The sequence below is a fragment of the Pleurodeles waltl genome, chromosome 3_1, assembly GCF_031143425.1.
Source record: "Pleurodeles waltl isolate 20211129_DDA chromosome 3_1, aPleWal1.hap1.20221129, whole genome shotgun sequence".
NCBI classification, from domain to species: domain Eukaryota; kingdom Metazoa; phylum Chordata; class Amphibia; order Caudata; family Salamandridae; genus Pleurodeles; species Pleurodeles waltl.
The window spans coordinates 1,698,089,443-1,698,610,222 of record NC_090440.1 but is presented as its reverse complement, the minus strand read 5'-3'; the positions used below and the strand labels follow the sequence as shown (position 1 = coordinate 1,698,610,222).

Below are 520,780 nucleotides of genomic sequence, written 5' to 3'. Positions count from 1 at the left end.
ACTCACAGGTAATGAAATGTACTTTTTGTGCTACAGCAATCTTGTACCTGTGCTTGGACTGGTAAGAAGAAGAGAGATATCTGTGCATACGGCTTGGTCCAACTATCCTTCTGGGAGTACTAGGTTTTAGTTCTTGCTTGATTATGGTCCAGAATCATCTCATGGCCATATTTCCTGCATGGGCTTCTGAACCTGTTTATTGACTGTAGTGAACCTGCATCATCTGTTTAGGAATGCCCTAGTATTTACTGTCTTCTTGAATTCCAGGCGATTGTGGAAATGTCTTGCCTTGCCAGCGGGAATACCACAATTGCTCAGTTTGTGCGGAGAAAGTGGTTTTGCTGATGGATTTCTTCTTGCAGGATGGAATGATTATCACTGCACAAATACCAATAACACAACATGGTGCTTTGCAAGATTGTGGTTGTTCCCTTCTCTTCTACTGTTTCTACGTCAACAACTTCTCCACCACTTTAAAGTAAACAATTAAAGTTAGATTATACCTATTTTCTTTCATACAGCTGAGCTCTGTTTTATTGCACATTTATGCAGCTTTAAAATGCAGCACATAAAACAATGACAAGGGAACACTGACTTTATGTGTGGTTGCTAACGTAGTTGCACTACTTCTGGAGCGCATGGAGTTCATCAGAGTCAGCTCCTCAGGTTGTCTCAGAAATACTTGGAAGAGTTTGATAAAAGGCGTTTGCCTTGGCTCCTGCTCCCATTGAAAGAATAGCATACTTGTGTACTTCAGATGGCACTAGCGCGTATGGAACGCGCAACATCAATACCAATACAATACAATGCTTGTCAGTGATTAGCACCGACTGTATTGAAAAAAATGACATTGAAATAAGTCCTTACCAGGTCCACAATTTATGTTCTTAATTTTAGAAGTAAGAACACTCATATGTTTCTCAACAATGAGTGCAAGAAAACGTTGATGTAATACCAGTCAGCGATCTTGTCCCTGTTTATATTTCATACATTGTAATTCTTTCTTTTCACAGATTTCTGTTGTTTTGTTTCTCATGTAATCTGTGAGCCTTTTACAGCACATGCTATGGATGGGCACTCAAGGTGAGGCACAATTGAGAGGTCTGCATTAAGGGACTGAAATGTCATTACAGTGGCTGACATCGTCATAAAGATGTTCAGACCATACACCTACTGTCAGACTCCTTAGGGGTTCATGGGGCAAGAAGGGGCTACTGAGCCTCAGCCTTGGGGGCTGGGGCCATTGGGTTCTGATGTCCAGAGGTCAGACCTACTATGGCTCTGCAAACTGGGCCTAGTACAATCCCTTCAACAACTGATGCTCAGTAGTAGCAATAGTGACCAATCACCAGCTTCTCAGGAAGGCAGTGTGGGGTGCTTTAAGCTTAGAACTCAACAATCACCCAGCAGTGCAATAATCGATTGCCCTCCCCAGTGCTTGACTTTGTTAAAAGAGAGTACTTAAATACACACAGAAAGCTCAGTACTACACACTATGGGGCATAGGTACAGACGCTTCACTGTCAGGGTCAACTGTACTTGGGGCTAGTAATCCTACCTTCCCTTCTTCCGCCATTCTCTCCCATCTCCTGGGCTCGAGCTCCTTTCAGATGGCACGGGTGCAGTGCTACCCCCTCTATTGAGTTTGTGTGCTCAACGTGACTCTTAATAGTCCCAGTTGTCCTTCTATCACCACTATGAAGTTTCATCTGCTCTTTAGCTGCAGTACAGTCTCTCAGCCCAGGTCTGGCTGTCGCTCCCTCATACGGAAGGAGATGTGTTTACTGTGAGTACTCTTGCATTCAGGTCAAGTCCGTTAAAGGCAGCAGTGGAAGCCACAGGCCAGAGTCTGTGCAGGCTCAGTTATTGTCACAGTCCTCTGGCTGATAGCAAGCCCGGGTTTGGGAGAGTTGGTGTGGTGCACTCTCGAAGCACGCCACTGCCACAGCTAACATTGCTAGGTTGGCAGCACAGTCTGCTCAGGTGCAATTCAAAGTCACAGTGGCCCAGTCCACTCAGGCACACCTTCACAATGTTGCACTAGCATGGTCAGATTGGGCTTAGTTTTATGACTTTCGTAACTTCTTGGGGTCACAGTACAACATGGTCTACTGTTGCACAACTTCACAAGGTTGCTATGGGGCTAGCCATTCATTAGGACAGATTGTGCTCCGGTGCTTGAAATATGTAGATTGCTCTCCTCTCTTCCTGAGTCATGGAGCCCCAAGCCCCGGGTGAGCTACTTCTGGTTTGCCCTGGACAATCACACCTCCTGCAGGCTTGGCACATTTCTTCCCTCTCCCAGCAGGCAGGTTGGCTTTCAGGCATGGCAAGGTGAAAAGTTTCTTCTTTCCAGGTTGTTTTCCAGGTGATGTCCCCTCGCCTCTAGGAAGCTGACCCTTCTTTGGTCAAAGAGAACTTGGAACTGGAACAAGTGGTTCAGTGGTTCACACTTTTATGCAGTCACTGCAGATAGGTGATGTGGGTCCACCGTCTGTAGAGCCAGAATATGTTTGGGGGCGTTCCTCTTTCATCAGGCGTCTCCAGCCTGTTCCCCAGACAAAGCCTTTGCATAGTGATGCTCCTCACAGCAGGGTAGTATCCAGACAGAGGCATAAAGAGATGTGCGCTTTCTACACCTGAGTATCTGCATCCACGCTGACCCGAGGTCAGGAAAGGGACAAACTGCTGGCCTCACCTAAACGACCACACGCATTCTAAACAACAGAGACTGCAGTCCCGTCCTTTACCCCCACCATCTGCCAAATGACAGTGCTCAGGAAGACTTGGCAGCCCCTTTGAGAAAAAGGACCTAACTGAACTTCTGCGTCCTCTTTTTCATCTTCTATATCTAGGTCTCCTCCCTTCATCTTCAGGAATATCAGTAGTACAAATCCACCATTTTGGAATACAGCCTTATCTCCAACTCGTTCACATTAGCAGGCTAGAGGCTTCCAAAACTGAACTTGTAGGCATACAATTACTCTGGTTCACTCATAAACTTAATGTATCAAAATGGAACTTGCAGGCCTCCATTACTCTGGTAAACTAATATGCACAATGTATGTACCACACAGGCCACACATGCAGAACATAACTTAAGATGGTAGGGGTAGGACCTGGGATAGAGCATGGAATTTGAACTTTACACGAGTGAGCCAGTTGGCCTCCAGTTCAATGATACAAATTAAAAGGTCTGGTCAAAGCCACTGATTCACAAAACGCTGTATGGTGCCATTACCACCTAATATGTTAAACCCAGACGTTCATGGTAGCTAGAGGTCAAATGAGTGCATGATTGCTGCACTCTTCTAGGTCACAGGACTTGTCCAGGACCTCACTCATATCAAGGAATAGGCCAACTCACTCGCAGACACACTAGATTAGCATTATGCTGGGGCCAACATCAAAAATCAGGATACCAGATACTCCAAGAAGCCACTTAGGGCTGGGGAACACGACTCCATGCACTTTCCCATTCCTTCAATAGAATTACAACTCTTTGGGAAAGAATTATAAAATTGACATCACAGTGGGAGCCACTGCAGAATAAAGCAAGTTCAAAGAGAGAACAGGGGTGATTTAAACACTTCCACCTTTCACAGATCTTTGTAATGTTTAGTTCACAATTTCATATTTTCAGAGGTTTTTAGAATTTTGTGTTTTCAGAATTGAAGCATATGCTATTCTAAGTATTCCCAACAATAGCAATGTTGTTACTCGTTTGTCTCATAGTGAATAAAAATCTGGGCTAACAAACACTGGCAAAACAAATAGGTATGGCTTGTTTTAGGAGTATGTATTTATTGATGTCTGATATATTCGAGTGCCCTAAAAGAAACACACATAGAGGCATCCAAGTGCTGGTCTGGTGGCAATCTATGTCAAACACAAGATTCTAGTTCAGATGATTTGGGTTATGCCTCAGTTACACCTCTTGCAAAGAATTCCTAGTTCTGCTGTTTGGCCTCGTTACTTCTAGCACCCCTCAACCATTTTCATCCCACCTAGAACACTTCCTTCTTCTATTCTTCTAACAAATTCTGATACCCATAACCATATTGATTATTATTGTTCAGAACAGTGCTTAATTTGTAAATAAAAAGGTGCCGGTGCCCAAAGCCCCCCTTTTAAACATGCGGCTGCAGCAATTAAATGTGTGAACACGGAATACTGAGGAAGAGTAATTCTGAAGCCACCTCGGGCCTCTTTAATCTACTTACACCCGCTCCCTGTCCCTTCGGCTCACACCTGCAGCTTTCTGCTTTCTCCCTTTGTGACGGTTTTTCGTTTTTCTCTTCCTTGTCTTTTGTTTGCAGCAAATGCTTGAGGCAGAAAAATAAGCGCCGGCCCTAAAAAAGAAGTGCCAATGCTCAGCACCGGAAACAACAAGCACAAATTAAGCACTGGTCCAGAAATATATTTGATCCTCCCATAAAAGTATTATCATGCTAGGTTCCCAAACAAAAACTGGTGTCAGCGCAAGCACGATGACTGCTTAACAGACAATAAATCGCGGACCTACCCGAAGCAATGTAAAATGCTGCCGCGCCACTGCTGCACTACTTCTGTCATGTACCTTTTCACGAGGTCACCTCGAGGCTGCATGGGAGGCCCAACCTTTTCTGCACATATGGTTTAGTGGTGGGCAAGCCAAGCAGGGTAGTCGCCGATTGTCTGGCTTTGTTTCAGCCCTTTCTCTTTAGGAACTGGCAAGCACAACCAGAGCCTAGCCAGACAGTGCCCTTCCTCCTCCATAATGCAATCTTAAAAGACAATGAGGACTGACAATGCCAATAGGGCTGGCTTTAAAATAAAGTATATGGTAATGTGAAGTATTAGAAGTAGATAGAGTGGGAATGGATATGAATTTGTGTAGAAGCAAGAACTGTGGAATTATATTGGTGTAGGTTAAACGGTCAGGTGACAATTGCACTGTCAAGGCAGACCTAAAAATCCATATAGGTTAATGATTGCCCTGCTCCCATGTGTACTGCTCATAGAGAAAAAAAACATAAATGTTGTAATTATCTAAGACAATTTTATAGCATTTGTATGCAAACTGGGAGTCGAACCTCAGGCAGCTTTATAAATAAACAAAAAGATCACAACTGTGTGGAGAGCAAGCACTTTTTGTAGAAATATGCAACTTCTGCCCAATCAGAACGTTCTCTTGGCTCCCAACATGTGCGTAGAGCCAAAGCCCATCTGCTGGTGTTATCACATAATTGTCTGGTGCCAGACCAGTGCATAATTTGTTCTTGTTGTTTCAGGTGCGGAGCACCTGTATTTATTTTTGAGGGCCGGCACTTATTTTCCTGCCTCAAGCATTTGCTGCGAGCAAAAGACACATATGGGAAAGATGGAGCAAGAGAAAAACGAAAAAGTGTCACAAAGGGAGAAAGAAGAAAGCTGCAAGAGTGAGCTGAAGGGGCAGGGAGTGGCTTTAAATGGATTGAAGAGGCCCGATATGGCTTCATGATTACGCTGCCTCAGTATTCTGTGTTCGCACATTTAATTGCAGCCGCCGAGTGTTTAAAAGGAGGGCTTGGGGCACCAGCACGTTTTTATTTACAAATTAAGCACTGTGCCAGACCATAAAAACAATTAAGGAAATAACATACTTTTCTGCTGTTTGTGTTTGGGTCTGTCCTATTTACAGGTCTTTTTCATTAAATAACTGAAGCTAGGAGCAAACTCTGGGGATGTGAAAGTCATTTTTGTTTTGCTAATCAATGTAATACCTGACATTGCGGTGTTGAACTTTACCATCTTACCTCCTTCTGAAGTTAGGGAAAGGGTGGAATATACACATAAAATAGTCTTGTGTCTTTCCTTTCGCTTAACTTTTCGCTTTTTTCTAGAAACACGATTTGATATTTTACAAAGATACCACCTCAGATTGAAATAATGTGCTATTTTATTTATTTGAACATAGTGTAATAATTCGTGAAATAATCAACACAAAACATTGCCCTTTGGCAAAAGGGAATGAGGAGATATTCATCCAGTGGCTGAACTGCACAATGTGTAACCAGAAAACCTTGTTTCTGATTCTAGCGTCCCAACGTGACCAAAATGTGTGATCCTAAGCAAATCGCAATGCTCCACTCTTCCTCGTTTTGACTGTGCCAGACCTGAGAGCATCTTCAGAGAATTCAGTTCACCATGTGCGCTGTTTAAAAAAAAGTATAATGTGTATGGCTTACTAAAGAATAATAGGGCCCCACATACAACAGCAATATTGGCTATTTACACGGTGCACACGACAAACTGATATCTCTTAGTTCTCTCATTGCATTGACATCAGGATATGGGGAAATACGTGTTTAAAAACTATTATTTTTAATAAGTGTTAATGTAATCGTATCATCAAATGTTCTAAAGTGAAACAAGCATTCATGTAAAAATAGCTGCAATTTGGTAGAGTTTGTTAGAGTTTTTATCATATTGGCACATGCTGCCTGCATGTCTTGCTGCATGTCTTGCTAAAATGGCAAGTGTCTTGCTAAAGCGGCAGAAAGTCTTCGCTCGAGATTTAGCTCTTAGGGCCAAGTTAAAACCGTGTCTTGGCTCTATAGAAACGTATTGGCCTGCACACGTCTGGTATGGTTCATGTGCAACTCTGGTCCTGTCGAGCAGGATCCCTCACACACTTTTCACAAGCGCTGACGGCCCTTGCGGGGCAGCACCTGCAGCACGTGCTGCACTGGTTCGAGCACTCCACATAAATCACTTCAGCCTCCACGTGGCTTTCTTTTCTTAGCATCTCTTCAGAGATTCTAGCTTCTGCTCGCATTCTTCTTGTAAATATCTTTATAACACACACATTTGCTCTTCCAATGAGTGTTAGTTCTAGCCTATTAACAGTGAGTTACTTGAATCCGCATTTGAAATCCGTTCTCTGTCCTCTCACCCACTGGGCTATTTGACCCTTCATTGCCTAAAAGAAGAAAGGCGGAAAACTAGGAAAAAACGTTTTTTTATTTCAGGAGTCTGATAGTTGGTACTATGGCATATGTTCGGGGCCACTGGAATTATGTGTTTCTGTGGTGGCAGGGGTTTCTGCATAATCACAGATTTGTCTCTTTTGCCATATACTGCAACACCCGCTGCATAGCTAACAGATCTCACCGGAAATACATTATGTTTTTAGCTCAAACAGATCAGAAGTTATTAATGAAAAAAACATCTATGCTTAATTCTGAGTAGTGGCAGATCCTTTACAACGAGTAATCGGTCATGTTCAAGTTGCTAATTGCCGTTTTCAGTTGTTAAACTGCTACTGATGTGTTGCAACTTTGCCCAGACACACCCAACAGTCGCTAAAATGTCAAAGTAAAGAAATAATAGTGCTACAGATTGTACTGCATTATGGTAATAATTTGCCTTTCCTAGTTGTATAAATCTGTCACCTAATTTGGTCTTCCTCTGCCTCAAAATTCCAGTGACCCTGCATATAATGCCATCCACAATTATTGGCTTTTCAGCATATTTTATGTTGCATTGTGGGACTTATAGTTTTAATTTGAAAGCTGCCATTAGAAGCTCAACATCCCAGCATAGAGGGTGCAATTGGCTACAATGTCAGAACTGACCTAAGGTGTTAAGCATGACATTAAGCCGCTGGTCGGGTGTGTTTTACATTTTTACGGAGTCATCTAGTTAATTAACAAAATGCCTGTTTCAGACATAAAACCAAAAGTAAGCTTTGCTCACATATTTTGTGAGGGCTTAATTTTCCATTCACATTATGCATCACAACAAGCAACAGCGCTGCAAATCTTTTTGTCTTTTGGGTAGCTTAATACAAAGCTACACATCACAACAAAGGTACAGCACAAGCCGGAGTAGTGCAACTTCCGTAAAACACAGAATAATTAAAAGGCAGATCACAGAGGTAGCATACAGAACAGCTACAATACAGTTAGCTTACACGCTAAAGAGAGGGTGGGAGGAATTAAAGAACTGTTGTACACTCTCCGTGAACAGACGTAAATACAAGAAATACAACAGTCCTGGAAGAAATAGCCAAACTTCCTGTGGAATCACTAAACATTCATGTACTCACATAGGATAATGAACCATCATCTATGTAGTGTGCTATGCTTCATCAATAGTCTCACATTTGGCACTGGAAAGCATCTAAGGGTACTCTTGTTCACTGACTGGTTAGTTTCCTAGATATGATTTTTCTAGTTTGGGTGAGGTTATGTCATTCAAATCTACATTTATGTTCTCCCTTTGTTAATTTTGGACCTAAATATAAAATTACATGTGGGCCAGCTGGGTTTCTTACTGGTGTCTCCCTACTACAAGGCTCAAAATAGGAGGGTTGAGTAAGGGATGCTACTTCTCTCTTCTGACACTATATTTCACTGCTTAGATTTTGCCCCAATGGGATCAGATGCCTTCCTCAGGATTAAGGGTCTTGGTATTTCACATCAAATATTGTGGAATAGTCCCTTATTCATAGGGCGTGCTATGCAGGTGCATTCATCAATGTTTTTGTGTATTCATCAGATGATGTAACAGAAGTGGAAACCACCCTTCTTCATAGAGCATGCATATTCTTGGCAGCAACAGTGTAAGGTTCTGTCCATCAGAGGACAGGCACAGCAGCACAAGCTTTCCCCATCACATGAATATACAGATCAGGTCGGGCCGTGCATGCTGTGCTAACTCACAGAACAGGTACAGCGTGGCAGTTACAATGTAGGCTTCCATCTCGCACAGAAACCTGCAAGTGCAATCCTCCAGTCCCCACAGAACACATTTGCAGGGTGGGTGCCAGTCTCTGAATGTGCATGCAACATGTGCTATGTGAACTCAGTCCCAGTGCTACTGTACATAATGTTGAGGGCTGCCAGTGTTCACGAGCTTCCCCCAACCATACAGGGCCATAGCCACAGGAGGGCCTGGCTGGGTCAGGCCTCCCCTTAAAAACCTTGGACCTCAGCTTTACACTCTTTGTATTCCTGTACAGCACTTAAAGTGTACTGCCTGGCTGTGCTGCTAAAGGCAGTGCTTAAAGTCAGTCCGGTAAAAAGGAAGTATCAAAGAGCAGTTAGGTGCCTGCAGTGAGCGTGTGAAAGGGTTTGGGACAGGGGATGGAATTCCCCACAGACCGAAAGGAGGCCGTGGTTAGGGCGACACGGGCATGTCTCCAATTAGCTCTGCCTCTGCATGCTGTAGCGAGAGTTATGAATACTGTATCAGTGGTTCCCAACCTTTTGACTTCTGTGGACCCCCACGTTATCATTACTGGATCCCGGGGACCCCCACTGAATCATTATTGGAATCCAACGACCCCCCCCCCCCTTCACTGAGTCAGTACTGAAAGCCGGGGACCTAATCTGTTAATCTTATTTCATTTTCTAAACTATCACAGACCCCTGGCGAGGCTTTGGAACTCCCAGGGGGCCCCGGACCACAGGTTAGGAACCACTGCTGTAGATTTTTGACCTCCTGTGCGCAGAAGGGACAGTTTCTCGACGTCGCGCTGGAGCATTGAGATCCTGGTACCAAGGCGCAGGTGGGGATATCGTTCACTGCATGACAAGTGACAGGCCTGTGAGACAAACCCTGATGCACATTTCACCATCTGCCTGCCACAGCACATAGCACCATCCAACTGTGAGCATGGGGCATAGAGGAGTCCGTGAATATCAGGGCCTGCACCGCCCCTACGGCCAGTCTAATTCATCGTACTAAGCCCTTGCTGCTGTCCTTCAGCGGGTGCAGCGATTCTGCTTCAACTGCTTGAGTGCATGGACATAGCATGCAAACATTTTATGACCAGAATGAGGCAGGATTTTTCAGGTTCCCTATTTTTAATGAATAATTAGTGCAAAGATGAGATACATGGAAATGACTTTAAAGATGCATAGCCATTAAAGGTGCAGCAGGTGCAGTGACGCCAGATCTTGAGGCCTGAGGTGCCAAGTGAAACCTGAATATTTTTGAATTTGTTTAAACAGCCAGTGGTAAGGAATGCCAATTTTCATTGCTTGATCTAAGGCAGGAAGGGAGGAGGATATGAAAGGCAGAGTAAAGCACAGGTAGAATGTATGCAAGGAACAGGACAGGGAGCATAGACAACAGGCAGAATGACCGAGTACCGGGAGGTCAGAGTACAGGCAATGGAGAGTAGGGCCGAGGACAAGCATGAAGGTGAGCAGTCAGAGTATAAGGCAGGGAGTATAAACACTGCAGAAAATCACATTGCAGACCCACATCAGAGGAAACTAGCCCCTTGCTTCTGACCCAGATGATATCATGAAAAATACTTAATGGAATAAACTAGTGGCTTTTTGCACTTTCTTTACCATTATACTAACAAATTCATCTTTCTGTTATCTCCGGTATATGTTTGTCATCCAAGTCCTTACTCTGAGGTTGAGCCTTACCTCGGAGCCAGGTAAGTACTCTGCTACCCCAGAAAAAAAATCTCTATATTTTAGTTTGCCTCCACAGTTACATAAGGACACTCCACCTATTCACATCCTGTTTTTAATGTCGCCATCCAGAAATGGGTTGCTTCTTGCTAATCTGCTTGTTAGCTGTGAGTTTCTCAGGTGTTTTCCGATTATTACTGTCCTTCAGCAGACAGGTATGGTGCCCCTCAGGCTATGGCTTGGCTTTAGCTTGTGCAGAGCTTGTTTGCTGTATCTTACGTGTCAATATTTGGGGATAAATAGGAAGAAATTTATAAAACAAAATCGGGGAACTCTAATTTCCTGCAGACTAACATTAAAATGCAAGAAATTTAAGTTTTTGCTAAAAACATCGGCAGTCTGCTGCCTGAATTTGGGGTTTTGTCATGTATGGCTATAGTGGAGGGCGCTCCTGGCCTCAGAACAGTCCTCCTGCAGTGGGTACAAGCTCCGTCCCTTTGTTTTGGGGGTCCTAGTGCAAGGCTATCTCTGGATGGATGGTAGCACACTTTATGAGTTTTTTGGTATCACTTGGGCTTCTCTTGTTGATACTGTGCTTATTTTCTGTTTGCTTAGGGCCTGGTCTTTGAGGTCTACCTTAACAGTTCTCTCCTTTGGCTTCCTTCTGCACACAACCATTTGGCTGTGCTTAGTGGTGTTTGGGGTGGATGGAAACACTTTTCCTTTGTCTCTGCTGCAGCGACCTGGGTATTTTTTTTATGGATTGTATGTTTCTTATTTTCCTGCTTGCCCTCCTGTCTGGAATTCGTCTTTTTCTCTGGGAGTGCCTCAGTTGAATTCTTGCTTTAGTTCCCTGGCTCTCTTTTTGAGTCAGAACTTTCTTCCTTTCCCTGGGGTTTCCGCTCTATCCCTCTCTATAGAGAGAGAGAAGTGATCTTGTTGGCTGTCCCTTTTACAAGTTATGGCCCTCATTATAACATTGGTGGTATATACCGCCTACCGCTGCAGCGATGGCCGCCAAAAGACCGTCACCGCGGCTAGCAGCCGTCAGCTGGATTATGACCATAGTCGGATTTCCGCCAGAAGGATGGTGGAAATCCGACTGTGGTCATGCCGGCGGACGGCGGTAATTTGGCGATGCTGCCAGAAACAGCGCCACGCCAGTAGACCGCCACAGACCGTATCATGACCCATGATACGGCCTGGCGGTGTTCTGCTGGTGGACGCTGCTGCTGGCAGCAGCACCCCGTCCCATCTCCTGCTGGAAGACCCCCTCAAAAAAGGTAAGTCGGTGCTCCAACAGGGGGGTGGTGGGTGGTGTTATGTTTGTGTGGGGAGGGGTGTATGTCTCTGTGTGCATGTATGCGGGTGTGTGATGTGTGTTGTCTGTGTGTGGATGTGTGAGTGCATGCATGTTGTGTTGTGTGCATGCGTGTGTGCATGTATGTATGTCAGTGTATGTGGATGTGTGTGTGAATGGATGTATAAATGCGTGGATGAATGTGAGTATGAGTGTGTGCATGCGTGTGTTCATTGGTGAGTGAAGGCGCGTGTATGTCGTGGGGGGTCTGGAGAGTGAGGCGGGTTGGAGGGGAAACCTGGGGTGGGGGCGGGAAAGACCCATATCAGTGACAGGGAAGGAATTCCCTGTCACTGATGGTGCCTACCACCATGGTCTTCGTGGCGGTAAGGTTGCCATAATTGCGCGGGCGGGCTAGTGACGGCCACCTGGCTGGAGATTGAAGTCTACAGCCCGGCGGTCGTTACCGCCGTGGCGGACGGTGTGGTACATTAAGCCAAACCGCCAGTTTCATAATATGGGGAAAAGTACCGCCAGTCTGTTGGCAGTACTTTTCTCCATTTTACCACCATCTGCCGGGGTCATAATGACCCCCTATGTGCTGGTAATTTTGCAGTAGTTATGGCGGATGTTTGCCATATGTGTCAGTGCTCATGGTCCTCTGTTTGTGACCTTGGCCTCTCTTGTACTGTTTTCTGGTGTGCTGTGTTACGCTGGTTTGCTCAGTGTGCCCTACATTTGTCTGTATTTGGTGCTGTCTAGCTGTGGCCCTCTGAAATGTTTCCTTCCTTAGGCTTCTGCCCCAATGATTTCTTCCCTGGGTGTTAGAAAAGTAAATTCCCACTTACTTTAGGCCTGGCTGTTGTGAGCTTGTTTGCCTCACTGCTTTTTGGAGCATTGGTGCCTGTTGTCACTGTTTTCAGCCATTCCTACTCTACCAGAGCCCTCAATTGGCAGGTTAGGGTCTGATCAGTATAGGGAAAGGTGCGGAAGACATTGTGACGCGAAGGGTTAATTAGCTTGAACAGTGTAGATGAGCGTGATGCCTGCCGAAGCCAGAGCAACGTGGAAGAAATTCACGATGTTCGCTTTCAAGCTTGTTTTCTTTTGACATTCCGTAGATAAACTTATTTGCAGCCTCATGTGAGAGAAACAGGCTGTGAAGGAGATTCAGTCTCAACCTTGAGAACAAGACCACAGTAAAAGATGGAATGAAAACAATGGCCAGGGAATGGCAAGGCAACCAAGAGACATGTACTGATAACAGAGCTAGAAAATACTGGAAGGGGATAGAATCCAAGCTTCAGGTTACTTAAACACTGAAAGCTGGGTGAGGGAATTGAAGCTTGCAGATGGAGTTGTGAAACTGTCATCTTCAGACCCAGAGCTGCCTCCCTGTTGTGCTGTTCCAAGACCGTGACTTTCGAGGGAGAGAGAGGTCCAAGCGGGCGGTAGAGGGCTTCCCAGAATTTCGTGGACTAAGTTAAGTTCCACCAAGGGATGAAAGGCTTTTGTTTCTCTGCTCTATTATTATGATTGATTATTATGCTTGCACTGTGTTTATAATCTGAAGAATTCAGCTCGTTTATAGTTTTTTTCTTACTGAACATCGTAGTGTGAGCCTGCTACAGTAATTGAAATATGCATTTTAGTGTGCAGTAAATCAAAGCTTATCTGAAGTATTCAACTCGTTTATATTCTGCTTCCTGAACATCGTAGTGTATCACATTTTGGTATACAGTTATTCCAAGTTTATATCTGTCAATGAACTCTTTGCTCAGATGTATACATAGATGCTCTTTGTAGTCTACTTATATATAAATAGATGTTTTTTCATTGCTATTCTTATTCTGTCAATGAACTCTTTGCTCATACGTATACATAGATGCTCTTTGTAGTGTACTTATATATGAATAGATGCTTTTCATTGCTATTCTTGTTCCACTATTGTCGATGTGCTAAATGCCTGCATTTACCTGAAATTCTAGTAAAGCTAAATTGTATTAATAATTGGCGTGTGGTCCTTCATTGAGCGTCCTTATTGACTTATACCGAACAGGTGTCAATCAGTCACCTGGATAAGACAGGGTCCTTGCCAGCTGTTTCAATTTCCTCTCCCTGGTTATGTTCCTGACTTGTGACTCAGGGTTTGTGGCTATCCCTGAGGCCTATTTACACACTTCTCTCTGGCTTGGTTTGCTGTGGTCTTGGCTTGTCTGGCTCGTATTTTTGTGTACTTTTTGGGCTTGTTTGATTCCTCTGGCTGGACTGCTGCTGGGCTTTGCCCTGACATATATCCTCTGTTGATTTCATGCCCCTTGGCCATAATATACCAGTCTGAGTCTATGGCAGGCAATGCACCATCAAGCCTTTCACAGTGGCTTTGGCATTCCCACATTGGTTGTTGGTTCTTCCTATAGGTTCTCCACATTTCCAGCCTCTCACTCTGGTATTTGTGTCACGCTTTTGGAGGGATTTGGTCTTGCTTTCGCTGCTCTCGACCTTGTATTTCTGAGTAGGGTGCTGTTTCAGTGTTCAAGATTGTGGGTGGGTGTCCCCTGCATTGGTTATAGTTTACATTTTGCAAGTGTGCTGTTCTCCTATTCTGTACTCTATTCCATCTGGTTGTTCACGGTTTGTAGATTTTACCCAGCTTTAGCAGGTTATATTCTTGCCTGGGCATCCTTCTGTTTGGTAGTCATACTGTGGTGTCTTTCAGTGACTTGCCCAGGTATTTTTTCATACTCGTAGGTCACTGGGCCTGGTTGTCTTGACCTCCTGTGCTTTTGCTCAATGGCAGGTGACATTCTATTAATTGCATTGTGACTTTCTCCTCAGGATCTCTCAAGGTCTCTTTTTTTGCTTAGTCACTTTGTGATTGTGGCCCTGTTTAGATGTTTAATCCTGTGGGTCAGCTGTTCTGGATCATAACCTGTTCTTTCTAGATGAGGGGTTTCTTGCTTCTGCTTTTTCATTTGTGTGTCTGGGTGACATTTTTCTCCAAGGTTTAGAGTTATGGGTCTCTGTTCAGCTTGTTCTTAGTGGTCGTTTCCCTTGTGGCTTTTGCTTTGCAGTTTATTTTGTGACCTTGGATTCATGTGGTGCTGGATACAGCGACTCACATCTTTACCTGTGTCAGTAACACTTTTCCATAGGCTGGTGGCTTTTCCTGGTACTGAACATGGATCTGTCTGTTACTGATTCTGGTCTTTCAGTGGATTTTCCAGTGGTGTCTGCTTGCCTGAGTGATATTGCATGGTCCCGACCCAGTCAGCGCATCCGACAGGGTATTATGAGTTGTTCATGCTCTGTAGCTTTTTTTGGGCAAGTACTTTTCTCATTTGGCATCAGCCTTCCCGGTCCATGTCTGCTCCTGTTGAGGTTCTGATCCATTGTGTATAGTGGGGTGTTGGCACTAGGCTACTGCATTTTCTTTGACTATGTGCCTGCTTTTTCTTTGCTGTTGACACCCACTGCTTTTTGCTCCTGTTGACTGGTTTCTGGTCCTTTTGGTCCCAGGTCATTTGGTGTATGTAATTTTCTTGAGCTCCCTCTGAGGATTTTCTGGCCTGCATGGTTATGGTATGGTATGCAGATTTGTAGAGCGCACTATCACCCAGGAGATTATCGAGGCGCTGAGCAGGTGTGAGTCTAGGCACACCTAGGGCCTAGTGGGACTACTCAAAAAGCCAGTTCTTCAGCAACCTGCGGATCTCAAGAAGAGAGGAGGAGGCTCTTACGAGCAGCAACAGGACATACCATGCTTTAGGAGTGATGTAGGAGAAAGCTTGACCACCAGATCGGGTTTTCCGTATGCTTAGGATTTGTGAAAGTAGGAGTCAGGAGAAGCAGAGGTGTCAGTTTGTGAAAGCAGATTCAATTGTTGAGATATGGTGGGCCAGTGTTATGTGGTGCCTTGAAAGTATGGGTGAGGAGTTTGAATTGTGCTTGTCTGTGAATGCGGAGCTATTGGAGCTCCTTCCGGTGTAGTCTGATGGGCTTGGGGGATTGCGAGTGATTCTGGCTCCCGACTTCTAAATGGTCTGTAGCCTTCTGGTGAGTTTTTTGTGGATCGCAGCATAGATGGTGTTCCCGTAGTCCAGCTTGCTTGTGACCAGGCCGTGCATGATGGTTTACAGGTGCTGATTCGGAGCCATTTGGAAATCTTCTTCTGCATCTTCAGGGTATGAAAGTATGACGCTGTGAAAGCATTGACCTGGGCGGTCATGTTGAGTTTGCTGTTGATTATTCATCTAGTGGGCAAATTCATGTAGACATTGAACTTGATCTGGGTTCAGGGCATCTTGTCTGTGAGAGAGGGAATGAGTTGTGTGTGTTGGCGTAGGAGAGGAGGGTGTTATCCTACATCCTGTTCTGTGTTTCTGCTACTTTTTGTGGAATATTGTGATCTTTCTGTTGCTTTTGGGGATGCATCGATTGTTCTAGTGAATCTTCTGGTCTCTGGTGGCATGAAGGAAGGTGGTAGTGCTTGTTACATCCTTACAGAGTAAGGACTAGGTCAAAGATAAAGGTCAAGAAAATAGTGACCCAATTGTCCACTGGCAGTCTTCAGTTTACTACAAGTCTTGGTTGTTCTCATCCCAGTCATCCACGCCTCCTGCGCATCTCCCTGGTGCCCTTCTTTTGTGCACTGCCTGGCTTGCTTATGCACAGGATGTAGAATGGAAGGGCGTTCTTTTGTAACCAGGGTAGGAGGGACAGAGCAAAACGGTATCTTTTTTGAGGGAGGAGGAGTACTTGCCTGTCTCTGGGGTGAGACTTGCACTAAAACAGGAGGGACTGGAATGAGGATAATAAACTTGGAATAATGATTACCAGCTTGTATTGGGGCCATCATCAAATAGACCTGTGGAGTCCAGTATGGTTGGCTTGTGGCTATCAGTTTATGAGACGTGCATTTCTGATCATTAGATAGTGTTTAGAGTAATTTTTGGTCATTTCTTCATGCTCAGAGTTAGCTTTGATCTAACTGCTTGCAGCGGCGGCGCCTCCGGAATGCGGAAGAGCATCGCCCGACTGGCTCAGAGCCAGCAGATGAAAAATATAGCAATATTTTATTATTGTTTTATTTTTCAGCTGCTGGCAGAGCCAGTGTATGCAGGGAGCGGCGGGGCGAGTAGGGCCCTGGGAGGAGGAATGGAGTGGAATCGCTGGAGTGCACTTAAAAGTGTGCATGTCAGTTTGGCCGACCGTGTTAGGCTGCACACTTAGGTTTCTCCAACCGAGCTGTGTTGTACAGCGGGGTTGGAGAAACAGAACAGACTCCCAGAAACAGAACAGACCATGCTGCTCAAACCAATCCTGGCGCTGCTCTCATGCTAACAATAGCATGAGAGCAGTGCCAGGATTGCGTGGGAGCCTGTGCTGGTGTCCCAGGACTGTCCCGGTGTCCCGACACTTCTCTTAATGCCATAAAAGTTCATCCAGCTGTACTAAGGTGAGGTCACTAGGCGTATAAGCTTTATTAGGGATCGCAGCAGGTTCTGTAGTTTGCGGAATAGTTTATTTCTGTATGTGTGATAACAAAGGGAAGCATTTCACAACTCAAGCTGCCCAAATGCTGAAAGGCTTTATTAAGTTTGGACAATTATGTGTAGCATTATTGCTTGCTATAGTAACATCTTGGGCCTAGCTCATAACTATCGAGCAACCTGTAAACCCATGAACAGCGGAGCAGCTTTACACTGGGGTTACCAGGCCCATAGCTGCAGCGCCTGCTATTGTTCTGTTGCTCATTTGCACAGCGCTCCGGATCTAGTTGCACGACTCCAGTCCGTGCTTTCTAACTTCGCCTGCAATGCAAGTTGGAGCTGCAGAATACGCTGAGCAGATGGAACCATCTTTCGCTACGGTGAGGGGGGTAGAAGGCAGCACCTGTGATGAGGGATACACGCCACCCAGGGTGCCCACCACGGGTCCGAAGACCAGGGAGCATGTGACCGTCCTGCCCTCACCAAGTGATAGGTGTCACTCCGACAAACTACACATCATGCTTCAGGTTCTCGACAGGGTAACTATGAGGCGCAATACAAATATTACAGTATATCCACACCACTAAGCAGCAAGCACATACATACATACGACAATGTAAATGTTTTTAATAATCACCGTAAACACGACAAAACCTTACTAAAACGTAAGTTCATTTTTTGGTTAAAAAAAAAGCACATAAATTACAAACACTCCGTGAATACGGAAAGCCATGCTATACAAATAAAGCACATGTTTAATGCCGCTGATGGGGCGATAAGGCACGTTGTAAGAAAAACAAGATCCCGACAGTCCCAGCGCAAAACCTACATCGAATGACACTCGAGAAAGGTGGAGTCATTAAGGGCCATCCTCATGGCGCCTGACGGATGCGTACGTCTCTGCAGCAGGCACTCAACCTACCTAGGAACCATACCGGTGGTAAACTCCACGTTTCTTTTGCGGATCACCACCGTATGCACATTTCTCACACTTTGATCTCAAATATCTGCAAGGGTCGGGCTCTCCTGGGCCTATGTTGGGCACCCTTTACCACAGCTTCAGTGTCTTGTCATACAGATAATAGCAGGGCTTCTAAGCGCCCCACCAAATGCCAGCGTTACCTCGCTAGATTCCCAGTTCCTACAATAAAAGGCACGGAATGCCTCAACCAGATTTGAGGAGCAAAAACCGGGACAGGTCAGACATAAAAGAAGGACTAAAGACTTTACTCTCGCTTTTATATCTGGCCTGTCCTGTTTTTTTGCGTAGCTTTGTGAATGTGTGCATATACATGTGTGTATATATACACACACACACACACGTTTACAAGACTACATACATATAATTAGCTATGGCTTGACCACCCACCCTGCATCCCCAACCCGCTCCCCACCAGCCTCTCTCTGCTCTCCACTCCCTCTCTCTGCTGGGAGCAGACATGGGACTGTGTTGCCCTGACAGTAACAGATACATTACTTTAATTATTTCATACTTTGTATTCGTCTTTAACTTATCCTTCCCCAGATAATCTGACTTTTGTCCCAAAAACCGGGACATTTATTTACAATTAAGAGAAGTGTCGGGACACCGGGACAGTCCTCTAAAAACCGGGACTTTCCAGGGAAATCCGGGACATCTGGTCACCCTAGATGCGGCCCTGGGCATTCAATGTCAGTGGACATGATAAAATAACAGCAGCGACTTACCACTGTAAGTAAAACTATAATTATTGTCATGCGCCGCCCTTTGGCCTCCGTAAATACTCTGGATCTCTGAGCAGGTATCTCGGCTGATGGGTGGGGAGGTGGGGACATGTTTTATATAGAGCTTACTGTCCCTGATGAGGCGTATTCTTTAGAAGGTATTTTTTCCCTTTAAAAGTAATTAATCAAAAGATACAAAGGGGTGCAAGTGCTGGTATTTAACCCTTTGTGAGCCATGCTTCGTCCAGTCGACCTTGACGCCAGCACATCTGGCAGCGTTTATAAGAAATTAAAGGCGCCCCAACCAAGTCTCTCAGTCCAGCAGCTCCAGGAGGTGGTTGACATTTGTTAGCGTGTCAGTCCTTATTTGGGCTTTATATGTTAATATATAAGGGGACGTGTTATAGGTCAATGAACCTTTTGACTACACTTAGAGACATTCTACCATAAATCCCTAAACTCAATGCAAATACATCAGCATAATCAATAAACATCGACTCATTAATTGGCATGCGCCATGACCCATTTGGTCATGTATAACCACACCATTTAGTAAAAGTTAGAAAGTTTATTTCCCTAGATAAACAATGCTAAAATCATGCTAAAATCATGTAAGTCAATCTCAAAATCAACTTATAGACATACACAAATAATGCTGGTTAACCAAATCTTCTAAAGAATCTCAATTTAGCTAAGGCATTGACTGTAAACACTTTAGAATCACAGTACAAATCAACAACAAAAATAACTGTGTGTTAGAAATAGCACACATTTAGATTCAGCAAAAAAGCAACATAAATTCTTTGAACAATCGTCTGTTAGCATTTTCTGTGTCTTTCTAACTAAACTTCAGATTAGAATGGCATGTTTGGGCTTCATGCAAAAGCAGTTTTAGTCAAAAGTTAATTTGGAAAAAGACATCTAACTATGGCTCTAAGAAAATAGCGGTGGGTACATCAAACAACTAATAATAACTACAACCAAGACAATAGCATTTTGTTATACCTCTCCTCAATATCTTCGTCTGTTGGACATCCGTTTGGTCTTCTTCAGCAAAGGGACAATGAAAGGGAATGGCTCAGACACAGGGGTCTTTATGCAATCTGAACCATTTAAGAAACAATCTCTAAGGGCAAGCATCAAATCAATTAGCCAACAGGCTTCAAAGTTAAAGTTGAGAAATAAAGTCATCAGGAACTGCTTAGCTCCCAAATAGAATAAAATAAGCGCACTTCTCCTCTGTGCAGTCGGGTTAAGTTAGAATCACCTAAAGAACTTCCCACATTACCATTGGTCAGACAATTGTATGTTTACAATCAATCCAATAAGAATTAGACTCCAAATCTATGATATAATTAAACTGTCTTTCACATGTGGATGATTGGCTCCTTTTCACCTGTTCCCATTGTCAGACTCGTCAGGTAACTTTCTTGTATCGATCTATACTCTAGTCAGTGCCTCCATTGTTGGTTCCTGGGAACATCGCTGTCTCACACATCAAGTTAACATTGTATCAATTACTACTACAGAACACTCTAGCAAGCAGTTCTCATGAGAAAGTTAAAGAAATCTGTTAAATGTTTGGTCAACTCAATGTGAACAATGCTCTGTTTTGTAAACATGAATTCATAATTTTTGTTCAGACACTGCAGTTTCATATGAGGCTATGCAAACTTGGCCCAAACCTCACTAACATAAGGCCTACAATTAATAAGCAAATACATAACATCAAATCATTAATATAACTCAGTACTACAAAAAAATTCTACGCATCTGCTTTGAACAAACATTAGTATGCATTTACTAAAACATTATGGGCCTGATTACAACTTTGGAGGAGGTGTTAATCCGTCCCAAATGTGACGGATATACCACCAGCCGTATTACGAGTTCCATAGGATATAATGGACTCATAATAGGCTGGTGGTATATCCGTCACTTTTGGGACGGATTAACACCTTCCTCCAAAGTTGTAATCAGGCCCTAAGTATTTATGGCGGCCACTCAAGTGGGCACATTTTCCAAGTTGCACATTATTTTCTATGTTAACTAAATTCTATGCAAATTCATAACTCATAATACATACAAATTCATTAGCAATAAATTCAGCGTTCACAATCCCTCCTCTGATGACTAAATATGTCATCACACTTTACCAATTCCCCAAAAAAAGATTCTTCTAAATTTGCTCTCCCTGTAAATTTTATTCCTTCTATCCCTTTTCTAATTTTCCCTAAATACTCTTTCCATTTTAATTTATTCCCTTGTCTGATTATTTTTAAATTTCCTCATTTAATTACATAATATAGTTTATAAATTCTCCATGTATTGTTTTATAAATCACAATAAACAATATTACTTGTATTATTTTCAAAATTATACCTTTCCCCAGGTTGCCAAGCCAATTTCCCACACACGCAAAACCTTTGTCAACTTTTTCCCAAACTCCAGGTTCTTTCAGCTCATTTAAGTCAGTGCTCTTATTAATTAGATTGTTAATTAAGCTTCTAATCTCTTTGCTATTATTAGGTATGATTGTGCAACAATATTGAGAGTTCAGCATTTTACAGGCTCCGCCCCCCCTTTGTTAAAAGGATGTCTAGCGCAAGTCGGTTCTGAAGAATCATAGATCTTACCGCAGCTATTTCTGTAACCATTAGGACCATGGCTCCTGAAAATGTTGTCAGCATGTTATCCACAATAGTAGACAACTTTCAAATTTTTACTGAATTCAGAATAACTCCTACAAGGAATTATCGTTCCTAAAATATCTCCCACTATGCCAGAGTAAGATTCTCACATTTGTCTATTATGATGTAATTCAGTCAATTTAGGTACTTTGTTCAGGTTCTCAAGTTGAAATATCTTTGGGAAAACTATTCCCAAGTAACATGTGCCATACCATCCATCCACTTGGAAGATGGTAATACACATTTTGTCCACAGAAGTAATATACTCCTGAAATGGTGGGTCTTGCCCATGTAACATAAAAGCCCACTAACTCTGAAACAGAAGCATATGTCTACATTCACTCGTTCCCACAAACAACATATCAGTTCTAGATTTAGGCCTATATACATAAAGCTTCCATATGTGTAGCACATATAAAGCTAATTTCCCCTGTGTTTTTATGCCTCTAAATGCATGATCATTTTATTAATGTCCTAATCTCTAAGCCCTTTTCTAATTTTGCCTTTAGTGCTTTTCTCCTATCGTCTGTCTGATCTAAGAAACTCTTTTCTAAAGGTATAAGAAAGCATGTGAGATTATTCGGTGTGCATAAGCCGTGGCAAATGTTAATGTAGGTTCAAATAATCCTCTCACTAACTCTATATTATTTTCCTTAGCTACTCTACTCAGGTACTTAATTATAGGAACAAATGAAAACACAACATCGTGGTTGGAGTAGAAATACTGAATGTACTCCTGGTTATAAAAGACTACAGCTTATTCCTTAAGAAAGAGGCAAACTATGATAAGTAACTACTTCCTCCACTGATGAAGGAATCTGCGTGCACACATAATATTCTCTTGCATTCATCGTCTCCACATACTCATGCAATAGGCGATACAAGACATTAGAAGAAAGATCTCCTTGGTTGTGGTCTATTTGCAAATATTTCTCTTCTAACCTAAACATCTCTACTGATGTAAGTGCAGTAGCTGTTCCTAAAGCAGCAGTATGGTGGGACACAATCTTGTCAAGCAATGCCATACTGACAATCAATACCAAGCACCCTAGCATACACGCAATTGCCAAACCAATTCGTATATATTTACAGCACTTTTTGTTCCTAACCTGCTGGCGTTGGTTACTCATGTTGTTTAAAGAAAAATTATAGCTATACAGCAAAAATCAAAAACAAAACAAAAACAAAAACTTTCAATCTTCTTTAGCGATTATTCACAGTTCTCATTCAGTCTTTCTTCCAGGACCCTCTTGTTGAAATAGGTAGTTTGTCAAAGTCAGTTTAGCAGCTTTGTGAAATCAGGTTATTTTTCAAAAGTCTTTTCTAGTTACTTTTGATAGTCTCTTTTTTTCTTTTCAGTTTACAACTTTACACAGTTCAGTTCATTGACCTTCTTCTCGTGCCAAAATATTGACCTGGTATTTCTCGATCAAAACAAAGACAAAAACCTGTTCTGCCATTCACTTGTTGTTACATACGCCCATTCAGGACCTGCGTTCCTTCGATTTGCAATTCGTTTTCTTTAAAATCTGCGTTCTCCACTTAACTCTCCATCACTCAAGTCTTCTTTTCTTGTTGTGTCTACTTCCTCCTCAATTGTTGTTACTGTAATTGCTTCTTTCCTTTTAGGCTGTGATTTCGGCCACTTATCACCTTTCAGTGGACCTCCTGTTAATGCTCTTTTCAGGGTTGGACTTCTAATTTCTTTCTGTACTGCAGGATTTTCTCTTGATATACCTGCTACTGGTTCCGGAGGAGTCAGATTGTTTTGGCTTTGATCTGCCTCAACTCCTACCCCCTCAGGGCCTGTTGTTTGCTCCGTTTGTCCCTCAAGACCATCTGCTTTTGTGAGAGCCCTCCTCTCGTCACCCTCCTGTATTCCTTCTGTTTCGTCTCTCACAGGAGTACTTGGACCGCTTTCAGTTTTCTCAGAGTCAGCCTCTGATGCTCCTGTTCCTGTCTCCAACTCTGGAGCTGGTCTGGAAGTTGTTGATACTCTCAACAATCCTTCTTCATTGTCCAATGGACACTGTACTCTCCGAGTATAACTTTAGTGGATCCATTTCGGAACTCCAGCGCACTTCACAGCTGTAGTAGTAACCAGTACAACTTGGTAGGAGCCTTTCCACCGAGGCTCCAAGCACGTCTTTCTCACATGTTTTCTGATCACAACCCAGCCTCCTGCGTTCAGGTTGTGGCTTTGATCTTGCAATGGTTGCAGTGTGGTAGCTTCCACCGGATGAGAGAAAGAGCCAACCACGTCAGCCAGGCCTTTGCAGTAGCCCAACACCATATCATCTGTTATGTTCACAAGAGCATTTGTAGAACCGCTGGCAATCTAATTGCTGTGCCCATGAGGATTACACATGGTGACAATTTAGTTTTCCTGTTGGTGTGTTTCTCATACTCATCACAACTAATGGTAGTGCATCTGGCCATTTCAGATTCGTGGACACACACATTTTCGCCATTCTTGACTTTAAGGTACCATTCATCTGCCCGACAAGTCCTGGGGCTTCAGGGCAGTACTTACAATGCAGTTTCTGCTCAATATGTAAAGCTGAACATACCAATTTGATTACTTAATTGCTGAAGTGACTTCCCCTATCTGATTCTAAACAGACTGGGAAATCAAAACCTGGTATCAGTTCCCTAAGCAGTAACTTCGCTACTGTGAGACTGTTATTTCTTCGTGTAGGGTAAGCTTCACATATCTCAATCCTCCACACACGGGCATCTCTATGAAATCCATCTCCATCCTGCTAAATGGACCTCACGCTCTTCTAATGTGGCTCATGTTCACCACAGTCCCTTTACCCACATTTGTCCGCTGACAGATGATGCAGCGATGGTAATTTGCTTCGGCAACCTGTCTAAATTTTGGATTGAACCAGTACTGTTTAAAAGTACAACTCATGGTACTCCTCCCAATGTGTTGACCTTGATAGTATCTTGCCATTTGAGTCAACAAACTATTAGGCAGAACCACTTGGCCCTCTCCTGACACCCACCCATCATCTTCACTTTGAACACATTTTAACTTAATTCAATTTTCCTCTCCTCCCTGTCAACATTTATTTGAAGTGCTTTCAGTTCTTCCAAAGTGTCAATTACATGTAACAATTCCCATTTGTCTTTGAATGATATACAGGGAGTGCAGAATTATTAGGCAAATGAGTATTTTGACCACATCATCCTCTTTATGCATGTTGTCTTACTCCAAGCTGTATAGGCTCGAAAGCCTACTACCAATTAAGCATATTAGGTGATGTGCATCTCTGTAATGAGAAGGGGTGTGGTCTAATGACATCAACACCCTATATCAAGTGTGCATAATTATTAGGCAACTTCCTTTCCTTTGGCAAAATGGGTCAAAAGAAGGACTTGACAGGCTCAGAAAAGTCAAAAATAGTGAGATATCTTGCAGAGGGATGCAGCACTCTTAAAATTGCAAAGCTTCTGAAGCGTGATCATCGAACAATCAAGCGTTTCATTCAAAATAGTCAACAGGGTCGCAAGAAGCGTGTGGAAAAACCAAGGCGCAAAATAACTGCCCATGAACTGAGAAAAGTCAAGCGTGCAGCTGCCACGATGCCACTTGCCACCAGTTTGGCCATATTTCAGAGCTGCAACATCACTGGAGTGCCCAAAAGCACAAGGTGTGCAATACTCAGAGACATGGCCAAGGTAAGAAAGGCTGAAAGACGACCACCACTGAACAAGACACACAAGCTGAAACGTCAAGACTGGGCCAAGAAATATCTCAAGACTGATTTTTCTAAGGTTTTATGGACTGATGAAATGAGAGTGAGTCTTGATGGGCCAGATGGATGGGCCCGTGGCTGGATTGGTAAAGGGCAGAGAGCTCCAGTCCGACTCAGACGCCAGCAAGGTGGAGGTGGAGTACTGGTTTGGGCTGGTATCATCAAAGATTAGCTTGTGGGGCCTTTTCGGGTTGAGGATGGAGTCAAGCTCAACTCCCAGTCCTACTGCCAGTTCCTGGAAGACACCTTCTTCAAGCAGTGGTACAGGAAGAAGTCTGCATCCTTCAAGAAAAACATGATTTTCATGCAGGACAATGCTCCATCACACGCGTCCAAGTACTCCACAGCGTGGCTGGCAAGAAAGGGTATAAAAGAAGGAAATCTAATGACATGGCCTCCTTGTTCACCTGATTTGAACCCCATTGAGAACCTGTGGTCCATCATCAAATGTGAGATTTACAAGGAGGGAAAACAGTACACCTCTCTGAACAGTGTCTGGGAGGCTGTGGTTGCTGCTGCACGCAATGTTGATGGTGAACAGATCAAAACACTGACAGAATCCATGGATGGCAGGCTTTTGAGTGTCCTTGCAAAGAAAGGTGGCTATATTGGTCACTGATTTTTTTTTGTTTTGTTTTTGAATGTCAGAAATGTATATTTGTGAATGTTGAGATGTTATATTGGTTTCACTGGTAATAATAAATAATTGAAATGGGTATATATTTTTTTTTGTTGAGTTGCCTAATAATTATGCACAGTAATAGTCACCTGCACACACAGATATCCCCCTAACATAGCTAAAACTAAAAACAAACTAAAAACTACTTCCAAAAATATTCAGCTTTGATATTAATGAGTTTTTTGGGTTCATTGAGAACATGGTTGTTGTTCAATAATAAAATTAATCCTCAAAAATACAACTTGCCTAATAATTCTGCACTCCCTGTACAGTTCAATGTGCAAAACCTTGTGACTTGATCTGCATATCCATTTCCCATTGACACAAAATCTTGTGACTTCAGGTGTGCACTGCATTACACCACAGCGATCCTTCAGGCAGTTGTATAGCTTGTAACAAATCATGAATTCGCTCACCGTTTGTAACCGGAGAACCAGAAGAGGTCAGGAAACCTCTCTGTGACCACAGCTGGCCAAAGTCATGGACTATTCCAAATTTATACTGACTATCCGTGTATATGGTAACTTTGAGTTGTGCAGAACATGGCATGCTCTAGTAAGAGCCACTAATTCAGCCACTTGTACAGAATACACTCCTCAAAGCCAGGATGCTTCAAGTATACAGAAATTGTGCACACAGCATATCCTGCTCTCAATGTTCCCACATTACCTTTTAGACAGGAACCATCAACAAAAACAATGTTGTCATTTCCTTCCATTTGGGTATCTTTAATATCAGGTCTTGGTTTTGTGCACAAATCAGTTACCTCCAGACATACATGTTCAACTTCTTTCAATCTGTCAACTTCAGTATTCTCTTTTGGAAGCAAAGTTGCTGGAAGGATTAAGCACTGTACACCTCTTAAGGTCACATTTGGGTAACCCATGATAACAGTTTCATACCTCATCAACCCAGCATTCGTTAGGTGCTGAGACTTGGATCGGGTAAGCAAAACTTCTATAGAGTGAGGGACCATAACAGTTAAAGGATGTCCCATCACAATGCTCTCACTCTGAGTGAGGCTCTGGCCAACTGCAGCAACTGTTCGCAGACAACCTGGTAAGGCTGCTGCAACTGGTCCAAAGTAGCTGAAAAATATCCTACTGGGCAGTTTGCACCACCGTGGACCTGGTTCAGAACAGACAAAGAACATGCATCACGCTCATGACAAAACAACATGAAGGGTTTTGTGTAGTCAGGCATTCCCAAAGCCGGGGCTTGGCACAAACTTTCTCTCAATTTAGTGAAAGCTTTCATGCACGCTTGGTCTAACACTAAGGGATGTGAAACTTCTTTATGGGTCAGCTTCTGTAATGGCTTTGAATTTATTGCAAAGTTGGGGATCCACTGACGACAATAACTCACCATTCCCAAAAACATCCTGACATCTCTCTGTGTGGCTGGGGGATTCATCTGCAGTATGGCTGTAACCCGTTCTCTGGAAATTCCTCTAGCTCCCTTTTCAATTTGGTGTCACTTCTTTCTGACAGTATTGTAACTTTGCTGGGGACACTTTGGGGGTCATTCTGACTTTGGCGGGCGGCGGAGGCCGCCCGCCAAAGTCCCGCCGGCAGAATACCGCTGCGCGGTCAAAAGACCGCCGCGGTTATTCTGGGTTTCCCGCTGGGCTGGTGGGCGACCGCCAGAAGGCCGCCCGCCAGCCCAGCGGGAAACACCCTTCCATGAGGATGTCGGCTCCGAATGGAGCCGGCGGAGTGGAAGGGGTGCGACGGGTGCAGTAGCACCCGTCGCGATTTTCAGTGTCTGCATAGCAGACACTGAAAATCTTGGTGGGGCCAGGGTCAGAATGGTGGGGCCAGGGTCAGAATGACCCCCTTTATGTCCAGTCTTACCTAGGTGGTTCAATAAGGCAATAATATCACACTTGCATGCCTCTTTTGTTTTTGACGCAACCAATAGCTCATCAGTGTACTGGACCAACGTTGATTGGAAATGCAATTCCAATGATTCCAAGTTCTTTTTCAAGATCTGGTTGAAAATGGACGGTGACTCTGAAAACCCTTGAGGAATTCTGCATCTACAATCGACTTGATCCATACATTTGAAACAGCGGAGAATTTGGCTATCCTCATGAAGAGGTACCGAAAAGAATGCTTGTGACAGGACCACTACAGTGATCCATTCAGCATCGCATGGGATCTGAAACAATATCACTGCTGGATTTGGCACTACGGTGCAACATTTAATCACAATATAATTTATTTTCCTCAAATCTTGAACAATCCGAAACTTCCTAAATGGCTTTCGCAAACCCATTATCGGTGAATTACATGGGCTGCTCAGCACTTCTTTTAAAACGCCTTGGTTTACAAATTCTGCAATTGTAGGAGTAATCCCCTCAATGGTGTCCTGTGTCATGTGATATTGGGGAATCTGAGGGAAAATCGCATTTGGCTTGACTGGGACTTTAACTGGCTCAACTCCTTTGATCAGGCCAATGTTGTTTCCTGTCAGATCCCACACTTTAATTTGAACTGTTCCTGTGAGTCAGAAGGAAGATCTCTCACTGTGAAAACTAGAAAGAAACTAATCAGAGGATACTCCTCATTCACTGTATCACATTCTTTTTCTCCGGGCAAGTCTTCTTCATCATCACTGTTTGTCTGGATGGCAATTCCATTGTTCAAGCAAGTAATCAAACACCCAGTTTTGTATAGCAAGTCCCTTCCCAGTGGGGATACTGGACTCAAATCACAGACTACAAATTTTTGCAATCTCTCGAAACTGCCAATTTTACCCTGAACTTATTTTGTAATTGGATTTGTCAAATACTGATTGGCGACTCCTACAATCTCCACTATCTTTCCTGAAAGTGGCAAATTTGAAACTTCTGCAGATCTCACTGTAGAGCGTGTAGGTCCAGTGTCAACCAGAAATAAGACTATATGACCCATCACTTTTCCCTTCTGTTGGACCTGGCCCTTGTGGCAGGTTCATCCCCTGACATTTTGCCTCCTTCCTCCTATTTTTTCTCACCTTTCGCTGTTGGCTCTTGGACTCTGGGCACTTTATCACTGCTGATCAGTGTTAAAGTGCAGGTGCTCTCCCTTCTAAAGTTGGTATGATTGGCTTATACCGATTTGGCGTATGTAATTTACCTAAAGTCCTTTGTACAGTGGTATCTCTATACCCAGGGCCTATAAATTAAATGCTACTAGTGCTGTTTGCACCACCCACTAAAGTAGCCTTTCAAACCTGTCTCAGGCCTGCTAGCGCAGGGCCTGTGTGGGCAAAATTCTGCCACAGGGATCTGGCATCAAAATGTACTTGCCAGGCCCAGAACTCCCCTTTTACTACATGTAAGAAACCCCTAAGGTAGGCCTTAGCTAGCCCTATGGGCAGGGTGCTATGTATGTAGAAGGCAGGACACGTGCCAGGTAGCATGGCCTGTCCTGGTAGTGACAAACAGCCTATTTGGATTCTCACTACTGTGAGTGCTGCCTTCTCATAGGATTGCATTGGAAATGCCCTGCCTTATGTGTAGGGGGTATTGTCTGATGTATGAGGGGTAGCGTAGGAATGTTTGGTATGGTTGTAGCGGTGATGAGAAATGCTGCCTAGTGGTGTAAGTGGATTTTTTATTACTGTTATAGAAATGCCACTTCTAGAAAGTGAGCATTTCTCTGTGCCTATGACTCTGGTGTTTTGCAGCTTGACTCCAATCCACATCTGGGCACAGTGACAGTTGGGCTTTGTGCATACTTTTCAGACAGCCGGTACACAGGGAGGGTGGAGGTGTCACAGAGGTGCATCTACATACTGAATAGTCTTCCTGGGCTGAGGGAAGGGAGAGGTGGGCACACATGCATTTGTAATGGCTGTGCCCTGGCCTCACACAATAGGGTTGTTTACCCCCAACTAATGTTTGGAGCATGTGCTGGAGGAGAGAGGGGGCACTCCCAGAACCAGTTGTAACTGGTTGAAACCTCCTCTCTCCCTCCGTGGTAAACACACTGTAAAACTGAGTATAAGTACAGGGGAATTGTCCCCACAATTTGGAGACACTGGAACTTACTTGGAACTGGACAAAGACTGCTGGAGGGACTCCCCAGGAACCGGCAAGGACTGCTGCTGCTGTGCTGACCTGTGACCTGCTGGGTCACTAGGAGAGACTGCCATCTGCCTGCATCTCCCTTGCGCTGACCTGCTGCTGGGCCCTAGCACCTGTGCTCCTTTCTTTGACTGTTGTCCCCCAGAGGCAGGGTGCCGTGGGCCCTGACCCATGCAACTGCCTAAAGCACGGGGAGTGCTTCATTTTATTCTATAGCTCCTGGACAGCGCTTTGTTGTGCTTATATTGAGTGCCTTGAGAGCGCTTTGTGTAATTAGCCACAGCGCCTTGTGAGTGCTTTTCTCAGGTGTTTTAGCGTTTCCCAAGCATTATTTGGTCTTTATATGTTAATAGATAATGGGGTGCGTTATAGGTCGATGAACCTTTTGACTGCGCTTAGAGTAATTCCCTGAACTCAATGCAAATACATCAGCATAATCAATAAACATCAACAAAATCTCTTAAGACTCTTTAACTGTCACACGCCATGACTCATTTGGTAATGAATAACCACACCATTTAGTTAAAGTAAGAACGTTTATTTCCCTAGATTAACAATGCTAAGATCACGTAAGTCAATCTCAAAATCAACTGATAGACATACACAAATAACACTGGTTGACCAAATCTTCTAAAGCAGTGGTTCCCAACCTGTGGTCCGGGGACCCCTGGGGGTCAGCGAAGCCTCCTCAGGGGGTCCGCGACTGCTTAGAAAATTAAACAATATTAACAGATTAGGTCCCCAGCTTACAGTACTGACTTAGTGGGGGGTCCCCGGACTCCAATAATGAGTCAGTGGGGGTCCCCGGGTTCCAGTAATCATAAAGTGGGGGTCCACAGAAGTCAAAAGGTTGGGAACCAGTGTTCTAAAGAATCTCAATTTAGCTAAGGCATTGACTGTCAAACACTCTAGAATCATGGTACAAATCAACAAGAAGAATAACTGTGTGTTAGAAATAGCATACATTTAGATGAATGAGCAACATAATTTATTTTAACAATGGTCTATTAGCATTTTCTGTGTCTCCCTAACTACCCTTCAGGTTAGGATGGCATGTTTGGGCTTCATGCAAAAACAGTTTTAGTCAAAAGTTAATTTGGAGAAAAAAAATCTAACTATGGCTCTAACAAAATAGCGATTGGTATATAAAACAACTAATAATATATACAACCAAGACAATAGCATTTTGTTATACCTATCCTCAATATGGATCAGCAAGCTGCGATTCTGTTCGTCAGTTGAACATCCGTCTGGCCTTCTTCAGCAAAGGGACAATGAAAGGGAGTGGCTCAGACACAGGGGTCTCTACGCAATCTGAACCATTTAAGAAGCAATCTCTAAGAGGCAGCATCAAATCATTTAGCCATCAAGCTTCAAAGTTAAAATTGCGAAATAAAGTCATCAGGAACTGCTCAGCTCCCAAACAGAATAGAATGAATGCATTTCTCCCCTGTGCAGTCGGGCTACGTTAGAATCACCCAAATAACTTCCCACATTACCATTGGTCATAAAATCCTACGTTTACAGTCAATCCAATAAGAATTAGACTCCAAATCTATGATATAGCTAAACTGTCTTTCACATGTCGATGATTGGCTCCTTTTCACCCGTTCCCATCGTCAGGCTCATCAGATAACTTTCCTGTATCTATCCATACTCTAGTCAGTGCGTCCATTGTTGGTTCCTGGGAACATCGCTATCTCAGGCATCAAGTTAACATTTCATCAATTACTAATACAGAACACTCTAGCAAGCAGTTCTCATGAGAAAATTAAAGAAATCTGCGCTAAATGTTTGGTCAACTCAAGGTGAACAATACATCTCTATTTTCTGAACATGAATTCACGATTTTTATTCAGACATTGCAGTTTAATATGAGGCTGTGCAAACTAGGCCCAAAACTCACTAACTTAAGGCCTACAATTATTAAGCAAATACATAACATCAAATCATTAATATAACACACTACCACAAAAAAATTCTATGCATACGCTTTGAAGACACATTAGGATGCATCTACTAAAATATTATGTATTTCATGGCGGCTACTCAAGTGGACACATTTTCCAAGTTGCGCATTATTTTCTATGTTGACTAAATTCTATGGAAATTCATAACTCATAATACATAAAAAATAATTAGCAATTACTTCAGCATTCACACATCTTAGTGAGCGTTATACTCCTTACTACACCTGCTCTCAAGCATGCCAATGGAGAGAGCCAAGAGGAAACCTATCTGCCAAGAACGAGGGCATTTATGGGCAATGGCACACACGGGCTGCTCCACGCCCTTCCTGCTATGAGCGCCACGCCACACCGAAACCTCGACTTGTAAACTGGGCCTCTTGTTGAGAAGGATACATCACCCAGGGCACTGGTGCGCAAGCACTTGCAAGGTAAGATACACATGCCAAGGGTCCAGCCGCAGAGGGCACGACGATGCCCCTACAACCAGCAAAACCGACCCATGTGAGGAGGTTTGGGGGAAACAATAAAAATAAAAGGTACTCCCAGCCCCTTATGTCAAATAAAGAGAATCCAAATTGTAAATGAGATGTAATTACCTTGACAAGTGGACATTGCAACACCTTGTGTCATCTCCTCGTTGGGTGCAGTGGATGGAAGGGGACCTAAGAACGTGATGTCTGCAAGGAGCTTGTAGATCCAGCTCCTAGCAGTGAGGCCTGTTCTGAACCCAGTGAGGGCTCTCCAGAGTCCTGCTCCTTGCAATGAGGCCTGCCCTGAACCCAGTGAGACCAGACTCAAGCCCAGCTCTTTGCAATGAAGCCCACCCGTCCCTGCCCCTCACAGAAAGGCCCACACTGTCTGGCCACACTTTAGAGCAGCACTCTGCCTGGGCCTGGCCTGAAGGTGCCAGACACCTGCGGACAATCAGTGATTAACAGATGCCCCTTGTGTAAAAAAGCACAACGGCGGGTCGAAGAAAGGACCTCAAATGGTGTGGGAATGGCTGAAGCGGGTGGTTGAGGGAGGGGAAATCCTCTCACTTTGAAATCTGAGTTAACACCACAATTTACAATCCTGAAAAAGCTTGTAACTAGTCAAACCAGGACCACTCAGAGGAAATGCTGTTTCAGATGTAAACAAGCAGGAAACGAAGGAAAGATAGTCCCTTAAAGACCAGAGAAACAGGACAAAGCGTAATTATACAGTAGCTGGTCCGTGCTCCCAAAGAGAAAAGGGAGGGATTTACAAGTATGACTGACCACTAGCAAGGAAGGATTTTTAAATGGCACTGAAACAAGCAAAATAATTTGCTTTGAGCCCACAGTAAGTAGTATACTAAAGTATACAAGAGGTTGCACATTTACACTCGACCTAAAAATGATCTTGAAATACTAATTTCTATAGTTCCGCTGTCCTTTCCTCTTCTTCCCCAGTATACCCTACTGTCCTAGTTAACGGTGCTTATTTCAGAATTTGTGACGCATGTCTGGCATGTATCTCCTGTTAATGCTCACTTTCCAAACCGTAACCCATAACCAGGGCTATAGGAACTATGTGATTTTGCATCTGCAGCATTTTTTGCATAATTATAGATTTGCTGCATTTGTCACATAATTCAGAATTTTTGCATAATATGCAGACTTTAACATAAACCAAATTTTGTTTCTGGCACAAACGATTTAAAAGTTGTTAAAACTTAGCCACACAAGTTGCTGCGCAGTGGAAGGCAAGTTTCAGAGCTTGACTAATCACCTTTCTGTTGCTTCCTACTATATCTATATTTGGGTGTTAAACTGGTACTGATAAATTGCAACCAATGGGCCGTGTTAATACTGCAATGTTAAGTATAAACATGACAAAATAAATACTATCATAAAATGTGTTGCATCACGCCATATAATTTGCCTTTTTTGGCGCTTAATGTATTCAATCATACTGCAAAGTGTGCCCCTCCCCTGCCGCATTATTCCACTGGCCCTGCCCACATCCTACCCTCTGTGCAAAAACAGAAATTACACAACTGCAACCTCGTTGCAAGATTATTAGTCGCCCCCTAACAACCACGCCTAAAATGTGAAAACACTGTTGAGAAGAAAAAAAAAACATGGACCTTGTGCACACCCTACGTAAAGACAACAAGATTTACGAAGTGCAAAGTGGCTGGGCCTGATTCGAAGCTGGGTGTCCTTTAATTTTCTGGTGGATAAAGCATGTTTGGCTTCAGTCCGAATCTACAAGAGGATTTAAAGCACGGTAATCTGTGCGAAAGTAGCATGTTAACTGCTACTCCGTAGTACCACACTGTTTCGAGAAAGCGTGGGTAGTTTTTGAGGGCGTGGCTTAACTCACACTTGGGCGGAGTCAAGTTCCGTGGTAGGCGGGGCTTGCCTGTTGTCTCTTGTTGCTAAGGGCAGCGGCGGTGGTTAGTAACGAGCTGTGTGCGGCTGCGCAGACCCGCTAGCGCGGTGTAGTGTGGGTCAGGAGCCGGGCTCTCCTGTCTGAAGCCATGAACCCCGCGGTGCTTCAGTGTACCCAGGAGAGCCTCGGCAAGGTGATTCGCAAGCCGCCGCTCACCGAGCGCCTCCTGAGCAAGCCTCCCTTCCGGTACCTCCATGACGTCATCGCGGAGGTAAGAGACTTCCGACGTGTCGTGACGTCAACACAGGGGAGAGAGGCGAAACTTAGGATAGATGCGTGACGCCAGTACTCTCAGGCGTAGAGGGTGGCGGTTTCTGGCTATTTCTAACTTCATATGATTACAAGAGTCTATTTAGGTCAGCGGCGGTGCGCTCAGGTATCCCATGAGGTCTTCCAAGACGTGCGGTAGTATAGGGTGGACTAAGGAATGGACAGCGCAGTATGCACGCCGTGGAGACAGAAAATGGCCTGCAGCTGGCATATACTCAGCCTTCGCGGAAAGCGGATATTACTTTAGATGCGATAGAACGGTGAATTGGATCATCACGCCTTTGAATCTAACCTCAAAAGCTATATAGTACAGTTGCTGGGCTTCCATGTGTGACCTAAGAGGAGTAGATAAGCTCTGGAGTCATGTCACTATTTTTTAGGGGATATACAGGAGCGCACTATCACACAGGGGGCGACCCGGGTGCTGAGTAGATGTGAGTTTAGCCACACCTAGGGCCTAGTGGGACTGCTGGAAAAGGCATGTCTTCAGCTCCTTGCGGAATTCAAGAAGTGGGAAGGACTCTCTTATGTGTACCAGCAGATCGTCCTATGCTTTAGGAGCGATCTAAGAGAAGTCTAGACTGCCGGATCTGTTTTTTCTTTATGTATGGGATGTGTGCAAGTAGGAGTCCAGGTGAGTGGACATGTCTGGAAGGTTTGTGAAAGCAGATGTGACTGTTGAGGTGTGCTGGGCCAACATTATGTAGTGCCTTGAAAGTGTGGTTGAGGAGTTTGAATTGTGCTTGTTTGTGAATGGGGAGCCAGTTCAGCTCCTTCAGGTGTGATGTGAGAGCGTGGTAGTAGGTCGAGGGTGATTCTAGCTACTAAGTTCTAAATGGTCTGCAGCCTTGTGGTCAGTTTTTTTTGGTGATTCATGCATAGATGGTGTTCCCACAGTCTAGTCTCTGACCAGGCTTGTGCTTGTGTGTGACAGTTTTCCGAAGGTGGTGACTGTATTGGGCGGTCATGTCGAGTTTGCTGTTGTTGATGATCCAGAGGCTCTCGGCGTGGGTGGTGGCACTCCTTATCACTTAAAACCACTACTATGCCCTATTAATGGCAGATTTTACTTAACAAAAGGCAAAAACAATGTGGATTCCCACACAAGTTCCAGTCTGGAATTACGGAGTAGAGGGATTAGGGGAGGATATGTATTGAATGTGATCAAGAACTACAGTGCATGTTTGGCCACTTCTTGTGCCACTTCTATGGTACCTATGTGGTCGGTAAGATAAGGAGCTATTGTACAAGCGTGGGGTTGGAATATGACAGGAGTATGTAATGGTCCGCAAAGAAGTGCTGCTGGGTTTGGTGTTGTCAAAGGACCTCTTGTGGACCAAACCAACAACTTACAGCAGGCTTAGTGCCAGCCCATTGCTTACCATTAGTTGGCCTTCTTCTCACTCTCGTTTGCTTGCTTCTTATTCAATGGCTTTCAGTGGTTTATTTCTCTTCTTGTGTTTGTCAGGCCATAGCTTGGATACCAATTTTTTTAATTAGGTAGCTTATGTATTCCACAGCTTACATTTATGGAACTACTTTCTTTTTAATTTTTTCCTTAAGCTCTCAATGGGAGTGCATGTGTTTTCATGCTCTCTTCATAGTGCGCTGCTTCTCACCTCAAATACCCATTCTTTTCCTCCAGCACGCCCTGTGTTGCTACCTTCTTTGTTTACATTTTGGACTCTGGGAAGTCGTTTCCAACCTGCTTGCCTTAATGCACTGCGTTCCGCATGTCCAATCCTTGTGCTGTGGCTGTGTTCCCTGTCACTGGTGAAAACTAGGGGTTGAGGGGATGTTTAACCAAGGACATGCATTATGTTCGTTCTAGGTAGGAAGGTGCCTTCAAAGCTGCTGCCCCGTCTATGGCTTCTGTGTGCTGTATGGCGTTGTGCAGTGGAGGCTGAACTGCAGATCTTCGAACTACACCCACCACTGGGTGATTGTGTAGTCAGGACTGCAGTGCATGTGATAGATACAACTAATAATCAGGACTGCCTAGAGAAGTATCTGCCCAAACAGGTACATCAGATTGTTTGAATGTATTGCTCACATCGGCATGGGTCTATACGTCTGGGATCCTTTTATCATCATTGTGTAGCTTGGCATATTTCTTTTTATTCACTATTTACGCCTAAAAATGGCACTCAGTTCCCCCTGGAATCTTTTCCGGATCAAAGGTGCTCAGTGATTACACAGGGTTTTTATCCTTGTTTCGTCCACCAGTTTGCAGTGAGATTAAGGTGGAAATAAGGGACCGAGTTTTGCTGCAAGAAAAGGCAAATTATGTGGCCCATTCTGTGGCGTCATTACTTATATTTTTACCCACATTTCAACCAAATAGATCCTACCTCTATGAAAAATGTAAAAGTTTCCTTTTGAAAAATGTATTCAGCAAGTAATGATTTTGTCTGGTATGGAATCCGTTTTATTAACACTGTACCTTCTAACTGCTGACATTGCTGAATTGCAATACAACAGGCTTAAAAAAGAGCAACCCATGGTTTTTATGTAGAAAACGTCTCCACTACATAATTGCATAATTCAAGTGGCTCTTATCTTTATCCATAGAGTGTAGGTTTGATGCCTCTCCTGCTGGCGAGGTGTTGTGGAGTGGATGAAGAAGCAAATGTATCTGTAGGCAAAGGCCTGTTTTGAGGTTAGCTGTAGCTTTGTTTGTGTCTGCAGCTTGCAATGTTATTTATGCCACTGAGGCTTGGGTTGATATTAGACATGCAAAAGGTGATGAGAGGAATACTTATATTCTAACCACTGGCAGTCGCTTGAAATAGCATTCCACCTCTAGTTATTTTTGTCTACTATGAACTTTAGATTAGACAGAGTTTATATGCAAGTCAGCCCTGGTGCAGATCCAGTGGAACAGTCCAGCCTGAACTGCTAAGCCATGTCATTTCTGATCCAGAACACACACAACCCAAGACAGATTTCGTCCTGCTTTTGCCTCTTCAGCCAGGTCCAGCTTGGTTCCAGTACCTGAGTGAGCACAACTCAAAGGAACTGTGTTTGTGCACACCCTTGGCCACTCAGGCTGTCACATCAGACACACAGAAGGCGATGGGAGGAATGCTTCAAATAGTCACTGCTATCACTCCATGTCGCATTCCAACCATTCATTTATTTGTTCTACTTTTCCAATTCAGATTCTGGGTCTAATCGGAGGTGGCAAAGTGGACAAAACAGATTGGGATGTGGCCTGCATAATTATCAGTGGCTTAAACTAATGCCAGCATCTCATCCATCCCTAGTTTTTTATTCTTTGTGAGGCCCTACTTGTAATAAGTATGCCCAGGTGTGTGTTCCGTTCTCACTGTACCACTGAAACCAAGCTGCACCCAACTAAAAAGACCCAAATAGGTGGAAACCTGCCTTGGGTTGTTTGTGTTCTGGTTCAGAAAAGAGCTGGCTCGGTAGTTCGCTGGACTGTTCTATTGGAACAGGACAAAGGCTAATTTGCATATGGCTGGATCTGATCTGAGGTGCCACAGTGTCCAATAAACAGTGGATTGGGATGCAGCACAAGTGTTTACCAGTGGCTGAGATTAATTCAAGCATTCCATCCTTCTCTTTTTTTTTAATTCCTTTTTAGGTTGAGCATGCAAGCGCTCTAGCTTGTTGTAATCTATCTGTGGGCTTTTAACCACGCCTGCCACATGCTCATCACTATCACTCGTTCATGGGCTTGCCTTTCAAAAATCCTTTATCATTGGTAAATGCTTTACGTTCGGTCCTCCTTGAGGCAGTTTTGTTACCGCCTTGGCCATCGACCCTGTTACATGGATAATTGCACTTTTGCCGACACGTTTGACTGCGATTGAACTTCTTTTTCCTTTTGTGTTTCTCCTTTGCGCTCATGGCGCTTTAAATTGGCTTGCTTATGTCAACTGTTTTACTTTTCATTTTCAATTTATGTGGCTAAGTCCAGTTAGGAATTTACAACGCTAATAGCTCTAACTCAAGCAAGCGCAAGACCCATTGCATTGCAAATGCTTGTTCTGATTTAGATTGGGGCTCAGTCCTTCAGGGAGTTTGTTTGAATCTTGCAACTTAGAGGGCATAACTTCATCCTTTTAATCGGGTTTCCAGTGAGAGAATTGACAGCTTTTCAGAGTCACTCAATAGAACCTAAAGAACTTGGGTATTTCTAATATAACTGTAACTTTTGTGCTTCTTTGGGCTTTGGTTGAAGCTCTTACATAGTTATCCACTCTTTCCTTTCCCCATTTTCAATCACACAGGCTGGAGGTCAGAATAAATAATAATGTATCTACTACTTGCGTGTCTTTAAGGTTTCCTCTCTATATAAGGTTCACACCCCCCCACCCCTATTTCTTTCATCATTTTACACCATATGAATACATCTATAATTCCTCCCGTGTATTTTGTTAGCCGCAGCACGACCTGTTCCGTAACAGAATGGGATGGACCTGATAATGATTCATGCCACTAAGGGGCAATCCAAGTGGGTGAGGGTCATATAAGAAAATACGTGTGTTTTCTTTACCTTGTGGAGGGGTATTTCGTGGCAAACTAATTGTCTCCTTTTGTTTTTGTAACTTATTGGTAGGAGAACGAGCCTTTCTTTCCCTCTGTTTCCCCCCTCATTTTTTTGATTGTAATACATGTGCAGAAACACCTGTGTACGTGTTATCACTCTGGCTCTGATTGCAGCACTGATTAAAAAAAAAAAAAAGAATCATGATGTGCATATATCATTGTGCTTACTCTCTCTCTCTTTTTTTATTCAGTGCTGCACCCATCAGCACAAAGCTTTATTTTCTCTTATGCTCTCTAAATAGCATTGGCAAAAAGCATTGGCAAAGCCTGTAGGTCTGCTTTGCGAGCCAAAGGGAAGAACTTATTCACTTTTTCGGTGCTTGTTTTATATATCTCCTCATACTGCCAAATATTGTGAAAAAAAGGCTACGATTAAAAAATCTAATTGTATTCAATTTACTGGTTTTAGAAAGATAGAAATCTGTCCTTGCCTTCCTTAGATGTCCAGAAGAAAATGTTTAAAGCGCTAGCTATGAAATCTGATGCATTTTTTCACCTCTATTTCTCAAACTCTAGTAATGGGATTCTTTAAGAAGCACAAAATAAAATCCTAATTGCACTGTTGCAGAATAGAAAACTGTTTTAAATAATAGCCTGTCTTTGTTTGCGACTGAAAAGAGTTCACAGTATATGTTCAGGTGACCGTGTTATCTGATCTAATCGCAGGCTGGCAGCAGTCATCAAAAAGCTGTAGGAATGAGTTGCAATATCTGTAAGGGGTAGAAATAATTAACAAGCATTGGCAAGCCAATAGCTCTCACCTATTGAAGAGCTATTGGCTTTGTCAGTGTGTTCTCCTCATGTTAACCACCAGCATGACTGCTGCTCAGCATGGCTAAAAGTTAGTGGTGTGAGATAGATCGTTGTGGAGTGGCATGTAGTACTGTAGTGCTGTAGTGTCATAGAGTGCAGTGGTGTAGGGTGGAATGGCATAGAGTGGAATAGAGTGTCAGAATGGTGTGAAGGGGAATATCGAATGGAATGACATAGGGTGTCATAAAGAGTGGAGCGGCGTAAGGTGGGGTGATGTAAAGTGGTATAGAGTATCGGAGTGTGGAGCAGGGTACAGTGGGGCAGAGTGTAGTGTCACAAAGTGGCATAGAGTGAAGTGGCATAACATGGAATAGCTTGGAATGAAGTGGAATAGAGTAGTGTGGAGTAGAGTGTCGGAGAGTGGAGTGTCATAGGAGTGCAGTGCCAGAGTTCAGTCGAGTAGAGTGGTATAAAGTGAGACAGTATATAGTAGAGTGGTGAGTAGTGGCATGGATTGGTATGAAGTAGAGTGGTATGGTGTAGCGTGATATGAGTGGCATGTAGTGTTGTGGAGTGGCATATAGTGTGGTAGAGAGGAGTAGTATGCAGTGGATTGGTGTGGTGTAGAGTGACTTAGTGGAGTGGCGTACAATGGAATGTCATAGAGTGGAGAGCATAAAGTGGAGTAAAGTGGCGTGGAGTGATGCAGTGCAGAGTAATGTCATAAAATGGATTATGGTACAGTGTCATGGAATGGTGTACAGTGATGTGTTGTAGAGTGTCTTACAACGGAGTAGTTTCGTGGAGTTGGAGTGCCGTAGATTGGAGTATAGCAGCATGGAGTGGAGAGGCATTGAGTAGAGTGGATTAAAGTGGCATTGTATAGAGTGATTAATGGGATATGTACTGGCTTGAAGCTGCTGTCTCTGTGTGTGGAATAAAAAAGAAAGATAAAACCAAAATCTGGAGGGGTGGTGATTATATCTTATTAGTAAGTAAAATCACACACCGTATTCAAATCATGGGCTATACAAACAGTCAGGATACTACTACCCTGCCGCAGTTATTACCACATGCACGTTCAACACTGCAGGCTTTGTTACTTTTGATTTCCCCTAAGGGCGCAAGTTGATTTTAAAACCTTTGCTCCTACCTCCCTCTACGTTTTGAGAGTCTAGCCATTGTTTGTTATTGGCTGATTTCTATCAACATCAAAGGTACCTCCGCTGTGTTCCTCCCCACAAACCAAGGTGGTTTCTCTCTTTCAATAAATGTAACTGTCATGTTGTTTTTCACTGCAGCCCTAGGGTGCTCACTGTCACTGCAAACCCCCACCCCCCATCCATTGACTCTGTGTGGAATACGTGCTCATTTTACAGGGTACTTTGTGTTAGTTCGCAGCTAATTAATGAGCTATACTTTTTTTATTTGAAAAAAGAAAACGTGCACTCAGGCGGATGGCATCCTTCTTCACAGGACGCACCTGAAGAGTCCGCCTCCTCTTTTACCTCGCACCCCAATCACACCATCTGCAGAGTGCCCTAAGACTCACTCCTCAGCCCCACCCTCTTCAACCACTTGCAGACATCGTCCGATCACATTACATCCAACACGTCCTGTCACTGAACCCCACCGGGACAAAGACCAATTCCCATAACTGCCTAAAGAACGTCGCTACTTGGGTGAGAGACAACTGGCTCAAACTCAACACAGAAAAAAAACGGAAGTCCTGATTTTCGGCTAGGCTGATCCTCAACTTGCCCAATAGAACACACAGCACCAAAAGGACCTCCACTGGCTTCCCGTCCAGAAAAGATACTAGTTCAAGCTCCTGACCCACGCCTACAAAGCCCTCCACAACTCAGGACCACACTACATGAAGCACTGACTGACCTTACACCAACCATTGAGAAAGTTTTGCTCTGCACACCTCGCCTTCGTTCAGACGCCACACATCCGCTGCAGCCGCACCTGAGGATGCTCATTCTCTCACATTGCCGCCAAAGCCTGGAACACCATCCCTCGCCTCCTCTGCACTTCACCATCGTTGAACCACTTCCAGAAGGGACTAAAGGCCTGGCTATTTGAACTGCAGCACAGCACCTAGATATCCCCAGGGTGATGAACTGCGCTATACAAATTGTAATAAAATAGATGTTGATAATACAAATCCAGTTACTTCCTGCACTGTTGAAACTTATTTCAATTATCAGTTCACATTTTATTATGTAAAAAAGGGAATTAATAAATCATATGTCCATTATTAGAAAATACTTTTTGAATTGAGTATGTTCTCTCCACTGATACCATAAGAGGGCTCCAGGGGCAGTGAACAGGCAACCCAAAGGACAGGGAGAAGTTCACAAATGAAGATGGGAAGAATTTCACAAACAAAATGAGGAATTAAGAAAACTGTGGCAGGAGACAGAAGCTGTGCCCTCAGAGCCAGAGCTGCTGACTTTTGAACTGAGGACCCAGGTTCAAGTCCCGGTATTGGCTCAACATCCTGTGATTTTGGACTCAACACGTATTCTCTTGTCCCTAAAAATGGATGAGACCTTGTGTAATATAATGATTGGTACGCAAATGAAAAGCACTCCAATCCTCCTGTGGCTGAGAATACAAGTCCAACATCTGTGAGTCCATCTTCATTTGGCAGATCATTTTCTGGTTGTAGATTTGGTCTGTATTTCAATTTGGTGTTGTAGGGAAGTTATAATTAGCCTTACAGAACCATTGTTATGATACTGGTACATTGCTTGTTAGGCTTTGGAAAGACTGAGATCCAGTCATGAGGTGGGTTTCTTCTTTTGTGCAGGGCATTCCCTTTGGGTTACTTTATTTCCTTGTTGAGTCTGCCTCCTCTTTGGTTCCCAATGGATCTGCTCTATCTTATCATGTGGCTAAGGAATTGATTCCTAATGTTTGCGGAGGCTAATGAAAACTCCTGAACTCTTGTATGAATTACTATGCAGTGGTGAACCCTAAAGCTCTTTCTTCCAAGCGTTTCTTTATTGTTTTCATATTTTTATGGAGAGGAAGCAGCCCAATGGGTGCTTATGTGCTTTAAAGGAGAAGCTTCTAAATCTTGAAGGGGGTCCAAGCACAAGGGGAAACAAGATTAAAACATGGAATAAAAGCTATACAAAGACTTATAAACTGCAATGGTGCGGACTGATAGCATGCCTTGAGAAGTCCTTACCACATAATCACATGCATAGGAGATGTTTGAACACTGGTAGGAACGGTGTTAACGGTCAAGGTTCCCCATCTGACGCATATTTCTGGGTGAGAGGCTCCCTTAGTAAGGAGTATGCTCCCACTTACATGACTTGTTGTCCAGTCCGAGAGATCTGCTGTATGTATTATATTAGGATCCTTGTTCCTACTCAGCTGCCCAGGCAAATCTCTCTGAGCATTTGTATTTCACTTGAATTAAAACTGTATCAAGACACATGTGGCCACTTGTTGCAACCGTTACTGCATGTCAAAGAGGAATATGTTTAACCTCTTCCTTTTTTTTATTTTATTTTTTTTATTTTTTTAAGCACCACAAGTCTTATTGCTTTTTATTTTGATTAAGGGCATTTCACACCTGTACCCTTACAACTTGAAACAATTTGCCCCCATTGTATTTCTACAATGGCAGGGGACAGGCGGCAGACTCATACACCCAGATTTCAAGCTTTTATTGGTACCATACATTTACAAAGACCATCTTTAGTAATATACCTTTGACATCTTATTTTTAAGCACTACTGGGCAGTCCTGATGCAGGGTATAGCAGCTTAACATGACTGAACTATCTCTGAACTTAAGGTTGCCACAAAGGGGAGCTAATACAGCCTTTTAATGAGGATGAGCGATTTTATATTAAACTACCCTTGCCACCACTATAGCCTCACATGTCTATATTGTGTTAGGTTATCCAGTCATGTTTTAGATGCACTGAGGGAGATGTGAAGTTTGGATCGATGTACTATGAAATGAAGTATAAGCTGATTTCAATGTGTTTATCAATTCACTGGTAACTAACTTAGCTCCTTGGACCAGAATTTTCAGTTGACAGCTGGGACTTCTCATTAGTTCACATTTTTATTTCATACAGTGTGATTTAAATCAGAAGCAGTGGGTATGAATCTGGCTGCCCAATCTTTTTACGATGTCAAGGAAGACAAAGAACCATACAATACAATTTAAAATTAAATTCAGAATCACCGAAGAGCAGAAATATCAAGGCTGTGCTGGTATTGTGGTAGAGGGAAGAGATAATAGCATAAGTAGTTGTGGAGGCAAAGAGTCAGTGTCTTGGAATAAGTAAAACAGAAGGAGAATAATGGTCTTGGGATGAGAATTAAACTAGGGTAAGGGGTTTATAGGTCGAGCTGTGGTTTAAACAGGTAGGATTTTAGTTTTTCACAGAATTGAAGCAGGTCTTCAAGACAATGGTGGTCTTCGAGCAAGTTCTAGAAAGTTGGAGCTGCACTAGAGGGGGACTTGGTGGCAGCCGAGTGGGCTTTGAACTTTAGTTTCAAGTATGATCTGTTTGCCCCTGAGGCTTTTTGAACACTTCAATTTCTGAATTCAAGGACTGTGCTGACAGCCCTCATATGAAGTAGTAGTTTGTTCCAGGCTTAAGAAGTCTGGTATGATAAGGTGTGCCTGCCAGCTTTGGCTCTTCAGTTGTGAGGATACAGTGGTGATCAGGAGATTGGCTGAGCGGGGGTGTCTGGTGGTTGTGTGGAAGCTCACGCGTCTGTTCCAGTTGGCGGGGTCCTACAATGTACCGTGCTTTGTAAATGTGTGTGAGTTATCATGTCATCACACAGAACTGGAGGGCAAAACCAAGTATGTCCAGAGGAGCAGATACAACTCAGAAGACTACATACAATTGTTATGTGGAGTTAATAAGAGTAGATATTGTAAAAACTAATGTCAGTGTACCAAATTACAGCTTTTGCCAGACTGGGGCTCGCAACCCACTGGTGCGTCGCCAGCTGATTTCTGGTGAGTCAAGAAAGAGCAGTAAATACAGATGCCTTTCCATTTTTTATTTATCTGAACACATTTGCTGTGCTTCTAAGACAGGTCAAGTATCAAGGTAGGTCTTCTGGCAAATTGCTACTTACTCTTTTAACATGGGGATTGGTGTTTACTTTTCTTTCGCTGACTGCAAAATGAGAGGAGCTTTCAAAGCTAACTTTGATAGTCTTGCTGGGGTACAGAGAGGGTGGAAAGGAAAGGTTGTAGGATGTAATTTTTTGTAACACACAGCACAATTTAGATACCTGTTAGGTTATTGAACATATATTTAAAAAAATATCAGCAATTAGAAAAGCACAAATGTAGCATATTGTTTGTAACTTTTAAGTGTGATTAAAACAAAGAATTTAATAAGATCAAATCAAGACACTTTTACTTGATGATGTGTAAATGATTAAATATTCACAGAAACTCTATTCCCACACGCTTTAGAAATTGGGTTGTGGGTCTGCAAAGTTTGGAAAGCACTGTTGTAGTGTATATCAGACGTGGATAACTCTCTAAAGAATTCATACTAATTTTTCCCAGTGCACGTGTTTGTGTTGTAGGGTGAGTAATAATATCTGTGGTTTTATGACATCGCAAACCATATGACATAAGCAGGAGAATATCTGGGGAATTCAGGCCATGGTGCACAGTATGGCTGAATTAATAACTTCAGGTACTGACGCTCTGAAGACCAAGCAGTGTTAACAGCATGAAGACGTTAATAAGAGTAGATATCTCGAGGGTAATGTTCAAGCTCCTAAAGGAACTAATGTGAAGACGTTAACAGCAATTGCCATAGGTCGAAGAGTGGGTCTGAGGTTCTAATAAAAGTTATTGACCTGGAAGAGTTACTAATGTTAGGCCCATAGGTGGTACGTTGAGGTAAGAGATCTCTGTGCTGTTAATATAAATGAGAAGTTAGTAACTACGGATTCCATGAAAGAGAGGGGGATATCTGGGATCTTGGAGCAGTTAATTACATTGGGTGCCATCGGTGGAATGTGTCTGCCATCCTAAAAGAGCTAATAGCGCAGAGAAGTAAATAACATAAGGTACCACTGCTGGTGGGGGATATCTGTTGCTCCTAAGGAGTTGAGATTAAGGATCATTGCTTGAATGTGATGAAAGGATCATATATACAGGGGTGTGGAATTTATTAAAATATCTACTTGTCCAGGGGACAGGTTGCTTCTCAAATCTACTTGTCCTGTAAAAAGATCTACTTGTCCCTTTGGTGACTTGTAGTTTGGCGACAAATTATGGCAGCAATCTCATTATGTAAGAGCTCTGATAATAGCCTCGCTGATAATGCCATGGCTACTACCATAGTAGGGCTTGAATACTTGCAGTTTCAATCCCTACTGTAGCAATTTCCTTATTTTGCCACCTTTCTGCAGATCTGCATACTGGGGCTGGAGGAAGCAGTAAGCAATAGTTCCAGGGCTGGAATGCCTTTGAGTCTGCAAACCTACTAACCTGCATGTTTTAAAGATTTTTACCAGCTTCTCTCTAATATTTTCCCATAATAAGAAAGGTTGGACATTTACTCCTGACAATGGCAGAATTAGAACTTCTTCCAGGGTTGGGAAGAAAGTGGCTGGAGGGAAAATGAACTTGCAAATGCTCAATAGATTTTCACATGAGCAAATCTACACATCGTATTTACCCATGCTAAAATACAGTTCACAAATATTTTTATAGGGGTACGACATATACCATGGGTGCACTTTTGTGACTTTCTTTAAGAATTTGGGGCCACATGTAGGTAGGTTCAGATTTGCGACCTGCAAATTGCGAGTCGCAAATCCGAATGTAGGATGGTGTCCCTGACACCATCTGTGATACGCAAGGGCTTCGCAAATGCCCACCTCATGAATAATCATGAGGTGGGTCGCAATTTGCGACCCCCTCGCGAATGGCAGCCCTCACAGGGATGGTGGCCTGCTGGAGACAGCAGACCACCATGTCTGTGACTGCTTTTCAATAAAGCAGTTTTTTTTTTTTGTAATGCAGCCCGTTTTCCTTAAAGGAAAACGAGATGCATAACAAAAACGAAAAATGAAACGTTTTCGTTTCATTTTTTCAGAGCAGGCAGTGGGTTCGCAGGACCACTGCCTGCTCTGAAAAAATGTTTACAGTGACATTCACAATGGGGAAGGGGTCACATGGGGATCCCTTCCCTTTTACGAAAGTGTTAGCACCCATTTGAAATGGGTGCAAACTGCGATTGGTCTGCGCCCGCGGTCACAAAACAATCCTACATTGCACTGCGAGTCGCAATTAGGAAGGGAACACCCCTTACTAATTGCGAGTCACAAACCTGTTTTGCGATTCAGTAACCAGGTTACCGAATCGCAAAACTGGGTTTATGCATCGCAAAGTGCTTTTTGCACGTCGCAAACAGCAAAAGTCGCTGTTTGCGACATGCAAAAAGCTACCTACACGTGGGTCTTGGTCCCTAATTAGCTCTGGTGTTAACAAAGACATTTTGTTTTTATTAAACTTCTATTTCTCTCTCTTTCGGCTGGCTTTACTGTGAGTGATCGCATTCTGCTCTTCCACAAGGAGCATATTGGCACACAAAGTAGTTTTGTTCAGTGTCAGGAACTACAGTGGCAATCAGTGACGTGACGAAACTGGAGGGTGCCCCTTTGCAAAGAACATGGAGGAGCCCCCTCTCCAGACTCACTCAGGGAAGGTGCTGTGCTGAAGGGGCCCCTTGGAGGGCCCCTGCGAGGCCTTTGTTATGCTGCTGGTGGCAACGTGTGCTTTTAGAGTTCAAAAACTTTTTGGTTTTTTTTTTGCCAGTGTTTGTTACAATGTTGACGGCCTGGTAGCTCCCACCACAATAAAGTGTTACAAAAGCCATGTCAAAACAAGACACACATTGATGAAACTAAAAGTCTTATAAAAATATGTCAGATCAGTTGGCTTTGTCAGTGTTTGTTTATTTTCATGCTTCCCATAATCGTGTTGAAAATGATTACACTGATTTTCCATTAGAAATATTTTTGGGAAATACTAGCATGCATCAACACATTTTACTAAATGACACTTCATTTGCATCTAATCAGAGAGCATTCTGGGAGCATTATACTTAGCCTCATAGCCTAAACTTTTCAAACATGTGTATACACGTTCTTTTTATTTATTTTTTTGTACTGGAACCAACGTCAGTAGTGAAGTGTGACCTTAAAACATTTATTTACAGCACTCACCCTAATAATGGAGGCTTTCAAATAATGAACCATAAATACAAGTTCGAACAGCGTTATCTTTTGGAAACACATTACCTCAACTGCAGAGAGTTCCACTCTCTGTAAACAGGCAGCCAAAGGGTTTGTGCTGCAGAGGGTTGGGCCTACTTGTCCCAAGGACAAAGTAAACATAAAAACTTTTTGCCCTTTACCCCAAACAAGATGTCGTGGAAGATGATGTATATACCTTAGGTGGAAGATGAAGCATGGGTTCCAGAAGAGTTAATAGCAAGGACATGTTAAATCAACTCTATTGGGTTGGGGGGATTTCTCAGGTACTCTAAAACTTAATGCGATCACACACCCTGCCACTAGGTTTGTAAGGGAGCTATCAAACTGGATTCTGGAAAGATTAAGGGAGCTATCAAACTGGATTCTGGAAAGATTAAGGGAGCTATCAAACTGGATTCTGGAAAGATAGCTGCTTTCCGGAACATGACGACCCTTGATATATAGCTCTCGAGATAGCCATCCTAGTTACAAAGCTTCCACCCAAAGTATGATTGTCCCGATGGCTGATAGGGCCCCTAGTGCTGGGCTCTTTTTCTGTTTCGATGTGGTGTGTAATTGATGATGTCGAGCAATTCTCTGCATTATGGATTAGGTTGTAATCCACATGCTGCTCCTAGCCTGGGCCGTGTCCCATGTACTTTAAATCCGTGGGATGCAATTTCTTTGCAAACTAATCTCTCCGTGATTACAGGCGAGGTAGAGCAGCGGTGACTGGGTGTAATCCTGCAAGGAAGGAAACAAACGACTGATGTTAATTCACGCGGTATGACGAAAGGGAAGCCTGGGTCAAGGCTGTCCACTTGCAGACCTGTTAAACCACTTCCTTTTGTACATATATGAGAGTAATGCCGCAGGAGTGCGTTAAGGCCCGGTATGTGTTTATAGGTGTTCTTTAACCTGCGTTTACAATGGCAGAAATGCTTCATGTTCCAGAATGCAAAGACAGTGGACTACACAACAGCTCCCGAAGTCACAATGTACTATCTTACTGCACACACAAACATGGATTACATTTTGTACAGGTCCCCTTTTCATCACTAATGCACAGCCCTGTGTCCTCGCAACATCCATTTCACCACTAAGGTGTATCACTCACTGGTGCTCTCGTTCTTTTCTTCCCTGTTATACATAATCACTGTGCCCCTTGATACACATCACCTGGTGCACCCCTTATGCACATCTTCCTCTTTTCTGCAGGTGCACATCCTTCTCTTCCTTCTACTCCAAATGATTATTTTTCGCCATTGGTCTGTGTGCACGAGTGCTTGTATGTCCATTGATCTTCATGAATATTAAAGTCTGTAGAGGTGTTGGTATGTGTGCCTCGATGTGTGTTCAACATGCAAAAGTGAAAGCTATTGACTTCGTCAGTGTTTGGTATTGTTAAGGTTTCAACAAGTTGTTGTTTTAAAATTTGACTGCCAGTGAGCGAACACACGTGGCACCCAGCACATCTTCCTGTCTACATGTGCTGCCGAAGTATTGCCCTGCGAGTATGGGGAAATGGATCCGATTTTCAGATTTTTTTTATTTTTAAATCTTATGCCACTGAGATAGCCACCACCGCAAGGTCTGGCAGTGCCTGGTATTCCCAGGGGCCCATACGTTGATCTGACTGAGACCTGCACTCACTCTCCCCACGCACCTTCCGCTCACTTGCATATCATTTTTGGATGGCACGGATTTCACAGCTTCCATAAGTACCTCAGGCCCATGTTGTTTGCCTAGTCGTTTCTCACGGTGGAAGCCATTAAGTAAACCCATAACAAATGAACTAGGCGCAATTAAGAGACCCCGCAGACATCGTCCTATGTTTATTGATGTAAAATAAAAAACGGGTTAATCCTCTAGCTGCATAGGTGAGAAGACCGTTTTCTTGAAGCGTGATGCGCTCATAGGAACAAAATACTTCATGTGGAATGTTCAAGTTTTGTAAATAGAGACCACCAGTCATGTGGTGGAAGGACTAGCGGTAAGAACAGCAGGCACAAAATCAAGGGTATTGCATCTTTAGTCATGTGTGCTCAATATCAAACGCTCTAGATCAGGGGTTCTTAACATTTTGACTTCTGTGGACCCCTACTGAATCATTATTGGAAGACAGGGGCCCCGGCCTTAGCAATTTTTACAATTTGAACTCCAAAACAATACGCAAAAATAAGTATACACCAAACAAATGCTCAAATATTGAAATAGTTAAATTTTGCTTTTTTATTTGCATATACCTTATTCATTTGTAATATTATTTGATTTTTTTTTTTTTTTTTAAACAGTCGTGGACCCCCTGCGTAGGCCTAACTGCCCCTCTCCTGAATTGGCCCTCAGACCATAGGTTAATAATCCCTGTTCTATTATGCCATATACTATGAAGTCTTTTGTTTATAATTTTTTCAACTAAAAAAAAAAGTCAAAGAGAGAAACACAAATAAGAAAACCCACCTGTCAAATTTGATCTGCTGTCATCTGCCACCAAAATGACAGCAACCTAGTTAAAAAAAATCTCACCACGCTGCTTCTGCTGTATCATTGCACATTCAATTCTAATAAATGCATATAAGTAAAATACCATCTTTTATTGTAGTCCCTGTCAATAATGCACCTAACAATTATATGGCCACTTCGTGTAAAGCCTATAATGAAGCACCCAAGACAAAGTTGGAACTCTGACTAGGTGAATCTCTGTTGTATCTTTTGTATGTTTTTTTTCAAATAACCAACTAAGGGTTTACTAAGTTTAAGGCTAGTGTTGTCGTGATTGCTTTCTTATGGTATCTTTGAAACATGATTTCAGTTATAAACCCACTCATAAGTGACAGCTTTCATACCACAGTCGGGTTGCACGGACCTCTCCTCACCATAAGTACCCTGGCATAGTTCAGTCAACTAGGGTGTCTGTAACATTTAGCGGCCAGTGGAGTATATTTAACCTAGTGAATGCGGTGGTAATACATTCAATTTCATTTAAAGTTTAATTTAAGCATATTTAACATGCATGTCAGAGGAATAATCATGCTTTACTATAAAAACACATTCAACTTACATTAACTTACTCTTGCACTCACCCACTCATTCCTCAACAGTGAAATAAACGTAAAAATCATAGGCAAGATAATTTAAAGAATGAGGTATAAAAGAAAAATGAAAACTCCTAAACATAGGAGCCTATGACAATCAAATGTTGTGTGTAGTTTAAACATGGCTGTCACGTTTAGATGCAATGTCAACCATCTTATAACAGTAAAACAATGACACCGTAAAATTCCAAGATGGATATTCTGTAGACTTCATACTGGGCTCCATTTTGGGATGCTATTGTGTACAGTGTATCATTGCTGTACCGTTCTAGTATGGCATATATTTTATTTGTAAATGGGGTGGCTATCTTGGTACGGTAAAACAGTAAAACATTCCAAGATAATGGCCTGGTTTAGAAGAATTGGCTGCATGGGATGCTGCACACTTCAGATTAAAGTAGAAGAAAATAAAACAAATGGAACCTAGAAAAGAAGAAAATAGAAATAAAACTAAGGGACTGCCTCCCGCCCCTGCCCAAACAATAAAACACTCCCTTTTTCAGGCACATTTGCACATGTACTCTAGAATAACACCGTCACTTAGAGGACACTACAGCCAAAGGCTGAGGTGGGCATGTGCATTGACCCACACTGTCACTGGTGATAGCGGCACTGTCCGTCCAGCCCTAAAACGTAGCAATAGAACAAGCCAGAAAGAAAGTGAAACTGCAACCAAAGCCTCACCTGTTCCAACAAATCATACCCCAAAGGAAATAGTAATGTTTTAAAATTCTCTTACATTGTATGTACTAAAGAGTAGTCAGTATTTCAAGTCTCAGAGGTCCACTAAAATACCATGCCATTGTCTTCTCTTGACACCAGTTTGGTACTTTTAGTCTAAGAAGGATTGGATTCAGAAGGGTCATAATTACCCAGAAATTGTCAGCTCGTTGGTAATGTAGTAAGGATTGTTCCTATAAAGAGCTCTGACATCTGTTCGTCTGAACTCAAATGAAATCATGCCCTCGTATAGGGAGCCAGTGAAATTGTCATGTTACATCATATTTATGTGTCCCCACCACCATTTTAGAGACTGTGTAAAACAATTGCTCTCGGAGAGGTAAGAAATCATGGGTACACCCACCAAGATCAAGTTATTGCATCAATGTTGTATAGGTCCGAGGTCTGCATCTTACTCCTGAAGTTGATAGAGGGATAGAACCTTTTATTCTCCTTGGGAAATGCATTTGGAATTGTGTGTGTTGGAAGATGTATTAAACAGTGGCCTGCACATTGAGCTTGAAGTCAAGAATTAAGATTTGGTTTGTTGTACAAAATGAGAGGCAATACCATTGTCAGCTAGCACCTAAAGCTTTGAGTGTACAACCATAACTGCAAATAAAGCTTAGTATCATCCACAAAGTAGTGAACCCCAACATCCATGAAAAGAAGAATAAGCGGCAGAGCTGAACTTCTGAAACGCGCATAGAAACAATGGGGTGGGAAAGTTTGCATTCTTGTCTATTTGTGGTTGGTTGTACCGAATAAAGACAAACCAGTACAACACAACACTCTAGAGAGTTCCATTCTAGTCTGCAGCATGTTAAGCATATGTTGTATGCACCAACAGACACAGCTTTCTCCTATTTAGTATGCAGAGGACATCTTCTGTTACTAGGATTGTGCCTGTCTCGTACAGGGGTGTGGAATTTATTAAAATATCTACTTGTCCAGGGGACAGGTTGCTTCTCAAATCTACTTGTCCTGTAAAAAGATCTACTTGTCCCTTTGGTGCCATGTAGTGTGGCGACAAATTATGGCAGAAATCTCATTATGTAAGAGCTCTGATAATAGCCTCTCTGATTATGCCAGGGCTACTACCATAGTAGGGCTTGCAGTTTCAATCCCTACTGTAGCAATTTCCTTATCTTGCCACCTTTCTGCAGATCTGCATACTGGGGCTGGAGGAAGCAGTAAGCAATATTTCCAGGGCTGGAATGCCTTTGAGTCTGCAAACCTACTAACCTGCATGTTTTAAAGATTTTCACCAGCTTCTCTCTAATATTTTCCCATAATAAGAAATGTTGGACATTTACTCCTGACAATGGTAGAATTAGAACTTCTTCCAGGGTTGGGAAGAAAGTGGCTGGAGGGAAAATGAACTTGCAAATGCTCAATAGATTTTCACATGAGCAAATCTACACATCGTATTTACCCATGCTAAAATACAGTTCACAAATATTTTATAGGGGTACGACATATACCATGGGTGCACTTTTGTGACTTTCTTTAAGAATTTGGTGCCACATGTAGGTAGGTTCAGATTTGCGACCCGCAAATTGCGAGTCAGAGCGACTCGCAATATGTGAGTCGCAAATCCGAATGTAGGATGGTGTCCCTGACACCATCTGTGATTCGCAAGGGCTTCGCAAATGCCCACCTCATGAATAATCATGAGGTGGGTCGCAATTTGCGACCCCCTTGCGAATGGCGGCCCTCACAGGGATGGTGGCCTGCTGGAGACAGCAGACCACCATGTCTGTGACTGCTTTTCAATAAAGCATTTTTTTGTTGTTTTTGTAATGCAGCCCGTTTTCCTTAAAGGAAAACGAGATGCATTACAAAAACGAAAAATGAAACGTTTTCGTTTCATTTTTTCAGAGCAGGCAGTGGTCCGCACCTGCTCTGAAAAAATGTTTACAGTGACATTCACAATGGTTTTGCGAAAGTGTTAGCACCCATTTGAAATGGGTGCAAACTGCGATTGGTTTGCGCCCGCGTTCACGGTCACAAAACAATCCTACATTGCACTGCGAGTCGCAATTCGGAAGGGAACACCCCTTCCTAATTGCGAGTCGCAAACCCGTTTTGCGATTCAGTAACCAGGTTACCGAATCGCAAAACTGGGTTTGTGCATCGCAATGTGCTTTTTGCACGTCGCAAACAGCTAAAGTCGCAGTTTGCGACTTGCAAAAAGCTACCTACATGTGGGTCTTGGTCCCTAATTAGGTCTAGTGTTAACAAAGACATTTTGTTTTTATTAAACTTCTATTTCTCTCTCTTTCGGCTGGCTTTACTGTGAGTGATCGCATTCTGCTCTTCCACACGGAGCATATTGGCACACAAAGTAGTTTTGTTCAGTGTCAGGAACTACAGTGGCAATCAGTGACATAATGAAACTGGAGGGTGCCCCTTTGCAAAGAACATGGAGGAGCCCCCTCTCCAGACTCACTCAGGGCAGGTGCTGTGCTGAAGGGGCCCCCTGGAGGGCGGCTGCGGGGCCTTTGTTATGCCACTGGTGGCAACGTGTGCTTTTAGAGTTCAAAAACTTTTTGTTTGTTTTTTGCCAGTGTTTGTTACAATGTTGAGGGCCTGGTAGCTCCCACAACAATAAAGTGTTACAAAAGCCATGTCAAAATAAGACATGCATTGATGAAACTAAAAGACTTATAAAAATATGTCAGATCAGTTGGCTTTGTCAGTGTTTGTTTATTTTCATGCTTCCCATAATCGTGTTGAAAATGGTTACACTGATTTTCCATTAGAAATATTTTTGGGAAATACTAGCATGCATCAACACATTTTACTAAATGACACTTCATTTGCATCTAATCAGAGAGCATTCTGGGAGCATTATACTTAGCCTCATAGCCTAAACTTTTCAAAAATGTGTATACACGTTTGTTTTTTTTGTACTGGAACCAACGTCAGTAGTGAAGTGTGACCTTAAAACATTTATTTACAGCACTTACCCTAATAATGAAGGCTTTCAAAGAATGAACCATAAATACAAGTTCGAACAGCATTGTCTTTTGGAAACACATTACCTCAACTGCAGAGAGTTTCACTCTCTGTAAAAAGGCAGCCAAAGGGTTTGTGCTGCAGAGGGTTGGGCCTACTTGTCCCAAGGACAAAGTAAACATAAAAACTTGTTGCCCTTGACCCCAAACAGGATGTCCCGGGTAGCTACTTCCCACCTAGAACTCCGATTTGTGTTTGTGTTGTGCTGAGAGATGTAGAAGACCACTTCAAAGCAGCATCATAATTTGCCCTCTTAATACATGAAATGATCAACAACTGCTGCATCCGAAGAAGCTTTTTCAGTTGTTGCTTTCAAAAGACTTATTGCAAACAATACCAGTGGTTAGAGTAGTCTTTGTGTCACCAAATTGTTTATCATTGGTTGGCTTTCTTGTCAATCTCATTTGAATACTTTTGTATTTTAACGATTTCCTTTCCCTTCTTATGTTTGTCTGCCCGTTGCGGCTTAATTTGTATAGTAATTAAGTATAGTTTATTAATAGATCAATAAAAATCATTAGTATTTATGAGCACCAAAAGTATAAAAATGATAAGTAAAATAGAAACTATGTGCGTTTTCAAACTCAATAAAAAATTAATTATATAATATTAAATTATCCTTTATGTTTAATTTCTTTTCAACTGTGACAAAGACTTTATTGTACCTGCAGTTGAGTTGAATATTTGAGCCATCTGAGTATGCCGTTAAGGATTGACGGGTGATACGTTTGTTCATTTGTAAAAAAAAAAAAATATATATATATATAGATCAGTTTAAGAACAGGTGTTGTTTTCCAGATAAAGACGGAACGCGCATAGCACATGAAATGTTGATTCAAAAGGATCACTACGTAATCTGCAACTTGAGTTTGACTCTTTAGACACTCATGATAGAGTTCTACCTTTGGAAGGGAACATCCAAACTAATGCTGTAACAGTTTTAGTTTGTTACTGCATAGATCTGCAGCAGATATTCCTGATTTGTAAACATCGTATATGAGGTGATCACAGTCCATCTGTGGCAACGTTTGCTAAGAAGAGTGCTTGATATCAATAAAACCCTTTCCACATTTTATTTCCAGGATGTGTTTTTTTTTAAAACCCTCTAACTTATACTTTTGTTCAAAGATCTTCTAATTTATGATTTTAGGGAAGTTGTTAGGAAATTATACCATGGGTTTTTGGGTCTTTTATCGTTTGCTAGAAATTTTACACCAAATATGTTGAGGCGATGTGTTGCAATTCAGGGTCTTCATTTTATGCATTAGTTTGACGAATGTTAATTGTCTTGATGTCAGCTAGATATACAGCCTCCACTCCAAACTTATTTGGCATTGCAAAGCTTTTGGTAGTAAATAAATTATCTTGTATATTTCAGTAATGATTGTAGTAAAAAATGGAGCGAAGAAGCCAAGTAGGGATGCCAATCTGTAGGTTAATGATGGTTCTAACTTGCTTTTAGATACTTTCATTATGGGTCCAAGGAAGGGCCCTGTAGTTTGTTACATGATGATTTAAAAGCGTTGGTCTGGGAATTGGCTTTGGTTTGTAACATGGTTTTATGGCTGAAAAAGGAACCAAAATGATTGAATATGGCGCCTAAATACTTATCAAATTTTACAGTTTCAACCTTTTTTTTATTGTAAACCAAGTAGCTTGTTTTTTTGATTTTCCATCCTGCTATCATAATCGTTGTTTCTTCAGGATTCATTTCTATTTCATTACTTTGACAGTAAGTACCCAGTTCATCTAGAGGGCTTTGAAGACCTATTGGGGTTTTGTCAAAAAGAGTGTATCAGAATGTATTATGGTTAGATTTGGTGTATACGCTGTTGCTTTACTTAGAGCAATGTTCAGATGTGTCATGAAAAGACTGAATGGAGTTGGGCCAGAACCCTTCCCTGTTTAAGTACATTCACTGTATGGACTTTTCAGGAAGCTGTACTGTTATTTCTTAATTTGACTCTGACCCATGCATTAGTATACTGTTGCATACAGTAGTTGGGTAGCCTTCAGTAGACATGGGTTAATCCTCCAGTTTGAAAGACAGATGTGTGATGAAAACAACTAGTGTATAATGCTGTTTTTGATGAGAGGGTCTTTGTGATTATAGTTGAAAGGGTCATAATATTGTCTGTGCTGATACCTTGCAGAAAGCCAGTTTGTGAGAAAGGAATTATGCGCTGTTCATCCATCCATTGCCCAGGGTATTCAGCTTACAAAATATTTTGCTTCCGTGTCCAATAATGAGATTAGTTGGTAATTCACTAGATGTGTGCTATTACCCTTTATTGTGTGCCAGGATTCTGGGATGATTTGAGAAAGTAAGCAGTCTTAAATTGAGTAAAAATATCTGGCCAGATTTCAAGATTGATTTAATTTTTTTTTTTTTTTATAAAGAGTTTTTATTTATTTTAGAGAAAAACAAAAATGAAACAAAATGGAAATACAGTGTAACAATAAGTACCAATACCCTAACACCTTCTTCTAGATACATCCCCTGTTTCATCCGTCTTATTCGTCCCGTTGGTCCCCGGGGGCTCCATAAAGTTTGAAGTAAATATTTGAGCTTGAACCCACCTCCACAGCACGGGATCAATAACCCTCGTTATTACAGTGTCTGAGGGAGATCGGCATAATCTTCACATAGCATGACATGGATTTGGCCCCTCAACCATTATAGAGCTAGGATTGCAGGCGGCAGTGCCCCTTACCCCCGGGTAAATCTTTGCTTTAAGGGAGTTTTTTTTTTGGGGGGAGATTTCTGTTGTCTTAGGTTGGTCAAGTGGCCAGTGAACTCTCCCAATTCCCCCACACTCTATTGTATTTGTCTGGGCATCCCCTCGCCTCGTATACAAGTTTTTCGCACCCTGCGCACCAATCCACTCCTCGTCTCCATTTGGTGAGGGTCGGCGCTTTTACGGCCTTCCAGTCTGACATGATGTCTCTTTTTGCCACCAGGCAGGCCCCTCCCAGGAAGGTTCGATTCGCTCTGTTTAGCCCCATCTCACCCATGGCCCCTAGCAAAAGTGGTATCGGGGATATCTCTACCGTTGACTGTAATACCTCAGAGATCTCCCCCATAATTAACCTCCAATATGACTCTATAGCTGGGCAGGCCCAGACCATGTGAAAGAAATCGGCTCCCGATTGAGAGCAACGGGGGCATTCATCTGTGGGTTGGAGATTAGCCCGGTGGAGTCTCTTAGGGGTAAGGTAGGCTGCGTGTAGATAAAGGGTTTGTAGCAACTGAAGTCGTGTGGATATAGCCAGTGCCCAAGGGGTCATTAATGCTTCTCTCCAATCTGTGTCATCTATGGGACCCACCCATCCCTCCCATTTTTGGCGAAGCTCCTTGAGGGGGGGATGTATTAGTAAGTATCAAGCGGTAAATCTGGGAGATTCCCCCTTTGTTTAGGTATCCCATCATGACCTTTGCTTCCAGTGGACTGTACTCTGGAATGCTGTCCTCTGGTCGTACGTGTGCTAGTAAAGCATGTCTGAGCTGTAGGTATTTGTGCAACTGGGTATTATTTAAAGAGTATATTTTCTGAAGCTCCTCAAAGGACCGAATTTGTGAATCGCCCCAGATGTCGCCAAGTGTAGATATCCCAATAATGTCCCATTTCTGGAACCCCTCCAGTGTGGAGATTTCCCTCAGCCATTTCCCTTGCCAAAGAGGAGTCTGTTGAGTTAGGCGAGACCACCACCCCGAGACCCTATGTGCCACTCGCCACCCCGTAAGAACCAGTCTGGTCACCTCGGGGATGGTTTATGGGATCGCACCTCCATATAGAGCATTGAAAACCCCGTTATAACCCATCGCCTGAAGTTCCAATCTGTACGCGGGGTCTGTCCAGCCTCCCGACAGCCAGTTGTTAATCACCAGTAGGCGCATGGCCAAATAATAAAAATAAATGTTAGACATTCCCAGTCCACCGTCGTGGATGTCTCTTTGACATGTAACAAGGGATAATTTGGGGCGGGAGCCGTGCCACAGGAATTGGCGCGCCATCGTCTCAATTTCGTTAAACCATTTCCGGGGGATTGGGTGTGGGAAATTCTGCAGCTGGTATAGGAATCTGGGGAGTATCATCATTTTGTATAGTGCTATTCTACCCAGCGTATTGAGTGGTAGATTCTGCCAGCGCTGGAGATCTTTTTTGGACTTCTTAAGGAGCGGTGTGATGTTTAGTTCCCATGTTAGTTCGGGAAGCAGGGTTATGTGAACCCCCAGATATTTAAAACTATTGTGACGGATTGGAATGTTTTTTTGCCAGCTTATGCAGTCTCTAGAGGGGTGCAGTGGGATCAGCAGGGACTTACTGGGACTCAGGGTTAGTCCCGGGGCCTGTGAGAAGAGGTCCAGGAGTTCAAGGACTCGCGGGCCACTCACTGCTGGGTTAGGGAGGTAAAGGAGCACATCATCCGCATACAGTGCTACCCGGTCTTCCGGGCCCACGGGCCATGCCCAGCCTTCTACCAGTGGGTCCTCCCTCAACAGCTTGGCCAGTGGGTCAATCGCGAGGGCAAAGAGCAACGGTGACAGTGGGCATCCCTGACGGGTCCTGCGACGGATGGGGAATGGATCGGAAGCCACCCCGTTTACGTGAATACGCACGGTTGGGTTGGAGTAAAATAGTTTTACAAGGCCACGGGATTTGGGTCCAAATCCATTCTTTCTTAGAACTTGTTCTAGATATGACCAGTCCACGGTATCAAAGGCTTTTTCAAAATCTATCAGAAGGAGGGCGAGGGGGGACCCAGTCAAGGTGCTGCGTTGAGCCAGTGCGACGTGTAGTCTCCTAATGCAGTGTCTAGTACTGTGAGAAGGCACAAAGCCACATTGATCTGGGTGTACCAGTGAGGGAAGCACCTCCCTCAGCCTGGTAGCAAGCAAAGTTGATAGCACCTTAATCTCGGCATTCAGCAGGGAGATTGGTCTGTAAGCCGAGCGGTTACGCGAGGGTGGTTGGGTCTTCGGGATCACCACTATTGTGGCTTGGTCTATTGCGGTGGGGAACCGGTCGATCCTTTCCGCTTCGTCAAGCATGTTGAGCAGGTGGGGGCTTAAAATGTCCCTGCACCTATTGTAGAGCTCAGACGGGAAGCCGTCTGGTCCGGGTGTTTTGCCTGACGATAGTCCGGATATGGCTGTCGTGATTTCGGCCAGGGTTATGGCTTCGTCCAGGATCTCCCTGGTCACCTGCGATATTTTGGGAAGGGTCATATCGTCTAGAAGGGGGGACTCCCTTTCAGCTAGTGGACGGGGGTGCACCGCGTATAATTGAGCGTAGTAGAAGGCAAAACTCGTAGCAATTTCACTGGGAGTCTTCGCGACTGAACCCGCCTCGTCCGCGACCTCGGGGATAATTCTGTCAGTTAGTGGGCACGAGGCTAACCAATGCAGGAGTTTGCCGTTTTTATCACCCCATCCATACACACGAGCCGCCGATGCCCTCCAGGTGTGCTTTGCGGCCTCAAGCACTAACTGTTTTATTTCTTCTCTAATCACTGTTAGACATCTCAAAGTGGATGCTGATGTGGCGGTGGTCTCAGACCGCTCTAGAGCTAGGGGTTTGGATTCAAGGGCTGACACTTCAGGTCGCGCGCTCGTTCGCGGACGCCCACGCAGTGCTTAGCGTAGCCTATAAGTGTGGCCTTACATGCCGCCTAGATTATGCCTGGGGATTGTACGGACCCCAAGTTTTGTTCAAAATATTGGGTAAGATGATCCCTTATTTCAAGGGTATAATCCTTATTCTGTAGGTACCAGGCATTCATGCGCCACGTGGGATGCTGATTCTGACCTATGTCACCTAGTTGGATTCGTACTGGGGAATGGTCTGAGACTCCGTGAGGTAATATCTCAGCGCCAGTGACTCTAGAGATATCTAGTGCAGGCATTAACACAAGGTCGATTCTTGCCTGAGAATGGGGAGCTGCCGAAGTGTGTGTGTACTGCCGTCATCTGGGGTGCCATGTCCTCCACACTTCACACAGACCTAAGCCTGCTGTCCATCCGCTTAAGTTGGTTGCCCTCCCGGCTCGGGTGGAGGAGATTGGTCCGGATACATCTAGTTTAGGGTCCAGGAGTCTCCTCCAATAAGTGTGAGTCCCTGTGGGAGGTCTATAAGCGCCCGGCGGAGAGTTAGTAAGAAAGTATCAAAGCCGACTGGGGGAGCATATGCACATTTGAAATTAATCGGTGACCTGTGTAATGTACCGGTCACTGTTACAAATCTACCTTGTGGATCTGATTGCGTGGAGGTGACCACTATGGGCAATGAGCGATGGAATAAAATGGCAACCCCTCTAGAGCCCCTTGAAAAGCCTGCGTGGACAACCTTGTCAAAGCCCCCGTGCTAGGATGGGGCATTTGGTTCCGAGTAAATGGGTCTCCTGTAGGAGGACCACCGAAGGGGCATATCTGCGCAAGGTGTTAAACACTGCGGATCTTTTAATTTTATCCAGGAGGCCGTTTACATTCCATGAGAGAATCTGTGTCAGTGAGGGAACTACTTGTGCCATGTCTGTGCGGTGGAAAATCGGGGACCCGACCAGGGACCCAGAGACGGACATATTGACTGAAGAGGCTCTGTACGGTAGGTGTAGGTATTGCAACGGTGACTTATCATAACCACTTTACTAAGCCCTAACGTGAGCTTTAAACCCCCCAACATCCCCCCGCCCCATACTTTTACCTTTGAAGCATCTGTCGTCCTAGTGCCCAACAGGGGCAACACAGCCGTATGGACTGCCATTGAGTGGAGTGGTGGACCCCTCCTGTGCGTCGGATCAATTGCAATTAACTAGTGAAAAACCTCTACCCTTAATAAAGTCGTTGGGGTGCACAACATAGCGTTGTTGTGGGTGTGACCCTGCTCTATTTGTGTGGGACGGTACCTGGTACTGTTGGTGTGTTCCAGCGAACTGGAGTTTAGTACGTGCAAGGCCAGTGTCAACCAAGTTCAGGGGACTGGCTCAGACGATCATCTCTCTTTTCCTCTCCCGAGGCTTGATCCCCCGGGTGGTCTACCGGTCCCTCCCCCAGCAGGGGGGTCCAGGACAGGTCGGGTGTCCTCATCTGTTCAGGCGTTGGAGCTCCTCAGTCTTCCACATCTGGATCTAGTACGTTTCCGACCTCTCCGCGTGTCCGCTCGTGCGTCAGGTCGTACTTCTCGGGATCCCTCAGACGGGCCAGCTGGACCCCTTCGGTTCCCGATACCTTCTTTCTGTCAGCCAGTCCCACGCCTCCTCAGGTGACTCAAAGAAGTGCGCCTTGCCGGCCAAGATTACCTTCAGGCGTGCTGGGAAGAGGAGCATATAGGAAAGTTGCATCGCTCTCAGTTTATGTTTTACTTGTTCATATGATTGACGCTTGGTTTGGACTTCGCGGGTGTAGTCTGGGAAAAAGGAGGTCGGGGGAGCGCCTGGCTTCTCTGAGGATAGCATCACGATCTTTAAATTTGAAAAAGCGTGCTATCATGGGTCTTTGGGGACCGCCCGACGGAGGCCACGGGGCCAGGGCCCAGTGCGCTCGTTCTATTGCGAACCATGGTGAAAGAGAGTTCTCCGGCATCCAGGACTTAATCCAACTCTCCAGAAACTCTGGAGCTTTGCCATCCTCAGCTCCCTCTGGGATGCCAATGAAGCGCAGGTTGTTGCACCTGGAGCTGTTCTCAGCATCTTCAGCCCTGCGATGTAGTTCGCCAGTCCGAGTTTGTAGTTGGGTCACCTTGGTTCTAAGGTCGGCCAAGTCATTCTCCGTCCGCGAGACGCATTTCTCCACCTCTGTGATTCGGCCCACTGCGTTTTTAAGATCTTGTCTCACGAGGCCCATCTCTTCTCTCACCTCTCCAATCTTGGTTTCCACTGCCCGCTGTGAAGTCTGGATTGCAAGAAGCATGGCACTGACCCCGTCTGCGGCATGGTCGGTAGGTGGAGCGTCACCTCCGGTCCGAGGAACCGTTGGCGTGGTAAATTGATCAATCCTCTGCTGGGACGGCTGCACCTGTCTAGAGGCTCTGTCCTTGCCCATGTTGTCCGTGGGGTTGAGCAGGCGCAGTTACGTCCCTGCGGGGACGAGGCTTAGCCGTGTCAGGGGTCTTATATTTCTTCTCTCCGGGGTGGCTCCAAATCGAGCCGTTCACCCCAGGGGGGGAGGGTCCAGTCAGAAGGGTGCTCGGGAGTTGGTCAGCACTCACAGGCCGGGGCACAAGGTCTTACAGTAAATCCGTGGGAGAGATAGTCGCCTTTCCTCTGTCGCAGTGGTTGCCAGGATCAGTCCAGCAGCGGGGGGGCCCTCTTCTCGTCGGAACAGAAGCCAAGGAGGTTTTCAGTTGTTGGGCTCCCTCGGGCGGCGATCGTCCACCGGGCGACTTTATTGCTGTCCCCGTACCGCCACGGAGCGCCGCCTCATGGCGAGCTCATGGTAGTCGCCGCCCCGCCCGGACGTGGGTTGATGGGGACCCCAGGTCGCTCCAGATCTCACCTCTCTCATAGGCCCGGGTCCATGTCGCGGCGGCCCCTGTGTGGGGGGGGCAAAGGATCCCCTGGCTCCCTCCGCGATGCTCTCTCAGGGATCAGGTATCACCGTCCTGTGGGCTGTGGTCTCCCCCAGTCGTCAGACCCAGGATTCCAGGGTGAGGATCCCCGCGAGGTCGGGGGCCCCGGGCCGCTCCTCCTCACCTCCTTACCCCTCTGCTCCTGCTCGTTGTTATCGATGTGGCCGTGGCCCAAGCGCCCCACAATCCGGGCGCAGAGCAGAGTTCATTCGGGAGCCTGCGCCACGACACAGGGCGTCGGGCGGTTCCCGCTTCAGGTGCGTTCTGGTCTTTGGGTGTGGTAGTAGGTTCACGTGGATGACGGAGGGGTCCAGAGCACTCTCAGAGTGCGAATGCCATCTTGACGCCCGTAGCCACGCCCCCTTCATGATTGATTCTAAAAAGAGCCATCGGTCCTGCTTTTTAAATCATGGCAGTTATTTGTTTAATATTTATTTGTTTTATTTTTCTTGAGGTTTGCAGTTTATTTGAATTCATGGGTTGTTTACTATGGACTGTGATTAAAGGGCTTTGCAGATTTCCTTTTAGTTAAGATTTTTCTGTTGAAACTTTGAACCATCGCTGTAGAATTATGATCCAGCCGTCTTTTGTAATATTTTGAGGTTGCATTGATATGTGATTGCGAACCAGTCTGTTGATGGCTGTCCCAAATCTTCTTGGGTTGTCTTTATTGCAAGCAGCTTGAAGCATATTACAAAAAATCTCACTTGCTTGTTTTGAGCCCTCCAGGCTGCTTGTTTGTGCTGTTGCTACAAGGTCTTGATTTTGATAGACAAAGCTAGTTTGGGTGGATCTTTCCCATCTGTACGGTTTCTCTACATATTTCTTTTTTCTCCTTTTGAAGTTGTTTTATTAAACCATGAATAACTGAAGTTAGTGTTTTTTTTTTAATTTATTTTATTTCATTTTTAATTCTATTTTTCGTCAGAGCTATTTGTGAGACCTCTCACCTAGTTCTCTCAAAGTTTGATTTGATTATTTTTGTGACCTAATTATTTTGTTGGTTGCTTTTGGGTTTTCCAGCATTTGCTCTGACTTGTTTAATAAGACTTGTTCATTGCACATCCACTTCAACTCCTTAGATTCTCAGTGCTTTCAGCAGAAACAGTGGACTTCTCGAAGGAGAGGATGGAGTTTATTGTAATGACCTGTGGCAGATGATCATTTTCTGATATTTTTTTCTGTTTCTTATTTGTTGGTTAACTAATGTTAGGATTTTGAGGAAATGTCACTCACCATCAAACATTCAGTGATTTCAAAAGGTTTATGTTTCACATCTACCTCTGTCCACCCTACCCCTAAAATCACCCTTATGTCCCCTACTTATCCCCACCACTGAACCCAGAAATCACCTTTACCTCTCCCAACCACTAAAATCACTCTTGCCCCATTACCTATTCCCACCACTGAACCAAAACTTTACCCTTACCTCCGTTTACCCACCCAAACCCCAAAATCAGGCTTACCTTCCTTTACCTCTCCCAAGCCTGAGTCCTAAAATCACCCTTACCTCCCATTACCTCTACCAAACCCCAAACCCTAAAATCGCCCCAGTCCCTTTACCTCTACCCATCCCGAGCTTTCAAGTCACCCTCACCTCACCTCTACCTGCACCTGAACAGTCAAGTCACACACATCTTGCTTTACCTCTACCCATCCTGAACCTCCAAGCAACCCTCACCTCACTTTACTTCTACCCACCTAAACCCTAAATTCACCCTCACCGCACTTTACCTCAACCCTCCCCCATTACCCTTACCGTTTCCCTTTCGGTCTACCCACTGACGAGCTCTCAACTCACCCTCACTGCCTTTTATCGCTATCCACCCTTAAGCCCTCCTCACTTCCCTTTACCTCTATGCATCCCTGAGCCCTCAACTCACCCCCCCTACCTTTGCCTCTGTCCACCCCGGAGCCTTAAAGTCACCTTTACCTTGCTTTACCTCTACCCATCCCAGATCGCCCAAGTTACTGTACCTCCCTTTACCTGTACCCACCCTTGAGCCCTCAAGTAATCTTCACTTACCTTTACCTGTACCTGCCTCTGTTTTCTTGGCCCCACTAATGACTGCAACTTGAATTCTACTTTTTAGTTTATTTATTTGTACAGTTGTAATAGGTTAACCTCAGTTCTTATCCGCTTAATCTCATTTTAACGTTTTTTATAGACACTTTTTGTGTCTCTTTTAAATTTCAGTTTGTTAAAGAGAAATATAATGAGTATTTCAAGGTGAAAGAGGAATACCAAAGCTGCAAGTTCAGTCTCCTTGGAAGGAATAATAGCATCCTGCTCTGGGTTGAATGAATTTATCTGGGGCAGCATTTAGTCAGTTCTTTGTAAGCCAAGTTCAACCCTCTTTTACTCAAGGCCAATTATGCACCTTTTGCACATTGTGTGCCTTATAGTTCCTGGCTGTTTGTGTATCTATAAATCCTGTAGTCTTTTGAAATGGTAAACACTTGCTTTTACCACTGCCTGTCTTTCAATTCAGCTAGACTGCCAGTTTTATGTGATGAAAGTTGTATAGAATTAGCGGGGCAACAACGTTTGTGCACATACAAAAGCTTAAAGTTAGTGTCACACAATTCTGTGCTCTTTATGTTTTATATGCACTTGTGTGCGTATTGCTGTTTGATAGAATTCCCCCGTATCGGAGAGCAGTACTTAATATTGTTAGGCCACCACTAAGTCGTTGTTAGACTAAAGCATAGGAAACCGCATAATGGCATCACATTTCTTTCCTTCCATTTAGGGGTAGACATGCAGACAGACAAAGAGGGTATAAAACCAATAAAAGCTTACATTTGTTAACATCTTCTTGAGTGCTCATCCAGCATCAACAATAATAGTGAGGTGGGGTCCATGCAGCTGGACTGAAACACCACCAGGGCTGCCTTTACTCAGGGCCTGTTGCTCTATCCTTTTCATTTCCATTCTGGGACTTTAACTTGCATTTAATTATTTTTTGGGGGTTCTTTTATGTAGCATAAACTCGACCCGAAGGTATTGAAGTGCTTTACATGAGCACCACTTAAATTACACAGGTACACTTTCACTTTTAAAACATATTGCACCGTGGCACTAGCTGCTGTACAACATGGCTTAAAGTTTTTTTTCAAAAGCACTGTGATGCAGCCAGCGTTGACCGCATCATAGGGATTTTTTTTTTTTACTTTAAGCTATGCTGCAAAGCAGCTCACACTGCTGTGTAACATGTTTAGTATTTAATTCATTTTTGGGCGCCTTTATATAGCGCACCTTGTTAGGTCAAGCATAGCAGCGCACAAGTGCTGCTTTTCGACCTGTTTTAATCTATTCTGTGGGCTTTTTATCACCCCCATCACTTTCATTTGTTCCTGGGCTTGCCTTTTAACAATCACTTGATGTCATTGGTAAATGCTTTACATTTGTCCCACCTTGAGGCTCTTTTGTTGTGCCTTGCAGACTGACCCTGTTACATGGATTATTGTGCGACTGCTGATATACTTTTGGTAGGGCAAACTGCTTTTTTCTTTTGTCTCTCCCCTTCGCACTCCATGGCGGCCATGGTGCTTTGAGCACACTCTGTGCAAACTTGATCAGCGGTCTTGGGGCAGGCGTCACATTGCTCATTCTATTACCTAATCCAAATTGTTTAAATTTTACTTTAGTCTTTCTCCTTTGTGCTCCATAGCTTTAAAAAAACCCTTGTAATAGGTAAATGCATACCTAAATAAAAACACCGAAATCATCGAAGTGGCTCGCCTGGCACAGCGGGAGAGCCGATATTACAATATGCACTGCACTCGGGGAAACTTGCCCCATAATGCTTTGCAAGCATGCTTTATCAAAACATTTTTGCCCATAACTCAGCCTGTGGTGGTTCTGAGACAATCGGACCACCTTCAAAATGTTCTTTCTGTCTAGGCCATCTCTGGGTCCTCACACTAGGTGAATGGGGACCTCAAAATAATAACCCCTCCCAACATTGTGTCCTTTCAGCCTCTCACATGGTTGGAACTTTTGTTTTACAGCTGAGAGTAGTTTGTGTTTTAAGGGTCTTGTTTGTGATATCATTGTAGTCTGTGTTCCCTCTTTAAGCTCACCTACATTTCAGGGCCACCTTGCAAAGTTTCCACATTTCGAGTTCATTCTGTGAGTTTGCATTACTGATGAGCCACGCCATGCTGCTATATCATTCTATAAGTTTGTCTGTGTTGGTGGCGCTTGTCAGTGTCCCCATACCAGTAGAGCCTTATGTGGCACACGCCAGATTACCTTCTGTACTCTTTCTTTAAATTATTGCTGCAGGTGGAGCCTTCGGTTGAAAAACGCCAAGGGTCTTATTACACAAAGTGTCCTGGGGGCAAAACAGGCACTTGCACCTGCTTTACATGCCACCGGGGTACTTTGGTATTACAGAAAGGGCCGCAGATGCTTGTGTGGCCCCTGCTGTAATACCATACTATCATCAGAGGGGGTTCCCTTGTTTGTCTGGGGATGTGCCCCCATGCAAATGAGGACATGCCCTTTCCTCTGCACCCGTGCCTTATTAAAGACGCAGGCATGAGGGGCGTGGCCAAGATGGCGACCGAGACGGGTGCCTGAATTGCAGGCTCCGTCCCGGACCCGAGACATCATCCTGATCGGTGCCCTTGAAAGTTAAAAGCAAACAAGGGCAGGTTGCCGAGACCCTCCAGATGCAGCAGTGAGCGCAATAAGGATCCAAAATACAGCGGATGCATCCCCGCAGCCGTCAGAAATAGTAGAGGCCTAATGCACGGCCGAGACCGGGGCCTAGAGTGGGCTGAGGAGGAAGCCACACCCACATCGACATCGTAGGAAACACAGGGAGGGCCCGCGTCGCTTGAGAGAGGTCGAGTGGATGACCTTAACTGAAGCCCCGAGCGCTGGAGGCTGCGGCGCCCCGCCGGATCCCAGGAGGAGCGCGACGGGGGGCCGCGCCAAGGCGGACGTGCTTCAGTGGCTGCCCGACTGAAGTAAGGCCCAGCGGAGGATCGTGGCTGGGGCCTTGGGTGTCGGAGGGAGCCTGAGAATAGCGCCAAAGGCCCCAGGCCTAGCTGGGACCAAAGAGGCGGCACCACACATGAAGGTGCGGTGAGTGGCTGACGGGGGGCTCGGAGGGGGATTGCTGCGGAGTACACAGCACTTTCCTTCACCGCACACCCCTTTCCCTCCCCCCCCGCGCCACGGCACTGCTGGACCCCGCATGAGAGGATCGGCAGACGTGCGCAGGGCCCTGGGGAGCAACGAAGCGGCATCGGAATAAAGGGGAACTGCAACGGGTTGGACGTGCCTGGGCAGCCCCTTATGATATAACCTTTTGCTGAGACTTGGGGCAATCAAGGCCCATTGCTTGAACGGATCCGAGAACTTGGAAGGGGGGGGGGAGAGGAGAAACTAAGGTCTGAAGCAGAGAGACCGGTAACCAGGTGGGCAGGACAGCGGCGATAAACATCAGAAGGGAAAGAGCGACTTACCTGGGCTGGAGAAGAGACAACTATTGGGGGCGCGATTCCCTCCCCTCGCGCTTAAAGTAAAATTACCAACAATCAAGGCCAGAACAGGGTCCGCAGTGGGAAACCAGGGAATCCTGCTGAAACTTAGGAGACAACACACAGACCCAGCGCGCGGGTGGTGAAGAATTCTGCCACCCACTGACACACTGCAACAGACGCTGCACCAGGCAAAAGGGAATCGGGGCCCGGTGGTTATTTGGTGGCCCAATTGTGTAACACCACCCCCCCCTCTCCTTCTGAACACATAGAGACCCTCATAAAAAGACGGAATAGGGGAGCCTGGTTGGAGCGACTGCACTTCTGACTACTGGGGGAACCCCAGAGCAGGAAAACTGCATATCAATAGAAGGAATTGAATGTGTAACAGACATGGCAGGCAAATCTGTCAGCAAAGGCGCAGGAGCGACCAGTACCAGTGGAAAAAATAAGAGAGCAACAAACAACGCCCAGCCTACAATCCCTAGGACAAACCCTGCAAGCCCACTCAATACAATTGGAAAAAAATACTTCAAGCGATTATGGACACCAAATCCTCATTAGAAAACAAAATCGATAGTGTCCCAAGACCTCAATGTACTGAGGGTGGATCATCGTAACTTAGCGGAGCCTGTTAGGATAACAGAGAACACACTAAGTGAGCTAAATCCGGTAGTAATGGAAAAGTAAAAACAAATCCGACGTCTGGATGCTGAGATGAAGGTCCTATGGCGCCGAGCGGAGGAAGCAGAAGACCGGTCCCGACGCAACAATGTTTGCTTTCTGGGGTTTCCCGAAAGATCGGAGGGGCAAAACTCCGAACTATTACTGGAACAATGGCTGATCAAAGAAGTGCTGCATGGCACCCCCTCAAAGTTCTTTTCAGTGGAAAGGGCACACAGAATTCCTGGAAAACAACCGGCCCCGGGACAACAACCCAGACCACTGATAGCGAGATTTCTAAACTTTAGGGACAGGGACGCAATCCTGCAGCATTTTTGCAGCAAAGGCCCGTACAATATGAGGGATCCTCCGTCACGGTGTATCCGGACTTTACCCAGGAGGTACATAGACAGCGTAACTCCTACATAAAAATCAAACAACGGCTCCGTGAACATGACATTAAATATGCGTTAATGTTTCCTGCTAAGCTAAGAGTCATCTTGGGAGACCGAACACACGTCTTTGCGTCCCCGGAGGATGCATGGATGTGGTTGCATGCTAAAGGATTAGCACAGCCACAGGAGGGTCAGAGAGAGGAAGAAACATGGCACTCCATGGCATCGAGGAGAGGATCCAGGAAACGATCGAAAGCCCAACCCACAGAAACACACGCAGCCGCTGAGAGAGCCAGAGTGCTGAAGGAAGCGTCACTTCACACACAGAACTCCTTTGATGCACTACAGACTATCACAAATGATCACACAGATTCGGACTCAGTAAGCTCCGACTCCACGATCCTGGAGGCCCTAAGGGGCCCAAAATTTACACCTAGGTCCGCCGATGCACTCTGATAGTCATCAGTCAATCAGAGAGTCAATTTGTCTCCTGGGACAGTTCAAAACAAGATGGTGAAACATGGACCTTCGAAGTGGGTCAGAGAAGAAGGCTATCATCCTCACAGATATAATGGCTAAACGGAAGCTCTTATCCAATCATAGCCTTGGAACATGTAATATCAACACGGATGAGACAGGAGGGCCGGCATCTCGAGGATGCCGAAATGAGTAATTTGAGTACTTCCAGGGTGGGGGCCCCCAACGAGAGCCACCGCTAGGTATCGCCATGTCCCTCCAGAAGGCATCCATACGGAAACAGGTTCTTGTTGCTGAGAGAGTGATTAAAACTTTGATGTCATGGATGATAACTAAAACAATGCAAATACAGCATAGTTGTTGGGGTTTAGTTATATACATGCTCGTCTCAAACGACTGGGGATATACATTGCCATCCTACAAGAAACACACCTAGTAGAATCCGATCTGAAAATACTCAGGGGACAATGGGGAGGGCACATTATGGGCACATCATACTCGACCTATGCCAGAGGGGTATTAGTATGGATTGTACAAAGTGTACCATATGTCCAACACGCTCTTAGAATAGATCGGGGCAGATACGTGGTAATAGAAGGGAAACTAGATGGTAGACAGCTCACGTTAGGTGGGATATACGCCCCCAACAATGCACTATCTGAATTCCTGCGTACATTGACACCAGCTCTCCTGATCAACCCTGAGGCCTCAGCTATTTGGGGAGGGGACTTCAATAACACACCGGACATGGAATTGGACAGGTCACAACCAGCCCCAAGGGGGTTACCACAAGGGAATAACACTAGCCCACTAACGACATGGGCGGGAGTCATGAGGATGTATGATATCTGGCGCATGGGACATCCAGCAAAAAGAGAATACTCGTTTTACTCAGTGCCACATAAAGTGTATGCCAGAATAGATATTATATGGGGGACCCCTGACAAATGCTTCCTAACAAGGGACACTGAGTACCTGGCCAAAACGCTGTCCGACCACTCCCCGCTAAGACTGACAATAAGATGGGGGAGAAGACGTCCTGCGATCCTCACTTGGCGTTTACAAGTGGAAGCTCTTCAGGACCAAGCCTTCAGGGAGGAACTGAACACCACAATAAGACAATATTGGGAGATTAATAAAGACTCAGCAGGCACAAGAGCAATGGAATGGGATGCCCATAAGGTCGTTGTCCGGGGGTATTGTATGTCGGCCAGTTGGGGAGTACGGTCCTCCCTCCCCGTAGAGGTCACTCACTTAGAAAAGGAAGTCAGGAAACTGGAAGTGGGAGTGGCACAAAACAGAACATCATATACAGAATTAAAAGACGTGCGTGTTAAATATGATGAGGCAGATCTAAGACTTTGCAGACACGACTACAACTATCACTTGACACAACTACAAACTGAAGGAGATAGATCGGGTAGACTGTTGGCGTGGTTCCTGCGTGAGGACCGCTGGCGCTCCCCCATAGGCTCCATATGCCTGGCTGATGGAACAGTGGCCAACAGCCAGGAAGCAATCAATAAAGCATTTGAGGACTATTACACCGGTCTATACAGGGGGCAGACAGAATGTACAGATCGGCAATTGGGCACATTTCTGGGAGGGACACCACTAGTAAAATTAATGCAGTCGGATAAGGATGCTCTAGAAGCCCCTATACAAATGGAAGAAATGGAGGCGGCCATCAGGCAGATTTCTAGAAACAAAGTGCCAGGCATCGATGGCCTACCAATAGAATATTATACCACCTACTGGCGGTGTTTGAGGAAGCTTGGTCCAATAAGATACTTCCACCCACACAAAGAGAAGCATTAATAGTGGTCCTGCCCAAGCCGGGACGGGACCCAACAAATGTTAAATCCTATAGACCACTTTCATTGTTAAACTTAAGACTGTAAAATCCTAGGTAAGATATTAGCAAATAGGCTGGCCCCCATTATACACACCCTAATACATGAAGACCAAAACGGCTTTATCCCTAAACGCAACACATTTCTAAACATTCGTAGACTCTTGAGCATAATGGGAGATACCCCGATAGAAGAATATGACAGTGTGGCAATGTCACTGGACATAGAGAAAGCATTTGCTACACTGGGGTGGGAATATTTGTTCATCACCATGCAAACAATGGGATTTGGCCCTAGCTATGTACGCTGGGTGCAGACATTATAAACGGAACCCCGGGCCAGAGTGAAAACAGGTGACATCATTTCTGATAGCTTCCAAATAGGCAGAGGCACTAGACAGGGCTGCCCGCTATCTCCTCTATTATTTGCCATAGCTATGGAACCCTTGGCCACTAAAATGCAGGCAGTGGGGGGTGCTCAGTGCAGGAACTCGCCACACTATATCACTATACGCAGATGATGCACTGATATATGTAAGAAGGGGGAGTGTAGTGATGCCGTTGGTGATATCCCTGTTGGAAGACTATGGGAGAATATCGGGTTTGGTGGTGAACTGGGATAAATCCTGTGTATTCCCACTGACTAATTGGCCCACGGAAAATAGAGAGAACGTGCCGCCGGGTCACCTGAAGTGGTGCTTTGACACATTTAAATATCTAGGGGTCCATATCTACCACAAATCTGAAGACCTCCGGGATGGCAACTTGGGGCGAGCATTGAAATCTGTGAAAGGATCCCTGCAGTTCTGGTGCTTGCTACCACTATCTCCGTTAGGCAGAGTGGCAGTGGCGAACATGTTATTACCACCTCGTCTTCTCTATTTCTTCGCAGCATTGCCGATTGTGGTGCCCAGGAGCTTCTTCCGCGAATTAAGTACAGTTTTAACAGGTATGATATGGGGAGCGGGCAGAAACCGAGTGAAATTAGCCACCATATACCGCCCACTAGAAGAAGGAGGGCTTGGCGCCCCTAATTTTGAACAGTATTTTGCCTCTGACCAATTACAATGGGTATTAAATTGGATACACAGACCAGAAGCGGCAGAATCTGTGTGGATCAGAACACAATTAAAGGGATTACCACTGATCACATGGTTGTCCAATGTCATGGCGAGAGGGACCTCGGGTAACCCGCTAATGCTGGCCGTGCATACCTGCTGGTCACAGTACATTCAAAAACCTTGCACCGGGTCTCTGTATTCCCCCCTTGTCCCCCTGGGACAGATACCGGGATCGAGGGGGCACAGGGAGTGTACTCGATCAGCATTTGGGCAGAGGCAGGGATATCGACAGTGGGAGACTGTTTTGAGGATGGAGCACTGATGTCATTTGAAGCCATAAACGACCTTACGACGGTGGGCCAAGGTCAGTTTATGGCATACCACACCATACGCCGCTTAATTAAGAAGGCGTGTGTGTCATCTGACCAGGAACCAACTATATCCCCCGTATTTCATCATATGTTGTCATATGACACTCAAGATAAAATTATAACAAACCTATACAAAACTTTAAATAGCCCTCCCGACACTGGACTAGAAAAGGTAAGGGATCGGTGGAACACTGTACACCCGAATCAGTTAACGCAAGAGGATTGGTCACAAGCATTGCAGCACACACGAAGGGTATCCAGAAACCCCAGATTTAGATATACTCAGTCCAACTACACCCACCAGACGTACCTCTCACCTGCTAGGTTAAAGCAAATGTTTCCAGGTTCGGACCCAGTGTGCCCCGCTGTGGCGAGACATCCGCCCATTTCTACCATATGGTCTGGGAATGCAGCTCTCTCGTAGAAGAGTGGTGGAAAATAATAACTGATGTCTCAGAGATAACGGAACACTTATTTACTCCGGATCCAGGTTCCTGTCTACTGGAAGTAAGAGTAAGGGGGAAAGCACACACATACATACATAAGTTTGCAGACCTAGCATTCATAATGTACAAGAGATTGATAGCTATGAACTGGAAAGCTTCGAAGGCACCAGATGTGAAAGCATGGAGAGCTTTGACATTAAAGTGGTCGCGGACAGAATATCGGGTATTACGTAAATTATCAGACCAAGGCCAAACACACACAGCAAGTGATGCATGGGAGTCATTTAATGCTAAGTTGGAAACTAAAAACGATGAGCGCCCGCTGTGATAACGGATAGCATCTCGAAACGGAAGGGAGAGATGACATATATATAGCCCAACCCTGCGAAGGAGGCAGTGAAGCAAATATATATACCGCAAACAAACACGTAGACAGGAACTAATCCAGATATATGGGAGAAATGACGCGGGGTGACAGGGGAAAGAATCGTCAAGACCCTCTTCCGGTACACGATCACATACCCACAACACTCACAACGCCCCAGAATAGTCAGAGGGAGGAGCTTAAGTAAACCACAAGGGAGCCACAAGTAAAAGATTAAACGTTCGTTCTAGCCAGAACAATATAGATCACACCCTACCACACATAATAGGGGACAAACAGCGGGCGCATTGGACCTACTTGCTGTTCACATCATCATCACTATTCTGATATACGCATATACAAATCTACCTCAGCTGTGCATAAATGACATCTTTGTGAGACATTATAGACCCAAGTTGTTGCGAATGTAAGGTATAAACACAGAAAATCTTTATAAAAAATAAAAAAAAATAGACGCGGGCGCAAAGGCAAAAAAGCTATCAGGAAGCACATTGACAGTGCGCCACAAAAAGGTGGCGCACTGTCAGTGGGACCCGTAATGGCAGCTCTCTGGAGGAGGTGATTGGGTCCCTATGGACCCCCATAGACATCCCCTTGCAGACGGGTGCAGTCACTCACTGCACCTGCCTGCAAGGGGATCTCTCACCCCTCTTAAAAGTGCAGGTGGGCTGCCACCTGCACAGTGAAACACGAAGCAGCAACTTCAGAGCTGCTCTGTATTTCACTTGAATGCGCTGCCCCCAGGTTAGTGCTAGTTTGTAACTGCCCTTGGGTCAGCACATTGAATCTAATACGGCACACTCTCCTTGTTTGCCTAGGGCGCACCTTTTAAAAGGTGCACCTGGCGCAAACAAGGAAAATGCGTTGCATTGTGTAATGCGGCTCCAGGGGGCCCTATTAAAGAACCGGAGCACTTTTCCTGTTTGCATCACAGCACACCTTTAAACAGGTGCACAGTACACAAACAGGGAAAGAGCTCCCTATTAAAGTAAATTTGCTGCCCTAAGGGCAGCCGCGTATACTTGCTGTCCTGGGGCAGTGCATTCAGATGAAATTCAGAGCTGCTGCTTCAAAACTGCTCTGTGTTTCACTCTGCCAGCACTTTAAAGTGACTGCACTGTCCTGCAAGGTGATGTCCGAGGTGGTCCCTAGGCCCCCTTACCACCCTCCAGTGGGCTGCCATCTGGAGGCACCTCCTGGCAGCTTATTTGCCTGTGCACCCGTGTTCATAATATGGAGCGGGTGCAGAGGTTCCCTCATTTGCATGAAGCCATGCCTCCATGCAAATGAGAGAATGACCTCTTGAGAGCTAGCTTTGGCTCTACGTGTGTCCAGCGCTACCTGTATTTCAGAAGGGGCGGCACAAGTGCCGGTGACTCCCTTCTGTGATACCAAGTGCACCAGGGTGCACATGCCTGTTGCCCTCCCCTCTTCCCACCTACCCCCAGGGCACTTTGTAATTCAGGTCCTGATGTGCGGCTTTGCTGCATTCCACTGGGACCGGGAACAGAAACCAAATTACCGGAGAAGTACATAGTATGTACAGGGTTGCGGGGCAGTGAATGCAACACTGAGGCACAGCCAGTAAGTACCTGGGGATGTTTCATGGTATTCTGAGCTGGTTGTTTTTATGCACCTGCCGTGTGTTAATTGAATGCATTCAAAATGATATTCCTCTGAGTTAGTGCTTTATTTTAGAGAGCACAGCTCAAAAACAGAAAGACGCAACCCCTGCTCACTGTTTCTGAGCTGGACTGTGTGAAAATCGAGCCCTAATTCTGAGAAATATTGTATAAATAGATCACTTTACACACTGCAGGGGCATAAAAAACGACACTCCGCTCTGCACTGAACCAGCTCAGACCATCATGATACGGCTTCTGAAGTTCACTTCCAGGAAGGGATGTTCAGGATTCCCTTGTTGCTGTGTTACAGTGTTTGTTCTGTAGTCGAACAAAGCCGGAGTCCGTCCTCCCAATGACCCTGAGGCCTGAAGATTTTCCCTGCGATGTATTAGTGCTTTGCACTGTTTTTGTGCCCTGTGGCATCCTGTCATGTGGGCGTGAATAATGCTAATCTAGAACCTAATTGTTATTCCCAAGCCTATACCTGTTATTTTTGGCTATGCAGATAACGTTTACAGATGGCTTTAAATTTGATCATTTTCACTCATTCAGTTGATAAAATAGAGTCACTTTGCCCACGGTTAAATTTTCAACACTCATGCCTATTGTTCTCTGCAGAGCACATAACTCGGCTCTTCTGAATTATGGAAGTCCACTTTAAACTCAATGTTGACGTTTTGCGTGTAAAAACAGGCTTTTCTAACCATAGCGTGGGCCTCGTGAAAGAGTCCTGCTTCTTGACATGGATCTTTAGCTTCGCTCTTTGAGGGGTCAATTTGCTGGCTGAAGAATGACTCATTATGGCATGTGTGGGGTGGGGGGTCTAATTTTGCCAACTATGTCAGCTCTAGGGCATGTCCCAAGGTGACCATCGTCCAGCTGAGTGGCTGCCATGTGGCATGGACTTCTATGGGGCTAGCTGAAGGAGTCTCATTGGGCTAGCTCAAGAAGATCCCATGTGGCTTATGAAGTACTGGCTAAGCTTTTATGAGTTTAGGGCGGGAATCTCAGTTTATGGAGGGAGCCTGTTCCCAGTGTGTAGGCACAAGAGGTGTAACACAAAAGGTTTTATTTAACCTAGGGGAGAGGGTGTCTTTTAAGGCAGGTGCAATGGTCCTGTTGGGCAGACTGAATGTGTTTCCTGGAACCATGTTTGAATCCACTATCAATGAACTGTCAAAATTTCCTCCAGTGGAGAAATCTTTGCAAAAATGAAATAAATACATTTGATACTTTAGTAAGCCAAATAAATGTTGACTTCAGACTGAAATTAAGGTTGCTTGAGATGTTTATTGTTTGAAGTTGATATGTGGAAAAAAGTAAAGCCTCGACAATAAAAAGGTTCAACCTACAAAACAGTTGGAGAAAGGTTTTAAAAGACTACAGTTCTGTCTAAAAGGTAAGGCGAAAGTACTGTCATTTTGTGCTAGACTCATTGCTGTTTTATTTCCTAACCAGTGTAATGGCTGAATTTTGCACTTTGGGAAGTGGGCAAAGAGCTAATTTGTTGTTCATGGTAAAATCTCACCTCTTTAGGCCATATTTGTAAGTGTTTATCCAGCAAACCTGAACCTGATCTTTTATACGTCATGTTCGAACAGAACCCTGGTAATGTTGCTGGGATGACTGAGAGCACTATCAACCAGACTTTTATCACAAACCATCAGTGAGAATTTAGCCAAAAAAACTCAAACAGTGGCCTCCGCTATGATAATCAATAATGGGAAGTATTCTGTGTCATGAGGATGCCTATCTGCTGGAAGTGTGCCAGAAAGGATCAACACATTTCACATGGGTCTCTAAACATGTCCCAAATAGTGATATGCTTGGTTTGGGATTTACATTTCTAAAAGTGAATTCTCTACTCTTAGCAGAGTTACGCAGGCCTATTGTGTTCCGGGACCAAACCATTAGGCTGGTCAGTCATAGAGCTGAAAGAATCTGTAACCCAGAAGGTAACCCCTGAATCATCCTGCCACATAGATAAACTGTCATCTGGCATCAAATTCTAGGCCCGTCTAACCCCAAGGGATGAAATCTCTAATTCCCACAGAGCTCTCAAGCTACCTTGTAACTTGAGGTGAACATCTCTGTAACCTGGCGTCTACCATCAGACCATCTAGTCCTAGAGAAGAAAGTCGCTTTCATGCCAATAAGTCCTGGTCCTAAAGGTGAAAATCTGCATAACCTAGAACCAGACACTTAAAATCCATGCCTAGTGCTGGGAAGTCTGTAGCCTGACACCAAACTCCTGAACGGGCGTGGATGTCTGGTGAAATGATGAGAACAGACCAGCAGAGCGGAGTAGACCTCCATCAACTAAACGGTTGATTTAAAGGCCCTTATAGACATGGAACAATAAACTGAGGATCTGTTTTGTCAGAGGGTATCAGAACTAGCCATACACATACATGTGAGCATAATTTTGTGTGAAATTTCTGGGACACAGAGATGGAAAATTCTTGGAGCACAGAATTCCTGAGGGAAATTAATGGCAAACTAAAACATAGGATAAGAACATGGCCAGGCAGTCTGTGTGCAGATGGAACATCCGTACTGTGCGGGAAATTCATAACAAGCTGAATTGTATGGCATTCATGATCAAGTACTTATATCAATAAATACTACAATCTAGCTCTAGTACATTTTTGTTATCTTATTTTTAAATAATAATGAGGTCAAACACTTCTTTGATTTTGATCCTTGCGTTTAGGATAATGTGTTTTTTTGATTTCTCTAGCTGAATTTATTGAAGCAAATATTATGCTGGAAGAACCTTCGTCCTTTCTCACATTTGTTTCCAAAGCATATTCTGTGTTGAGTGGGAATGGAATAGAACAGGCTGAAAACAACTTATTTTTCCACCTGAACCCTCAAATTTCCACTGACGGCTCAAAACAGTTTTGGGATACTATTATTTCTCTGATTTTCTCAAACATTGGCATGTGCCAATTTACTGGAGATTTCTCTTATCTGGTTTAGACCCACTGAAGTTAGTCCTGGTTATTCGAGGGCATATATCTAATGAAGATGCATTTTAAATGTATTTCAGGTACCTGATATAATGTAGAGATAGGCCAGAAGAATCAGATGTACTGTTAGATTACTGTGCATTATTGTCCACAGACATCTTCATTTTAGACATCTTTATTGTAGGGTGAAAGGAATAGGGACAAAATGTGTAGTGAACAGTAACATTGTTTGTTCAACAGAAAGTGAAGACGCTGCTGCTTTTCTGCATTGTGCCTGAGCACCTCTTTGAGGTTGTGTCGTGAACTGTCGAACCTCCAATGTGCCCCATAGGAACTTTGAGTTTATGATGTGGGCTTGTCTGGTTTGTTTGTGTTGTACAATGTCCTGGACTTATAACTGACCTCTGACCCTTCATTTCAGGTGATCCGGGTTACTGACTTCATGAAAGGGCTATACACGGAGTCTGAGCTGAAGTCTGATAATGTTAAGGTAACCATTGGAGAGGTTGGCTTTCCTCGAACAATGTAATTTTTTTCTCCTCTCACTCACTGTCACCCTTCATTGGTTATAAACAACATGGTGCTATAGAGTTGATTTCACCTCACATTGGCATTGTGTCCACTCATTTGTGAGGGGTGAGAGACTTAACTGCATTGCTATGGACTGTGAAAACTAACTTCCATAGGTTTTTGTTAATCTTATTTTCATTTGCACAGTATTTATTACATTCCCCCTGTATTAATATAAGTAATTGTGTCTTGGTGCCCTATTTGGCTGTGGCATGTGGGGTGGGGTTGTTGGTGTTCTGGAAGCTGATCCGGAGCCCTGAGATTAAACCCCTGGCTGTTAATTGTCTGTTTTCTATTTCATTTGACTGAGCATTTTAATGCCCATCAATGAAAGCCCATGTTAGGTCCGATTCAGGAACCCTTTTTGTATTGAGCAAGTTTATTAGCATTTATTGACATCATAAGCTGCACACAGCCACTTTTTTTAGCTCTCAAATTGTATCACAACAAGCATAAAATATAGTAACTACTGTTGAAAGCTAAGTTACAACCGAATGGATCTACCACCTCGTGGCTTCCAGCATATGCATGCATACCTAGTGTCTCGTCATAGCATACTTTAGGCAGTGTGACCCTAGTGCAGCTATTATGTTTTGTTTAATCTAGAGATATACCCCCTGTTCCCCTCCCAATGTCCCCAGACCTAGTGTTTGTGCTGGCATCCACGGGCCTCATAGATTGGCATCTCCAGCACCATGCAGAAGTCTATCCCACGTCCACATCCCAGTTAATAAGTGTTAAATATTTTTTTTAAAGCAACTTTAATTTTCAGTTTTATCAAACACAGTGCAACAGTTATTTGAGTATGAGGTACATAGCTTGGTGCATTTAACAAGAGAAGGCGTTCCTCGGTCCATCCATCCATCACGTGTTTCATCAGAGTCCTGCTAAGGTACATCACGTCATCCCTTGCTCATAAGCTGCTCCTTTTGCTGGTGTTATGTATGGTTCTCTCCCCCACCGAGTCTGTGTGTTATCTCCCCCATTGTCATCACATTCTCCTTTGTCCAACAGAGTTTCCAGATCGGCATCTCAGGCCGCATGCACCCGGGGTGTGGGCCCTGTCACGTCTGCTCACATAGCTTTATATAACAGTGTAACCAAATGCCTGCCTGTCCCTCAGGACAGTAGGATCCCCAGGGTGTGGGTAGTTTTGGGCACAGCAGGGTAAGAGGGCCAGGTCAGCTTGGCAGTCTTGGCTAGTCCTGCATGATGTAAGAAGTGCCCAGATCCAAGTGTAAGTTCTTTGAAGGTTATGAAAGTCTCTCTGGGGTGTAAATCCCTAAGTAGGGCAAACCCTCCCTTCCTCCATGTTTGGAAGGACACATTGTCCATGATTTGTCTGATCTGCATCAGTGTCCAAACTGGGACTTTTCAGTTGAATGGGGCCCATTTTAGTACTGTTTCGACCAAGCGTTGCCATATTCTCGTTGTCTGTCGGACTATGTATGGGATGTCGTGCGGGGATTCCAAATGACATCCCATACATTGTCCGACACACAACAAGAATCCCTGCATCCTCCATTAATAATTCTGGCAGCCGACTTGATTCCCCCATCCCTTATAACAAACGCTTTTCCCAGTTGTCTCCTGCGTCCAGCCATCGGATTGCATGCTGTCGGTGTGCGCCATAGTAACACAGGTCCAATCGTGGCACCTCTAATCCACCCTCTTCGTATAGTCAGGTGAATGTAGCCAGGGCCACCCATAGCAAGGAGATAAAGATTGAGTCCAGCTGTCTAAACACCTTCATCGAAAGGGGCATAGTGAGTTCTGCAGAACATACAAACATCTTGCTAGTAGCACCATCTTTGTAGAAGTGCAGCCTGCTCATCAACGAGAGGGGCAATGTATTCCAGAAGGTCATCAATGTATTTAGCGTTTCTAGCACTCTGTCTATGCTGAGGCGTAGTTGCTGTGTTCTGGTGTGTGCCACCTTGATCCCCAAGTACCTAAATTGTGCCAGCTCCTAGCGCAAGCCAATGTCTGGGAGGCAGTCCACCGGCATTCTGACCAGGGATACCATGGGAAACAGTAGCGATTTGGTGCGGTTAAGCCAGAGACCAGAAAGGTCCCCAAACTCATCCAATAAATGGAGTAGTATCACCAATTTGATACGGGGGAGGAGAAATAAAATAGGACATCGTCCATGTATAGCAATATAATGTGACAAACATCTCCCAAGTGTATGCCCCAGTCCTGCAGTTCATGGTGTGCCCATACAGCCAGGGGCTCCATCGCAAGCGCAAACAGGAGCGGCGAAAATAGGTAGCCCTGCTGTGTACCAATACCCAGGACCCACTTATCTGAGTGACTGCATCCATACTCACTTGGACATTGGGCTCTGTATACAACAGCTGGACCTATCCACGAAACTGAGGCTCAAAGCCTATGACTCTCAGCACTTTGAGTAAATAGCCTGAGACCACTGTTTCGAAGGCTTTTTCAAGGTCAGTAGAGATCAATGCCATTTCTTCATCACAATGCTTGACTTTGTGGAGACCGTGGGGCAAACGCCTGAGACTGAGACTGATTCCAGTGTTTAGGCCCAGTATGGACCCACACTGGTCTTCGTGTACCAGTTGTGTTGTGTGGGCTGTCAGTCGGTTAGCAAGTAATTTGCAAAGCACCTTCATGTCTGAGTTAATCATCATGAATGGCCTGAATGCAGTGGGGTCAGCCCTGTCACCTCCCACTTTAAGGAACACACATATTTCTCCCTCCCTCTTGGTTGGCGGTTGTATCCCAATGCTGCGCGCCTCAAGGAAGACCTCCAGGAGACCCTCTGTGATCATTGCTGATTACTCCCGATAGAATGTGGGTGAGAAGCTATCCCCACACCGTGCCTTAGCCTGAGGGAGCATACTCCATGCTGACCTGAGTTCCTCAATTTCTATGGGGGCATCTAAGGCCTCGGCTACCAGTGGTTCAGGCCTAGGGATGTCCAGGCTCTCCAAGAATGGCGTTTATCGGTTTTCGTCTGGGTTTGCTGTGTACACTTCATGTATGTGCTTCTGGTACATGTCCAGTTTGCCCCCTGTGGAGGTGACTGTGATGCCCTCAGGTGTCGTCAGGTATATCTTGAGTGATGACGTGTGCTGCCTATGCAGCATCCAGGCTAATAAGTCTACCCAATTTGTTTCCTTCTCTGTGTAGTCTCTGTCTATATTGTTTTCAGCATGTACTTGTCTAATTGATCCCAGATTTCCGCTATGTGCTTGTGCACACTTTGTTTCCTCCTGCGGGTTTCGGGATGGGTCATGGTCCCCACCTTTATCGAGGCCAGCACTAATTCCTCCATGCTTAACCCCGCCTGCAACTGTCGACGTAACTCGCAGGTTAGCCCCAGTCAGACCCCCTCAGCACTGCTTTAAGGGCATCCTATTACATGGCCCTGCAGGCCTTGGAGCCCTACTTAGCCTCCATGTAGTCTGTCAGTGTCTGCGATAGTGTCTCTCAGCCAATCGAATCCACTAGGATGTCCAATGGCATCCTCCAGGACCTTGTACCTCGTGCTGAGCCACTGCAGTGCAGCTCAGTGCTGAGTTGAGAGTGATCTGATAGGAAGTACGCTAAGTGTGTTACCTTGATGTCTTCTATCTGTGGGAATCCAGCCACCAGTATCCTATCTACTGTGCTGAATGTGTTATGAGTTGTGGGATGGCATGTGTATACCTTTTTGGAAGGATGGCTCATTTTCCATATATCCTCTGAGCCAATGTTTTGCATTACCCTGTTGAATGCTGCAATCATAAGCGGCTTACAGCTTGCTCTGAGGGGTGTCCGGTCTAAACTGGGTTCTAGGATGCAGTTATAGTCACTTAGCCATATTAGGGGTGAGCCAACTTCCTACATTAATCAGTCCTGCGTGGTCTGAAACAAGGTAGGGTAATCAGTATTTGAGGCATAATTTTTCAGTATGGTTAGTTCCTGTCCATCTACGGTCCCCTGTAACAGAACATACCACCCTCCACACATCTGCCCCCGTGTATGTTAGGGAGAATGGCACTCCTTGTGCCACCCATGCCCTGGCATATTAGAATAGGAGGAAGTGGAAGACCTGTCCCTGACATTTTTTTACCTAGTCATGCAGCACCTACGTCGCCCAGGTGTGTTTCTTGCCAGTATGCTATGTTGATTTTATGACATTACAAGAAGTTGAGTACCCCTGCACTTCTTAATGTATGTCCTTAATCCCCTGACGTTCCAGGTTAGGACTCTGAAGTCACACCCCCTCATCCTCTGGTGTGAGCCTCCCCTCCACCCGCCACCCCATCGCTGCTCCTCACTGCCGTCCAACTGTCAACACAAATAAACAATACAAACCGAACACCCCCCACCCACCCACAGACAAACATAGTACAACCATTTGACTATCCATGCCCACCCATTGCTTGTGCCAGGACATGCACAGCATCCCCAGCCTGTCCAACGGGGACCGGCTAACGCACAGTGACCCGGCCAGCCACTCACATCTGCATACAGTATACCTGCTTTGTTCCAGTTGCGGCCTTTCTCACCTAGCGAGTCCATGTGCTCTATCTGATGGTCCTTGAGGTATGTGCTCATGTTCAAGTGGGTAGACGTCAAAGTCACATTAGCGGCCAGCAGTATTCCAATCCCCCCCCCCCCCCACCACCACCACCCAGCACTCATCAAACCAGTTACTAGATTACTACTTCTCAGAATATAACTGCAGGCATCTCCAGTCAGTCATCTCCAGGCCCGACCTCTGGGGCGACCATGGTATCTGGAATAAAGTCCAACGTAGGCCTTGGGCCCCAGTCTCAGCTCCATCGACAAGCGGTTGTGTGCCATTGTCCAGTTTCACATCTTCTGTTTCCAGTTAGCTTAGCAGCACTGTTGGAAATGGCCCCAGGGTCATCCCCAGTCTTTTTGCCTCCTTCCTCCTATTTTTTTCTGACCTGTTTTTGTTGGCTTTAGGACTCTGGACACTTTACCACTGCAAACCAGTGCTAAAGTGCATATGTTCTCTGTGTAAAGTGTACTGTTGATTGGTTTATCCATGATTGACATATTTGATTTACTGGTAAGTACCTAGTAAAGTGCACTAGAGGTTCCCAGGGCCTCTAAATCAAATGCTACTAGTGGGCCTGCAGCACTGGTTTTGCCACCCACATTAGTAGCCCTATAAACATGTCTCAGACCTGTCACTGCAGTGTCTGTGTGTGCAGTTTTAAACTGCCAATTCGACTTGGCAAGTCTACCTACTTGCCAGGCCTAAACCTTCCCTTTTACTACATGTAAGGCACCCCTAAGGTAGGCCCTAGGTAGACCCCTGGGCAGGGTGCAGTGTATGTTTAAGGTAGGACATACTAGTGTGTTTTATATGTCCTAACAGTGAAATACTGCCAAATTCGGTTTTCACTGTGTAAGGCATATCTCTCTCATAGGTTAACATGGTGGCTGCCTTTAAATATCCTTAAAGGGCAGATTCAGTTTAGGGTCTCAGAGCTCACAATTTAAAAATACATCTTTTAGTGAAGTAGGTTTTTAGATTGTTAGTTTTAAAATGCCACTTTTAGAAAGGATGCATTTTCTTGCTTAATCCATTCTGTGACTCTGCCTGTTTGTGGATTCCCCATCTGGGTCACTTTGACAGTTGAGCTGTCTCCTCTAGACAGTGACACAAAGGGGGCTGGGGTGTAGCCTGCATATCTTGATTAGCCATCTGTGCTGGAGGGGAGGGCAAGGGAGGAGTGATCACTCACACCTGAAAGGACTGTGCCTGCCGTCACACAATGTGGTCTCTGACCCCCCCCCCCCCCTGGTGAGTGTCTGGGGCCTGGCCTGGACAAGAAAGGATCGTGCAAACACTTGAGACTTTGCTTTGAATTTTGCCAACTTCGAAGGCAGAACTGGGTATAAGAAGAAGACCCAAAACCCCAGACTTTTAGAATCTTTCTGGAATCAAGAGGAACCTCTGCCCAGGAGAAGAGCTGAAGAGCTGAAGGAGGAGTACTGTCCCTTTGCTGTGCTGGCCTGCAGGTGCTGCTTCTGCCTGAAAAGAGTGCAAAGGGTGAACTTTGCTGTGTGTCCTGCTTCAGAAAATTCTCCAAGGGCTTGGAGTAGAGCTTGCCTCCTGTTGGAAGTCTCAGGGACACCAAAGACTTCAGTTTCCTCGACCTGCAGCACTGGGAACTTTGTGTTTTGTGCTGTTCAAGAGGAGAAACCACCACGCCGCCGCCTCCGCTGGCCTGCACCGTGACCTGACGCCACAAGGCGTCGCATTGCCCCGCTTCGCACCGCGACCCTGGTCTCCTAGATGGCACCATCGGACAACTTCATCGAGCCGCTGCTCGCACTGCGACCTGTGGGCCCCGAATTCCGGCATCACCTGCTCACAACGCAGCCTGGGCATCCCCGATGCGGCCGCTCCTGCTGACACCGGCGCCGCTACCTGCACCGTGGCCTGTGGACACCGCTTGTGAGGTACACAAAGCACCGTCCCGTCCCGCAGCCCCGGTCTATCGACACCAGCATCATCGACTCCTTTGTCGTCACCAGGCATTCTGCATGCACCGTGGCTCATTTGCGGGTATTTCCGACACCGTGGCTAGCCTGCAATGCCGCGGCCGGCCTGAACTGTTGGTTTTGCTGATCAGGACGCCGTGATAGCCCCAGGTGGAGCTATCGACTTCAAGGAACTGCATTTTTGAGTAAATCTTTCAGAATTCTTATTTGTATTACTGTATGTTGGATTTGTGTCGTATTTAGTCTTGTTTTATATAGATACATTTTGGCTATTTTTTTTAAAACTGGTGTGGTGTCCTTTTGTAGTGTTTTCACTTATTACTGTGTTTTATGTGCAAATGCTTTACACATTGCTTCGGCGATAAACCTGACTGCTCGTGCCAATTTACCAATGGGGGTGAGCAGGGGTTATCTGAGCGGGTATCTCCCTTATCCTGACTAGAGTGAGGGTCCCTACTTGGACAGGGTGCAAAGTGACTACCAACTAGAGACCCCATTTCTAACACACACGGTTCCATCCTCACTAATCATCACAGTTCTAGCCATTTCCACGCATCACACGGAAGAGCAAAAAAATTTGCTTTTCCTTTCAGTTTTGCTAGGTATAGGAGCATGGATTGTAACTGTAGTGCTCCTTTCGTTTTTGCTTGATGCGGAGCAAGGATTTTCGCTACTCCTGCACCTGTGCTGTATAGTCTGGGTAGATGGCTATCTTATTTTTGCCGAAGAGTGGGACAGCCTGCTCACTGGCAGCTCAAAGGATGCTGGGGGAGGGGGGCTGGGTTTGAGGGGGAACCAGTACTTTATGCTCTCTTTCCACTATGAAAAATTTGGACACATCCCATGGTTGGAACTCTGTCCTCATCCAGTCCTCTAGGAACATTTCTGCGGAAATCCCTTCTGCCCTTTTGCGGAACCCCAAGATGCAGATGTTGCTATGACAGTAGCGACCCTCTGCCCTCTGGGGAACCACAAGATGCAGATGTTGCTACAGCTGGAGTGACCCTCTGCATCTTTGGTGTGATGGTCCAGCTCTCGTGTGACCATGGTCATCTGTGCCATCTGATGCCTGAGGACTGCAACTTCACTTTGTAGCTCAGTGATGTTACCTGCAGGGGTCATGACTTTGTCCATGACGTTCCTCAGGTCCGCTCGTAGGAGATGAACATCAGTAGATACAGTCTCTATTGTGTATTAGAGCATGGTTTGCGAGCCCTAGATAACGGCCAACAGTTCAGCCCTGGAAGGCTCAGCATCTGCCGTCAATGGCTTGTGTCACCCCTACTGCCAGAGTCTCTGAATGCGGCGTGCTGGTGTTTGTGCCTCTGCTACCTCATTGTGCTGTTTCTCCCTGCTGGGGAGACAATCGAGCTGCCAAGATTAGACTTGCGGTGGTAGGTGTGATTCTTTGCCACTGTGGTGTGGGCCTTCTCTGTTGAAGGGGGACCTCCCATAGCCCGGTACCCAGCTGCGCTACACTTTCTCCAGCACATCTCGATTGCTGGGATCCCCCAGTTGTTCATATGCCACTAACACCGTGGCTGCTGAGGCCTCCTAATTCGTGGTTGATCTGGGGCTGGCCGTGTGGACGCAGCACTCCGACCGCCACCCACTGCTGCCCTGCTCTTGTGTACTTGCTAGGGCAGTCACCTACTTCTGTGCTTTGGTGGGGATGTTCTACCATAGAGGTCTCCAAACTTTTCAGTACAAGGACCACATTGTATATTTTACAAATATTTGCGGGCCGTGGGAAAACTTTTTTTTTTAATAAATGAATTAATAAAATGTAAATGAATGAATAAAATGTATTTGGATCTTTTTAAGGAATCGGCATGGTATGATTCAGAACAAAAGAGAAATTTGACAATTATAAAGAAACAATAGCCCTGCTTAAATTGAGATAAATAATTATTTTTAATATAATGCTATATAAATAAATAATATACAAATTAATATATAAGCAATATGTTATAATATAGAATTAATATATACATAATCTATAAATGATTGTGCTAAATGGATAATATATAAATATAATATACTAATATTGTAATATTATGATATAAATAATGGAGATGATTCAAGAGGCTCTGCCGCCACCTTCAGGCTTCAAAAGGAATTGCATATTCCAAGTATTAGCTAAATATATAACTAAATAGATATATTATTAATTCTAAAGTTGCTGCGGGCCGTATACAATCTTGTAGAGGGATGGATGTGGCCTGCGGGCCTTAGCATGGGGACCATTGTGCTAGAAGATTGGTATCCGACTCATCTGGGGTCCACAGTGCAGCCTTCACGATGTGTTGCTCCCCGCTTCCAGGCAGTTGGGGGTTTACAATAAGGCGAGCTTTCACCTACTCTGCCGCTGACACTATGTGGACGGGCCCTAGTAAATCACAGGTAAACCCATTGTAGACCTGATCCAGGCGCGCTACTCTTCAGGCAGCGCGGGCTCCCACACTGGGCCACACAGGTCCGGGCCAAAGTTATGCCAGGGCAGGCTGTCAGAATGTCGCATGGTGTGTTGTGTGTTCCCCCTCAAGCCTGAGGGGAGTCATCCTAGAGCTTTTCGATTCCCCCCCCCCCCCCCCCCCCCCCCTCCAACCTCACCAAAGGCCTGTACTGTTATTCCCCCAGGGCGCTCTCACCAGGTACCGACTTCAGTTGTGCATGGTCGGTTTGCACTGGCACTTTTCTTCCTTTCCTTTTTGCTCTGCGGCTCCCCAGCTCACGCCGGCCACGGCCCCACTTCACCGGGCACGAGCAGCTGGCAGGCTGCGCTGCTCCGCCAACCTTAGTGCTGGCCAGGTCAGGCATGCAGCTACCAGGAGTCCTTCCCGCTCCTGCAGTCAGAGTTGCCTGATTTTAAAAGCTTTCTCAAGCCCAAAGATGTTGAATGACCAGCCCAAAAAGAAGCCCAAACTTTTAACACTGAAATAATGCAGTCGTAGGCTGAAGCAAACATTTTAAAGCATCGAATGTGCAAAAAGGTTTCAGATAAAATGGTTACCCAAACTGTAGGTAATGATTTATTTTTATTTAACTGCCCTGCAAAGCACCCACTGCACAGCTCAGCCTGTAGCCCCCTTGCATTACGAGTCGAAAACAATAACTCTTAGTCATCACTAGCCTTCATGTGATTCCATCCAGTGCTTAATTTGTGCTTGTTGTTTCCGGTGTGGCGCACCGGCACTTATTTTGTCTGCCTCAAGCATTTACTGAGAGCAAAAGACACATATAGGAAAGACTGAGGAAGAGAAAAACGAAAAAGTGTCAGAAAGGGAGAAAGCAGAAAGCTGCAGGAGTGAGCTGTAGTGGCCACCTGCAGGAGTGAGCTGAAGTGACCAGGAGTGGCTTTAAATGGATTAAAGAGGCCCGAGGTGGCTTCAGGATTACGTTGCCTCAGTATTCTGTGTTCGCACATTTAATTGCAGCAGCTGAGAGCTTTGGGCACCAGCACACTTTTATTTACAAACTAAGCACTGGAGCTATGCCACCCTGGATGCCACTAACGCTGGTGCCCACCTGAAGCTCAACATGCCCTTGTGTGCCAGGCTAGATGACACAAGATGTGCCTTTGTCTGCCACTCCAGCGTGGTTACTTCAATAGCTGGGAGAAAGGCTGCCAGAGGTTTTATCGAAGGGAATTGTGGGAGCTGCAGTCTTTTTCTGTAGGTTGGCTCATGCTGTGTTACGCCAGTGCCTGCAGCATTCGGATACACCCACTCCACCCCCCATAACCAACACACACCCCAGCAGGACCCTGGGACATTTGATTGAAACATACATGTGGGATTCTGCAATTGCACTGCCCTGCTGCACCATATCCCTGCAAGTCTCTGGGACCCTGGGTCTTAAGGGTGGCGTCCCTGACAGGTCCCCAGAGCAGAATTCCACTAACTGCATCACAAGCTTCACAACACAGTGGTTTTCAAAGCCCACATAGCCTTAATACTCCAATTTTCTTACTAATGTCACTAGTCTAAAGTGCATAGCAATGCAGCAATTGTCATTGAATTTCTAAAAATAACCCTTGCTAGCAAACACACAAACCACCTCCCCTTAAGTAGCCATTAAATCCTGCAAGGGTTTGGACAATGTTACTGAACTACAATGCACCATATGCCGCATCTTCAAGGGGCCCCTCTGCAGTGCCAGCTGCATTGGGGGGTTTAAATCCTGCAATGCTTCAGATCCTCTGCGCTGTCAATCCACAATTAGCCCTGAATATTCAAAATAAGGAATATTTCTTGTGCTCACAAAGGCACAAATTGCAGCACACCTACCTTATCTTGTCTTCAGCTGCGCACATTCGGTGACCGCCCGTCAGTTGGGCAGGGGGGTGTGTTCAGTCAGCAGGTTTTCGAGTCAACTTTGCAGGCACTTGGCCTGGGGCTATGGCGCCCACACAACAGGAAGGGGGGAGTCCCCTAGGCTCCAATCTCTCACTCTGGGGTTTGGCAGGGGAAGGCTCAGGCACACACAACACAAGTCGGTGACTTGGCGAGCACCGCCACGCTGCCGCCCACAAGAGAAGAGAGGGTCCAGGGCCACGTGAGCACCATCGCAGCTTTTAAACTGCGCCGCGGGGGCAGGCCAATCATTTTTGGCCGGGCCATAAATTGTTGGCGCTTTCGTGCTACTAGATTGACAGCCCTCTGCCCCAACACCATGGCCATTAAGGATGGACCATGCGTGGTCCAGAGGACGCACCACCAATTAGAATGATCTTTGTTAGCACAACAGTTCAATGACAGCCAGCCACACACATGCTGCTGCCAGCTGCCCACGCGTTGTCCATAATTAAATAATTTGTATCTAACCATTTGTCATTTTCCACAATACTCTACATTCCATTGACTGACAGCCCACACTGTCCAATCAATGCTGCACATATGCTGCAAATCGCACACTCACTCGCAGTCACTCAACAGGGACAGCCCTGTGTTGCCCGCCAGCCGCAGGCCCGCACTGACTGCAACATGGGTCATGTGACACTGATGACTGAGTCCATTTAGTATATTCTCACGTGGGTGGGGGGCAGGTGGTGGTAGTGACGAGGTGGGCCGCGGCCTGCGTGGGCGTCGCTGACTCGCTGGGTGACGTTTGTGTGGCTGGCTGCCTGTCCGAGACTGATACTACAAGATAGTGCACGTCCGCTGCTGGTGGCGCCGGCGGCGCAAACAATTTTCCGCACAACGGCATCCAACGATTAGTCACCCGCAATTGGGTTTTTTTCTCGCACAAATGGGAAAAATATTGCCTATTTGTGCTGGAAATCGTCAAATCTGGTAACACTGCCCGCAGTCTGACTTGCCGTGGTGTCTGACTGAGTGGCCAGCCGTCAGTGTACTGCAGGTGGGATGCCCTTGTCCCTCAGACCGCTGGGAGGGTTGCCGCTGGGCCTGCCGACCCCTCCAATACATGGTCTACTGTCTCCCCTTGGTCCCCTCCTTACCGGGCACTGTCAACAGAGGTGCAGGGTCAGTAAGCTTGGGCACTGTGCTTCTTCTCTGGCCCAGCGCTATTGGCAGTTCAGTCCATGCTGGCCATGCTCCCACTTCACTGGGCTCATGCTGTGTCTTTGGCCAGAGGGGCCGCCAGGGGCAGGATACACTCTTGTCAGGGCCGCCTCTGCTCCCGCAGTCCACCAGCTATTTTGCACTGGTCCGTGGCTTTCACCAGTGATGTTACGAGGTAGACTGCCATGCGGCACGACCTGAGCCCCCGACTAGGCCAGAGTGCGATTTCCCCCACTCATCTCATTCTGGCACAAGGGACTGGCATCATGTGTATCTGCAGGTATTGCTTGTTCATGGCCTTTAAGGGTGTCGATGATTTGAGTTGAAAGGCAGGATTAATGAAGATCTTTAAGCTAGCTAGCTGGCTGGCAGCTCACGTCCTGTCAGCCATATAGCCTTGTTGGCTTATTAAGTGTTAAATGTTGATTGCTTAGCCACTCTAGCAATCTCACGCTTGTCAACCAGCAATCCTTTGTGCATGAAGGTGACCCTATGTCTGTTAGTGTCCACATCAGAAACCTATATGGAGGACAGTGAGCTTGGGATCCGGGTTCAAAGTCTAGCCCAACACTCCCCTGAGAGTGGTGAATACACACCTTCAGAAGCATTGCAACGCTGGGCATGACAATGTAGTATGGAAGAAGTCCAGGAAATTAGCAAATAACTAGGAAAGTGTATCTTTCCGAAGTGCCAAAGCTTGAGACACGTAGTGTAGACCATGTTGAGAAACAGCACCTGGCTTATTCTAAACTGAACAGCAGTAGCCGCTTCTCTGGGGACCACTTTAGCCTCCTGCCATTCCGCCTCTGAGACGTCAAAGAGCTTATAAAAGAAGCTTATTTTACATTGCATGTGGAACCTTAAGAGCACAGTTTTTTTTTTTATTGCCCATCAGACTCTTCCCAGCCAGGCCGAAAGGAGATTCTGGTCCACTTTGGAAAGAATTGTTTCTGCTTAAGACTTCTTTTGGCAGATTCATTACCTTAGAATAATACCTAGACGTCAGACTGGATCCAGACACTTTGTGAGCAGGACCTGTGTGCTGATAAGTGAGGTTGTTCGGGTCTCCTGCGCCAGAAGTGATGTGCGCACTGCCAATATAGACACCACCCCAGTACACTGAGATGTTTTCTTTCTGTGCCAGTAAATGCAGATCTGGGGAAAGCTACTTACAGAGTCATTTTTTTTGACTGGCTCATTTAAAAAAAAATTTTTTATAGACTTGGCTCCCAGTGGGTATGAATGTCCACCTGTGAATCCTCTCACAGAGAGATGTCTATGACAGCCCCCTATCTGGTTTTTCTGTGGTGCTTGGAGCTTGACCGCAACTCCAAGAATACTGCTGCGCCATAAAACTCAAAGAGCTGAGGGAGCACTCCTTGAAGCTTCTAGTTGCCTGACGCCAGTCGACTTCATGATACTCTATGTCCTGGTCGTGAAGAAGGTCCCAAGCCTCTTCGAGGAGTAGCTCCAGGCACTTTTCATCACACTGAATGTCATCGGGAAAGTCCCACATAAAGTCCATGGAGTCGAAGCTCTCTTTGACTTCACCTCGCCTTCCCAAATCTTCAGATGAGGTATGGGAATGACATCACTGTAGGCCACTCTCCAATGAGGAGCCTACCTCTAAATCCACTCTGCGCCTTTCTGAGTTTCCCAGAACTGGAGTGACCCCTGTTCAACTCCGGGAGTTCTGTGAGGGTTTGCACCTAATTTTTGGGCTGGCTGACCCCTCTGAAGAGCCTTCGTGACCCAGGGGTTTTGTGGGTACCCTCACTGGATTTCTGTCAGCGCGTCCACCCTTGGCACCAATTTGGTCGCTCTGGATCCAGTGCTGGGTCCAGAACGGTTCCGAACATGATACTGCGACTTTCCCCAGAGGCTGTTCTAGCAATGTCTTTCTCAGCGCTGCTTATGGGAGCGCGGACCCCATCATTCTACCCGATTCCGATACAGTGCTGGACTCGCGTTGCCCGATGCTGAATCCAGCTCCAGCCAGAACTCGACCTTCTGAGTCGAAGCCAGTGCCTTTTTATTTTTTTGGCTTATAACAAAGTAGTCCTATGATAAAACACAAGATATAACTCAGTTGATATATCGCAATCCTTGACATTGAACACATAATCCTTTGAAAAAATAGGAGAAAGAGCAGAGAAAATGGAAACAAAAAAGCAAATCGAAGCAAAATCCTTCCAGTTATATTTGAAAACATTAATAAATATATATCCTCTGAAAATACATTGGTTGCTCCGACAAGGAAATATACAATAAACCATTCAAAGTGCGCTCATAGTCTGTCTGTATACACTTCTGATAATCAGTATATTGTCCCTGCAAACTGGGGGGTAACCGCATTATTTCTAGTAATCCCACATTGAAAAAGAAATCCAGTACAGGCGAAATAGAGAGGTTATCGTCGACATCTCAACAAAAAGAAAAAAAGGAGCCACTTAAAATGTTAACAATGGTTTTTCATTAGGACTAAACACAATCATAAAGGGGCAAAGTATAAAGTAAAGGAAAACCCAATTAAAATTCTTTTAATATATCTAGTCTGATCAATTACGCTCTCTCCTCTTAAGTGCAGCAACTCATCTATGTCCTGGAATCCGGACGAACCTAGTATGTAAAAGACGAAACAAAAGGAAAAATATGTAATACTCGCACACTCGGGTTTCAGGAACAAGAAAAACAGTTTAATCTACACACAACGCGTTTCGACTGACACAGCAGCCTTGGTCACGTGACCAAGGCTGCTGTGTCAGTCGAAACGCGTTGTGTGTAGATTAAACTGTTTTTCTTGTTCCTGAAACCCGAGTGTGCGAGTATTAAATATTTTTCCTTTTGTTTAGATTAATTACTGGCTTGCTCGTACCGGTTCTCGCACCACCCCTTTGGGCTGATTGAGATCTTATTTCGAGCATTTTTGAAGTTATATGTAAAAGACGAATACAACTTTGCTCCTTGTCCAAAGTGACTATATCCACTTGAGTCTATAAAAATAGCGCAAAAAAATTATTCAGTGGCCAGTACATGCGGCAGCCAATACACTCATCCAAAGAACACCTTATAACCAACAAGACACTCACCTGAAAGCGGAATCAATAGATTTTCGAAATTGCTGCCTTAAAATGCATATTGCCAATGTCAAAACGCTGTAAAATAACAGAGAAATGAGCTGTAACGAATTTCAACCTAAATTATATATCCTAATTGTCAAAGCAGCACCTACGGTACTCACCACGAAGGCTATCCCCAAATCTTCGAGATGAAAAGATGTTTCCTGACTAAATCACCATAACACTGTAAAAAATTAATTATAAATGCCCCTCAGGTCAAACGTACAGAAACCAATACCTCAAGAAGAAAAACAAGACCACAGTGCAGCATTCTTACCGTTCCCGCAGCAATGTATCCTTATCTTCCTCCCTCTGTATCTCCAATATGAAGGAACCTTTCCTGAATAAATCAGCATTTGCACTGCAGAAAAGTCATAAGGGTTGCTTAGGTTAAGCATCCAGAAACCATTGTCCCAAGAAGAAAAGCGAGACCGTGGTGCAACATTCTTAGTGCTATCGTAACAATGTATCCTAATCTTCCCTGCCACATCCGAGTTGGCGGTCCCTGGGGAAAGTTAAGCGCTGCTCAGTGTCGGCGAGCATGCATGGTCACGTTCTTCGTTGGTTGAGAAAAAGGCGATAACCGATCACAAGACTCAGAATATCACAGCTCCATAAACAGAGTTACCGGTCTTAAAAGAGCCAAGGTCACTATACAGTCCAGTACAAACAAAAGCAGCCATTCATATAATGTGTCCCAAATGTGACAAAGGGTGGGTAAAAACATTGCATAACGCAGCCTGATCTCTCCTTGGTGCCTCTAACCGGTCAAAAAACACTTTTAAATCCAAAAAGGAAATTGCCAAAAGTACAACGTACAACTAGCGGCGCTTGGAGGTACTGCTCAAGATGTTTCTGGATACAGTCTGAACCCTGGGTATTATTCTACGTTAAGGAATCTGCAGCTAGATACAGTATCTGGCAGATGAGGTGCTACCAAAGGTTAGTAACTTGTTCGTCTGAACACCCTTCATTATTCTTTGTGGTTATGTTGACCCCCACCTGACAATGCACAGACTCTTCTCTTTACCCAAGTATTTTTCCTCTGCTGTAAGCAGCGGTACATTTTTTATTCCACAGTGAATGGAGTTCTGCTTGCATTCTTTTCTGTCAGTTCTTCAGATTCCTCGCATTTTAAAATTCTAACCCAGTGACTGAGACTATGGAAAATATTTTCATGCTGTCATGGCACAATGAAGTGCCATTATGTCTTTTGATAGCACATTTGTGTATGTGACCTTGTCCGTATGTTACAACTTCACACTATATTAATGTAGCTGCAGCCTCTGGCTCCTACACATCCTTTTTCAGTGCTCAGGTGTTCGGAATTCATGAAAGAAAAGGAAGTTATATTAAGCAGCTCTAAAGGTCACCCAAGTTTGAATTTAATAGGCTTTTTATTTATTTTTTCTGTTTAAGGACAGGTACATTTACTTGGATTCAAGTGTTGCACAAAATGTAAAAAGGGAGATGTTGTACTGAGACCTTCATGACCTCTGAAGGCAGTATTTGGGTGTTAGATTGGAAATGTGATATATGTCTTATTATGAAATCATAGTCTCTCTGTGTACGAAATTGATTGTTCAGGAAAGTTTGCCCCCAGAGATCCAAAATGTCCCTCGTAGTAAGTAAAAAGCTCATTTCCTCCACTCCGGAGGCTTGGTTTTCCATTGAGCCCTTCAGCTGGACTGACCCAAAGATATTATGCTATTAGACTAATTCCTGGTCTTTCAGACTCTGATAGCAGAGAAAATGACTTGTTTTCTGTATTAGGAGACCTAGCCAGAGCCGGCTCTTGAATTGTTTTCTACATGGCTTTTTTAGCAGACTTTATTTGTGGGCTGTTATGCATTGAAGGTTCTAGCTTAAATGCTAGCAGTTTTGTCTGTGACGCAACATGCATCCTTTGAGTAGAGGATACAGTCTATTATGCTTCATCCCAAAAAGCAGTTGCCCTATTTTTTGTTCCAGGGCAGATTCTAGTTTACAGTTTTAGTGGTGTCTGACAGCGCTGCATACGGTAACTACTGACGAGTTGATGCACAATCTACCCGATCCTCCAGCTTGAGAGAACACCTTTGGTGTCTGTTGACAAAAGTTTGAGAGACAGCAAGATCTACTCTGTGGTCTGAAGAGAATCAATCCCATTCAGAGATTCAGTTTCACATCAGTCGGAACTTATTTATGTATAGCTTTTATAAAGCATTGCATGTTACTATGTGTTTTTTTCATTGCCCTGGAGGAGCTATAAAGTATACCTTGATCAAGAGACAGATTAAGTTGAAGTCCAATCGGAATGGAAAAGCCAGAGTCCAATATTCCTTGATCGCATCAACAAATATACTGAAAGTTAAATTAAGACACAGGCCTCTATCAAGTACCGATCACTGAAAAGTTCCATTGCCTGCCCTTCTAAATTGCTTTCCCACTTGCTGGGTCTGGCAGGAAGGCCAGCCTAAGTTCCTTTATGCACCACTTCCTGAGACATCTAGGAATGCCTTAGCACCAGGGATAGTGTTGTAGTGAATCCTATCTTGTTTTAATGGGAAGCAGGAGTTAGCTTAGCCTTCTGGCTTGTAGACTTGGGCCCCCGTCACCCATTGAGTTTTACCCTACTTAGTTTGCTCTGTTTTAGCGCAATTATTTTATCATGGCTTTCCAATATGGCTGCACTGTTTTTAGTTAGGCCAATGTTTTAGTTTCATGTTATCAGTGCTACTGCGCTAAGGCGTCATTATCAAGCTACAAAGAAAAACAAACTATAGGTATTCACATTAGGTACTTTCCCTCTTTTTGCTTTTGAGGGAATTGTTTATGTAATTGCCGCCCCAAGCATGTCTTGTTATCTATTGTTTGGGAGCAGACCTATGTCAGGGGTCCGATCAGATCTGTATAAATACATCTTACACAGACAGATAGTCATAGGGATTCCTACGAGATGCCATTGACGCTGTTGATGCTGCACGTCGCCTTGATGCTGGCCTAGTCTTCGTGTCCCTACAGAGTATGACCTCATTCCAAGGTAACAAGGGTTGGGGGACTCTTCTCATGGACACGGCATTGGCAGATTAGGTTTATCACACCTATCGCTCCTTAGGTTAGGGATTAGGTTCATCACGTTAGGGTATTAAAACATATATTATATCTCATGTCATTTCATGTTATTGCAAGATGGTGGGGGTCTTTGTACTAATGACTTTCGTGTTCACAATTCTGTTTCTTGCACTGTTCATTATCCTTTTCATTGCAGCCCATGCAATTTATTGTAGATTGCAGTATTGTTAATAAAAACCTATTAAGCTTTTACTGCATCTCCTTCGTTGCCTGTGTCTGATTGAGACATGTTGTTTATGTGAGAAAGGGGTAATCTCTGTTTGACCACGACACTCCCTGAGATGTCGCACTCTTGAGTCCATGCGTAAAGGCTGCCACAAATCACCTTTTACTGTTTGGGTTTTTGGTGAGGTGCTGCTTGTGAGCCTAGAGGGTTGGGACAACAGTTGTGACTTGTTGTAGGATGGTCTTAGTCACCTACAAATCTAAGTACTATCATCCTTAAACCAGCAGTCTTGCTTAGAGAAAGAGTGAAACTACGACAGTGTTGTTGAATGTCCACATTTTTGGCCTAGGTCTGCAGCACTTTTTCCTCTCTACTGTCTGAGGGCCCATTTGCTGTGCAATGGCAGCCTGTTGGAGTTGAAGTAACTTAACTGTGCAATTTTAAACTATGTTTTAATGATTCCTGCAGGTAAATACAACAGCTAATGCTTAAGCTCTAATAACGTTTTTAATGAGAAGAATCACTTTTTCTTCCATCACAAATATTAATCATTTTTCCTTCTATCCTAAATATTACAGGCTTCTTACATGGGATTCACCAGCTGGGCCTTTTGAACCTATCGTGGCTGTCACTCGTTTTTATGAAGTTGCTTTTTTTTTATTGTAGGTGTGAGTTGATAGTTGTTCCCTGTACACTGTGCACAAGATGCCTGTCTCCATGTGGGCCTGGATTTGGGAGATCCAGTCTGATTGAGGGCTGAGAGACAAATTAATTCATCTGCTGCCAACAGCTTGCTGCTAAAAAGTACTGATGCACACTAAACAAGTCCAAACCAACATCCCAGACTCCTTTTACTGTGTGATGAGGGCCATCAGTGGGGGTCTTGCTTGCCACACAAAAGATAGTAGTTTGTTCTGTATTTTGTGGAATTCAAACACCCTGGCTGTTTTGTAGGACATGTGGAAATATAGGCAATATTCAAAACAGATGGAACAGTAGTCCCACTCAGCAGTTAGTATCCTCTAAGAATCTCTTTGTGACCAGTTCTAGATTTATGGCAAAGTATGTCTTCAGTGTTAACAGTAAGTTCCTCATAAATTGTAATGATATTTATTTAATGTGCAGTGGACAATCCTTCAACCCCTCTTTATGCAGTAAAGCCACAGATTTATTATAGTTGGTTTTTAGTCCGCTATCCCTGCCATATACTTTGTCAATTGTATGAGGTATTAAGAACCTCAACGATCAACCCCAACACACAGCTGTTGGTAGGACTGTATGTCTGGGCAGGCACTCAGACAGGGCTAAACTGCTAGGGCAGTTTGTGGCACATTTAAATGCAAAAGGGGGCAGCCCTGGCTTGTTCCACAATGGAGTGAGAATTGATTTGATAGTCCCCCTTTCACATTGACATTAGCTTTCAGTTACTTGTAAAACAATTCACATCACCCTTCTCCACTCTTTTGGGGGTCACAGAGGAGTCTATCATTACAGATGAGGGGGAACCCCAGTGCTTCTTCGCTGGTCCTGAGGGTTATTAAATAGAGCACATCAGTGTTGCAGGAGGCCCTCCCCCAAATTGGACACCCTTCCTTGCCTGCTGAGGTTCAATGATGAAGGCGGCCATAAGCCACTCCCTACTTGTGGCAACTGGGTGGGTGTTCTATGCATAAAATAACACAGAAATTAGAAAAAAATGTTCTATTATGAAAGGATATGTAGCATTAATTACAAAAGTAAATGATGTAAAGGCATTTATCCACATAAAAATAAAAATACTAAAAGCCAATTAACATTTTTACAATGTTCAAAAATTAGTACATAGATTTTCAAATTCAGAATTAATTTCCAGTCAGTCAAATGTAGGCTTACATTAACAAAAATTAGAAAAGCCAAGTCTCCAGCATCTTGCAGAACTAAAGGTGTAAGTAGGGGTCTGTGATGTGTAGTGGTAGGTTTGTGTCACACTTTTCTAGTGAGGTAGAAAGCCCTTCCTCCAGATCTAGATTTGCGTATGTGCAGGATGTGTGCTAGTAGCAGTCCAACAGAGCGGAGGTGTCTGGAACGTTTGTGAAAGAAGATGCAGCTGTTCAGGTGGGCAGTGCCAGTGTTGTGTAGTGATGAAGGTGTGAGTAAGGAGTGTGAACTGTTCACCTCTATGTATTGGGAACCAGTGGAGCTCCTTGAGGTACGGTGTAATGCGAGTGCTATGTGGGAGGTTCAGGGAGATTCTGGCTGCCACTTTCTCAATGGCCATTAGTCTTATGGTGAGTTGCTTGCTGATTCCGGTGTGGAGGCTGTACCTATACTCCAGCTTGCTAGTGACAAGGACCTGTGTAACAGTTTTGCAGGTGTCACTAAGGAGTAATTTGAAGATTTTTCTTAGCATCTTCATGGTGTGGAGGCAGGAGGCTTTAACAGCGTTGACTTGCAAATTCATGCCCAGTTTGCTGTTGATGGTGATTCAGAGGTTCTTTACGTGGATGAAGGTGTGTCCGCTAGTTCAGCCATCCACTAGGTGTTCTTGGCGAGGTGTTCTTGCCAAAGATCACAACATTTGTCTTGTCGGTGTTGAGTTTGAGACAGTTTGTCTTCATTCAGTTGGCAACTTTGGTCCTGCAGGCGATGAACTTGTTCTGGGTGTTAGGAGTCTTATTCAAGAGGGGGAGTATGAGTTGAGTGTCGTCAGCTTAGGACAGGACATTGATATCATGGGCACGAATGATGATGGCCAGAGGGATTATATGTGCGTTAAAGAGGGTCGAACTGAGAGACGAACCTTGTGGTAGTGCACATTTGAGATTGTGGGAGTGCAACAGGTAAGGGGTCAGGCTCAGTGCTTGAGTCCTGCCAGGACTCCGGAGCTGATGTACCAATCAGTGGATTGTAATCTCTAGTAGGTGAAGGATGAGGGTAAGGTGGAAGACCGTGTTGAATGAAGCAGAGAGGTTGAGGAGGATGAAGGCTGGCATGTCTACTCTGCCCAGGATCATGGGAACACGGTCTGTGGTTGTGGCGATGCAGGATGTGTCTGTTCTGTGGTTGAGACTGAAGCTGGACTGTATGATGTCAAGGAGTTGGTGGTTGCTGAGATAGTCAGTGAGGCGTCTGTTGATGAGTTTCTTTAGGACTTTGGCTTGGCACTGTAGCAGGGAGATTGGTCTGCAGCTAGTGAAAATAGATGGGTCCACAAAGGATTTCTTGTGTAGAGTCAGCACTGTGGCATGTTTCCAAGGATCCAGGAAGGTACCTGAAGAGGTGGAGATGTTAAGTTTAGGTCTGAATGCTTTGCTGATGGATTAGAGTTCTTTGGTGTACGTGTGGTGGGGGTAGGGATCCGAGAGGGACCCATAATGAATAGACTTCATGGTGGCAATGGTCTTGAGCATGGTGATGGCAGGCCATGAAGTCAAGGTTGCGTCTTTGGCCAAGGCAGGGAGCTAAATTCTGAGGCCAATGGAATTTACTTGAGGGTTGAATTTATTGTATACAGAGGTTATTTTGTTGCTGAAGAATTGCAAGAGCTTGTTGCACAGCTCCAGTGAGGGGGTGATGCTGGTGGTGGCAGCTCCTGGAGAGGTTCAAGTCTTTGACTATGGAGAAGATCTCTTTTCTGCTATTGGTGCTGGCATTGGTGCCATATGCAAGTGCTGTGCACTTGGTGTTCCTGATCTGTTAGCAGTAGCATGTCAGGGTAGATATTAAGGTTCCTGCGATGTCTTGACTCATTCTGCACCTGCACTCCAATTGTTTGAAGTAGCGTTTTGTCCTCCTGAGAATCTCTGTGTGCCAGCTGGATTGAGGTCTTGATCTTGTGCCTTTGATGTGCTTATGGGGGGCTAGGATGTCAGCTCAAGCAGTGATCCAGCTATTTAAGTTGATGAAGCATTCTGGCTGGCTGCTAATGTGTTTGGGCCAGTGTGCACAGAGAGCAGTGGTCCAGTCATCCTCTGAGATGTTGTTTCTATTCACCATGCAGGTCAGGCAGTGGTTGATCCTTGACAGTTCAGAATGGGATTGCTGAAACTGATAAGGGCGTGGTCTGTCCAGATGGTCCCTGTGGACTTGTTGACTGAGATGTTGTTGAACGAGGTGAGAATCAGACCTATGAGGTGACCGGCTGAGTGTGTTGGTTCAGTCACGAGTAAGGGGATGCTCAGGTTTATGAGGTTTTGTAGGAGGGCAGTTGAGTTGGTGTCAGTGTGGTCTTTTAGGTAGACGTTTAGGTCTCCATGGAGAATGAAACCTCGAGTCAAGGTTGAGTGGTGTGGAGATGCCTACGATGGTGCTGCTGAAGTTGATACCTAGACCTGGTGCCTATGGACAAGAGTTCAGCTTAGAGAGAAGTTGGCTTTGATGTGATGTCAACTCAAGCAGTGATCCAGCTATTTAAGTTGATGAAGCATTCTGGCTGGCTGTTAATGTGTTTGGGCCAGTGTGCACAGAGAGCAGTGCTCCAGTCCTCCTCTGAGATGTTGTTTCTATTCACCGTGCAGGTCAGGCAGTGGTTGATCCTTGACAGTTCAGAATGGGATTGCTGAAACTGATAAGGGCGTGGTCTGTCCAGATGGTCCCTGTGGACTTGTTGACTGAGATGTTGTTGAACGAGGTGAGAATCAGACCTATGAGGTGACCGGCTGAGTGTGTTGGTTCAGTCACGAGTAAGGGGATGCTCAGGTTTATGAGGTTTTGTAGGAGGGCAGTTGAGTTGGTGTCAATGTGGTCTTTTAGGTAGACGTTTAGGTCTCCATGGAGAATGAAGCCTCGAGTCAAGGTTGAGTGGTGTGGAGATGCCTACGATGGTGCTGCTGAAGTTGATACCTAGACCTGGTGCCTATAGACAAGAGTTCAGCTTAGAGAGAAGTTGGCTTTGATGTGATGTTTCAACATGAGGTGTTCCATGTTGCTGGTGGTTGCATCCATGTAGTGGTACAGCTGATGGCCTCTTTTATGATGAAGGGGATTCTGGCACTGGGCTTGCGTTGGAGGTCCTGTCTGACAATCTTGCAGTCTGTGGGGATGTCTGTGGCTGATGCAGGCTTTAGCCACGTTTCTGTGAAAAAAAGGCATGATTATGCAGTATGTTCCAGATCTCTGTGACGTGTTCGACGAGTGAATGGATGTTGAGGAACAGGCATGAGAGTGCAGCAGCATGTTGTGTAGATGGTGGCAGGCAAGTGAGAGGCTGAGTGAACGGGATGCTAGTGGTTTCAGTGCAAGACAGGTGAGTGGAGGAGGTAGGAGGATACATGAGAACTTGCAGGAGAATGCTCCTTCAGAGTTGTACAGGGCAGCGTAGCAGTAGTGTGGTGAGCAGTGGCTGGGTTAAAAACACAGAGGTTCACGGTGCATGGTAGGAGGACCAGGGCTCCTGGAGCTGGCCGCAGATGGGGCTGGACAGGCGCAGACAGGCTTGCTTTTGGCGTGCCAGTGACGTGGCCACTATTAAGTACGTCTTGGGAGGCGAAGATGAGCAGGGACGGCTGAGGGGCTGTGAGGAATCATGGGAAGGTGGAGACGAGTTACGGAGCATGGGCGAGATAGACGGAGGTAAAGAGTGCAAGAACATGCAAAAAAAAAAAGGCAAACAAAAAGAAGGCACAAAGATCAAGAGTGGAAAACCAGATGGAAGGCACACAAAGAGCAGAAGTTAGAGCAGGAATGGGAATCCGGTAAGAGCACAGTGGCAAAAACCAAAAACTGTTAGGAATGAGAGAGACTGGTACAGAAAAGAGCAAGCAGCAAAAGGCAAGAGTGGCAAAAAAAAATAGAAGAAAGCAATGACGAGTAAGACAGCGACAGAAGTGTGAACAAAAGAGAAGGGGAGTAGGAGAGGGAAAACAATGTGGAGAAAAAGTGAGGTGGGAATCTTGGAAGCACAAGAGTGGGGTCTGAAAGGGCCTTGCCTGGTCAGAGGATCAGGTATAGGTAAGTTCTAGGAGGGTGCTAGGGTGTCTGCCATTAAGTAGGTCCTGGAAGAGGGGAGGAGAGCAGAGGCAGTGAGAAGGGCCTCTCGTAGGACCCTTACCATGGGGGCATGACTGCTTGGTTTTGGACGGCACCACCACCAAGTGTGGGTAAGTGAATCAAACCCTCACTGAATGACAGCTGTTGGCCTGACCTTCTCGGCTAGCTAGCAGCACTTCAACCACACCTACAAAGTAAAGGTGATTTTTGGGAGCCTAAAAATATGACAGTGACTCTTTAGGGAAGTCGTGGTGGAACAGATCTTACCCCTTTGTCTCATTTGCACAAGTCTCGCACAAAGAAGACAGACAAAGAAATGCAGGATAGTTTTCAATGCATTTATTGAAGCAATTGCATTCTATGATAAAATGCATGAGCTGCTATTATTAGGAAGATGAAACATAATACAGCAATGATTGTGGCCATTGGAGTAAAACACTTAAACAGTTCCAACATCCTGACATAATCACGTCTTCTGCACTTTTAGCATCTAATGTGAGATCATAGCAGTGTTACCCCTTCTACCTGTACTTTTTCATGGAAGGAGCCACCTCCTCCATACCTGGAAAAGTGGGGGTCTGTCTGTACTTTTGCTAGCAGTCCTCCCGGTTGGCTGGAAAGACAAGGCCAATATCAGTGAAGCTGTCGATGAAGTGGCACTCAATGTAAGATGGCTGGCTGGAATGTCCCCTCTACCCATCTTCTGCCTATGTTGTGAATAGCAAAATGTGTTGTGTTCTGTGAACAGGCCTGATGTGATGATATGTCTATGGTAAGAAGGCTGACTCCGTAACTTGTGGATCGGCAATACCAAGTAAACTATCGTTAACAGCCTTGAGCAGGACATAGAGTAAAATGAGTGTAAGGGACAGATAAATGTAGAACATGACCAAACATGAGCAGATAAAATATAAGATAAGCTAAAAGCGAGCTGAGTTAAAATATAATACAATGAATAAAAGTGAATAAAATGTGTTTGCTTTTTAAAGGCACAGACTATGGGCCTAAGAGCTAAAATATGGGTGCCCAACTAGACGCTAAAAAGGAACCCATGGCAGGCAGGGAGGGCTCGCGATAGTGGCGGAAGGTGGGAAATGAAGTAAGGAGTGCATGGGGAGGTATAGATTGCTGCCTCACTATCCAACAAACTAATGGATGTATAGTGTGTTATTGTGCAGCTGATACAGCACCACAAGAGAAACAAAAGTTTTTCCAGAATGTATGTATAACAAAATTTAAAATTCCTCAAAAGCACCTAAGAAGGTAGAGATAGGTAGCAAACTAATCTGTAGACCAATTGCAGAGTAACCTCTCATATGGATCTCAGCTAAGCTCTATCCAACTTTCAGGACTAAACTAAGGAGACAGCCATAACTTTGCATCATTCACCTGATACAGTAAGGCAAAATCGGATAGAGACTTCTAACTGCAGATTACTTACCTTTGAATTTCCCAGGCGTCAGGCTGGATCCAGAAGATTTTTGCATGAGTCGTACCCTTGCATGCTGTCAGGTATCTTCGTTCGGTTCTGCGTGGCATCTTCGGCACCGAAAGTGGCGTCGCAGTCATCTATATATGTGCACCTCAGTGCGCGGACATCACTTCTTTTCTTTCTTTGCCAGTTAGCGCTGATTTGGAGAAAGAGCTTGACAGTTTTTTTTTTTTTTTTCCAACAGTGTGTTCTTTTTTTCTTTTTTTGTGTTGAGGAATGTCTTCAAGGAAGACAGGTTTTAAACTGTGTGGTGCCTGTCACCACACCATGTTGGTTACAGACCCCCATGTGGTGCCTTAAGCGCAAAGCAGCTCCAAGTCATCCTTGGACTGCTAGGCCATGGTGCCGAAGGCTTTGAGGGAGCAATCCCTAGAGCTGCTTGCTGCCTGACAGTCAACGCCACTTAGCGTGGCTCCTCTGAGATCTTGGTTTCGATCGAAGAGAAGGTCGTGGGACCGTTCCAGGAGCCCCAAGTCCTCTTCGCCCCACTCCAAGTCATCGGGGCACTCAGGGAACAGGTATAAGAAGCACAAAAAGTCGAAGCGTGCCTCGACTTCTCCTCATCCGTCGGCCTATGTGCCCACTTCGGAATATTATCATTACAGTCAAGGTTACGCAGAGCTGTTGCCAGTTCTGACTCTGTGCTTCCCCACATTTCCAGGAGCCGAAGTGACCCCTTCTCAAGTGAAAGGTCATGGGCTGTTTATTTGAGAAGGCTGACCCATCTTGAGCACCTTTGTGCCCTGCAGGGTTTGGAGGAGGCCCCATCAGCTTCCATGCCGACTGCTCCAGCCTCGACTCCGATGGGGTCCCACAGATCCTATCTCAGATCCGGATGGGTGCCAGTCATGCCAACAAGACCTTCTCTGGTCCCGAAACCAATGCTCCCAGCGGTGCAAACCCCATTTGAATGTCCGATTCTGAGTGGGGCTTCGGCTGACTCCAGCACCGACCGGCTTTGGTCCTAGGTTGTTGCCTAAGCATTTTTCTGAGCAGCCAGGCATAGAGTAGGAATAGGAGGGGGTCACTGAACACTTTAAAATACCAGTTGGGAACATCTGTGGACTGGTATGAGGAATTGGGCGATGCCAGTGGACTGGACACACTTCCAGATGTTGGTTTGCTTTCTCCCAGTACCGTGGCTACAGAGAGGGACGTTCATATGCAGTGGTAATGAAGAGGGCAGTGGAGGCCATCGACCTCAAACTCCCCTCTGTGGCAGTCAAGGCTAATCTCTTGACAGCAGTGCTTCAGCCTGGAGCTTCCTCATCAGAACCTCTGCTCCCCTTCAATGAAGCACTGACTGATGTCCTGCTAGGAACCTGGTCCTGGCCGAGCACAGGGGCTCCTGTGAACAGGACAATTGCCGACATCACCGCACATATTTCGGCGAGAACTGCAAAAGACCTGCAGAGGTGTCTGACGAACTGTGATTGGATCAAAGGCATACTTCTCTCCCTTCCCCAACTAGATTTCACAGTGGTGACAGACGTATCACGCTTGGAATGGGGTGGCCATCTGGGAGAGGTGAAGATCAGAGGACTGTGGTTTCTGGAAGAATCCGGACTCCACATCAGCTTGCTGGAGCTCCGAGCGATTCGACTGCCATTGAAATCATTTCTTCCCTCTGTCAAGGGGAAAGCTAGTGCAGGTGTTCACGGACAACACCATCGCCATGTGGTACTGCAACAAGAAGGGTTGGGTATGGTCGTGGATCCTTTGTCAAGAGGTCCTGCATCTCTGGACATGGCTGGAACAGCAGGGCATAACCATAGTGGTTTAACACCTGGCAGGTTCTCTGAACACCAGGATGGACAAACTCAGCCATCGAGCCACCAGTGATGTCTCCATTCGGAGGTGCTGAAATAACTCTTTCAGCAATGGAGAGAGCCTTGCTTGGATCTGTTTGCCTCCGAAGAGAATACGCAATGTCAGCAGTTTTGTTCGTTAGTTTCCAAGGCGGCTATTGCTGTGATACGCTTTTTGTCTCAGGAGGAGTTCAGGCCTCCTGTACGCCTTTCTGCATCTACCACTTCGGCCTAGAGTTCTCAAGAAGATCAGTAAGGACCAGGCCCAAGACATTCTTGTGGCACGGACTGGGCACAGAGAGTCTGGTATTCCAATCTTCTGATAATGAGCATCAATCCTCCGATCAGGCTGTCCCTTTAGGAGGATCTTCTGTTACAGCAGCAGGGTAGGGTCCTCCACCCGAAACTGTCAACATTCCACCTTCTTGCGTGGAGATTGAGCAGTGACAGTTGATAGCCTTTGACCTTCCTCCTGAAGTCTGTAATGTAATTCTGGCTACCAGGTGTCCCTCCACCCAGAAGGTGTACGCCTGCTGATGGCAAATGTTTGTATTATGTTGTACAGAAAAGTCTATTGACCCTCTTTCTGTCTCTCTTTTTGATGTTCTTCTCTTCATTCCCACCCTTGCCCGGCAGGATTCTACTCTAGGTATTCTTAAGGGCTCTATCTCTGCTCTGCCTGTCTTTAGACCCTCATTATGAGTCTGGCGGTCTTTAGACCACCAGACTCGCGGTGGTGGTCCACCAAATTAGGACCCTGCCTGTCGGACTGCCGCCACCACCAGGAACAAGGTTCCTGACGGGTAGGGAGCAGTTGAAGTCGTGCTCAGCCATGGTGGTGCTTAAAGCAACACTGCCGTGCTGATCAGGACTTTGCTTTCCGCCGGCCTTTTCACAGCGGGGACCCTGCCATGAAAAGGCTGATGGAAAGCCAGTGCTGAGGGCCACAGGGGGGCCCGCACTGCCCACAACCATGTAATGGATAACCACCCTTGGAATGCGCTCTGTCTGCTACGGCAGAAAGTTTGCATTCGGAGGGTGCTGAGGGCATCCTCTGTGCGACGCCATTGGTCTCGGCTCCATGAGGAGCCAAGGCCAATGTCACCGCATGGTTTCCACGGGGCTGACCGGCAGGAACCTCAGATTTCTGAGTCAGCCTAGTGGAAACCTTGTAATTGGCCCGGGGGAGGGTGCGGGGGTAGACCTCCAGCACCGTGGTGGTCTCTTCTCGATGCAGCTGGCAGGCCGACGGTCAGCCTGCCAACCACATAATGAGGCCCTTAAGCCCGAAGTGTTGAATGCCTATCATCCATCACTTGAACAGTGGTGCAAAGTTGTGATGCCATGTTCCATTGGCAAAATACATAAGGGCGAGCTGGTTTGTGAGCCAGCTAACCGGGGAATGACCAACAACCATTGTTTGTTGTCTATAAACTATTACACATGATCTGTATTTGTTATTCTGTATAGGTGGTAGCTAACTACACTAATGAGACCCGTTAGGATTTGGAGTTTACTTCCATCTTGTTATTGTCTATATACTGCACACGTATAATTCAGTTTATTGGACACGTTTTGCATATAATTCTGCTTCACCGTTTTTACCACAGCAGTTTCAGTATATGATGCAATAGCTTCTTTTCCTTTTAAGCACAACATTGTGTAATGGTTTGGACAATGTGTGCTGAGCATGCTGCCAGTCTGTATTGACCTGGGAGATCATGGATATCCTCCTACTTATGTAATCCTTCATTAAGAAGAGTACAAGGTCCAGGCAAGACGCGTTACTCCTGAGCTCTATGCCTGAACTCCCAACAAGGCTTCCCAGGGCATTAAGGATGGGGATGAACCTGGTGGCTCGATGAAGGTGATGCCCTGGCGTGTCGGGCCAGACGAGACACCTGAGGAAACGCCGCTTCATGGGGAATTGACATTAAGGAGTCTCCAGCTTGACCAGAGTGGAGTCTAAGATGGCAGCCGCTGCCCTGCTCTTGGGATCGCCGCAGCTCATGGTGGAAAAAAGAAGTCCTGGTGGACGCCCAAAGTTATGAGGATTTGGCAGTGCTGCTCTGTTTGAGTGATGAGAGCTATTTACTGGCACCCGCCACCCTACCTTGTCGATTCTTGTAGTCAGGAAGATGAGGGAGGGGCCTAATTGAATGCCCACAGAGTCTGACCTGGGCCTTCACCACAGGCGGGCTGGTCACAATAGCCCATTGCCTGTGAAGTGTTCCAACGCACTGCATGCTCCAAGAGGGCCGATAGGCACCCTGAGCCACAGGGAAGAGGGAGCACTCTTGTGTCAGGTAGGTGAGAGTTGCGCATCTGTCCCAATAGCACTGCTTCATCACCCTCTGTAGCTTGGGAAGGTAGGAGAGGTTTTGGGTAGACCTAGTTAAATACCCACTGAGGCAAAACATGGTTTACATCATGGGCGTTCACATCATATTAGCCTATAATCTATGGATTATGCCAACGCACGACAAGCATTAGTGGGTGCTCACGCAGGATTTTACATAAACAACACCCAGAGAGACACTGCCACTTGTGGTGGAGGGTCCAATTCACATACATTCTTGCCGCTGGCTATACCCAGGACCACTGAAATTGTGCAGCTTGGGATGGTCAAATTATGCAGCAGGATTAATTTATTTACCAATTTAGTTTAGTTAAAATCTGCAGATAATGTATTGGCAAATTCAGCAAATCTATATTTATTTGATAATTGCTGCAGCCACAGAATTGCATAATTTCAGGGGCCCCGGCTATACCCATCTCAAAGAATACACAACCAACAAACTATGACCACATGTAGGCAAAAAATGTCAAAAGCGGCGTCCATCCACGATCTTCTGCAAACACTGCAAGCTGACTGGCAACACAGCCAAGGCCAGTTGGAGGCGAATTCCACAAGTGACAATAATGGTGTGGGCTAGGGCACCCTGCTGCAGGCTTATGCCCCTAAGGGTGACATCATGAGCTTGCTGGTTGAATCCTGCAAGGACATTGCAGTCACCAATATAGCGATCTCTAAACTGGATCATTCTGTCTAACCTATGGACACACATCTTTGCCAAGTACATAGCAAATTACCTGTAACCATCCACGAAGAAGACGAGATGGTTCACAGGCTGGCCGCTTGGGAGGCACACTGCAAGGACCTCCATGGACAACATAGAAAAAAAAGCACACAGGGAAACATTATCCTTCTGTAGGAAATCCCTAAGGAAATACCTAACCAAGAACTTGAGGATTATTTTCAAGCATTGTTTCAGCATCTCCTGAAGAATCCGGCATCTGACACCCGAGGTCAGACCAAACACATAGGATGCAACAGAAATGGAATCTGGCGCAAGATGTCCTCACGAGGGTGCATTTTATTTATGGCTAAGTAAGCCATCCTGAGGGCGGGTAGCCTTCAAGAACCCATACACTTTAGAGACGCTGCTATCGCTTTGTTCCAAGATGTTTCCCTACTCCAGCTGGCTAATCGCAAAGACTTTGCTCAAATTACCTCTCATCTGCACACAGAGACCATCCCATTCTGCTTGATTGTCACTGTTAAAGGCACTCAATGTGGGGCTACTGAGCTTGTGGAGGCAAGGAACATTTTCGGTTTGCACTGCACAAGTGACTCCGCTGCCGAGGTGGTGGCAAACTACCTTCCCACCCTAAAAAAGACATCTGAGGTGAATTGCGCAAACCAAACACCAACAGACCCTGAAGAGACTGGAAGTTGCATCATTGTCTTTGAGACACGAAGCTCCTACCTGCCACATCGGAAGATGACTAAATGGGCCTGATTTAGAGTTTGGTGGATGAGGTTACGCTGCCACAAACGTGATGTACGTCCCGTCTGCCGTATTATGATTCCATTATATCCTAAGGGAATTATAGTGCTGTGGATGGGATATCCGTCACGTTTGTGACGGAGTAAACTGTCTGCCAAACTCTAAATCAGGGCCTAATGATCATGGAGATGATGGACTCTAGTGGCAGCACTATCCCACTCTCCCTCAGGTCCTTGGAACTGTCAGGACAGCTATGGCTGCTTTCACCTTTCCCCCCGCGAATGGGGCCCGAGGGACCCGCTGAGATAAGAGGACAGTGAAGCCACCTGCTAATTTGCTGCCACTCTAAGACTTTGGCTACATTAGCTGATGAGGGCATCCAGAACTGTTCATGGAGCTAGCCTCACCATTTATTTATTATGTCTTTTAGCACGTGAGTGGACAACATACAGTTTGTATGCCATTATCTCTCAAGAGGTGTATAATGTTTTTGTTTATGGTATTTCTTCTCTGTTCATATGTTTCTTGCACATTTCCCAATTGCCACACATGCAACTACGACCTAAGCAGAGCTAAGATGATAAAGTAAGAGTGAAAAAATTCCTAGCTATTGTAATGAAAAGTTTCAGTTCTGTTAGGGACATGGAGGTGAGGATTACCCTTCACTTTCTTCTTTTTATTCAACAGCAGGCAGGCAAACATTCAGAACTTCATTTCCCATAGGCACTTGGGAAAGGATAAGATTTAAGTAAACATTAATAGTCAATCCACAGTCTCTAGCTCCTTTATAGTCCGTCTTCTCTGTTGCCTCCTCTTCTTTCTTCCTGCAACCAAAATCGACTAGGCACTTCCTCAGTTCTGCTTGGACCCATCAGATCCTAGAGAAACACAAATACAAGTCAATGACTCAATGTACCATCCTAACCTCTGAATCTTAATGCAGTCAAAGCCAAACAGTAATTCATGATCGATAATACATTGTTGGAAAGAAGAGATACAAAATATGCCCACCTTTGCGATGCTGAATCCATGGAGGGACTAGGCATACCAAAGAGGGTGGGTTAATCCTCGCCTCTGTGTTCCTAATAGAATTGAAACTTCCTGTTACAATAGCTAGGACATTTTTCATTCTATGTCAGGACATCTATATATATTAACATCTGTAACATACATGGGCTTTACTCCCCAGTAAAAGGAGAGCATTGTTATAGTGGCTCAAATAAGAAGTGGATGTATCCAAGAAACCCAACTTCTTCAAAAAAGATGTACCTAGACTCCTCCCATCCCTGTTAAATGAAGTAGCTGCAGCTGAGGAGAGGGACATAGCTATCCTGTTGAAGCAGATCAACACTTTTTCTAAGAATCCAAGTACCAGGGCAGAGAGGGGAGACTGATCGAAATCCAGGGCAGACTTGGATCTTCCTCTGATGATTTTCTCACTGTATGCCCCAAACAATGGAAAGAATAATGTGACATCACCACAATGACATGCATAGTGCATCCTTCCAAAGGCCACATCCTTATAGGTAGGAATGTTAATAATATACTTCACCGTGAGCTTGATAGATCCTCTCTGACACCCAGTCAGACACGTACCTTGATTCACCATAGGTATTTCTGATCTCCTCTTGGATGATATTTGGAGATTGCAGCATCAGGGGGACAGGACTACATCTTGCAATCCAACATCTGTAGATCCTAAACTCTAACCGATTACTTCTTGACTTCTGTGGCTCTCTACGCCATATTGTCTCTGGTGTAGAGTATTTTGGCTCCAAAATACTCTCCAATCATGCAGCAGTTTGTCTACACCTTAACACTATTAAACCTTACCTGCCCTCACCTTAACGCCAGCCACTGAGCAAAGTAGTATTTTGAAACTGTGATGGATCGTATAAAAGAAGTGATCATTAATTTGAGGAAATTGACAATGGGGATGTATCCCAGCGAGTGCTATGGGATGCAGAGAAAGGAGGTTATGAGTGGAGAACTTGTCTCCCACACAACAACCCTTAAACGACAGAATAGACAAAAAAAAACGACTTACAGAAGGAACTGGGCTGATTGGAAGCGTTACACAATCACTATAACTCGCTTTGTACAAACAGAAAAAAGTATGAGGCAACATAGAGCATATATTAATGCGAAATAGTACCAAGAAATTGTAGTACCTAAATCTCCCTTACTATGAAAAATGTGACCAGGACAAACTAAACCAATCACGTATTAGAAATCATATTCATCACATCTGTGATGAGCAGGCAACCATCCTCACGGACACCAAGTCTATCTTGGATTCCTTTGACGTATACTACACAACTCTCTTTACAACCAACAGTCTCATCAGACACACAAGACGCATACCTAGCTTCTTATTGATGACCAGTGGAGCGAGATGCCTCCCTTCCACTGGAGGAGGAACTCGCAGCAGAGGAGGTCAGGGTGACAGTATGCAAACCTCTGCAAACATGTGGGATGAAAGGCACCATGCCCTGACAGGCTGTGATGGTTTTTTTTACTTTTCTTTACTACGCGTTTGCCACACTATTTGCTATGAACGTCGCAACAGCATTTAACAATATAATCATGAAGGGAATAGCCACTGACCCAATGCTAATCATGTTATAATTCATACCACACAAACAGCCCTTATCATGGACCTTCTTTAGAACCTTAGCCCTACGTTACAGTGAAGGGAAAATATCTATGACTAAAATAGTTAATTGACTGTGGTATGGTCCGCCCTAATCTCTCCACAACAAACAGGATTTAACAGCAAACCCCATGCCAAAGATAATGCCGGATTGGCACCTACAATCATGCAGGCGACTGGAAGAACCCACACACTAGTGGTTCTTCTCTCCTTGGATGCTGACAAGGCCTTTGATAGGGTCCACTGGCTATCTCTCCAAACTTTTAAATGGGACACCAATGGGCCCATGCTTAAAACACATAATTTTGGTGAACTTTCAAAGGCTAACAACCAAATTGAAAGTGAACGAAGACCTTTCACCCTAGCCCCTAGTACACAGAGGACTAGACAGGTCTGTCCTTTGTCCCCATGGCTGTTCGTGTTATCAATGAAAACTTTCATCCAAAAGTACAAGCCAACCCAAGTATAAAAAGCCTGATAGCAGGCACTGAGGAAATTAAGCTATCACTATGTATAGAGGACGCCTTATGCTTCCTCAGTAACCGTTCTATCCCGGCTTTAAAAGAAGAATTGGCACTTTTTATTGTAGTCTTCAGCCTATTAATAAACTATACAAAATTCAGTGGCCTTCGGGTAGTGCCCTCGTCATCAGATACTTGTGACATACCTACTCATAATGGATTTGCATGGGAGAGAACAAATGTCCCTAAATTGGTAGCGCAGACTTACCTGAAAATCTGTGCCAATGTAATACCCCCTCTCTTTCAAATATGTTTTTTGAGGACCTCTACTGCAGGGGCAAACTAGAAATCTCCTATTTAGGCAGGAAGTTCCATTAAAATTAACTTTTTACAGAGGCTTCCATACTTTGCTCAAACCCTACTTCTTAAATTTCCAACATCAACTCTGGATAAAATGCACAAAAGCTTCAGTCATTTATTTGGAAAGAGTAGGCCCCTAGGATACTGATACCCACGCTATACAGGTCACCCGCAAAGGGTTGTTTGGGGTTACCAAACATTAAATCCAATAATCTGGTGGCACAGCTTCACCCAGCTCTGGACTGGACTGTCCAAACAGGCATTAAAAGCTGGGTACACATTGAATAACACTTCTCTCCCATCCTTTCCACGCACTGTTATGACTGCCTCTGTGAGTTTGACCTGGGAAAAGACAGATACTCAACACTATCCTAACCCTGCTAGAATACTAGCAATAGGTCACGGCAGAATGGGCTCTACAACTTTTCCATCCCCAATTAATGCTATGTACACCACAACCCAAATTTTCCTCCAGGGTAACCGACCCAGTCTTTATTTTCAGGATTTTCGGGCATCCTCCCACTAAGGGAGACTTGTACCCAGATGTGGAATTTTGGTCTCAAAGACCTACAGGCCGCCTGGTGCATGTGCAGGGCTGATGACTTCCACTAAAGGCAAATAGTTCACTGGTCGGGAATGAGAGGAGTGGGGGTCAAGGCAAGCAGAGCTAATACTGCCCTGGAGAAACTATATGCAACAACAGATAAGGGCATAATCTTACTACAGAAGGCCATTTCACTCTTAGGCTCCTACCCTAAACATCACAGCAGCATGGGAGTGGAATATGAGGTGAGAAATCTTGAATGAAAGTTGGGAAAAAAATTGAGGGAAGAGCGGCTAAATAGTCTATCTTCACTTCCCACCAGGAAAGTGCATATAAATTGCTCACACAATGGTGATTTTCCCCAACACACCTACAAGCTATGTTTAGTAGCCTGTACATCTGCTATGGGGGTTGCAGGGAGAGACGGACCATCTTCCACATGTGATGGTCCTCCATCTTGATCCCAGATTACTGAATAGAGAATTTGTCATACATCAGGTTAATGTTGGGCAAACCTCTACCATTGGACCCATTGGTGGTTCTGATTGGAGCCTCTGTCATGGGCAGTGTATATCCTTTAACAACTCCATCGTGTAGACTCATCACACACCTTTTGATTGCATCATGCCTTGCCTTGACAAATTCTGGAAACTATCCACCCCACCCATTCATGCATAGTCGGTCAAGGCTTGCAACGCTTAGGCTTTGGAGAGGCTTACAGCCTTGGTGGATGATTGTATGGACAAATTTGAAACAATATGGCTTCCCTTTAAAACCAGCATTTAGTGTTATCGATCACCTGCAGCATTAATGACCGGCATGCCAGTCTTCAGACCGCCAGAACTACGGTGGCGGTCAGACTGCCGCAGTCGTGGCAGTCCGACTGCCACATTATGACTGTGGTGTGGAGCTGCCATTGTCCAACCGCCAACACCACCAGGCTGCCTGCAGACTGGCGTTTCTAGCGGTTGTAATCCACCAAGCATTACGAGTCCCCATAATGCCAGCCTTTCCGAAAGGCTGGTGGAATGGGGGCATCAGGGGCCCCCATGCACAGCCCTGTCGTGCATTCCACTGCCCAAATTACGGACAGTGGAATGCACGATGGGTGCTGCTGCCGCACTGCTAGATTGCAGCCGGCTCGATTATGATTAGACTTCATTCTTGGGCCAGATGTTTGAAATGGCCAAGAAATCCTAAACAATATCTAGGTTTAACTTAGACTGTCTGTTAGCTGCTGCATCCCATCAGAAGCTAAGAATTAGCAAGTCTGGGGAACAGGAATAGGCTAGACCTAGGAATACGTTCTCCCCCTTTCACACCTTAATGACATATAGTACTTATGCTCCTTCTAGCCTTTTCCTCTGGATGACCTACAGACCACTGTCATTATGAATATGGCACAGATAGAGAATAAAAGATCAAGGTATATGGTAGATTCAGGCTGTAAGAGGGAATGGAACCTTTTCATGGTTGAATTGTGCATTGTGATCAGCTTTGCAATTATTTATGCTATAAGCTAATGCTGTAGTTCTACTCAGTGGATATGACATATAATGAGTTTATAGGAGAGGGATGAGGAGTATGTCCTTATGGAGGCTCAGAGGGTTTAAATAAAGTGTAAAGGACAGAATTTACTGTCCCTTATGTTATACCAGTTTTCTTTATGTGAGGAATGTTTCCAGTGCTGTTATCCGTGCAAATCTCTTCTATGTCTGAGTTAAGTTTGCACTGCTGTTGAAACCTACAGATTTTAAAACGCAAAATCTACTACATTTAATACTCAAAATAATTTCTACTTGTAATGATGTGTGCTGTGCAATGATCATTTTGTGCTTTAACCAAATGTTCTCTCCTCACAGGATAAGGAAGCCAAGATCATTTTCTTACAGAAGGCAGTGGATGTGGTTACAATGGTACTCGGGGAACCTCTTTCAGTGAAGCCAGCCCGTGTTGTAGCAGGACATGAGCCTGAGAAGACCAATGAACTGCTCCAAGCTATTGCTAAATGTTGTCTCAGTAAGGTGGGTCTGACACTATTCAACAGTTATTTCTTAGCCACCATTGAATGGGTGACGAATTTGGTCTCTGCAAGATTAAAAGTGGGTGGTGTCTTCTAGGTATGATGGCAGCGTTAATGTGTGAATCCTCCCTGGGATTCATGGAAATCACTAGGCCTATTTTGGTGGTGGCAGTAAAGAGAGTACATTATATTTTGAGTTTGTGTATGAGTGGTTGCTCTGAAAAACTTCCTTCAACTAATCCAACTGCCTTAATGTGATGTTTGATAGCATATCCTATAAAGGACAAATAGGGAGGTATTTATGTACATCACGCCAGCAATGTGTATAACTACAAGGTGAGCCATTTATTTTTGTATCATGCTGTACTGTTCCCTGACAGTGAACACAACAGTAGGGGTACCTGTGCCACGCAGTTTATTATTTTGCAATGCATATATTCATCCAAGCAATATACATAGGCATGTTCAATTCTGGAGAGCCCTGGTATATCCAGAGTCTGCTATAATTTGAAAGATGGTATAATTAAATACCATGTTACGGTCCAATCCTTGGCATCCTACGCGTCCTGTCTTAATCATAGCCTGGTATTATCAGAGTTCCTATACATAATGTGAAAATGGCCCCAAATAAGAAAATTTGATTTTTTAACAGGACAAGTACATGAGTGGAGCCTCTCATCCCATTGACAAGTAGATGTTTTATAACATTCTATACACCAGGGATGGGGTTGAAAGGCTAGTGACTAAGGCATGTATAGTCTTTATTGAAAGAGTTAAAGAGAGGGTCTCTCGTGATAGGTTGGAGTAGGGCAGAAAAATATGTCATTGCTGTTTTTAAAAGGGTTACATGGGACACCCTATTGGGGGTCTTTCTGATGGGATGGGAGATTCTGATTCTGACTGATGCGAATCAGTAAGTAAGTGCTCCAAGGAGCTTTAGGATTGGTTTTCTTTTATGGAGTCCTGCCCTTCTGATTATTACACCTGTAAAAGTTATTCTGTCAATCTTACACATGCACTTGTCTGGCTGCCTCTCCTTACTTCTGAGCATGATCAGTTAGCCAGGCAGTAATTAGGTGATAATGGTGCATGTCTGGGAACCACTCCCTTAGGGCTTACGTTGATTGTTTTTGTAAAGATGCTGCAGTAATGACTCCATTACACAATTGAAATTCTGTGTCACAGGGTGTTTTACACTAAAGCAGTGCATGATGGTGTTATGCCCAGCAACACTCGTTTGGTGAGAAACATCCCCTTTTGCAGAAGTCCCTCTCTATTGTTTCACAGAAGACACACTGCTTTCTTTGACCATGTTGCTCCACTCATGGTGATCTGAAATCTACACTAAATGCTGCTGCACCACATACTTTATTTACAGCTTAACAAAGACTTGTAACTGGTGCTTCATTCTTCACAGGGAAATATATTGGTGAGCCCTTTTCCCTGAAAATGATATGAGTAGTGTCGTAGGGATTAGATTCTGTCTACCATAACCATAGTTGTAGAAGATATTTTAGAAGAGCAATAGATTTTAGAAGAGCAAGGGGAAGCCATAAACCTTGTTTAACTAAATATGTGTGTATGTATATGTATATATATATGTTCGATGGCATGTGTAGCTGCAGATACACATGCTGTGCACATCCCGCCATCTGGTGTTGGGCTCGGAGTGTTACAAGTTGTTTTTCTTCGAAGAAGTCTTTTTTCGAGTCACGAGACCGAGGGACTCCTCCCATTTCGACTCCATTGCGCATGGGCGTCGACTCCATCTTAGATTGTTTTTTTTCCGCCATCGGGTTCGGACGTGTTCCTTTTCGCTCCGTGTTTCGGGTTGGAAAGTTAGTTAGAATCTCGGAAAAATAGTCGGTATTGTTGGCGTTCGGTATCGGGTTAGTTACAACAGATCGACACCGAATTAAAAAGAGCTCCGGTGGCCCTTCAGGGTTTTCTTCCATCCCCGTCGGGGCCTGGTCGGCCCGGCCACGTGTCTCTTCAAGGCTGATGGAACGGACCCCATTCCGCTTCTGTCCAGAATGCCATAACAAGTATCCATATACAGATCAACATCTGGTCTGTAACTTGTGTTTGTCACCAGAACACAAGGAGGATACTTGTGAGGCCTGTCAAGCGTTTCGGTCCAGGAAGACACTCAGGGAACGAAGAGCAAGAAGACTGCAAATGGCGTCGGCGCCGACAGGACAAGAGCGTTTCGAGGAGGAGGAAGAAACATTCTCCACCTAGGAGTCGGAAACAAGAACACACGAGAAAAGCGCTAAAGCCCAGGGCCAACAGGCCATGGCTTAACCCGAAAAGTAGGTGACCGTTCATCGGCACCGAAAAAGGGCGAGCTGGTGTCGAAGTCATCCGACTCCGGTCGAGATACCGGCACACAGCAATCTCGGGCCCGAGATAGTGGCTCAGAGAAGATTCGGCACCGAAACGGGTCGGCACCGAAACGGGTCGCCACCGAGAGAGCACGATGCCGAAAGTAAAAAAGGTTTCGTCGGAGCCGAAAAAAGCAGCCGAAAAAGTTTCGGTACCGAAATATCCGGCCTCGGAACCGAAAACAAGTTCCTACACTGAGGAACAAGGACTGTCCACACAAATGAAGACACATAGATTTGGACAGGAATTACAGGCAATAGAGCCAGATCACACACAAAGACGGCTCTTTATTCAAAAAGATACAGGGAAGATCAGCACTCTTCCTCCAGTCAAAATGAAACGCAAGCTTGCCTTCCAAGACAAAGACAAACAGCCACACGCAAAGGTGGCTAAACAAGTAACACCTCCACCATCCCCACATCACTCTCCGCAACCATCACCGGTAGCCACTCCACCAATGATGCAATCCCCAACTCATACAGGAATGAGTCAAGATGACCCTGACGCATGGGACCTTTATGACGCACCAGTGTCAGATAATAGTCCAGAATGCTATCCAGCTAAACCATCGCCACCAGAGGATAGTACAGGCTACGCACAGGTGGTGTCAAGAGCAGCTGCATTTCATAATGTCAGCCTTCATTCAGAGCCCATTGAAGACGACTTGCACATGCGGCCCTTACAACAGTGCCTAGCATCACAATGGTCACAAGCACAGGGTCAGCTTCTAGATCTGGTGTTGATAGACCGCCAAACATACATAATTTGAACCAAGGGCGGCCTTTCCAAGACCCAGTGCCACAATACGTAATAACAACAGATGCTTCCATGATAGGGTGGGGAGCACACCTCAATCAACACAGCATCCAAGGACAATGGGACATACAGCAAAAACAGTTTCACATAAATCACTTAGAACTGTTAGCGGTATTTCTAGCGCTCAAAGCATTTCAACCCATAATAAGACACAAACACATTCTTGTCAAAACAGACAACATGACAACAATGTATTACCTAAACAAACAGGGAGGCACACACTCGACACAGTTGTGTCTCCTAACACAGAAAATATGGCATTGGGCGATTCACAACCACATTCGCCTAATAGCACAATTTATTCCAGGAATTCGGAACCAGTTAGCAGACAATCTCTCTCGGGATTACCAACAGATCCACGAATGGGAGATTCACCCCCAAATACTAAACACTTACTTCCAAATGTGGGGAACACCACAAATAGATCTATTTGCAACAAAAGAAAACTCAAAATGTAAAAACTTCGCATCCAGGTACCCACAAGATCAGTCTCAGGGCAATGCGTTATGGATGACCTGGTCAGGGATATTTGCTTACACTTTTCCCCCTCTCCCACTCCTTCCATATCTAGTAAACAAATTGAGTCAAAACAAACTCAAACTCATACTAATAGCACCGACATGGGCAAGACAACCTTGGTACACAACACTACTAGACCTCTCAGTAGTACCTCATGTGAAACTACCAAACAGACCAGATCTGTTAACACAACACAAACAACAGATCAGACATCCAAATCCAGCATCGCTGAATCTAGCAATTTGGCTCCTGAAATCCTAGAATTCGGACACTTAGACCTCACACAAGAATGTATGGAGGTCATAAGACAAGCTAGGAAACCTAACACTAGACACTGCTATGCAAATAAGTGGAAAAGATTTGTTTATTACTGCCATAATAATCAAATTCAACCCTTACACGCATCTGCCAAAGATATAGTAGGATACTTACTACAATTGCAAAAGTCAAAGCTAGCTTTCTCTTCAATAAAGATACATCTAACCGCAATTTCAGCCTACCTGCAAATTACGCACTCAACTTCATTATTTAGAATACCAGTCATAAAAGCATTTATGGAGGGCCTAAAAAGAATTATACCACCACGAACACCACCAGTTCCTTCATGGAACCTCAACATTGTCTTAACACGACTCATGGGTCCACCTTTTGAGCCCATGCACTCTTGTGAAATGCAATACTTAACATGGAAAGTTGCATTTGTAATTGCCATCACATCTCTAAGAAGAGTGAGTGAAATTCAAGCATTTACCATACAAGAACCATTTATTCAAATACACAAGCATAAAGTAGTTCTACGGACAAATCCAAAATTTTTACCAAAAGTGATCTCACCGTTCCACTTGAATCAAACGGTAGAATTACCAGTGTTCTTCCCACAGCCAGATTCTGTAGCTTAAAGAGCACTGCATACATTAGACATCAAAAGAGCACTAATGTACTACATTGACAGAACAAAACTAATTCGAAAAACAAAACAACTATTTATTGCTTTCCAAAAACCTCATACAGGTAATCCAATTTCTAAACAAGGCATTGCTAGATGGATAGTTAAGTGTATTCAAACCTGCTATCTTAAAGCAAAGAGAGAGCTGCCTATTACACCAAAGGCACACTCAACCAGAAAAAAAGGTGCTACCATGGCTTTTCTAGGAAATATTCCAATGACCGAAATATGTAAGGCAGCTACATGGTCTACGCCTCATACATTTAACAAACACTACTGTGTAGATGTGTTAACAGCACAACAAGCCACAGTAGGTCAAGCTGTACTACGAACATTATTTCAAACAACTTCAACTCCTACAGGCTGAACCACCGCTTTTGGGGAGATAACTGCTTACTAGTCTATGCACAGCATGTGTATCTGCAGCTACACATGCCATTGAACGGAAAATGTCACTTACCCAGTGTACATCTGTTCGTGGCATTAGTCGCTGCAGATTCACATGCGCCCACCCGCCTCCCCGGGAGCCTGTAGCCGTTTAGAAGTTGATCTTGAACATTTGTAAATTTGTAAATATATTACTTTAAACTTCATTATGTACATACGTATTCACTCCATTGCATGGGCACTATTACTAGCATACACAACTCCTACCTCACCCTCTGCGGGGAAAACAATCTAAGATGGAGTCGACGCCCATGCGCAATGGAGTCAAAATGGGAGGAGTCCCTCGGTCTTGTGACTCGAGAAAAGACTTCTTCGAAGAAAAACAACTTGTAACACTCCGAGCCCAACACCAGATGGCGGGATGTGCACAGCATGTGAATCTGCAGCGACTAATGCCACGAATAGATGTACACTGGGTAAGTGACATTTTCCATATATATATCTCTGAACAATTTTCATAAGATGCATTTGTTTTGAAGTTCTGGTTAGTCAAACAGTGCCATCTCCTAAAAGGTTACAACAGATATTTATCAAAATATATTGAAATTAATGCATGATTGTCACTTCTGCTTGAAATTGTTGTTATGGCATGCGCTAAAGTTCAATGTTTTAATCATATTTATAGGCTTAGGTGTGCAAACTTGAGCAGAAGCAAACATGTTTAGTAGATGTGGTGCTTGCTTATTTTCTTTCCTGGGATAGTATTAGAGTTGGGGGTCCAGTGTGTTATTTGCTCTCTCATTGCTTTTCACATCGGTTCTTTATAACCCAGTCATTTTCACATTTAGCTAGCTGCAGCTGCTCAGTATGCTTTACGTAAGTGGGTTGCTGTTTAGTCCTTTTATGTGTTTAGTTTGAGTTCCTCTTACCTGCAGTTGTCCAGTGATGATGCTGTGAGAAAAGTCTTGGCCGGTGAGAAATTAGATCCAAAAGGAAAAGTATCTGTCTCCAAATCGCAAGATAAAGAGAATCGAGAGTCCAAAGAAGATGAGCGAAAGAGCCAGAAAGATCGAGAGGTGAGTTGTTCAATCACCTTCAGAGAAATGGGAAATGTGGCAGACATATGTATCTTTTTCCTAAGTTAGAGACATAGGTGAGAATGCTATCTTCTTCAGAGACACTGGGAAAAGCTCAGAAATTTCATTTAGGATCAAGAACACTTATGAATCTCTTGATGTGCCTGCAAATGTTTAGGTCTAACTCAAGGGACATGAAGGTGAACACTGGCACCTCCTGTCTAGTGTTGAGTTCATGGAGTACAGACAGAGATAAGTGTGAATGATTCTACTGCAGAGACAAAGAAAGGGGTAAATCAATTCACTGGGTTCTAAAATAGACTTCACAGAAAAGAGGTGAAATTGGCATCTCCTGGAGAGAGTTAAGCTCAAAAAGCTCCTTTGTGGATAAAAATGTAGTTTTGAAACTCTCTGGGCAGGCTGAAGGATCATATTCTGCAGCATGTGCCATGCATAGAAGAGCAGAGCAAAGGACCTTCCGTTAGCCACCAAATACTCCAAGGGCAGCATTAGCTGTTTATTTGAAGGCTTTATTAAGCATTACAAGTTGTCAGTGGAATAGCTGTTCTCAAAATTCTTCAATCGTGATCTCGTTCTGTGTGGGGTTCATTTGGATGCACATTTAAATAGTTTGGTTTTAAAATGTTTCTTTAACAGCAGGAAGTTTGATTCAGATCTCAAGTTTGGATTAAGTACTCTTTGCAGACTTAGGACCTGTACATCCAGTGATCTGCCTCCTCCATGTTTCATCCTCTTGAAAGATCATTAGTTGATAACACCAGCAAACGTTAAATTACATTCATGGTTGGTACATAGTGACGATTCAATTTCTGCATGTTTTTTACTTTTGCAGAGGTTTGATGAGAAGTTCCAGGGTGTGAAGGCCAAATGAAAGGCACAAAATCTTCCAGTACTAGAATCTCAGTTGTGGCTCCATTTATTCATGTTCAGTAGAAAATATGGTTAAGGTGATGTTGGTAGGATTCTCAAGATTTTTTTTCCCAGGCAGAAGTGGATTTCTGAAGTTAGACGTTCATCTGGTACTTCTGAAGAAGTTGTGCCAAAGGGCATTTGTAAAAGTTGAACAGTGACAAGAGAGATGATTGTTTGTGAAAGCTTCAGGAAACTGGGAGAGTGGAGGATTGGCTGCCCCAATTCTGTATTTCTGGCTGCAGTTGTTAAAAATTGATGTGAGGCATTGAAGAGCCCTACCTGTTATGCCTGCCCTGTGTCAGCCTTTCCATTGGTATTGTATATTCAGCGGTGCATTAGGCGGCAGATTAGTTTGACGAAAAAGAGTGCTGTTTTCTTGCCTTCATCCTAAGATAAAAAGAGCTCTCCAGCAATGTTAGCTAACACCAGTGCTCCTCACATGTATGAAATCACACTGATGGTTGTGGAAGAAATGTTTTAGTTGCATGTATTCACAAAGCTGTAGTGTTGCCTTCTTTTCTGAGACTTTGCAGGGGTAGGGAAATTTGGAGACTGTCCAGTAGTTTTCTAGTCTCTTAGGTTAGCAGATGTTTTAGCAGATGGTTATGATGGATGCATGCATAAATGAAACATTTATAGAGGTAAACCTTTTTTGACTGTTCTGGAGGCTTTGTAGCAGTCTCCACTGCATCTCCTGCAACGGGGTTTGTGTTGGTTGGTCCTTAATCATAGGCAAACATTTGTATACTGAGGTGGAAGGCATGATAAAATATATGAAAAAATATGCCTGGGAGTCTGTAAATGACACAATCTGCACCTCAGGCTTGATATTACAAACTTACCATGGTATAGATAGTGTTGCACTGTTGAAAGTCAGAACACAGAAATACAGCAGAAAGTTTTTTAAAAAAGCAGACCACAAGGAAGGGAAAACATGGCACAAACCACAGATATGATGCCATCCGAGACTGAAGAATCAATTCATGCAATTTTCACTGAGGCTTGGCAAACGTCAAATGAATCAGACAGTCCTATGCTGACCATAAAGTGAATTGTGTAAGCCCGACCGGGCGCTATCTTGGGATCTGAGCTGTCTGCAAATTAAGGCTGGCGAGGACTCTCAACCAAGTGTCAGCTAGAGAGTCTCGTTATACTAATGAGTTACACATTAATATGATCCTGTGCCACAACAATGCATGAGGATGTGTTGCATTATTAATTATTAAACATGCAATGTTCAAATGTGCAAGACATATATTTACAGTTATATAATACCCAAAGAAAATGGGATTAAACCACTGGTTCAATAATATGTATCTTTTAGTATGTCTAGTAAGAAAGTTCCTCAGTCCTACATCACAGGTTACATACACCCTTCAGTATCTACAGATCATTCTTTCACTGAATGTTTTCATAGCACGAGCCTGTAAAGAAAAAAAAGATATATATATCTTGTTTTTTTACCATCATTTGTCTTGTACTATGGCAGTGGTGCTGTCTCTGTGAGACATTAGTGAACAGTCAAACCAAAAACGGAAAATATCACTCTGAGCCTTTTGCATCTACATCTAAATTAAATATGTTGGAAAATAAACTGTCTTGGGAGACCCCCCCACTCAGGTTTTCAGTTCGGTTATCAAGTATTGTAAGGAAATGCCTCCTTGGCATGGTTGCCCCCTGACTTTTTGCCTTTGCTGATGCTATGTTTACAATTGAAAGTGTGCTGAGGCCTGCTAACCAGGCCCCAGCACCAGTGTTCTTTCCCTAACCTGTACTTTTGTATCCACAATTGGCAGACCCTGGCATCCAGATAAGTCCCTTGTAACTGGTACTTCTAGTACCAAGGGCCCTGATGCCAAGGAAGGTCTCTAAGGGCTGCAGCATGTCTTATGCCACCCGGGAGACCTCTCACTCAGCACAGACACACTGCTTGCCAGCTTGTGTGTGCTAGTGAGGACAAAACGAGTAAGTCGACATGGCACTCCCCTCAGGGTGCCATGCCAGCCTCTCACTGCCTATGCAGTATAGGTAAGACACCCCTCTAGCAGGCCTTACAGCCCTAAGGCAGGGTGCACTATACCATAGGTGAGGGTACCAGTGCATGAGCATGGTACCCCTACAGTGTCTAAACAAAACCTTAGACATTGTAAGTGCAGGGTAGCCATAAGAGTATATGGTCTGGGAGTTTGTCAAACACGAACTCCACAGCACCATAATGGCTACACTGAAAACTGGGAAGTTTGGTATCAAACTTCTCAGCACAATAAATGCACACTGATGCCAGTGTACATTTTATTGTAAAATACACCCCAGAGGGCACCTTAGAGGTGCCCCCTGAAACTTAACCGACTATCTGTGTAGGCTGACTAGTTTTAGCAGCCTGCCACAAACCGAGACATGTTGCTGGCCCCATGGGGAGAGTGCCTTTGTCACTCTGAGGCCAGTAACAAAGCCTGCACTGGGTGGAGATGCTAACACCTCTCCCAGGCAGGAATTGTCACACCTGGCGGTGAGCCTCAAAGGCTCACCTCCTTTGTGCCAACCCAGCAGGACACTCCAGCTAGTGGAGTTGCCCGCCCCCTCCGGCCAGGCCCCACTTTTGGCGGCAAGGCCGGAGAAAATAATGAGAAAAACAAGGAGGAGTCTCTGGCCAGTCAGGACAGCCCCTAAGGTGTCCTGAGCTGAAGTGACTCTAACTTTTAGAAATCCTCCATCTTGCAGATGGAGGATTCCCCCAATAGGGTTAGGATTGTGACCCCCTCCTCTTGGGAGGAGGCACAAAGAGGGTGTACCCACCCTCAGGGCTAGTAGCCATTGGCTACTAACCCCCCAGACCTAAACACGCCCTTAAATTTAGTATTTAAGGGCTACCCTGAACCCTAGAAAATTAGATTCCTGCAACTACAAGAAGAAGGACTGCCCAGCTGAAAACCCCTGCAGCGGAAGACCAGAAGACGACAACTGCCTTGGCTCCAGAAACTCACCGGCCTGTCTCCTGCCTTCCAAAGATCCTGCTCCAGCGACGCCTTCCAAAGGGACCAGCGACCTCGACATCCTCGGAGGACTGCCCCTGCTTCGAAAAGACAAGAAACTCCCGAGGACAGCGGACCTGCTCCAAGAAAAGCTGCAACCCTGTTTCCAGCAGCTTTAAAGAACCCTGCAAGCTCCCCGCAAGAAGCGTGAGACTTGCAACACTGCACCCGGCGACCCCGACTCGGCTGGTGGCGATCCAACACCTCAGGAGGGACCCCAGGACTACTCTGATACTGTGAGTACCAAAACCTGTCCCCCCTGAGCCCCCACAGCGCCGCCTGCAGAGGGAAACCCGAGGCTTCCCCTGACCGCGACTCTTTGAACCTAAAGTCCCGACGCCTGGGAGAGACCCTGCACCCGCAGCCCCCAGGACCTGAAGGACCGGACTTTCACTGGAGAAGTGACCCCCAGGAGTCCCTCTCCCTTGCCCAAGTGGAGGTTTCCCCGAGGAATCCCCCCCTTGCCTGCCTGCAGCGCTGAAGAGATCCCGAGATCTCTCGTAGACTAACATTGCGAACCCGACGCCTGTTTCTACACTGCACCCGGCCGCCCCCGCGCTGCTGAGGGTGAAATTTCTGTGTGGACTTGTGTCCCCCCCGGTGCCCTACAAAACCCCCCTGGTCTGCCCTCCGAAGACGCGGGTACTTACCTGCAAGCAGACCGGAACCGGGGCACCCCCTTCTCTCCATTCTAGCCTATGTGTTTTGGGCACCACTTTGAACTCTGCACGTGACCGGCCCTGAGCTGCTGGTGTGGTGACTTTGGGGTTGCTCTGAACCCCCAACGGTGGGCTACCTTGGACCAAGAACTAAGCCCTGTAAGTGTCTTACTTACCTGGTTAACCTAACGAATACTTACCTCCCCTAGGAACTGTGAAAATTGCACTAAGTGTCCACTTTTAAAACAGCTATTTGTGAATAACTTGAAAAGTATACATGCAATTTTGATGATTTGAAGTTCCTAAAGTACTTACCTGCAATACCTTTCGAATGAGATATTACATGTAGAATTTGAACCTGTGGTTCTTAAAATAAACTAAGAAAAGATATTTTTCTATATAAAAACCTATTGGCTGGATTTGTCTCTGAGTGTGTGTACCTCATTTATTGTCTATGTGTATGTACAACAAATGCTTAACACTACTCCTTGGATAAGCCTACTGCTCGACCACACTACCACAAAATAGAGCATTAGTATTATCTATTTTTACCACTATTTTACCTCTAAGGGGAACCCTTGGACTCTGTGCATGCTATTCCTTACTTTGAAATAGCACATACAGAGCCAACTTCCTACATTGGTGGATCAGCGGTGGGGTACAAGACTTTGCATTTGCTGGACTACTCAGCCAATACCTGATCACACGACAAATTCCAAAATTGACATTAGAAATTGATTTTTGCAATTTGAAAAGTTTTCTAAATTCTTAAAAGACCTGCTAGGGCCTTGTGTTAGATCCTGTTTAGCATTTCTTTTAGAGTTTAAAAGTTTGTAAAAGTTTGAATTAGATTCTAGAACCAGTTGTAGATTCTTAAAAAGTATTCCAACTTTTAGAAGCAAAATGTCTAGCACAGATGTGACTGTGGTGGAACTCGACACCACACCTTACCTCCATCTTAAGATGAGGGAGCTAAGGTCACTCTGTAAAATAAAGAAAATAACAATGGGCCCCAAACCTACCAAAATACAGCTCCAGGAGCTTTTGGCAGAGTTTGAAAAGGCCAACCCCTCTGAGGGTGGCAACTCAGAGGAAGAGGATAGTGACTTGGAGGAAAATTCCCCCCTACCAGTCCTATCTAGGGAGGACAGGGTCCCTCAAACCCTGACTCCTAAAATAATAGTCAGAGATGCTGGTTCCCTCACAGGAGAGACCAACACCTCTGAAATCACTGAGGATAGCCCCAGTGAAGAGGACATCCAATTAGCCAGGATGGCCAAAAGATTGGCTTTGGAAAGACAGATCCTAGCCATAGAGAGGGAAAGACAAGAGATGGGCCTAGGACCCATCAATGGTGGCAGCAATATAAATAGGGTCAGAGATTCTCCTGACATGTTGAAAATCCCTAAAGGGATTGTAACTAAATATGAAGATGGTGATGACATCACCAAATGGTTCACAGCTTTTGAGAGGGCTTGTGTAACCAGAAAAGTGAACAGATCTCACTGGGGTGCTCTCCTTTGGGAAATGTTCACAGGAAAGTGTAGGGATAGACTCCTCACACTCTCTGGACAAGATGCAGAATCTTATGACCTCATGAAGGGTACCCTGATTGAGGGCTTTGGATTCTCCACTGAGGAGTACAGGATTAGGTTCAGGGGGGCTCAAAAATCCTCGAGCCAGACCTGGGTTGACTTTGTTGACTACTCAGTGAAAACACTAGATGGTTGGATTCAAGGCAGTGGTGTAAGTAATTATGATGGGCTGTACAATTTATTTGTGAAAGAACACCTGTTAAGTAATTGTTTCAATGATAAACTGCATCAGCATCTGGTAGACCTAGGACCAATTTCTCCCCAAGAATTGGGAAAGAAGGCGGACCATTGGGTCAAGACAAGGGTGTCCAAGACTTCAACAGGGGGTGACCAAAAGAAAGGGGTCACAAAGACTCCCCAGGGAAAGGGTGATGAGACAGCCAAAAATAAAAATAGTAAAGAGTCTTCTACAGGCCCCCAAAAACCTGCACAGGAGGGTGGGCCCAGAGCCTCTTCACAAAACAATGGGTACAAGGGTAAAAACTTTGATCCCAAAAAGGCCTGGTGTCATAGCTGTAAACAGCATGGACACCAAACTGGAGACAAGGCCTGTCCCAAGAAAGGTTCCACTCCAAACTCCCATCCAGGTAACACTGGTATGGCTAGTCTCCAAGTGGGATCAACAGTGTGCCCAGAGCAAATCAGGGTCCACACTGAAGCTACTCTAGTTTCTGAGGGTGGGGTGGATTTAGCCACACTAGCTGTCTGGCCGCCTAACATGCAAAAATTCAGACAGCAACTCTTAATTAATGGGACTAGAATAGAGGGCCTGAGGGATACAGGTGCCAGTGTCACCATGGTGACAGAGAAACTGGTTTCCCCTGGCCAATACCTGACTGGAAAAACTTACACAGTCACCAACGCTGACAATCAGAGAAAAGTACATCCCATGGCAATGGTTACTTTAGAATGGGGAGGGGTCAATGGCCTGAAACAGGTGGTGGTCTCCTCAAATATCCCAGTGGACTGTCTGCTTGGAAATGACCTGGAGTCCTCAGCATGGGCTGAGGTAGAACTAAAAACCCATGCAGCAATGCTGGGTATCCCTGAACTGGTGTGTGTGAAAACAAGAGCACAATGCAAGGCACAGGGTGAAAAAGTAGAGCTGGAGTCTGGAAAAATGGCCCAGCCTACCAAGAGAACAGGAAAGTCAGTTGGGAAACCAACTGCAACACAGCAAAAGAAAGGGAACCTCTCTTCTCAGGAAGAAGTTCTGCCCTCTGAGGGAACTGAGCCTTTGGAGCTTGAACCTTATCAGGTTGAGCTCTTAGGCCCAGGGGGACCCTCAAGGGAGGAGCTGTGTAAGGGACAAGAAACCTGTCCCTCTCTTGAAGGCCTTAGGCAGCAAGCTGCTGAAGAGTCCAAAGGCAAGAAAAATGGAACGCATAGGGTCTATTGGGAAGATGGACTCCTGTACACTGAGGCCAGAGACCCCAAACCTGGTGCCACTAGGAGAGTGGTAGTGCCTCAGCTGTTCAGGAAGTTCATCCTAACATTGGCCCATGACATTCCCCTTGCTGGACATTTGGGACAAACCAAGACGTGGGAGAGGTTAGTCAACCACTTCTACTGGCCCAATATGTCCAACATGGTTAAGGAGTTTTGCCTCTCCTGCCCCACCTGTCAAGCCAGTGGTAAGACAGGTGGGCATCCAAAGGCCCCCCTCATTCCACTTCCAGTGGTGGGGGTGCCCTTTGAAAGAGTGGGTGTGGACATAGTTGGTCCACTAGAACCTCCCACAGCCTCAGGAAATATGTATATCCTGGTAGTAGTGGATCATGCTACCAGGTATCCTGAAGCTATTCCCCTTAGGTCGACTACTGCCCCTGCAGTAGCCAAGGCCCTCATTGGTATCTTTACCAGAGTGGGTTTCCCTAAGGAGGTGGTGTCTGACAGAGGTACCAACTTCATGTCAGCATACCTGAAACATATGTGGAATGAGTGTGGAGTGACTTATAAATTCACTACACCTTACCATCCACAAACTAATGGCTTAGTTGAGAGATTCAACAAGACATTAAAGGGCATGATCATGGGGCTCCCAGAAAAACTCAAAAGGAGATGGGATGTCCTCTTGCCATGTCTGCTTTTCGCCTACAGAGAGGTGCCACAGAAGGGAGTAGGATTCTCACCCTTTGAACTTCTGTTTGGTCATCCTGTAAGGGGACCACTTGCCCTTGTTAAAGAAGGCTGGGAGAGACCTCTCCACGAGCCTAAACAGGACATAGTGGACTATGTACTTGGCCTTCGCTCTAGAATGGCAGAGTACATGGAAAAGGCAACCAAAAACCTTGAGGCCAGCCAACAGCTCCAGAAGTTTTGGTATGACCAAAAGGCTGCACTGGTTGAGTTCCAACCAGGGCAGAAAGTCTGGGTTCTGGAGCCTGTGGCTCCCAGGGCACTCCAGGACAAATGGAGTGGCCCTTACCCAGTGCTAGAAAGGAAGAGTCAGGTCACCTACTTGGTGGACCTGGGCACAAGCAGGAGCCCCAAGAGGGTGATCCATGTGAACCGCCTTAAGCTCTTCCATGACAGGGCTGATGTCAATCTGTTGATGGTAACAGATGAGGATCAGGAGGCAGAGAGTGAACCTCTCCCTGATCTTCTGTCATCAGACCCAAAAGATGGCACAGTAGATGGAGTGATCTACTCAGACACCCTCTCTGGCCAACAGCAAGCTGATTGTAGGAGAGTCCTACAACAGTTTCCTGAACTCTTCTCCTTAACCCCTGGTCAGACACACCTGTGTACCCATGATGTGGACACAGGAGACAGCATGCCTGTCAAGAACAAAATCTTTAGACAATCTGACCATGTTAAGGAAAGCATCAAGGTGGAAGTCCACAAGATGCTGGAATTGGGAGTAATTGAGCGCTCTGACAGCCCCTGGGCTAGCCCAGTGGTCTTAGTCCCCAAACCTCACACCAAAGATGGAAAGAAAGAGATGAGGTTTTGTGTGGACTACAGAGGGCTCAATTCTGTCACCAAGACAGATGCCCACCCAATTCCAAGAGCTGATGAGCTCATAGACAAATTAGGTGCTGCCAAATTCTTAAGTACCTTTGACTTGACAGCAGGGTACTGGCAAATAAAAATGGCACCTGGAGCAAAAGAAAAGACAGCATTCTCCACACCTGATGGGCATTATCAGTTTACTGTTATGCCCTTTGGTTTAAAGAATGCCCCTGCCACCTTCCAAAGGTTGGTGAATCAAGTCCTTGCTGGCTTGGAGTCCTTTAGCACAGCTTATCTTGATGATATTGCTGTCTTTAGCTCCACCTGGCAGGATCACCTGGTCCACCTGAGGAAGGTTTTGAAGGCTCTGCAATCTGCAGGCCTCTCTATCAAGGCATCCAAATGCCAGATAGGGCAGGGAACTGTGGTTTACTTGGGACACCTTGTAGGTGGAGGCCAAGTTCAGCCACTCCAACCCAAGATCCAGACTATTCTGGACTGGGTAGCTCCAAAAACCCAGACTCAAGTCAGGGCATTCCTTGGCTTGACTGGGTATTACAGGAGGTTTGTGAAGGGATATGGATCCATTGTGACAGCCCTCACTGAACTCACCTCCAAGAAAATGCCCAAGAAAGTAAACTGGACTGTGGAATGCCAACAGGCCTTTGACACCCTGAAACAGGCAATGTGCTCAGCACCAGTTCTCAAAGCTCCAGATTATTCTAAGCAGTTCATTGTGCAGACTGATGCCTCTGAACATGGGATAGGGGCAGTTTTGTCCCAAACAAATGATGATGGCCTTGACCAGCCTGTTGCTTTCATTAGCAGGAGGTTACTCCCCAGGGAGCAGCGTTGGAGTGCCATTGAGAGGGAGGCCTTTGCTGTGGTTTGGTCCCTGAAGAAGCTGAGACCATACCTCTTTGGGACTCACTTCCTAGTTCAAACTGACCACAGACCTCTCAAATGGCTGATGCAAATGAAAGGTGAAAATCCTAAACTGTTGAGGTGGTCCATCTCCCTACAGGGAATGGACTTTATAGTGGAACACAGACCTGGGACTGCCCATGCCAATGCAGATGGCCTTTCCAGGTTCTTCCACTTAGAAAATGAAGACTCTCTTGGGAAAGGTTAGTCTCATCCTCTTTCGTTTGGGGGGGGGGGTTGTGTAAGGAAATGCCTCCTTGGCATGGTTGCCCCCTGACTTTTTGCCTTTGCTGATGCTATGTTTACAATTGAAAGTGTGCTGAGGCCTGCTAACCAGGCCCCAGCACCAGTGTTCTTTCCCTAACCTGTACTTTTGTATCCACAATTGGCAGACCCTGGCATCCAGATAAGTCCCTTGTAACTGGTACTTCTAGTACCAAGGGCCCTGATGCCAAGGAAGGTCTCTAAGGGCTGCAGCATGTCTTATGCCACCCGGGAGACCTCTCACTCAGCACAGACACACTGCTTGCCAGCTTGTGTGTGCTAGTGAGGACAAAACGAGTAAGTCGACATGGCACTCCCCTCAGGGTGCCATGCCAGCCTCTCACTGCCTATGCAGTATAGGTAAGACACCCCTCTAGCAGGCCTTACAGCCCTAAGGCAGGGTGCACTATACCATAGGTGAGGGTACCAGTGCATGAGCATGGTACCCCTACAGTGTCTAAACAAAACCTTAGACATTGTAAGTGCAGGGTAGCCATAAGAGTATATGGTCTGGGAGTTTGTCAAACACGAACTCCACAGCACCATAATGGCTACACTGAAAACTGGGAAGTTTGGTATCAAACTTCTCAGCACAATAAATGCACACTGATGCCAGTGTACATTTTATTGTAAAATACACCCCAGAGGGCACCTTAGAGGTGCCCCCTGAAACTTAACCGACTATCTGTGTAGGCTGACTAGTTTTAGCAGCCTGCCACAAACCGAGACATGTTGCTGGCCCCATGGGGAGAGTGCCTTTGTCACTCTGAGGCCAGTAACAAAGCCTGCACTGGGTGGAGATGCTAACACCTCTCCCAGGCAGGAATTGTCACACCTGGCGGTGAGCCTCAAAGGCTCACCTCCTTTGTGCCAACCCAGCAGGACACTCCAGCTAGTGGAGTTGCCCGCCCCCTCCGGCCAGGCCCCACTTTTGGCGGCAAGGCCGGAGAAAATAATGAGAAAAACAAGGAGGAGTCTCTGGCCAGTCAGGACAGCCCCTAAGGTGTCCTGAGCTGAAGTGACTCTAACTTTTAGAAATCCTCCATCTTGCAGATGGAGGATTCCCCCAATAGGGTTAGGATTGTGACCGCCTCCTCTTGGGAGGAGGCACAAAGAGGGTGTACCCACCCTCAGGGCTAGTAGCCATTGGCTACTAACCCCCCAGACCTAAACACGCCCTTAAATTTAGTATTTAAGGGCTACCCTGAACCCTAGAAAATTAGATTCCTGCAACTACAAGAAGAAGGACTGCCCAGCTGAAAACCCCTGCAGCGGAAGACCAGAAGACGACAACTGCCTTGGCTCCAGAAACTCACCGGCCTGTCTCCTGCCTTCCAAAGATCCTGCTCCAGCGACGCCTTCCAAAGGGACCAGCGACCTCGACATCCTCGGAGGACTGCCCCTGCTTCGAAAAGACAAGAAACTCCCGAGGACAGCGGACCTGCTCCAAGAAAAGCTGCAACCCTGTTTCCAGCAGCTTTAAAGAACCCTGCAAGCTCCCCGCAAGAAGCGTGAGACTTGCAACACTGCACCCGGCGACCCCGACTCGGCTGGTGGCGATCCAACACCTCAGGAGGGACCCCAGGACTACTCTGATACTGTGAGTACCAAAACCTGTCCCCCCTGAGCCCCCACAGCGCCGCCTGCAGAGGGAAACCCGAGGCTTCCCCTGACCGCGACTCTTTGAACCTAAAGTCCCGACGCCTGGGAGAGACCCTGCACCCGCAGCCCCCAGGACCTGAAGGACCGGACTTTCACTGGAGAAGTGACCCCCAGGAGTCCCTCTCCCTTGCCCAAGTGGAGGTTTCCCCGAGGAATCCCCCCCTTGCCTGCCTGCAGCGCTGAAGAGATCCCGAGATCTCTCGTAGACTAACATTGCGAACCCGACGCCTGTTTCTACACTGCACCCGGCCGCCCCCGCGCTGCTGAGGGTGAAATTTCTGTGTGGACTTGTGTCCCCCCCGGTGCCCTACAAAACCCCCCTGGTCTGCCCTCCGAAGACGCGGGTACTTAGCTGCAAGCAGACCGGAACCGGGGCACCCCCTTCTCTCCATTCTAGCCTATGTGTTTTGGGCACCACTTTGAACTCTGCACCTGACCGGCCCTGAGCTGCTGGTGTGGTGACTTTGGGGTTGCTCTGAACCCCCAACGGTGGGCTACCTTGGACCAAGAACTAAGCCCTGTAAGTGTCTTACTTACCTGGTTAACCTAACGAATACTTACCTCCCCTAGGAACTGTGAAAATTGCACTGTGTCCACTTTTAAAACAGCTATTTGTGAATAACTTGAAAAGTATACATGCAATTTTGATGATTTGAAGTTCCTAAAGTACTTACCTGCAATACCTTTCGAATGAGATATTACATGTAGAATTTGAACCTGTGGTTCTTAAAATAAACTAAGAAAAGATATTTTTCTATATAAAAACCTATTGGCTGGATTTGTCTCTGAGTGTGTGTACCTCATTTATTGTCTATGTGTATGTACAACAAATGCTTAACACTACTCCTTGGATAAGCCTACTGCTCGACCACACTACCACAAAATAGAGCATTAGTATTATCTATTTTTACCACTATTTTACCTCTAAGGGGAACCCTTGGACTCTGTGCATGCTATTCCTTACTTTGAAATAGCACATACAGAGCCAACTTCCTACAAGTATCGTCTGCAGCACATCTCACTGATGATTTTTAACTAGATTTCTAAAAAATAAACATTTCTTACTACTAATTTCAGGTCTGTTTGACCAAATGAACATTTTTCACAAGTCCTCCTGGGAACATGGCGCTCATTTCTTTGCCATACATTTTGCCCTCCAGTTTTATTAACCGGGTGAGTGCCATCAACCTTTTGGAAATAGAAGCTGTCAAGTCATTTCGAAACAGTCACAGGCACCACATTCCTGCTACTGCTTGTTACATGGTTATGTGAAGGTAATCATATCACAAGGTTTGCATGTGTTGCAGGTGCTACATCTGTCCAGCTCCACCTGTACTATACCCAACTTGCACATGTCCAACCTCTATCAACTTGCTTATGAAACAAGGGTTTGCCTGATAAAAATATCCATACACTACGAAAGAAACATTAGCACAAGGTACATATGAAATCTCAGTGAGTGAATCAGTGATGGCACACTTCCCTATTGAAACACCTCTCCTCCAGTACGATTGAACAAAGAATGTAGGCTCCCCGAAGCAATGCACTGAATATTAAGAATTTCATTTTCCAGTGTATTACGGACCATGGCTCATCCAAAGTAACACTGGCCTCAAATTTGTTGACGTCATTCACCAAGTTTGGAATATGGGACCTGAACGTAATGGGGTGGACGCCGGTTTTATTAATAAAGCGTGAAAGCCTAAGCGGTTCCACTACTCTGTGGAAAAAGACAAACACATTCCATCTGGATTACTCGTGGTGCATCAAAAAGGCGCCACAAAATAGAAAAAGCACTTGGATGAGGAATTTATGGGAATACCCTAGAAGCTAAATGGACCCCTGACCTTGAAAGATGAGCTGGAGACCTATTCTTATATCTGTACATCTTGTTGGAGCTCAATCTGGCAAAGCCACTTTTGACCCACTGAGACCGCTGTGGCAGGCAAAATCTAAGCATCTGTATATTTTGTTGTTTTTGGTGGATCGCCAAGGTTCATACTATCATATCTTGATATAAGAACACCATCATCAGTGTCTGATAGTTGCCATAGCGGAATAATGCAGTCACAACAGGTTGACACCTTTACAGACCAGATTCTGTCTTGCAGTGTTAAGTTAGAGTATTAGTCATCCGAATTTGAGTGCATGTGGTACATCTTTAACCATACCAAGAGAAATGGCTAATTGAAAGCCTGGTCTCAGAAAGTTTCTGTGAAACGTAATTTGAAATACATTGCAACCTGGGTGTCCTAATAATTCAAAAGTACTCTGAGCATGATCCTTGTTAATGCTTACAAGTTAGAGGAGGGGGCTGATGAAATTAATCTGCAAAATAGTGCTTCTTCCACTCAGAATTGATATATTTAGCATTGAAAGAGGCGATCTAACATTCAAGCCATTGTGGTCTCATCTGTGTGGTGATTTTGGAAAAGTTTGCAAACCGTACACTTGTGTATTACCTCTTGGTTGCCAAAGGCTGAAAAAAAAATGTTAAACTGCATCACTTTCAGCTGAGAGCCGCAACTGAAACAGATTACTTCATCCAGTCCTAAAGTCCCTCCTGTCAGGGACTCTGGAATCAAACCTTATAAACAATTCTTTCAGTCATGCTTTTGTTCCTGAAAAAACGGACAGATTTGTCTTTGCACTTGTGGTTTGGAGATTCAGAATTAAAGCTTGGCTGCTTAAAACTAGTGGGGAAAGACTTGGTCCAACTCTTTGATTGCGAGTTCGTAACTTAGCTCGGGTGTCTAACGAGAATTGTGTGCCTTTTGCCTATGAAATAAATCTGGAAGTGTATACCATGATCAGAGTCTCATGAACGGCGGTTGATCTTCAACTTATTTTAGTTGTTTTTACAGGTTGGGAATTTCCCTCCTCTACCTCTCAGCTGCTTTGATCAAACATATATGTCCAAATTTGTCTGCTGTTTTGTGGATGGGAGTGGAGAGATGGTTTATAAGGGAGTGTACTCTCTCTGATTACCCTGCGGGAGGTTCATTTATGCTTGCTCTCTCCTTATCCATTAATTCTCCCAATGCTCACCTCATTTGAAAAGGTGAAGATGTTTTAGATAATTTCATTCTGTCCCTGCAAGATCTGTATTTTTGATCATCTGTAATCTTGCGGTATCTTGCAGTTTGTAATCTGTCACTTCTCAAGTTCAGATCTAATAATCTGCTAAGGAGGCGTGTACCCTGCTGTACCATCGCCACATTTGGAAGCGTGGTTCCTGAAACACCAGTTTACATAATCTGCACATTTCTGATCATGTGTGCTATTAGAATCTGCAGGAAAGCAATGTCAGGAAGTTACCCTTTTTTGTCATGGTCACCCCCACGTTTTGCACAAGTACTGATGTTTTTTGACAGATGTGCACTGGGTCCCTGCTAAACAGGCCCCAGTGCTCTTTCCCTAACATCAAGTTAAAATGGTCTAATTGTGTTACAGATGTCACACACTTTAGCATCCCTTAAGTCCCTAGTAAATGGTATCTCTGCTACCTAGGGAATGGGTACTAAAGAGTGTCCCTAAGGGCTGCAGCATGTATTATGCCACCCTAAGGGACCCCCCTACAAATTGCATGCAGACTGCCATTGCAGGCAGCTTGACACGGTACAAACCATGTATGGAAACTTGACATGACAAACACTCCTTGTGTACCATGCCAAAGTCTCTGCATATAATGTATGTAAATCACTCCTACAGCAGGCCTTAGAGCCCTAAGGAAGGGCATGTTATATTTTCTATGAGGACATATCAGCTCGAGCGGATATGCTCCTTTTATGTCTAGTTCGATTACTAGATATTACAAGTGAACAGGGTCGCCATCTTAAGGTATCTGCTGAATTCTGGTCATTAGGAGTTATCCAGCTACATAATGGCTTCGCTGAAACCTATGGTTTTTTATATCAAACACCTCATCTTAATAAACTCATACTGACGCTGGGATTGGATTTATTATGACATGCACCCAGAGGGCACCTCAGAAGTGCCCCCTAAAACCTGCTAGACTGCTAGTGTGCTGACTGACTGGTATTGATTAGCCTGTCCCCACAGACAAGTTTCTGACCCCCTTGAGGTGAGAGCCCGTACTCTGAGACCAGAAACAATGCCTGATGTGGAAGTTGTTATCAACTCTTCCAGCAGGATGACTAGTAGGTCAGCATATCTGGGCTGGAGGCTTCAAAGCTTCTGCCGCCCTTTGATATGTGTCCCTGGCTTTCCCCAAACCTGGAGAATGCCACCCGCTTTAAGGCCCATTTGGCACCAAGACAGGTGGGAAATTAGCTATGCATTAGGCGCGTTGCACCTCCAGGTTAGACACACCCCTACCGTGAGCTGACCGATGCGCTCCACGAAAGAAGGGTCCACCATCTTATTTTTTGGTGGAATTAGGAACTCTGGGACAGGATTATGCCCACTGGCAGAGGAAGTGGTCATATATACGGGGTGTAGTCACTTCAGGGGTAAATAGCTCATGGGCTACTACTCTACACGCCCCTTAACATCCATAAATTCAGTATTTAGGTGGCTCACTGACACATGGAACTTAGATTAGTCTGACTCCAAGATAAAGGACAAAGAACTGCTGACCAGCACAAGAACTGTCGACTAACTTCTCCAATTGAATTCAGCATGTAGCATTCAAGGCTATCACCGCTAGCAGCGCCTGTGAACCCAGACCTGACAGGGAAGGGAAACCCAGACTATTTGTGCTTTCTTGGACCTTGGCCCCTACTTTCCAGTAGAGTGCATGTTTTCCCCATAGGATAACATTACCGCATTCAAGGCTAATGCCCCAAATCTGACAGCTTTATTTACTGAACCTTTTAAAAATCGCTAACTCAAAGTGCTTACCTGCTCTTGAAGATCTTGGTGTCTAAATTAATATATAAATCTGTGTAATTTTTCTAAATTGGGCTCGAGTTTCTTCTTGACTGTGTCTCATTTATTGACTCTGATCCACAAATGCTTAACACTACCATCAGACAAGCCTAAATTGCTCACCCACACTACCACAGATAGACCATTTGGGATTATTAATTAAAGGTCTGTAAACCAATAAGGGTCGGCAGGACTGTCTTCATAGTGTGCCTGTACATGGTACACTACATAGTCAGGTTCCTACAAGCAATTAAAAAACAACTGGCAGAGATTTTACAATTGGATATTTGGGAAATAACAACACTAATGTATTACCTCATAGCCATAGTGGTCTTTCTGAAAAGACCATACAGTGCATTTTTAAAGAAAAAAAAATAGAAAAATGTAGTTCAGAGCCATATTAATGCATTTTATTTATTATATCCTTCATGAGAGGCAATTCTTTAAAATTTGATCTGAATTCAGCCTTAGCCTCTCTTATGCCTTACTCAGTTCAGCTTCTTGTGCACCAGACATGCAGATTTGCATTTTCTCCTGCCGGAGGCATTGGTGAGCCTCAGCCGTATCTTTTAAGAATCTGTACATTGTCTTCCACAAAGACCAGTAGTCCTCCAAATTTGTACTTTCTCTTTTTTGAAAGTTGTAAGAAAATGTATTTTTTTCTCATGGAATGCAGTTTTCTGTATTCCAGATTAGAGCTCAGGTTTCTCTAGAAAGAAAACAAATATTTTTATATTGCAAACTATTTTTGTTTTGATTATGGTAAAATTATGTTAGGCAAAACAGCATGAAAAGTAACTGGTTTAGATTAATTGACTCCCCTATTATTAAAATTGATAAATCAGTGGAGATCTTCACCTGAGACTTCAAATACAGTTCACCAAAGCAAAGCATCATCTGCTGCAATACAAACTTCTATTGAACAGCACTATTCTTGATTGCCTTTCTGAAGCTTTACTTAATAGGTGAATCTGAATCTTTCTATAAATATGCAACTTTTTGGCCAGAAAATTTGTTGTCCTTCAAACCTGGTGGAATTTGTTTTTGCCTCCCAGTAATTTCTGACTCTAATATCGAATTTCTAAGCAGTTCAGGAGGGAGAAAATCAAGGATTAACTATACTGGTTAGAATACAAATTGTTGTGGTTCCAAGATTCTTACGGAGGCTGGAGTTAAGTACAAAAAAAGCATATTAATCTATGGAATTGTCATGGACTGACTGCTATGAAGATATCACAAGTCCCCTTCTTGATTGCCAGAGTAAAGGGCAAGACTACCCAGTAGTTATGATGCCATCATGCAATTAGTATGCATGTGAAATGTGTTTTGTTTGTTCTTAAAAGGGTCCCAGTTAGGAGGAAAAACCCACAAATTGCCAAAAAAAAACTCCTGGGCAATGTGGATGATTCATGATTGAAGATGATTAAACTTATAGGGGGGTTGATAAGCAGAGCCCCAATAAAAGAGCAGAACTGATAGGAAAGCCTAACATAGATAGTCCAGAACTAACATTTCCAGCAGAAACCCAGCTCAAAGTAGGAAAAAAGTTATGGACAAAAAGACAAACCAGTGGACGACGAACAATAGGGAAACTAATGCATTGCAACACATCCATCTCAAAGACAGACAATGACATCAAGATAAACAGGCTAGCAACACTTTATTTTGGGAACCTCAGACAGCAGAATCTTGCATAGGAGTAATTAAAGGCTAGCCACGCCCACATCTTTAACTGAATGCCATCTTTCAAGCATACAACGAACCACCTGTTTGACATCAATTTCCTCCTTTATGCCTTAATGTCCTGCCTTTTACCCTTCTGGGCCGACACTCCTGTGAAATGCTATGAAATACACATTCAAGTGAATGTGACTGCATAAATGGCAACCCCGCAGGATGGCACAGATAAAGATGCCACACTGGTCACTGAGTGAAAAGAATGGAGACACTCGGCCTTCTGTTGCAGGATCACAAAGTTAATCTCATGTGCTGCTACCTCTGGTAAGTGTCCTGTCTGGATGTAACAATGCTGAAGAACTATTTAGAAGGTGAGTTGTTTTACTTATTGTTTTGCAGTGATGTAATTCATATGTCCGATATCCTTCTATTGCTTTAACATTATGAGTGATTTCATGCACTTCAGCTAGCACACATCTGTTGCCTCGGGAGTAGTACTGATGACTCCTGATAATGTTGCTATAGAAAAAGGAGCTCAGACCAGTTTCTGATCCTTCTATGCTGTGGTGTCCTCACCCTACTTTGAGTTCAGGGCAGTCACATAAGATGTTTACTTCATCTCATGTCACATTCAGTGAGCTGACTGGAGATGTTAACCTTGTTATGAAGAACATTAAAGAGTTGAAGAGAAGGAGTGGCCCGAGTCGTTGGTGTTTTTTGCAGATTCTGATAGAAGAGAATATTAGTTTGGTCTGGGCCTTTGCTGTTGTTGAGCTTACTCTGTATGTCTTTGAACCTGTTTTGATAGATGTCTTGTTACATACTTGATTTTCTCTTTATAGGAAAGAAAAACCTCTGAAATCCGAGAACGTAGTACAAGTAAGGATCGAAAGGAGCGAGAACATGTAAAAGAAGAAGACGGAAGGAGGACTGAGAAGGACAGGGAAAGAGAGAGGGGTGTGGAGAAAGATACTGTCCGGGAAGGGGAAAAACCTGACCATGAAAAGAACCGGGGGAAAGTGGGCAAGTCAGAGAAAGAGAAAGACAAGGCTCGAGAAAAGGACCGGGAGAAAGGACATGAAAAAGATAGGAGGAGTGATGGAGGCAGAGGAAAAGAGAAGGATAAGGATCGCACTAAAGAACGAGAGAAGGAGAAGGGGAGAGAGCGCGATAAGGAACAGGAACGTGACCGAGAATTGGAGCGGCGGAGAGAGCGGACCAGAGAGCCAGAGAGAAAGGTGAGGAATAATGGGGTGGTGAGAGGCTAGCAAGTAGAATATAAGTGTGAAAGTTCATTGTATGTAAAGAGAAGGGTGTGAGTGATGTAGAACTTATTTTATGAGGGCAAAAGTTGATGAGAGTGTGGCATGAGACTTCAGGTTATCTAGATAGAAAGAACAGCTTGTGTTGTTTAAGAGGTCTCCTGCGAATTCTAAACAGCTCTGGGGCCTCAAATCATATTACAAAGGATTTTCAATTAAAACAGATGGGACATCGGAAATATCTTTATTCAAGCCTTGTGTCTTAAAAAAAAAAAAATCAAATGCACATGATGTAACAGATTTTAATATAATACCGGTTCACCAATACAATGGGCAAAAAAATGAAGCGAGGGTTCAGTTTCATAAGATTGGTCATCAAAGAAACAGCTATTTCGTCCGTTATTCCTTTTAGAGCCAAAAGCCCACTGTAAGTTTGTGTATATTTCTAAATAGTATGAATGTCCTTAAAGTAAACAATGTTTAGTAGCACATTCACCTTGTAACCTGTTCGAACTTTGGCTAATGTTGTAAATTAGCATTCCACTCCTTCGAGAGACCACGATAGTCCAGATTTCTACTGCACATCTTGTTTGATAGGATTCCTGTAGGGAGCTCTGCTGTTCATCACTTCAATTAAGTGTAATTTGGATTTTTTTCTTCTTATTTTGACTGGACACAATCCCATCTTAGCCTGCTACCCTCTGAAGGGGTTTTTCTTGTGATTTTGTTGCCTCATGGAATATCAATCTATCATCTTCATGACTGAACTTGCAAAGAGAAAAAATCATTATTCAAGGCATTTCTCCAACAGTGGCCTCAAGAAATTGTACAGAGGTGACCAGCATAAGAAATGTCTGCACTCATATCACATTTCAAGGCGCCATAAGATCTGTCAAATTGTGCCTTAATGTTTCAGAGCACAACTTTGTTGTACTGAGGAAGCCACACCCATCCTAAATCACACTTGAGAGGAGGTATAAGAATAGCGGCATGGCACATCCTCCTGCTCAGAAGTAGAAAGCCAAATCTTGAGCATGCTGTTTGGTATTCCTTGCCTGCTCAAATGCAAACAAATCAGACAGTGGGTGTGTTTCAGGACCTAGTGTTCACAACAGGGTCTTAACCCTCTATCTTCTTAAGCTCACCAACTATTGCCTTCTCACTTACACCTAGCCAATTCTGGCCTTTAATACTGTTTCAAACCCCTCCCCGCTTTCAGCGTTCTTCTTCTACTGAGGCTCTTTTGTCAATCAAAAGGAATTTTTAAAGCTTTTCCCCTGAATGCCATACACCATTTTCAGGAGAACTGAATATTATGCTTGATACACCTGATGGGATCTCCTTCAGAGCCCGTTCACTGGGCTGATTTGAAATTTTTGTTCCTGTCATGGTAAATTGTTCTTTTGTTGGCCCTAACATTCCGAAGATGATTGGGTTAAGACCATGCTTTCTTGATCAAGGAGTAATTTACCTTCTTTTACAAAGTCAAAGGTATACCTCTTACACACTCCGTTTATCCCAAAGGTTTCTTTACACTTTGAACTCAGTGAGGCCTTTGTTCTGTGCTCTTTCTTTCCGAACCTCACTACCACAGCAGAATAGTCCCTCCACTCTTTGGGTGCCAATGCTTCTTCAGGTTTTACATTGAGCAAACATCAGACTCTTAGAAAAGCTCACTGTTTCTTTCAAGCACCCTCAAAGGATGCCCTTTTTCTAAGCAGGGAAATGCTCAATTGACTTTAGCCTCTTTCACAGACTTCCATGCTAAAGCCACGCTTTCTCTTGATGGAGGAGTCCCATCCCATTCTATAAGAATTGTGTCAACCACAGCAGTTGTGTACGCAGAAGTGTCTCTTCACAATGTGCAGAGCAGTCACATACAAGAGTCTGCATACATTTGCCAGGCACTGCTGCCTAAACAAAACACTGACTGGTATGCTTGGACATAGAAATGAGTTGCTTACCTATAGCTGTTGATTAACTGTAACCGCAAAATTCTTTAGGCAATATCAGTTAGATTACAACTGGTTAGTCTAGCTGTTATATACAATGTAGGCTTCTTCCACTAGATATCAGTCTCTGACCACAGCACTAGTGTTAAATCTGTTGGTGGTGGTGGTGACGACGACGACGATGATGATGATGATATATATGCAGCTAGTATCATTTGCAGGACTATATTTAAGGGTTGACTAATAGAGTGACTGAATAACAAATGGTCACAGTGTTCAGGGTTCTAAAACAACCTTAAGGTTGCATAGAAAATGTACACTGGAGGACTCGATGATAAATGTACACAAATTTGACAAGAAAGACTTTTTGCAGACCTCCTATTGCCAAGTTACCTAAATCACATGTGCAATCCCAACAGGTTAGGGAGATCATTTGGAAGACATGACAATACAGGGAAATGGAGTGTACCTGACTTGAGTCACTGCATAAGCATTCAGTTAGCAGTGCAAGCTTTTAAACACATAAAATTCAGCAGACATTGTTGATTTGCATAAACAATACCACAGTAGTGCGTTCTTTTCTAGAGATAGGTTATGTGGCTTTTTGATGAAAAAATGGGTCTTTAGAAACGAGTGTTTAAAGATGATATCTTTGATCCGCACATCCCATGTTTCCCAGCTATGTCCTATTGGGGTTTCCAAATGAGCTGACCTTTCCCATGTTCACCAACAGGGGCAAGGCAATAGCAATGGCCCTATGTGCGACCAGACAATTCCCCACATTCAGATGGGGCTGGGCAAGAATCCAGATCATACTGACTGCCTACATAAGCTCTGGAACCTCATAGGAATGGAAAAGTTCACTGCCTCATTGGAGAATAACTACTACAATTTGCCAAAATGTGTGGACCATGTTTATGGTTCCTAGCACAAGATTTCCAAGACCCCACCTGTCCTAATTATCTGTGAGTGCTCCGGCTCGCAAGGGGTGAGATCGCAATTGACAAGCGCAGCGGAGACTGACCCCTGTGGACATGACAACCTGCTAGACCCAGCCCTATGGCACATATTATTCTATGGTGGAGTTAATCTTTGAAGAGGGGACCACTTTCTTGTATTCTCCTGTGCACCCACTGTCCTTCCTCATCACCTCTCCTCACTACTGTTACCTTTCCTTGTTTTCCCATTGTTACACCCCACCAGCCACTGGATGCAGGTGCGAGCATATGTTACTGGATAAAACAAGTTAAAAGATTAGAACCATAAAAAATTTGTTTTTATAAGAAGCCTTCTGGTAGAGACTTCTAGCTGAAAAATTCCTCATCTATTTGCTATTCCCCAGGTGACAGGTAGTCACCAATACCATGCACTGATGTCAGTCCCATTCTTTGTGCACCAACAGACACAGACCCGGAGCTCCTCTCTCAGAGATGTGTAGCTCATTATTCTTTAAAAAATTCACAATGTCTAAGGGAATCTCTCCTCCCCAGAAATACAGGTTTTTAGCCCTGTAGGGACTGTGGCAAATAAATGTCTGTGCTAGATCTCCATCAGGTGGGCTTGAGGTGCCTGGGGTCAAGCCACGACTCCAAGGCCTTCAGCCACTGCCCACCGATGAAGCTAAGGGCCATCTGAGACTCTACATCACCAAACACAAGAAGACCCTGTGGTGAGACTTGTCCAACTAAATATTCGGTCTTGGTCCCGTTCTCGCTCCAAAAGTCAAAGAAGTCATTCCAGAGTCTTTGTCGAGATCTAAGTTGTTCAGTAAGCCTAAAAGGAAACTTAAGAAGTCAGTGGACCCCCTCTTCTCACTCACCTTTCCCTTTGAAGGTGTGGGGGCAATACTATGACTCTCAATCTCACCCCTTACTCATGCGACTCTGGAGATGATTCTGCAACTGATTCCAGCACAGCCCAAACTTCCGGGACGTATGCCACTCCTAAACAGACCAAATAGTTCTGCAACATTATAGTCTGGCTCTTTGGATCCTTGCTGATTCTGGTGCTCCTTTGTACCCTAAAGAGATGAGAGGCCTTCTATTTGGAGTACAGCCAGTGAGTTCACTTTCAGCGCCAGTTGGACCCTCCAAGTCCGTAACGATGCCTCTGGCTTCAATTCTGTCTCTGCCTCCAGCACCATGGTCCTCGCTGGTTCTGGAACTTATACAGCAATGCCGAATCCATCAGCGCCAGATGAAGACATACTTATAGTGCTGTACGATTCTGAGTTGGCACTAGTATGACCTTGACTGAGGCTGCTCCCAATCACTGTTGAGATGCTGCTTCCCCCACTTAATTTCCTGCCTGCAAAAGAGAACTCTGCACTCCCTTTTTGTCATTTACTCAGACGATTTTGACGCGGGTGATGAGTTTTCTCAGCCCTATTCTGAGGAAAAGTTCAACGACTACTTGCAAGATTCCAGCAGTCTTGATGCCTCCTTGAATCAGGTCTCCTCAGATGCCCTGGCCCAGCCACACAGAAATCTGCCTCCTGTGCTATGATGATGCGTAGGGCGACTGAAGTTCTTGATCTCTAACTTCTTATCTTGGAGGATAAAACTAATGTGTTTATGGAAGTCTTCCAGTCGGGACAATCCTCTTTGAAACCCTTTCTGCCATTTAATGAGGCACCAACGGATACCTTGTTGGGCATATGGGTCAAGCCTTGCTGTGGCTCCTCAGTCAACAGGGAAATAGAAAGATGCCATTGTCCTACCCTTCATTCCTGTCTCAACACCCTTACCCCAAAAATGTGGCTGTGCAGACATCCACAAGCATGTCCTATCCCAACACTTACTCCCCCTGATAGGGAATCAAAGTGAGTAGAAATATTTGTGAGGTAAGTCTCTTCTTCCATCAGACTGGCTCTCCACTCAGTGAATGCCAGCTGCCTTCTGGGACGTTACTCCCATGCACTCCCTTGCTGACCTGTCCTTGTTCGGGCCATTCAAGACCGTCAGGATGTGGACAAGTTCGCAATTTGCTGTGGCTTGGACAATTGGGTGAGCTGTAGGCACCAGTGTTGCCTTACACTGCCACGATTGGCTTTAGTCCCTTGGTTTTTCTAGTGATGATCAGTCATCGGTCAAGGATATGCCGTTCGATGGGACTCTCCTGTTTGAGGATAAGTCCAACTCCATTCTCGAGCTGTTAAAAGAGAGCATGGCCACGACTTACTCGCTTCGTCCATCTGCCCCAATTCGCCAAACGCACCTGACCTACGGCTCCTTTTGCGCTTCAGCAGAGATACCCTGTACCGCCAGCCAATCCATCCACACAGTGGCGCCCAGCAGTTTGCAGCTGTGGTGGCCACTGCCCCCGCGGCCGAGGTCAATGGGCCGCTCAGTCCCCAGACCCCCCTACAGTCCCATCTGCTAAACCCCTTTAGTGTGCCCTTTTCAGAGCACAGCCACCCAGTGGGAGACAGGATCCAACAATTCTTGCTTGGTTGGTAGGCCATAACCTGAGACAGATGGGACCTGCAAATTGGTCGGAAGGGCAATGCCCTACCCTTTCTTTCAGCAGTGCTGCACCTTCCACCATCTTTACAATTGTTGAAGGAGGACCATCTTTCCATCTTCCGTCAGAAAGTGCAATCCCTTTTGGCCAAGGGGACTGTTGGGAGGATAGCTGCTCCAGAAATAGGTTGTGGTTCCTGTTCCCGCTTCTTCCTGGTGCCCTAGTAAGACTGAGGCATTGATCTGATTTTACACCTGTGCCCCCCAACACCTTCCTCTGGAAGGAAAAATTCTAATTCACACTGGCCCGGGTCTCGTCTGCCTTCGACCCTGTAGACTGGATGTTAGTAATGGGCCTGCATGACGCGTACTTCCATATAACTGTCCTGCAGACCCAGTGGTGCTACCTACAGTTTGGAGTGGAACAGGAATGTTTTCAGTTTGCCGTGCTCCCCTTTGTTCTCACTAGTGCCCTGCATGTGTTCATGAAAGTAATAGTAATGGTTGCAGTACACCTTCGGAGCTCAGGGATGACGGTCTTCTCTTCCAGGGGATCCTCATCAATAGTCATAAACATTGAATATTCCCGCCCTTGTGCGGGGACCCCGGAGCATATATAAAATACACACATATTAACATGTGTAAAAAACAGCAATACAGGCTATAATGTTAAAAACAGGCTAAAATGCTTTATTTCTATGAAGTTTTTTTTTATTTTTTTTTTTATATTATAAAGCTACAATAGAGAATAAATATCTATCCAAGCCCCTCAAACTAGGCTTAGGGAAGTAAGCAGCAGCAAATTCTAGAGAAAAAGAGAAAAAAACTGCATTGAAAAACAATGAAGCATTCTTAGCCAATAGGCTGCATGCAGGTTAACACAGGAGAACCATAAAAACTTTGGCACCGTGCCTTTAAGACCCTGAGCACCTCCAGTATCCCACCATGCCTCAGGGGTGAAGTTAGGTTCACAGTTAGGTCAGTTCTTTTTTCCGGCTTCTTCTGAGAGGATCCTGGAGCATTGAGCTCTCAGTTTTTCTGAGTTTTTCTCCGAACAAATTCTTTAAAAAAAGCATTTTTTCATTTTTCACTCGACAAATAATATCTTTGTCTGAGCTAGGAGGGTTTTTTCTGACAGAAAAATGCCTTCTCTTTTTGTCAAATGCCCTGCTTGTGGGAAGAAGAAGGCCCAGTCAGATCCCCACTCTCTGTGCATAGTGTGCCTGCCTCAGAGTCACTGCCCTGACACTTGTAAGTACTGCAAGAACATGTCTAGGAGGACTCTGAAAGACAGAGAGAAGATCTGACTTCATGGGCTTCAGGAGAGGAAAAGAACATCGTCTTCCTCACTTCCCAGACAGCCAGAAGGCCATTCTCAGGAGAGAATGGCCCGGTCGACGTCAACAGGTAGGAAAGTGCCTGTTTGTTCACCGTCGACGTCGTCGCTACCACCGCCTCACCGGCATAGAGCGCCGTCGACGGCGACACACCCGACGTCGAAGGGAACGGCGTAGAGGGAACATCAGAGCAGGGGCAGGTCTCCGTCGACGGCAACCCGCCGATCGACGTCGAGCCATCGCCGGCGTGCCCGGTCGCCGCCAAAGGCTGTGCGCCCCCCGACGTCAGGACACACGACGGCACGAGAAACATCCGCCGTCGACCTCCCCTCGCTCCACGTCGAGGCACACGACGGCGAGCAGGTCGAGGTCCAAGGAGCGTCGTTCGACGTCAAGACACTCAACGTCGAGGCACTCAATGTCGAGGCAGGACCAACCGGCTGGGCGCCCTTCGACGTCGAAACAGCCATCGACGTCGATGCAGGTTTTACCTGTCCCACAGGGAGCAGAACATCGCCCCACGCCAGACAAGGCGCCATCTCCAGTGGTCTCCATACCGAGCGACTCTTCTCGGTCAAGAGCGGCATCATCTGGGCATGTCTCGCCCATCAATCTATCTCCGAGATGGCTGGAGAGCCTCAACAGACCAGCGGCCTCCCCAGATTCGCAGTATTCGCGAATGTATTCACCTACTGCCTCCCTGCCAAGAACGCCATCACCGACAGCCAGGGCAGATCGGGCTCGTTCAGCTCCTCGCCAACCGACCGCGAGGCCTAGACGCTCTGCTACAGCGTCTTGCAGCAGATCTCGCTCTCAACGGAGATCCAGGTCGCGGTCAAGGAGAAGATCACCCTCTTGGTCTTCATCAGGTTCTTCTGTCGGGCGTTACTCACCCACCCTTACAGATTCACCACCTGCTAGAGTCTCACCGGTGGATGATATTACCACATTCAACGAGGTGTTGCTAAGAGGGGCGCAGAAACTCAACATAGAGGTTCCAGAACCATCTACCTCCTCATCGATCATCTTTGAGACTCTACAACAGAGATCAGCGTCGAAAAAGTTGCTGCCTCTAGTGCCTGGCTTGCTGCAGCCAACCATGGACACTTTTCTGGCCCCAGCATCGCTTAAGTCTGCCCCGGCTAGGATTCTTAAGAAATACAAGGCTCCAGAACAAGACCCTTTATTCCTTAGAAAGGATCCGCCACCGGACTCTGTGATCATAGCTGCCGCCCGTAAGACCCACGCGGTGGCATCTTCATCCACGGTACCCCCGGATAAAGAGAGCAGGCATCTAGACTCTCTAGGGAGGAAGATATGCGGGACGGCGGCTTCAGCAATGAAGGTCTCCAGTGCGTCTGCGCTCCTGGGCAGGTACGATCGTTCTCTGTGGGATTCCCTCAGTAGATTTACAGAAAAATTGCCCAGAGAAGACAGACAAGATTTCCAGGAGATACTACAAGAAGGATGCCTGGTATCCAACCAGGTTATCAGCGCGGCAGCGGATGGGGCGGATTTGGCTGCTCATGGGTACGCACATGGTATCTGTGCGAGGAGATCTTCCTGGCTGAGGCTCACTGGCTTGAAACAGGAAGCACAACAACGCATCCTGAATCTCCCATTTGCCGGGAACTCTCTATTCGGTGCCCATGCAGACGAAGAGATGGCCCGCATGAAGACAGAGGTGGATACCTTGAAGGCGGTGGGCCTCGAAAGAAAGAAAGATTTCAGGAGGAGGTACAGGCCGTATGATAGGCGCCCTTTCCAGCAGAAGGTTCAAACCCCTCATTCGGCGCAAAGGTCACAGCAGCGACAGGGACAACCTCTTTTTCAACGAAGAAACACAAGGGAGCGAGGGTCAAGCAGACCTCAACAATCCACTCCGAAAGCACCCACCAAGCAATGAAATCTCGCTTCCCTCGACACTGTACACCACTCCGGTGGGGGGAAGCATTACGGCTTATCTTCACGAGTGGCACTCTATCACAAGGGACAAATGGGTGCTCAATATTGTCGAACATGGCTATTCTCTTCTTTTCAAACAGCCTCCACCACACTTGCCACCAACCAAAGACAATCCATCTCATCTCAGCTTGCTACGCAAGGAGGCTCTCGCCCTCCTAAGAAAGAATGCCATAGAAAAGGTTCCACCTGCACGAAGAGGACAGGGGGTCTACTCCCGTTACTTTCTAGTGGCAAAGAAGGGTCGAGAGGGCGCTTTCAGGCCAATCCTGGATCTACGGCTGCTGAACAAATACATAAGGAAGCAGAAGTTCAGAATGCTAGCGCTTCACCAGATTTTCCCTCAACTGCATCAGGGAGACTGGATGTGCTCCATCGACCTGCAGGATGCGTATTTTCACATCCCAATAGCTCCAAAACATCGAAAATTCCTGCGCTTCCGAGTAGCGTTACAGCATTACCAGTTCAGGGTTCTACCCTTTGGCCTGAAATCTGCCCCAAGAGTTTTCTCGAAATGTATGGCAGTGGTGGCGGCACATCTCCGAAGACAAAGGATATACATATATCCATACCTAGATGACTGGCTACTAAAGGCTTCTTCTCCGGAGCAGACGAGAAGCCATCGGGACATTGTACTAGGAGTTTGCGAAGCTCTAGGTCTTCAGGTCAATTACCAGAAGTCAACCTTGACTCCAACCCAGAATCTTCACTACCTAGGAGCTATCATAAGCACAGAACTACAAAAAGTGTATCCTTCGGAGGAACGACTATCCTCAATAAACAAGAAGTGCCAGGACCTGTTGAGAGCCAGCGCACCTACGGCACGTCAGGTGACATCACTGCTGGGCTCCATGGCATCGTGCATTTTTATTGTCCCAAATGCCAGACTCCACATGAGACCCCTCCAGGAGGCATTGGAGACCAACTGGAGCCAGAGAACAGGTCGCTGGGAGGACACGGTGCGGCTACCGGAGGTAGCACTTCAGTCATTGAGATGGTGGATGCGCGGACCTCACCTGTCAGTGGGTGCTCCGTTTCACCAGGTGCTTCCATCCGACACCCTAGTAACAGATGCATCTCTTCAGGGATGGGGGGCTCATCTGGGTCCTTTTCAAGCACAGGGTCTGTGGTCAGACAAGGAAAAGCAGTACCACATCAATCTGCTAGAACTCAGAGCGGTCCATCTCGCTCTCAAGTCCTTCATACCGCTAATTCAGGGGAAAACTCTCTTGATACAGACGGACAATACAACCACGATGTATTACTTGAACAAACAGGGGGGAACGAGGTCCCTACCCCTATCGCGAGAGTCCCAAGTGATATGGCATTGGCTCCTGGCCAGAGGAATGTCAATTACAGCAGTTCACCTGCCAGGTCAGCAGAACATGGAAGCAGACATTCTAAGCAGACACCTGGAGGACGTTCACGATTGGGTCCTGCACAGCGAAGTCGCAGAATACATCTTCGCGCAATGGGGTCGGCCTCAACTGGACCTCTTCGCAGACGAAGTAAACAAGAAATGCCCAGACTTCGCATCCAGGTTCTACCGTCCGGGATCTCGAGGGAATGCCCTGTTGATCGACTGGTCAGGGACATTTCTTTACGCTTTTCCGCCGATTCCCCTCATTCCGGCAGTGATCAGCAAACTTTACAGATCCAGGACCAGAATGATTCTTATAGCGCCGCAATGGCCCCGACAGTTCTGGTACACGGATCTCCTCAACCTGTCGGAAGAACCTCACAGGAGGCTGCCGTGCAGACCGGATCTTCTGAGCAGAATGGAGGGCAGGATTCTACATCCCAACCTACTCTCTCTGAGCTTAACAGTATGACTCCTGAATTCCTGCAGTATGGGCACCTAGGACTCTCGCAGGAGTGCATGAGCATCTTGAAAGAGTCCAAACGACCTTCCACGCGGCGTTCCTACGCTTTTAAGTGGAAGAGATTCTACATATGGTGCTGTCAGAAAGGCCATAATCCCATACGGGCGCAGGAGGATGTCATACTGTCCTATTTGCTTCATCTAGCGAAGTCCGGTCTGCAGGTATCATCTATTAAGGTACATTTGTCTGCTATTACTGCCTATCGCAAATCGCCTTCTCAGGAATCCTTCTTTACAAAACCTGTAGTCAAGGATTTCTTAGAAGGTTTGAAGAAAGTTTTTCCGCCAATTCGGAGGCCTTCTCCTCCATGGGAACTGAACATAGTCCTGGCAAAACTTATGGGCCCTCCTTTCGAGCCTATCCATAAGGCCTCTTTACAACACCTTACGTGGAAGACGGCTTTTCTAGTGGCCATTACTTCAGCGAGGAGGGTCAGTGAAATCCAGGCCTTGTCTGCAAAAGAACCGTACACGGTTTTTCATGACAATAGAGTGGTTCTGCGAACTCACCCATCTTTCCTTCCGAAGGTGGTGTCAGAATTCCATATTAATCAGACCATAACTTTACCGACGTTCTTTCCCAATCCGGAGACTCCGGCAGAGAAAGCATTGCACTCATTAGACTTGAAAAGAGTGCTGAAATTTTATCTGGACAAGACAAAATCGATTAGACACTCTAACCGCTTGTTTGTAAACTATGGTCATTTAAGGACAGGAGAGGCAGCTTCTAAGCGAACAATATCAAGATGGATAGTTTCTTGCATTGTTAATACTTACCAGCTAGCTAATAGACAATTGCTAGCGCGGCCTAGAGCGCATTCCACAAGGGGTAAAGCGGCTACTGCTGCTCTCCTTAACAATGTTCCGATATCTGAGATTTTTAAAGCTGCTACATGGAAGTCTGTCCATACGTTTACAAGACATTATTGTTTAGACTCAGATGCAAGAGCGGATGCCCAAGTGGGGCAGGCCTCTCTAAGAAATCTATTTGCATAAGACATATCTATTCCTGCACTTCTATCGGACAGTCCGCTGGGTTTAGGGATGGGCTTGCTAATCTATTCAATGTTTATGACTATTGATGAGGATCCCCTGGAAGAGAAGGATAAGTTACTTACCTGTAAATCCTAGTTCTCTTCCAGGGGTATCCTCATCAAAGTCATAAACAACCCACCCTCCTCCCCGGACGCACGTCTCCTAGAAGTGCAGGACAGACTGTGTTTGAATCAGTTATACAAATTGTCACCGTAAAAAGAACTGACCTAACTGTGAACCAACTGTCACCTTTCCTTCACCCCTGAGGCATGGTGGGATACTGGAGGTGCTCAGGGTCTTAAAGGCACGGTGCCAAAGTTTTTATGGTTCTCCTGTGTTAACCTGCATGCAGCCTATTGGCTAAGAATGCTTCATTGTTTTTCAATGCAGTTTTTTTCTCTTTTTCTCTAGAATTTGCTGCTGCTTACTTCCCTAAGCCTAGTTTGAGGGGCTTGGGTAGATATTTATTCTCTATTGTAGCTTTATAATATAAAAAAATAAAAAAATAAAAACTTCATAGAAATAAAGCATTTTAGCCTGTTTTTAACATTATAGCCTGCATTGCTGTTTTTTACACATGTTAATATGTGTGTATTTTATATATGCTCCGGGGTCCCCGCACAAGGGCGGGAATATTCAATGTTTATGACTTTGATGAGGATACCCCTGGAAGAGAACTAGGATTTACAGGTAAGTAACTTATCCTTCTCCTACCTCGCTGAGTGGCTGTGAAAGGCCGGCTTTCCCCAGACAGTCATCAGCCACCCCTAAACTACAGTGAACTTTCTGTCATCTTAGAAGTTCACTATCTACATGGTGAAATCACATCTGACTCTTCTCAGACTGTCTCTGTCATTGCTGCCATTGTGGACTTAGTTTGGTGTCATGCCTTTTCACCTGGGAAACAGAGTCCAGGACATTCAGCTTATGATCCCAATCCTTCAGCCTCATTTCTGGATTTCAGTGAGATTGACTCTGAGGCTCCTGGGATAGAGATGGCCTTCTGCATCCTGCCGGTTGAGCACTCCAGGTGGCATATGCAGGCTCTACAGTGGGTCATGAAGTCTCATTGGGCCCAGTGGGTAGAGAATCTGTCTAGCTGTAGATTCCTCACTGACCGTCCTGTCCTCCCCGTTTTGTGCATTGGAATCTATCCATTAATAAGATCCCAAGCCTAGGAATCTGTGCACTGGTTACACAAATTTGCATGTAGTGCTCTGCGTCTGCTGGTGTGGACAGTCTCAAAAGCAACTGACATCATCGTGTGGACCTGGAACATAATTTCAAGAGTGGAGCGGCGTCAGTGTGGAGCTGCTCAGTGCCACCTACTGGCATCCAGAGATACTTCTGAAAAGTGTCTGTATCCGTTCTGATGCCTGAGGAATATTCTAAAGGTGAGGATTGTGCGACTACATAGTTTCTACCAGAAAGAGCATTTCCAAAGGTATGTAACTTGTTCTTTAGGGCTATTGCAGTCTCTCAGTGTAATTCTCTCCAGGTTGAAGTCTCTTTAAATGAGTCACTTCAAAGGTAGTTTTCTTTACTTGTTATTATTTAATGCAGGTGAATGAATGAATTAAAGGCATTGACTTTTGAAGAAGCTTTCATACAAATTCACAAGAAAATTTTGTTCTCCCAGCTCAACCTACTTTTCAACCAAACATCTCATAAGCTTTTCAAGTCAATCAGTCAGTTGACTCGCTGTCCTTCTTTCCAAATCCTCCTGACCCATCTGAGGAATTTCCTCACACAGTAGATTTCAAGAGTTTATTAATGTAGACTGAATGAAGCAGTTGAGCAACCTAAAGCAACTCTTTGTATGTTTTGGTCAGAGCCATAGGGGCAAAGGTGTCATGCAGGTAGGCATATCTAGATGGATTGTGTGCAGCATTCTGCTCTGGTATTCGTGTGTTAAAGTGAACCCTACTAGTACCATCTAGACTGCATGAAACTGGAACAGGAGCTCTTTTGTTCTTCTTTTTTTGCAACAAGGATATTCCAGATAAAGGTAGAACTACGTTAAGTACTGTACATAATAAATCTTTTAAATGTTGTTGTATTTTGATTCATGCCAGGGCAGGATGCTGTTAGACCAGACAGCATTAAGAAAAATGGATTCTACTATTCTTGCATCTAAATCACCTCCCTCGTAAGAGAAAGAGCTATTGCTATGTAATTGCGGCAAGTATTGTGAGTCTATAATAAACCCAGACTGCAAAAAGAAACAGGCAACTTACACTTAATAATAGTTTTGCTGTTTGTATCTATTATAGATTGGCGGGGTGTGGAATTTAATAAAATATCTACTTGTCCATGGGACAGGGTGCTTCTTAAATCTACGTATCCTGTAAGAAAATCTACTTGTCCTTTTGTTGCTGTGTAGTGTGGCGACAAATTATGGCAGCAGTCTCATGTAAGAGCTGTGATAGCAGCCTTTCTGATTATGCCAGGGCTAATGCTATAGTAGGGCTTGAATACTAGCAATTTCAAGCCCTACTATACCAATTTCCTTATTTCACCACCTTTCCTCAGTTCTATATACTGGGGCTGGAGGAAGCAATAGTTGCAGGGCTGGAATGCCTTTGAGTCTTTGCAAACCTACTAACTTGCATGTTGTACGGATTTTCCCATACTGGGAAAGATTGGAAATGTACTCCTGACAAGGACAGAAGCAGAAGTTTTTCCAGGGTTGGGAACAAAGTGGTTGGAGGGAAAGTGAACTTGTAAATACTCAATAGATTTTTGAATGAGGAAATCTACACATGCATATTTGCTCATGCTAAAATCCAGCTCACATATATCTTCTAGGAGTACGATTTCCTGATCTACTTCTGTGAATTCTTGTGAATTCATGAAAACCACTATACCATGCACAGTTGCACCCGTCGCGTATTTCACTGTCTGCGCAGCAGACAGTGAAATACATTTAGGGGCCCTCTTACGGGGGCCCCTGCAGTGCCCATGCCAGTGGCATGGGCACTGCAGGGGCCCCCAGGGGCCCCGCGACCCCCCCTACCGCCATCCGGTTCCCGGCGGGCGGACCGCCGGGAACTGGATGGCGGTAGGGGGGGTCGGAATACCCTCGGCGGCACAGCAAGCTGCGCCGCCTTGGAGGATTCCAACGGGCAGCGGAAAACCGGCGGGAGACCGTCGGTTTTCCTGCACTGACCGCGGCCAAAGCGCCGCGGTCAGAATGCCCTGCGGGGCACCGCCGGGCTGTCGGCGGTGCTCCCGCCAACCGCGAGCCTGGCGGTCACAGACCGCCAGGCTCGTAATGAGGGCCTAAGTCTGCAAGACTATCCACCACATATCATCTGGGCTGTGGTTCACTTCCAGATAGTGAATACTAAGTTCAGTCGTAGCTCGGTCGCATCTGATATTGCTACGATGTTCATTTATTCTCAGTTTCACTGCCCTGGTGGTCATTCCCACATATCGTAAGTTGCACGGACATGTGATCAAATAAATGCAATTACGAGTGTTACAATTGGTATGCTTCAGCAGTCGCCATGTCCCTATCGGTGTCAGTTCAAGGGTGTCCATACGTTTCGTGAGAGTACACACATTGCACCTACCACAAAGGAAATGGTCTACGACGGGTGGAAGGTCCCAAAGTGCCCTTTGTTAGGGAGACACAAATCCAGGTCGTGGTCGAGTGTGAACTAACATGTCTTTGATGCTAGTTGTTCTCTTGAAAGCAAAGAGGGGTTTAGGGATATCCTCTCCTCCACGGCAGAGGATAGCCCATCGTTTATTGATCACTTTCTTTATGGTATTGGACAAGGGGGTAAATGTGGATACACACGTCAACTGAGGGTCTGATGTTGTGGGGGCCATCGTCGGTAATCTGTCTGTGTCACAATGCTTAGCTCATTTACACGCTGTACTCACCACATGATGTGGATAGTGGTGGTCGCGTAGTTTGTTAGAAAGGTCTTTAGCTTGGGTGTCAAATGTGTGCATATTACTGCAATTACGGCGAAGCCGAAGAAACTGCCCATAAGGTAAATTGTCTCGTAGTGCTTTCGGGTGGTGGCTCTCATACAGCAACAAACTGTTGCGATCAGTGTTTTTTTTTTAAACGTGCAAGTCTTAAGTTTGCCATTTTCTATACTGATCAAAAGATCCAAAAATGGGATCTGCGTAGGTGACTTCGAAGAGGAAAATTTCAAGAAAGGGTCTAAACTGTGAACACATCTACCTCGGTGAGGGGGCCTTGCCAGATGATCAAAATATCGTCTATGTACCGCCGCCATAATTTGACGTTGTCATGTAAGGGATTGGAATTCTATAATATAAATTGTTTTTCAAAGTCGTACATGTAAAGGCAAGCCAAACTGGGGGCAAAGGTACTGCCCATCGAGGTGCCGCGTATCTGATGAAAAAGCAGATCATCAAATTGAAAAAAGTTCTCTGTCATGGCTAAGGTGGCACAGTGCATAATAAAATGAACAGGACTCGCAGATACCCATCTGTCAGACAGAAGTACAGTCTCAACTACCTTTAGTGTTGCTTCTGGTGGTATATTGGTGTACAATGCTTCTACATCCAAGGTTATGAGTGCATGTACATCAACAGTATTATTGATGGACTCAATCAAATTCAAGACATCCTTAGTGTCCTTAAGGTAGGTAGACGACTCCCTAACAATAGGTTGTAAAAAGTGATCTCAAAAGGTAGATAGCAGTTCTAAAACAGATCCAATTCCTGAGACTATAGGATGCCCAGGAGGAGGAGTACTGCCTTTGTGGATCTTAGGGAGGCAATAGAAATAAGGGATGCGAGGATTCATGGTATCAAAGAACTCAGCTTCTTTCTGAGAAATCCATGAATTGCTACGAGCCTCCTCTATCATCCCTCGTATCTCAATCTGTAGTCTTTCTGTCGGATCTTGTTTGATCTGGGCATAATATGTCGAGTCCCCAAGTAGGCGTAAACACTCTTGTCTGTAATCCACTGAATTCATCACGACTATTGCACCACCTATATCCGCTGGTTTAATCACAATGCTGTTATCAGATGCCAATGTATTCAAGGCATTCCTCTCTCTATTGGATGTATTCACAAAGTTCTGTCTGGGTCGAAGTTTGGTGAGATCAGTAATGACTGCCTTCTCAAATGCCAAGACTTTGCACGGCATAGATGATGAGGGGGGCATAAACCTAGACGGTTTTATAAGTCCTGAGTCTTCAAGCAGGTTATCAATTGGTTTATCTTTGTAAAAGTTCTGGAGCCTGATTTTTCTGAAGAATTGGGAAAGCTCACAGTGAAGACAGAAGAAGTCTCTTTCGGAGTTGGTACAAAGCCCAAACCTTTATTAAGGACTCTGGTCTCATCAAAAGAAAGCGGTCTGGATGAAAGGTTGACTACTCAGTCCTTGTTGGCTGGTTCTTCCCTTGGCTCCGAGTTACCATCTGTGGTTCCTCCTGAGCCCAGTGAACCTTTCTGCCTCTTCCTCTCCTTCTGCCTCTTCCTCTGCCCCGGCCGCGGCCTAAAAAAGGCATGTATGGCATCATGGAACTCTCAATGTATAACTTCAAAAACTGATGTAAGCTACATAAAGAAAATTAAATATTTTCTTCAAAATGGGTGACTCTTCACAGATGAAAGGCACAGTGCAAAGTAATCATAAAAATGCTCCTATGAAGTAGGTCTTTTGGTACAACATTTTGATCACCTTTGTTGAGCTTTTGTGTAGTTTTTTTCAGTATCAGCAAGCAGTAAAAGTGTTGAGGCAATCCACATAACACAGAACATAATGACTCGTACATTGACCACACTTTCTTGTCACAAAGTCATCATAATTCACCACTCACTGTTAATAAATGGAGCAAATTGGCTCCTTCATTTCTAGAACGTTGCCGTTCGTGTTACTGGAACATTGCCAGAAAGATCTTGTTAAATATTCAGTTAAGAGGTTTGATATTTGGACAGAAGGGGTTTCCCTCCAAGAATAACTTTTTTTGATTTGATTAATTATTTCTTAAACATGCCATCAACTAGTTGTCAGTTCTGTCTACTAAAACTTTGTCTTGTATCTTAAGAGTATTTATGAGCCCTGGACACAAGGTGTACTAGCTTCCATTACCTTGAAAAAATCTTTTTTTAGAGGTTTGAAAGGGGAAGTGGTTAATACTGCTCCTATTTTGGAGCTTGATGTTGCCCCTTCCAAACAAATGTGGCCGCTTGTTCGAGCCCACTCATAGCTGTGACCTTGAGACCCACTCTTTCAGTATCGGTTGAACAGATTTGTGAGATTCAGTTTCCCAGTCAGGGGTGGGGAATTTGTATCTCCCGACGCCCGAGACATGATGATTCCTGCCGCAGACAAGAAGTTTTAATCTGTACTTAGTCCGCCGGACAAGCAGACATTCTGCTAAGCTCTCCTGCAACTTATACAAGCACTGAGTCTGTTATTTCAAATTGCATGCTGAAAATGTCCCGAGTGCTTATTTTCATAGGTAAATACGTTAACCATAATAGGAAGAGAGAGAGCTTTGAGCACTCCTGTTCACAGCTAAAAAGCGAGGTGAAAACAGATCGTCTAGTTATTGGTTGTGGGCCGACACACTAAAAATTACATGCTGTAAAATGCCTTCCGAGAGTGAAACAATACCCCGTTGCGTTCCCCTGAGGTAGGATTGAAGTGGGAAGTATCAGATGCCCGGTCCCTGCATGTTTGAAACACTGTGGCAAATCTAGATGAATTCCTTGCTGCAGGCCATTTACAATGAAAATCGGAAGAAAAACGAGAGCACAAGAAGCCCGTGATCACAGTGACTGCCCGGCTCGCATGCCAAACAGCTGACAGTGAGTATGCTGCTTAACAGTGGCTGCCGAGAGTTTTCTGGCGTGGCCCGATTTGTTGATAGGCGGCATGATGAAGAAGGAATTGTGAAGTAGGTTACAGGGCAGGCAACTCTCCTTGTCAGGGAACCGAAGGTCAAGAGAGCACGAGTTCCCGAGTGTGGTATAGCACGAGTTCCCGAGTGTGGTATGCCTGCTGAGCAGCAGGGGCTCCAGAATGCTGTCACTTGCTGGAAGTGGAATAGGCAAACAAGATGTAACAAGTGGATGTCAAGTACTAGTTCAGAGAATGTGTTCGGATTTGCTGTTCAAACCATCATGGTGTCAAAAATACCACATTTGTCACCCAGGCAAACGAGGGGAAGCCACCATGAGTGGGGGTTGCTGTCAAATGTTTGAGTGCTTTTAGTGCCAAGGGTCGACTCTGGCTCTAAGAGCCTTGCGTGAGCCAGGCCTTAAAATATTTGTCATGGCTATCATGCAACAAACATGTCAGAATATGACAGTGTATTCACAACTCAAAAATTGTATATCCTTAACACAAGAAAGCTTTTCAGCATAGTGCATCAAATTATATCACTTCATTGAGAGGCATTTATTAATTTGCGAGTTTTCAAACACGCACATGAAGTGCTGATGACAATGCTATGAGGAAACTCAGATGCAAGCCAGTAATCTTGTGCACCATACATGTGACCTTGATTCTTATTATACTTACAGCACCATTATAGGCCACTGAATTAAGAACGAGAGGTTTTTGTGGAGAGAAGGAGGCTTGGTGAAATAAAGTATTTGCCTAGGATAAAACAATTTGATAAAGCGGGGAAGTGACGATTGATCTTGGTTCCCAGTTTCACATTGTACAATTCAGCAACTAAATAGCTATTTCTTTCACCTACCTAGAAGTAATGCTTTGTACTTAATTCTTATAGAATACGATTAGAGCGTCTGTGATGGGAATAATCCAGGTTATATTTTTGACTGTTTTATACGAATATACGACGAAACAACGACTGCAAAAAAAACTACTGCTTTAACAACGAGGTCGGAACACCGACCTCGTTGCTACTACTAATGATTTTACCACGAATGCCTTAACAACGATATTTCGTTGTAAAGGCATTCCTGATAAAATCATTAGCAATAGGCACCATTCACCCTACATCCCTCACCCCACTCCCCCAACCCCACCCCAAAACCTAAAACCCCCTGACCCCTCACCCACTCCCCAAAACCAAAAACGCCCCACCCCCCCAACCCCACCCCAAAACCTAAAACCCCCTGACCTCCCACCCCCTCCCCAAAACCTAAACCCGCCACTTACCTTCACCAAGTCCCTTCTTTGTACCTTAACCACGCATGTTCGTTGTTCAGAACATACGTAGTTAAGGCACAAAAAAACGAAGTCGTGGTTAAAAAAAACGTTGTTGCGCTTTCGTTAACCACGACCTTCATAAAAAAAAAAGTCGTAAAAAAGGATGTTTCCCGTTTTATCCAGCTCAAATCTAACGCAATGAAATAACATTTCTTCACAACAGACATAGACCATGCGCCACCTTTTTTCATCACAGAGAGATTTGCTGGGATTCACAGAATGCTGAGCCGAGGCTGAATTTGAACCTGGTTCCACATATTGCATGGTTAGCAGCTGTAGCCAATAGTCCACATCGCCCCTAATAAAAGTTGGCTTGTCTGAACCTGTTGCCATGTTTTTTTCCCCACTTGCACTCGGTTCACACCCAATTAATATTGTGGCATGTTTACTATGTTATTTGCAACTGTGTGTGCTTCATTGAGAGCTTTAAATCGATATTTTAGCTACCATTGTAAATGTTTTATCATCCTGTCATCACTGCACAGGACACGTTAATTAGCTTCTATATTTCCCTGACTAGACCTGCGCAGCTCTTTACAACACACCTCTAAGATCGGTGTTACTGTGGGGGCAGGTTGCAGGACTGCTGGAAGACTTGAAGCAAAGTGGGATCGTTAGAGTAAAGCGGCTGCTGGACAGACCTTCTATTAGATAAGCACAAATAACACTGGGTAAAGAAAAGTGGGCAATCTGTGGTGAAAGAGTTGAAGGCAAGGGAGTTGCAGCTGTTGACAAGCACAGAGGAGGGGATTTTGGAGTCGAGGTGAAAGAAAGATACTTGCAGCCTGTGGTGGGACTGGAGGAGAGGTAATGAAACCTATTGTGAGAGTGGTGAAGAAGAGGACAATTGCGGAACCTGTAGTAAGATTGGACATAGGGCATGCAGCTGTTGGAGGGGAGAGTGGCGAAGAGGGGAATGAAATCTGTTGTGAGAAAGGTGGGGAAGGTTGCATACATATTTCTGTATTTCTTCCTGTATGTATGTATGTATGTATGTATATATATATATATATATATATATATATATATATATATATATATATATATATATATATGTATATATATATAAAGAAAGTGCTGTATGTTAACAGGAAATTTATTAAACCAATGTTGTGTTGTGAGAAAGCAAGAAAGTATGATGGATCCTCAGAGTCAATGGAAGAGATATGGGCTCAGAAGTCAGAGAGTGAAGGGTAAGTGGTTTATGCCTATGGCAAGAAAACAGCCTGGGAGATAAAATGCTTCTCTAAGAGGATTTGCACGGCAGCCTACTAATGCAGCCAAGAGGCTGAGATGGACATGTTTACTTTGGAGGCTGTTTTAATGCATCCATGCAAGCCCTTCTAGTCGATTTGTACGGTAGGTGGGACAAGTGTATTTCTTTACAGGGCTAGAAGATTACTGTGGAACTTTGTCCTTTAGACAAGTAATTTTTTTCAAAAATTCCACACCCCTGCCAGTAGATGAGTTGATTATTGTTTCATTTTATACTAGGCTATTCTAGTTTTCCCTCTGTGGAAGTTTGATTTTCCCCTTATACTAGTTTTTGTTCTTAAAGTTTTATGTCCTATACCAAAATGAAGCAGATAGTCAGTCCTACTTTGGATTTGAAGATGACTGAAAAGTGTTATATTGGAATAGATTGATGGAACAAAGCAAAGTTGGCTCTTGATGCCATTTTACATCTGTTTTTGTTTTATCCCTAGAGGGAAATTTTCCATTTTCAGGTAAGGCCATGCAAGGTGAATTGTGTCGTACATTAGGATCTATTACTCTAGTGCCATTCTTGTTTTGTGTGGAAAGAACTTGGCCTGTTCTGCAAGGCAGGGCAGCTGATGTGGAAGCACTCTTGGATACATTTTCTCAGTAGGTGGTTGAAACAGAATCCTAATGACATCTAAAACCTAGTGGCCATTTAAAGTCTTCCCTCCTGAAGCCCAAAAAGCATGCTTACAAATATTGAATCCTGTAAAAAAAAAAAAAAAACATGAAATGAGTCATGTTGTAGCACACGTCACATATTTGTAGGCCAGAGTGGGATAATTGTCAGCCATTTTTATCTCCCTTTCTTCCTTATCAGAAGTGGTGAAGCAGTAGCCCAAATTCATAAATTGCATATCATACAAAGAATGTGTGATTTTTAAGACAATTGAAGGGAGTGTGATATATTAAGTTAATAGTAATTATGAAATGCTAATCCATCAAAAATTCTTAGTGCTTGAATATCAATATCTGTTGAATTTGCTACGAAATTACTTGAGAAACATTAAAGTTTTCACCTGTCTGAATCACATAAGAGGTGACTCAGCGCCATTGACTAATGGTAACAAGTTCTTCATTTTTGTAGAGGCGACTGAAAATGACCAGTTGCCAAAAGTGTGAGATCTAGTTCTATGAATGCTCTAAAATAATCAGTCTTTGGATCTCAGATTGTGGGGTCGCTATTCCAGCTGAATTTAGCACCTATAAAGTCAGGGGTCTGTTGGAAAATTGCCCAATGAACAATAGCCATGGCTTTAAAAGTGAGGCTTGGACATACAGTAAGCTGGTAGAGTTACTTCATAGCTGACATAGATGAAGCATAGGATGCAGATGTCCAGAGGTTGGAAAAGGTAAATATGCAGGACTTGGGAAGAAAGCACAGTAGCTCTGACCTTTAAACCATCTAGGACATGGAGTGAATGAGAAGGTGGCAAGCAAGCACAGATAATTTGGCCTACATAGAGTGTGCATTCCACGCGTGTGAAGTAGACCGGTGAAGGCTTGAGTGATTGACAGAATCCAGACTTCAGAAAAGCATTGAAAAAGCACAGAGTATATGAGAGTTGGGTTGACTAGAGTTAAATGTGGGTGATTTACTGTATCAAGCACAGAATCCATGCTTCTGAAGAGGACTGAGGAAGAGGACAGGAAGTCAGGAGTTGAACATAGTGGACGCAGACTTACACTGCAAAATATGAAAGGGTTAAGAATTCAAAAAAGTGGCCACGTATTTTACTTGTCCTTGGGCAGCCGTGAGATCTAGACTTCTGTTGTAGATTGGAAAGTGAGTGGAGGGGGAAAGCAGTAGCGCATGGAGTTTTTTTTTTTTATGGAGCACCGTTTTGCAGGAAGATTAAATAGCCCTGCCATACACTGAGTAACTAACTGCAGACTGAGTCTAGAATTTGTGGAAAAAACTTGACTTGAGCTTCTGAGGAGTGGTCTTAAGAACATGCCTTCTATCAGAGCTATGGAGGAAACTGTATATTGTCTCACACGTGGTCGGAGTCCTCCAGTGGCCAGTTGAAATTGTGAAGTTGCACAATTCTAAATAAAAGGTGAAGGTTCCTTGAAAACTATGAAAAGACACTTGATAAAGACCATAGCAAGGAGTCTAATAAAAGCTGGTATTTGATATCCTCTGTCCACAAGAGTACTTAGGATACTCAACTGCCCTATGCCTTTGAAATTGTGAAGCGTTAAACCATGACCTTGACCCAAAGAAATTATAAAGAGATATTGCTCTGGTCTTGGTTTGAAGCATGCTAGCAAAAGAATAATTGGCACTTGGAGATACTTCTGTATCAAATTGAAGCCGGCTTTGGGTTTCAAATAAATGGTTTCGTATTTCACATCACCAATATTTTACAGACCCATCAGGGCCATGCGCTTACACCACTGGCAACATCTGACCCTAGGGTACAAATTGGAGGATGAGCTTGCTACAATTCAGAAATTGACAGCATTGAGATGGCTACATTCCTCAAGAGGACACTTTGGCTAATGCACCTTCGTGCAACTAAAAGCATGAGAAGGCATGTAGGTGAATTTTAACACATGCCCATGAGGATTATGTGAATCTGGCCACGTTATTACTAGTGTATGACTTGTAGATTTTCATGTTTAATTCAGAAAGCAAACCAGATATATGGTTCAGATCTATTCCAATGCTCTTAGATTTTGCATAGCCACCAAAAATATTTTTCTTACTCTGGAAACCATAATATACATGGTTCCAAATCTAGAAAATAAATACTGACTGCCACCACAAGGCTCTAAAATACATGAGCAGTCATCCTGAAACAGATTCCATGATTGTGACTGTAGCTAGTAAGAGGATGGACATAAAAGAAAGGAATATATTGTGGCACAGGAAACATTTAGACCAGACAGTTCAGTGGTCCTTCTAATGGTAGTGAGTTATGTTCCTCTATTTTTCCTCTTCAGACATTATGAACATTTTTACAAAATGTTGCATCTTTGCAACCTTTGAGATGGTTGCAAAGCTTAATTTTACATAATTGTTTTAGCATATATTGACTTTTACACAAAGACTTCTCTGCCCAAAAATATATCTGCAAGAAAATGTGTCCTTCCTCAAAATCTTCAGAATTAAAATATCGTAATATTTGTAGACTTTCTCAAACTAAATTAATATGTTACTACTACCAGCAATGGTGCAAAGGTATAAACTCATGTCTTTCCTTGTTTCTTTCTTTGGTGAAAACAAAAAGAAGGCAGCAGCTATTTTATGACTGCATGTGTGCAGCCCTTGATATCTTGACTCTGGTTGAAGACATCAAGACTGGCCTTTTTGGCAGTGTTGTCCCCAAACATTTTGCCTTCTTCCTCCTATTTTCCTGACCTGAGTTTGTTAACTTTAGGACTCAGCTAACAAGTGCTAAAGTGCATATGCTCCCTGTCTAAATTGTATTGGTGATTGGTTTAACCATGGTTGGCATACTTGAATTACTAGTAAGTCCCTAGTATAGTGCTCTAGGTGTGCCCAGGGCCTGTAACTCAAATGCTACCAGTGGGCCTGCAGCACTGATTGTGCGACCCACATGAGTAGCCCTTCAAACATGTCTAAGACCTGCTATTGTAGTGTTTGTGTGTGCAGTTTTAAACCGTCATTTCGACCTGGCAAGGGCACCCACTTGCCAGGCCTAAACCTTCCCTTTCCTGCATATCCTGATGGCCCATCACCAGGCTGATGGGTCTTCCTGAGCTAGAGTGGTGGGACGAGCTAATACTTGCACCATAATAGGGCTGTGACCTACCTCACACAAAGCAGTTTCCGACCCCCTGGAGTGTGTCTGGGATTCGGACATGGCAAGGCAGGGTCTTGTGTACTACAAAGACTTCTCTTTGAAGTTGCCTACTTCAAAGACAGAAATGGGCACAGGCACCAGACCTCTGACCCCACATAGTTAGAACACTTCTGGACTGAGGACATTCTACCAGGAAGAAGAACTGGATGCTGTAGGAGGAACTGCCACTCTGCCTGTTGCTTTTATTGTGCTGGCCTGCTGCTTCTGTCCTGGGAGTGAAAGGACTGAACTTTGCTTTCTACATCCTGCGTTCCAAGGTTCTTCAGGGCTTGAACTGACCTTACCTCCTGTTAAGAAGTCTTGGGGCCATCAAAGACTTCACCAGCCATCACCATGGGCTCTCTTGCTGAGGGTCCTGACTTGCCACGTGGTGCCAAATCCAGTTCCTAGGCCCTTAAAAGTGTGCTCTTGTGCAGCCAAGAAGAAACTAAGCATATGGACTCCAGAGTGACTTCGGAACCAGCGCCGCTCTCCGAATCCATGCCGCCGCCTGCACTGAACCCTTGTTCCTGCTGACACAGGCCCGATGCCACTGCATAGCCTCCTAAGTCCCGCCACAGCGTGAGTCCCGAGTGCCATGTCACTGACATCCGTGACACCCGACTCTGCTGCATCACCTGTGGCCTCATGGTGTGATCCCAACACCGCGAAGTTGACCTCTTGCGTTTTGACTTGCTGGATTAATTGACCCAACCTTTTCATAAGGAACTGACGCCTCGCGTCTTGACTTGCTGGATTGATCAACTCCACGTTGTCGTAAGGCGCTGACGCCTGGTTACTGACTCTGCATCACCTCCCCTGCTCCGTAAGGAACCGATGCTTCAACTCCCCTGCTTAGCAGTAAGGGACTAACTCCTCACCTCGCTGGTAGCAGTAAGGGGCCAACGCTGCACTGGCTCCAGTGACACCTCAGCTCCCCGACTCTGTGCAACGCCTTTGTTTCCTCATCGTTTCCCAAGGTACTGTACCGGGGGCCGTGTGTCTGCGTGACCAGCCCGCAAATCCCTTGCGAGTGGTATCCGACTGTTGGGAACGACTCTGTTAAGACGCTGTGATAGCCGCAGTTGGAGCTATTGTGTTTCTAAGAGCTATACTAGGATTTAATCTTCGAAAAATTCTATCTTTACTTGTGTATATTGGATCTTTGTTGTGTTGGTCTTGTGTTACTCAAAACAATATTGGCTATTTTTCTAAACTGGTGTGGAGTACGTTTGTGGTGTTTTCACCGTTTCTGTTGTGTTTACAAATACTTTGCACATTGCCTTCGAGATAAACCTAATTGCTTGAGCCAAGCTACCAAGGGGGTGAGCAGCGATTATCTTAGCTGTGTGACCCCTTTATCCTGACTAGAGTGAAGGTCCCTACTTGGACAGGGTGCAAACCACTGCCAACTAGAGACCCCATTTCTAACAACAAGCATGCTTATTAGGCACCTTTAGTGGTAGTATTTTACAGGTTATAAGAGTATTTTTGACAGCGACAGTAGGACAAATCTAAAACAGCAACACTGCAACCATGATTAAATAGCAGAGGTAAGACTCAGAATTCTGGGCACGAGTTCTGTAATATCAAAGTAGTTACAGAGGTATCTAAGGAAGATTAGGCAGATGTAGAAAGACCACAAGACCAGCATCCTTTAACCATGCCAACCCATTTGGAACCTGATACCATGTTATTTCCATAACAAAGGAACAATATTAGTACAATGGGAAAGTGCACCGAAGCCCATTCTGCCAACAAGATTGGGGATGCATGCCATACCACTGCCACAGTGAAGGAACAGGTACAGGTATTTCTGGAAAAGATTCAGTAGACCATCCCAAGATTAAATCACCTGGGTCTATTGCATGCATATCTCAAACTGAGGAAGCACAATTTTACATCTCAATCTGAAATTTAAATAGTAAAAATAATAATATTTAGAGCAACAAAAATTCTATTTCCAAACATTGTATGATTTTACAGCAGTCTGAAAACAGGAAGCCCGTAGCATAACTGCCTGGTGTATGTGTGTGTCAATCAGAGTTGGGACCCAAAACAGTAGAGGATTGTGGACACCCACATTCCCCCACCTGTTTTGCTTTGTCATGTTCGTACGGCAGCTGACTAAAAGATGCCCGTTCCAAAGGCTTGGAGGTCTGAGGGTTCCCATTTGTCCCTTGAATAGAAGTCAATAATAAGCTGCTGATCCTCCTGTTCCCTGCATATAGAAAGGTCAACCAAGTGAGGGACCTCCTGCTGGGTTGACTAGTGCTGCGCACAGAGAGGGTCATAGGAGAACATGCCTTTGTTGATCCGGATATCTGAAGAAACTTGCAGGTTCTCTTTTTGATACATGAGTGCACTGGGGTCGAGGTCAGCATCACTGAAGACGCAGATAAGGAGAGCATGATATGGGGGAACAACACACTGATGAATAGTCTAGAAGTATTGGTCAACCGGTGGTAGCAGTGGAATAAGATCAGGTAGAACGCAGAATTCAAAGGTGAAAAACTAGCCTGTTGACTCTGAGGACGCAGTTTGCAAATTGCAAATCCCTTGGGTTCATTCTCAACAACAGACTTAATTTTCAAGGACAAATATTTGCTGTGCCCTGAAGCATACATTACTGACTGAATTTTCTGTGAGATTCCGACAGTATATTCTTGAATAAGATCTAAAATCCCTTGTTACGGTATTTTTGCATCCAGACTGTATTAAGAGAATTTGCTTCTCAATGGCCTACCTAACGTTCACCTCCTCCCTCCACAGGGAGATGTGCTTCATGCTGTTGCTATCTTTGACTCTAGATACAATAAATTTCACCATATTACTCCTTCTCTTGTAATTGGTACAACAAACTCAGTTTTAATACAGCTTCACACACTTCACACACTTCCTGCGATTGGGCCAAGAAATTAAGTTTTTCTGTAGGTCAATTAGGGTTGTATAATGTAGAATCAGTTTTTTTTTTTTTTCTTTTTTTTTTTTTTAAACCTCCTACATTCAAAATAGAGCTATGCATGAAGCAGTCCTTCTCTAACTGCATCACAAGAATTTTAAATTTGCTACCAGCACTGTGTACCACACCATGTCTTGCAACTTTTAATAAGTAACTTAAACAGCTCCTGTTGAAACACATGTTGGTTGTGACTATGAATAAGAGTTGCTCGTCCCATATGCTGACTCCATAATTTTACCATAGTTTGTGTGCACCTTCTCACTGTTTTGATTTTTCCGGCCCGCCGCGTTCCTAATTTGGGCTCCTCTCTAATTATTATTCTCATTGCCTTTTTTTACTTATGCTTATTTGCTTTATTGTTAACCCTATTTTATTGTAAAGTTGCAACTTCTTATTGGCTTCGTGGTTTTTCCCTTGGTGTATGTTGTATAACTTGATCTTTTTGATTTTTCCCTGTATATGTCTTCTTTTCCCTCGAAAGCTGCTCTTATGCTGTCCAGCCAAGATTGTGCTCTATAAAACTGCATACATATAAAAAGTAAATAAATTTGGGCAAGATGCGGAGACTGCTATGTGGGATAGATCAGAATACCCCACGGTTTTATCGTGTAACGCAAGGACTTTTGTAATCTGAGACAGTCAATAGTTGACCGAAGGACATGGGGGTTACAGCATGCTCTCTTAGTCGTTCAAATAATCAAGGGATGCATGACAGAAGAAACAAATTCAATAGCGAGTACCACAACAAAAGAACAGAGCACAATACTGCATCCAAGACAAGATTGTGAGACACAGACAGAAAATCCTGATGGGCCAACAGCAGTGAATCTGATCTGAAGTCATGTTTGATGTTCCATTTATAGCATATCTGAAGGCAGAAAGTGTTATGGAAAGATAGAATCTGGAGAGCTGATTGATTTTTTTTTTTGGGATGTTCTTCACAAATAGGTCTAGGTTTGCATAAGATAATCCTTTTTATGATTAGCAGGTAACTGAGTGTATAGAAGTATATCAAAGGGTTTAAATGGTACATATAGCAATGTAAAGGATTGCCAGAATTATCATAGAGTTATAAACTGGGGTACACTGGTATATGTTTTACTTGAGTTACATGTGCAGTTGGCCATCACCACCTGTTACTTTTTGCCCTGCACACTAACCCAGTGTCTTCCCCACTTTCTTAGACCTCTGACCGTTTTCCGTCCTCTTTATTTGGCTTAACGCTTAGCACTTTGCTCTTGAGCCTCACCTGCCCATTTGAACTTTTATGTCTATTTTGTAAGTCTGAGTCCCAGTGATAAATCTGCAAGGCTCACAAATGTACCCTCCTAATTAAAGGGAGAGCACTTTTTTGCACCATGGAATTGACATCCTCTAAGGGAAATGTACTTTATTGGAAGACTTTATAGTGGAAAAAACACCATACGAAGAATATATTTGAGATGTTTTTCAGATGTGTTGTGAAAATAGTTGCACTGGAATCATTCAGAGTGGTCCGTCTTTTCAAAAACATAATTATGCTGCAGTCCTCAAACAGAAACGGCCTTCTGAGTCGGATAGCAGAAGTTAGTTCCTGTGGTAGCCACCAAGGAACATCAGATGTCATACAATACCACCATATGTCATCTGCAGTCCACAAACAAAAGAGGCCTTTTGAGCCATGCAGCAGACGTTACTTGCTGTGGTAGCCACCAAGGGACATCTGATGTCATACAGTACCACCATATGTCATCATCCTGTTTATTTAAAGCAACACATTACAACAACACTCCTTCTTTCTGTAAAGGAAACACTGTGGGATGGAAAACTAGGATAAAAGTAAACAAGCATGGGGTTATGAAGAAAGATGTGAAAGGAAAATCAAAAAGGACACTAAGTTGAACAAAAGTAAGCATATTATACTGATGTTCCAGACAACTATGAAATTAGTGCAATATAAAGTACAATTAGTCAGAAATGTGGTTCTGTACTCAGCACAGCTCCAACCCATTCTGTGATCTTCCTGTCAACCTTCACTCATTCCTACACACACTGCAGTGCAAACTTCAACTCATTGCAGACATTGCTCATCAGACATTAACATGCAATCACTGCAGCTGTCACTATCATCTTCCTAGAAGTATAAGGACTTTTCCTCACATACTCTCTGATAAATAGCCATTCTGTGCCTGTTCCATAGTTGATCATTTTGTAACAACATAATTTCCCTTGATGGCTAGCACCACATATGGGCCCTTAAATTTAGATAAACTTGCTCTCAATTGTTCAGTCTTCACTTTTTATTCAATCCCCTTCACTGACCTAATTTTAATCCTCCTCCTTAAGAGCCCTACAAGAAACCAGCATACTATTCCCCACAGTTAATTCTTTAACCACATAGGAACTAATTTGGTTTGGGCAATGCAACCTTTCCTCATGATGAAACATGCTTGACCTGTTGCTGTGTTCACTCACGCAGTAGAAATGTGCCCAAACATTGTCTAAGACTGCACACTCTACTTTAAACCTACCTTTCACATTCATTTAAATCACTCCTTTGACCATCCTTTTAGTCAACCATTCAGTTGAATTGAGAATGACATACTGACGTCTTTTAATGCTTTACACCCATACTCCTCAAAAACTCTCATTTTCTCCAAGGTTAACTCTGTCCTGTTGTCTGTGATTACATGTGAAGGAACTCCCACTTGAGCAAAAACACTCCTAAGCACCTTTATGACACTGGAGATGGTTACGTTACTTAGGGATTCTACCTCTAATCAACGTTTGTGCTCATCTGCCAGCATCACTGCATGTTATGATGCAGAGTGTAAATAGGACTACCCTCTTCAATGCTTGACCAGGATCTGATATGTGTAAACCTATTCATCCTCCAGATTTTAAACTCTTCTCACTTTCTCTGCATACTGCTCACTCCCTTACTTGTTGATCAACCACCTTGTGCATCTTAGGCCACCAAACTATTCTTTGAGACACCTAAAAGTGACCCTCCTGTGCAATCATGCAAATTCTCTTCCTTATTAGAAGCCATTTTGTATTGGCATTTAATACAAAATGGTACAAGCCAATTTTGTATGCATTAGCAACAACCCATTAACCATCATCTCCCTCCACCTTTGCGCTACCGCAGCAGTTGCCGAAGACAAATCAGGGAGAAGAATCCAGAGAGAAATTGAAGGGATTAGTGGAGTTTGTGTTTCCAGAGCGACTAGTCCATTTAAAGTGTTAACTTTTGTTAGCTCCCGAGTAATATGTAGTAGAGCACCTGACCAAACCTTCATCCCCTCTCCCCTCATGCATATTCTCTTCCTTAAGGAGTAGTGAAGTACTACAATTTTTCCCTGCATTACCACACTTTTCGCCTCAACAGTTAGTGCACTCAGAATTTTGAATAAAAAGTCTAACTCTGATGCTCACGTTACTTTTTTCACATGCATTCCGTTCTCAACAGACTTCACACCTCATCCAAAACGTAACCTTTTTTTTGCTTTTTGAAACCACTGCTCTTTAGGAACGGCCCCTCTGCATTCTTCCAACAGATCCCCACATTAGCCAACACCTTCTTTGCAGTTTTACTCAATTCCATTCAATAAACAAGACAACCACAATCTAACCAACAGTCAGATTATTTTTTTGCCAACCCGGTATGTATTCCAAACTATACTTATAACTTTGTTAACAAGAAGCCAATCTGGCCAACCACTCAGAAAAAGTATATGTCCCTCTAGGTTGTAACACATAAAACAAAAGTTTATGATCAGTGCGGAATACCACACTTAGACCCCACACCTTTCTCTCTATGACCTAATAATTTTGCTCTCCTGACGTAATCATTTTGAGCTGTATGTCTAGGAACGGGATGCAGAGGCCACAGCGTTTGGCACTACCCATCTCACTTTGTGACAATATAGCTCCTATGCTGAATGCACCAACTTTACAGTCACCATAATCTTACATTTGGTCTTCTCTGTCAGACAACAGAAGTTAACTGGTGTTGTAGCCCATCATAACAAAGCCACCAGGAAACCTCTGATATCATACAGTTCCACCAGAGGTCAGCCTGTTCATTTAATGCAACATTACAATAAACACAAATAAAGTTAAAATGATAAAAAAATATTTTACCGTTTCACCATTTAATAGAGGTGAAAGAGGTATTGAAGCTGAACATTTTTCTAGGCAATGGCTTAAGAGCAAGATAATCGTAATATGAATCCAAGAGCATTGTGCGTTTCCAGTCGTCCTAAAAGGGTTCTAATTGTAAACAACTCCTTATCAATACTTAAATGATTCAAAACATTGAAGGGCATGTGTGTTCAGTTAATAATTAGCAGGGTAATGCAATGTTTAACAGTTATCAAGCTTCAAAATTATTGTGAAAAGTAAGAAAGCACTGAATCCAGCTTCTGAAAGGTAATGGGTCAACGTTTGATGACATCAAGGTCAAACATAGAGGTCTTATCCCATGGAGAACACTAGCTCAAGCCTTTGTTTGACAGATAGAATGGCTATATTCTTGTAATCGTCACTCAGTGCTTACACTGAAGTCTCTGTTTGTCTTCACAGTCCAAGAGCTCAGAGGAAAGTACAATAAAAAGACCACCTGAGGGGCCTGTAGGAGATGCTAGGATCGAACTGGACAAAGAGGTCAGTATGACTTGTTAAATTAAGCCTGGAATCATCAACAAAGAAAGGTATACAAATTTACAATACTGCTAACCTAATTGCTCCCTTTTGCTGTTGTTCTCCGTTTGTATCCACTTAGCTTGATAGCAGTGCTCAATTATTTTATTTGTCCTGTCTTCCTCATAACCTTTGTAGTATTCAGCAGACCAGATTCTAGTCCATTTTTATTCTGGACTGCCAAAGGTGAATTTAAAAGGTCTTCCAGAAAAGGAGGAGTCAGTCATGGGGAATCGCCAATATCCTTTATTAAGCTCTGCTGCAGCAGTGATCTCCGAGCATTCTCCCAAAAATCTGCTTTAGCTTACAGCCTACTTGTCTTTTATACCTTTGTAACCACATAGACTGTAATGAAAACCAATGATTTTAGAAGAAAATTAACAAAGCTTACAAAAGTCCTTGAAGGAGTGCAGCTGTAACCGGGCGGATTCCAACAATTTGCCACATATTGCTTCCAATGGTTTATTAGTTTCCTTTTTTACTCATTGCTTCTTTATGCACTTTAAACAAACCATCATCACTATTCTTGACATCCGAACATGGAGTTATTATAACTGTAGTTAATCTTGTCAGACCTTCTGCACAGCATCAATTTAGCTGACGGTTCTTGGACCCTGATAATATTCAAAGCTAACCAAAAAATAAATGCTTCCAATAGAGATCTTTGAACCATAAAGGAAACGTTCTGCAGTTAAAGCATTTCGTAAGGTACATGTCCCAAATTAAATTTTTGTGAACCCAACAGTGCTCAACTAAGCTAGTAAAACATGTATATCGGAGGAATAAGTTCATGTTGGAAGAACAAATTACAATGAAAAAATGGCAACATAAAACTATCTCTCCCAGGACTATGGATAGATAACTGACCACTCCCCCACAACATTTCTGAACATTCCAAGGGCATTTATAAACACATTGCAATGTAAGAGTTGTGTATAAACTGCAAATTCCAATTGATTAAAAGCTCATTTATTAAACCACATTTGTGAAGTTAACACATTGCTCCCTAATTCTTTGAATATGCCAAGGTGCTGTAGTCTCTGGGTGAGGGAAATTTGTATGTTTGGTCCAATACAACATAGGCTTTCTGTCAGTACCCCTAACTGAATTACACAGACAACCTTCCCATTCATACTCCACCAGTCTTTATTCTGATACACACTCCCTAGACACATCTTTATCAGTTATACAGATGCATATCTTGTCATTGACCACCCCAACCCTGTGGTTACATGCACAGAGCATCATACCTGTGTCAGGTCCATATCCAGCAGGTAGGCTAATGCATACATAAAAACTGTATCTGTCTCACACTGACTTCATGAACTGATCAGCTTGTGTCCTTCCCTTATGGATTTGTTTCGTAAGGCTCGATGCATACATACAATCTGTCTCTCTCTCTGACAAATTGATCAACCTGTGCCCTTCCCTAATGGACTTGTTTTACTAATGCCCTTATTATCAGTAGAGGGATTCCTGCTTTGTATCAAATTCAGCAGTGGTTATTTGCTTCCCTGTGGGTAGAGCGTTTGGGTATTTCTCTTATTACTGACATCTTATCTTCCTGATGCAAAATATATTTCCATTTTCAAGAAGATTGCTGTTGTGTGTTAGAGTTTATGTCCTGTAAAATACTCTGTACTGCAAGCACCCTGCAGTCGCTAAACCAATTGAATCATTTGACAAGAATATGCAACCTGTCAACGCCAATACAGTCAAATCAGTCCTATCTTAATCTCATTCTATCAATAGTCTTTGGAGAGTCCATCATATAAGGGGAAGCAAAGAATCTTGAGAGATCAACCCTCCCTTTCCAATTTCATTTTATGCTCATTATTGGAAGTGAGTATTGGGCCCTGTATAGCAGGCAGTGAGATGATACTTACTGGTTGACCAGAATTGTCTTATAGCTTGGTGCCAACTTGATCACAATTGTTGAGATAATGCTCAGTGCTGGAGTGATCTTATTATTGACATGTGATCGTCTTTGCCATGATAGCCCGTAGTCACAAGAATTTTGCCATTCTGGTTGCTTGCTTTTTGTTTTTGGGACAGATGCCAGTACACAGATATTCAGTACTTAACCAGCAATTTAACATATCTGTTACATATCTCCAACCAGACCACTATCTCCTCACTGTTAACCATATCTCCAATGATCAGGTGATGCAGGAGTACACCATGGAGTTTAATGTCATTTGTTTTAGACTCCTATCCCATAAATCGTATATTAAGCCACATCATACCATACAGTACAAAACAAAATAAAGAAAAACTGTACTGTTTTGAAACTTGGAGAAACGTTATGCCAACTCTTTTTTCCCCTGAGAGACGTCCATCATGGGCAATTATGCCTCAACCTTTTTTTTTAGATTCTCAACGAAAGTAGATTCATTCCACAAAATATTGTTCTTTAAATTACACAATTCATTAAATTATGTTTTTTTTTTAAATTAGTTCAACAAGAATCTGTAACTCAGTATTTCTATTGAATGCAAGTTCTGATCTATAACGTTTTTGGTGATCGTCCGTGTTTGTGGAATCATCTTTGAGTGTTCGTGCCTCCAGGTCAAAGTTATACCTGGTTTGGGATCTTAATGTTGTTAATTCAAAACGTATTGGGTGTCCTATACAAGCAAATGTAGCTATTATTTTGCATGAGAAATTCAACTTCTTGGTTCATCTGTAGGGCTAGTAAGAGTCTGACTTTTTCAGATAATGATCTTGTCACACCATTTCATCACAACATATGTATTTAGTTCATCTGTTCATTTTTCACACATTAATTCATTTAGGATTTTCCTGTTATCAAGGCGGTTTATCTAACCCTTCTTTTTCAGTCTTTCTTCAACTGCTAAGCAATCTTAACTCTGAGCGTGTTTAACATGAAGGTTTTGTAACTATCTGTACAGTGCATACTAAATACCAGCTTCAAGGAGCCTGTAGTTTTGTGATGTTGAACACTATTTTGGCTCAAGCTGTGATGTGTATAAGGTTATCCCACACATTCTTATAGTGCAAACAGGATGAAATTAATTGCCGTTGTGGAGAAATTGCTTTGTTTACTTTATCCGCATTGGAACTTTATCATTCTAAATAACCCTTTAAGGTGTACTTTCAGTGCCCTTCTTACCAACTCAGGTGCTATGCTATACCTCCCGGTCTACATACTAACTGTAAAGCTAAGCGACCACTGGTCTGTGGTTGCTTAGGTGTCTGGACATTGAGGTTTATACAGTTGTTCTCATCCATGATGGAGCTACTGTGCTTTCAATAACAGAAACAGGCTTGGTATGCTGCATGACCACTGTTCTTTGGTCAAGTGTCTGAACTACACTGAGGTTTGCACAGTTGCTCTTGTCCATAATGGAACTACAGTGTTGTCTACAGCAGTAACACCTAGTATGCTACCATTACTTAGACAGTCTTACTTTGGGAGTCCTTGCATCACGGAAGGTACACCAGAAGTCATTACATAACAGTTAAGTATTGGTCCTTTTACATATGGAGTATTTTACTTTGAAGGTAGGTCATTAAAAGTGTTTGAGTGTGTCTGTTATAAATATATGTATCTATATTACCCAGTGCCAGTCTCCTTTGGATAGTTCTAGTTAGGAACATGTCTCCATATGAAATGCCTTTTTTGTGTTGCTAATAACTTTGGCGCTGTTTGACGAACCTCCATGAAACTTTTTTCAGAAAAGTGCACTTATTGACTAGTTTGCACATAGAAAGTTTTGGGGTGATCCATGAAGCAGGGGCAGAGTAAGAAGGGGTGGTCCCAAAACACGTTTTCCCCATTTATTTTTCCAAATTAACTTTAGACATTGTTACAGCCTAAACCGCTGAATAGATTTATACCAAATTTGGCAGAAAGCTGGATCTTGATCCAGAAAAAGTGCTTATTGCGAATTGACATAAATCCTTTTAGTAGTTTCTGAGCAATTAATGTTTAAAAAATGTATATCTAGGGACACCCTAATCCTAAAAAAATAAAACAAAAAAGCAACAAAAACAAGACATGGGGCAGGATAGGGATTCCCTGACCCGCTACGCTAGGCCTAGTGGAAAGGAAAATTAAAAAAACAAAAAAAGACCCACACTTGTTTATTTAAAACTGCGCAGTGTGGGCCAGGGTCCGGGGGATGACGCATAATGTTTTTTTGGGGGGATGAGGCACGTGGCCCACCTCCCTATTCCTTTGAGAGGCCCTGGTGTCCCCATACCCTGGGGCTGAGGGAACAAAATAAGAGAGTAGACTACGAGGCCCGCTCCCGGAACCCAGTTTGGCCCCAGGTACCCCATCACCCAGTGCCAGCTAACATACAGTGTCCCAGGGAGCCCATACAGATACACATTTTTTCCCTGCCAACAGTGGGGCAGGCAGGCAAACTTGTGTTAGCTCCTGCATGGTGAGGATATCTTTAAAACGCTGCCAAACAGGAGCAAACCTAAAGTTTGCTCCCAGCAGGCAAAGCTTTAAAATGCTCCTGCCAACTGAGAACAGACTTGTGTTATGTTTCCCTGGCTGCACTGATGTGGGTAGGAAAACAGACCTTCACCTACACCTGTATGATAGAGGGGCGACACCGGTCCCTTGACGAGTGTGTGACTACAGGGAGGTGCTCCCACTGAACTCCAGTTTGGGAGGTATACAATGAAAACTCTGTAATCCTGAGTGTGTGTACTAAAAGGGGACAATTGAACCCAGGCTCAAAATTGGTTGACAACAGGTAGTGAATTTTATGTTGAGGGGATCGATGGTCCTGATGAAGGCTGAACGACCCGTACGGCTGAAACATGTTGACCCCAGAACAGATATTTTTGGTGAAGGGTTGATTATATCCGTATATCACCACAATTTTTCTAATCCTTTTAATCCTGTCCGGTGAATCCAAGAATGAAGATTAACTATGGCTTTACTTGAGATAGTTTTAATAATCTTGTGTTGCGTTCTGTATGTCTGATCCCCGTTTGTTTTTTATGTTTTTTTGGTCCCCCCCCTTCTTTTTGCTCCATTCCTAACGTTGGTCACTGTGGGAATGTGTCAGCATAGCCCTATGATGAAGCATGCCACGATTAGTGGATGAGGGCACTTTTTCTAACATATATGCTGTGTCTCTAGTTGGTGGGGCCAGCCCTTTTGGGTCTCCACTTTGATTTCTTGTCCTTTGTGTGTTGCTGGTCTTATGTTTGGGAGGTTGGACAAGAAAAATTTCCTCTCACCCCTATGTTAGTGTGTTGAAGGAAAACAGAATAACAGATTGATACCTCTTGGGGGGAGCAGCATAAAGAGCTGCCATCGCCAGGAGGTAGCAGTACCAGCTCCTGCAGCATGTGGGGGCCCTGGGGCACCCTCTGCGGCTTCCAACATGTGGATGGTGGATGCCCTGGTTAGGCACCCACCTATAATAAAGGCAGGCCCTAGGGGATGTGGTCCCTGGCGTCATAATAGGCTGGGGGAGGGGAGGCCGTGTGGCTGCCCTCCCCTTTAAAACAAGTTTCTGCCCGGGGGATGGGGGTCCCTGCTGCCTAATTGGGCTCAACAATTACTCGGTCTGAGGATGTGGTCCCTGGGACCTATAAAGGCTGGGGGGGGGGGATAACTATGCAGCCACCCCTCCTTTATTTAAATATCGCCCCAGGGAATGGGTTTCCCAGAGCTAATAAGGTTCAGGGCAGGGGGCTTGTGCCCCCCCTCTTTTCTTATCATTATTGACGCTGGGGACTGGGTCCCTGGGGCCCATGAAGGCTCGGGGAAGGAGGCTGCATGCCCGCTCCCCTGTTTAATTGTATTTGGTCCTGGGGCTTATAAGCCTCTGGAGGGGACCACATGCCCCCCTGCCCTTTTTATTGGCTTTGACCAGTAGGATGAGGTCCCTGAGGCCAGGTTAGGCTCAGTGAGGAGGCCCACACACCCTCTCCCCTTTTTGTGTTGATATTTGCCCTGGGAAATTGGGTCCTTGGAGCCCAAAGGCCTAATGAAGCTCGTGGAGGGGGGGCCTCGTGGCCCCCTTTCCTTTTCAGTTGAATTTGACACTGGAGAAGGGGGTCCCCGGGGCCACAATAGGCTCGGAAAAGGGGGGCACACGGCTCACCTCCCCATGTTATTGGAATATGGCCCAAGAGACTGGGTCCCCAAGGCCCAAAAAGGCTCGGAGAGGGGTCCCCACTCCTCCTTCCCTAATTATTGACTTTGGCCTTAGTGTATGGTGTCCCTATGGCCTAATATGGTTGAGGGCTGCACACACCCTCCCCTTTTTTAATTGCCTTTGGCCCCAGGGTATATGGTCCCAGGGGCCTAATAAGGCTCTGCGAGGGAGACCAATTGCCCCCTTGAATTCAGCCCCGTGCAGCCCCTCAGTATAAAAAAAAATTCACCCAATTGTGTTCTTGCGGCCCGAAGGCCAACCATATGCTGCCCCAGCCTGTAGGAGTTGGCTGACTGCAGGGTGGTTGGCCATAGGGCCTGATCTCAGACCAGGCCTGGTGGCCAACCCTCCCAGCTGCACACTGCTAAAGATTGTGCGCAGCGTCTAGTTGGCCACAGGCCCTGACTTCATATGTCATAGAACTTGTCATGAGTGATGTAATATGTGAGGTCATAACCAGTGCATGGCAGGGTACAAATTATAGCTAGCTGTACAAACTGTAACTGATAAAAAGTCTGTGGTTTTCTAAGTTCAAAATATTACTTTTTATTATATATATGTTCGATGGCATGTGTAACTGCAGATACACATACTTTGCATAAGTTCGCCATCTAGTGTTGGGCTTGAAGTATTACACGTTTTTTTTTCTTTGAAGAAGCTTTTTCGAGTCACGAGATAGAGTGACTCCTCCTCTCGGTGATAATTCACATGGGCATCGAGTCCTTTGTTAGATTGTTTTCTTTCTGCTGTCTGGTTCGGACGTGTTCCCCCTCGCTCCGGTAGATCTTTGTTCGGTACTATCTGAACTTCTCTATCTTTCCTTTGAACGTCGGTATCGTTTTCGTACACATTTTCTATACTACGCTCGATCCGATTGTAGTGTCGGTATCAATTAAACGCCCTTCTTGGTCTTTCTTGGTCCTACTGCGTCACAGGCTCATGGATTGGACTCCGTTTCGATTCTGCCCTCGGTGCCACGCTAAGTTCCCCTACACCGACCAGCATTCGGTGTGTAACCTCTGCATCTCTCCGGACCACAAAGAAGACACCTGCGAGGAGTGCCGATTCTTCTGCTCCATGAAGACTCTGCAGGATCGGAGAGCGGGTTGGCGGGAGATGGCATCGAAGTTGACCGAACAAACGCCCTACATTTTCTGTGAGGAACAGGCGCAAAGTGCGGTTTCCATTGCAGCCTCTGACCGTGACTCAGATGGGGACAGCCAAGTTATTTCTGTGGCGCAGTACGTGAGTACGCCAGCCCTTCCCATCTCTAAAGACATCACAAAAAGTCAACACAAATGGTCCTGGGTCTACCACTGCTTACCGGCCATGGTCCTGGGTCCACCACTGCTTACCGGCCATGGTCTGGCCCCAGAGTTACATCTCAACGACCGGTCCTCGGGTTCCACATTGAAAAAGACCAAAATGCGTTCGACCGAGCAGACTACCACACCTGTTTCGGGATCCAGTTGCAAGGTGGATGCTTCCACTTCAGAACTGAAATGTTTGCATATCACCTCGGAGCTGAAGCAGCCAAGCTCCTCTTTGTAGCCGAAAAAACTTCTGCTTCAGAATCCACATTTTCGGCCTGATTAAAGCAGTCAATCACCAAGCTTTCGGAGAACACAAATATAGGAAGCAGATATATTCCATCTACAGAGGAATCAGCAGACATTAGGCCCATTCTTGAAGTGATGGATCATAAACACGAACGGAAAACACAGATTCAAAAAGACACTGGGAAGATTATTGCTTCTCCTCCTTCAATAACAGAGGAAGCTGTCTTTCCAGGAAAGTTTGGATCCTGGGCATTCACCTGTAAAAATATTTAAGCATAAGGAGAAACCAAAAACAGTACAGCAGTCTTCTGCACTTCACTATTCCGTGCTTTCCACTTCTCCACCACCTTCACCTACACAGTATTCTGTTCAGTCTCCTGTCTCTTCACATGGGGATTATATGGGCCACAATAATTACAGTGTAGACCCATTGGATTTATATGATTCTGACCCTATCCCATCTAATGACCCTGATCTATATCCCACTAGGCCACCAGAAGACACTACAGCCTATAATCAGGTGACTGCTAGAGTAGCCACATACCATAATGCAGCTACACTCTGAACCCATAAGAGGATGACCTTCTATTTAACATCCTATCCTCTACAAATAAACAATACCATTGTTTGCCAATTCCACTAGGCATGCTACAACATGCTGACGATATTTTTAAAGAACCGGCAAAGGCTAGAGTACTCACACCGAGGGTGGACAAAAAATATAAAGCCGCACCATCAGATCCACTCTTCATAACACAACAACTACCACCTGATTACATTGTTGTCAGTGCAGCTAGAAAGAGGGCAAACAACCAGTCCACAGGGGATGCTCCTCCCCCTGATAAAGAAAGCCGCAAATTCGATGCAGCACGCAAAAGAGTGGCAACTCAAGGCGCAAATCAGTGGAGAATTGCCAACTCCCAAGCTCTTTTAGCCAGGTATGGCAGGGCTCATTGGGATGAGATGTAGGAGTTCCTCCACAGTAGGTAGTGGCAGAAGGACAAGCTATGGCCAACAATCAAATTGGATCCGCCCTAGATGCAGCAGACACCTCAGCTTGGGTTACAATTTCTAGCGTTATCATCAGAAGGCATGCTTGGTTGCGGTCCTCAGAATTCAAACCTGAGATACAACAAGCAGTCCTTAAAATGCCGTTTAACAAACAGCAGCTATTTGGACCAGAGGTGGATACTACCATTGAAAAACTAAAAAAGGACTCAGATACAGCAAAGGCCATGGGTGCCCTTTACACAACACCTTGTCAGGGTACTTTTTGCAAGCCCCAATTCAGAGGAGGTTTTAAACCCCAAACATCAGAGGCCTCTAAGTCCCAAAAAAAACCAGGGTCAACAGTATTATTCTAGCGGATCTTCCAGAGGATCCTATAGAGGACACAACTTCAGAACTAGTGGCAAGTCCGCTGCTACAAGAGGTGCCGCCACCTCATCAAAGCAGTGACTTTCTCTGCATTTCCACACTGCCCACATCTCCTGTGGGAGGAAGACTGCATCATTTCTACCATCATTGGCACAAAATTACATCAGATCAATGGGTACTGTCAATTATCCACAATGTTATTGCCTAGAACTCATCTCCACTCCACAAAATATTCCCTCTCGTTCACACAGGCTTTCTCTGGAACACATTGTTCTGTTAAAACAAGAGGTAGAATCAATTCTACTCAAAGGTGCAATAGAGGTAGTACCTATCACTCAACAAGGAACAGGAGTATATTCTCTGTACTTCCTCATACCAAAAAAGGATGACACTCTCAAACCAATCCTAGATCTCAGCCCTCTCAATCAGTATATTCTCTCAGAGCATTTCCACATGGTCACTCTTCAGGATTTCATTCCTTTGATACAAAAACAAGACTATATGACAACATTAGATCTGAAAGCTGCTTACTTCTATATTCCGATACATCCAGTACACTGCAAATACTTGAGGTTTGTGATAGCAGGCAAGCACTAAAAATTCAAAGTGCTACCCTTTGGAGTAACAACATCACCAAGGGTATTTACCAAATGCCTAGCAGTGGTTGCAGCATTCCTCAGAAGACAGTATGTACATTTCTGATGGATACAACTACCTGTGGATTCCTCACCTCATGAATACTCCCATGGCGCCAGCATTCTACGGAAATCTTCTTACTAGTCTCTGCACGTCGACGAGGACGTCACTGTCTCGCACGCGACGCCGTCTGACGTCATACAGGCAATAAGAGGTCCTCGACGACGTGCGGACGTCAGTTCCCTTTTTTCCGTGCATTCGAAACGGTTATCTTCGAGGGAGCAACTGTTACTCTTGCGGTTACAGTGTATATCTTGCTGCGTACTCTTTCTCTGTGGCAATAATGTCGCAGAGAAAGTCTGGATTTAAGCCTTGTCGTGAGTGTGGAGGCAAGATGTCGGTGACGGATCCTCATTCCGATTGCCTTTGGTGTTTGAGCTCCGACCACGACGTCTCGACTTGTGATTCGTGTCAGCACATGAATCCGAAGGCCATTAAAGAACGCGAGGCGAAGCTGTTTATGGCCAAGTCAAAGGAGAAGCATCACAAGAAAAAGTCTTCTCCAAGACATCGGCGTCATCGAGACTCCCGGCGCCGTAGAGAATCTCGGCGTCATTCAAGGGAGGCTCGTTCCAGGTCTCCGGATCGGCGCCGGAGGACATGGGAGGTCACCCCCACGGTGACGCCGCATCCTTCGACGCCGTTGCTCTCTCCGACGTCTCCAACTTCGCCTGGACAGGCGTCGGTGATTGAGGTATTGGAGCCTCAGGTGTTTTCTCCGGCGCAGACGCCGAGGCCGGCGTCGGGGTCGCCTCCGAGTCAGGCACCCCAGTATCCGGCTTTTCCCACCCCTGGAGCCGATAGTTCCGCATTCTTGAATGCGATGTATGCCATCTTCCAACAGATGGCTCCAGGGGGTGCTCCGGCTGGACCTTTGGCCTTTTCTTTGGGTGATCCTGCGCCTCTTCGGCCGGCACCCTTTATGCCCTTTCTCCCGTTTGGGAACGTGGGCTCGGCGCCAGTGTCGGCGCCGGTGGCCGCTCCGATGGCTTCGGAGGGATTGGCCCCAGGGATTTCCATCCCGTCGATGTCGAGATTTCGGCCTGTGACTCCGGTGGGTCCATCCGTTTCATCTGCTCTTCAGTCGGCGCCGAAGTTACCTGTGGCGCCGGATGCGGCGTCGGTGGCTTCGGAAGATCGGCGCCGATCTCCGACTTCGGCGGAGGTGTTGTCGACTCCGCGGATTGTGCAACGACTGCATTCAAGGAGGCGTGCTCTCCGGGTACTAGAGGAGCAGGAGTACCAACGAGCCCTAGAGGAAGGAGAGCTAGAGGACTCGGGTGATGGGCTGCGTGGACTGGAGTCGGCCAGTGGGCTGGACACTTCCCCTGAGTGGGACCTTTCGTCCCCGGGGGAATATACCGAGGAAGCTGCTTCCTTTCATACAGTGGTACGGAAGGCAGCTAGTTTTTTGGACCTGCCTTTGCCGGTGGTGGAGGCGAAACAAAACCTTTTGACAGAGGTGTTGCATCCGGCCTCAGCCGCGGCGGAGCCTCTATTACCTTTTAATGACGCTCTGCTGGATCCGGTTTTAGAGGTGTGGAAGAAGCCGGCATCTTCCCCAGCAGTTCACAGAGCCGTGGCCAGGAGGTATCGGACGGCTCCAACTGATCCTGGTTTCCTATCTAGGCACCCTACGCCGGAGAGCTTGGTTGTGCAGGCCTCCTGTTCGTCCAAATCAGCGCCTGGTTCTTTCCCGACGGTGCCTGGGGACAGAGACTCAAAAAAGCTAGAGGCGCAGTCGAAGAAGATTTTTTCGTCCTGCAGTCTGGCGTTAAAAGCCACTAATGCGACCTGTATCCTGGGGAGGTATATTCATGCTCTGATGGATGACATCTCCTCTTCGTTTACAGAGCTTCCCCAGGGTCTTTTGGATCTTGTCTCTGATGCCCAGGCTGCTGCGACCCAAATTATCCAGACGGGACTGGATACCACCGACTCGGTAGCCAGAGCAATGGGCACAACTGTGGTGGAAAGGAGACAGGCCTGGCTACGTAACTCGGGCTTTTCGGCAGATGTACAGTCCACATTGTTGGATCTCCCGTTTGATGGGGACAAACTGTTTGGGGCTAAGGCTGATTCGGCCTTGGAACGTTTTAAGGAGAGCAGGGCCACGGCTAAGTCGTTGGGACTCCAAGCTCCTTCTTCCACGGCCTCTTCCAGATTCTTCAGGAGGTTTCGTGGATTTGGGCGTGGCTCTTCCTACTCTTCCTTTCGGGGAAGATATCAGCAACCTGCCTCTTCCCACCCCTATAGATCTTTTAGGGGGAGGGGTAGGGTCCGCACCAGGGGAGCCTCTCAGCAGCACTCTGCCTCTTCCTCATCCTCTGGCGGGGTGCAGCAGGGGAAGCAGCCTTAGGCTTCCACCATTTCCCACTCACTCCTCTCCTGTAGGGGGAAGATTACAGCATTTTCTCACCAAATGGGAGACTGTTACGTCGGACACTTGGGTTCTCAGTGTTGTGGGAAAAGGCTACACCCTTCCCTTTCGGGAGTTTCCGCCCCTCATCCCGCCCCGCCCTTCGTATTGTTCACAAGAACACCTCCTGTTGCTAGAACAGGAGGTGGAAGTCCTCCTTTTAAAGGGCGCGGTGGAGTTGGTCCCGGAGCAGGAAAGGGGTCAAGGAGTTTACTCAAGGTATTTCCTGATTCCCAAGAAGGATGGTCGTTTGAGACCAATTCTGGACCTGAGGATCTTGAATTGGTTCCTCAAGCAGGAAAAGTTCAAGATGCTGACCCTAGCACAGGTGCTTTTGGCGTTGAACATGGAAGACTGGATGGTGTCTGTCGACTTGCAGGATGCTTACTTTCATATCCCGATACTCAAGTCACACAGGAAGTATCTCCGGTTTGTGGTGGGATCGCAACACTACCAGTTTGCGGTCCTTCCGTTTGGTCTTACTTCAGCACCTCGAGTCTTCACGAAGGTGATGTCGGTGGTTGCGGCAGAGCTCAGAAGGAAGGGGATAGCAGTATTCCCTTACTTGGACGATTGGTTGATCAAAGCCAAGTCCCCGGAGCTTGTGTTGCGTCATCTGCAGTCAACAACCCAGTTGTTGTTCGACCTGGGCTTTTCGGTGAACGAGCCCAAATCTCACCTGGAGCCCTCTCAGCGCCTCCTGTTCATAGGGGCAGTACTGGATACGACATTGGGTCGGGCCTTTCCTCCGCCTCAGCGGATTCAAGATATTCAGGATTTGGTTCCAATGTTTCGAAACGGAGCGGTAGTTCCAGTCCTCAAGGTCCTTCGTCTGCTCGGTCTTTTTGCCTCCTGCATTCTGTTGGTCACGCATGCTCGCTGGCACATGAGGGCTCTTCAGTGGTGCCTCCGAAGGCAGTGGTCTCAACACAGAGGGGATCTAGAGGGTACTGTCAAGATCTCCAGAGATGCTGCTGTGGATTTGAAGTGGTGGATTGCAAGCAACAATCTTTCACAAGGAAAACCGTTCCAGCAGTCGCCACCAGTGGCCACAGTCATAACGGATGCTTCCACTCTAGGGTGGGGAGCTCATCTGGGGGATCTGGAGATCAAAGGTCTTTGGTCTCCAGAGGAACAGATTTTTCACATCAATCTGTTAGAGTTACGGGCTGTACGTCTGGCTCTCAAGGCCTTCCTCCCTTCCCTTCGTGGTCAGTCGGTACAGGTCCTAACGGACAATACTACCACGATGTGGTACATAAACAAGCAGGGAGGAGTGGGGTCGTACCTTCTCTGCAGAGAAGCTCTTCGACTATGGTCCTGGGCAAAGGACCATCGGATTTGCTTGATAGCAAACCATCTGGCCGGAGTCTTGAACGTGCGTGCGGACAGTCTCAGTCGCCACTTCTCGGCAGACCACGAGTGGCGTCTCCATCCAGATCAAGTCCGTTTAATCTTCCAGAAGTGGGGGTTTCCTCGGGTAGATCTGTTCGCCACTCGAGAGAACGCGCATTGTCCGTTGTTCTGCAGCCTTCAGTATCCGATGCAGGAAGCATTGGGGGACGCGTTTCAAATGACCTGGTGCGGCCAGTTGCTTTACGCGTTTCCTCCCATACCCTTGATTCCTCGAGTATTGAGGAAGATTCGCCAAGACCGGGCTCTAGTAATCGTAATAGCTCCGGATTGGCCAAGGAGGGTGTGGTACTCCGACCTTCTCCAACTCTCAACGTGCCCGCCGCTCCGTCTCCCTTTCAGGGCAGACCTCCTCTCGCAGTCGCAGGGGCAGGTTCTACACCCCAACCTCCAGAGTCTGCACCTACATGCCTGGAGATTGAACGGGGCAACCTGAGTTCCTTCTCTCTCCCGCCTGAGGTAGTGGATGTTATATTAGCGGCCAGGCGACACTCCACTAAATCTATCTACGCTAATAGGTGGTCTAAATTTGTTGCGTGGTGTGGAGAGAGGCAGATTGATCCTTTACAAGCTCATCTATCGGACGTTTTGTCTTTTGCTCTATCTCTGGCGCAGAAAGGTTGTGCAGTGGCTACCATTAAAGGTTATTTATCGGCCTTGTCAGCCTTCATATGTCTTCCAGACCAACCATCTTTATTTAAATCCCCTATTGTTATCAGATTCTTGAAAGGTCTTCTAAATCAATATCCTCCAAAGCCATTCGTTATGCCGCAATGGGATTTGTCCTTAGTCCTGACTTTCCTTATGGGGTCCCCTTTTGAACCTATGCATTCTTGCCCCTTAAGGTATTTGTTTTTAAAAACAGTCTTCCTGATAGCTATAACATCAGCAAGGAGAGTGAGTGAGTTGCAGGCCTTATCAGTAAAACCCCCTTATACAACTTTTTATGGGGATAAGGTGGTGTTGAGGACCAAGGCTGCTTTCCTCCCGAAGGTTGTTTCACCCTTCCATTTGGCTCAGGCAATTACTTTGTCCACGTTCTATCCTCCGCCTCATCCTTCCAAAGAGGAAGAAAGACTGCACCGTCTGGATCCAAAGAGAGCGTTGAGCTTCTTTATCAATAGAACAAAGGATTTCAGGCTGGAGGATCAGCTGTTTATTGGATACGTGGGCAAGAGGAGAGGAAAGGCAGTCCACAAGAGAACACTATCCAGGTGGGTTGTTCTTTGCATTAAAATATGTTACTCTTTGGCAAAGAAGGATCCTCCTGAGGGCATTAGAGCTCATTCCACCAGAGCTAAGTCGGCCACTTCGGCCTTAGCCAGAGGTGTTCCTGTGGTCGACATCTGCAAGGCCGCAACTTGGTCGTCCCTTCACACTTTTGCAAAACATTACTGTTTAGATTCTGAGGTTAGAAGGGACGGCTATTTTGCACGGTCAGTGCTGCAGGATTTCTTGGTTTGACCATTTAGGCACCCACCGCCGGGCGTGGTACTGCTTTGGGACTCTATTCATGAGGTGAGGAATCCACAGGTAGTTGTATCCATCAGAAGAACGAGTTACTTACCTTCGGTAACGACTTTTCTGGTGGATACATTAGCTACCTGTGGATTCCTCACGGTCCCACCCGCCTCCCCGTTGCCTTTATGGTCTTGCCAAGTAATCCTTGAGTGCGCTCCTCTTGATCTTTGAGGGTGCAATAGATGTATATATATATAATATATTTATATATATATATGGGTATATGTGTATATATCTTTATGTATATACTTGGTGTGTGTATATATTTTTTAAAGAAAGAGTTTTATATATATATATATATATATATGTACATAAAAAAGATTTACAGTTATTCATACAATGTGGTGTATTTTTACAATATAATGGATGTTGCTTTGTTCTTTCATTGCATTGCCTGGTTGTTCTCATGCACGTAAAAAATGATTGGTACTGACGTCCGCACGTCGTCGAGGACCTCTTATTGCCTGTATGACGTCAGACGGCGTCGCGTGCGAGACAGTGACGTCCTCGTCGACGTGCAGAGACTAGTAAGAAGATTTCCGTAGAATGCTGGCGCCATGGGAGTATTCATGAGGTGAGGAATCCACAGGTAGCTAATGTATCCACCAGAAAAGTCGTTACCGAAGGTAAGTAACTCGTTCGTCTTTCCCTATCTGGACGACTGAATCATAAAAGCCAGCACCATTGAAACCTGTCAACAACACACACAATACACAATTGATACCCTACTTAATCTAGGGTTCAGAATCAATTACCAGAAGTCTCACCTTCAGCCAGCGCAAATACAACCATATCTTTGAGCAATTCTGAACACTCAGCCAGCATTAACCTACCCAAACCCACAAAGGATCCAAGCATTCGACAGTCTCATCTCAGCTACAATACAATCAAACGTACACGGTAAGGTTTATTGTGAAACTGTTGGGAATGATGGCATCCTGCATATCAATAGTGCCCAATGCACGTCTAACCATGTAACCCCTGTAACGGCATCTTTCACAACGATGGTTTCAGGCACAGGGTCAACTTCACGATCTAATGTTGTTGGACCGCCAAACTTACAACTCTCTGCCATGGTGAAATCACACCAACTTATCAAAAGAGCGGCCATTTCAGGACCCTGTGCCACAGACCATAATCACCACAGACGGATCAATGACAGGTTGGGGAGCCCATCTCAACAATCTTACAACGGAAGGAGAAAATGGACTCAATCTAGCAAACTTACCATATAAACCACATGGAAATTGCGGGCAGTGTTCTTAGCACTCAAAGCATTCCAGCCACAGATCACCCACTAGACAGTGTTAATAAGGACAGACAACATGACAACAATGTATTATCTGTAGAAACAGGGGGGTCACACTCATCTCAGTTGTCCCTTCTACCACAGACAATTTGGAAGTTGGCAATTCACAATTGCATTCAACTATTAGCAGACTATGGTGGTCATTACAACCCTGGCGGACGGTGTTAAAGCTGTGGTAATACCGCAAACAGGCCGGCGGACTAAAAAAGGGAATTACGACCCTGGCGGAAACCGCCAACTAAGACAGCCACTTTAGCACACCGCCTGCCACAGCGGTACAGACAAACAGCGCGGCGGTCACCGCCAACAGACAGGCGGAAGACAATGTACCGCCCACACTATCACAACACACCAATCCGCCACCTTTTCCGGGGCGGATTCACCGTGGATAAAAACACCGCGGAAACAGCTTTTGCTATGGGAAAACGCTCACCTCAACACATCCCACGAGGAACGAGGACACCATGGATCCGGAACTACAAATACTCCCTGCCCTTGCATTCCTGCTCATCTACGACCAACAGCGACGTAGGCGCAGAACATACCGGTGAGTACAGCACCTACGACACGTGGGAGGCAAAAGTTACGGGGACACCCACCAAACACCCCCACCCTCGCATATTACAACATACACACCAATGCATTCACAAAAATCACAGTAACAACCCACAATCCCCCCGGAAGAATGCAAAGACAAAGCGAATAGCGGTCAAACTTTGTATTGTGCCAATATACTACTCATTAAAAAATATACGGATATATATATCACGAAATCTGTCAAAAATAAATGTACAATACAAGAAGTAGTGCAGATATGTACACAACAATGTCCGTGCACGAACAGTCCAAAAATGCATGGGCGACGCCCTCAATAGATACCTGACCAAAATCCGAGAGAACACTGCCGGGGCATCAGATAGAAACACTACAGGCACCTCAAGGGGAAGGGAAGGGGGGGGGGCACCTCAGCCACATGAATGCGAAGCCAGATCCACGACGGGGCTCCATGCCCATTGATGTATCCTGGGGAGTGCAAAGCCACAGTCTCTCAAGTCACTTCAGTGGGTGGGTTGCCCACTGTGCCATCCTGGGGAGTGCAAAGCCACAGTCTCTCAAGTCTCTACAGTGGGTGGCTTGCCCACTGTTACATCCTGGGGAGTGCTAAGCCACAGTCTCTCAAGTCTCTACAGTGGGTGGCTTGCCCACTGTTACATCCTGGGGAGTGCAAAGCCACAGTCTCTCAAGTCACTTCAGTGGGTGGGTTGCCCACTGTGCCATCCTGGGGAGTGCAAAGCCACAGTCTCTCAAGTCTCTACAGTGGGTGGCTTGCCCACTGTTACATCCTGGGGAGTGCAAAGCCACAGTCTCTCAAGTCTCTACAGTGGGTGGCTTGCCCACTGTTACATCCTGGGGAGTGCAAAGCCACAGTCTCTCAACTCTCTACAGTGGGTGGGTTGCCCACTGTGCCATCCTGGGGAGTGCAAAGACACATCTTCGCAAGTAGATGCAGTTGTCTACTGGTACTGGGTGGGACTGGTGCCCAGACTGGATGAGTCTCCCCGTGAAAGTACATGTCCTGTCACAGTCCCAGCTGCACATGGGAGAACGATGCCTGATGTGCCGGACTATTCATACCCACACAGTCTTTGCCCTATTCAGCAGTGCTTTGCCATGGCGGTCTTGGCCTTGTTCAGCGGTGCTTTGCCATGGCTGGTTATGGACTGTTCAGCGGTGCTTTGCCATAGCAGTCTTTTCCCTGTTCAGCGGTCTTCACCATGGCGGTCTTGGCCTTGTTCAGCGGTGCTTTGCCATGGCTGGCTATGGACTGTTCAGCGGTCTTCACCATGGCAGTCTTGGCCTTGTTCAGCGGTGCTTTGCCATGGCGGTCTTTGCCCTGTTCAGCGGTCTTCACCATGGCGGTCCTTGCCCTGTTCAGCGGTCTTCACCATGGCGGTCTTGGCCTTGTTCAGCGGTGCTTTGCCATGGCTGGCTATGGACTGTTCAGCGGTGCTTTGCCATGGCAGTCTTTGCCCTGTTCAGCGGTCTTCACCATGGCGGTCTTTGCCCTGTTCAGCAGTCTTCACCATGGTGGTCTTGGCCTTGTTCAGCGGTGCTTTGCCATGGCGGTTCTGGTACGGATATTGGTGTGTGGCATTACGATCTCCACAATGGACATTGGTGTGTGGCATTACGATCTCCACAATGGACATTGGTGTGTGGCATGACGAACTCCACACTGGACGTTGGTGTGTGACATGACGAACTCCACACTGGACGTTGGTGTGTTGCATGACGAACTCCACACTGGACGTTGGTGTGTGGCATGACGAACTCCAAACTGGACGTTGGTGTGTGGCTTGACGTTCCATCATTGCCCAGCGGGGCTGTGGGATTCTGGACCCTCATGGGCTGTGACTCCGGCGGTGGCCTCCTGACCAGTAACGATACTTGGGCCCTCCTGGGCTATGACTCTGGCGGTGGTCTCCTGACCAGTTACGATACTTGAGCCCTCCTGGGCTGTGACGGTGGCGGTGGTCTCCTGACCAGTAACGATACTTGGGCCCTCCTGGGCTATGACTCTGGCGGTGGTGTCCTGACCAGTAACGATACTTGGACCCTCCTGGGCTATGACTCTGGCGGTGGTCTCCTGACCAGTTACGATACTTGAGCCTTCCTGGGCTGTGACTCCGGCAGTGGCGGTGGTCTCCTGACCTTAGCGATACTTGGGCCCTCCTGGGCTATGACTCTGGCGGTGGTCTCCTGACCAGTTACGATACTTGAGCCCTCCTGGGCTGTGATTCCGGCGGTGGCGGTGGTCTCCTGACCAGTAACGATACTTGGGCCCTCCTGGGCTATGACTCTGGCGGTGGTCTCCTGACCAGTAACGATACTTGAGCCCTCCTGGGCTGTGACTCCGGCGGTGGCGGTGGTCTCCTGACCAGTAACGATACTTGGGCCCTCCTGTGCTATGACTCTGGCGGTGGTCTCTGGACCAGTGACGACGGTGCTGGCGGTTGTGTCTGGACCGCCGGAAATGATGGCGCACTTCTCCGCCGTGACACTCACAACAGGTTGGGGAGACTTCCTCGGGACCTTCCCCACCTTCTTTTGAGTTACAGATGACTCACCAATCGCCTTGGATCCCATTTCACTGTTTGTCCCATCAGGAGTCTTGACACGGTCCCGTCGTCCACTCTCCAATTTCGGAGCCTTTACAGGGGGTGGGCTGACAGTGCCTTGGCTCCAGGTCCTACTGCCTGCCCTGGTGGACGGGGCACTCCAAAAACCTGGTACACGCACCACTGATACTGGAGGCTTTTTGGCTGAGGCGCTACGACGGGACTGATGAATTGGAGGGGGGGGTGGGGGCAAAAAGGTCAATTTGACATAGGGACAGTTTCTGACGTACACTGGGATGGGTAGCTGGAGGGGCTCTGGGAGTAGAGGAAGAGGAGGTGGTTGTAGGAGGTGTCACTTTAGCTGTTTTGGGTGCAGGTGCAGGTACAGGTACTGGAGGCTGTCGTGAGGTGGATGGATGTTGGGTGAGTGATTGCCGGCGTTTGTGTACTTTGGGAGGGGGGCGTCACAGACACACTGGGAGAGGACACAGGGGACGTGTATATGGCAGTGGAGGTGGTGAGTGCAGGTGAGCGGCTTGTGGTGCTGGGTGTCCTGCTGCGAGTCCGAGTGCCTGTAGATGTGATGCATGCAGGTGTGTGTGTAGACGACACTGGGAGGGAGGAGGGAGAAGAGGAGGAGGGGGACACAGTGGACACAGTGGATGTTGCTGTGTCTGTATGGGTCTGATGCTTGTGTGAGTGCCTGTGTTGTGTGTGGTGCCTATGTTTGCTTGAGCTACTTGTGTGTGTTGACTTGTGTGCATGCTGGTCTGTAGGTGTGCTTGGGATGGGCTTGGGTACAGGGGATTGGGTCTGGGTGGAGGAAGTTGGAGGGGGGAGGCTGGACACAGAGACAATGGCTGCCATCAGTGCTGAGGCCAGAGATTGCAGGGTTCGCTGAAGGACAGCCTGACCAGAATGAATGCCTTCCAGGAATGCATTACCGTGTTTCAACTCTCGTTCTACACCCTGGATGGCATTCACAATGGTAGACTGCCCAACAGTGAGTGACCTGAGGAGGTCAATGGCCTCCTCACTGAGGGCAGCAGGGGTGACTGGGGCAGGGCCTGAGGTGCCTGGGGCGAAGGTGATGCCCACCCTCCTGGGTGAGCGGGCACGGGGCGAATGCTGAGGGGCTGCTGGGAGGGCGGTGCTGGTAGGGGAGGTGGCGGCTGTACCTGTATAAGTGGGGCGCACAGATGGTGCCGCCACCACAGGGGAGCTCCCATTGGCGGACGAGTCCGTGTCGCTGGTTGGTGATCCTGTGGCCGACGTGAAGCTCCCCTCGCCCTCCGTCCTACTGGTGAATTCAGAGTCTGTGGTGTGGCCCTCCATGGCCATGTGGGATGCAGCTCCCTCGTGCTCCGGTGCCACTGTACCTCCGCCTGTTGATGCTGATGTACAGAAGGACAGGGAGAGCAGAAAAAGGGTGGACACAGAAGAAAGAGAGTTTTAGTGCATGGCATACCGCTAGAGTTGGCGGACAAGACAAACGCAGCAGCCCCCTGCATTACGCCGTGCTCCTGCCCTCTGCACATGCAATTTCTGGGATATGGCCTACATGGCAATGGTAGAAATCTGCCCACATGGATGGCAAAGGGGCAACTATACATCAATTTGCCTTTTTTTTTTGCTGGGGTAGAGTGCCACATGGCCTACATAACGGAGGGGCCTTGCCTACCTAACTCGCCCTGGCCTAGGGACACCCACAGCCCACCACCCCCACCCAGACAGCTCCACTGCACGCAAAGTCCATAGGATGAGGTTGTACTCACCCCCTTGTGTCTGCTGTGATGTCCTTAAGCGCCCATCCAACTCCGGGTAGGCCACCGCCAGGATCAGGAACATCAGGGGGGTCATGGTGCGACGGGCACCCCTCCCACGTTGGGAGGCCATCCCCAGCTGAACCTCCGCCGTCTTCTTGCTGCAGCGGCGAATGTCCTCCCATCTCTTCCGGCAGTGGGTGCCCCGTCTCTGGTGGGCCCCCAGGGTCCGGACTTCCTTGGCGATGGCACGCCAAATGTCCCTCTTCTGGTGGGCGCTGACCTACATGACATGCACAAGGAAAGAGGAACAGTCATTACCTACAGCACCGTCGTTGTAATTGGCCCCCTCCCAACTCTATCCCTGTGGCCCATTCATCCCCATGCATGACTGTTCTATGTACTCTGCCCCCTTCCCTCATCCACCCAGCCCTGTCCACCCAGGCCTAGCCCATACAACGTGCTCCCTGTGTACTAACCTGTTGGTCTGGAGGACCGTAGAGTAGCGTATACTGGGGGAGGACCCCATCCACAAGTTTCTCCAACTCCTGTGCAGTGAAGGCAGGGGCCCTTTCCCCAGACGCAGCAGCCATCGTCGCTTCCAGACCGAGGTCACAGCAGCACTAGCAGTGTAGGTCCTCTCCTGTCAAAGGTCAGGTATCTAGTGATTGAAGAGATAGAAAATGGTGGTGACGTCTGCGGCGGTGACGTCCGCAGCGGTGCGCATCATCACCGCCAGCGCACCTGTTCATTGGCTCCTGGGACCCATAGAGTCCAATGCTAACCAATGCAGCATTGCGCCGCGCTCTACGACCGCCTACCGCGACGGTGTCCAACGCCAGCGCAGTTACCCCACAATTCCATTGTCCCAGTTTAGAGGTCAGGCAGCCACCTTTTCAGGGGCCCACATGGCTTCAATTACTACTGCGTCACACATACTGAGGCCTACACTCAAAACCTTTCCCGGATGGGTTAATTGTCTGGTGTAGTCTTGTGTGTGACTGTGGGTACATACCTGGAGGAATGCTGACAGTTTTTTCGCTGTTGCCCTTCTTAGGCACCGTCAGTTGGGACATATTGGAAGATGGCGGAATCCGCCGGTGTACCGACCGCTGGTGGACCTGTTGACAATGGAAGAGCGACATGTCATCGTGACCTACCGGTTTGACCGTGCCACAATCCGGGAACTATGTACCCAGTTGGAGCCAGACCTGATGTCACCAATCCGCCATCCGACTGGAATCCCCCCTGACGTGCAGGTGCTGTCAGTGCTCCATTTCTTTGCAAGTGGGTCTTTTCAGACAACAGTGGCCATGGCATCAGGGATGTCCCAGCCTTTGTTTTCCAACGTGTTGTCCAGAGTGTTGTCTGCCCTGCTGAAACACGTAAGGAGATACATAATTTTCCCTGAGGTGGCGGATTTGCCTACAGTGAAAGGTGACTTCTATGCCCTTGGACATATCCCCAACGTCATAGGTGCCATTGATGGGACCCATGTAGCTCTGGTCCCCCCCTCCCGCAGGAATGAACAGGTGTACAGGAACAGGAAGAGTTATCATTCGATGAATGTCCAGATGGTCTGTTTGGCAGACCAGTACATCTCGCAGGTAAATGCAATGTTCCCTGGCTCAGTGCATGACGCCTACATCCTGCGGAATAGCAGCATCCCTGATATGATGGGTGAACTCCAGAGGCACTGTGTATGGCTATTGGGGGACTCTGGTTACCCCAACCTGTCCTGGCTACTGACCCCAGTGAGTAATCCCAGGACCAGGGCAGAGGAACGGTACAATGAGGCCCATGGGTGGACTAGGAGGGTGATCGAGCGTACCTTCGGCCTCCTGAGGGCCAGGTTCAGGTGCCTCCATATGACAGGTGGGTCCCTATTCTACTCACCGAAGAAGGTGTGCGACATCATCATCGCCTGCTCCATGCTCCATAACTTGGCATTGCGATGCCAGGTGCCTTTTCTGCAGGAGGATGATCCAGATGACGGTGTTGTTGCAGCGGGTGAGCCTGTGGACAGTGATGAGGAGGAAGCTGATAAAGATGAAAACGACAACAGGGAGTCAGTCATACAGCAATATTTTCAATGAGACACAGGTGAGTACAATTCCATGTTTCACATTATATTACATTTCACACGTCTACCTCTATCCTCTACCTACATTTCACTCCCTATTTGGTAACTGAGTTGACCCCTTCCATTTCAGTTTCAGCAATGTGGTAACCTACGTGTCAACAGCTTGCACCCTTGAAAGGCTTGTGATGTGTGACATTGGTATGTTGAAATTCCAATGGGTAACCTTTTTTAACACTGTAATTGACAATACAAAGTTCACAATCATTGACTGACTCCAATATTATTGAGGTTTCAAGGGTGTTTATTGAAGTGCATAAAAATATAGGGGGGTTGTGAAATGGGGAGAGGTCATGGTGGAAGAATGTCCATGGCAGAGTCCTGTCTATTAGTCTCACAGGTACATTGCACATCTGGCCATTGGAAGTGGAGCTGGGGCAGTTCCAATCTGGACAGGGTAACAAAGTGGGACAGTGGGAGGACAATCAGGGTGGTCTTATTTCCTGGCGGGGGTCTTGCCCTCTTGCTCTGTCCTGTTCCTGGATCTCAGGGCCCGCTTTCGTGGTGGTTGTCCGTCTGCAGGGGGTGGGGTGCTGGTGTGGTGGTCCTGTGGCAGGGCGTCCTGTCCACTAGTGCCGGCGGAGGTGGTGGGCATTTCATCGGCCTGGCTAGTGTCAGGGGCCCCTTGGAGTGCCACGGTGTCCCTCAAGGTCTTTTGAATGTCCGTCAGCACCCCTACGATGGTGCCCAGGGCGGAGGCGATGGTCCTGAGCTCCTCCCTAAACCCCAAATACTGCTCCTCCTGCAGATGCAGGGTCTCCTGCAACTTGTCCAGGACCGTTGCCATCGTCTCCTGGGAGTGGTGGTATGCTCCCATGATGGAGGATAGGGCCTCGTGGAGAGTGGGTTCCCTTGGGCTGTCCTCCCTCTGTCGCACAGCAGCCCTCCCAGTTCCCCGGTGTTCCTGTGCCTCCGTCCCCTGGACCGTGTGCCCACTACCACTTCCCCCAGGTCCCTGTTGTTGTTGGGGTGGTGGGTTACCCTGGGTGCCCTGTAGTGGTGGACACACCGCTGATTGACCTGTCCTGGGTAGGGAGGTATGGGCCCGCTGGGTGGGTGCTGTGCTGGGGTTACCAGAGGGTGGAAGCTCGGTGTTGGGCTGTGGCTGGGCAAGGGGAACCGACTGTCCTGAGGCCCACGATGGTCCGGGCTGGTCATCAAGATCCAGTAGGGCAGAGCTGCTGTCATCACTGTGGGCCTCTTCTGGGGGTGGAGTGGTGTTGTCTGGACCCTCTGGTGTGTTGACGTTCCTTCGGGTTCCTGCGGGGGTATAAGTACATGATTATTGCATGTGTGTGTTTCATGGTGTGCAATGGTTGGGTGTGCGTGAACCCCAGTGCAGGCATTCCTGTGTGGGGGCTTGTGTGGTGATGGTTGGGGGGTGTTGTGGGTCTGTGCAGTGGGCATGCTTTAGTGATGGGTGTCCATGCTTAGTTGTGTCATGCAGGTTTTGGGGTTGGGATGGGTGGTTGGTGTTATGGGTAGATTAGTGAGGAGTTAGGGTGATAGGGGAGGGTGTGAGGGTGGGGGTGTGTGATAGCATGCAGGTAGGGTGGGGGATATGATAGTGAAGATTTGACTTACCAGTGTCCGTTCCTCCAACGACTCCTGCGAGGCCCTCAGGATGCAAGATGGACAAGACTTGCTCCTCCCATGTTGTTAGTTGTAGGGGAGGAGGTTGGGGTCCGCCGCCAGTCCGCTCTACCGCGATGTGGTGCCTGGATACCATGGAAAGCACCTTCCCCCGTAGGTCGTTCCACCTCTTCCTGATGTCCTCCCTATTTCTTGGGAGCTGTCCCACAGCGTTGACCCTGTCGACTATTCTTTGCCATAGCTCCATCTTCCTGGCTATGGATGTGTACTGTACCTGTGAGCCAAATAGCTGTGGCTCTACCCTGATGATTTCCTCCACCATGACCCTGAGCTCCTCCTCGGAGAAGCGGGGGTGTCTTTGGCGTGACATGGGGTGTTGTGTGTGATGTGTGGGGTGGGTGTATGTGTTGATGAGTGTGGTGAGTGTAGTGGTATGTGGTGTTTTGTGCGTGGATGTTGTGTGGGTGATGGTGTAGTGTGCCTCTGTGTGATGGTGTTATCTATTCTGTGCTGTCTCTCTCTGGCCTTCGTTTCTAATTTGTGGTCGTAGGGGCTTGTGGGTGATGTGGGTGTGTGTTTTATATAGTGTTGGGTGTGTGGGAATGGTGTGTGTATGTGTATCAGGTGTGTGTATTTGGAATTGTCCAATGTGGCGGTGTTTTGGAGATGTGTGTGTATTTTGAGCGCGGCGGTGTGTACCGCCAATAGAATACCGCGGTTGAAAGACCGCCGCGTGGATTCGTGGGTCGTAATAGCATGGGCGTGTTTCTGTTGGCGTGGAGGTGGAGGATTTGTTTCTGCATATTTATCGCTGACCTTTGGTGTGGCGGACTTGTGTGGGTGTGAATTTCGGCGGATTCCGTGATGTGTGTCATAATAGCTGTGGCGGTCTCCCGCCGCCGCCGCGGTGTATTGGCGGTCTTCTGCACGGCGGTAAGCGGCTTTTACCGCCAATGTTGTAATGACCCCCTATATCTCAGGGATACACAACCAACTAGCGTACCTCTTAAGCAGGACGCAGCAGCAAATACACGAATGGAAGAAGTAATTCAACAGTACTTTCACATGTGAGGAACACCAAACATAGACCTCTTCGCAACAAGCAAAAACGCAAAATGCCCAAACTTCGCATCCAGGTACCCACACCCTCGATCCAAGGGCAATCCTGTATGGATCAATTGGGATATTAGCTTAAGCTTTTCCCCCTCTCCCACTAATTCTGTTTCTGGTCAACAAGATCCGTCACACTTCCTTCACTATGATACTCATAGCTCCCACAGAGCAAGTCAACACTGGTACACAACCGTATTGGATCAATCTGTAGTACCACTTCACCAGCTCCCAAACAAACCAGACATGTTGACTCTAACAAAGGTCAAATCTATGAAGACCAGATATAACGAGCACTTCTTGATTACAGTAAATTTATACGAAATCAGGTAGAGACTAATGATCTGGTCTATGGTTCCAATTCGGGGACCAAAGCCCACTTGCACTTCTGATAACACATCCTGGGCGTCAATCCACCCCTGGAGGCGATTGAGCAGAACTTTCCCTAGGAACTTCCCGGCCCCGTCTAGTAAGGAAGTCGGCTGGTAATTAGCAGGGCATCCGTGATCGCCCTTCTTATAAATCGGAACAGTGACGGGAGGGTGCCAGGACTGTGCTACTATATTCCCCTCCAGGACTGCATTAAACAACTTGGTCAGTATTTTGGCCCAATAAGGGGATATCTGGGCCAGGGCCTTGTTCCTCTTCATTGCTCTCAGTGCTCTAATAACCTCTGGGATTACAATTCTTATCTCACAAGGGGCAATAAAAGGGGCATCAGCCACGGTGGTACTGTATAATGTACTAAAGTAATCAACCCAGGCAAGGGGCCTATTCAGGTTTCTACAACAGTCACTGCCCCCTTCTCCACTCTTGCCACCAATGCCCAGAATATTTTTGTGTTGTGGTCTGCGGTAGTTTCTATGAGTTCAGCCCAGAGTTTACTTTGGTACGTCCACTTCTTAGTAGCCCTTTCTATGTGTTCTAAATTTCTCTTCGCTAGCAGCGCTATCATGGTACCAGAATAGGGCAAGTGAAACCTCTCTTTTCACCCTTATGCACTCCTCGTCAAACCAGCCTTTTGCGACCCATCTACCCTTTTCTACTGATATCAAAAGGCTTAGGTGTTACAGGTTTGGACCACAAGGCCCTCAACTCCCCTATCATTGCATCCTATGCCGCCAGGATAAGGAAGCTGGCAGTGGGCGAAGCCCCTGAGATAAAGTGGCCATAGTTAGCCAATGTGAGTTCAAGTTGTGGGAGATTCTGCAGGTACTTTCCCTCATCCCACTCTATTCTCTTTTTGCAGTTGGTCAGGACAGTCTCCCTCTCATTTAACCCCGGTGCCTGCCCTATAATATTTCCAAGCCCCAGAACATTTGGCCTCATATTGAGAGCAAGTGGGTTGTGATCACTTTCTATCCTACTAACCACAGCCATATCAAGGATAGCTGACCACGCTTCCGCATTGACAATGACATAATCAATGACAGATTGAGATCTGCCATTGTCAATAACATAATCAATGACAGATTGCCATTGTCAAAGGTTGCCTTTGCAGCACCATCCGACTTGGAGTGGCCATTAACAAAGCGAAGCGCCGTTGTTGAGCATAAGGTCAGTAAAAGCCTCAGCTTTTTTTGTAGACTTTGGACAATTCATCGCTGTCTCCGGAATTCCCATACTTCGATCTTCTGTCACAATTTCACTGCTATTAAAGGCATCACAAGCCGATGTATTAAAGTCTCTACATACCAGTATCACATCCCTATCACGGCCCCTTGATGTTTTATCATTTGCAGTACCTCTTCTAATTTTGCCAGTGTATGAGGAGCATTCTTCCCAGATTACCTATACCTTCTGGGGGGATATATACATAAAAAATATCCAGTACAGTCCATTTATCCCTTGCTGCCCAAAAGTCTCACATGTTGGATATTAGCACAAGCTATTTTTCAGTTTAACCTGCACGAGACCCAACTTGAGAAACCGCCAGATGGACGTCCCTTCTTGGGCCTAGTGGCCAGCATGTCAAAACCCAGGAATCCATTTATACACGTTCTTTCAACAGCCCAGGTTTCTTGAAAGCAGGAGATGCCATATAGACTAACAACTTGTAACCAGTCATTATCTTCCAGCTTGCTAGCCGGACCAGCTATATTCCAGTACAGAATTCACAAGCAACCCCCCTTCAATTTGTTACATGAAATAAGTGTGGGGGGAAGGGGGGGGACATGGTGGAGCAATAGCGCTTGTTCTAGGTGATGCTCCGGAGCTCCCTGCCAATGCAGCTGCTACCCATGACCAATCCTCGCAATTGTCCCCTTTACCCCTCTTGTCGTGGCTGGGGATCCTAATTTGCCTACAGTTCTTATGAGTAGTAATGGTCAATGATTCTCACCCTTTACTACCTTTAGCTATGGTTTTCTCCTTTTTTGACATAATATTGGTCCATACCTGGGAGAACTCCCAGTCCTTAGCATGTCTAGAGTATTCCCACACTGCTCATCCCACCTAGGTTCCTCCTGGCTAAAGTCGGGGCATGGCTGCACATCAACCCCCATTATGTGAAAACAATCTACATGGTTAAGGATTAGACTAGCTGTCCCTATTGAGGCGCATTTGACCAGAGCCAAAGGGCAGGAGTGGGCTGAGTCATTTTTAAATGATCCAGAACAGGCATACCCCCTACAATTGTCAATCTGGCTATGCTTGTAACCCAGTTTTACTAGTCACATATCACTGGAAGAGAGGACTCTCAGCTCTGGCACAGCATAAAAGAGGCTAAGTGGTCGTTATCTGTTTAGAGGTAAATTTAGGCCCACATCTGGGAATGGATCAATAAACTCCAGACAGTGTCCACTATATCTTCTTGCCAATGCAATGCCAAGAGTGGCGGCAGTATCAGCATGATAAGCGTGGCAGGCATCCACACTATCCATGCATCTAGTTCCTGGGGCACCGAGAATGGTGCAGCATCCGGGTTCAAGTTCGAGCAGGGTGAACCCTCAGTTCACTAGATGTCCGCAAATCACCCTGTTCAATTGGAATTGCCGCCCTCTCCTGGGGTGAGGCAGAGAACTACCTGCCTCAATTACTCTACGTGCAGCTGTCCCCGCCACCATTCTTTTTCTCTTCCTCTCTGGCGCCTTTCTTCTTGTTCCTAGGCTTCCCTATCCCTTGGGGGGGAAGTTGACGATCAACACCTTCCGTCATCTCACCCTCGTGCTGAGTAGTCTCAGGGTGCATGAACTGGGTGGATCCTGGGGTGGCTACTTAACTCCAACGTCTAGCAGCCTGACGGCAAGCAATATCAGGCGCGGCGATGGCTGGATTGCTGGTATCAGTATTCTCCCCCTTCCTTAGAATTTGTGGTTGAAATTGGCCCTCTGTCTGCATCATCCTTAGAATTAGAAAATAGCTATTTGAGGGAGTACACTGGAAATGGTATAGCTCTTTTTCCCTTTTCTCTTTTTTTTCCATTTCCTTTCTTCTTGGTGTCCTTACTCGGGTTTGCACCTGTTCCATCAAGGGCTTCCCCTAGCAGCCGTCCAACCCTCCTTCCACACCCCCCAGAGCCCACAGCCAAATCCATAGGCTCGGTGGGCGCGGGTGTTGCTCAATCCAGGATTAACCTGATGCTCTTCTGCAGAGTTTCCAGCCAGCCCTACTTGAGCAGGCCCAGTGCATCCTTTGTTTCCGTGTGTAGGGTCGCCATGGGAATGAGCCATAGCCATAGGCCCACTACTCGGTGGTATACTCAAAGTTTGGACAGTATTGTGATCTGCAGTTTGGGTCTGCACAGTGCTCCTTGAGGGCTGGGGGAGATTAGAATGGCTATGAGTAGCCTACTGAAAAGACTGGTAGAAAAAGTCCTGTTTCAACACTCATTTTTTGGCACGATTAATTGTGGCCCACATAAACCTTCACCCAATATACACATAAAACTGTGTTACAATTATAATGAGATTTTCCTTTTTGTTGCTTCGCACTCTCAATTTCTTGCAGTTTTCATTGTTCTTCAAAGCACAGCATTGCATACAACAGTAGAAACCCAGTGGTAACGTATTACACCTTGTTGTCTCCCCGTATTGTGGCTGAGTTCATCTTTAAGTGACTTGCTCTTCCTAAATGTAATCTCTGGTGTATCCTGTATGTATTTTGTTAACACCAGTTCAGTGTGTAAAATCTGCCAACTCTTTTAAAAGATTTTCCTGACATTAGAAGACTGATTGCAGTATGATGTAATAAATCTCACAGTCCCTGTTTCCTCCTGGATAACTACGGTCTTAAGCTTTCTATGGAAGTAACGTCAACCTTCTGTTTGGCCTGCATAATGATTTTCATACCATAGCCTATTTCCTTTAATCTCTCACACTTGATTCTACTCTCTAGTTGGTAATCCTTCATAGTGCTTCAAATCCGTTGTGCTCGTAGCAATTCGCCATAAGGAATGCTATTGATTAAACTGGATGGATGAGCACTCTGGGCATTGAGTAAACTGTTCCCAGCAGTTTTCTTTCTATACAATCTTGTGGTCAGAGTCTTTATCCACCACGACCTCAACATCCAAGAATTCAATACGTGAAGCACTGTGATGTTCAACAAATTGTAAGTTGCAGTTATTATGATTCAACCTAGTCACAAACTTCAAGACAGATTCCTCATCCCCTCGCCAGATCACAAATATGTAATCTATGTATCGACACCATTTAACCACTTTTTCTTCCAATATCTTTACGGATACCTGCTCCTCCCACCAGCCCATGAACAAATTAGCGTAGCTGGGGGCAAAGCACATGCCCACCGCAGTATCCTGTAGCTATCTACATATTTGATTGTCAAAGATAAAAAAGTTGTTCTCCAAACAATAACTAATCATGTAATTTGCGTCTCCGTATTAAACAACAAAAAAACAGACCTAGCGCGCATATAGGCCCTCATTTGAACATTGGTGGTAAAAACCGCCTACCGCTGCCGCCATAATATGACCACAGACGATTTCCGCCACAAGAAGGGTGGAAATCCGGCTATGGCCATACTGGCAGATCGTGGTAAGGTGGTGCTGCTACCACCTGCAGCCCCACACCAGTAGACCGCCGCCAGCCGTATTATGAAAAATAATATGGCCTGGCAGTGTTCTGCTGGTGGGTGCTGCTGGTGGTAGCAGCGCCCCGTTTCATCCCCTGCCGGAAGACCCCCTGAATACAGGTAAGTCGGGTCTCTGACGGGGGGGTGTTTTGTGGGGGTGTGTGCATGCATGCATGTATGTATGTATGTATGTATGTATGTATGTATGTATGTGTGTGTGTGTGCGTGAATTCCGCGTGTGTATGTGGTGGTGTTTGCGTGCGTGGATGAATGTGTGTGAGTGCATGGATGAATGTGTGTGTGCATGGATGAATGTGTGTGAGTGCATGGATGAATGTGTGAGTGCGTGAATGAATGGTAATGTGTATGCGTGTCGGTATGTTATGATGTGTGCGTGAATGAATGTATGCATGTGTGTATGTATGTGTGGATGAGTGTGTGCGTGTGTGTTTTGGAGGCGTGGATGTAGGGGGGTGGGGAGAATCTGGGGAGTTGTTGGGGGGAATCTGGTGAGTTGTTGGGTGATGGGGGCCTCCTATCAGTGACAGGGAAGGAATTCCCAGTCACTGATAGGGCCTACCGCCATGGTTTACGTGGTGTTACGAACGCCACGAAAACCATGGCGGTAGGCAGGGACATAATACCGCTGGTAGCACAATGGCGGCTGCCTGGCTGGAGATTCTCATCTCCAGCCCGGCGGCTGCTACTGCCATGGCGGTTGGAGTAGTACATTGGCGGGTTGGCCAATGTCATAATGTGGCTGTAAGTACCGCCAGCCTGTTGGCGGTACTACCGCCACATTAGCACCAGTCGCCGGGGTCATAATGACCCCCATAATGTCTAATCACTTTCAAACCTAGATCATGGTGGAACGCAGGTGTATAAACTTGCATCGTCCAACGTCAAAAGTAGATAATCATCCTCCCATTGTATACCTTCAACCATCTCCAAAAAATGTGTAGTATCTTTCACATATGTTGGTAATGTTTCTTAAAATGGTTGGATATAATAGTCAATGTATTTGACGGTTTTCTCTAAAAGGGAACCTATGGCCGATACAATTGGTCTGGGTGTAATCAAAACCACTAGTGGAGCAGAATGAAAGACCTAAAGATAAGAGTTTTTGTTCCTCGACTGACAAATCTCTATTAGACAAATTTACCACATTCATTGCACTGGCTTTCAAACCCTTGTTGTCATTCCAGTTGGCCTAAAGTCTTCTCTTGCATATCCTCCTTTTTGCTTTCCGGTTCCTCTTCCTTTCGGGCCTCTCCCTCTTCCCCTCTGAAAGTATTATTCCTTGTGTTGTTCTGTCCTTCCCTAGTTTAAAAGTTGGAAGTGTTTTAAAACATTAGATCTATTCACTGCTTTGTCAATTACCAGGCCTTTTGCTGATGTAGATTCTGATACATCAGAGAGGTTGCTGTCAGAAACATCACTTTCATCCTGTTTCCTAGAAGGTCAGTCCTTATCCTCACCAACCTTGGGGAATTGCCCCATCAGATCTTCAGTATACATATAATCATATTTACGATGGAAAGTCAAAATTCTTCCTGCTTTATAATCCTTAAAATCCCGTATAAATTTCCTTTGTTTTTTGTTGGTGATCTCTTCTTCAAGTTTGAATAGCTCCTTTTCTATATTTCTCGTAAACTCGTCAAAGGCCTCTTGAGATATCACAGTCAGCAACTCGGTATTGGTCTTATCAATATCATCCAAACTTTTAGCACTATCTCTTGTTGCATATTTAATCAATATTCTCATCACATTCAGGGAGCTGTGCTTATACAGGGAGTGCAGAATTATTAGGCAAGTTGTATTTTTGAGGATTAATTTTATTATTGAACAACAACCATGTTCTCAATGAACCCAAAAAACTCATTAATATCAAAGCTGAATATTTTTGGAAGTAGTTTTTAGTTTGTTTTTAGTTTTAGCTATGTTAGGGGGATATCTGTGTGTGCAGGTGACTATTACTGTGCATAATTATTAGGCAACTTAACAAAAAACAAATATATACCCATTTCAATTATTTATTATTACCAGTGAAACCAATATAACATCTCAACATTCACAAATATACATTTCTGACATTCAAAAACAAAACAAAATCAAATCAGTGACCAATATAGCCACCTTTCTTTGCAAGGACACTCAAAAGCCTGCCATCCATGGATTCAGTCAGTGTTTTGATCTGTTCACCATCAACATTGCGTGCAGCAGCAACCACAGCCTCCCAGACACTGTTCAGAGAAGTGTACTGTTTTCCCTCCTTGTAAATCTCACATTTGATGATGGACCACAGGTTCTCAATGGGGTTCAGATCAGGTGAACAAGGAGGCCATGTCATTAGATTTCCTTCTTTTATACCCTTTCTTGCCAGCCACGCTGTGGAGTACTTGGACGCGTGTGATGGAGCATTGTCCTGCATGAAAATCATGTTTTTCTTGAAGGATGCAGACTTCTTCCTGTACCACTGCTTGAAGAAGGTGTCTACCAGGAACTGGCAGTAGGACTGGGAGTTGAGCTTGACTCCATCCTCAACCCGAAAAGGCCCCACAAGCTCATCTTTGATGATACCAGCCCAAACCAGTACTCCACCTCCACCTTGCTGGCGTCTGAGTCGGACTGGAGCTCTCTGCCCTTTACCAATCCAGCCACGGGCCCATCCATCTGGCCCATCAAGACTCACTCTCATTTCATCAGTCCATAAAACCTTAGAAAAATCAGTCTTGAGATATTTCTTGGCCCAGTCTTGACGTTTCAGCTTGTGTGTCTTGTTCAGTGGTGGTCGTCTTTCAGCCTTTCTTACCTTGGCCATGTCTCTGAGTATTGCACACCTTGTGCTTTTGGGCACTCCAGTGATGTTGCAGCTCTGAAATATGGCCAAACTGGTGGCAAGTGGCATCGTGGCAGCTGCACGCTTGACTTTTCTCAGTTCATGGGCAGTTATTTTGCGCCTTGGTTTTTCCACACGCTTCTTGCGACCCTGTTGACTATTTTGAATGAAACGCTTGATTGTTCGATGATCACGCTTCAGAAGCTTTGCAATTTTAAGAGTGCTGCATCCCTCTGCAAGATATCTCACTATTTTTGACTTTTCTGAGCCTGTCAAGTCCTTCTTTTGACCCATTTTGCCAAAGGAAAGGAAGTTGCCTAATAATTATGCACACCTGATATAGGGTGTTGATGTCATTAGACCACACCCCTTCTCATTACAGAGATGCACATCACCTAATATGCTTAATTGGTAGTAGGCTTTCGAGCCTATACAGCTTGGAGTAAGACAACATGCATAAAGAGGATGATGTGGTCAAAATACTCATTTGCCTAATAATTCTGCACTCCCTGTAGTTTTCCGCCCACTCTTCCAACATCTCAGGGTCCGGGTCTTCATATGTTGGCACTGTATAGATCCTTAGGCCCCTAGGTACTCTTTCAGCCTCTATATACCGCTGGGGGGATTCAACTTCCCACCATTTGGATAGCTCCTTTTTATGTAATTTCTTCAATTTATCATACATTGTGTTCTCACTGCGGTCCCTAGTTTACTGGGACTTAGCTGATCAAGCTGAGTGCCATCTGTTTGGGGGGAAAAAACAGTTAACCTCATTTTTCTTTGTGTCGAGCCTCTAAAGAGGAAGCCATTGCGTTCCTGAGATATCTTCACAGAGCCCGAATATTCATCATCTAACAAACGTGGATGTGAAGGTATATAAACCTCCCATACAGTCCCTTCTGCTAATGCAGATTACCTATGGACACTGTTGTGTGTGTGTGTGTGTGTGCATTGCTAACTTATAGAGGTTGTTGCAGCTCTTCAATAATTGATTATATTTTTATTTCACATAATTTGAGGGGTTTGTTATCACATGGGGGAATTGTTCAAACTGAATATGGAGATCACAGTGCAAATGAAATAATTTTAAATGTGTCATTTGGGGGTAAACACCTTGCTGCAAAACGTTTGATGGTTTTACAACCCTCAAACAATAACCTCAGGTTGTGCTGGAAGTTAGAAAGTTAGATTATCCTATTAATTCTCTCAATAGGCTAGTTGCTGATAACTTGCAAAAGGTTCTAGAATGTCTTCAACCCTATACAGATAATCTGAGTGCAATTGTTGGTGCTTTTACTGATTTATGTGAGGGGACTAGATCCTCTCTCCTAAAACCTGTTAAAGCGGAGAGAGGGTGTCCTTGGTGGTTTAACCAAGATTGTTTGCAGGCTAATCGAGCCTTGCATAGGGCTTTATTTGCCAGGCCATGTGATCAAGTTTTAGTAGCAGAATTGTGCAAAGCATACAAAATTGCCATAGACAAGCGCAGGAGTGAAGTGATTGCTTCCCTATTGGTTACCAACCAAATCTCAGTTCTAAATTATGTCCCTGCCGTAATTTACAAAAGCAAACCATGACTCACTTTCTCTTCTTCTGTGATTACTATTTGATGCATACTATAAGATATCTTAAGCTCGTTTTGAAGCATAGGAATAATCGTACCTGCCTCAATGCTAATAATTTTTTCATGGGGTTGGGTGATGATGAAATTTGTAGACAAATGTCACTATTTCTTCGGGCTGCAACCTGCTTAAGGAGATCCATGAGCTTTGATTAGTTACATAACTGTATGGGTTATAGCTGGTATATGTGTTTAAAGTTTGGATATTTTAGTACATCACTAATTGTTACTTTTATTATATGATGTTTTGTATTTTATCCTTTTAATCTATTTTATCGTTTCTTATTTATTATGTGTGTCTTTTTGCTTTTATAGCTATTATATTAGCTGAATAAAGATGATTTTGACTGACTATATGTGTGTGTGTTTGTGTAGGAAAGTTCCCCTTTTGGCATGGTTGTCCCCCACTTTTGTGCCTGATATTGATGCTGACTTGACTGAGAATGTGCTGTGATCCTGCTAACCAGACCACAGCACCAGTGTTCTTTCTCTAAAACTGTACCATTGTTCCACAATTGGCACACCCCTGGCGCACAGATACGTCCCTTGTAAAAGGTACAAGTGGTACCACGTGCCTGTGACCAGGGAGGGTTCTCAAGGGCTGCATCATGTATTGTGCTACCCTAACGGCCCCCTCACAAAACATATGCACACTGCCATTGCAGCTTGTGTGTGCTGGTGGGGAGAAAAAGGTAAAGTTGACATGGCTTCCCTCTGAGGATGCCATGCCCACCAACCACTACCTGTGGCATAGGTAAGTCATCCCTCTAGCAGGCTTTACAGCCCTAAAGACAGGGTGCACTACACCAAAGGTGATAGCATAGCTGCATGAGCAATATGCCCCTACAGTGTCTATGCCCATTCTTAGACATTGCACAAACTCCACAGCTCCATAATGGCTTCACTGAAGGCTGGGAAGTTTGGTATCAAACTCCTCAGGATAAGAAACCCACACTGATGCCAGTGTTGGCATTATTGTACAATGCACCCAGAAGGCATCTTCGAGATGCCCCTTGAATTCTAACCAACCCTCTAATGTAAGGCTGACCAGTCTGTGCCAGCCTGCCACTAAAAGACAGGTTTCTGACCTCATGGGGTGAGAGTCTTTGTGCTCTCTGAGGCCAGAAACAAAGCCTGCCCTGGGTGGAGGTGCTTCACACCATCCCCCCTGCAGGAACTGTAACACTTGGCCGTGAGTCTCAAAGCCTCAGGCTTCCTGTTACAGTGCCCCAGGGCATTCCAGCTAGTAGAGATGCCCGCCCCTGGACAAAGGCCCACTTTTGCCAGCAAGTCCTGCAGGAAAATTAGGTAAAACAGGGAGGAGTGACATTTTCAACTAGGACCACTCCTAAGGTGTCCAGAGCTGAAGTGACCCCCTCCCTGCAGAATCCTCCATCTTGGTTTGGAGGACAGGGACCGACAGAGCTAGGAATGTGTCCCCCTCGCCAAAGGGAGTGGGCACAGGGAGGGTGTAGTCACCCTCGGGGACAGTAGCCATTGGCTGCTGCCCTCTGATCCCTGTAACTCCCCTAAATCTAAGATTTAAAGGCTCCCGTGAACCTAGCTCACCAGATTCCTGGCGACCTAAAAAAAAAGAAAGAAAAGAAGAGAGAAGGTCTGCTAACTATAACTTTCACCATGCACAGTTTTTTCCACGAAAAGTCTACTGCAAATATTACATTGATATTATCAATGATGTTATCAAAGATGTCATGAGTGCCGTAATTTGTGGGGTAACTTTCGATGGCTTTGTGTGTGTGTGTGTATATATATATATATATATATATATATATATATATGTATATATATAACATATATATACAGAGGCATCAAGGCTTCTGTGACTGTAGATACACACGCTGTGCGTGCGCCTGATTGGCTCGGATGTGTGCAAGTTGTTTTTCACTTTCAAGCCACGAGTTGCAGTTACTCCTCCTCTTGTTAGTAATGCCTATGGCCATCAACTTCATTGTTAGATTGTTTTCTTTCTGCTGTCTGGTTTGGACATGTGCTCCTGTGCTGTGGTTCACCACCGTTGCAGTGCTCTTTCTTAGCCTCCACAGGGTAATTCTCTCCATTGATATTGCTCTCTATCACAACTCATTTCTTAATTTGTCTCGGTTCGACAATGCCACTTTGCTCAAATGACTTTGGGTGACCTCGGCTCTTCACTAGGTTTTGACCTGCCGGACCTTCTTCCGTCTTCCAACTGTCTCTCTACCACATCACGCAGTGATGGAACGGATGCCATTACGTTATTGTTCTTGCTGCCGTGCGAAGTGCACTTGAAGTGATCTACATCAGGTCTTTAATTTGTATCTTTGACCCAAACACAAACAAGGTTGCCTGCGATGCCTCCTTACTTTCTGCTCCTCAAAAACCCTCCATGATTGTCTGGCCCGCTATCTCAAGATGTGACGTAGAAGCTGAGATGACATCCTTGACCTATTCGGCACGGAAGGCATCAAGGGAAACACTGTCTACAGCTGGCATGTGTTGCTTATCCATATAGACACCAGCTGTCCTTCAAGGAAGCCCTGAATATGCCCGCCCCACCCAGTCAGCGCAAAAAAAGCGGACACAGCGACTAGCCCTTTGCTTTCACATATCCATCACCTTTCCCCATTCCACAGCGCACACTATCCCCTCGTGCTTCTCTAGGGGGGACACGTTTTCTCTTATACCTTAAGGGTTTCCTTACTCGGACACAGGAGCTAATGGGTGGGGACACCTTTGATACTCCTCCTCAAGGCGACTTTTGGGATTTCTGAGGAATATGGGGTCCGTAGGGCCTTGGGATGGCTTGGGGAGAGGGGCCAACACCCCCTTAGTTGAGCATTTTGGCCCCAGGTGATGGGGTCCCTAGGGCTAATAAGAGTCAGGGATGGGGGCCTTACGACCCTCTCCCCTTTTTAATTTAATTTGGCCTAGGGGTAGGCTACTTCGGAGTAATGAGGTTTGGTGAGGGAGGCCACTCACCCCCTCTTCCCTTTTTTTGGGAATTTGGCCCCAGGGGATGGGGTCCTTGGGGGCCAATTATGGGTCTGCACATCTCCCCTCTTAAAATATGTTTTGGCCCCAGGGGATGGGGTCACCGGTGCCAGAAGGCCAATCCTACCTTGCTAATGCCAAAGGCTGTGCACAGCGTAGGGTTGGCAGTCTGTGGACAGGCCGCCTGCCTTTGGGTGAGATGGCCACAAGGCTTGTCCGCAGGCCAGGTACTGTGGCCAATCCCCCGCTGCACACTGATTTTGGCTGTGTGCAGGGTGGGGTTGTGGGCCTGCAAGAGGGTTGGGCGCCGTCAGCGGCCAGCACCTGTAGCTAACCTCTCACCGCACATGGCCTTTGATTGTGTGCATCGTGGGGTTGGCTGCCTCTGGGTGGGTTGGCCAAAGAGGCTGTCACAGGCCAGGCCCTGTGGCCAACCCACACTGCACACAGCCTTAACCCGTGCTGAGTGTGGGGTTGGCTGCCTGCAGGGTTTGGCCATAAACAGCGGGGTTGGTTTTATGCATGGTAACAAAATATTATTTTACAAAAAACTAGAAAACCCTAAAAATTCACTGAGAAAACATAGGTTAAACCAATGTTATAGTTAGGTGTGGATTTCAGTGACAACATAACGTTTTTAACAAATAAATCGACTGAAATTCACCAGTTATACCTAGCTCTGGTAACTATAACTCATGCCCTATGGCAAGTATAACTCGCGCCGTCGTCATGCACTGCTAATTACCTTGCATATTACCTCACCCATGGCATCTTCTTTGACACCATTGATAATATTACTGAAACATTTGCAACAAAATTATTGATGAGAAAACTGTGCATGGCGGGGGTCGCAGTATCTACTTCACCACAGGGCAGTCCCTATGGCTTATCGACCCTTATAACCAACCAATGGGGAGAGGACCAATGGATGATCCATGGAATGAATACTCACTTGTGATAAATATAGCCCACAAACGTACATCTACACAAACCACAGGAGACTTTCCTCCTGATAAGGAGAGTAAGAAAATAGTTGCAGCAGCCAAAAGAGTAATGGTGTGGGCAACCAATCACTGGCATATTGCTAAGTTGGCAGCCTTATTGTCTCACTATGACACAGCCCAATGAGAAAAAAATGAAAGGTTTACTCAAATGTCTTCCTGAGCAATACTGCGAAAAGGGGGAGGAGATTGTGTCAGAGGGCAAAGTCCTTTCCAGAGGCATGACTAGATCAGGCACCCAGACCCCACACACTCAAACAGGCAATTTGGCTCCTGAGGTCCTAGAGTTTGGATTCATCTAGCTACCCAAAAAAATATGTCAATTCTTAAGGAAGGTAGACGCTCTACACCTCGGGCTTGCTATGCATCAAAGTGGAAATGCTTTTTTTGTCCAGTGCAACATTAGTAATAAATGTCACCCCCTAAACACAACAAGATACCTTTACCTTCCTTCTTCATTTTAGAAAGGCGGGGTTAGCTTACACATCCATCCGCCTCCAGTTCCCAGCAGTTGCTGCATGCGTGCAAAACAGACAGCACACTTATCTGTTCAGAATACGTGCTGTAAAAGCCTTTATGGAAAGAATCAAAAATGTAATATGCCCTTGTCTCCCTCAATCCCCAGTTTGGACTCTGAACATAGTCCTTAATAGACTTATGGGGGGCACCATTTGAACCATTACTCTTAGGGCCCCATCAATTACTTTCTTGGAAATTGGCTTTCCTAGTTACTGTCACTTCCCTTCGGTGGATTAGTGAGCTACAAGCTCTTACCATACAAAAGCCTTTTATCAGAACACATAAGGATACAGTAGTCCTCAGAACTCACACTCTTCCCAATGGTTATCTCACCATTTCATCTCAATCAAGCCATTTTCTTCCCACAGCCTCATTCATTGGGTAAAAGGTTGTTGCACACTTTAATTATGAAAATGTCCTTCATGCATTATCTAGATAGAACAAAACCATTTAGTAAATCCAACCAAATATGTGTTTCATTTACTAAACCTCATAATGGACAACCAATTTCCAAGCCTGACATAGCCTGGTTGATTGTGGAATGCATCCAAACATGCTGTATTAAAGCAAAACAGTACTTCCTATTTGTCCTAGGGTACACTCTACTCATAAAAAGGTGCCCTTTTTGAACAATATTCCTATAGCTGATTGCTGCAAAGCAGCTACATGGTCAACACCACACACGTTTACCAGGCGAATTTTGGTCAGTACTAAGGACACTATTTCAGACAGTTGCACTATCCAGACACTAGCCACTGCTAAGGAGAGGATACTGCAACCATACATGCTACGAATAGAAAATATTACCGTTCATAATGACGGTGCCTCATAAATATATGATTATGTTAAAGATAATCATAAGTAACATTATAGTTAATGAAACTTAATAGGTTTATATTAATTCACTTATAAGCACATAATATAAATTAGTTGATTTAGAAGTTTTGAATTTTAATTGAAATTGATAAAATGTAAATTGATTGTATAATGTAGAGTAGTATATAAAACAAATAATGTATTAATTTAGCTAATATATTTATTTCATGTATTCATTTTTTTCCTTTTACATTTATACATTAGGGAACATTTGCAGGTTAGAAAACCCAAACATTCCTTTAACCAATAATGGAGTAATACATGGAATTGCAGCTCTGAAGCCTTTGTCAAGTTTATAAGCCCCACTTTTAGTGGTTAGTATAAATGCTCCATTTAAAGTTGGAAAACATACTTCAAGGTCCATTCCAAATGGCATGGAAAAACTACTATATTATCTCTAGATTATAAGAATAGACTTCATGATATATCAATTCAAATAATGCCATAAAACAGGTGCGTTACCCAACAATGTTGACTACCATAGGAAGATTGTCCACATAAAAAATACATGATTTTACACTTCAATATGTCATACTCCAAGAAGTGTAAGGAGGTGTTGCAATGCAGTGTTGTAAAAAGAATAACTCTAAAGATGGTAACATTTATGCCTTGCTTCTGTCTGTAATTAGATTCATCAGTTCTCGTTGTAAACCTTAAAGGTAATTACAATCAAACCACAGAGGGCAAAATGCAAGGCAGGAGTAAATTCATATGAGGCTTAGAAAATCTCTCCTGGATTCCCACACGAGTGGGACTGTTTAGTCCTTATGATTTTAGTGGACATTCCCCTGATGACGAACTGGAACTACAAGTAAAAAACTTCCTTCCTTACCACATTCTTCAGTTCATACAAGCTTCTAGATGCTTCTCTAGGATAGAGTCCCTCACTAAGGAGAGTAGAGACACTGTGGCAGTATGTTTACTTTTTTCAGATTGCGTGTCCATTTGTGTTTGTGCGTGCAGGGCACCAGACTCTTCTAAGTGTCCAGTCTTCTAGGTTCACAGACATTTGCTTCTGTGTGGTTTCTCTGTCTTGTCTGCAAATGAGGCCACCAAAATGACTTTTCGTTGGGGCCAGCTGCAAGAGTCACGGCAAAAGAAATGCTAATTTCAGTGATGATTGTGGATTCTCTCTTGTTAGGCTTTCTTGAATCTAACTTTCTCGAAGGTTGCATATTTCTACCATAAATTACACAGGCAGCAAGAGGCTTGTCTGTCAAAATATTGAATTCAGAAATGTGGGACTGAATCAATACATGTTGCAAAATATCAACTTTCTAAATTTGATCAAGTAAGCATAACTAGGTGAGAGTAGATTCACTATTATAGCAATACAACTACTTATCTTGACTATATTGTGTGAGTCAATATCTTATAGTCAATAATGTTGCAGGCCGATATTCAAAAGTCAGTATTGTATCACTACATCCAATAACATGAAAGCTTCTGTTGCTGCAGTAATTCCTTCCCTTCTCCTGCGACGGATTGTCTCATTCTGGCAGAGAATACAGTATGCAAGTTCTGATGTGGTGATGGACGTGGTCTCATTAGATGCTTCATTTAGCTTTTCAACTGTGGACCTGAATACCTCGGAACTACATCTTCCCTTGGACCTTCCAGCTGGAAAAAAACCTATCCAGGTGGATGGACATTTTGAGTTGAGTGTAACTCCTCTAACATGCTACTCATAAAGGGCAGAAGAATGAACTGACCAATCATTCCTTGTTCAACAAATGTGTATTTATTCAGATACTTCTATTTGTGACAAAATACAAGTCACTTGTCACTTGTGTCCACAGTTTGCTTTGGAACTGTTTGTGGAAATTTCTGACTAATCCTTTCAATCACAGGCGTCTCGAAAACCTCAAAAATTCCTTTCAATACAGAGATGATTGACTTGTGTTCTAGGGCTGATTCTCTTTTCTTCACCACTTAATTGAATGTTAGCACATGGTTCCTGAGAAAGTAGATCAGGTGCTCACTTTAATTTGTCAAAAGCAAATCTTGCTGTCAAGTGTTTTCCCAAGAAACACTCCATATATCCATGGGTGTCAATTCACCAAAATGTCAGGGGTAGCAGAAGTGACATCACGTGCCATTTGAACTTTACTGTGACTCACACACACTTGCTTACACATACACATACACATACATTCACACACTGTCTCTCACTTACCACATAGATTTGGATGCATGTTTTAATTACCTTAGTTGCCAGATATGATCATATTCCAGGGAATTGTACTCGATTTATGTTACACTTATAGTGAATATTATTCACTATTTGTGTATTAAAAACATTGACAGAAAACCAGAAAAGTGGAGTACAAAGCGAAGACCATTAAGAGGAACTGCTCCTGTGTTCCAAGCACCTCTGAGGCCAGGGTTCACAAGGGGCAAACCAGGGGTCGCAGCTGCGAGCTCTGGTGACCCCTAATTGGCCTCCATGCCTATATCTTTAACTAAAGCAGATGAATGATTTTATTGCTATGCTTTTGTAAATCACCTAAATACTTATATGCTTTTTAAATAATGTAACAACTTTCATGATCTATCTAGATGGTTCAGGCATCCTTATAGACTTGTGCAAAACTTGTCTCTCAGTGGTCATTGCATTCCCGATTACACCAGGAAATATTTTCACTGTGAAATATTAGAAGGCATGTTACTGTTATTTTCCTTTGCACCTTCATATTTAAGTTCCTGTTCAACAGTAGAACGTCAATCAATGCACAAAGCTGTGACCTCTTGCAGTGTCAACCTCTTGAAATGTATAACAGGCTTCTTAGCCTCTATCACCTGAACAAGAGGAATTGGCCAGTTCCAAGCAATTTTGTTTTTGATAAATGCAGGTTGACACTGAGAAGTACTATGTTTTCTCAATGTCAGACTTTTTGACAGAATTCCATCTAGTTGAAACCTGCTCTGGAAGCTCTACTCAACCACAGTTGTTCAAGAGCTCTTAAATTGTACTTGGGAATAACACATGTACTTTTAGGAAACCACAACATCTTGAGTTCTGATGATGGTTTTTCCTAACAACAAATGGTATTGCGAGGTGGACAGTCTTGTGCATTTACAATGGCTGTGACGCATGGGTTCACCCTCCTTCAATACACCATACTCCTTCTATCAAAGCTAAGGCAGCATTTGTGCTCGTCTAAAGGTGCTTACCAATTGAAGAATTATGTAGGGCAGCCACATGGACTCTTCTACATGTCTTTGGAAATCATGGCTCCTTTAGTTCTCCCTGGGTGTTGTGGCTGTGCATAGTTCTTTCTAGACGACAACACCTAGGGAAATCGCTGTGAAGGTATTTTTCTCTACTCTTTCATTCTTGCTTTTACTTATTTACAACAGGTTGGTAATATGATTTCTCACTCTCAAAGATGTAAGTAGAATGTGGTTGTTTACGATCAATCAGGTTTGGAGCAGATCAGGTTCTGCCAAACCTTATGCCCAAAGATGGCATCTTTGTTGAAAGTTGCATCAAGTGAGCAATGTTTTTTCAAAGGTGAGCAATTCAACAAAAAGCACTTTGAGAAGTTATGAATTTGATTTGTTTTGTTTTTACCACTGATATTCCAGCCTCGCATACTTGTTTTCAACAGTAAGAGATATTTTGAATTTCTATTTCCTTTCTGTGCTTTTATGTCTCAGTCAGGAAAGTGCTTTCCCCCCGTATGTATAGTTGCTGTTATTTTAACACATTTTGGGTAAATGATATTGCTTGGATTTTCCGTATTGAAAGTATTCTTTGAACTTGTTCAGTTTCATTTTTCTAGGGAAGCCTATATATGCTAGGAGAGGAGACAATGTGTTAATCCCCATACCTTCAGATTACTCAGTGACCCTTAAATATTATTCATTTTTCAAAAGTGGGGATCTGGATGACCGAAGGAGGGTGCAAGACTGAATTTTCTACAGTCAGGATGTATTAGCACAATTTACAGTAAATCTTCCATTGCTGGAGAGCTTTTCAGTGGCTACATAGGTATCTAGCCACATTTTCTACCATTACTGCTTGGAATATAACACTGCACCCATCTTCATTCTGCTTGCCAGAACTTGGAGCTTTAAATGTAAAATGTCTTTTCCTGAAACTACATCTATTGATTTAGTTGTTCCACTGTTTTTCATGGTGGTGTGAAAGCATGCTAAAGAGATATTAGTTGGAGGAATATAACATGATGAACAACTATTCTTACAGGTGAGCAACCTTACCTTTCCCAAAATGCTGTCATTGTTTTTCGTTTTATCCTCTGATAAATGTTTTTGATTCCCACTGTGATACGGATTTAACAAAATTGGTGTCAGACAAGGCAAGTGATAGTAGTGATTGTTTTTAATGGCAGCATGTGCCTTTTGCGCACGTGTGTGTGTCATGAACATTGCAGGGCAGTATTTCTGTTTACTATCGCAGTATATTGATTAAAGTGATTTTGTTGATTTGTAGAGTTACATTTTAAAAGCTATTTACATTTATTTGCTTTCTTCTTTTCTCTGCTACAAGACCCCTGAGAATCTGGAGTCTGAGGTATATACTGTAACACTGTGCACTTACATATGCTTATTCAGCTTGGTGTTTGCAGTACAAAGGAATAACATTGACTTGCTACAACTGTACTAAACCAGTGCTATGAAGAATTAGAGGGACACGGTCTACAGGGTGGTATAGATGGTAGCCATCCATGGGGTTCAGTTACGATGCTACGAAAGAGGCTTCTCTTGTGCAGGCTGTTGAGGTTATGTGTTTGTACATTAGGGACAAATAGAGTCAATAGCTTGGGTTCACAAACCCTGTGGGTCAAAACAAAAATTCTAGCTAACAAGTAGACATATAGATCCAGCATTCACCCAACTTAAAAGGTGTCTTGACACTGCAGAAGCATGAAAGAAATCAGCAGGAATCTGAATCGAGATTCCAAATACTCAGATCTTTAGCTTTTACCTGAAACAGAGTTAAGATTTCCTCCTTAACTGTTAGAGGAAAAAAGTTCTATAATGTGTATCCCTGAAATCTAGAGGATGCACAATCCATCTGGCTTTTCTCCTCCTAGGAAGTGTAAAAAAAAAAAAAGTTTGAAGACAGAAGGCTATGTGAGGAGAGTGTTTTACAGATTTATAAGATAACAGTGAAAGAGGTATTGAATGAAAAACCCAGTGCATAAGTTAATTAATTTGAACTAAATTCTGTTTCGAACCGGCGCCTAGTACAGCTCCCCAATTTTACCTGCATTAAGGTCAGTGTTTAGTATATAAATAATAAAGCCAGTCTTGTTTTGAATATATTTCAGCGACTGGGCTACAAGGAGAAAATGGACTAATTTGTAAAAGTTCAGTTATGAATTTATGAAAACAGTTTCAACCATAGGCCTCAAAAAAAGAGCTAAGAAGATATGATGGAGTGAAAGATGCACAAATGATCAGAGCAGGATTATGCAACTGATTTGAGTTTCGAGTGACTGTGCAAACAGGACTGGGCAAGGACCTCAAAGGGGGAAGCCATAAACTATCATGTCATTATGTTTCAGTAGAATCTCTGGTTTTGATGGTTTCAACTTAAGTGCTTGATGTTAATTCACCAGTGCACCAGCTCCATAGCCACTGGATAGCAAGTACTCCTTCTTATTCTAGAAGTTAATAATAATCATAATTATTATAATAATAATAATAAGAAGAAGAATGATTGTTGTCTACATACATTAAAATGGCAAAGCTAGGTCCATGTAGGCGATGAACCAGAGGAGTTTTTTGTTATCTTAAATCCTAATAGTGAAACAGAAATAGACATTGTAGGAAGCTGGCTCTTTATATGATAGATCATAATGAGATATTTCATGCAAAGAGTCAAGAGGTTCCTTTACTAATGGACAGGGGCTTGCTCTAGCAATCCCACAGTGCTCTCTTTAGGAGGTAGTGTGGTCGAGCAGCCTTAGGCTTATCAGAGAGGAGTGTTAGACACCTTCAAATACACATGAAGTCAATAAATGAGACACACGACTCAAGAAGGAGATCCACACCAGTTTACAAAAATAACAGGTATCTTTATATAAGTTTTGGCACCAGAATCAATACAATCAGGTAAGTATGTTTTGCAAGAAAAACCTTTACAGTTTTGAAAAGTTGACACATTGCAATTTCTGGAAGCTGCAATGTTGTCCTATAGAGGGAAAACAGAGACAGCAAAACCAGTACAGTACAGTGACTTACAAGGCCAATCTCACAAGTATGGCGCAAGGGTCAGGACCACACCAACAGGTCACGCTGGGCAGCAGTGGGTGGCTGGGTGTAGAGGTGTAGTACGGTGTTGGGTGCCCATTGTTGCTGATTAGGGATCGGTCAGGTCGAAAAGATGCTGCAGGTGAGGACTGGGGATCCAGTCGGAAGCAACCATCAAGTGGGTTCCAATCTTGCGATGTCCAGGGGATGAGGGGACACCTTCAGTTCTCTTCTCCATGGGCCAGGGGCAACAGGTGCAGAAGTGTCCTGAGGCATTGGGTTTTTCTCCATTGGAGCACTTTCGTTTGAGGGGGGCCTGCATGCAGATGCCGCAGATGGCGTTGGTGAGTCCCCAGTGGTCAACTCCATGGTGGGCTTTGTCTATGGAGGCCCGGGGGACCACTTTGGCACTGTTGGCCAACTTCAACTCGGGCTAGGTGGCACGTGTGTAGTGGTGCTTTCCGGTGTTGGGTTTTCTGTGGTCCAGAGACTTCACAGTTGTCTTCGGGTGCCTGCAGGATGCAGGGTTCGTAGCTCCACTGCTCCATGGGAGTTCCTGGGTCTTTGTTGAGGGCAGGCAGGCCTCCCAGGCTTTTAGAGGCTCAGCAGCTTGCAGGACAAGTTGGTGCAAATCGGTGGGAAGAGCAGATAGGCCGGCAAGGCTGGGACTAAGTCAGGTGCTTCTCCCTCTGGCTTTGCTTTTGAGGCTCTTGGGTGTCCTTCTTCGTAGGTCAGCAGGGCTCCACTAAATACTGAATTTAGGGGTGTTTCGGGAGTGTAGGTTAGTAGCCAAGAGGCTACTTGCCCAGAGGTTACTTCCTCTCCTATATGACCTGTGGGAAGTAGGCATAACCCTGTCTCAGAGTTTCTAAATCTTCCAACATCAAGATGGCAGATTTCTAAAAGTTCCACATCAGGCAGCTCACCTTAAGGCACTTCTTGAATGCTAAATTTCCCACCTGTCCAAGTGCCAAATGAGCCCTGGGGCAGGGGGTCAACATCTCCCCTGTGAGTAAAACTAAATCTGCATACCAAGAGCGAGTGGCCTCTTTGAAGCCTCCTGCCTTGGGGATTCAGACTTGTCTGGTGGTGGCAAGCTGCCTTAAACTGGTCAGTGGACACACTGGTAGATGGTAGGTTTTCAGAGGGCATGTCTAAGGTGCCTTCTGGGTCCAGGTATTAGTAAATCCATCACTGGTATCAGTGAGGGTTTATTAATATGAGATGTTTGATACTAAACATCCCTATTTTCAGTGAAGCCATTATGTAGCTGGGAAACTAGTATTGACCAGTGTCCAGCACATGGCCTTAAGAATGGATTTCCAGGTCACTCACTATGTCTAAGAATCAACAGACATAGCAGAGGCATATCGGCTTGTGCAGATATGCCCTCACCTGTAATACAATGCACCCTGCCTTAGGACTGCAAGGCCTGCTGTAGGGGTGACTTACATATATTGCATGCAGTGTAGGGGACATGGCACACAGGCTGTGGTGCATGTTGTTTTCACTTTTAGCTGCACCCCGACATGCAGCCTGCAATGGCAGTCTGTATTTGCTAGGTGAGTGGCCCCTGAGGATGGCACAACATGTGCTGCAGGCCTTGGGGTCACCCTGTTACCCATGCCGTACGTGCCATGGGTGCCATTTACTAGGGACCTATGGGGGGAAAAGGTATTTTTAGGGAAAGAGATCTGGCACGGGGGAGGGGTCTGGTTAGCAAGAAACCAGTGCACTTTCAGTCAAAATTGCATTGAATACCAGGTAAAAAGTGGGGGTGACCATGTCAAAAAAGGGGCACTTTCCTACAGACAGTGTGCTCCACGCTACAGAAGCCAAATAGATGTTTAAACCACTTTAAAAGGTGTGGTTGCTTAGGCATGCGATCATAGGCTCTGTATTTATATATATATTTTTTTATGATTTACTAGAAGGAGGGGAAAAACCCTGCGTAATCTCTGTGGTACTAGCAACAGTGCTGTAGAGCAGTGGAACACCTGAAATTTGTCCGCGAAAAAAATAAAAATGAATTGCAGTCCAAGACAAACAATTGAGCACAAACCTCAAATATTATTTTGGAACCAATCGGATAGCTGACGAGTCAGAATAGCCTTGAATCTGAGCTCTGGACTGCTGTTATTCCCTGATGTACTGACAGTACTGCGTGACAGAGGTGACCGCTAACTCCGCTCCAAGGCCACAGAAAAAGCATGCCTGTAAAAGTTGAAGCAATGGATTGCTCTCAACTACATTTTGAAATTGTGTAGTGGTTTCTCTTTCCAATAATTTATCAGGAAATGCCAGCAAATATATATGGCTAAAATCTTCTGGATCCCCTCTGAGTTGATATTAGGTTTCCACAGGAGTGGGAGGGCAATTCATGATTTCATTTGAGAAAGCATGATGCTAGAAGCCAGTAAAGAGTTTGTAAACTGCCACAGCAAAAGGTTTACTGCTTCCTTTATTGATGAGAAACATTTGAGCTCAGAAAGGATCAGAGGATGACTCTTAAAACATATTGGATAACTGTTGATTAAGATCATCAACTTAATAGTTGGAGGATGCATTATATTTATTTTTTGTGTTTGCAAAAAAAATACATATATTTTTTGCTGAGCACATAAGATGTGAGTATCTCCTAAGCTGGCCTTAATTGAATTTGGGCCACACTATTATAGTTATTTCTCCATTATTTTCTAGTGCCAAGAGATTTCTCCTTAAGAGCATTTGTAAACCATCTACGTTGTTGATGTTAAGGTTTAACTATTTTCAGTTAGTAGTACTAAATCATCAGGCTTTCCTGTGACAGAAATATTAAGGCAAACCACTAGGTCGTCAAGTTTAAAGAACAACCTGATGGCGTATTTGATAATACCTACATTTAAGCATGAGTAAACTCATTTTCCAGGAATGGGAGGTTGAATTTTTTATTTTTTATTTGTCATAAGATAAAATAAAATATTAGTCCATGGTAAGTTGATGGAAAATCGACCACCAACTAGAAAGTTGCACTATAAATAAGTTGATAGTATATTCAACACAAGATAGTCCAATAATCAAGACCACTACTTTTTCTCGCACATTATCTTTTACACTGCATGTGTCCTCAACTCAAAAATCAAAATCACCAAGTGCTAACAATTCAAATAAGGATGTACAATAAATCTGACAGTCACTAACCAGTTACATATTCAGTTGGCAGATAAAATGCACAACAGAGAAATTCTCTCATAGGGGATTTCCATGTATAGTCATAAGCTGCGCATATTCCCCCCGGAGCACTTTTTTTCCAATATAACTTCTTAAGTGTCAATGTTCGCCTTACTTCAGAAAGGCCTGCCAAGTCACTTAAGAATGTTCATATGCAACCTAGGGAACAGTGTCTTTATCCAGTCTATCTTTAAAAGGGACACATTTGAGATATCTGCATTTAAATGCCTGAATGAATGGCAAATTTTGCAGAAAAATATGACCAGTATGACCACCGAATAAGGTGGAGGGTCAGAACGTAGAAACAAAGGGTCTTGTTCTAGAGGACGATACTTTTTCTGTAGTCTGGTGGGAGCAGGTTTGGTCGTAGCCGGCGTAAGCAAAACTTCCATAGCAGGTTCTAAAAGGCCAGGTACGAGAGGTAGCAAAGGTCTGGCGGCTATACGCTGTTGGAGAGTCTCAAATATAATCGAAGTAGTAGGTGTAGGGGTAGCCATCGGAATGTTAAGTTTTGTCACACCTCTGACCAGAACTCCATGAAATGTATTGATATCATCCACCAGTGAAAACCAAGGTGGAGGTGTATCCGATAAAGTAGGGGAGTAATCTCTGGTAGAGGACGAAGAATCTCTCTGATGGTCACGTGATCTTGATCTATGTCTAGATCTACGGTGAGAGTGTTGTGACCTTGAACGGCCTGATGACTGATGGCCATGTTGAGGCACGGTGTAGAGCGCGGCCTAGGAGCTGGGACACTGATAGGCACTTGAGGTACTGGAATTGGTGCCGGAAGAATCGGGTCAGACGGCTGCAATGGTGTCGCTGGAAGAGAGGCTTGAGGAGAAGGCGACGAAGGAATAGGCACTATAGAAGGAGAATGGTGTGATTCCGATGATGAATAAATCCTTCTCCTTTTCTGCCTCCCCGACGTCGATCTTCTCTGACGTCTTGAGCGGGACCTCGACCTTGTGCGGTGTCTTCACGTCGAATGGCGACGCTTATGCGACGCCGAGGCGAGCATGTAGGCACCGTACCTCCTCTCGACGTCGACCTCCTTGACGGCGATCTCCTCGATGGCTACCGGGACCTAAAGCGTTTTCTGGTAGAAGAACGCCTGTCAGACCTCCCACGACCACTGGAGGCTGAGGTAAGAGCCCTGGTGGAAGACTGACCTTCCCCACGCTCAGAGGTCTCACTGGTTTCCTGGCATCGTCTCTCCGCTTTCCCTTGAAGGCGAATCTTCTCCTTGTCGCGCAGGATGCGCCTGGAATATGTCTTACAGATGTTACAGGAGGCAGGTATATGAGAAGACGGCAGACAGATGAGGCAGACCTCGTGGGGGTCTGTTTGGCCTTTTTACTACTACATTTTGGACATTTGTCAAATACAGAAGGCATTTTTGTGGTAAAAATGCCTTACTTCCAGTCAGAAAATGACAAAAATCTAGAGAGAAAGTCAAAAGACGTTGAATGTAGCAGTTATTTTCAAAATTTAAACTGTATTTTTGCAGGAAAAAACCTAAATAGGTTGAGCTCAATGCTCCAGGGTCCTGTCAGCCGGAAAAAAGAACTGAGGTAACTGCCTCTCTCTAGGCCTGATGGGATACTGGAGGACTGGCTGCTCTTAAAGGCACAGTCACCTTTTTCATTACTATGTCAGCCTATGGGCTACATTGCCCTGCACTTCTTCATCAGTGTTTTACAATATATAAAATGTTTGTCAAGGAATTTTTCTGCAAAATTTGCCATTCATTCAGGCATTTAAATGCAGACATCTCAAATGTGTCCCTTTTAAAGATAGACTGGATTAAGAATTTTGGACACTGTAGCCTTTCCCCTAGGCTGCATATGAACATTCTTAAGTGACTTGGCAGGCCGTTCTGAAGTAAGGCGAATGTTGACACTTAAGAAGTTATATTGGAAAAAGTGCTCCGGGGTCTCCGCAGACAGGCAGGGAATATTCACAGCTTATGACTATTATGGAAATACCCCTACGAGAGAACTGGATTTACAGGTAAGAAACAATTCCATATTGCTTGTTTTCAGTGATTTAGTGAGCTGAAGATAAAATACAATAACTTCAGAACCATAAAAGTGTGCCAAGGAAGAAGGAGAGATGGAGGTACTTATGAAATACAATGGCCACTAGCAGGCGTGGAAACATAAGATATAATTGAGGGAAATAGTTCTCCTTCAGACACTAAGGTGCTTATGGAATTAGAAGCATGTTTGTCCCATGGACTTGGAGGGGTGCCGATGTTTTCTGCATGCTTTTGGCAAACACTCTATTTGTCCACCGCTCACCATTAGCAAGTAAATGTCCTCACCAACTAGCCTCAGGTGACAGAAGAAAAGACCACCTACCTCAGGGCCAAAGAGAAATGACAAACTAAAAACAAACTGCCAGATGAAAACAGCTAAATTAACAAATGTGAATATTAGCTGAAAGCCATTCTTGGGGAGGTACAAGAAAACAAAAAGGAATGTGAAATCAAAATAATTAACTTAAAAACTAGTCCTGAGATCCAGGCACATGTCTACTCAGTAGTGAATAGAAAGAACCAGAAATACTGGTCTTTGAATAAGAATTATATTTTGCACTGTCAGAGTATTGTTTGACTTCTGTTTTTCCTTGTGCAAAACAAGGAGATGTCACAGAGTATATATGCCTTGTCCTGACTCTACATAAGCTTCCATTCCTAACTGTCTTCTTGGTACACAGTGTTAGCTGTGGCTTCTACAGAGCCAGCTTAATCAATGGAGTTCAAGCAGTTTCCTCTGCGTCACCCAAAATTAAATACAACCAAAAGGAACACTTCCCAGAAGTGCCACCTTCGTGTGAACATAATTCTAAGCAGATGAAACATTGGTGTAAGTGTAGTGCTGAGGTAGGAAGTTTGCCAAGACCAGTCTTTGTAATGCCACCCATAAGTAAGCGATTGATCATCAGTGGAAGCAAAAAGTTGTTCATAAGACCCTTAGTAGCAGTATAAATATTGCTTATTGCTGCAAGAGAATTAGTGTTCTGATTATCCTTGCTGTGGTAGAGTAAGACTAGCCAAGAACCATTTAGTGTAAGAGCAGTAACTATTGATGGCAGCCGCAAGGAAAGAGCAGCTCCATGGGGCCTTGTGTAGCATGTTATGTTGGTTGTCTACTTTTCATTGTGTACTTCACCCTAGGGATGAGCAAGCTGTGCAGCGGGAAAATACACTGTAATGTCATTGAACGTAGGGAAGCAAACTCTGGGCACTGAAAGATATTTGCAAACCCATTTTATCTGACTTTGACAAAATAAGAGCTAGTGCAGCAGTTAACATAGGAGCTAGGCAGTGTTTGATCACAATGCATGTAGTTACATTGTAATGGGTTGAAATTTAAAGAATCAAGTTTATTGGCGTGACTGGGCCTTTTGCATAGTCCATGAAGAAACATTATTGGGAGCTCCCTAATGTGGGACTTCAGAATGGCTTACATTGATTTGTTGGATCCTCAGTGCTCTTTGGCCAGGTATCCTTTATTCTTCCTCTCTTTTAAACAGTATGCTTGTGGCTGACATAAGTGAAGCAGAACACTGCCCAAAGGGGCCAAATGTGCTACAGGTACAAGACTGTAGGTTAGGGAAGTGTGAATGGTTAAAACCCACATTGATGTTTTAAGTACACATTATAAAAAGAGTGGTTGCACAATGACCATAGCAAATGGCAGGCCTTGTTTTTAGTCCAATTATAAAATATGCCACAGTACCTTGGTTGATTATGGGCATATTGAGTGTTTACCACAAAATTCCTGTTTAATTTGGTACAAGTGTTAGTTTTCCTTCTTAGTCAGATGGATGTTGGACACCTTGTTTCTGGAACCTCAAATTCCAGTATGTTTTTCTAACTACTAAAAATGATGTGACATTCTGCCATAATGGATAAAGATAGAGCACCTACTAAAGTACGGACTGGAGATGTATCCTCGATAGATAGGACAGAGTGACCACAGTTGTTCATGTTTTGTTCATTGACACACTCTTCACTTTCCACAAATATAAACTGTACCTCTACAGCAGATATTGCAATTTAGAAGCAGACCAGGGGTGCTTTCTCTTCAGAAACAGTTATTTGCAACCATTGTACATCAGATTCAGTGATCTGCCTTTATGTTTGCAAAAAGCTTGACTTCCTGACTTCCTGATAGAATACAAGCTTTCAGTGCAGATTCTGTCTCCTTACTACTATGATGAGGTCTGGAGAACATGAAATCATTAATAGTGACACTAAAACTAGCCACACAAGGAAAACCACTATGGTGTAGGCACCTGCAGAAAATGTAACTGACATAATCAAGGGCACCCAGAAATTGTGCTCATGAAAAGGTGGCCCTGATTGTATCATGTTGGACATGCCAACGTGAATGGCCATTTACAGATGTCTCTAAATTAACCATTTGCTGCTGCAAGGGGTGGTGCATCCAAATAAATAGGAGAGATTACATATCTTGTTCACTTGGATAATTCTTCCTTGAACTAATGAAATCATTGTTTTTTTTTTACCTTGTTCATCATAATTGCAGAAATAACCATAGCAATATTAGATCAAATTAGTCTTCCCAAATTGGTTCTCACTTGCAAAGACATTAACTCATACTCAACTTACTTCAATAATACCTCTAGGAGCTTAGAATGATGAAAAAACATTGTATGGCTTACATTCAGCCCATCATGACTTCCTATTTTAATGGTCAGTGCAGATGTTCAGGGAGTTTATAAGATTAAAGGAGAGTCAAACGGATGTGGTCCAATTCTTTGGGATTTTTGTACGTACAGAAATAGACCATGTGATTTTAGAGGCAGATGTTTAGAATACCCCTTTGCATAAAAGTGGATATATCCAAACACCTTTTAAAGGTGAGTTGAAGGCGATGTTGTTCTCTTTGTGTTGTGTGGCACAGCTTACTGACCATTGGCCAGGAAGAGTTGCTGACTGGACGAGATGCATTGCTTGATCACATAGCCACGTGCATGTACACATTTGCTAAATACATGAGCTGTCCATGTATGAGCGAGCTCATTGTAGAAGCTCTAGAGTAGTATCAAGACACTCATCCTCTTCTTCAGGTAGTGGAATTGACGTGTCATTTAACAGGTCCTAATCTTTTAACTGTGGCTCAGAATTCTCTTTAGCGAAGACTCCTGAACCACAGGGAGCATAAACCAGTAGAGGTGACCCCATTCAGGAACTTTCCAGTGGCCAATAGGTTGTAACTCCACAGTGCTTACTTCAGTGGTGCTGGTCGTCCTCTGTGCATGACCTTCTGTGCTTCTTGTTGATGTGGGTGCTGAGGGACGGCAGGCATTATCCTCAAACCGCAGGGCTTGGAGGTGAGCAGAGGCAACCCTTTCACTGTAATGGCAGTTTTAAGGGCGCTATCTCTTTCCTTTGTTTTTTTTAAATATCTTTTGATGCTTTTCTGTTTTAGTTATGTAGGAGCTGGTTTTCCCCTGTCCTATTCTTGTGTGCTACTCACAACAAGCTTTAATTTTGTTACTAGTTTGTATTTGTATTTTGATCTAAATATAAAGACTTTTTCCTTCAACAGCTTTCCATTCCAGCAAAGGGCACCAAACCCTCTGCGGGCAAACCAGTGAAACGGCAAACCAAGTTCGGACAAGATGGTGAGAACAGTTTCTTACTGCAAAGTGGTACAGTAACCAAAATGCACCCTACATGTCATTTATTTGTTTGCTAGACTCTACTGTGTTGTTTCCCCATTTTAAGGCCTCTTTGTATGTTCTCAAGCCAGTTCTGTATGTTTTTCTTTGGAGCTGCTGGTGATTTATTCATTTGCACTAGTTACCCTCTGTTGCAGTGTGACCCAAAATAGGGAGGTCCTAAGGTGTCGTTCTATGTGTAATCTGTATTTAAAAGTCTCTATGAGATACAAGTCCAATGTATAATCTAATATGTTGGAATTTTTAAAGCCAGCAATAATAATAAGACTTCTGGGTTTTCCATTGAGCCTTTTTGATGCAGTTCTATAATATCTGCTGTTTGATGTGATACAATTGCACCTTGTGGTCAAATCGTGCATTCTTGTTTACTAGAAAACAGAGGTTCTCCATTATGGGACCTTTATTATTATTATTTTTATTATTATTATTATTATTATTATTACCACATATTTCATCGTATTTTAAAGAGAGAAAAATATGTAATAATAGATACTTAACCCTAGGTGTTTGTGCAGTTCTTTTCCTGAGTTTTGTTTTTTAAACAATTGTCAGTAGGTTTGTTCAAGCACATAACTCCTTAACCTTTATGTACATTCTTACAAAGTGTTACTTTTTTGGCACATTCAGGCATGTGTATTGACACAAACCCTGCATCAGTTCCTCCCTTGCTCACTTGCTTGTACTTTTCAATTAGACAAATAGAAATCCTGAATTTCTAACCAAGGAAATATTGCCCTGAAAGTCTGGAGTCCAGCAATATCAAATATGTGTGGATTTTTCCTCAGGAATGTAGTCTCCGCTTCCGTAATGCAATATTAGTGTGGATCACGAAATTGTGACAGAATCACTGTTTGTTCACTGTTTATTTGATGACCTATAAAAGACTAGGGACGATAGGGAAAATATAGAAACTAAATATTTTGTAATTCCATATGACATAAGGAATCTGTGGGTGGAAGTCAGACCTTCTCTGCTGTGACTGACTGGTGAGTAGAACACTCTGAACATGACGTTTGTTAGATTTATTTTTTGCAGTTATCTTTACAGACCATTTTAACTCCTTCTAGTTTCTCCCTGATGCAGGAAAATATCTCTGCCAAGGTGTGACCCATTTAGTTCCTGTGTGTCTCCTGAGTGTGCAGGTACCTCATACCTGTTGCTTTTCTATGGCTTCAGGGTGCCAGTAGACTATAAAGTAGGTCAAGTACATTTTGTAAAGTTGGATAGCAGCTGCAAGTGAAATGCTAGTTTAGGCTACATGAAGTTTAGTTTTAGATATCGGGACTGAATGGAAACATACTGTACCCATATATTCTTAACACCTGCAAATTCTAAGGTTTGTATCACTGGGTGCTCACCTCTCTCACACTTAATGACTGGCCAGTAGTTTTCGCTGAACCCAACCATTGTCAGATGTATTATATCTTTTTCCAAAACGCTGCAATTACCTCCTGTCTCCAGCAAGTACGGACATATGCCTGCTAAGACTTGACCCTCCGCTCTTGAGTATTGAGGTACCAGACCTGTATGGGTTTCCTGTGTATTTAGAGTGCCAAAGGACAATAAACTGACTGCAGTGCATTTTGAAAATTTGGATAGCAGCTGAAAGCAAAATTTAGCTTATTTGTATTTTGGACACAGATATCATCACATGGATCCTATGGAAAAATACTACTACTGTATATTTTTAATATCATCACATCATAAAGTTACTTTTGCTGGTTGCCAGTCCACCCTCACTTTGATTGGCTGGCCGGGACATAATGTTGAATAAGGCATTTGTCAGGTTTTCAATATAGTTCCAAATACACTGTAGTTTCATTGTTACCTCGAGCAGATCATAATACTCCTAAAACATGACCTTTATTTGTGTTGCTCAGGGTCTTCTGAGTTGTGGGGTTGTCAGACAGGGTGGGGTTTCCCTGTTGTGTGTAGGGATCCACACACTAGACATGTTTTTTGATGAGCGAGATTTAGCAGGTAATATTACTTCAAGATGGGCGGCATCAGGAGGAACCTAACAATTTAATAGAAAACAATTTAATCTGAAACAATTTAATCTGAAATCTATAGAGACAGAGAAACCCACAGTCATGTGGCTTACATGAATCCCAACATGATTTATTACACAGAATCCTCTTCAAATGTCAAAATACAGTTACAAAGATCACAATTCTTCACTGTTCTGTGATAGGTAAGGTAAAGTTGTATTACAGTTAATAAAAACCAAGCATATACAGAATCTGCATGCCTATAAAAACTCCCCCCAGTAAACCCACAGCATGTAGTGCCGTACAATATTATTTACATTCATGTCCACTCGCTGAGCATCCAAAGTATGTACTATACTTTGTCATACGGTGCAAAAGCATCCATTCCATCAATCTGCCATTCTGGCAATTAATCTAGTGAAGCGAAAGTGCCAAATCAAAGTTGCATTAATCTGATTTTAATGTAGCGACTATAATCTTCAACTAAATATTTTTGGTGCTGTAGTAGTTTATATGATTTTATGGAAATCCAGTTGTGACTTATTTTCCTTAACTTTTCCTTGTCCCCTAAAAAGGAGTACTGCCGTAATTGCTTGTTCACTGCTAATTTGAACATATTGCATGGTTTTCTTTACATCCCATACACTATCAACTCGAAGATCTTTCGGATCAGATGTCAGCTCTATCACCCAGGGGTTTGTAAAATCCCTCTCTGTATCTCTTTCCATATATATGCTTTTAATGTACTACTCTCTTTCTTCTACATAGAAAAGGCATGCTTATTCATAGAGGCTTTCTGGGTTGGCAGTTGGTCAGTTAGCTGAAATTCCACTCTCACCTGAGCTTGAGATGCATTGTTGGGAAGAGGGAATAACAACTGGTACACCTTATTTTGGGAGGCATTTGAAAAGTAACCCATCTTCCCAGGGAAGGCTTACTAACCATAAGACAGTGTGGGAATTAATTTTTCCTTAATTACCTGTAACAAGGAGTCAAGGACGGGTTTGGTAACCTACAAATAAGTGCCTGAAATGCATAAAGTAGTGCTGCTGGCTTAGGTTTCATCACACTCTTCTGCAACAGGTATGAACCTCGATCTTGCAACCACATACCCACGTATTTGTAACTCTGACTGACTCATTTTGGTCTTAATCTCACCTAAATGCCAAACACCTTTCTTATTCACTTTTCCCCCAAGCATTACCACATTTGTTCCCCAGAATTAACTGTCATGAAATGTCTTTACTGTATTCATTTAAAAGCCCCTGTAAACCCATGCCTGGCTGATTAAGGAGTACAACATTATCTGCATATTATAGGGAACAGCTGACCGCCGATTTATGAAGCATGAGATTGTGCCTGGTTCAAATCTAAAATAAACAAATTAAAAAGTGGGAGAAAGCACACAACCTTGCTTCAAACACCCATTTGTTTGCACTTGTTCTGAAAGTATGTGATTATCTCACAACTTCATTTGTACCCAATTATTGAGCTACAGAAGTTGAATAGCACACAGCAAAGTGCCTGAAATGTTCCTCACAACCATTTCCCCCATAGCAGGTTCCTATCGGCATGATTAAATGCTTTAGAACAATCAATAAAGCAGGAGTTAGAGTAGCTGCTTTTCCTGAATGGATTTTTTTATTAACGTAGCCAAGCAGATCAAGTTGTCCTCCAAAGTGCTGCTATTTGCCCAGAAGCCTGTTTGATTGTAATTAATTTTCGTCCATTGCCCAAGCTTCCAGGTCAGCCAAGAGTAAACTCGCAAAACACTTTACTTCAATATCCATTAAGCTTATTAATCGATAGCTGTGAGGACTAGTAGTCATTTTATATACAAATATATATATATATAATATATATATCTATATATATATATATATATATATATATATATATATATATATATATGATGTAAAATCAACCCGTTCCAAGATTCTAGTATGGAATCAACAGCCAAGCAATAGTTATATTAATTCTTAAGGGCTACTGCCCTGTACTCTGGGTCTTGTTTGTATATTGCCACAGGAATTCCATTTTTGCTGGTGCCTTAGGCTGTGTGCAGTGTGGGATTGAGCTCAAGGCCTGGCTTTTTAGGCCAGTCCCTGTGTCCAACCCCTTTCAAGTGTACTACCTCATGCAGCACCACTGCCTTCTGACATGTGCGCTTGGTCCTGCAGATCCTGGCCACACTCAGACAGACTTACTGACTTTGTCAGAGTCACAAAAACAAAATATAACAAGCATTTGCAATGCAATAGGTCTCACATTTGCTTGTAAATTCATAACTGGAGTTTCCTTGCCACATAAATTGGTCAACCCTGCCTCATAATTTTGTCTTTTCTTGCCATATAATTCCTGTGGCCCTGCTTGTAATCAAAGCACTTCCATTTACTTTCTTCCTCTCTCTGCAGCAAAACATGAACATGTTGCCATTTAGCATCCTAATTTAAATCTGCCATGCTAATTCCAATAAAATACCACTTTCACCACCACACCATCAGAGTTGCTGGCTGGCTAACACAATTTCCCCCCAAAACACATAAGACAGCCACAGTGGAGAAATAAACTATAAGGGTCACCCAAACATATCAAGAGTTTTCATACAGTAAAAGTGTAATGCAGATGTTAAGTTGGCTTGAATTATGGTCATAATTGTAATACGGAGAGATTATTAAAACATATACAATTATCATTTAAGCCTTTATCAGAAATAAACATTTGGCATTAGGCTGTAATGCTCAAAATAGCCCCTAGAGGGCACCATAACAAAAGTATCATTTGTAAGAAATATGGCCATGTAACCATATTGTTAGTCCTTAGAGGGCATAACCCCTTGAAAAACAAAATAGGAGAAAGTAATGCAGTGTAACCATATACTTGGCCCCTAGAGGGCATTTTTAGGGCTAGTAGGCCTATTGCAATGATATTACAAACAAGGCCTTTAAAACAAAACGTGTCCTAGCTATAAAACAAATGTTCTAGCCATGAGAAAGCTTAAAAGACATTGAACGGTGGGAGTGTTATTATTTTGTAGTCCCTACTAACACAGTCTAGGGACCCAGAGATGATGTAGACAGAAAGAGCACATTGTGGTCAGTGTTTAGAAGGTGGTCCCATTGTCCTTGGACCACCACAGGCCGAGTTATGAGCAAAAATGTTTTATGAAGGTAATGCCCTGCAAAGCATTATGGGGCAAGCTTCATGCCGCAAATATTTTGATATGTTGATATGACTGTAATGCTTAGAACATCACTAGAGCACACCACAATGAAAATAGCATTTTTAAGACATATCGTCATGTAACTATGTAGTGAGTCCGTAGAGGGCATAACCACACAAAAAAGAAAATTACAATAAATAATGCAGCTTAACCATATATAACCCCTAGACGGCATAGTGCATTACATAGTTTCAAGGGTAGCAGGCCTACAGCAATGATATTACAAACAAGGCCCTTAAAACATAAGCTATTCCCAGCTGGAAAACAAAAGTTCCAGCCTTAAGAATGCTTAAAAAGACATAGAATGGTGGGAGGGGTTGTTATTTTGGAGTCCCCACTAACCTAGTATGGGGACCAAAAGACAGAAAGAGCGCGTTGTGCTGAACATTTTGGTGGTTGTCTCATTGTCTTAGGACCACCACAGACTGAGTTATGGGCAAAAATGTTCTGAAAAAGATTGCTTGTAAAACATTATGGGTCGGGTTTTACCGTGTGTAGTGAATATTGGAGTATCGTCTCTCCCTCGGTGCCGGGAGAGCCACTTTCACTTTTTTTATGTAAAGCATTTACCAATTTCAAGTGTTTTAACGGGAGAACCACAAAAACGTATTCTTATTAGGTAACTGTGAACAATATGACCAGCACTTCTATACCACCGATCAAGTTCGCGCTATTGTGCCTCTTCGCCCTGTGAGTGCCATGGTCGCCATGCAGCACGAAAGGGAGAGACAGTTTGCCCACGCTGAAGTATATCAGCAGTCGTGCAATAATCCATGTAACAGAGGCAGTCTGCAAGGCGTGGCAATAAATTCCTCAAGGTGGGACAAACGTAATGCAACTACCAGTGACATAAAGTGATTTTTGAAAGGCAAGCTATAGAATGCGTGAAAGTGATGGGTGTCTCCTTAGCTCATATGATTTAATTTTGGGACTTGATTTACTCTTGACGCGTGCCGCCCGAGCAACATATATAGGGAGGGGCAAGGCATCTATAATTGACTGTCATAATATCTAAGACCTGGGAAAATAAGGTTGTTGATTTGAAGATCTTAGATAGCCCCTTGAGTAATCACAATCCCTTGGTCCTCAGCATTTACGTTGGGTTAGAGAGGCCGTGAAAAGAAAGGATGGAATGCCATATTGAGTTCACCAGAAATAAGGGTGTATTGAGGAAATGGCGGGACGTCGACCAGGAGGTGTTTTTAGGTAAATTGATAGAGGAGAATAGAGATAGTTTTGATCTTTGTTCCGACATCAGCTCAGATCCAGAAGTGGTGTTGGATGCTTTTAGAGATAATTGTGCATCAGTTAAGGCACTTTTGACCATGACTGCCAAACCTGACTCTATGAAGCCTGTTAAGCGGTTTGACAGCATTGCACACATGCCCATGGTGATTTGATATGGGCACTGAGAAAGAACCCCAGAAATCAAATGGAGGTCGGGAATAAGAGGTTGGCCTTTAAAGCAGCCACTCGGGTGAGGAAATTTGAAATTAAAAGGGAGGGATGGGAAAAGATGGTACACGCTGCCGTGTTAGGGGTTTCATCGCAATTCTACCTCACCCTCACCCACCTCTACCACCCCCCCTCCCCTATCTTTTCAACCCTACTCCTATCTATCTCCCTATTCTCCTAAAACTCTAACCCTCACCCCCCTCCACCCTTAAACCCTCCTCCCCCAGCTCTTCTCACTCTACCTGTCCCCCCCTCCCTCGCGCTTTCCCGGCGCGACTTCCTGCACGCCCCCGCCCCCCAGCTCCAATTCGCACCCAGCTGACCCCTCCCCCCCCCTCCTCCCTCTTATGGCGGCCGCTGCGCGACAGTGGTAGCGACCCTTGACCCAAGGGTAGGTCGCTCCCCCTGCCGCTGCAGCTCCTCCAGCTCCTCCAGGTTCCTGAGTTCCTGAGACCCACCTCACAGTAAGTACCTCCCAGCCCCTCGCCCTGCCCCACGCTACTCACCCTCTCTCCTGCTCCTGCTTCTTTTCCTCCTCTCTGTCTCTTCCTCCTCGCTCCCCCTCTGCAATCTTCTTCTGCACTCTTCTTCTCCCCGTCTTCTCTCTTCTTCTGTGTGCTCCTCAGCCTCTCCTGTCGCCTCTCTTCTTCCTCATCTTGCTCTGTGGTCTTCTGCCTTCTGCTCTTCGTCTTCTGTATCTTCTTTGTTGATCTTCTGTTCGTCTGCTCTTCTGCTTCTTCGTCCCCTGCATCTTCCTCTGTGTTCTTCTGTTCTTCGGTTCTTCTGTGTTCTTCGGTTCTTCTGTGTTCTTCGGTTCTTCTGTGTTCTTCGGTTCTTCTGTGTTCTTCGGTTCTTCTGTGTTCTTCCGGTCTTCTGTGTTCTTCTCTTCTGTTCTTCTGTGTTCTTCTGTGTTCTTCGGTTCTTCTGTGTTCTTCCGGTCCTCTGTTTTCTTCTCTTCTGTTCTTCTGTGTTCTTCCGGTCTTCTGTGTTCTTCGCTTCTTCTGTTCTTCGGTCCTCTCCGACTCCTGTCTCTTCCCACCCCTGTCTCTGCCCTCCTGCTCCTGCCTCACCCCCCTCTATCTCTCCACCTATCTCTCACTATCACCCACATCTACCCTTTCGCTACCTGCCTCCCTCACTCCCCTACCTATCTCTCCACCTAACTCCCTCACTCACCCCCTCCTCCTATCTACCTATTTTTCTATCTCTCCACCTATCTCTCCATCTATCTATTTCCCTATCTCTCCCCCCGTCCCGACACCCCCTCTGTTACCTATCTCCCTATCCTCTCACTCTATCTCTCACCCTATCTCTCACCCTCACCCACCTCTACCACCCCCCCTCCCCTATCTTTTCAACCCTACTCCTATCTATCTCCCTATTCTCCTAAAACTCTAACACTCACCCCCCTCCACCCTTAAACCCCCCTCCCCCAGCTCTTCTCACTCTACCTGTCCCCCCCCTCGTGCTTTCCCGCCGCGACCTCCTGCACGTCCCCGCCCCCCAGCTCCCATTCGCCCCCAGCTGACCCCTCCACCCCCCCCCTCCCGCTTATGGCGGCCGCTGCGCGACCGCCATAAGAGGCAAGCCCGTCTGCGCCCGGCCCGTGCCCAGCGCCACGACCCCTGGTCCCCAGCCCTCCCCTACCCCGCTGACCCGCTACGACCCCACCACTCTCCACGCCCTCATCCCCGGGGGCTCCAACACCTGCTTCCAAGCCCACCCATGGACCCTTCGCCTGTAACTCCTGCAAACGCATCTTCCACCACGCAACTACCACGACCACCAGCCCACGCGCCATCAACCACCTCAAGTGCATCCTGGTCAACGCTCGCTCTGTCCACAAGCACGCCGTTGAACTCTGGGACCTCCTGGACTCCACAGCTCCGGATGTCGCCTTCATCACAGAAACCTGGATGAATGCCTCATCAGCTCCAGACATCGCCACTGCCATCCCCGAAGGCTACAAGATCTCCAGAAAAGACCGCACCAACCAAGTAGGAGGAGGCATCGCCATCGTCTTCAAAGACTCCATCAGCGTCACCACCTCCACCGAAGACACCCCTCTCGCCGCTGAACATCTGCATTTTCAAATCCGCACCGACCCCAGGACCACCCTCAGAGGATCCCTCGTCTACCGTCCCCCCGGACCGCGCGCCCCTTTCAGCGACGCCATCGCCGACTTCATCTCCCCGCACGCCCTCGCCTCGCCGGACTATATCCTCCTAGGCGACCTCAACTTCCATCTGGAACAGAACAACGACCCCAACACCACCGCCCTGCTCGCCAACCTCGGCCTCAAGCAACTGGTGAACACCGCCACCCACATCGCCGGACACACGCTCGACCCTATCTTCTCCGCCAGCAAACACATCTTCTTCAGCCACACCTCCGCTCTACACTGGACCGACCACAGCTGTGTCCACTTCACATTCCGACGCAAGACCCGCCACCTCCGCACTCAACCCATCCCTCGTCGACAGTGGAACAAGATCCCCGAAGAGCAACTCCTCTCCGCACTCGCCGCCAACCAACCCACCCTCTCCACCGACCCCCAACGACGCAGCCCTCAGCCTCACAAACTGGATCTCCAACTGCGCAGACAACCTTGCTCCCCTCAAACGCACGCATCGACAGACCAACACCAAAAAACCTCTCTGGTTTTCTGGCACCCTCAAAGAATCAAAGAAAACTTGTCGCACCCTCGAGAAAGCCTGGCGCAAGGACCACACCGCTGACAACATGACCGCCCTCAAGAACGCTACCCGCGAACACCACCACCTGATCCGCGCTGCCAAAAGGAACTTTTTCACCGACAGACTGGACAAAAACAGCCACAACAGCAGAGAACTTTTCAGCATCGTCAAGGAGTTCTCCAACCCCAACGCAAACGCCGTCACTCCCTCACAGGATTTGTGCGAATCCCTCGCCACCTTCTTCCACCGCAAGATCAGCGACCTCCACGACCGCTTCGGACACCAGACCCAACCTAACATCACCGAACCCGCACCCCCGGCCTTCACCCTCAACAACTGGACCCACATCAACACTGAAGAAACCAAATCCATCATGAACTCTATCCACTCCGGCACCCCTTCGGACCCCTGCCCTCACTTCATCTTTAATAAAGCCGACGACATCATCGCCCCACACCTCCAGGCCGTCATCAACTCTTCTTTTTCTTCTGCTACCTTCCCCGAATGCTGGAAACACGCCGAAGTCAACGCCCTCCTAAAGAAACCTACGGCTGACCCGAGTGACCTGAAAAACGTCCGCCCCATCTCTCTCCTGCCTTTCCCAGCCAAGGTAATAGAGAAGACCGTCAACAAACAGCTGACCACCTTCCTGGAAAACAACAACCTGCTCGACCCTTCACAAACCGGATTCCGAACCAACCACAGCACGGAAACCGCCCTCATCTCAGTCACAGACGACATCAGAACCCTGATGGACAACGGTGAAACAGTCGCCCTCGACCTCTCGGCGGCCTTCAACACCGTCTGTCACCGCACCCTAATCACCCGCCTCCGCTCCACCGGGATCCAAGGCCAGGCCCTGGACTGGATCGCCTCCTTCCTCTCAAACCGTTCCCAAAGAGTTTACCTCCCACCGTTTCGCTCAGACCCCACCGAGATCATCTGTGGCGTACCTCAAGGCTCATCGCTCAGCCCAACACTCTTCAATGTCTACATAAGCCCCCTCGCCGACATCGTACGCAAGCACGACATCATCATCACCTCCTACGCCGACGACACCCAACTTATACTCTCCCTCACCAAGGACCCCGCCAGCGCCAAGACCAACCTACAAGAGGGTATGAAGGACGTTGCAGATTGGATGAGGCTCAGCCGCCTAAAGCTGAACTCTGACAAAACGGAATTCCTCATCCTCTGCAACACCCCGTCCGCCTGGGACGACTCCTGGTGGCCCACGGCCCTCGGCACCGCACCGACCCCCACAGACCACGCCCGCAACCTCGGCTTCATCTTGGACCCCCTCCTCACCATGACCAAGCAAGTCAACGCTGTGTCCTCCGCCGGCTTCCTCACCCTCCGCATGCTCTGCAAGATCTACCGCTGGATCCCCGCCGACACTAGAAAAACCGTGACCCACGCCCTCGTTACGAGCCGCCTGGACTACGGCAACACCCTCTACGCTGGGACCACCACCAAAATCGCCTGCAACGCATTCAAAACGCCTCGGCCCGCCTCATCCTCGACGTACCCCGCAACAGCCACATCTCCACACACCTGAGACACCAGCATTGGCTCCCAGTCAGCAAAAGGATCACCTTTCGACTTCTCACCCACGCACACAAAGCCCTCCACAACAAGGGACCGGAATACCTCAACCGACGCCTCAGCTTCTACGTCCCCACCCGCCTCCTCCGTTCCTCTGGCCTTGCGCTCGCTGCCGTCCCTCGCATCTGCCGCTCCACGGCAGGTGGGAGGTCTTTCTTCTTCCTGGCAGCCAAGACCTGGAACTCCCTCCCCACCAGCCTCAGGACCACCCAGGACCACTCCGCATTCCGGAGACTCCTAAAAGCCTGGCTTTTCGAGCAGCAGTAACCCCCCCCTTTCGCCGTGAGACCCGCACGGGTGAGTAGCCCGCTTTATAAATGTTAATGATTTGATTTGATTTTGAATTTTGGAAAGTGGTAAATTCACAATGTTTTGCCCATAACTAGTGAGGGGATAGAAGCTACTATCCCTGAGAGTACTTGGACTGATCATTTCACTAAGGTATTTCAATGTGATGGGGCGGAGATTTCTCGATGTCCCAATAACTTTTCTAATTTGGAAAGTAACAGTGAGTTAGATATTAACCTCAGTGATGTAGTCTCGGCTATTAGGCACTCACCATCAAACAAAGCCCCTGGCCCTAATGAGGTCCCTGTTGATATTTTTAAGGGGAATTTGGAACTTTAGGCACCAATTTTAAAAAAAAAATGAATATTTTTAAACATGCCGTTATGCTACTCCCTCCCCCCACACACATACACATCTTGGTTGAGAGCAAGTATTGTACCAGTTTTTTAAAAAGGGGACCGTAATGACCCCCATTGCTACCGTCGCACATCCCTGATAGATGCTACTGCCAAAGTAATGGGCAAAATTATTTTGGACAGTTTTGAAGCTGGGCTAAGGATAATTGTATACTATCCCCTACTCAGTATGGATTTAGGTCTGAGTTGGGTATGCAGGACCAGTGTTTGAATCTTCACCTCCTAGTAGAGAAATATGTAAAAACATTGGAGAGTATGCCTTTACTTGGCATTCATGGATCTCAGCACCGTTTTTGATAATGTTAACAGGAGTAAACTGTAGGAGATGTTGATAAAGTGTGGATCAAACCCTAAAGTAGTCTTATGGCACAGTTGCACACTAATGTTGACACAAAGGTTAGATATGGCAGTAATGGGGAGTGTACCCCTTATATAAAGATTGGGAAGGAAGTTAGACATGGTGTGTTTTGGCCCCCTACCTCTGCAGTTTTTATATTAATGGCTTGAAGGATTGTTTTAGTAAAGGCCGATGCAGACCCTCCAAATATAGGGACACGCCATCAACCTGTGCTGCTTATATGCTGATGACTGTGTCCTTACGGCACCAACTAGTAGGGGCCTCCAGAAACTGACTGATAATTTTGCTGATTTTATGTGCAATTTGGGCCTTTCTACCAATAAGGCGTAATCATATGTAATGATTTGTGGTCGACCCAAAAGTAGAATCCCACTTTTTAGGGTCGAGCCTGCGTTGCATGCGCTTGCGCATGCGTTTCGCTAAGCGAGACGCTTTAGAATTGAAAAGGGCTTGGAGCCCTGTCCACGTCACGTCAGTGTTTATCTTTGGCATGTGGGCTTGCCTGTTAGAATCTGCTTGATTTCATTAGTGGAAGGCATGCATACGTCATCCCTTTTCCGGTGGATAGCCCTCCTCGAGCGCATCGACCAAGTACAGAAAACATGCGAGGCTCGCTGTTTTCTGTCCGGCTTGTGGACTACTTTTTCTCTATTTTCTCAGCGCGATCTCGCTTGGCAGAAGTCGAGCGCTTTTATCGACCCTGTTACACAGTTATTTACACTTTTTTCGGTTAGTACATAAATGCACTTTTGCTGATAGGTTTCATTACCAGTGAAAAGTCGGGTTAGGAGTTTACAACGCTATCAGCTCTAACACGAGCAAATGCTAGACCCGTTGCATTGCAAATGCTTATTTAATATTGAGGAGACCCGACTTAAAACAATTCCCACATTTTCTTACCTGGGGCTACCTTTTGAGAATTTCATCATATGTGGTCAGCTAAAAAATTTTAAGGTTATGCAGTATGAAAGGTAGTAGTGTCCCTGAGAAAGTTTGCTTCCAGAACTGGATTCCTACCGCTTGATGCATTTAATTACATTTATAAAGCAAGGCAAATTCCCATAGTGCATATGGCGCAGGAGTGTGGGGGGGGGGTACACGGATATCCACTCAATACAGGTTTGTGAGAGTAAAACTTTGAGAAAATTGCTGTCTCTTCCAGGTTTCATTGCTGCTATCATCGTCCATGAGGAATTGGGTCTTCCTTTTGTAGAGGACACAATCAAATTGGCCCCCGTAACATGATGGCTTTCAGTTTGGGTTAGAACAGAATCAGTATTAACTCAAACCTTGATCCAAGACTGCTTGAGCCTTCAAAATTGTAAATAGATTATTTATGTGAAAAAATGCTTGGTCACATTGATAGATCTGAATTATTTTTCAACCCTCGGTCTGTGAGCCAACTGGTTTCTCTGACGGCAAAGAGTGAATTGAAAAGATGGCTAAGGAATGAAAGAAGGAATAAAGATCAAGACGAGGGCATGGTGGTGGACTTTATCTGCACGACCCCCAAAATACAGGGAGTGCAGAATTATTAGGCAAATGAGTATTTTGACCACATCATCCTCTTTATGCATGTTGTCTTACTCCAAGCTGTATAGGCTCGAAAGCCTACTACCAATTAAGCATATTAGGTGATGTGCATCTCTGTAATGAGAAGGGGTGTGGTCTAATGACATCAACACCCTATATCAGGTGTGCATAATTATTAGGCAACTTCCTTTCCTTTGGCAAAATGGGTCAAAAGAAGGACTTGACAGGCTCAGAAAAGTCAAAAATAGTGAGATATCTTGCAGAGGGATGCAGCACTCTTAAAATTGCAAAGCTTCTGAAGCGTGATCATCGAACAATCAAGCGTTTCATTCAAAATAGTCAACAGGGTCGCAAGAAGCGTGTGGAAAAACCAAGGCGCAAAATAACTGCCCATGAACTGAGAAAAGTCAAGCGTGCAGCTGCCACGATGCCACTTGCCACCAGTTTGGCCATATTTCAGAGCTGCAACATCACTGGAGTGCCCAAAAGCACAAGGTGTGCAATACTCAGAGACATGGCCAAGGTAAGAAAGGCTGAAAGACGACCACCACTGAACAAGACACACAAGCTGAAACGTCAAGACTGGGCCAAGAAATATCTCAAGACTGATTTTTCTAAGGTTTTATGGACTGATGAAATGAGAGTGAGTCTTGATGGGCCAGATGGATGGGCCCGTGGCTGGATTGGTAAAGGGCAGAGAGCTCCAGTCCGACTCAGAGGCCAGCAAGGTGGAGGTGGAGTACTGGTTTGGGCTGGTATCATCAAAGATGAGCTTGTGGGGCCTTTTCGGGTTGAGGATGGAGTCAAGCTCAACTCCCAGTCCTACTGCCAGTTCCTGGAAGACACCTTCTTCAAGCAGTGGTACAGGAAGAAGTCTGCATCCTTCAAGAAAAACATGATTTTCATGCAGGACAATGCTCCATCACACGCGTCCAAGTACTCCACAGCGTGGCTGGCAAGAAAGGGTATAAAAGAAGGAAATCTAATGACATGGCCTCCTTGTTCACCTGATCTGAACCCCATTGAGAACCTGTGGTCCATCATCAAATGTGAGATTTACAAGGAGGGAAAACAGTACACATCTCTGAACAGTGTCTGGGAGGCTGTGGTTGCTGCTGCACGCAATGTTGATGGTGAACAGATCAAAACACTGACAGAATCCATGGATGGCAGGCTTTTGAGTGTCCTTGCAAAGAAAAGTGGCTATATTGGTCACTGATTTGTTTGTCAGAAATGTATATTTGTGAATGTTGAGATGTTATATTGGTTTCACTGGTAATAATAAATAATTGAAATGGGTATATATTTTTTTTTGTTAAGTTGCCTAATAATTATGCACAGTAATAGTCACCTGCACACACAGATATCCCCCTAACATAGCTAAAACTAAAAACAAACTAGAAACTACTTCCAAAAATATTCAGCTTTGATATTAATGAGTTTTTTGGGTTCATTGAGAACATGGTTGTTGTTCAATAATAAAATTAATCCTCAAAAATACAACTTGCCTAATAATTCTGCACTCCCTGTAGAGCTATACTCTTTAAGGTGTCCTCAGTACCAAAGGTATGATCTACTGAGGTTTCGAATGGGTTTGGCCCACTTTTTGGTGGCCTACCAGTCGAATGTATTTACCTCTAAAGATCTAATGTGCCCGTGTGATTCTGTGTTATCTCAATCACAGTTACACATGATGCTGTTTTACGAGTTATACCTTACACAACGATTGAATATAATGATTCCTTGCTTAAAGCTTTAAAAATTGGGCACTGCAAGTAAGCAATGGCTTATCTCCAGCTGCTGCAAACAGATTTAGTCTGTACTACTGCTTATTGTTTTATTTCCTGTATAGTTAAAGTCAGGAAAAGCCTTGGGAAATGATTTGCTAGGGACATAATTATCCTGCAATTGAGCGTTATTGTACTGTGAACTCTGGCCTTCGTTAATCTAGTATCTTATTAGTAAATGTTTGTATTTGTTATTTAGGATTTTGATGGTCAGATAGTATCTATTCATTTGTCATTTGTAATGAGATTATAATAATGACTTTGTGTATTTTATTGTATCTTGTATTTTGCTTTTATGGCCTATTTGGCCATAATACAGGTGCTTTGATGATGAAAATGAGCAGCTTTTACTGCCCATTTATGAATCACTTTTTTCATGGGTTTCACAGTGCGCACCGGAGCCATCCACCTCTTATTTTTTAGTTGGGTGCTTGATGGGGAGTCCCAGGGCCCCCGCAGGCCCAGCCGGCTCCCCTGCCGGGAACCAATCACTTTATTTTTGTAGGTCAGTACCCTGGCCCCCAACGGGGGCAACCACACTTGAGGGATCATTGAGGGCCGAGGGAGGAGCTCCAATGTTCTCACTCTCCCGGGAAGTATTGCACCCCGGGGGATGCATTCCCTGGGACTGATACTGGCATGGGGAGAGCAAAGTGGCCTCATCCCCATCTACAAATTAATTAGGCCCCCGGGGGTGAGTCCCAAGGGCCCAAAAGTGGATCTGAGATGAGGCCACGAGCCCCTTCCCTTTTTTATTACAATTATTATTTCTAATTATAATAATTTTTGTTAATATAAGTACAAGCTTGAATCTGATTAGCAAGGAGTACATCACGTTATAATGAAGTAGGAAGCAGGCTTACCTTTACTGGTGTGGCTGCAACAGGTGTTGATGGGTGTGAAGGTGGAGGAGAAATCTGGAGCATTGGCTTTTTGAAGGTTGGGGAAGCAGAGGTGGTGCCTGTGCACATGGAGAAGTTGTTAGCTCCAAAGGTCCAGGTAGTAGTCTGAATGAAAGATGAACAGGAGGTTGTTGAGGGAGCAGCTTTTGAGAGGTGTACATCATTTGCTTCATCATCTGGGGCTCCCTACAGTAACAATGTGAACCACAGTGCTCAAAACGTCTTTGAGGCATCTCATTTGCAACCATTTGAGACCTGGTACTCATCCTCATGGCATCCCTCCTCCTCATAAGCCATGTCTTCAAATTCCAGTATTTTGCACACATCCAGGTTCGCAGGGCTGTGTATCATATCTGAGTCTCCTGCTCTCTGCTTCTAATTCTAAATCCAGAATTTGAGAAGGTAGCAGGGTTGAATTCCATATTCATAAAAGTGTTTATTTCCATTATCGTCAGTAAAGGTAAGAGTGTTTGCCATCACCAGGAACAATGGGAGCACTTTCTTGGGGACTCCTATCGAACTCAGTTGGATCTGTTCCTGTCGCTGGAACTAGGCCCAGTCCAACAAGTGCCCCAGCATTTTTATCGCCACAAGTGGGGCAATACTGGAAGGTAGGACTTTTGTGGATTCCTGCGGATTCTGTAAGTTTTAATCACAGAAATGTAGGGAAAATGCTTGATTTCAGGCAAAGTTTGAGGTTTGCAAGGCATTGTTGGTAAGAAAATCTCATAGGATTCACATATGGCACACTACTCTGGAATCCCCTGGTTGGGTACTTTTCAAAAATGTCTGTGGCTGGTAGGTTTCAATGGGTGGCGGCTGAGTATGACCCCAAATCCTGCAGCTACTGCTATTGCTCATATCTCCATGTACCACTTTAGGGCCTTTTGTGTGAAGTTCTCTTGGTCCACCCGCAGAAGTGATGTACCATTTTTATCAAGAAGACTTGGTGAAATGATCTGTGATAGGAAATGTGTGACTCCCTGCAGATTCCAAATGTTTTTTCACAGAAATCTGAGGAAAATGTGTGTTTTTAGTCAATGTTTGAGGTTTGCAGGGCATTGTGGATGAGAAAATGGTGTGTGATGCATACGAAGCACACCACCCTGGACTCCCACAGACGTGTAGTTTTTAGAACTGTCTGGGTCAAGTACATGTTTCCAGGTGGCACCCTACCCAAGGCCGAAATATTCAGTTGTTCACCGTTACAAATATGATCATACTGGGAGTAAGCCATATCTCCTGGCCCATATGTTACAACACCACCCAAAAGAATCAAATACTCTCTTGCTTGCCCTTGGGACGGGAGGCTCAGTCCACAGGGGAGCAGAAAGACTGGTAAGGTTTTGGGGGTGAGGGTGTGGAGCCTGATGTTAGGATGGGAAAGCCCCACCCCATTATATAATGCCAACCACCTGGGGGAAGGGGTTGGGCGGGAGTGGCAGAAATACTTTTGCCTCCTTTAGTTGGTGTGGGCAGCCCCCACACCTATGTTATTTTTTTTTAAATTCCCTGATGCTTAGTGGTCTTCCTGCCTCACTGGGAATCGAGGGCAGTTGCCCACATTTGCCCCGGCAAAAAGACTGTTCATCCTTCCTTAGGGATGGGGTATCGCCGTGCCCATTCTGAGCAGCCCCCACCCCTCTAATCTTATTTTAAAACAATACCTGGTGGCTAGAGAGCTTTCTGCCCCAAACCTGCCTCGGGGGACAGACTTTCACCCTTATTTAGGGGTAGGGACATGCCCCTGCCCATTCTGGGAAGTCCCCACCCCTCATCTTATTTAAAAACAAATCCCTGGTGTCTAGTGGGATTTCTGCACCCTCCCTCTGGGTGTGGGGGGGCAGATCAGAGGTAATTGCCCCCGTCTGCCCCCCTGGGGAGGGGCTTGAAGGACTTTTCACCCATGTTTTAGGGGTGGGGGCATGGCCATGCCCATGCCCATCCTGGCTGCCCCTATCCCTCGAGTCATTATAAAAAGCAAATATTTCCCTGGTGCCTAGAGGTCTTTCTGCCTGGAGGGAGTGCCGTATGGGGAGTTGGGGTGGAGATGGAAAAATACAAAAATAAAGGGGGAGCACAAGCCCTTACCCAAGAGGCCGCTTCCCTTTTCTCTGTTGCCTAGTAGGTGGATCCCTGCTTGGGGCTCGCCTTCCTGTGGTGATCTCCAAGCAGGGATCCACCGGGCAGAGGAACCATTGGAAAGGGGAGATGCTCCCCTTTCCAATTATACTTCTCTCATAAGAATCATTGTTCAGGGTACTGAGATATCCTCTCCAGCACTGATTCAGTGAAAGTGAAATGAGCCTGTGGTTAAGGTGTGAGTGTTTTCCATTGGCCGACACAAGCACTTAAGAGGTTAACAGTGAAAATTAGAGCAGATGTCTGGGTAAGTTACTTCCCCTCTAACATATAGTGTCAGAGACCATCCTTTGCCTGAATTAATTTCTGTGCTTATTGAGCACTTTGGTATTGGGTTGCAGGTATGGCGAATTTAGAGAGTATATATTTGTGTATGTGTCCGTCGGTCTTGTGTCTCCTGTGCAACTTGTGTGTGGCTTGAAGTTGATGTTTCCTGGGGTGTGAATGAAGGTCATGGCTGGCATGCAGGAGACAGATAGCTCTCCTTCTTGTGAGTTAAGTCTTCAAGTATGTACAGTTACCTAATATTTGCCTCCTTGTCACCTGTTTTGTATTAGGAAGAAAGGAAGCTAAGCAGCCAGGAGCTAGTGATTTAGTTAGGAAGGTTCAGAAGGCTGTGCCAGTGAAGAGTCTAGGTAAGACCCCAGCTCAAGCGCAAAAATGTGTCCTGTCATCCTGTCACTCTGAAGACTGGCGGGTCTGCACATTTCTCTATGTACTTTCTCAGTTGTTTTCAAATTTATAATATTTACTGGCAAATAGTTTACCTGCTCTGTATTCTAAGAATGGTAGATAAGTAAAAATAAAAATACATAACTGTAGGCATTTGCTTTAGGGGAACTGCTGCCTTGGGGTGACCTGGTTTATCTTGCTATGCCAGTGTTTCTTAGAGCTTCAGGTCGAGGTGATAGAGTTTAAGACTGCATTTACAATTTGTGTGGATGTCCAGTGGTCCAGTACCATATTGTCCCACTACTTTTTCCCTTCATTTTATGTTGGCTGCCACATGTTGCACGACACTATGACATTGTTTCACTTTATTCAGGGATACAGTTTCCATTGTAACTGTAATAGTGTCTTCCTAGAGCATTATTCTCCCTTTAGGCGTGTGATAACAGAAAGGCAAACTGGTCTTGGAGTGCTTCTTTGCTGCGCAATTGTTGTGCACCTGAAAACTAGCTGTGTGAGATGTATGTCAGACCTGCTCTCTTCAAAGAACTTGGCAAGGGGTTTGGTTGTACCATGTAGGCACAGTTCTACTGTGCCGACTGTGGAGCATCATGTCCTTGTGCTTGCACAGACTGAACAGAGCACATTATTTGCTGCATTAATCACAACACAGTAGACTCCTGACAGTTAGTTACAGATCAGCCCTGTTTGCTTATTGCAGGTGTAGTGAGCAACTAGCCCCTCAAATTGTGAACATTTGAACAATCATTGTATCTCCAGGGTCCTGTGCATTCAGCTGCAAATTGTAAGCCTTTTATAGCTGCCATGAATAGGCTCAAAGCATGCCACAAAAAGTTATTCTTTAAGAAAGACATAAACATTTGACTAAAGCACAATGACCATAGAAAGAATACAATTTTTCCATATACTTTGCTACGGAAGCATATTTCTGATGGATACAACTACCTGTGGATTCCTCACCTAATGAATACTCCCATGGCGCCAGCATTCCACTGAAATCTTCTTACTAGTCTCTGCACGTCGACGAGGACGTCACTCTAGCCCACGCGACGCCGTCTGACGTCATACAGGCAATAAGAGGTCCTCGACGACGTGCGGACGTCAGTTCCCTTTTTTCCGTGCATTCGAAACGGTTATCTTCGAGGGAGCAACTGTTACTTTTTTGGTTACAGTGTATTTTTGCTGCGTAGTCTTTCGCTGTGGTAATAATGTCGCAGAGAAAGTCTGGATTTAAGCCTTGTCGTGAGTGTGGAGGCAAGATGTCGGTGACGGATCCTCATTCCGATTGCCTTTGGTGTTTGAGCTCCGACCACGACGTCTCGACTTGTGATTCATGCCAGCACATGAATCCAAAGGCCCTCAAGGAACGTGAGGCGAAGCTGTTTATGGCTAAATCGAAGGAGAAGCATCACAAGAAGTCTTCTTCTCCAAGACATCGGCGTCATCGAGACTCCCGGCGCCGTAGAGAATCTCGGCGTCATTCGAAGGAGACTCGTTCCAGGTCTTCGGATCGGCGCCGAAGGACATGGGAGATCAGTCCCACGGTTACGCCGCATCCTTCGACGCCGTTGCCCTCTCCGGCGTCTCCAACTTCACCTGGACAGGCGTCAGTGATTGAGGTATTGGAGCCTCAGGTATTTTCTCCGGCGCAGAAGCCGAGGCCGGCGTCGGGGTCGCCTCCGAGACAGGCACCTCAGTATCCGGCTTTTCCCACCCCTGGAGCCGATAGTTCCGCATTCTTGAATGCGATGTATGCCATCTTCCAACAGATGGCTCCAGGGGGTGCTCCGGCTGGGCCTTTGGCCTTTTCTTTGGGTGATCCTGCGCCTCTTCGGCCGGCACCCTTTATGCCCTTTCTCCCTTTTGGGAACGTGGGCTCGGCGCCAGTGTCGGCGCCGGTGGCCGCTCCGGTGGCTTCAGAAGGATTGGCCCCGGGGATTTCCATCCCGTCGACGTCGAAGTCGGGATTTCGGCCTGTGACTCCGGTGGGTCCATCTGCTTCAGCTGCTCTTTTGTCGGCGCCGAAGTTACCTGTGGCGCCGGACGCGGCGTCGGTGGCTTCTGAAGATCGGCGCCGATTTTCGACTTCGGCGGAGGCATTGTCGACTCCGCGTATTGAACAGCGACTTCATTCCAGGAGACGTGCTCTCCGTGTATTAGAAGAGCAGGAGTACCAACGAGCCCTGGAGGAAGGAGAGCTAGAGGACTCGGGTGATGGGCTGCGTGGACTGGAGTCGGCCAGTGGGCTGGACACTTCCCCTGAGTGGGATCTTTCGTCCCCGGGGGAATATACTGAGGAGGCTGCTTCCTTTCATGCAGTGGTACGGAAGGCAGCTAGTTTTTTGGACCTGCCTTTGCCGGTGGTGGAGGCTAAACAAAACCTTTTAACAGAGGTGCTACATCCGGCCTCAGCTGCGGCGGAGCCTCTGTTGCCATTTAATGACGCTCTGCTGGATCCGGTGATAGAGGTGTGGAAGAGGCCGGCATCTTCCCCAGCAGTTCACAGAGCCGTGGCCAGGAGGTATCGGGCGGCTCCGACTGACCCTGGGTTTCTATCTAGGCACCCTACGCCGGAGAGCTTGGTGGTGCAGGCCTCCTGTTCATCCAAGTCAGCGCCTGGTTCTTTCCCGACGGTGCCTGGGGACAGAGATTCAAAGAAGCTAGAGGCGCAGTCGAAGAAGATTTTTTCGTCCTGCAGTCTGGCGTTAAAAGCCACCAATGCAACCTGTATCCTGGGGAGGTATATTCATGCTCTGATGGATGACATTTCCTTATCGTTTACAGAGCTTCCCCAGGGTCTTTTGGATCTTGTCTCAAATGCTCAGGCTGCTGCGACCCAGATTATCCAGACAGGACTGGATACCACTGACTCGGTAGCCAGAGCAATGGGCACAACTGTGGTGGCAAGGAGACAGGCCTGGCTCCGTAACTCGGGCTTTTCTGCAGATGTACAGTCCACATTGTTGGATCTCCCGTTTGATGGGGACAAACTGTTTGGAGCCAAGGCTGATTCGGCCTTGGAACGTTTTAAGGAAAGCAGGGCCACGGCTAAGTCGTTAGGGCTCCAAGCTCCTTCTTCCACGGCCTCTTCCAGATTTTTCAGGAGGTTTCGTGGATTTGGGCGTGGCTCTTCCTCCTCTTCCTTTCGGGGAAGATATCAGCAACCTGCCTCTTCCCATCCCTATAGATCTTTCAGGGGGAGAGGTAGGGTCCGCACCAGAGGAGCCTCTCAGCAGCACTCTGCCTCTTCCTCATCCTCTGGCGGGGTGCAGCAGGGGAAGCAGCCTTAGGCTTCCACCATTTCCCACTCACTCCTCTCCTGTAGGGGGAAGATTACAGCATTTTCTCACCAAATGGAAGACTGTTACAACGGACACTTGGGTTCTCAGTATTGTGGGAAAAGGCTACACCCTTCCCTTTCGGGAGTTCCCGCCCCTCATCCCGCCCCGCCCTTCTTATTGTTCAGAAGAACACCTCCTGTTGCTAGAACAGGAGGTACAAGCCCTCCTTTCCAAGGGCGCGGTGGAGGATGTTACTCAAGGTATTTCCTGATTCCCAAGAAGGATGGTCGTTTGAGACCAATTCTGGACCTGAGGATCTTGAATTGGTTCCTCAAGCAGGAAAAATTCAAGATGCTGACCCTAGCACAGGTGCTTTTGGCGTTGAACAAGGAAGACTGGATGGTGTCTGTCGACTTGCAGGATGCTTACTTTCATATCCCGATACTCAAGTCACACAGGAAGTATCTCCGGTTTGTGGTGGGATCGCAACACTATCAGTTTGCGGTCCTTCCGTTCGGTCTTACTTCAGCACCTCGAGTCTTCACGAAGGTGATGTCGGTGGTTGCGGCAGAACTCAGAAGGAAGGGGATAGCAGTATTCCCTTATTTGGACGACTGGTTGATCAAAGCCAAGTCCCCGGAGCTTGTGTCGCATCATCTGCAGTCAACAACCCAGTTGTTGTTCGACCTGGGTTTTTCGGTGAACGAGCCCAAATCTCACCTAGAGCCCTCTCAGCGCCTCCTGTTCATAGGGGCAGTACTGGATACAACATTGGGTCGGGCCTTTCCTCCGCCTCAGCGGATTCAAGATATTCAGGATTTGGTTCCAATGTTTCAAAATGGAGCGGTAGTTCCAGTTCTCAAGGTCCTTCGTCTGCTCGGTCTTTTTGCCTCCTGCATTCTGTTGGTCACGCATGCTCGCTGGCACATGAGGGCTCTTCAGTGGTGCCTTCGAAGGCAGTGGTCTCAACACAAAGGGGATCTAGAGAGTACTGTCAAGATCTCCAGAGATGCTGCTGTGGATTTGAAGTGGTGGATTGCAAGCAACAATCTTACACAAGGAAAGCCGTTCCAGCAGTCGCCACCAGTGGCCACAGTCATAACGGATGCTTCCACTCTAGGGTGGGGAGCTCATCTGGGGGATCTGGAGATCAAAGGTCTTTGGTCTCCAGAGGAACAGATGTTTCACATCAATCTGTTAGAGTTACGGGCTGTACGTCTGGCTCTCAAGGCCTTCCTCCCTTCCCTTCGTGGTCAGTCGGTACAGGTCCTAACGGACAATACTACCACGATGTGGTACATAAACAAGCAGGGAGGAGTGGGGTCGTACCTTCTCTGCAGAGAAGCTCTTCGACTATGGTCCTGGGCAAAGGACCATCAGATTTGCTTGATAGCAAACCATCTGGCCGGAGTCTTGAACGTGCGTGCGGACAGTCTCAGTCGCCATTTCTCGGCAGACCACGAGTGGCGTCTCCATCCAGATCAAGTCCGTTTAATCTTCCAGAGGTGGGGGTTTCCTCGGGTAGATCTGTTTGCCACTCGAGAGAACGCGCATTGTCCGTTGTTCTGCAGCCTCCAGTATCCGATGCAGGGAGCGTTGGGGGACGCGTTTCAAATAACCTGGTGCGGCCAGTTGCTTTACGCGTTTCCTCCCATACCCTTGATTCCTCGAGTATTGAGGAAGATTCGCCAGGACCGGGCTCTAGTCATCCTAATAGCTCCGGATTGGCCAAGGAGGGTATGGTACTCCGACCTTCTCCAACTCTCAATGTGCCCTCCGCTCCGTCTCCCTTTCAGGGCAGACCTCCTCTCGCAGTCGCAGGGGCAGGTTCTACACCCCAACCTCCAGAGTCTGCACATACATGCCTGGAGATTGAACGGGGCAACCTGAGTTCCTTCTCTCTCCCGCCTGAGGTAGTGGATGTTATATTAGCGGCCAGGCGACACTCCACTAAATCTATCTACGCTAATAGATGGTCTAAATTTGTTGCGTGGTGTGGAGAGAGGCAGATTGATCCTTTGCATTCTCATCTATCGGACGTTTTGTCTTTTGCTCTGTCTCTAGCGCAGAAAGGTTGTGCAGTGGCTACCATTAAGGGTTATTTATCGGCCTTGTCAGCCTTCATATGTCTTCCAGACCAACCATCTTTATTTAAATCCCCTATTGTTATCAGATTCCTGAAAGGTCTTCTAAATAAATATCCTCCAAAGCCATTCGTTATGCCGCAATGGGATTTGTCCTTGGTCCTGACTTTCCTTATGGGGTCCCCTTTTGAACCTATGCATTCTTGCCCCTTAAGGTATTTGGTTTTAAAAACAGTCTTCCTGATAGCTATAACATCAGCAAGGAGAGTGAGTGAGTTGCAGGCCTTATCAGTAAAGCCCCCTTATACAACTTTTTATGGGGATAAGGTGGTGTTGAGGACCAAGGCTGCTTTCCTCCCGAAGGTTGTTTCACCCTTCCATTTGGCTCAGGCAATTACTTTGTCCACGTTCTATCCTCCGCCTCATCCTTCCAAAGAGGAAGAAAGACTGCACCGTCTGGACCCAAAGAGAGCGTTGAGCTTCTTTATTGATAGAACAAAGGATTTCAGGCTGGAGGATCAGCTGTTTATTGGATACGTGGGCAAGAGGAGAGGAAAGGCAGTCCACAAGAGAACACTATCCAGGTGGGTTGTTCTTTGCATTAAAATCTGTTACTCTTTGGCAAAGAAGGATCCTCCTGAGGGCATTAGAGCTCATTCCACCAGAGCTAAGTCGGCCACTTCGGCCTTGGCCAGAGGTGTTCCTGTGGTCGACATCTGCAAGGCCGCAACTTGGTCGTCCCTTCACACTTTTGCAAAACATTACTGTTTGGATTCTGAGGTTAGAAGGGACGGCCATTTTGCACGGTCAGTGCTGCAGGATTTCTTGGTTTGACCATTTAGGCACCCACCGCCGGGCGTGGTACTGCTTTGGGACTCTATTCATTAGGTGAGGAATCCACAGGTAGTTGTATCCATCAGAAGAACAAGTTACTTACCTTCGGTAATGACTTTTCTGGTGGATACATTAGCTACCTGTGGATTCCTCACGGTCCCACCCGCCTCCCCGTTGCCTTTCTGGTCTTACCAAGTAATCCTTGAGTACGCTCCTCTTGGTCTTTGAGGGTGCAATGGAGGTTGTATATAATATATTTATATATATGTATAATATGTATATATGTTTGTGTATATACTTGATGTGTATATATATTTTAAAAAGAGAGAGTTATATATGTATATAAAAGATTTACAGTTATTCATGCAATGTTGTGTATTTTTACAATGTAATGGGATGTTGCCTTGCTCTTTCATTGCATTGCCTGGTTGTTCTCATGCACGTAAAAAATGATTGGTACTGACGTCCGCACGTCGTCGAGGACCTCTTATTGCCTGTATGACGTCAGACGGCGTCGCGTGGGCTAGAGTGACGTCCTCGTCGACGTGCAGAGACTAGTAAGAAGATTTCCGTCGAATGCTGGCGCCATGGGAGTATTCATTAGGTGAGGAATCCACAGGTAGCTAATGTATCCACCAGAAAAGTCGTTACCGAAGGTAAGTAACTCGTTCATCTACACCTCCTGCAACTATGTTTTTAATTTTATGTACTTAATGACCAAGTTAACCTTTGGTAAGGACTTATCTGGTATAGACTAAATCTAGCCGCAGATTCCTTACCTTAGAAATATCTCCAGAGGTCAGACTGGGGTCTGAATTGTTTTTGTGACCAGTATCCCTGCATGCCGGTAGGTGGCGTAATTCGGCTGTGCATGCCGTTGTCCGTGCCGGAAGTGACTTTTGTGGTACCTACGTAGGTGCCACTCAGGGGTACTGAGGGCAGTTTCTTTTTGTGACTTTTCACGCCACGAGCATAAAGCTACAAAGAACACTGACCACTTATGTGGAAAACTAGGACCCTGAAAGAGTAGTAGCCCTATCCCTGGAAATCAGTTCGCAGAGTGGGGAGAATGGGTGGGTTGGTAAGGAATCTGTGGCTAGATATAGTTTTTACTAAGTAAGGCATTACCAAAGGTAAGTAACTTGTTCATCTGATAGAGACTTCTGGCCACAGATTCTTTACAATAGAATTGATACCCAAGCAATATCTTCCCTCGAGGTGGGTCTGTGGACACATTTCAGACGAGGAAGACCTCCAGAACCGAATGGGCAAAGTGCCCATCCCAATGGGCTTAATTGTTCACTCAATAGTGTTTTGTGAATGAGCAATGAGGCGTTGCTGCCTGGCAGATGTCCAGGAGTGAAACTCTGCATGCTAATGCAATGGTTGCGGTGTTAGCTCTGACGAAATGAACTCTCAATCTCTCATGGGCCTCTTGGCCAGTGTGTAGCAGATCTTGATACAGAGCACGATCCATCTGGAAATGGTCTCCTTCTGCAGGTCCATCCTTTCTTTGCTCTACCATAAACCACGAAGAGTTGGTTGGCCACCCCGGAACTCTCCTTTGCGGTCAAGGTATAATGACAATGCTCTTTTTGACTCCAGATGGTGAAATCGCTCCTCTTCCTTGGAGTGATGTAGTGGACCTTGTTTGGGTCCCCTGGAGCGGGACGGTGATGACGGGCAATTGTCCTATTCTAAGGGGCCCCTGTGCTGGGCTTGGACCACATCCCAGGTAGGACATTCCTGAGAGCCTCGTGGAATGGGAGAACCGGTTCTGAGGGAGACACTCCAGGTTGTAACAGCACAAGTCTTGACTTCCACCAAGGGGAACTGAAGGTTAAGGACCTTAGCTGCCCCCTGCACTATCATAGCAAAACATGTTCCCTTCTTCCTAGTCACAGTAGGGGGAGAAAGCATGAATGAAACGACACAAAGGGCCCCATGATCAAGGAGAAAGAGCTAATTTTTAGGCAACCAAGTCAAGTTTCCCCTTGGGAGGTCAATGTTCCACACTCTTATACTGCTAAAACCACTTACTGAAGCGTACCACAGACACACAACCCTCTTTTGGCAAATTACAGATTCAATTAGTACCACATGGGTGTCAGACTATGAAGAACTTTAATAAGATGAATGCCAAGCCAGATCCAGTTTATCACACAAGTGATTCTATGTCAGCTTAACATTAATCATCTATCATTTAACTCCTGTAACTTGTCTTGGCATCAGTTATAAACATAAAAACAATTATGACGCAAAATAACATAGTTATTAAAAAAGCAATATAAATAAAAGTAGATGGGGAGCAACACATAAGACAACACACATCTGTCTTTTTCCAATACTAATTTGTTATAACCATTGTCCAAGATACATCATTTTCCCATATAATAATCATCGATTGCATCCCAGTTTTCATCAGATTTAGTGTGCAAGGTACATTGATGTGTTTCGGTGAAGTGTGTAGATATTAACCACCTTCTTCAGGACAAAGTTCAGAATACTATCTCCCAAAGACATTCAAATGAGAATACAAAAAAACCTGCATGGAATATATAACCATGATTGCTACAATACTAAGCCATCAATAAAGTTGTACATTACATTTTATAGGTTCACCACAAATCTAGCAGAAAGGTGGTACCAATAAATCAAAATCTCATAATTACATTAAAAAAAACTCTTTACCCACTTGTCATATATCCACGCTTATTTCATACAAATAAGGCATCTTACAACACCACACCACCGCACACATACTTATGACTCTAAATGTGTAAACACTTCCAGGTAAATATGACCCAAACAAAGACTTCTTACACTCTATACACCACCAGGCTCATACAAGTCCTTGTCTAAATATACCCACATCCATACATATATCATCAAACAATTGATATCTTCCACTCACCTGCCTTTAGCTTTCAAAGTTCCTATTCAGGACCCATATCTTACTATTGGAATCTAGAAAGGACTTGACTTCGAGTGCAAAAAGATCTAGGGCTACCCAACTTCGCCCAGGACCTTCCTCTTGACTGGGATCTGGATCGTTGTGCATATCATGCCACCAGGAGCTTGAAGGATCACTCCCTCAAGATCTTCGGGTTCATGCCATGGCAATCGGCTCCAGCCTTTGATTCGTGGTCGCTCCAGGCATCAGAGACATACAAGATTGTGGGTCTGTCACCAACTTCAAGCGGTGACAGGCACTGCTGGGACTGAAGCCAGCCTTTTGAGATGACATCCCTGCCCCACCAGGAGGGAAAACCTCAAAAAGATATCAACAAAAAGTTTAAACAAGTCAGTCAAAAATGACTAGGAGTAGCTGTTCTCCATTTATGCGCTGACTGGAGCCGTAAAAAAAAGAACTGACATCAGTGCGTCTGGGTGGCGCCTATATAGGCACCATGAATGTCACTTTAGATTCTGGCGATCTAAAGATCACGCAGAGGTAAACAAAGCCACCTACTGGCGCTCAGGGGTACTGCTCACGGAAAAACTTCTGGATCTAGTCTGACACCTGGGGATATTAAAGTAAGTTCTCTGCAGCTAGAAGCCTCTAGCAGATATTTACACGATGAAAATTAACAAATTATACTGAAAATATCTTAGAAAGAGTGCCTCGTTCATGACTTCTGTGTCCACGCCTGGCGCTTTATTCTCCTGATGAAAGCACCAGCATTTTTGCACGTTCCTTGAATTAATAATAGTTGTGCTGTTCTTTAGAAGGGCAGCATTTATCCATTACCCTCATTTTTAGAATGATGAAAACCATTGTACCAACCAGTATTGTATGCATTAAATGGTATTGCATAGGCCACTACACTCAACTGTCTGAACTCAAACTTTTCAGACATTCCTTTGGCTCTGACCTCCCGACAGCTAACATCGATTTTTACAGTTTCATGTTGCATCATGGATGAGTCCAACACACTGTATTACTGCTGCTTTAATCCAGTTGTCATGGAGAGACAAGACACCGATCTTGGGTTCAGCTTAACAATAAATATAGAGAAGACATTAGACTATGTGTCCTGTCCCATAGTTAGATTTTGGTGAAGATCTGTGATGTAAGAGGGTGTGTTTCATTTTACTCATTACATTCTTTCATATCAGGGCGAAAGGAATCTTCTAGAAGAACAAGTACAGGTAGTTCAGCTGATGAGCAGCTAGTGATTGCTTCAGAAGAAAGAGGTAAGTTGCTCAACATAATTAGACCTGGATTTCAAGTTCCCTTATAAAGTAAGGCCCATGTTCTGGGTTGTTTCCTGGAAGCATTGGACTGATGGGACTGGGACATCAGAATACAATGCCACAAAGTGCTGTTTTATTCTGGCACACTTAGTTTCACCGTAAGTTAAGATATACGTTAGTCTTGTGCTGGTGTGTAATTGTGCCTGCCCAAAGCATGTGGTGCTTGTGTGCAAATTGTCACATTGATATATTTGTAAAATAATGAATAATTATGAGAACACACTGAAGGAGGACAGCGTTAGGCCAGTTCTTGACATTACTGTGGTTTTGGTGAACATTTAGCCTCCAGAGTGCTACTGATAATCAGTCTGCATCTGGAGTAGAAGTGATTGTTAATGAAATGTTATTTCTCAGACATACTTTTTCTTTCATTATAAAGTGCTGATCGACAATGCATCAGTGATGTTATTGCAATCCAGAGCTTGACAGCTATGTCAGTTTCAGTGTCTTCTTGTAGCGAAGGGGGTTAAGGAATCTGTCTAGCTGCAGCATTTCACAAATAACCGAAGTTCTCACATGCTGTCCTGTGCTGTAATTGGTGTTGTGCAAAATTGTTATCTTAGCAGCTGTTTGTTTTTTACATTATTTCTTGCTGTGTCCCTCTAAATAACCCTTTCTGATGGATACAACTACCTGTGGATTCCTCACCTAATGAATACTCCCATGGCGCCAGCATTCGACGGAAATCTTCTTACTAGTCTCTGCACGTCGACGAAGACGTCACTCTAGCCCACGCGACGCCGTCTGACGTCATACAGGCAATAAGAGGTCCTCGACGACGTGCGGACGTCAGTTCCCTTTTTTCCGTGCATTCGAAACGGTTATCTTCGAGGGAGCAACTGTTACTTTTTTGGTTACAGTGTATTTTTGCTGCGTAGTCTTTCGCTGTGGTAATAATGTCGCAGAGAAAGTCTGGATTTAAGCCTTGTCGTGAGTGTGGAGGCAAGATGTCGGTGACGGATCCTCATTCCGATTGCCTTTGGTGTTTGAGCTCCGACCACGACGTCTCGACTTGTGATTCATGCCAGCACATGAATCCAAAGGCCCTGAAGGAACGTGAGGCAAAGCTGTTTATGGCTAAATCGAAGGAGAAGCATCACAAGAAGTCTTCTTCTCCAAGACATCGGCGTCATCGAGACTCCCGGCGCCGTAGAGAATCTCGGCGTCATTCGAAGGAGAGTCGTTCCAGGTCTTCGGATCGGCGCCGAAGGACATGGGAGATCAGTCCCACGGTTATGCCGCATCCTTCGACGCCGTTGCCCTCTCCGGCGTCTCCAACTTCACCTGGACAGGCGTCGGTGATTGAGGTATTGGAGCCTCAGGTATTTTCTCCGGCGCAGACGCCGAGGCCGGCGTCGGGGTCGCCTCCGAGACAGGCACCTCAGTATCCGGCTTTTCCCACCCTTGGAGCCGATAGTTCCGCATTCTTGAATGCGATGTATGCCATCTTCCAACAGATGGCTCCAGGGGGTGCTCCGGCTGGGCCTTTGGCCTTTTCTTTGGGTGATCCTGCGCCTCTTCGGCCGGCACCCTTTATGCCCTTTCTCCCTTTTGGGAACGTGGGCTCGGCGCCAGTGTCGGCGCCGGTGGCCGCTCCGGTGGCTTCAGAAGGATTGGCCCCGGGGATTTCCATCCCGTCGACGTCGAAGTCGGGATTTCGGCCTGTGACTCCGGTGGGTCCATCTGCTTCAGCTGCTCTTTTGTCGGCGCCGAAGTTACCTGTGGCGCCGGACGCGGCGTCGGTGGCTTCTGAAGATCGGCGCCGATCTTCGACTTCGGCGGAGGCATTGTCGACTCCGCGTATTGAACAGCGACTTCATTCCAGGAGACGTGCTCTCCGTGTATTAGAAGAGCAGGAGTACCAACGAGCCCTGGAGGAAGGAGAGCTAGAGGACTCGGGTGATGGGCTGCGTGGACTGGAGTCGGCCAGTGGGCTGGACACTTCCCCTGAGTGGGATCTTTCGTCCCCGGGGGAATATACTGAGGAGGCTGCTTCCTTTCATGCAGTGGTACGGAAGGCAGCTAGTTTTTTGGACCTGCCTTTGCCGGTGGTGGAGGCTAAACAAAACCTTTTAACAGAGGTGCTACATCCGGCCTCAGCTGCGGCGGAGCCTCTGTTGCCATTTAATGACGCTCTGCTGGATCCGGTGATAGAGGTGTGGAAGAGGCCGGCATCTTCCCCAGCAGTTCACAGAGCCGTGGCCAGGAGGTATCGGGCGGCTCCGACTGACCCTGGGTTTCTATCTAGGCACCCTACGCCGGAGAGCTTGGTGGTGCAGGCCTCCTGTTCATCCAAGTCAGCGCCTGGTTCTTTCCCGACGGTGCCTGGGGACAGAGATTCAAAGAAGCTAGAGGCGCAGTCGAAGAAGATTTTTTCGTCCTGCAGTCTGGCGTTAAAAGCCACCAATGCAACCTGTATCCTGGGGAGGTATATTCATGCTCTGATGGATGACATTTCCTTATCGTTTACAGAGCTTCCCCAGGGTCTTTTGGATCTTGTCTCAAATGCTCAGGCTGCTGCGACCCAGATTATCCAGACGGGACTGGATACCACTGACTCGGTAGCCAGAGCAATGGGCACAACTGTGGTGGCAAGGAGACAGGCCTGGCTCCGTAACTCGGGCTTTTCTGCAGATGTACAGTCCACATTGTTGGATCTCCCGTTTGATGGGGACAAACTGTTTGGAGCCAAGGCTGATTCGGCCTTGGAACGTTTTAAGGAAAGCAGGGCCACGGCTAAGTCGTTAGGGCTCCAAGCTCCTTCTTCCACGGCCTCTTCCAGATTTTTCAGGAGGTTTCGTGGATTTGGGCGTGGCTCTTCCTCCTCTTCCTTTCGGGGAAGATATCAGCAACCTGCCTCTTCCCATCCCTATAGATCTTTCAGGGGGAGAGGTAGGGTCCGCACCAGAGGAGCCTCTCAGCAGCACTCTGCCTCTTCCTCATCCTCTGGCGGGGTGCAGCAGGGGAAGCAGCCTTAGGCTTCCACCATTTCCCACTCACTCCTCTCCTGTAGGGGGAAGATTACAGCATTTTCTCACCAAATGGAAGACTGTTACAACGGACACTTGGGTTCTCAGTATTGTGGGAAAAGGCTACATCCTTCCCTTTCGGGAGTTCCCGCCCGCCCTTCTTATTGTTCAGAAGAACACCTCCTGTTGCTAGAACAGGAGGTACAAGCCCTCCTTTCCAAGGGCGCGGTGGAGTTGGTCCCAGAGCAGGAAAGGGGTCGAGGATGTTACTCAAGGTATTTCCTGATTCCCAAGAAGGATGGTCGTTTGAGACCAATTCTGGACCTGAGGATCTTGAATTGGTTCCTCAAGCAGGAAAAATTCAAGATGCTGACCCTAGCACAGGTGCTTTTGGCGTTGAACAAGGAAGACTGGATGGTGTCTGTCGACTTGCAGGATGCTTACTTTCATATCCCGATACTCAAGTCACACAGGAAGTATCTCCGGTTTGTGGTGGGATCGCAACACTATCAGTTTGCGGTCCTTCCGTTCGGTCTTACTTCAGCACCTCGAGTCTTCACGAAGGTGATGTCGGTGGTTGCGGCAGAACTCAGAAGGAAGGGGATAGCAGTATTCCCTTATTTGGACGACTGGTTGATCAAAGCCAAGTCCCCGGAGCTTGTGTCGCATCATCTGCAGTCAACAACCCAGTTGTTGTTCGACCTGGGTTTTTCGGTGAACGAGCCCAAATCTCACCTAGAGCCCTCTCAGCGCCTCCTGTTCATAGGGGCAGTACTGGATACAACATTGGGTCGGGCCTTTCCTCCGCCTCAGCGGATTCAAGATATTCAGGATTTGGTTCCAATGTTTCAAAATGGAGCGGTAGTTCCAGTTCTCAAGGTCCTTCGTCTGCTCGGTCTTTTTGCCTCCTGCATTCTGTTGGTCACGCATGCTCGCTGGCACATGAGGGCTCTTCAGTGGTGCCTTCGAAGGCAGTGGTCTCAACACAAAGGGGATCTAGAGAGTACTGTCAAGATCTCCAGAGATGCTGCTGTGGATTTGAAGTGGTGGATTGCAAGCAACAATCTTTCACAAGGAAAGCCGTTCCAGCAGTCGCCACCAGTGGCCACAGTCATAACGGATGCTTCCACTCTAGGGTGGGGAGCTCATCTGGGGGATCTGGAGATCAAAGGTCTTTGGTCTCCAGAGGAACAGATGTTTCACATCAATCTGTTAGAGTTACGGGCTGTACGTCTGGCTCTCAAGGCCTTCCTCCCTTCCCTTCGTGGTCAGTCGGTACAGGTCCTAACGGACAATATTACCACGATGTGGTACATAAACAAGCAGGGAGGAGTGGGGTCGTACCTTCTCTGCAGAGAAGCTCTTCGACTATGGTCCTGGGCAAAGGACCATCAGATTTGCTTGATAGCAAACCATCTGGCCGGAGTCTTGAACGTGCGTGCGGACAGTCTCAGTCGCCATTTCTCGGCAGACCACGAGTGGCGTCTCCATCCAGATCAAGTCTGTTTAATCTTCCAGAGGTGGGGGTTTCCTCGGGTAGATCTGTTTGCCACTCGAGAGAACGTGCATTGTCCGTTGTTCTGCAGCCTCCAGTATCCGATGCAGGGAGCGTTGGGGGACGCGTTTCAAATAACCTGGTGCGGCCAGTTGCTTTACGCGTTTCCTCCCATACCCTTGATTCCTCGTGTATTGAGGAAGATTCGCCAGGACCGGGCTCTAGTCATCCTAATAGCTCCAGATTGGCCAAGGAGGGTATGGTACTCCGACCTTCTCCAACTCTCAATGTGCCCTCCGCTCCGTCTCCCTTTCAGGGCAGACCTCCTCTCGCAGTCGCAGGGGCAGGTTCTACACCCCAACCTCCAGAGTCTGCACCTACATGCCTGGAGATTGAACGGGGCAACCTGAGTTCCTTCTCTCTCCCGCCTGAGGTAGTGGATGTTATATTAGCGGCCAGGCGACACTCCACTAAATCTATCTACGCTAATAGATGGTCTAAATTTGTTGCGTGGTGTGGAGAGAGGCAGATTGATCCTTTGCATTCTCATCTATCGGACGTTTTGTCTTTTGCTCTGTCTCTAGCGCAGAAAGGTTGTGCAGTGGCTACCATTAAGGGTTATTTATCGGCCTTGTCAGCCTTCATATGTCTTCCAGACCAACCATCTTTATTTAAATCCCCTATTGTTATCAGATTCCTGAAAGGTCTTCTAAATAAATATCCTCCAAAGCCATTCGTTATGCCGCAATGGGATTTGTCCTTGGTCCTGACTTTCCTTATGGGGTCCCCTTTTGAACCTATGCATTCTTGCCCCTTAAGGTATTTGGTTTTAAAAACAGTCTTCCTGATAGCTATAACATCAGCAAGGAGAGTGAGTGAGTTGCAGGCCTTATCAGTAAAGCCCCCTTATACAACTTTTTATGGGGATAAGGTGGTGTTGAGGACCAAGGCTGCTTTCCTCCCGAAGGTTGTTTCACCCTTCCATTTGGCTCAGGCAATTACTTTGTCCACGTTCTATCCTCCGCCTCATCCTTCCAAAGAGGAAGAAAGACTGCACCGTCTGGACCCAAAGAGAGCGTTGAGCTTCTTTATTGATAGAACAAAGGATTTCAGGCTGGAGGATCAGCTGTTTATTGGATACGTGGGCAAGAGGAGAGGAAAGGCAGTCCACAAGAGAACACTATCCAGGTGGGTTGTTCTTTGCATTAAAATCTGTTACTCTTTGGCAAAGAAGGATCCTCCTGAGGGCATTAGAGCTCATTCCACCAGAGCTAAGTCGGCCACTTCGGCCTTGGCCAGAGGTGTTCCTGTGGTCGACATCTGCAAGGCCGCAACTTGGTCGTCCCTTCACACTTTTGCAAAACATTACTGTTTGGATTCTGAGGTTAGAAGGGACGGCCATTTTGCACGGTCAGTGCTGCAGGATTTCTTGGTTTGACCATTTAGGCACCCACCGCCGGGCGTGGTACTGCTTTGGGACTCTATTCATTAGGTGAGGAATCCACAGGTAGTTGTATCCATCAGAAGAACGAGTTACTTACCTTCGGTAACGACTTTTCTGGTGGATACATTAGCTACCTGTGGATTCCTCACGGTCCACCCGCCTCCCCGTTGCCTTTCTGGTCTTACCAAGTAATCCTTGAGTACGCTCCTCTTGGTCTTTGAGGGTGCAATGGAGGTTGTATATAATATATTTACAGGGAGTGCAGAATTATTAGGCAAATGAGTATTTGGACCACATCATCCTCTTTATGCATGTTGTCTTACTCCAAGCTGTATAGGCTCGAAAGCCTACTACCAATTAAGCATATTAGGTGATGTGCATTTCTGTAATGAGAAGGGGTGTGGTCTAATGACATCAACACCCTATATCAGGTGTGCATAATTATTAGGCAACTTCCTTTCCTTTGGCAAAATGGTTCAAAAGAAGGACTTGACAGGCTCAGAAAAGTCAAAAATAGTGAGATATCTTGCAGAGGGATGCAGCACTCTTAAAATTGCAAAGCTTCTGAAGCGTGATCATCGAACAATCAAGCGTTTCATTCAAAATAGTCAACAGGGTCGCAAGAAGCGTGTGGAAAAACCAAGACGCAAAATAACTGCCCATGAACTGAGAAAAGTCAAGCGTGCAGCTGCCACGATGCCACTTGCCACCAGTTTGGCCATATTTCAGAGCTGCAACATCACTGGAGTGCCCAAAAGCACAAGGTGTGCAAGACTCAGAGACATGGCCAAGGTAAGAAAGGCTGAAAGACGACCACCACTGAACAAGACACACAAGCTGAAACGTCAAGACTGGGCCAAGAAATATCTCAAGACTGATTTTTCTAAGGTTTTATGGACTGATGAAATGAGAGTGAGTCTTGATGGGCCAGATGGATGGGCCCGTGGCTGGAATGGTAAAGGGCAGAGAGCTCCAGTCCGACTCAGACGCCAGCAAGGTGGAGGTGGAGTACTGGTTTGGGCTGGTATCATCAAAGATGAGCTTGTGGGGCCTTTTCGGGTTGAGGATGGAGTCAAGCTCAACTCCCAGTCCTACTGCCAGTTCCTGGAAGACACCTTCTTCAAGCAGTGGTACAGGAAGAAGTCTGCATCCTTCAAGAAAAACATGATTTTCATGCAGGACAATGCTCCATCACACGCGTCCAAGTACTCCACAGCGTGGCTGGCAAGAAAGGATATAAAAGAAGGAAATCTAATGACATGGCCTCCTTGTTCACCTAATCTTAACCCCATTGAGAACCTGTGGTCCATCATCAAATGTGAGATTTACAAGGAGGGAAAACAGTACACCTCTCTGAACAGTGTCTGGGAGGCTGTGGTTGCTGCTGCACGCAATGTTGATGGTGAACAGATCAAAACACTGACAGAATCCATGGATGGCAGGCTTTTGAGTGTCCTTGCAAAGAAAGGTGGCTATATTGGTCACTGATTTGTTTTTGTTTTGTTTTTGAATGTCAGAAATGTATATTTGTGAATGTTGAGATGTTATATTGGTTTCACTGGTAATAATAAATCATTGAAATGGGTATATATTTGTTTTTTGTTAAGTTGCCTAATAATTATGCACAGTAAGAGTCACCTGCACACACAGATATCCCCCTAACATAGCTAAAAATAAAAACAAACTAAAAACTACTTCCAAAAATATTCAGCTTTGATATTAATGAGTTTTTTGGGTTCATTTAGAACATGGTTGTTGTTCAATAATAAAATTAATCCTCAAAAATACAACTTGCCTAATAATTCTGCACTCCCTGTATATATATGTATAATATGTATATATCTTTGTGTATATACTTGATGTGTATATATATTTTAAAAAGAGAGAGTTATATCTGTATATAAAAGATTTACAGTTATTCATGCAATGTTGTGTATTTTTACAATGTAATGGGATGTTGCCTTGCTCTTTCATTGCATTGCCTGGTTGTTCTCATGCACGTAAAAAATGATTGGTACTGACGTCCGCACGTCGTCGAGGACCTCTTATTGCCTGTATGACGTCAGACGGCGTCGCGTGGGCTAGAGTGACGTCCTCGTCGACGTGCAGAGACTAATAAGAAGATTTCCGTCGAATGCTGGCGCCATGGGAGTATTCATTAGGTGAGGAATCCACAGGTAGCTAATGTATCCACCAGAAAAGTCGTTACCGAAGGTAAGTAACTCGTTCTTCTAACTTTTCCTGCCCTACTGATCAGTTCACCCTTCTGTTTATCCCTGTTTGTCATAAACCCAAGAGTTAAGACTTGTATTTAGATTAGTAGAGTGAACTAAGGTAGACTTGGAGAGGATTTAGAAAAAGCTTGATGTTTGTGACCACTGTCACTCAGTCTGTACTGTCCGCCAGACAGATGTATGCTTGCTGTGGTGAAATCAGTAAAGGTAAACACCCGTCTGTAAAGCTAAATTGAGACATGAGAGATCTTATAATGCGTGCTATTATTTTCATCTTGTGTTAGGTAGAAGGTGCTCTAATAAAGTGTTGGCATCAGGCAATACATCACACGAAGGAGTAGCTAGTGCTCAAGGAGAACAAGTTGCAGTACATCTCGGTAAGAGAAGCATTTACTTTTCTACCTCATCTCAATCTGCTTCAAATGGGTCAGATCTGGTATATAGTTGTCTAGAGATTGAGATCAGCTTGTATTTCAGACCCTTTACCTGGGCATATCCTCAGGAGACACTTTGCGCAAACACAAATATGGAATTCTAATTGTGACCAGGTGTTTGTAGCTGCGATTGAGTTTGCGCTAAGGAAATCTGCCAAACTTGAAGGCTGAGTTGCATGTGCAAGACTGCTGCCCGTACCCATTGAGGTGATTGGTTTTTTTAACGCTCTGGGGCGTGTACACACTAGTGGGATATAGGATTAAAATAGTTTAATTTGTCACAAGTCATGACAAACAAATCTCATAGATTTTGATATTTGAACGATTTGTAATATTGCTTTAGGGTGAAATTTTAGATATGATTTCTGCGGTTTGTGAACCCCTTTAATATTGCTGCAGACAGAAATCTCATAAAGACATACATAATCCTTACCGTGGACTCCAGGATGATAATTGAAATAGAAACTTTGAAAGGGTATAAGAAGTTTCATTGATAGGATTTCAGTATAAGCAGAAGATAATGTGAAGAATATCTAAGTGGGTAGTTGCATGGCTTGATCCCCATCAGCTATGTAATGTGACTTTGCAGAAACCCTAAAAGTGGATGTATAAGTGAAGGTATTAATAACTGTGAAACATTGTAATATTTGTCATCTTCTGTTTATAGCATGTGTGGCTGTACATACATATCCTGTGCATACTCTTGCCATCTAGTGTTAACGTTGTGCCGTTGCAAGTTTTTTTTCCTTTCTTTTTTTAAAGGATTCTTTCAGGTTACAAGGTCTCAGTGACTCATCCTCTGGATGTAAATGCGCAGGTCACCAACTCCATTGTTAGATTGTTTTTCCCCCAGTGTGCTCCTGGAAAACTCTTTGATGTGTATTTTCGACTTGTGGCACCTGATCCTTTTCTCTTTCCCATGGACAACAATCGTCCAAGCCTCTGGTCCCTCAGGCCACTGTGTTCTGTGGACTGCTTTCAGAGAAGGAAGGCCCTCTTGAGGTAATGGAATGGATGCCTTTAAAGAGATTCCCCCAGTGTCACTTTGAGTATCCCTGGTCCAACATCCATGCCATATGCAACTTGATCCTTTCACCAGACCACAACAATAGTCACTGTGACTGCTGTTTGGCATTCCACAGAACGTCTGCGCTGAGATCCATGGTGGGGACACAGTAGGGTGGCCCCAGACTACTTTGTAGACACTAGTATCTTCAGTGAAGCTGATACACAGGGGCCAAAGAAGAGCAGGCAGAAACTCTGGCGAGCTTGTGGCCCACCAGTCCAGCCCAGAATATATCAACTCCAATTCATCTGAGTTTGACAAGGAGTTATTCCAGCATAAAGTGGAAGAAGCTTCCAAGGATGCCCCATCCACCTCGATTGGCTCCTTGCTGCATGTTAGTACTGCTGATGCCCCAGTTCCCACTATTCCTCATAAGTGAGCGTATGTCGAAGCCGAGCACTGCCCCCTGGGGGACGAGCATTGAGTACTCAATCCTTGTCCAACCTCAAAGATGCATGTCAGCACCAACAGTCCCTTTGTGGCTGAAGGCCCCCTCGCACCTTTGAAGCTGAAGCTGCTTTTGGCACCAAAGGCACCTTGGTGCCGAAGCCTGGTGCTCTTGACATTGCGGAAAGCCTCAGCATTATAAAGCTTCAGCAGAATCTGGTTGAGAGACAAAGAAACATTGTCATCCATCCACATACAGGCAAAATTGCAGCATAGGAGAAGATCCTGCCACAGAAACACAAGCTTACCACAAGAATGTCTAGCAATCAGACACTCATGGACTTCCCAAGAGGTCTAAGGACAAACCTCCTCCATCACAACCTCTGTCTCCTTCACCATTTCTACCTCCTTCACCTTCTTTTCCACCTCTTACACCCCCTCCACTCTCCTCTTTTGTATTCTCCTCAAATGTCCCTGGAGTCTTCCTGTGACACCAACAGTCCTAGCCCTTATTCTCTAGCTGAAGATTATGCGCTTGTGTACCCTGGTGCTTCAGTTGACCACTGGTAGGATTACGATGTGATCACTTGCAGACCCTCATTTAAAACATATCTGTGTCAGGGTCTCACCCCCAGATGGCCATACAGCATACCACCGTCATCCAATGTGCAGCTGTTTACCACAAGCTGGATGTGTACATCATCCCTGAGGAAGAGGACTTCCTGCTGGAGACCCTCTCCAAAACAGAGCACTCTGTGCAGTATCTCCCAGTTCTTAAGGAGATTAATAAATCCGCCTCTGACATCTTTTAGGAGCCATTTAAATTCCTTGTGGTTATGTCACACACTGAGGAAAAAATTCAAACCAGCTCCCGAGGACCCACTCTACATCAAGGGTAATGTCCCACAGGACTCAATAGTGGTTACGTGCTCTCTAGGAAAAGAGCAGCACCCCAGGCTACCGAGGATGCTCCACCTCCTGATAAGGAGAATAAGCGTATTGATGTTGCGGGAAAAAGAATAGTGGTAGATGCACCCACTCATTGTTGCATCACCAACTCTGTAGGCCTCCTCCATAGGTACAACAGAACCCACTGAGAGGAAATGGAGTTCTTGTGGCATCTCTCTGATCAGTACTGTAAGAGGAGGGAAGAGTTAGTTGAAGAAGCTAAGAGCATCTCTAACGTCAACATCAGGTGCGCCTTAGATACCGCTGACACCACTGCAAGGGAAGTAAATACCTCAGTTATCCTGTGGCGGCACTCCTGGCTCCACGTGTCTGGCTTCAAGCCCGATGTGCAACAGCACCTCGTCACCGTTCATTGGAGAGCACCACTTTGGAAAAAGCTTGAGAAGATCGGAAAGGACACAGAGACTGAAATGACAATGGAAGCCTGGCAGTTCCCTCTCTGGCAGGTGTTCTTCTCAGAGCTAACTGTCCAGAGGAGGTTCCAAAGCCATTTCCCCAGAACCTTCCCAGACCTACCACAGCAGTAGTAGGCCTATCACCTACAGGGCCCAGATGTTTCCTCTGGGGGTCTTTTAGAGGGAACAGCTCTAAGGGCAGAGGCATCCCCAGCAGGGGAGCCTCCACTTCCAAGAACTGATTTTCCATGCATCCCCCTCTATTCACATAAAACCTGACGGGGTGAGTCTTCAGGAATTTCTTCCCTATTGGTAGTGGATCACCTCTGACCAGTGGATCTTGTCCATCATACAGCACAGCTACTGCTCACAGCTTATCACTACCCCACAAAACATCTCCTTTCACACTCACAACCTCAGTCCCGAACACCTCACACTGCTTCAAGAGGAGGCCACAGAGGCAGTGCTCCACCAACACCAGGGCAAAGGTGTCTACTCCCTGTACTTCTTCATCCCCAAGAAGGTCCGATCCTTCAGACCAATCCTTGACCTCTGTCTTCTCAACAGGTACATCCCGTCAGAGCACTTTCACATGTTCGCTCAACAAGATGTCACCCCCCTGCTCCAGGAAGGCAGCTTCATGGCCTCCCTCGACCCGAAGGATGCCTTATTCCACATCCTGATTCATTCTGCTCATCGGCGCTATCTCCACTTCATGGTAAGTGGTCAACACTAACCAGTTCAAGGTGGTGCCCTTCAGAGTCCCCACGACTCCAAGAGTCTTCACCATGTGTCTAACGGTAGTAGCTGCCCACCTAGGAAGGAATGAAATCCACGTTTTCCCTTATCTTGATTACTGAATGATCAAGAATGCAAACAACACAATTGTCTTTCTTACAACATGCCATAGTCTCTCTCCTTCACAGTTTAAGGTTCACAGTAAATGCTACAAAGTCCACATTGGAACCACTCCAGATCCAGACTTTCCTGTGCAGACCTAAATACCATTTTAAGCAAAGCCTTCCCCATCCCTCAGAGTTTGAAGGCATTCCAACAACTACTGCCTCTTTTCTAGCCATTCACGCACATATCCATCTGCACTGTTAGGCGTTTTCTCGGAGTAATGACCACATGCATTGATGTCGAGTCCCGTGTTAGGCTTCATATGCACCCGCTTCAAGAGTGCCTCCTAAACCAGTAGTCAAAAGTGGAGGGTAACATGGAAGATCTAGTGTGGTAAGGGCCAGCACCCATTGTTCTCTGCACTGGTGGAACACCAACAACTTTTTGCAGAGCAGGCCCTCTGCAGACCCTGTTCTGCAAGTAACCATGGACACATCCCTAGCTGGCTGAGGGGGCACACCTAACCAACATAACAGTCCAAGTTCTGTGGCCACCTCATCTATGAGGTCTCCACATCAATCACATGGAGCTTTTAACCATTCAACTAGCTATCCAGGTATTTCATATTCTGGGCAAAATAGGCCTAGTGCATACCAACAACATGACTGCCATGTTCTATCTGCAGAAGCAGGGAGGCACTCACTCTTCTCCCCTGTCGGCTCTAGTTCAACAGATTTGCCACTTGGACAAAGATCGCAGGATTTATCTCCTGCCAGGGTACCTTCTGGGATTGGACAACTTTGCAGCCTTCTCAGCAGAATGCAGCAACACCTCCACAAGTGGGAACTCCACCTGCAAGTTCTGCTCCCTGGGGCACCCCAGACATAGACATGTTCACCTTGACAGAAAGAACCAAATGCTGAAACCTTGATGCCAAGGTCCACTTCCCCAGTCTGTAGGCAGTGCTTTGTGGATGTACTGGTCAGATCTTTGGCTATGCTTTTCCTCAACTGCCAATGATTTCATAAAAGGTTAGGAAGCTGAGGCAAACAACTCTTACCCTCATCCTGGTAGCTCCGACATGTGCGAGACAGCTATGGTTCTCCCCCCTGCTCAAGATGTTCATTGTCCCACACAAGAAGCTCCTCAACAGATCAGACATTCTCACTCAAAAACACAATAAGTTTAGGCACCCAGCCCCAGTCAGCTCATCCTAGTGATTTGGCTCCTGAAGTTCTAGAGTTAGGTTACCTTGGGTTGCCGCAGTACTGCATGGACATACTCAGCGAAGCCCCACACGCACCTGCTATGCTGCTGAGTGGAAACATTTTGTGCATTACTGTACTGCAAACAACGTTAGTCCACTCACTCCAACAGTTCAGGACAATATTTGTTACCTCCTACACTTTCAAAGGTTCGGGTTGGTTTATATCTCAGTCGGGTTACACATAGCCACTATTGCGTAATACACGCAGAGGAGGGAACGCTCTTCTTTTGTCAAAATCCCTGTTATCAAAGCTGTCATGGAGGGTCTTAAGTGGGTAATCCCACCTATGGTACTGCCTGTCCCATTCAGGAACCTTAACATTGCCCTCACCAGACTAATGCCTCTGCATTCATGTCCTCTGGAGTTCCTCTCTTGGAAGGTTGCTTTCCTCATCTCAATCACTTCACTCAGACTCATCAGAGAACTGCAGGCCCTCACTCTTCAGGAACCCTTTTGCGAAGTCCTCAAGGAATAAACCGTGCTCAATCCTACATTTTTGCCCAAGATTGTCTCTCCTTTTCATCTTTACAAATCTGCTCCCAGTATTTTCCTACAAGCTGACGCAGTAGCTTAAAGAGCACTCAACACCTTTGACGTTAAGTGTGCTCTTAGGAGAAAATCCTTTTGCAAGACACAACAGCTGTAGCTTACTCCCAGACCCATAAAAGTCACAACATTTCAAAGGCAGGGATTGCCAGGTGGTTTGTTAAATGCACCCAGACCTGCTATGCTAAAGATAAATGAACTCTACCTTCCGCCCCATGCCACATTCATTGTGTGTGCATGTGGTTAAGAGAGTAGGCCAGAGTTGGTAAAGTTGTCCTCAGGACTTTCTTTCAGACCTCCACACCATCCATTGGCTAATGTAATATGCTATTTCATGTAGTTCTGTAGTGTCACATGCACCCACCGCCCTCCCCGGAAGCCAGTGATTATTACAGATCTTTCTCCTTAAGATGATGCTTTTTACTTACATGGTCACTATTCTTCTCTCTACACACTACTCCGTACATACTGTCACCTCCTGGGTGAAAAACAGTCTTAACAGTGGAGTGTGTGACCATGCACTTCCACAACCATAGGAGGAGTGACCGAGCCCTTGTGGCTCAAAACACTTCTGGAAAAAAAACAACTTGCAACTTACTTCTGAGCCCAACCCTTGATGGCAGGAGAATGTGAATCTACAGCACTACATGTAACGAAACAGATGCTTACAGTGTAAGTAACCTATTCCTTGACCACTAGGGAAACAATTGTAGCAGTTAAATAAAACTCTACAAATAGCTTTGTCGAGTCAACAAAGTTTTTCTTTAGTTGATCTAAGTCAATTAAGGTTTAATGTCCCTATAGCTGATAAGATTAGCCAGATAAGCAATAGGTTCAGAGAGTTATAGTAATGGATGACCTCATTGTTGCCAAATAGTGTATCCATTGTTACATTTAGAGGCAGAATGAAATGTGTAACTACCACAGTGAAAATTATTGTGTTGTGACCAGCACTGTGTTTTTCTTGAAAAATATTATAGAGTGGAGACAGTTCCACAGATGAATACACTTTCTTTAAAGCTAGTGATGTGAGGGATCTGCTTTTGTGCAGCTTGGATCATTACATGGCATGCATATTAATGTAAGAATAGAAATATTTAACCATGGATCGAATTTCAAGCCCTTAGATGTGAGGTTGCTTTTTGAATTTGAATTGTGAATTTGATTGCTGACAGATGCCCATTTGTCGCCAACTGCAGTTTAGTGAACAACACATTTGGTTATGGATTTTAGATGGAGAACGGCAATCTGACCTGCATGTGTTGATCACGAAGGAGGTTTTTTGAACCGGGGGATGGTTTTGATGTACAAGTGTGAAAATATTCCAGAATTCAGTCTAGGAAGGGCTAGTGGAATCTTTTATACTATTCACATACTAAACTGTCTCTTAATAGGGATGAAGGAACCCATTAAAAGGCAACAAGAATGTAGTGTATCTGGTGAAACGATAGCTGTTGTCTCAGTTGTAACAGCGGAGAAGCGATCTGCAGCAGAACAGCTAGGTAAGGAAGTGTTCATGAGGCAGTGTTCGGCTTGTTTAACACACTACATGTACAGACATGGCTTTGACTGGCCATAGGGATCATCCCCTCAACTGAGTGCCAAGCTGCACATTTGCTGTTAAGCAATTCGTTAGTTTTGATTATATTTTTATAACACTGTTGGATAGTTTTTTTCTGGTCCTCCTGTGGATGAGGAGCGCTGGTCTGTTTCAATGTTGCCACGTTTTTCTCCTCATTGTTTCAGGACCCTGTTTCAAGAACTAATTGTTGCAGTGGAAAAGTAACTTCTGATGAATACTTCTACATGTAAATTCTGTATCCCAGGTGCCAAATTGGATCTGGAAATTTCTGACCTAGCTTTCTGGCTTTAGTCGAATGCGTAGGGGTCTGGCTCTGTCTCAACACTGGAAGCGCTGTTCTGGTGACAAGACTGAAGCAGCACTCAATTGCCAGTTCTGTTTCTTTCCACTCCTTTTGATGAAGGTCCAGAGCTTTTCTCCTCCACTCTGAGGTGAAGAGATTTTTGCTTTCCAAATGTTTCTGGTGCAGCACTAGGGCATGACCGCATGAAAGAAGTCTGGATTCAAACCCAGCTGCATGTGTTATGGGAGATGTTTATTAACAAGCACATGATGATTTTCTGTGCCACCTTGGCTCAAGTAATGACTCGTCATCTTGCATCCTCTGCCTGCAAATGAATCAGAAGGAGATTTAGGAGTGGGAGAGCTCTTTATGGGCTGTACCAGTGAGGCATTTTGAGTGCATTAGAGGTCCAGATCATGATCTAGAAACAAGACAAAGTCCAAATCTCCATCTCGCTCCTTTCCGTCCTCAGTACCTTGGGGGAAAAGAAGAGACATCATTAGAAATAGAAGAAACTCTCCTTTTCTCCCAGTAAGTCAAACGTCCCGGGGTGCATCTCCTCCTTATGCTTCTGCCCTGGCTCACCCATCTCTAGAGCCATAGTTAGTGGCATTGTCCCCTAGGACATGGCAGACCCCACCTCTGTCGGCACAGTGTCTCCCAGTGCCCATCATGGTACCAGCACTCGCATACCCGGAGTTCCCAGCAATGAAGACAGATTCAGCCCTCTTCCTCCAGTCCCCTCTGTTGTGTCTGTTGGCCCATTGCCCTTTTGGTGTCAGTTGTTCTCCTGGCACTTTATGAATGCCTCCCGACACTGCTTGGTTTCCTCCCCGATACTGGGACCCATGATAGAGTAGCCATTTATGATGCGTATTCCAACATTGGTCCCGGCGCTTATTCTGATCTTAGAACCTTTAGGCCTTCCCCCTGCTTCCTCCTCTAGAAGCTTTACTGTGACTTGTAAGAGGATGAAATCTAATAGAGGCCTGAAGTACCCCTAGTGTCCAATATCGGTATCAGGAAGCAATCAACACTGTTTGGCCCAGGATCAGACCAGCACTCCTCAGATGACCAAGGGAACACTGATGAGACTGTCTGAGCCCCTTCCCTCCTGACTCAGTGGGTTGGATATGTCACCAGACATTGACATTGATTTAACCTTGTTCCCAGTACCAGCAGAATAAAGAAGAAACTCTGTACTTGATGCAGTTGAAGTGCTTGAACTCCCTCTCCTCTCTGTGGAATACAGACCTAACATTTTGACTGATGTGCTACAGTCCACTTTCTCTACTATGGAATCCCTCATCCCCTTTAACAAAGGTCTTGTGGAAACAGACAGAGAGCTGCGATCAAGCCCACCTCATGCCCAACAGAGACCTAAACACTTGTAAGCTGTTACAGTCCAGCTCCTGGAGACTGAGCTTTCTTGTCCCTTAATCTTTTTCCAGTAAGCTTAATGGTGCATGCATCCTCCACAGCATAGTTAAACCCAGGAACCTTTCCTACCGACCCTCCAGACAAGAATTAAAAAAACCTGGAGCAAGTGGGAAAGAAAGCATTTTAGACAAACAGCCTGGCGCTGTGTTTCCTGAATGTAGCCTGTTTATTGAGGTGCTGCTCACATGCCCTTTGAGATGTGACAGCATTGCTGCTCTCCAGCTTACCTGAGCATGTCGGCAACCACTTTGCGGTGGTGGTCCATGAAGGGCAGGATGCCTCTCACCATATTTTCAGGACAGGCTTGATAATTTTAAGGGCAGACTTGATACAGATGACTATGTTGCCAGGGCTATGAGTTCATCTGCGGCACTAAGACATGCCTTCCTGCGTTCACTAGGGTTCTCGGTGGGTGATGGAGATGCCCTTTGACTGTGAGTCCCTTTGTCTTTCTGAGACATGGCGTGCTAATAAAGGCAAAAGGGAACAGATGAGGCCTGCTTTTGATGTAGAATGTACACGTTCACCAGTGACCTTCTCGAAAAGAACCACAACACCTGGCTGCACAAAGTCAAGGATTGGCTCTGCAGTGTGGAGAAGCAATTGGTTTGCTCCTCTACTAAAGAGAATAACAAACAGCAGTTGGGTGGGGGGAGCGGGGGGGAGGTTAGTTGATTGCAGGAATTAATCTTAGGCGCATGTAATTCCTCAGGACTGCAAACCAGTCCATTTAATTTTTTTCTGCCATGCCATTTGAGACTAGAAGCAGCCATGTTTAAATCGGCCTTGGTCCTGCTCCAGACCTCGAGGCCAGGTTCCGTCTGAATGTGAACACAAGCAACACGAGACTGGTTTCAGCCTTGCTCAGCTGTTCTGGCTAGACTGGTCCTATATATTGAAACTGGACTAAGACTGGTTCTCATATGACTAGTCTGTCTAGAATGCCATAGTGGTCTACGAAATGGACTGTAAATCAGCCTCAAGTGCTCCCCAGTGGCTGAGATTAGTTCAGTCATTCCTTCCATCACTTTGTTGCCTTTGTTAGGCAGAGCATCACTATGCCTACGTTCACACTGGATAATGCCAGGCTCGTCTCTGGATTAAAGACGACCAGGTGAACTCTATTGCAGCAGGGCAACCTTTAATCCGATAAAACAAAGGTCGTACATTCATACAGTTACTACAGAGAGTTCTATACTTTCTTCTTTACTAACACATCATGAAATGTTTTCATGAGTTCATATTTTGCCCTGCACTGTAACTACCAAACATGCCGTCCTTATGAGTCCTGAATACCAGAAAACATTGAAATTCAAAATACACTTTATGTTCTCTTTTTAATGCAATTCTAATTCGACATGGGATGAGCATCTGACCGACTTAGAGTACTCACGCGGACACAATTTTCGACATTTTGCATCATGCTTTTTACGCAAAATTGTGCCATTATACTACATGGTGTGCTTGGGGATCATTTGGGTAAAAAATGCTTAAAAAAGGAGCACGGAAACAAGAACACAAGCAGCTCTTGTGTTTTTAGTGCTATTTGTTTAGCGCAAAGTCTGTCCTTGTGTCAGTTTTGGATGTGAGGATGCATTTTGTGGTTTAAAAAACTTTGTGTTAGATTATTTTGCTGAAAATTCTCACATTTCCACGAAAGAAAAATATGCAAATTGCTCACTCTTCTAAACAATGCTATTTTGTTATATTTTCCAAAAGGAATAAATGGATGTGAATGGATTACCCAAAGCATTATTAAACATGAATTTGGCACAGTGACTTTAAGGATGTAGGCTATTTCAGTAATCCAGAAAGCAATGGAGTGAGAATCTATTCATTTTCCTGTTTTGTAAAAACAAAAAAAAGTACTTCAAATAATGGACTTCTGTTTTCAGGAAAACATTTTCTGAAGTTATCTATTTGTTTTCCTTGGGGTTACATGTCTGGAGCTTTAAACTAAAGTTATTGAATGGCAGATATGTTATGTCAATTTTGTCCATCTGTTCTAACAGGCACTAAATGCCATTTGTGATTTTAGGGTAGCGGATATTTTGGAGGACAGTATTTGTTTCCACTATATTGCCTTACCTTAGATATATTCTTTTCTTGGGAGCTAGTGGGTAAAACATTAGCAGCTTTTGCTGGGATTACACTACTTCTAAATCCACATGTACTTTTGGGTTCTGTCTGAAACAGAGCTTACGCAGAACAGGGTCAGTGGGATAGGGGAACTTCTGCTCAACCCTTATTAAATCTTCCTTCACCAACACCATTGAGCGATTACTCTGAGATTTTCCCCTTTCCTCCTCTGACCCACTTGTCGATGTTCCAATAACCACATTAACAGGAGCATAAAATGCTGTTTTATTAGAAGGACAACCTCAGTGGAGCTAACAGATGTTGATGCGGTTGATAAAGTAGGTCGATAAACGCCACACTGACAAATACAAACTATCAACACCATTTTAATGAAATATGTTGTTTTGTGGACTAGGTGCCTTTTGCTAAATCATCTTTAGAATCACTCTTTTACAGGTCCCTCCAACAGCTATTTTTCTGCACACTTTTACTCTCTGACCCTGTCTCTGTGCCTCTTCTGCACTTTTACCGACATCTAGGCTTGTTTCATCCTCACTTTCCTCCAGATGGCACTGGATTTTGCCACTGAGACTGTATGTTTGTTTTTGTTTTTTTATTTTTTTATTTTAAGAGTGTTGTAGAGAGATTTTATACAATAGGAAAATTAAATAACATAGATGAAAATAAACAATACATCGTATGGTACCATCAAATGGGAACAGTAGTTTAGGGTATAGCATGAGGATTTGGACCACATTTACAAAAGTAGAGGGTAGAGATAAGTGTATTTGTTTGCAATGGTGAAGTTAATCAGTGTATGTATTGTGACGGAGCAGTTTTTGGTGTTTTGGTGAATGATTAAAGTACCTCAGTTGTAGATGAATGAGTCAAAGTAAAAGAGCAGAGACAAGAGAAGAAGAAGGTGATGGGGGTGAAAAGTAGGGAGTACATGGGGAAAAGATGGTGGTAGGGAGAGGAGGAGGTGGGCGAGTGGAGAGAGGAATGTGAGCATGGGAGAATGAATGAGTGAATGCATGAATGGTCGAGTGATCCGAAGATCGTGTTTACATAGATGAGTGAGACATAAAGTTAGCTAGTTTGCACCAGAGTTTACCATTCTTTATTGGTGTTGTCATCAGGTATAAGTTTAGTGAGTTACAGGCAGTTCCGGAGAATTGGACCCATTTATACCATGTGTGTGAGGTTAGTTTAGATTAGTCTTTCCATTCATTGAGGAAAACTTTAAGGCCAGTTGTGACTAGAATGTCCTATAGAAGATGGTCTTCTTTGTTTAATACGTGCTTAATGTCAGTGGGGAGGATGCCCAGTGTAATAGAGGCTAAAGTAGGAGTCCATTTTGTATGAAGAATGTGAGATAATGTATTACTGATGTCCTGCCAGAACTTTTTGGTCAAGGTGCACTCCATTAGCATGTGTTGTAAGTCTCTTGTTTCCTTCTCACAGCTTCAGCATATGTCGGAGGATCAGAGGCCTAGTCCAAGTTTGGCCGGAGTCCATTGGGCCACATTGGCAATCCAGTATTTGCTTTCTGCTAGTGATGGAGTTATTATGTTAGAAGCGAGGTTACTCCAGGTAGATGGCTAGTCCGGTGAGACCTTTGGAGTGTTGTTGGAGTCTGATAGTAGAGTTTCCCACTTGTCTGGTGTTGGTTTATTTAGTGAGGTTGTTGTGGGGGATAGGAAGGAGTACAGTTTGGAAGCTAGGTGACCACCTTTGGTAATTTTTCTAATGTGTTTGGTCGGGTTTTTTTTGTTGGCTATAAGTGATTTTCTTTTAAGGAAATGGTAAATGTCTAGGTCGTTTAAGTCAAACTTGTTTTTAATTTGAGAGAATGTATGGGTTCTGAGGGTGTGTCAATATCGTTCACCAGAAGAATATCTTTTTCTGCCCATTTCTTTATATACCTCGTTCTCCCTTCTAGTTTTAAGTTTTCACTGTGCCATAGCGAGGCTAGACAGGAGTGTTTAATTTTGTTGGGTAGTTTGTTGTCAGTTTGTTGGAGTGTCTGTGCTGTGCTGGATGGAATGTTTATGGAGTGGTGTGTTTTAATTATCCAGTATTGAATCTTTCATAGATTCACATGCTTGAATCATCCCTGTCGTCGAAGTGGGAGTCCCACGGTACCTTAGAAAGCAGTAAGAATAACAAGGCTAGCAAACTTAAGACATATAGCCTATCCATGTTCTTTTGAAAAAAGTCTCAAGAGAGACTCCTTCCCTCACATTGTCTACCGCACGTCGTGTGAAGGGAGTTTCCCTGAGCTCTGCTTAGTTTTTTCCTGTCAAAATTATTTTTCCCTCAGAGAATGTCTGATACTTCCAAGAAAGGCCTTTTTCGCCGTCGCAAGACCGGTGGCAAGAAAAGGCTCCATGTGGATGATCCACATAAGGATGGTTTATACTGCCTGTATCCCAAACATCAGGTAAAAGACTGCAAAATATGCTGTACTTTCTCTGGTAAAATGCTTAGAGATAGAGAAGGAAGACTTTTAATCTGGCTATAGTCAAAATCTGCTATTTCAGGTAAGGAGAGTGACATGGACCTGAAGCCTCAAAAAAGGTCTAGACCTTCTGACCTGGGGCGGTCTGAGGAGAGCAGAAAACATGATAAATCTCACCATAAGGACCCTTCAGAAACATTCACAGGGTCAGCCTCCTCCAAGCCATCCTCTCCAGGTCGCAAAAAGGAGTCTCAACATCATTCTCCTTCTTCAGAACCTTCAACATCAAAAAAGGCACTTCAATTGAAGTCAATAACGGCATTAGCATTGACAATAGTATTGACTACAGTAACCAGTCATCGTAGACATCGGTGTTAAAAACACAAATCTCGTCAGTACGGGTGAGTGGCACCAAAAGACTTCTGTCAACAGAATCGTCAGTGAGATCTTCCGCGCAGTCGACAATCTTATCGTCGACGCGAACAGTGTTGGAGAAACCCTCTTCGGCAAAGACATTGTCGGCGAGGACTACGTCGACGGAAACGACCCAGTTGAAGACACTGTCGACAATACCACAGTCGTTGACACCACTGTCGTCGGAGCTGTTGTTGATATCACCGTCGACGAAAATGCAACCGTCGACGACGGCACTAACATTAAGAGACACAACAGTTCTCTCCTGTGCTGGTTCTCCAGACCTTCACACAACGGTCAAGATCACTACACCTTCTAGAACTACCTTTCTTCCTGAATACACCTCTCCTAGCAAGGTGACTACAGTAGTGCCTAGTCATCTACTGGACTGGGAAGAGTCTGAAGATGACGGACCTTTCGGAGACGCTAATAGTCCGCCACAATTACATGTCAAGTATCAGGATGATGATGAATACGAACACCATCAATATGGCCCTTCTCATGCTCATCATAGGCATTATTATAAACCAGACAGTTTCAACAACCGCGTGATACCATGCAAATGCCTACTTCATTGATTCAGGACCTACGGATCATGCTCCAGGACTATAAGAGGAGATTTCCAGTTCAAGTGAATGAACAGCCACAGCAGCCACAACAAGTACCAACACTCCTCACCGGTTACACCGAGAACTTTCCTCCACCTCCGGCAGCACCTAGGTTCACACCTACCTCTTCATTAGCTGTTCCCCCCACACCCCCCAGGGAAGACATCACATCTTCAGAGGGCGAAAAGGAGGAAGGAGAGATAATCACTCCTCAACACCCGAATGATGAATGGGTTGATTACTTGGCCCCTACACCATCACCACCACCTCCTCATCCGTCGAATTCCCCTCCAGAGGATATTGCAGGATTTCATAATTTGATTGACAGAGCTGCGGCACGCTTTAGTTTGCCAACATCTGTTTCTCATTCTGAGTGTTTCCTACATGATTTTAAGGAACAAGGAAGGAAATCAGTGAGATCAATTCCCATCATAGATTTCATCTGGAGTGAGGTGTAAAAATTATGCAAAACCCAGCCACAGTCCCACCAGTACCACCTAAGTTAGACAAGAAATATAAAGCTTCGGACGACTCTCCAGCTTGCTTTCTAAGGCACCCTAAACCAGACTCTGTTGTATCTCAAGCTACCCAAAGGTGTTCTAAAATCCATCCGCTCCCATTTCAGCCCCACCAGACAAAGAGGGCAGACGTTTGGATAATGTGGGAAAAAGATTCTCATCAATGTCAGCCATTATGGTGCGTGCTGTCAACACCCTAGCTATCTTAGCTCGCTACGACCGTCAGATGTGGTCGGACATGAGCACCTTTATAGACCTCATCCGAGAAGAGAAGCAATCTGAAGCGTGAAAGATAGTGCAAGGAGGTGAGTGCACATCGGCAGAGGTTATTGATTGTGCACTGGATGTAGCCTGTACAGGCTTTCGGGAATTAGCAGGAGCAGAAGTCTTGCGCCGCCAGGGCTGGTTGAAAGCAACCTCATTCAGACCTGAGGTTCAGTCAAGGATTCTCGATACGGCCTATGACGGCGAAACACTTTTTGGGAAGCACATTGATGACTCTTTATTAGCCATCAAGACAGACACAGACACTGCGTGCTCATTGGGTACTCTACAATATAAGAGGCAACCCTTTCATGGGGTCGGGGGTAGAGGTTTCTCGTCTTTAAGAGGTGCCTACCACAGGCAGTATCAACTGTCCCAATACAGGCCTGCCTACCAACAGTCTTACCGGCAACCATCTACGACAGTGTACGCTAAACAAGGCGGCAGGAAGTAACCCCCGCACCCTGAGAATCGAGAAGCAGTTTGTAAACAGTGCAATGATCTTCATTGGGTACCAGATGCAGCGCCCTACTTCCCTTAAACTAAGCAAGTAGGAGCAAATATCTCAAATTACCAACAGAATTGGCAACAAATAACATCAGACAAGTGGGTGTTGGATATAGTAACTCAGGGTCATACGCTAGAGTTTCTGCAAAAAACACCAGATCACCCTCCAGTGAAAACATATTCACTCCACCTTCACTTACTAAAGTAAGAGGTATATTAAATGCTGTCCAAGGGCGCTATAGAAGAAGTTCCGATCCATCAGAGAGGTCTAGGTTTTTACTCTCATTCTTCCTAATAAAAAAGGTTGCAGGAGAATGGAGACCGATCCTAGATCTCAGACAGTTAAACAAATACCTGCTCAAACAATCCTTCCGTATGATCACTTTGTCCGATGCCCTCCACCTTCTCAACAGCGGAGATTACATGACATCATTAGATCTCCAAGATGCCTATTTCCACATTCATATACATCCCAGGCATCGCAGATACCTTCTCTTCAATGTAGCTGGTACCCATTACCAATTCAGGGTTCTCCTTTTTTGGGTTGAAGTCGGCACCAGTGGCGGCCACTCTCCGCAACAGAGGTTTTCAAATGTTATCATATCTAGACAACTGGCTGGTAAAGACACCAACTTTGCAGCAGGCTTCCAATGCCACCAACACCTGTCTAACCTTATTTCACAATCTAGGTCTGACTATAAATCACCAGACATCAGCCATTATTCTGAAACTCAAAATGGTCTTCTTGGGTGCAAAACCTGACACTGACAGAAACAAGGCTTATCTGTTAATAGCAAGACAACAAAAGATTTTCAAACTTGCTCTGGCGATCTCAAAAAGGTTTCTGTGAGGAAATGCAAGTCGCTTTTAGGAATGATTTCCTCTTCAATCAACCAGGTTCATCTAGCAAGATTAAGCATGAGACCATTACAGGAGGAACGACATCTTCAATGGAACCAGTTTCAAGGGTCTTCGAAGACATGATCAAAGTCACACCAAGAATAGTGGACACCCTGCAGTAGTGGTCTCAAACCATTCATATATCTCAAGGCTTAACTTTCCTGACTGCAATGTCAGATTTCATCATAACAATGGACGCTTCTCTAGAAGGCTGGGGGGGGAGGGGGGGGGGGGGCATTTGCAAGACATGTGCATTCACGGGAAATGGTCAGTTTCTCAGAAAAAGATGCACATAAATCTTTTGGAGTAGAAAGCTCTTACTCTAAAAGCTTTCCTTCCTCGCATTGCAGGAGCCTCTGTGTTGATTAAGACGGACAATACAACAAGCATGCATGATATCAACAAACAGGGAGGAACACAATCTCTCTCCTTCTCAAAAGAAGCCCAAACACTCTGGGAGTGGCTCAGTCTACACAAGATGTCTTTAAGAGCGGAGCATGACCTGGGCATAAAAAATGTCCTGGTGGACTCACTCAGCAGATCAAACGACACTTGTCACAAATGGGAACTCAGTGAGAAGGAAGTAGAGGTCATCCACCATTAGGGACAACTGACCGTGGATCTTTTTGCCATCAACGAGGAACACCAAATGCCAATTTTACGCCAGTCGGTTCCCGCTCCCAGGATCTTGGGGGAATGCTCTGTCAATGCGATAGTCTGGGATCTTTGCATACACTCCCCCCCCCCCCCCCTTCCTATTGATCCCCACGCTTCTCAAGTAAATGAAAACAGAGAGGTGCCGGCTCATTCTCATAGCTCCCAGATGGCCCAGACAGTATTGGTACATGGAGCTCATTCTCCTGTCGGTCGGCAAACCATACGGCTTCCCAGCAAACAGAACCTGCTATTAAAGAACCAGTGCCAGATACTTCATCCGGATCCAGCTTCTCTGCAATTGCACGCATGGCTCCTGAATTCTATGAATACCAGGGCATGAAAATTTACCAGGAATGCAGAGTCATTCTATCTAGAGCACGAGCTGACAGTACAAACAAGACTTACAAGCTCAAGTGGCGAAGATTTTGTAATTGGTGCCAACAACACAGTGTCCACCCGTAGGAGGCTCTACCAGAGCAAATTATCTCATACCTCCTTGCTCTATCAAAGTCAAGGCTTGGGCATGCTTCAGTGAAAGTTAATCTGGCAGCAGTAGCCTCTTATAGACGTTCTCCAAATACACCTCCACTAGGTTTATCCAGGCTCATAAAACAATTTATGAAAGGTTTGATTTGCACTTTCCCCCCGAGTGCGACCACCTCCTCCTCAATGGCACTTAAATATTGTCCTTTCTCAATTAATGAAAGCACCGTTCGAGCCCATACACAGGGCAGGTCTAAAGTTTCTCATATGGAAGGTGGCAACTCTCCTTGCACTCACTTCCACTGGAAGAGTTAGTGACATACAAGCATTTACCATAAAAAAATAGTTTTTTTAACTTTCTCTAATGATTTTGTTCTTCTAAAAACTAACCCGCGATATATTCCCAAGGTGCCTTCATCTTTTCATTTAAACAAACTGATCATATTGAAAACGTTCTTTCCAAACCCATCGTCTGTAGACGAAAAACACTCCACTCGCTGGATGTTAAGCGATGATTGAAATTCTATCTCCAGCGTAGCAGACAGTTTCGTAAAACAGACCAACTATTAGTTGCTTACAGACATATCATCCACCATTCAATTTTGTCATATGAAGGCGGGAAACAGCTAACCAATCGACCTAAGGCACACTCTACAAGCGCAATCTCAACCTCGGCTGCTCTATTTCAAGGTATCACCTTGGACAAGATATGCCAAGCTGCAGTGTGAAAGACTACTCATTCTTTCATGAAGCATTACTGTTTGGAATTGCCACAGCACAGCGATTCACTTGTGGGGCAGGCAGTTCTCCGGCATCTGTTCCATTAAGGTGACCCTCATTGATATATAACTTACTTTATATTTGTTACCTTTACAGTTCCTTATAATCAATGTGCAATTGTTTTTTTATATATATATATATATATATATATATCTATATATGTATCTGCATATCGATATGGGTTTATACAATTAAGGTATAAGTACAATGTTTCATACACACGGATAAGCTGGCACCCACCATCCGCTGTGGGCATAACAGCTATTTTAAATACTGCTGGCTATTCAGATTCAAACATTTGAATCTATGAAAGATCCACTACTGGATAATAAAAACAGTTACTTACCTGTAACTGTAGTTATCCGGTATTGGTATATTTTATAGATTCACATGCGACCCACCCTCCTGCCCTCTGAGGCTCACCCTCATTTTCAGTGTATATTCTGCACTCTAGGGCTGGAAAATCTGATGGAAGGAGCCTCTCTTGTGAGTATTCTAGAGGGTGCTGGCACATGATTGGTTACAGGTCACATTTGGTTCTTTTTTCAAAAGAACATGGATAGGCTATATGTTTTAAGTTTGCAAGCATTATAGCCCATGGTTATTCTTACTTTCTGCTTTCTAAGGTACACTTCGGGATGATTTAAGCATGTGAATCTATGAAAGATACCAAAACTGAATAACTGTAGTTACAGGTAAGTAACTTGATTTTTTTTTTTTTATGGTTAGAAATTAAGGGAGGCATAAGGGTTTAGCGATGGCGATTTCAATAGTGAGCCATGGCAGCGAAAGGTTAGTGGTGGTTAGGAGCCAGTGGCTCCCCTGTTTTGCTAGGAAGGCATGTTGGTGTCTCTGGTAGTCGGATAAGTTTAGGCAGCCAAGCTTTTTTTAGGAAATCTCAGTTTCTTTAGGGCAATTCTGGGCTTTTTAGACTTTCAGAGGAATTAGGTAAGTAACATGTCTATTTTAGTGAAAAAAGTGTCTGGGAGGTATATGGGAGGCATGCTGATTAAAAAGTTAATGAGGTGGGTAATCATCATTTTGATAGATCCTGTTCTACCCCACCAAGTAATAAACCTGGTTGACCATTTGTCTAAGCTATCTTTGATGTTATCTAGTGTCTTCCACATAGACAGCTAGTTTTTGTGGGCCTAAAGAGAAAGGGATACCGGGGATGAATGGATTTTCTCTGATCAATGTAAGTAGGGGTTCTAGCATTGGTAGAAATAGTAGGGAGGAAAGAGGGCATCCTTGTCTGGTTCCACTGATGTTTATTCTAGCTTTTGGTTCTTTCTGTAGAGCAAGGATCATTTTTGAGAGAGCAGGGCCAAAGTCGAAGGAGTTGGGTGAGGCTTGGAGGAAGGTCCACAATACTTTTTCAGAGGCCTTCTATGCACTTCTCTGCATCTGGTGCTATCACCCAGGTTGATTGGTGCAGGAGGTTTCCTATTTCAGTTGCATGGCTCAATAGTCTGATATTATCTGCACTGAATCTCCATTTGATAAATCCTGATTGAGACGGATGTATTATGTTTTTATTAATGGACTCTATTCTGAGGGCTATATCTTTGTGTATACTTTTCAGTCTGTGTTTATGAGGGATATGGGTCGATAGTTCTTGGGATTGGATGGGTCTTTCCCTTCTTAAGGTAAAACAATTATGGTTGTCTCCGCGGCGGAGCCCTCAGCGGAGCCATTTGAGGAGAAGTGGGGGAATAAGTCTTCTAAGGGAGTGATTAAGGAGGTACCCCAAGATTGATAGAATGACAGCGGGAAGCCGTCTGGGCCCAGAGCCTTCCTGGTTTTCATTATTTTGATTGCATTTATGATTTCTTTGTGAGAAATCAACTGTTCCAGTGATTTTTTTGTTGATTCATCTATTTAAGTTACATTCATTTTGTCGAAGTAGTTTAAGCATATGTCATAAGACGTATTATTAGTTTTGGAGTAGAGGGTATAGTAATATTTTTCAAAGGTATTTAGGATGTCCTTCTTGTTTTGTCAATGTGACGCCAAGTTCGTTGGTTATAGAGGTTATCGTTGTCTTCTGACCAGTCTGTTTTAAAGGCACAAGTATTTTGCCAGCTTTATTACTTCCACAGAAATTGATGCCTTTGTATTTTTGGACTATTAGGTGGGCTTTGTTACTTGTTGTATTCTTACTTGAGTTTAATTAGATTGTTTGAGTTTTGTCTTTGGTGCCCTTGAGATCTTTCTCTAATGCTTTCATTTTTAGTTCTAGTCGTTCTAAGGTTTTGTTGTCTAGTTTGTTTTTCTTTGACATAAGTTTAATCGTGTGCCTGCGGATAATGCACATCTGATAGAGACTTCCAGTTGCAGATTCCTTACCTTAGAATTTTCCCCTCAGGCGTCAGACTGGATCCGGAGATTTTTCCTCGAGCAATACCCTTGCGTATGTGGCATCGGTTGACTCCGTAGGCGTTGTGATTGCCGTGATGATGTCGGGAGTAGTACATAGACAGCGCCCTCATGCAGTGACGTCAGTTCTTTTCTTTCCGTGCCACACGCTGATCCGGAGAAGAGCTACCTTAGGCTGTTTTTTTGCCCGAATTTGACCGTTTTGTCGAAGTTTTTTGTGTACGACTTTGGTGCGTCGAGATGTCCCCGAAGACCGGGTTAAGCCTTGTGAGAACTGCCATCGGACGATGTTGGTGACGCATCCTCATCGCGTTTGTTTGTTTACGATGCCTTGAGAGCGACCACGACCCGAAGTTGTGCTCCGAGTGTCGGGCCATGCCCCCGAATGTTTTGAGGGAGCAGTCCCTAAAGCTAATGGCGAGGAAGTCCCATCGCTCTCTTACTTCACTCCGGCGCTCGGACGAGCGTCCACGCACCAGGCCTCTATCCTCGGAGTCTGCGTCTGGGCCGACTCCACGTTTCCCTGAGTTTCCCGGGGGGCCGGAGCGACCCCCACCCAACTGAAAGAGTTTTACGAGGTCATGCGCCTCATCTTTGGGTGGGCCGACCCCGATACAGTGCCTTCGGGCGCAAGGGTATCGGCTGAGGGGCCTTCGGGTTCCGTGCTGGCGGCTTTGGCCCCGGCCACCGAGGTCCCCTCCGGATCCGTGCACGGATCCGCACCGGCGCCGATCGCACCTTCGAGACCTTCTCCGGCGCTGGGTCGATTATTGACACTCCCGACATTGGTAGTACCCACTATCGACGTCGACCGATTCTTATCCCCGACGACTCGGAGTCGGAGTGGCGTCGGACGCCGCCTTCAGTTCCGGTGGGGCCTATTCGTCCCAGGTCGGATTCGGACCCTTTTTCCTATGGGTACGAATATGGGGGGGAATTGGAGGGGTCCCTGGACCCTTATGAATGCCAGGATGACCCTGCTATGGACTGGGCACAGGATTTGGGTGAAGCCAGTGGTCTGGATACTTCACCTGACGCTGGCATGCTGTCTCCTCCCACCGTGGCTACGGCAGAGGGAGCAACTTATGGTATGGTGGTCAGTAGGGCAGCTGAGGTCCTCGCCCTTGAGCTACCTACTGTAGAAGTCAGGTCTGATGATCTGACGGAGGTGCTTCAACCTGGGGCTTCTACTTCAGAACCCCTTTTCCCATTCAATGAAGCCCTCACCGATGTCCTTTTGGGCACATGGTCCAAACCCAACCCAGGGGCTCCTGTGAACAGGACTATTGCTCGCCGCCATCGGCCCGCACTGAACGACCCAAAATTCCTGTCCCAACACCCCACACTTGAGAGTCCTGTTATCCAGGCTTCCTCTTCTTCTGGTGTGTTCCCTTCCGCACCCCCCGGATAGGGAATCCAAAAGGCTGGAACAGTTTGGCAAGAGGTTGTTTTCTTCCTCCAATCTATCGCTGTGGTCTGTGAACACCGCATGCCTTTTGGGCTGTTATACCTACTCCCTCCTGCCGCAGATACCGAAGGAGGCCTGTGCTATCGTCTCCCAAGCAGTGAACGATGGGAGAGACGCAGCGAAGTTAACAATCCGTTGTGGGCTGGATACGACCGACTCTCTGGGCAGATCGGTTGCAACAACAGTGGCCTTACGGCGCCACGCCTGGTTACGCACTTCTGGTTTCTCAGGGATGTCCAACAGTCACTCATGGACATGCCCTTTGATGGCACCCGTCTCTTCGGAGACAAATCGGACAAATTGGAGAGATTCAAGGATTCCCGGGCTACGGCTTGGTCCCTGGGTCTTTCCTCGGCCACTCACCCACCACAGTCTGCTTTTCGTCCCTTTCGTGGACTCAGAGGGGGCGCCCTGTCGCGTCCTCTACTTAGCCACCGTGCCACGCACGCTGGCCAGCCTATGCGTGGCCGAGGACACAGAATCCCACGTGGCCATGTGATAGGGAACCAGAGGTCTGTCCAGTCCACCTCTGCCCCCGCTGCAGCCTCCAAACCCTCCTAGTCCATCCCCTCACTCCCACCCAGTTGTGGCAGGATCCACCATCACCTGCCCCACTGGGAACAAATCACCACAGACGGGAGGGTTTTGCAGATCATTCGGAAGGGCTATTCCCTCCCTTTTGAATCTGCACCACCACACATGCCACCATCCTTCCATCATCTTCCGGAGGATCATTTGGCGCTTCTCCGCCAGGAAGTCGCGGCTCTCTTGGCCAAGGGAGCTATAGAAAGGATCCCTGTGCGAGAAGTTGGTCGTGGTTGTTATTCACATTACTTTCTGATACCAAACAAGGACAAGGGCTTACGTCCTATCCTAGACCTTCAGGAACCTGAACTACTTCCTCAAGAAAGAGAAATTCAAAATGCTCACCCTGGCTCAGGTTCTCTCTGCCTTAGACCCAGGAGACTGGATGGTAGCGTTGGACTTGCAGGACACTTATTTCCAAATCCCATCCTGCCTGCCCACAGACATTACCTACGATTCGTGGTAGGTCATGAGCACTTTCAGTTTACTGTGCTCCTCTTCGGCCTTACCAGTGCCCCTCGGTTGTTCACGAAAGTGATGGCAGTGGTTGCAGCTCATCTGCACAGGTTAGGGGTCTCAGTCTTCCCCTACCTCGATGACTGGCTGTTGAAGGTGCACTTGCCCCAGTCAGTCGTCTCCCACCTTCAGACTACAGCGAACCTCCTGCACACGCCGGGGTTCACTATAAACGTGCCGAAGTCACACATGACTCCCTCTCAGACGCTCCCTTTCATTGGAGCTGTTCTGGGCACAGTGCAGTTATGGGCTTATCCTCCCAAAAAGCAAGTCCAAGACATTCAGGCTATGATTCCGATCTTTAAGCCTCGGTCTTGGGTTTCAGTGAGACTGACTTTGAGGCTGCTGGGCCTCATGGCCTCCTGCATCCTGCTAGTAACACATTCCAGATGGCATATGCGGGGTCTGCAGTGGGACCTGAAGTTCCAGTGGGTGCAGCATCAGGGGAATCTCTCCGACATGGTCCAGATCTCGGAGGGGACTGCGAAAGACCTGCAGTGGTGGCTTTCGAATCCAAATTGGGTCAACGGCAGATCCCGCTCCCTTCCCCAACCAGATCTCTCTATAGTGACGGATGCGTCACTTCTGGGTTGGGGTGGCCACATGGAGAGGCGGAGATCAGAGGCCTCTGGTCTCTGGTCTCTGGCGGAGTCAGGGCTCCATATAAATCTGCTGGAGCTCCGGGCGATCAGGCTTGCGTTGAAAGCATTCCTTCCCTCTCTCAAAGGGACAGTGGGGCAGTTGTTCACGGACAATATTACCATGTGGTACTCCAACAAACAGGGAAGGGTAGGGTCCTGGACCCTTTGTCAGGAGGCACTACGCCTCTGGACATGGCTGGAACATCAGGGAATTACCCTGATGGTTCAACATCTGGTGGGCTCTCAACGCCAGAGCAGACGAACTCAGCCATTGACGCACTGTCGCCACTGTCATGAATGGCGCCTCTATCCAGAGGTGGTGCAAGGTCTCTTTCACAAGTGGAGAGAGGCTTGGTTAGATCTGTTCGCCTCCGCAGAGAACACGCAATGTCAACTGTTTTGCGCGTTGGAGTTTCCAAGACGGCACTCGCTCGGAGATGCTTTTCATCTCGAGTGGAGCTCCGACCTCTTGTTCTCAAGAAAATCAGGAACAACCAGGCCCAAGTCATCTTGGTGGCTCCGGACTGGGCTAGAAGAGTGTGGAATCCAGAGCTATTGAGTATGTCCATCGATCCTCCACTCACACTGCCTCTTCGGGCAGATCTTCTGTCGCAGCAACAGGGAACGGTTCTGCACCCGAACCTGTCCAACCTCCGCCTTCATACGTGGAGATTGAGTGGCAACAGTTGACGGCTTTTGCCCTTCCACCCAAAGTCTGTAATGTTATCTTGGCAGCCAGGCGTCCATCAACTAAAACTGTATACGCCTGTTGTTGGAATACATTTGTGGCATGGTGTGCCAACAAATCTGTTGATCCCCTCTCTGCCCCTCTGTCAGAGGTTCTTCTGTTCATTCTTTCTTTAGCCCAGCAGGGCTCTGCTTGGGCACCCTTAAAGGGTATTTATCTGCCATTTCCGCCTTTCTTAGACTACCTGATCAGCCCTCACTCTTTAAATCTCCTATTGTGGGTAGGTTCCTAAAAGGGCTCACCCACTTATTTCCTCCCACTCCATTTATCATGCCTCAGTGGGATCTTAATCTTGTACTTACTTATTTGATGTGTACCTCCTTTGAGCCAATGCATAATTGTCCCTTGCAGCTCCTCACCTTCAAAACTGTCTTTCTGGTCGTTATCACCTCTGCTCACAGGGTGAGTGAGCTTCAGGCTCTTTTTTCAAAACCTCCTTACTTGTCTGTACACCCTGACAAAATAGTGTTACGCACTAGAGCTTCCTTCCTTCCTAAGGTGGTTACACCATTTCATGTAGGCCAGTCCATCACTTTGCCTACCTTTTATGCACCCCCACATCCTTCCCACGAAGAGGAGAGACTCCACCGTCTGGACCCAAAAAGAGAGTTGGCGTTCTACCTCAATCATACTAAAGATTTCCGAGTGGATGATCAACTCTTCATTGGCTATGTGGGTGCAAAATAAGGGAAGGCGGTGCAAAAGCGTACCATCTTTCGATGGGTGCTTCTTTGCATCAAAATGTGCTACGCTTTGGCTAAGAAGCCACCTCCTGAAGGCTTGCGTGCTCATTCCACCAGAGCAACTGCTGATTCCACTGCGTTAGCACGCAGAGTTCCTGTCCTGAATATCTGTCCGGCAGCTACGTGGGCATACCTGCATACGTTTGCTAAGCATTACTGCCTGGATAGTCAGGTCCGTCGAGACGGCTACTTTGGTTGTTCGGTCCTGCAGGACTTTCTAGTATGATCTTGGTTCGTAGCCTACCACCGAGGATGGCATTGCTTGGGTATCTATTCTAAGGTAAGGAATCTACAACTAGAAGTCTCTATCAGATGTACAAGTTACTTACCTTCCATAACAAAATACCTGGTAGAGACATATTCTAGTTGCAGATTACTTACCGCCCATCCTCCCCATTTGCAAACTGATTTCTAGGGGCAGGGGTTGCCCCTTTCAGGTCCTTAGCTCTGGCGCACCAATCTCAGTGTTCTTAGCGGCTCTGCGCTCTGGCGTGGAAAGTCGTTGAAAGAAACTGACGTCACTGCGCGAGGGCGGCATCTATGTACTACTCCCAACGTCATCACGGCGACCACGACGCCTGCGGAGTCGACCGACCCCACCGACCGACCACAAAGGGTATTGCTCGAAGAAAAATCTCTGGATCCAGTCTGACGCCTGGGGGAAAATTCTAAAGTAAGGAATCTGCAACTAGAATATGTCTCTACCAGATATTTCGTTACCGAAGGTAAGTAACTTTTACTTCAGGGCGTCCCAGGTGATTTGTACATTTGGACCAGAAGACCTATTGAGTTCTTTGTATTCATCGATCTCTTTTTTGATTATTTCCTTTAAGGTGGGTTCCTTCATGTGGGGGTCGTTCATTCTCCGTGTTTTTGTCCCTGATGTATTGCAAGCAACATTGTAAAGTAACGATATACAGACATAGTCTGAGACTAGGATTGGCTCAATGGTTGGGAAGAGGTGGCTGGGACGTGAGTTTTGTCAATTAAGATATAATTGATGCGAGAGAATGTGTTGTGTGGATGGGATCAAAAATTGTGTTCTTTCCCTGTGGGATTCAATAGTGCCCATATGTCTTTGTTTAAGAGAATTGCACATTTAGCATTTTAGTATGGGATTTGTTGGGTTTAAATTGACATGCAGAATTCCTATCAAGGGTAGCGTCCCAGGGTAAATTGAAATCTCCTCCTAGAATCATTCTGCGACTGGGAGGTAAAGTTGAGAATTTTTTATTGAGATTAATCCAAACGGTAGAGTAGTCATTATTGGGGGGCATAGATGTTCATTACTGTGATTTCAGTGTTGTCCCTCTGTATTTTAGTAATCTCTGCTTCTGAGGACAGAATAGTGAGGCTAGGGGCTTTTGAGGTAAGGGTGATAAGCCCTTTTTTATTTTTATTCGTGGCTGAGGCATATGCTAAGTCACTAACCCATGCTTTTTTTTATTTTATTTTTTTAGGAGGACTGCCTCTTTCATGGCCACCTTGGTTTCTTGAAAGAGAATGAGGTGTCCCTTAAGTTTCTGTGTATAGTCTAGGATTTTCTGTTTGTTTGGGTGATTCAGACCCTTAACATTAAGGGAGAGTATTTTTAAGTTCTGCCTTTTTGTGGGAGGTGAGTCTTCTCGTTGATGTACCCAGCTAAATGCTAATTCTTGTTTGCCGGTAAGGTGAGGGTAGGAGGGGGGTCAGCGGGTAGACGTTGGGGGGATGTCATGGGCGAGGAGAAACGGGATGGTGAGAAAGGAAGGGGGGGAGGGATTAGGCAGGAGGGAAAAGAGACAGTGGAGTAGTACAGTACAGGCTAGGAGAAAAGATATGAAAGGTGAGAAGAAAATGATAGTATAGTGATTGATTAAATATTAGTGATGAGAATCTAGATACCATGGAGCGAAATCCGACAAAATCTAACTGAGGAGAGGCAATGGAGACCGCGAGTGGTCAAGCCTAGGTCCGGAGTGCAGTCCTGCTGTCTAGAATAGGGTGTGTATTCAAAGTCACGGCAGTGTCTAAGTATGCCACTATCTTACCTCTAAGGGGAACCCTTGGACTCTGTGCACACTATTTATTACTTTTAAAGAGTATATACAGAGCCAACTTCCTACATTGGTGGATCAGCAGTGGGGCTTAAGACTTTGCATTTGCTGGACTACTCAGCCAATACCTGATCACACGACTAAATTCCAAAAATTGTCATTAGAAACTGATTTTTAAAATTTGAGCTATTTTTCTAAATTTTTAAAAGTCCTGCTAGGGCCTTGTGTAAGTCCCTGTTAGCATTTCTTTTAGAGTTTAAAACTTTTGTAAAAGTTTAGATTAAGTTCTAGAAATAGTTCTAGATTCTTAAAAAGTATCCCAACTTTTAGAAAAGTAATGTCTAGCACAGATGAGATGGTGGTGGAACTCAACCTCACCCCTTACCTGCATCTAGGGATGTCCAAGTTAAGGACTCTCTGTAAACCAAAAAATATAAAGACTGGGTCAAACCCTACCAAAGCTAAGCTCCAGGAGCTTTTGGCAAAGTTTGCAAGAGACCACCCCTCTGAGGATAACCCTACAGAGGGGGAAGCTAGTGAGCAGCAGGATGATTCCCTCCCTCCTGTCCTAGGTTGGGAGGCCAGGGTCCCTCAAATCCTGACTCCACAAGTGATAGTCAGAGATACTGGTTCTTCCACAGGGGAGTCCAGTAACTCTGGAAGCATTGAGGGCAGCCTCAATGAAGATGACCTCCTGTTAGCCAGGATGGGCAAAAGACTGGCTTTGGAGAGACAGCTCCTAGCCATATAGAGGGAAAGACGAGAGATGGGGTTAGCTCCCATCAGTGGTGGCAGCAACATAAATAGGGTAAGAGAAAGTACTGACATGCTAAAAATCCCCAAAGGGATTGTAACAAAATATGAAGATGGTGATGACATCACCAAATGGTTCACAGCTTTTAAGAGGGCTTGTGCAACCAGAAAAGTAAACAGATCTCACTGGGGTGCTCTCCTTTGGGAAATGTTCACTGGAAAATGTAGGGATAGTCTCCTCACACTCTCTGGTAAACATGCAGAATCATATGACCTCATGAAGGCTACCCTGATTGAGGGCTTTGGATTCTCAACTGAGGCGTACAGGATTAGGTTCAAGGGGGGCTCAAAAATCCTCGTGCTAGACCTGGGTTGATTTTGTTGACTTCTCAGTCAAAACACTGGATGGTTGGATTAATGGCAGTGGTGTTAATGATTATGAAGGGCTGTATAACTTGTTTATGAAGGAACACCTTGTAAGTAATTGGTTCAATCATAAACTGCATCAGCATCTGGTAGACCTAGGTCCAATTTCTTCCCAAGAATTGGGAAAGAAGGCAGACCATTGGGTTAAGACAAGGGTGACCAAGACTTCCACAGGAGGTGACCAAAAGAAGGGGGTCATAAAGCCTCCCAGGGGAAGAGTGGTGAGACATCCAAGTGAAAAAGTAAAGAGTCTCCTACAGGGCCCCAAAAACCTGCACAGGAGGGTGGGTCCAAAGCCTCTTCACAATCCTCATTTGGGTACAAGAGTAAAAACTTTGATCCCAAAAAGGCCTGGTGTCGCAGCTGTAGTCAGCATGGACCGCAAACTGGAGACAAGACCTGTCCGAAGAAAGGTTCCACTTCAACTACTACTCCAGTTAGCACTGGAATAGCCAGTCTCTAGGTGGGATCAACAGTGTGCCCAGAGCAAATCAGGGTCCAAACTGAAGCTACATTAGTCTCTGAGGGTGGGGTGGACCTAGCCACACTAGCTGCCTGGCCACCTAACATGCATAAATACAGGCAGCAGCTCTTAATTAATGGGACTAGAGTAGAGGCCCTGAGGGATACAGGTGCCAGTGTCACTATGGTGACAAACTGGTTTCCCCAGGATAATACCTGACTCGACAAACTTATCCAGTCATCAATGCTGACAATCAGACTAAAGTACATCCCATGGCTATGGTAACTTTAGAATGGGGAGGGGTCACTGGCCTGAAACAGGTGGTAGTCTCTTCTGCTATACCAGTAGAATGTCTGCTTGGAAATGATCTGGAGTCCTCAGCATTTCTTGAGGTAGAACTCAAAACCCATGCAGCCATGCTGGGTATCCCTGAACTGGTGTGTGTCAAGACTAGGGCACAGTGCAGAGCTCGGGGTGAAAAAGAAGTGTTGGAGTCTGGAATAATGGCCCAACCTTCCAAGAGAAAAAGAAAGAAGACTGGGGAACCAGATTCAGCACAGAAAAAGAAACAGAACCTCTCATCTCAGGAAGAAGTCCTACCCCCTGAGGGAACTGAGTCCATGGAGTTGGAACCTTACCAGGTTGAGCTCTTGGGCCCAGGGGGACCCTCAAGGGAGCAGCTGTGCAAGAGGCAAGAAACTTGTCCCTCTCTTGAAGGCCTAAGACAGCAAGCAGCTGAACAAGAAAAAGGAATTGTCAGTGGAAACCACAGGATCTATTGGGAAGATGGACTCCCTTACACTGAGGCAAGAGATCCCAAACCTGGTTCCACTAAGAGAGTGGTAGTGCCTCAGGAGTTTAGGGAGTTCCTTCTGACCTTAGCCCATGACATTCCCCTGGCTAGACATTTGGGGAAAACCAAGACACTGGAGAGGTTAGTCAACCATTTCTATTGGCCCAATATGTCCCAGAAGGTAAAGGAGTTTTGTGCCTCCTGTGCCATCTGTCAAGCCAGTGGTAAGACAGGTGGCCATCCAAAGGCCCCCCCTCATTCCACTTCCAGTGGTGGGGGTCCCCTTTGAAAGAGTGGGAGTGGATTTAGTGGGTCCACTTGAACCTCCCACAGCATCAGGGAATCATTATATACTAGTAGTAGTGGATCATGCTACTAGGTACCCTGAGGCAATTCCCCTTAGGTCCACTACTGCCCCTGCAGTAGCCAAGGCACTCATTGGTATTTTTATCAGAGTGGGATTTCCTAAGGAGGTGGTTTCTGACAGAGATACCAACTTCATGTCAGCTTACCTAAAACACATGTGGAATAAGTGTGGGGTGACTTATAATTCACCAAACCACACCATACCATCCACCAACCAACGGTCTTGTTGAGAGATTTAACAAGACATTGAAGGGCATGATCATGGGGCTCCCTGAAAAACTCAAAAGGAGATGGGATGCCTTCTTGCCATGCCTGCTTTTCGCCTACAGAGAGGTGCCTCAGAAGGGAGTAGGGTTTTCCCCCTTTGAGCTTCTTTTTGGCCATCCTGTTAGGGGACCACTAGCACTGGTAAAAGAAGGCCGGGAGAGACCTCTCCATGAGCCTAAACAAGATGTGGTGGACTATGTACTAGGCCTACGTTCAAGGATGGCAGAGTACATGGAAAAGGCAAGTAAAAACCTTGAGGCCAGCCAAAAACTCCAGAAGATGTGGTATGACCAAAAGGCTGCTATGGTTGAGTTTCAGCCAGGGCAGAAAGTCTGGGTTCTGGAGCCTGTGGCTCCCAGGGCACTTCAGGACAAATGGAGTGGCCCTTACCCAGTGCTAGAGAAGAAGAGTCAGGTCACCTACCTGGTGGACCAAGGCACTAGCAGGACCCCCAAGAGGGTGATCCATGTTAACCGCCTAAAAGTCTTCCATGACAGGGCAGATGTAAACATGTTGATGGTTACAGATGAGGACCAGGAAGCAGAGAGTGAACCTCTCCCTGATCTCCTCTCCACTGACCCTAAGGATGGCACAGTAGATGGAGTGATCTATTCAGGCACCCTCTCTGGCCAACAGCAAGCTGACTGCAGGCAAGTCCTCCAGCAGTTTGCGGAGCTCTTTTCCCTAACCCCTGGTCAGACACACTTCTGTACCCATGATGTGGACACAGGAGACAGCATGCCTGTCAAAAACAAAATATTCAGACAGTCTGATCAAGTTAAGGTAAGCATCAAAGTGGAAGTCCACAAGATGCTGGAGTTGGGAGTTATTGAGCACTCTGACAGTCCCTGGGCTAGCCGAGTGGTCTTGGTCCCCAAACCTCACACCAAGGATGGCGAGAGAGAGATGAGGCTCTGTGTGGACTACAGGGGGCTTAATTCTGTCACCAAGACAGATGCTCACCCCATTCCAAGGGCAGATGAGCTGATTGATAAATTGGGTGCTGCCAAATACTTGAGTACCTTTGACTTGACAGCAGGGTACTGCAAATAAGAATGGCACCAGGAGCAAAAGGGAAAACAGCATTCTCTACACCTGATGGGCACTACCAGTTTACTGTGATGTCCTTTGGTTTAAAGAATGCACCTGCCACCTTTCAAAGGTTGGTGAATCAAGTCCTTGCTGGCTTGGAGTCCTTTAGTGTAGTTTATCTTGATGATATTGCTGTCTTTAGCGCCAGCTGGCAGGATCACCTGGTCCACCTGAAGAAGGTTTTGCAGGCCCTGCAAGCAGCTGGGTACTATAGGAGGTTTGTGAAGGGATATGGATTAATAGTGACACCCCTCACTGAACTGACCTTACCTCCAAGAAAATGCCCAAGAAAGTGAACTGGACTGTGGACTTTCAAAAGGCCTTTGACACCATGAAGCAAGCAATGTGCACAGCACGAGTTTTGAAAGCTCCATATTACTCTAAGCGGTTCATTGTGCAGACAGATGCCTCTGAACATGGGATAGGAGCAGTCCTGTCCCGGACAAATGATGATGGCCTTGACCAGCCTCTCCAGGGAGCAGCGTTGGAGTGCCATCGAGAGGGAGGCCTTTGCCGTGGTCTGGTCCCTGAAGAAGTTGAAACCATACCTTTTTGGTACTCACTTCATACTTCAAACTGACCACAGACCCCTCAGATGACTAATGCAAATGAAAGGAGAAAACCCTAAACTGTTGAGGTGGTCCAAATCCCTCCAGGGAATGAACTTTATAGTGGAACACAGACCTGGGATTGCCCATGCCAATGCAGATGGCCTGTCCAGGTTCTTCCACTTAGAAATTGAAGACTCTCTTGGGATAGGTTAGACTCATCCTCTTTCGTTTGGGGGGTGGTTGTGTAAGGAAATGCTTCCTTGGCATGGTTACCCCCCTAACTTTTTGCCTTTGCTGATGCTAAGTTATGATTTGGAAGTGTACTGGGACCCTGCTAACCAGGCCCCAGCACCAGTGTTCTTTCCCTAAACTGTACCTTTGTCTCCACAATTGGCACAACCCTGGCACTCAGGTAAGTCAGGTAAGTCCCTTGTAACTGGTACCCCTGGTACTAAGGGCCCGTATGCCAGGGAAGGTCTCTAAGGGCTGCAGCATGTCTTATGCCACATTGGGGACCCCTCACTCAGCACATGCACACTGCTTCACAGCTTGTGTGTGCTGGGGGGAGAAAAAGACTAACGTCGACATGGCACTCCCTCAGAGTGCCATGCCAACCTCACACTGCCTGTGGCATAAGTAAGTCACCTATCAGGCCTTACAGCCCTAAGGCAGGGTGCACTATACCACAGATGAGGGCATATGTGCATGAGCACTATGCCCCTACAGTGTCTAAGCAAAACCTTAGACATTGTAAGTGCAGGGTAGCCATAAGAGTATATGGTCTGGGAGTTTGTCAAACACGAACTCCACAGTTCCATAATGGCTACACTGAAAACTGGGAAGTTTGGTATCAAACTTCTCAGCACAATTAATGCACACTTATGCCAGTGTGCAATTTTTTGTAACACACACCCAGAGGGCATCTTAGAGATGCCCCCTGAATACCAATCCGACTTCTAGTGTAGGCTGACCAGTTTCTGCCAGCCTGCCACACACCAGAGATGTTGCTGGCCACATGGGGAGAGTGCCTTTGTCACTCTGTGGCCAGGAACAAAGCCTGTACTGGGTGGAGGTGCTTCTCACCTCCCCCTGCCGGAACTGTAACACCTGGCGGTGAACCTCAAAGGCTCACCCATTTTGTTACAGCGCCCCAGGGCCTCCCAGCTAGTGGAGATGCCCGCCCCTCTGGCCACTGCCCCCACTTTTGGCGGCAAGGCTGGAGGAGATAATGAGAAAAACAAGGAAGAGTCACCCACGAGTCAGGAGAGCCCCTAAAGTGTCCTGAGCTGAGGTGACCCCTACCTTTAGAAATCCTCCATCTTGAGTTTGGAGGATTCCCCCAAAAGGATTAGGGATGTGCCCCCTCCCCACAGGGAGGAGGCACAAAGAGGGTGTAGCCATCCTCAAGGACAGAAGCCATTGGCTACTTCCCTCCCAGACCTAAACACACCCCTAAATTCATTATTTAGGGGCACCCTAGATCCCAGGAAATCAGATTCCTGCAACCTGAAGAAACAAGAAGGACTGCTGACCTACAAGCCTGCAGAGAAGACGGACGACGACAACTGCCTTGGCCCCAGCCCTACCGGCCTGTCTCCAACTTCGAAAACCTGCAACCAGCGATGCATCTGACAGGGACCAGCGACCTCTGAAGCCACAGAGGACTGCCCTGGACTAACAGACCAAAAAACTCCAGTGAGCAGCGGCTCTGCTCAAAACCAGCAACTTCTTTGCAACAAAGAAGCAACCTTCAAGGACTGCACAATTCCCGCCGGAAGCGTGAGACTCTACACTCTGCACCCGACACCCCCGGCTCGAGCTTCAGAGAACCAACACCTCAGGGAGGACTCCCTGGCGACTGCGAGCCCGCGAGTAACCAGAGACGACCCCCCTGAGCCCCCACAGCGACGCCTGCAGAGAGAATCTGGAGGCTCCCCCTGACCATGACTGCCTGTAACAAGGGACCCGACACCTGGAACCAGCACTGCACCCGCAGCCCCCAGGACCTGAAGGAACCGAATCTCAGCGCAGGAGTGAAACCCAGGCGACCCTCTGCCTAGCCCAGGTGGTGGCTGTCCCGAGAAACCCCCCCTGTGCCTGCCTGCACTGCTAGAGTGACTTCCGGTCCCTCCATTGTTTTCTACCTAAAACCCGACACCTGCTTTGCACACTGCACCCGGCCGCCCCTGTGCAGCTGAGGGTGTGTTTTTTGTGCCTACTTGTGTCCCATCCCCCAAAGTGTTTAATGTAAATCTTGAACCTGTGGTTCTTAAAATAAACTAAGAAAATATATTTTTGAATATAAAAACCTATTGGCCTGGAGTAAGTCTTTGAGTGTGTGTTCCTCATTTATTGCCTGTGTGTGTGCAACAAATGCTTAACACTACCCTCTGATAAGCCTACTGCTCGACCACACTACCACAAAATAGAGCATTAGAATTATCTAATTTCGCCACTATCTTACCTCTAATGGGAACCCTTGGACTCTGTGCACACTATTTCTTACTTTGAAATACTATATACAGAGCCAACTTCCTATACCGGGCTTTGACAGGTTCGTCGAGGTGGAGGGTCCCCGAGGTTCCAGGTTGTCTGGCTGAGCCGCGCCCTGTGGGAGAGCAACGATGGACCTCAAGCGAGGCAGAGAGGCAGCAGCGTGGATTCCCCTCTGGGGAAGAAGCGGCAGAGTCAGCACAACTCATGTGAGTAGCCTGACTAGGTTTGACAGGGGCACAGGCTCGGACGCTAAAGCTACTGTGTTTTCACTTACATTATTAGAGCAGCAGAAAGTGGACCCTGTTGAATTTGTTGCAGTTGGAGGTCAGAGGACTGTTCAAGGGGGGCTGAACAATCACAAAAGCCATTTATGCCCTAAGAAGTGGGAGAAGGATTTTCGGGAGTAAAGAAAAGGCAAAGGACTTCCCAGTTAGGGAAGCAGTAAAACTATTACCGGATGCGCAAGGAGTTCATGGTAGTGATGAGAACTGCGACCCACCTAAGTGTAGGCATCCCAACAGGCCAAAGGTCCCTCCCTCTTTAAGGACATATTTTAGGGTGCTTCCTAAGTCTCAATTGGACGAGTTTGACTCTCACGGACAGGGGGGCTCCAGAGATCTGAGGTTGGGTGCGGACTTGGGTTCTTGCTTAGTTGATACAGTTGAGTTGGCCTAAATGGCAGAGAGGGGTCCCTGTAGAGACTCTCATGCAACACAGGTGACACAAGCTCTTATTGCGTCTAATAGGTTCTCTCCTTTGGCTGACGGGGTATCTTTCGAGATTAGGTCGGATCCTTCAGGGACAACCCTGAGCAAACAATGGGAGCTAGGGATGAGAATTGAGCCGCTTAGAAAGCTGGGAGCTTCAGCGCAGTTGAAATTTCCCGCTACATTGAGGGTGATGGTGAATAATAAAATGTTTAATTTTAAAGATGCAAAGAAGGTGGATAACCTGATCAAAAAGCTAGAGTCTAGCCAATCTTCTTAAGTTTGCCACCAGTCGTCATCGCTGTTCGCATGTTAAAGCTTGTTAAAATATTTGGACTGTAATAGAATGCCCGGATGAGAGCCCACTAGGGGCGTGCTCGCCCAGAAGTAGTAGTATGGGGGGTTTTCCTCTGGGGGTTTTGTATTGGTTAGGGTTTGGCGTAGGTATGGGAGGGGGCAGAAGGGTCAGGGCACTGGGTGGGGAGCATACAAGGGGAAAAAAGCAAAGCAAAAACAATGGTCCTCAGAATTATAGATATTACGATGTTTTAGGGGGGAGCATGTGTGTCACCACAATTTTACCTTGCAGATGATGGATGAGAAGGAAGTGAGGCTCCTTTCTTGCAATATAAACAGGTTACGGGTGCTGAGTAGGCGAAAAAAGTTGTTACAATGTATGAAGGATGCTCAGGCGGATGCTCAGATGGATATATTAGTGTTGCAAGAGATACACCTTTCAAGACAAAAGCGTATGGAAGTGTTTGAGCCTTGTGGATAGATACAAGGGATAATTTGTTCAGGACAGGGTGGGTGCAGCAAAGGGGGTGCCATGTGGGTCAAAATCATCCTAATATCTCCCTTCAGGAGGGCCCAATTGATAGGGCCGGAAGATGGGTTATTGGAAGACTAACAGTGTATGATAAGCCACTTACAGTGGTAGGATACTATGGTCCCAATAAGGATGATATTGCTCCTTAAGAATATTAATTTCAGCATTTGTTATGTCCTGATCATATCATTTGGTTGGGGATTTTAACGTGGTTTTAAATTACGACCTAGACAGATCCTCAGAGAGTAGGTCCAGAATTAATGAGAAAATGCGTCGTCAACTTCTATTTATTATGTCCTAGCTTGGTCTACCTGATATATGGAGGGAGAGGAGCGGTCCATCTAGAGGCTATACGTTTAATAATAAAAAAATATAGGCACCAATCTGGGATAGACTTTGTCCTGATAGATAGGGATTTGGGCCGGTGCGTGAAGGAGATTTTTCATGTTGGGGGTCACCTATCTGATCGTTCTGCTATCTGGATGAGCATTGGTTTAAGCGAGAGGGTAGTTCAGGGGAGATGGAGACTAGATAGGTCATTATTGTTAGAAGGAGAGATAGTGTCTGACGTAATGGAATTTTTTCATCTCAATGTGGGTTCCGCCTCATCAGCCATGGTTTGGGACTCCTTCAAGGCATTTGTTCGAGGGAGGCTAATTAGCATTGCCTCGTTTAGAAGACGATAATATAAGGAGGAGATTTGTCGGTTGGAGGAGCGGATGCAACAGATAGAAACCACACTGGTTAGCCTGGGGCTTCAGGAAGAGGATGTGGATAACCTATATAGGGCTGGCCTAAGGCTGGAAGCTAAGCTAGAGGGGGTGATTGAGGGTAGGATCAAGAAGAGGTGTGAGGCGTATAGGTTGGAGCATTTCGAATATGGAGCAAATTGTGGAAGATATTAGCATGGAAATTGAAAGCTGACAGAGAAAAGAACAGGGTGATAGAGGTTAGAGATGTTAACACAGGAAGATTAAAAAAGGGTGATAAGGAGATAAGCAAATATTTTCGAGAATTTTTTCTCCGATTTATATGCCGAGAGTTGGAAGTGCACCCGGATGACGTGACTGGCTGGAGGGCTCAGGACTGGGGTCTCTGTTCGAAGAGGATAGTAGAACATTGAATGAGCAAATTGAGTTGGAGGAGTAAGAGTTTGCTCTAAAATCAGGCAAGGTTGGGAAAGCCCGCGGCCCTAATGGGTAGCCATTAAAAGTTTACAGATGTCTGGGAGACAGCATTAAGTCCTTTTTTCTGGACCTGTGTGAGAAAGTATGGGTGAAGGACCTGCCGGGTCAGCAGCTTATGGATCTATGGCAAGTTTCTAATGCCCTTTTGTACGAGACAGTTCGACTGGCGGCTTTGAGAAGGAATTCCCTTTGCACTATTCATAGGGCCTACTGGACACCTGCGAAACTATCTAGGATGGGGCAAGGAACAGTTTTAGCCTGCAAGAAATGTGGTATTGGCAGCGCAGATGATCTTCATATGTTTATGAGCTGCCCCCAGTTGACCAAGTTTTGGAGTAAGTTGGAGGAGGTAATAACGGAGGTACTCTCAATTAATTGTCAGGTCGGCCCCTCCCTGGTTGTCTTTGGGGTTTTTCAGGAACAAAGCCAGTTAACACTTAAGAGGAGAAAGATTAACCTACTCTTTTATATGATTTTGTTGGCTAGACGTGAAATTTGTAGAAAATGGGTGGCTGCTTTCCCCCTGACATTGCAGGATTGGTTGTAGGTGCTAATTTACAACTCTACTTTGGATATGAATAGGGGGAAGAAGGAGGAGGAACTCTGGGCTCCTTTGAGAGATTGGTTGGAAAGTTTGCATCATCAGTTTCCCCTCCGGGGGCCTTGATTGTCCGATGATTACACTGCCTCTGATCCCAAGCTTGCTTTGTGGATCTTAAGCAGCACACGATCAGTGACTCGGCTCTGTTTTCCAGACAGGAGACTCCTGACGGAGAGAGGCAAAGAGTGGTTGGAGGATGCCTGAGTTCTTTGGGGCCCCCCTTGAGTCAGCTTGAGTCAGTTTATGGTAAACGAGAACTTAAAAAAAAAAAAAAACTGTTAGGGCTTTGAAAAATGGTACCTGATGTGTTTCATAATTATGGAGTACAATGTAAAGTTTGCAGTAAATTCTCCACAAACTGTCATTATAGTGCTAACATAATATCAACACAGTGTCAAAGTAGAGCTAAAAGAGTTTCAACAAGTTATCAGTAAGGTGTCTACCTAGAACCAACATATTAGCAACCTAGTTCCAGCATAATGTTCACATAGTGCCAGCATGTTCTCAACATAGATTCAACACATATTGAAGTGAATCGGTTGAGTGCCCCAAGGTTACTGTATTGCAGGTAGTGTGGGCAAATGTTAATGATTTTTGTATTGTCTGAATTATGGGTCAAAACGCAGTTTCAATAGCAATTGGACAACAGCTAAGTACCTATTGGATGACACTAGATTTGTATGGTATTATCAATGTGAGGGTGCTATCAGTAATAATGCAAAAATGAGATTTGATCAATATAAATTATGTTGAAAGTGAGAAGATGAAACATTGAAATAAATCCGTCACTGGGTTGAAGGCAATTATAAAACATCCGATTTAACCAGAGCAGGTGGAAGTTCGTTATAGATGCAGTACCAGTCACTGAAGGAGAGAAGAGAAAACTTACCATTGGTTAGGGTTAACAGTAGGTTGTTAGGTTTATTATTAGATTAGTAGGTGCTAGTTAGTTTAGTTAAGGTTTTGTAGGTTGCTGACCACTTAATTTATTCTGTCTCGATTTGAAGAAGTGGAAGGACCTCAAACAAATATTTCTACCTGTTATAGTTCATATGGGAGGATGAGCTTGTACGCCCATGTGTCAATCCCATGGGTTGATCAGAGTTCTGCAGCATTACGGGAAGAACGTGAATTGCGTTATGTTTAGGCCATTTGTGGGCAGCCTAATTATTGTATGCTAGTAAGTGAATGGAAAGTTAGTAGGAAAGATTTGTGTTAAGTGTTAGCCATTCCTTCCGAGTTTTTAAGAAGTCATTTTCAGGTCTTGGATTTCCACAATGTAGGAGTCCTGTTCCTTAGAGTCTTCAAAAATGATGGTTTAGCCATTGTTGGCTGTTTTTATTCATGCAGGATTAATAAACGAAAATTGTATTAGGAGATCTTTCAGAGTTTTCCTTTGGGAAAGGAACACCTTTCATTTTTTGACAGTGTCTTTGGAGCATTCTCGAGAGATCCCAATAGAGGTGCCTTGCCACTTAATTGTCTGTTTCTTCTTCATCTGTGAGAGGATGGCTTCAGTATTTGAGTAGTGGAGGGGGTCTGAAAATGAGGGCTCCTGGAGCTTCACTGCTTGCGGGCTTATGTGTGCGCACTCTGTGCGCTCGGGTTATTTCAAAGTCCTTGTCTAAGTTTATATTGAATACTTAGGGGATCCATTTTTCAAATAGCACTGAAAGTAGCTTGGTTTTTGCTACCTTCAAGACGCCCACAAATGCACAGGTTGCCCCTGCTATTTCTGGCTTCAAGCTCAGTGATGTTCCTTTCCAGTCGAGCCAGACTCGCCATGGTGGTTGATGAAGTTTTAGAAGAGTTGTGTTTGTGGTCTTCCAGAAGGTTTGTCCGTGATTATATTTCTTGTTTCAAAGATGCAAGGTCACTCTGCATAGTTTCTGTGGTGGATTTTGTCGACTGAGCAAGCATGTGTAGCATGTCGAGTTTCTGCATAATTAGGTCTAGAGTTGCGTAGTTCTAAGATTTAGAATTTATAGGGGGGCCTGGGGTCAGGGGGGTCCTGCTTGGGTCTCTTTTGTGCTGGTTTGGTTGCTGTGAGGTTTGGGTGCACCTAATGGGGTTTTCTTAGTCCTTGACATGTTTGATTGAGGCACTGAATGTTGGGAGGTAGAGTGAGGTGCAGAAGTCGGTATCCTTCCTGGGTTAGTAACACTTAAATCATTTTATATGGTGCCAGAATGCAAATTGTTGAATAGCAAGGTACCTCACTTTGGAGTGTAAGGGATTGTGATGGAGGTGGCCATCTTAGGGTCAGGCATAGGATGAGAGGGCCTGTGCCATATTTGCTCTGGTCGGTAGCCCAGTTTTATATGTTATAGGTTCCTACCCTTATAGAGCGTTGTAGAGCAGTGCCAGTAAGTGCTCATCTCTAGGGGTAGGATGTTCGTAGTGATGCTGGGGTAGACAAGTAGAGATTTATCCATGTGGAGTCCTGGTATCGGCCATTTAGGGTCAGGTGACATGAGTCTGGTTCTGGAGCACTTTCGAGTGTAAGGAGTTATTCTCAGCCCCATCCTGTCTGCAATTTGGGTTGCTATTGAGGTGGAGAAATTCAGGATCCCAATTTGTGCTGTTTAGAAGTAAGGTTCTGGAGCCTGCTATAGAGAGAGGTATATTAAATGGAGATGGGCATCTAAGGGTCAGCCTTAGCATAGGAGGGCAAGTGCCATATTTGCTCTGATTGGTAGGTTAGTTTTATATGTTCTAGGTTCCGACCCTTATAAAGCGTTGTAGAGTAGTGCCACTAAGTGCTCACTTCTAGGGGTAGGATGTTCGTAGTGACGCTGGGATAGTCGATTAGAGATTCATCCACGTGGAGTCCTGGTGTCAGCTGTTTTAGGGTCAGGCATTGTGAGGCAGCTTCTGGAGCACTTGGTTATAAGAGGTGTTTTCAAGTTTTTTCGCCAAACGTGGGTCGCTGAAAGCACAACACATTCCTATATGCTGAGCACTGTTTAAATTGTCCATGGAGGTGGTATATCAGCAGAGCAGGCCGTTTTTGTCCCTCAGCATGGTAGAGCTCTCTGATTAGGCAGCCATTTTCCTCGGGCGGTAGTCACGCCCCCCTGTATGTTTGTTTTTTATTTTCTTTGTGACTGTGATTTAACTATCTCTTCACACACTGCTGACTCTAATGCTGCCCCGTTATGCTTCTCTCTCATTTTCCCTTTTATTTGGTGGGGCAAGGGAGTAGGGATAATGTTATTTATTATCTGTTACTATAGACTGGACATTATGTTTGCAGTGTGTTTTGTCAACTCAAGGCCTGTTTTATTCAACAGCAGTTTGCCAGGACTTCTTTTCATTGTACGCGCATTTTATTCAAATCAACATCCTCAAATTTGTTGTGGAATAAACAAAATGATAGGCCTAACTTCTGCTAATGGAGCAATATGGCTATATAAACGAGAGAACTTTGCACTGAAGAGGACCATGTCATCTAGAGGGCACTTTGTGACTAATATTGCTAGACTTACACTGCTTCCAAGATTTAGCGTCCAATATCAAGGGCCTAAGTAATGCGTATACTGTCTCAGCCCACAGTCACTGATGATGAGAGAGCAGTGGTACCTGCTATTTGAGGGACAACCTCATCCAGACCTTCCATCTCTCATGCATTCCATAAGATGAATACTTTCTGTCTTTCCCCAGTGTCATGGACGAGTATCCCTCTTTATACGTGCTGCCCTCATCGACCATTATCACAAAGACCAAAGTCACACTGAAACAGCCTTCGAACTGACTAGTTGGGGTTTGTGAAGGGTCCAAGAACTATTTTCACTGTACAGCAGTTCAAAAGTGGTAAGAAGTCTAGATTCTGATTCATCTGTAGAATGGCTTTTTATTCATCAGAATGGTACCCCTGCTTCTTCTTCTGTGCATAGCCTTCTTTCGTCTTCAAGCATGTCCTTATAGTAAAGTTACTGTTGTTGTTGGAGGCACCCCTACTTAATTCGTCTTTGTGGATGCTTGTGTAGAACGCATGTATACTGTATATTATAGGTTTTCAAGTGTCAGGGCTTCCCGTGACTGTCATCTGTATTATATATGCACTTATATAATGCTTCATACTCCTGGTGAAGTGGCAAAGCCTGTATCGGAACATGATCAAATGACAAAGTGGCAGCCACAATTTGTGTCCCATAGAATCCAGAGTCGTCCTCTGTGGCTGATCTTTGGAGTGTCAATCAATCCATTGGGATGTACAATATTTTTGAAATAACTATTCTTTCACACTCTCGTAAAGCAATGCAGTAATAAGGTATACAAAGATGCATTTTGCCTATCGTTTAAACTTCAGCAAATGAGGTCAGAGGAATGAGACAGCACTACTTAAGCAGTCGGTCTCCGTGTATAATATTTGTTTAGTACATTAACACTACACTTTTAGGCTTTGCATTTTTAGTCTTGAAAAAATCTATAGTTTTGTTTAAGGTAAATACATTTTTTATTGCTTACCCCTTTTCTACATCACTAAAGAATGGAAGGTCCTTATTTTTTACGTACACGATCACTTTTAAGGTATTTCTCTCCGGGATAATCCAGAGGGAGCTCAATCACTCGGCACCCTCACAGAGAAATTAGTTTTAAGAGCCTCACTTGAGTGGCCCTACATAATTAGGGAATTCAAGGCATCAGCTGTTTCATGTAGAGTTGACATTACATATTTAATAAAATGTTTGTTCCATGCCCATATGCGTTGCCTTTTTTATGTGAAGTGATGGCCATTGTGACAGCCCTAGTGTCCCTTCAGCTCCAGATAAAACAGTGCTTTTCAGAGGAGCTGCAAAGTTATCCCTTTTACCTATCCAAAGCAATTTGCAGCAGGTGCAAAAAAAAAAGAAATCAGTCCTTAATTCCGAGCTTGTTTAGGTTAGTTACTTTGCGGGCCTTGTTTTCATTGTTTCACCTTGAACATTGATATCGCCCTGGCTTGGCAGCCACAGGACATCATCTCACTGTTCTATTCAGTGTACATGAATTTCAGCGAAGATCCCGTTATCGAGAAGGAAGTGGTACTTAACTCATTGTTTCTTACCAACACGGACACTGTAATGATGTAACAGGGCTCCATGCCAGAACACTGGGCATGGAACCAGCTTGTTCTGAGGTTCTGTCATGCAGGGTTCTCTGCATGACAGTTGATATGCTGGCTGTTGGTTGAGGCTGTAATAAATACCTCCTACCACATATCTTCATCTGGTGTGGATTCACTTTATTACACTGGCGACGCTTGGGCGGAGAAAAGAACACAGAGGAAGGGACAGCCTCAACAACAACAAAGAAGGAAGAGCTTGGATTATTTAAGAGAAAAATGGAGATAACTTACAGAGACGTGCTGGGAGAGGATTGAGCGTCTTGCAGCATGTTCTAGCGGAGAAAAGTGTGAAATTGCAGTTGTAGGGGCTTTGTGGAAGGCTGTTTGAGCATTTACTGAGGATCAAAGTGGTCTCTGTATGCTTCACGACATCAGAAGATCAGTGAGCAATTGGAAAAGGACTGAAAGCTGTGGGAATTGTTGGCGGCCATCTTGAGTGTGGTGAAAGGAGAAAAACAAGCCAGATTGACTGAAGAAAATAGACTGGATGTTTGGTTGCGGCCATTTTGAGTGAGGAAAACGATCCGAGATTGCTCAAAGAGAAAGCAAGCCCAACTGCCTGAAGAAAACGGACCAAATGTTTCGTGGCGGCCATCTTAGATGAGGAAGAAGGAATTTAAAAATTTTTTTTTTTTTTTTTTTACAGCGCAATTGTTGGAGGACATCGAAGAAGAACATCGACGGTCTATTGGAAGTTGAAACTTAGACGGAGACTGGATAAGGATCACTATATTGGTTTGTGGTCACGGGAATATACATTTCTTTAAAAAATTTATTGCACTTGTGGAATACAAGTATTGGGCGTTGTAAAATGAATTAAACTGAAAAGGTCGTCTCTGCGGTGACAAACACACCTGAAGACCCGTGTTTGATATAGCGGCATCGTGCTGGGACATACAGTGACTGGCACACCTTTTGGACTTTAAGTACTTTTAGCAACTAGTAGGGTTTGGAATATATTGTGGGGAAGAAGTGTTTTACACCTCTTGTGAGTATGCAGAATGTTACAGCGCCACCGTTTTTCTTGTCAGATCCAGGAGAACCGGTTATTAAGTGGAAGAAATGGAAAAAGATTTTTGAGAATTATGCCAGGGTGTGTGGTACGAATTTGAGTGGTAAAAGGAAGCAGGCACTTTTGTTACATTGTTTAGGGGGTGAAGGACAGGAGGTGTTGGAAAATCTACCTCCATTGTCGCAAGCTGATCAGAGGGGGTTGAATGAATATGAAATATGTGCAAGACAACTAGATTTACATTACTTGCCAAAGATTAGTACTATTATGGAAAGGTACCATTTTGGTTTGCGGGAGCAAGGGAAAGAGGAGAGTGTTGAAGAATATATTACGGCTTTACGGAAGTTGTAAATTTGGGGCGTTGGTAGAAGAAAGGATTAGAGATCAGTTTGTGCTGAGGTGTTGCAGTGATAAAGTGAGGGAAGAACTCTGGCTAAAGGACGAGCCACCGTTGGATGAGGTTGTTAGTATTGCAAAAAGGGTAGAGCATATGTTAAAGTGTGTTGGAGAACTAAGTAAAACACATAAAGAAGACAAGGTCAGTGTAAAAGCACAAGAAGTGGAGTGTCAAGTCATACAAAAAGATGAGAAGGAAAAAAAGTATGAGGGTGTCCGTGAGAAAGGTGTTGTAATAGAAAATAGCGCAGGAAAGACACAGGGGAATAGGAGGTTTGCAACACCTTTTCAAGGAAATTGCTACAGATGTGGAAGATTTGGACACAAGGCTAATGCAAGTGAGTGTCCTGCTAATAGGATTACTTGTAATGTTTGCGGAAAAAGAGGACATTTTGGAAAAAATTGTAGGATGAGGAATAGGAGAGATTCTAGATCAGAAATAAAGGAAGTCAGTTTTCAAGTTAGTGAGAGTGAGGTGGAACATCCCTCTGAGTGGGTTTTGGTGGGGGATGTTAGAGTCAAAATGAAATTTGATTTGTGCTCTCACATCACGTTTCTCTCAAAGGATTTTTTTATGAAGAATTTTCAAGGAAGGAAGAAGCTGTTCAAACCTAATATTAAACCTACGGGTTATGGTGGGTTGCCAATTAAGTTATTAAGTTATTTTGATGACTGCATTGAGTACAATGGTAGGTTCACTGATGCTAGGATTTATGTTGCTGAGAGGGGTGATAATTTGTTGAGCTGGAGTCATCAAGCACGCTTGGGTGTCATTCTCAATCCTAATGCACATCCATCTGTTCAGGTACAATCTATTGAGGGTGACGAAAACAAGTTTGTGAGAGCTTTTGGTGAATTGTTCAGTGACACCTTGGGGTGTTTAAAGGGGTACAATCACCATATTAAGTTGAAACAGGGCACAGTACCAGTTGTGGCAAAAGTTAGACACATTCCCATTTGTGTCCAAGACGCTGTACAAAAAGAGATAGATAAATTGTTGTCCACTGGTGTTATACAGCCTGTAGAGGCAACGGAGTGGTTAGCTCCCATTGTTGTGGCACGTAAACCAAGTAATAAAATCCGTCTATGTGTGGATCTTCGTGCCTTAAATAAAGAAGTGGTGGTTGACAAGTTCCCACTTCCCAATATTGAGGAATTAGTATCATCGTTATGTGGTGCTTGCTATTTTACCACTCTGGATATGGCATCAGCATACCATCAGGTTCCGTTGAGTAAAGAGTGTCAAGAATTAACGGCTTTTATTACGCCAGTGGGGGCCTTCAAGTTTTTGCGTATGCCGTTTGGGCTGGTTTCTGCGGCCTCAGTATTCCAGAGGATTATGGAAGATCTTTTTAAAGGCATTTCAGGCATAAAGTGCTACCAGAATGATGTATTAATATGTGGGAGAAACGTGAGAGAACATGATGAGAGGGTGCATGCTGTGCTTAAAAGGATGCTTGATGCTGGGTTATCTCTTAGGCAAAGCAAATGTAAATTTGGAGTCACTGAACTGGACTATTTGGGTCATCATATTTCACGGCAGGGGGTGAGTCCTAAAAAGGATTTGGTGGACACTATCGAAATGTTAAAAGAACCGTGTACAAAAGATGAGGTTTCTTCATTCTTAGGTATGGCAGAATTTTATAACAAATTTATACGAAATTTTGCAGATAAGACAGTAAATCTAAGGAAGTTGATGTGTAAGAATGCAGAGTTTGTTTGGACGGAAGAGTGTGGTACAGAATTTAAACAAGTAAAAAATGATCTCAGGAATGCACCAAACTTACAAGCTTTTGTACCTGGGAATCCCACTTTCATTGTTACTGATGCGAGTATAAAGGGGCTGGGTGCTCTTCTTTTTCAGATCAGGAAGGGCCAAGAGGTGCTAATAGCTTGTGCTTCAAGATGCTTGAAAGGGGCAGAGATATGTTATTCTGTTATAGAGAAGGAAGCGTTGGCAATTTTCTGGGCCATAAACAAGTTCAAAAAATTTGTGTGGGGATCTTCTTTCGTAGTCAGGTCTGATCATAAACCCCTGAAAGAAATTTTTGAGAAAAAGGGTTTGGACTCGATTTCCTCGAGGATCAGGAGATGGGTCATTTCCTTACAGGAGTATAACTTCATGTTTGAATACATTCCGGGAAAGACAAATGTAACGGCAGACTGTCTGTCGAGATTGGTGGAGGTGGTAGAGAATGATAAATCTCAGGATGAAAATGATCAATGTGATGCTGAGTGTGGCATAAGAGTTTGTGATGTTACGCTGGGGGCTGTAAAGGAAGATGAATGGATGGATGAGTTGCAAAAGGATAGTGAATTGTGTTCTGTGATGTCTCTTTTGGATCAGCATAAGTCTCGAAGTCTGGTTAAACCTTGGTCGTTAGTTGCGAATGAGTTAGCCGTTGTTGATGGTGTTCTAATGAGGGGCACAAGAATGATTCCCCCATTGAGTTTGAGAGAAGTCATCGTGAACATGGTTCATGAAGGGCATATGGGCATTTCTAAAACCAAAGAGCGCATCCGTCAGGATTTCTGGTGGCCTGGATTAGATTTGATGGTGGAACATACTGTTAGGGAGTGTACACCTTGTCAAGCTAGTGATAAGGTACTCAAACCAAGATGTTCACCTATGGTTTGTAGAAGTTTACCAAAAAGTCCATGGGATGAATTAGCTATCGATATTGTGGGGCCATTGCATGGAGAACATCAGACTCCTTACCTGTTGGTGTTGCTGGATTTGTATTCACGATGGGTGGAGGTGAGTTTGGTGAGAGAGATCACTTCTCAATCTGTGATCAGTTTTTTAGAATCTGTGTTCAAACGCGAGAGTTTTCCTAACTCTATTCTTTCTGACAATGGTCCGCAGTTCTGTTCTGCTCAGATGGAGGAGTATTTTGTAAAATGTGGAATTGTACATAAAAAAAATTGCGTTATATCATCCAGAGGCGAATGGTGCTTTGGAGAGATTTAACAGGACTTTAAAGGAGAGTATACAATTAGCAAAGGTAAACCGTTTAGATTGGGGAAAAGAACTGCAGGGTCGTATAACAGCTTACAGGTACACTCCTCATGCATCAACGGGGAAGACTCCTTTTGAACTGCTCAGGGGAAGGTCTCCAAATACTTGTTTGTGTCCTGGCTGGATGGTTGCTGGGAAGGGTTTGAAAAACAATGGTATTGGGGAATGGAGAGACAAAGAAGTGTCTCTGCAAAGCAAAAGGAAGATTTATGTTGATAAAAGGAATAATGCGAAAGTTACAAATTTTGAGGTTGGAGATAAAGTAAAGGTCAAGGCTCCTGTTGGGTGTCAAAATTGGTCAAAATATACCTCTCCAAAAACTATCATTAAGCTGTTTAAAAATGCTGTCAAGACGGATGATGGTCGCATCTGGAATCATAGTCGTGTAGCACATTTTGGGGGGTGTGGTGTGGCCGACAGGAGAGATGATACTTCTTATAGTTTTCCCTCTGACATTGATTTAAGGTCTGATAATACTCGTAGGAGTGTCAGAACACGCAGGTTTCCTTTACATTTGCGTGATTGTGTGTAGTTCTTTCTACCCTCTTTTTCTTTCTGTTCAAATGTGTTTTTTGTTCTCATGTTATTTCTGTTCTAATGTAAAGAGGAAGAAGTGTAATGATGTAACAGGGCTCCATGCCAGAACACTGGGCATGGAACCAGCTTGTTCTGAGGTTCTGTCATGCAGGGTTCTCTGCATGACAGTTGATATGCTGGCTGTTGGTTGAGGCTGTAATAAATACCTCCTACCACATATCTTCATCTGGTGTGGATTCACTTTATTACAGACACCTTCTTTAAATTCAGAAACAAACCTATTGTCTTCAGCAATAGGTTTGAAGGATATCTTTAATTAGTGTTTGTGATCTTTTATCTTGGTTGTTGCCCATCAGAATTAACTGACTGTTGCTGCACCGCGTTCAGGAAAGCTACAGCTGCCTGTTGCCTTAATTTGAATGAGCCCTATTCCTCTTTTATGAAGCTATACTATATTATACTATACTAGGCAGTTCTATAGCACATGGCTATCCAATGGGCCTGTCAGTGCCAATTGTCATGTCTGTCGCATAGTCCCCCCCCCTTGAGAAGAAGACATACTACTGAAAAAAGGTAGGTCTTCAACTGTTTCCTAAAACTGAGTTCCTCCTTGGTCTTCCTGAGTGATAGCGGCAGCATGTTCCAGGGTTCGGACGCCAACTAGGCGAACGAGCATCCACCTTACTTTCTTGGCCACAGGAACTGTGAAAAGCCACTGGTCAGCAGATCGCAAAGATCTTCCTTAAGTGCCGCTGTACCAGTTGTGGGCTCTTGCTGTGCATTTCCCGATGAGCTATGCAGATGGACCTGAATTGTATTTTTTTGTATACTGCCAGCCAGTGGAGGGTTGCCAAAATAGAGGTGGCAGAATATGTGCTGCAGCAGTTTGGACCACATGTAGTCTTTTAACCACAAATTGATGGCTGTCCAAGTATAGCAAGTTCCCGTAGTCCTGGCAAGATAGCACGAGTCCCTGAACTACGGTTCTGCGGATGGCACAAGGTAGCCAACTCAGAAGCTTTCTAAGAGTTCTGAGCAAGCTGTAGTAGCTGGCTGCTAGTTTCCTAACTAGGACCGCTAAAGTGAGTTTACTGTAAAGTCGAAAAGCAAAGACTATTTATCTGTGGTTTACAGGGTGGTGGAAGAATGAGTGTGGGGTGGTCGCCAAGAGTGTTGGGCCAGGATAGTTCAGTTGACTGGGAGAGGTTATTGCCTACTACCAGTACTTCTGTTTTATCCCCATTTAATTTCAGGCCGCTGCTGGACATCTTGTCAGTTACTTGCTTTAGACAGGCATTTAGTTGCTTGGAAAGTGCTACTGTGTCAGGGGAGAATGAGATGAGGATCTGTGTGTCACCTGCATGTGGCACTATTGAGAAACCATGCCCATTTATAATCTATGCAAGCATATGAACATAAAGATTGAACAGCTTTAGGCTCAGTGAGGAGTCCTGTGGAACTCCATGTTCCAGTATGTTGAGTCTGAGAACGAGGACTCACCACAGACCTGGAAGCACCTTTTGCTAAGAACTGAAGCAAACCATTTGAGAGCCGTTTCTGTAAAGCCAACTTCTTCCAGTCACAGGTTTAGAATTGAGTGGGACACAGTATCAAAAGTGGCATTTAACTCCAATAGTATAAATGTGGCAGATCTGCCTTGATCCAGAGTATTTTTCAGCTTTTCGGTAACAGCTTACATAGCTGTTTCCGTACTACTTCTAGCTCGGAAGCTGGTTTGAGTGGGGTGTTAAATTCCCTGATCCTCAAAAAATGAGGAGAGATTTTTATTATCAAATTTCTTTCCAATTTTATTGAGACCCGGAAGCAAAGAGATTGGTCTGTAGTTTTCTGCTTGTGTGGGGTCTAAGGATGGTCGCTTTAAGAGTGGCCTCACAGCTGCATGTTTTCAGGCGGATCACCCAACATCACTCTCCAGAGAGCGGTTGAAAATGTTAGTTAGGAATGGCAAAATTACATTTCCGCCTTTCATGAGAATGTTGGGAGAGACGGATCCAGTGGAGATCCTGATTTGATGGAAGTGATAATTCTTTAAATAGATTCATTTCTGACCTTCGGGCAAAGATGACAATTTCACCTTTGCTAGCCCATCTAAACGCATTTTTTAACGGCTATATTTGAGGCCGTTTCCATGGGCAGAGATGGGCAACTATTATTGAGTTTCTCAAGGAAATAGTTTGCGAACATGTTACATCATGCCTCAGAGGCTGAGGGTGCCGATTGAGTTAGGCAGGGTTTATAAAGGAGTTAACGATTTTAAAAAGTTATTTTGAAGATTTGGAGTCATTGTCTCTCAGGGTATTGAGGAAGGTGGCTCGAGCTTCTGTTATAGCCATAGTGATATTTTTTCACTATTTTCTTATAGTTCCGTTTACTACCTTCATCATATTGTTTTCTCCACTTTCTTTCCATTCTGTTTTTTTAAATCTACCAGTTACGTAGTAAACCAGGGGGCACGACTTGGGAACTGACTGATTTTCTGCAGTCTCCTGGTGATTAGATTATACAGAGAATTCACTATCAAGCCCTCGAATTTTGAATACATTTCTGCTATTTGAGCCGTCATAACGGGGATGGAATTCTAAAGGGAGGATTCCCAACTAGCAGCATCCAGTTTCGACCAGCTACATGAATCGTGGCTGCTGGTTAGAAATAGTTTTATTTCCTACACTATCAAGCTGGAATGGAACCATGTGGTGATCTCACCAACATACAGGGAGCAGGATTGCCGATCTCAAGTTGGGGATATTCGAAAAGGTAGGTCAAGGTAGGTTTTTTTGTGCATAGGGAGCATGACTCGTGTAAACTGGATGGCAGCGAGGTCTTGTATAAAGTTCTTTGCACTTTCACAATTAAATTCCACATGTAAGTTTATTCGCCCAGCACAGTAAAATTGACCTTCTGTATACTTTGTTGTGCCACTGACTGGCAGTGCGTGAATAAACTGGGAAGCTGATCCAGTGGGGCGATAAACCAGTATCCCTGATAAAGTGAAAGTGTAGGAGAATTCTGAAAAGAAAGTCTTTTGGCAGTGGAAGTAAGTAATGTTTCCTTGTTTTTTTTTAAACGACTGTTGAGACTTATCCACAAGGGACAAAACAAAATCCCTGTCTTGCCTACAGCTGTCATTTGTGTCCCAAAAGCCATGCAACAAAAATCCTAATTTTATTATTTACTTGTTCCTGGCACGACCTGCTCCACAGCATACAATGAAGGAAATGGTTTCATCTCATTGAATGCATCAGTGATCAGATCAGACAGAAATGAATAACTAGAAACACCTACCATGTGTCATCACTTGTATTTCGAAGGAGCCTCTCAGTCATTGATTTGTAATAGTCTTGTGCCAAGGAACATCTTCTTGCAGCAAGTGAGGTAATTCAGACCGTGTAAGATGGCCTCAAATTAATGAAATGGGTACTCCCTTTTGCAGCTGTCTTGTAACTGGTTTATTTTATAGTCCATTAGTCATCATTCTTTCAGATTTGTAATCTTGCGCTAGATTTACCGATCTACACTCATCCTGCATATGGGATGGTCTTGCTGTTTTTTTATATAGTATTTCCACAAATACTTAGCCTGGTAAAAATGTCTTATCTCCCGCCAGTGGGTAAGCTATTTCTCAGTGTTATGATACTTTAGTTTGAGTACCAGTGTTACAAGTAAATCATTATTCAGTAGCTTGCTGAAACCTGGTTAATCTGTCAGCATCCACCTGCCCTCCATTGCCACTGGGTTCACACCTCTAAAATGGTGCAAAAACAAGTTTTTTCAACCTAAACATAATCTTACTTATTCAAGATTCCATTTATCTCTTGGTGTTGGTGAACATGCTATACACACAAAGGTATTTTTGTCCCTGTAGTGCGCTCCACCTCAGCTTTTCGAGCTAAGATCTGTAAAATATGTTCTGTGGTATTACTAATTTCCCCTGAGGTGTGACAGGAGATAACAGTCCTGGAGTCACAATTGTGAGGAAAGCCTCAGTGAACATACAGGTTTCACACTCAAGGCGCCGAGCAACCATATTATTGTCTCACATAGAAATTCTTCCACTGGGTTTGTGAAACTGAAACTAGAAACAATTTCGAGGAATAATCTTGTAATTAGGTTTAGTTTTATTAGAGAACTATTAAAGTGACAGAGTTAACTGATGAACATACTCCTTATCTAGTCTTATGCAAATCCTGAATAACTCGGTGGCACTTACATTTTCTTTATTGACAGATTGATTGATACATAATGTTTCTCAGTGTTTCTTTTTTTTAACAACATTTATGTATTTGCCTTCATCCATGTACCTTTTAATAGAAACAAATGCTTCATATATTTCTCCTGATCAGACTGGGAATCCTGTATGCATTAGTAGACTGTGTACAATGTTGGGGTCTTTTCTGAGAAGCCAGTGCTACATACAAAGCATAGACGTATTGTGCTTTAACTCCTGTTTTAGTTCCAGTTTATATCCTGTATTCCTTAGAGTGACAGCTCATAGACTTGTTTTTTTCTTTTTCTTTTCTTTTTGCTGGGGCTTTCAGTCTTAGTTTTTGCAAAACATTTTTACAAGAAGTATTACATTTAAAATACTTACATGCATGTTGTAATAAACAATCTGAATCCTGTCCTTATAAACTCCAGTATAGGTATTATCTTTAAACTCTCTAAATTCATCAGACCTTGCACCTACCAGTAATCCTGGAGCTCTTAAATCTACAAAGCTACAAAAAAAACACCTCTCCTTTTATGCTGTCTTAGTTTACTGCCCTTTCAGAAAACTCAGGGAACAGGAGTTGACTCAACCAGAATATCAAGAATATGGTTTATCATCTAGTATTTTCTGATCTTATAGATAATTGCAGCAAAGGCCTTTTGTGTTGTGAGACAAATAATATAGGATTCTAGACACCCAGATGAGCTAGACCCTTTCTGTAGTGTAGACTGCAGAATACTGCTTAATGGTATTTGGAATCTGTATTTTGTCGTAGGTTCCTTCCTGATTGTGTGAACAATGCAGTATGCTTGGGCTAATAGCTCACTTTTTACAAATATAAATTATGAATCGGATACTTATAAGTATTCTCAGTAATTAAATGAAACAAGCTGCTTGAGGGGCTTTTCAATATATTACCAGTTCAGCAGCACATTTAGCATTACTGCTACGTTCACCGATTTTATAGTTGACTCTGTTCCTCTGGTTTATTACCTGCACAGGTATGGTTTTGTGGAGCTAAGAGCCTCTTTCCATATTAATCATCTACCTCATCTTCAGATTAGCGTGGTTATCAATCCCCTGCAGAGGAACAATGAAAATCAATGTTGCAATCAGTTTAGTCCAGTAAGCAATTGTATGGTTCTACGATGAGTAGTCCCCATATTGTTTCATAAATCAATTTATGGCTCTCATTATTGCCATTATTTTGACCAAATCACATTCCCCCTCCAAGCAAGGCCATCGTTGAGGTACGGATCCAGGTAGAGAAAAGTATGAGACCGTGCTAACTGTAGTCTTTAGACTTCTGCCTTTTTATTTCATTGAGGCTGCAAATGCCGTACATTTAGTTTTTTTGTGTTATCACATTGTGGTACATGTAATAGAATACAAAGATATCAAGACAGTATTGCATCGAATTTCCATGTCCACAGGAGTGCAGTGTCGTGAGGGTCAGCAGCGGTGGCACAGGAAAAGTTCTCAACATTTGCAAATGGTTGTTTTCTGCTCTCTGGGTTAGGTGACTTTCTGCTCAAAAAGATTAAATGGAATGTGGGCAATATGCACCCTTTATGAACACCATTGTTTTCAGGAATTTTGACAATCTATCCTTTACATTCATGTGTGCCATAAAGGTAGGCGACTGCCTTTTCCTGTAGAATCATGTTTGTGGCAGGTGTGTCATCTCTCAGCCTATTGAAAGTAAGAGGACGCTTAAAAAGTACCCTCTGGCGTCTAAGAGGAGGGCAGACCAATTCTAACTTGAAAAAATCCTTTTTAAGGGGGTGAATGTATAAAGGACCTTGATTTGTGTGAAACATATTTATGCTCATCTTCACCCACCAGCCTTGATGCCAGAATCATACCATCAAATTTACCTCCTTTGCCTTTATGCTCATAAGCCAGTAAAAATGTTTTATTTGGCTTTTTTCCATCCTTAAAAGCTCCTTCACTGACAGTTATAATTTCATTTAATTCCAGCTCATTCTTTTCTTTGTTTCTGCATAAGGAGGAATTACAGTGGAAAAAATGATAATTAGTAACAGCTGAATGATTGTTGAGGATAATGACAAGTGAGTAACCCTGAAGGTGCTTTTGCAGGGCAGTTTAGATGAAGGCAACTGTTCACAGAATTAAATAAGCTGGATCCGTTGAAGGGAAAGTAGCAACTACTATATCTTTTTCTGAAAGATCAACAAACTTTCTTACCATTCAGAAAAGATAACCTAATGCAGTACCCACTGCAAGACAAATAACCAGAAACCATGAGTATAGGCCTTGAGTGAAATTTTACTTTTAACTTAGTTTTTAAAGAGTAATTGACTTAGAGGAGCTTTACTTCAAGGTAAGGTTATTACACATGGTACTGTCCTTTGCAAATGTTGTTGGTTGAAATTGTGCAGTTTTGAACCAGGATGTTTAGGACTATATTTAAAATATGCTGTTTGAAAGTACCCACTCATGAATGAAAAGCAAAGCAACATACTTCAAATAATCGTAATTATTGTTAGAGACATGGGAGTGTCCAATCAAAGCTAATCTTGTTATTCTTTTTTAACCTTATTACAGACGCAGTTGAGCATTCAACTGGGTCTGTTGCGTTCTTACAACGCTCCAGGCACTGTCCTTCAGCTTTTCCATTTCAGTGAATTTCTGGAGTGTTTTTAATGTGAGCTAAACCCTGATTACTTTGCAAAATTACAATGTCACTTTAGCTGCTAACCTTTTCCAGTGAATTTCAATCTGCCCTCTTGATCCATTTTGCTTCTTCCCAGAATACACTATTGTGCTGTGGGTCATCCTACTTTATCCATTGGTTAGAGGCACTATGAGCAATTACATTTTGCCTGTGAACAGCTGCCTGAAATAGTCCACATCATTGTAAGGCTACTGAGTCAATACCTCTTTGATTCACTTTTGCCTGGGCCTGACCGCTCTTCAGGCACTTGTTCTGGGCCCTTGCTCCTGGGTTGCAGTGTGCTGCACCTTCCCGCACAGTGTGTGGTGGCCATTTAGGAAATGGTCTTTTAAAACATTCTAGGTTGCCCTTGCATATGCACACACAGGTGTGCAACCCATAATTGTTTTTGACAAAGTTTAACAAAAGCAATTACAGGCAATATCTTTGAATGTTTTTTCTTCTCCTTTTGAAAAAAAACATTCCAAGGAAACAAGTATTGCAAAAGCCTCTAGCTCGGCAGCCAAAGCTACGCCTTTTGGCTCTGATAATGATTGTTCCTATTGACGGTCTACCATAATTTTGCCTCTTTCTGTGTGCTAGTCACTACCGGTTACCCACTCCCTCTCTGCTTGCAGCCACCACCAATTGAAAATGGAGTGATTCTCAGGCTCTATGCTATTGTTCAAAACCACATTGAGGCATATATACAGGTGCAAGATCAGAGAGAACTGTTAAACCAATATCTGTAGCTATTAGCCTCTTGCACACAATTTTGGATAGGTGCAAAAATAAGGTAAATGTTCATACTGCTGTGTCATAGTCACCATCTTGATGTCCTTTGACCCAAACCATTTGTCTTTTATAAAACCTGTGACAAAGTGATACAGGCATTTTCAGCCGATAGTACAGCTTGTTGCACCTACTATTATCAATCAGTTTTTTCCTAAAAGTATTCAGAATTATTTATTTCGCTTTTCTAGATTTGGATATTACTTTATGTTGGAACACACCTATTTACCAGGTTGTGTTGTCTAATATACCATTTTTCTGTACCACTTGAGGTAGAACCCATCCATCTTCCACATCAGATTTGTGAGGCATAACTGAAGCACAAAATGATTAACTTCACAAGATAGCAGCAGTGTGTTTCCTGTACCTGCACTAGAGTCTTTCATCAGTGCTACCCATTTCATCTTTGGTTTTTGTTCCTTTCTATTCCTGGCCACTGAACATATATAAACATGTGGTGCTAATCTCAGCTTGCTAGGGTTAAAACCTTGCCCACAACAGTAAAATGTGCAACCTGTGTTTGCTATTAAAATGTACCCTTCTTACATGCAGACTATAAGTGTAGACCTTTTAAAAGAAATTTGAATTGTAAACTGGCATCAACCAAGTGTTGCGTGTGTGTGTGTGTGTGTGTAGTAGTAATAGTAGTATTTTGGTCTGTGAAGAGTATGCAGGAGGCACGCTTTGACAGCTGGTGCTGGCAAGGAAGGAGGACTGTACCTTACAAACAATTGCAATTCCAGAAAAGAAATAGCTGCACTCCAAGGAAGTAAGATATTTCAAGCATTTACTGGCTTCAATACAGCTTTGCCTACGCATTTCAACCCCAGGGTCATTATTAAGGTAGTGAGCCCTTTGTTTGTGTTGACTATATGCATTTTAGCCTATGTTGTATACAATGCAGCATAATAGTAAATGTAGTTCATTGAATAAACATAAATATTTTTAAACAAACATGCAACTTATATTTCTTTTTAAACAACACAATAAATACAATATAGACTGTTTACTGTCATTTTGCATTCGCATACCTCTGGATTAATGTTCAGATTTCAATTGTTATGATGACATGCCACTGGTGCTTGTACGTAACCAACGGCCATATGTACGAACACTTATTCCCATAGACACAGTATGGGTAAAAAACCTTTGCTACATCTGGCCTCAAGTGTTACTGATTATTCAGATGTTCTGGATATTAATGATTCAAATAGTTTCACAATCATGACCAGCTATAACCAAGGCCTCAGTGGCCATAAATTCAAATTCACTGTTTCGCTTCTTTGTGTTATGTTGTTATTTTGTTGAATACAACTTCAGAGGGTGTTCTAAGATAACATCCAAGTGATTGTGGGTACCCCCTTATGCAACGTGGTCACTGTTAATCTCACAAACTGGGTTGCAGCAAGGCCTCAATGATGTGTTAATTAAATTATTCTTCTAGCACGTTATGTTGAACTCTCAGGTCCTTTTTTAATTTATAGATGTACAAATAGATTCTCACTGTTATTTAGTCCTATTGGTTGTTTGATTTTAAGGTTTATAATGTACTGTGATTCCAATTGTCTCCTTTTTTGGTTGTCTCCACCTCTCCCATTTTCAGTTCCCATGCCAATTTTGTAATATCTTAATGTTTTCCAGTTGCTGTTAGGATGATTCAGTTGATATTTTGCAGTTGTCATCCACAATTTTGGTCCTATTCTTTCCAATTTTGCATGTTTGACAGCCATGTCATTTTATGAATCCTTTCTGAAACTGACTCAGTCAATATTTGTTTTGTGTTTTTTTGACTTTTGACCAACATCATTCAATGGTGATGCCTTTTTTTGTAGTGTACTTCTGGTTTGCCACCGATCACTTTACCTATATCTGGGTAATTTTTGTTTAGATATCAGTGTCTCTTGAAGTGTTTGACAATATCCGAGCTTTCTTTACTGTTGCCTATTATCAGTCTAGTAGGATTATTGTCTGTTTGTGTTGAATCCAGTGGTTTTTCTTTCAGAATTGAGCTATCCATTCATGTTTTATTTTTCATCCTTTCTGGACCCCTTTTCACATCTTTGCATATGTAACTGCTCTTGTCAAATTGATTAGACTGTATCACACTGTTTGGCCAAATCCATATAATTGGAAATAAATCTTCTCATTCTCAGTAGTTTTCCATATGGAATACTTTTAATTAATGGTTTTGGATGGAAACTGTTTCCATGTAGAACACTGTTAGTGGAGGTGGTTTTGCTGTCTATTGTGGTTTTGATCATGTTGTCCTTCATGTACACTGTAACATGTGCAAAGTTAGCTTTCTTTACTCGCAGTTCATGTGATTTTTAAACCAATATCATTAGTGTTTAGGATGTTGAAGCACTCCATAAGTTCCTGTTGTGCTCCATGCTATATGATGAAAAGGTTGTAAATAAATATAGACCAAAGAATAATCTTGTCCAAGAATCAGTCATTCTGTTGTCCCTGAGCAATGTCCTTCTCCACCAGACCATTGTGATATTCGTATAATTTGGGGAGAAGGATGTGCCCATGGCAATGCCACATTGTTGTCAATATAATGTTTGGTTGAACAAAAAAATGTTGTTTAGACAGATTTCTATAGTGTAGTAGCATTTGAGAATGATAAACGTCACCTGTTTAAAACAAAAAAAGGTACATGCCTGTAAACCCACTTTATGTTGGATAGAGAAGGATAATGCTATTACATGTTTTGACTATTGGTGCTAGATATTGGTCCACATATTTTGATACCTTTTATTTAGTGAGTTGCGTGCTGAGGCTATAGGTCTGCCTGGAGGGCAATCGAATACTTTATGTATTTTGAGAAGAAAGTACATTTTTGATACTGTTGGGCATGTTACCATCAGATACTTTTATTCATCATCATGTATTAGGTCTTCTCTCAACTGTTCCTTCAAGTGTGTTTGTAATTCTGTTATCATTTTGTTCATAGGATTATGATCTAACTTGATGTAATTGGTTTCATTGTTAAGTTGCTACATGGCTTCTTCAACATAATCCTCTGTATTGAGTATTACCACATTACCATCTTTATCAGCCGGTTTGATGATTATTTTATTATTTTCTATCAATTTGTTTCGGGACATTGCCTTGCGTAAGTGTTATTACCTGCCATTCTTTTTATGGGACATGGCCACAGGCAGGGATGCATAAAGAGTGGGCTGGTTATTTAAACCCCTTATTGCCTGAAAAGTGGAGTCAAAATATAGAATTATAGATCAGTAACAGTGAATTATGGGGCCTTTTTGACCAGGAAGGTCTGGGTGACATAAAATAGACAACAGGAGCGAAGCTTGAGTTGTCTGTGATGTCACTAAAAACTCTGGGGTGGAGAACATTAGCATATTTCACTTTGTACCCACTAACGTTTAATTTCTGAAAAAGATTTCTCCCTGCAGATTTCTCACATTTTGAATACTCCCCTGATAACAGACTGGATCCAGAAACTTTTTTCAGCAGTCCTCTGCGCAAAGGAAAGTAGCGCCGTGCAGCTCTGCACTGATTCTGTTGCGCTCCAGAAATTATGTACAAAGTCTTTGTAACTGCTACTCCTGCGTGCTGACATCAGTTCCTTTCTTTTCACACTACCAGACACAGACCTGGAGCTCCCTCTTGTCTCTCTGAGACTCCTATTACGTTTTGAAATTGTAAAACAGTGTGCAAGGGGAATGTCATCTCCCAAAACAACAGGTTTTCAATCTTGTAGGGACTGTTGCAAACAAATGTCTTTGACAGACCCTTATCAGGTTTGCCTGTGGTGCCTGGGGTGACTAATGACTCTAATGCCTGCAATGATTTCTCGTCAATGAGCCTGAAACCTCCTGAGAGAGCAAGACAAAACTCTACATTACCAAGCACTGGAATATTCCACAACGGGACCTCTTCAAGTTCTGGATGTTCCAGATCAAGGACTCGTCTGAGTCATTCTAAGGGCCACATCTCGATCACAGTTGTTGGGTAGAAAAAAACACAAGAATTCTAGGTGGTCCCTTCCCACCATTCTCACTGTCATGAGATGGTGTTGGACAGTGCCATAGTGCTCGATCTTGCTCCAGAAGTTGGTCAGCATCAGAGACTATCTTGCAACGTTTTCTGGCACAACCAGAGTTTCCTGTGCCGTTTGTCATGCCAAAACAGATTGAAGAGTTCCACGAGGACATGCTCAGTTTCTTTGGATCCTTATAGACTCCCTTTGGTGTGCCATCGACCTTTGCGCCCCATTGAGCCTTGAGGCACTTTATCTGGGATACTGCCGGTGGGGTTGCCCTCTGCACTTATTAGACCCACCAAGCTACCACAGGGCTGCCTCTTACTTACTTGAGGTCTGACTCCGGCACCAATAGCTCCCTAGACTTCAACACTGATGCTGACTCAAACACCGGAAGACGAGGAACCTAGCAAACTCTCTGACTCTGCATTGGTTCGACCACAACTGAGGTTGAGTCTGGCTGCTGTCGACACTCCTCTTCCTCCACCCAAGCCTTCACAAAGGAGAACACATACTCTGCATTCCCTGTTTGTCACTGATTCAGACAACGATTACTATGTGGTGATGAGACTGGCCAGCCTTACTATGAAGATAATTGGTGTGATGAGTTGCAAGAGGCTAGTGGGTTTGCAATATCACATTTACAATATATGGTAAATCTCAGTAGCCTGAAAAACCCATTCCCTATTAGTTCAGTCAGTGTTGCTGTCACTTTCAAGATGACTGGCTGGGTTTTCCTTTAATATTATTATTTTTTAAGGTATATGACTTCTTGTGGAGGATAGTGAATGATAGTGGTTACGGCTTTTGCTCATTTTCATCAGAATGCAATAGAATGCAGCTTAATGGTTTGTTAATACCTATTCTGTATTTACAGCTTGCTGAATGTTGGAAATTGTCTGCTTGTACAATACATGTTTAACTGCACACTGTTTTGTGTCAGGAGAACCAGAAGCTCAGAGTCAAGAAAGAGGAGATAGAATTGCAGATGAGACGCCAGTGAAAGTATCAGGGGAAAAGAATTCAGTAGCAACTACAGACGTAAAGCATGGTAAGAAAAGGGTAGTGACTCAAACTTCATGGAACTTAGTGAAGTTGAAAATCAAGTGTGCAGACGTGTGAGATACACTGGCTGGAAATAATCTTGGGCAGTCTGAAATGTGAGGACAAGCTGGGACTGTAACAGGCATTAATTAGTTACATCCCAATCTTAATCTTTATTTACAAACCATGAAGCAGGCAGAGATTGTAAATAATGAACCAGTGCAGAGCCTTTAGATGGAGGCAGGATGGAAATGGCTCAGAGGGACTTCATGTGGGGATTCACAAATTATTAACTTGCAAGGTATAAACATACATAAATAACTATGGCGTGGGGACAGTGTATGAATTAAAGCCAGTGCAGAATCAAGAAGTGGGAGCAGACTAGAGGTGATTCACGGATAGCACTTGCATACGTAAAGGCTAATAATAAATCTCAGGACCTGAAATGGTAACACTGTCCTACTGGCCATTCAGCTCTCCGCAAATTACATCGGGTAAATCTTTTGGCTGCTAATTTGTGATAGTTCATCAAGATATCTCCTAAAGTACTTTGAGAGGATTTGCTTCGTTCTGACCTCTTAAGATGTCAGGGTCTACAAAGACAAAGTTTTTAAGACCTTGTAGTACATGTGAAATGCAGAGGCTTTATTCTGATGATCCATATGAAGATTGTGAGAAAGTAGCCTCTTTCTAGCCTTGTTACCCCCACCTTTGGCCTGTTTGTGAGTGTATGTCAGGGTGTTTTTACTGTCTCACTGGTATCCTGCTAGCCAGGGCCCAGTGCTCATAGTGAAAACCCTATGTTTCCAGTATGGTTGTTATGTGTCACTGGGACCCTGCTAGCCAGGACCCCAGTGCTCATAAGTTTGTGGCCTATATGTATGTGTTCCCTGTGTGATGCCTAACTGTCTCACTGAGGCTCTGCTAACCAGAACCTCAGTGGTTATGCGCTCTCTGTACAAATTGTCACTAACAGGCTAGTGACCAAATTTACCAATTTACATTGGCTTACTGGAACACCCTTATAATTCCCTAGTATATGGTACTGAGGTACCCAGGGTATTGGGGTTCCAGGAGATCCCTATGGGCTGCAGTATTTCTTTTGCCACCCATAGGGAGCTCTGACAATTCTTACCCAGGCCTGCCACTGCAGCCTGAGTGAAATAACGTCCACGTTATTTCACAGCCATTTTACACTGCACTTAAGTAACTTATAAGTCACCTATATGTCTAACCTTTACCTGGTAAACGTTGGGTGCTAAGTTACTTAGTGTGTGGGCACCCTGGCACTAGCCAAGGTGCCCCCACATTGTTCAGGGCCAATTCCCCGGACTTTGTGAGTGCGGGGACACCATTACACGCGTGCACTACATATAGGTCACTACCTATATGTAGCTTCACAATGGTAACTCCGAATATGGCCATGTAACATGTCTATGATCATGGAATTGCCCCCTCTATGCCATCCTGGCATAGTTGGCACAATCCCATGTAGCTCAGACCTGGGTACTGCCAAACTGCCTTTCCCGGGGTTTCACTGCAGCTGCTGCCAACCCCTCAGACAGGTTTCTGCCCTCCTGGGGTCCAGCCAGGCTTGGCCCAGGATGGCAGAACAAAGGACTTCCTCTGAGAGAGGGTGTTACACCCTCTCCCTTTGGAAAATGGTGTGAAGGCAGGGGAGGAGTAGCCTCCCCTAGCCTCTGGAAATGCTTTCATGGGCACACATGGTGCCCATTTCTGCATAAGCCAGTCTACACCGGTTCAGGGACCCCTCAGCCCTGCTCTGGCGCGAAACTAGACAAAGGAAAGGGGAGTGACCACTCCCCTGACCTGCACCTCCCCTGGGAGGTGCCCAGAGCTCCTCCAGTGTGCTCCAGACCTCTGCCATCTTGGAAACAGAGGTGCTGCTGGCACACTGGACTGCTCTGAGTGGCCAGTGCCAGCAGGTGACGTCAGAGACTCCTGATAGGCTCCTTCAGGTGTTGCTAGCCTATCCTCTCTCCTAAGTAGCCAAACCCTCTTTTCTGGCTATTTAGGGTCTCTGGTTTGGGGATTCCTTAGATAACGAATGCAAGAGCTCATCCGAGTTCCTCTGCATCTCTCTCTTCACCTTCTGCCAAGGAATCGACTGCTGACCGCGCTGGAAGCCTGCAAAACTGCAACAAAGTAGCAAAGACGACTACTGCAACTCTGTAACGCTGATCCTGCCGCCTTCTCGACTGCTTTCCTGGTGGTGCATGCTGTGGGGGTAGTCTGCCTCCTCTTTGCACTAGAAGCTCTGAAGAAATCTCCCGTGGGTCGACGGAATCATCCCCCTGCAACCGCAGGCACCAAAGAACTGCATCACCGGTACCCTGGGTCTCCTCTCAGCACGACGAGCGAGGTCCCTTGAATCCAGCAACTCTGTCCAAGTGACTCCCACAGTCCAGTGACTCTTCAGTCCAAGTTTGGTGGACGCAAGTCCTTGCCTCCCCACGCCAGACTGCATTGCTGGGAACTGCGACTTTTGCAGCTACTCCGGCCTCCGTGCACTTCCGGCGGAAATCCTTTGTGCACAGTCCAGCCTGGGTCCACGGCACTCTAACCTGCATTGCACGACCTCCTAAGTTGTCCTCCGGCGACGTGGGACTCCTTTGTGCGACTTCGGGTGAGCACCGTTTCTCTCCACTTCGTAGTGCCTGTTCCGGCACTTCTGCGGGTGCTGCCTGCTTCTGAGAGGGCTCCTTGTCTTGCTCGACGCCCCCTCTGTCCCCAGACGCAATTGGCGACATCCTGGTCCCTCCTGGGCCACAGCAGCATCCAAAAACCCTAACCGCACGATTTGCAGCTAGCAAGGCTTGTTGGCGGTCTTTCTTCAGGAAAACACTTCTGCACGACTCTCCACGGCGTGAGGGATCCGTCCTCCAAAGGGGAAGTTCCTAGCCCCGGTCGTTCCTGCAGAATCTTCAGCTTCTACTGTCCAGTAGCAGCTTCTTTGCACCCACAGCTGGCATTTCCTGGGCATCTGCCCATCTCCGACTTGCTTGTGACTTTTGGACTTGGTCCCCTTGTTCCACAGGTACCCTCGTTTGGAAATCCATCGTTGTTGCATTGCTGATTTGTGTCTTTCCTGCAGAATTCCCCTATCACGACTTCTATGTCCTTTGGGGAACTTTAGTGCACTTTGCACTCACTTTTCAGGGTCTTGGGGTGGGCTATTTTTCTAACCCTAACTGTTTTCTTACAGTCCCAGCGACCCTCTACAAGGTCAATAGGTTTGTAGTCCATTCGTGGTTCGCATTCCACTTTTGGAGTATATGGTTTGTGTTGCCCCTATCCCTATGTGTCCCCATTGCATCCTATTGTAACTATACATTGTTTGCACTGTTTTCTAATACTATTACTGCATATTTTGGTATTGTGTACATATATCTTGTGTATATTTGCTATCCTCATACTGAGGGTACACTCTGAGATACTTTGTCATATTGTCATAAAAATAAAGTACCTTTATTTTTAGTATTTCTGTGTATTGTGTTTTCTTATGATATTGTGCATATGACACTAGTGGTACTGTAGGAGCTTCACTCGTCTCCTAGTTCAGCCTGAGCTGCTCTGCTAAGCTACCATTATCTATCAGCCTAAGCTGCTAGACACCCTATACACTAATAAGGGATACCTGGGCCTGGTGCAAGGTGTAAGTACCCCTTGGTACTCACTACAAGCCAGTCCAGCCTCCTACAAAGATACATTGGGGGTGCCAGGGTCAACGACCACGGAAGCACCGCCAACAGGCTGGCGGTCCTTCCTGGGCCATTCTGACCGCGGCGGTAAAGCCGCGGTCAGAAAAGGGGAACCGGCGTTTTCCCGGCGGTTTACCCCTGGCCCAGGGAATCCTCCATGGCGGCGCTGCTTGCAGCGCCGCCATGGGGATTCCGACCCCCTTCCCGCCATCCTGTTCCTGGTGGTTTTTACTGCCAGGAACAGGATGGCGGGAACGGGTGTCGTGGGGCCCCTGTGGGCCCCTGCACTGCCCATGCCACTGGCATGGGCAGTGCAGGGGCCCCCTAACAGGGCCCCATAATGATTTTCAGTGTCTGCTTTGCAAACACTGAAAATCGCGACGGGTGCCACTGCACTCGTCGCACCCCTGCAAATCCGCCGGCTCCATTCGGAGCCGGCTTCCTCTTTGCAGGGGCTTTCCCGCCGGCCCAGCGGGAAAGTTGGAATCACCGCCGCGGTCATTTGACCGCAGTGCGGTGTTTTGGCGGCGCCCGCCGGGGTCGGAATGACCCCCATTATCTTTATCCAAAGCCCAAACCTGAAGACTGCCAGATTTGAAGGATATTGTCTTCTAAACCACTTAGACAGGAATAGAAGACTTCTGGTTAGATAACATAAATCGAATGGTGCCACTGACACAAATGAAGAGTTTGACTCTTCCTCGAGACTGCCCAAAAGGGCAATTCGATGCCTCATTCAAAAAAGAACCTGTAGCGGTAATGTTTTTAAGAGAGAATGAGTTATCTACTTCGAAAGAGTCGTTCGAAACATCAAAACAACACAGTGTCTCCCTCCAACGAAACCAGATTCTCAGTTGAGAGCTCAGTCTCTTGAGGCTCAGACTCCCCCTTTTTCTCCATTATCTTTTGTATAACCATCATTGAAGGTGGTTTTGTTGGCAGAGACAACTACAACTCTGTAATTGGCAAGAAAGAGGTCACTGATTACCACCTGAGCAGAAAAGCCTACTTCAAAGTCATCACCTGTTAGACCACTGCTGACCACCCCGTCAACACTGACGTCAACAACCACAGACAGGGCCTATTGACAGAAATATCTACGAGAAATCATGTACTCTTCATCTCTGAAACAGGAGAACCTCTCATTATAATGCTGTGCCATGCTTCCCCAAGTAAAATATCTTCACAACCATCTGTAAAGTTGTTAGATACTGAGGGTTCAGAGTGTAAAGTACTGTTCAATACCATATACAACCTTGCTCGGTTAAGCGTTAAATGCCAAGAGTTTGACAATACGGAGTACCCTATCTCATGGGCAGCAGGTGACAATCATGATGAAGCACATCACTCTTGGTCTTACAGGCCTTTTTATGAGGATACCAGCTCCCACCAGTGGCAGCTGTACCTTGAATATGGAACATATGACAAAGAAGAATGATATTCTTTCCAGGCAACAATACAAATACCTGTTAGTTTGGTGTGCAATTTTGAAATAATGTTGTAAGATTATTACAGAAGCCATCAGAACCTCGGCCTATTACGTCGCCCATGGCACAGACACCAGAAACACGTTTTCCCGGCAGCATCTCCTTCATGAATACTAAAACTGCTTACACTGCCATTATCTCTGACCAAACAGACTGACGACCTTGAGGAAGAGAAACTGTCAAAGGATTTATCACAGGCAAGAACTGCAGTATTGGATGCTTGTATAGCTCGATCTCCAGATTTTCCTTTGCGAGATCTCTGATTCTCTGCCTTACCATATAGCATGTTTCTATTCTTTAGTTGAAAGACCTTAAAACGGTCTGATTTACCAATGCCTATAAAGGATGTAGATTGTTTCTGATCTTTTTCAAAGGTGCTCCTAAAACATCATTCACATCCATACCTATTATTGACCACTTAAGGAAGGAAGGTCTCAAAGTAATGCAGAACCCAGTCACTGTAGCAGTAGTGGCCCCTTGGCTGACCAGAAATACCAGGGACTAGAAAATACACCTGTTTGCTTAATAGGTCACCCCAAAGCTGGTTCAGCAGTCATTCAGAAGTCTAGAAATCCTTCTGCCCCCTTATGCTGCACCTCCAGAAAGAAAGGGAAGATGTTTAGACAATGTTGAGAGAGAGTATCAGCAATAGCCACAACCACTATTAGGGTAGTAAATTAACCAGATATATTGGGGGTGTTGTGATAGACAATCGTGGTGAGATACTCCTTTCTTAGAACACTTACTGAAAGACAAGACAACTGAAGCAAAGAACATCTTAAAGGAAGGAGAAAAGGCTTCAGAAGCAATAGTAGATTCTTCAACATATGAAGTGTCCACAGGCTTCAAACAGTTATCTGGAGCTGTAGTTTTAGGGAGACAAGTGTAACTTTGTTGCACTTATTTTAGTGCAGAGGTCAAAGCAAAAAAAATGGATGTGCCCTTTGATGGGGAATGCCTTTTTGCTAGGCATGTAGACGAAGCTTTGCAAGGTATAAAGGGGGATATAGAAATGGTGAGGTTATTGGGAGTCTTGAAATAATGTAGGAAGCAGCCCCTTACTCCATATCGACGAAGGGGGCTGCCAGCGTATAAAGGTGGATCCCAACAGTATAGGTACCAGCTGTACCAAGTCCAGCAGCAAATTATTCACATACCATAACAATTGCAATTCAGACCATCGTCCACGGCCTACCCCAGAACATTGTCAAAGAGAAGAGCTACCATTCAGATTCAAAGATACATGAATAAGAGTTTGGCATTATGAGAGGACAGATCACTTTATCTCCCAATTTGTCTCTAAATTGTAAGTGTGGGGGGAATTTTCTTCTTGCATAAAGAAATGGAAGAACATCACAATATCAGTTAGGTTGTCAGTTAAGTAGGGTATGGTAATACACTGGCGGGCAGAATGCAACATCAGTATCTGCACAGATTGGATAGGGAAATTCTCACTATGATAAGGAAAGGAGCAATGTCGGGCTCCCAAATCACAAAAAAACATTTGGGATTGTATTCTTGATTCGTTTCTTTCTCATTCAGAAAGTCAAGAGACTAGAAACCAGCTGCAGACCTGTGGCAGCTCAATGTTTACCTCAAAGAAACATAAAATGAAAATGATGTCTTTGCAGATATTCTTAAGTTGTTGGGAGAATTAAAGTTTAACACCACCTTAGACCTGCAATACATTTATTTTCACATCCCTATCCACCCAAAGCATCTGAAATACTGGTGGTATTTCAAGAAGGCCCATTGCTACGACCAGTTCAGGGTGTTGCCCTTCAGACTGAACTTAGCATAAAGAATATTTACAAAATATGTGTCCCCAGCACACTTAAGGAAACCGTTTCACCCAATGTTTCCTTACCTGGACGGCTGGTTGATAAAAGGTGCAATTAACTATTCATTCACAACATCCACACAGGTATACATGGATCAGTTTCTAGGTCCAGGGCTGATAATCAACATACAAATGTCAACACTGACCACAAACCAGAATTCCGTGTGCAGTCCAAGACACTAAAAAAGGAAAAGCATTTCCTTCCAAGGAGAGACTGCATGGACTACACAATTTGATATCCTAGATACTAGCCAAACTATAGCTTACAGTGCATAAGTTTAAACGCCTGTTTGGCATGATTTCCTCTTTCATTCCCTGGATTCTATGGAAGGATGGGAAGTGCGTCCATAAGAGTTGAGTATCAGTGGAAAATGGTCTCAAGACCAACAGATTAATCTATTAGAACTTTGAGATGTGCTTTTAGGCCCTGCCGTCATTCCTCTCAAGAATAAAAGCATCATCAGTTTTAGTTTGCATAGACAATGCAACCAGAATGTTGTATGCAAATAACTGAGGAGGAACAGAATCAGAAAGCTTGTCGGAGGAAGCTCAAGCTCTTTGGAACTGGATAATTCAGTACTGAATCCCATTGACTGCTGTACATCTGATGGGACAGGACAGATGTGTGGCTATCCTAAATCGGAGTGTCGACTATTGTCAAGAGTGGGAATTAAGCAAAATCAGTTCACTAAGGTATTCTGGCAATGAGGCAAATCAAGAATTTATCCCTTTGCAACAAATACAATAGTACTATGCCAGCAGGCAAATGTTACAAGGATCATGAGGAAGTGCCTGTTGATTACATTGACACGAGCATTCAGCACCTGGCTCCTCAATACAATGAATTCTGACAATTTAACATTCCATAAGACTGTAATGCAGTCTTGGCACAGGCACAATCTTTGTCAACAAATAAAACTTACTGTGCCAAGTGGAAGGGTTTTGTTTGTGGCGCAAGCTACATGATTTGCACCCATTATCTGCTGTAACACATCAGATTCTTTCTTACCTGCTAAACCTTGCCAGTCGGGCCTTCCACAAGCCTCAGGTAAAGTTCATGTAGTCTCTGTCTTTTGTTTCAGAAGTGAACTGAACAAACCTTCTCTATATACTAACAGACTGCTAAGAGTTTTAAAAGGAATTTTCAGATCTTTCCCCCAGTACGAAAACTTCCAGGGGGTTTGACAATTCAATACAGTTCTTTTGCATCTTAAGTAATCTGCATTTGAACAGATTCAGGAAGCTGTAACAAAAGTTCTGTTACGGAAGGCAGCCTTGCTTCTGCAGTTGACATCAGTTCCAAAGAACAGTGAGATAATGATATTCTATCACTGTGAAATTTGACGAAAAGCTTAAGGACTAACCCGAAGCTCATACCCAAGCTTCCTTCAGTCTTCCATCTAAAATAATCTATTATACTAAAAGCATTTTTCCCAAATCTAACCACTATCCCTGATAAAGCTTTACAATATTTTGATGTTAAAAGGTGTCTAACTTCTACTTGATCAGGACAGACATTCCAGAAAATCAAAGCCACTGTTAACCACTTTTGGTAACCCACATAAAAGAAATTCAATTTCTTAACAAGGAATAACCCGTTGGGTTGCAGCAGCTGTCATGCAAAGATGGATAGATGACTGCAAAATATTGTGGCCAGCGCATTCCACAAAAAGTGTCCACAGCCCTGTTTGCTGGAGGAGTTCCATGACTGACAAAAGCAGGACAGCAACACAAAAGAATGCACATACGTTTATGAAACATTAATGTTTAGAAGCAAAATTACAGAGAGATGCAGCAGTGAAGTAAGAAAAAGTCACATTCCTGTAGCCATAGTTCTGCATTGCAGGAATCGTCATTGAAATCATAAACTTAGAATAATTATTTGCTGCTGCGCAGACCCCAGAACACCTTTTTCAACATATGTTTAGATTTCATGAGAATGTCTTTATAGTGTTCGTCACTGCAATCATTTTCTTCATAGTTGCATAGATCCATCAGCAATGAAAAATCATTCTGTTTTATATCTTGCCTGATCAAAAGAATACCTTCAAACCATTAAAATGGGACTGAAGATAAATAACACTGTGTGAAGTGAAAATATAGTTTCAAACAACATAATCACTGTAAACTAATGTATATGAAAAGTGCACAGCTCCATGTTCAGAGTTAATAAAATTTACAGAGTCAGAATGAAAGTGACCTGAGGAGAAAACTGCCAACGTGCTTCTTACTAGGGTTATGGAGTTCCTTAACTGTCTTCAGGCAGGTGTTCGAACAGTTGTCTGATCATTCTGTCTTTTTAAAGAAAAGGGTTTAGTCAGAAATGTTCACAGCAGCAGTGTTGTTTAAATGCATTCCTGGCAGCTTGCCGTAGACTTCCTGAGGCCAAGCCCCCGACTTTGGATGAATCCCAGCTTCTCATCAGATGCAAATACTATCATAGGCTGGAGGCTGTGTTTGGATCAGACCCTGACACCATTCAAGGGCTTCCTGGAGCTCCTTGTGATGTGGAGGCAGACAATTTGCTTCATTTTCATAACATAAATGTTGGCCTTTGTTTACAGTTACAGAATGCCAGTGGCTTAGATACCTCCCCTGAGATTGATTAAGACTCCTCACTTGGGCCCCATTGGGCTTAGAGATTTCCTCCTTTGCAGAAGAAGTTCTCTAAGTAGCAGAGGTTTTGAATCTCCAGATGTCTACCATAAAGCTAAGGCAAAACTATTAACAGGAATCTTGCAGCCTAAACCTGCTACTTCAGCTCCCTTGCTACCTTTTAACAAGGCTTTGGCAGAGTTGTTGAAGGCTTCCTGGTCCAAACTCTGACTCCCCCTATAAGTCGCGGGGCTTGGGTGCTATAGACCTGATCTAAAGGACATTGCCTTCTTGACCCAGCACTGCCTTCAGTGGTCTTGGTGGGTCAGACTTCCACTAACAAGATAAATCCAAATGCATTCCGTACTCACCTCTGGACAGTAAGTCAAACGACATTAATTTGTTAGGCAAAATAGTTCTGCCAGCTTGGCTCCGAGGTCCCTGAATGCAGTCTGCCTTCTGGGATGCTTTGTGCATGCCTTGGTGGCACATGGCCCCTGAAACCTTACAAGCCATCTTTGATGAATTAAAAATGCCTTTTCTCAGTTTATCCAAGACAGATAGGACACAGTTATGTATGTCCTGATGGCCCACCTGGACATGGACTGTTTGAGTTGTGCTATTGGCATAACTGTTGTGAATAGGCGTCATTCCTGGTGCCATACGATTTTCTGGTAACTGTCAGGCATCCTCTATGTATATGAGTCCAGGCTTTTTGGTGGAAAAGCTGATTTTACACTGGAGCATTTGAAGAAGTGCCGTGCTATAAATCACTATTTAGGTTTATTCTCGCTGGCCTGCTATTTTCATCAGTAGTACTGGAAATTCAGGGGATAATCTCAATGTCTTGCTTATCTCCAGAGGCATCTCTAGCGAACTAAAACAATAAGACAACACAACCCTTTTGAATTTCAAAAGATGATGCTGTTGGCAGGGCCTATTGACACCGTAATGTACAGCTGCCCTCAGCTTCCCTCACCATGGCTGTGGGCTGTCTGCAATGATTCTTCATCTCATGGCTACTCACAACCGGTGGAGGATATAATTTGCTTTTGCTGATCGGATCGTGTGCTACATTTCAAACCGGTTGGTACTGCAGATCGTTCAGCATGCTCGTGTCTTCCACCTGTTTCTGTTCAGGCTTCTGCAGATCATGCCTCCATTCTGGCAGAGGAGGTTCAGTTTCTGTGTGCAGATCAGGTGATAGAGAAGATCCTGGCAGCAGATAAAGGCAGGGGGTATTACTCCCACTATTTATTGTGCCCAAAAAGTATGAAGGGCCTTGGGCCAGTTTCAAACCTTCAACTTCTGAACGCCTTTCTTTGGAAGTACAAGTTCAAGATGTTGATACTCACCCAGGTAGTTTCTTCCCTTGATCCAGGGAACTGGATGGTGTCCTTGGACTTGCATGATGCATACTTTTGTGTTCCCCTCCTGCAGTCCAAAGATAGTTCATTTTTTTTGTGGTGGGGTTGAAGTACTTTCAGATCACCATCCTGCTTTTCACCCTCACCTCATTCCCTTGAGTGTTTACAAAGATGAGGCAGTGGTTGCAGCCCATCTTAGTAGGTATAGGACACTTGTATTCATGTACCTCAATGACTGGCTGATGAAGACTGTCTTACTGTAGTCACGGACCATCTTCAGACAACTGTCAACCTTCTGTCACCCCTGAGGTTTTCCATCAGCAGCCAAAGTGCCACCTGCATCCTTCATAGAGTATCCTTTTCATAGAGGCAATCATGGTCACAGTGGCATGCAAAGCTTTTTCTACCCCACCAACAAGTCGGAGACATTCTGATTATGATGTTTCAGGCTCGCTCCTGTGTTTTGGCACCAGCAGGTCCTAGGCTTCTTTGCCTCCTGCATCTTATTAGTTCTCTGGCCTGGCGGTACATGTGGAACCTATGCCTGCAATCGGTTCAACACTCAGGCTGCTTGAGGGACAATATCTGTATTTCAGAGAAGTCAGCCCGGGACATCCTGTGGTGGTAAGACACCTAACTGACCTGTAACAGCCTATCCTACCTACTCAACCCAGAATTCTCAGTAGTGACAGATGCATTCTTTCTGGGTTGGGGTACCATCTAGGAAAGGTGGAGATCGGGCCTTTGTTTACCTGTAGAGCAGAGGCACCACATCAAGCTGCTGGAACTTTGCCCCATTTGTTTGGCTCTGATGGTCTTCCTTCTGTCCTTCTAAGAGAAGCCAGTTCTGGTTGTGACAGGTACTGCAACAAGCAGGAAAGTGTGGGGTTGTGGCTTTTGTGTTGGAAGGTGCTGTGGCTCTGGAAGTGGTTGTAATCCCAGAAGATCTCTCTGTCAGTCAATCATTTGGTGGTTTAACTGAATGCCAGGGTGATTGAGCACAGCGGATGTGATCTGGCAAACCACTATTAGCATCTTCACCTGAAGGTGGATGTCTGTGCTCAGTGGGATGTGTCCTGGCTAGATAGGTTGACCACTGTCTAGAACATGTAACTTCTGTGCATTGGAGATTCTGACACTCAAGAACACACCAGTGATGTGTGTTGGAGTTTCTGCCAAAAGTCTCCCCCTGGGTGATGTCTATTGACTGGAGTGGGGCTCTGATCTTGTGTATGCCTTCCCACCCCTACCTCTGCTGCTGCAAGTTCTGAAGAAGATCAGAATAGAGGGCTCAGTTATTTCAGGTAGCTACAGATTTGGCCAAGAGAGTGTGGTACTTTGATCTCCCACGTCTGAGCATTTGTACTCTGCTCCTCTTGTCTGTTCGGGAAAACCTTCTCTCTTTAGCAACCTCCATGCTTGGAGTGGCACCAAATGAACAGATTTGATGTGCCTGTGGAGGAAATGGATATTATTCTTGCAGCTAGCCACCTATCTACCAAATCTATTTGTTCTCTCCATTTACTGAAGTTAGTGTCTGGTGCAGTAACCATCAAGTTCAACCTCTTCAGGCAAAGATGGCTTTTGTTTCACCTAAACTAAATACTTTATATGGACACAGGAGAAACCTTTTGTTCTTCTTGATGTTAATAGGCAGAAGGGAGATCTGTAAACAATGGACGTCCTCGAAGGCCCCCTCCAGACCCGAGTGGTTGCATGCAGTAGCCTACATATGTAAGATGGATACTAACCGAACCCATGCAAACAAGGTTGAAAAGATGTGTTCTCCCTGGATGAGCTGGTTGAAGAGGAGGGGTGGGGGACAGCATTAGTATATTACTAGTATCAGCTTCTGCGCCATGGTGGTTAGTGCACTATCTGATGATTAGAGCCATGTGGGATTAAGACATGATGATGGGTGGATACACCCGTTGGTCTTGCTCTATCCCTTAGCTTCCTACTCGGAGCATTTTATCTTGCAGGGGCCATCGTCACACTGGGAGAGTAAGATTTTGGAGCCCATTATAGAAGTGCAAAAGGCAAATGAGGACACCTGGAAAAAAAAATGGATTTTTGTTGTTTTCTTATACACATATTCCCTCATCTTCTTTCTAGTATGTCTCAGTAGGATCTTAATTTATTCCTCGCCTTTTTGATTTGTATGCCCTTCGAGCCTATGCCAGGGTGGTTACTTAGATTGTTGACGAGGAATACAGTATTCTTTATTGCAGTTACTTCTAACCACCCTCTCGGTGAGCTTCAGATGCTCTCAGTTCTATCTCCTTATACCACCCTGTCCCTAACTGGTGCTGCAAACTCATGCTAACTTTTTGCCATAGATGGTCTTTCCCTTGTGTGTGGAACAGTCCATCACTTTTTGCCTTTTTAGCTCCACCTCATCCCTCTCAGGAGGAGGAGAAGCACGCCTGGTTGGACCCAAAAAGAGGTCTTAGCTTTCACATTGAGTGTACTAAGGGGCACAATGTGTGGATACTGATACTAAGAAGGCAAAGGTAATTCAAAAGCGAACCTTGTACAGGTGGCTAACACTGTGCATGAGAAAAAGCTATGTCCTGGACACAAAGGGGGAGGTCTTCATGCTTACTCCACCAGAGCCAAGGGCACCACTAAGGTATTGGCTAGAGGTGTTCCGCTTTTGGTCATATTCCAGGCTGCTATGTATGTGTCTATATCAAACTTCACTAGGCTCTACTGTTTCAACAAAGAAGTCCATGGAGAAGGCCGTTTCACCTGCACAGTCCTGCAGGACTTCAAGGTGTATGTCCATTCCTAAGAGCCTCCACCTTTTAGGATCATTGCTTTGGTTCTTTTCAACAAATAAGGAATCTACCTTCTGTGGAGTGGGCTTTTGGGTTCTTAAAAAGGTACCAAGCTTACCGTTGCACACGGTCAGACAACAGGCATCCACGTCAATCTCAGTCCGAAGGTGCAGAAGTGTTCCAAGGAAAACTGATGGCAGAGCACAGGTGTGGCACCTTTTTAAGGCTCTGTGTGTTCGCTACAAAGGTGCGAGATTGTCTCAAAGCTAGTGATGCCACCTATCATCTTGTTGGAATAGTTGCTTTGGAAAGTAATAGATCCAGTCTGGCACCTTGTGAAATATATTAATATCAGGTAATTCTACTGTGTGAGTGCTTTGTGACAAAGGAATTATCATTGTCTGTGCTACAGTCACTGGAATCTACTTTGAAATAGACATCATCTGAACTCCACCGTCCATACTGTGGCGTGCCTGCTAATCCTTATATGATATCCTTTCTTTGACATCTTCAAAATGTTAATTGATGCAGAGGCCATTTTGAACATGTGTATATGTAGAGTGGGTATGGGAGCATCAGGTAAGCAAGTTGCCACACTGGAACAAATAATACACACTTTGAAAAGTAGACCACATCCTCATGTGGTGAGGTGGGCTTATATCATAGGTTAGTCTCCCCTGAACACTTCATTTTATCAGACCCAAAGCTTAGGTTGTTTAAGGAGGTCCATGTCTCCTTAGGAAAAGAGCCAAATAGATCAAGTTTTCTGGAATTAAAACTGGATCCTGCAGCAGCTCCAGAGTTCTATATTCCTACATTTTATTTAAAAAAAAATGTATTACCATTATTTAGTAGAACATCGAACTCACATACTATGCCAATTGACAATTGCCTGCATGAAGGTTGGCAAATGAAGGTCAGGGCTCAAGAGCATACCATTTATATTTATTATGTGAGCTCAAATTAAGACACACAATATGAGACAGTTAAAGTATATATAGAATGCAGGGCCGCTCCGAAAGTGACACATTATGGCGTTCAACACAATTCCTGATGAAAGGCTGTTGCACGGTCATGTGCTGCTGCGGTAGTATCTCATATTCCCTGGCCTGAGAGAATGGGGACAGTAGGAAAACATGGGGATACCTACAAAAACATGTATTTTTATTTTTTTTAAATGAAAAAGCAACTGTGAAGGAATTGTCCTTTAATTATCACCAGTCATTAACCATGGTAAATAACAGCATTAAACACTACTAAAGACACTCCTCCCCAGACACCCAAAGGATAACAAAAAATCTGTGCAACCCCCTATGTATTATAAATCATTGTGCCCTTTGCATATGTTTTTGTAATAAAAAATAATGCAAATCCCACCATATGTGAGTTGATGGTAAAAGGATCTATGCATATGCAGGAAACAACTGTTTGTTCTCACCCATTGACTCCTAGTGCAAGTCTGCAAAGCACCCTCTGGCCACTGATTTGTGCTGTAACCAAAATTAAAACCAAACAAATATGTGGCTAAACTAGGCAGGGTGTATGATAAGCCTACACATGGTCTCTGATCTCATTGTCATGTTTGTATAATGACTGTCCTTTTAGCCTCATTTCTGCTCTCTCTCCCAGTAGAACATATTTACCTTCACCAATGTTGATTAGTTATTTAGAAAACCTGTTAAGCTAAGCACTGCTTTTCTGTGAATTAAGTAATTATTCCTGACATATATCTTTTTCTTACAGGTGAATCTGGCAGCGATGCAGGTGAGGATCATATCTATGATTGGGGTGGGAAAGGTGGGGTATTTTGCTTCCCCAGCAAGCTAATCCTCTTGGCCACCTGGCAGAACCAGGACATAAGAATGACTGTGCTTTCACACACATGTAGGTGTCTACACTGCTTTCTGCTGCCAGTAGAGTGGTGGTGGTACTGATTGGGTCTTGGTAGAGTAAGTGCCTCTGCTTGGGTGTAATTGATGCTGGAGTGTCTTGTAGCATACCATGTAAAGCATGTGCTGCATGTTTACTGCTGTGACTTTGGTATGCACTTTCTTGAGCACAGCAGCAAAGGAGGGCCTACATCTGCCGTGGGTTGTCTCCCTTTGGACTCTCCAGGCAAAGTGGAGGAAAGGCTGCAGCTATTGGCAGGATGTTTTCTGCCTTGATTGAGCCTCTTCAAAATTCAGGAAAGTAGTCTTCCCCTGCTTTAACAGGTGTATAAAGACGCCTTGAGATCAGACGTCCTCATTATGGGATATTTATAACCTGTAAAAGTATTTGTGCTTATCAGGTGACTTTTCCAGACTCTGCAGTAGATTGATGTAGATCTCCAATTGCTTCAGCATTGGATCTTTCATAGATTCAAATGTCTGAACATATTACCCATCACCAGACTGGGAATTCTTAGTATATAAAATTGAATAATAGTCCTTCTGCTGCGTTTACTAATATCATCTGATCAAAGTGCCTGTGCATCCCATCCATCCTATTATGTCACCCAAACAATAGTAAATGAGGTGGAGACACCCTTCCCCTCCCCTAATGCCCCAACTACTAGATTTTTGTACTGTGAGAGGAACCTTCAAGAGCTCAGCCCTAAATTCCACGTTGTAACCACAAAAAGCCACAAATGTGCTAAGGAAATCATGTGCTTTATCACTGTTCTTCATTTTGTGCCTCTCTGCACAATTATGATTGAGAAGGAGGAAAAGAAAAAAAGCCACTTTTTAAAGGGTGCTTTGTGTGGCAAAGGGCATATTTATGTGAAGGCAAAGCGTACTTTATGTATAGCTTGTCTTCATCCTGACCACGAAGACTTCAAAAAATGTGCTTATGCATTACTTTTCCTAAGAAGACCTTAAAGGATCACAGCAAGAGGTTAGCCCTCACTGTAGTCAGTGAGAATGTCTAGGCACCAGCAAGTACTTGCTGTACCTGTCAAGAAAAGAAGGTTGGAAGTAGTAGACTGGAAGAAACAATTAAGGAGCAAGCCATTAAGCCTGCCACTAAGACTCAGCCGTATGGTCTGCCAACTACTTTGGATTTGAACAAAGCAGATGTGAAAATGATTCCTGCAGATAAGGCGCTAGCTACATCACAAACGACTGATTGAAAAGCTGATTCACTGACTCAAGCTGAGCATCCAGTCAAAAACACACAAAAAAAATTCTTATCAATTGACAATGAGAAAAAAAGACAATGAGAAAGAAGGAAGGATGTTTTTATCCAAATCATCGTTGACAGACCAGGTGTCAATGACTAGCTATGCAAGCCCAAGACATGTAAAAAAACTGTTAGAACAATCGCTGATGATGCAATAGATGAAATCTTTATTGTCAGACAGGCCACCAACTACAGATTCAAAGTTGTCCACGAAAGGTGAATTGCCGCCAAAACATAATCCTTCTCTGCTGACGGAGACATTTTCTGATTGGCAAATCTATCAGCATTACCAACTCAATCCATGTTACTTTCACCATTAAGCAATTCTCAGTAACCACCAGAGGTATTATCACAAGAACGAGCAGTGATCAGGGATGATGAGAGTTCGCAAGACAAAGACAGCAAGTGTTCTTTTCATTAGAGGGTCAAGGGGGAAAGGAATCCAGCAAGCCACGAGCCCAGGCCAATTACACATAGAGTTGTGCCACATCAGGAAAGGCCTACAACTTACAAGACACATGAAACACATTATTTGAAATCCTCAGGTACCACAAGCTGTGTACACAAGGCATACTCCATGTACTCCTATTCAAGTTGTAGTAGTTTTACTTTCTTCCTTGTAACAAATAATTACAGCCTTTACATCTCTCCATTTCCTGCTGATGTCCAAATACTCAAAAAGTCCAACCATCATCAACTGTTACAAAGTTGAAAACATACCTGCAACAGTCAAAGCCAAGATAATTGTTGTACCGATTACAATGCATCTACAGATAAGACAGTATCTTACAGAGTACAACAAGATTCTTTTGCAGATGACGCTGATAACACATTTGTCTCACCTGATGGTGAGGAACCTAATGATAAGCAAAACTTGCATAATAAAGAACACAGGACAAGCCATATATGACTTGTCAGAATGGGATGATTTTGTTGTGCCAGAGGATATAATACACATCTGCAACCCACCACCAAAAGATTCCCCAACTGATGATATTGACTGATATCATACTTTGTTGGAACGAGTATCTAAAGAATAGTTTACTCGCTCCATCTAAAGAAACATGTTTTCTTTATGATACAAAGAAAATATTGCAAAAAACAATTAGAATAATTCCAGTTCTCGATCACCAGATCATTGTTAGGAAGAAAGTCTTAAGCACATGAAGAGTTCTACATCTTCAACGGTAAACGTCTCACAATAGAAGAGAAATATAAAATGGCAGGTCATCACTATTCAGTATATTGATCCAAACAAACCCAGATTCAGTAATTTTAACAGCTGCTCAGAAGCACCAAATAAACTCGTTGGTGCTGTGTACTGCACTTCCAAACAAATAAAGAAGACAACGAAATACTGTGGAAAAGAGTTCATTCACTTTCAGCCCCACGTATAAAAACTGCAAATGGCTCTTGATTAGTTTCCAGGTAGGAAAGGAAACTTTGTAATGGCAGTTTCCTAACAGACGATAGGGTGTAGGAAGGTGAGCAAGTGTCTGCTTCCATTATTGATTCAGCCGATGACTCAACCTTACTATGTTTTAGGCAAGTCTAGAATTTAGCAGCAGTGCACAGATATGAATGGGTTAAAAGTACTAATTTTAGACTGGAAGTGCAAACAAAAATAGTGAATGTGTCATTTGATGGAACAGCTTTTTGGTGACTAGTAGATGAAGCCTTCAAGGAAATAAAAAGAAATATAGATACGTACACCTGTTTGGGATCTCTTACAAGAAGGCAAGGTTACTATTATTTTAAAAGACAATCCCTTTGTAGAGGAGATTATCAGGAGGCAGTCATTTTCTAAATGACTGGCAGTTCCAGGGAATACATCACACCACTATGACCCAACTCAGAAACAGGGCAGAGAGGTCAACAAAAATTTTCTTAAGGAAGACATGGCAAACAAATGAGCCAACAGCAGTTTTCTCATAAAATACAATGACCACATGAAAGCATCCATTCTCCCATCGACCTGCGAGTGGGAGGGCACATCCAAGAATTTTAAACTGTGTGGTGGGAGATATAGTCAGACAAATGGGACCTAGACATCGTACAAAACTGGAGTTTATCAAGGAGCCTCTGAAACATATGCCAAAGGTAGAAAAACACAAGCACCTGAAAAAAACTCAAAAACAAATTGCATTTCTTTTTATACATGAAGCAATAGCAAAGTTGCAAAATCATCTCAGGTACCAAGGAAACTGTTCAATAGTTTTCTAATCTTGAAACAAAATGGCGAGTGGAAGCCAATCCTGGACCAATGAGGATTAACCAAATATTAAAAACATAAAGTTTCAGAATGGTCACCCTCTCAAGATAGTCTTGCTGTCAAACAAATAAACAAGCACTTTGCCTTAGCAGATTTAGATGACACATATTTTAGCACACCCATACATTTTGCACATTGCATGTTTCTACCGTTCCTAGTAGATAGACAGCATTATCAAGTTAGAGTCCTTCCTTTTGGCCTCAGATTGGCCCCATAGGACTTCACAAAATGTAGGGCGATAGTTGCAGTTATCTTTGTCAGAACTGTCAGGCACAGAAAACAATACACTTCACTCTGTCCACCTTCACGAGGCTAAGCTTAGCCCTGAGTGTCATAAAATCTGAAATGGAGCCTGCAAAATAAATGGTTTTCTTGCGGGTGAGAGTTATCTGTGAATGAACGTTTTGTTTCATCAGAAGAAAGAGAAAGAACATTGATGGATTTGGCATTTCATACACAGTCCCAGGATGTGGTAACTGCGAGATTCATGAAGACTCTTAGATTGCATGTCTTTATTCTTCTAGCTACTCCACCATGCCACCCACACATGAGGCCAACCCAGGATGTATTGAACAAGTAGTGGATAGAGGCAGAAGATCTGTGGGATGACAAGATCAGCTAACCTTTTGGATGAAACCCAAACAATGTCTATTACATAAGATGGGGGCAGCCCTGCTGGCAGTATCAGATAACATCAGAGATCTGCAAGTTAAAGGTGGAATACTGCTCTGACTTCAGTTGTTCCCAACACTCCTTTTGATATAATATCTCACCATAAGCTGTGCTGAAGATAAGATCAAATTGAAAAGATTGGCTTAGTGATGATAGCTTTTTGTACACCATTGCTCCTAAGCAGTATGTGTAAAGCTATATAAATCTATAGCTAAGAGTTTGAAGTGTGGAGTGCCACAGGGATCGGCTGTAAGTCCAGGCTTAGTCACTGTTTACAAGACATCATTGGCAGATATTGTATAACGCTACAGATTTGTGTTGGTGTCAAATGTAGACTACACACAAACAGAAGTTTCTTTTATGAGTGAACCAACAGACTACGGCTTGTTTACAAGATTGTATACTTGACGTAGCAGTTTGGCTGGTGCTCCACTTGCTATATTTAAATGGTTTTATTATTTGGGTGAAAGGTTCCGTTATATGGTCCCCATAATGGTGGTCTGAGAAACTATGGGAGCCGCCACCGCTGAAGGAAGTTGTCATAAATTTAGAGGGACAGGTGAATAGCATCTCTGACCTTCTCAAATGGTGGACAAGAAAAAAGAAACATTTTTGAACATCTACAAAAATAACATGAGAGCAGAGATTGGAGCGGTTTGGAAAAGTCAATGCACTTAAATTACCTAGAGATCAGAGCAGTATGGCTGGTATTAAAAGCCTTTCTACCCCAAATGCATAACATACAAGTATTACCATGCACAGAGTGCACAACTAGAATGTACTATATAAAGAAACATTGGAGCACATGATCTTTTGTTTTGTCCCAGGAAGGATAGCATCTATGGCTGTGGGCACTGAAGCACAAAGTAAATATTCTAGTGGAGTATGTGCCAGGTGTAAACAGTGCCTGTGCAGACAAACTCTGCAAGCTCTGATCAATAAAGTACGAGTGGGATATCAACCACCCACAACTGGAAGTGAGGTTCTACCAATAGAGAAAATTACAGATGGACTTATTTGCAATCAACAGCAACAAAAATGCCTGACATTCACAAGTAGGTGGCCCTGACCAGGGTCTAAAGGGGAAGTGTTAAGCACCATTTCGAATCATAATTTCTTTAGTGCCTGCCATCCGTTTCAGTGATCCCAAGACTACTATGTAAGATGAGGGAAGACTCATGCTTGACAGCCCCAGCCTGGCCCAGGCAACATTAATTTTCAGAACTGTAGAACATGTCAGTGGGCAAAACCATACAGTTCAGCACAGTCCTAACTTTATTGCACAGGGACAAATTCTCTACCAGAATCCAGAATCTTTGCATCTAACTGCTTGGCTGCTGAGCAGCTAGAGTTGAGAAGAACGCAGATTTCAGCAGTCTTCTTTGCAGTATGAAGAAGAGCGAGAACTCCTTCAACATGTAAGACTTGTGTCCTCAGATGTACTAGATTCTGCAGCTGTGCCAAAAAACAAATTGAATTCCTTCGATATGGGTCTGCATAAATCCCTGCCCTATCTGTTGGCATTAGCTAAGTCAGTATTAAAAGATCCTTCTGTAATAGTCCACTTATCAGCAGTATGAAAGTACTTGGGAAGTCCTGACAAACCACCCTTGTTTTCTGCAAACATATACAACGAATTAATGAGACGATTGTTCCATATGATCACACTAGACAAAAGACGGGCACCACTTTGGGAATTAAAAGTTGTGCTGACAATGCTAATGAAGCACCACTTTGAGCCTCTTTGTAGTGATCATGTTGGGTAGAAGAGTTAGTGAGTTTCAGGCCTTTTCAATTCAAGAGGCATATCCACATTTTAGATAAAGTAGACCTGAGAAAAAATCGAATGTTCATGACAAAAGTTCCATTGTAATTCCATCTTAATTATTAAGATATAATCCTGTCTACTTACTTCCCAAAAACCTACATCCATGGCAGAGAGATATTAGATCTAGACCGAAATAAAATATTTTGTAAACAGACCAACTATTTACAGCATTTAGAAATACGAAGGAAGGAAGTGCCTTATCCAAACAAGGCATTTCTACATGGATTGTTTCCTGCATAGTTGCAGCATGTGCAAGAGAAGTAAGACAACTTCTTGGGAATATTAAAGCACATGCTACAAGAGTAATGGCGACCACTGCAGCAGTATTCGTAAACCTATCCTTGAGAGACATACGCAGAGCAGCAATTTTGAGCTCTATACATTTGTTTGCCAAGCGCTACTACTTATAAATACAATCATGGCCAGAGTTATATGTTGGACAAGTTAATTGAAGAACCAATTCATATAAGGTAAGCTGCTCCCCCCATCCTTTATTTTAAGTGCTTGTTAATCTGTATTCAAACATGAGAATCTGTGAAAGATCCAAAGCTGGAATATAAATAAGCTGTTTACCTATACCTTTAGTTATTCACCGTGATACCTTTCCTAGTTACATGGAACTCACCTTCCTTACTTACTTCAAGAAGCTTATATGAATCTTGTACACATTATGAGCTGGAAGAATTTGGCAGTTGGAACCTCAGGGAAGCGGAGGAGACGTGTCACTCCACCTGTTTAGCTAAAGTTTGAGTGACATAATGATCTGCATGGGATGCATATGCACTGTGTGTCACTGATACTAGCCAACACAGTAGAAGGAGCACTATTCAATTCTGTGTACTGACCATTCCCAGCCTGATGATGAAGAAAATAATCAAATATGTGAATCTATAACTATACCAACATTGGGAAGCTACAGTACAGGTAAATAAATTTCTTTTACAGCATATATCATTCATAGATTAAGATTTATTATAGTATTTTCCCAAACTCCTAAACCGTATTTGGTTATCAACTAACCCACCACACCCCTCTAGAGTAGAGAGCAGCACAACTTCACAAACCTCTATGAAAACTTTGCAAACTTTCCATCAGAGGACTGCATTAAAGGCAAATTTAAATGATGTGTCTTTTTTATTTTGACAGATGAAGGTGAAAAGCCAGCAGCAGTTGTGAATGGTGAAACAGATGAAATTCCACCACATGTCACCCAAAGGTCTACTACCCTTCTTTTGTTGATGCTAGCATCACCTTCTAACTTAGCATGTACATTTTTGTGATTGATGCAAATGTGTCAAAACTTAATATTTAAAACTTTTGAGAGAACACTGCTGTGATTTTGTATATGTAATCTAGGTTTGTGTTGGATATTAACACAAGAATCAAGTAAGAAGTAGAAATCATAGGTATGCAAATTTACCACTATAAGATATTTAATTGTAGTCCTAAACATTTCAATGGTACCTCGTGTGCAGGATCCTAGGATACTTTCCTTACAGGCATTGTTAAATACAGAAATTTAGCACAGCCTATCTGAAGAGTATAGCAATAATTAATTGAGGTTTAGAATTTCTCAGAGGCAAACACATCATCTAGAATTAAGCTTTACTAACTGTTTTGGAAAGAGAAATGGAAAGTAAATGAAGGAAATGGAACTAAAGCACCAATATCCCATCATGTGTTGCAGAGGCAGTTGTTTCAGTTGATTTTATGGGGACTAAGGCTATCAAGGTAAAAGCTGAGCAAGATGAGTTTAGTGAAGATTTCCATAATGGAGAACGATTATGCAGTTTTTGAAGCAGTGTCTGTAATATTAGTGTAGCTTTCTTTAACTAAGAGATTCTGGTGGACTAGGTATCCTCCTACATCTAATCTCCTTCTCAAATATTAAGGATTCTTTTTCCAGAAACAGCAAGTTCTTGGATATTTTGTCCTTTTGAGTAGAGTAAACAGTGAGAGTACTCTCATTGCACGTTTTGAGCTCCTATGTGAAATAGTCGTAGATTGTCTTCTTGGAAGTTCCTCAGGGATAGTCATTTCTATCTCCAAGGGACATCTGCCGGAAACTCTTGATTAAATGCTGCAGTATCAGATCAGAAGTATAACCATAATCATTCATTGGTATTCTTTTACATGAGGGTGAAACGTTATCTGAATCCTTCAATTCTGTTGTAGTCGGGGAATGCCGAGCCGTTAAAGGGTTTCCCAGTGAGTGTATTAGTGTTGAATGCCTTGAGACATCACATATTTCTTTTTCGAAATACACCTGTTTTAAATGTGTCCCCAGTACAAGATAGCCTGATGATTAAGGTCTTTTCGACATCACATAAGTCCCTGATACTCTCTCAGTTTTTTGATGGTGAGCAGGATGCTGGTACAACTTTCCTCGAGCCTCTTGATTGAGAGGGGCATAAGTGATGGCTCATTTCTTTTCATTGCCCTTCTTTCAATATACATCTGTGGAAGTCCTTGGATAAGGAATGGGTGACTGACCGTAGAAGCAGGCCCCCATCTCTTGGCTTTCCATCTGGCTCCGTCTCTGCATCATTGACTCATTTCATCTTCTTGCCTCCCTCAGAGTTTTATGCCCCTGTATCCTTGAGTATGCAATTATATGCTGTACAACAAAATCCACACTCCTCCATATTCATCTGCAACTTGTGACTCTAGAACACAAACCACTCATGGGGAAAACAGTATCCAGCAGTTATGCCTTCAAAAGACTTGAACAAACCACTAGGGGAAGTCTGTATAACCTTAAATAACTTGGGAAAAACTATGCAACTGTACTGTTGGACTGCATGCTTTCAAATAAATGTTAAAAAGAGAGAACATGGGCAAACCGCTGTACAAGAAATAGGGTTCTCTGAAGAGAATGATCAGCCCACAAAGTACTTGGCCTACAATAATAATTTCCTTGTTATTAGACTTGCAAGACTTGCAACAACATAATGGCAAGTAGCAAGAAGGAAATACTGAAGTCATTGCCAATCTAAGGCAGGCTGCGATGTTGGGAGCAGCTGGCTTCTTTAAAGGAACAGTCTCACAATCCAGCTCCGCTCTGTCAGCAGGGCATGAGTGGTTCTTCAGTTTCTCCTTTTTTCCTTGTGATATGCAGGTCTTTGTTGCTTATCGCTGACAGCACATCCATGTGAAATGTTGCATATTGAATTGTGTAAGTTTGCTCATACATTAGTTTTTTATCAAAGCCTGTGCTCTTCTGTCTGTATGACTGTATATTAAATATGGGCTTTTCCTTGCTATCCTTAATATTTTTTACCTATTCCTTCCATTAAGATTCTGCCACTTCTCTGGTTTCTTGGTGCAAAAAGGGGGCAATATCACATCCTATTGCACACACATTTGGAAAACCTCACTGACACTACAACAAGATAAATCTGATGAGACCAGAAATATATTTTATTAGTAGAGCGCACAAAAACAGATTATTGTATCTCAACCAGCTCCTCTGAAAACACTGGATATTTTTCTAGTGAAGGAATTTCCCAATAAAACACGTCCCTACTAAACCTTAGGTGAATGTTTATAATTCTCTCATACACTTCCTAGGGACCTTACAGCTAATAAAGTACTTGCTCTCTCACTGAAAACAAGGATGAACCTGTGCATCCTACCAAGTTTAATTTAATTATTTCTTCACAAAGGCAGTGGATGCCTTGGGCTTCTTCCTCCTCCATCATCGGCCACCTAAGGCTCGTTTTTGGGACTGACTTTTTGTGTACCTTTTAAACACTTATTGACCATGGAGTTGTATTTATTTGAAAATTAACTACTGACATTGATAGACCTCGATCTGAATCTTTAATAGATACGTTTTAGGTAGGAAATATATGCTCACAAAGAAAAAGATGAGCTTCGATTGTTATTGGCAATCTTGCACTTCAGCCAGTGATGGTTACTGCTGCATTGGGCAAGAATGAATGTTGCTTCCACCTCCCCTGCAGGAAAGTCTTGGCTTGACAAAAACTGATACCACAATGCCACTGTCTCAGCAGAAGGGATACATCAACAAATCTACAAAAGAGGGATAATCTGGACTAATTTGCTTTATCCTAAAATGGCAGAGGTTCTTTTGTTGGCTGTCCATGGGAGACGATGTTGCTTTGCAGCAGTTGTAAAACAATAAAGATTAAGCTAACAAAACAGCAATGGAAAAGAATGACTTAGTGTGAATGCGCAGATGTGCATATTTGCACACTCCTTATTTGCATGATAACACCCTGGACGCGTACCGGTTTTTAAGTTTCAGAGGCAAAACTGTTTTTTTTCTTTCTATGCCAAGAAAAATGCACACTGTCTCAATGCAGTCCTAAAGTACTCTCCTTGAAGTGCACTCTCAGAAAGGTTCTTACCAACCTATTCAGTCCTTCAAAGTTTATTAAGCTTGACAATATTCTAAGGGAAACCAGTGTGCCTCAAAAAGTACATGTTTTTAAAGCCTAATAAATGGGTAAAATTGGCTAGATGTTATTTATTTTCATGTTATCTTTGACATTTTATTGTTTTAAGCAGAACTATTAAACCACAGAAATACATCTCTCAATTATAATTTTAGTAACACGTTACTCTTAGTGATGTGTAGTATCAGCGTAATTATGAGGTTCCACCCGTCCTGTGCCCCAAAGAACCGGAAAACATATAGGCCCTGTAAGGAAAAGCCTCCTTGGCATGGTTACCCCCTGACTTTTTGCCTTTGCTGATGCCAAGTTATGATTTGAAAGTGTGCAGGGACCCTGCTAACCAGGCCCCAGCACCAGTGTTCTTTCCCTTAACTGTACCTTTGACTCCACAATCGGCACAACCCTGGCACCCAGGTAAGTCCCTTGTAACTGGTGCCCCTGGTACCAAGGGCCCTGGTGCCAGGGAAGGTCTCTAAGGGCTGCAGCATGTCTTATGCCACCCTGGGGACCCCTCACTCAGCACATGCACACTGCTTGCCAGCTTGTGTGTGCTGGTGGGGAGCAAATGACTAAGTCGACATGGCACTCCCCTCAGAGTGCCATGCCAACCTCACACTGCCTATGGCATAGATAAGTCACCCCTCTAGCAGGCCTTACAGCCCTAAGACAGGGTGCACTATACCACAGGTGAGGGCATAGGTGCATGAGCACTATGTCCCTACAGTGTCTAAGCAAAACCTTAGACAGTGTAAGTGCAGGGTAGCCATAAGAGTATATAGTCTGGGAGTCTGTCATACACGAACTTCACAGCACCATAATGGCTACACTGAAAACTGTGAAGATTGGTATCAAACTTCTCAGCACAATAAATGCACACTGATGCCAGTGTGCACTTTATTGTAAAAATACACCCAGAGGGCATCTTAGAGATGCCCCCTGAAAACATACCCAACTCCAGTGTGGGCTGACTAGTTTTTGCCAGCCTGCCACACACCAGACATGTTGCTGGCCACATGGGGAGAGTACCTTTGTCACTCTGGGTGGAGGTGCTTCTCACCTCCCCCTGCAGGAACTGTAACACCTGGCGGTGAGCCTCCAACGCTCACCCCCTTTGTTGCAGTGCCACAGGGCATCCCAGCTAGTGGAGATGCCCGCCCCTCCGGCCACTGTCCCCACTTTTGGCGGCAAGGCTGGAGGAGATAATGAGAACAAGCATTTGCAATGCAACGGGCCTCGCGTTTGCTCATGTTAGAGCTGATCGCGTTGTAAACTCCTAACCCGACTTTTCATCTATCGGCAAAAGTGCTTTAATGTACGTAACCCGAAAAAGTGAAAATAACTGTGTAGAGCACTCGACTTCTGCCAAGCGAAATCGCGCTTGGAAAATAGAGAAAAAGTAGTCCACGTTCAGACAGAAAATAGCGAGCCTCGCATGTTTTCTGTACTTGGTCGCTGAGCTCGAGGAGGGCTAACCACCGGAAAAGGCATGACGTGGGCATGCCTTCGACTAATGAAAGCAAGCAGATTTTACTAGGCAAGCCCACCAACCAATCAAACACAATGACGTAACGTCGACGCATGCTCGACCCTAAAAACATGGAGGAATCACTCCCCAGTCAGGACAGCCCCTAAGGTGTTCTGAGCTGGGGTGACTCTTACTTTTAGAAATCCTCCATCTTGGAAATGGAGGATTCCCCCAATAGGATTAGGGATGTGCCCCCTCCCCACAGGGAGGAGGCGCAAAGAGGGTGTAGCCACCCTCAGGGCCAGTAGCCATTGGCTACTGCCCTCCCAGACCTAAACACACCCCTAAATTGAGTATTTAAGGGCTCCCAGAACCGAGGAAGATAGATTCCTGCAACCTAAAGAAGAAGGACTGCTGACCTGAAGCCCTGCAGTGAAGACAGAGACGACAACTGATTTGGCCCCAGCCCCACCAGCCTGTCTCCCCACTTCGAAGAAAAACTGCAACAGCGACGCATCCAACAGGGTCCAGCGACCTCTGAAGCCTCAGAGGACTACCCTGCATCTAAAGGACCAAGAAGCTCCCGAGAACAGCGGCCCTGTTCAAGAAACTGCAATTCTTTGCAACAAAGAAGCAACTTTTAAAGACCACACGTTTCCCGCCAGAAGCGTGAGACTTTCCACTCTGCACCCGACGCCCCTGGCTCGACCTGCGGAAAACGAACTCTACAGGGAGTACTGCGACTGCGAGCCCGTGAGTAGCCAGAGTTGACCCCCCTGAGCCCCCCCAGCAACGCCTGCATAGGAGATCCAGAGGCTCCCCCTGACCGCGACTGCCTGCTTCAAGGAACCCGACGCCTGGAAACCACACTGCACCCGCAGCCCCCAGGACCTGAAGGAACCGAACTCCAGTGCAGTAGCGACCCCCAGGCGACCCTCTGCCTAGCCCAAGTGGTGACTACCCCGAGGAGCGCCCCCTGTGCCTGCCTGCATCGTTGAAGAGACCCCCGGGTCTCCCCATTGATTCCTATTGAAAACCTGACGCCTGTTTGCACTCTGCACCCGGCCGCCCCTGTGCCGCTGAGGGTGTACTTTCTGTGCCTGCTTGTGTCCCCCCCCCCTCCCCCCGGTGCCCTACAAAACCCCCCTGGTCTGCCCTCCGAAGTCGCAGGTACTTACCTGCTGGCAGACTGTAACCGGGGCACCCCTATTTCCATTGAAGCCTATGTGTTCTGGGCACCACTTTGACCTCTGCACCTGACCGGCCCTGAGCTGCTGGTGTGGTAACTTTGGGGTTGCCTTGAACCCCCAACGGTGGGCTACCTTGGACCCAACTTTGAACCCTGTAAGTGTTTTACTTACCTGTGAACTTAACATTTACTTACTGTTGATTTTTGCACTGTGTCCACTTTTAAAATAGCTTATTGCCATTTTTGCCAAAACTGTACATGCTATTGTGATAATTCAAAGTTCCTAAAGTACCTAAGTGAAATACCTTTCATTTAAAGTATTGTTTGTGAATCTTGAACCAGTGGTTCTTAAAACAAACTAAGAAAATATATTTTTCTATACAAACACCTATTGGCCTGGAATTGTCTTTGAGTGTGTGTTCCTCATTTATTGCTTGTGTGTGTACAACAAATGCTTAACACTACCCTCTGATAAGCCTACTGCTCGACCACACTACCACAAAGTAGAGCATTAGAATTATCTCTTTTTGCCACTGTCTTACCTCTAAGGGGAACCCTTGGACTCTGTGCACACTATTTCCTTCTTTGAAATAGTATGTACAGAGTCAACTTCCTACAGGCTCTCATTACAACTTTGGCGCCGCCCGCCAAGTTGTAACCGCCGCGGGGCCGCACTTCCGCGGTGGCCATCACAACACCCCGCCGGCCCAGCGGGGATGTCGACGCAGCATGGGAGCCGGCGGCGGTGCGACGGGTGCAGTTGCACCCGTCGCGCTTTTCACTGTCTGCTATGCAGACAGTAAAAAACTCCATGGGGCCGTGGCAGGGGGCCCGCGACTCCCCTTTCCGCCATCCTTTTAATGGCGGTTCCTACCGCCATGAAAAGGCTGGCGGGAGGGGGACTCGTAATCCCCTGGGCAGCACTGCAAGCAGCGCTGCCCTGGAGGATTACAACCGCTTCAGCCGCGGTCGTAATGCACAGGATTGCACCGCCAGCCTGATGGCGGTGCAATCCGACGAAACAGCCCTGGCGGTCTTTGACCGCCAGGGTTGTAATGAGGGCCATTGTCCCATAAAAAGTGTCAACTTTATCCAACGTCTTCTTAGTGATTTAATAAGTCCCTAGTGATGTTTAGCCGATTGTTTTTTTGTTCTTTATTTTTTCCTTCTCCGGTTCCCTTAATGGTATTGGGTTCCAGTAAATTGTAAGAGCAAAAAGAGTGCATAGATAGGGTAGTTAAAGGGGTTGTAATTGAAGATAGTCAGTCATTGGTATCCATATCAGACAACGTTTTTTTTTTCTTTTTTTCATTTGTTAGATTTAGTGTAAGCATTTTCATTGCCAGGTGTGTCCATAGTCTCGATGACTAATGTCAATGCAGAAGTTGATTTCTATTTTATTGCCATTTCCTTCTTGACTGCAAGTGTACATTGGACATTGGTGGAGATAGGTACACTTATTTATCTATCTCTTTATCAATCAGTTTTCTAGAGCGTACAGCTACCCCAGTTGGGTTTTCCAGCGATAGTTGATCTATGTTCAGTCAAACCATTCTTAGAACTCAGAATAGCCAAGTCTTAAGTGATTTTCTAAACAGCGTGTATGAATTGCATAATCACAATTCGACCGGTAAGTTATTCCATAAGTTAGGGCCTAAATAAGCAATGGAACAACTACCTTGTTTTACCCTTTTAATTCTGGGAATGGGAGCCAGATTAGAATCCCTAGAATGCAGTGCTCGCTTAGGGACGTAAGGGTGTACAAGAGAGCGTATATATGCTGGACCAACCCAATGTATGGCTTTTAAATATAACACCATGTCTTGTATTTAATGTGTTGTATAATTGGGAGCCAGTGTAGTTTGCAAAGGTGTTATGAGACTGGTTCGTTATTATCCATTATTATCTTAAGTGTACAATAAAGTGATAGATGGAATGCTTGAATTAATCTCAGCCACTGGTAATTACTCAGGCTGCATTCCAGTCCATCAGTATTTTGCACACCATGCCACCTTAGTTTGGGCCCAGCCATATGCACACCCAGTCCTAGGCTGCTTGTTTTCCAGTTCAGGGAGGACTTAGCCTGGTAGTTCGGCCTGGACTGTTCCCACTTGGACAGGGTCAAGACTGATTTGTATTTGGCTGGGTCCAAACTGCAGAGGCATTGTGTGTAAAATTACAGTGGACTGGGTTGCGTCCCGAGTAATTACCAGTCGCTAAGATTAATTCAAGCATTCCATCCATCACTTTTTATATATTTTAGTATGTTGCCCTAAGTGTGTGGGGTTATGCCCAGTCATGGGTCCCGTGCACACTGTGTCACAGGAACCAAGCTAAACCTGGCTGAAAAGCCCTAACTAGGGCAAAACCAGTGCTGGGTTGCCTGTGCTCTAGTTCCCTGAGGAACTGGCAGTTTGGTCTGAACTGTTCCCATTAAAGCAGGGCCAAGGCTGATTTGCATATGGCTGGGTCCAAATTAAGGTGCATTAGTGTACAAAATATCCCACTGTGATTTATTCCTGGTGTGTTTTGTGGTGGATAAGGTATGTGCATTCTGTGCTAATCTCTCTCTACGGTTAGTCTGTACAACATTATTAGTTTTGCCTTCTCGGGTACAGCATTGGTTGATCACCCGGTTCCCCCTGCATTGCACTCTTCTTTCTGGCCTAATAAGTTTTGCAAGACTACTATTTTTGTTGTCTTTGAGGCAGTCAGGAGGGCTTGTTACCACATTGTATTCAGTAGTTTAGAGTTATGGGGCAATGTTATTTGTTTAGTTTATTAAAGGAAAGACATCTGTCTGTTTGATTGTGCTATTCATTGTTCCATTGAAATACTGCAGTATATTATTTATCCTCCTAATCCTCAAGCTACTTATGTTCCTCCAAAGCACCCCCTGCTTTTGTTGGCAGCTCTGTGGGAATACTGATTTTATTTCACTGGGCCTATAGGGTTCGGTCCGACAGTCCCCATCCACCCACTCTCAGTGCCAACTCTCCGTACTGCTCATTCAACCAAGGCCTCACTTCCTTGTGTGCTTGGCCAGACTCATGTGGCCAAGCTTCGAGTTATCTCGACTGCTTGTAACCGGCATGAGTCTGATTACACCTCTGTCCCTTCTAGATGAGGATTAGAGTATGTTTGTTTTAGGTCCGGAAGATATTTAAGTTGAGGCGAGGGTCTGCTAATGATCTCCAGTGAGGCTAGGCCTCAGGAAGGCTTCCGGCAGTTATTTTAGCCTCCATTGGGGCTGACTGGCTTCTACATTCAGTATCAAATCCCCGGCCTTTGCTGTGGCTGATCATTTCTTGATCTTCATGTCTATAAGTATATCCTGCACAAGGCAGGCTCATGTTCTGCTCCTATCCTTAAACGTCCAGGGCATAAAATTGATATTCAGAAAATTGAAGAACACATTATACCAAGAAGTTTTCAGGTGGCCTCAACAGCAGAGGCAACAAATAGAAGGTTACAAGCTTGGCTGATATCGGCTCTAGACTTTTTTTATTCCTATGAGACTGGCCCACAGCAAGAAACCGCAGGCAGCATCTTGGTTTAATGAAACGTTGACTGCAGCCAAAAAACACTGTAAAGCTTTGGAGCATGCTTTGAGGAAAGCATTTGATCCTTCTCTAAAATCACAATATAGAGCTGCTATTAAGGCATATCATGAACTCATTCAGAAATTGCAGGCAGATTACTTTGGAGATAAAATTTAAAATAGCTGCAATCCTGCAAAATCGATTTTTGCTCTTCTAGATAGCCTTACTAATTCTGGACTTTCATCGAATCATACAGAAGCCTCTAATGATCAGTGTGAGATGTTAGCCAAACATTTTATTGGAAGGTAGATGACATCTATGCAAATTTTGACCTAAATATCATTGAGACCAGCGTTGAGGACTCCACTGTCACCGTCCCGCCTCGGCTAACTTCTTTATATGCTATGTGTTTATCTGAGTTACTCTCTTTATGTAACCAAGTAAAATCAGGCTCGCCTGCAGACCCTCTTAAACCTAATTTATTCTGCAAACTGCAGTACTCGCTGTTGCCTTTCTATCTTAAATTGATTAATCTCTCTTTGATGTCAGCTTCTGTTCCCAGTTCCTGGAAACATGACAAAGCCTTCCTTGGATGCTTCCAACTTAGAAAACTTACGCCCTATCTCCCTATTGCCTTCTTGGTGAAAGTAACAGAGAAATATGTGAATTCCTAACTAAGGTAGTCATTATGAACATGGCGGTAAATGCTGCAGTGTGTTCATGCTGTCGGTCTTTCCATAGACTGCCAGCCCCCTTGAGACCCTGCGGGCTGCATTATGAACATTCTGCTGGGCCGGCAGGCGGACACAGTGTTTCCGCCCGCCGGCCCACCAGAATGCAGGGCCGGGACATTGCTGATGGTTCCACATGGAGGCGTCAGCACTGCCTCAGTGCAGCGGGTTCAGCAGCAGCACCCGTCGCGCAGATCACTGTCCGTAAATCGGGCAGTGACCTGCGCGACAGGGCACTGCACGGGGCCCCTGCCCATGCCAAGAGCCAGGGCCCCCAGAGGGCCCCAGAGCACCCCTTCCGCCAGCCTTTCCCTGGCGGGGAAGCCCACCAGGAAAAGGCTGGGGGAAACAGGGTACATTATCTGGAAGCGCTGCCCTGTCAGATAATGTAATCTGCCATCGTCAGGCTGCCTGTCGGCGGTAACCTGGTGTGGCAGAGGGCCGCCACAGGTGGCCCTCTCTGTGTTAATTATATGGCGGTTGCGGTCTTTTCCACCCCCGCCAGCATGACGGTTGAACCGCCAGGTTCGTAATGAGACCCTATGTTTTTAGAAGTAAATCAGTTCTTATAAAGCTCGCAAAAGGGTTTTAGGCCAGGGCACAGTACAGCGTCTGCCCTCCTTGCTGTCACAAAGCAGCTACGTGGTACGCTTACTTGATCTAAGTGCCGCATTTGACACGGTGTCACACAAAATCTTTCCCCAGCGCCTAAGGGGAATTGGCATAGATGGGTCTACCTCGTTTCTTGCCGAGCATTCCGTTCAGGCCACTGTTCCCTCATATAGATCTCAAACTCACATTCTGCACCATGGCGTGCCTCAGGGTTCTGCATTAAGCCTGACTCTGTTCAACATCTATATTCAACCTTTGGCACAAGTGGTGAAAGCTTTGGGTCTCACGCTGGTGTCATATACAGATGACACTTACCTTGTGCTTTTGTTCTCTGATGATTCTAAGTCTGGCCTGGCCTTTGTTCGGAGAGCTAGACTGGCTGTGACAGAGTGGGTGGACAACACCTGTTTACGTCTAAAGGCCAACAAAACAGAAATCATGGAATTGGGAACAGATGTCCTTCTTTGGGATAGCCACTAGTCGCCCCCTTCTTTGGGGTCTTCGCCTCCATCCAAGACCATAGTTGAAAATCTTGGTGTATGGGTAGAATGCAATTTAACTTTTGAAGCACAGGTGAAAGCAGTAGCAGGTACTTGTTTTGGTCTCTTGCGGAGGCTTAAACCCATTCTTGGCTTGTTTGACCCTGGAATCCATCAGATTATTGTGAAAGCAGCAATTCTATCGCACCTGGACTATTCCAACAACTTATAGCTAGGTGCTAGTAAAGCAGTAACCTGAAGATTCCAGTGTGTTCAAAATGCTGCAGCCAGGCTGCGGTTTTCTCTCCAAAAGCTTCTTGCCTGCCTCATAAACTGCATTGGCTTCTGGTGGAGAAGCTGGTTAAGTTCAAAGCACTGTGCATCGCTCATAAAATCTTATCCTCTCAGGCGCCCCTATTCTGACAAGTATGTTGACCCCATATCCACCGTCTCACCTTTTGCGCTCTGTTAATCTTAAGCTGCCCGCTGTGCTCTGGTTTGAGAGAGCACAAGCCGGTGGTTGTTCGCTCCGTGTAAAAGCTTCTTTGGACTTCCCTCCCTCTTGCTATCAGGGATACCCAGAACCATTTGTCCTTCTGGAAAGCCTTGAAGACCTGACTTTTCTCTTCCTGATGGTTTTAGGTGATCTTTGCTTTTGCCCTCATGCAGTTGGTGTTGTGGGTTTACTGTCTTGAGACGAGCGCCTGGAAGCCCTATTGTCTGGACAGCTATGCGCTTTATAAAACCTTTAACATAACAGACTTGCTGTTCTGCTTACCCTCTTTTAGCCTTGGTAGGGGTCTCTTGAGTTCTTCCCCTGTATTTTTTTATTTTATTACAGTGACAATACTTCAGTATGGGGCCCTCAAGGTTAGGCTCTTAGGAGAGCACGCCTGTAGCGTTTCTGAATCAGCCCGGTGTTGTCCATGCCCCAACTTTTTTATTTAATTTAAAGAAGTAGCCAATTATATTGACGCAGTCACTAATTTAATTTAAAAAATGGCTAGGAACATCTTTTTTTTTAAAAAAGTTAAAGGAATGGAAAAGGATTACATTGTTAGATGATGGCCTGCCACAGATGTAGACTAAAAAGCTGTCATTGTGCATTTAAGTAATGACCCTCTGCCAGTGTCCCATCATGCTCCACAGGTGACATTTAGGTCATTTCTTTTTTTCCTTCTCCTGGTAACAGCACCCTGGCACTTCATTTGTTGTCTATTGACATTTGAAGTGTTTGTAGATAAATGCCTGACAGAAATGTTATTTTTCTCTTCACAAAGTACCATCTTTATTAATGAAGTTTCCTTCTTGTGGGGGAAAACAATTCTACTGTGATCCCCATGACCTCTGTATAGTATGATTACCAGAGAATCATCTCCATAAGGTCTGCTGGTATAGCCAAACAATGTCCAGGCTCATCTTGTTAAACAGGGGCTCGTTCAGACTTCCCAAACTTGCCATTGAAGGTAGGATTGTTGTTTATGTACCTGGTGCCAAGATACCATTCAGCATTGAAGAAGCAGTCAAGGGCAACACTAATGCATTCACTGTTGAAACATTGATCATGTTCATTGTTGAGACATCAGTCAACATTATACTTTTTATCAACGTGGAAAACTTCAGCGTTGTGCAGTTTGGACCTTTCTCAGGAGTGGATCGAAAAGCTGAAAAGTACATAATGAAGATGAACATAGAGCGAGTGAACAGTGAAGTAGGGAACAGAGGAGACATAGCTGGAACTGAACTGAGTCTAGTCTTGAAGATGGACAGAGGGTGGTTGTCGTAAAATGTATGTTGTACTTTTTGTAATGGAAAATAATAAAATAAACTTAATTATAAAAAAAACTGAAAAGGAGGAGACTGGACAAGATTTCGGATTCTAAATACTCCAGAGGATATTTGCCTACCCGCAAATTCATTCCTAAAGTCCACCTTTACGCAAGCCCTCTGAGGACACTTAAGTCTTTGTTCCTGCCTCTTCAGCTACTTAACAAGTGCCTATGGCAATAGCATTGGCAAGTCCTCAGATCCCTCTTCCTCAACCCTGCGGTTTAGAACCTGCTTCTCTTTCTAGGGAAGAATCTCGTTACTTAAGTCCTCAACAAACTTCAAAGACTTCCTCTGGAAGAAACTCTAGGAAATCACATTCCCACCATTCAGGAAATTCCAGAATGAGAGCTAGATCTTGTTTGTCCTTCTTTCATATAGTCTTCTATCAAAAGTTACTTCCATACTCTGTTGGATTCTCCACCTTTGATGATATCTTCCATCAATGACATTGCAGCCTTTATTGAAGTGCTAGTGAGAGGAAATAATAAACTAAACATAAGTATTCTTCCTACACTTACATCTTCATTGATTCTCAAAGCTCTACACCATTGGTCTTTCTCTAGACATCATCTTCTGTTGGTCCCTGGGTTGCTTGGGCTGACTGTAATGAAAATAGATGTTTTTGACCACTGACTTTGAGTTGCACCACTTTGCATATTAGTTGTTCAGTGTTCACCAGTTGCAGATTACATTTTGTATTCAGTTTAGCTGCCTATTGGCTTTATCTTGGCGTTAGACATTGCAGTTGAGCTGTGTTTTTCCACATGGTAAACTAAGCTTGTTTTTTTTGTATTTTCTCTCACCAAACAGTTAGTCACTCAGTTCGTGATAAGAAAGTACATATTTTTTGTTTTCTTCAGTGCAGGGAACAGTTCGGCCTTGGGAGGAGAGCCTTGAAAGGCTGGTCAGTTTTCAGCGTTTTTCTTCCAACTCTGACCTACAGTAGCCAGCATGTTTGAATATTTCCATCTGAGAGGTGGGGCCTTCTAGAAGGCTCTTTCCATGGTTGTTTAAGCTATAAAAGAGGTGGCCCTGCTCACTAGTGAGGGAATTTCCAAGACCTCGTCAGGATTGGACGTCAAATGCCTGACACTTGCCCCGTGAGGGTGGATATCTCTATCTCGCAGTTGAACGGGGTCATCTTCTTGCTGTCATGAGAAAGATGAAGAGCTTGGCAGGCCCTACGGTGATTAATTTTTACTTTATTCTTTGCTTTGCAATTATGCTATAATATGATCACATATATTTGCTGTGTACATTGCAGTTGAGAATCATTTTGCTATATTTTCCTTTCATTGCTGTGACTGTTTTTAAACGTGTGCTTTCGACCTACTAATCTCCTTAATTTTGTAGGAACCTCGTGGTGAAGTAATAATAAATGTCTTCTTTGAACTAAGAAATGCATTTCAGAGATTTTTGTCAGCTCGGTCATTTAGTGAAAGCAAAACAGCTGACCAGGCAATTATTGATAACTCCTGCCATCCCGAATGACTTCAGCAATGCTGCTAAATAAACAAAACCCTCTGGATTCAGTGATTCTGTTGCCACCCAGGAAGCTTGATCCCATTTCATCTGCTTCCACCATCCCACCAGATAAAGAGAACAATCTCATTTATTTAGTGGGAAGGAATATGTGTGGAACTGTTGCAGCTGGAAGAAAACAACTTGCACAATTGCTTCACTGAAATTTATGATTACCCCTGTTGGAATTTCCTTCAGTGGTTCTCGATAAACTTCCTAGAGAAGACAGGCCTTCTAGGAAGCATTCAATAAGGGAATGTTTGTTTCAAACCAAGTAATGAGTGTAGCTGTAGATTCTTCTCACCTGGCAACTCACAGCTACTGCCATGGTTTGGTCCTAAGAGATAGTTCCTGGCTCTGATTAACTGGTGTAAAGCCTGAGGGGTAACAAGACATAATAAACCTTTTCTTTTCTGTCAGTATGCTTTTTGGATTCAATGTGGGTGATGAAATGCACTTTAAAGGTGGTGGGACTAGAAGTGACATAGAGGAAACTTCCATATGAGTCCTCAGAGGATTCAAACCATCTCATTGGCAACAACAACAACAGAAAAATAGCCCTGTTCCCATAAGACATATTTGAAAGCAGGAGGAGGTCACCAGATGCTTGAAGAACAAAGCATTGACTCCATGGTTCCCCACTTTCTGTTACATACTTGGTGGGAGAAGCAGTACAGACTGTCTGCAAGGGTGGCGGAGCATAATGGGAGGCAAATAGGTATTGACATTTGTTCAAAATGAATAATCAAATACTTGCTGGGATTCGAATCTCCCCTTTCGTGTGCTTGTCAAAGAAAATCCTCTCATTAGGAAGTCAACATCTTGCTGGAGAAGATGATGGTAAAGGTGGTGCTTGTCATGAAAAAGGAATGGGAATTTTTTTCTGTTAATTTCTAGTTTGAAAAGGGACTAAAAGAAGAGTTCAGACCCATTCTCCATCTCAGAATGACCATCAAATGGATAAGGAAATAAATCGTCATTGTACTAGATGTACCTACAGTTATACCAGGAGGATTGAATGTGTGCCAAAGATCTTCAAGATGCCTATTTTCACATCCAAGTTACAATGAAGCACCAGGTGTTTCTTAGGTTTCTAGTTTGTAGCAACTATTCTCAGTTCAAGGTCCTTCTGTTTGAACTGAAGTCAGGACCAAGAATATTCTCCAGCTATATGGCAGTGGACCCTGCATGTCTTAAAAAAGAGAAGATTTACCTCTCTTCCGGTGAAGACTATTGACTGATCACGGCTGCAACACTGAAACCAGTTCTAAGGGTTTACCATCTGACCATAGCAATTTATTTACTTATTTCATTTCTATAACACTCTGCTTCTTCCCGAAAAAGCTACCCCAGTGGTAGGGCTGACATTCAAAATGCAGTGGTTAGCAGGGGAGCTTTACGTTGAGGTAAATGATGGGCTACTTTTCATACAGAAACGTTTTTAGCCTCTTGCAGAATGGGAGGAGCTTGAAAAAAGGTGTAAGCGCATTCCAGCGACTAGCTGCCAAGACGGAAAATGAGTGACCCCCTCCATCCAGGCTCAGTTAATTCCATTCTGCACACAAGTTTGAGCTCCTAGACTAGAAAGGTCCTAATTAGTATATATCTTCGGATCTTGTTCCTGAAGACCAGCGCGCCTGTGCCATAAACAGCAGAGTAATTTAAACACCACCCGCTTCCTCACTGATAGCCAGTGAAGCTTGTCCAGAATGGCGGCGGGAGAGTCCCTAACAACGCTACCAAGAATCTGTCATGCAGTGTGTTTTTCATGCTTTGAAGCTTGGAAAACAGGTAATCAGCAATTCCAACATATAGTGAGTTGCCATAATCCAAATGACTGGCTATTAGAGCCTGCACAGTGGTCTTCCTGCTGCTATGGGGCACCCATTTGAAGACCTTCTGGATCATCCTCAATAGGCCAAAGCAGACTCCACAAACTGCATTAACCTGGTTGCTCATAGACAGAGTTTAATCAAAAACCATGTCCATGATTCTAGCAGATTTGACATGTTGGGGCAGTGCCCAGTGACCTGGGCCACCAGGTGTTATTCTAAACTGTGTTTGCTTTTCCATACAAGATGGGTTCTGTTCTGTCCCAATTTAACTTTAGGCAATGTTTTTGCATTTAGCAAATCACCTCCGACGGACAGACCACTAGGGTCTCCTTGCAGGTATCCACATCCTTCCCGACTGAGATTATAAGGTGTATGTCATAAGCATATGATAGGAAATCTGTTCCCCATCCCCTGACAATATTAACCAGAGGAGCCATGTACACATTAAAATGTGTTGGGCTGAGGGGCAAACCTTGAGGAACTCCACAAAGTATGGTTGCCTGCTCAGATATATATATTTGCACATAGCTGCCAAACTATTTCGGAATGTCAAGAGTGTATCCTAATATCGGACATGTGGTTTAGTGAAAAGGCATGCAACATCGTATCAAATGCAGCGTAAAGATCGAGTAAGATGAATGCAGTTGCCTTGCCATCATTGACTATACATCTGATGCTGTCATTACCTGATAACATCGTGATTTCATTGCTGTTACCTGCCCTAAATCCACACTGCGAATGATCAGATAACTGATTGTTTTCAAAATACTTGGTGAGTCACAAATTAGCAAGTTTCTCCAGAATCTTCGCCGGTAAGGGAAGCACTGAGATTGGCCTAAAGATGCTAGATTTGTGATATCAGTCCAAGGTTTCTTCTGTAATGGAAGAAGTAGAAGTTTTTTTCCAGTGCCCAGGGGCTTCTGTCTTGCTCATGGAGCAATTTATGATGTTGATCTAGTGCTGGGCAAGAGTCATTGCAATTAGATTAAAGTCAAAATGTGGACCAGGATTCAGGTGGGAGGTCTGACTTTATCTTGCCCATGATGTCCTGTACTTCCTGCAAAGAACTGTCTCAAAAGCCCCACAACTTGGCCATTCAGCCATCGGAGGACTGCCTTCCCTCAACACCTGAACTGTATAAAGCGGAGGGTCAAACCCTGTGTAAATCATATTAATGTTATAGCAAAAAATGTGCTGAGTTGATTGCATAGTCCGGAGGTTGCAGGGATGGACCTATTAATGGCCACAGGCTGGGCTAACTCCTTCCCAAAGTAAAAATGTTCCCTGGAGGATGATTTGCTGTTATCAAACTTGAGGGTAAGATGGTTCCTTTGTGAAATCTTCAGGGACTTGGAGGATCTTTATGCTATTTTTTAAAATTCGCCACTTCCTGTCAAGCCTCTTGTATCTCTGCTTTTCTTCTTTCAGCTGGGGATGTACCAGGGTGCCGGAGGGCCGTATCTATGAGATTTATTTGTAGAAACGGGGACAATGATGCTCAACACTGACCTCAAGGCTGAGGAGAAATTACTGGCTGCCTCACTCAGAGAAGTGTCTGTAATCTCTCTTAAATAGCCTTCTTAAACGTCTCCTCCTCTAGGCTTTTCCAGTTCCTTTACTTACTTTTTATTTTCTGTAGGCCTTGCAGGGTGGGCTATCTTAAACTGCTTGAGAAAGTTGTCCAACCTTCCCAGGGGTTCAAGCACCAACTCATTCATGAACCGCCTGTTTGTGAATAGAAGTGCAGAGGTATGTCAAGGACATTGATGGGTGCTAGCTTGGTTTACATGTTAACCACAAACAAATCAACACTGGTTCCAGTTTAGCCAGTCAACTACGTAGGTGCTATCCTGGAGACTTCACCTGCTGGAGCATCTCTTTCAGAGGTACAACTGTTAGCTAGTCTGCTTTGAACTCTTTATCCAACAGCACATTAGATATCATCTCTGCTAGGATCAATGACTTCTTTCAGTTTTATTGGTTCCTTGTGCCAGGTGCTGCATGAGATCCCTGCAGCAGTGTCTGGGAGACCAATGATGTGAAGTGGCGGGACACCAGTGAAGACAAACTCACTCTGTCCCAGTCTGCAATCCATTCATTCCATTGGTGGTGCCAAACCCAAAATCATTTGAAAGTGGTTCAGTTTCATTAGTAGATTTCAACACAGACAATCATCACAGATGTCTCCAGTCTGGGATGGAGTGCTTGCCTGGACCATCTTCAGATTCAGTAAATGCCAGCCACATAAACCAACTGAGATTGAAGCAGTCCATCTAGCTCTGGAGTATTTCCATCCATTCTTCAGGATGAAGTCTTCTTGTACAGATGTTCAAACCTGCAATGATGTGCTATCTGAACTAACAATGAGAGATGCATTCTATACATTTCTCTAGAAGCACAGATGATCTGGAAAGGGTTCATATGGTAAGACTTAAAGATCACTCCTCTTCACTTCACAGGTGTGCTGGTGACAGAGGCAGACCGGCTAAGCCAATTGGTCAGAAAAATCACAAGTGAATTCTCTGTAATAGAGTTCTTAAAAGTGTCTTTCACATTTAGAACTTTACACAGTTAAACCCATACACAAATGCAGTAAACAAGAAATGACCAGACGTCTTCTTCAGGTACTGCCATCAAGGGTCAAAAGGCAATGCCCTTTTGATAGACTTGTCAGGAATATTTGAGTAATCGTGTAGTAGGCTGCTGAGCAGACAAAATATACTTCCCAACTTCGCGAGACAGGTTCTGCATCCCAACCTTCCATCGTTGAACTTGGTGGCATGGCCTCTCAACTCCTACAATGTAGGCTTTTTAATTTCTCACAAGACTTCATGGACTTCTCAAAGAAGCAGTGTCCTTCTACTAAAACATCATACACTTTCAAGTGAAAGAGGCTCTGCTTCTGGTGCTTCCAGCTGAACTATAAGACTTCCAGAGCCTCTTCTGCTTCCCCAGACCTCCTCAGATGCACATCGCTGGTGATGGTGATTGGAGGAGACTGTCCCAGTGTGTGGTGGTGACCTCTGGTTTTTACACCATATATTGGGTCCAGACAACCCTTATTAGATAGAGTTACAATGCCCAGATAGCCAGGGCTCTCTAGGGGTAGCTGTGGTGAGCAGCCATGACTTATCTAGTAGGTGCGTGAAGTACTTGCAGTACCATAGTAGTCACACAGTAACTTATCACACATGAAAGGAACCACACAGTGTTGCAAAAATAAAGGTACTTTATTACAGGAACACCAAACTAGATTACTTTAGGCATACCCCCTTATGGAGGTAAGTACACACAAAATATACCCAGGTAAGTATTAGGAAATAGCATAAAATAGCAATAGGCACTATAGTGGGGGCCAAACCATACACTAAAAAAGTGGAATGCGAGAATGTCTCCCCCACCAGAATTTTTGGAGTAGTTAGCCAAGGGCTGGGAGAGTGTGAACCCCAAGAGGTACGTATCTAGAAGATCCCCAGCAACGAGGAGAGGTAAGTTTCCTGGCCATCCCATAGGCTAACATGGGGACTTGTAAATGGAATATTGCAAAAGCAGGACCAGGCTGGTAGAACCCAACAATGAATTCTGGATGAAGAGTGCCTGCAAAAGAAGCGGGACAGAGTCCAGTCGACACACAGGAATGTCTAGGTGGGGCAGGAGGCAGTGCCCAGCGTTCTGTGGGTGAAGAGCCAGGTCAATGGTGATGGATGAAGTCCAGCTGCAGAGCCCAGGAACTGCACAGGAGTCCCTGAAGTCACCTAGGAGCTGTTGTAGATTTGCAGAGCTGAAGAGGACCAGCAAGGTCCTGAGGACTTGACCCATGGAGGGGAGTCCGGGCTGACCCTGAGAAGACAGGAGAGCCAGCAGAAGCAGTTGGCGTCCCCATGAGCAACCCACTGGGAGCAGGCGCAGTAAGTTGCATTGAGGCCCAGTTAAAATAACCTGAAGAGGACTCCCACGTCACTGGAGCAACAGAGAGCAGACTGCCCTTGCAGAGAAGTCAACAAGCTTTGGTTGCTGCAACAGAGGTGGAGCACAGGGGTTCTGTTTTGGAGGAAGAGGCAAGAGCTCACCATCTCCCAAGTTGGACTGGAGGCAGAGAGCACCCAGAGGACCGCTAAGAACCACCACCTGTGTTGGAGAATCTTTGCAAGTCTAGAGGACAGCAGATCCCAGCAGCTGGATGTTGTTGCATTAGGTGTCTGTAGATGAAGGGGAGTGACTCCTTCACTCCAAAGGAGATTCCTTCTTGCTTCTTTGGTGCAGCTGAGTCTTGCCTACCCCATAGGATGCACAGCCATGGAAACATTGCAAGTTGCTGACAGAAGCCACGGAAACAATATTGCAAGGAGAGGTCGTCTCGGTGTTGCAGTCTTGTTCAGTTCATGTGAAGTCCAGCAGCCATTGCGGTGGCCAGGAGCAGAGGAGGTCTTTGCAGAGGAATCCTGGTGGAATCTTGCGCAATGAATTTAGGGACCCACCCGCAAGTCCCTAAATAGCCCAAAAAGGGGCTTTGTCACTCTGCAAGGTGTGACCACCTATTAGAGGGGGTCACTGACGTAGGCTATGTACCCTGACCAGTCAGATCCTCCCAGGGGCCTCTGCACATCTTAATTTCAAGACGGCAGAACCAAGTGGCCACTTGGATGAGCTCTGGGCGCCACCCCTGGGGTGGTGATGGACATGGGCGTGGTCGCTCCCCTTTCCTTTGTCCAGTTTCGTGCCACAGCAGGGACCGGGGGTCCCTGAAATGGTGCAAACCAGATTATGCAAGAAGGGCACCAAATGTGCCCATCAAAGCAAACCGGTGGCATGGGGAGGCTACCCCTTCCCACCCCTGTAGCACCTATTTCCAAAAGGAGAGTAGGTTTCATCCCTCTCCCACAGGAAATCCTTTGTTCTGCCTTTCCCTGTTTGAGCTGGTCAAGCAGCAGGAGTGCAGAATCATTTCTGAGGGGCTGCAGCAGCATGGGATACTCGCAGACCCTGAAAGACTGGTAGGAGCAGTATTGGAGGGGTCCTCTGAGAAACCCCCAGACTGCATGGAATCATGCCACCACTACTGGCACCAGAATTGGGGTATGATTCTGACATGTTTGATAGCAACCATGCCTAGTTTCGGAGTTACCATTATGTAGCTGGATAACATGTAGTGACTTGTAGCCATTACATAGCTAAAATGGCTTCTCTGCGCTCACGAAGTCCAAGGGATTGCAAATGGAGTTCGTAGGGGCACCTCTGCTAATGCAGGGGTACCCCCACACAAGGACCTGCACACAGCCCTTCGGGCTGAAAGGGCCTACCATAGGGGTGACTTACAGTGACCTGGTATAGTGACCAGCAGTGATATGGTGCATGCACCTTTTCATGCAGCCTGCAAATGGCAGTCCTGCAGACATAGTTTGCATGGACTCACGTGGGTGGCATAGTACATGCTGCAGCCCATGGGGACCCCTGGTGTACCAATGCCCTGGGTACCTAGGTACTATATACTAGGGACTTACAGGGGTACACCAGTATGCCAATTGTGGGATGTAAGAAGTACCAAAGCAACTCAATTTGCAGGCAAGGGCACAATCACTGGGGTCCTGGTTAGCAGGATCCCAGTGAAAACAGTCTAAGCACACTGACATGAGGCAACAAGTGGGGGTAACCATGCCAGAAAGAGGGGACTCTAAAAGTGGTGATTCTAAATGGCATACATACTGTCCTCAGATCTCTTATTCATCCTTGAAAGGATCTCAGGCTTTCCAAGTAGATGCTGGAGTCACCTTTGATGAGACCAGCTAGTGAAAAATCTGAACTTTTAAGCCATACTGTATTCTGATGCCTCTGTTATTTTTTAAACAATCCTTCATAATAGACATGTTTAGGTCTGGCTGATTTTATTTTTGTTTCTGGGCTAAACAAAGTCCACAATACATACCTTTCTCATTCTCTTTCCTTTATAACGTGTAGAGATGGACTTAAAGAAAATGACATCTGTACAGCAGATTTGCTAGTAGTGTCAGCCACCATTAAAATCACTACAGCTTCTTGGGCACTACGTCCATAGCTCATGCAAAGAAAAGAATAAGGAAGATTGACTCCAAGGGAGGTACATTTAACCTTTGTCAGCCATGTCTGTGACCCCAGCTAACATGCCTGCTTTCTTAGAGTGCTACATCAGCTCGCTGTGGAATTCAGTGAAGAGATTGGCATACTTTCTTGCCCAGGAGCATATGGAAGTATTCAGTGAGATCTTAAAGGAAGGAATTGTCTCCTCTCATCCAACTGTCAGTGCAGCAAAAGATTCAGCGCAACTGGTGTCTTAAGGATACGGTCATTATCACCCAATCTAGAGATTCTGGCTTAATTTAACATCAGACTGTACAGTGCCCTTTACAGGTTCTTCCCTATTCAGTACTCACCCAGGTAAAGATTGTGGTATGTACAATGATGTTGAAACTTTAAAGTCATTAGGTCTTTAGTAGCACAGTGAGCTCCTGAAAATTCATCCTAAGAGGTGTGGTATAAGCCAATAGCCTTTCTAGATTTCTTGTTGCAAAAGGCAATAGAAATGCTCACAACTGCTTTAGCATTTATGGCCATTTTTCAGTTGAAAGCCTCCCCCTCACCTTCTACCTGGTCAGGGGCTCCTAGAAACTTTGCACTGCTTTAGGAGAGCCACACCAAAGCAGTGACTCCTGCCACCGCCGCTCCATCACCATTTCCTTTTGTGGCAGAGGATAATAAGAGAGAGAGGTGGTCATTATGACCCTGGCGGTATTACAACCGCAGGGCCAAAACGACGGGAGCACCACCAACAGGCTGGCGGTGCCTCCCGGCGTATTTTGACCGTGGCGGTAGCGGCGCGGTCGCACCGCCGGGGCCGGCAGTTTTCAGCCACAATGGCCCCGGCGGATGTAATCCGCCAGGGCAGCGCTACTTGCAGGAAAAGGCTGGTGGTACGGGGAGTTGTGGGGCCCCTGTGGGCCCCTGCACTGCCCATGCCACTGGCATGGGCAGTGCAGGGGCCCCCTGACAGGGCCCCATACGGCTTTTCACTGTCTGCTGTGCAGACAGTGAAAAGCACGACTGGTGCAACTGCACCCGTCGCACGGCCGCAACACCGCCGGCTCCATTTGGAGCCGGCTCCTATGTTGCGCCCGTGATCCCCGCTGGGCCGGCGGGCGGAAACCAGGTTTCCGCACACCGGCCCAGCGGGGATCTCCAAATGGCCACGGCGGGGGTGCGGACGCATGGCGGTCAGATCTTGGTGGGCGGCTGATGCCGCCCGCCAAGGTCGTAATGACCCCCAGAGTGTTTCTTAGCACTGTGCAGAATGGAGCCAAAATAGTATTCTGCAGCTGTCTATCCCACATACTTACAAGGCTGTGAAGAACAAGGGCCTGATTTAGATCTCGGCGGAATGGTTACTGGTCAGCTGAAATATAAATCTTATTATATCCCATTATATCCAGCGGACTGGTTATCCATCACCGATGTGATGGAGTAGCTCATCCGCCAAGATCTAAATCTGGCCTCATTTATTCTACATTTGGGCTGATTAGGAAAGTGCAACCTCTTTTACAGGTGTTTTAGATCACTAAAATGCCAGTGGAACAAGGTGTCTTAGTCAAGAGGAACACTATTCTGGAGTATCATGCTATCTTAAGTATCAAAGGAGCAAACAAACTGGTGCAGTTGGGAAAATCAGGCTAATTGCAGTTCATGTGGCTTGCCTCCGTTGGATTAGGGTGACTGGATTTGCCCTACTGGGAAAAAAACACAAAAATTACGAAGATTAAGAATGAGGGAGGCATCAAAACTTGCAAAGTCATATCTACTCGTAATCATTCTGCAAATGCATCGTAGAGTTGCAACCTTGCTTTTTTTGCAGAAATTCCTTTGGACAATTATTCGCTCAGTGCTGACTCACTTTACCATGCACTGCAAAGCCTTCAGGCGTTTGGCAGCCTCCCTCAATATTTGGGCCTCCAGCTTGATGCAAACATATCAATATCCATTGCTGTTCAAATCTTCCCTTTCTTAGTAGCAATGCTGGATGCCAGGATCCAAGCTTGTTTTGTTCAGAGAATTCCCTTCTGTTCAGCAAAAGTGTAATCGTCCGAGAATAACTCTTTAGCCACTACTTAGGCAACACTTCTCTCTTTTTCTTGTTTTGACTACCCGATTCTCTTATTCGGTGTCTGATCTCTTCAGAAGTGTCTGGAAGAGCAGGGGTCTCAGACTGCAGGTAATTGTGTCATCCAAATTCTTTTCAGCAGCGTTGACATGCAAACCCCAGAATGTTGGTGCAAGAGGAAGAACATGCTCCACGTAATCCACTTTCAGAAATATCCCCTGGCAAAAAACATTGTAATGGGTCCTTCAATTCAAAAGGGGGGAACCCATCTATGTGGCCTCTCAGCTGAGGGAAATGGTCCAGTTTGAAGTAAAATTTAAACATCAGTTTGCTGAACCTGAAGGCAGTCCTCTTTGCTCGAAAATTCTTCTTCAAGGGTATCTCAAACAGTTTAATAAAGATTGTATAGTTTCATACTCCTACAGCATCATCTTCCAGATATACCCAGTATATCTTTACTTGCGGAGAAGCCATTTGTGATGTTGTTATATTCGTGCTACAAAAATCAAATCGCATCAACATAGTTTACACAGCAGTGACCTTTTAAGCCTCTTTGGTTTCACCTGCAACATCATAAGAAATGGAATGAAGGTGAAAAGGGAGCAAGTAACACAAAACTTGAAAATACATGTAGATTCTTTTTGCCCTATTTTATAGTCAAAAGCTCTATTTTTAAATGAGCATGGACAGTGAATTTGGACCGAAGTGTAAAACAGTTGGAGTGCTCAAAACAGAACAAGACGTGTCAAATTTGTTATGCTTTATCTGCATAGTTATGAAGAAGTCATTTTTGTTGCACATTTTTCTTGATGACATAAAATTATTTTACATTTAATCTGTCACAGATTTTTGTTATTCAAAGTTTTCAGAAACAAAAAATCAGAAGTTGGCAAATACTGAAGGTCATTTGAATAACTCTTACTCTAACCTGATTGCATCCCTCAGAGATGTGGTGAAACCCATCACAGAAAAGAAATACACACATCAAAATACAGGCAAGGTATGCTTGTCTTGACATTTTTCCAATATATTATATCACCAATTTGTAGAAATAAATCATTCTGACATATCTTACTTTCATACAGAGGTGACGCAATTACATGCAGTTACTGTGATGAGGTGACGTGATAACAGGTCAAGTTTAACACAAAAAACAAAACACTCCTAAGAGGTCATCCCTGTAGAGACTACAAAGGTTGCCACCATTGAGGATTTCTTTCTGTCAAATGTCTGTCTCCATTTTTAGAACAGGTTATAATTCTTAAACTAAAAACGTTCCTCTTTTTGAGTCTTACACCATGTATTATCTTCACTGGAAATGCCTTTGCACTACTTTGGTAACTGACAAAAAAAAGGTGAGTGAATTCACAGGATTTTTTCCCTATGTGAGATAAGTGACCAGTTTACTAGGATATTACTGTGGTTTTATCTGTGCACATAAGACCTTTTCATGGCTGGTCCTCTTTCAAATATTTTGGACATAAACTAAAAAAGTATTGTCTACACTGGATGCTATTGGAGTCATGGTTTAATTTATGGACTAGGCAAAAAAGGACATATGTGCCAATAAGATTTTCATGCTCTGTGGTAATAGCAGTGCCATCTAATTAGAGATAAATGCTTGCATTTAAGTGCTTAAAATTAAATCAAACTGTCCACTTCTTAGAGGAATGACAGCACATTTTGAACTTAGAACAACTTTCCTCTACCCATAAGAGCTTCCTAGTCTTTTCTGGAATTCAGCAAAAAGCTGAAGCCCTGGATCTTCAAGTAACACACAGCAGATGACCTACACACCCGCTTTAGAGCCTGGATACCCTTCTGATGATAAGCCACAATTTACGCATTCTAATAACATAACATGGCAGCACTGAAAACCATGATTACTTTACTCACTAGAACTCAATTTCAGATATGATGCAACACAGATATAGGTTTAGAGTGCCATACCTTCGTTTAACTTTCCTTTCATGGCATCAGCACTGTAGTGAAGACTTAATTTGGGCACAAAATATTAAGGTCAGAATTTACTTAAAGCTTCTTATTCAACTTTCTTGATTCTATGTTAAATCCTGCTTCACATTTTGTTTCTGGGGTACCTGATTTGCTTAAAGCTCTCCCATTGTCCCTTCCTTGAATGTGAATTGTAGTTTTCTTCAAAGTGATGTATTTTCCATTACCATACCATATTATTAACAGGTTTTTCTGCCGTGTTTTTCAGGAGAATACCTCGGCCAAATAGTGCTAGGCCGGCTCCCCCACGAATCAAACGCCAGGGAAGCGCTGAGATACCCCCTCCAGAAAGGTGATGGGATGGTTAATTGAATGTGGACATTTTCAGCTACACAGTGATCAGTTTATGACAACAACTTTATTAAAATTGTATGACTGGTCTCCATTTGCAAACAGGCAAAACATTTCATTGTTACGTGTGCTACCCTCATAACTGATTATCTAAAACTCTCTCATCCATTGTCATAGAGTCAGTTGGAAAAACAAGTTGTTTGTTTGATTAGTGATGGAGATTTCAAACATTGTGCAAAGCACGTCACTGTTGGAAAAAAAAAAGCATATATTAGCAATATCGAAGGACATACATTGCATCTGCTCTAAACCAATGACTGTCCTAAATCGATGACTAGCAACCAGGAAGAAAAAACATAGTAATTGGGCGCTCACAGTGAATCCACATAGTAAACAGAAAAACCATATCATGTAAGGCACGGTGCTCCTGGCAAGAGGATCTTCCCTTGTCCTCTAGAAGTTTCCAAGGAAACTGAACATAGATAAGTCGAAAGTCAGGGCACTCATGAATCAGAAACAATTTTTTGTTACAGTTGTTTAGAGTCCATATTGTACTAGTGAAGAAATGCGTTGTAAGACCGGGAGTCATAAAAACAGGAACCTTCCATTTATTCTTGAAAGATAAATTACATCACAGTGATAGGAAACAATCCTTAAGGCCAGCACATATGTGACCATAACAGCCGATAGGTGGTCATGTAGCAACAAACGCCAACACGTGTTTCGTCTTGTGAGAGATAAGTCTCAAAGACTTCATCAGGGCTTTACTAAAAGAGATATAAGAAGAACGGGGAACCGCGTTCAAATAATCAGGCGGAGTACCGTAGTGTCCGGACAAAATTCAATCGGCATTTTTCTGATTCATGAGTGCCCTGACTTTCGACTTATCTAAATCGATGACTACTTTGGACATATATTGTCTTTTTACAACTTAAGAATGTGTAGAGAAAGTTTCACCTTAATTTCTTCCCCCTCTACTTCCATACAATCATGAAGAAAACCCGATTTTCACTACAACAGCTCTTAATTCTGAGTATAAATCCTATATTATAATAAGGTCTGGTCTTTATGCCTTGTGCATTCCCAAAGTAGGTCATTCTAACTGTGAATATGGCACATTCTTATGCAACATTTAAAAAAAAAAAAAACAATATGAACAATTGTGTTTAGAAAACTTGCATCATATATTGAAAATATGGCTAGTAACTCTGGTGTTGAATTATTTGACACTTTCTTTTGTATTAGATCATTGAGTATTGTCCATGACAAAGGCACCCACAACATCAACAAACTTGTATTGCAAGCGTCAGCTATCCTAAAGCAGAATGCATTCTGAGTCTCATATCTTAAAGGGAAACATCCTAGATATGTTATATGTGTAAATTTTTTAAATGTAAATTCATGGTATGCATGTTTCATACTTGGGGGGGGGGGGCGGTGCTTCTAAAAGCCTTCTTTGTTTTTCAAATACTTTATTTGTTTTAATTGACTGTAAATTTATGGTATGCTTGTTGCATACTTGGGGAGCCGCTGATGCATGCTGTTTTTATTTTTGGATGTCTTTATTTGTTTTAATTGACTGAGAAAATAGCGCATATTTACATGTACAGAAATGTATACAAACCAACACATAGGTCACTCATTCGTTTAATCATTTGGTTAAAAGAGAAAATGAAGAATATTGTCTTACATGATGTAAGCAATGGCTGTTGTATAATATGGGTGTCTCTCAGATTCTATTTAAATCATAAGTGGGATTAATTGTACTAAGTGACAAGACTCCATAGAAGCAGAAAGAACACAATGAAAATAGGGATCTCAAGTTAAGTAGGTCAGTGTTAAGTTTTACCAGGTAGTTCCTCTAAGTATGTTTCCCAAGTTGGTATGGGGTTGGCTTCACCAGGGCAGGGGCCAAAGCCTGTAAAACTGTCTGCCATTGCCTGCCTAAGGATGTGTCTCCTCCAATTGTTCAGACTAGGAGTGAATACCTACTTCAAGACTGTGGCTAACCTGCGCTTTCCTTGAGGTAGAGACAAGTCAATAAGAAAGTATTCTTGCCAATGCTTTTTAGGTTTAACATAGAGATCCAGCAAGCAATACTTGGTGGTCATAGAGCAAGTACAGTTTGTGAGGGTGCAGATCTGTCCCCTGGCTGCCCTGTATTTGGAGCAATCTCCTGTATGCTTGTCATTCATCTGACGGGGGAGTCAGATATGTGTGGTGTAGGAAATTTGCATTAGATCAATTTGGAGCAGGCATTGCCAGACTCCAGCTAGTGTTTACTGGCTATCTCGAAAGGCAGTTAAAGCTGCATGGTAAGGCATTGCGGATCTTACCGATGGTAGGCCACTGATTGTGTCCCAAATTCTAAGGGGAAGCTTCCACAACAGGTATCACTATTGTAGAGGGTGCTGGATACTGCTTCTTTGCTCAATACTAAAGAAATCTTGAAAAAATATTTTTCAAAATGACCGGCCCATCAGCAGCCTAGTAAGGAGGTTCAGAAACAGCACACAGAATTCCAGTAATGTGGAGTTCTATTTTGTTTTTGTTGTTGTTGATGATGTTTTCATCTGTCGATTGGCTATGGGAACTATCTGATCGAGACTTCTAGTTGCAGATTCCATACCTTTAGAATTTCTCTCGGGCGTCAGACTGGATCCGTAGATTTTCCTTTGAGCAGTACTCTTGTGCGCTGTCAGGTGGCGTCAATTGACTCCGCGTGCCTCATTGCCATCGTGGTTGCTGTGATGACGTTGTAGCAGTATATAGGTGACTCCAGTTCTTTTCTTTCTGCGCCAGCCTCTAGAGAGAGCTAGCTACCCTCAGCCATTTTTTGACTGACTTCGACCGTTTTGTCAAATTCATGTCACTTTTTTTTAATGTGTTGAGGATGTCAAAGTCTTTGGGACATTCGGGTCACTATAAGGAGAATTAGGAAAAGACCAAACGTTCTTCGACGTCGCATCGGCGCTCGAGTGATGTGACGCAGCAAGAGCTTTGACGCTCTAGGCCCCTGTTTCTGGGCCAGCTGCGCACCTCCTTGAGTTTCCAGGAGCCGGAGCAACCCCTGTCCAACTTAAGGAAGTCCATGAGGCTTTGTGCCTCATGTTTAGGCAGAACGACCCCCCTGTGATGCCTTTGTGCTCAGTGGGATGAGAGGGGGCCCCCTCGGGTTCCGACATAGCGGCTTTGGCCCTGGCTCCGGAAGGCCCCTCTGGATGCGTTGTCTGGTCTGTGCCGGTCGTGCCATCACAACCTCCTACGGTGCTGGCAAAGATGTTTACGCTTCCGATGTTGGTCGGGCTCACGATCGACATTGAGCTCATGCTTATACCCGACTCCGAGACGGACCGACATAGCTGGGCATTGATTCAGTCTTCAATGGGGCCTACATTCCCCAGTTTGGATCCTGACCCTTATTCTTATGGGTACGGATACGGCGAAAGTGTGGAGGGGTCGCTGGACCCTTTAGAATTCCAGCTGGAAGACCCTTAAATGGCCTGGGCACAGGAATTGGGCGAAGCTAGTGGTCTGGATACCTCTCCTGATTCTGCCGTGCTTTCTCCCCTGCCATGGCTACATAGGAGGGAGTGTTGTATTCTATGGTGGTGAGAAGGGCGGCTGATGTCCCCAACCTTGAACTACCTTCTGTGGCAATCAGGACTAACCTCCTGGCAGAGGTGCTTCAACCTGGGGCTTCCACCTCGAAACCTCTGCTACCTTTTAATGAAGCCCTCAGCGATGTGCTTCTGGGTGCCTGGTCCAAACCCAGCACAGGGGCTCCTGTGAACAGGGCGATGGCCAGCTGCCATCAGCCTGTACAGAATGACCCTAAATTCCTTACCCAACATCCTACGCCTGAGAGCCTTGTCATGCATGTGTCTTCTTCCTCCGTCGCATTCCCATCTGCACCCCCCGGCTAGGGAATCAAAGAGACTGGATCAAGCTGGGAAGAAAATGTTATCCTCCTCCAGTCTGGCATTGCGGTCCATGAACACCGCATGCCTTTTGGGCCACTATTCTCATACCCTATGAGATATGGCCGCGCAGGTGCTGCCACAGGTACCGGAGGAGACCCGGGCCATACTCTCCCAAGCTGTTGGTGATGTAAGAGATCCACCCTAGTTCAATATACGTTGTGGGTTGGATACGACCGACTCATTGAGCAGATCGGTTGCATCGGCGGTGGCCTTAAGACGTCACACCTGCTTTTCGGGAGATGTTCAACAGCCACTCATAGACATGCCCTTCGATGGCACCCGTCTCTTTGGAGACAAAGCGGATTCAGCGCTTGGGTGCTTTGAGTCCCGGGCTAGGGCTGGTCCCTTGGCCTCGCAGCTTCTCCTTGCCCCCCACAGTCCACTTTTCGGTCCTTTTATGGCTACGGAAGAGGCGCCCAACTGTGTCCATTCCCATTCAGCCACAGTGCCGGGCATGCAGCACAGCCTCTGCGTGGCTGTGGACACGGGGTCCCACATGCTTGTGGATCAGGGCGCCAGCAGTCCGCCCAGTCCAGTTCTGCCCCCGCTGCAGTCTCCAAACCTCCGGAGTCTGAGACCAGTTGGTAGTTCAATCCGCCATCACCTGCCCCACTGAGAATCCATCACGACAGATTGGTGGGTTATGCAAATAGTCCAAAGGGGCTACTCCCTCTCCTTTGAGACTACCCCTCTCGCCATGCCACCATCCTACAATTGGATGCGAGAGGATCACTTGGCACTTTTCCACAAGGAGTTTACGGCTCTGTTAGCCAGGGGGAGCCATAGAGATGGTCTCTGTGCCAGAAATAGGTTGTAGTTGTTATTCCTGCTACTTTCTGGTGTCCAGAAAAGACAAGGGCCTTCGCCCTATCCTAGACCTCTGTCCCTTCATCTCTTCCTCAACAAGGAGAAGTTCAAAATGCTCACTCTGGCTCGGGTCCTATCTGCCCTGGAGACTGGATGGTAGCGTTAGACTTGCAGGACGCCTACTTTCATGTTCCTTTCCTGCCTGCCCACAGATGTTACTTGTAATTTGTTATGTCCCGAGCACTTTCAGTTTACCATGTTATCCTTTGGCCTTACCAGCGGCCCTCGGATGTTCACAAAAGTGATGGCCGTGGTCACAGCTCATCTGCCCAAGTCAGGGGTTTCAGTCATCCCCTAACTCGACGACTGGCTGTTGAAGGCGGACTCGCCCCAGACTGTCTCCCACCTCCAGACTGTCTCCCACCTCCAGACTACAGCTAACCTCCTGCATTCTGTGGGGTTTACTATAAGCATGACAAAGTCACACCTGGCTCCCTCTCAGACGCACACTTTCGTTGGAGCTGTTCTGGACACAGTGCAGTTTTGGGACTATCCTCCTGAAAAGCGAGTCTAGGATATTTAGGCTATGAAACTGATGTTTCTGCCTGTATCCTGGGTTTCAGTGAGAATGTGTCTGAGGCTGCTGGACCTCATGGCCTCCTCCATCCTGTTGATGACACCTCAGATGGCAGATGCGGGCTCTGCAGAGAGATCTGAAGTTCCAGGGGGTTCAGCGTCAGGGTAATCTCTCCGACATGGTCCAAATCTCAGAGGGAACTGTGCAAGATCTGCAGTGGTGGCTTTCGAATCGTGATTGGGTCAGAGGCAGATCCCTCTCCCATCCCCAACTAGATCTCACAGTGGTGACAGATGCGCCACTCCATGGATGGGGCAGCCGCATAGGGGAGGCAGAGATCAGCTGTGTCTGGTCTCCGGCGGAGTCCGGGCTCAACATCAAACTTCTGAAGCTTAGGGCGATCAGGCTTTCAGTAGAAGCATTCCTTCCCTCTATCCAAGAGAAAGTGGTGCAGGTGTTCACAGACAACACCACTGCCATGTGGTACTGCAACGAGCAGGGCGGAGTGGGGTTGTGGACCCTATGTCATGAGGCTTTGCACCTCTGGACTTGGCTGGAACGTTGGGGCATATCCCTTGTGTAAGAAGTTGGCTCTGTATATACTATCTCAATGTAAGAGATAGTGTGCACAGAGTCCAAGGGTTTCCCTTAGAGGTAAGATAATGGCAACATTAAATAATTCTAATGCTCTATTTTGTGGTAGTGTGGTCGAGCAGTAGGCCTATCAGAGGGCAGTATTAATCATTTGTTGTACACACAGAGGAAATAAATGAGGAACACACACTCAGACTTAACTCCAGGCCAATAGGTTTTATATAGAAAAATATATTTTCTTAATTTATTTTTAGATCCACAAGTTCAAGATTTGAAGTAAATACATAAAATACAAGGTACTCCACACAGGTAAGTTAGGAACTTTGAATTAGAGCAATATCATATACAGTTTTTGTTAAAATGGCAATAAACTATTTTAAAAGTAGACAGTGCAAAAATCAACAGTTCCTGGGGAGGCAATTCTTGGTTAGATTGTGAGAAAAGTAAGACACTTACAAGTCTCAGTTCCTGGGCATAGGCAGCCCACTGTTGGGGGTTCAAGGCAACCCTAAAGTTACCACACCAGCAGCTCAAGGCCGGTCAGGTGCAGAGGTCAAAGAGGTGCCCAAAACACATAGGAGCCTATGAGAGCGGGGTGCTCCGGTTCCGGTCTTCCAGCAGGTAAGTACCTGCATCCTCAGGGGGGCAGACCAGGGGGTTTGTAGAGCACTGGGGGGACACAAGTAGGTACACAAACACACCCTCAGTGGCACAGGGGCAGCTGGGTGCAGTGTGCAAAGCAGGCGTCGGGTTTGTGATAGAAATCAATGGAGGGACCCGGGGGTCTTACCTCCCCCAGGAACTGTTGATTTTTGCAGTGTCCACTTTTAAAATAGCTTATTGCCATTTTAACAAAGACTGTATGTGATATTGCTTTAATTCAATGTTCCTAACTTACCTGTGTGGAGTACCTTGCGTGTTGTGTTTACTTCAAATCTTGAACCTGTGGTTCTTAAAATAAACTACGAAAATATATTTTTCTATATAAAAACCTATTGGCCTGGAGTAAGTCTTTGAGTGTGTGTTCCTCATTTATTGCCTGTGTGTGTACAACAAATACTTAACAGTACCCTCTGATAAGCCTACTTCTCGACCACACTACCACAAAATAGGGCGTTAGAATGATCTAATTTTGCCACTATCTTACCTCTAAGGGGAACCCTTGGAATCTGTGCACACTATTTCTTACTTTGAAATAATATATACAGAGCCAACTTCCTACAGCTGGTGCCTGTTGGATGCGTCGCTGTTGCAGGTTTTCGAGTCAGGAGACAGGCCGGTAGGGCTGGGGCCAAAGCAGTTGTCGTCTTCTGTAGTCTCTGCAGGGCTTTCAGGTCAGCAGTCCTTCTTCTTAGTTCAGGTTTCAGGAATCCGATTTCCTGGGTTCTGGGGTGCCGCTAAATACTAAATTTAGGGGGGTGTTTAGGTCTGGGGGGCAGTAGCCAATGGCTACTGTCCTGGAGGGTGATCACACCCTCTTTATGCCTCCTCCCGGAGGGGAGGGGGCCACATCCCGAACCCTATTGGGGGAATCCTCCAAAACTAAGATGGAGGATTTCTAAAGTCAGGGGTCACCTCAGCTCAGGGCACCTTAGGGGCTGTCCTGACTGGTGGGTGACTCCTCCTTGTTTTTCTCATTATCTCCTCCAGCCTTGCCGTCAAAGTGGGGGCAGTGGCCGGAGGGGCGGGCATCTCCACTAGCTCGGATGCCCTGTGGCGTTGTAACAAAAGGGGTGAGCCTTTGAGGCTCACCGCCAGGTGTTACAGTTCCTGCAGGGGGAGGTGAGAAGCACCTCCACCCAGTACATGCTTTGTTCCTGGCCACTGAGTGACAAAGGTATTCTCCCCATGTGGCCAGCAACTTATCTGGTTGTGGCAGGCTGGCAGAAACTGGTCAGCCCCACAGTAGAAGTCGGATTGGTACTCAGAGGGCATCTCTAAGATGCCCTCTGGGTATATTTTACAATAAATTCCACACTGGCATCAGTGTGCATTTATTGTGCTGAGAAGTTTGATACCAAACTTCCCAGATTTCAGTGTAGCCGTTATGGAATTGTGGAGTTTGTGTTTGACAAACTCCCAGACCATATACTCTTATGGCTACCCTGCACTTACAATGTCAAAGGTTTTGCTTAGACACTGTAGGGGCATAGTGCTCATGCACATATACCCTCACCTGTGGTATAATGCACCCTGCCTTAGGGCTGTGAGGCCTGCTAGAGGGGTGACTAACCTATGCCACAGCAGTGTGAGGTTGGCATGGCACTCTGAGGGGAGTGCCATGTCGACTTAGTCATTTTCTCCCCACCAGCACACTTAAGCTGTGAGGCAGTGTGCTTGTGCTGAGTGAGGGGTCCCCAGGGTGGCATAAGACATGCTGCAGCCCTTAGAGACCTTCCCTGGCATCAGGGCCCTTAGTACCAGCGGTATCATTTACAAGGGACCTATCTGAGTGCCAGGGCTGTGCCAATTGTGGAAGCAAAGGTACAGTTTAGGGAAAGAACACTGGTGCTGGGGCCTGGTTAGCAGGGTCCCAGCACACTTTCATTCATAACTTGGCATCCGCAATAGGCAAGAAGTCAGGGGATAACCATGCCAAGGATTTCCTTACACCTGGTGGATCAACATTTGGCAGGCTCGCTAAACACCAGAGCAGACAAGCTCTCCCATTGATGCCTGACTGATCACAAATGGCGTCTCCATCCAGAGGTGGTGCAAGGTCTCTTTCAGCAATGGAGGAGAATTGGTGCCAACCGTTCACCTCCGCAGAGAATGTGCAATGTCAGCTGTTTTGCTCATTGGAGTTTCCAAAGCGGCACTGGCTTAGTAACGCTTTTCGTCTCAAGTGGAACTCAGGCCTCCTTTCCGCCAATACCACTTCTACCCAGAGTTCTGAAGAAGATCAAGAACGACTGGGCCTAAGTTATTCTTGTGGATCCAAATTGTGCACAAAGAGTATGGTATCCCGAGCTTCTGAGCATGGCCATCGATCCTCTGATCAGACTGCCTCTTCGGGAAGACCTTCTATCGCAGCAGCAGGGGACGGTTGTCCACCCGAACCTGTCCAGTCTCCACCTCTTGCATGGAGATTGAGCAACGGCAGGTGACAGCTTTTGACCTTCCGCCTGAAGTCTGAAATGTAGTCTTGGCAGCCAGGCGTCCCCCCACCAAAACAGTATACGCCTGTTGTTGGAACAAATTTGTGGCATGGTGTACCAACAAGTCTATTGATACCCTTTCTGCAGCTCTGTCTGAGGTTTCACTGTTCATCCTCTCTCTTGCCCAGCAGGGTTCTGCTTTGGACACCCTTAAAGGCTACCTGTCTGCCCACTCTGCCTTTCTCAGACTGCCAGATCAACCATCCTTGTTCAAATCTTTCATTGTTGAGAGGTTTCTTAAGGGACTCACTCACATGTGCCCACCTACCCCATTCATAATTCCACAGTGGGATTTAAATCTGGTACTTATGTACCTTATGTGTGCTCCTTTTGAGCCACTACATAATTGTCCCTTGTGGCTTCTCACTTTAAAGACAGCCTTTCAGGACACGCATCTATGATGGAGGACGGGTGAGACGGAGTTTGGAATGTCTCTGCCTGCCGCCGCCCTTGAGCCCATTTGGGCAGGAAAAGCACGACCCCGGTCCCCAAAGTAGCAGGGAGGCCTGGGACCCAGCGACGGACCGGGTCCCAGGGGTGGGGTTGTTGATCGGGCCGGGAGGCCCGCAGACGCGTGGCTGTGTCTTCAAGATGGGCGGGACCGGAACTAGTGCCTCCCTGCCAGCCGCCTGCAAACCCTGCATCCTTTGAGGCCCAGGAGTGGCACGGTCTCCGGCCCCCACAGCAATTAAGAGGAGGGGCAGGCTGTGATCCGGCGGCAGCCCAGTCAGTCACGGTGCAGACGGCGTGGGAAAAAGAGAGCGGAGGCCCTGCGGGCAAGCGGCTATGTGGTGGTGGCCCCCTTGGGGGCCCATTGAATTGACGGCACCGGCTCAGGGGGCCCCATAAGAGGGGAAGAGGTGGCGCACGGGCCCCGTGGGCCCAGCAGCTGTGAGGAGAGGGGCAGCCTGGCCTGCGAGGTGGTGAACGGCACGGGGAGCGACCGTGGAGGCTGGTGGGCGGTGAGGAGCGAGCCTGCTGGCCCCGCTACTCCCGGTAGGCAGCGGATGGGGACCCCCCATGGCTGAGGGGGTAGCACCAGAGGTCCTGTGGAGCTTCCGGGGGTGCTGGCCTGGGGGAGTTTTCCAGAAGAAGCCTCGTGTCTGCTTGGTGGGGCATTGGAGATCCCCCCCCCCCCCCCCCCCCCATGTCAGCAAGTACTCGGGCATGGAGGCGTGCTGGTGGCGGCCGAGTCAACCAGAGCCATGACCCGGAGGTGGGTCTGGTGGGCGCAGGGAGAGACTTCAGGCTACAGGTTTTTGTGACGGGCCCGAGGTGAGAAGGCAGGAATCAGGTGGCTGAGAAGCATAAGGGGGCCCTGCATGAGAGGTGAAGGAGCCCCTTTGGCGGTTTGCATGGTGTTACACCGGTGGGGCGGAGGACAGTCCTAGGATCCAGTGGGGGCCGAGCAGGACCCCCCCATCCCCCAGAACACTATCCAGATGAGACCTGCTGTGATTTGGGCGAGGTCGGTCCACCGGAGGCTGTGCGAGGAGTCAGAAGAGAAGGAACCGACACGCTTCGATAGCCCGGAGACGGCCCGGGGTTGAGGGCAACACGCGAGGGCGGAGAGGGCCCAGGAAGATCGGAGGGGGCTCTCTGGTGCCCGGAGCGTGCTGTGGGGCACAATGGCCACGTCACGTCCCAAAAAGGACCGATCAGTCACGGAGATGCTGGCCAAGTCTATTAAGGACAACTCAGAGGGGGGTGCCAACGGCCCTGCCATGATGTGGAGGGAGGGAGACGAAGAGGGGGAAGGCCCTATTTACGCGGTCCTTCCCGGAGGGGCTCTTTCAGTCCCTAAAAGAAGACCTACAAGTGGTAAAGAGGGGCCTGTCTAAAGACCTGAAGGATGTGAGACATGAGCTAGAAGTAGTCTGCGAGAGAGTGAACACCCTGGAAGAGCACAAACACAACCAAGATGAAGAGATTGAACAACTCCACCAGGAAGTCATTTGACTACGGGAGCAACAAATCGTGCTCCAAGCACACACAGAGGACCTGGAGTATTGCTCAAGGTGGAACAACATCCACATCAGGGGGGCCCCTACGGGAGCATAAGAGGGCGACATCGCCCAGAACGTTGGCTCCCTCTTTCACCAGATCTTAGGGGAGGATACAGACAAGGAGATGCGAATGGGCAGAGTTATCAGGGTAGGCCCCCGAGACCAGCTCATGCCCCTCCAGCTGACATCCTGGTTTGTGTTCACGACTTCCCTAAAAAGGAGCGAATTCTCCGCCTGGCCAGGGAGCAGCACCCGCTGAAATTTCAGGGCCACTTGCTGCTCCTCTACCAGGACCTGGCAGCGATCACCCTATAGAAGAGGAAGGAGGACACCTCATACCTCAGGGACAAGGGGGTTGCCTATTTTTGGGACCATCCCTTCCGCCTGATCTTCCGCTTGGAGGGCAAGCTCCACCAACTGCGCTCACTGCAGGAAGCCTGTACCCTGTTACAATTGGAGCCGCCCACAGAGGAGCACCCCCAATCATCGAGACCTGACTGAGGGCGTCAGAGGCGTAATCAATGGCCGACGGTCCCGCTGCAGAATGACAGGCCAGACCCAGAGACAATGGCTGCAGAAAGAAGAGTGGTCCTGGAGACTCTCTCCAGAGACATGGCGACGCCTAATGGGGGCGAGTGAGGGGCCCATGGTCACTTGGACATAGATTAGGAGGGGTGGGGTCGGGGGAGCGGGGAGACACCTGCAGGGGAATGGTAACCGGGGTGTTTTTCTTCCAGATCTGGAAGTTCCCTCTCCCCGACCTGGGGTTGTTAAGACTGTTGTTATTTGTGGGTTGCTGTTTTTGGGCAAGGTGCCACAGGATGTACACAGAGACACATAAAGCTCGACGGGGACATGGGGGTCTATTAACGCCTTGTTCACACCAGGGGGGATTGCCACGGAGAGGAGGTGGCAGGCCCATGACTTAAAGAGAGCACAACACCATACACATTCAAGGTAATCACACTCAATGTTAAAGGGCTGAATAACCCAATCAAGCGTCAGTCTGTTCTTTCCTATCTGGAGAATACCAGAGCGGACCTGTGTTTATTACAGGAGACCCACCTAGGCCCAGTAGACCATCACAGATTGCGATCTAGGTTATTCCCGATACAACATTTCTCCTCACAGGGTAACAAGGTGGCGGGGTGGCACTTTTGGTGTCACGATCCTTCCGGGGGAAGGTGGCTGACAGGGTTGCGGAAATACTGGGCCGGTTACTGGCCTTCAGGGTACACATAGGGGACTCTCAGAATGTAGTGGCCTCCCTTTATGCACCTAATGAGAAACAGGAAGGGTTCATACGACGAGCTTTGGGAGAGGTAATGACCGCGCAGGACAGACAGGTCATCATCAGGGGCGACTTTAACTTAGTCCTCAACAACGACTGGGTCCGATCGGCCTCTATATACGAGGGCGGGGGCTTTTACACCCAGTGGACTCCAGACATTGGAGGAGTTGGGCCTGTGTGATCTTTGGAGACATAGACACCCCACATCCAGGGACTACACCTTCTACTCCCATGCTCATAAAACCTATGCTCGCATTACCTTTTCTTGGGCACTAGAGACATCCAACAGAGTTTGAAGGAGATAGACCTAGAGCCTTGCGCCCTGTCGGACCACGCAGCTGTTTCCCCTAACTCTGGGGGTCATTTTGACCTCGGCGGTCTTTTTCCAAGACCACCGAGAGACCGCCGTGCGGAAAATCGCCAGTGGTGGCGGTTTGCCGCTCGGCCTATTATGACCGTTGGCAGCTCTCCGTCCTTTTACGGACGGAGAGCCGCCAACAGCCATACTGGCGGGAGGCGGGGAAGTGGAGGTTGCTCCACATCCACCGCCACGCCAACAGAACACCGCCCAACGAATCACGTCCTGTGATTCGCCGTGGCGGTGTTCTGTTGAGGGTGTCGGCTGAGCTGCCCCCATGGCTCCCGTCCCCTCCCGGAGGATCGTCGGACCAGGTAAGTCGATCGCCCTTGAGGGGAGGGGGATGGGGGTGTGCATGTGTGTATGTACAGGGGGTGTGTGAGTGCGTGTATGCTTGCGGGGGTGTTGTGTGTTTGGGAATGAGTGCGTGCATGTCTGTAGGTATGTCTGTATGGATGTGTGCGTGTATGTTTGAATGTGGGTGTGCGTGTCTGACTGTGTGTGTGGATGTTGGCATGTATGTTGGTTTGAGTGCGTGTATGTGTGTTGGTGGTGCCTGCGTGCGTGTCGTGTGTGTATGAATTATGTTATGTTGGGGGTCGGGTGGGGGGTCCTGCCACCTTTGGGGGGTGGCAGGGGTGGTGGGGGGGTAGGGGCGGGATTCGGAGTGGGGTGTGGGGGAAGGAATTCCCTGGCACTGATAGTGCTCACCGCCATGGATTTTATGGCGGTTTCAAACCGCATGAAATCCATGGCGGTCAGCAGGGTCCAAATACCACTGGCGGTATAGTGACGGCTGCCGGGCTGGAGACCAAGGTCTCCAGCCCAGCGGTCGTCTCCGCCCTGGCTGGCGGAACGGAGAAGCGGCGGATAACCATGGCGACAACTGCCATGGTCATAATACAAAAAAAAAGACTGCCAGCCTATTGGCGGTCTTACCACCGATTCTCCACCTTCCGCCAGAGTCATAATGACCCCGTCTGTCTCTTCCAGACCGTCATAGAACCTATCGGCCTTGGAGGCTTAGGACTACTCTGTTGTCGAGGCCCAAAGTGGTGGCCCTGATACGGTTGTCCATCGCAAATTTTCTAGACTTTAATGACAAGCCGGACACCTCGGTTTCCCTTCTGTGGGAAACACTGAAGTCGGTCATGTGGGGTGAATTCATTGCTATCTCTGCTGCGGATAACAAAGCTCGACTTAACAAGAGGGCGCAGTTACAGCAAGAGGTGACAGAACTACACAGGATACACAAATGTACCGGGGTCCTGCGGGTTTGGAGGAAGCGGAGTGTAGCCAGGGCGCAGTTAGCAAGCCTTAACCCGACAGGGCAGATTACGCAGCACTTCGATTGCGCCGCTCCTTTAATGTGGGGGGGGTGTAATAGGTGTGGGCGCCTCTGAGCCAGCAGACTCTGTGCACAGAGGTAATCTACGCTGGTGGAGAGGGTGCAGTCTGGGGATGGAAGGGAAGCGGAGGATGACACTCAGATAACTGCGGCTTTCTGTGACTTTTACAGGGACTTGTACTCCCCCACTGGGTCCAATTTAGAGGCCACTTGGCAATACCTCAATAGCGCCAGCACAGTGGGATTCTCGCCCGATGAGTCAGCCCCGCTTGAGGCTCCTATGAATAGAGAAGGTTGTTTTGGCAATAACCCGGTTGGACGCCCTGAAGTCTCTGGGATCCGACGGCTTCCCGGGGTTGTTCTATACAACCTTTTGTGGTGAGCTTGCCCGCTATTGACGCGCCTTTTCAGTGCCATCTGCGGTCCGGATACAATTCCACCAACCATGCTGGACGCATCCATTGTGGTCCTCCCAAAGCCAGGGAAGGACCCTGCATTGTGCTGGTCTTATTAGGCCCATTTCATTACTTAATGTGGATATCAAACTGCTCATGGGCAACTTGGCCTTCCGCCTGAACCCGCTGATGCCTGGGTTGGTGGACCCGGACCAGGCGGGCTTTATCCCACTCCACCAGTGCGGGGACAATACCAAACGGATTATGCACATCACAGATAAAGCGCAGCGTTCAGGGAGAGAACAGATGTTGCTTAGCATCAGTGCTGAAAAGGCATTTGATAGGGTCCAATGGCCCCACCTACAGGCAACCTTGGAGCATTTTGGGCTCGGGCCCAGGTTCCGTGCATGGATTACTAGTGTGTATAGCCATCCAAAGGCCACAGTCACGGTCAATGGGACAACATCTACCTCATTCCCAGTGGGCCGAGGAACCCAGCAGGGGTGCCCACTCTCCCCGGTACTGTTCGCTCTCTATATGGAGCCCTTCTCGCAGCGCGTAAGGGACGACCCAGAGATCACAGGGGCTATTTTTGGCAGGGAAGAACATGTCATAGCACTCTATGCAGATGACATGGTGGTGGCATTGGAAAACCCACTGAGGGCTCTGTCGGCTTTCCTGAAGGAAGTGGCGACTTTCAGGGAAGTCTCGGAGTTTAAGATAAACCTCTCAAAATCACAGGCCCTTAGCCTTACACTCCCGAAGGATGTTGTGGAGCAGTTAGCTAGGCGGTACCCCATTTCAATGGCAACTGCAGTCTATCCCATATCTGGGCCTGCAGATAGCTAAGACTGTAGCGGAGACTTCCCATTTAAATTATCAGCTCCTTCTCCAGAGTGTCAGATGAGTCCTAAACCGGTGGAGAGCACACCCCATCTCTTGGTTAGGTAGAATAGCGGCCATAAAAATGTCAATACTGCCCAGGGCCCTATTCCTCTTCCAAACACTCCCAGCGGAGCTCCCACCGGGTGCCCTACAGGTGCTACAGAAAGCCATTAGCCATTTTATTTGGGCTGGGGGGTGACCCAGAATGACCCGAAACGTATCCTGCCAAAACCTGCGGGAGGGCGGCTTGGGTGTTCCTGACCTGCAGCAATACTATAGGGCTGCCCAGCTCCGCTATCTTCTGGAGTGGGCCCAGTCGGAATCTGGCAAGCAATGGCTCTTCATGGATAGGGCTGCAGCGGGGACTGCCCTGTGGAAGATCCCTTTCATTCAACACGGTCACAGACCGTGGGATCTTTACTCTTCCCCTGTCACCGGCGCAGCAATGAAGGCATGGGACCAAGTGGCTGGCACTAAGGAGCTCACTACCTTTCCGTCTCCTCTGGCCCCTATAATGGGGAACCCGGATTTTACGCCGGGCTTGAGCCAGGGGTCTTACAGGCTCTGGCCTACCCCGAACTGCCGCACCATAGGACACTTATTCGACGGAGAGGACATAATATCTTTTGACAGCTTAAGGAAGGCACATTCTTTGCCGGAGACAGAAAGAATGCGGTATCTACAGATACAGCACTTGGCGTTGAACCCCATGACGCGAGAGACTGCATCCCATCCCCTCCTGAAGTTTGAGCGATGGCTACTGACCAAGATATCAGATAAGCGCATAATCTCAGAGCTGTATACCCTGATTCAAACAGCAGGTACCCGGCCTAGAATCGCTAGCCAGCAGAGGTGGGAGACGGAACTTTACACCCGAAGAATGGGAGGCGATCTACTATAGGGCCTGACACATGGCACGCAGTATGGCAGCCACTGAGACTGCTGTGAAAATAGCCACATTTTGAAACCTCACCGTGGCCCAGGCTTCATAGGTGTGATAGCTCGCTTTCGCCTCTGTGCTGGTGGGGCAGCTGGAGGAGGGGTACACCAATACATATTCTCTGGGACTGCCCGAAGCTGGCTACATACTGGGGGGGGGAGGGCATCCTGGATGACATTGACTGCCACATGTCCACTCGGCTGCCGCGATTTCTGGTCTACATCATTCTGGGCTTCCGGAACCCCTTGACATTTCCACTGAAATCACTAAAAGGTCGCCAGATTAGCCTTGCACTTGGCGCTGCACTCCAGAATATTTTGTCGCACTGGGGCTCCCTCCAGGTTCCCACTCAGCTGGGCTGGCTGCATCGGTTGTGGCAGAGTCTGAGGATGGAACGGATTTCACTCGTCCTACAGGCACAGGACCCTTCCTACAGGGATCTGTGGCACCGTTTTTGACTCTACTAACTGACTTGCCCTAAATACCTATATCTCCTTTGTCTTTCAGAGGCGGGGCAGTCCCCAGAGCAATGTGAGATAGTGGGACATCTTCTGTGAACAGCACTCATGCTCCCACATTTGGGGGGGGTCCCTGTGGCACCTTGGGGGGGAAGGGGTTTGAAGGTAGGGGTTAAAGGGTATGGGGTAGTTTCCCCCAATTGCATTTTTACTTGTTGAAGGGCAGATTTCTGCTCATGTTTACATTAGGTGTTGAAACCTAATAAAGAAATTTGAACCATAAAGACAGCCTTTCTTATTGCCATCACCTTTGCTCGCCGAGTGAGTGAGCTGCAAGCTCTTTCTTCAAAGCCACTAATTCTCTCTGTCTGTCCTGACAAAGTGGTGCTTCGTACTAGGGCCTCTTTCCTCCCTAAAGTGGTCATGCCCTTTCATGTAGGCCAATCCATCACTTTTCCTACTTTTTATGCATCCCCACATCCTTCCCATGAAGAGGAGAGACTCCACCGCCTGGATCAAAAAAGAGCGTTGGTGTTCTACCTCAGTCGTACCAAAGACTTCCAGGTGGAAGAACAACTCTTTGTTGGTTATCTGGGTGCAAAGAAAGAATGGGCAGTGCAGAAGCGGACCATCTCTCGATGTATTGTCTTCTGCATCGAGATATGCTACGCTTTGGCGAAAAAGCAATCCCCTGACGGTTTGCGTGCTCATTCCACCAGAGCAACTGCTGCAACCCTGCACACATCCACAGAGCACAACTGCCTGGATAGTCAGGTCCGTAGAAATAGCTACTTTGGCCATTCGGTCCTGAAGTACTTTTTGGTCTGATCTCGGTTCGCAGCCCACCTCCGAGGACGCTATTGTTTGGGTATTTATTCTAAGGTAAGGAATCTGCAACTAGAAGTCTCTTTCAGATGAACAAGTTACTTACCTTCGGTAACAAATTATCTGATAGAGACATATTCTAGTTGCAGATTCCTTACGGACCCTCCCAGGTTGCGAACTGATTTCTAGGGTCAGGGACTCCCTTTCAGGGCCCCAGTTTTGGCACACCAATATCAGTGTATTTCATGACTCCGCTCTACTGGTGTGCAAAGTCGTGAAAAGAAACGGACGTCAGCTCGCCGAGTCAGTGCTTATATATGACTGCAACGTCATCATGGCGACCTCAATGACACATGCGGAGTCGGCGGAAGCTACCTGACGTGCACAAGGGTACTGCTCGGAGAAAAATCTCTGGATCCAGTCTGATGCCTGGGGGAAATTGTAAGGTAAGGAATCTGCAACTAGAATATGTCCCTACCAGAAAATTAATTACTGAGGGTAAGTGACTTCTTCAACATGTTAACAGTAGTCAAAAATTGTGATCTTGCATATGTGTTTCTTTTGCAGAGGTGTATAGAACTTGATATTTCTCTGAAATTCTGTTTGCTCTTCCTGACTACTCTTAGTGGTGAACACTCTAATATGTTGATATTTCTCCGTAATACCATGAATAATTTTGATATATAATTTTGGACTGCACAAATAAATATGTTTGTTTCGCTATCCCAAGCATTTTCTATCAAAGAATTCATATGGATCCATGCAACACAGCATAGATCTGTTAACTTCGCCCACTAAAAATAACTGGAAGTAAAAGCAAGTTCTTTTGTTTTGGAAATTCTCCTACTTATTTTGCTTATGTGCCATAACTTATTGAACCTCCTAATTAAGTCTTTAGTGCCAATAGTGATTACTACACACTATTGTTCCACCCCTCCAGCCTAAGGACTGCAAGCAGTTTGGGTGTCCAATAGTCAGGCTTTTGTAACTGTTTTATGTGGACTCACACCCTCTTCTGCTTGTTTATACCAGTTGTACTGCCTGCTGTTTGGTATGCATCTGGAAACTCTGTCAATTTTTTTTAAATCAACATAGCGTTTTATAAGATTTTCAAACGTGAACAATCATTCCATTTATAAATATTTGGGTGGATGCCCTTTATTCTCAGGGTCAGCAGTGGCAAACTAGTCTCCAGTGTGATTGTTGATAAGCAGAAAGAGGATGACGATGAAGATGAGCAGTTTGTGGTGGAGGAAGCAGCTCCTGTTCCCCCTGAGATGCCTGAAATGGAGACGGTGAGTGGCAGTGATGACGTCCCTGTGTTGGCCTGAGCTGAGATTAACCATAAGTGAATTGCACCATTCCTTTACTTGCTGTAGGAGAGCTGCTACTTTTACAGGTTTGTGGTAGTCAACCATTGCTAAGGTTTATTTTAGCAACATTTTAACTAGTTTTAAGTCTACCCCTGAAGCCACTAGAGAAAAGGATGATTTACAGGGGTATACGTTTTGAAGAACTCTAAAAGTTTCTCATTCTTGGCCTTGAATATTCAAGGGTAGCTTTACAGATGACTCTTCTTTGGGGAATGTCTAGTAAAACTGCAATGCACTTTCTAAAGCTGGTACACTATTATTTTAATGGATTGAAATGATGTTACTTGACCATTGGAGCCACTCATTTGTGTTGCAGTTTTCTCATTTATTTGCTACAGGCATTCATATAATGGGTGTCTCATCACATGGTAGTAGACAGTGTAATGTTCTAACACGAGCAAATAAACAGCATCAAGGAATGAGAAAAATTCAGATTCCACCTGGGTCTGGAGAATTCCACCAACTGCCAAATCTTGTGCAAGTGATTAAAGCAGCCTTTGATGGTGCTTGTGGTCAAATAGGTAGGAGTTAGGCTATTACAATAAGACTCCTCGCTCACCCTCTTTCTCTCTCTGTGTACTTCAGCTTTCAACTTCTCTTACAATATGACCTGGTGTGAAGTAATATATCAGTTTCTAAAGAGGTTTGATCTTTATTGGACTAAGACCCAATGATTTCCATGCACCATTTCCAAAACTGAGACCTGGTTTTTCCTGACTTAATAAAGAACTATTTAAGGTCGTGTTTCCTACAAAATGGGAAGTTCTTATGAAATGTGAAGTCCGGGACAGAATATATCACTGTGCCTTGCCCTCTTTGTCATGGTTTCTATAACATTTTGTCTGTTTTCCAACTACATGCCGTATCGGATAGTATTTTACCATGATTCTTCAACTACAATATTAGAATAAAGTGCCTATAAGTATGAAAACTTAATGTTTTCCAAAATGTATGACCTTATTTTACTTTGTTAATTTGTGTTTGACAGTATTTTTCCTTAAGCTTCAAATTGTTTCACTTGTGTTTATTCTTACAACAAACCCATTGTGATCGCCATGCTAGTTTTTGTAGATTTGAAGGAATGGTAATTGCAAACCTACAATAAACATACATTGTACTGAGAGATTGTTTGCCATGAGGTCAGCTGGCCCAGAGTAGAAGCCGAAATAGCCACAGTTAGTTCCATTTCAGAATGATGCAAAAAAAAAAAAGGGCAAAAAAGGTTTCACTATGTTTATTAGCTGGTGCCCTCTGAAGAAATAGAAAGCATCCATTCGGTCTTCTGTGCATACCTTCTCGTGAATAATACTGCAGATCGAACACTCAGGTTGATGTCATTAAGTGAACCATTAATCCGTCATTTGTACAGCACGGCGCTGTCGCCCATAGGGATATCTGGGTGCTAGGGTGCAGTGTCTCTGTCGAAGAGCCAGGTCTTGAGTATCTTCCTGAAGTCTGCAAGTGAGGGTGCCATTCAGAGGGGGGAGATGCGGGTGCATTAGGGGAGGTCGGAGGTCCAGAACACGTCTGGCTGCTGACTTCTGTATGGACTGTAGTTTTGAGGAGCTGGATAGAGATGCCAGCTTATACCACATTGCCGTAGACGAGGCGGCTGGTGATGAGGGCCTGGGTGACAGTTTTTCTGTTGTTGATTGGGACCCATTTGAAGTTTCTGTGGAGCATGCAGAAGCAGGAGGAGGTGACTGCATTGATTTGCTGCTTCATGGTCAGTTTGCTGTTGAGGATAATGCTGAGGTTGAATGCGTGATCCGTGGGAGTGAGTCCGAGTTTGTCTGGCCACCAGATGGAATCCCATATGGATATGCATCTCCCAAAGATCAGCACTTCCGTTTTGTCGGAGTTGAGCTGGAGGAAGTTTGTTTTCAGACAGTCAGCTACGTTGGTCATGGTGTTACAGAAGTTTGTTCCGATGGTGGAGGGATCTTCAGTGAGTGAGAAGATGAGCTGGGCATTGTCTGCATATGACATGATGTTGAGTCAGTGGGATCTGACGAAGTTGGGCGGGGGAGGTCATGTAGGTGTCGAACAATGTGGGGCTGAGGGGTGATCTCTGGGGTACACTGCATATGATGTTCTTGGGTGCGGAGGTGAAGGGAGGCAGCCGGACGCTCTGAGTGCGTCCTATTTAGAAGATGCCGATCCATTTGAGGGCGTTCCCTTGTATACGGATGCTATGGAGTCTGTGGTTTGATAGTGTGGTGGGAGAGGGTATCAAATGGAGGACGAGGGCAGCAGTTTCACTGCAATCGAGGAGTGCTCTGATGTCCATGGCAGTGATGAGTGTGATCTTGGTGCTGTGGTTGGTGCAGAATCCTGATTGGGAGATGTCCAATAGATTGTTTTTGTTCCAGGTAGTAGGTGATTTGTTGATTGATGGCCTTATTAAGTACTTTGACACCGTAGGGGAGGAGAGAGATGGGTTGGTAATTTTTCTGTTCGCTGGGGTCGGCAGAGGGTTTTCTTATTAGGGGTCCGACTTCTGCTTGTTTCCATTTGTCTGGGAAAACTGCTGAGGTGATGGAGGAGTTAAGGATGCTGGTGAGTTTGGTGCTGATGTGGTTGTTTCTGAGGTTGAACAGCTGGTGGTGGCATGTGTTGGTGGGAGCACCAGAGTGGATGGATGACATGATGGCCGAGAAGGATTGAGTAGTGAGCAGTGTCCACATGGTGATCGTTCTGTTTGTGTGCGCTGGTGGGTCGAGAGAGCTGAGGTTGGAGATTGTAGATTGGGGTCAAAGTTGTTTTAGATGGTGGTGATTTTGCTGTGAAAGTAGTCTGAGAGGGTGTTGCAGTGTTCTTGAGAGGGATGGATGGTGTTCTCTGTGACGGTCAGGTTGGAGTATTATTTGAATATTCTGAAAAGTTATTTGGTGCGGTTGGCTGCTGAATCAATACGAACGGTGATGGCCGCCCTCTTGGCTTCCTTGATTTGCCGGGGGTAGCTCCTGAGGGCTGCTTTGTGCACAGCCCTGTTGGATGGATTTCTGATGGATCACCATTGTTTCGCCAGTCTGTAGCACCTGTGCTTGGTGGCTCTAAACTCTGGGGTGTACCAGCTGGCTTATCTTAAGGTTTTATCTGTTCTAGCTGGCTGCAGCGGGGCAACTCTGTCAGTGCATTCGGTGATCCAGGTGGAGAAATTCAGGCTTGCATGGTCTAGGGCGGTTGAGGCCATGGGTTAGGCGGTGCTGAGGACCTTTATCCACTGTGTTTCTGTTACTTTGCGCAGCTGCAGCAGTTTGGTCTGTGGTTCGTGGTGGTGGTGGTGGTGTGTGTGAAGTGGACGGTGCTGTGGTCGGACCAAGAGAGTTCTGTGACGTGGCTGAAACTGACTCTGTTGCTGGAGGTGAAGATGGGGTCAGGTGTGTGCCTGGCTTTGTGAGTGAGTGGGTGAACTGAACTGAGTGAGTGTGGTGACCAGTTGGTTGAGGCTAATGTTGTGCATGTTCTCGAGGAGAGTGGTGGATTTGGGGCATTGGGGTCGTCGATGTGGAAGGTTAGGTGTCCATGTAGGATATATTGGTTGGAGTCGATTTCTAGTGGTGCGATGATGTTGGGGATGGCGTTGCAGAAGGCTGGTTGTGATCCTGGGGGTCTGTATGAGGGTGCCTCTTACTGTTGTCTTGGCATCAGTTTGTAGCTTTAAATTGAGGTGTTTCTGGGGAGGAGTGGGGGGGGGTAGGGTAGTCAGTGGTAGCAATGCATTGGATGGTGTTCTTGAAGTTGATTGTGATGCCCCCACCGTGTTTGTGGGTGCAGTCACAGTGTATCATGTTGTAGCCGTTGGGTGTTGTGGTGGTGATGTGGGGGTTCGAGGTGGGATTTAGCCAGGTTTCGGCGATGAAGGCCCCGTCGGGGGAGAGGGAGGTGATGATGTCCCAGACTTTCCGTGGCGTGTTTGCAGAGAGATTGGGCATTGATCAGGATGAAATGGAGTGGTTCTGGTTTGTTTGTGGTCTTCCAGGTGGGTGTGTCGGAGGGTCCTATGTTGGCTGGCGGCTCCATGTTGCAGGAGAAGAGACTGTTTTGGCAGGTGAAGCAGTTGAAGGATCCTTTGTTTGATAGTGGAGAGGAGGTGCAGCAGTTGCTGTTGTGGCGCCCAGGGTCCAGGGCTTTGAGCTCCTCGATTATGTAGCGTGAGTGGCGGGAGGACTAGTGTTCCTGCCGCACTTTTGGAATGTCTGCAGCGAGCCCACTGCGATCACTCTGCAGCCTCCATTAAGTAGGTCCTGGGTGAGGGCGGGGCGTGGGTGGGGCCAGCGGGCAGAAAGGGAGCTGCCGGTCAAAAAGGGTGTAATCGGGGAAAAAAGGCACAGCAACAGGCAAAGGAGCATGAATGGTACAAAACAGTGAATGGCAACAAAACAGTGGATGACGAAACAAAGATGACAGAAAAGGAAATTGAGAGTGAAATGGGTAAGGCTGACAATACTGAGGGAGAAACACTGAATGGCAGAGGGGAAAAACCAACAGAACAGTCAAAGATCGAGGGTGAAGCAAACACTGAATGGCAGAGTGAAAAAGACAAACAGACTAATCAAAGACAGAGGGGGAAAAGAGACAGAGGAGCACCAAGGGCCTAAATGCACAGCACATGGAGCGGTGCGAGCTGGTCAGCTAGTTGGCAGCTGGGCCAGAGACAGTGCGGGGGAAGCTGGCACAGGACCTGCAATGCAATAGTGCCTTTTGAACCTGGATGTGCAACAGGTTCTTTCTAATAAAGAACTTGACCTTAAGGCCTTATGCTTTATTCTGCAGGGACCAAAACATACCCACTCTTCTGCTACATTTATCAAAAAAGATTCCAATATTTGAGCTATTTAAGGCTTCCACTTGAGCTTCCTTTAATACCTTGGCAAAGGTACAGCACCTTATAGCTAATGCTTGTGTTGACAGAGCAGGTCTTACAAAATAGCTTTCTGCTCAGTTTTCTTTTTTCTTTCTACTTCTTCATCCTGTTTTGGACTCTAGTTGTGACCATGTACCTAAGAAATAAAACAGATGGTGAAGTTCTTTTGATATTTGCGTGGTGTAGATCTCTTCAACGAGATTCAAGCAGTCAAACTTGAAGTGCTCCCTTCTGCCTCTCTTAATTGAGTAGAATGTATCTGCCTGACATTCGTAGTCGTCTGGGCGCTGAATGAACAAAAAAAAAAAAAAATTCTGTTAGAGGTACATTTTTCCAGAAACGTGTTGTTTAGTGTTCCAGCAGTCTCGTTATTGCGAATATACTTTGGATATATATAAAGAGAAAGTGTTATTTTATTGTGGTCCTCTTTAAGATGAGGTAATATTTAAGAGGCGTGCCTCTGTTTAGGAGCTCTACAGAATTTTAAAATATCATATTTCAAGGTTAAGTGCACCTTGTCAATTAAAGTAAGTATTGAATTACAGCGTCCAGTTGATTCATGCTGTTTTCAGAAGAGAACATTATAGGTTAAGAATGTATTGGACATCATAATTTAGCCTAAATGCTCGGACTATACCGTGTTTTCCTATGTTATAACTGCCCTATTCCTCTTATTGGAACATTGGGCTCAAAATGTTGTTATCTGACAATTCTACTGATTTCTTGTGGACCCCTTCGATTATAGCCAGACATTGGTGTAGAACTCTCCGATAATATGGATTGGAACCTGGATGCTGCACACATTCTAAGAGGTTAAGAGTTAGCACAATCACCTCTTTGGCCAATGTTAACATTCGGCATAGTGAATGACTTTCATGTTCAGGTTACTGGAGAAAATGGGCGTTTGGTCTGCAGTTTCCTGGGTTGGAGCAGCCTGTTTTACATAAGACCGCTAGTAAGAGTCGGGATGAATGGGGGTTCTGTCCAATGCATTTTGAGTCCGCAGTGGCATAAGACTGCGATGCCCGCTCTCCTTACAGATCTGTGATTGATGCTAGAATAAAGGAACATTGTGCAAACCGGAGCTCTCTTGTGAGAGAGCCAGCATTCATATAACTGGTGTGCTAATATGGACTTGTGCGTGGCCTGAGAGAAGGTGGTGAACCAGTTGTGGGGTGGTCCTAAAAGGTTATGTCAAGAAATGGGAGCCTTGGATGTACAACTTCAGACTCTGTTGAGGTCTTTTTTTTACATCTCCCTTCTCAGTCTCTGGGTGGACAAGTTCTCTATAATGATGTATGTCACAAAAGCATACTAATTGACTGCACTCGGGCAGTTACTCATATGTTTACTTGATTTTCTTTTTGGTTCTGTTTGTTTGAAATAAAAACTTTTGGGGCTGGGGTTACAACACATTTTGATTCTTGGCCTCATGCTGTGGTGCCCAATAAGTCGTATTTTCTTCAAGCACTACTACATGGACAAGGGCATTGGCTGAAACCTCAGTTTAATTCTGAATGTTCTCACACTAACTTAATTATGCTACTGCTTTTAAACACCTTAAAGATGGTTGACACATCTAAAGCCTACACACAGGAGAGCAGCAACGTTCCATCAAGTAACAAATTGTGTGTTACGATTGGTTCCCATGTGCCACTTCATACCCTCTCTGGTTTGAATTAGCTGGGCCAGGATGATTTAGGAATTTAAAGGGTTTAGAGTTCCTGTTATGTTAGCATGTATTTGTTTAACGCACAATTACCCAGGTTTCTTGGTACTCGAGCAGTTTAACAGTGAAAAAGTAATTATTGATCACTATTGGTCAAGTGCACGGAAAAGTCAGAAGAGATTAAGTACCGAAAATAAACGTTTTGAATGTTTTCTTAAAGTGTAGTAATGAAGGTTCCTTTGTCAGATGGAAGGGTGAGATTTTCCATACTGTTGCATTGGTGACTGAAACTAATTTGTCCCCGAAAGTAACTGTTCTGACTTTTGGTACTTGAAGCAGGAACTTATACTTGGAACACAGGGACCTATATGGAACATACCAAAAAGTTTTACTTGCCAGGAATGTTGGACTGTTAGAGAAAATTGATTTGTGCACTATAGTTTACGCTTTTAAGATAATGCGTCTATGCACTAAAAGCCAGTGTAAAGTTTTTAAGGGACGGTTAAATGCTGCAATTTCCTAAGGCCACTCAGGAGACGAGCTGCTGCATTCTGCACAAGTTGCAGTTGGGCAATTAGGCCCTTAGGGGCATTTAGGAATAAAGCACTACCATATTCTAGACGTGACTGAATTAATGCCATAATCACCAGTGCTCTTAATTTCTTGCATAGAAACAAAACTATATTTTACAAGCATTTGAAATGGTAAAAGCAGGTCCTTGCAACTTTGGTGACATGGACTTTGAAGTCCAGGATTAACATCAGTTTGGATGCCAGCTACCAGATGAGTGGCTAAAGGAGTAGGTACATATAAAATCTGACCCCAGTCTGGTGTAACAGAAATGCCAGGGGTCTTGTGTACAGAGTAAAGGTTGGGGGAGGCATAATGGGCCTCTGGGGTACGCCACACTCACTTGGTCTCCACTGTGATGTATAGTGAGGAGTCATTATCATTGTGGCCGATTGCTCAGAAAGTGTTTGTCAGCCCAGAACTACCCCTTTGATACCACAGTCTATTAATCTAGTAAATAGTATTTTAAGATCAGCTATGTCCTAGACTGCGGTGAGGTCAAGGAGCACTAATGTTTCTGACCCCTCTGTCCATCGTTCGCCGTAGGTTATCAATTATTGCCTTGTCAGAGGGACCATGGTGAAGACACACTATGTAGTATCCAGCTCCCTCGGTCACCGACACTGATGTATATGTTTGTGCTTATTAGTAGTTTCTCTTTCACCACCTGCTGAAAACTAGCTGTGTTACAAAATCTAAGAATGAAGAAGTACACATATGTACTTCACTGAGACATCGGTACAAGATTCCTTTTTCTAGTCATGTAAATAGTGTGAATTCCTAAAAAGCTTCCTTACTTTGTATTTGCAGGACTCTGCCTTCGAACTGGATGGGGACGAGAAGCACGGTAAGTCATGGTGTGTGTCTGGTGCAGTGTGTTGAGCGTGGAGTCCTATTCTGTGAGCTAACATTTAGAGTGCAATATTGTGTAGTAGTGGGTGCTGTAAGTTAGACACCTTGAAGACCAGTTTTATATTTGACTTTGAGTATGAGGCTAGATGTTGGTGTTCCTGGGCCTCTCCTCCCGTCTGCTTAGTTCATTTTAAATGTTTAAATTGCTGCTCCAGCATGCTTGTCTTTGGTTAAGATACTGCATTCGGAAGCGTTTGACTTGCATAACATCTTTTAACCTGGACAGTTAAATTTGATTTGGAGATTTTATGTCATTTGGAGATTTATGAAGAGCAAGCAAATGCCCAGAGGCGTCAAGGTGCTATGTGACAAGGTAGAGTGCAACTGTAAACCTTTAGAATAGGCAGCCATTAAGACAGCAGACCGCACAGACATTGTTTAGTGGCTAGAGAGCCAGGTTTTTAGAAGTTTTTGAAATGAAAGTAGAGATGTTGCTGATTTTACTTCTAGCAGAAGAAGCTTCAAGTTCCGGGCTGTGCACCCCACAGAGCTTCTCCCTCCCCTAGAGAAAAGCTTATGAGAAGGAACAACCAAGTTTTTAGCTGAGCTTGGTCGAAGCATCTTGTTTGGAGAGTACCAGCTAAAATGTTCCCTAAGGTACAATGGTTCCGTCCTATGTAGGGACTGATAGGCAATGGAGAGGGCCTTAAAAAGAATACGTTTTCTGACAGGTAGCCCGTGCAGCATGCTAACTGCTTGAGAGGCCGATTGAAACCTGGAAACCTTTAGAAGCATCCGTGCTGCTGAATTGTGGAGAATCTGCAGTTTACGCAACGCGTTTTTTCAGAAGATTTTGATATAAGCCAGTGCAATAATCAATTTAATATAGCATGTGTCCCTTGACAAAGAGGTTTCTGATCATTTGTTATCTCATCCTGAATTTCATGAAATCATACCACAACATCACCACCACATACGCCATTCCAGAACGGAGGCCTCTTCAGATTGTAATCCTCATTTTGCAGCAGAATCGCTGTGAAAATTTGAATCATTTCCAATCCTTTTTCACAAATGTTTTATTTCTTCAGCCTCACTAGTGTTTCATTGCCAGTACATATAATTGATTGTCTGGTAGTTTCTGATGACTCCTTTGAGGACCATCCACTGGTGCTCTAGGCTGACAGATTGTGCCATCCATGGGCCTAGTCATTCTTAAATGGCAATAAGTGTCATGCTGTCATTCAGCATGTCTTATGGACAAGATGATGATGGCATCTCAATAAGTAATTTTATTGAACCAGCTCATTCACCCTATCAAAGTCGGTGTTATAATGATGTATAATTTCAATCCTTAGACTGCTGCACCTTCATCTTAAAAGGATTTCAGAAGTCAGTTTCAACTTTTAAGATTTCTGCACCTAGATCACCTTCAGCCCTGTCAGCCAATTATGCAAATTCTTCAACTATGAGAGAATGCTACACCAGCATAGCATTCTTCTAACTTAGTTACCAGAAGATGTTCAGGAAAAGTGTGACGTTTAACACCTGTCTCTCATGGTCAACAGTTTTTTGTTTTTTTGGAGGTTTTTAAAAAACAAATGTTTTATTAATTGACAAGTGTAAGTACAACTTATCAGCAATCCAATATTACAGCAAAGACATAAACATTATCATGGTGCTATCCTTGTAAACCGATCACAAACTTCCCCCCAAGCCCCCGCTGCTCCAATATTCATGTCACTCTTGTCCTGAATGCATATTCCATATGGTAAACAGTGAGTAGTATGAGGATAGGTGGATTCTAGTAATCGGGGATCTTTTGCTTTTGTGACATCAAATGTTACACATGGAGGTCTTCTCTTCTTGTTTCAATGAGGTAATGTGGCCACATAGTATGGACCGAAGTGTACAGTAGAAGTAATGAAGGCCTCGCAATTACTCCATCGTTGGTGGCAGCCTCTCGTCAATAACCAGTACCAGTTCTGCAGGACAAAGGTGCACATATCTCCAGAGCGGTATATGTCCATCAGTGCTGTCTGAACCCAGGCCTGGGTGGCTCCTCCGTTCAGAAAACATGTCACAAGAGTTTGGCACCGAAAGTGTTTCAATGAAGCTTCCATCTGGTCACACCACAATGCGGCCTGTCAAATTGAAGGATTGTTATTCTCTGTCACTCTTATCCCGTTTTCGTCGTCTAGCTGAATGTCTCAGTTTACTCGGGCCTGCACCCGCTCCAGGCACCGATCCTGATTGTGCAGCACCATCCATGGAGTCCAACCAGTCACTCGCTTCACTTGCTCTGAAAAAGAACAGTATCTTATTGTCGTGTACCACTTTTAACTTTGCCCGGAAGAGGAGGCTCTACCTCAGGTTGAGCTCCAGTAAGCGCCGCTTGGCATCCAAAAAAGTTTTCCGTTAATTTTGTATTTTTGTACGTAACAAGGTAAAATTAAAATGGGTTGTCCCTCAAACTGCAACTGCCCACATAGTCTTACAAGTCACCGGATAGTGTCCCGGTCTCTATAAATAGACAGGCAATTATCGCATGTGGTGGTGCCCATGGGCACGGCGAGGGAACTAAGGCCTTATGAGCCCTCTCCACACTGAAGAAGGCAGATAGCCACTGAGGGGGCACAAAGCCATAAGCCGTGCCTCCAAACAGTTCTCCTTGAACTGTTCCTCCACCCTTTCCGAGAACCCCACAAAGCCCAAGTTATTTCTTCCAGTCTCGCTGACAGTTTCTGTGGAGATGAAACAGTGTCTTTTAAGGTGCCCACCTCCCATTGTAATTCACCTACATTATCTTCTGTCACTGTTACTCTGTCAGGTACCTTCCGTAGGTCTGACCTTAGGTTAATGTCGATGGCAACTGAATCTATTTTGGTAGCCAACTCCGTATGGGATCCCTTGATCGCCTCCATGAGGAGTGCCAGGGAGGCTCCCTGTGTCTCCTGCCCCGCACTGCCCTCCCATGTTTCTTTTGGTGGCTCCTCAGCTAATTTCCCTGCCACAGGGACGGCTTGAGCCTAATTAACAATTTTGTTTGCCTGAGGGTGATGGGCTGATTTATCCTTCACAATTATTGCATTGAGTCCAGCCCCAGTGGTCCACCTGAATCGTTGTGGGAGTTTCTTTGCTGTATGGGCATATCCAGCACTAGGCCAGGATCATGGTGATCTTCTTGGTCGCTCAACAAGAAGAACCACAACCGCTCTTCTCCACTTAACTTGTCAGACCTGGGCCCAAGAGTGCATTTGCCACCAGGCTGGGCCCTAGGTGTAATTCATGAAGATGTCCCACTGATGTGATCAGGGTAGAGGGTCAAACCCTTCACTCCCACATCGCACCAGCCAAAAAGCGTGCTCCCCAACAGGGCCTCAACCTCATGTAGCGGGGAGGTGGCAAACAAATATGGCAGTTCAAGGGGGCCTCCAGCCAAAGAGTAACAGCAGATACTAGGCAATGCCATATAGGCTGACAACATCGTGGCAATGGGGCCCACGGTGTTATGCCCCAGGCTTCCCCCCTCCCTTCTACTGTAATCATATAATCACATCTTTCCTGTTATTTCAGAATTGCTCAAATATAGCCATGCAATAGAGCAGAATGTTGCATGCAACCTTTCGTGGCTATAAATGTTCCTTTCATAGGATCAAATTTAGATACTTGTCAGTGAGCAGAGGAGGTTTGTTACAATATCTTTAGTAATTTGCTCAGGTCCTACTAATCATCGCAGTGGATTGAGGGCATTTATTAACACAAGACATAAAATTAAAAAATGTTGCCCCAAAAAGTAAGGACACCAATCAACATTAGTCGAAAACCTTTGTTTGCATTGTCATTGCTGATTATTCTATTGCCCATTTAAGTTTATTTCTGCATGGGCAATGAATAAGTTGGACTTTATCCTTAGAGCTAAGCAAGTTAATTACATTGTTTTGTGTGCAAAAATGTACTTTTATTGGTGTAAACAAAGGATGAGTATGAGGTTCTAAATACAAATATGCCTAATTCCTATTAGATGCAAACCTGAACCCCTTCGGATAGAGACAATGAGTGTGGGCTTCACTGCTTGATGTGAATTCCTGCAAATCCAAGCTTAAGGCTTTTTCTTTTTTATGGGAATTGTATGGGATTGGCGATGTTTATTTACTCTTGTCAATGTAATTCTTGTCAGTTATAGTTCAACTCTCACACTCTTATAGCAGATAGCTCTGTTACAGAGCTGCAGAAATCAGATAATGTATCTTTGTATGGATTCTGTTAACCACAGATTTGTCATCTTGTGGCTCTCTGCAGGCCTGGCAGGTGGCACTATTGGCCTCTGTTGCAACTCCATCCTGCCTCTGAACATGACACACGGAGCCACGTGGAAGCGCCTGTCCTGTGTGCTGAAATAAGTTCCTTTTTTTCAACACACTTTTACTTCGATCAGGAACTAAACTTTTGAGTTTCCTAATGTAAACTTTTTTGACATGGGTCAGGGATGTTGTACCCTGAAACAAGAGTTTAAACCATACTATAGATTATGGAAACAGATGTCTGCTTAACATCTTTTTTTAGTGTTTCAGCACCAACATGTGTTGAAGTGCTGCAACACGTGCTTCATGATGCACCTGAAGGAAATCACAGAGCTGGAATCTAAACTCCTCGTCACCCAATACAAGAAATAAGGTTAGTCACTTTCCAAGAAATAAGGCCATTCCTGATCCCACTCTGCTCACCATCTTAGGTGAGTCCAAGATGAAGTTGAAATATTAGGAAAAGAAACCCAAAAAAGTGTAACCTGGGCTCCTCACCCCTTCGACTCTTATTCCAGTGGGAGGTCTTATAGTGAGTGCTCTTAAGGCCAGCTGACATCAAACTCTGATCCCTGGTCATCATTGACTCTGCAGAAGATTGCATTCTTAATATGCTGCAGCTATTCAAGATGGTTTTGGATCCTTCTGGTGTGCGTTTGGGCAGCATATATCCATCAGGACCGCTACATGGGCTTCTGCCGGCAGGTTCTCCCTCTGCACCGACTGGCCACTCGCCGCCTCAGCCTGCTCCACTTCCAGCACCAGGCTGGGCCTCAACTCCTTTGTTGCTGGCCTGTGGGTTATTTCTCTGTCAGCTATGAACCTGGCTCCAGAAGTACCAGTAGTGGAGTCTGTCCTGACTAAAATTCCAGATTTGGAACTGACTTTGGCTAGGGTGTGCTGTATGATGTGCCTTACCATCACCAGAGCTCAGTTTCAATATGAGGAGGACTCTTTTACTGTTCTTTTGTCTTGCAAACAGTATTTCAGGAGGATGAAGCTCCTCTTTGCCTCTGACTCTGATACTCTTCAGGGAATTAGGAATGTTCCCCACAACAAGGGCTGTGATGAGGAGGCAGACTATTTGACCTACAAAACACTAGAGGCTTTGACACTTCACCAGAGACACAAGTGAATTTCCTGTTGGAGGCCCTTATGGAAGAAAGTGCTTCTTTTGCTGGGGTAGTACGAAGAACTATTGAGGAGGTACGGTTGCAATTGCCTAAACTGAAAATTAAGGTTCATTTTCAGACAGAAATTTTGCGCCTTAGGCCCTCAACTTCGGAGCCCTTGTTGCCAAAACTCTTTAACGGAGACCCTTAACTATCGGCCTGGTCCAATCCTTCTTGACCCTCCCAATCAAGTAGCCTGATTGCCAGAAGGCATGCACGTTCTACAGCTGATCCAACTTACCAGAAGAAGCATCCTATTCCAGAAAGTCGTATAGTTCAGGTCTCTACTAGGCAGTCCAAGTTATTTACCCACAGATGCACTAGACAGAGAATCAGAGAAAATAGACACTATGTTAAAAAGTCTTTCATCATAGGCTTCTGCTGCAGTCCCTGAAACATTTTGTGTCTTGGGTCACTAATCTGTGCCATCTGGGGTGTGGCAAATGAGATCTTGCCAGCTTTGTCTGACGACGTCTGCAGTTAATTTGCACAGATGATACAGGATGGCCAGGATGCAATAAAGTAAGTTTTGACTTCCAGCCTGGATAACACAGGGTATGATTTTCGGGCACCATCCGAGCTTCACTTATACCTTTTGATGGAGCATGTTTCTACCCTAGAACTGTTCAAGGATAGCAGGGCTACAGCTATTTCTTTCAGATTTTTTTCAAACGCCTGCCAGTTCATCCAGCAGTATCTGAACTTCCGAGGCTGTGCGAGGGACCTTGCCTATTGTCAAGCCTCACAACCCTCTTAGCCTTTTCAGCCCTTTAATGTCTCAGGGGTAAGGATGGTGATAGGAAAGAGATCACCAGCAGCAATACCAGTCCTTTCTACCTCCTTGCACTGTCCCACTGCTGCCAAACACCTTTACTTTCCCCTCTGTCATCCCATTGGGTGTGTACCACACCACTTTCTGAATTATATACCCTACTAGTAGTGTATGGTGTAGTAGGGACAGACCTCTTCTAATTCACAATTCTACTCTTTGGCCTGAGATGAGCCCCTTGAGTCTTTACGAAGTCTTGTCATTGGACGGGCCGACCTACGCAACTGGGGGGCACCCTTATTCCTCTACCTCTACCTCTGCCACTGGTTTTCAAAGGCCATACGCACCTCATCTGGTCGTGAACCACTTGCAGACTGCTGTTACTATCTACACTGGGATTTTCCATCAACTAGCCCAAGTCCTATTTTCAACATTCCAAGGGCCTCCCCTTTATTAGGGCCATTCTACATACGATTGTCATGAGGACATTTTCATTGACAAGAGGCCAAGACATTCAGACTATAATTACAATGTTTCAGGCAAGAGCCTTCTGTCCTAGCCTTGACCTTACTTGGAAAACTAGATCTTTAGACATCTTGCATTCTTTTGGTGCCTCACGTTTGCTGGCGAATGCATGCACTTCAATGAAATCTTCAACTGCAGTGGGTCCCTCGTTGGAGTGCCTTATTGATAGGATTGGGCCCTCCAGGAAGGCAGCCTAGGAGTTTCAGTGGTTAATGCCTGATGCCAATCTCACAAGTAGCAGGCTGTTCTCCTCTCCTTCAGAGGTGTCAGTGGCGATGAATGTGTGCACATCATATTGGGGTGGTGAGATGGAGGAGTTGGAGATCAGAGGCTTCTTTTCTCCTGTAGAGCAGCACGATCACAACAGTCTTTGGCTGATTTCCTTCTGTCTCGCTCTCAGAGCAGCTTGAACTTCCCTCACGGGGCATGTCAATCTAGGTACTCACATTGTGACTACCATGTGGGTACTGTTAGTACAAGTTTGTCACCTGATGTGAGGAGAAGCACACTGACACTCTGTGAGCTAGGTTGTCTGGTGTCCTTTTGTTCTTCCTGTCGTTGGTCCAGCTTTGCTTTGAGCACTGTTAAAGGTTACTTGACAGCTCTTTCAATGTTTTATCAAAAGGACTTTCGTGCATGTTTCCCTTTGCCCCCTTTACTATGCCTGATTGGAACCTCATTCACAGGCTTTATTTGTGCTCATTTTGAGCCTATTCATAGTTTTACCATGAGACGTCTAACTCTGAAGACCATGCTCCTCATTGCAATCACTTATGCGTGTTCAATCAGTTCAGACTGCATGATGTGATGGAAGGTGATTCAGAGGTAGATCCTTTCCCGATAAGTTGTCTTTTACAGTATACTGAATTATGACTTTGCCAAAAAGGGACCTCAGGAAGCCTTAGGGCTATTCCAGTGGGGCAAAGGCTGTGACTGTGACCCTGGCTCAGGATGTCCCTGTTTTGGCCATCTGTCAGGTAGCACATGGGGCATCCGTCCATTTATACATTCACTTGGCTGTACTTTATCAATTCTCATGTCGTCTAGGGGTGCCTCCCCTGCTATGCCGGAAGTTGCCCCTCCCCCAAGGGGCTGCACACCTCTAGAAATAAAACAATAACAAACAGTGTTTATTATCGTTTTATTTTTAAAGGGGAGGGGCCATGGAGGTGACTAGCAGTGAGAGGAGTCCTCAGAGCACTCCCCTCAGTGCGCATGTATGTTTGGCCGGCAGTCTCAGGCCGGCCAAACACACATACGCACAAGGACTCTCTCCAACCCGGCACTGTGTTGCTGAGTTAGAAAGAGCAAAGCCCAGGCTCCCAATCTGCATTGGAGCGCCCAGTGAAGGAAGCTCCAGCCAATCATAACGCTGTTCTGAGCAGCGTCATGATTGGCGCAGGGCAGGCTGAGAGCCTGTGCCTGGAGTGCGGTGGCAGCTGCAGCCAGGTAAGTTTCAATTTTTTTTATATATATTTATTTTTTATTTTTGTTTTGATCCCCCCCACCCCGCCACTTTGCCCAGACGCGACTGATGTCGTCATGGAGAGTCATTTTGCCCACTCAGTCATGCAGGACTTCCTGGTGTAAAATCCACTCTTTAAACCGACCTCTTTGAAGCATCATTGCTTTGATATTGATTCACATGGTGACAAATCTGTTAGACATATTCATAAGAAGAGTAAGTTACTTTTAGAGCACTGTTTCTGGTTAGTACTCTTTCTAACCACAGATTCCTCACCCATTTGCCCTTCTCCCCATTCTCTTAAGTGTACTTTCAGGATTTAATAAGGTTTGAAGTTAGATTTTGCACACTGTCAGTGTTTCCAATTTATCAGCCGCTTTACGCATCGGAGAGTGTGGAAAAGACCAATCAATAAACTGATGTCTTTCTGCAGTGTTGTTACCTACATGCAGCTCTGCGCCGTCATGTCTGGAGTTGTGACAGAGGCTGATGGCAACATCTGCTGTTGTGCAGGAGCTGTTGCAAGTTTTTTCTAAACCAGTCTGGTGCTTAAGAAGATTCACTGGGTCAAACATCTGTGGGTAAATAGAGCATCCACCACAAATAACTCTACAGAAAGTAACTAACCTATTCCCCTTTTTGATCTGAGAAAATTATATTTATTTTCCTGGCTGCTGACCAACTCCATCTCCCTGTCTTAGTGAGAAATAGTGAATTAAACTGGTCTAGGAATCCTTGTCCTATCCCAAAAAAGGAGTACATAGCCAGTCCATTTTGGCTGGTCCATATGCCAGTACTATGCACAAAGATATAGCTGTCAACAGGAGATTTCTATTGTGAGTGTCAGTACTGCCTTTCCCATTTAACAGATTTCTATTTTGATTTGCTGTGGGCTGCCATACATTTTGTAATCCTTGACCTTTGTCCCGTGGTGCAGATATCTCTATGTGGCAGCCTATATGTTTGTTATGTAATCTTTTTGTTTGCACTTTAACCCTTTGTTTCTGTTCTATCATCAGATCTATGTTGTATCCTCAATATTGATTCCTTTGTTACCTAAGCGTCTAGGAAACACTTTGAGATTGGGTCCTGGGTCAGTTTTAGTCATTGTACTTAAGCAAGTGTAATTCTATTACATAGACATATAGCTAGCTTCTGCACTTCAGATTCTCAAACATTAAGCTGTGTCACACTCTTCTAGTACTCCTGGCTTATTCCTAAATAAAAGTAGTAAACCAGGAGCAATTCTGGCTTGGTACTGACTTATTACTAAAATTCAGGAGTAAGCCTGGAGCACTAAAAGTGTAAGTCACAGCAAAATCTGTGTCACAGTTGCAGATGTTTTACTTGCCACCCAGAAGGTTTTTGTTATCTTTAGTTGATTGTCAATTTGCACCACGAGATCCTGGGAGTCCCCTTTGGAGACTCCCATAGTCCTACTCGGAGAGATGGGCGAAAGCTTCAATATAGTGTTTTGCTGGCACATGCATGCCTGGTGTCTTCCATTTTCAATACTTCATCACTTAAACAATTGCAGCTCTGAAAGAACCCTTTAAACTGACACAGTACAGGTTTATAGTCCTGGCTGGAGAGATGTTCTTAAGTGAGCTGACATGCCGAGTGTGTATGTTGAAGAGAATCTCTGTACTGACCAGATGCAGTGAGTATGTGCTGGATCAGCAATGTGTCTGAACTGACCAGACATGTGCCAGGGTACGGTTTGTATTGGTTTGCTAAATAGTAATTATTCACAAATAGGAAGTGCTGTCTATAGGGAGTCCTTGACCTAGCCAGGCTCAGTAGGGGAGGTGGCCTGAGCAATCTTTGCAACTTATCAGACAATAGAAACGTATATAATTTGACCCATAAATGTTAGCTTTTGGCCAGCAGAAAGCCGTTACATCTATAGCATATTATTCCCCACTTTCTGATGCTTTGTCTATAGGATGTTGTCTTTCTCCTTATGAGTTAGGGATGATAAAGCTGAGTGACTTATTTCTCGTCCACAGGTGGACTTGTAAAGAAAATTTTGGAAACTAAGAAAGACTATGAGGCACAGCAGCAACTAGCCAAGTCCACTGAGAAGGTAATGTACGTCTTGGAATTGTGAAGTATAATTTATACAGCACAATGATAAAATTCCAGGAACGCACTGAATCGTGGATCACCCAAATTCTTAAATAAATTAGATTTAAAAAGTAGATAATGTTACTACATGCAGAATGTCTCCTTTAAGAACATGATTCATACACCTGCAGTGGCACCAAACTACGACTCCACACTGCGAGGTGCCACTCACAAAAAGTGTAGATTTCTCCGTCAATGAAAAACTCACAAAGAGAATCAAATTGACATTGTGTGAAAACGTGTCAAGTTTAGTGGCACTTATAAGTAGTTGGCATAACACCACCTCCTAGATTAAAGTATCCATCAATAATGACTCTAGAATGGAGCAGAGAGCTTAACAATAAGAAAGACATGGAGATCCTTGATCCCTACTGTTAAATAACTCTGCAGGGTACCTTTGACATTAGGATAAAAGTGTACATAAGTGCCACCCTACACAAATGCCCTAAAGCTCCAACTTGCCTTAGTAACATGGATAAATGTGTCAACAGACCAACTCTGCCCTTGATCATCCTAAAATAAATTTAGGACCTTTACATTGAATAATAGTATTGTCTGCTATCTATAGTACTTAGAATGTGCAAAAACATTAGTATTAAGCTCTGTATAAAAGCAGGCATTTATAGAACACCATGCAACCCTCCTTGAGCACTGCGTTCTGCCTTCATGTCTCTTATAGAAGTCCCAAGATCACAGCTCTCTTCGATTGGCAGCAGTGGTTTCTCATGCTCATTGGTTGGTTTGGCAGATCCTGCTTCGGTGCTCATGGGGCTACCTCAGCCCCCCTAGCACCAAGGAAGACAGGACAGGTATCACTGGAAAGGGGAGAATCTCCACTTTCCAATGGTACCCCTCCCTAGTGGATCCCTGCTTGGGGTTCGCCACAGAAGGGCAATCCCCAAACAGAGATCCATCCACTAGATACCAGAGGAAGGGGGGGTGGGGGTGAGCGACCCCTTGGGAAAGGGCTTTTGCTCCCCTCCAACTTATTTTAGGGTATTGAGTCTTGCTGCTTCTACTGGGGGGAGGGCTGGGACTGGGGGTGGGGGGGCACAGACCCCACTAGGAATCAGGGATTGTTTATGTAAACTAAGGGGCGGGGCTGCCCTGAAGGGGCATTGTAATGCCCCCTCCCAGAAATAGGCACAGTCTTTCTGGCCCCTCCTGGGTGGCAGATGGGGGCAATAGCCCCTGATCTGCCCCCTGATGGGCAAAAAGCCCACTAGGAACCAGGGATTCATTTGTTAATTAAATTTAGGGGTGGGAAAGTGCCCTGAATGGGCACTGTAATCCCCCCACCCCTCCCAGATATAGGCACAGTCTTTCTGCCGCCTTGGAAGTCAGAACAGGGAAATAGGGGCAAGGCAGAAATCCCACTAGGCACCAGGGATTTTTCTTTATTCTTCTAAAGGTGGGGGCTGCCCAGAATGGGCATTGCAATGGCCCCACCCAAAAAGCCAATCTGCATAGTCTTTCCGCCCTCCTCCCCCCCAGGGGGCCAGAAAGCCCACTAGGCATCAGGGATTTTTTGGTAATGTAGAGGTAGGGGCTGCCCAGAATCTGCATTGCAATGCCCCCTCCAAGTAAATGGGCACAATCATTCTGCCTCTCCTGGAGGGCAGATGGTGATTATTATGCCTGATCAAATACACTAGGCAGTAGGGAAGCATTTTTTTTTTCAAAAGAACAGAGGGCTGGGGGCTGCCCACCACCAAGGGCGTGGCCATGCCTCCTTCCCCAACTGAAGGGGGCAAAAGTCTTTATTGCCCCTGCCCCCACCCCCATGGATTTCAGCATGTCATCCCAATGGAAAGCAAAAGGACATTTGACTCTTTTGGGTTTTGATATTAGATATGGACCAAGAGGGCTTAGCTAACTCCCTGGATTGTCCCACTTGCAATGGTCAGAGGCTGCACTTTTTTGGACTTGGGAAAAACGTACCAGGCCCAGACACTTCTGAAAAGTAAACATCTGAGAGAGTCCAGGGTGATGTGCTTCACATGCACCCCACATAATTTTCTTACCCACAAAACCCTGCAAATCTCCAACTTTGCCATCATGCATTTTACTTACATTTCTGTGATGGAAACTTCTGGAATCTGCAGGAATCCACATAATTCCTACCACCCAGCATTGCCCCATCTGTACTGATAGAAGTTCTGCCCCACTTGTGTGGGTATCCAAAGCAGTCAGTCTAAAAACATATGGAGCCCCCTCAATTTCTATACATTGTTGGCCCTTCCCTGTCACAGGCACTAGGCCTACCCACACAAGTAAGGTGCAATTTTTATCAGAAGACTTGGGGTACTGCTGGGTGGAAGGAAGGCTGTAGTTCCCCTCAGATTCCAGAACTTTCCTTCACAGAAATATGAGGTGAATGTGTTTTTAGTAACAGTTTGAGGTTTGCTAGGGATTTGGGGTAAAACAACCTGATGAGATCCACACAAGTCACCCCATCCTGGATTCACCTAGGTGTCTAGTTTTCTAAATGTAAAGGTTTGCTAGGTTTCCCTAGGTGCCAGCTGAGGTAGGGCCCAAAAACCACAGCTACCCACTTTGCAAAAAAATGGTCACTTTTGCATTGAAAGATTTGATGTATCCATGTTGCGTTTTGGGCTGATTTCTGTCGTGGACCCTATGCCTATCGACACGAGTGAGGTACCATTTATATCAGGACTCTTAGGAGGACACAGAATAGGAGAGTAAGTGTTATTATCAATTGTCTTTCTCTGCTTTTGCGCCTTCCAAATGTAATATAGTTTGTAAGAAAGAAGTCATTTTGAGAAATGCCCTCTAATTCACTTGCTAGTATGGGTAACCCCAAATTCAGAGATGTGCAAATAACCACTGCTTATACACTTCATATCTTGTGCCCATTTTGGAAATAAATAGGTTTCCTTGATACCTATTTTTCACTCTTTATATTTTACCAAATTAATTACTGTATACCTGGTGCACAATGGAAAACAATTGCAAGGTCCAGCTTAGTTATTGGCTCTGGGTACCTAGGGTTCTTTGTGAACCTCAAAGCCATATATATCCCCACAACCAGAAGGGTCCAGCAGACCTAACGGTATATTGATTTAAAAAATCTGCCATAGTTAAAAGAAGTTACAGATGAAAACGTAGACATAAATGGCTGGGTTTTTTTTGCATTGCATTTCAATATTATTTTTATTTCAACTGTTACTTTCTTTGGGAAAACCTTGAAGGATCTACATAAATGACCCCTTGCTAAATTCAGAATTGTGTCTTCTTTTCATAACTGTATAGCTTACCAGGATCCACCATTGGTTTTGCTTGCATCTACCACTAACTGGAAGGAGGTCAGTGGCTTAACAAAGGTCCCCAAAGCCCCAGCGATGCGGGGGGTCCAACTCCAGTGGGCCCTCTTAACACAGTACACTGTGCACGGGCGGCAGTCCCCTGACTGGGTTCCGAGGGGGCCACCCTTCAGGTACTTTGCAGGGGAGCCCCCCCTCACGTTTTGTTACGCCACTGAAGGAGGTTGAAAGCTCATAAAATAGGTAAATGGGCTATGTCCTAGTAAAATGCTAAAACTGTGTTGAAAATTTTGGTTTTCTGATTCAAGTCTGCCTGTTGCTAAAAGCTGGGAAGTTTGTAATTTTAGCACTGCAAACCCTGCGTTGATGCCATTTGCAGGGAAAAAACAGACTCTTTCATGTGCAGCACTTTTTTCCCCATTTTTCCCAAAAGAAAACAAAATGTGGCTGTATTTTGACTGATTTCTCAGTTCCCTCCAGAGGAATCCACAAACCCAGGCCACCCTTAGAATCCCCCGCATGTTTGGGGAAAAAAAGGACACAAATTTGACATGAATATCTTACGTGGACAAAAAGGTATGGGGGCCTAAGCGCAGACTATCCCAAATAGTCAAAAAAAGGCTTAGCACGGGGGGCTTAAATGCAAAGGGGTTAAAACAGTAGGTATGAACACTTGCCTCTCAGTGTCCCATCTTCTGTTTACAAACCAGATTTGAGGTTCATATGAGTGGCTCACATAACATGTTGGGGGCCCCAGTCTCGCTACATCAACATACAAATGCCTGATAGTGGCCTCAAACATCATTATATGCTTAATCTTTAGATGTTTGCTGCACAGTTAATGCTGCCTCCCAGCAGTCCTCTATTACACCGGTAGTGAACAGGCAGGAGTTAAGAGTCTGATGTGGTCAGTGCTCTGGGTGCTCTGACTCGGTCTCGAATGCTCCTAGTGACAGAAAATCCTGAGCCCTTTCCCTGGAGCCACAGACACTGACTGAGGCCATAAGGGGCCAAAATCTGCAATCAGACCGATCTCCAGGCAGGCCTCCTTTAACCGGTGCTAGAGTCGCAGGGGTATGCACACGTAGGCTAAAGTTGGACCTCCAGGTGGTACAGCAGGATGTTGGTGAAGAACTGCTGAGCCCCTAAGTTCTTCATCCACCCGTTTATCTAACTCCTGCGGTCGTCTTGGCCTCTTTGACAACTGTAATATTGGAGAGGGTTGTCTGAGAAACGGCATAAACTGTGGAAATAGTGTTGTCTTTCCTGCGCTTAGCAGGGAATGGGAGCTCACCGAAACTCTCTTAGCTGCTGAACAAGTTGGCGCAAGTGAGTGTGATACTTCATTTGACACCTCAAAGTGAAGGGCTGCAGTCAGTGCTTAATTTGTTAATAAAAACGTGCTGGTGCCTAAAGTCCTCCTCTGAAACACCCGGCTGCTGCATTTAAATGTGCGAACGCTGAGTACTGATGCAGCGTAATCCTGAAGCCATCTCGGGCCTCTTCAATCCATTTAAAGCCGCTCCCTGCCCTTTCAGCTCACTCTTGCAGCTTTCTGCTTTTCCCCTTTGTGCCCCTTTTTTTTTTTCTTCCTCCGTCTTTCCCATATGTCTTTTGTTCACAGTAAATGTTTGGGGCAGGTAATGTAAGTGCCGGTGCTCCTCACCGGAAACAACAAGCACAAATCCAGTGTTGCTGCACTATTGATAGCTGCGCCGCTTCATATCAACACCATAGCCGAGGTTCCAAAAGCGCATTTCCTCGGGTTGTCGGTAGGTGGCACCAGTGGCTTTTTTGATGTTTTAGGGCGTCATTGTGCATGCAACAAAAAATACTTTGGGGCAGAATGTTGAGACTGTTTATATTTATCTCAGTGTGTAGACGAGGACAGACTTGACACCCCATTCCTGGTATGTTAGTGGAGTGGATTAGAACACATTTACGGTAACCCATTCATTTTTACGAGCTGTTGGTGTGCCTTGCTATTGCGTAAATGTGGGTTTTATTGACGAGAACTGGCTTCGTGTGTGACAGGCAGGGATTGATCCAGAACAGAGTAATCGGATACGCCCGCCGTCCCATCGTAGGCGCCTAGAAGTCTTGGTTGCTAATGGTATGGCGTTTTGCCCTTGTGTGGCTGAGCTACCAGCTGCAGCTGTGCTTTAAAACTGTCGAGTTGTGCTTTGAAGCTTACCTGTCACTTCGCCCTCTTTTGGCGACTGTCAACCTACTTCAGTAACACAGACCCTCCTAAAAATCATCCTTCCTCTGTGGACGTCCATTAGACTACCTTCTTTCTCAATCAGCGTCACCCGCCAAAAATCATATTTCTCCCAATGGGTCAATCCTCTTAAGCATCGGGTCTCTCACCCTCAGTTCAGAGCCACCTGGCTGACAGGTGTGTCTAACACTCTAGAGCTGTACATTGGAGCTGCTGTGCGGAATATGTTTTGGGCCGCGCTCGCCTTTTGCACAGTGCATGCGTTGTAGAAGTGTGCATTAAAGATCAGTTGCAACCCTGGCTCCCTGGGCCCGTGTCTTGAATCTTCGCTCATGGGCGTAGGACAGAGACAGCCTCAAGACGTTAGTACCAACTCTACCCACGCTGCCGGTGCCTCATTACCGAAAAACAAGTGTTGATAACAAAAGATACGCCAGTGAACCCGTGCGTTGAATATTCGCTGATATGCCGTCTTTACACACCCCTTAGAAGGCAGGTCTGGAAGAAGGATACGCAGCCGGCCCGTCGTACACACCCTTAGAAGGCAGTTCTGCAAGAAGGCCACGCTGCTCGGCTGTCTTTACACACCCTTAGACAGGTTTCAAAGAAGGTCACGCTGCTCGGCTGTCTTTACACACCCTTAGACAGGTCTCAAAGAAGGTCACGCTGCTGCGCTGTCTTTACACACCCTTAGACAGGTCTCAAAGAAGGTCACACTGCTCGGCTGTCTTTACACACCCTTAGACAGGTTTCAAAGAAGGTCACACTGCTCGGCTGTCTTTACACACCCTTAGACAGGTCTCATAGAATGGCACGCTGCTGGGCTGTCTTTACACACTCTTAGACAGGTCTCAAAGAAGGCCACGCTGCTGGGCTGTCTTTACACACCCTTAGACAGGTCTCATAGAATGGCACGCTGCTGGGCTGTCTTTACACACTCTTAGACAGGTCTCAAAGAAGGCCACGCTGCTGGGCTGTCTTTACACACCCTTAGACAGGTTTGAAAGAAGGCCCCGCTGCTCGGCTGTCTTTACACACCCTTAGACAGGTCTCAAAGAAGGTCACACTGCTCGGCTGTCTTTACACACCCTTAGACAGGTCTCAAAGAAGGCCACGCTGCTGGGCTGTCTTTACACACCCTTAGACAGGTTTGAAAGAAGGCCCGCTGCTCGGCTGTCTTTACACACCCTTAGACAGGTCTCAAAGAAGGTCACGCTGCTGCGCTGTCTTTACACACCCTTAGACAGGTCTCAAAGAAGGTCACACTGCTCGGCTGTCTTTACACACCCTTAGACAGGTCTCAAAGAAGGCCACGCTGCTGCGCTGTCTTTACACACCCTTAGACAGGTCTCAAAGAAGGCCACGCTGCTGCGCTGTCTTTACACACCCTTAGGTTTGAAAGAAGGCCACGCTGCTGCGCTGTCTTTACACACCCTTAGACAGGTTTGAAAGAAGGCCCCGCTGCTCGGCTGTCTTTACACACCCTTAGACAGGTCTCAAAGAAGGCCACGCTGCTCGGCTGTCTTTACACACCCTTAGACAGGTCTCAAAGAAGGTCACGCTGCTGCGCTGTCTTTACACACCCTTAGACAGGTCTCAAAGAAGGTCACGCTGCTGCGCTGTCTTTACACACCCTTAGACAGGTTTGAAAGAAGGCCACGCTGCTGGGCTGTCTTTACACACCCTTAGACAGGTCTCAAAGAAGGTCACGCTGCAGCGCTGTCTTTACACACCCTTAGGCAGGTCTCAAAGAAGGCCACGCTGCTGCGCTGTCTTTACACACCCTTAGACAGGTCTCAAAGAAGGCCACGCTGCTGCGCTGTCTTTACACACTCTTAGGTTTGAAAGAAGGCCACGCTGCTCGGCTGTCTTTACACACCCTGAGACAGGTCTGAAAGAAGGCCACGCTGCTGGGCTGTCTTTACACACCCTTAGACAGGTCTCAAAGAAGGCCACGCTGCTGGGCAGTTGTATGCTGAGAAGGCACTGCTGGAGGAAGGGCACACTGAGCTCTCTGGCACAGACGAGGCGTGTATGGAGGGGTGCACTCTGCTGGTGCCCTGCAGCTCCGAGAAGACACTTATAGAAGGAAAAGGGCACGCTCTTGGGGCCTTCTAACACTGAGAAGGGACTTCTAGTGGAAGGGCATGCTGCTGGAGCATTCTGGCTTTGAGAAGGTGTGTCTGGAGGAATGGACACTGCTACCAAATAAACAACATGTAGTAATATTTGGCTGGCTGCTTGTCCTTTTTACCCTGCTACCTCCACCTCCCCACTTACAAACCCGGAGTTGAAAATTTGCCGTTATTCACCCCTGCCCAACAGCACGTCAATACTTCTGTAGTACACTGGTGCTGTGTTTCTACACAGCTCTATGGAGCTGTGCATTACAGCAGCTCTGGAGCTGCACTTTAGAACAACTCTCTGCAGCTATGCATAGGTTCTACAGGCTGGACCTTTTCACGGGGGCAAGTTTCTGGAGCTGTGCTGTGAATCTACTGTCTGGAGCTGTGTTGTGAATCTACTCTCTGGAGATGAGCTTTGAGTCTTCTCTGTGGAGATGGCCTTTCAGTGTACCCTGTTGAGCTGTGCTTTAAATCTACTCTGTAGATCTGTGCATTATAGCAGATCTGGAGCAGCACTTTAGAACAAATCTCTGCAGCTATGCAGAGGTTCTACAGGCATGAGCTTTTCATGGGAGCAAGTCTCTGGAGCTGTGCTATGAATCTAATCCTTGGAGATGAGCTTTGAATCTACTCCGTGGAGCTCTGCTTTGAACCTACTTATGGAGCTGCGCTTCAGATCTACTGTGTGGAGATGAGCTTTGAATCTACTTTGTGAAGCTGTGATTTGAACCTACTCTGTGGAGATGAGCTTTGAATGTACTCTATGAAGATGAGCTTTGAATCTACTCTGTGGGGCTGTGCTTTGAAACCTATTCTATGGAGATAAGCTTTCAACGTACTATATGGAGATGAGCTTTGAATGTACTCTATGGAGATGAGCTTTGAATATTCTCTTTGGGGCTGTGCTTTGAACCTGCTCGCTGGAGATGAGCTTTGAATCTACTCTTTGGGGCTGTGCTATGAATCTCCTCGGTGGAGATGAACTTTGAGTGTTCTCTGCGGAGATGAGCTTTGAATCTACTCCATGGAACTGTGCTTTGACTCTACTCTGTGGAGCTGTGCTTTGAAACTACTATATGGAGGTGTGCTTTAGATCTACCTTGTGGAGATGAGCTTTGAACCTACTCTGTGGAGATGAGCTTTGAACCTACTCTGTGGAGATGAGCTTTAAATCTACACTGTGGGACTGTGCTTTGAATCTACTCCGTGTGGCTGTGCTTTGAACCTACTCTATAGAGATTAATTTTGAATGTACTCTGGAGATGAGCTTTGAATACTCTATGGCGCTGTGCTTTGATTGTACTCTGTGGAGATGAGCTTTGAATGTACTCTGTGGAGATGAGCTTTGAATGTACTCTGTGGAGCTGTGCCTTGAATCTGCTCTGGGGAGATGAGCTTTGAACCTACTCTGTGGAGATGAGCTTTGATTGTGCTCTATGGAGATGAGCTTTGAATACTCTATAAAGCTGTAATTTAAATCTACTCTGTGGAGATGAGTTTTGAATCTACTCTGTAGAGATGAGCTTTGGAACTACTATATGGAGATGAGTTTCGAATCTACTCTGTGGAGATGAGCTTTGAATGTACTCTATGGAGATGAGCTTTGAACCTACTTTGTGGGGCTGTGCTTTGAATCTACTCCGTGGGGCTGTGCTTTGAATCTACTCCGTGGGGCTGTGCTTTGAATCTACTCCGTGGAGCTGTGCTTTGAATCTACTCCGTGGAGCTGTGCTTTCTGTGCTTTGAATCTACTCCGTGGAGCTGTGCTTTGAATCTACTCCGTGGAGCTGAGCTGTGCTTTGAAACTACTCCGTGGAGATGAGCTTTGAACCTGCTCGGTGGAGCTGAGCTTTGATCCTGCTCGGTGGAGCTGAGCTTTGATCCTGCTCGGTGGAGCTGAGCTTTGATCCTGCTCGGTGGAGCTGAGCTTTGATCCTGCTCGGTGGAGCTGAGCTTTGATCCTGCTCGGTGGAGCTGAGCTTTGATCCTGCTCGGTGGAGCTGAGCTTTGATCCTGCTCGGTGGAGCTGAGCTTTGATCCTGCTCTGTGGGGCTGTGCTTTGAATCTACTCCGTGGAGCTGTGCTTTGAATCTACTCCGTGGAGCTGAGCTGTGCTTTGAATCTACTCCGTGGAGCTGAGCTTTGAACCTGCTCGGTGGAGCTGTGCTTTGAACCTTCTATTTGGAGATGAGCTTTTAGAATTCTCTATGAAGATTTGTTTTAAAGCTACTCTGGAGCAGTGCTTTGAAGTTGTGCTTTAAACTACTCTCCGGAATTGCTCTGTGAAGCAACCCAAGGAGCCGTGCTTTGGGCTGTGCTCGAGTTTGCCCCCGGAGCTGCGCAGGAATGCTGCTGATCTGCGCTGTACGCAGGGAAGGCTGGGGCTGCCAGAAGACATCGCCTTGCAATAATATACAACGTCATGTGCTGGACAGGGAGCCGTGCTTGCTGATGTATGTAGGGCTGTGCTGGCTTGATGAGCTGCTGTATTGGGATTTTTGTCACGATCTGCATACAGGGCACTGTGTCTCTGAGCTGCACGCAGATACTTCCTGAATTTGTTTTTTTAGCGTCTGACCCTGTCGTGTCCCAGCAGCCAGCACCAGATGTCTCCTTTCTGGGACACACTGTTTGTTGGTGGGCCCCAGACCTTCGCGTCCCGTGATTTTTTGTATTTCCTTTCATTAGAACAACTACTGACTTTGTGAACGTTTGCTTAGAGAGGCAATCTCGAGAAGGAACAGGAACAATAGTTGTTTTACTTTCCTGGACCACTAGTAAACCTTCAAAAATGGTTGGTAGAAAACAAACTGAATTTACTTGTGCATTCTGCATTAGTTTACAGTATGCAAATTATTTCTTGAGTACTGCGGAAAATCCATACACATAAGCCAATGGGACTTCGGCTGGTCTTATGTCTGAATAGTTGGCAAGTGACATTCATCTTTAGTTCAGTATACCACGCTCGCTTCAAGGCAGGCGGCGCTTACCGGAGCGCGTCACACCCGGAAGCGTTTGTAGAACACGCTAACACAGTATAAAGCAAAAAAAAAGTACAACACATATTATACCCACAAATGTTGTCCTAGCATTTATTATGTCGCTTGCATGATATTGTGATAAACGCCAATTGCACACCCACTAAGGGACTAGGGGTAGCAGCGCTATGAGGCTTATACTGTGTGCAAAACAGAGGCAAACTCATTCCTTTGCAGTCTGAAACACTGGACACTCCGTGCATCCCATACGCTGGGTTTGTCCCGATGTCCCTGATGTCAAGGGAGAGATCTAGGAGAGAGGCACCCTCCTGGAGCATGTGATATTGCCTGCTTTTATGTAGCACTAACATTTCAGTGGGGATATTGAGTGCTACAGATGTAGGCGTTTTTTATTTGGGCAAAGAAGTGCCACTTGCGCTGTATTCTGAAGGTTAGTTGGGTAGATTGGCTGTGGATTGTTTGGGGGTTTATAGGGGTCATTCCGGAGTTACCGATTTTAGGACTGCGAGTCTTGTTCAGTAGTCTCTGCCTTTGTTTTGGAAAAGAGAGAGATTTGCACGCGGCTGTGAAGTCCGAGCACACGGGGCAGCAGACATATTCTGTCTAAAGCATTGCTGTGGCGATATTGACTGCAGGGTTAGGTGTTTCTCTGTGGAAACATGCAGTATCCTTATGACGGCCAGTGATGTCTGATGTACCCTCATTTGAGCGACAAAACTTGCAACATTTGTTTGATTTTTTTAAAGGTCAGATAATCTATTCATTTCACAGGCCCTACAACAGAATATTGCCATAGCCTACTTTTCAACTTTATTTTCCAACAAAGACTGTCTTCGTTTTAGAACCTTAATGCAGATTTTGTGATGTTTAGACAGGGATAATGAGTTATAGGGAAATTTAGCATTTATCCCACGAAAGGCGTTGAGTTCGTGCTGTAATTTAATCATTGAGTACATCATCTTCGTGGTTCCATAGCAGGTGAATATAACTATTGAGAGTAAAGCTCCTGATCTAAAAGAAATCAAAGGGTTAATAGTCAGGTCTTTAAAAGCCTTCCTCATCTATTGTTACCGTTTTCAGTTTTAAGAGTGTAGCTGAAGAGCAAGAGGATTACCAATCCTGTCAGCAGCCACAAAAAGCCTTTATCACCTAAGGGGCATACCTGAATTTGGAGGACATAAAGTAATGCAACTTTGGCAGACCTTAGAGCCTGCTGATGGATATACCACTGAACTTTAGACGCCAACACATCAGCTTAATTTACATAAACGGCTTAGTGAACAATGGTCATGGATGTGGGAGTAACTCTTTTGCAGACTTGTAGCCAATGGAGAGCAAGGAGGATTGAGGAAATATAATTTCCCTCGAGCAATTTAGCTACCATTCTTGCAGCACCATTTTGGTATTTGCAAATAGGTCACCACTCATTTCTAATGCAGCCAGATAACCACATCTTCTTAAATGAGGTGCGATTCAACCACCACGTTCACAACAGTTATGTGCGGATGAAACTCCACATCTGTTTCAAAATATTTGTCTGGGTAAAAAACGTGGTGGGCACCCAGAGAGAGGTTTTGGTCAGTTTAGATTCCCGATTTTCTAACTCTTTCAGCCAGATGGAGACATGGATCCATTGCTAAAAGTCAAATCTAAGAAGCAACAAGGTCGACCGCTTTCTCCTTCCCTCTTTCATTTTTACATCACCCCCTTTTTTTAATATCTTCTCGTTAAATCGGGTTAGCATTCAGGCCTAAATCGACAACAGCTAAATATGCATTAAGTGGCCCAGCACAAAAGCCTGGAGGAGGTGCTTTGATAAACCTTAGAAAAAGGTGGATATTTGGATGCATAACAGTTTCCTACAACTGAGCCTTAATAAAATGTATATTTTTGGGGATGCTTCCAGTTAACCTTGCATCTTATGCCAAAGTTGCTTGTTCGCTGTCTTACTCTCTCTGCTAAAAATAAAGAACCTCGGTTATTATCATGATTTGTGCTTTTCACTACAAATCAGCCACTTTTTAAGGAGTAAAATTTCCAAGCTTAACGTACTATGCTTATTCTCCCTTTGCTTTCCACCAGTCGCAAAGCAGTGGTCATAGAAACCCCTGTGAAGTCTGACCCAGTGTTGTCATAACCTCAATCCTGCTTTGCTAATTTAATGCGACTTTAGCAAGCTCAGAACACAGCACTTACGTTCTTCCAAAATGACAGGGCTAGATGTCTTTCCTGATCCTTTACTGTCTTTGTGAAAAATGTAAGGCAGATATCACCTGTTTTGGGGTTCTACCCATGGTGAAGGCAGTAAATGCAGAAAGGGTTTTTGGATTGTGCTGTGCAAACCTTTTTGCCACCATGACTCCAGGCTTTAAAAAATATACATTTGATGGTGTCTCCAGTCTGTTGATGAGGTCTTTCTGGCTCAAATACCCAGGTGAAAAATTTCTGGCTGCAGCTATCTAGAGGTTTCCCTGATGTGCGGTAGAAAAGCTGAGCACTTGAGCCTTTCAGCGTAGTTGAACTCTTCCTCGCTGCACCTTATTGGCCTGAGTTTGACCCTCATAACAATGTGTACAAGTAGTGTATAACCTTTTCAATGTTAATTGTGTGTATGTGTACACTGCTATGTAAACATAGACCACTGAGGGCTCTCAACTTGACGATTGGGAAAAATTGAAGCATGTAAATCTATTAACAATATTATTGCTGGAGAACTGTAGTTACAGGTAAGTAATCTTTTTCTTTCTCTGTGGGTTTTTCAAACTTGTAATTGAGTGGGAGTGTGTATATATATATATATATATATATGTTCAATGGCATGTGTAGCTGCAGATACACATGCTGTGCACATCCCGCCATCTGGTGTTGGGCTCGGAGTGTTACAAGTTGTTTTTCTTCGAAGAAGTCTTTTCGAGTCACAAGATCGAGGGACTCCTCCCATTTCGGCTCCATTGCGCATGGGCGTCGACTCCATCTTAGATTGTTTTTTTTCCGCCATCGGGTTCGGACGTGTTCCTTTTCGCTCCGTGTTTCGGGTCGGAAAGTTAGTTAGAATCTCGGAAAAATCGTCGGTATTGTTTGCGTTCGGTATCGGGTTAGTTACAACAGATCGACACTGACTTTTGAAGAGCTCCGGTGGCCCTTCGGGTTTTTTTCGATCCACCGTCGGGGCCTGGTCGGCCCGGCCACGTGTCTCTTCAAGGCTGATGGAACGGACCCCATTCCGCTTCTGCCCAAAATGTCATAACAAGTATCCATATACAGATCAGCATCTGGTCTGTAACTTGTGTCTGTCTCCAGAGCACAAGGAGGATACCTGTGAAGCCTGTCGAGCGTTTCGGTCTAGGAAGACATTAAGAGACCGAAGAGCGAGAAGACTGCAGATGGCGTCGGCGCCGACAGGACAAGGGCGTTTCGAGGAGGAAGAAGAAACCTTCTCCATCCAGGAATCGGACTCGGACGAGCTCGATCCCGAAGAAACACCGAAAACCGTGAGTAAGACGTCGAAACATGAAACTCATGAGAAGACAACAAAAGCCCAGGGGACGCCACCGCCAACAGGCCATGGCTTAACCCGAAAAATAGGCGACCGATCATCGGCACCGAAAAAGGGCATGCATGTGGCGAAGTCATCCGACTCCGGTCGAGATACCGCCACACAACAATCTTGGGCCCGAGACAGCGGCTCCGAGCAGATTCGGCACCGAGACAGTGGCACCGAAATGGTTCGGCACCGAGACACAACGACGCCGAAAATACAGAAGGTTTCCTCGGAGCCCAAAAAGGCGACCGAAAAGATTTCGATTCCGAAACATCCAGCCTCGGAACCGAAAACAGGTTCCTACACAGAGGAACAGGGATTGTCCTCCCAGATGCAAGGACATAAGTTCGGAGAGGAACTTGAATCAGTTGAGCCAGACTACACTCAAAGAAGGCTCCACATTCAAAAAGACACAGGGAAGATAAGCACTCTTCCCCCAATTAAGATGAAAAGAAGACTTGCCTTTCAAGAAAAGGACAAGCAGCCACAGGCAAAGGTAGCAAGACAAACAACTCCACCACCATCTCCACCACCATCAATGCACACATCACCGGTAGCCACTCCACCACTGATGCAATCCCCGACTCATACTGCAGTGAGTCAAGATGATCCAGATGCATGGGACCTTTATGATGCTCCTGTATCAGATAACAGCCCAGACTGTTACCCTGCGAGGCGTCGCCACCTGAAGACAGTACATCCTACACGCAGGTGGTCTCAAGGGCAGCTGCGTTTCATAACGTCACCTTGCATTCAGAACCAATTGAGGATGACTTTTTGTTTAATACACTCTCCTCCACTCATAGCCAATACCAAAGCTTACCTATGCTCCCCGGAATGCTAAAACATTCCAAACAAATATTTCAGGATCCTGTAAAAGGCAGAGCCATAACTCCAAGGGTGGAGAAGAAGTACAAGCCACCACCAACAGACCCTGTTTATATTACGCAGCAATTAACACCAGATTCTGTGGTTGTTGGGGCAGCTCGCAAGAGAGCAAACTCTCATACCTCGGGAGATGCACCACCTACAGACAAGGAGAGTCGCAAATTCGATGCTGCGGGTAAAAGAGTTGCAGCACAAGCAGCAAACCAATGGCGTTTTGCCAATTCACAAGCACTTTTGGCAAGATACAATAGAGCTCATTGGGACGAAATGCAGCATTTCATAGAACACTTACCCAAAGAGTTCCAGAAAAGGGCACAACAAGTGGTAGAAGAAGGACAAAGTATCTCCAATAATCAGATACGGTCATCAATGGACGCAGCAGATACGTCTGCAAGGACAGTAAATACTGCAATAACGATAAGGAGACACGCATGGTTGCGTACGTCAGGATTCAAGCCGGAAATACAACAAGCCGTGCTGAATATGCCCTTTAATGAACAGCAGTTGTTTGGGCCGGAAGTCGACACTGCTATTGAAAAACTCAAAAAAGATACTGATACCGCAAAAGCCATGGGCACACTCTACTCCCCACAAAGCAGAGGCACATTTCGCAAAACACAATTTAGGGGAGGGTTTCGAAGTCAACCTACAGAGGCCACAACCTCACAAGCAAGGCCCACTTATCAAAGCCAATATCAGCGGGGAAGTTTTCGGGGGCAATATAGAGGGGGACAATTCCCAAAAAATAGAGGGAAGTTCCAAAGCCCCAAAACCCCTCAAAACAAGCAGTGACTTCCAAGTCACACATCCCCAACACATAACACCTTTGGGGGGGAGACTAAGCCAATTTTACAAACATTGGGAGGAGATAACAACAGACACTTGGGTACTGGCAATTATCCAGCATGGTTATTGCATAGAATTTCTCAAATTCCCTCCAAACATCCCACCAAAAACACACAATATGTCAAAACAACATATAGATCTTCTAGGACTAGAAGTTCAGGCATTGGTACTAAAAGAAGCAATAGAATTAGTACCAAAACACCAGAAAGGAACAGGAGTTTACTCTCTGTACTTTCTCATACCCAAAAAAGACAAGAGTCTGAGACCTATATTAGATCTCCGAACATTAAATACCTACATCAAATCAGATCACTTTCACATGGTGACATTAAAAGACGTAATCCCACTACTCAAACAACAAGACTACATGACAACACTAGACCTAAAGGATGCATATTTCCATATACCGATACATCCTTCACACAGAAAGTACTTAAGGTTTGTATTCCAAGGGATACATTACCAATTCAAGGTGTTGCCATTCGGAATAACAACTGCGCCAAGAGTTTTTTACAAAGTGCCTGGCAGTCATAGCTGCACATATCAGAAGGCAGCAAATACATGTGTTCCCGTACCTAGACGATTGGTTAATCAAAACCAACACGCTAGAAAGGTGTTCACAACACACAAAGTATGTCATAGAAACCCTACGCAAACTAGGTTTCTCAATCAACTACACAAAGTCACACCTTCTGCCATGTCAAACACAGCAATACTTAGGGGCGACAATCAACACAGCAAAAGGGATTGCCACTCCAAGTCCACAAAGGGTTCAGGCATTTCACAATGTAATACAGGCCATATATCCAAAACAAAAAATACAAGTCAAAATGGTGATGAAACTCCTAGGCATGATGTCCTCATGCATAGCCATTGTCCCAAACGCAAGGTTGCACATGCGGCCCTTACAACAGTGCCTAGCATCACAGTGGTCACAGGCACAGGGTCAACTTCTAGATCTGGTATTGGTAGACCGCCAAACATACACCTGGCTTCTATGGTGGAACAGTATAAATTTAAACCAAGGGCGGCCTTTCCAAGGCCCAGTGCCACAATATGTAATAACGACAGATGCCTCCATAATAGGGTGGGGAGCACACCTCAATCAATACAGCATCCAAGGACAATGGGACACTCACCAAAAACAGTTTCACATAAATCACTTAGAACTATTGGCAGTATTTCTAGCGCTGAAAGCATTTCAACCCATAATAAGCCACAAACACATTCTTGTCAAAACAGACAACATGACAACGATGTATTACCTAAACAAACAGGGAGGGACACACTCAACACAGTTGTGTCTCCTGGCACAGAAAATATGGCATTGGGCGATTCACAACCACATTCGCCTAATAGCACAATTTATTCCAGGAATTCAGAATCAGTTAGCAGACAATCTCTCTCGGGATCACCAACAGATCCACGAATGGGAGATTCACCCCCAAATACTGAATACTTACTTCCAGAGTTGGGGCACACCACAAATAGATCTATTTGCAACAAAGGAAAACGCAAAATGCCAAAACTTCGCATCCAGGTACCCACAAGATCAGTCTCAGGGCAATGCGTTATGGATGAGTTGGTCAGGGATATTTGCTTACGCTTTTCCCCCTCTCCCACTCCTTCCATATCTAGTAAACAAGTTGAGTCAAAACAAACTCAAACTCATACTAATAGCGCCAACATGGGCAAGACAACCTTGGTACACAACACTACTAGACCTCTCAGTAGTGCCTCATGTCAAACTACCAAACATACCAGATCTGTTAACGCAACACAAACAACAGATCAGACACCCAAATCCAGCATCGCTGAATCTAGCAATCTGGCTCCTGAAGTCCTAGAGTTCGGACACTTAGACCTTACACATGAATGTATGGAGGTCATAAAACAAGCTAGGAAACCTACCACTAGACATTGCTATGAAAATAAGTGGAAAAGATTTGTTTATTAAATTCAACCCTTACACGCATCTGCCAAAGACATCGTAGGATACTTACTACATCTGCAAAAGTCAAAGCTAGCTTTTTCTTCCATTAAGATACATCTTACAGCAATTTCAGCTTACCTGCAAATTACGCACTCAACTTCTCTATTTAGGATACCAGTCATAAAAGCATTTATGGAAGGTCTAAAGAGAATTATACCACCAAGAACACCACCAGTTCCTTCATGGAACCTCAACATTGTCTTAACACGACTCATGGGTCCACCTTTTGAGCCCATGCACTCTTGTGAAATGCAATACTTAACATGGAAAGTTGCATTTTTAATTGCCATCACATCTTTAAGAAGAGTAAGTGAGATTCAAGCATTTACCATACAAGAACCATTTATTCAAATACACAAGCATAAAGTAGTTCTACGGACAAATCCTAAATTTTTACCAAAAGTCATATCACCGTTCCACTTAAATCAAACAGTAGAATTACCAGTGTTCTTCCCACAGCCAGACTCTGTAGCTGAAAAGCACTACATACATTAGACATCAAAAGAGCGTTAATGTACTACATTGACAGAACAAAACTAATTCGAAAAACAAAACAATTATTTATTGCTTTCCAAAAACCTCATACAGGAAATCCAATTTCTAAACAAGGCATTGCTAATTGGATAGTTAAGTGCATTCAAACCTGTTATCTTAAAGCAAACAGAGAACTGCCTATTACACCAAAGGCACACTCAACTAGAAAGAAAGGTGCTACCATGGCCTTTCTAGGAAATATTCCAATGACCGAAATATGTAAGGCAGCTACATGGTCTACGCCTCATACATTTACCAAACACTACTGTGTAGATGTGCTAACGGCACAACAAGCCACAGTAGGCCAAGCAGTACTACAAACATTGTTTCAAACAACTTCAACTCCTACAGGCTGAACCACCGCTTTTGGGGAGATAACTGCTTACTAGTCTATGCACAGCATGTGTATCTGCAGCTACACATGCCATTGAATGGAAAATGTCACTTACCCAGTGTACATCTGTTCGTGGCATTAGTCGCTGCAGATTCACATGCGCCCACCCGCCTCCCCGGGAGCCTGTAGCCGTTTAGAAGTTGATCTTGAACATCTGTATATTTGTAAATATATTACTTTAAACTACATTATGTACATACGTATTCACTCCATTGCATGGGCACTATTACTAGCATATACAACTCCTACCTCACCCTCTGCGGGGAAAACAATCTAGATGTAAGATGGAGTCGACGCCCATGCGCAATGGAGCCGAAATGGGAGGAGTCCCTCGATCTCGTGACTCGAAAAGACTTCTTCGAAGAAAAACAACTTGTAACACTCCGAGCCCAACACCAGATGGCGGGATGTGCACAGCATGTGGATCTGCAGCGACTAATGCCACGAACAGATGTACACTGGGTAAGTGACATTTTCCATATATATATATATATATATATATATATGTATGTGTGTGTATATATATATATATATATATATATATATATATATATATATATATTTTGTTTTTTGGGAGGGGGGACATCCTGAGACTTCTAGTCCTGCATTCATAAGAGGAAACCCTAAACTGTCAGAAAGCAGCAAATACATATATTGCCGGTAACATACGCATGTTTGAAACTGAAAGGACTGAGCGCTCTAGTACTTGCTATTCCTCCCATGAAATAGAGGAAAACAAACTGAGAGCTTCACCTCCAAAGCTTCGCACCATTTTAGATAGGTAATAAAGAAAACATCTTATCAAATACGTTAAGTTCCCCGAGGCCTTGGGCTCGATCCACACTTCAATTACCATGAGTGAAATGTAGCCGTGGTGGCCTCTCTACAAAGCCAGGATCTAGACCTAGAATGGGTAACATTAGGAATAAATTACACTTCAAACAGATCTGTAGATGAGGTTGGCCGCCATTTACAGAATATTCTCCAGAAAAAGGAAGTTACAAATGGGACAGTCAGTGGTAAGAACATTAACATCCATTCCTGGTTTCTCCATTCAAAACTACTACCTGCTTCAGGCAGCTTAGAACCATTGTTGACGCTAAATGCACACACTCATGTTTAGAGATCCAGGACTTACATGGTTAGTTAATTTTAGATAGGATCCCAATGAGATCAGAGGACTAGTAAAAATCTTCCAAGGCCAGGCACAAGACTCTTTTCGTACAATTGCTGGAGAAAGTTTTGCTGTAATTCAGTCAAAAATAATACAGGATGCTTGCAAATTCTAACAGTGTCTGACCCTTAATGGCGGAGCAACTAGGGATGATTAAGCTGTGTGCTATATTGAATTGAAGGTTCTTTCAGCAGAAATCCATCTCTCCCAGTAGCCAAAACATGGCTCCAATATCAAAGCTATACTAGTGAGGCCATGGAGAACAGAAACGTTTGCGCCTAGATTTAAAGCTATGCTTATGACCATAAATCAGTCTGCACTGGGGAAATGGGGAGCAGCTTATAGATTTTGAGGATGTTTAACATCTAATTTCACTGGTTATCTAGGAAACCAGCGACTGACTGGCTTCAGACATTTAAATAGTCGTAGAGGGTGGGCTATTCCTAACTCCAGTGACAGGTAGAGGAATGGTCTGCAAGAAACTCTGCCTTGGAGATGTGCTGGAGAAAGCACTTCACTGATGGTGCATCCTGATGCTAGTTTTACATGCTGTCAGAGATGTTTAGTTTTCCAGTTACAAAACTCGTTCCCATGTTGATCACCAGTTCATTGTCATAGATTTCGCATGAGAGCCAGGATGAGATACTGGTTTCTTTCTAACAAATAGCAGAGGTCCGATATAAGGAGCTAAGATGAGGTGCAGGAGTAGAGATGAGATGTCTGAGTCTCCCAGTGCCAACCCAAATGCAGTGAACGTTTGTAGTGCTTTTAATGAAGGAGACACTTTCATTGTAGGGACTGCTCTTATCACCCGCTCATTTTCTTCAGAAAAACAAGCGCCAAAGATTTTTGCTAAATAGCCAACCTGGGTTAGACTAGAACTGATACCCCTAGACGTGGTAACCATTTGACCCTGTGTCAACTGAAAAGCCACACAGTCACCTGCAAAGGGGTAAGTAATCTATCCCTTTGACCTCATGTCCATATCTAGTAATCGAACCACCCCTCTTCCTCCCAGCATTCATGATCATCTCGTTTTCTTTTCTTTTGCCATGAGAAGCTGCACCTCTCAGAAACTGGAAGGAAGAAAGAGAAAGATCTGGTGGCAAAGGAAATTGAGAAATTGCGCACCTCCATCCAGACTGTGTGCCGCAGTGCACTCCCACTCGGAAAAATCATGGATTACATCCAGGAGGATATGGACGCCATGCAAAACGAGCTACAGATGTGGCGTAATGAGAACAAGTTGCATGGAGAAGCTCTGCTTAGGGAACAGAGGTAAGGCAGGCTAGAAACCTGGTGGGGGCATGTAGGTTAACGGTTAAGAGCAGTATGATGAACAGCAGAAACAAGAGCCATGTTAATATGGGAACAGAAGCAAGTTATGGGCAGTGGTGAGGGGATGAAAGGCTGCAAAGTGTTAAAGAGATCAAAGGCTGGGAAAGGTGACATCAAGGGATGGGCAGATGTTAGGATATAGAATGTCGAGAGGGGCAGAAGTAAGGGTGTCAGGAGCTGGAGAACGGCACAGGCAAGGAGAGGACCAGAGGTAAGGAGATCAGGAGCTAGAGGGGGGCAGGGAAGCATACTGGAGATTTCAAACATGAGAACTGCAGAGATAAGGAGCTAATAAGGGACCTAAATAAAGAGAAGGGTAATAGCATAGAAAGATACAATAGAACAGAGGGAAGACTTAGAACTAGAGTAGAGTAGAATAGAATTAGAGCATTAGGAGTATAGAGAAAGAGGCAATGAAACACGTCCCTTGAGATTTGCAGAGCTCCAGAAGTCCGAAGCTCGAGAAAAGCTGCAGTAATATCTGAAATAAGGAAAGGGCATAGGAGGTGGACTGGAGACTAGAAAGCGGTTGAGGTAAGACTATCGTTGGATATAACTGCCTCATGTGGAAGCTCTTGGAAGATGTGTGGCTGCTGGGGAGGTTAGTGGAGGAGCTGAGCCTTATGTGGAGATACTTGGAGGAGGTGTGGCTAATGTTGAGGTTAGTGAAGGAGCAGTGGCTCCTGTGGACGTTTTTAGAGGAGACTTGACAGATGCTTTGCAGGTTAGTGTAGGAGCTGTGCCTCATGTGGACGGTCTTGGAAGGTGTGTGGCTGCTCTGGAGGTTAGTGGAGGAGCTAGGCCTTTGTGGAGATACTTGGAGGAGTTGTGGCTAATGTTGAGGTTAGTGGAGGAGCATATGCAGCTGTGGAGGTTTTAGAGGAGACTTGACGGATGTATACATAGCTAAAGTAGCTGTGACGAGAGCCTGAGATAGATAGAGCATAGTTAGAAATGGTGGGGAGAGGAGGTTTTAAGTGTGAAGTTAAATGCACAATGGGAAAACTATGCATGAGACTGGACAACAAAAGACATGAAGGCAACAGTGGTAAGCCAGAAATTCAGCAACCCTTAAGGACGTAGAATGTAGTTGCTGCCCACAAGATTTCAGCATCTTTTTTGATGGAGCTATAGGTAATATGCTATGCAGTGATATGTCTTCAAGATGCCAGTAAGCATGTAGTCGGTTTTGAGTTGGTCAGTTGTGTTTGTCTTTGTCACTTGATGAATTGATGACTTTTCATCTGCAGCATCACAGACAGCGCTGTGGAGCCCTTGCGAATAGAACTGACTGATCTAGAGCAGTTGATCAAAGAGCAGCAGGACAAGATCTGTGCGGTCAAAGCCAACATCCTGAAGAACGAGGAGAAAATTCAGAAAATGGTGTTCAGCATTAGTGCCTCCTCCAGAACGTGAGGCAGAGGGAGACTTGGGACAGTCTGTTCATTAAATATTTCCAACTCTGCACATCATGGAATATCTGGATATTTTGTAAATCTATTTATGAAGCTGGACATCATGCTAAAGATCGCATGATTTTCTGAACCAGGTTCCAATGTTTGCTTTGTCTTGCAAATGGTAAAAGGCAGAGGTGGGGGCACTTGGCGACATTAAAAAAAAAGGGACAACCTTGTTATATAATCCTCTTCAAAACGCACTGGTATGGAAGCCACCAAAAAATAGAGGAAACATTCTCCTGCCTGGGAATATTTTCATTTTAATTAAGTTAAAATATTCCTTGCTGGCTGGAGGACCTCAGAACACATTTTAATGAGACAAGAGACTCTCAGAATTGTATGTTTCAACCATATCATCTCTATTCAAACTTTCCACATGTTCTTTGATAATTTAGAGAAAGGAATGGTGCCTTATTTGCCTCGCCAAGTATTTTGAGCCATTCTTTCGGTCTGATCGCTGGCAAAACCCCTTTTTCCCCTCAGGCTTTTTTATTCAAACTATTTATATTTCTGTCCTTCTGATGCAAACCTTTCCCCAAGTAACTGAATCTTCTCAAATAAAAGTTGTATAGGATGCATTCATTTGTTAATAACATTGAATACTGAATGAGTCTTAGTTCCGCATGAATAGTGTTGGACCTAGAGACAGTCATGTTTTCAGGCAGTGGTCAAGGAAAAAACATTTCTAATGCAGTCCAGTAACAAAAATGCCGTGTGTGAGACAACGAGGAAGCAGAGGGTACCAGATTTCATTGGGCTATGCCTTGCTATCAGTGGGTCTCAGCCCATCGATAACAAAGCAGTTCTGATAAAGTGGTACTAAAAAAAACTGGATCTTTCAGTGGGGTACTGTCAGAAGATAAGCGCAAAAACATTCTCCAGTTTGTCATGGGCGTTTGGGAAACACATTTTCGTGGCTCTGCAGAAAGTGTTACAGCTTCACATTCCGATATCTGGAGTCATTTACGGAAAATCCCATTTGGTAAGCAAGTTTGGAGAAAGAACAACTTTACTTGTTTCGTCAGTTCAAATATTCTACCAACTATTAAGGAAAATCTTGTCTTAAGATGTAGGTAAAGGCACATTATTACAACCTGCCATTATTTAACTTGGCAGTCTGAGTTCTGAAATTCTATTAGGTACACATTTGAACACTCCTGATTTTCTAGAAATTCTGTGATAATTTCCATCCCCATTTCATGCACAGCGGGGTTTAGTTGTTTTAATTTTTGCATTTGGCTAAATCTTAGTGTATTTTTTCTGGTGCATAGTTTTGATAGTCACAATTGTTACAGTATATTTCTTTCGTGAAAGGTGCATCCGTGAGCTAAATGCAGTTTTCCAGATGTGTCTTGGTTTCCTACCATGGTGATGCCAGATGTTTTATTTATATCAATCTGTTGATCTTCCAGAGCTTCCTTTCCAGTCCATTTTCTCCCTCTGCAGAACTAAGCCCTCATTACAAGTGGCAGTCCAACCTCCACATTACAACTGTGGTGAAAGCACCACGGTCAAACCGCCGGCATCGGCATATTTTGAACGACCTGGCAGTGTCGGCGGTCTTAATCTGCCAGAGCAGCGCTGCCCTGGGGATTACGACTCCCCTCTCCGCTGTCTTTTGCATGGTGATTCCACCGCATGCAAAGGCTGGCGGAGACGCAGTGCAGGGGCCCCCCATGGACAGCCCCGTTGTGCTTTTCACTGCCCAAATTATGGGCAGTGAAAAGCGCGATGAGTGCTGTTGCACCCGACACACCGCAACATTGCCGCCAGCTCGATTACGAGTCGGCGTCAATGTTGTAGTGAGTTTCCAGCTGGGTGACAGGAAACTCGTAATACGGCCGGCGGGCAGAGAACCGGAGTGGCGGTTTTCCATCAGAAAGAGTTTGGCGGGTGGCCTCTGCCGCCCGCCAAACTCAAAATTAGGCCTTTAGTCTAAGACTTGGAACTGAGAGTTTTGTACTTCTTTTTGGATAGAGTCAGAATCTCAAACTACTGCTTTATAGCTGACAAAGTAGAGCTCATTTGTCAATCAATGTCTAAATGGACACTTCCCTGGTGATGTTTGTGCTGTTTGTCCCAATTCTGTTACTAAAAGAGGGGTGTATGTTTTTATCAGATTAGTCAAGAGCCCATTCTGCAAACTGGAACTTTCCATCAGCAGTTTCCGTGGAAGAGGTTTGCAGACTTCTGAAATCTTTTTTAAAAAAAATGTGTTCTGTGGCCCATGTCAGTAGACAGGAAAATTCTAATATTAAATATGAGGAGAACTACTGTTACTAGTGAGTAAAGTTTTATTACGTCAGAAGAAGGGTCAGTATGTGATGGGTGAAAATTACTTTGTGTGCGGGGTATTTCTATTATTGAGCTACTATCAGTTGGCGAGTGGAGGAAGATGGTGACTGACTTAATATGACTGGACGGACAGTGCCAGCCTGTAGTTATGTGAATGTTCTGGACTCAGCAGGGCATGTCTGTCATTGGTGTCACATGGCTGAGTCGAAAGCCTAAGTCTTACTTCACATACAATCCTAACACAGAATTCTCAGATATGTTTGATAATTTAAGAACAGGAAATATTTACTAAATTCTGGCAGCTTCTTTATTAAAAGCCAGTGTGACTATGTCTAATTTATGCTGAGCAAGGAGGTCAATGTGTGTGGATCCTGCTTACAAAGAGTGTAGGTCTGGATTCTTTTGCTGTTAGGCAGTATGCATATGTGTTTGATGCAGACTCTATCACTTGATTTTTGAGATTAGATATTTGATCTAAGGTGCATGGGTCAGTTCTTGCGCTTCTGAATGAAACATATCACACATGGGGTGTATGTCCCACTGTGTTTGCTTTGGAGTAAAACTGCTCACTGCAAGAATGGGTGGATGCAATGTTGCTCTCCAAGTACAGGAGAAACTATGTGTTTTAAGACAGATGCAGATGTCCTCTAATGTGCTTGTAGATGTGCTTGGAGCGCTCACTCATGCAATACACATGTGAATGTGCTGTGCATTAAGATCACTCACTCACTCCTAGAATATGTTAAGTCTGTTTGTATAGTGCACTAATCACCCTTGAGGGCATCCATGTGCTTGAGCTAGTGCGTAGATGAGTCTCCTCCCAGAATAATTAGAAGAGCCAGGGCTTCAGCTTCTTGTGGAACTGGGAAATGAACTCAACTCTGATGTGTTGTTGGAGGCAGCTCCATGTTTTTAGTGCGATGTATGAGAACTAACGACCTGTTCTGCTCTTGTGAAGGTGGGAGATGATTGAGAGTGAGAATGAGCATAGGTCTGTGCAGGTGCGAGTCTTTAATTTGTTCCCATGCCTATGCTGAGGGGAGCCTCATAGGAACAGAAGTAGGCGCTCGTTCTTTTTCTTTGTGGTGAGACCGCCCACTCAGAATGCAGGCATAAATTCCAATCCTCTGTGGTGATACACCTGAAACACTGAATAGACATATCAGTTCTTGTGCAAGTCAATAAGACCTTTCACGGGTGTGCATGCACAGCCACATAGAATGCAGGTGTTCGTCCTCTTGATCGGAAGCAAATTTTAACACACACGTGATGCAATGGTCAGTGGTCGATGTTTCCTAGAGGTGAGACTTTTTGTGCAGTCAGGTGTTGCTACTTACTACCTTCTTCTCTAAACCACCTTGAACATCAGAGTATATACAGTACTAATCACAATGGTTATGACAATTGGGACAATCCAGCAGTGTTTGATGAATCCAGCAACCGTTTTAAAAATAAGTTAAAAAATAAACAGGAATAAGGTACTGCTGCGTTTTAAAGCCACGAGGCCTTCCGTACCCACAATGGCAATTTACCAGCCCAGGTCTTAAGTTGTGTTTTGTGCTCATTTAAAGAGCATCCTAGCCTTTTCTTAAACCAGTTCCTTTCCACACTGCAAGCTTTTTCTGAAATATCGCTTATTTTTGTTCATTGCTTTTTTAAAGAACCCACGTTTTATCAAAAACTATTCCCTCCTTTTTAAAAAATGATGATAATGTAGTGGACAGATGAAGCGAGACAATAAACAAGCAATCAGTGCTAATTCTGCCTTTTTCCTAGTGTCACACCTAAGGTTACGGAGTGGATGAAAGTTCAAAGCCGTGAGATGGTGAGCGCTAGCTCTCAAGTACTGCGCACTTACATGCGTGTTGAGGGTTAAGATTTCTTCACTGGTACGATCAGCATCATTCAGACTCACTGTCTTTGCCATTCTTGAAATTGTTAGACATGGACTCGCCTTTGGACGAAGAGGATTATTAAAAGTTCACTGTGCAAAGTTATGTTGTAGCTTTGTCTATTTTCAAGGCCAAATTGAAGTTCTCTTTTTTTTCTGCAATATCCGTGGAAAGTCTGATTTTTGAGCGGCATATTGAACAAATATCCACCAGTTCCAAATATGTATATTCAGTGGGATTTAATGTGATGTAAAGTATAGACATGTTCACTGTCTAATAAGTGATAAATAGCTGCTTTGGTTTTTACTATTTTCTCCAGCAGGAGATTAAAGCCATAATTTTTTTGATAGATTTTCATGTAAACCAGTGTGTTACTGTTGGTTTCGTTTCAGTCACCTCATCAGTTCTAGGAGTAAGAATGCCCTTAGCCATTATGTTACAGGTTAAGAGTACGGCATGGACAGGCAGCTGTCTATTGCTTAGTATGGACTTCAAAAGAAGTTGAGCTTACAAAATAGATATCTTCTTACATAACCCTTACTTATCCGAAGGAGTATTATGAGGTAGCTAACTAAACTCCTTAGGCATTATTGTACATTGTAATGCGGGTACGCTGCCACAAGACCTCATTTACTGGGTTTAGGAGGAGGGTGTCTTACACGATATCTACAGTGACTCTTGTAAATCCTTTGGGTGAAACGCAGCTCCTCATCTCATCTTTGTCTCAGGGAAGGAGAAGATTTCTCCACCAGCTATGAATACCTCTTTTTCCTTTAGTTGAGGTCTGAATGGCATACAAGGCTCTCTGACCCGCACACAAATATTGTAGACGAGCACCATAGGCAAATACCTCCTGGACAGGTCTGCTCTCCACTCTTGCCGAGTTGGGCCAGCCAAACAGACATGCGCACTTTGCATTTCTCCACCCAGCTGTATTGCACAGCCAGGAGGAGAAAGTGTCCAGGGTCCTACTCCCTGTATGAGTGCTGAACGATGCTGCCGTCATACAGGTGACAGCAGCGTCTTGATTGGCTGAGGGGAGTCTGGGAGCCTGTGTGCTTCCCGGAAGAGGATGGGGACAGAGGAGATTAACTCATGTCCCAACAAGGCAAGTGTTTTATTTATTTTTATATCCCCACCCCCCAACACATGTTCAGTGGCAGCCACCACTGCATAAGGCAATAGTCCCAAATGAAATCCTTTTCAGCTGTTGGTCTCTCTTCCATGTTGAAATGATTACTTCACTATTTGATAATGGACACTCACTCATCAGATTAACATTCTGGAACTCATAGTTGTTTTCCTGACAGTGCAAGGTTTCACCTTTTAAGTTCGCACCTAGTATTCCATATCTACAAGTAGGCAATACAGATCTGTAATTGAGAATTGTCATTTCTCTCAATTGGTCTGCTAACTTTGAGGAAAGAGAAGATTTAGGCAGGTAGTATAACAATAACTTTGTACAATCACGAAGAATACACCGGTATTTATGCGTTGGCACAGCTTGAAGAGCAAACATTTTGCTCAGAATTTCTCTGAGTTATTGCATAATTTTCAGAAAGCAGAGCTCAGAAATGGAAAGAGGCAACTGTCTGGTTCCGAGGTATTGTCTCTGAAAACCATGCACTAATGTTCATTTGTAGGCTATTGCTCAGTAAGGAAAACAATGTTCAAAAGTTAGTTTGGCTTATTTGTCAACAGTTAAGAATTTTGAGAAAGCCCTTGCAAGATAATTTCTGCTCTTCTTAAACAAAGCCAATTTCAATGTGTTCTTTGCAAAATGTGTTTGAGCGTAGTCAGGACATTGTTTTAAAGCATGTTATTTGTAACTTTTTTAGTTCTTGACTTTCAAATTTGCCGTCCTGACATACTGATAAAATAATTCCTGAAAATGGGAGATAACTATTACCTACGTTTTGACAAAGGGATCACACTTTTATCTTAATCAGACATTCTCTTTCTCTAGGCCTCCATTAGCTAGATGTTGGAACAGTTTTGTATTTCTGCCTTGATAGAACAGAAGAAATACAAAGCAAGTTGTTACAGACCCAGAAAATTAAGTTCACTTTAGAAAGATTCCTCTTGATTTGCACATATCGTTAACAATGTTTAAGAGAATGGAAAAGAGGGAGAACATGGCGGCCTTTGCTGCGACAGGTCACTAGAGCCTGAGATTCCCGGGAAACTGGCCAGCGGAAGAAGAGCCTGTTTTATTGTGCCGCTTTACCTCGTGCGGTACCGCAAGTGATGTGAATCAGTCCGGTGTGTCTGTAGCGTGGTTCTGAGCCGCCCTGGAGCTGCAGAGGACAAATAGGGAGGAAGCGCGTATTCCCCTCCGGAGGAGCGGTGGCAGCTTCAGCACAATCATGACGGCTACGGCAGCAGCAGTGACTGAAATGTAGGGTGAGGACGTAGTAGCTGAACCAGGGAGAGTCACAGTGTTGAGGCAAGCAGTGAATGAAGCAAACAAGACTGTCCAGGCACGGCGAAGGAAGGGGTCAACAGAAAGGTAGACTTCAGGTCTGAGTCTGTTGAAAGAGCAGTTCTAATGAGGGGTAACGTGTTATGAAGAAGGATGGAAGCTGGAAAGGGGACCAGTCAAGGGGGGAGAAGTTGTGAAAAGGTATGTGAATTGCGGAGTGGAGATGGTCTCCTGTGTTTTCAGCAGCCGGAATAAGCACAGACACAACAGTCTTTGAGGAGAGGTGAAGAATTGACCAGTAGTAAATTGAGTGAAGTAGATAAAATAAATAAAAGTAGTTTCTACTGCCAAACTGAAAATTACTCCTTCACTGAGGTCTTATTTTAAGGTCCTGCCAACAGTGTTGGATATCAGTAGACCACCCAGATCAGCAGAAGATGAAGCAAATAAGAAGGCATTAACTTTGCAAGCTATGGCAAGCGGAAACAAGATTTGGAGGAGCAAAAGGGGCATGATCAAATCTAAGATTTTGGCCAATTTTAAGGGTTAGCCCTGAGGATATAAGTGGGGCTAGAGGTGAGTCTATATTCAACCAATTCAGCAGTGACACGGTAGCCCCCGCCATGTAGGGCTTACTCCTGGTTGTGTGAGCCCATACATGAGGTCCTAGAGTCTATAGATCATATTGCCCACACAGATGCTCATTCAAATACTTCCCTGGAGCCCATGATCTAATCACTTTCGGATGAGATCAAAAGGGGCTTTGTGGTCTCTGAAGTAAACCAAGGAGAGATGAGAAGCTGGTGAAGTTCTTGAAAAAAAGTTTGATCTTCTGACTATTAGAACCCACGCCCTCGAAGAGACAGTGGGAATCATGATAGAGAAACTAAGGAAGAATAAGGAGGAACAATATTCAAGAGAATATAGCTGCAAATGTGTCTCAATTTTGAAGGCTTGTTCCACAGCAGCAACTGTTTATTTTACCTGAAACCTCCCCTGGCGAAAATCAGTGAAGTGGCCATATAGACTTCTGTGCATTGTACACTGCGCTTACTTAGATAATATCTTAGAGCAGAGATGATTAAATGTTTCTGATTGTAGTCCTTCAGAGCCCTGAGCATCATTTGATACCATTATTCTTGTGCTCTGCCATATTTTGTGAGCCTTCTTTGATTGGTCATTGAGTCACCTGATGATGGTTTGACCAAGGACTGAAAGTAAAAAGTAAAATTTAATTTTGAATGTGGAACTTTGCATCTCCAGCGAAGCCATTCACAGGGTGTCATTGTGCCACATTCCTCTTATCCTTTCATGCTAATGTTTTAGTCCGCTTTGCTGTTGACAGTGCATAACTTTAATTTATATGAACTTTTTCTAACTTCCTCTACAAAGGAATAGTCTACAGATGTTAAGACTAGGGGCACCAGAGCAGGCAGATGTTTTAGTAATGGGTAGTTATTTCATTACCTTCTAAAGGATTCCTTAAGGGAAAATGTTTAAGAAAAGTAGCCAAGACCTTTTTCAGTGTGGCTTCAGCTAATATGAAGAAATTTGTCAACTGGTGACATGATGTGGTTTACTTTTTTAGAGCTTCACTGTTGCAGCTTCCCAAGGAATGTGTAACTTAAGATACCACAACACAGTCTCAGGGCAGCCAGTCTTCCTATCTATGCCTTTTGCATTCTAGCTAGTTTGTAGTGTGTGAAGAAGTGTTTAAGCCAATGGTGTGTGCTTGTGATGCAGCTCTATATTTTGTAACACTTGAGTAGTACTTTAAGAAGACTGTGTCTGTTATCCTCTAGCTAAAGTTTACTTTCAGGTTGAAAGCTGTTCAGCATCTTATTAAAAGATTCAGGCTGCTAGACTATTTTAACACAGTTGGTGATACTGACATATATTGCTTTTAAATTCACCAGCATCTTTATTTATTGCGTTAATTTTTAGTAACATAAAGTCCACATCCATAATTCTTTATCTCACATTTTCAGCCATCACTGAACATCTTAGCAAATTACAATATAAAAGTTTTGGGTTTTCAGATGTAGGTTATTTTGGCATCAAGCAGTGAAGGACAGTCTAACGTACTCAAACAGCATATTACTGCAAATGCTTTTTTCTTCATGACTTGTTTCCAATAAATAATGTTTTCAGGAAAATTATAGGTAAACGTGTTTCAGCTCTTGAACTAAAGGGGGAGTCAGCAAGAAAATATATTTCTAAAGAGATTTGTTGTCCGCAATATTGACTTTTTGCAGACTTCTTAGGCTGCCTAGTGTTTGCCTACTTAGTGTGACCCTTTTGGAGACCTTTGAGACAGCTAAACTGGAGGAGAAATAAAAGCACTCTCCTTGAAAATCTCATCATGTAATGACTGCTAGGATAATTACATTAGATTAAACAGGATTCCAGAACTAATTAAATCAATATGTAGAAGTTACAATTTTACTTTGCTTAATTAAAAGAAAAACAATTGAGAGTGTATTTGCAATATTTTAAAAACCACACATATTCGGCTACTTACTGGCAGTGCATGGAATCAGGGGCTGCCATTTTAGGTCCCAAGTGCTGCAGTACTTATAATGCCCTGCTCCAGCTACTAGTCCTCATTTTCTCTTTCTCTTAGCAGGGAGGATCCTGGGACACAATCTGGCTTATTGTTTGGACCTTTAGTCCATGTAAAGTTCTGCTTTCCCCCCCAACATATACTCATTTTCTGAAGAACATTTTATTTCATGTTGCCTGGCTTCTTTAAACATTGCAGCTCCTTAATATAGAGGCAGCAATAGTGCCTCTGTTGTTATGGGTAGTTAAAAGATTTCACTCAAAAGGCATTTTGGTTTTCTTAATAACTTTGGCACCGTTCTTCAGATTTGTAAGAAATGGTCCAAAGTAAAGTACATCCACTTTGTTTTCATCCTGGCAAGTCTTGTGCAGATCTGTCAAGCCAGGTTAAGAAAAAGCTGTTTCTCATTTTAATTCCCACAAGGTACTTTACTTCTCGACACAGAAACATATTTACACCAAGTTTGCCTTGAAAGTAGAACTTTAGCCAAAGAAAGTGCCTTTTCTTCCATTGGTGTAAATCAGTTTGTAGTTTTTAAGAAAATAGCACTTGAAAAGGGTCTATGGTTGGCAGGAAAAGATACAATTTTAGGAATATCTGGACCATTAATTCAGAAAATGTATAATACTTGAATCCTGTTGGCCGGGGAAGCCTTTTCTTCTGTCAGCTATCTTGGTTCCCCACACCCCACATTCCTTCTAACCCCAAAGAATAGACCTTAAAAATTGGAGCAGCTGGATTTATGGTCCTGAGCGAGGACTCCCAGGTTCCAGTGAATCCCAGCTGGATACCACAAGTCCAGGGCAAGTGCCACTGTTTGGTGACACAAACATCCCTCTGAGATCTCAAGACCTTTCATACCATATAGATTGCTCATATTACCAGAATTGTTTGTGGGTTATGTGGGCTTTGCAGGCAATAAATGAGTGACTCACAATGCTCTGTCCCACATTTTCAGTTTTGATTGAAGCGCTTGTGTCCTGCCGTGTAGGCATTAGACTGAAAGCAAAGCTAAATTACCCAGCTTAAGCAACTAATATTTCAGTTCATTAGGTGATAGATTGTTTTATGCTGTACACAGTGGCCTCCAAATTGCTAGAGATTGATCATCCCCACTATCTGTTGAGTTGTATTATGCAAAACTCCAGACTGACTAGGAGTGTAACTACTTGTAAACTGGACCGAAAAGGGGCACTGCATTAGCAGAACCACCTCCAAATTATCAAGAAATGGAAATACTTGTGGACATTTGAAACTCCCTAGAAAAGATGGTAATTAATGTATTGTGTAGCTGAAGGAGCTGGTTTATATTTTTTTTTTACATGTGTGGTTGGGTCTTCTTGCCAAACCTGGTCTTCACTTTACTCCTCTAGTAAAACATACTCATTTTTGCACAAAACACCATTAATTCCACAAGCCACTCACCATGACTCCCCAATGACAGTCTGTTTATTTGGCAGCTAACAGTGTATATTAATCAACATATGGGCAGCAAAATGTCTGAGTTGTATTGCTAATCTAAGGTAAACATTGGATTACGTTTTAAATTTGATTTTAAAGCAGGTATTAAGAAATTGAACCAAATATTTGTCCAGTAGGCTTTTGTGTCATGTCATCAAGCCCAGTTTTTCTATTTACCCCTTTGTGTTTCCTTGTGCTCCTATGAAAATGATGTGTAAATTCCATGAGACACAATGTGGTGCTCTGGCCAGCCCACTGTTCCCCTATTAGACTATAGACACTCTTGTTTGTGCTTTGCTTTGTTTTTGCAGACAATATTAGTAACACGAGGGGGTCTTGGCAAACTGCTTTTCTTTGTACTCTCTTATTGGAATTGTCATGGTCAGTAGATCGTCCACTGAAAGAGTCCTTGAATGATGTATAGTTGTTGTGCCATAGGTAAAGAAGATGGGTGTGTGAGAAAAGGGAGCTGCCACTGAAATGTTACTCTGTCGTAGATATTTGAGACTTTACCTTAAAAAGGCAACACCTGCCCTGAACCATCCCCATGGCGCTTTTGGGGGTAGAGGAGATGAGCTCTTTGAAGAAAACGCTGACCTGGCCCGAGGGAAGTGAGTATGTGTCATACTATGGGACCTGTCTGATGCAAGAGAGGAGACCTGCTCCAGTGAAACTTTACTGGCCATGTAAGAGAAAATCTGTGTTGGTAGAGATCTGCAGGGTATGAAAACTGGTGTCCATGTCCCAGGAAGGTAAATTATATCTCTATTCATCACTTTTAGAGTGTAAATGTTGAAGGGAGTAGTAAGACTGAGAACCAGACACAATGTGCACTTTATAATTGAACCATCCCCAGTCATGTCTGCTTGATAATTGATGTCCCAAGTAACAACTCCTCTGTGGACATCTTAGTTGTAAACAATTTTAAACACAATCATACCAACATTAAATATGAATTGATTTGTATTGAGGATTGTTTCCTTTTTTGCTGACCCAGAAAGACTTTTATAATGAGAATGTCTGAGCTGTGCATTAGTATACCTTATTTTATAACTCTCTGGGATGTTAAAATATAGAGATCTCTGATCACAGACCCCAGCCATTTTCTCATTGATATAATGTCATATGGTTGAGTTGTTTGCTCTCTGATGTCCTAGCTCTAAACCATAAGCTCCTTCGTATAATATGGATAGGAAGTGTCAGCTTTGTGCTGTCAAAGACTTGGGCCCTCATTCGGACCTTGGCGGACGGCGGAGGCCGCCCGCCAAAGTCCCGCCGTCAAAATACCGTACCGCGGTCGCAAGACCGCGGCGGGTATTTTGACTTTTCCCCTGGGCTGACGGGCGGCCGCCGAAAGGCCGCCCGCCAGCCCAGGGGAAAACGACCTTCCCACCATGAAGCCGGCTCGTAATCGAGCCGGCGGAGTGGGAAGGTGCGACGGGTGCTACTGCACCCGTCGCGTATTTCACTGTCTGCTATGCAGACAGTGAAATACTAGCGGGGCCCTCTTACGGGGGCCCCTGCAGTGCCCATGCCATTGGCATGGGCACTGCAGGGGCCCCCAGGGGCCCCGCGACACCCCCTACCGCCATCCTGTTCCTGGCGGGCGAACCGCCAGGAACAGGATGGCGGTAGGGGGTGTCAGAATCCCCCATGGCGGCGCAGCGAGCTGCGCCGCCATGGGGGATTCAAATGGGCAACGGAAAACCGGCGGGAGACTGCCGGTTTTCCATTTCTGACCGCGGCCAAAGCGCTGCGGTCAGAATGCCCAAGGGAGCACCGCCGGCCTGTCGGCGGTGCTCCCGCCCCCGTTGGCCCTGGCGGTGCAACACCGCCAGGGTCATAATGAGGGCCTTAGTGTCATCTGTGTGTTTTCACATGTATGAGGTGTCAGCTCTTTGATATCACAAACCTAAGATTTTAGTACGGTTATATGACAATCTTGAGGTGTCAAATGGTTTAAACACTTGCCTCCCAGTCCTGAAATACGTGTGTGTTTTACAATCAGAAAGAGGTATGGCTTCTGAATTTAGATTAGGCTGGTCTTCCCTGAATGGCCCTCTTGGTAGCTTAGTCAGCTTAAGTGTGTATCAGTGGCCAAAAGTACAGTAAAAAGACGAAAGGGAGTTGTTTTCAGGAATAAAGTGAAGTAACAGGGGCGGGAAGTTGGAGGTTATCTGAAGCAATAAAGGCTGTGATTTAAAACTTTGAAACACAAAGTTGTATGTCTGTCACCCATTCATGAAGTGAAAATCATGTTGTCTCAAGGTTTCTGGCTATCGCAGACTAGCTACCTGGGTATAAATTGGAGTTTTTCTGTTGGTGGTTTGTGAGGCTAGGGCTGCTTTGTGGTGAGCCCATTAAGTTACAGAGATTGGTTTAATAGCAAGTGTCCATTTCTTACAAAAGTCCAGTAGCAGAGTATCGTGTTCAGATCGTCACACTTTAGTGACAACATTGCATTTAGAATGTAGGTGCCTTAGGAAGGGCAAGAAATGACACGTGGCACACTTGGGTCAGTACTGGGTGATGGAGGGGGGTGTACCCATCTGATCTATTGTCAGTGTTGGAGATTTTTTAAGAATGTGCAATGTTGAACTATACATGAAATTTTCTTTGTGTATGGAGTTGATTAAATAATTGATCACCTTTTGATCTGCAGAGTACACGGGTTCTAAATTTCACAGCAAAGTGAAGGTTTTGAGTATTTTGTTAGTATTTTAAATTGTCTACATGTGTGAAGTTTATTTTATTGTAATTATTTTTATGAATATTATTTTTTTAAGGCTACTATGTGAAAGGCACAATAATATTGCTTCGAAAATGGTTTTCAGGTTGTAATTCTTTTCCAATAAAAAAAATCAGATTAGGAATTTGAACTGGTTCCGGTGATTTTGTCCTGTTTTTTCTTTTAGAGGGATCTCCCTATCCAGTACACCAATTTCGAATGCCCTGTTGATTTACTGACACACTGGACTTCCTGGAGTCTCTTCGGGGAAGATGCAGAATATACAACACACAAATGGTGATGGGAGGAATGCTTGTAAAGAGTCTAACCACTGGCAATCGCTTGGGAAAGCATTCCATCCTGTCGTTTTTCACAAACTGTGCCACTCTAGACAAAGGGCTACCTTGCGAATCTGTACTGACCCTGTTCATGGGAAAAATCCATCCCCACCTGCTAGACCCTAAGTGGCTAAGGATATGCCCAGACGTGGGTCCTGTGTTCACTGTGCTATTGGAACCAAGGTGCACTTAACTTAAGGGGCCCAACTAGGCCGAAACCAGTCTTGGGTTGCTCGTGTTCCGGTTCTTGTAGGTCCTGGCTTGACAGTTCGGGCTGGACTGTCCCTATTGGTGCAGCGCCACTACTGATTTGTATATGGCTAGGTGTAATCTGAGGTGGCATAGTGATAAAAGGATGATGGGTTGGAATGCTACCCCAGCGTGAGTGCCAGTGGTTAGACTGTTTGAAAGCATTTCTCCCATCACTTGTGAGTTTGAAGATTCAAATATTCCATTTTGTTTGTTGTATGAAATTAGTGTTAAAACATTCTAGTTGTGGTTTCGAGGGCAAAAAGGATTGCATGTGAGGACTGTTAGCATCAGCAATTCTGAACAGTTCCTACTCACTCACTATGGAGACCCTACAAGGCCTGCACCCTTCCCTACTTAGGATCTTTCTGAATTTATTTTGATTCTTTCTTCACTGGTTCTGCTGATTTCTTTTATGCCTATTTACTATTCTTTTAGAATGAATCTATGTTAAAGTACATGAAACTTCATTTGCCAATTTAAGTGTTATTATTATAAGTCTTGTGGTTTAAACCAAGCAAATTTTTTCTCGCTCTCCTCTGGAATCCTGCTGGTCTCACTTTATCCTTCTAGATGCAACAATATCAGAGAAACACTTAATACTCTGGATAAGCCCTTATCAATGATGTTGGGTAATAACCCACTCTGTGTTTTTGGAGGTTATTCCTCTTGCATTTTTTCCTTTCCCTGTTTAGCCCCAATTTTTCTCTTGCTCTGCTTTCAACCCCCAATATTTCTTGTGTTTTCCTAAAAGCTTTGTCATATGGCCCCTTAGTCTATCCTTCCTAAGTAAGGATATGATGGGGGGTGGCCAGGCGAAGCTTATTCCTATGTTACTACTATTCTAACCCATCTAAGAGAAATAATACTGTTCCTTGGATAACCGCCATTTTAAATATTTCGGGCAGAAACTGGCGTTACATTTAAAAACGTAATTCTTAGGTAATTAAAAAGACTAGTATAGTAACCAGTCAACCTAAATAGAATGTTCTTTGAAATAATGCGTGAGACTGTTTTTAACAAGATATTAAAACTGATGAATTGTATAGGGTAAAAATAATGGATTCGATCTAAAAATGGTTTAAATTACTGTTTTTCAAGCTCTGTTCCAATTCATTCTTCTCCCTTGCTGTCTCCCGCAGTATTCGCAGATCTTAACTATATCATGTCCCATGAACAACTCTATCACGTTAACTTTTTTTTCATCCTTTTACTGAAAAACATCCAATACTGCTCATCAGATGTAACTGAAGTGTCCATTTGGAACCCTTATGTTCTATTCAATAGGCACATTTATAAAAAATATTGCTAACTTCTCACAAATGCACTGTGAAAAGAAGCAAAAGCTTTTTCCCTGTTGTCTGCAGAACGCCTTGGTTATGGCTTGAAAAATTCAAATGTCTAAGCCATAATTAAAGGTGTTCTCTGTTATGTTGTGTTAAAAGGATTTACATTGTGCATGGCTGCCCTCAAAAAGGCCTTCCCAGCGCGTCTGATGAGTAGGCAGAAGAAAGCATCACTTACAACTGGGATAGCCATGTGTGAAGCTGATTCCTAAAGCTTGTGATTTGACAATGTCCTAAAATGGTTTTGAAGTTTATTCCAAAGAGAAGTAGCTAATATACAGAAGAACCATCCTCCCTGTTTTGCTCTCTTAAAGTGTGGAATCACAGCTAAGTTATGTTCCGCACATCTGATAAGCCTGGTCGGACGGTATGATTGAGTCTAAGGTAGCAAGCTAGGCGCTCCAGTTTTATACATAGGGCAAAGAAGCCTTGCCGCCTTTTTCTGGATAATCTGTCATCTTTTAGCATATCCAGTGGGGCCCCAAGTACAGAACATTGCAGTAGTCAAGGCACCAGATAACCAAAGCCTGAATCTTTTGTTCAGATGGAGAGAAAAAATCTAAGCTTTTCTTAACACTTCGGAAAAGGCCAAAACAGCAATATGGTAGTGTTTTAATTTGTGGCTCAAAAGACAGTGTGTTGTCCGCCCAGACTCACATTTTTTACTTCGGATTTGGTTTCAGGGGTAAATTGAACATGTAAGACCACCAGTGAGGACCCCAGACCAAAGCTTATTTGCCCAGTGTGATAATTCCTGTTTTGTTAGCATTTAGCTTCAAATAATGTGAGTGCATCCATTATGCCACTGCCATCTACAGATGTTGATTAAGGAAGGGCCCCTTACCTCTGAGGAAGATAGAGATGGGTGTAAGTATATGATACTAATGACAAACCAAAGGACTCCACAATTACCACTAATGGCGTAAAATAGATAGTAAAAATAGTGGGACTTAAGGCTAAGCTTTGGGGCTGGGGCGTGGCCAAGATGGCGACCGGAGCAGCAGCATAAACTGCGGCTCCGATCCCTGGCCCGGTAAAGCATCCTGTTGAAGGCGCCCGGGCCCCCCCCAGAGTGGGTCCGACTGCCGTTAAGGGAGCTGCCCGGGGGCGGCATCGTTGAACGCGGCCGGAGACGCGATACCGTCGCACGGCTGGCGATCGGCCGGGTTGAGTCCGTGATTGTGCTGCGGACAACGCGCTCGCGGCGAGCGCTACACGGAGTCACTCGCGACCCGCTCCCAGAACACGGGTTTGCGATCTGCTGAGGTGACACAACACCATCGTTTTTTACCCAGTGGTGAGAGGCGCTGGGGTACGCCGTCTGGCCACGAGCACTCTGGAGGGGCGGTGCCGTCCAGGCCATCTCCGACACGGCGCCATCTTATCGAGATAAGCCCTGCCGTAGCAGGCTTACCTGTTTTACACCCAGTGAATGGGGCTCCCCGTACTGTGGCTCTCTTGCTGATCTGCGACAACACACCGTTCCGCGACCGACCTGGAGGTCAGACCGCACGGGACACGCCTCCTGTTGGTGTGGCCTGGGGATCGCGCCGCATGCATGGAGGGCGCCAGCGGGAACTCTACACAGAACTGTGCGCCGTTGCGACGCGCCGGCCCGTGAGGAACATCTTGCAAGGGTGGCGCCGGCTGGAATCTATGCACTGCGGCGAAGCCCCTCGCGGGCCGAGACCTGTCGAGGTAGGCCCCCCTGCACCATAATTACCGAGGTGAGCAGCCGGTGCGGTTGACTGTGTCCTGGCTCCCTCCTCTTACCCACAGCTACATGGCGCCCCGCGCTCCGGCTACTGATTAGTCCATCGCATCAACAGGCCCACCAGGCGGCGGCCAATACTCAACACCTCTGCATCCTTTGCAAATAACAGCGCCTAATTCTGTCATAAAAGGCCCACTGGCGCGTGGATGGCGCTGCGCATCTGCGCGTCACATCAGGGCGCACACACCGAAAACTCACTCTGCGTCGTTGCTGTGTGGTGGCATCGTCCTGTGGCATCCCTGCTCCCTGCACGGAGCAGTCCGCGAAAACAGGTACACAAATTGACCGGCTCCAGTGTTGCAGGCCACGTTGGATGATTAATTGCAGCCAACTAAATGTACTGATTCAATGCGGATTGCTACACCAGCACAGGGGACCACAGCCGCAGCCCCTACTGTACGGATCCTTGTCCTGCACTGGTCCGTGCTCCACCTCTAGGAGATAGAGGTATCAGGAAGTCAGCTATCTGGGAAAGTGGAAAACACATAACGGACCTGGCCGTCTATAAGGGGAGTGCCTATTAATGACAGTTATCGTGTGGTAGGGCGCACACGCATGAATCATCCCTCTTGGGAGACTAGTTACCATGTGCTGCTGCAACTTCCGTCACAATGCACAGCGTATTGCTCCCTATCCCACCAGTCTTATAAAATCATACCAGCACTGTCATTAGTAAGTGTCACAAGTGATAGCAAAAGTACCAGGCCCTTATCTATCTAAAGCCTTGCTTGATCCTGGCCTTGCTCCTCCTCAACGCCTAGGTTGAACTGGCAGGACACTTGACTAGGTCGCACATACCGCTACGCGTTTTCTCAGCACGCTAACGCCTAAGAGCTCCTGTACTTGCCAAATGGTCAAACCAAAAACCTCACGTGCACCGCTGGGCAAGATGGAACACGCCACCTCATCCTCCTCAGAGCCCTAGGCCACCACACAAGTGGCACTTCAGAAGCTAGAATTTACCCTACAATCACACACATCACAATTTGAAAAGATACTACAAGCCATTCTAGACACTAAAATTACTCTAGAAGCTCAAATAGGTTCGGTAACAGAAGATCTTAACATACTTCGCACTGACCCACACGCACTGGCTGATAGGGTATCGGAACTTGAAAGAGATACTGTGGCCCTCCCCTGCTCGGTGAAAGATCTCCAATCGCAACTAGTTCACTTATCGACAGAGGTGGACTCTTTAAAACGCAGAGCTGAGGATGCAGAGGGTAGATCCCGTCGCAACAATATCCGTATGGTGGGATTTCCCGAGCGTGCCGAGGGCCTCAGTGCTGAACTATTTATAGAGAAATGGCTTACTGATACTATTCTGAAGGATAATATCCCGAAGTTCTTTTCTGTTGAAAGAGCACACAGGATCCCCGCCAGGCCTCCCCCTCCTGGCTTACAACCACGCCCGCTTATAGTAAGGCTCCTCAATTATCGTGACAGAGATCTTATCCTACAGCTATTCCGCAAATCTGGTCCGGTAAGCTTCGAAGATGGTGTGATTACAGCCTAACCAGATTTTACAGCAGAAGTACAGAAGAAACGCAACTCTTTCTACCATGTTAAGGCGTGTCTCCGAAAACATAACATTAAGTATGCGCTGTTGTTCCCTGCCAGACTCCGGATACAAGATGACACTCGCACACTCTTTTTTACTTCTCCAGAGGACGCCTGGACCTGGCTACATGCCAAGGGGCTAGCCGATCCGTTAGACACAAATGCTCTGGGTGCCAATAGACCCTCCTCCACGTCGGGTCGTAGACAGCGCAAAAAACAAGGCGCGAAGCCCTCGCCTGAACAAGCGCAAACTGAACGCTCCCGTCTCCTGCGAGCCACATCCAGATTTGTTAACGCGTCACCTACTGCCTCCTCTACACAAGCGGACGCTGAGCAGGAACAAGATGCAAACTCTGATTCAGCTGAATCCACATGTGGCCCTACCCTCACACCACGCACAGCAGATGATATCTGCTAAGCAGCTGGGCCCTACTGGTTCTTACAAATCGGGGACAGCATCACAATACTATTACACCTCCTTCTGAGCGCCATCGGCATCTACCTGCTACGCCGCGTGATTCGATTGTGCCCCTGGGCGGCACACTCTTCACCACAAGTGAACAGGGCAGGGTAAACCCTAGACTCTGTATCAATGCTTCCCGACACCCCCCTGCTCCATATGGACCATTCTCTCATGCCAGCAATTGCTGGAATTGATTTCTATTTTTCAATTCAGTTGTTATTGTGTGTTGTTTTAGAGTGTACCCTTTTATTTAGTCGTTGGTTTTATCACATGTTAGTTAATTGCAAATGCAGCAGCAAATGTACGTCATGATTATCATAGCAATAGGACTACAGCTCGCAATGTCGCAGGAACAAGTTATCCAATCTTAGCGTGCGCACGTCACAATGTTTTTATGTCATGGTCAGCAGACACTCATTCCCTTGGACATACGAAAACCACAAAAATATCATGGCCACTCAAACACATCAGAGTATAGCAAAATACAAGGTGCTCACATGGAATATTAGAGGCACGGCAACTCCACGGAAGCGTCAGAGGGTTTATGCCTTTCTCAAGAGACATCAGATACATATAGCATTATTGCAAGAAACACATCTCTCTAAAACTACGCTAGAAAACACACGCTCAAAATGGAAGGGGCAATTGCATGGCACAACTTCTTCATCATTTGCCCGCGGGGTAGCGATTTGGATCGCCCCCGGGGTTCCATTCACCGTGTCTCGCACACAATGTGACTCAAATGGTCGCCACGTGATAGTTGAGGGCATACTAGATGGATCCCCTTTAGCCCTAGTTGCACTGTACTCCCCAAATGCAGACCAACGCGATTTCCTATCTACACTTTCAACCGGCAACCTTAACGACCCTACGTTGGAATGCGTTTGGGGAGGAGACTTTAACAGTGTCTTAGACACTCAAATGGACCGCTCGTTCCCCCCGCTTACCTCAGCTCCTTCCACTCGTGCCTCTCAAGCACTAGCAAGTTGGGCTTTAAACAACGGCCTGAGTGAAGTATGGAGGACGGCCCATCCCGCCCAACGGGAATACTCTTATTATTCCCCTGTACATAAGTTGTATACCAGAATAGATATGGTCTTTGTATCTGCAACAGTGATTCAGAAGGTGTGCGGATCTGAATACTTAGCGCGCACTATATCAGATCATAATCCTTTATGTGTAACGATAGCTTGGGGACACATGCACACTCGCATACCAACGTGGCGCTTACAGCCGGAAGCCCTTTTAGATCCCCCCTTTCAAACAGATATAGCTAAAAAATTAGCTGATTATTTCCTGCTAAATAAAAACTCGTCATCATCCCGCTCTATAGAGTGGGATGCCCATAAAGTGGTGATACGGGGACACTGCCTTGCAGCCACGGTAGGGGTGAGAAAAGCACTCACTAAAGAACTACAAACACTAGAGGTAAAAATCTGCAATGCGGAGGCTGCGGTTGTCAGCGACGAGTCCATACTAACAACACTGAATTCGCTTAGGGCCGCCCATAACGAAGCAGATGCTAGGCTAAGCAAACATGTCTACAGACATTATATAACAAGACAGCACGCTGAAGGAGACAGATCCGGTAGACTATTAGCCTGGCTGACTCGACAGCCCTCACAGCCAACGCCTATCGGCGCGATACGCTTAAACCCCGACGTTATCGTTAACACTCAGTCTGGCATCAATGAAGCCTTTTTCATATATTATCGTACACTTTATACGTCTCCTCCCCATCCGCCGGAATCACACCTAACTGATATACTACAACTTGTCTCTCAAAACCAACTTATCCTCGATAACACCCATATTCTGGATGGCCCCATTACCATTGAAGAACTGCGCTTAGCTTTGGCACAAATGGCGCGCAGTAAAACCCCCGGGGTGGATGGACTTCCGGTGGAATATTTTAACTCTCATGCGAGTCATCTCCTGCCCCCGCTCGCAGAAGTGTTTAATGAGGCGTACCATAATTTGCAAATGCCAGACTCCATGCGCGAAGCTTTAATAGTGGTCCTTCCAAAAGCTGGTCGAGACCCCCTTGATGTTAAATCATACAGACCGCTCTCCCTCCTAAATACAGACTGCAAATTACTAGGGAAAATATTAGCGAATAGGCTCCTCCCCTACCTACCGAGTCTGATACATCAAGATCAGTCCGGCTTTATTCCCGGTAGGAGCACCTTCCTAAATATTAGGAGACTGCTTCATATAATGCATAACAACACAAACACCGAAGCGGTCGCCCTCTCCCTAGATATTGAAAAAGCGTTTGACACACTAAGCTGGAATTATCTTATTTGCACACTCAGGGCGTTCGGCTTCGGACCTGGCTTCATAAACTGGATCAAGACGTTGTACTCTAAGCCCACAGCACGTGTAAAAAATGGTCGCATTATCTCTGAAGCATTTTCCATAAGCAGAGGCACCAGACAGGGTTGCCCATTATCCCCCTTGCTGTTTGCCATTGCTATGGAGCCACTGGCAATCAAACTACGTAGTTTCGCGTATGTGTGGGGCATCCCGGAATCTAACACCTATCATATCATATCTCTATATGCAGATGATGCCCTGATTTATCTGCGTAATCATTCTACCTCCATGTCAGAGGTGCTGAAATTGTTGGACTCTTTTGCCCTCGCCTCTGGACTTCACGTCAATTGGTCCAAATCCAGTATCTTCCCTCTTATCTCCATTCCGGCTGATGCACATACAACACTTCCACAATATAAACTACCGTGGTCATATACAACCATTAAGTACCTCGGGGTGCAGATTTACCACTCTGTTATAGATCTAAAAGAGGGCAACATTGACAGAGTAGTGAGATCCACTCGCAGCTCGATACCATTCTGGAGTTCACTCCCCTTATCCCCGTTGGGCCGGGTAGCAATTGCCAAGATGCTTATCCTCCCGAGGTTCCTATATTACTTTACTGCTCTGCCAGTGTGCCTGCCACGCTCCTTCTTTAGTAAATTACATTCAATATTAACCAACCTACTCTGGGGCAAAGATAGACTTAGAGTAGCGTTGACCATAACACAACATCCGCAGGAAATGGGCGGGCTGGGCATGCCTAACCTCGAAAGATACTACGCGGCCGCCCAATTGTCGTGGCTGACTGGATGGCTGCATGATGCCCCTTCCGCTGAGGGCGTACTGCTGCAGTCATGTATGGCCCCAAAGGGGCTGCTGCTCACATTGTTATCCACCCCTCACTCCCTACCCTCGAAACACATACTGATGGAAGCAGCTCGCTTTTGCTGGTATAGATATGTCCATGGCAAGTCCCCCTCCCCCCCTTATTCACCCTTGATACCGCTGTTTCAATTGCCGGGCGCCCAAATTATTTCAACACATCATAACACACGGGACATAAATACACTGAAGGTAGGCGATCTATACTCCCATTCCGCGCTGTGCTCCTTTACGGAACTGGTGTCTTCCGGGGTGATGCACAATGGGGCCTTTTTGACATACAGCGCCATTAAACGGCTACTAAACAAGATCTGGGGCCTCGGCAATAATATACCCCGTGAGTCCCCATTGCTCACCACTATCCTTACAATAGGTAGCGCAAAAGGTACCATAACTAAAATATACAAAATACTATTAGCAGCAGTTTGCACTACCCTGCCGCACGCTAAAGAACGCTGGGACATGGTCCTTCCTACGCCATTACCACAAAAAACCTGGATCGCAGCTCTTGCAACGATCAAATCAATATCCCGAAATCCTCGCTTACGCTACACCCAATTCAATTATATTCACCATGCTTATTTATCCCCAGCCCGCATTCTAAGAATATACCCGAACACAACTCCGTCGTGCCCAAGATGTGCTACCCCGGCAGCCGACTTTTACCACATGGTTTGGAGTTGTCACTCAATAAACTCAGCCTGGCACTGAGTTACACACGTTACAGCAGACATCTCATCCCTCGCATTATCCCCCACACCAGAGTCCTGCTTATTGGGCATACGTCACCGCACTAGGGGAGATAAACAGGCACACAGATTCATAGACTTAGCGTTTGTTGTCTTCAAACGTCTGATTGCAACACATTGGAAGGCTCCACATGTTCCATCCCACTCGGTTTGGCTGCGCGACCTACATAGTCGCTCACAGGCCGAGGCGCAGACACTCAACCTATTGCAACGTAAAGGTCTCATTGAAGTGGGCCCTGAAGTCTGGAATACCTTTGTGGTGGCAATAGAAGCACGTGATGACTTGCACCCCCCGTGAATAGTGCACCATACACAAATTTTACAGCAAGGTGGATACGATCAGCAGGATACTTGAACTACCTCAATCTGAATTATAGACATTGCTGACACTCTCATTCTAATCCTCAAAGTATTAACCTAACAAACCAGGCTGTTTCCACTGCGTACAAGACTTTACGCAGGCCAAACCCAGTTCGATCAATGCCAATTAGGCTCAGCATCCAGCTGTACCCCACAAAACATAATCCTTGCCCCCACCTCTGTCCTTCGCTCTTCACACACTTACATATATCAGCTGCATTCCTTCCTCTAACCCCTCCCTACCTCGGCTTGAGGTAGCAAATATTATCAATGACATTGGTCGTGCTTAGCTGCATTGTTATTCGGCAAATAGTTGTCGCACAGTATTTAAGCTGTATGTTTCCTTTCTTCCTGCTCTGTTAGCAATATCTTATGTTTGTTTATAATTTGATTTTTCTCTCTCTCTTTCATACCAGTTAATATGCAACGAGGCCGTGCAAGATTATTTATGCAAGTAAATAATTCGATAAATTGTAAACAGCCAATGTACTGGTATGTGAATGTTATGTTTAATAAACAGATTTAAAAAAAAAAAGGCTAAGCTTTGGGGAACCCCAAACTCCAAATGGCTTTCAGTAGAGGTAAATGTAGGAGGAACCACCTGAAAAGAACAACCCTCCAAAAACGAGATGGCCCAAGCCAGTGTCTTGCTGCGTATCCCAATCTCATGTAATCTACTAAAAAGCACCTTGTTGGATACTGTATTGAATGCCACACTTGTATAAGATTAATACATCAGAACCACTATCATCACTGGTAAAATCACCATAAGCAAGGCCGTCTTAGTACTATGAGCCAGTCTGAAGCCATTCTGAGAAAAATTTAATACTTAATGTCCCTCCAAGTATTTAATCAATTGGTTGTTTACATGTTTTTCTGCCACTTTTCCATAAATGGAAAAAGTGAAATTGACCGATAGTTCTCATTCAAAGCTTGATCTGGATTGTGTTGTTTTTAGGCGAGGAAGCACTTGCGCAAGTTTCCAATCGCTGGGCACTTCCACAGCAGAGACAGAGAAATTATCCAAATTGAGGAATTTAGAAAAATGGACGGATCCTGTATTTAAAAAAAAAAAAAAAACATACAGCCTTGTAGGGTCATTAGGAGATCCAGATTTTATCTTAGGTGTTAGAGTTTGCAACACACAAAGATCCAGTGGCTCAAACTCTTCTAGAAGGATGTTTGGTGGGGTTTCAAGTTCAAACTGAGCAGGCCCCAATAGTCTCACTGTCGTATTTTCCTCAGAAAAAATGGAGTAACTATCCTTTACTTTTTTCACAAAGTTGTCTGCAAGCAGACTACATTTGTCGCTAGATTTATCACTTAGAGGAGTCCCCTGGCTTCATCAAACACTACACAGTCTCTTTTGCGGGATTCTGCCTCCCTTCAGTTTTGGCAGTGGAGAAGTTAAATCACACTTTATCATTTTGTGATAACTTTTAATAGCAGCAAGATAGATATTTTTATTGTTAACATCATCCCATTTCTTCAGCGTGTACTCAAGCACCTTGCAGCACTTTTTTTTGTTCAGTTAACTGCTCATCAAACCAAGGGACTTGTGGCGGCTTCTTCTGTTTGACTTTCCTTACCGGCATCAATACACAAAGCACCAAAGTTATCCAGGAATTAATATTCTGTACTGCCTCAACAATATTGGTGTCTACCCTAGGAATGAGACCTTATAGCATCCTGCAGGAGATGCCATTATCCAGTTTATACCATTGTCTTCCTACGTAGGTTCTACCCTCTATCTGGCGTGGTGAAAATTGCAGAGCCATAATTAACAGGACAACATAGTGATCACACCAAGCCACTGGAAATGGCGTAAGGACATCTAAGTGAGGCAGATTGGAAAGCACCGGATCCAACAGATGCCCATCCTCATGCCTGGGACTTGTAACTAGTTGGATAAGCTCAATGTCTTCCAGATTTTTGTAAAGATTATTTTTATTTTACTGTCATCCATGACAGGTATCACATATTCCAACAGGTCCTTACATAATTAAGACACAAGAACAAGAAAAGAAAAAACAACCCCCCCCCCCCGAAGTTTAGTGCCATCTCTTGTCTTTTAGGTCTTAAAGTAGATCAGAGATTTGGAGAGAGGTTTGCACCTCCAAATGCAAATTCAAGTCTCCAGGTACATTTAAGTATTGTAAGTTTGGTTTGTAGATAAAGAATAAGTAAAGTCATATTAATTTAAAGGTGGTGCCTAAATTATAAATGTAAGGTTAACTAGAACATTAGAAAAGGTTTGTAAAGTTTAAGTTTGGTTTGTGTAGAATGAGTAAGTACATTTTTCCTAACTACAGCAAAGGTTTAACCTTTGTTTTTTTTTTAACTGAATGCAATATTTTTTAATTTTTTAATAAAAATGTGTTCTAAATCATAGCGCTTACTGTTGTCGAATGGAGCGTCATTAAGTAGAGCGTGGTATGGTGGGGGGGTTTAGACTGTTGTTTTTTTTTTAAACAGTATTTTTATTGAAGTATTTTTAGATTAGGGAAGAGAAAACAGAGTACATGAAAAATAAGGTACTCTTACATGTGGCTAGCATGCAGGTCGTGCCCATGTCTGAAGATAATAGTACATTTCTTGTGACGGAGTCTGACTGACCATGTTTATTGCAAGACAAGGTGCCAGAAGTACAATAGATGCATTCAGATCTTAAACAGGAACATTAACATTTGAATAAACAGGGTTAGGAGGGGTGTTTGGGATACCACGGCTAGGTCAAAATAATGTTATGTATTGGCAGGGTGTAGCAGGGAAGAGAGGGTGGCACGCGGACTGCACCCAGGCAATTACTGGACCGGGTATGACTCCAGGGTACTGCGAGGAAGCAGAGCTGTCCAGCCAGAGGTCATTACTTAGGGGTACAAATCCTTCTAGGCTCATTGGTTAAGAGGGGAGTGGAAAGGGGTCAGATAGCCAGCTGGCTGATGTGGGGGTGACACCATGGGTGGACTGTGTGCTGTGGTTGGGTGGAGCAGTATGGTGATTAAATTCCGTAAGCATAGTGTCCCATTCTAGGGATATAGGGCACCAGGGAATCCATCTGGTCTCCTGGCGGAGGACAGCTCCCTCGACTGTATCCCTCTTCCGCATCACCCTGTACCAAGCTTCTGCTGGGGGAGCCTCAGGATCCTTCTAATGCAAGGTGTCTGTTTAGCCTCAAAATTATGGTCAGGCTGGTGAAGTGAGTGCAGATATCCTGACTCTTTCGGCACTTGAAGACACCGAGGGCACAGGCTTCCCAAGAGTTGAGATCAGTGAGTTGTTGCAGGGTAGTTTGTATTCCACGGCAAAAGGCCAGCAGTGCAAGGCATGCACACAGCATGTGGAGGAGATCAGCATCACCCAAGTGCCACCGAGTGCAGGTCGGGTTCGCTGTGGGGAAAGTACCTTTTTAGTTGTGATGGGGTTAGGTATGCACCGTGGAGGATGTGGAGTTGTATGTTCTTGAAGCATCCGTTACTGGAAACCCTGTGGGAATTCCTGAGCTCTAGCCTATTCCTTGTCGTGAAGCACGCTCCCTCCTTAATCGTCCCATATGGCTTGGAAAGGTGAAAGTGATATACTGGTGACTCCAGAGGCCCTTGTAAAACCATGTGATAAGACGCAATCTGTTTCCCTTAGTCAGTATAGTGTGGAGGACAGCAAGAGTGGGTGATTCTTCGTCCTTAGTTCCCCACAAATGGAGACGGGTGAAGTTGGTGACATGTGAGGAACTGGCCTTGGAGGTAAGTTAAAATCCGTCTGGAGCTGAGAGAATGAAAGAAGTTGGCCGCCTGAGAACAAGTCCCCAGCAGTGGCAATCGAGCAGTCATACCAGCACCTGTACCTATGAAGTAGTGACCTGGGTAACTAGGGAGGCCCAACAAGGGAAAACCTGGGGTGTATGTGGAGAGTATGCTTTGTAAGAGAGGTCAGTCGGAAGAGGCAATCTCAGTGCCACAGTCACCTACAAGGATCCGGGCAGATCACGTGTGGACCCTGGGAGGAGATGGCATCTGATGCAGGCAAGAGGAAGGGGCAGTGAGTGTTTGCATGTTTCCCCTAGGTTGTGGCCAGCGAGCCACCTGGCTGGCCATTGCAGCTGGGCAACCAAAAAGTACAGCTCAAAGGAAGGGGGCACCCAGTCCGCCTTCGTCAGACGGCAGCTGCCGTTTCCTCAGAGCAACACTGCATCGACCCCTGCCCCAGATAAGTTCTATAAGTAAGGAACCTAATTCCTTTAAGAATGCTCTAGGGAGAATTAGTGGGAGCTTAGTAAAGAAATAGAGAAGACGGGTAGCATCACCATTTTTGACAGGACAATTCATCCTGCGGTGGCTAGGCACAGTTTGACCCATAAGGATACTAGGGACTTGAGCGAAGACAGTACTGTCCTTTCAATGAGGTCTGATGGGGAATAGTATATGCGGATGCCCAAGTAGCATACCGCGGAAGCGATCCAAGGGAGGGAGATGCCATCCATGGTCAATTCAAGTGGTGGGCGGGTGTCAAGGAGTGGGTAGTTTGATGATTTATCCCAGTTCACCCAAAGGCCTGACACCTCAGCAAAGGATCTCAGGGCAGCTAGAATTGGAGTATGGGTTATCTGGGTGTCACATAGGCACAGAAGGATGTCATCCGCGTAGATTGACACTGCTGGTGTTCTGTCTGATAAAGGTATACCCCATTTGTCCCCACTAAGATGAAGTAGGACTGCCAGGGCCACCATGGCCACTGCAGAAAGCGAGAAAGGGCAACTCTGTCACATACCACGTTCAATCACAAATGCGTCTGATATAAGTCACCCCTGAAATCGGTGCTGTATATAAAAGTCTTATGTAGGCAAGGTTGCGGGTGCCCATCTGAGAACATTGAAAATGTAGGACCAGTCTAGAGTGTCAAAGTACTTTTCCAGGTCCAGGAAAAGGCAGACCGAGTAGGGGAACTGGCTACGGGCCTGGTCTTCCACATGGAACAGCCGGTAAAGGTATTTGGATGTGCTGCGACCCGACACAAATCCGTTCTGGTCCAGGTGTATAAGGTCTGGTAGGACTTGTGCATATTGGGCAGATAACACCTCCCCCAGGATTTTATAGTCTGTGCCCAAGATAGCGATGGGGTGGTAGGACAACATGTTTGTGGGGTCCCAGCTGGGTTTGTGAATCGAGACAAGGAGTTATTCTCAGAGCAAGGATGGTACGTGGTCGAGCCATAGGGCCTTGTTATACATATTTGCTAGGAAGGGGCAAGGATGTCAGCAAATGTACTATAATATTCTATTTGGGGACCATCCGGACCGGGTGTTTCATGTCTGGCAACGTCTTGGATCGCCTGCTTGACGTTGGCAGGGGTAATAGGTGTATCCAGTGCTGTCTGTGTAGTTATTTCAATACATGGCAGAGGAAGATGGTTTAGGAATGTCTCAATTGATGCCTCTGGGGTTGTTCTCTGTGTGCGATACATAGAGGAATAATAGCTGTGGAAGGCTGATAGAATGTCAGATTGAGTACAAAGGGGAGTCCCAGAAGGGGATTGTAATTCAAGGATGGGGTATCTCTATTCCTGGCGAATGAGCCAGACAAGGAGGCAACCTGATATATCGCCCTCCATGTGAGTTTTGGTTGTGTAAGCTGTAAATCTGTAGCAGCAGAGGCGTTCCAGTAAGGAGGCAAGTTGCTGTTTGGATTCCGCCAAAGGTGGAAGGCAGGAGGGCTCCTGCTCTGTTTGGCGCTCCAATGCGGGTCGACTTCTTCAATCTCTTTGTCTAGTGCACATCGAGCTCCAAACAGTCTCCTGTAGGCAGCAGACTCAAGTGACAACTTTGAATGCATCTCACTCGAGGAATTTACTAGAGGCGGTCTCGTTATTTATTTTGAAGTAGTAGTGGATGTGATCAGCTTGGGTGTACTGGAATGCCGAGTGTTCCAAACACTCACGGGGAAGACACCAAGTGGGAGTCGGGTGGTGAGGGGTGCCCCAGTAAATGTCAATGACATGGGTGTCGTGATCTGAGACCACTCTTCTCAGATAGTCTGCTGGCTGAGGAGTGCAGCGAGGCTCCCACCGGGGAGTCCCTGAACGGCACCAGCAACTTTTCCCTTTCAGAAATCTATGCCCGACTGGGAGTAATGAAGGACGGCAGGGTGAAATGCACGAAGCGTTACAGCAGTGGTCCGCCATACTCCCCTGCTTGAACTCACCCCCCCATAGACTGTTGTTGAGTGGAGTATAGTGCCGTTGAGTGGAGCGGCACAGAATTAAGTATGGTACAGTGGGGGGAAGTACAAACAGTGCATTAGCATTTGCTAGAGTGGTGTATAGTGAAGTGGCATGAGTTGAGTTGTGTAAAGTGGAGTTACGCACAGTTGAATAGCGTAGATTATAGTGTCATAAAGTGGAGTGGTGTCCAGTGGAGTGGCTTTCACTGCAGTGGCATAAAGTGGAGTGGTATACATTGAAATAGCGTCCAGTGGCGTGCTGTAGAGTGAAGTGGCATACAGTAGAGTATCATAAAGTGGAGTGGTGTACAGGGGAGTGGCATAGAGTGTAGTGGCATACAGTATAGTGGCATATAGTAGAATAGTGTAAGGGGGAGTGCCTTACAGTAGAATAACATACAGTACAGTAGCATACACTTAAATAGCGCACACTGGAGTGCTGTGGAGTGGGGTACAGTGGAATAGCATACAATGGAGTGGGTTAGAGTAGAGTAGCATAGAGTGAAATAGCGTTGAGTGGCATATAGTTGCGTACAGTGAAGTGGAGTAGCATAGAGTGGAATAGCCTACAGTGGTGTAGTGACGAGTGGAGTGTGCATAGAATGTAGTACGCTAGAGTGTGATAACATACAGTGCTGGGCGTAGAGTGAAGCGACGTACAGTGGATTTCGGCACAGCGTAGTGCCATACTACGGGACTAACATAAAGTGGACTAGTGTATAATGGAGTGATGTAGAGTGAGTGGAATATAGTATAGTGAATAGCATAGAATGGAGTGGCGTGTAGCAGAGTACAGTAGAGTGCAGTATAGTGAAGCGGCATACAGTGGAACAGAGTATATTAGAAAGTTGTACAGTGTAGTGTCATATAGTGGAGTTGTGTACCGTAGAATAGTATAGAGTGGGTTGGCGTTCCAGTTGTGTGGCAAATACTGGAGTGTCACATAGTGGAAAAGGGTACAGAGGAGTGTGGTGGAGTGGCGTGTAGTAGAATAGCGATGCAGAGTGTAATAGCATACAGTGGATTATCGTAGAGTGAAGTTTCATATAGTTCAGTGGTGTACATTGGTGTACGTTTAAGTGGTGTACAGGGGAGTGTCTTTAAGTGGAATAGCATATAGTGTAGTGTTGTAGACTACATACAGTGGAATAGCGAACAGTGGAGGGGCGTACACTGGAGTGTTAAAAAAAATATATATATCTATATATATATATATATAGTAGCATGGAATGTAGTAGCGTAAAGTGGAGTGGTGTATAGTGGAGTGGCATAGAGTGTAGTAACAGAGTGGAATAGCGTGGAGTGGCATATAGTGGAATGTGGTAATTGAAACAGACGTAGCATAAAAGTGTGTGAACTGATGTAGATGGAACGTGGGAGGATAACACATTATTAGGTGTGGATGATAATTTGTGGAGGTATGTGTCTATTGTGTAAATAGTGTTAAAGTCATACGTTTCAAAATACTTAGGCCCATATTTATACTTTTTGACACAAAACTGTGCAAATGCAGTTTTGCATCAAAATATTTCCTCAATGCCATCTTTGCGCCATATTTATACTATGAAGCACGATGGCGATAAATGGTTAGCTCTGTCGTAAGGCAAAATTACATTATTGCTGCAACAGTGACTCAAGCCCCTTTTACAGCACGTAAACATGTCTCAAAAGGATTTGCAGCATTTTAACACCGCATTAGCATCAACTTTAAATGCACAAGCAGGAAAGAGTGCAATTTAAAGTGAAGACTGAAGCAGCAGGCCAGGAGAGACCCTAGGGTGACCCCATACACTGAGGCACCAGCCAGGAGGATACACAGATGTCCCAGGAGAAGAAAAAGAGAAAGTGTCAGTTCAGTGAGGAGTAGCCTGAAATCCTTGTCAGAGAGGTGACGGAGCACCAACACCGGCTCTTCGTCACCTCCAAATTGACAGTTGGTAAGAGAGGCTATATGGCAGCAAATAGTGGACACAATCAACAGTGTGGCAGAGGTGAAGAGAACTGGTACGATTGTAAGTGTAGAACTAAGAAGAAAAGTGCCAGGAACAGAAAGGCAGCCCTGCAGACTGGAGGTGGAAGTCCAGCACCACAGGAGGACCTGGAGGAGATGGTTGCAGCAGTCATTCTGGTAGAGCTGGTCACAGGAATACAAGGACAGGACAGCGCAGACTTCCAACAACCACCACAAACGCAGGATAAGTTGCATGGGGGAAATAACTGCTAATTTTACAAATACCAGAAGGGGGAGGCATATAGGACACACTCAATGCATGCTAAACGATTGCAGTGGGACACATTGCCCATGATTCAAGATGCACTACCCATACATAAGCAACACGTACACACACCTTGGTTGTGCTACGCACTACAACACATACACAACCTGGACATATGTCAATCACCAGGGCTGTACACTAACGTACATATGCAGCACATTGGATGGAAGGCATGTCTAATCACTGTGCCTGCGGCTGTGTCATCACAACACCCCTTGCATATAGTTAAGCGTACTCTACCTACACAATTTAGACATCAGAGACTAGGAAGAAAGGTAATACCATTCCTGGGGTCAGGTCATGGTGGTGTCTCTTGCAGAAATACTTCGCTACTGCCATGTCCCATTGCTGAAACATGGTTGCTGCATCTTACATCACACATTGAAATGGCACCTTAGCTAACATAACTGGTATATGTGCAGGAAGGGACACCGCCCTGCACATAAACAATACATCCCTCAAGGCAGCCACGTCTTCATCATGCTACATCAATGCCTGTCTCGGTACAGCAGGAACTAATCTATGCACCTGCTGGGGGAATTGCAGGGTGGTCCAGTATTACAGTAAACATGGCACTTCCCTGCATATCTAATCTGGTGCAGTGTTGAGCTACAGACATTGATGCTGATCAGAACGGTGCCGATAGACAAAAATTTGCACTAAAGATTGCAATCTATAGGGGTGAAACCATAACAACTCAGACACAACCATATGAGCCACATTGGAATGGGGCAACAATCACACAACTACAACATATGGTGTATGTCTGTGAACATTATGGTGCACATTTTCACATTGATAGGCAGGAGATGCTGCACAGGCAAGTCCAGCGTTGGTGAGACTGTCAGTGCGGTCTTCCCTCCGATGTAGGCATTACGAGTTTCATGCTGGGATGGCGGGTGGAAACCGTGTCTCACTGCTTCCAGCTCTGTGGGAAAGTCACCACAACATTGTTGCTGGATCAAATAGAGCCAGCGGCAAACTCGCAGTGCATTGGGTGTGACAGCATACACTGCACTTTTCACGGCAACTCAGGCAGTGGAAAGTGCAAAGAGCCTGGTCATAAGGGGCCCTGCACTGCCCATGTCAGGTGTAGGGGCACACCACACCCCATTACCACCAACCTTTTCATTGCGGTTGGACCACCATGCAAAAGCTGGTGGAAAAGCGGGATCATACTCTGGAGGGTAGCACTGATTGCAGTGCTGGGCTGGTGTCATCAGACAGGTGGCATTGCTAGTCCATTAGCTGGTGGCAACCTGGCAGTGCCAGGCCATTGGCCCGTGGGGCTTTCCCCACGGACCAAATGTGCCTGTTTCACCTGCGCTCTTGGCAGTGGTCAGATTGCCAATGGTAGTCCGGTGGTCATAGGACTGCCAGATTGTAATTAGGGCCCATGTGTGCACTTGTACAACCAGCTGCAATCTCCCCTTCAAACTAGGTAGAGGCCCTGATCAAAGATGAAAATAAGTTGACTGGCTATGTCCAGAATTTAGTGGCATCAGGCACTGTCATGTACAAAATGCTGTTCACATCAAAAATAATACTCATGCCGGCCATCCCTGGGTCCACCCCTGTGCCAGTGGTAAATTAGCTGCCATGCCACAATGCTGCATCCCTTGCACCATTGTGCAAGGATGGCTGCGTTGAGGGGGAGATCAGTTGTGTTCGAAGGAGCACCTTTCAGCACAACCAGAAACAGAAATGGCAATCTGCTAGGTCCATGTGTGCTGTGGAATGCAGCACACATACACAAACGTAAACATGAGGAGCAATCAAAGTAAACTTCATCATTGCGCCTTGGTAATGCCATCCCTGGGGTGGTGTAAGATATTGGTGCCGCCTCAGGTGTATAAAACACAGCAATCTGGGACAGCGGCACAATGCAATGTGTGTTGTTGTGGCTTGACCACCGCAACAGCCATTGCAAGGCCCTCCCATGCAAATTGATGCATGGGAAGTGGTCCTAATTACAAGGCTGTGTCAAACCACTATAATGGGATAAATCTCACCTTGTAAATATGATGCAGTCCATTGCGTCACCTGAGCTTCCCTTTACGGGACACTCAGGTGGGGCAAAAAGATAATAAATAGGACCCATATTGTATATGAAAAACGTTTGGGCTATAAGTTGTCACTGAGCCTCCAATACCAATTAAATGATGTGCCATGTTGACTGCCACAACATAGAAATATTGATTTTACACCATCTCATTGCAAAGCATGATGGCTCTCCTGCCGACCTGCCTGTCCCGGATTTCACTGATGACCTGGATGACTTGCTGACAACCATCAGCCAACAGACTCTCCAGGATGTCCTGGGATCCTTCCAGACACCACCTCCAGTTGCAAGGAGGACACCCAATGTTGCGGGCTTCCCAGATGACATACCCAACATCCAATATATACCATCTGCCAGTTTGAACACAGCTCAGGACTCCAAAGACCCAGAGACAAGCTTCCAGAGGACAGTGGTAGGAGTCCAGAGGGAGCTAGCCAAACAGGTGCCGGTGGGGATGGAGACTGTGGCAGGCAGCCTAGAGAGTGCGCACGTGCCACATGGCAGCTAATGAAAACACAGCTGCCATCCGAGGCTCACACTCCCCACTGCGTGGAGTCCAGCAGAGTCTGGTGGACATAGCTGCTGTCATGAGGGAGAGGCCACAACAACTTTCCTCCCAAACTGGCAGCAGCATGACAGACAACAGGCTGGAGTACATTCAGTGTGAAGTGGCCTCCCTCAGGGAAGACACGACTGCCTATCACCGCGATGTTGCAGCTTTATTGAAAAATCAGCAGTTCATCCTTGCTGCAGTGATGCCTTATGTCTTACCACAAATGGCAGCTGCTGGGAGCCTGGACTCCACATCTTTAACCCCTGAAGTGTGCGTGGCCCCCCCTCTACCTCTCCACCACCACCAATAGCACAGGAGGCACCACACATATCAGACGACGAAGATGTGGAAGAAATTACTTACACTCAGAAAAGTACCCAGTAGCCCCAGTCTGCACCACATGGCCAGTTTTCTCCTTAGTTCTGGGCTTAAGATAATGCTAGTATTGTCACAGTAGGGTATGTGCACTCTACACCCACCCACTGATTACTTGTCTGCTATGGACTGTTATTGTCTCTCACTTAGCAATTGGCAATTTTTGTTCCTCCACACTTATCAACACTACTCCGAAGCATGTCTCATGACTTGTTTCTCAACCCTGGACTTGTATTGTGTCACAAATATCTGGATTTCACAAATGGGGTCTCTGACCTGGAAATATCTCACTTTCACACTTACACCTGTAAATAAACACCTTGTACACATTTAGCATGTCTGCGTCTTCTGTGATCCATCTATTCAGCTAAATGATTGTATTGTGTGAATCCATGTCATTGGTCACAGAATATCAGTACATGAGTGCAGGACTGTGGGGGCACAAAGCTACACACAAGGATCCTAACGTGACAAATGTGCATGATGGTGTTATCTCCTAGAATCAATTCACTGAGTATGTTAAAAATTAATGATACATATATAGTTTCCTCGTCATATACGGCAGGCATGGCTGAAAAGCAAGTCAAGGGCAATGTAGTCAGCTGGGAGTATACCAGGAGAAATCATTGGTGTGGTACAGAGGTAGCTAACCTTATCAGTGATGACCACCGGTCAGTGTTGCAGGATAGAGTTCCAATTGTGGCTGTTGTCAGATGTGTCACAGTTCCCAACATTGTTACTACAGGATCCCAACAATGACAGCTGAAGTACCAGGACTTACCTGTCCAATACAAAGTATACATGGACATCATGAATGGTGGGTACGCTGGATGGCAGATGCATGGACTGGTAGATGTGAAGTTGCAGCCAATGTGACAGCTCTGTTGTTAATAGGGGTAACACATGGTAAATGAGGGTTTTGAAGGCAGGACAGATTCCCTAGGCTATTCCCCCAATTTTCACATGTGCACTCATGGGAAGACTCAAACTAATTACACAAAATATATGCAATTATAACAAGATATTTATTCTAAAAAAAGTCTACTTAAAAACAACTAAAACCTACCCTATCCTAAACTACCCTATACTTATCATACAACTACATCTATCTAACCTATGGTAAACTTAACTTACACATGAAACACCACACTCTAAACATTGCCCCCCCCAAACACCACTTAAGAAACAAGATACAAGTAAGACAACAATTACTATGACTACACATATACTACCTTATCCAATGTCCTAAAATATGTTTGTTTTTTTAAAATATTTTTTTAAACACATATATCCCAACATGACTCCCCCCACACCCAACCACCCACCAATAAAAACATAAGAATATTAACCCACCCCCAACTATTCTTATCCTAACTAATGGCTACACTACACTAACCTAACAAGAACTACATAAAACCCAAACTAAAATATATTACAACTTTAAAAGGGAGGGGAAGGAACTGGGAGGGAGTCCATAACTGTACAAGTTTATTTTTTGGACTTCTTCTTTATATACTTCAATATTTTGCGGTCTTCCGCTAATTCCTCCTCCAACTTATCTAGACGACTAAGGATTAGGTTCAAGTCCCTATGCAGATCCAGTTTAAACTAGGATGGCCCAGTGGATGGTGGTGGCAAGACTGGTGCCTGTTTGGCAACTGGTGCAGCAGATGTGGATGGGGTGGGTGCAGCTGGGAGCCCCTGCAGCGTTGAGGAGCTTGCTCCATGGTTTGTCTCTGGTGGCTGTGTGGGTTCCCCCATGTGGAAATGCACGCCATTCCCCTGAAGCTTTTTTTGCTCTAAAACGGGGTGTCATGCGGCGGTATCCTGAATGCACATCTAGGAGGTGGCGGTACCGTTCGGCCCTCCGTGTGAACTGGCGCCTCTCATCATTTGTCATTTTGGCAGCTGTAAAATGAGGACAAACAACCATTAGTATCAGTATTGGGTGGAGTATGCACAGATTTGTAACTTACACTGCTACCACTGACTCACTACCCAGTCCTACACACATCACTCAAAAACTGAATTGCTCCTCATCTGCATCTAAATCCAAACATACATCAAACGTATCTTGTACATGTCATTGGTTTGACAGCAATCCGTTGTAAATAAAAAGGGGCCTGCTCAACATCACTCTCATCTACACTGTGAGCATCATGTATCTTTACAAGTTTGGATTTCCTGTCTCCCTGAGCATAAGGGGAGGTTGAGTAGGCATTCCATCTGCTCAACACCCCTGGTGATACACCAAGGCCTGAGCACTCATCATGGAGTGAAGGTTTGGCCCATTTGTTTGGGGAGCTGCTAACTACAGAGTTGGTATTCTATGTTTCATTACATCTACATTTATGTATCCAGGTGTAAAAGATGGCATGAGCCTACTTTACAAGGGTCCAGCAGCAATTTCCATACTGTAGCCACATGTACAACTGATGTTATCTTGCCATGAGAAACGTTGGGCAAAGCCAGAGCTGCACATCACTGTTGTCAAAACAAAACCGCACTGAAGCACCTTGCCTGGTGCTGTGTAGTCCTACGTGTGTTCAATAGCACACACATGTTGGCTGTATGGATGCCCTTAAGCCCACAGTTATTGTGGCACAGCTTTGGGTGCTGCAACTGTATCCAGACCTGTCTTACATCATTAGCAGATGCATGTCAGACATCCTCACAGCACCAGCTACACACACACAGCATTGCCTTCTTATGCATCTGTGATGTGACCTACAACAGTCACAGTTCTCATGGTGGCTGCACCATACTGAGAAAACAGCAGACATCTGGTGTTAGGAGATTAATACACTTTTTCCAGAAACACCTGGAGTGGAGTTGTCCACACATTGTGTACACTAATGACTGCAGTTCTGCACAGTATGGCTCCTTGCTGTACTACTACCTCATTATCTCTGGAGGGTAGTGAGGCACCTGTGGTGTGTGTCTGGCTCCTACATAATCCCCCTAGAGACTACTGCAGTTAGAACCCTACATCTGTGCCATCTTGTCAACAAGTGTAAGCTATGTGTGGCACACATTGCTGATAATGGTGCAGTGACAAGGTGGTTTTCAGCAGGCATGCTATGTAGATATACAGCTGGCCTGTGACCTATAATGGTAGACATCCATGAATATGTTGTCAGCCATTACTATTCCCTTTACACACAATTCCATGCCAGCACATGTTGGCCCTAGACCTACATGCAAACCAATCTCATTGCACAACCCACAACATATATGAAGGGAAAATGACGCAGCACCGTGCTGCCGGACAATTGGCAGCGCAGCACTCTGCCATTTTCACAATGCAGGGATGCACCATATTGAATAGAATACAGCGCATCACTGTCTTGTCACCTACGCCGGCGCTATTTTTGCTTCCAAACTTTAACCCAACCACCCTTGCCCCATGGTGCATAGCTGGCTACATCGAGGGGGAGATTGTTATTGTGCATGGAGAGACACCTTCCGACACAAACAATGTTCAAAGGGTCATTTGCACTTTTGACGTATGCTGCCAAATGCAGCATCCATCGAAAGAGCAAAAATGGAGGGTACAACAACATATATTATACCTCGGTGTGCCCTGCTAACGGCACCCCTTGGTGTGTTTTTCAGAATATGGCACAGCCTCTGGTGTAATAAAATGTGTTAATCTGTGGCAGCATATAATGGCTATGGGTGTTGTTGTGGCACAGCCACAGCAACACCCACTGCATACTCCTTCCACGCAAAGTTCTGCGTGTGAAGGGGCCGTAGTGACAAGGTACTGTGAAGCCACAAAATGTGTCTTAAGCCCACCTTGTATACACGGTGCAGGGCATGATGTCCCCAGAGCCTCACAAAAAGTGAAGGTCCGGTGGCGCTTAGGCCTCTTACATATGCCCCATGATGTCACCATCCATCCTTGTATGATTTCTGTTCATTGGTTCGGAAAAAAAGCATCACTCATTGCATTCCACACTTCTGACTGACTCACACCAAACCCTGTATAAGCTAACAAGACCCACAATATGACACTTACTGGATGCATCGGGGTCTTAGAATCTTGTCACCTCTCATTTGGTGTATGAGGCTGGTCCACCTGTAAGACATGAATTGTAAACATTGCTTAGTGTAAATGCAAAGTTTATGCAAATGGACAACATAGTTCAGTGTAAACTTGTTAGGCTGTGTGAGGAAGTCATCCTAGTTGAAGATCAGTGAAACTGACAAACAACTATGATCATTCAATCACACATACTCTCAGATGAGGTAGACCCACACATCTACAAACCATCAGTGTCCATTACGCTCATATCATGCATTTCACTCCACCATTTATACATGGCATTGCCATGCAGCTGTCTGTTAGCACTACACCTCTGTGACCATATGGGACAGCTTGCTCATGTATATTCCACCTGAGGGGCATGCTATGATTGTTGCAGTGGCTGGCCCATTATCACAACCATAGCATTTCAGCCTACATCAGGTGTACTATACATCTATATTATTTTCATAGCTAACTGACAAACTGCTACCCTGGGGTTGTGTGGGTATTCCAAGTTGTTGAGAAATGACATTATGCATCCTTCAGTGAAGTAAGTGAAATGTGGGTGCCATCACAAGGCAGACACTTAAAAAATTACAATGGCAGTGGACTCGTGAAGATAGTTGTACCTACCTGCACATATACTGATTTAGAACATGGATGTCTTGCCAATGGTGTGTGCCCTGCCATTGTTGCCATGGTATACCATTGTTGATCCAGTGAGGAATAAGTACAGGGGCATAGGAATATGGCTCAACAGAGACACACTTGCTCTGTAGTCGGAGGATGCATCTGTAGTTGCAGGTTGGTGAGTGATCTGCCAGTGATGGAGCTGAAGCAGTGCAGACTCAGCACCTCTGTGTGGTCATGGAGATCATATAGGCTGACTCCGATACACAATGCACAGAACAAATGGAACTGCCAGTAGTCTGGACCCAGTGCATGGTCAAGCTTCCTTACAAGACCTTGCATAATGACATCAAGAGGCCCACAGGACTACAGTATTGGAGCACCAATTGCATCTATACTGTCCTTGTGGGCCTTAGTGCACCCTTTACTCACAGCCATGTCTGTGCGTAGTCAGATACAAGTCACAGCATGATGGCGGTGTGGTCCAACATCATGTATCCATGTGAAGGTCAAAGATGCCCTCAGCAGGAGATGCTGCAGATCACTTCTGCTAAGGACATAGGGGCCCTTCTCATATGTATATATGCCCACATATCATACCTTCTCTCAGCAGCTCTGCAGAGTGTTTGGAATTCATACATAGGAAAATATGTTGCGACTTTGAGGTTTGAAGTCTGCCCTCCCTATTTTATTTTTACACACCCTTTAATGCCAGTTTCATGGTGCAGGCATCATTCCTATCTTTTAAACGTTTAACTGTTCATGCATCACTACACTTTGGACCATATATATGAAAGTAGTGCAGGACCTAGTGCAGCACCAGTTTAAGTCCGTACCCTAGCACACTCCTAACACCACCATGTGGCGCTGTATCCAATAGACTGCACAACCTGGTGGTAGTTAGGGGGACTAGTGTCAAAATTGTCTGCCAGTAGTCTGGCGCTTTGCAGGGCTAGCGTCAAATGTTTTGCTGCTAGTCCTACAAAGCAGCCAGAGGCCCATTGATAATAATATGCTCCCATTATGAACGCCTCCAAAGAGCAGGCGTTAAGAAATTCCCAAGAAAATGGGATGCAGCACGCTCATTGAATCTTTTGTACAAATTTGGAGGCCCCCTTTGCCCCAGAACGCCCCCCTTGCATATATTGTGCCTGGCACAGCCGTAATGTGTGGCAAGCCTTTCCAAAGTGCTGCAATGCATGCATTGCGCCACTGTAAAGACAACGCAGGGAAAATGTCAGGTCTGCTCTACCTTACCATCCATAATATAACACTATGGCAGCGCAAAGGTTGCACTAGGGGCTCTTAAATATGCCCCGTTATGATGGTTATGCAGGGTTCATCATACATGTGTCCTGCATTGGCTGAAATGTTGTACATTTGAACTGCAGGCCTCAAGTGGCGCAGAGACTCTTCATTCAGGTTACATACAACATGTTCACAACCATTGCATGCAGCACTCAGACTTATCTGCAACTGTCAGTCAAATGCTAAATGCAGGCGATTGTATGGCAATGGGAGACTTACCAACAGTTCCGCTGATTTCAATGCCCAAGTGGTCCAGCAGATCCTGCTCCTTTGCCACCAGATCAGCCCACCGTTGCTTCAGCTGGTGCTCGTTGCGTCCCGTCTTCAATATGCGTGTGAGGTGGTGGACCACCTTTCCCCATAGCTGACGCCTTGCCTCAGTAGGGTAGCCGAGGATCACTAGGCCACCCAGTTGCAGCATCAGAGGCAGGTAGTGGGCCACCAACCAGATAAACTCAGCCCCCCACCCCCTAGTTCATAAGCAGACATCCCTCCCATCCTACCCTTCCCAGACATTCCCAACAGGGAAAGGATGTCACCCAAAACAAAATAGGAAAAGAAAACTTAAGCCTAACACCTACCCTAAACCACCCAAACTACCCCAACAACTAAACTACCCCAGACAAACACCCCACAAAACAATGACACAAACAGTAGAATTTCTATACAAAATACAAGTAAATAGACAAGTTAAACACCACAAATCACAGGACACAGCACAAGGGACACAACAATATCTTCAAACACATCACAAATCCACCAGCACCTCCAAAAAACAACCACACAGTCACAAGGGAACAGACTGTGAAGTGAAAGTGAAACAACACTCACTGTACCATGCTTGCAGGCAGGATGTCCTGGTACATCACTTCCTGGGCGTGTGTGTCGTTTTTTGCATCATGTGTATTTGGGTTTTTTTTTTTACTCAGGGCCCAGGTGTCATTTTCTCCATGTTGCATCGTGGTGTTGATGAATTTGCATCATTTTTTTGGATGCATATCAGAATTGTTAACATGTTACATGGGCTGTCCTACTATGTGGTATATGTTTTTTGGCTACATGTGCAAGCCAATGCAGTAATGTAATTACAGTGTCATTGGTATGTTCAATCAATACGTGTATTCATGAGTCAGCTGCAGGCACTCACTAATACTTTGTGCTTTTGTACCTACACTGTGTCCACATAAATGGTGGCACATGTGTACTATGTGTGTACATATGTGTATGAATAGTAAGTAGCAGTGGACTTGGACTGCATTGACATCACATATCCCCTGTCATTTTAAGTGTGCATGTGTGTCTACTCACTGGTTAATTATCGTATTTTACTTGTTGTAGGTCAGCTACATGTGCCATGTGGTTTCTCACATGAGGCATCTTAGTTGCTGCAGATGTTATGTACACGTTTGTTGGTGAACTATGCTATATGCCATGTGTCTGTATAGACATTTGTTGTGTCATTTGTGTAACACATCACAACACTGCTGTGTCAAGGGGATGAGCAAGCTCACATTGATATCTTCCTGCATAGACAGAAGTTTGCTTTTTACTATTGCTTGTGTAGTCACATCACTGGCACCTATTTTCTGTATGTCACTACATAAATGATGAGGAATGTTTGACACTCACAGGTTTTGTGATACCTATGCCATAATTTTAGTGCTAGGTTAGGTTTTGTATTGAATCCATACACATTAGCATGGCTGGCCCATTATGGTGGTACATGTCTGCAGAGATCTTTGGTATATGTGTGCCTGCCTCCAAATGGACACTCTGATTTGTCAACATCATGTTAGTCATGACTGTCACATACAATGCCGTACCACAGTGTTGCAGTGTGGCATAGAGGACATGCCTACTTATTTTCATCACTGTGTGAGTTTGTATGGCAAAACAAACCCATGGTTGTGTGTGAAGGTGCAGTTTAATGGTGGTCCACTTTACTCTGCCCCCTGTGCACATGCATCAAGCATCTGACATTTTCATACGTTGATGTAGTCCGAGCAGGGGTGCGTAGGTTCATTGAGCTGTTGTTGTGGTGGTGAATGGGCTAGGAAATATTTATTGGAGGTATTTACAAAGTACTTTTTTTTGTTGACTAGGTATAAAAGTTCTCAACAATGGTCAGTCTCATGCGAACTCCTGCCACTGTGTTTGGTTGTTCCCCCGCAAGATTCTCAGCCCCATCATCCTCCTTCTCCTCATTGTGGACATCAACTTGTCAATCCCAGCGGACATTGTTTTTAACACAAATGTTGTGCAAGATAGCACATGCCAGTATTATCTTGTATACCAGCAGGGGAGCATACAGGAGGCTTCCTCCTGTCAAGTTGAGGCACCTGAACCTGGGTTTGAGACGGCCAAATGTCCTTTCCACCACATTGCGTGTCCTTCATTGTAGGCACGCTGTTCATTTGTTGTTGGATTTGCAAATGGTGTCATGATATTGATGGCTGGGAGACACCAGCCTCTAGTGCCCCTGTTGTCTGAAAGGATCCAGAAGCCAGCATGTGCAGAACAGTGAGGAGCTTTGTGATAGGTGGTATGTTATTGGGAGTTTGCAGCCTGGCTGTGATGTCTGGCGCAATCTGTTTCAGCAGAGTTAGACTGGACTTCCGGTTGAGATGGTAAGTCCTGATGATGTCTTGCTTCCTGAGGCCAAGGATGGTTGGCCCCTCCCGAAATATCCTCTGTTGCCTTCTGCAGTGCCTTTGTGGGTGCTGTGGTGGTATTTGGGATGCTGTAGAGGTGGTGGAGGGAGCTGCTGTCCTTGTATACGTCTGTGGCGGGTACCTAGCTGGAGCAGTACGACTTCCATGGTGTCCTGGAGGTTGCAAATGTATTTTCTGTGAGTCTTCCTTAAGTAGTGGTGTATGGGCCTCATTTTAACACCTGGTCAGACCCAGGTGTTGAAATGTGACGCAAAACGGGGTTAACGTCATTTTTTGGGTCCCCCTCCCACCAGTGCGTCATTTTAGCACGGGGATAAATATGGCACTACAGGCTTGGTCATTTTTGGGACTGGAACGCCTACCTTGCACCTCATTGAAGCAAGGTGGATTCATACATCTATAAAATTACGTTAAATCCTATATTTTGACGCTAGATGGGTGTAGCGTCAAAATATAAATATAGAGTTAAGTTTGCACCATTTTCACATCAAAATAAATGACACACAAACGGCTCAAACAGAGTATAAATATGCCCCATAGTTATAAACTGTGCCGTAGTATACCACAGTACATGCCCATAAGGTAGTATGTGATTGGCTAATGGCTGCGTTTACTAAACGTAAAAGGCAGCCATGCCATTTTAAGCACAGTTTAGCTGCAGTGTGAGTTTTGCTGTGTTTCTGGGTTTCCTGAGTTCTGGGTAGGATCTTAAATATAAGTAAGTAGTAGGTTTTATTGTTCCCTACCTATTATCACTTTATTAAAGTGGAACTAGGTGGAGACATTTATTTTTAATTTTATGTATATTTTTACAGCAGTATGTTAAAAATGGAAAATACAATGTAGAACACTATGGCCCTCATTCTGACCTTGGCGGTCCGCGGTCGAAAGACCGCGGCGGTAATTCTGACTTTCCCGCTGGGCTGGCGGGCGGTCGCCTTCAGACCGCCCGCCAGCCCAGCGGGAAAGAGGCTTCCACGATGAAGCCGGCTCGGAATCGAGCCGGTGGAGTGGAAGCTGTGCGACGGGTGCAGTTGCACCCGTCGCGTATTTCACTGTCTGCGCAGCAGACAGTGAAATACATGTAGGGGCCCTCTTACGGGGGCCCCTGCAATGCCCATGCCAGTGGCCCCGCGACCCCCCCTACCGCCATCCGGATCCCGGCGGTCCGACCGCCGGGATCTGGATGGCGGTAGGGGGGGTCGGAATCCCCGCGGCGGTGCAGCAAGCTGCGCCGCCGCGGAGGATTCAATGGGGCGGCGGTACACTGGCGGGACCCCGCCAGTGGTGCCGGTCCGACCGCGGCTTTACCGCCGCGGTCGGAATCCCCATTGGAGCACCGCCGGCCTGTCGGCGGTGCTCCTGCGGTCCTCCGCCCTGGCGGTCAAAGACCGCCAGGGTCAGAATGACCACCTATATATGTAAAATATACTGTAGTAGTGTATATTTAAAAACATTTTTTAACCTTTTTTCAATTTATTCTAAGTAGTGTGGTACTCCCGAGGCAGTACCACAGTACTCCCTACATTGTTTTTAAAATATATAGAAACTTATAATTAATTTTCCCTCTTATTAATAAAGTGGTAATAGGTAGGGGTAAAATATCAAACCTAATACTTACCTATATCTAAATGCATAACTCAGAACACTTCCAAAGTGTACCTAGAACAACATAGTTGCCTTTAACTTTTATAAAGGCAGTCTTTAGTCAATCACATAATGCCTTGTCATTGCTATGTACCGCAGTACTTCCACGAAATAGTGCACAATTTTAGGAAACTACTGTGACAACAGATATCACTAAGATAACATACCTAACTGAAATACCTGTAGTGCCCAAAAGGTTCATCTGTGCACTATATCTAATCCTGACAACTTTCTTGTAAATCCGTTCAGCCATTTTCACTCTACGCGAGATGCAAAAATCTGTGGAACGTGTTTTGGGGCCCTCTTTTATTTTTGCACCTTCTCGTCCAATCACTGTGAAACTTTCCATCTTCTATCAATGTAGAAAAAGCTATAGGTCTGGAGAGTTTTGTGGAGATTTATGAAACTGGCACATTTATTTGTGACCAAAATTCTGAGGAATTCCTAGACCTGGGAACCCCGACTATAGCTATAGAGTGTCTACTGCCACTCTAAAAAATATATTGTGAGATCATGGGTACTACGGTTGATTTAACCATCTCGATGATCTGATTTATTCTCTCTGAAATCCTTCTAATGTCTGGGGACCTCACTTCCCATTCTGCACAGTTTTTGCACCCCCTACATTTAACCTGAGGTGCCCATTCCACATGATTCTTCCAGCTTTTTCTTAAATGCCACCTCGTATTGCATTTGCTCTGACACATATCTGTACTATCTGCAAGTAGACTGAAGGTTCTACTTACGTTGGAGGGACTTCTAAGGCTGTCAAAATATAATGCATGTGATATTAGTATTTCAGTATGAGTTTATTTTCTTTTTTTCGGTATTATCATAGTTAGCAAGAATACTTACAAGGACTCTGGATAGGATTTGCTCACATAGACTTTGCATGCGTGCATTAATAATGCTTGGAACAATTGTTCTCAATTTGCAATATTAGCAGACTTGTAATTTTTAATTCTAAAGTAATAATCTGTGGTTATGCTGAGCTCTGTCTTATGCTAACTAATGGATTATGAGCTAACTAATGCAGATCACAACAAAAATAGTTCTTTCAGCTGCTCCGATGTAGGGCCTTCGAAGTGTAGAACATTTCCGTTCAAAAGAAATATTTTGTTGGCAGATTAAACCTTTGCTAGCTCTTTTCTCTTCTTTGCATATCCCTTTAACATTCCTTATCAAAGTAGGCCTTTTTCAAAATTAGACATTTTGTTTAAATGTACTTCTTCTGGAACCTTGGATTATGGCCATAGTCTTGCCTTCCAAAAGAAAGGTTTTTTTGTTTTCTGGTTAAATCCTTTGCCAAAACGTACTGCAAGATATAGTTGTCCTTCTTGAAACAAAACTTACCCAAAATGCCTCCAAATAAAGCATAGTCGAATTGATGCATCTTATAATCACTCACTGATACTACTTGAAGCCTATTATATTCATAAGCTCTAAATGTTAATTTTATTGTATTGTATTGCATTCAAGCTAAAAATATGGTAACTGGCTTAAGCCTCGAGGCAGCCACGGCTCACTGGAGGGAAAAGGGGCGGGGCAGCACGTGACTGGTCGGGGTGGAGGGGAACCCAAAAAAAAAATACAAATAAAACTTACCTTTTTTCCCGTGCTGCCTCCATCCGCTCTGCTCTGTCACTGCTGGCTAAAGGCACAGGCTCCCAGCCTGCCCTGTGGCCAATCCTGACGCTGCTCAGAGCAGTGTCATAATTGGTTGGGAGTGCCCTGGCTGGGCGTTCCCAGGCAGACAGGGAGCCTCTGCGCATGTGTGTTTGGCCGGCCCGAGACGGCCGGCCAAACATACTTGCACAGTGTGGGGGAATGCAGTGCACTTCCCCTCCGTCCACGTCATGCCCATGGCCTGCCCATTTTATAGAAATAACATAATAAACTGAGTTTGTTATGTTGTTTCTATGAAAGTTTTGCAGCTCCTGCTGCTGGTTGGGGGGGGGGGCTTTGAGAACTGATTGACAAACGTCTCCCTAATATGTTTTTTAATGTATTAATTATATTCAACAATGTTTCCTTGATGCTGTCATTTTTGGGCCCCTCTCTGGTCTGTGAGGTTGTTGTATTTATTTTTACACTTTTGACCTAGTCGCCTTCTTTTCCTTTAGTGAGAGACCAATGTTTCTCCACCACGTCCAGTTTGGATTGTATGTGAGAATTTATATTGTGCATCGTTGCAATCAGAAACATTTCTTTTGATCAAACTATGGTTTCAGGATTGTTGAATAATAATGGAGAATCAATCGTCCCTGTATACGTAGATGAAGCCTACCTAGAGCTTTCTGTCTTTTTTTTTTTTAAAGAAAAAGGGAGGAGTTAATCTGGGAAGGACACAACCTAAATCATCTTTTACTTACGATAAATGTCCAGTTACCAAAACAGTCTCCTAAATTCCCCTCACCTTACATTGTGGAGAGCTACAAAATGGCTAACAAAAACCAGAACAAAGTGATCCCTTTATCTGATACTATGGCAAATTGTGTCCGGGTGGTCGGGTACTTTAAGCCTCTGGGTCAAGCAGGCTATTTCTTCCTGCAAAATATGTTTTGCCTTCTTTTGAGATGCTAAACTTCATTGGGTGCCACTTATTTACAATGCAGTTAGATCTTACCTAACACGCTGTAGCTACTTTTTTGTTTCCAAAGCCATAATTGAATTGGCTCCATTTCTGCTGCACTGCCCAGTTGTGCAATCACTGTTCTTCCAGATGTTTCTTCTCCCTTCGTACTCTTTCCTTTCTACACTTCACAAGGAGAACCTCCTCCTCTTGAAACCTCTGACTTGTATCGAGGAGGGATCCCTCTCCCACTGATGTTCTGGAAATCTTAGCATCTGGTCTTTGGCAGCCTTCCATTCTCTCTACTAAGGCTTTTACTTGCGGCGTCAACATGATAGCAGTGCCCCTAAATTCATACTGAGTCTTCGTTTCCCCCTCTAAAGCTACCTCTAAGTTTTGTCATCCATATCCTTTCGTTGTCACACCATGTATTTCCAACTCTTTATTCTTTACAGGCTTGTCCATAGACATGAGTTTTATAAAGAAGGAAAAAAAAAGTTTTTTTTTTTTTTCTCTTTTTACTGTTGGTTGCTTTCCTCCAGTTGTGAAAGTCTTAGCGAATGAGGAAGTCATTTTGGAAAGCACCCGCCACCCTACAGGTCAGCACTGAATGCCTCATTGTCCTTTATTCTAAAAGAGGTCCCTAAACTAAACAAGTCCTTCTTTTTTTCCTTTTTATGTATTCCTTTGCATCCTTTGGGGGCGGGGGAGTGGAATGCTTTGTTCTCCAGATTATCAATGAGTCAAAATTACACTGAGGCATATTTACAAGACTTGACGCATTGCTGCACTGCTGCAGCGATGTGTCAAAATAACTTGATCTTCAGTACATTTTCTTATGCTATAGATTTGTTGTATTTACAACTTGGCACACCATGTTGTAAGGAAAACTGGGGCATGTGCTGCAAAACTGACGCACAGCTGATTTGCGGCACTTAAAGCAAGGCAAATCAGTTTCACTTCACTTTTGAGTGTGTCATGCGTCAGAAATCCTTCAAAAAGTGATGCATTTTAAAAAAAGTTTTCCCCATTCACAAAAAAAAAAATGGAGCAGGCAGCAGCAGCCAGGGTAACTATCCTAGCATAATCCAGGGTGTCCCGGTAGAGTCCCAGAGAAAGATACATTTTAGTGAGGAGAAGAATCTAATACTAGAGATGACTAAGCATGAACATCAACTCTTTGTCACCTCAAAATTGCCTTTAGACAAAAAGAGGCCATATGGAAGTCCTTAGTGGATAAAATCAACAGTGTACTGCAAGTCGAGGACAGTGACAGATTGCAAGAAGCACTGGCATGACTACAAGCACAAGGAGAAACTGCCCAACAACTTGAAGGCAGCCTGGCACACCAGAGGAGGAGGAACTGAGGCCCAGGAGGAGCTGATGTCCTTGAAGGAGCAGGTTGCATCAGTCATTCCAGCCGAATTAGTGGCAGGAGCGGAATGACATGACAGGGCAGCCTTTGAGGACAACAAGATACACAGGGTAAGTGGCAACAAGGAACAATTGCACCAAATATGTCAGGTTCTGCAGCGCAGCATGCTACCTTTCTGGGCTTCACTGCGTTGAGTGTAAGGAAAGGGATGGACATGGCCACATGTCTAATCACACATCAGAGAAATGTAACTTCAGAAAAACACACACAAGTTGCACAGCCCAGTCTACAGCCGTCATGTGTGTCTAGTCCATGTGTAAGGTGGTGCACCAGTCCAGCTTCATCGTTGGGTCTTTGTAATTTTTGTGCTATATATTACATCAATGTCCAGGACTACAAGTCTCACTATACCAAGCAAAAGATCTGGATTGGAATACCACAACTTGGCAGGACACAGGAGCCCTAACCACCCTGACTTGGATAATGCATGACCCCTGGCACCATGAGGCTAATGGGTTTCTGGTGGTGCCATGCAGCCAAATCTGGATTACAAACCAATGGAATGTAGGTGTCAGAGGATCAATTCCTCAACAGAGAGGAGAGTCAGGTGTTGGGCATGTGAAGTACTACCACAAAGGACCATGTCCAGAAGGGCATAAGTAAAACAATACCGGCCCAGGGAAGCACAGCCAATGACAAAAGAAAGAATGCACAGTTCCAAAATGGAGATAATGGATCGTCCCCCACTTTGGGAGAGATCAATAGGTCCCTGTGAGTATCCAAAGTCAGGAACAAGAGCCCTCACTCACCATTTGGTGACATGCTTCATCATCAGGCTTTGCTCCTCATCAGACCTGCTCTGCAATACCTGATGGGGCCCTCAAGGGGGCTCTTTGCCGAAGTTCTTTTTAGAAATATTTGCCGGTGGTGAATGCAGTTATGTGGGATTGGTGAAATTAACTGTTAAAATTGACTAGAGGGACCATATAATAGAATATTTAATGAAAACATGAGCCTTTGTCAAGATTAAAAACAAAGAAGATAAAGGGGAAAGTAAGAATAATGTATTTTTTACCCTATTCAAATATGGTGTCTATTGTCCACAAACCCTGTAGTCTAGGGATTTTGTATATAAAGGGCAGAGTTTGATATCCCTACACTGCCTAAATTGAAAAGGTCAACATGTTTCTTGCTCAGTCTATAAAGATCTAGATGCGATTCATCAGGACCTAAAAAAGACCATACCTAATTCTCACTGTTGTAGTAAACTAAGTTAAATGTGCAGAATAGGAACCTAAAAGGAGAAAAAGATTATTAAGCACACAGTAGTCTAATAACACATGGTGCAAAGCAATACATGCCAGTGTAAATCACAACACATTTGTGGAATCCCTCTAGTGGTGATCTCAAAATATGTGAAGACGTGGATGTGCACTTCTAATTGACAAAAGCTAAAATTCTTACCCTCCTCACATTAAAGGATGGGCCACAAAGGGATAGTGACGGGCATTAGTGATCCCGACAATGTAATAATCTGCGTGGATGGAGTCAAATGAAGAAAATATAGTCATTGGATGTCTGCATAGATATCTCATAGTATTGTGCTGGTGATCGTTTGCTCATATATATTGATGCAGTAATCTATAAAAGAATATCAAATGGATTGGCAACTGATAGTATGTAGTACTGTCCCTAAAACGTGCTATAGTCCATCTTGTAATTCGTTAGGATTGGGTGTGTAAACTTAATGTTGATAGTGTGGTTGGCCCCGGTTAGGATGGTTTAAATTCATCATTATAATAAGAACTCATAAAAATAAATGTACATATGACAACTCACGCCATATGGCATATAGGTGTAGTGTCTGCGAGGATAGTGATACTCGTATGGGTCAAAGTGAACAAATAGATGTCTACAACTAGGTAGCTGAGTAAATGACAGCTCCTGCAAAGTGGTGGCTAGTAATGGTACCTCTTGGAGTGTCGAGGTGCACTAATGTATCAAGTGTCCCACTGTTGGACAGATTGACAGCTCCCACCAAGGGCAGATTGACAGCTCCCACCAAGGGACGCACAAATAATACACATATAAACATTGATATGCCCCTTAATCAGGTAGCTGTAATGCCATTAATCATGGCTGTTACCAAAGGATGGTGATGGTAGTTCGTAAGTCAAGCGTGAGCCTCCCAAAGCCCCCGAGGGATATTATCAGTTGTGCCAGGTATAATATGGGCAAGGCCCAGCCCACAAGTGTCAGCTCAGGGCTGGTAGCAAAGCACTTACTTGATTGTGGATCGTCAAGTCTGTTGGCACCTACCCCTGCTCCGCGCTCCCAGAAGTGAAAGTGGTGCAGAGGGCAGGGCTTATTGTAGAAGTCATGACTAACGGTATTACAGCTACCCGATTAAGGGGCCTATCAATGTCTAAAAGTGTACTATGTGTGCGTACCTTGGTGGGAGCTGTCAATCTGTCCATCAGTGGGACACTTGATACTGGCACGATTGATAATATCCCTTGAGGGCTTTGGGAGGCTCATGCTTGACTTACGAACTACCATCACCATCCTTTGGTAACAGCCATGATCAACAGTATTACAGCTACCCGATTAAGGGGCCTATTAATGTTTATATGTGTATTATGTGTGCATCCCTTGGTGGAAGCTGTCAATCTGTCCAACAGTGGGACACTTGATACATTAGTGTACCTCAACACTCTGAGAGGTACCATTACTAGCCACCACTTGGCAGGAGTTGTCATTTACTCAACTACCTAGTTGTAGACATCTATTTGACCACCTTTACCCATACAAGTATCACTATGCTCGCAGACACTACACCTATATACTGTATGGCGTGAGTTGTCATGTGTATGTTTATTTTTATGAGTTCTTATTTTATAGATTACTGCATGAATATATATGAGTAACCAATCACCAACACGATCCTCTGAGATATCTATGCAGACATCCAATGACTATTTCTTCTTCCTTTGACTCCATACATGCAGATTATTACATTGGCTGGATCACTAATGCCAGTCGCTATCCCTTTGGGGCCCATCCTTTAATTTGAGGAGGGTAAGAAGTGTACGTCCACATGTCTTCACATCTTTTGAGAGCACCACTAGGGGATTCCACTAGTGTATTTTGATTTACACTGGCATGTATTGCTTTGCACCATGTGTTATTAGACTACTGTGCGCTTAATAATCTTTTTCTCCTTTTAGGTTCCTGATCTGCACATTTAACTTAGTTTACTACAACAGTGAGGATTAGGTATGGTCTTTTTGAGGTCCTGATGAATTGCACCTAGATCTTTAGAGACTAATTTAGCGACAAACATGTTGACAATTTAGGCAGTGTAGGGATATCCAACTCTGCCCTTTACATACAAAATTCCTAGACTACAGGGTTTGTTGACATTCAACACCATATTTGAATGGGGTAAAATCTGCATTAATCATACTTTCCCCTTTATCTTCTTTGTTTTTAATCTTGACAGAGGCCCACATTTTTAATAAATGTTCTATTACATGGTCCCTCTAGTCAATTTTAACAGTTAATTTCACCAATCCCACATTACTGCATTCACCGCCGGCAAATACTTTTAAAAAGATCTCCGGCAAAGAGCCCCCTTGAGGGGCCCGTAAGGCATTGCAGTGCCTGTCTGATGAGGAGCAAAGCCCGATGATGAAGCATGTCTCCAAATGGTGAGTGAGGGCTCTTGTTCCTGACTTTTGATACTCACAGGGACCTATTGATCTCTCCCAGACTGGGGGGAGATCCATTATCTCCATTGTGGAACTGTGCATTCTTTCTTTTGTGACTTGTATGGCAGTATTGTGCACAGGACCATTTCTTTAAAAAATCTCCCACCATATAAGCCCTCCTTTTCTGTTTTGACAGCACAGCAAGTGACCATGCTGAGCTACCCGGTGCCACAGGGAAAGGGCATAAATGCTATGTATGTCCCAAAAACTATGCATTCCTGTTCCTTCCCTCAGTGCAGATGCCCTTATGGCTGCCTAGCTTCAACACAGGCACACATGAAACATTTTGCAAAGGGGGCTGCATTGCATGCAGGATTGTCTTAGTGCAGGAAAGTATAACTTCCTGCAGAATAACAATCCATGGAGACATTTACCTCTTCCAGTCTGTGCAGCGGAATGCAGCACAGATGGTAAGCTGCAAAAATGATGCGAATCAAAGTTTTTTCTTCTTGTCATGCCTGCCCTGGCTAGTCATTTATTTTTTATGCATGTCCATATTCACCCTCTTTTTTATAATCTGGTAATAAGTCGAAAGCCATGGGGCCTGCATTAGAAAACCCAACACAGCGCCCATGGAATGTCCCTCTAACCCACACTGAGGGAACACAGCCATTTTCCAATGCCTTGGCTTACTCCATACCTATGAGGCCATCCAAAGGCACACAAATAGCCTTTCCGTGGCCTCATACATATGGGTCTGCAATCAGCGCAACTGGTGCGTCAACACAAGTGTTGCACTGGTGGTGCATGCGGCTAGTAAACATGTTGCATAATACCTAATACTAAACTACATTGCATACAGATACCATGATGTATGGGGTGTAAGCACACAAGTGTAGCCTGCCATGACAGCCAAAACCCTCAATCCTGGTATAAAAAAATCTCATGGGGGGTGAAGCAAGTGATGCATAAAATAACGAGATGTGTGTTTTGTCAAATAATAGATGGTGCGTGAGACAGGTTGTCCCCTGGTAGTGCTATTTAATGCAAGTGTGGCTGAGCACATTGAACTGTCGCTGTGTTTGAATGGGGGGGCACATTGCATTGCAAGGAGGTAAGAAGTGGCGTGTGTACTGCAAGGTAGCCTGAGCTATACACATGCATTGCTGTGTTTGATATTGTCACACATCTGTTGCAGCTGTGAAGGGATGACATAGGAGAGGGCATAGGTGTACTACAGCCAACATATGATGTGCACCAGGGGTAAGATGTAGCACGTGCCAGAAAGGGGACAGAAGGAGAAACATTATACCATAATATGTATTTATGAAAGCAGGAGGATGATAATCAGTGGATTCATAAGTTACTGGTTGAGCTAGGTTGACAGTGCTATGGGCATGAATCTATGATGCTTTCAGGCTGTGAATTATTGGTGAAGTTGTGTGGCAAACCAGGATAAGTATATGGCAAGCATTATACAAAATACCAGCATGTGTGTATCCAGTCTCATACATAGCTCACAAATAGGCACAGCCATGTTAGGCAATTGGAAGTGGTGAATGTAAATGTAGGCTTTGGTGTCACATGTGAGTCAATGTATGATCAGGCTTCCATCTGTGTGTGACAGTAATTGGAGTAAGTGAGCCTAAATAAGAATTTCCAGATGAGTCATGTTCACATTCAGGTGAGTGGGGATGGGTCTAACAATGTGTGATACTCATCATATAATCAAATCTGGCGACAATGAAATGGGCTGAGTGTCAGTGCTAGCAATCTACCTTGTTTCACTGTGCATATCCCCTCAGAGTTCACACGCGCTGTCCACTGTTTAGTCAGACAGCACCCCCATGGCAAGTACATGCACATACATATTCCTGCACTGCAGCAGGTTGTTAGCTGTGTAGAGTAGTGTGGATGCATCATCAATGTGAACCTTGCACACATAAATGCACAATGTGCATGCCAAACAGCACTCCAAGGCAGACTGCCATGATGTAGCATGTGTAAGGCTGACAACAGGATCAATACATCAACAAACACTGTTTACGTTTGCAGTAGCTGTGACCTGAGTAGTGGCCACAGGGGATGCTAGGTTCACTGGTGCCAATATTGGTGTGATGTGCACAATAGTGATGTAGTACATGGAAAGCAAGTTAGACCTAGCCATCATGATAAGAAGGGCCAATCACCAAACTGGAGGTGTACCTCAACATATCCACACTGGCAAGGCAGGCCAGCAAGCTGTGTAACTGTGTTGCACTGTGTGGTATGACACAAACAAACACCTTTGTCACAAGATGATATGTGAACAAAGGCACAGATACTGCCCTCTGAATGTCAAATACATTGTCACTTCCCCTCAATACACACATAGGTAGCACCCATAAATGTTGAGTTGACAGTGAAGGAGTTTAAATAAAGTATGTTAACTTGATAACTATTGCCAGCATCTAGCATTTAACAACATTAACACATTTCCATTTTATTGCAGAGGGAGAAACAATTCCTCCTGACCAGCTGCCTGTCCAGGAAGATCAACCTGTTGCCAATGACATCCTGCCCCCATGGACGATGACATCTTCCAGCGAAACCTGGATTACATTGTCTCACCTTCTCCGGGAGTGGGAGTGGCTGACAGCGTCATCGGGTCTCCAGAGGAGCTGCCTAGAGCCCAATCTGCCCCATCAGCAAGTCCCAGACCAACCCTGGATTCTGAGGACCCACAGGTTGTAGTTCAACGCCAAGTGGTAGGAGTCCAGCAGCACATGTTGGATGAAGTGCGGGCAGGATGAAGACCATTGCGGACACCTTAGAGGGAGTCTGTAGGTGCCTCAGTCCTGATAAGGACACCTCTCCAATTCAGGGCTCCCACACACCGCTTCAGAGATTGGAACAGTCCCTGGCTGACACTGCTGTTGTCATGAGGCAGAAGCAACAATAACAGCCTTGCCAATGTGACAACAGTGGGTTTGCCACCCAGCTCGGAGCAATATGTAACACCCTGCAGTCCATGGAATGGAAAGCAGGATTACTATATTACCACAATGGGTGCCTTCCACCGTGACGGTGCTGTGCTGACAAGCCTGTAGGTCCTTCTCAGCACTGTGCTGCCTTCTTTGTTGGCACAGACAAATGCTGCTGAGAACAGGGGAGCCACATCTTCTGCCCCTTATATATATATATATATATATATACATATATGTGTGTGTGTGTGTGTGAGAGGGAGAGAGAGAGAGAGAGAGAGAGAGAGAGAGAGAGAGAGAGAGAGAGAGAGAGAGATATGCCTCAGGCTCAAACACCACCACCCTCAGGGGAAGCACACTACACATCAGAGGAGGAAGAATTAGATTTCTCCACTTTCTGGTTGGAGAACTTCCCAGTAACATTTGTCGCTGGTCCTTGGCCAGTTTCCCATTGGAACTGTGTTAAGTAACATGCCATCGCCCTTGTCATCTGGCACTGCCTACTTTGTGATTACGCCTGTTGCCCATATCCATTTATCCATTGTGTACCTATGTGGCCTCCCTACTCTAATAGCAATTTAGTCCTCCTCCTCTCTGCAGTACTCCTCTCCTACATCTCTCATGATGTATCCCCCTTGGACTCTGTCTGGACATCCTATAGCGCTAATACAATATTGGGGTTGTTGCTAAAATAACTGCAAGTGTGATCTATGTATTTACACACATGTAAATAAATGCACTGACTCCAACCTGTGTGTTGTATGTCTGTTGATAATTCAACTAAGTAGACCATGGTGGATGTTCTGACCCTAAAGAAATTACCTCCTACCCGAAGGGAAATGTGTTTCCATGGACAAATGTACAGAGGCCAAGGGGAATAGTTCATGTGAATCCTATGTGCATCTATACTTGCAAGTAGTTACTAAAGATCACAAGCACGAAGTGCAACAAGTAGCATTCAGTCAATAGTAAGAGTGAATAGCATAGGAGGGGAGCACATTCATGGATACTAGCCAGCAAATATCACTGCTGTGACAGTAAAATGATCTAAGGGTGAGTGTCTAAGTGGCTGGCATCAGTGTGTGAGCCAAAACCTCCTCGAATGCTGACAATTGTTTGACATGATCACCCACAAAACACATGTAGCAACACACACACACACACACACACACACACACACACACGTCAAGTGAATCCATTTCAAACTTGACAGAATCTTCTCTATATGTGTTTCACCTAGTCACACATGTAAACTAACTTTGGATGGAAACCTCACAGCATGTGCCTGATACCACCTAACAATATATGTCAACTCCTACGCAGTTAATCATAAAGGACACAAGGAATGGTACACATGGTCAACTGAGCTGCTCCGTAGGGTGTTTCAAGCAGCATGCAATAGGGTTGAAACATAGATGAGGGTGGCTAGCTATCCTCCTTTTATACTGGCCTGTTGGGCAAGTCTCTCCAGTATTGACTTATGGAAATACATGGAACCATATAACATCCTCTATGTAATGACATACAAGCAATACCATGTGGCCCTATAAATATCCTGCTGTCTGCCCATACAAGTCAGTTTGGAATGTTACCTTGATGCACATAAACTCAACCATTCATGTGATGAGTGTGTGCATGAATGCTGTAGTTCTCATATGTTTGAGTATTCTGTGCTGTACCTTGCATGTATTTGCCTACAGTTAATCAAGGCTGACATTTTAGGGGGACCCAGTATGGGTAACACCACCAGTTGTTGGACTGTGTAATGGGCTGTATGTTGGCCACAATTACACATTGGACTACTACTTCATAAAATACTAGAATTGTAAGGTCACATGTTGACTATATGTCACTGGGCATATGAGGACATGAGCCAGGCCTTTAACTGCATTATCATGTGTGGCCTATTGGCACGTGCCACATCTACTCATGCTTATTCTGTCTGCACTGATGTAGGAATCCTCACATCCTGTGCGGACCTGCCACAGGTCCTCTACCACCCCGTCTCACATGTCACTTATATACAGTAATCTGAGGGATGCTCAGGTACCTATGATGCTGGGTGATGGTTCCCAATTATCATGACACATGTGGTCTAAGAAGGGAATCCAGGTAAGTGATTGCCAAGGACAATCACACACATTCATGATAGAGCACAGAAAGCATTCAGCTGACACTCACTGGTAGCATTGGGATCCGAGAATGTTTCCATCTCTGCAACTGTGTATGGGTCTAGTCCACCTGCAACACAAAAACATGGTGCACTGCTCAGTGAATTTAGGACAGATACACTGTGTACACATGAAGCACAGTACATTTTCTTCACAAATGTCTCAAAGTCTGCACAATAGACATGTAGCCTATGGCAGAGTTGATATGGCTTAATGATGAACTTAGGTGCGCAATGTTGCAGTGTTTACGGGTAATATCAGGTAAATAATGTCTCAGGTGCACAGAGTGCAGACCAAGTTCCAAACCATCACTCATTGCTGCATGGTGCAAGGTGCCTGCATTTGATGGCTCTGTGAACAGAAAGAATGGACAGATCACATTTGCAAGCTATTTTACTGACACTTTCTCAAATCAGTACATGCTCTGTACATGCTACACACATCAAACAGTAGCCATGCTTGATGGCTTCACTTAGCTCACTACATGTCACTACTGCAAAGTAAATGAACATTGTCCATTGTTGCCCTGCACAGGTTCATTAAGGAATAGTAATCATTTTCAAAGTAACATGTATGTCAAATTGTTAGGGGTGCAACAAACAAACGGTCCGACCATCATCAATGACAGATTTTTGGAAAGGAGACACATCTACGAGCCCATGGTATATATGAACTTACCAACAGGCTCACCAACTTCCATGCAGAGATGATCAATTAGATCTGCATGCCAGCTGACATCTGCCCATTTGTGCTTGAGTTGACGTACTGTTCAATCCCCACCAAAGACATGGCTCAGATGAAACCTCTCCTCCCAGTGCTCCTTCCTCTAGTGGGTAGGGTACCCCTGGTTCAACCTAGCCCCTGTGGCAATCATAATGGGGAGATAGTGTACTATGAGCCACAGGAGCCCCCCTTAACCCATCCTCCAACAGATCCATCAAAAATCAAAACACCCTTAACATCCACCTCACTGAACCTAAAAGTACCCCTAAAACTACAACCCCCTATTAAAACAAACACCCAACAATACACTACAAAGACAATACAAAATACAATTTCAAAGACAAAAATGACACTTTTGGGACACAACTGGGATGGGGCCGACACCAACAAGACTAAAAAAACACCAACTACCTCTCCAGCAAACACAAAACACCTCGACCAGCCTACACAGACAAAAAGACTGTAAGAGAAAGTGAAAGTAACTTCACTCTTCCTGGTTTGCAGCATGGAAGAGCCATTGCATCATTTCCTGGATGGATGGGTCACATTTTCTACTAATTCATCATTTCTTTCTGATGCATCGTTAGAAAATCAGGCAATGTGTGATTTACCTGCAACACATGCCTATGCACTGTGCATCATTTTTCACGCATTGGTATGGATACATGGTTTCCGAGTGGCACTCTGGGTGTGATGTGCTACGCAAGAGGTTAATGCATATGTTTTTAATTATGCAATTAGTCTAATGTGTGTGGTACAGGGTAGTGTATTGTGCAATGCAGGTAAACACTCCCAGGGATCAGTAATCATTGTCAAATTTACTGACCTGACATGCTTGACGACTTTGAATGTGTTGCATGTATATTTTGACAGTGAACATATGTGCGAGTCATTGCATTGACGGTGCGGCCACAAGACGCACAATATATCACTGGGAAATACACTAACGTACTGTGAAATGTTGATACCTTCACATTATTTCTATGTCCTAAAATTGTATTATGCTTGGCTGGACATAGATAGCTGTGTAATACTTTTGATATTTACACAAATAATGCAGTCCTATGCAAAGGTAATACACACTGCAATCCATGAGTATGACAAAGCTTGGGGAACATCCTATCTGTCTACATTACTGACATAGGATGTGTTACAGTAGCAACACACAGTGTATGTGGCATCTAGGTAACAGACTGGCTATCCAGTTATAAAAGGATATGTGTCTAGGCCTATATGACATCTGTTAATATGTGTGAGACAAGATTTACCATACAGAAATACCAAACAATCAGCATATCTTGTTGTGGGACACACACATCTACTGAATGGGCTTGGTGTCAGGAACAATATGTGTGGCACATGCACGTTGACCCAGCAGAAAAGTATTAGCCTAAGTTCTTAGCCTATATTGTGGTCATCACAAGGGCAGCTTGAGTAGCAAAAACAAGTGTGATGATTTACAAGGAGGAATATATTTACCACTAGCATGCATCACATTATTTGGCAACAGAGGGCTTCTGTGAACTTAGAAGGTGGGTAGCCATTCACACTAGATGCTCATCTGGTCATTTTATGTGCCACTTTAACCGGGAAAGCGTCAGTGCATGCTACCTTGGCAGAAGTGATATTTCCTTTAGTCATATCTTCACATTAACTGAGGTTTTTTTTAAATCTCTCTGTCCTGTTTTTACTAGCACACATAGATGAAACTGTAGGAGTGACAGCATTGTTTGTATCAGGGTGAGACACACCAACACGGCCACAGACATCCCTGCAGGTAACATTTGCATCCTTGCCCTATGGGGGCAAGCGTGCCAGCACTGGGCCTAGGTAGCCAATCCATCACCGGCACAGTTAAGGAATCCACATTTATATATGTGTTATGTGAGATACCATAATGATTTTGCTATGTTCGTTCAACATTGATGTACCATATGGTGACTAGATGAGTTGCACTGTGTGCCCATGCACATCATATGTGCCTTTGTTCACAGTCATTGGACTACGAGTTCACTATTGTTAGAAATGGGGTATTTGGTTGGCAGTCAGGTTACCCCCTGTCCAAGCAAGGACCCTCACTCTAGTAGGGCAAAGGAGAAACACACCTGAATAATCCCCATTCAACCCCTTGGTAGCTTGGCAGGAGCAGGAAGGCTTAGCACAGAAGCAATGTGTAAAGTATCTGTACGAACACACTCAGTAACACAGTGAAAACACTACAAAATGGACACCACACCAGTTTAGAAAAATAAGTAATATGTATCTAAATTGAATAAGACCAAAACAACTAAAATCCAACATACACAAGTCAAGATATGAATTTTCAAAAGAATAAGGCCCATATTTATACTTTTTATAGCGCCACATTTATTTTGTACGTTTGTGCTGCTTTTGCGTAAAAAAATGACGCAAATGCGGCGCGATAAAAAGTATAAATACGGACCTAAGAGTCTTACTCCATTGAAAACGTTGATTTTACATAAAGTACCTGGTCTGCGTCAAAAATAAACCCGCATGGGTGAGCATGCGTAAGAAAAGTCAGTGATACGTTGATTTCTTACTCGCAAGTGAGGCTGTGCATCATTTCTTCTCAGATCGGGTCAGCGATGCGTCATTTTTTTCCTTTGCAAGAGAGCGATGCGTCTATTTCCAGACGGGACACCTCAGATCCACGTGTGGTCACAATAACTTTGACGCTCAGGGATGATGCTTGAGAAATCTGGTTGCACTGTGTTAAATGTGAACTGCATGGCGTTTGCGTAGTTATCAGCAGCCACAAGCAAGTGTTGCATGTTGTTTTCTCAGCCGCAATGCGTCGATTCCCCAGCCGTGATGCAAGTGGAGTATTGATTTCAGCCCCGAAGCTGGTGGTGTGTAGTTTATCAGCCACGTTGCAGATGGTGCCTCAAAAATTTCTCCTCACAGCATGGGAGAGCACCTTGTGTCTGCTAACGTTCTGTCCATCAGACTCATGTCCCTTCTGGAAACCGGGCCCTGGGAAATGAAGACTTGGCAAAGCTCCGTCAGACTCCAATCCCTCTCATGGTTTCATTTTGGTTGCTAATTGTGTGCTGTAGATTAGATGGGGATTTGGGGGTTAAAGGAATTGAAACAATCTTCCTTGCTGTTGCTGAAAACCTGAGTGGGACTGTTAACTTGGGAGATCGTGTTAGCATGCTTACATCCCAGAATGCAATAGGCATTTTATCCCGGTTTGTTTGCAAAAAAACTTTTTTTTTTAATCACGCATTTTATGCAGAAATTTTTTCCAACGAAGGCCTCTTGTGGGTACATTATAGAGATTCCTTTGATACCAGACTAAGATAAAAAAAAGTCACTATATTGGCTTAACAACTGACCACTGTACTGCCGGGTTATGTTAACAACTCATTAGCACCAGCTAATATGCAAGATAAGACTGGCCTCTAGGGCAGTCGGGTAGTGCCAGAAGGGCTGGTTTTACAGGTTAGTGTGTTGATCACGTTTATGGTGTGTTGGACTGGTTTTGCGAATGTGTGTGATCTTGTGTTGTGAATACTTTTTATAATGACCAAGAGTCAGGAACAGGTAACACGGTAAGGTAATGTTAGTTGGTGCTGAGCATTCAGAGCAGTGCAGGCAGTGTAACACACAGCATGGACGGAGCTGCATCATTTGCATCATCACACATCCTTCACAACATACTAAAATCTTACTTGTTCATGCTGCTAATCTGGATTACTTTCTGATCTAGGCAGCTTTCGTTGGCTGAATTAGTCCTAGGTTTACTACTTTATGTTGATAATAGCAGGCATGTTATGCTGCTATCTTCATGAAATTAAATAAACTGTTCTTTAGGTTATCAAGTTTGTTTCCCTTTAGTGGAAAACGCTTCCTCTACAGCTTTGTATAGTTTCTCTTTAAATGTATTCTAAAGGAACCCAAAAAGGCCTAAAGGAAGGACCTATCCCCGCCAACCTTGGGTGGGTGGTAAAAGACACTAATAATGGCTCAATTGCTTATCAGTGATCTTCGTTATTCTTAGTCATACTCAGCCTCGTCCCACCTCCAGAGACAGGGAAGTTCCAAGAAATGATGGAAATGCAAGTCCCACCTACCCTAAGTGCTGTTAAAGGGCTGACATTCCCTGGAATCTCTTGCCGCTACCAGGTACTGTAGAATGCTGCGATAGTGAGGGTGGGTTTTGGGGAGGAATAATGACTGAGATGCAGAAAAGTAGGACTAGGAGTAATGAAGATAACCGGTAAGTAATCTGGTTATTACTGCTTGGTCCCTCGTCTTCATGCTCACATGACTTACCAATATAAACCTCTAAATTACCATTCTTGTACACCACCTCTCTTTTTTCTATCACTTTTTCCTCTTCCTCTTTATTTGAAATTTCATAACATATTTCTCTGGCAAGGTCTGTGCTACCCAAGCATAGAACGTGCAGTACACACTGTACTGAAATTTGTTAATTGATAAACCTTATAAAGAAATGTAAACAAAACAAATGCTAACATAATCCCGAGGCCACGATAACAAGATAATACATTATGATTCCACAGAATTTATAACTCCAAACCAAATGTTCCCCATCATCCAGGATTTCTTGTAAACACTTATGAGTAATGACAGTGCGTTCAGCTATCGAAGTCCCAGTTGTACAAATTTATTGCAGTGAAACTCCTTGGATTCTGCCCATGGGCGTAGGAAGTGTGGGGGACGCGGGGGATGTACCCCCCCAGATTTTGGAGGGTGGGGGACACGGGGGGACAAAGGTGGGGGGGGGACAAGGGGACAAAATAATTTCCCCTGTTACATCTATTATTCAGAGGGCCATTAGCGCACAAAAGCGCTACTTATAATAGCCCTGTACCGACCATCCTCCAATCTGATGGTAACAGAATGAGGGTGAGTCCGTAGGCCCCCTGCGCCCTCTGTTATTTTGTTTGCCCTGTTCACAGCTGTGGGCATTAAGGGTGCTCATAAGAACAAAGGGCACGAGGAGGAGAAAAGAGTTTTGGATGATTACAGTCTGCATCACCTGCCGCCTTGAAGAGCAGCACTGCAGGATGCCTTCAAGAGGAGCTGCAAGACAATGAAGAAGATCTAAAGAGGAAACAGAGTCCCACTCACCCTGATGCCTGCAGGTTAGAAAGGAGACTCTGTGAAACACAATATTTGTATTTGCCTAAGATCACACCAGTTGGTGAAACAGTGAAGTCGAGATAGGGCCCAGATTTTACCTTTTCACACAATAATTTAGCTATTAGAAGGGTATATTTTTCTAACATTTATGTTTAATGTTTTGTTTTCTAGGTAATGAAGGGCTTTATTATACAGTGGCTAACAGGGAGAAGCCATATTTCATTTTGGGCCGTTATGCCTAGCGTTATTTATGTTGTTGTTTTCGTTACATACTTCAGCATATTGAAGTATATTATATTTTCTCTATCTTTTCTTCACTGTACTCTGAAACAATCTACCCTATGCCACTGCGCCCTACACCACTTTTCTCCACTCTGTGCTACTCTATGCCACTGCAATCTATGCTGTACCACTCTACTCTACACCACTCTACTCTGCAGCACTCTACACTACGCCACTGCAATCTATGCTATTCTACTCTAACCATTGTACACTACGCCCCTGCACTCTTCACCACTTTACTCAAAACCAATGCACTCTATGCCAATCTACTGTGCACCACAGCACTTTATTCCTCTGCTTTCAATGCCACTGTACTCTGCGGCATAGCACTCTAGGCGACTGCACTCTGCCACTCTACAATACACAACTGTACTCTGCGACCCTCTAATCTGCAACATTGCACTCTGCCACTGAACTCCACACCACTCTACTCTGCACCACTGCATTCAATGCCACGGTACTCTGTCCCACTGAACTCTTTTATGCACCACTGCACTCTAATCTACTCTACTCCACTCCACTCCACTGTAGGCACTTCACTTTACTTTGAAATCATCTCCTCTATGCCACTGCAATCTACGCAACTCCACTCTATGCTATGCCAGTCTAATCTACCCTGCGCCACTCCAATCTGCTCTGCACTGCTCTATGCTACTGCACTCTACATCACTATGCTCCACTCTGCAACAATCCACTCTTTACCACTATACTGTACTCTGAAGCAATCTACTCTATGCCACATCACTCTATGCAACTCTATTCTACTCTGCACCACTTGAACTCTAAGCCACTCTTCTCTACATCACTCTACATCTCTGCACGCTACACCTCTGCACTCTACACCAATGCATTCTATGCCACTCTACTCTACACACTACCCTTTATGACACTCTACTCTGCAACACTGCACTCTGCCACTGAACTATACTCCTCTCTACTCTGCACCATGCCACTCTACTCTGCACCGCTCAACTATATGCCACTCTACTGCACTCTACACCAATGTACTATATGCCACTACACTCTATGACACACTACTCTGCATCATTGCACTCCACCACTGCACTCCACACCAGTCTACTCTACCTTGCACCTCTCCACTCTACCATGTACCGCATCACTCTATGACACAGCACTCTGAACCACTGCAATCTATGCTGTGCCACTCCACTTTGCTCCCCTCTACTCTTCACCACTCTACGCTACTGCACTGTACGCTAAACCAGTGCAGTCTTTGTCAATGCACTCTACACCACTTTACTCAAAACCAATGCACTCTATACCACCACACTCTACACCAATCTTCTTTGCACCACTGTACTCTATGCCACTTCACTGTAGATCACCCAACTTCACTCTATGACACTTCACTCTGACATTACACTCCATGATACTAGACTCTGACACTCTATTCCATTAAACTCTAACACTTTCTCCACTCTGTAACTCCCTACACAACTCCCTATATGCCACTCCATTCCACTTTACTCCACTCTATGCCATTCCACACCACTCTATGCCACTTCAATCTACGATACTCTACTCTACGCCACTGCACAACCCTCTATGCCACTCCACTATACAACAATGTACTATGCTCAACAACACTCTACCCAACTTTCTCTATGCTAGTTCACGTTACTTTACTTCACTCTACTCCAGTTCACTCTTATTTTTGCCTTTCCACTCTACGACACTCTGCCACTCCACTCTCTGACACTCTATTACACTGTGACACTACTCCACTCTACTACTACTTTATGGCATTGGCGCTTGATTGGAGATTCAGATCTCCATTGATTGCCTTGTCACTCATATGAGACGTGAGTCCGATTTATCTTCGCCGTTTTGGTTACAAGCACTCTGTAACCCTTTTAACGAAAGCTTAGGATGATCCTGATACTTGTCTAGGGGATCGAAATATCGTCGGCCAAAGTACCTTGACTTGAATTTGTGATATTGTACATAAGTTGGCATAAGCATAGGTACTATGAGCTAATGACTTCTTGATTCACTATTTGAGTCATTCATGTAAAAGTGGGTGTATAAAAGATTGTAAATCATTATTGTGGATGCTAACCTTGTAGGAACGTAGCCTCTTTCTAGCTTGGTTACCCCCACATTTGGCCTGTTTGCCAGTGTGTTTGAGTGTGTCTACTGGGATCCTGCTAATCAGGACCCCAGTAGTTATGCTCTCTCCCTTAAATTATGGTTGTTGCATACTGGTAACCCAGTATTTCACCCAAGATTGGCATACTGATGCCCCCTTATAAGTCCCTAGTATATGGTACTCAGGTACCCAGGACATTGTGGTTCCAGGAGATCCCTATGGGATGCAGCATTTCTTTTGCCACCCATAGGGAGCCCATTCAAAGGCTTCTGCAGAACTGCCATTGCAGCCTGCGTGAAAAGGTGCATGCACCCTTTCACTGCCAGTTACACTGCACCAGGTCACTTATAAGTCACCCCTATAGCAGCCCCTCCAGCCCTAATGGCAGGGTGCAGAGTACCTCTGTGCGAGGGCACCCCTGCACTAGCAGAGGTGCCCCCACGACATCCAGGACCATTTTCACTAATAAGGGATAAATGAACGTGATATAAGGTGTAAGTACCACAACAAACCAGGCCAGCCTCCTCCAAACCACTGTACTATATAGGTTACTTTTTACATTTTTCTTGTAATTGGTGACATTTGGTCATCAAGATAACTTGTGTAATGCCCGAATACCAGTCTTTCTCGATTTCCCCTGTTGATGTTTTCCCACTACATTTGACCTTTCTATTTTGATTGAATAAATGTATAAAATATTCCATTTGTATACTACTTTAATATCATTGTTTATGGGAGTGGTGTTGCATTTTATTCAAGGGACCCCTGTTCCTTTAAAGTTAGTTTACTTCTCCATTCTAGGGCACTCTACCTACTCCATGATACTATGCCACACCAGTCGATGACACATCATTCTTCTTTATGCCATTAACTTTGAGCCATGCTGAATAGTAGTCTCACTAGTGTACAACATAGCTAAAACACATTGGCAAAGGCAATAGAACTTGCATAGGCGAGACCTATTGGCTACGCCAATGCTTGTTTATAAGGTATGAACTTTAAGGTGACTTGTAATATCCTTATGTACACATTGGGTATTGTACCTCATATAATACATGGTCACACCACCAAGTTTCCCACAAACCACTTAAAACCCTAGTGCATAGCTTCTGTCATTCCAAGCTATTACAGTACAGCAGAAGAAAGAAAAGCAACATTCAATTTTTTGCTTTAAACAGCTGCATTAATTATGCTCTGTGACCTGATCTGCCTTTTACCTTGGCTGCTAGCTCTGGCAGAAGGCATTGTAATGTCAGAATTGGACTGTAATAACCCTATCATAGTCATTTTCTGATGTCTTTTCTTTATAATCAGTGAATGTCTTTTCTTTACATGCAGTGACTTGGTGCATCACAAACAGCCATTTCTAAAGAAATTAGTGACTGCAGTTTATACATAGATTAGAGAATCCATGTTTATATAGCCTGTAACTCCAAGAGCTTCTTCAGTTGAAATACTTCTAGTTATGACTGATGTGGAGCTGAGCTTCCCAAGATCACATGGTTTCCGAGCACAGTTTACAACTGTTGTACCTAATAGCTTTTGATCTCTCCAGTGCGGTTCCAATTGGCATGAGGTAAAGGGCATGATGGGTGTGGGGAGCAAAGGGTATGCTCTTCCTTTTTACCCTCCTACCTTTATTTGCTTGGTGCATGAAGATGCAAGGTTAATCAACATGTTATTTTCCCATTTGAGCTAATTACTTTGTGAATGTAAATAACAATAAAAGATACTTTCAGACTGTGAAAACATGCCTTCCTTTCTCCCTATTTAACTTCCAATATATATGATTGTGTATATTTATCGGAGCCTGCAGTTCGTAAACAACGAGCGATTTGTATAGGGTTGATTTAAAGTCCCCAAGGCTGTCCCTGTAGCCCCCAGAAATGTATTGTCTCCTACACCCCTGATTCTTCCCAAGAAGTAGCCTTCTCACAGACTGCCCTTGAATTCATAGAGAGAGAGAGAGAGAGAGAGAGAGAGAGAGAGAGAGAGAGAGAGAGAGAGAGAGAGAGAGAGAGATAGATAGATAGATAGATAGATGAACAAGTGGTCTAACTTTCCAAAGGAGCTGACCTAACAACTAAAAGCGGCAAACACAAATATACACACTTGGACGAGCTACCTTACCTGCCACAAGGGCTTATAAGTAGAGCACAGAGAATCACAAATGCTCTGCTGGTCTTATGAAGGTGAAAGACGCGCATGCACAGATTGACTGCAATTCACTGCTCTTGTCCTGAAGAAGGAACACTTCTTGCTAAATAGGAAGAACTGCCCACGCTGTGTTGGTCTTGCACCAGAAGGTATAAGACCAGTTCTGCAAAGCAGGGTAACATTGGAAATGCTCTTATGGCCACTGCTCCTGCTTAGGACCGCTGTCTCCTCAAAAGATCAGCAGGGAAGGAGTCAAGACGGAGGTCCGAGACCAGCAGGGACCTTTACTTATTGAGTTCTCATCAAAGTATGAGCAGGGGGATACTGGGAATACCTGTCCTCTTATGGTTCCCAGCTTAGGGAGGCTCCCATTGCCTGGAATAGCGGGATTCCCATTACAATTAATGACTGGGATGAGGAATATAGGCATAATTGATGGGTGGGGGCGCACGCATGTATATATGTAAGTATGCGGGGGGCAACTATTTTTCAAGGGTTTTTCTTTGTGGTTTTTGCAAATGCTGTTTAGCAACTGTAAAAAAAATCTTTGACTTTCAAATGCAGCTAAGGGTTGAAGATCAGCAAACTGTCACCGCAAGAATCTGCATCAAGTCTGAGGATTTTGAGGGCTGTCTCTTCCGGGTCAACAGCTTTAAGAAAGGTACAAGGCTGGTCTGCTATGTGATCTATTTTTCTGCAGCTTTAATGAGAAATGAAAATGTCACTTACCCAGTGTACATCTGTTCGTGGCATTAGTCGCTGCAGATTCACATGTTTGGCACAGTCCGCTGCCTGGTGTTGGGCTCGGAGTATTACAAGTTGTTTTTCTTCGAAGAAGTCTTTTTGGTCACGGGACCGAAGGACTCCTCCCTCCTCGGCTCCATTGCGCATGGGCGTCGACTCCATCTTAGATTGTTTTCCCCGCAGAGGGTGAGGATGGAGTTGTTTGGTATAAATAGTGCCCATGCAATGGAGTGAATATGTATGTACGTTAAGAGTTTCTAATAATTATTTACAAATGTTCAGATGTTTAAGATTTATGATCTACTTTTAAACGGCTACAGGCTTCCCGGGGAGGTGGGAGGGTACATGTGAATCTGCAGCGACTAATGCCACGAACAGATGTACACTGGGTAAGTGACATTTTCAGTTCGATGGCATATGTTGCTGCAGATACACATGTTTGGCATAGACTATAAAGCAGTTACCTCCCCTAAAAGCGGTGGTTTAGCCTGTAGGAGTTGAAGTAGTTTGGAATAATGTTCTTAGTACAGCTTGGCCCACTGTAGCTTGTTGTGCATTTAGTACGTCTACACAGTAGTGTTTAGTAAACGTATGAGGCGTAGACCAGGTTGCAGCCTTACATATTTCGCTCATAGGAATGTTTCCTAGAAAGGCCATTGTAGCACCTTTCTTTCTGGTTGAGTGTGCCTTTGGTGTAATAGGCAATTCTCTTTTGGCTTTAAGATAGCATGTTTGAATGCATCTGACTATCCATCTAGCAATGCCTTGTTTAGAGATTGGATTTCCTATGTGTGGTTTTTGAAAAGCTATGAACAGTTGTTTTGTTTTCCTGATTAGCTTTGTTCTGTCAATGTAATACATTAGTGCTCTTTTGATGTCTAATGTATGTAGTGCCCTTTCAGCCACAGAATTTGGTTGTGGGAAGAACACTGGCAATTCTACTGTTTGATTTAAATGGAATGGTGAGATTACTTTTGGCAGAAATTTTGGATTTGTTCTTAGAACTATTTTATTGTTGTGTATTTGAATAAATGGTTCTTGTATGGTAAATGCCTGTATTTCACTTACTCTTCTGAGGGATGTGATTGCAATGAGAAATGCGACCTTCCAGGTTAGATATTGCATTTCACAGGAATGCATGGGTTCGAAAGGTGGACCCATGAGTCTTGTTAAGACGATGTTAAGATTCCATGAAGGAAGTGGTGGTGTTCTTGGTGGTATAATTCTTTTTAGCCCTTCCATGAATGCTTTAATAACTGGTATTCTAAATAGAGACGATGAATGAGTAGTTTGTAGGTAAGCAGATATTGCTGCAAGGTGTATTTTTATAGATGAAAAAGCGAGATTTGCTTTTTGCAAATGTAGTAAGTATCCTACTATGTCTTTAGTAGAGGCATGTAATGGTTGTATTTGATTGGCATGGCAGTAGTAAACAAATCTTTTCCACTTAGATGCATAGCAGTGTCTAGTGGAAGGTTTTCTAGCTTGTTTTATGACCTCCATGCATTCTTGTGTGAGGTCTAAGTGTCCGAATTCTAGGATTTCAGGAGCCAAATTGCCAGATTCAATGATGCTGGGTTTGGATGCCTGATCTGTTGTTTGTGTTGTGTTAACAGATCTGGCCTGTTGGGTAGTTTGACATGCAGTACTAGTGAAAGGTCTAGTAGAGTTGTAAACCAAGGTTGTCTTGCCCATGTGGGTGCTATCAGTATGAGTTTGAGTTGGTTTTGACTCAACTTGTTTACTAGATACGGAAGGAGAGGGAGAGGGGGAAAAGCGTACGCAAATATCCCTGACCAACTCATCCATAGAGCATTGCCTTGTGATTCGCGGTGTGGGTACCTGGATGCGAAGTTTTGGCATTTTGAGTTTTCTTTTTTTTGCGAACAAATCTATCTGGGGTGTTCCCCAAATTTGAAAGTACTTGTTTAGAACTTGGGGGTGAATTTCCCATTCGTGGACTTGTTGGTGGTCTCGCGAAAGGTTGTCTGCTAGTTGGTTTTGTATTCCTGGAATAAATTGTGCTATTAGGCGAATGTTGTTGTGAATCGCCCACTGCCAAATTTTTTGTGTTAGGAGGCACAATTGTGTTGAGTGTGTTCCTCCTTGTTTGTTTAAATAATACATTGTTGTCATGTTGTCTGTTTTGACAAGAATGTATTTGTGTGTTATTATGGGTTGGAAGGCTTTTAACGCTAGAAATACTGCTAACAGTTCTAGGTAATTGATATGAAATTTTGTTTCGTGTATATCCCATTGTCCTTGAATGCTGTGGTGATTGAGGTGTGCTCCCCACCCTGTCATGGAAGCATCTGTTGTTATAACGTATTGAGGCACTGGGTCCTGAAATGTCCGCCCTTTGTTTAAATTTTTGCTGTTCCACCATAGAAGCGAGAGGTATGTTTGGCGGTCCACCAACACCAGATTTTGAAGTTGACCCTGTGCCTGTGACCATTGTGATGCTAGACACTGTTGTAAGGGTCGCATGTGTAGTCTTGCGTTTGGGACAATGGCTATGCATGATGACATCATGCCTAGAAGTTTTAGCACATGTTTTGCTTGTATCTTTTGGTTTGGAAACATAGCACTTATTACCTTGTGGAATGCCTGCACTCTTTGTGGACTTGGAGTGGCAATTCCTTTTGATGTGTTGATGGTTGCTCCTAGATATTGTTGTGTTTGACACGGTTCTAGGTGTGATTTTGTATAGTTGATGGAAAACCCCAGTTTGTGAAGGGTTTGTATGACAAATGTGGTGTCGTTTGCGCATTTTTTTACTGTGTTGGTCTTGATTAGCCAATCGTCTAGGTAAGGGAACACATGTATCTGTTGTCTTCTGATGTGTGCTGCTACTACTGCTAGACACTTTGTGAACACTCTTGGTGCAGTTGTTATTCCGAATGGCAACACCTTGAATTGGTAATGTATTCCTTTGAATACGAACCGTAGGTACTTTCTGTGAGAAGGGTGTATTGGTATATGAAAGTACGCATCCTTTAGGTCTAATGTGGTCATGTAATCTTGCTGTTTGAGCAGTGGAATGATGTCTTGTAGTGTGACCATGTGAAAATGGTCCGATATGATGTAGGTATTTAGTGTCCTGAGATCTAATATTGGTCTTAATGTTTTGTCTTTTTTTGGAATTAGAAAGTACAGGGAGTAAACTCCTGTGTTTTTTTGTTGTACTGGTACTAACTCTATTGCATCTTTTTGCAGTAGTGCTTGAACTTCTAGTCTTAAAAGTTCTAAATGTTGTGGTGACATTTTGCGTGTTTTGGGGGGGATGTTTGGTGGGAAGTTGTGGAATTCTATGCAATAGCCATGTTGGATTATTGCTAATACCCAATTGTCTGTTGTAATCTGTTGCCAAGTTTGGTAGAATTGGCTTAGTCTTCCCCCCACTGGTGTTGAGTGAAGGGGTTGCGTGACTTGAAAGTCACTGTTTAGGTGGAGGTGTTTTTGGAGTCTGGAATCTTCCCCTACTCCTTGGGAATTGACCCCCCCGATATCCTCTGAAACCTCCCCTTTGGAAGGAACCCTGATATGGTGTGGTTCTTGTTTGTTGGCTGGTGGTGTCTGTGGGTTGGCCACGAAACCCCCCTCTAAATGGAGTTTTTCTGAAAGAGCCTCTGCTCTGCGGGGAGTAGAGTGCGCCCATGGCCTTGGCCGTGTCTGTGTCCTTTTTAAGTTTTTCAATGGCTGTATCCACTTCAGAGCCAAAAAGTTGTTTCTCGTTGAAGGGCATATTAAGGACAGCCTGCTGGATTTCAGGTTTGAAGCCTGAAGTGCGTAGCCAAGCGTGTCTCCTTATGGTGACAGCAGTGTTGACTGTTCTTGCTGCAGTATCGGCTGAGTCTAGTGAAGAGCGGATTTGATTGTTTGAGATCGTTTGTCCCTCTTCCACTATTTGCTGCGCCCTTTTTTGGTATTCCTGGGGAAGATGGTCTACGAGAAGTTGCATCTCGTCCCAGTGTGCGCGGTCATATCTGGCCAGCAGCGCTTGTGAATTTGCGATGCGCCACTGGTTGGCTGCCTGTGATACTACTCTTTTCCCTGCCGCATCAAGGGCCGTATTTATACTCCATTTGCGCCGAATTTGCGTCGTTTTTTTCGACGCAAATTCGACGCTAAACTAACGCCAACTAACGCCATATTTATACTATGGCGTTAGAGGCGTATAGCGCCAAAGTTCCCGGAATGTGCGTCATTTTTTAGCGTGAACCCCTTCCTTGCGTTAATGATATGCAAGGGAGGCGTTCCCGTCTAAAAAATGACTCCCAGGCCTTTACGTGGTATTTATACTCCCGGGCAAAAGAGACGCCCGGGAGTGGGCGTGGCTAAAAACGGCGCATTTGCGCCGCTTTTTAACGCCTGGGTCAGGCATGGCGTTAAGGGACAAGTGGGCTCAAAATGAGCCCAGAGTGCCCTCCCCTGCCCCCAGGGACCCCCCCTGCCACCCTTGCCCACCCCAGGAGGACACCCAAGGCTGGAGGGACCCACCCCAGGGACATTCAGGTAAGTTCAGGTAAGTATATATATTTTTTTTTTAATAATTTTTTTTGGCATAGGGGGGCCTGATTTGTGCCCCCCTACATGCCACTATGCCCAATGACCATGCCCAGGGGACAGAAGTCCCCTGGGCATGGCCATTGGGCAAGGGGGCATGACTCCTATCTTTACAATGATAGGAGTCATGTTGATGGGGGATGGGCGTCGTTAAAAAATGGCGCAAGTCGGGTTAAGACGATTTTTTTGCCTCAACCTGACTTGCCCCATTTTAAGACGCCCTAACGTCATTTTTGCCCAACGCCGGCGCTGCCTGGTCTACGTGGTTTTTTTCCACGCACACCAGGCAGCGCCGGTCTGCTTGCGCCGGCTAACGCCATTCCATAAATACGGCGCCCGCATGGCGCTTCAGAATGGCGTTAGACGGCGCAAATTTTTTTGACGCTAAACTGCGTTAGCGCAGTTTAGCATCAAAAAGTATAAATATGGGCCCAAATTTTCGGCTTTCTTTGTCCGGAGGTGGGGCGTCGCCAGATGTATGTGAATTTGCTCTCTTGCGAGCTGCCCCTACTACCACGGAGTCAGGTGGTAACTGCGAAGTAATAAACACTGGGTCTGTGGGTGGTGGTTTGTATTTCTTATCCACCCTTGGGGTGATGGCTCTTGATTTTACGGGCTCTTCAAAAATTTGTTTTGCGTGCCGTAACATCCCTGGTAGCATTGGGAGACATTGATATTGGCTGTGTGTAGCCGAGAGGGTGTTAAATAAAAAATCATCCTCTATAGGATCGGAATGCAGTTGGACATTGTGGAATTCTGCTGCCCTAGCCACCAGTTGCGAGTATGAGGTACTGTCCGCTGGCGGTGACGGCTTTGTGGGGTATGACTCGGGATCATTGTCCGGCACTGGGGTGTCATACAGGTCCCAAGCGTCTTGATCCTGATCGTCATGACTTATGGTAGTTTGCGCTGGTGAGTGCATTTGTGGCGGTGTTTGTGCCGGCGATGCCTGTGGTGGAGAGGGCGGAGGCGTGACTTTTTTAACCACTTTGGCTTGTGGTTGTGCGTCATCCTTTGGAAGTCCGATCCTTCTTTTCCTCATGATTGGGGGAAGGGTTGATATCTTCCCTGTGTCGTGCTGGATGTACAGTCTCTTTTGTGTGTAGTCCGATTCTACACTTTGGAGCTCTTGTCCAAATCTGTGCATTTGGCCACTTATTCCTTGTTCCTCTGAGTAGGATGAAGGTGTGGTATTTTTCGGCGCCGAGAGAGAATCTTTTTTCGGTTTCGGCACCGACAGAATTTTTGTTCCTTTCGGCATGCATTCTCGGTGCTGATGTTTTTCGGTGCCGGTATCTTGTTTTTGTCTCTCGGAGCCGCTTTCTCGGCTCCGAGGTTGCTCCATGGCGGTCCCTCGACCGGAGTCGGGTGTCTTCGCTATGGGCGTGCCCTTTTTCGGCGCCTTCGACGGGTCGCCTGTTTTATGGGTCGAGCCATGGCCTGTTGGCAGTGGCGTCCCCTGGGCTTTCGGTTTGTCGATGGATTTACTTTTCGACGTCTTACTCACAGTTTGTTGCTGTTGTTCGACGTCGGAGTCTCCGGATTCTGATTCCGGAACCGAGAATGTTTCCTCTTCCTCGTCGAAACGTTGTTTTGTCGACGTGGACGCCATTTGTTGACGCCTGGCTCTTCGGTCCCGGAGTGTTTTTCTGGACCGGAAGGCTCGACAGGCTTCACAGGTATCCTCCTTGTGCTCGGGGGACAAGCACAAGTTACAGACCAAGTGCTGATCTGTATAAGGATACTTACTGTGACATTTTGGGCAGAAACGAAACGGGGTCCGTTCCATCGGCTTCGATGTCGCACGCGGTCGGGCCGACCAGGCCCCGATGGGGGATCGAAACTACCCCAAAGTCTTCCGATGATCGGTGTCGATGTACCTAACTATCCCGATACCGAACGGAACAATACCGACGCTTTCTTCCGAGATTCTGACTAACTTTCCGAACCGAAACACGGAGCGAAAAGGAATACGTCCGAACCCGACAGCGGAAAAAAACAATCTAAGATGGAGTCGACGCCCATGCGCAATGGAGCCGAGGAGGGAGGAGTCCTTCGGTCCCGTGACCAAAAAGACTTCTTCGAAGAAAAACAACTTGTAATACTCCGAGCCCAACACCAGGCAGCGGACTGTGCCAAACATGTGTATCTGCAGCAACATATGCCATCGAACCATTAGTTACTTATCATCGCGATAGAGTGTGGCTTCTTCAACACACTGGTGAATGCGACTATCTTTTAATGCTCTGGTACTCGACCTAACACATTGAAGTTACTATAAAGGAAGCTCAGTGACCCAGGCTGGTGGAGTACGTTTGTTTTAAGACAGTAATTGGACATGAACCACATTTAAGTCTGGAAGACATAACATAAAACCCCATTCCAGAGAGTAGGCGACGACAAATAAGCAGAAGGTAGATGCATTAAGGACGGGGTTCCTCCATATCTTAGTGGATAAGCCCTCTCTCCATTCCTTCCTTTCCTCACCGGATTCCCACCTTTTGTCCATTTTGGAAACTGACCTGACGCAGAGTGGGGACGCTTTGTTTGTGCTGTAGTACTGCAAAGTGCCTGGCACACCTCATAGAGCCAAACCAGCGATTCCTTAATGTGGTCTTGCCTCATCCTTGGAGATCACGCAACTTGAGGTACAACTGTGTTTTGTTTTTTATCTGCATAGCTATAGATTTGCTCCATGTTCCAGATTAGACTAAGCAAATTCCATTATATTTGAACTGCACAACTTCCAATTGTTTCGTGAGATATTTAAGATAGCTTTACATTTAACTAAGGCTAAAATTCCATCTTTTCCACGACAATCGTAATTCCTTTAGTTTTGTACTTACTGTCCATTGGTATTTTAACATTTGTAGCTCACATGGAATTTAAGTAATTAGTGTACATTGTGTACAAAAAAGCTGAAAGGACTCCTAACTTACCTAGAACATGTATACATTTAATAAGTAGTTTGCGAGTACACAGCTCTGTTTTAGCCCATGTAGCGCTAATTTAGCAATCTGTATGTTTGAGAAGGGATTTTACACACACATGTCCATCTGCCCTTATGCAGACTGGTTAGAAGCTTTATGGGAATCTTGTCAGCATTTAAAACTCATAGGAGTAGTTTCAGCAGCCCATCACATCAAGCCAGACGTGGATAATGACTTCCAGAGCTTCTTGGTATCGTCGCACTCTAAGACCCTTATTTATACTTTTTAGTGCAAAACTGCACTAAAGCAGTTTTGCACCAAAAAGTTTAGCACCGTCTTGCACCATTTCTGTGCACCAACCGGGCACCATATTTATGGAATGGTGCAAGCCGGTGCAAAGGGTAGGCTAGAGTAATAAAAATTACTTTAGTTGGGTGGGGCTGGTGGTATAAAAGAAGGGGGTTTAGCACGTAAAAATGACTTTAGACAGGTTAGAGTAAAAAAAAAATGACTCTAACCAGATTAGCGTCTTTTTATGGTGCTAAGCCTACCATGCCACATGACTCCTGCCTAAGAAAAGGCAGGAGTCATGCACACCACCCCAATGGCCAGCACAGGGGACAAGGGTCCCCTGGGCATGGCCATTGCACCCTGTGCCATGTATGGGGGCCCATTACAGGGCCCCCTATGGTACTTTAAAAAATAAAATGCAATACTTACCTGTACTTACCTGGGATGGGGTCCCCCATCCTCTGCAGTTCCTCTGGTGTGGTGGGGGTGCCCCTGGGATCTGGGGAGGACACCTGCAGGATTTTTCCATGGTGTTCCACCATGGAAATAGGCCCACAGGTCCCCTAACGCCTGCCCTGACCCAGGAGTTAAAAAACGGGGCAAAGCAAGCTTTGCGCCAGTTTTGGACCCCTCCTGTGCACCATTTTTTTCACTGGAGTATAAATATGGCGTTAAGGCCATAGAGTCATTTTTTGCATGGGAACGCCTACCTTGCATCTCATTAAGGCAAGGTAGGTTTCCACTTCCAAAAAATGACTTTAACTCCATAAATTTGGTGCTAGACAGGGCAAAAGATACATTTCGTATCAACTTATAATTGTCAGGGCAGATCATGCACTTTTCATCTAGGTTTAATGAATTCCCGCTGTTAGTGAACATGTGTGATTTATCAAAGTCACCTGTGGAGAGAAGCGTCTCCAGGAAAATGTTTTGCTGGAGTTTTCTCCCGGGTACACATACATTCATCCAAGATTTATCATCTTTTAAGATTTTGTAAACATCTTAAAGTCCACATAGTTTTTTCATAGGTTAAATCATGATCATATAGATGGGAGCCAAGAGTAGAAATAGTAAAGAATAGTAGAGTAGTATATAAGATGCGAACCCAGAACGAACCTTGAGGAGCCCCAAACTGATGAGAAAGGGGGACAGAAAAGCAGCCCTTCCAGGAAACTGAAAGCAGATGCAAACAACCCCTTCCAGGTCGAAGGAGAACAGCCTAGGCTATTCCTGTATGTCTTCCTTCTGCCTGCATGAAAGCCAGACCTGTGGTAGATTGTTTCCCACAGACGGTGAGTGGATCTTGATGTGATTCCTGTTTTAGTTAGCTATTAAGAGTAACCATTAAATGTGATGGTTCATAAACCGCTTCCCCTTGCTATCTGTGCATTATTTATATTGGATAAGAACATTAATAGAAATATACTGATGCCCAGACTTACTAAGGGCTTGCATTGCCCTTGTGAGATTAATATGCCACATAGAGCCACCATGTGCAGCTCTGTGTGGCATAGTACATCTAGTAAATTTGAAGTTACTCAAGGCAGAGCAAGTTGCGGTTCTGCATTACTCTGCCATGGAAAGGCATTCCAAGGATGGAGTCTAGGTGTTCCCATGCATCCACCCATGGTTTTTGGTGCAGAAGGCAGGAATTTGCCATACTTTAGTAGATATGGTGAGTTCCTGGCCTCCCCATTTGACGCAACGCAGCAAGTTGTTTTGCTGCATTGCAATGGGTCAAATTTTTAGTAAATCTGCCCTTCAGTTTCTGCATTGTGAGTAGAACTGTCTAATCACAATTTGTTTTCGCATTTGCACCATGCAACATGGTATATGCTCGATGCAAACCTTAAGTGAGATTTATGAAGCATTGCAAGCCCACCTTGCTTGGTCCTGAATGGCTTTGTAAATCTTGTATAATCCAACACAGCGCAAAATTGCTGCGTTGCTTTATTCTGCGCCAAGGAGGCGTTTCCATGGGTGTTGTGTGGGTGTTTCCTCGCAACATTACTGGATTTTGATGCATTCCCAAATTTAGCAAGAATGGTAGACCTGGGAATGCCCTAAAAGCCTATGCCTCCCCACGTGATACGCAACGAGGAGAAATATCTCCTTGTTTTTTCCTTTTTCTTTGTGTGCTGCTTTCTGCAGCACACATAAAAAGGGGACAAAAGCGTATCCGGATTGTTTTTGCAGGATAGTGTTCCTTTCTGCACAAAAACAATCCTGTAAACAACACAGACATCCTTGCACTATGGTGCAAGGGTGCCTGTGTTGGCGCTAGTCAGCCAAATGGGCACCAGCGCAGGGGAAAAGGCAGGAATGCGCTGTATCTTAAATACAGCACGTTACTGCCCTTTTTATGTCACACAGCGCAACAAGGTGACTTGCTGGACTGCAAGACTATCCCCTTAAGCATGCCCCCTAGTTACCAGCTAGGGTGACTAATTTGCTCTGACTGTCTGATGAGTTAAATTTAAAGTTGTTTTCAGGACATGGGCATAATCGTTGTCATCGTTCCATTCAAATTGCTTATTCGTTTTTTCCCTTGCTATAGAATATGATGTTGTGTAGCAAGGCTACCAACATTGATAAATCTTGATGAACAATAGATGTGTGCAGGTCTAGGAAGCCTTCACTTCTGC

At 45.1% G+C, this 520,780-nt stretch overlaps 1 protein-coding gene across 8 annotated transcripts; it reads left to right on the top strand.

The window, feature by feature from the left end:
• The first annotated feature begins 34,483 nt into the window (after positions 1 to 34,483).
• On the top strand, positions 34,484 to 441,249 carry TRAF3IP1 (TRAF3 interacting protein 1). 8 transcript variants are annotated; one of them, XM_069225520.1, is made up of 20 exons: positions 34,484 to 34,697; positions 79,931 to 79,999; positions 117,437 to 117,598; positions 123,586 to 123,726; positions 143,160 to 143,555; positions 175,991 to 176,071; positions 221,670 to 221,693; positions 232,174 to 232,249; positions 261,711 to 261,788; positions 270,275 to 270,367; positions 277,292 to 277,399; positions 331,247 to 331,354; positions 346,882 to 346,902; positions 354,219 to 354,288; positions 381,044 to 381,127; positions 399,920 to 400,046; positions 408,044 to 408,080; positions 418,327 to 418,403; positions 439,505 to 439,722; positions 441,033 to 441,249. In XM_069225520.1, the coding sequence occupies exons 1-20, from the start codon at positions 34,575 to 34,577 to the stop codon at positions 441,196 to 441,198; spliced, it is 2,259 nt and encodes a 752-aa protein (XP_069081621.1). In that variant the 5' UTR covers positions 34,484 to 34,574; the 3' UTR covers positions 441,199 to 441,249. The 8 variants fall into 8 exon arrangements, with proteins under 8 accessions (XP_069081621.1, XP_069081622.1, XP_069081625.1 ...); XM_069225521.1 differs by lacking the exon at positions 221,670 to 221,693 and having other exon boundaries at positions 34,485 to 34,697; XM_069225524.1 differs by lacking the exons at positions 261,711 to 261,788; positions 270,275 to 270,367; positions 277,292 to 277,399 and having other exon boundaries at positions 34,486 to 34,697; positions 331,250 to 331,354.
• Positions 441,250 to 520,780: the final 79,531 nt, after the last annotated feature.

Coding starts and splice junctions, on each gene's coding strand:
- TRAF3IP1 (XM_069225520.1), top strand. CDS start 34,575: ATGAACCCCGCGGTGCTTCAGTGTACCCAGGAGAGCCTCGGCAAGGTG. Junction 221,694..232,173: donor CTGAGAATCTGGAGTCTGAG/GTATATACTGTA, acceptor TTCCTTCAACAG/CTTTCCATTCCAGCAAAGGG. Junction 439,723..441,032: donor GCTCTGCTTAGGGAACAGAG/GTAAGGCAGGCT, acceptor TTTCATCTGCAG/CATCACAGACAGCGCTGTGG.